General features: G+C 38.3%; 6 protein-coding genes, 2 non-coding genes and 1 pseudogene across 8 annotated transcripts; 5 read left to right on the top strand and 4 right to left on the bottom strand.

The window, feature by feature from the left end:
* The first annotated feature begins 697 nt into the window (after positions 1–697).
* LOC134670854 (odorant receptor 4-like) lies at positions 698–4,069 on the top strand (annotated as a pseudogene).
* A 31,597-nt stretch (positions 4,070–35,666) lies between these two features.
* LOC134670795 (cleavage and polyadenylation specificity factor subunit 6) lies at positions 35,667–62,372 on the bottom strand. The gene is given in 15 exon segments (XM_063528618.1): positions 35,667–37,071; positions 37,556–37,654; positions 40,052–40,093; positions 41,952–42,160; positions 42,507–42,749; positions 43,447–43,541; positions 44,979–45,083; positions 48,127–48,214; positions 48,866–49,036; positions 51,079–51,144; positions 52,784–52,989; positions 53,704–53,818; positions 55,550–55,765; positions 61,978–62,190; positions 62,277–62,372. Coding segments are annotated over 15 exon segments (2,112 nt in total). The 5' UTR covers positions 62,343–62,372; the 3' UTR covers positions 35,667–36,893.
* Positions 62,373–62,903: 531 nt separating this feature from the next.
* Positions 62,904–328,561, top strand: LOC134670797 (ubiquitin-like protein 3). The gene is made up of 4 exons (XM_063528620.1): positions 62,904–63,256; positions 314,423–314,531; positions 324,098–324,265; positions 326,314–328,561. The coding sequence occupies exons 1-4, from the start codon at positions 63,227–63,229 to the stop codon at positions 326,376–326,378; spliced, it is 372 nt and encodes a 123-aa protein (XP_063384690.1). The 5' UTR covers positions 62,904–63,226; the 3' UTR covers positions 326,379–328,561.
* LOC134670541 (putative nuclease HARBI1) lies at positions 237,218–238,279 on the bottom strand. Its single transcript, XM_063528350.1, has 2 exons — positions 237,943–238,279; positions 237,218–237,825 (listed from the first exon to the last, which is right to left on the bottom strand). The coding sequence occupies exons 1-2, from the start codon at positions 238,208–238,210 to the stop codon at positions 237,233–237,235; spliced, it is 861 nt and encodes a 286-aa protein (XP_063384420.1). The 5' UTR covers positions 238,211–238,279; the 3' UTR covers positions 237,218–237,232.
* On the top strand, positions 312,635–312,707 carry Trnar-acg (transfer RNA arginine (anticodon ACG)). Its single transcript has one exon. It is a non-coding gene; the product is annotated as a tRNA-Arg (tRNA).
* Positions 323,302–323,374, top strand: Trnat-ugu (transfer RNA threonine (anticodon UGU)). The gene has a single exon. It is a non-coding gene; the product is annotated as a tRNA-Thr (tRNA).
* Positions 328,562–332,891: 4,330 nt separating the features above from the next.
* LOC134670748 (DNA-directed RNA polymerase III subunit RPC3) lies at positions 332,892–347,465 on the bottom strand. Its single transcript, XM_063528565.1, has 12 exons — positions 347,170–347,465; positions 346,756–346,880; positions 346,335–346,464; positions 345,785–345,939; positions 345,568–345,617; positions 344,752–344,844; positions 344,179–344,340; positions 343,040–343,193; positions 342,351–342,471; positions 341,830–341,901; positions 336,547–336,714; positions 332,892–333,741 (listed from the first exon to the last, which is right to left on the bottom strand). Exons 1-12 carry the CDS (start codon positions 347,314–347,316, stop codon positions 333,607–333,609), a joined length of 1,512 nt encoding a protein of 503 aa, XP_063384635.1. The 5' UTR covers positions 347,317–347,465; the 3' UTR covers positions 332,892–333,606.
* A 766-nt stretch (positions 347,466–348,231) lies between these two features.
* Positions 348,232–351,071, top strand: LOC134670540 (MIT domain-containing protein 1-like). Its single transcript, XM_063528349.1, has 4 exons — positions 348,232–348,443; positions 349,116–349,354; positions 349,837–350,045; positions 350,818–351,071. The coding sequence occupies exons 1-4, from the start codon at positions 348,308–348,310 to the stop codon at positions 350,978–350,980; spliced, it is 747 nt and encodes a 248-aa protein (XP_063384419.1). The 5' UTR covers positions 348,232–348,307; the 3' UTR covers positions 350,981–351,071.
* A 2,208-nt stretch (positions 351,072–353,279) lies between these two features.
* LOC134670775 (uncharacterized) lies at positions 353,280–408,312 on the bottom strand. The gene is made up of 10 exons (XM_063528588.1): positions 408,081–408,312; positions 385,168–385,208; positions 357,921–359,792; positions 357,550–357,831; positions 356,982–357,285; positions 356,437–356,724; positions 355,952–356,123; positions 355,337–355,542; positions 354,729–354,916; positions 353,280–353,592 (listed from the first exon to the last, which is right to left on the bottom strand). The coding sequence occupies exons 3-10, from the start codon at positions 359,789–359,791 to the stop codon at positions 353,322–353,324; spliced, it is 3,582 nt and encodes a 1,193-aa protein (XP_063384658.1). The 5' UTR covers position 359,792; positions 385,168–385,208; positions 408,081–408,312; the 3' UTR covers positions 353,280–353,321.
* Between the last annotated feature and the right edge of the window lie 255 nt (positions 408,313–408,567).

Here is a 408,567-nt window from a genome sequence, read left to right as displayed (position 1 = left end):
GATGAAATGAGTTAAATGCCTACACTACTCGATGTCTATTTATATTATTATATCAGTTGACAGCCTGCTATTGTGTGTGTTTAAAAAAATAATTTTCTTTGCACAATATTAACTATCCAAATTTAAAACAACAGTTCGTAAGAATATATGTTGAAACAGTCTTCTTAAGACGCGGATACGGAATTCTATTTATTTCCATAATTTAATATAGGTATACCTGGACCCCTATTCGACAAGCGACGTTTGACGTATCGTGTTGATCTCCCGTTGATGTGGGAAAAATCATAAGTTCTCGAATACGTACAATGTCAAAATTTGACATTAACAATCCACAGTTAGGGTGACAAGCAAACCAAACCGAACCACCCTTAGTTTAGAGTTGAGTTTTGGTTGTACCAAATGATATTATCCACCGTTGATGGAATCAACACTCAGTATGCAATAAAATCAACTGTTGATTTGACGTGGATGCGAAATCTGACAATTGTACGTGTCGAATTTGGCCCCTGTCCAATGTCCTGTGAAATGAGTAAAATATTGTTGGTGATATGTCTTTTTTTTTTAATTATGAATGGGCTTACTCATGGCCACAGACTAGCCGAGGCGTAGACGTGGCCTACGATGGAGCGAGCTCACCCAGAAGGTGCCTGTTCACTCTTGATTCAGTGACACAACGGGTGTATTCACTCAAAATTACATGAAAACACTGCGTTTTTGGATCATTAGTATCGCGGGATGGCCCCACAAATTACTCGGTGGCTCAAATGCCGCGTCGAAACTGTCATACGCATACCTCTTCATACTGATTATTTTTGTTACTATAGATTTGACCAGTGGGTTATTGTATTGGAAAAGGCACGCGGGTTCTGATTTGGGCGACTAATATCTCAACGTAATGTTAGAAGGTGTTTACTTTGTGAGTACCTAAAAGAAATAAAAATGTTTACTCATAGATTTTCTTATTTAAATCCTTTATATTAAATAGCTGTTCCGTTTCAGCAAAGATTATTCGTACCCTTTCAGAAGAAGTACTGTTTAGTTGTGAAGAAGTTTATTTTGGAATTTCATTTAATTTTCTACAGGCACAAGACCGATTTTGCCAACAAGGTAAAAAAACCATCACGTTTATCACATTTTACGTCAAATTAGTATACTTACAGCAAGACTTCGTCATATTCCACTTTAGTAGTAATCCGGTTTTTATATATGACACTTCTTTAAGTCTCTTCTTCTTTCTTCTTTCTCCGGCCTTATCCCATGTTCAATTGGGGTCGGCTCTCCTAATCGCTTTTCGCCAGCCATTTCTGTTCTGGGTCGTCATTGGGTCTAATTCTAGAGCTTCGAAGTCACTATTTACTACAGATAGCCATGTGAGTCGGGGCCTTCCAGGAACTCTTGGACCAGTGGCGATATCTAACACTTTACGGGCCATATGGTCTTCGGGCCTTCTCATAACGTGTCCGTACCAGTGTAGTCTCGTTTCGGATAGTTTATCAGATATCGGCGTTACTTACAAGCTTCCACGTATACACTTATTGGCCACTTTATCCATGAGGGTTACACCTCCGACCTGACCAGCATAACATCCTCATTTCGGCTACGTGTAGTTGCTGCACCTGGTCCTTTCTGAGTGACCAGCTGTCTGAATGACACTTCTTTAAGTACTTATATTTTTAAGCTCCTAAAAAAGTAGGAACTTCAGACAAAAAATCGTAGCTTTTAAACTTTATACTTGTTTCAGATGTACCATCAAGTCAATAATATTTGCTCAGTCGTATATTTAGTAAGCCAATGGCAGATGGTTTTAGTAATAATTCTTTACAACATAGTACCTGTTTATAACAATTATGCAGCAGGAATGTTCAGTAAGAACAAACCCCTAAACGGTACATTTCAGCACGCTGTTGATTTAGAGTTACCGTTGAATCAATATATGTACTACGTACCGTGACTACTTCATTGTATCCACTTACAACTGGTACACTACCTATAACGCGGCCGTTGGTATTTGTATGTATGATGTTTTGGTATTTTCTATCGTGTTTCATATTTGGAGTCATTTAAATATTCTCATCTATGATCTGAAATATTTCTCATTATATTATGAGCGGAAATCTCTATTGCAATCTACGCAAGACCGGCTAAAATACATTATAAGGCACCATCAAACAATGAAAGAGTAAGTAATATATTTCACAATATGTGCCATAAATCTCTGGACAAACTTTAATAATCACATCAAAGACCAAACCAAAGATATTAAAAGTGTTGAATCAATTTCAGGTTCATGTCAATCACTACGGAAGCCTTCAGTAGCACGTTGTTCTGTTACCTAGTCTTTAACCAGCTCAGCGAGTGTGTTCTGCTCCTAAAATGTGCCTCACTGGTGAGTTTACCTTAAAGAGGTTCCTTTTACTGCAGAAGTTTTGATTTGCTGCATCTTTGGCTTTTGCGTAGCCTTTCTTACAGGTCTATTCGGATTTCGAGATAATCACAAGATCTAGAGACGATTTAGAGATCAACTATCTATCAACATTAGATATCGACTAGATGTGACTTGGATATCTAAGTCATAACTTGTCGAAATCGTTCAAGAGGACCTCCAGAATCGCGGAAACGTCAAATTTGACATATCTATCTTACAAATATTTTTAAATTATCCATATCGTAACTTGTTGAAGTCTAGTAGAAATCTAATTCATTTTCCGAATCCAGCCGTTAGAAGGATTATTATACATATAAAGGTTTCTCAGTAAACTAAGTAGAGTTTGTGAAATGTGTTTTTGTCTTTCAGGATCCAAATGCTCTGGGGACATATGGTCTGATGACAATAATTATATTCCAGCAGTTAATCGAAACGTCAGTCATTTTCGAACTCGTCCGTTCAAAGGTAATAATGTAAATAAATTATTATTAGAACTTGCATACCCTGTATCATTTTTAAGTAATTGTGTGTGTATTAAGCAGTACAATACAGAGTTAATACAGACATATATGTAAATACAAACTCTTTAATATGTGTCTTGTACGGGTTGTACCTATAATATTTGATTATGTATAAGCCATACTGCCGTATTCGAACTTCAAGATAATCACAAGAGACGGCACGTACTATTAGATCCATTCTAGATACGTTATAGTTTAGATATCAACTAGTTCTCTTTTGCAGCGCAATTCGGGAAACCAATGTCACTTTTACGTTAGAGTAAGATATCTATTAGATGTGAATTGGATCTCTGAGTCATATCCTGTGGAAATCGTTCAAAGTATCCCCAGAATCGCGCAAATGTCAAATTTTACAGGTTACATTTCGTTATCGTATCTTGGTGATGTCTAAAAGATGTCTAATAGATGTCTATTTCAAAATCCGAATCGGGCCCATAGAGCGCAGAGCGGTGGTACACTCAACTTTCTTCACTTGAATAATGTTTTAGGGAGACATACTCGCGGAGCTAGTCTACGATCTGCCGTGGGAAAATATGGATATAAGAAACCGGAGAATCGTCCTAATGGTGCTTCAGAACGTGCAGACCTCTTTAGCAATAAAAGCTGGCGGGATGGTGCCAGTTGGGGTTCTCACTATATCTACGGTAGGTAAATATGTATAGTTACTCATGGTCATGTGCCGTTGGAAAGTTTCCAAAATTTCGAAACTTCCGCATGGAAAATTTTCGGAGACTTCTCTTTGGATTTTGTATTGGAATCGAAATTTTCGATTTCCAAAATGAAAGTTTTCTTTGTTCCCTACGAAATTTTATTGAAATTTCTAAGACCATTCCAACTTTTTTGAAACTTTCTGTCTGTATGTAGATTTTACACATTATTTATATTTATAAGCTTTCGTTACGCCTTCAAAATTTGAAGTTCAAATTTTAGATTTTTACGTCTATGTATGTGCTCTTATCAAGTGACCTTTTCTCACTCCGACAGCCCTGATATTATTGACTCCACTAGATACACGTGCGGTACACAATTAAATACTTGCCTTTATGAAGCATTCCAATTTGTTCTTTCGCAGATATTAAGAAATTCCTGCTCCTATTTTATGATGTTACGAACATTTATGTAATGTTACATTACACGGACTATGAGAACTAAATATGTAGGTATACGTACGTAAGTGTGACGGAGGCAACACGTCGTCGAACGTGGTTCTCGCCAGGCCCTCTGTCCCACCGCGACATACCGCTACTTTATTGCCTACGTCAAGAGCAGGTATTGTAGTCTGTATAAATATCTCAGATCTTAGAATTACAATGTGTCTTTGACTTTTCATAAATAATAAATTACTGCAATTGTATTTTGGTAAAGTTAATATTTTAGAAAATAAACACTCCCAAAGAAAAAAAAAGTCTCTATTTAGTTGTATTACAGGGTGGCAGATACTTATGGCATGTTTTTTCATCCGCTATTTTATCGATGTTGACTGTACAATTGTAATTAATTTTTCATTTCTAATGCTCTGAAAGAGGGTCATTGTTATTCTAAAAGGTGTGCAGAAAATAATATTACGTTTCTGCACTAGAGCATTTTAGATTCCAAGTACGATTTTTTTCAATAGGTAAGCAGTTGAAATTTGGGTAAAATGAATTTGTTATAAATTTCCATTCTGACTCCCCATTCGATATTTTTGCCTAAATTGTTAATTGAAAGTACCCTCAAAAACTACTATAACAATTTATACTTATTGTTAGTCGTGTTTTTAAAAAAACACATGCATTTTACTTTCCTCGAATTCGAAATTAAAAGTAGAGTGTTTAACTCATTTGAAATTTGATTTGGCGAAAGGCATTTCGGCTTTGGACTATTGGCACTCTCACTGCGTTTGAGCGCCAAACTAACTCGGCAGAAATGGGTGTCTTTCATCCCTTGGTTCCTCATCTCATCATCTCAGCCATAAGACGTCCACTGCTGAACATAGGCCTCCCCTTTGGACCTCCATACGTGCCTGTTGGAAGCGACCCGCATCCAGCGTCTTCCGGCGACCTTAACAAGGTCGTCTGTCCATCTTGTGGGTGGACGTCCTACGCTGCGCTTGCTAATCCGTGGACTCGAGCACTTTTCGACCCCATCGGCCATCTTCTCTGCGTGCAATGTGGCCTGCCCATTGCCACTTCAGCTTGCTAATCCGGTGGGCTATATCAGTGACTTTAGTTCGTCTACGGATCTCCTCATTTCTGATTCGATCAGAGAGAAACTCCGAGCATAGCCCTCTCCATAGCTCGTTGAGCGACTTTGAGTTTTGAGATGACAATCCCTTGGATCCCTTGGTTAACAATCTACTATTTATAAAACCACGTGGTAAGGACAATCACGTAGTTAAGACTCTGTCTCGACGTGATTGATTGAGTAACAAGTGCAATCAGAGAACTGCGAAATAGAAATATTCCTAAGGGCCTTTACAGAAATGGCACCCCCGCAGCTTTTATAACTACCTTACTTTGAGAACGTCACAACACTCACATATGATGTAACGGGATTATAACCATTGTTACGTAGATATAAAGCTTATTTTCCCAGCTAAACCATAATATGGGCTGAATTTAGGAAATTTCCTACATACGAGTATATTTGTGTGCCATTCAATATTATTACGTCGTTAGGTTCTGATTGGTATGTGGGCGGCAAAATCGGGTATTATGTGGAAAAAGAAAAGGTAATCAAACTTAATATTGAGATAATGTTTTGATTGGTTAATAATGTTGATAGGAGTACGTGATTTCTCTATTGAATCTGATAGTAAATATTTAGTTATGTCGTAATGGCGACCATATAACCAAAAATAAGTTCGTATTTTTACGAGGGTAGATCAGATAACAATACTGTATTAATAGAGTTATGAGTTATAAAGGATGACTCGCGTTAGAACTGCCCGGGTCAGGGCCAGGGCGGCCGATACTTCATTTTCTATGACAGGTGAACGGTGATCACGTGATGCTTTATAGCAAACGAAGTGCTGGACGCTCCTGCCCGGACCCGGCCCGTTCCAACACGAGTCATCCTTAACTCGGAATATATTCCTATCAATAACGAAAAATTTGCATTTTATGATGAAAAAGTTGCATTTTATCTGCAAGAATGGTAAAGTCTGATAAAGTTCACATGCACTTTATATTTTATTAGCAGTTTTATGGCGCCTCGAGGGCCATTCTCTATAAACGGTGTCATAAAGACGAGTTAAAACACCTACGAAAGGATTTAGAGGTAATAGACTGAAATGTCAACGCATTTCGTTTTTAAATAAACCTACTCAAAGCATTCCAACTATAACTCCGATTACACGCATTTAGGACCCAATAAGGTATAAAACGATTTCTAGCTTGCTGGGAATTTAAAAAAAAACCTATATACGTCCCACTGCTGGGCACAGGCCTCCTCTCAAGCATGAGAGGGTTTGGGTTAATCCCCATGCTGGCCCAATGCGGGTTGGGGACTTCACATACACCTTTGAATTTCTTCGCAGATGTATGCAGGTTCCTCGCGATGTTTTTCCTTTACCGAAAAGCTATACTATCCGTCAACCAAACTGACGACCTAGGTGATATCGCTATCTCTCTCACTCTTGCCATGGCCCCGTAAGCATGAATGAGAAGCTTTGCGACCCTGGTCGTCAGTTTGGTTGGGGGCTAGTATAGTGGTAAATATCAAATGATATTCCGTACATAAGTTCCGAACCCGATCGGACGATGTCATGGCTCCTCTATACGATGGGCCAACGCCGGCCATTGCAAGGGACGCAGCCATGCGGTAGAATGAGATAGCAATATCACTTGCTCCCTCTAACGCAAAAATGCGTCCCTTGGAGTGGCCGGCGTTGGCCTATCGTGTAGAGGAGCCATCAGATCCACTCGGCCACCAGGCCACCACCGCTTCCTGGAAAATAATTCTTCGAAAAAAACTAATTTAAGCAATATGATTGGCCTATTTATGATCTTCGTACAGATGCAATTAGGATTACGTAACATTGCTTTGTGCCTAAAACTATGAAACAATACCTACAGAATGTGCAAATTGCCATATGTTTCCAAAAAGTTGGAATAGTTCTAAGAAATTTCATAGATAACAAGGGAAGCTTTCATTATGGCATTCGATGATTTCGATTTCCATGCAGAAATATGAGATGAATCTAAAATTATATCTTGTTTGTAATTTCGCAATTTTGGAAACAATGTGTTGCTAATGTGTGACATAAACGCTATTGAGAACGTAACTTAGTGTCTAGACACTAATTACGTTACCCTAGACTCTACAGTTCCCCCAGACTCTAGAAGTTAGACCGTAAAAAGTCTGCAGCGATTTTGATAGCTCACGCAATGCAAGTGTCATTTTAAACGTCAAACTTCTATGAAATTATGACGTATAAATAACACTTACGCTGCGTGGGCTATCAAAATTGCTGCAGACTTTTATTGGTGCGACTATATGCATCTCTCATATAGTGCGGGCAAGACGTATAGAAAGTATATACAGGGTGATTCATGAGACGTGAGCAGGACTAATCCTGCACACTCAGTAACTGATAATTGATCGATCACCGTCGTATTTAAGTGAAACAACCACACTTTTTCCTATTTTTTAACTTTTTGGTGGAGGCAAATTTAATTCTCTACAATCATGGTCACCCTACAAGACCTAATGTATAAACTTAAAACCTCTTTAACCGTAATGACAGCATTTTGATTACGAAGAAAATAAACTGTCAAACTTGAGTGAGATACGAGTTTTCAAAAGTAACCAGACCGTGATGACAATGATGACATTCAATTTGACACAGAATATCGGTAGTTTAGTATTCTAATTCTAGGGTAACCATGCATGTCGTAAATAAATTAATAACTTTTTTTTTCAACTAGACTAGAAAATTTACGTTAACCTCACTGATACTGATACGAAATAGTTGCTTATAATTTACGAAATGCGCAGTGTTAGTCCTGCTCACGTCTCCTGAATCACCCTGTATATATATATGTCAGTTTTGACGCTGTCAGTGAATGATGGTACGAGTAGGTAAGTACTAAGCTGAAAACAAAACTTTTACCTGTGTTTACTAACAAAGAAGCTAATTATTACAAAGAAGCACAACAAAACAAAGGAAGGAGCAATATTAGTTATAAGTATAATAACTTGGATTGTTCTCGAGCAAAAAGCGGGTGTTTATCAAGCCGAGGTACCGGTATCAGTTGGACGAGCTTTGTTCGTTCTTACAAGTTGCTCATCGATATTCCGATTTAAGCCCGTTCATTTTTACTGAGGAGGGCTTTGGGCGGCTATGGAGTCGCATGGCTAGTATATTTTAGGTGGCTTAAATACTTAATAAAATACCTATGTATATGAGCTTAAACTATGTTTTTTTTACAAATACATTACCAGCAAAGTAAGTAAAATAAAATATTAAATTTAAAAGATACAATCTTAGATTTTTTAAGAGAATATTTTAAATATAATTTAATTGAGTACATATATGTTACTTTAATTTGCTTAAATGTAATTTTCTTTCCCACCAACATGACTATGCAATGTACTTAAATTAAATTAGTTTTACAGTATGAATACTTATCTAGATATATATTGAAATAAATTTCTCTGCCCACAGGGTCTGTAGGTATTCACTGGTAATAATATATATGAGTAATAAAGGCGTTATGAGTTATGAGGTAATGAACCTAAAGGACGCGGAAACAAATTGGTCTGACGAGATATCAACCATCACAAGATGGATGGATCTCATGTGGGCATTAGGCGCACCGGAATTACCGGAAATTATCTGGTATTACAAAGTGGGGAAGAAAATGTATATAGTGACTTATTGAATTTTTTGTATTTGTTAAAGCAATATATGGCCACTCTTAATAATAAGGTTTCAATTGGCTGGTTTCTTTCAGATTTGTAAGGAGTGGGTAATAGGTAACTATAGCAGTCACCCTACCTACACTGATACAGTTTATAGATTTATGAAACTATATTTTTAAATTTTGTAAACTAAAGAGCCATACAAATGGAACAAGAAACGTTTGCCATGGATTTCAGACTTTCATGGTCAATGGTCAATTGGTCATGGCCTGTATTGTTTACAGTAAAACAGTTGTAATATCGTCTCCATGGATTCCATGTCCTCACCTTTCCCGCAGTCTGAGCAGTTATTGTTTCCAATAATGAACGCGGCTAGTTCGCGCCGTACGTAGCTACAGACTAACTTCTGCCATTGTGGTTCTTTCTATTTTTTTTCTTTTATAAGCTGCCTGACGTTATTCGTTCTCGTTTGGTTTTTATTCAGAGGACGCTGCAGGTCAATTTTTAATTTCCATTCTAGCGTTTTCATGGCCGTTTTATTTACACAATATTTCCATTTAGGTACAACTATGTATTTATTATACCGCAGTGTAAGTTAGTCGATAAAGTAACCCCGAATGTAAGTTTGTGGGTTAATATTAGTTTTGACAACACCAGTAGCCACCACTCGGTTCGGTAACACAACGGGAACATTGAAATTAAGTCGCGTTATTTTTCTACACAAAGTCCAAAAAGCAGAAGTTTGCAGTACTATAGAAATTCAAACCGAGAAGCTCTAAGGCGGTCGAATAATAGAAACATAGGTACCAACTTTAAAAATTTTGAGCATTCAAACATTCTTTAATCTTCCTTCTGTTGCATATTTATAATAGAATCAAATACCTACTACGAGCCCCGATGCATATGTTTTCGTCTAGTGAGACCATATTTTGACGTTCTCGCGTTTGTTCAAAAATAATGTTTTTGTTTAAAAATTACTAATATTTAATGCTTATACTACTGTCATTTAATTTTATAATACTCTGCAATAACTAAATCCAAACTAGAAATACCGTTTGTACTGAAAGGAAAAAAATCATGTTTTTTTATTTTTTTATTGACGGGTAGGATTACAACATATGTGAAAAGGGCTATTACTATAGTTCGTTTTTTTTAGCATTAGAAATAAGGTAAACAATCTTGATGTGTCTTTTAATTGAAAAACACATTTTAAATATAAGTTACGACAAATATGTAACATTTATGAATCTAATACGATCATTTATATTCTTCTGCTTTCGTAAGTAATAGTTATTGATTTTTAAAAAGCGTTTTTCAATTAAAAGACATGTCAAGATCGCTTACCTTCTTGCAACTTCTTTCTAATGCTAAAAAAAACGAACTATAGGGAAAGCAATAGGGCTCTGCCAATGTACTGACAATTTTGTTTCGAGCCCATGCATGCAGCAGTGCTGTAGGAGATGACAATATGATTTGGACAACGTTTTTGAAAACTCCTTTTTTTCAGAAATAAAATTCTCATGCAATTTTATTATACGATCAAAATAAACTACATTAAACATTGCTATTATGGCTCCCATTACTGGGTCATTTTATGTTCATGTGTAAAATTTATTAAAATAAACAAAATTGTTGCGTGGAACTAGACGAAATAAATTGCATCGGGGCTCGTACGTCATAAACAACGACCGACGTCATTCATATAAACAAAAAATGAATGAAACTTTACCGACAAGAAATCTTACAAGCATTATCAAAAGCTTCCGAAATATTCTAAAAGAAACTTGTCCAATTATGAATTGTTTTTTTCGGAAGTCGCGTAGGAGCAATATTCTGAAGCCCAAGGGACAAAAAGTAACTTTGCATGTTGGCTTTGCGTAAGCAATCTCGACATTCTGTAGTATTCGAACTTCAAGATATTCACAAGAGACGACACGTACTAGATCCATGCTAGATACGTTATAGTTTCGATATCAACTAGTTCTCTTTTACAGCGCAATTCGGGCAACCAATGTCACTTTTACGTTAGATAGAGTAAGATATCTATTAGATGTGAATTGGATCTCTAAGTCATATCCTGTGGAAAACGTTCAAGAGTATCTCCAGAATCGCGCAAATGTCAAATTTGGCTGGTTAGATCTTAAACATATCGTTATCGTATCTTGGTGAAGTCTAAAAGATATCTAAGAGATATCTATTTCAAAATCCGAATCGGGCCCATTGTTGATGAACTCGGTGAACTCTTGCCTGATCGCCCACACGCCTTGTATTTTAAAGGATGACTCACGCTAGACCGGGCCGGGCCCGAGCCGAGGCGTCCGACATATCATTTTCTATGACGGCTGATCGGTGATCACGTGATACTTTCCATAGAAAACGAAACGCCGGAAGCTCCGGCCCGGCCCCGGCCCGGTCTGGCGTGAGTCATCCTTAATGCGGCGTGGCCGAGATATTTGACTGTAATAATAATGAAACAAACCTTTGTACAAAGATCAAAGGACAAAATAAATCGAAACGCGCGCTCTGGCCTACCTACACCTTCACAGTTTCAAGCTTTTTGACTGACTCTGGCCAAGCCTTGGGCGGTATGGCCTTAGCGGTATGCTTCCTTTTCAGGAGCCAAAAGAGGTATTTTGCCGGATTCGCAGTTCGGAAGCCCTAGATTGCCCTCGCGCGTAGTACCTATAGGTGCCACGAAATTTTCGAGGTTTTGACGTCTTTGACGACCAGTCTGGCCTAGAATAGTGAGTACTGACCCTGCTTATGAAACCGATGGTCGGCTTCAGTTACAAGGTAGGTACGGCAAAGCTACTGATGTTGTCTTTGCTACTTATCTTACTATTTATTTTCGATTTTTGTCCCAAAATAGAATATCTCCCTTTCCTAAACTTTTATTAATTAATTAGATATGAATTATGTTTTTCCTTATCTAATCACTCACAACACAATAGACTCAAACTCGTGAATTTTGTCAGACTCTCGCTTTTACTAAGAAAGTTCTAGATTTATTTATGCAATAAATAATGATTAACTTACACTTACATACTTATAATAAAGGTAGGTACATATATTAGTTGCAAGTGTCTTGGATATGAACTCCGTTGACACCACAACTGAACGTAAGAACTTCAATCTCATTTCTTTAATTAAGTTACTCTTAGAAGTTTCCTTGCATAATTGTGTCTAGTCCAGTAATGAAAGCAAAATTAATTAAAACAGCGATGCGGCCATCTGTCAGTGACAGAACACAACAGACATCGCCGCATGTTGTTTATCTTGTCATTCTTGATTGCAATTTCTAAGATGTCTAAAAACAAGGAAAATGGAGCTTTATTAAAATGGATCTTTATTAAAAGCCTGTACACACCGGCTTGCGTGTGCGTGAGGTGCGCGTGTGCGTGCGCTACTAGGATGTTGGAGCCGCACACGCACTTCACGCAAGCGGTGTGCCGTCTCTCATAAAGATCTGTATACTACAACGCCGCACGCGCACGTGCACGTCACGCACACGCAGCCGGTGTGCACAGGCCTTAACAATATGATTCGATCATTCTCCATTTTTAACCAAAAGGGTACTTGTCGGTTGTCAATAAGGCGCTATTTCGGTATAGCTTCAATTTAAAATCAACCTTATAGATAACCGAAAATGAGGTACCTTTTGGTTGAAAATGTTTTTTTTGTGTTTAATTAATTTTAACTTGATTACACTTTCATCGAAAGAGCACTACGTTCGATCTACGCTTTGCTATAGGTAGCTAAAAGTACATCCGTTCCACACCAATTTTAGGGAAAGCCATAAGCCGCGCGTGGCGCTGTCGCCACCTAGCGGCCATATCTGTGCTGATCGTAACAGACGCGTTTTGTTAGAGAGTGAGTCTTCTGTACCTAGTACTATTATTTATTCTGTGGCATCGTAGGACCCTAATCTTCCTCAAATTGCCCACCATAGGTACCCAAAGCCAGGCAATGTATTAGGCGTTGTAGGCAATGTTGAGGATTATGTAACAATACCTTCGGAAGACGCAGCGTGGGAAGGCCCCAGACTTGATGGACCGATCTGGTTAAAGTCACGGGAAACCGTTGGTTGAGGGCAGCGAATGACAGTTCGTTATGCAGATTGGCGGAGGCCTTTTACCAGCAGTGGACGTCTTTCTACTGAGATGATGATTATGTCATTCGGTATCTATCATCAGATTCGTTTAAAATAAACATTATTCGTCCTTCATATACAGTGTGTGTCTGACTATGGGGCTTTAAATCCAGGGCTCGATTCTACTCGCTAAACTGAGCTACTTTTACTATGGCACCAACCCCGAAATCCCGAAATTTTTTTTTTACTTTTTCATACATTTTGGCTGATCAGATGTCGACGTTTTCTATGGAAAAGCCAAAAAAAATTCCCCGATTTGAGGAGAGTAAAATCAAGCCCTGGATTTAAAGCCCCATGGTCAGACACACCATGTATAGGTACCAACTTCCGCTGCTAATTATACCTGAGCCCGATTAAAGAATTACTTTCCAATTTTGTTTACAACCTTCTTAATTAGGTAGGTACCTACTTATTTTGGAGGGCACTGAGGGTGTTTTGATTGGAAGCCAAATAGGATAATTAAACACTCTGTGAGTGTTAGGCCCTATCTTCGTGTGTCGCAGCGGGGTGCGCAGGGGTGGGGAGAGAGTGGACTGTAGAATTCTCATAGGTAGCAGAGGATGGAATGAAACACGCAGCTGGCTTATTCAGATGCAGGAGGGTCGAGGTTGGAGAGGTTCCTTTTTTCTTCTTTAGTTGTTTCCTGGTCGGCTGCTGGCTCTAGACTGACGCGGAGCTTTTTTTTTTTTTTTTTAATCATGACTTATACTGTTTGGCCGCGCCTGGGGCCAGTTACAGCTTGCGGTGTGAGTGGGATCAGTGTTGCGGCCTGAAGGGCCGCGACACTGCCAAGTATGAAAGGAGCGAGAAAGAGACAGAAGAAGTAAAAAAGATGATAGAAGAGAATAGAGGAGTGTAGTTTACAGTACATTTAGCAAAAATGACGTTATACAATTCTAGTTTTGAGGTTTATAAAATTTATTATGAGGATGAGTTAATTTATATAAAAAATAGTTCCCTAACCTAGGGCAGAGGGCCCGGTGAGGCATTGACTGGTGGTCTACGTTTGTTTTCCCAGTGAGGGCGCGTGGAGTAGTATGTAGCTGGCTTTCTTTTGCCATTTCTGGGAGGAGCCGTACTCTGCCTGGCCAGGGCCTTATTTATTTCTTGTTGTTTGATTTGAGCCAGCGTTATTTCGTCGTCAGGATCTAACAAGACATGCCTCGGCCTACGTACACGTTTCCTGGGAGGAATCTCAGGGGTGTACACCGAGGCATGCCTTATCAGATCATTGTTGTGAGTGGACGCTACTGACGCGGAGCGGGGCGATGTACCGGCTTTTATAACCACCTATTTTATGCGCCTCGTCCCCCGCTCCCCGTGGGGCGCGCATGCGCGGATCGTGAGAGATTGGCGCATGCGCGCAGGTTACCTATCTCTTTCTAATTGGGGAACCTCTCTTTCCTCGGCCCTCTGGCACTTATTTATTTATTTTATAAATACATTTTATTAAACTTACAAGTCTTATAAGCTATCCTACCTAATCTATTCTTATTAGGCCCTAGCCTATCTTAGTAAACTTATTGGAAAGGCGCAAAGTGTGTGTCGTCCTCGGCGACCCACACTTTGCCCCCCTCGTTAAGCAGAGCTACGTAATGAAAAGACAATAGGGTAATATTTTATTATTCACAAATTAGGATCTTAATCTAAATTATCTCTTAATGAATTTACTTATCTAATTACATTTGATGACTGGGACGCGCGTCGTGTACATTTCTCCCGCCGTCGCTTCGCGAACCTACTGGTAGCACGACGATCTTCTTGGTCGGCCTCCTCAGCACGTGTCCCTTGCTCGTAGAGACGTCCACGACTCGAACCACGCCATCCTTGCCTGGGTACGTCTGCGTCACTATCCCACGCGGCCATGTGTTGCGGGGGAGGTTGGAGTCGCAGATGATCACGACGTCTCCGACGGCCGGGGCGACTCCTTCGTCGTAGGGCTCCCGCCGGTGTTGGAGTAGCGGCGCGTACTCGCGGACCCAGCGCTGCCAGAAGGTGTCGGCGAGCTGCTGGGCGCGCTTCCAGTGTTGTCGCGCGTTGGTGTCGCTCTCCTCGAAGGTGCCGGGTGCAGGTGAGTAGCAGTCCGGCCCTAACAGGATCATGTTCGGGGTCAGGGCCGGCGGGTCCTCTGGGTTCACGGCCACGTAGGTCAGCGGTCTTGAGTTGACGGTCGCTTCCGCCTCCGCCAGTAGGGTCTGTAGGGTCTCGTCGCTCGGGTACTTCTCGTGCAGCGTAGCCTTCATTGCTTCCTTGACGGTGCGCACCATACGTTCCCACACGCCCGCCATGAATGGGGCGGCGGGGGGGAGAAAGCGCCAGTTGATGCGGCGTGCGTGGGCGGCGTCTCTCATCGCTTCCGCCAGCTCTCGGTGGGCACCTCTGAAGGCGGTGCCGTTGTCGCTCCACAGCTCTGTAGGGCACCCGCGCCGAGCAATAAAGCGGCGCAGTGCGTTGATGGCGGAGTCGGTGCTAAGCGAGACGACCATCTCCAGGTGTACGGCCCTCGACGTCATACAGGTGAACAGCGCGACGTACCTCTTCTCTCTATGGCGGCCCACTGTGACTTCTTGCGGCCCGTAGTAGTCTAGGCCTGTGTAGGTGAAGGGCCTAACGTGGTGTGCTAGGCGCGCCGCTGGCAGGTCACCCGTAGATGGCGCCGCGGGCTTCGCACGACGCAGTCGACACCGTGGACACTGGGCGATCACTTGTTTCACTGTCGGCCTTATCTTCACTATGTGCACGCGCTGTCGTAGATCGTTGACCACTATTTCGGTGCCGCCGTGATGTAACTGTTCGTGGACGTGTGAAACATATAACTTCGTATAGTGGTGTTTCCCGTGTAGCACTATAGGTCGCACTGTCTCTTCTTGTAAGTCGCCGGCCGCTATTCTGCCCCGTAGACGTATAATGTTGTCTTCGTCCATATATACGCTCAGCTTGGCTAGTCGGTCGTCCTTGTCTGGCGCGCGGCCGCTCGCTATGCGCCCTCTCTCTTTCTCGTAGCTATCTTCCTGTGAGGCGCGTATTAACAGCTTCTCGGCGGCACTTAGGTATTTGGCTTCTAACACTAAGTACTTCTTCTCCTCTGGCGGCGGTGTGGCGGCGATCTTGGCTGGCACGCGTGTGTGAGTGGCGCGCTTATTCCAGGCTCCGTCTTGTGACTCGTTTGCGCGCGTTCGTTTGCGCCTGGCCGCCGCGACAAGTTGTGTCGCGGGCCGGGCGGGTTCACGGGGTCGAGGGCGCACGAGGTCGATGAACTGTAGCACGCGCGCGGTCGCTCGTAGTAGTCGCGTCCACTTGGAGAAGCGCTCGAACTTAGGTATAGCTGCGTGCTTATCTAGGGGCACGGCAGCTGTCGCGGCGCACGTCTCCTTTTCTTCACCGGTCACGGGAACTTCGACTTTATTCTCACGGGGCCAAGTCGATTCTTCATTGTACAGGAACGACGGGCCTACGAACCATCTGTGGCTCGTATCGAAGTCAGCTGGGGTGGCGCGGGTCGCGTCGTCGGCTACGTTATGTGCTGTCGGTACCCATCTCCACTCGTTTTTCTTAGTGTGATCTTCTATCTCGGCGAGTCTGTGGGCCACGAACGTCTTGAATGTGCGAGGCTCGGCGCGTATCCATGCTAGCGCCGTGCGAGAGTCGCTCCAGTATGTTTTTGAAGCGATCTCGAAGTCGTGCTCTTCTATCACTGTTCTTGCTAGCCGTACGCCTAGGACGGCCGCTTGTAGCTCCAGTCTAGGTATGGAGATAGGCTTCCTCGGTGTGACGCGGCTCTTGGCGGCGGCTAGGGCTATTTTCACTGACCCGTCGGCCCTCGTCATCCTCCAGTATACGGCGGCCGCATATGCTTCTTCACTAGCGTCGACGAAGGTGTGCAGGTCGCGTACGGTGGCAGGCGTCGCGTCGTAGCATCTAGGTATTTTTAGGGTACCTAGATCTCGCAGTTGTTGTAGCCACTCGCTCCAGCGCTCGCGCAGCTCTTCTGGTATAGCTTCGTCCCAGCTTGTGTTGTGTTGCCACGTGTCTTGCATTATTCGTTTGGCCGGCGTCGTGATAGGTGAAATTAGGCCGAGCGGGTCGAATATTGACATGATGATGCTTAGGGCTTCTCTCTTCGTCGGCGGCCGGAGATCATTGATCACTTCGGGCTGAGCTCTTCTTGTGTTGAGGCGAAACCGGATGCTATCTTCGTTCGTGTCCCACAGCAGGCCGAGTGTTTTTTCTATCTCGCTCCCGCCGATAGGGACTGTGTTTCCCTCTCGCTCTTCGCTGCCGACGACGTCTCTTATTGCTTCATATTCGTTTGTAGCCCACCCACGCAGTTGAAACTTGGCTTGTTTGTGCACATGATCGACGTCTCTTGCTACTTGTCTCGCCTCTTCTATTGTGTTGAAGCTCTGGAGATAGTCGTCCATGTAGTGGTTGCGCTCTATCGCTCGCGCAGCCTCCGGATACTGTGTTGCGTGTTCTCGTGCGTTTCTATTTTTGATGTATAGAGCGGTGCACGGCGATGACGACGCGCCGAATATAACTGAAGTCATGCGGTATTCTTCTGGCTCCCCCTCGCGGCGGTCGCCCCTCCACAGGAAGCGGAGCGCGTCCCGGTCCTCTTCGCGTATTTTGATCTGCATAAACATCTCTTTCAGATCAGCTGAGACTGCGATGCCGTGTTGACGAAACTTCATAATGACGCCGGGCAGCGATTGCAGAAAGTCTGGGCCCGTATGTAGCATGTCGTTGAGGCTGCGGCCGTGTGAGGTGGCCGCAGCATCATGGACCAGTCTTATCTTCGGCTTCTCTGGGTTGCAGACGGCGAAGTGAGGTAGGTACCACGTCCTTCCGCTAGGTGGCGTGGTCGCGCGCTCGGCGTAGCTTGAGGTAAGTAGGTTGTTGACGCGCTCGTTGTATTGTTGTTTCAGGTTGGCGTCTCGATCCAGCTTCCTCTCGAGCGTGTGTAGCCGCTTCAGTGCGTCGTTGCGGTTGTTAGGTATTGTTTCTTCTTGATTGCGCCACAGTAGCCCCGTTTCGAACCTGCCGTCGGGTAAGCGGCGGCTCTTCTCTTCTAATATGCGGAGCGCTTGTTGCTCGGGATCGCTGCTCGGTCGCCTCGGCTCGATCGCTAGGGACTCGAGGGCGAAATATTTCTTCATTGTTTCTTCTATGTCTTCAGTTGACTTGGCCCGCGTGAGGTGCGCACAGCAGTACGCGATCGGCTCCGCTCTAGTGGTGCGACAGCCGTGGAGTACCCATCCTAGTAGGGTTCTTGAAGCGACGAGTTGATCGCGCCGTCCTCTTCTTATTTCTCGCGACACGATTAGCTCCCAGTTGTCTTGACCGATGAGTATTTGTGGGGTTGCGCCGCGGTAGGTTAACTTGTGCTTGAGTCCTCTGAGATGTGTGCAGCCTTCTATCTCGCTCACACCTATGGATTGTGTGGTGAAGCCCAGACTGCCGACGGTATGCGCGTTTGATATGCGCTGCTCCTGCCCGCCGTACTTGTTGCGTATGTAAACCTCGACCCTCCTGCTCTGATTGTGTTCCATCTCTTTTCCTCCTACTCCCTGCACCCACATTGGTTCGGTGGGGCCGTCGAGCCCGAGTGTGTCCGCCAGCGCTGAGTCGATAATTGTCACGGTGCTGCCTTCGTCGAGTAGAGCGAATGTGTCTGCTTCCGCCCGCGGGCCGCGTAGTGTGACTGGTACTATCTTCAGGTAGGCGCGTCTTGTTCGTGCTGTCGCGCAGGCGATCTGGTTCACTGCCGAGGCCACGACTTCTTCAGGTTTGTGTGGTGGGGGTGGCTCGGCAGCGGCTGCAGCGGCGGCCGCGGGTGACGACTTCTCGTGGTGTAGTAGGCGATGATGTCTCATGGGGCAGCCTTGCTGGCCGCAAGGCTTCGCTCGGCAGGCGAAGCGTCGATGTTTGCTGACGAGGCACCGGTAGCAGATATTGTTTTTCTTGGCCACCTCCCAGCGCTCGTTCGTGTCGATCTTCATAAATTGCGGGCACGACGGCAGTTGATGCGTAGCGTGTTCACATAGCGGGCACGCTGGCTTCTCTTCTTTTGGCTTCTTATTTGTCTCGACCGCGGCGGCGTACGTTCGCTCGGGCTTCTTTCTTGCGCTTCTTACTTCTTTATTCTCCGTCGTATTCTCAGGCGGAGCGTAAGGTGTGCACTTGTCGGCTTCATTGTTCAAAAAGTCGGCAACTTTCTTGAGCTCGGGCGTCTCTTCTCTCGTAGCCGCGTAGTCGTACCATTTGTTGCGAATTATTGGCGATAATTTGTCGACTATCGACCGCAGTAGCTCCGGGTTGTAGAGGTATTGCGGTTTCTTCAATATTTCGATAGTCGTCACAGTGTTCGCGATCCGGCTGGCGAATATGCACAGATCGCGCGGGTTGTCGGTGAGGCGCGGCAGTCCCTTAATCTTCTCCAGTTCGTTGATGAGTAGAGCGTCTGGTCTTCCGTATCTTCTTTCTAGTGCTCGGATGACGTCCTCGGGATGTGGCTGGCTGATTAGGAGGGCGCTGACGGCCTCCGCGGCGACACCTTTCAGACTTCTTCTTATACGGGCGACGTTTTCACTTGCAGAGAAACTGGGCGCGGACTCGTTGTACGCGGCCTTAAATTGTAGCCACTCGGTGCACAGGCCACTAAAGGTCGGCAAGTCGGGTATGTACTTCTTGTAGGACTTGCTGGCTTGAATGGCTTCTGTGAGGGCGGCGGTTAGCGACGACACGTCCATCGCACGAGTGTCTTCGTATGTATCCGGCCGCGCGCGTCGTCTAGTAGTGCGCGCGGCGGGCTCTTGCGTTTCTTCTATATGGACGGCCTCTTCTATCTCTGTCGCTTGTTGTGGTCGGCGATTGAACCAGTCGGCGATGCGCTGCGGCGCGAGGTCCTCTTCCTCTTCTTCAGACTCCTCTCTTGATGACACCAGTTCTATTCTTTCTTGACGTATTCTTGCTAGTTTGGCTTCTGCTTGTACACGCTTCACCTCTAGCTCGGCCAACCTCTCCTTGGCCTCCAACTCCGCGAGGAGTCTCTTGCTGGAGGCCTTAGATCGGTGTGACCGAGCGGGCTTCGCTGGTTGTCTCGGTGGTGGCATCAATTGGGTGGGGTTGCGTTCGACGATCGTGTTGGCTAGGCTGGCCGCAGGCGTTGCTTTGATGCCCGATGTGTCGGCGGGGTGGACGGCGTTGCTCGGCCCGGGTTGATTTTCTGGTCTGGGACGCGTCTTCCTGATGGCGCCCGTACCCGACGATGCAACTGTGTCCAGCGTCTCCGCTGAGCCCAACGTAGCGCCGGTGCCCGACGTAGTGCCGGTGCCCGACGTAGTGCCGGTGCCCGACGTAGTGCCGGTGCCCGACGTAGTGCCGGTGCCCGACGTAGTGCCGGTGCCCGACGTGGTGCCGGTGCCTGACGTAGTGTCGGTGGCGCCGGTGCCCGATGTCGTGCCTGTAGCGCCGGTGCCCGATGTCGTGCCTGTTTCCCCGGAGCCCGGAGATTTTTCTGACGATTCTTCATCTTCTTTGCTGTGGTTGTTTCTTGTTTTCGCCATCTTGCTGTCTTCTTGCTTCAGAGATCCGGCTTCGACGAGGACCAAACAATGTGAGTGTTAGGCCCTATCTTCGTGTGTCGCAGCGGGGTGCGCAGGGGTGGGGAGAGAGTGGACTGTAGAATTCTCATAGGTAGCAGAGGATGGAATGAAACACGCAGCTGGCTTATTCAGATGCAGGAGGGTCGAGGTTGGAGAGGTTCCTTTTTTCTTCTTTAGTTGTTTCCTGGTCGGCTGCTGGCTCTAGACTGACGCGGAGCGGGGCGATGTACCGGCTTTTATAACCACCTATTTTATGCGCCTCGTCCCCCGCTCCCCGTGGGGCGCGCATGCGCGGATCGTGAGAGATTGGCGCATGCGCGCAGGTTACCTATCTCTTTCTAATTGGGGAACCTCTCTTTCCTCGGCCCTCTGGCACTTATTTATTTATTTTATAAATACATTTTATTAAACTTACAAGTCTTATAAGCTATCCTACCTAATCTATTCTTATTAGGCCCTAGCCTATCTTAGTAAACTTATTGGAAAGGCGCAAAGTGTGTGTCGTCCTCGGCGACCCACACTTTGCCCCCCTCGTTAAGCAGAGCTACGTAATGAAAAGACAATAGGGTAATATTTTATTATTCACAAATTAGGATCTTAATCTAAATTATCTCTTAATGAATTTACTTATCTAATTACATTTGATGACTGGGACGCGCGTCGTGTACACACTCAATAAGGCTCCGTATTATAATTGCTTACAAAACTCCGTCTGAAAGAACCAGAAAGGCCGCGTAGGTTCGTGTTCTCTCACTCTCACTGGGAGTAAGCAATTAAGCATGAGCGAGATGGATTGTACGACTGCGTGTGCTATCAAAATCGTTGCAGACTTACTGCAATTACGTCATTTCAAATTAGGGAGGGGGGTCGGGACATCGGATGATGGTAGATGAAGTAGGAGGAAATAGGGTCATTCGAAGCATGATTTTTGGATGATTTTATGGGGGGGGGGTCAAAAATCGATTACGTAATTTATGGACAGCCCCTTGGTCTAACTCTAAATGGATATTTGTGTAGGTAGGAACTATTTGAGTACAAATGTAAGGATGTTTTTAACGAGATAGGTATGTATTAAATATACTAACCTTATTACTTAGATACGTAGTAGGTATAAGTACATACACGCTTAAATATTAAACAAGTAAGGTTTACATATTTTTGCGAGCGCAACGCACTGATATTAAAACCAAATAAACTAGCAAAAAAATCTACAATTCCTTCGTCTTCATCCAAAAAAAGTTATAAAACTTGAGCTATCAGAATCGAGTCGTAATCGAGTGAAAGATAAAGCGAAAGATCTTAGAAAAGTTTGGTTGTTATCATAATACTGTCTCAAACCCTGCTCTGCTCAAGCCGGTGGAACAGTTGATAAAAATTGTTTGCTTAATATTTGACATTACTTGCAGTTTATCCCGCTAGTGATCCACAAGAAATGTGTTCTAAATATGAATTTTGAATATACTATGCCTCTCGATGTTTTTCCTCCCCCTCTTGCACAGTCTTTTTTAGGGTTCCGTACCCAAAGGGTAAAACGGGACCCTATTACTAAGACTTCGCTGTCCGTCCGTCCGTCCGTCCGTCCGTCTGTCACCAGGCTGTATCTCACGAACCGTGATAGCTAGACAGTTGAAATTTTCACAGATGATGTATTTTTGTTGCCGCTATAACAACAAATACTAAAAACAGAATAAAATAAAGATTTAAATGGGGCTCCCATACAACAAACGTGATTTTTGACCAAAGTTAAGCAACGTCGGGAGTGGTCAGTACTTGGATGGGTGACCGTTTTTTTTGCTTTTTTTTTTGTTTTTGTTTTTTTGCATGATGGTACGGAACCCTTCGTGCGCGAGTCCGACTCGCACTTGCCCGGTTTTTTATCACTAACATGCTCAAGCTACGCGCCATAAATATGCATCGCTCAGCGCACACAAAATACATATCTAAATTTAATTATATGCCTCCTCACCGCGCTCGCAATCTTGCATATTCGACGATAGAGCCGAAAAAAATAAACGATATCCGTTATTCGCGGTGGTGCCTCTGTCGGGCCTACCATAACTAGTCGCGTATTGGGCACTATCAAATAGAACCAAATGAATTCAAATAAATGAGTGATATATCACTGGGTGCGTAGCCAAAGTGCCAATCGTTGGCGCGCCGTGACGAATGAAACGACAAACGAAAAGACGGTCTTTGTCGTAATAATATGGAAGAGTGATAGAGAGAGATGACGACGATACTACGCACCCTGGTATCAGTAGGCAGGAAATAAGCGCAGTTGTTACTTTAACCGTCCAACTTTCCGCACATAACATTAATTTGTGTGTTTAGCCGGCCCCTCGCAACGGTCAACAACTCGCCAACTCTCGAACTTCCACGACCGCCTTTATGAGATGTTTCACTGCGCGAAATTCGTTTTTATTTTGTTTCATAAATAACAAAGTTTGCGATTAGGAAAGGGCGAATCTGATGAAAAACGGTACCTTTTATGATTTGCTGTTTCAATATCAAATATATGTTTCATAATAATGTTTTATATTACCGGCTAAGTGTAATTCAGATCCGCGCGCGAAGGGTTTCGTACCATTAGGTACGCAAAAAACGGCAATGAAATCTGCAAGTCTGTTGTATGGAAGCCCCACTTAAATATATATTATATTCAGTTTTTGCTATGTATTTGTCTTTATAGTGGCAACAGAAATTCATCATCTTAATCATCTATGAAAATTTCAACTGCCTAGCTCGCGGTTCATGAGACGGACAGCAGCAGAGTCTTAGTAATGGTCCCATTTTTAACCCTTGGGGTACGGAACCCTAAAAAATATACAAGCTATGTTTTTTAGTTCAATACATAAAAATAATCATATCTCATAAAACAAAGCAAAGGAAAAATTTAATAATTCAATTCTATGATGTTACGATTTTTGCGATGTTCTTGGACAACGGCAAACTGCCAAAATGTTCAATAATTACAATAATTACTGGTCTAAGAATTACGTACAAAGTTTAGTTATTAAGTACTTATCTATGAGCCTTTGCAAATCGAAAATAAATAACTTGTTTAATTAATTAATTGAAGATCCTACCTAGTTACAATTACCGTGAAAACCCTTGCCCTTCCCAGTAGGGTCCTTTAAAAGGATTCGGTGAATTTTCTCCCGCGAAATTAGTTGAAGAGTTTAACCACAACTTGATAGATTTTTAAATTAAGTTTGTTTGATATTAATCCCACTCCGAAATTATTTTATTAAACCAAGTCTATGAATTTTCGAGCAGCTTATTGGATAATTTACATTTAATAAAAATATACAGTGTTTTAAAATCATCATCATCATCATCTCAGCCATAAGACGTCCACTGCTGAACATATTAGGTCTCCCCCTTAAAATAGTATTGTTAGTGTTTTAAAATAGTATTGACAAATAAATTTTTCATTTTTCCAGTAGGTACATAGGTAGCTCGTAGGTACCTAGCTAGGTATGCTTGCACTTACGGTACGGATGACTCACGCTAGACCGGGCCGTGCCCGGGCCGAGGCGTCCCACATATCATTTTCTATGACGGCTGATCGGTGATCACTTGGTGCTTATCATAAAAAACGAAGCACCAGATTAGAAGCTCCCGGCCGGTTTAGTGTGAGTCAACCTTTAACCGTCTATCGTGTATATTATCTATAATTTTGACCCTCTCGACTAATATTACCTAAAATTTTGTAGAGCAATGACACTTACTACCTATAAGTTGGGCATGCGAATTCCAAACTTGAAGTTTCGATCTCCTGCTAATGAATTTCTGAGAACTGTACGAAACAGATTTTGTCTTTTGATATTTATTTTTCCATTTCCTCATTGCTAAAGAAAATATCTTAAGCAAGCCACACTAATCCCAATAAGACAGAGTTTCCCTTGTGACTTGGAAAGTCCGCCGCATTGGCTTCCTTCTAAATTAATGCGGCGTCTGCGCCATTTCTTGGAATCAGATTTCAAAGCGAACTTGGAGTTCCTTTAGGATGCAACCGGAATAATCGCTTCATGGGCAGGCACATCATTTATCTTCAATTCTTCACTTAAAAGCATCTGCTGTTGGGATATATATATTTCAATTACATCTTTTGAAATGATTAAGTCCCAACGCCATTTGCAGAAGCTTACAGACTATAGCTTCTAAAATCCCAGTGCCTCCACCACTTTAGCACGTCGACATAGGATATCCGCATACTGGAGTCAGTTATGTAACGCTGCCATACATGACCCAAAAAAATTTTATTAAGCTATGAGCTTCATCACATCTGATATTTGAGTAATTCTAAGCATTTCTAGCCTGAAGTGGGGGGGAGGGTGGGGTACAAAGACGGCCGCCATCCGTCATCTTTAAAAAAAATCTACTCTGATCCTGGTGGGTACTAGGGCAAGTTTGGTATCATTTTCGTATAAACCAAAGACGTAGAATTCATTGCTGATATTTGTTTTTTCAATTTCATAGTAATTTTACAAGAAAAACGTAAAAAGGTGAAAAATTTGGTTGGAGATTTTTGCTACGCGGAGCCGAAACTACAAAAGATAGAAAGTTGAAATTTGCACACTAGATTACATTTATAAAGTGTACAAGAGATAAGAAGCGATTTTGAGAAATTCAACCCCTAAGGGGGTTAAAAAGGGGATGAAAGTTTGTATGGGGTTCAAGTTTTATTTTAAGCTAGGAATTTGAAACTTCGTAAAACGATATATTATTAAAATACAAGAAAACTAATTTCAGCGTTTTTGAAAATTCATCCCCTAAGGTGGTGAAAAAGGAGTTGAAAGTTTGTATGGATATCAAAAAAATTTTCGAACGCGGGACTTGAATCTTTGTATTTGGGGATATTATTAAAAGACAGGAAAAGTAATTTCAGCGTTTTGTAAAATTCATCCCCTAACAGGGTTAAAAAGGGGTTGAAAGTTTGAATCCATTACAAATCCGAGTAGACACACATTTCTTATTGCCTCCCAGGCTTGAAATGCTTAGAATTACTCAAGGAACATATGTGATGAAGCTCATAGCTTAATAAAAAATTTTTGGGTCAACTTTATAACTGCTTCCGCTAGCAGATTTCCAGTCTGTATCACACAAACAAATCGGTTTCTTATTCTTGCATAGTTAAATAGATGTCACATAGGTACTACAGAAAGAGTGACAAAGGCCTATAAGTGCCATAGACGGAACTGTACCGGCAGCTTCAGCAGTCACCTCACCTCTCAATTTTTTGGGTACCTATTGTTATGCTATACCTGAAAGACTAGACGATTTGAACATACTCTAAAGGCGAACATAAACATATATATCAGGACAAGTATTATGTTAGTAACAAGTTACCTAGGTACATATTTAATACTTAAATTTAGTGTGTAATGCACCTCCAATCCAAATCTCCTAGGGATTTGGTATTACGAGTGAGAGAATAACCGTTTACCATCATTCAATGATCTAGAATGACGCTTGCTACCGCTTAAAGACCATTAAAGTGTGTAAAAGGTGCGTTATCACGTATATTAACATTTCACGAGTGCGAAAGAGGCAGCCCAGCTACAAATGAAAAAACGTCTTCACTTTTGAGCCTCATAACGGCCGCTAGCGGCCGCTCGAATATACCAAAACGTACAAGTTTATCATACTGGAAAATAAGAACATCTGCAGGTATTCAGGAGATACGGCGAGTGGTTATTTAACTTGTAATATACCTAGGTACTGCTACAAAAGCAAACAGGTAATTTAATCAAACACATTATCTGAATTAAATACTTGCTACCCTAATAGCATTTTCTTGTAGGGATTTGGTTGGGCCTTTGTTTACGTATTAGTTGGGCAACCGTTATATTTGGCCGTACGATTTGCTGGAGGGCCCTCGACAAAGGCCCTCCCGAAGATTCCCAACAGAGGGCCATAAGAGTAATTTTTTTGTTGGGCCTATTTAAATAAATCATACAATTATTCAACGGTGGTGGTTTTGGTTGGGCCTATACACATTTGTTTGATGGTTGGTTAATTGTTACATTTGGCCGTACGATTTGCTGGAGGGCCCTCGACAAAGGCCCTCCTGAAGATTCCCAACAGAGGGCCATTAGAGTAATTTTTTCGTTGGGCCTATTTAAATAAATCATACAATTATTCAACAGTGGTGGTTTTGGTTGGGCCGTGGTTGGGCCTATACACATTTGTTTGATAGTTGATTAATTGTTACATTTGGCCGTATGGCTTGCTGTAGGACCAACTGCAAAAAAATAAAAAAGGGCAATTTCTTCATTGTGCTTCTGTTTGCAAATTCAACAATTACCCAACGGCAAGTCAGGTAGGTCGGTAGGTAGTCGTGCACCAGGTTGAAGGCCCAACACAGCTTGTCGTTGTAAATTTTACGTTGGGCCTTGTGTATGATTCTTACAATACTACCGTAGGTAAATAGTTATGTAATTTATAGTGGGCCTACACAGTCTAATTATGTAATGGGCCTTTTTTTACGAGTCCTACAGTTACCTTACGTTAGTAAGTGGTTGTGTAATACGACGTTGGGCCTTTGCTGATACAATTACACTACGGTAGGCATGTGCCACATGAAGGCCCTAGGCAGCTGTTGTTGTTAATCTTCTCTGTATCGTTCCGATTTTAGTTTGTGTACTACCGAAGCAAGTACACTTACTATACACTCTAAGTTGTATATATACTAACCGCACTTCGAAACTTCGTAAGCGAGATTTATGATTTTTGAGATTTAAATTGAGAAAATGTTGGTAAAATACATTTATTTAAATTAATGTATACATTTTATAGTTATAGCTATTAGATTTATAAGTTACTTTAAAAAAATATTATGATTATATCCGGAATAACCGAGAAAATAACTATAATTTCGATGTTTGGAGACAGTAACGCCATCTAGTGACGCCACAAGCAAACTCAACTGGTAGCTATTTTGATGACGTCACGCAGCCCCTGGCCTCTGTTAAAATGCTCGTGTGATATTTATTTATTTGTTTATGGTGTTATACTCTGTCAAACCATTTCCGTCATTAGAAAAGAGCGATAAATTAAAAAATGTAGGCGTGAAAGGTTATCGTCCCATAGAAAATTTGAATTTCGCGACTTTTTCTACTGACACACTTGCTTGACCGGCTATAGTTATAAATGCGATATTTGTCCTCACTGGGCCATCGAACGATATCGTTGATTAGCTAACGTTACCAAAATACACAAAGGCCCATTTTTGGGCTTCAGTGCCACTGCCAATGTTGGTAAATGCGATATATGTCATCATTGGGCCAAAGAATATTATCGTTGTTTAGCCACCGGTACCAAAATACACACAGGCCCATTGTTGGCATCAGTACCACAGCCAATGTTGGTAAATGCGATATTTGTGCTCACTGGGCCAACGAATGTTATCGTTGTTTAGCCACCGGTACCAAAATACACAAAGGCCCATTGTTGGGCGTCAGTGCCACAGCCAATGTTGGTAAATGCGATATTTGTCCCCACTGGGCCAACAAATGATATCGTTGTTTAACGAACGGTAGCAAAATACACAAAGGCCCATTGTTGGGCGACGCTGCCACAGCCAATGTTGGTAAATGAGATATTTGTCATCATTGGGCCATCGGATGATATCGTTGACTAGCCAACGTTACCAAAATACTCAAAGGCCCATTGTTGGGCATCAATGCTACAGCTAATGTTGGTAAATGCGATATTTGTCATCATTGGGCCATCGGATGATATCGTTGATTAGCCAACGTTACCAAAATACACAAAGGCCCATTGTTGGGCATCAATGCTACAGCCAATGTTGGTAAATGCATTATTTGTCGTCATTGGGCCATCGGATGATATCGTTGATTAGCCAACGTTACCAAAATAAACAAAGGCCCATTGTTGGGCATCAGTGCCACAGCCAATGTTGGTAAATGCGATATTTGTAATCATTGGGCCATCAGATGATATCGTTGATTAGCCAACGTTACCAAAATACACAAAGGCCCATTGTTGGGCATCAATGCTACAGCCAATGTTGGTAAATGCGATATTTGTCGTCATTGGGCCATCGGATGATATCGTTGCTTAGCCAACGTTACCAAAATACACAAAGGCCCATTGTTGGGCATCAATGCTACAGCCAATGTTGGTAAATGCGATATTTGTCGTCATTGGGCCATCGGATGATATCGTTGCTTAGCCAACGTTACTAAAATACACAAAGGCCCATTGTTGGGCATCAGTGCCACAGCTAATGTTGGTAAATGCGATATTTGTCATCATTGGGCCACCGGATGATATCGTTGATTAGCCAACGTTACCAAAATACACAAAGGCCCATTGTTGGGCATCAATGCTACAGCCAATGTTGGTAAATGCGATATTTTTCGTCATTGGGCCATCGGATGATATCGTTGATTAGCCAACGTTACCAAAATAAACAAAGGCCCGTTGTTGGGCATCAGTGCCACAGCCAATGTTGGTAAATGCCATATTTGTCATCATTGGGCCATCGGATGATATCGTTGACTAGCCAACGTTACCAAAATACATAAAGGCCCATTGTTGGGCATCCGTGCCACAGCCAATGTTGGTAAATGCGGTATTTGTCACCATTGGGCCAACGAATGTTATCGTTGCTTAGCGAACGGTAGCAAAATACACAAAGGCCCATTGTTGGGCATCACTGCCACTGCCAATGTTGGTAAATGCGATATATGTCATCATTGGGCCAACGAATATTATCGTTGTTTAGCCAACGGTACCAAAATACACAAAGGCCCATTGTTGGGCATCTGGGCCACAGCGAATGTTGGTAAATGCGATAGTGGGCCAATACAAATTTTAATGTTGGCTACGGAACGAACCTCATCCCAACGTTTTCCCTACCGTTGGCACCGTGGGCCCCAACGAAAATGCTACTAGGGTAGTTGCAATGCCACTTGAAATAGTTGAAATGTTTCCAATTATGGTCGCACTTTTGATATTTTGGCAGGCAATCATTGTGGAACTGAGAGAAAGGCCCTGGTTCGCCTGAGGCGACTCTGTAACCTGTGAGAATAGCGTCCATCCCTTTCTCCGATGGAGCGTGAAAATCAATCGGCGATGTTTGTCTCACTGCCCACAAAGGAGGCGCCCAGTCGGTAACTTTTGTGTGAAGCCTTGTACTTCTCAATTTATAGGATATATTATCACTATTTTTTATGGTCTTATACTCTTTTATTTTTATGTAAAATAAAAGAGTATAAGACCATGTTAATTAATAAACATTCGGTCGTGCGCGATTCCATACATCTAGCGCGACTTCAAGTACCTACGTGCGAGAACGCAACTTATGCTAGACCAACAGAATGCTAACCAATATGCTAACGCAATAAGATTCTTCCAGAAACATTCTGGGACTTTTTTTGAACCAAAGAATATTCCACTAACTAGGCTTAGTATTGCTATTGTTATTGAATTCTAAATAATCAGTATAAATATTAGTTAAATCGCATAAATAGAGCCGAAGCAGCTAACAACTTTCGGAAAGTTAAACGTACCTGAATATATTTATTCAATAGATCGTCCTGCTCGTCGTCGGAATTTACATATTTTAAATATATAATATACCTAAGTATGTTCGTAAATGTCTGCGGAGTTATTTGTTGCCACATAACAGCAGAGGTTTCAAAGATGGAGTTGGCTGAATAATCAGTGTAGAGTCCAAGTTGAGGGGCTCGGCATTATGCTGAGTGGACTTCATTTTGCAATTATTAAAATTTCCAATTACACAAACGGGTCTACCGCGATATAATTTCATTGTTTTTACCTTTAATTCCGACGTTTCAGCTGAGTTGCATCAGCTGTGGTCACGTGTGGTTTGTGTAATTGAATATGTGTACAAAACGCGAGAGTTTAAAGTGTTATATTATTAAAATTTGTCTATAGGTACCTACTCTCTTAAAGAGTCAATGTCAAGTTTTGTTCAATAGGCCAATCAAATTAGATTTTCTCCAGTAATTAATTCCCAGAAAGCTGGAAATTATTTATATATTTATATATATATATTATATTATTTATAATATCTTCATTAGGTGCTAATTTAGGATTCCTAAATTCGTATAATCCGAGTTTGCTCCATCCTAGGATGTGTGGATACATTTTGGGAGCCTTGGGAGATACATTTTACCTTAGATTGACAAAACCACTCGATGTAGAAGGAACCCATAGTCAAAATCAATGGCTCAAAATGATGGCTCAGCAAATAAAGAACTTGAACTACGATAACAACAAAACAATAGGTAGGTATCAATTTAAAAAAAATTGCACTGCATGTCAAAAGCTTTTTTTTAGTATGAAGTCAATGGTTATGCATCTTTCCTGTGGACATAACAATATACCTTACTAGACTTTTGTAGTGTGGAGTTCCCCTCTCACTGTTCGTTACATTGCTATATAAGTAAGTAAGCTTGTAAGTACCCAACTTAATTAGACAGTCTTATAATAAACCTCGTACCAACAATAACTTGTGTTTCGTTTACTCATCTCCCACATCACATGGCGATCCTGCCTGCATAGGTAGGTAATTCTTGTATTTATCCTTAACTTTCAAATCGTTAACTTTTGTAATGTCGACAGAAAAGACGCTATTTTCGCCAAACGTTCTTAACCCAAGTCGGCATTAAAAGCTTGCTCCAAACCAGTTTTTGACCCTTCTTGAAACACAAAAGGCGAACTTTTCACAGCCCTTTTCCGGGCGTTGGGGTTAAAACCCGCGAAGATAAGTGCGAAACATTCAGGTCTGGGGAATCACTAGTACCTATCTAGTACTTAATTGAAGTACCTAATCTTACGGCAAAAAGAATAGATAGTATAGAGGGGTCCTGTCAAAGTAAATTTTGTAGTCACGGTACATTTACTGCCATCTATCGACACACGATTAAAACTTAAAATAAAATTGAAAATGTATAAATGAATTAAAATATGTTTACGGATATATGATTATTAATTTTTATTGTTCCACAATGACCCATGTTCTTTCACTGATACGGGTTAAAATTGTTAAATATCAAACGGTGTCGCCAACGCCATCTAAACGACAATAGGCCAAAGGTATATGGCGCCATCTATTCGACAGTGACTTTTGCCTGACATCCGAGGCACGTTTTTTTCTTAGACTTTATACTGGGTCAAGCAAATCTTGTCAGTAGCAAACGGCGGCAAATTTGAAAAATCGCGGGTTAGCAACACTGTGTTCGAATAATTCGAAAATCGCGTGTCATCTGTGCTTTATCTGTGGAATGTGGATCGCGAATGACAGCCATCATCTTTGTTTACATTCTGAATCGATTCTATTTCAAGAGATATTTCTGCTGTGTCACCATTAAATATCAATATATTAAATAAGATTGTGCTTAATCAAAGCTAAGATGCCTACAATGCCTACGGTGGCAACTGAGAAATCTAATAAAATATTAAAATCCAGTAGTAGGACATCTACCTGCTGAAGCAATGATTTTATCCATACATTCTTGTTTAACGGCATAGTCCACCTCTTATTTTATTTTGAGATCTTCAAATTAGTTAATCATTTTTATCAACATCACACACCGCATTTAAATAGTCCGTCCATACCTATTAATAACAATTTCAAACATTTTCAATAGAGAATCCGCGAGTGACAATTTGAATTGACGGGCGCGCTCAGCGGAAAAAAAGTTTAGGTTCGATGTACATTGTACATTGCTGCTTTTCTTAGCGCAATACTACTCTTTGAGTGTTGCCCTCCTTTAGTTTGCTTTACATTGCTACTGACAAGATTTGCTTGACGCACTATATTTATCTTATACGGAGTTATATATATCTCTGCTTACGGCGACGGATGGGTCTAGCCGTCTGCTCTGCATAATTAATAACGGGATCTAACCGCGTCTGTCTTGCAAATAATAATTCTATAGAAATTAATAAACAAGATTAAAACCGCTCTCAATGTGGCAATCAAGACAAGCTTCAACAAAAGTTGCGAAACCGATTAATTTGAAAGTACCTAGAAATGTTTTAGTTTGAAAAAGCTTCGCAAATGGATATTGTTTTTCATCCACGGTGACGACTATGCAATGGATTCAATTAAAGATGAATCACTTGCGTGTTGTCGACCCCGGCTTAATAGAATCAGTTTACGCTAACTTTTGCTTAGGTGCCTAAGCACCTGCCCTAAGGCCCGTTGCACCAGCAACCACAATAAACAGACTGATCAACGTCAAGCAGCAGAGAACTATGAAACTTTCCATACAATCAAATTTAGCGAACGCTACGTCGGTGACAAACGGTTTGGTAACAACCGACCCTTACACCGACTTGACGAAATGCTGAGTGCCGTTAGGTATAATATAAACGCAGTACCTATTTTCGGAAGCAAAAAATATCCTTTCTTCTTGCTTTCCACATTATTTTGCCGACTGTGCATACGCACTACGCAGTTAGCATTAAAGCTCTCATCAGAGGCCTAGCTGTTAGGTAAATAATATCTCTTAATTGATGTTACAGATAACTCTGAAGTGGATAGCCTCGGCCACCACGGGCTCGCTGCTCTTCGGGTGCCGGCCGCCTGTCTCGCCATTCCGCCCTCAATGACATCCTGAGAAGGGCGCTCGTCAGTGCCGGCGTTCCCGCCGCTCTGGAGCCCCAAATAGTGCGGAACGACGGTAAGTGCCCTGACGGGATGTCACTGATTCCCTGGAAGATGGGTCGTGCGTTGGTATGGGACGCCACTTGCGCTGACACGCTAGTGGCGTCCTACGTCCCATCGACCAGCAGGCGTGCTGGCGCGGCGGCGGACACTCGGGAGCGTCTAAAGGTAGCCAAGTACAGCTGTCTCGGCGCCCAATACGAATTCGTCGCATTTGGCGTCGAGACACTTGGTTCATGGGGCAGAGGCGCACATATGCTCATTAAGGCGCTTGGGAAAAGGTTGAGGGAGGCAACGGGTGACCCCCGCGCGGGCAGCTTTCTCGCGCAGCGAATTGCCATCGCAATCCAGCGCGGGAACGCTGCCTGCGTGTTGGGCACCCTCCCGAGGGCACCAAATTTTGATAGGTATTTTTAATTTTCAGTTTTAATTATTTTAATTGTAGTTAGTTTTAGTTTTATATTCCTATTTATGTCTTATAGTAATTTATGTAATTTAATATTTTGTCAGTGCAATAAAGATGTTCGACACTTGAAATATGTAAAATAATCCCGAATCTGATAACTTTGTATCTGCCATTCGATATCACTTACCTAATGTTCGGTCTCTGGTTGATAGAACGAAATTGGCTAATAATTGAATCGGGCGTTATTTTTTATACCATGTCGGTGGCAAACAAGCGTGCAACCTACCTGATGATTACCAAAGCCTATTGCTACGAGCCCTACGAGGGACGCCTAGGAATCCTAGATTATCAGAACAGACAGAACAGTCCAGAGTTCTGACGAGCGACGTTGACTCGCCTAGATATTCAGTAGCAAAACAAATGAACCAGGGACTGCCAGTATACATGTAATGCAACACTAACTGACCATCGGTGGACCTTAATGTCTACATAATAAGGTTTAAGACTTGTCAGATAACAGTGTGGACGATGGTATCTAACTAAAAGTACCTAAACTGCATTAAACAGGTCGTATTGGGATTTAGGAGCTCAGTTAAAAGCTATCTGCGTCCCGAAAGTGCATACCCTAACGACGTTGAAGCTCGCCCGGGGCTACTAATGGCTTTACTACCTTGAAATGCTTCGAAAATTCGGGTTTTTGTTCAGTGAATCCCGTTCTCCGGAGTAAATAGAAAACCCACGGTAAGTCAGAACAAAAAGATTATTGCAAATGGCGGCTAGGTCATACACAGATGAAAATGAAGGTTGTCATTTGTTTTTTGTTTCCTAAAGTTTTGATTTGATTGGTCGTTTATATTTCATTTAAATCCCTGGGGTCAAGTCATCACTTTTGGCGATAGAGACATCTCTCTTACGTTAAGTTGTCGTAGCGCAAATGATTGGCATCTTGGCTAGGCACCCTGGAGGTTCACTCATTGTTCACACACTGACGCTCACTGATTTCCACATGGTAGCACAGAATAAATAACTAAGTACTAATTACAGAAGACTCACTCTCTAACAAAAGGCGTCTGTTACGATCAGCACAGATATGGCCGCTAGGTGGCGACAGCGCCACGCGCGGCTTATGGCAAACCCCAAAATTGGGGCCGAACGAATGTACTTTTGGCTATAGCAAAGCGACGAAATCGCGGAGTGAGACACGCCTGATGGTAGGTAATATTATTAGAACTCGTCGTATAAGGTGTCAACACGGTGTCAACTACTACCGGTTTAGGTTTAAAGAAATTTATTACTCATAAGAATATTACAATTCACTTACATGAGTTAAACATACTTATACTAAGAATTTATTATCTTGACGAGTACATATTTATATAATATTAAGTGCAAATTTATTGAATTACTGCAAAATTGACACAAAAATAAATATGTAGGTAGGTATACATTTTTTATTTATTTATTTTGCCCGCATCGACTTACACAAGTAAGGTTTCGCACGAGAAACGTACCAAGTAGCAGGCTTTAGAGATTTTTAACTTTCGGAACATTTGTAAGAGGGTTTAAAGTACCTAGTATAATCTCATAGAAGTTTGACGTTAAAATAACACTTGCAATGCGTGTGCTATCAAAATCGTTGCAGCCTTTTTTTGTCTAACTCTAGCGCTGTACTGCCTGAACTGTGTACGATGTCTTGATGATGTCAATACTATGAATGGCGTTAGTTGTTATAATTCCGAATAACCACAATAATAAATATTCTTCAGGGAAAGCTTTAGATTAAGCAAAAATTCCATAATGAGGTATCTATAGATATTGGGTAAATTAAACACAGTTATGAATATTAATACATCAATTTTATTTATTTTCATTTATGCAAAGTAAATCCTAAGATCATCAGTGTCATATAACTATTATGTATGGAGCCATCCATACAAGGAAATCTTAAAATCTATGACTAAAACCTAGTGAGGTATCAATCGATTTCCCTATTGCAAAATTACAATAAATTCACATATCGTTGCTTATCATGAATAGTGACACAAAACAAAATGAAATGCCATTCGATTTTAAATCTTACCAGTAAAAGATAGAATATTAAATGCAATAGCATTTCATTTTGAGTTGTGCCACTGTTAATGATAAGCGTCGATATGTGCAATAAGAAAATAGATTCAGCTCTTCAACAGTGAATTCTCACGTAGTTACTATAATCCTAAACCCCAGGAGTCCAATATGGAATGTCGTTCCAATACAAAAGTAAATTTAATACAGGGGTTGTTACAGTGGTCATTCTAGTGATAAAGATGGTAAAACAGCGTTTTTACACGACACATTTTGTGGCTACATAATTTATTTAGTCAATATACAATTAGTTACGATCACGAAGGACAATAACTATCTTTCTTTGCGATTTGCAACTTGAATCGCTGTTGTTATTCAATTTTCAACATGTCACAGTAAAACTCAGTAATCTTATTCATAGTTATTACATTTATTTTCAATGTAGTCAAACAACCGAGTTCACTAGAAATACAACACAGTGTGACATGGAAAATTCTAGTTAAACAATCAGTAAATATACAGGTTGGCCTTAAAAACGTTGGTTAAAAACGATATTTAACATGTATCAAACTTTAGACTTGACAAGTGCATTGTATTGATCCGTACTCGCGTGTACGCGGTTTTTAAATTGCGACAGACACGATCTCATCTACGTAATATTTAATTTTTTTTACGTCAACGATAGAGGCAAAGTCAATAGATAGCCTAATAGTCACGATTATAACACAATAAAGACAAGACCAAGCGCCACTTCACTAGTAATTGATTAAAAACATTTATTAGAGCCAAGTTCAGACAGGACGAGCGACACGCATGTACAACTAAGCCTATTAATTTCATGTCCACAAAGTAATTATCATGTGCAAATGAGTCATAATCCTAATCACTTTCGTGGATTTTTTTGTAGAAGGGCCGGTAAAAAAATCTACAGCCAATTATAAATGAAATGTAATTAAATTATAATGCACTACAGCTCGATACTTGTAAGCGCGCTTGTCTTGTCTTAGGGCTCATTTAGACGGCGCGCGAACTCGCACGCGATTTCAGTTACATTGCGGACTATCGAGGTTACAACAATTCAGTCGATCGATCAAATAACGCAATGTAATGAAACTCGCACGCGAGTTCTCGCATCGTCTAAATGGGCCCTTAATGATGCGATAAATCTGGCGTGATTAGTGTCCTCGGTGTCGGTGTCGGTATGTGTGGCTAGTGTCTCGCGTCGCGGCGGTGGTCGCGCTCGCGGTCGCGGTCGGCGGGCGGCGGGTCGCGGTCGCGGCGCTCGCGGTAGCGCTCGTCGTAGTAGGGCGCGGCGGCGCTGCGCTTGCCGCCGGGCGCGTCGCCCGCGCCGCCCTCCGCCGCCGCCTCCACGGGCGACTTGCGCGGCCTGAGGGACGAGCTCTTTTTAGTACTGAAAACGTTTCGTTCATTTAAAGTGGGATGGTAAAAGAACCAAATGATCGTTTAATTGCTGATAACATAAAAATCTACGTTAGGGGTTTTTGACTATGATTTTGTTTTAAAATCACGCAAGTCAAGCAGACCCGACCCCAGATGAACTGAGAAGGTTGGCCAAAGAAGAAGAGAAAATTTTGTATGAAATTACGTGTACTCGAGGGGTTAAAACTCATTGGTCGTCTTGAGTGTGATTCCTTATCAAGTTATCATTAAACATGATGCCTAGCTTCGAAATAACAAAATCTAGAAAGTTTTAATATTTAAAAAAATTGTTTCACCATTTTTATGCCATGAAGCCATACATACTTTAAATTTACCGGCCTTTGCGAATCAACAATGACAATAAAATAGTATCATAATCTTATCTTATACTAACTAGTACATTTTATAGCAATATAAAACATTTCACATACCTTTCTTCCCGGCTGTGTCCACGGTTATAATGGTCGGCGCGTTCGCGGTCGCGAGAGCGGGAGCGGTCACGCTCGCGCTCGCGATAATCCCTGTAGTACCTACAACAACAAACAAGTACACATCACGTACAACTACTAACAATAATAAACATTTAAAAATATATCACGGTTGTGGTGTGGCCTGTTTTCAAGCGCCTTGTCTTTGCAACTTGTTTATAGTAACCCTTTACCAGACTGACAGTTCAAAAATGGCAATCGAATGTCAGTCACAATTATCGAAAATAGAACACATGCTTGAAGTGCCGTATGTGGGAAATATATATCCCTGCCTGGTAATGGGGTTAACTGTGAGTGACAAAGCTTCGCCTAGTTGCATTTAGCTTCGCAAATAATTCTTCCGTATTTCGAAACATCACAGCTCACAGCGCATATTCGTGGTTTGAGGGGTACCATCGCCCAGACTGTTAACTGTACATCGGTAGACCTTATGCCTTTTGTAATAAGGTCCACCGACGTACACTTGAGAGTTTTGCTGTTTATACCGTCACGATTCGACGTTTTATGCTTCTGATCCACTTCGTGGTTTGGTGGTGGTTGCCAGAAAGAAATGAAAGTGACGCTACAGTACACAAACCCAAATCACGAAATAAATTGCCGCTATTAACTTATATACAAAACTGACACTCGTTTGTCGTTACTACAATAGTGACAGACAGAGGCACGTTTGATACCTAAATTTATAGATGTACGCATGATATATATAAGCAAACAGAACCCAGCAAATGAAAGCATGTAAATGCACAAGACAAACTAAAACCCACTGATGGGTCGCATAATAATTGATTGTCCTAATGCAATGTTACGCATAAAACTCATTTCGCATAATTGCTAGTGTGCTGAAACTATTACATTTCTAGCTTGCTTAAAGCAAGCTAAGCAAAAAGCTCGGAACCCGCAACAATATCCTGCATAGGTTGACCGGAACAACATGGGGAGCTACCGCAGATGTACTCCGGACTACGGGCCTCAGCTTGGTTTTCTCTGCTGGGGAATACTGTGCACCCGTATGGCTTAATAGTGCCCACGTGGAGAAGGTAGATGTTCAATTGCGAAAAGCCATGCGCTGCATATCTGGAACCATACAGTCGACCCCAATCCAGTGGCTACCAACACTGAGCCACATACCCCCACCGCACCTCAGAAGACAGCAAGCCCTGCTCAGCGAAGCCACCAAAATCTCTAAAAATCCAGAACTGCCAGCCTATCCTGAATTCATGTACCCTCCCAGACAACGCCTAAAATCCCGCCACCCGTCGTACTCAACGGCACACGGACTAATGAAGGATAACTTCAACATCGGAGATAAATGGATGGAGGAATGGAATTCCAACCTGCCTACAGCCTACAGCGATTACAATCCCACTGAAAGACCCAAAGGCTTCTCGGCCCCAAGACGGGAATGGTGCCAGCTTAATAGACTTCGCACAGGGCACGGTCGATCTGGCGATTTTATGTTTCGGTGTGGGTGGAAAAACTCACCGGAATGTGATTGCGGTGCGCCTATACAATTTATCCACCATATAATTCACGAGTGCCCAAAACGAATGTACCCTGGTGACCCTCTGGACTTAATAGCGTTTACTGATAACGCAGCCCAATGGGTGAAGAACCTAGACATTAATTTGTAAATAAAACTGTGGAACGACTCATAATGAATGCCATAGGAATAAATAAATAAATTACATTTCTAAAAAATTGTAAATAAACCAAGCCTACCCTAGGTATTTTACACAACCTATGCAAAATATTTTCGAAAAATACTTTCGGTTTCAGCTGGAGAAAAATTATATAAAAAGAGTTTTATGCGTAACATTACAGTTCGTTTTTTTAGCATTAGTAAGTAAGCAATCTTACATGTCTTTTAATTGAAAAACGCTTTTTTTAAATCAATAACAATTACATATAAAAGCATAAGAATGTAAATGATCTTATTACATTCATAATTGTTACATATTTGCTGTTACTTGGTTTTACAGTGTTTTTCAATTAAAAGACACCACAAGATTGTTTTCTAATGCTAAAACAAGTTTTTGGCAAACATTTTAATTTTTGGTACAAGCTTTTATCGCTGACTGTACTTTTCTTTCCACAGGCAATTAATACTCATCGAGACGATTCTAAAAACCACTAGGTTTCGTTGTTTTATCACAGAGTTCCTATGGCCACCTCTGGTCTCCATGATCAGATCAGCTCAATGACACCATAATATTGCATTGTCACCCGATTTCCGTATGTATGCAAAATTTCAGCTCAATCGGAAACCGGGAAGTGGATCAAATTTAACTTGCAAGATTTGATTACAGACAACGGTCAGGTTAAACTAAATAAAAGCTTGTAAAAACGAACTATACATTAGAACAATCAATTATTATGCGACGAGAGAGGCACTGCCCACTGATATCTCAGGTAAGGTAGGGCGGAGGGTGAAACACTTACGCATCACGGTCGCGATCGCGCTCCCTCGACCTTTCCCTATACCTGTAATCAAGTGATTATGTATCATTACAAAAATCACTACTCTACTGTGTATTCTTACTAATGGGTCGCTAAAAAAAGATGTTGCGTGCTCGGAGATCCGATGTCATGATGGATGCAATGGTCGTAAGCATAACGGCTTTTCTATTTGTCTGAATTTCACATTAATTTATTCTATCCCAAATACTAAAATTTACTGTGCGATGAAAAAACAGATGCATCAGAACAGGGCAATCGAACTGTTATTTTAGTATTTAGGATATGTCATAGTTTAAATCTCGGGATTAAGATTATAACTACAAGGGTGGTATTCCATATGTCCAATATCTTTGTCCAATGTGTATTGCGTCTTCCATTTTGCTTAATGAGAGAGCACAGACAAAACATCCTCCAGACTGAGCATAGTCGCGCTACCCCCTCTGCCAGGCATACGGTAATTTTACTCCATGTTCGAGTCGAAAGTGTCTTTGTGTGATGTCCGTGTCTTTGAACGGACCAATTACGGCACGGGACTTCGCTCACCTCGTCCCGCGCACCCCCGCATTTATGGCATCATCGGTGGCATGAAATAATTGCTCCAAACTCGGTCTAGAGGATTCATAGTCTATGTGAGAGAGTGAGGCAAAATGATATTGGACAAAGAAACTGGATACCACCCTAAGGCATACTAGGACAACAAACGCAGCATTTGCACTCCTGTTACATGATCCTAATTTTGGCGCGAGAAAGGCGATAATGATTGTAGATCACCTACTGATATGTCATGCGAGTGTAGTTTACACGACGATATATCTATCTGTCATCGCTTTTGATCCGAAATAGGTCCATGTCAGAGGGCCGTTGAGCGTGGCACGTGGGATGAGATGTGGCACGTACCTGTCGCGGTCCTCGCGGTCCCTGGAGCGGTCCCGGTAGCGCGAGGCGGAGCGCTCGCGGCGGCGCGGCGCGCGGTGGTGCGCGCGCGCCTCGCGCTCGCGCGACCGCGAGCGGCGCCGCTCCGTGCTGCTGTACGACTTGGTCTCCACGCCGTGCAGCGTGTCTTGCAGCGACGAGATGTGTCATGTGGCACGTACCTGTCGCGATCCTCGCGGTCCCTGGAGCGGTCCCGGTAGCGCGAGGCGGAGCGCTCGCGGCGGCGCGGCGCGCGGTGGTGCGCGCGCGCCTCGCGCTCGCGCGACCGCGAGCGGCGCCGCTCCGTGCTGCTGTACGACTTGGTCTCCACGCCGTGCAGCGTGTCTTGCAGCGACGAGATGTGTCATGTGGCACGTACCTGTCGCGATCCTCGCGGTCCCTGGAGCGGTCCCGGTAGCGCGAGGCGGAGCGCTCGCGGCGGCGCGGCGCGCGGTGGTGCGCGCGCGCCTCGCGCTCGCGCGACCGCGAGCGGCGCCGCTCCGTGCTGCTGTACGACTTGGTCTCCACGCCGTGCAGCGTGTCTTGCAGCGACGAGATGTGTCATGTGGCACGTACCTGTCGCGATCCTCGCGGTCCCTGGAGCGGTCCCGGTAGCGCGAGGCGGAGCGCTCGCGGCGGCGCGGCGCGCGGTGGTGCGCGCGCGCCTCGCGCTCGCGCGACCGCGAGCGGCGCCGCTCCGTGCTGCTGTACGACTTGGTCTCCACGCCGTGCAGCGTGTCTTGCAGCGACGAGATGTGTCATGTGGCACGTACCTGTCGCGATCCTCGCGGTCCCTGGAGCGGTCCCGGTAGCGCGAGGCGGAGCGCTCGCGGCGGCGCGGCGCGCGGTGGTGCGCGCGCGCCTCGCGCTCGCGCGACCGCGAGCGGCGCCGCTCCGTGCTGCTGTACGACTTGGTCTCCACGCCGTGCAGCGTGTCTTGCAGCGACGAGATGTGTCATGTGGCACGTACCTGTCGCGATCCTCGCGGTCCCTGGAGCGGTCCCGGTAGCGCGAGGCGGAGCGCTCGCGGCGGCGCGGCGCGCGGTGGTGCGCGCGCGCCTCGCGCTCGCGCGACCGCGAGCGGCGCCGCTCCGTGCTGCTGTACGACTTGGTTTCCACGCCGTGCAGCGTGTCTTGCAGCGACGAGATCAGGATCTTGCAGCGGTCGTCGTGGGCCACCTTCAACCGTATTTTAGAATTCATTTTCAGTTTAGGGTGGTAGGGTGGTAGTATTACTGGCGAATTACCCTACCTATATGGGATACGTAGATATATTTTGAGTCTACAACCACTGGGCAAATAAGGACTTTTAGCTGTAGAGTTAGGCCAGGTTTTAAGAAAACCCTTTTATCCCTCGGATCCAATTTTTTAATTATCAAAATTAATGCTTTTTTACTTTTAATTAGCCTTATGGACTTGACAAAGATCAGACCGTTTCTCGAAAAAAAAGTAAATAGTTCCGCATTACACGATACGCTTCTGTAGCAAGACCTAATCTACCGTCCCGGTATCGTAGTGAACCGACCTTGCTCTGCTTGATGAGCGATATGGCGGTGACGAGCGTCTCGATGGCGGAGGCGTACTCGCCGGCGGCGGCGTCGGAGACGGCGCGCGCGATGGCGCTGGAGGAGACGGTGCGGTTGCGGGACATGACCTCCTCGAACTCCGCCTCGCTGATGGCGGGCAGCGGCGCGTGCAGCGGCGCGTGCGCGGCCAGCGGCGCCGCGTGGTGCGGCGCGCGCGCCGGCTCCGCGCTCGGCGGGTAGCTCTGCTCACACACATCAACCTTTAGACCTCATTTGGACGGCGCGCGAACTCGCATGCGATTTTAGCTACATTACGGACTGACGGTTACGTCCAATTCGACCGACCGATAAAAACCAGCAATGTAATGAAACTCGCATGCGAGTTCGCGCATCGTCTAAATCAGCTCTTATTCATCAGCCGCAACCGAAAAATTGCGTCACCAAATTTTTTTTTTTTGTTATTCAAGATTTTCATTATTTTATATAATTATGTTAGTTTTTAAGGTATGTACATAATGGGCTTTAGTTACCTGAAAATAAATGCTTTGATTAATTGATTTATTTATTTCAGCTCAATAAGTTTCGTGGCTATTGAGATTTAACCCTAACCCTGCGATGAATGATTACAACGAACCCTTTAAATGCCATGGCTATCGAGTGCGGCGCGTTATCGTGGTTCTTGTCGGAATACACGAAAGTTGATATTGGGTTGTAGCCGCACGCGTTAGTTGACGTCTTTGGCGGTCCAATTTTTCACTATGACCAATTTCCCGAAACTGTTTTAGTTTGGCAAGCCATTTCCGTCAGTGGAAAAAGGCGGCGAATTTAAAAACTAGGTGTAAGCGCGAAACATCGAAAACCCATCAAATTTTTGAATATTACGCCCTTTCTAATAATAAATTTATCTCGCCAGAGTAGATTATAACTGAGGTAGCATACCTGCGGTGGTCGGCCGTAGGGCTGCGGGCGCGCGCCGGGCGGCGGGCCCTGCGCCGGCGCCGCGTGCGGCCCGTGCCCGTACGGCGCGCCGGGGCCTGCGCACACAACAACATTCAATGGTATCCCTGATATAATAACTTTCGACACTTTATGAACATCAAACATCAACATTTATTCAGCAAATAGGCAACAAGGGCACTTCTACACGTCAACATTGAATTTACATACAAGCAAAAATCAACAATTTTGAAGCGCTGGTGGCCTAGCGGTGAGAGCGTGCGACTTGCAATCTGGAGGTCGCGGGTTCAAACCCCGCCTCGTACCAATGAGTTTTTCGGAACTTATGTACGAAATATCATTTGATATTTACCAGTCGCTTTTCGGTGAAGGAAAACATCGTGAGGAAACCGGACTAATCCCAATAAGGCCTAGTTTACCCTCTGGGTTGGAAGGTCAGATGGCAGTCGCTTTCGTAAAAACTAGTGCCTGCGTCAAATCATGGGATTAGTTGTCAAGCGGACCCCAGGCTCTCATGAGCCGTGGCGAAATGCCGGGATAACGCGAGGAAGAAGAGAAGTACATCAACAATTTTATAAAATACAACTAACAATTCAAACTAACGTATTACAATTACTAAGAAATGTATGAAATCTTTTTTATAGCCACACTTCTATTGAGTCTAGACTCTAGAAGATACATTCTTCCGGCAATGAAACTCTAAACAAATAATTGCATTTAGTAATGACTTTCTCTTACACGCGAAAATTATCTGTCAGTTTTCGTTGTTGACGTCACGCTTCAGTGCATTGTTAAACATCGATATAGGAATAAGAACCACAAGCGGGTCGTCTGCTCGTTTGCTGACTAATCACATAAAAAAAACACAAGCAAACCAATCAATTATTTTGATTTGGTAATTTTGATGAAAAGATATAATCTTATTTATTTATTTAAGAAACAAACAGTCTTTCATAGTTATATATAACACTGGAACTTTTCTTAAAACTAGACTTACAGTTTCCTTAATGAGAATATTTGAACATCATGTTTATTAAGTAGTTTCTACACAGTAAAACAGAGCTATTTGTGCGTGCAAAAACAAAACACAAAAAAGAAAAAAGATGGAAAAATTAAAAAATAATGAATGATGAAAGATGAAATCTATGAATAATCTATCGATTATTCATAGATTTCACGAATAAAATATGCTTTATGCAGTAAAACATATTTTAAATAAAAATGTATCGACATTCACCTCGCAAAATATGGCTAAGGGTTTAAACAGCAACCTATATATCCTCAATGAATCACAAAAGGACACGGTACCAGGCTCCGCGATTTCGTTGCTTTGTAACAGGTAGCTACAAATACATCTGTTCCACACCAATTTTGGTGGCTAGCCATAAGCCGCGCGTGGCGCTGTCGCCAACTACTTAGCGGTCATATCTATCCTAACCGTAACAGTCATTTTTTTTAGTGAGTGAATCTTCTGTACCTAGTAGTATTATTCATTCTGTGACGTGATAATGTACCTGGGGGTTGCTGCTGCGGCGGCGGCTGCGGGCCGGGCGCGGGCTGCGGCTGCTGGTTGAAGAAGGCGGGGTTCACGTGCGGCGCCGGCGCACCCGGGCCTACACCTGAGGCAACGGAGAACACGATATACTACACCGTGGAGGTTAATGCTACATTACGATATCCTACCACTTCAAACCGAAATACTATCTATCACCTTGTACAGTCGCCATCAGATATATCGGAGCGGCCAAGGTGGTCACAAATATCTGAACACGCCTCTATTGTCGAGGCGTTAGAGTGCGCGTTCAGATATTTTTGAGCACCTTGGCCGCTCCGATATATCTGATGGCGGCTGTATTTCTACTATCGATCTACCACGTAACTTAGGCAGTTGGTAAAAAAGTTGCGCGACGTTTTTCTAGTAGAAGCTTACTTCGTTTTCGATTAAGGGGCTGCCCGAGGTTTTCTTCGATTTTTGACAAGTTTTGAATCGTATCTCCTTTTTTGCACTACATAAATAGAATTATAAGACAAACGGTTATCGGTTTCTCAATCTTTTATCTCCGGTTTTGTCCACCGGATTTTGGAAAAAATTAATACTTATTTTGTTATTTTTTTATGAATTTTTTAAGCATTGTCTAAAAAAACACTTTTTTCGTATCAAGTTTGCAGTGAAGGATCTTACATGTACGAAATCTACATATTTGGGTTCGTTTTTGACTTCTCGAAAAACGTGTCCAGGGTTTTAATTTTAAAAACTTAATTAACACAAAAGTTATGGTCAGAAAACCAATTTTTTAGCCTAAAATTGTTCAACTTTGATGCCAAATATCTCGAAAACGATGAACTTTGAAGTGAATATGGGATACTATATTGCTTAAAGCCGTTGCTGTAATATAATAAGCTACAAAAAACATTAAAAAACTAAGGGATTCAGATCGAAGGTAATTGGTGTGGGGTAGCCCCTAAAATCTAGTTTGTATGTAATTATTTTTGTAATAGGTACAAGACGAAAGAAAAGCAGGTAAACGATGAGATGACGAACGACAGCGGTGTGGAAGAAAAGGACATGCTGCACCGACCCCAAGTAGATGGGAAAAGGGCAAGCGAATGATGATATAATAATACAAATCTTTCCACCGATCAACGTCTTACCAACTGCCTTGGCTAAATGGTAACCTTATCCTCGTAAGACCCACCATATAAAGTTTTCTATTATTTAATTTGAACCTTATTCGATAAGTAAATTAGAACGAATTTCGTTTGTTTTAAAAAGCAATGAAACATAAGAAATGCTGCTTTATTTGGTTCATGAAAGGTTCAGGTTGCAAGAATATGTACATTTAGTCTCAGGAGGATATAGAAAGTTCCTTATAAAAAACCGGGCAAGTGCGAGTCGGACTCGCGCACGAAGGGTTCCGTACCATAATGCAAAAAAAACGGTCACCCATCCAAGTACTGACCCCTCCCGACGTTGCTTAACTTTGGTCAAAAATCACGTTTGTTGTATGGGAGCCCCATTTAACCCTTCGAGTGGCATTGTCCTCCTCGAGGTCTCTACGGTAAGTGGCGGTGGCCGCGAGGAGGACAGACATAACAAGCCCGTTGAGTGGCGCAGCCATTTTGGAAAAATATACGTCAAGTGGCGGGGCCTCAACGGGTGATTATCGCGAATTTGGCGCGTCACTTTGTTTTACGCGGGAAATCGACCGTTAGGGAATACTATCCTTGTTTATTGACGAATGCATCTTGCAAGAGTGAGCAAGCAAGGCATAGTTTTAACGGTTTTATTTTAGGCGCGAAATGCAGCGTCGCACAGATGCCGCGAGACGGTCTCTGCCAATTACGGGCTTGTTATGACCGAACCTTCTCGCGGCCTCTGCCACGCAGAGGCATATTTAAAAAATGGCCGCGCCATTTCTCCTGCCGTTCAACCGGAGGTGCTGCCACCCGAAGGGTTATATCTTTATTTTATTCTGTTTTTAGTATTTGTTGTTATAGCGGCAACAGAAATACATCATCTGTGAAAATTTCAACTGTCTAGCTATCACGGTTCGTGAGTACAGCCTGGTGACAGACGGACGGACGGACGGACGGACGGACGGACAGCGAAGTCTTAGTAATAGGGTCCCGTTTTACCCTTTGGGTACGGAACCCTAAAAATTAATGTAATGATGTGCTAAAGGATTAGACAATAGACATGTCCACTCACACATGTCGTTTATTTCCTTTGACTCTTATTACTTTTCTCACTTATTAGTATTATTACTACCGAATTAAATACTATTTAGTAAGTGCATTCCAAAGTGAACTACATACATACTTCAAAGTGTATCTCATGTGGGTAATTATTAGTAATACGTGCGTTTAGTTGATAAGTTGATAACTACTGTGGGTTGTTAGTGAATACATATAATACAAGTACAGTCACCAGCAATAGTATGTTACACAACGAAGGCCGCAAAAATGTGTGACACGATTTTATTTGTAGAGCCATAAGAGCGTGTCACATATTTTTGCGGCCTTCGAAGAGTGACATATTATTGCAGGTGACTGTACTCTGATTGATTGCTCCCGGATGTTAATATGTGAACTTATAGTCTAACAAAATCATCATTTTAGATGAAGTTTTACAACATGGACAATACAATCAATATTAGTCATTGAAATAGAAACCCGACCTTGTACGGCAGTTAAGTATTATAACTTTAGTGAACAATTTTGACAAGTATTGCCAATGGCATTGAACGCTATTAAATTTACTCAAATAAACCTGTTTTAATATAATTTATTAGGTATAAACTTCTACACAGACATAGAAGATTACTACAGTGCCAGACTGTGGAAATGTGTACATTGTGTACCTACATGTGACGTCTAATTATGAAAATATGACGTTTATAATGGCTCTACCAAGATCAAACACTGTACAAACGCCACGTTAACGCGAACTTTATTTTTTTATCTTAGTTTTCAGCTCGACAAACGACGTCAATTATTCCTGTAAGCTGGTGAAAAAAGACCTTTTCTAGACAAATAAGTGTCGACTTATGTGTGTGTATATATAATTGTGTATATCCGTGAACCTTGAGTGCGTGTTAGCCACAACCGGTGGGATCATGCCAAGTATAGGGAGTGTGTGCGTACCTGGGTAACCGTTCATACCTGGGTGCTGCGGCAGCGGCGGCCTAGGGCCGGGGCCGCCCGGGCCGTGCCCCATCTGGTGGTGCGGCGGCATGCCGCCCGGCCCCGGCTACAACAATACTTATTGTTATTACATCATCAATTTATACAATAGGGTTGTTGACACATGTTGAATTTTATAACTAAATCTATTTTAATACACGAAACATGAATAATTTATCATAATAAATTGTAAATTTCATACGGGAATAATAAAGAAATATGTCCTCAAACTTTAAAAAATTAAGTTTCTTTTAAACATCCGAAAAGGAAAAAAATAATGGTACCATTCGATTCCTTCCTGCTTTCTGCTTCCTGCATTTTATTAGGAATAATATTGTATAGCTACAATATTTACAATATACATAAACAGAAAATCAGAATCTCAAAATTGCAATTTCCTTGTTTTCTATACATCGAAACGGCTTCTAAAAAGCAATATTTAGCGACATGCAATATTACATCGTGACGTCACGAGGGCCCCACTCCGGCCCCGGGCCCCGCGGCCCGCCCGGCCCCGGCCGCTGCATCTGCGGCGGCCCTTGGAACTGTTCATACCTGGTGCGGGGGCGGCATCTGATGCGGCATCTGGTGCTGCGGGGGCCCGTACTGCTGCGGGGGCCCCTGCGGCGGCAGGTGGTGCGCGCGCGGGCCCCACTCCGGCCCCGGGCCCCGCGGCCCGCCCGGCCCCGGCCGCTGCATCTGCGGCGGCCCTTGGAACTGTTCATACCTGGTGCGGGGGCGGCATCTGATGCGGCATCTGGTGCTGCGGGGGCCCGTACTGCTGCGGGGGCCCCTGCGGCGGCAGGTGGTGCGCGCGCGGGCCCCACTCCGGCCCCGGGCCCCGCGGCCCGCCCGGCCCCGGCCGCTGCATCTGCGGCGGCCCTTGGAACTGTGCAAACGACATAATTATATGAGATGAACCGACAAAAAATATATGTCCAAATTATGTATTTTTTTGGCGACAGCAGAAGAACCAACAAATTTCGAAACATATGAGTCTGAGTGCAGGATATAGCAGCTTTACGGCATGTAAGTGGTATGCTTATAGAACTGTCAGAATACAGGGATATAGTCGGATGGTTTTAAAATGTCGATATCCACTTGAGAGACTACCTGACGATGAATGGAATTGTTATCTTTTGTTAAACCAAACCGCTAATTACTTGTGCAAAATAAAATGCAATAACAACGAAAGATTCTAACCAGATGATAACATTTTTACCGCTTGAAGGATAGAGTTATAGTTTGTAGCTTTCTAATAGACCCCGACGGCTAATCCTTTGTCTATTGTTAAGTAAAACCGCAAGTGCTACTTACCTGCAAAAAAGGGTCTTAATATTATATTTGGCACCCGAGCGCGGGCTAGTCCACCGCTCAAAAAACCAGTGTAGGTGCGTTCTCCGATAACGCGCCTTTGTTACGCATCTCGATGACACATTTTAGACTGGTTGTGTAGCATTCGACTCGCCGGCACTCAGTAACCGTAGTACTGAGTGCCGGCGAGTTGAACGGACTACACACATCCTAACAAAATATTTATCCATTTGTTAATTTTGTATCTTATTGCAATTTCCATAGGAGTTTTAATTCAATTACCTGGGTAAAGTGAACGAACGATTTTTTATGCAGGTGGTTGTGGCACGAGCGGTTTTACTTAACAATAGTTTAGTTTAGTTTATTTATTTTATAATGATAAATTACAGTATAAATTATTCTTTTTTTTTTTTATTATGCATGGGTTTACTCATGGCCACAGACTAGCCGAGGCGTAGACGTGGCCTACGATGGAGCGAGCTCGCCCAGAAGGTGCCTGTTCACTCTTGATTTGAAGGTTGCCGGGTTATAAGAGCACGGAAATATAGACGCCGGCAAGGAATTCCATTCCTTGGCAGTGCGCATAAGGAAAGTAGAAGCAAAGCGCTTAGTGCGAATTGGCGGAATATCTACCAAGTAAGGATGGAAACCGGCCGTGCGTCTAAAAGTCCGATGGTAGAATGGGGACGGTGGAATGAGCTCGTGTAGCTCTTGGGCACACTCCCCGAAGTGCAACCTGTAGAATACCGACAGGCTGGCGACTTTCCGCCGATGGGCCAAAGTCTGAAGCTTAGCCGTTAGCTTCTTGTCGCCAATCATCCTCCTGGCTCTGCGCTCCACTGAGTCCAAAGCGGCGAGTTGGTATTTAGCTGAGCCATCCCACAGGTGGCTGCAATACTCCATACACGACCGGACTTGAGCTTTGTAAAGTGTTAGAAGCTGTCCAGGTGTGAAGTATCGCTTCACCTTATTTAGGACGCCCAGCTTTCTGGCCGCAGTTTGTGCTTTATACTCAATGAAGCTGCCGAAGCCGAGGACTGAACTCAGCTCCATGCCGAGGAGTTCCAGGCTGTCGGTAATAGGTACAGATGCACCCCGGAAAGAAGGAGTCAGGTCGAATGGACTCCGTTCCGTGGATTCTTACGCTAATCTATATGAATTTACATTCTGATCGTCAATAGACAAAGGATTAGCCGTCGGGGTCTATTAGAAAGCTACAAACTATAAATTTCAACAACAAAGTGTGCGACATTTTAAAACCGTACGAGTATAATTTTATGCATGCATTTGTTTTGCAGATAATCACAAGAGCATGCATATTCTGAGGACAGGGACTGCCGTCATTCTTGTTAAATTATCTTCCGCGACTGAAATGCATCTTGCATAATTTTCTCTCATCTGACACTTGTTTATATGGTTACTTAATTAAAGCATCAAATGAACACATTGCAAACATTTCCCTGTTAATCTAGCTTTTCCAAAACCATAATCAAGTGAAATTTAATTTTTTCAAACTTTTTAACCCTTGTTTCACCAGATTTTTACTTGGTGTTACCGTATGTTAGGAATAGGTATGTCAGATATTTCTTTTCTGACAGTACAGTCACACTCACACACCTGCATTGGGGGTCTGTGTGGCGGTCCCTGTCCGTCGTGCTGCATGTGGTGTGGCGGCGGACCCTGCTGGTTTTGTAACATTCTATTAAAGCCCATGTTCAAAGTTTAAGTCAGAAGGAGATTCAAATTATTTTTCTTTTAGAAAATTCGACAACAGACTAAAACATGATTAATAGAGTCTATGGCAAGTCTGTTTCTAGTGAATTTAAATTGCTTACTATGCTTAACTGACTTATTAACATTGTAACTGACTCGTTAGATAGGTCGATAGGTCTCAAATTATTATTTAACATAATGTTCATTGGAGGCATTCATTTATTATAAAGGCTAACCCTAAACCCAAATAGCTCCAAAAAAAAACAAAAAGCATCTTATTTTCTATGGTATGCCTATATAAGTGCGATGGACAAAGTCAGTCCAAAAGTTATTTATGTGAGACTTCAAATCTGACCGACGAATTGTGACAGTAGACATTTATTGATCCCAGCCACTTGAGTTTCATAAAACACTTAAGCCACCTATCTCTCAATGATAACTTAATAGCTGAATAAAGCTTGGTTTTCTTGGTTTCGTCATATAGCGGCCGTCTCCGTACAAAATAATACGGCTAAATATGGATGTCGTAGTCTCGTAGTATTTTGTATGGAGACGGCCGCTATATGACGGCACCGCTATCCTGGGAAACCAGAGCATATAAGCACAAAATACTAGTGGTTTTCAGTGTTTGATAAGAGAGCTTAAAGAGATAAAAGAGTGAGCCACTGAACGTGTGAATGGTCTAGCCATGAGACAATAGAAAATGCCCAACGAAAGTTAAATAATGCATGGAACGTCACTCTTCATCCCTAAATTCCAATACATTTTTACTTTTCGACTGACGTGATATACAGCCTAGCAAAAAATATAAATAGAAATTAAAAAGTGGCAACACTGTAGTGTCGTCCCGTTCTCTTACGAGTATATAAATTGATTTGAAAGGGACAGTGTTGCCACTTTTTAATTTCTAGTCTTTTTTGCCAGGCTGTACGATTGTAGTAGTAGTAGTAGTAGTAAACTCTTTATTGTACAAAAAGACATATTAAAAATAACATACAATTAGCAAGAAGTACAAAGGCGAACTTATCCCTTTGAGGGATCTCTTCCAGTTAACCTTTGAGTAGATGAGAGGAGAGAGTGAAAAGAGGGTGACAAATGCAGCAAAATGTACAACAAGGTACCAGAAAGATAAAGGATATAAATACATACAAAATTTATAGGATAAACATACATATATTACACAAAAAGGAAAGGGGAAAATACACTAAAAATTGGAAAGAATTAGAACGATATAAAGCAACTATACAATAGAAATATAGACAAATTAATCAGTCAAATCAGATAACCATAGCTTCTTTAACCTCTCCTTGAACGACGCAACCGATTGTGCCTGCCTGAGCGACACAGGCAGCTCATTCCACAGCTTCACTGGACGCACTGCGAAGGACTTGTTGTATCCTCGAGATTTGTGAGGAGGGATGGCAAGTGATAAATTCGCGCTCGAACGCAGACGGTGGCCACTGCCTTCAGCCAGAAATTGAAATTTTTGAGAGAGGTATAGCGGAGAAGAAGGTGTAAAAAGAACATTAAAGAGAAGAGAAAGAGTGTGAAGATCTCTACGGCGGCGGATTGTCCTCTCGGCTAGGGCCCTGAGGGTGTTCTCACTTACCTGCATTGGTGGGCGATGTGGCGGCGGCCCCTGGTGGGGCGGCGGGCCTTGATGCTGCATATGGTGCGGGGGCGGGCCTTGATGTTGCATGTGGTGGGGAGGCCCGGGCGGGGGGCCGCGCATCTGGTGGTGGCCGCCGCCGCCGCCTGGCATCATCATGCGAGGCCCGTTGGGACCGGGGCCGTTGGGGCCGGGGCCGAAGAAATCTAGGTGGTAAGCCTTGCTTTAAACTCTGCATTGATCTTAAATTAATAAATATTATCTCAACTCTTCATTGCAATAACGTTTGAAAACTGCCAGTTTCTAAACCAAAGGACGCGAGTGCCAGCGCAAATATGTTTCGAAAAATCATGCTTTTGGATCTGGTCCTTGACCAAGATGGCTGATGCGAATTTTGCCTTAGGCTTAGGACACAAAAGCCTGAGTAGTTCGACTAGCCTTAGCTTTTTGAAGACTCGCTTTAACGCTTCTAATAGATAATTGTTTATGGGTAAAACAATCAGTTTTTACAATGCGTTTCTTCGTGATGGTCTCCTTAGCAAGTTTTTTGCTCAGCTAATTCCACATGAGTATCCACATTGAGTTAAGGCTACCTTTCCACGTAGGCGAAGATGAGAACCTGAGAGGAGACGCGCGATCAACCAATAACATCAGTTCTCTGCTGGATTGTTACAACTTATTGAACTGATGCTACAGGTATGTCAGGATCGTAGCAAGTGGAAATCCGTGGTCTCTGCCTACCCCTCCGGGAAATAGGCGTGATTATATGTATGTATGTATGAACTGATGCGGTTGGTTCACTCCCGCACGTTTCATCTCCGCCTCAGTAGAAAGGAAAGTAAGTTTTATGAAACTTCTTTCATTGCGAACGCTTGAATATTCGCCTTTCTATGTCGATAGGGTAATAAGTAGATAATTACCTCCTGGATGCGGTCCGGGCGGACCGCCTGGGTGGGGAGGCCCGCGCATGCCGGGGTTGTTGGGCCCGGGTGGCGTGGACCTCGTCTTAGATTGACTCTCAAACTGGTTCAACGCCTGAAAAACAACCATCTTCTGAAGGGCGTCCTACATCATGTAACAATGTCTTGTTTATTTATTTTAGCGCTTGCATTCTAAAGGAGCAAATGATTCGCTTCGGCAACCTAATCTCAAGATTGGATGCATGCAACGATTTTGGAACAAAAGTGCTACCTCTTCTCACGTTTCAACAGTTTAATAGTATATTTTCCTTCGCCGAATAGCGACTGGTACATATCAAATTATACGTTCAAAATCGTACATAAGTTCCACTAAATTAATTGGTAGGTATGATGGGTTCCAAGCCATGTCATTTAATTCGGAACTACCACTAAGCTTGGTAGGTATATATTATATTTTAAAGATGTATTCCCATATTTTTTCTGTTAATTCCCGATTCCCCGGATTCTTGTTCCATTGGATTGTGACGTACTAAAGTAAATCTGGCGTAACAAGAATCCGGCGAATCGGGAACTAACCCAATTGTCTCACAAGGAAGGGTACCCAACTGTCCGACTCCGATTTGATTTATTTTGATATATGTTATAGAGTATATAAAAAATTAGTTTGTGGTGAAATGACAAAACACGTCCCCATTCTTTATTCATGTTCTCCAACATATAACGAAACCAGTAATTAATTATCAAGTTTTTTTTCAAATCTCTTCTCAGAAATTAGAAGGTTTGGTCAATTTTCAGTACTTTGAAGGCCATTTTCTCCTAACAGGTTGAGTTTGGGCAGCTAAAAAAAATACGTGTCCGTTATTTTAGACTACTCTATAACATATATCAAAATAAATGAAATCGGAGTCGGACAGTTGGGTACCCTTCCTTGTGAGCCGGGCACAACCATTACAACCAATGGCGTCGTTCACGTGGGGCGGCGACAAATGGGAATACCTACACCGCTTTAAAAATACTCTGAATATGTTTCTCTCATTTAGATATGTACCTTTGATTATGTATTTAAAATGTAAACAAATAATTGCATGTGACGTGACTTAAGTCAGTAATTAGTAAGGTTATCAACTTCGGCTGATTCTACTTTATCTAGGATGTTTTGTATCTTTTTATGGATCCTTATATTATCCTTCTGCTGATAAATCGAGGCGCGTCGTTTTATTTGTTTAGGTAGGTACCTTCTCCTAAATAAGCATGAGGACCATTTTGAAATTAATTTATTTCTAACTTTAATATCTATCAAAACAGCAGCAGGTTTACACTCTTAGCCAACGATATACGGTCGAAGAAATAACCTCCACTTTTTAAAGTTGGTTATAAACAAAGGGGCCCACTGATTAACAGTCCGCCGGACGGTATCAGCCTGTCAGTTAGAACAAAATTTTGACAGTTCCGTACAACTGACAGGCCGATACCGTCCAGCGGACTGTTAATCAGTGGTTGCCTTAACGTTGCAGCGCAGTTAATGTACTGTCATGTCTCTCCGCCCCATTATACAATCGTCATAAACTCATCAGATATATTGGAACGGCCAACTGCGTGTTCACATAATTTTGAGTACCTCAGACGCTCCGATATACAGATGGCAATGATTTATCATTTCGGGCAGACAAAAATTCACAACGTCGTTCAATTTCATCAAATCAGTTTTATCCTCTAGCCGCCCAGAGACCCATAAAAAGGTCTCTAATTCCATTCTAATTTGAACTTTATGTTAACAAAATAAAATTTCATTTTGCTTGGCAAGGTTTGACGTATGGGCGGCTAGAAGTCATTATCATTAATTTACCTGTTTAGTAGGCAGAGTGACAACCGGATGTTGTCCATGAATTTCTTTCTTGGGCAGACGGTCCAAGACCATCCGGAGAGACTGTTCAGAGCCCAGAGAAATGACACAGAACCCCTTGGACTGGCCATTGGATCTGTTTTCGAAGAACTTGACATCTTGGAAATCGGCCACACCCACATCAGCGACCGCGTTCGCTATATCTTGGTCGGTTGCCCACTGAAAAAAGTTGTATCCAAAACTAAGCTACGCAGCCAACGGTTACCTAGAAACAGTGAATGTGAAATACGTACGTGATGACTCAGCATAATAATATATAGTAGACAAACACGTTAGTACGTACCTCATTATTATTATTACGCAAACACGATCGTTTATTAATAGACGTAAGACGAATCTTGCCTATGCACCTAATTTTCGGATCCCTATTCGCGAGTACTCGTGAGTATACTGTGGTATTGCGAAAGTTGGCACATTTAGACTAAGTTTATACGAATGCAGAATAATACCGAGTATCAGAAGCGCAAGATAATCCCCACATCATACAACCTATAACACTCAACTTTAAAAGCCGCTGCTATTTTTTATATTACTATTAGTAGGTGTTATCTGCCATGTTTCCTAATAATTTGACGCCTAAATTTATCCGCAACAGGACACGCTGGGAGAAAAGGAAACAGTTTTGTATGTAACCAGTCTTTTATTGTCATATCACAGATTGTTACCAAGGCTACTGATATAATGTAATGAAGCAGTCCACAGCTGCTAAACCCTCAACTAGACTAATCAGGATATCCTCCACTTAATTGGATAATAAAAAGGAACTAGTTCCTTGAAACAATGATAATTACAGACATTTTTAACCAATTCTTTTAAGATAATAATATCAACAAATTAGTATCAATACGCCAAATTTTCTCAATCAATATTTACACATTTGTACAGCATTAAAAATAGTACGTACAGATAACGATTTTTTATTGTAGCTAGGTAGGTATTACTATTACAAGAGAAAGTTGAATTATTATAATAACCTGTCAAAAATCACAGAATGCCGAAAGACAGGTTTTTAACATGAATAATGCGATTATAATGATTAGATAGAACTCTTTCCATTTATTATGTAACTTACAATACATTTAACTCGCGGATTTATTTTTTATAACATTGTCAAGAAATATCTAACATCTCATTTAATATCCGGTTATTAAAGCGTCTTTGATTCATCGAAGCACCCAATATAAGTTGAACAATACAATGTTCAATACAAACAATGTCAATACTTTTAAGAAATTGCATGATTAAACATTAGGGGATCGTTTAGTAAATAAATACAAGCGCGACATAATTTTCGTCAGTCACAAAATATACAAGATTCGATAATCCACACCCATCCTACATAACTTACGAAGGTACAAAGAAACATGGACACAGATCAGTGCAAATATTATCAAGTATCACAACAGAATAAAAATAATCAAATATAATTTATAAATAATATAATAAGACAATCAACTACATAAAACAAGCAGTAAAACGTCTTACCTCGATGGACAACCTGATAAGGAAAAACATTTTAGTTATAAAAAATAAACAAAATTTTAGGCAATTCGTCATCATACTTTTAGTGACTTCTCATTAAAAAATTTATACAAAATACTAGTAAATTTTAGAGCGCCCAAAATTTTGTTTGCTATAAAATATTAAGCAGGATGTCAGGTAATTTTTTCTATACTAAAATAGATTATGTATTCATATTTTAGCAGTTTCCTAGATTATATACTATCTTTTCAGGATTCACACATACATTGGATTGGTGACATGTTGTATTTTATAAAATACACCGAATCTAGTAAACGGATAGAAAATTAGTAGATTATCATAATCATAACAGTGGAAATAATACAAGACAGGAAAATCATCCCTACAGATTTTCGATGCTTGTCTCCAAAATGAAGTCACATTCCACACAATCCGGCCATTGGCCAAAGAGGTTGGGAAAGCTTCATTTCATTCTCTCAAAAAAAAACATTGGAGCATTCCACGAAATTGTCTACCGTTGTCCCGTACAAACGCGAAGTTTCTGAAGATTTAAAGGTATAAGAGTTTTCTTTTCTATGACAAATGGTCAAAAATATGCACAGAAAAATAATTGCCTGTTTTAAATGCCGAGAAAAAAGTCGCAACACAGGAAATACAATGCGTTTGTACGGGACAGCCCGTGGAATGCTCCATTGTATGTGAGCATAATAAAAATTGTCACCCATCCAATGTTGATATATAGGTAGTATCAGATAAAATCTGTAATCAAGTTTAGTCAAATTCTATAGTAAAGTTAACCTAAAATGTGTAAATAATAACCTAAATTGTCACAAATTATCTAAACTAAATGAAGTTACGCCGTGTATACAATTGCCCGATTCGAGCTTTGGGATACGTCAAATTAGTGCTAGATACGATATAGATTAGATGTCAGTGGCAATTATGACGTTTCTTCAAACAAAAACGTCACTTTTGACACTGACATATCCGAGGATTTATAACCGATGTTGAATTAGTTGGAAGGGTTCAGTTTACATTGTGTGTGGTTGATCATTATTCATTAAACCGATTGTGTGTAAGTAACATGTAACAGGGCCAAATAAATATATACATACATCGAATAAATTAAAATCCCTCTGACACCATGAAGATTTATGGTATCAAACAGGGGCAAAGATTTGATAACTTATTATATTATAATATAATAGTGTCAAAACCAGTATTAATTTTAGAGATATTTACAACTTCATGTCGAGGTTCATTCCAAATTGTTGGAATCAAAAACTAGTTTATTATTATATATCTAACTTAATTATCTAATGTCATTGCGTCTGCTAAATTTACTAGTGTTATATAAGTTTAGTTTCAGAGAAAAAATGCAGTTTTCAGAAACATACTGCGACTGCCCTACTAAGCCAAATAGTACTATCTCAAAAGAAAATTCATTGTTAACTTATAATTTGGTTTCTATAGCTGATAATTCTATTGTCAAAATCATTTGTTATTGAGATAGCGCTATTTATTTATTATGGCTTAGGAGGGCAGCATAAGTGTGTTGAAAACTTAAATTGTATGCATGATTCCTCCGAGTTTTGTGCTTGAGGCACTGGTCCCACCGCGAGCTAGTAAGCTATGAGCTATCGGCTATAAACACGAACAAAAGATAAGCACTCCCGTGTAAATAAAAGAGACACGGCGATATTTATAGTTACTCGCCCAGCGGTGAGCTATAAATATCGCCGTGCCTCTTTTATTTACACGGGAGTGCTTATCTTTTGTTCGTGTTTATAGCCGATAGCTCATAGCTTACTAGCTCGCGGTGGGACCAGTGCCTGACAGACGTCAGTTAAGACTAACAATTTTTAAAACGTACTATTTATGTACGTGCGATATAAAACAAAATCCTAGTATGTAAATTTTTCGTGAATCACCTCATTAAAAAAAAGATATATATCTCTTATTAAATTGACATGAAAGACATAAGACATGTATGATTAAACCAAATCATGACATGAACATACCTACATAACAAACATTATGTCTACGTAATATAGGCTATATAAAGATAATTGTTTTTTTTTAAAACACCTACATAGCTTTAAAACAAAACTACTTACCATCACAAAAAAAATAATCAAGACAATAAAGACGTAAATATCTCTTCTATATAGCATTAAAAGTGTTTCAAAACAGTTTTAACTGCAAATTCATTTGAAATGTTTTAAACTTCAAAACTACAATATTTAAAAGATAATAGATTACTTTAATTAAAAATGTAGGTAGCTACTTATAAAATTCTGCTAGGTATATGACAACATATTTATATCTGCTTTACATTTTTTTTGATACATATAGCAATTATCATAATGAAACCCCAAAACATTTTTGCATCGTAAATAACCACAAAGTTATATTGAGAAAAAAATGACTTCTAAAGTATCTATATTATCATTGAAAATTATGAGCCAATTTCGATACGAATATTACGAATGTTCCCTCATAGTTAAAATTTTCTAAAGTTAGTCATTGTACAAGTGCAAAAGAAATCAAAGAAATGTGTATAATATGGTCTATTATAAACACTAACAAGTATTTCTTAGTACAGATATAGCAAAAAAGAAAACAATTAATAATGACACCCGGCAAGTTATGTCATAAATGTATAAAAATCCCACCGACAAACAATGATTACGTTGAAGTTAATTTTTTATGGTATTTTAGAACATAGTTTACTACCAGAACAAACGCCAGTTTTAGACATAATTTAAGCAAAAATGTTGCATGTTGCAGATAAGAGATACCATCATGACACAGTTCCGACCATTTGCCACCTAAAAGCAATGGTATTATTACAAAGTGTATAGCCCGTGTCATTTTTAAGATCATAGTAAATTTATGGCGAACTTGATCTTAGAAAAGCAGGCAGACAATACCAATAGTCAATTAAGTGCTTCCATTATTACTGCAAGGAATTTAATTTCTCTTAAAATTATGCATAAATTATGCTTTCATTGAAATGTTTTTTTTATAAATACTGGTTATTGGCTTAAGTAAAAATAATAAAAAATAAAAGGATTTGCACAAGTTCAAGATAATCCTTGCACACAAAAGTACAAGCAAAGATTCATTGAAATCTTTGATACAAGCAAGAACATTGTGTTAGTACCAAATCTAGAAAATAACTCCTAAAATAAAGTTGCAAATTTGATAATATTACACTCTTGGGGGTAATGAGCTATTGTTAAGTGAAAATTTGTCTACTACATTTTTTTTTTTCATGATATAATGTGATTTTCTACAAATGGTACATTATTTGCTAAATGTTGGGCAATGTCATAAATTACTCACATAAAGGGGTCATACAGACACAGATTGGCATTATATCAGTCAAAACCAGTATCAGTAATTTTTTTAAGGTTGACATTCACTTTCAAGAAGAGTAAGTGTTCATACGACCCTGCGTTTTTTGTGCAAATACATAATTGTTTTAACACTCTCACTGCATGGAGATATAAAGCAGTGAATGTCTTAGGGTGTTACCAAACTAAAGCAAGTCTTGTACCAATAGTACTGTGCATTTAGCCACCATTATTTGTTACTGTAACAATATTTTGCTGCCCTAGAAAATTTACCGACTGGTTCAGTAACACCAAGGGCCTTTTGCATATAATTTTACAACACACAAAGCAGACAACTCTTTCCAACTTCTTTAGTTAGAAAGAGACCAGCTAGTAATATCTAGAGTTGTAAAAAAAAAATATGCATCCGGCTTCAAGTGACATGATGTTAAAATATTATCAGCAAATTGTAAAGGGGACAATATACCTAAGCCATGCTTCAGTGAAAAACATCCCTTATTCCTGGACATAAGTATTAAAGCAAAAACAAGTTATACTGGCCATATTTCTTTTATGCAACATTATTGTACAGGAACCTGCCTTAACATTTGTCACCCAGTTTTCAGTTTCTAGGACGGCCAATAGCGTATGCTGCATAATGTTAAGGCAAGTTACCCTATGTTATTGTACACTAAATTAAATAATTACAGAAATGTTCTATATAATGATTTGAGCTTTAATAACTAAATTAATCAATGTTTGATATAGCTACTGTTGTTTACAAATAATAAGTCAAAATATTTGCATGCCCTAATAAATTATGTTAATCACAAAAACAAAAATGCTTTCTTTCAATGTAAAACTTGTTTCTGCTTTCTATAAACATAGCATTACTTTAACCCATATGAAAATAGCTTCTACTAAGGACATATAAATTTATATCAATGCCCCTAATTAAAGACACAATCATGCATATCATCACTATGTTAGCTCTGATCAACATTTAACAAATTTAACTATGTATAAATGTATACTATATTCATTTTCATTGTAGTATGATGTTAATCTACTTCACAGGGTTAAAGATAATGTCACTGAATGTATTTTTCCCCAACAAGAAGTTTATTGTATATCCATCAAAACAATAGCTTAATAATAAGTATTAGCAGCGAATGTTCCCTCATCAGAAAAAACATCACCATGAGGACCATTCACTATTCAAAGAGGTAACCAAATGAAATGCTTTAAAACAATGCATCATTACAAATTTGACACAGTGCCAAATTGCCATCATTGTTTTAACAAACACGAAACATTAACATAAATACATTTCTTTACTAAAGTAACGGAATGGGCCACCATTTAAGAGTTATGGATATTAATACTGTAAGAATTACTAGCATAATGCTAAAATGCACAAAATAACATCCGTTTTCGTCAATAGTGACGCTATATAAATACAATTTTATGTAAGATTTCATTTAATTACCACTCCTACATCGTCTTATATTTACAATACTGATCTAAGATAGAATAAAATCAGGTACAAACCCAAGTGAGATTTCCGACGTAAAGCTGTGCCCGGCGGCCGCCATGATGCCCGTGATGTTGCGAGTTGTTGTGATAAGGAGCGTTGCCGTTGGTCTCCTCCGGAGGATGTTGCGACGGCGGGGCATTCGGTGGTCCATCTCCTTCCTCTGGCTTCGATGCAGGCGCAGAAATTACGTCGTCGTACAGATCCACATTCTCACCTCCAAACTCGTCCTGAAACATGCCGCACATTCGCATTACGTTATGGTGTTTAGACTTTTTCCAAAGTATCATTTCACTGTTTGCTATAATAAGCTTACCTGTCTATTAAAATCCGATTCTATATCGTCAGCGTACAAATCTATATCGACGCCTCCGTCCGCCATTTTGACAATGACTAGAGAGTAGAGGGGCAAGCTGGGAACGGAACGACAGACAGCCGTGTTTATTGAAGTAGAACCGGAAATACGTAGTGATGTATTTGACATCGCAAATTTGTCGATAGACAAAAACAAAGCAATATTACTAAATCGATGTATTTGATTGGAATACATAGCAATCAATTCCGTAACAAAGAATGTGCAATTGTTTTAAGATCATATTAATTATAAACTGAAACCCTTTCCAATCTGACCAAGCTCTACCAAACACAATTTGGTAACCGATAAACCGATATAACATGTAACGTGACTATCACATAATTCACATTGTACAAACATAACGGCATCAACAACATTATTGCCAGCGCGAAAAAGTCTGGCCTTCCGTTATAGCGACATCTATAGGAAACATTAGGAAATCGTAACAACCATGATTAAAATCTGATAATAACGCCATCTAGTACAACTACAAGCAATTCGTTGATGAGTAACGTTTTGTTTGTTATTGTTCTAGTGCTGCCCTCACTGTAGAACCGAAATAAAACAACATCGATGGCATGCGCGGGTAGCGGGCGGGAGGTACGTCAACCATCCCTCGCCATTTTCCGTCAAGCTCACTCAAGTTAGCTTCTGTCAGTCGCTGTGTTTGTGTATTGTGTTGTGAAAAATTATCCGTATCGATGAATATCAATGGGAAATCCTGCTGATTACGACGCCAAACGATGGGTCGATTGTTGTGTTTGTGGCTTTAATGCATTGTTCGAGCAGTGATGATGGCCAAGTGAAGTGTTTTGTGTCGTATGCTGGGTTGTCAGCAACAGTGAGATCCTTTCTCTGGATATATCGTCCTCAAGACGACGTCGGATCATAACACGGGAAGGTGACACACCATGTCGGCAAAAAACATCCCAGGAGATAAGGTATGTGGTAGTGTTGAACCCCTAGTCTTAGTCCGCATAGCTGGGCGTAAAGGTCAATTCTTTTTGTTTATTTCTGTAGCCACTCGCTCCTTTCTCTTCGCGTCGCGTTCACAAAACGGACCCAAATAGTTTTTTGTGATGCTATAAATTGTGTTTCTCCAATTACAATGTGTAGGTATAGCCCGTACGTTATATTACAAAACAAAACATACCTAGTTTTTTGAAGCTTTCACTGAAAGACTGATTGAAACTACCTAGAACATGTTCATTAAACTCATTAAAACTACACTAGAGAATTCCAAAGTAAAATATTTCGTTTTTATAATATTACTACTTATACTATATAGTTTATATGAAATAAAAAGTTGTCTTATAAGAAATTGACTGTATGTGGTACCTAATTATACAAACAACAAGTGTTGATAAATATATTACTTGATTGTAGCTGTTCACACTTAAACCACAGTGTACAACCAAACCAATTACAGGAACAAGTTTATTTGTTACTCTGCCCTGCTAAGCCAATTAGCGGTATCTCAAATAAAAATTTAATGCAAACATATACCTTACATTCTTTATCTGAAAATTCAATTTTCAACTTCATTTGTTTTTGAGATGCCGCTATTCGGCTTAGGAGGGCAACTGTACTGTGTCCAAAACTCTAAACTGACATGAACAATTAAAAAAATCACATACCAGGACTAATTTTATTGAATCACATGTTTAAATATGTATAGGTTTTTAAATTGATCAATTTGAACATTCTCTGAAGTATCACTGCTTATCAATATTGTCATAAATTGTGTTTCATACTTTCACTCAATTCATTATTTCACAACCAATTTACACTAAAAGTGAGTCTGCTTATTGTAATTGTTCAGTGAATTGTAACTATTTTAGGATTTTTAAGGTAAGGTATGTGTAGACAACTCGGGATCCCTCGTACCTACAGAAAATAAAACAATTAATATCTGAAAGCTTTGTTAGTATCTAATACATACATTTTTGTAAGTGTAGACAACTCGGGATCCCTCGCACCTAGCACCCAGGGTGTCATGTACCTACTATCCACAAATTGTAACACCTAATGTAATTATGAACATGACTGCAATACAATAAAGAATAAAGAAAATAAAACAATTACAATCTGACAGCAATACATTGTGTCTGATACATAAGTTGTTATTTAACGTCATATTCAATAACCTTCTGAAAAAAAAAACATTGACACGATGTTCAATACATTAAACGTCAGAACAATGCACAAAATATGTATACCCATTATACAAGTGTGTCCTGTGTGTACAACTAGCTGGTTTGGAGACTGATATTCAGTATTAGATGTAGTAACAGGTCTCGGCTTGTGAATTTACTATATATGTATGCTCCAAAAAATGAAAACGGGACTCATTGAAACCTTGTATACATAGTCCGTAAGACTGACGGAATGAGAAACATAAGATATAAAGCGAAACTACAATATATAACAAAGCTGCATAGGCTCAAATGACAGTATAATCTGAGACATGAACAAGTAAAACTAACAAGTCAAAATCAGACTCACCCAATGGTATCCAAGAGTGAATAAAAAAAAACAAAATAAACCCTCATTGACATGGGATGATGACACAGCACTGAGTGCAGGCTACACAATAAAAGGTTTGCTTATTTGCAAAAGTTATATTAAAATTAAAACTAGGTAGGAAGGAGCTGTCGCTATGTCTATGTCTGATGCTAGACTTATTCAAAGCATTGAGACTATTTATGAGTAATAATGAAAATTGTAGCAATCTATAATATACCTATATCTGTATACCAGCACCGGTAATTTAATTTTAGATTTTTGTGTAACTTCTAAGCTCTAGCAGCAACATCAAAACATGCCAAGTCAAATGCATTATTGATTTGTCTAAATAAAGATGCAAATTAGAACTGAATGTGAGACCTATTTATAGTTCTATGGGTGGCTAGTGGCTAGAGGTTAAAAGAAAATCACTTTTATTATAAAATATATACACGATGATTTTTAATTGGTGATCAGGAACATTTTTTTCTAACTCAGTAATTGATGTATTATGTAGATCATGTTGAATTCGTAATTACATGGAAACCTGTTTGTTTTTTCATTATTTTAATTTTGAATTGAATCAGTTTAATTTGGGATTTGGGCTAGATATGAATATTTTTTTACTCCTGATCACCGATTAAAAATCATAGTGTATATAAATAGTTTTTACCCGTTGTCACTTTGATTTTAAATCAGGTCAACCACACCCCCTTTGCACTCAATACGATTCACCAGTTTCCGCCTGCCGACACCGCCACTACGCACAGATTATACCGACATAAATTCCCAAATCCAGTCCATTTAGCCGTTTTTTATCCACACAATAGAGGTCAACCCCGGCGTTGTCTTCTCGACGCCGGTCTTACTGAAAAACCGCCCGGAAACCGAGGGAACGCAATTTGGATACTGCGGCTTTGCATAACGTCTATCCACTGTGGATTTATGTTTATTTCTTTACGGTACGGGGACATGAATATTTTAAAAAGGCCGTGATTAAAAAGAAACAACGAGGGAACTGAGAGCTGAATTGCACAATCGGAAATTTCAATAATCTCGGGCAGAGGATCTATTTCTTATTTAAATTTTATTGTAGATTATTCTCCTGAATGGAAAATCTTTAAGAATTGGTAAGATAGTTGTTACAATAAATTAGAAACATTAATTGATACACCTTTAAGCACACATTTTCTTAAGTATCCATTCCACACGAAAATGCCATACATTGTACACACACCACGCCATATTCCCTGATTTAGATTTTTTTGGTTTGAAAGGATATTAAAGTTGGGAGTATACTTTGCAGTTGGTCCTATAGTTATCAAGTAAGGATCTTAAGGTAGGATCTTAGAGAAATCTAGGGAGTTATTTAGACATTAACACTATCGTAAGATGGATGTTTCTATCTCTAGCCTACCCTGACCCACAGACTAAAAATATACCATGAACACGAAATTTATTTCACATTTGGAGTATTTGGACCAAGGCCTGTTCACTTCCTAAGAAAGTTATGTCCCCAAATAATTGCGCATGTGTGCGCCTGAAGCTTCTATGTGTGCGTTGGCCTCTGAGAAAAAGTTACGAGTAATAAAAATAAAAACATTTTTCTACAGCAACATTGCTCCCAACTCTGATTGAAATTATCACGAATTTTATACATAATTAATCATAAAACGGGACTTAAAACCAGCAAACAGGACTTATCCAGCGTCATCGGATTTTAGACTTTAAGCCTTGGTCATTAAATCGAGTTTAGAGTGCGGACAGATTCAAGCGCGTTGAAAAAGCTGCCGTGCGAATGGGGCCTTAAAGTCGGAAATCCAACAACGCTTGATAAAAAGCGCCACCGCTGTCGTGTGAATACATATATAGCTGGTCAAGCAAATCTTGTCAGTAAAAAAAGGCGCGAAATTCAAATTTTCTATAAGGACGATATCCCTTCGCGCCTACATTTTTCAAATTTGCCGCTTTTTTCTACTGGCAAGATCTGCTTGACCAAGTACGAGTCAAGGCCCCTACGTTTATTGTTCTATTTGACGGCGCAGCAACTAGTATAATTTCTCTCTCCTCGCTCTTTTAAAATGCCATTTGTCAAAAAAGGACAACCATACTGCTGACAAGGTGAACTTCAAATCAAGTGTTGCCTTTTTTGATGCATCCAGGCTGTGAATGTGTGCGTAATGTTTTTTTTTTTTTAATCAATGTAAATAATTTACTTGTGTGTCGTTGGCGTAATACGTGTCGCCATTCAATTTTAGATTAAGTCAGGTCCCCACAGAAAACCAGCGCCACGGTCTGCCGCGGCATCATGCTGAGTGGGGATCCTATTTTAGCGTCCTAATCTGTTTTATGTCTGCATACTTTTCTTTTTTTTACATGTACTATGTTGTGACGTTAAAATAAATGTATTTCTTCTTCTTCTTCTTCTTCTTCTAAAATGCTTAAAACGTAATTACACGCGATTAAGTTTTATAATGAATATTTGCTTTGTTTGAGCGTTATATGTATTATTATAAGATTTATGAGTAATTTGCCATTCATAGTGGAAATAGTTTAATTTGAAACCTCAAACAGCTCGGCCTAGATCTATGACAAAGATATTTTATCTGTGCTTTTCGCTCTTGCAAAAATGGCCGCTCAAGCTAGTTCGCTTTCCTTTACAATAAAACTGAAAATTAGTTATTGTGTCGATTCACGGTATAAATGTGTGTGAAAAGTAATAATACAATGCGTCTTTTCATAAAATCAAAGTTTTATTGCATAATCATCCACCATAATAAAAAAATATATTTGTCAATGACTCTGTCCAACTGCTGTGGTTAAAGTTCATAACGAACATTTTATTGTTAACATTAAATCTTTAAATAATAAATACAACGTAGCGGTACAACCACTTAAGACTGTAAGTCTGTACCTACATAGATTACAGCAATGCACATAGAAAATGTGCTAAATGCGGAGCAATGGCTGTTGAAGCAGCCAGAGTGAAATTTATACAGCTTTAGTGGGTTCAGAAGGAACCGAGTCATAACGCATCTGGAAAGCGTATTAATTAACCGTGAAGAAATGTATGAATACAAGTTAGAAATCTGTGTAAAATGCCGTGTGTAAAGTGTAGTGTATCTGTGTGTAAAGTGTAATAGGTAGGTATGCCTAATGTTATTTGTATAATACTGAAAACTTTGTGAATGCGCTTTATTAATGTCTATTTTTATTAAGTTGTCAGGGTTTAATTTTCAGTGTATATTTCTATATGTAAAACATAATACAATGTTATAAACATAAATATGCCTTTTATTTAAATCAATAGATAATACCACAAACAAGGGGTAATATTTGCATCTTTCATATATTTCGTGATATGAAGATAACAAATATGTTTATCAACATAATTACTATATACCTATAATACCAATACCCGCCAGGCTAAACCGGTTGTTAACTTTAGTTCCATTGGTACACATCGAGGGCGCCAGTAGTATAAACGTATAAACGGTTGGGGACATTTTTTTGTATGGAGTTACCGTTCTTCTCCTAGTGAGTATTATATTCTTTGATTTGGACCCTAAATCCGTGAACATAAAAGGTGACACAGTGACACATGTACAAAATTACAAATGAACAAAGAATGCACTTTGCTCATCCTTACGCCTGTTGTAGCTAATAATGCTACTGTGCTTTACCGGGCGGCTTTATATCTTCCCCTTTACAATCAGAGATTCCTCCTGGCGTACGTTATACGCATTTCTTTTATAAGAGAACTGCGAAATGGTACGTGTACATCATCTTTATTTTTATGGCTTGTCTATTATTATAAATTATAAGCATTATCCTTAAAGTTGTGAGCGAATTTATGGTGAACTTGGTGTGGCGCAACGACCCGAAGTGTCGAAGATCTTAGTGCAGTGAAGTGGTGGAATTTATGGTGATGGTAAAGTTTAATTTAAATATTTATATATTTACAATTTTGATGATTGTATAATTTGAATGATAAGTGATAACACCACAGTCAGTTTATATAGGTACATACATATGATACATATTTGTATGCGGGAGTGCTAAGTTAATAGTTATGCTGACTGTACTTTTTAAATGCAGGTATAGTATCTCATATTTCACTTAATATTTAGGGTGACCAACCACTGGCATTAGGAGTAGGCGTAATAGATAACAATAAAGACACAGGAATATTATAAAAAATCAACAATTGGTTCCAACTTTTAAGAACCCAAAAAAAGTTTGTAGCCTGCCTGTGCCTGTGAAGATTAGAAACTCGGAGATTCAATTTCTCACAAGAAATAAATATGTAAGTACACTCGTACAGTATGATGCTAGTTCAGTGTTGCCTAAGCTTATATGATATTTAGTTTGAATGTATATCCGTATATTAAGAAAGTTTGTTTGCCTTTGCGTCGGCTGGTTCAAACAAAGGACAATAGACCGCCAGACACCGAGGTTGGAAATTTTCAGAAATACTATTTTACCCTTTTTCTCGGAACTGCACATCGGAAACAATGGCCTTTGTCCGTTCCCTATTCGTGGATGGATCTGTTTTAATAATCTTTGATACTATCCGAAAAGGAATTAGGAAATTACCGCACACGCATTTCTTTTCTATACATAGACTACTATGTATAGAAAAGAAATGCGTGTGCGGTAATTTCCTAATTACTTACACACATACTAATGTGTATTTACACTTTCAAATCTAGCTAGCAATCACAGGCAAAAACCAGTTTTTTTTATTACTGGATACCTACATATTTTTGTAATGAATGAACACATTTCGTTCTTAAATCTCTTGAGGAAGCTACTTGGATATTTTTAAAATGTCTTCACACAAACACATTGTACAAAAACATATTTTATCCTCAACGTATTTTGCGTGAATCTTCATCGGGAAATGCAAATGTTAACAGTCTTAATTAAATATTAACCATAAGGCACTAAACAGAGACCAGTGGAAGAAGAGGAGGGAGGCCTTTGCCCAGCAGTGGGACACAGTGGGCTCTGAATAATAATAATAATACATACGGTCGGAGAGCAGTAGAACAGCCCAGTCGGCACAGTATAGGTGCATTCGTGTGGTACTGTAACGTGCTCCTGACTATTTAGTCTATTTACAATCTGCCGTGTATTTTATTATTTTATTACATAACTAATATAAACAAATTGACGGTTGCTTTAGCCAAGTTTGTAGTGAGAGTAATCCTGCAGAAGCAGACAGGTCACAGAACTTACAGACCCTACAGCAAGTTGGTGATGGGCTCAAATCCGATTAAGCATAAGTAGATGGATGTGGGTTCATATTTATTTTTATCTTTCTTAAGTTTCTTAACACAAGCCTTGTTCAGCTTACTAAGGGCCCCCCCACATCTAGGGGTTGCGGCCTTGTGGGACTAGATAAATTCGAGTAAGATTGTCCCATAATACTAATTTGTTTGATTATTGGCTGCAAATCTGTGATATAAATCTGCATAATGTAATGTCTCCGATTCGGGATTTGTATCCAGGTCACAAGTTCGCCAGTTGATTATTCAGTGGCGACCTCAAATGGAGGGGTTAACGATCCACAATTACGCCAACCAGATGAGTCTCGCCGCGTTGGATTTGAACAATGCCCGGCTAACTGTAACGGCGTCGTTTCGTCACGCGTAAAGCTGCTTACGCACTGAGAACTACAAAGACGCGGTGCGATTGCGGCAACAAATGAAAATACAGAAAACTGTCGAAATAGTTGATTTTGATTTTCACAATTTTGACGACAGAGGTATTGTTAAATAAAGTAAACCCTGTGATATTTTGGTTCCACGATCCTTGGTGCCGAGCTTGGCGAACCGCTTTTGTTTGGATTGACTGCTCTGGAGTATCTAGTAAGCGTAAACCTTGTTTGAAACGTCTAATGACGCCCGAGCAACGGAGATTGCATTCAAGGTCTAGAATAGCGATACGGATAAAGTACCAGAAATATCATTGTACTTACGCTTTGTCCGCGTCGATATTTTAGACCTTGACCTGATAAATCAAATCAGTTAGCGCACTCGGTTCCCGATCCCCGTAGTGCTCGATGCGACCTCTTACAAGCAACTTCTTACATTACAATCGTTACCGCGCCGCTTTCTAGTTATGCGTTGCAGCTTAACCGTTGCGAAACGCTCCCTTGCTCTAAATATAAATATAATTATATCCAGTTTCCGCCACGATTATGGCGTTTTTCAAGGCTACGCCTAATCTATACCAGGTTAATGTTCCGGCATCATTCGAAGATTGGCTACGGTATTGACCAATCTCACTGAAGACAGTTACGTTGTTAAAGTTTCGGATTACTGCTTTGTTTTCTTAACTGGCCTTGAAATAATGTATTTGCGTTGCGTTAGAAATCCGTAACGACTAAGCTGTTTTAGACTTATTTAGCAGACCACAGGTAGGTGTAGATAAGAAAAATTGTGTAACGTCCATAGAAAGTGCTGCAAGTACTAGTGCTAGAGTGTACAGTCAGAATATTACAGCATGAATAGTATCGTATGAAGCGACGCGCTCAAAGTAACTGCCACTGCCACCCTCGAATACGTTCTCTATTTGTTAAACTATCTCGCGGCGAGATAAACTACCCGTCCCTCTTTAATTAACATAGAAAAAGACGGGTCTATCTCGCCGCGAGGTACTGTTGCGCCAATCATGTGCTAGGCCTGAGATAGTACTTTTGATGCATAGTCTGATACGCTACTATTGATACTGACTTTACCTGTAGCCGCTATGTATCTTGTATTCGATTCTTGTTACATAATATAAGTATAAAATAAAATAGTTTGTTAAATTGCCTTAATACCATTCATTCATTGTCATTTATTTATTGTAACCATAGTGTAGTACAGTACAGATCTTAAAAACTAGGTACATTCAGAGTCTTATGGGCCCTGGCAGGGCATTGCATTGCAATGTCATACATAATGCCATACATTGAAAAATCGAATGACGAATAAAAAGAACGTTGAATACAAAACTTCGCCCTATTTGAAGGACTTTACAATCTATACTCGTGAACCGTAATGTCCGTAATCAACAACTCATATTATTATGTTAATTTCATTTCAATGCGTCTTAAATCTAACTGTACATACTTATGTGTCGGCCAATAATTATGGTAATCATTTCGGTCTCTCGCGAACCCGTTAGGAGGCTATTGATAAAAAGTTATGCGTTCGGTGATTCATATTGTTTTGCTTAACCAATATCGACCTATATCCATACCGATATCATACAGACTTTCGACTTTTTGATATCGGAAGGTTGAATGAGAAGTTTTTCTTAGACGCTGAAACCAATAACTAGAAAGCCGCTGGTCTGATGGCATTAAAACAAGAGCTAGTCACCTTCTTTATCCTTGTAAGTCCCCGCGTACTTGCACAAGTACAAATTAAATTCGAGTTATGAACTCTTATAGAAATAAAAGAAAGTTCCAAATTCAAAAGCGTAAAAATTGGCTTCGGGTCTTACGAGGCTATAGTCGAATTGGGCCCTATGGTATTGTTTTCTGCGTTAGTAGGGTCAGTAAGGAACACAAATGTATGGAAGTGCATGCACTTTAGTCTCAGGCGATGCCGCTTGGCACGATTGTTCCTTAGGTCAAACAAAGTTGATCTGGCCCGGTAGCCAGGAGATCGTACCATGCAGACCCCCCAAGAAGGGGGGGGGGGGGGGAAGGGTCGGCTCCCCAGGTCCAATCTATGCTATATTCCTTCCTAGTCTTAGCAACTAGGGCAAGTTATATATCATTTTCGTATAAATTAGGGACGAGGAATTCATTTCTGAAATAATTATTATGCCTTTCGATACAAAAAAAATGATTTTTGTACAAAACATGAAAATGTTATGTCATTTTTTGTGACAATTTTGGATGTTACAATCACAGTGTGGCGATTTGCACTAAATAAAAAATTGGTACTATGTAGCCCATGTATTCTTTATTCTGGAAAATATCACTTTATAGTAGGCATTCATATATTATTTTGTAATAAAAAAATAATTTATAGCGCGTGGCGGTAACAATTTCCATACAAATGGAACTATGCCCAAAATCAAAGATTAAAAATGTTTACTAAAACACTGAATTTGACATTTTAAAAGTTTAAATATAATGTTTTAATAATTTTTCCATGCGTTATTGCCCTTTTTTGGTACAAATTTGTTGTTTTTATTTTTCTTCCACACAAACTTTCTCCCCCCCATTTCCCCCCCTTAAGCGTTGATTATATAAAATTTTATTTTATTTTAAACTTAAACCTGTCGCATTTAATTGATGTTGAAAATTTCAGCTTTATATCTTCAGGGGTTTAGATTGTATGATGTCTGGAAGTAAGCAGAGTTTTGTTAGATATTATAATGTATGGGATATTATGAAATAAAATGTCTTTAGCTCAAACACATGTAGATCCTAAACTACCGAACATTTTAACCTGAACGTTTGAACATCGATTAATTACAAAAGGAATAAGTTAGTGATAAAAACAAATTTAAAAATATCTACCCTTAAGGGGGGAAATGGGGGGGAGAAAGTTTGTATGGAGAAAAATAAAAACATCAAATTTGTACCAAAAAAGGGCAAAAACGCATGGAAAAATTATTAAAACATAATATTTAAACTTTTAAAATGTCAAATTCAGTGTTTTAGTAAACATTTTTAATCTTTGACTTTGGGCATAGTTCCATTTGTATGGAAATCGTTACCGCCACGCGCTATAAATTATTTTTTTTTTACAAAAAAATGTATGAATGCCTACTATAAAGTGATATTTTCCAGAATAAAGAATACATGGGCTACATCGTCCAATTTTTTATTTAGTGCAAATCGCCACACTGTGATTGTAACATCCAAAATTGTCACAAAAAATGACATAACATTTTCATGTTTTGTACAAAAATATTTTTTTTTGTATGGAAAGGCATAATAATTATTTCAAAAATTAATTCCTCGTCCCTAATTTATACGAAAATGATATATAACTTGCCCTAGTTGCTAAGACTAGGAAGGAATATAGCATAGATTGGACCTGGGGAGCCGACTCTTTCACCCCCCCTTTTTGGGGGGTCTGCATGGTACGATCTCCTGTCTACCGGGCCAGATCAACTTTGTTTGACCTAAGGAACAATCGTGCCAAGCGGCATCGCCTGAGACTAAAGTGCATGCTAAATGACCTTACTGACCCTACTACGTAGCTACTGGCCGTTTATAGCGTTGACGCATTTCGGGAAAACGATAGCGTTCCCATAATGATTTACGGTCTTTATAATCGTTCGGTATGCCATCGTATGGTAAAAGCGTTTTGTTTGCCATAATGTATGGCCGCTAGCTAACACGGACGACTGCTTTTGGCATAGTGAATCGGTGGCATATATATGAAGTGATATATGATCGTGTATTGCCGTTTTTGGGTTAATATCCCTCATAGGGATAAGTTTGCTTTTGTACTTTCAATTGTATTGCTGTAACCTATTCTTGTTTCCTAGAATGAAGTGTTTATTACTTTATAGTGCTGTCTGTAGTGTCTGTATTATCTATTAAGGCGACTTAGCTAGTTTTTTAGGTGTGATTTTTCAACACAATAAGCAACCAGACCTATGTAGTTTTACTTCACGTAAATTCTTTCATCTTCCAAGTATCCCGTTTGTTCATCTATCTTTCTTTGTCAATCACAAGTCATGCACTTACATGATGTTGTCGTAGTCGTGGTGTTAACATATCACCAACATTGTTCTGTATAAACCGTGTTACCATTTTTTTCCCCGTTAATTTGACAGTAGACATTACCGTCACGTTTTTTGCGTGCTCGCTCGTGTTTTTTACCGTGCGTGACACGTCACTAACGGTAAATAAATGGTTAATATTGTGATCCTGCGCGATAAGGTGCGAAACGACGCCTATTGCTCTTTATTAACGCTCAGTTTTATTAAAGGTCGGTGAACCCAGCCGAAACTATTGAGTAACGAATGCGAAGGGCTATGATGCAATGTTACTACGAAGCAATATATTTAATACTCGTAAGAGTAGATTCGAATATATTAAGAATTGAATCAGAATAAATTCGTATTCTAGTTCCAGATAGTACTCAAATTCATCATGTACAAAATATGTACATTTTTGGTATTAGAATACTCGTTTCAGAGAAAAAAGGTATACCTATTGTGATTTAGAATACTCCTCGTGTATCCGTTGTGACACGTTTAAAACACTTTCGTAATGTGTTTTGCTAGAACTTTGTTTAAATGTAGTTACTTTTCAAGTTTTATGTTCATCTTTATGTGCCGTTACTCCGGGTATCGTAATGACTTAAATAAAAGTATTTATGATACTTTACAATGTAGATAAACTGACGAATGTTGAAGATATATGTTAAACACGTGCAGATTCGTTGATGCAAGTTTTAATTACCGACAAATTTTATGCGACAAAACGACAAATGTCTGTACAAGTGCCTTGGTTAAACGAGTATGGACATTATTGTTTAAGGATCCATGCTTTTTAATTAAACAAACTGTACATTTTATTGAATTGTCTCTCTCTCTCTCTCTCTCTCTCTCTTCTTCCATGCCGTATCCGGCAATGGCGACCCCATCAACAATTCTTATCCGGATTATGAAATGCCCTTATGTGGCTCGCAAAACCAAACTTTGTCTTGAAGATACAATTGATTTGTACAACGGGACTTAATCGCGTATTTAAGTTACATGTAATATTTACCTTCTACGTTTCGAGGACGGCGTTGTCCCCGTGGTCTCGGAGAAGACTGGCTAAAGTTGACATCAACATCTTCTAGCCGCGCGAGTTTTTCGAACTACCCGCACTTGGTCTTGTACAAAACAAACAAACTGTACATTTCAAACTGAATCACACTCGGGCACGGCCGGTAAACACGAAGGCAATAATTCCTTAAAAGATTGACTTTTAAATTAAATCCATTGCAATGTAAACTTCGCGTAACGGAAATGAGATATTACAAAAGTTAAAACGAATTGATATTGTTTTGCGTAAAATAACAAAGTATTTTCATGTTTGTGGTCGACAGTTGAGATCCTGTGATTTATTTGTTTATTTGTAAAATATGGACTTTTATACATAGGTATATATAAAAGGACAATGCACCAGGGATGTCACGATTAGATAACTGTAATCATTTGTGAATGTTATTAAAATAAAATAATAGTCTAAAAATAGTCAATTGATACAAAAATCTTGAAATGACTGGTAATGAAAGGAGTTGAATTAACAAGTGGTATTTTATGAAAAAGATTTTAAAATACCGTAAGGTGCTTTCACTGAGAAAGTAAGATTCCTGAATTTTTAATAGATCTTGTGAGTTTGATATAAGTATATAAAGGCAAAGCTGTGCTCAAGCGAAACAGGTATTTTTCAACAGCATATTGGAGCTACGATAAAAAGGAACCTGAGCGTCCCGCTTGTATCGTATGCTTCATTTAAGGTACTATAGTCAGGTAAAACGACGTGTACCTATTTATTGCACCACTATAGCCATGCCTCCACAGGGGGACATCCCCTGAGACATCCGGCCAGGCAAACACTTTAATACACCGCGAGGCAATTCATCCGTCTAGCGGAGAAGATTAAGACGTACCGTCCCGAGAAAATGAATTCGGATAATGTTTCACAAGATGAAAGTAATTAAATTAAAATTCTGGTCGGTTTCCTACAGAAAAACTCCACACGTAATCAGTGGAGTAAAATATTACGTGAACTGGCGAAGGAAGTCGTTAGCGGGTACACAAGGTTGATTTGAATTGAGAATGCATTGCGACGGTGCGACTAGGGAATTGGCCAACGAATTGCAACTTTAATTCTCTTGGCTCTGTCTTTTGTTTATTATTTGTCAACTTTGTTAGTGTAGTTTCGCTACATTTACATTGTGCAAACCGTTGCCGAATTTCGCGCGACATAGTTTTTAATGATATAGGAGCCAATGGGAAAAAGAATCGACTACTACAGGGGAAGTTATTTTAGATTAAGTTAGTATAAACAATAATCTTGTCTATCTATCCTTAAATGAAATCCTATTCTTTAAATAAGCTTAAACTCTATTAAATTTACAATTTTATTATATATTACATATGTATGCTATACGCATTCGATATAGGTAACTATCGATTGGTTAGCTGAGCAAGTGACTTTTTAAAACTAATTATAATCACAAAAAGTCTAATTTAACCGTCTCAAAACATTTTATATATTAAATGGATTTAATTGAAGCTAAAGCATTATTTTAACAGTATATTCACGTTACCTAAAGGTTATTGAATCTAGTGAGCGTTATACGACAAATTCCATCAACAAAGGAAATTCCTTAAGCTTCACCCAACACATTACTTTATACGATGTGAACAGCCTCTTAGGCCTGTGACCTAACGAGTAAGGAAACGAAACAAAGTAACAGCTATTTAGTTAGAACCCAGTGTAGCGTTTTTTCATCACGAATAAATAACCCAGAATCTAGGCCCTTTTCGTATTATGCTCCCTCAACACATGGAGATGTCTCTCTGGTACGTTTCTTTATTCACAAAATGTGTCCCGCCCACGCGCTATCACATGACAGTCTGTTGTTACTTCGTAAGACACTTAATGACATCGAGATGTCATTAACACGATGACTGGCGCATAAGTTACTTGAAAGCTAAATGAGTTACATACTTTTTTGGAACTAACTGTTATATGCTAATATAGGATGACTCAAAAATAGTTTGGCGAAGATTATATACTCTGCATATTGTTGATATTTTTAACACACTTTTGCGTTTGTATATCAAAGTGTGGATTTTGAAAATATATATGTTTTGTTTAAGTTGAATGACTGTATAGTTTAAATTTTGATTGACTTTTTGAAAAAAGAAATTGACAACGTATTTTTGGCCATCCTGTATAATACGTACGTTTGTTTGCTTACTAGTTTCGCTGTTCAAATAGTACGATCTTTCAAACAACTGTAGGAAACTTAAATACTGCATTGTTAAAGAATCCCTTTTAGAAAGCGCAAAGAACTCTTCACTAGTCTCAGTATCCAGTTAAAAGTCCTCATGCATCTTGTTCGATTTGCTTTCAACAATAGTTCATTTGAACTAAGGGCTGAGTCATTGGCATAAACCTTTTATAAATATACAGTTGCATTCGGAGGGATATGAATCAAAGGGGATTTGGGGGTTCAATGTTTGACAGGTCGTTAATAAGAACTACACCCTTGTTAGTTTAACACCCACCCTAAAGTAATCTTGCTGGAGTTGTAAATAAGTGTCATATCTCATATTTGAAGGCTATTTGAACTTAAATGAATGGTGGTAATGCTGTACAAATTATTTTAGAAGAGTTTTGTTAGACGAAACTTGCATTTAACTAGGTTTAGGTTTGTATGGTAGGCATGAAGCATGTGTTTACTTACAGTTAATATCTGTTAAAAATCATATGTGGATGACAGTCTTCGCATATGAACATCAAAGTACACACATAATATTGATATGAGATCTTAGAAGTCGCGCGTAGATACCCCTCTTTATATTACAATTTCTATTCGATATTAAAAATATAGTATTGGAGTGGATTTTACGTCACATGTAGTTTTCTGTCCGGTTTAGATGCACGCGCGCACCCGCTGGTTGTAATTTATGAAATTATATGACAGATGTCACAAGAGTCACAGCCATGTCACGGCGCTAGCGTTGCCCGTGACGTAATGCGTTGGGTACGCAGATAAGTATGAATCTAGGTCTTTGGACGTCTCGTCAAAGCCGCTTAGGCCCACTTGCACCACTCCACTAACCCGTGGTTAACCGGTTAAACCTGGGAGTTGCCATTTTTACCCATACAATTTGACAATAGGTTAACGGTTTAACCGCTTAACCCCGGGTTAGTGGGATTGTGCAAGTGGGCCCTTTTACCCGTGGATGTGAATAGACGCGTGATCGTGATCGCAGACGTTTCTCCATTATAGGCCGCTGGCACCCTGCACCGCGCCATTACCTCGCAAATGGCACGAACAAGGGCCCGCGGAATACTCGCAAGATTCCGCTATATCCACGCTGAATATTTTATCCGGAATTCCAACTTGGGACGTACTCGGAACTGTGAAATATTAGTTATAATTTTTTAACAAGCAGAAACGTCTGCGAACGATGCTATTAAGCTTAAAGGGTTATTTCTAGTTTCACCCAAGACAGTAATTTTTCCACTTTTAAATTTATTTTAATGTGATACCGATAATATTATACCGATAGAGTTCCTATTTTGACTCGAAGAGCGTGTGAGAGAGATGGAAGTGACTTACAATCATATCAATGGCATTGCGACGCGCTCGTACTAGTACAAATGTTGCGCTTTGGAACAGAAGTTACTAACGAGTGTCTGAACATCCCTATTGCGGATGGGAGTCAATAATGCAGGATGATAAAGAAGACGCAGCAATTGTTAAAGAAGAAAGTGAAAGCGATTAATCCGTCTAAGCTACTCTGCAGCGACAAAACGTGATGGTGCCACTGTATATACTCACGTCTTTTCTTTTTCAAAAAAAAAATAACGGCTATGGAACACCGCCCACAGTCGCTTGTCAAGGCTTAAAAGCTTGAACTGCCTGGGTTTTTGTGAAACGAGCTTGTTTAATGCTCTTTCAAAATAAGCGCGACGCCTGTAAAATACAATACCAATTTGATAATATCGGTTTCGGAATATAACCCCCAGGATGTGACGCGCGTTATAATCCTCCAATCAACGACCGATCTGACTGACATTGAGCGAAGACACGCAGTCGCTAGTCTTTTTGATTGTGTGCCTAACCTTGAACTAAATCAATTCATTCGTTATTTCGCACAAGTACAAAGTATTCACCTTTGAAGAGATCTCTTGTTATGAAAATTGGAATACACGTGTGCGCTTTGTAAAGTTTCTTTTTAAACGTTATTGCGAAATTGTATTCTTTATTTCGGAAGCGCTCACTTTGCTTACGACAGATCCATTTGTTGACATTCGTTCAGTGTCATTGTAATTGCCATTTTTCATCTACCATAATTTGGATTTTCGTATCAAAAATATAAATCTCCTTTATTGCGAAGATGAGGCGAAAAAAGATTGATGATCCCCATTTCGATTCCTAATTCAATTCACGTAAATAAATTTACAAGGGAGAAATTTCCGGATAAATGGTCCGGGCATCGGCAAAGTACACATGAAACCTGGTGTAGAACTAATTGAGACGGGCCCTCCGTCATGCGAGCTCATTTGTCTGCTTCAGTGACTCGACGGAAACCCGAGGGAGATACATTATATATGAACGCTAGATGACCACTACTAAAGCACCCAACGCATGCAATTCCATTACACGTTTGAATTAGAATACAAAGAATTCGACGAAGACTTCCTCAAAACCAGGTAGCGATTAAACGTACACTTGTTAACGTATTTTCAATGCACAATAGTTTTCAGTCCACCAACCATCGATCCTATAAACATTTTGTTCTTTAGACAAAGCCCGTCGTTAAGATTACAGTGACTTATCGAGTAACGTAACGCGCTGTAAAGAGATATACCAATAATCCCTACTAATGCGTTAGGGTTGGCGCCCTTCTTTGTAGTACTTCCAATATGTGCCGTTTTGGCGCATAAGGTGGGGTGCATTCTCAAGTACGGGGGCATAATCCCCCGTAGGTAGCGTGACTGTCGCGTGTCTCGGTCTCTAGAGGGCGTTGTGTAATTTCGTTTTATTCGTCCCTATCGCGCTTCGCCGGAGACTATCGTCTCGCGTGGCGATGTAATCGAAACAGCGATATCCGAGCGCTTGTGACATTATTGCATCGCGTAAAAGAAATAACTTAAGGAGAAGGAATGTATTTGTTTATGTAATTTATGTTTAATTCTGATCGTCGGAATTGTTGGTTGTTAAAACGATTACACAAACCGTTGGGTCAACAAGCCAAACCTCAAACGAATACGGTCAGCGCTGATCAAATATAGCCGGTCCTTGACCAACTTTAGAGGGATCTTACTGCATCGTTGATAGTGTAATAGGTGGTAACTAGCGCTAGCTCGACTATCCGCTGACTCGGTCGGACTGCGGCCAAGATGCGGGCTGATCGTGAATGCAGATAAAACGTGGGTAGTTGGAAGTTTTATGGGGCGACCAGTAGCCGAGCCTGCTCGCTCGTTATCGCCGACGAGGGGCCTTAAATCAGCCGCCTTTTATTCTTAAAGGCTTTAAGCCTGACAGCGTTCGACGGACCACGGGCCTCGGGGACCGATGTAAGTGGAGATGTTCGGCAAACTGGCCCCTTTATCTTACGTATATAGACTCACTTAACTAACCACGTTCGATACGCTTAGTTCTTATTGTAACGGGTCTGTTATGTGATTTAAATTTACCGTGGCATAGTTGCCGCATTTTGTAAAATAGATTTACTTTCTAGCCGTTCCGTCTTAATTTCTACTTTTCTAGTGTGGGTGGACAAAGAGAGTTAACGAGTCAATACAAGAAATTCTCGTTTAATTAGCAAGTCGGACAAAAACTTACAATCGTAGCATTACATAAAGAACGGTTAGGAACTGTTTGCGAAGTCATTAAACTTTTTGCCAATGATCCGCTTGGTGGGACACCAGGAAGCCAAGCGCACTCGCTGATTCGCAACCTGAGAGATGGACATTAATCATAGTGTCGGAAACGAGTCATTTAGACACCGTAAATCTGAAAGTGATGCATTTTTTTCTGTATCTATGCAGCCTGAGGTTCTTCTATGAGGTTCAATTTAAATATTTATTTGTTACTTGTGCAAGTTAAAAAAAAATTAACGACAGGTGTTCCTTTGTAACATAGAAATAGATGGAAAAATATTCAACATATCCCCACTAGGGAGGATATCGCGGTAGGGATAAGAGTATAGGGGATAATTATGCACTTTAGAATCGCGAAAATATACCTACTTGACATAAACAAGATGTTGAACAATTTTCTAAAAATAAGTAATGACCGAAAGTAATGAAGTGTGTTTGTTAAGATTTATGTCAGATTTATATTGACATTGTAGCAGAAGTCGGCCTGAAACTATCTAAGCGCTGATATTTTTGCACTGAACAAAGTTTCATAACTTCTGCGTTAACTTCTGCGTTTCTTTGATTGAAATCACAGTGTCGAAATTACGAAATTATATACGTACCCCTAGATTCATAAACGCACTACAAACCTCAATTAGCTAATAATCATTTGTCCTTATATGTATGTCACTTTAACTTATGTATTTATTTATAAGAATGGTATTTAGATGACGGGACCCTCGGCGGCGAAGCGATTTCCGTCCTCGAAAATTTAAAAAAAATTAACATAGACCTGAAAGAAATTGGCTTCTCACTCAATTTTTCCAAATGCGAACTTTTTATTACAGATTCCTGTCCGGACAAGGACAATACAATCAACCTTTTTAGACAACTCGCCCCTGGTATCAAAATTGTAAACAAAGAATCGCTTCACCTCCTTGGCTGTCCCGTCTTAGACCAATCCTTTGAAAAATTTCGTAGACTCAAAAATTCAAAATTTTACAGCGACATCACACCGCCTGGCCAAAATTAATCTACATTCAGCCTATTCGATCGTTAAGCATTGTCTTTTCGTTCCAAAATTCACGTATATTCTTCGCGGAACCCATCTTTGGAAACACCCCAATTTGGTCTCAAAATTAGATACATTGGTAGTTGAAACACTCACATCCATCTTTAACATCTCTTTTGACGAAAGGTCTTGGACCCAGGCTAGCCTACCCATTAGGTTTGGTGGCCTGGGCATCCGCAAAATTTCTTGTGTATCCTTACCTGCGTTCTTATCCTCGGTGCATGGTGCTCAAAGCCTTATAGGGAAAATACTAGGTCCTTCTATTGGATCTATAGAGGCCGCACACTGCTCCGAGGCCAAGAACGTCTGGTCTATAACCTGTCCCAACACAGACCTGCCTGAAAATCCCTGCTCGCAGAGGCAGTGGGACGAGCCGCTCTGTCAACTAGTACGGAAAAACCTTTTAGATACGTCACCTAGTTCGACAGACCGAGCTCGTCTCCTTGCGACTGCAGAGTGGGAGTCAGGTCTGTGGCTGCAGGCGCTACCCTCTCCAAACATTGGGACTTTTCTAGACAATACTACCTTCCGCCTAGCAGCTAGCTTACGTTTAGGGGCATCTACCAATCAGCCACATCGCTGTCAATGTGGCACCACGGTGGACATTCTTGGGCACCATGGCCTCTCATGTGCTCGAAGCGCTGGCAGGATCCCCCGCCATGCCAGTATAAATGATGTCCTCCGTCGGGCTCTTGTTAGTGCCAAAGTACCTGCAGTCCTCGAGCCCAGCGGTCTGGCCAGGGATGACGGCAAGAGACCCGACGGAATGACACTGGTGCCTTGGAGCATGGGTCGGCCGCTAGTTTGGGACGCTACTTGCGTTGATACCCTGGCACCGTCCCATGTTCCAAGCACCAAAGACTGCTGGCGCTGCGGCTTCCTCAGCCGAAAGCCTCAAGCGCCGCAAATATGCCGCTCTGGGAAGCAGCTACATATTTGCGGCGTTTGGTGTCGAAACTTTGGGGCCGTGGGGGCCAAGTGCGCGTCGACTGTACAAAGACTTGTCGGCGCGCTTAATAGAGGCTTCTGGTGACCAGAGGGCTGGACACTATTTCGCCCAGCGTATTAAGCATCACTATACAGCGGGGAAATACGGCCAGCCTTCTGGGCACCTTGCCCGTTGACGGCGACCTGGGGCAAATTTTTTATCTATAGTTTTGTAAGTTTTATTATGTTTGTTTATTCCTTTCTTTGTTTTTATCAATAAATAAATACTCTTGTAATTTAGAAAGGGATAAAACATAAATTAACTAAACAGGCCCGTAAAGTTTGTGTTATTGATTAGCTGTCTTATATATTTTTAACCGACTTCCAAATCCCAAAGGAGGAGGTTATCAATTCGGTTGTATGTTTTTTTTTATTTTTTTTATTTTTTATGTTTGTTACTCCATATCTCCGTCATTACTGGACCGATTTTGAAAATTATTTTTTTATTTGTATGTATATGCATACAGATTGGTCCCGTTTTTGTCAAAATCCAGTTCTGATGATGAGATCCATGAGGAATCGACGGAACTCCTCAAATCTTAAGGGCATACATATAGTGATTTTTGTGTTTTTATCAACAAATCAAGCATATACATTCAAAAACGTGACATTTGATGAAGTGGAACTGCTGATGATGATCAGAACGGAACTCTTCAACGACGCATAGTTCACGTTTGGCGATTTGTCCTCTTCGTTATGTTTGTTAAGCAAGTTAAGTTTTTAAGCCACATTTCTGTCAAGCTTGAGTTCTGATGATGGGATCCATGAGGAATCCAGGGAACTCCTCAAATTTTAAAGGCATGCGTATAGAGATTTTTGTATTTTCTTCAGAAAATCAAGCATTTTCATTAAAAAGTGTCGCATTTGATGGAGTGGAACTGCTGATGATGATCAGAACGGAACTCTTCAACGACGCATAGTTCACGTTTTGCGATTTGTCCTCTTCGTTATGTTTGTTAAGCAAGTTTAGTTTTTAAGCCACATTTCTGTCAAGCTCGAGTTCTGATAATGGGATCCATAAGGAATCGAGGGAACTCCTCAAATCTTAAAGGCATACGTATAGAATTTTCTGTATTTTCATCCTAAAATCAAGCATTTACATTAAAAACTGTCGCATTTGATGAAATGGAACTGCTGATGATGATCAGAACAGAACTCTTCAACGACGTATAGTACACGTTTGGTGATTTCGAATTTCGATTTTGACTTGGACTGGGACCCGGACTCGTACCTGGATCCGGTTCGGTCCCGGACCTGGACTCGGACTCGGACCCGGACCCGGACTCGGACCCGGACTCGGACCGGGACTCGGACCCGGACTCGGACTCAGAGACCCGGACCTTGACCCGGAAAACCACTATGATACCTAAACTAAATAAACCGCTACGATTACCTACCATAAAATGTAGGTATAAAGTATGATGATGCCAAACCCCTCCCGCTCAAACCCCCGTACACCGCACCGCAAGCGCCGTAAGGGGGTTAGGTTAGGTTTGAACTGCGATCCTCACAGAACCGAACAAAAGTGGGTTAGGTTTGGTTAGAACTGCGATCCTCACAGAACCGAACTGCTATCAGAGAAGTGGGTTAGGTTGGGCTAGAACTACGACCCTTACGGAAACGAAATGCTACTAGAAAGTACTGGTTTTACCTCCTTTTCTATATAGTGCACCATCTACCATAAAATTTCACCGGGCCCCATAGAAGTCGGTTTTTTTTTCTTAAAAATTATTTCACACAAACACACATTACTCAGCATTATATTCCTTAAACGGCGATTTCAATCTATCGCTCGCTTGCCATTCCAAAAACTTGTTTACCTTTACGTCAGTAAATAAAATCGAAGTATAAGTCGATGGGAATTGAAGGGATGTTTACAAAAACAACATAACTGACTACACTGGTTGACACCTGAAACGATTAACAATGTTCTTAAAAAAGTGTCAACCGCTCTAAGCAGTTGTTTTTGTAAACATCCCTTCAATTTATTAGGTACAGTGTAGCAAATCCACTGCCAGTCGTGCGTTTCCGACTGTACTCGGGCCACACTCCGGCTAACTGGCAGGTGTAAATGGAAATTCTATTTGCTTGTGCTTCCTGCTTTACTTTATGGGCTACCGAATGCAGTTCGTGGCTGTCCGTTTTTGTAAGAAGATAACTTATAGTCAGACAAGAAAGTATAGAACTTAACAAGTGGCAATACTGTAAGTAGTGTTATCACTTTTAAATCAATCTAAGAAAACGGGACGACACTACAATATTGCCATTTTTTTAATTTCTACACTTGTCGTTTTATACTTTTAAGAGGGTTCTAAGCATATTTTACCTTTTGAGATATGATATCTAGGAAATATCTTTATCAATATCATATGCCTCGATGAATTTGAATAAGGCAAAGGTGCCGCGCTACTTCATTGTACAGCGATTATAAATTGTGAAAAATGAGTTGCGGCAGCATTAACGGATTATATCATAATCTGGGAGCTATACTCCCGCGACCAATATTAAATATTAATTGTTAAAACGCCTACAACAATCAATTATCCAAACTTTATTAACCATCGATAACCTTTCCCTAAAATAATTCCGACTAGCGTAGCAACAAACTATGTACATAATTAGCCTTTTCATCCCGTAGATAAAAATAATATCGAAGTCGATTTGAATAAATTGTCTTGTCTAGAGGTTATCTAAGGTTGGGCTTTATTGAGCCTCTGACTTATTATTTCTTTTACAATCTTTTACAAAAACAAAATTGTTTACTGTTTGCTAAAGGCCCTTGTACACAGGATGCGTGTGCGTAGCATGCATGTTCGTGTCTAATATACAGATTCTTTGAGAGACGGCACACCCGTTGCGTGAAGTGTGCGTGCACTGCTCCAACATTTTAGCGCACGCGCCTATATTTGGAGATATCACGATTGTTTTTTTTCCCTTTGTCATTATATGTAGTACCCATACTATGATGACTAGGTGCAAAAGGGTTAAAAAAACAATCATGATATCCTGACTAGGGTGACTAGTGTCAGTAATAGTACGAGTATCGCTATTGGATTCCGATAGATAATTAAGTCAATTAATTAATTAAAATAGATTATGGCACTAATGTGCTTCGTTTTTTCCGCCTGACGGATATAATATAACATATTAAAATGCTTGTGATATACGAACGTACAGACGCGTGATGAACCCATAAGGGTTTCGTTTAATCACTTTCACTTTAGAAACCTACAAATAAATCACGTAATAATTTTTAAGAAAAAAAAACCGACTTCTATGGGGTCGGTGAAAGATTATTGTAGATGGTATACCTACTATGTAGAAAAGGAGGTAAAACCACCCACTTTTCTACTAGCATTTCGCTTCTGTAAGGGTCGTAGTTCTAGCCTAACCTAACCCACTTCTCTGATAGCAGTTCGGTTCCGTGAGGATCGCAGTTCAAACCTAACCTAACCCACTTAACGGCGCATGCGGTGCGGTGTACGGGGGTTTAAGCGGGAGGGGCTAGTAAGATTGGCATCATCATACTTATATACTTACACATTTTATGGTAGGTAATCATAGTTGTTTATTTAGTTAAAGTATCATAGTGGTTTTCCGGGTCAAGGTCCGGGTCCGAGTCCGGGTCCGAGCCCGGGTCCGAGTCCAGGTCCGGGTCCGGGTCCGAACCGGATCCGGGTATTCCGGTTCTGGGTCCGAGTCCGGGACCCAGTCCAAGTCAAAATCGAAATTCGTAATCACCAAATGTGTACTATGCGTTGTTGAAGAGTTCTATTCTGGTCATCATCAGCAGTTCCATTTCATCAAATGTGACAGTTTTTAATGTAAATGCTTGATTTTATGATGAAAATACAAAAAAATCTATGCGTATGCCTTTAATATTTGAGGAGTTCCCTCGATTCCTTATGGTTCCCATCATCAGAACTCGAGCTTGACAAAAATGTGGCTTAAAAACTTAACTTGCTTAACAAACATAACGAAGAGGAAAAATCGCCAAACGTGAACTATTCGTCGTTGAAGAGTTCTGTTCTGATCATCATCAGCAGTTCCACTTCATCAAATGCGACAGTTTTTAATGAAAATGCTTAATTTTCTGATGTAAACACAAAAATCTCTATACGCATGCCTTTAATATTTGAGGAGTTCCCTCGATTTCTTATGGATCCCATCATCAGAACTCGAGCTTGACAAAAATGTGCATTAAAAACTTAACTTGCTTAACAAACATAACGAAGAGGAAAAATCGCGAAACGTGAACTATGCGTCGTTGAAGAGTTCTGTTCTGATTATCATCAGCAGTTCCACTTCATCAAATGCGACAGTTTTTAATGAAAATGCTTGATTTTTTGATGTAATTACAAAAATCTCTATACGCATGCCTTTAAGATTTGAGGAGTCCTCTCGATTCCTCATGGATCCCATCATCAGAACTCGAGCTTGACAAAAATGTAGCTTAAAAACTGAACTTGCTTAACAAACATAACGAAGAGGACAAATCGCCAACCGTGAAATATGCGTCGCTGAGGAGTTCCGTTCTGATCATCATCAGCAGTTCCACTTCATCAAATGTCACTTTTTTGGATGTATATGCTTGATTTGATGATAAAAACCCAAAAATCACTATATGTATGCCTTTAAGATTTGAGGAGTTCCCTCGATTCCTCATGGAACCCATCATCAGAACTGGGTTTTGATAGAAACGGGACCAATCTGTATGCATATACATTCAATCAAAAAAAGAATTTTCAAAATCGGTCCAGTAATGACGGAGATATGGAGTAACAAACATAAAAAAAATAAAATAAAAAAAAAATAAAAAAAAACATACAACCGAATTGATAACCTCCTCCTTTGGGATTTGGAAGTCGGTTAAAAACAACTCCTCGCCACTTGGCACAAGGTCCAAAGTGAAATTAGCAAGATACAGCGCTAATGCGCCAATTCGTTCGCCAATAGTTACGTTTATATCTCTCGTGAGTCATAGTCTCGATTGAGATTGAGGCCACTAAGTAGACACACTGTCTGGATTTGCTTAATTGATTGCAATGCTATACAATTACATGTGCACATAATTGAATAAGCCAATTTGCAGTCAATGCCGGTGACATCGCCGTTCTGCCGTTCACAGTAATTCAATAAAGACATGCATTATACCATTATATGCTTTTCTGAACTCCATTTTATTTTATCTTTACTATATTTATTTACATCTTTATAACATAATAATAACACTAAAAACTTATAAATAACGTCTGATATTACTTAGCAAATTAACTCAGAAAGCCAATGGACCCAATGGTATATTTGTAATATGTACTATTTTATCTAGAACGAAACAGTCTGGAGTAAATACCACTATGCTTTCGAATATTCGAACGAATTAATGTCAAAATAGTTGCTTCATATTCATACTCAGTTGTTCGTCAAACAATATCCATAAGTTATAAGTGTTATACAAAGTCGTAAATCTATCGCTATTCGATACGCTAGATTAATTTACAACTATTCACTCGGATTCCTATCTTAAAAGAAAAATCAAGAAGTTTAGATTTAATAAAAAGTGTTGAAAAGGAATTTAAAATTGTAGCAGCTGAAAGTTAACGCTTGATTTAAAAGGCTGTCATCTAAAAAAAGCTAAGTGGGTACCATTTAAGATTCCTACGTGATCTCAAACTCTACGTGTTAAAAATACAATTTAGAGAAATTCACAAAAAATGCGCCCGACGAATGAAAGCTCCGTCGTCACGTAAAGTTTGACGTTTTCAGTGAAACACAATACGATTGATCGTTGACATATAATTGTGTAAGATTTTCCCGAAACAGTTATTTAAAAAATAATAATTTTATGCTACTTGTTCTTACTTACTAGTTAAATCCACTTCTTCGAAAATAATCACTTTTGGTTACGCTTGCATGCTGAGTGAGGAATTGGGCTTAGGTTTTATGTTTTAGCGCTAAAATTAAATCATATTAATCGTTCATCTTATTTTCGTCAATAGAATGAAAGTGCTATTATTATACATATAGCTGGTCCAGTTTCTATTAGGTATTAGATATAAATAATCTCTTGATTGTGTTTAGCTCGATATAGTTTAGTGCAAAATTCCCTCTAGCGCGTTTACCCTAGATTTCTAGTTTAACAAAGTTAATAAGGAAACGTGTGTAATTTCAATCCCCACTCGACATAGCTAATGCGCTCAGACAAAAGGTCACACAGCTGGGGCGGGGCATTCCAAACAAAAAAGTTGTTAAAATAGTCTGCGTTTACAGTAAAACGATACAGTACCGGTCAAAAGTTTAAGTTCACTCTGTAAATTCGGTTAAATGAAGCTATAACACAATGTACTAATAAAAGTATTTAATAATCTTTTATTACATAATAAATTAAAGGTAATTCTCTAATTTAAAACCACAATTAAATAAAAAAGATCAGTTTTTGCCAACTTTAGACTCTTCAAAATATCCGCCTTTTGCTTTCAATGCTGCCATACACACTTTCGGCATTCGCGTAATTAGTTTTTGCAGTGTTGATGTCGAAATTTTATTCCAACAAATGTATAGGTATTCCCAAAGCTGTTCTTTATTAGTTGGCCGCATTTTTCTCACACTCCTGTCCAATTCATCCCATAACAACTCAATCGGATTGAGGTCGGGCGATTGAGGAGGCCAATCCATATATTTTAATTCTTTTTGGTTCTCTTTGGATGAAATGTAGTTTTTGCACAACTTCGACGTATGCTTGGGATCGTTGTCTTGTTGGAAAACAAAACCTCTGCCTACAATCCGTTTTCCAGATGGAAAAGCGTGACGTTGCAAAATGTTATGATACATTTTCTTATCCATTATGCCATTGACTCTCACGAGATCACCAACTTTGTCACCCGCAAAGCATCCCCAGACCATAACTGATCCTCCACCGTGCTTCACTGTTGGCAAAAGTCTCCCTCCAAAAATTTCAAACTTCGATTCGTCAGAAAATAAAACTTTAGACCACTGTTCAGACGTCCAGTTTTTGTGTTTCTGGGCCCATTTCAACCTCTTAACTTTATTCTGACTACGTAACAAGGGTTTTTTGGCAGCAATACGACCTTTTAGACCATAGTTTCGCAGACGCCGTTGCACTGTCGAAACCGATACTCGCTGTTCTCGGGTGGCGATGAGTTCTTCGCAAATTTCTGGAGCAGTTAGAGTACGTTGGCGTTTGCTCTGCACGCAAATAAATTGGTCTTCGCTTTTAGACGTGACTTTTGGCCTACCTGATCGAGATCGACTGCAATTAAGACCGGTTTTTTGTTTTCGTTTCAAAGTACTCACGACAGCGGTTTGAGAAACCTTCATTTTTTCAGCGATTTTCCGCGTCGTGTAGCCCTCATTTGACAGAGTTACAATAACAGCACGAGTTTCGACACTAAAATCGGCTTTGCGACCCATTTTAAATGATTTCTAACTTCACGAAATCTCATAGGAAATACGGAACAAAAATATTAAATGGATCAAATTTTCCGAATAACATAAAACGATTCCTCCAAGAGGTATTTTTATTGTTATTTGGTAGTCGTGGAAACAATTAAACGTTTGAAATTCAAAACATATTCTATATTTCAACATAATTAAATATGATAACGTTATTTCGCAGAGTGAACTTAAACTTTTGACCGGTACTGTATGTGACACATTTAGCCGATTCCCGGAATTAGAGGAGATACCAAAACAGCTCTTTAGTGGAGCTATCCCGCCTGGTATACGGTTACAAATCTCCGTGATAGGTCCCACGCGGAAGCACCCCATCATATAAATCTTTTCGGCACTGCTTGAAATCTTACATCGCCTACAGTCAAAACTGTTCAAGGTAGAGTTCAAAAGTGCATGGAGATGTTTCAACCGTAATATTAAGGCAATACGGGCGACATCTATCCATGCACTTCTGAACGCCACTACTCGTAGAATGATTGATAAGAGGAGACTACACCGAGCAACGTGAATGTCATTAAAATTAAATTATAGAACCATTAACCGCTTAACGTTTACTTCTTTGATCGCCCGCTTGCATGGATTCAAGAATGCGTCTTTCATTAACACTATTGATAGTAAAAGTATGGTGCAATGCTTAAGCATTTTAGTTGGTAAAATAACTCCCCTACGAACGTGAGCTATTGAGAGCCGTAGAAAGATGCATGTGGTTTTATGGGCGATGAAAATCAAGGGACCGTCTATTTATGTAGTTTTTATAAGGGGAAACATGTGTTGATAATATTGTTGAATAATGTACGTCGCAGTGTGCATTGCACCTGTGTCGCCCGCGTTATTAAACGCGTTTTCACTCTGATTAGTATAAGCTGCATAGTGCATAAAATAAATTAGCTTAAGTAATGATTTATTGCTTAAATATCTTCTTCATCTTCAATAGTAAGTAAGTAAGTAATCATTTATTGTCAGATTGTGCAATGTCAGTATACAGATGTTACAATATTATTTGATTAGAGAGTCTGCAATCTGCATGTATATCTTCTTTTATTTAGTCATTACACTTTGCCACACAGCCACATCGGGCAGGATATTTACGAATTTAAATACGACAAAATGTCGGTATATATTTTAATAAAATTAGTATTTATGCTCGAGTTATTATGTTCTATTAGGTTATATTATGTTCGGAAATGTCCGAACATATCCGAACATCTTCCTAAAAACATAATAACTCGAGCATAAATACAGATTTTATCCTTCTCGTATTCTGTGCTTTTCTTGTATACATAACAGTATTCTACTAGGTACTTTCTATACATTCTTCATTGCCTAAAATTTGTATTTAGGGTGTAATTCTGTACCCATTGTCATTGTAAACTTACTTTTTTTTAAACTTAGCTAAATAGGTTGACAACAAAAGAAATATCTAAACTTAAGACAAGCGTTCTCGACATTCGTGTAATGAAGTAGTATTGACGTTTTCGTTTAACTCGCAAGGTCGTTACCCGGTCGCATGTGCTCCTCATTATACGAGTTGACATGTGTCCATTACCAAGGGGATATGTCAGACAGACGGGACGGGACTTCAAGACCGGCGATAAGATAATCTAGTACTAATTCAGTTTCGAACTACATTAAGTTATCGATAACGTCGTCTGTAATGACTTTGTGGACTTAAAATTACTTAGTACATATGTACTTAAATTGAACAGTTGTGTCGATGATTAAAGTATGGTACTATACTCATCAATTAGAACTTTTGAAAGCCATAAAGGCTAACCACACTAGCGTCTTTCGGTACAACTTTGCGTAGAGCAGCAGCCATAGTGTTGACTGTAATTGACTAGACGCCGACGCTCAGGAGACGCTTGTGTGGATGTGTGGGGTTACTCTAATTTAAGAATCCTAAGATCTGTATTTGACATGACGTTGTACCGATGGAAGTACCTGATTAGGTACTTCTGTATGACGATTCAAAGAATTCTAGGATTACAATTCACAAATAGAGATAAATTCTAGTTATTTTTCTAAACAAGTACTGAAACATTTAAAGTCTAAACGTTTACTTTAATTGCCGCATATGTTATTGCGAGGATGCGAAAGCAGTCATTCGATATCCTTGGCTCGGGCGAGATTAAACGAAATCTTCAACGCCCGGTTGCAGCAATAGTAACCTTGGAGCTCTGCGCAAACAAATGCACGTTAAAATATTGCACTGCACTATTATCACTGCTGTGGAAATACCATATGGGATTTTAATGTTTAAGCGGCCGCGTCTTGGTACTAGGTACCTAACTACTTTTAAAGTTCGAAACATAGTAACAAAGTTAATAAGGCCTTTGTCCAATCGAGTTACGCAAAGGAGACTTTCAAAGTTTGAAAATGGAACGAACTAGATTTCCTAAACATCCATTGTCTGCGTTCACAAATAAAGTAGAGGAGTAGTACTTACGGCACTAACGGCACTCATTATCATTAGGCGTGTTTCAATCATCTTTTAACTTAACAGTGTTATAATTTTGATGCACTCATGTAATGATCAGTGATCGTACATTTTCCAGCATTTTTGGTGCAGCGGAGTGGTGTTAACGGAATTGGTATAAATAATTTCAGCCCTAATGATTAATTAGCGTTAATTACGTTAATATTAACCTTAATTTACCATTTCATTTGAAATTATATATACCAATTCCGTTAACACCACTCTGCTGCACCAAAAATGCTGGAAAATGTACGATCACTGGTAATGATATAAGTTTACATGACTGTCTGATGATAGTAATGATTTAAAGACACTCGTGTTAAATGATAAATGAGTAGGTTGGAATATTTACATAAATTAATTAAAAGGCACGAATAAATACTTATAATATCGTTTAATTAATACATGCCTTTAGATTTGAATATGTTGGAGCTATTAAAATATTGGATTAATAAAACAGTTGTATCAGAATAAGTAATAGTACTAGGTACAGCACAGAAGACTCACTCTCTAACAAAACGCGTCTGTTACGATCAGCACAGATATGGCCGCTAGGTGGCGACAGCGCCACGCGCGGCTTATGGCTAGCCACCAAAATTGGTGTGGAACGAATGTACCTGTTGCAAAGCAACGAAATCGCAGAGTGAGCCACGCCTAGTTGTATCTACTATTTTCGTACCACAGTTAAACATTGTCGTAATAGCAAGTCTTCTGTCCAATAAACGGCAATGTGTGTCGCCTGTATTTGTTTGAAGAAGAATGCCGCAATATCCTGGCACGTTCAATTAAGTGGAATGTTTGTTGCCACTGCGCAATGGTGGGAATCCGCCGCGTTTACAAATAAAAGTAGCCGTAACCATGTTCTCTGTTTCGAGTCTCATTATTTCGGCCTCGACTGTATTGTTTTTTTTTATTGACGCGAAAGGTCCGATCGCTGTCTCGCTCCAACCTATAGTTATCGGTTATCGCTGTCGCCGTCGCAAGTCGCTCAATGTCGTGGCCGAGCCGTAGTGGTGAAAACGCTTGTACGGGCCACACGGTCGGTCCTTTACATAGAATGTGTAATTGTGTATACAAAAATAACTAAGCAGACATGCCAAGTAAAATTTATTTTCCTTCAATTGCGTGTATACATTTTTCTAAAGCCTCTACACAAGTTCTGCGTCATAGAAACACAGGTTCATTCAAGTTGAAAATATCGATACCCAATCAGACGGAAAGCATCGGTTGATAGAGTTATTCACTGCCACTTGCGGAGCACTTTACTAATGACAAACTAGTGTAAGAATGACCTCGATTTCCGTAATATAACTATTTTATTACGGAAATTAAAACTAATTGAAGCTTGTTATCTATATAGATTTTAATACCCTCCTAGCCTAGTCGGAGGTGACGCTGCCTACAAAGCGAGAGGGCCCGGGTTCGAATCCTAAGGGCATTCATTTGTCCTCTTTATTTTACCCCAACATTCTTACTGATTTGACAATTGAGAAAATGACAACCATCAGACTGTACCATCAGTGCGTCACACTTGCTCCTTACTGTGAGCTGAAACACAAGAACACCGCTAGCAATGGCGCCGTCCATCGGTATATACAGGCGGTATCAGAACTTGTATGGTATGTATAGGCCGTAAACAGTTAAGTAATTGTTAATCTTAATGGTGCTCTCGGAATCGGTACCTCTACGCCATCGCGCAGCTACGCCTACGCTACGCTCCGCTTTGTTTTTTTAGTAGCTACATGATTTTTTTTTAAACGCTAGTGTGATTAATTTGGCTTATCTACCGTAACTGACTAGCTTAGTATCGAAGTTGTCCTATATACTGGTGACTGGCCCAATGACCGAGCAATGGTAATAACAGTCCCGTTCAAGAGCAGATTGTAAACATAATCGATAGCCGTTGTTTATGAAGTGTCCCCATTTTCCTCCAGCCGATATTGTTTTCGTCCTGCGCCTTTTTCTTGTTATTTATTACCTGTCTTTTGTGCCTCCCTTTACAGGCACTTTTCTCAAGCGTCTGCGGATATTATAGCCGTTAATTGGCTTTTAGATTGAATTAATAATATCTCAATATTTAAATGTAATTTCATTTGAATTGGAGAACCGTCGGGTGTTTATTATTAAGGAACGGCACGTATATTTGTGTATTAAAAAATGGAATATCCGGACATAACCCTAAAAATCCTGACATTTCCTGCATGGACGGTCATTTCATTAAAAATGCAGTTGTTTTTATATTATAAGTACACTATCGAACGATTTACCGTTATACCGTTAACATTAACTTAACACGATAACTTATAAAAGCGCCCATTATATCACAAAACGTTTTGTGGGCCACTACTATTATATAATATATGTAATTATAATCTGTGCCACAACTGCCATTAGGCCCTTAACTCGCCGCCATGATGTAACCTTCCCATTCCTCTGCTCAACTCTAAACTTTTAGCTAATAGTTTCGAGTTGCCAATTGTGGTTTCTATAAAACGCCAACACTCGCCAAATTCCCCCTCAATCCTGACAAAGGACCATAAATCCTGACATGTTAGGGGAAATTCTGCCGTATGGCAACATTGGCAACCCTATTCCTAAGGACTGTATCGTTTATTATAAATACAACTTTACTTAGCCGTTTTTTCTGGTATTATGTTTTTATTAAAAAATTACACATATAGTTTAATTAGTGCTTTAATAATAAGTAACATTTCGTCCTGGGAGATCACGTAAAGCATATGGTTTGGACAATATTTACCCAATCCTCCCGAGTAACTACAACGATTTCGGACAAATACTACAAGAAAATTTACGGTTTGCGAACAAGATAAGTATTACACAAAAAAAATCGTACTATGTAAACAGCAATTACATATGATTCGTAAAGCGAAACATCTGGGCATAGTCTAATCATTTCTTTTAGTTGGAAAAAAAGTTTTGGATCTGTGCTTGGTGGCCTTTTTGAAAATATGGCATGTTACTTACGACAACCCCGACTTTGGTATACAATATAACCATCATGGAGCGTTTCTATCGACCTGTTCTAGCCATGGTTCAACGCCATGAATGTCCGTTAGGCTTTGGATTTCGGTAGATTCTTTTAGCTGTTTCCGTCATTTCCCTGGCGTCAGAAATTGACGGGAATCCAAAATGTTGCATAAAAAGTCGTTTTCATGTAAAGATAAAATACACCACATTTATTCTGTGGATGTTCAATTGAGCAATCATGAAAAGGACACTTAGATGGCATATTTTGGCAGCATATTAACCTTTTGTTTCTTTAAATCGTACTAAGGAATCGGTGAAATAGTCTCAAATTAAGCTCGATAGGCTTGTCCGAATTACATTTGCTAGAAGGTATTAAAATCATCATAAAGTCCCTAAAATAAAATAAATGTAAAACATTCTTATATCAGATATGTCTTAAAAATACCCCCAGATTATACCTTAAGAACATAGTAATACAAAATAATACACACGTCAACAGTTAGACCAGGTTTTATCTGTATTTATAATAAACGATACAGTCCTTAGTACTTAATTGTCTCTTTTCTCCCATCCAAGACGCTAAAGGTAACATATAACAATCCTACTCAGTAATAAATCTTTACAATGAACGGAAGGTCTTCTGTCAGTAAAAATAATACAATATGTATTGACGATTGACGAAATGACGATTTTACGATAATACGATATTTCAAACACGCATAATAGCAGCGTTCCTTTTAGGGTTGCCAGATCGAAAGGCGCTATTATCGGGAAACAATATAAATTTTTCGGGATTTCAGGACTTGAGTCGGGAAAAAAATACATTCAAATTAAAGTAATTGTATTAAAAACAACGTGATTTTACATTATTGGTACTACGTCAGCTCGCTCGCTCGACGGCAGTTCGGAACTTGAAAATATTGTTTTATAACGTGAAGCTGTTTTTCGGGACAGTTTACACTTTGTCGGGAATCGGGAACACATGTAATAATCGGGAGAATCCCGCCAAATCCCGACCATCTGGCAACCCTAGTTCCTTTACATAATAATGTCTATCAAAGATATTAATTTAATGATCGCCACTTGAGCTTGCACATAATGCATAGACACGCGTTATTTAAGTTTGTATATTTAAATTTTAATTGGCGCGGCACTTAATGATGCAATCCATTTTTAACCGACTTCCATTTCATAGAAGGAGGAGGTTCTGTATTCGGTTGTGGCTATTTTTTTTTTTTTTTTTTTTCTATGTACGTTCACCGATTACTCCGAGACCCGTAGTCCGATTTGAGTAATTCTTTTTTTGTTTGAAAGGAGCTACCTCCGAGTTGGTCCCATTTTAATTTGGTTCTGTTCTGATGATGGGATCCATGAGGAATTGAGGGAACTCCTCAATTTTTAAAGGCACATGAATGGCGATTTGGGTGTTTTCTTAAGCAACTCGAGCATTTTCTTCCGAAAACCACCATTTTGATGAAGTAGACCTGATGATGATGATTGTTTTGATGATAATGATGATGATTTTTTAAATGTAGTATGTTCAGCGATTACTCCGGCACCTGTGATCCGATTTGAGTAATTCTTTTTTTGTTTGGAAGGAGTTGCCTCCGAGGTGTTTCCGTATTATTTTTGGTTCTGGTCTGATGATGGAATCCATGAGAAATTGAGGGAACTCCTCAGTTTTTAAAGGCACGTGTAAAGTGATTTCGGTGTTTTCTAAAGTAACTCGAGCATTTGCTTCCGAACACCGCCAATTTGATGTAGTGCAAGTGTAGCCTTACCACGAGTTTGACATTGACATATAGTAACGCTAACGTCTTCGTAACTTACTTTTTATGCATCTCGCTCGCACTAATATGCCAGTACGAGCGAGATGCAAAGAAAGTAAGTACACACACGCTAGCGAATAAATCAATGTCACACTCTTGGTAAGCTGGTAAGGCTTCTGATCGGGGGTTAGGGTTAGGAGTTAAGGGGTCGGGTAATGGTGGTTGATGGGCTGCTGGTTCATGGCCGACTGGTACATGAATCAGGGGTTGATGCGCTGAGAGATAGAGTGATCGGGGGGGGGGGGGGGGGGGGTTGAGGGATTGGGTCAGTGGCGGGGCAGAGGATGGATTTAGTGAAGTGACAGGAATTATAATTTCCCAGACAGGCCCGAGAAAATTCCTGAATACATGCGTGCGTCGCGCTCTTAACAATACGTTAAAACTAAAAATGGAAAAATAAAAACTTTTTACAAAAAAAAGAAAACCGACTTCAAAAAGGATGAAATAAAATATTATCCTTTTTAAGTCTATGCGTTACTAACTCATATGTTTGAAGTCGGTGCCAAGCCACGTAGTAATAATACCCGTCAAAAATAATCAGCTTTATGACTATAAATCCCATTAGAACTGTACTAATAACTATTATAAATGTGTAAGTCATTCTGTCTGCCTCTTTGTCGCCTTTTCATGGCTAAACAACTGAACCGCTTTAGGCGAAATTTGGCAAGAAAGTAAATTCCTTGAATTGTTTTATATTTTGAAATATAGTCCTCTGAATAAGGGACGGGAAATAACTTCAGTCCCAATCCCACGCTTGCGTGCCGACAAACATAGTACGGACTGTGCCAAGAAGGTTTGATCGTGTGTTCTGAGGTGTGTTCTTAGGTACAGTCGACGTCAAATATATGTTTACACTTTTGCACCTTACTCCTTTGTAATAAGACGAAAAGTGTAAACATATTTTTAACGTCGACTGTACCTACAGAAAGTACGTTCACTGTCGTCGTGTAAGGCAATCTAACGTACATCCTTATCGAATCGCACCAAAATCATGGTATGCTTCAAAAGTCGGCTTGGCACCGACTTCAAACATATCAGTTAGTAACGCATAGACTTAAAAAGGATAATATTTTATTTCATCCTTTTTGAAGTCGGTTTTCTTTTTTTTGTAAAAAGTTTTTATATTCATTAATACTGCATCAAACTGTGTTTTACGAGCAACTAGCACGCTATGAACCATGTTTCATAGTCACGTTAGTTGATTTTATTTTAGAATGACCAACGATTACTCTCCTAAAGCCTTGGTCTTTGGTTATTTGACTATTGGATAATTTGATGGAAGGCAGCAACTTCTTTAGAACTTGACGCTGTACGCCGAGTAAGAGCTCGTTTAGACGATGCAAGAACTCGCATGCGAGTTTCATTACATTGCGGTTTTTGATCGATCGGTTGAATTGGACGTAACCAACAATTCGCAATGTAACTAAAATCGCATGCGAGTTCGCGCGCCGTCTAAATCAGCCCTTAGGCGTCAACCAACAAGGCCAACAGAACGAGCATAAAAATGTACTGACGCTTGCCCACATGCGGTGGTGGTTATCTAATTTACCCACTCCTGTTCCAAAGGCGGATAATGGTTTTCATCTCATGTTTTCGCCTTACCCGAAGCTATTCGCACAATGTCGTGGCCAGGCCGTAAAGCTTAAAATTAAGCTAACAGTCATTAGACTAACTGCCATTCTGTATCTTCTTTTATCTATATCGACTCTACAATATTTGTAAAAACCGTATATTTTCCTTAAGTATATCAAAATATAAATCGCGTTGGATTTCAACTTCTCTTTGCAAATACAGTCTTTACAATTTTTTAAAATAAATTACAAACGAATACAATTGGCCTTTGTTCCGGAACTTCCACTTTGTTTCTGTTCACAATCAACATACTTTTTTGCACTATTTTGTTGGTTACGTTTTGCAATTTTCAGTACAGCATTTCCAAGAGAAAGTAAAATAACAAACGTCGAATACAATCATTATTGCTTATTTTATCTATCCAAGTTTTTTGTAATAACGATTCTACCTTTTATTTCAGGTACATACAAACATTTATTGGTTTCTTATGGAGCAACAGTAAGGGCCCCCCCACATCTGGCGTCTTTCGAGCGTCGGCGTCTGTCGGCGTCGGTCCAGCGCTATGGAAAATGACGTCGCTGCGCAGTTGCGTCGACGCTGCGTCGACGTTGCGTCGACGTCGGCCATAGAATTGTAGACGCCGACGCTCGAAAGACGCCAGATGTGGGGGGGCCCTAAGTAAACGCGAAGAAGAAATTTATTTTAGTTATGCTTATATATCTAAAAAAATTATGTACTTAAGCTTTTAGCAACACTGTCGCCGTTTGGTTTACTATCATCATCATCATCATCATCTCAGCCTATATACGTCCCACTGCTGGGCACAGGCCTCGGGCAGAGGGCTTGAGCTATAGTCCCCACGCTAGCCCAATGCGGATTGGGGACTTCACATACACCTTTGTTTGGTTTACTATGGCACCGCTAAAAAGGTAATGTATTTCCCTGATAATTATTATATATATTACGAGCCCTCTTTAAGGTCCAGACGAAGAAGACCCTTGATGGCTATTACGCACACAAAGCTCAGGCCAGAAGAAAAATAAATCATAATTATTCGTTGCTATAGAACTAAACAGAGACGAGTGGAAGAAGAGGTGGGAGGCCTTTGCCCAGCAGTGGGACACAGTGGGCTCTGAATAATAATAATATTCGTTGCTATGCAAACAGCTAATCAACGTTTATTGCTAATCGAACTTGGTGTTACTATAAATAGTATAAATAAACATCCTATCTTTCGACCAATTGTATATTTAGGCTACCTCCCACCTCCCTTATGTCGGCTATATCCCGAAGTTAGTAAATCAATTAGCCCGAAAATTACCGTTTGTGCCACATCGCTCCCCCTCGACGAAAATTAATACTCGGTGGAGGTATTTTATTATATATACTGTAGAAATTCTGTTAGCATATTCGCTCCAACGCAATAACAGAAATAACAATTTACCTAGAAGCGGATTCCCAATCAAAAACAACAATTCTTTGTTCCCAACGCCGCAAGCTCCGCTCGTTGCCATGGCAACCGTCCGGGACCACCTCGCGAAAGAGACGCGAAATACTCTAAATTGGAGGGCTGGAGAGGGACAACGCGAAGTTCATAGTTCACACATTTGCATGCATCTTGATGTATTAAAAGGAAATTAGGTTAGCCGAGCTAATTTCGCGCAGCGTGGTAATATGCTGAAGTGATTTCAACTCGTACGTGACTTTTGGGGTGATCTGTGAAGCGAATATACCGCGATATAGATGCGTTCGTTGTCGAAAATATGATAGATGTAGAAAGGAAATATTCCTCGCGTATACCTGTGACGAACTTATAACAAGTGCCGTGCCGACTTATCTGCTTATATAAACTTACAAAGTTGTAGTTTGTAGTGTATGTGAGAGAGTTTCAATAAGTAAACAAAGTTTTTATAGAATTTCAACCCGCTAAGATGTGAAAATTTTAAATTGAATTTAGACAAGTACCTAAAACATTTTCAGTCAGCTCCTTATACAACATGATTTTGTACTTTGGTAAGAACTAGGGTTTCTGCTCGAGAATTCCCGAGGCGAGAAATCTCGAGAAATTTGTCCTAAGTCGAGACGGGAAAAAAATATTCAATGCCTCGAGAACTCGAGAAATAAATCTCTTGTGATAAGTAAAAAGAAAACACGCGTATAACACATGATGTGTCTATAATATATTTCTTTAGGTAGTTAAATAAATATGAACAATGTTTTTTTTTTACGTTTTCAGGTAGGAACCTACTTAAAACATTTATTACCAACCAAATAAAAAACTACGTTGATCGTTCTAGCTCTAGCTTTAACCGATTTTCATGTTTTGAAACTTTTGAACTATTCATGACATTCATGTAGCGTCTTTTTATTGAAAAACGCTTTAAAAAAAATTGTAAATAAAATTGTAAATCAGCGAATTATAGGACCATGTAATAAGTTAATAACAAATATTACAAAACTAAATTACTATTGATAAATCAAATCATCCCGATATATTCCTATTAGCAAAATATTACAATTTTAGCAGCTTTATTGTTACGTTGACTAAGTACGAATAATTAATATTACGTAGTAAAACTTCTGTAAGTTTTGTCACATCGAGTTAAATTTATTGACTTGCATATTGATGTCTAATAAAAGTAATAAAATACCATATTGTAGTTTGTTTACATTTTGTTGAATACCTAAAGAAATACACTATAGCATAACACATCGCCGGTGCGCACGCCTGCACCTATAGTTTTTTGTCGTTGTTGTATTTTTGATTATTAAGTGCAATTTATGGTAACTAAAAATGTACCATATGTTTGATTATTGATCTCACCTACGATTCCTACGAGTCTGATTTGTAAAAAAGCAAAAAAAATAATATGGTGTTTTTTGGAGCTTTCAAAATTTCTCGAGGTACTCGAGAAACTCGAGAAATCTTGGTCGAGAATTCCCGTGCCTCGAGAAATTAAAAAGGTCGAGAAACCAGAAACCCTAGTAAGAACGCCTCATTTGCTTTCATTGCTATCCTATAACCTAAATCAGGGGTCATAATACTCATAATATAACCGGACCATACTATTGAATGGGTTGATTTAATTAAGGCTATACTTAATATAATACTATAACGAACTATTTTCTATTACGTGAACATTTTATAATCGTGTAGGTTCTTAAACATTTTAGAACATATTAATACTTAATAGCTGAAGTTTCAGAACTAACGACCCTACCACATCATTAGGTAGGTACATAAAGTTCACTCAATAGAAAATTGAATTGATTAAACCACAAATTATGCTGGATGACTAACAATGGAACTGTTATCATTTAGATATATTAAACAGAAATTGAATCAATCATGAGATGCCACATAGTCACCATTAATATTTCTGAAATAATTGGAACGCGAAATTAATATTGCCAGTATTCCGGGAATAGGCATTATATTTGAAGATTCCAGCTCGTCCCCCGGGCGTTGTCCGCTAGCATTAACACGGCCAATTAGTGATGTCTTCCTGGGATTGCCCGGGATATATGAATACTTAATCGCGATTAATATGCGATCTCATCGCGAGCGGGATTGCGCGACTCATTATTGTTTGATGAGAGCCAATTTGTCGCCGTTTATAATAGCATCATCGCTGTCTATTTTACTAATTGAGAAATTAAGAATTATCTAAACGTGCGTCTTAATCTTCAGTGTTCACGATTAATGGAAATATTCTTAATGTTAATACTGAAACGGGCAAGCTGGTGAGGATTGTATCAACATCTTCTAGCTGCGCTGGTTTAAAATTATTAATGAATATCGTGTTAGTTTAAATCTACATTTTCATTTTAATTTGTTTGTAGTTTTAGTTTATATTTATAAGTTATTTTATATTTAATATGTTATATATACATCTGTGAAGTAAAAAAATAATAATTGAAGCTGAATAAAAGCTTGAAACCTCACGAACGAAGGCAAGGAGGTCTAAATCGGAAATCATTTATATTCGACGAGGCTAAACCGAGAAATGCAACTCGTACTAAGTGGACAACATATAAGAAAAATTCTGTGTTTTAATTTCAGTAGGTACTTAGCTGTAACTCAACGCTTATAATATTTTTCAATTTATAACTTAGAAGCGCTGCCTCGTAGCTCCAAATGTATGAATAACAATTTCCTCGTGTGAAATATTAGTAACTTAACAAATAAACATGGCATTAAGGAAAAATATAACCGTATCTCAAGCCCATCCATCCGTATGAAGTACCGTCGGTAATGCCATCCCGCCCTGCACAAGTCTACACGCCTCTTGAAGCTCAAGTAGGTCGTCGTTTCTACAAAAATTGTGCGTGAAATAAAATCATTACTTGTCCCGTTATATACAAGGGGCCATTACCAGCAGTTATTCAATTTTTGAGCTCGCCGAGTAAATCACGAGCTCCCCTTCACTTTTCGGCAATCAGGGTTAACGATGTTTCACATCACTACGCTAAGCCGAGACACTTATTGCATTGTGGACCTATCGCATTGGGGATAAAATGCATTTTTGTAAGACGGATGAAAAAGTTAGTTAATTGATTTTCTGACTTAAACGCTGCGCACGTTAGAAAATAGACTGTGACATGTCTGTTACAAATCTGGTTTTAACATGTTTTAAAAGATGGTTATCCCCACGAGCTGATACCTTGTCCTTATCTGATCATGTTGCTACCCATTGAAACATTGATATTACTCGTTTAAACAAATTCACCGTCAACAATTGATACGCTTTAATAACATTCTATTATAAAATAACATCTTAGTCGGTTAATAAAAACAATTTTTCCCATGCCAATGATTCAGCACTAGTCCCCACGTCATATATGATGAAGGTAACATGCAAAAATAAGGTATAAAAGGTAAGTTATTCAGGGAGCTAGTCAAAATGCAATCTACTTTGTGAGTCGGAGGTAAAATACGGCTGAAATCCCGGAAATTGAACAACTATATTGAAAATACGCTAGAGGTTTCTGCACTGGCTTTAAATTGTAGAGGCAATGAAAAGAGTGCAACTGCAGAGACTACGAGACAGGCGTAGATGTATCATTTTGAAATTCCGAAAACTGCTCTCGCACCTAATGACTTGCAGATGCATAGTTGCAGAATTTGACATTGGTTGGCAGTTGCTAGTGAATGGATATTTGAGTAAATGGATATCGCGATAGTTGAATGTGACTTAATCTGGTTCGGGACACTGTCAGATAACTGGCTTGCAGTGGCCGGTAACGTGTTAAACTTAGAGAACGGAAATACCGTTACTGTCAGTTTTGAAAGTCACATAGGACGTTTCATAAACTAAAGGGCACTCATGATGAGTCATCTTTAGTCTGTAGCTCTAAATTTATTGTTAAGACAATGAACGCATTTATTTGAGAGTAGTGACTTTAGTAAGTGTTTATTAACGATAAGCATATGCAATGAATTTAATGGGTTACTTGGTTAACGTTGTTTTTGAGAAATACATACCTAGCAAGGCTTTTAGATGCTATTAAATTTCCTACAGCTAAATGTCCTATTCAACACAGGTGGTCATAACGAGCCGGTTTTGATTGAATATTTGTATACTTACTTACTCCGTTGGCTCAGCGACCCAAAATGGGACTTGGCCTCCGACACAAGACAGCGCCACTTTTCTCGGTCCTATGCGACCTCTCGCCAAGTGCTGACTCGGAGTCACTAAGTTGCTGGGTCGAAGCTGAATATTTGTATGCACTAGTTAAATAACAAGGTAAGAAATACAAGTGACGATTGCACACTTCATCAACGTTAGCGTTGCATGAGAATACGCGACTGAAAAAATGTTCATCACACTCACAAGATAGACGCGTAACAGAAACCGCTATAATTTTATCGAGTCACGTCAACTTTTTGCTTATTAGACTTTTGATATTGGTACGCCGACAGCAAATATCCGTTACTTGTAATATTTATACGATTCTGTACCTTATTCGATTAAAATTATTAAGAAATTAGTAATAATTTGACTGTCCGTTTCACACGCTCATATTGATTCGTTACAAATGAAAATGACATCTGTGTCAATATTTTGTCATTTGCTACGTCGTCTTTTCGTCAAGGGCGGGTTGTTGTTACACCGTAAGTACATACATATTTGCTTTTAATTTAAATCGCTTTAGATAGTTTTTTTGTATATACATACGCATTATCATTTAATTAAGATCGATGCGGTCAAATCCGCGCTCATTTACGAATAATTTTCCGCAAATATTGAATTGGATTGGGCCGCTTTAACCTTATTTACCTACATAAAGTGTATTCATCCTTACGTGTCTTATCATGTAAACATTGTAAACAAACAAACGTCAAATCCATAGAAAATCTAGACATCGTAATGAGTGTAATGACAGACGTTTTTGAGGTGATCCGTTCGTTACTGCGATTATTGATGAAAATCTTATTAGAAATTATATTTTTCAGTGGTCATTTGGTTGATTCAATACTTTGTGAGTTTCTTTAAGCATACAACAACATTTTAAGTGATGATTATTGAGTAATTTCAGCGAAAAGTGTGATAATGTCTTCGATAAGTGTTTGTTTACAATTTACATGATAGGACCAATAAGGAGGAATACACTTTATGTGCCTTTAATAGCCGTAGTCAGCGATATCATAGTTAGCGAAGCTAATATGTGACAAATTATGTTTCTCGCATTGTTTTTTTTTTTCATTCACTGTCTGTTTCTATCATTGTTTGTTAGGTAAGTATATTATAAATTCCCGAAAGTCTCGCGCCCACTTCTATAACAGTTTAAATTAATCAAAGTTTTTATTACCTCGCCCGTAACGCTAATAAATCTTGCTTTATCTACCCAAGAGTGGCACAACTATGTCATCTGCATGCGGTGTCATAAATTATATATTTTATGACCTTTTTCTTTTGACTTTCGCTATTGACCTGCTATAACGGACCGTCTCTACCGCTTGTTATCGTAATTTTAGTCTGAAGAGTCATATAAATCACTGTATAACCCACAACAAGGGCTTTTCTTTTATCAAACAAGATAGTAAAACGCCTGTTGTGTTTAGATGTATAAAATATTTTCGTATTGAGTAAGAAATTCAAGAATTTTGAGATACAAAATTTCCACGAAATAATTACTGTCAATAGCGTAAAGGAGAGCTTTTTAAAGGCCTCATATAAGTCATTATAAGGCAACGACTTTCAATTTGGCAATGAAGTTAAAATAATAACAACAATAACAACATATGTATACGCCGCGTAGTTTTCCTTTCCATAATAGGCAATATTCAGTATTAAATTAACGCTGTATATGAACAACCCACAAAAATAAAAGCACTCGATCGACGCTGTCAAGTTTTTGTCACGAACGAGAACTCAAACAGCTTTAGTAAAAACAAAACGCAACGAAAAAAATTGTTCGCTCCAAGAATTCTCACGGAAACTACTTGCAAGTGTGTCCAAATGAAGCATTCGATATTACGAACGTTAGCGAGTTTGCCATGCGGGCCGATACTCTCTCTGCATTTCGCTTGCTCGCTTTCCAACTCTCTTATCTACCTCAGCCGCATGATTTTAAAAACAACCTTGTGTATAACGCATAAAGTTCATATTTTAAAATCAAGTCGAGTAGATATGAGGTTGAAATAGTGATGAGTCGATTTTCCGACCGATTACCCACGACGGACGGTGATGAAAAATTACCGTCGCAGTCGGGGCACGTCCGCGAGCATGTTCTTGAAGTGAACTGTTATCGATTTTCGTTAAATTGATTTAAATTTTATTTTAGAGGCTATTTTATTGTGATCCTATGTGTGTTTATTATTTATTGCCGCATTATATTGGACTTTGATATTATTATTATAGCCTCATTTATTCCTTAATACATTAAAAATAAGTACATAACAATTCGTAGATAATTTCACGTGCAAAATTAATCTAGATCTACAATTCATTCTGACAGTAAGTAAATTAAATATGTATCTAATCTAATTAATTAATACTCTTTTTTTAAATTATTATTATTCAATATTATGTCATGCAGTTTAATTATAGTATTTTATGCAACAGTTTTATAAGAGGAGTCAAAAAATGTGAGTGGCGTGGGTAACAATGTGAGCCGAAGGCGAACATTGTTAATAAATACGCCATGAGCATTTTTTGACTACTTATACAACGTTGCATACAATACTTTTTCTATGAGTAGGCAATATATTAAATAAAATACAAAAAAATATAAACAAAATTTTATTTATGAAAATGTCAATGTAAATTTTGGATAGTAGGTATTACTATATGTATGTATGTAGCTCTTTTCTGCGACAAGCACCCATAATACCAAATCTTACTGCAACCTGTAACAAGACAACGGAGAATTAAATAATATTCAGTTTCAATGCAAAAATATAAAATGTGCATAAATATAGCTCGTTGTACTGTGTACCTTAAATCAAAAAAAAATACAACATATACCAACCTTGCTTAAAAGATAGATCTGATCCGGAGCTTCCAAAGTCTTTGAAAATACACCAATAAGACGTTTTCAGAGAATGCCGAAGATATGTGTTCCAATCTCCACGCCATGAACTTCTCATAAGATTTGTCGTATAGGTGCTGCGATTTATTACTTAGGCAACAAATTTTCGGTCGCTGCTTGTGCTGCAGCGGATATTTCTTCAGGTGTATAAACAATGTTGTCCTCTTTGTCCATATTCAACACTTTTTATGAACGCAAAACAAATAGTAACGCAAAATACTTAAAGAACAAGAAATTACCGGGAAAGGCGGGAAACGTAAAAACAAACCAGTAATGTCTATGGTTATGTTTTTTTTTAAAGCCGTTACACACTACCGCACCTCACCAAGGTTATGGTGCTGTAGGGTATAAGTGTGTTACAGGCCTTAGAAGTCCACCTTCCAATAGTGATGATACCAAAAAAAGTAAGTTTTATTATGTTGGTAGCAATGAACTCAGTACAAATTTGTTTTTTTTTTTATAAAACCGTATGCATTCAATCGTTTGTCACGTTGGTTTGTTACCTGCACTAGCTTACCGTATCGTAATGTCTCTAAAACGACACAAGTGCTTTTTTGGGCAATAGACTATAGACTTTTAAGGAGTATTAATAATGTATGCCCTTATATGTTCGTTCGTGACTATGTAAATGACAGATAAAAGTACACGAGTAGAAAAAATTATTTATGTAAAATTCGTGTTTGCATTAAGGACCTCTCTTCGAGTGAAGGCCTTTGATATATTTATATTTATTTATTACCTACTTCCGTTTTCGTAAGATTACAAAATACTCCAAAACATTTGAAGTATTTTGTAATGAAATAATAACAAATCTAATTATAAAGGCGACATGGTTTTAATTTAATCAAGCGCCTAGCACTGGGGGCCTTTCACACTTTTTATTTGTTATGTAACATATGTATACGAGTATGTATATCTAAACAGAGCATAGTGGTGATAGCTGTTAGTTAATTATTTACCTTCCAAGCTAAAAATGTATGATTTTAGTGTTATGTTCTGTTCTAGATCAATAAAACACAAACTTGGACTGTTTCGATCTTACCGAGCGTTAGTATCGTTGAATATCTACATTTAAACAGTAGATACGTAGCTTCCATTTCCCGATTTCTCGAAGCGTGATACTGTATATCTAGATCTAGTTAGCTTCCGTTCAGGCAGACAACTACTGCAGTAACGAGGTTTTCTTACCTAGAAACAGACTTATCGGTAAATCCTATACCCTTCACTCGAGCACTCAGATCGGGTGACATCTTACATCTTGATATCGGATGTCGGATGACCCTTGGAAAAAGACAGCTGCTAGATATTAGTGCCTCCTGACATAGAGTCCTTTTATTTTCTCACTAACGCTTTCTTTTTAACAATATACATTTATAAAATGAGTAATTAAATAAATATAAAACAGTTTATATTTTATTACGTCTTTACTCTTTTATGGTTGTAACCGATATCGAATCGGATAATTTAAAAATGCTCTTAAGCTGATAGGTATGTAATATTTGGACCCGAAGCTTGTGATTTCTAATTAGTCTTACAATTTCCCACGATTTTTCACTCAGCAACCATAAGAAATTAAGCACCCCCAATGTACCTACCTACACAAAAACCTTCAAAATATGTTTGTTTAATATTATACTTACTCTTCGTAATTAACGTTGTTAAGAATGAGACTACAGAGAGTCCCTTTGTATATAAATTTCTATAAAATGTCCCGTTTTTATTGCTCTTGGGGTATTATTATGGCCGTTTAAGACACTTTCTACGCACAATACCATGTATCCGGACCACTATGCTCTGTTTACAGTTGTTATACACGCTCGGGTACACCAGCAGACACCGTTTCACCTCGGGTGTCAATTTTTTACGCCACTGTTCCGCCGCCCTGAACTTTCTACCCTCGGATAAGTTTCTACTTGAGAAAAGGAAATTAAAACAAACAACGACCTACACCTACTTTAGGATTCTTGTTCTTAAGTGTTTTGTCTTTACAATGTTAAGGGGCACTAGTTATTTAAGAGGCTTTGTATTACAAATCTTCTTTTACCTTCTTCAAGAGCCATCTTAAGGTTTTTTTGTCTTGGACGAACTTACAAATTTAAGAGTCAAACTCCACTTATGAAATGGATCGTCAGTTTTACCTGAGACACGACAAAAAATTCAATGAAGAAAGAAATTTTCGAATTAGTAATATAAAATATCTAGGTTTTATTTCCGTCCGTCTGGGCGTCCCTAGATACCGCTGGAGTGACGAAGCCCAAAAAGACCTGTCCGCCCTCGGAATACCCAACGGGCGTGAAGTGGCGCAGAATAGGGCAGAATGGCGCTCTCTTGTGTCAGAGGCCAAGATCCTCTTTGGGTCACTGAGCCAGTGATGTATGTGTATGTATGTATGTATGTAGGTTTTATTTAGACGTTATTATCGTATTTATTATTCACATGCAAATTCTTCGTGACATTTGATTTCTGCGGTATGGAATGTGTTTGTGTCTGTAGTTGGATATGTTTTTTCAAGTAGAAATACAGTAATATCATTTGAGTTAATATAACATGAAATAACATTTTTCCATTACGTATTTGGCTCAATACAAATAAGCTAAGATCAATCTTTATATTCTCAGAACCGACGTTGATAGATCAGGCGCAGATTCGGTGTAAAGACTCGGGCTTAATAATTGTGTGATTGATAACGTCGGGTTATTACGTTTTTTAGGGTTCCGTAGCCAAATGGCAAAAAACGGAACCCTTATATGTGTATGTCACAGCCACTTTTTTCCGAAACTATAAGAACCATACTCTTGAAACTTGGTAATGTCTATGGATAGGTCTTCAAAAATAATATTGAGGTTTCTAATATCATTTTTTTTTCTAAACTGAATAGTTTGCGCGAGAGACACTTCCAAAGTGGTAAAATGTGTGCCCCCCCCCCCTGTAACTTCTAAAATAAGAGTATGATAAATAAAAAAAAAATATATGATGTACATTACCATGCAAACTTCCACCGAAAATTGGTTTGAACGAGATCTGGTAAGTAGTTTTTTTTAATACGTCATAAATCGTAAACCGCAATTTTATTATGTTACTTACTTGCGGAACCTTCATGGGCGAGTCCGACTCGCACTTGGCCGCTTTTTTATAAATGCAGTTGGATCTTGGATCTGCCAAACATACTTTTATTGCTAATAGGTACGAAGATGGAACCCAAAGGAGACGAGGAAATATGAGGAAATATAAGAAGGTATTATTTTAGTCTTAATTTTTTACTCTCTTGTAGGAATGGAGCTACTAACTTCATGTCATAATGGTTAATATGAGTCAAATCAATGAAATTTTGAGCCAATATTCCAACTCCACACATGTCCTCTTAATTATATTGGTTTGGTATTTTCGTACTTGTGTTAGTATTCAACAATATAATATGTAGATCAGGAGTATTCAGGAGGCGTTAGGTGGTTTGGGACGTGTCTGATTAAATAAATTTCACTATTTTCACTGATTGATCATAGCCATAACAAATCCCGATCAAATTCATAACCTGTTATTATAATAAGAATACGCCTCCAGGCATTTGAAATTTCATTCTTTGTAGAAAATCTTCAAGAAATTTGGCGCGATATCAAGTTCATTCATACTCCATATTTAGCTAGTAAATTATGGTTTCTTGCTAAGGCCAAGCTAAGCATGAAAAACTTATTATGCGCAACACGTCACCTTTGCCCAATTTCGTTTATTTTCTCTCAATCTCGGGCCTGACTTTCGCAAATTTTACCCGCAAAATTTAACCTATTACATTTTTAGAAGAGCCTAAATAATACAAAATCCTAAGTAGGCATTCGCTTTCTTTTATCTGGACGTAATTTTGCTACAGACTCAAATCGGGGACTTAATATTTATAAGCGCAAAAATTTAGGTCAAAATTGTTCTTAAACATTCCATTTGACCTGAATGCTTATTTTGCGCCTGAATAATATTAATCTTAGCCTCGATTGGCGAGTTTTACATGACGTCAACCGAAGTGGGATTTAGGGTTCAGTTCAGGGAATGTTTAAAAATACAATTTCCGTCTTATGGGGGACGTTTAAGCTTAAATTCCGTTTGGATTATGAACCAAAATGATTTTTCCCCTACTCATACGGCAACATAAACTCCAATTTCATTTATCCTAGCGTTACCTGTAGAGTAGCATTAGGCATAGGCAGTTAGCATTATGAGTTTAACCTGCGTGGTCTAACCACGAGAGCCTAGGAAGAAAGCTGTCTGACCTGACCTTCACCTATTCGTGTCATAAGAATTGGGATGGCGATAAAAATGCTTATACTCACTGCTGTTTGCAGGGTACTCAAGGTACTCACTCCTCGAGCTTCATGCTCCCTTCTCGTCTCGCTCTTACTCGTCTCGTCTCTTCTGCGATTGAGTCGGGTTTTTGCCGAGATATTCGGCGAAGGCTCTCGACGAGTGTGTGCCAGCAGTAGGCAGTGGCTCACTCCGCGATTTCGTCGCTTTGCTACATCCGTTCCACACCAATTTTGGTGGCTAGCCATAAGCCGCGCGTGGCGCTGTCGGCACCTAGCGGCCATATCTGTCCTGATCGTAACAGACGCGTTTTGTTAGAGAGTGAGTCTTCTGTACCTAGTACTATTATTTATTCTGTACAGACGGTCAGACCGCAGCCTCACGGGACCCTGCAAATGCATAATCCCCGGTCAGACCATTTAATTGCCGCGGCATGCGCCGGTCACATCTGCAGTAGGGCATGCAATATCAGTCTCGGGAAAGGTTTCAAATTTCCCGGGATTGGGTCAGGAACAGTTCCGAGAAATCCCGGGAATTCGGGAAATTTCGGGAAAATTAAAAAAGTTAACATTTTGATTGAATTGATTATAACAAAATGATTAATTAATATTTCTATTAGTTTTTAAACTAAATCATACTTAACGGTTTTTATTTCGACTAAAATATACCTATCTATGATGTCATTAGTCAAATTCAGACGTTTTCTAAGATTCAACTAACTAACTAACTAATACGGCTCAGCAACCCAAAAAGGGTTTTGGCCTCCGAAACGAAAGCACGCCACTTTTCCCGATCCTGCGCCGTTTCCTGCCAATTATCGGCTTAAAGCTGACACAGATCTGCTTCCACACTGTCTCCCCAGTGGTACTTGGGCCGACCTACCGGGCGGCCACCAGTCGGTCTTCCCAGGTATGCCCACTTGGTAGCCCGATCCTCTCCCAATCTTAATAGGTGACCGAACCAGCGAAGTCTGTGGGATTTCGTTTCGCCGATGATATTGGGTCCGGCCACCAACTCCTCGATTTCGCCGTTCTCCCGTATCCTCCACGTGCCGTTGTCTCTTTTGATAGATCCCAGGATCTTACGAAAGGTCTTTCTTTCCGCTACCAGGAGCTGACTTTCCTCTTTTTGTGTTAGTGTTCAGGCCTCGCACCCATACATAAGGATTGGTCGGATAACGGTCTTATATATCCTTAACTTAGTATTTCTGCTGAGAATCCTGGACATCAACACTTTATGGAGGGCTGCGCTGCATCGCATGGCGTTTTAGATGCGAATATTGATCTCCTCCTACCCCCAACATGGAGACTTCCGCGCTGAACTCGTGTATTTTTGTAGAGCTTCGTGTATTCAGTTTTTGACCGGTTAATCCTGTGACCTATCCTAGGGGCCTTTCGCTCCAAGACACTGGCTGCCTGTACTACTTCATCGCGGCTTTCCCCTAATAAAGCCAGGTCGTCCGCGTACCCTATCACTTTGTGCTTGCCGCTCAATTCCAGCCTTATGTCCAACGTTAACACTTTTCGGACAACATTTTCAAGGGTTAAGTTGAAGAGCACGAGTGATAAGGTATCTTCCTGCTTTAGACCGGTCATCACCTTGAATTCCTCGGTCAGCTTACCGCCTACCCTGACACGCATCCTACTCTCTTTTGTTGCTGTACTACTAGTTTTCTAGGGAGGTACTCTCCCACTTCTTCTTCATAATCTCTTTGAGCAAGAAAATCTGGTCCGTCGTGCTGCGGTTTCTGCGGAAACCACATTGGTAATCCCCAAGGATTCTTTCAGAATATGGTTCCAGCCTCTTGAGCAGTACGTTGGACAAAACTTTGTACGCTGTATTGAGTAAAGCGATTCCTCGATAGTTTGAGCATCTCTTTTTCAAGCCTTTTTTGTGGACTGGACAGATGACACTAACGTTCCATTCGTGTGGCTGTTCCTCTAGCTCTCATTTGCTGGTAATATGAGGGTAAATAACTGATCGCATCTAAACTCTGTCACTTAAACTCTTCTTCACTTAAGATCTTAATCGGTTACAAATGTAACCAGTCGAAACGGCTGCAGATTCTGCAGCCGTTTTTTGCCCATCGGCATTTCCGCCCGCGCCAGGCGTTGGGCCATTCAAATTGCAAAACAAATTGTTTTTTTTTAATCGTTATAATTTTAGACTTCATGTGTGTTATAAGACATTTTATTATTTTCAATGCCAGACAAGTACAAGACTAAGGGTTAATCATTTTAATAACGAGATTCTTTGAGCTCAAACGAAAATAGATAATTATATTTTTTTATTTGGTATTGCATTGCGCTTTTTTATCGGTTTATTGTTCTTTAAATGATATAACCTAAACTAAACTATCATGTCTAAAAGAAAAATTATATCCCTTCCATATGCATTATTCCTTATACATAATTTGAATTTTACGTTGTATTTCTAACTAAATCTCATTGCTTTAATTATTAAAGAGATTAATTTAACTAAGCGCTTTGTAATATTAATAATATTGATTTAATCTCTTTACAAGTTACTCTATTTGATCAGCATTCAGAATCTCATTCATTAGAAGGGTGACAAAGGACCGGTCGCCATGGCGACCCCTAAGCTTGAACTCTTTCAAGATTGATGTCCTGGACACCGGCGGGGGGCAGATATGAAAAATTTGCATACAGATCTATAACGGACGCAATCAACTTCGCCTCTTTTCATTATCTACAGTCATTCAATTTTGAACCTTATCGAAGTAACCCATAGTTCTTTTTAATTTGTTCTTGTTTGACGGGGATGGACATAAAAAACTGATAAAGAGAGAGGGTCGTCTCATAATGAAAACCTGTCGTGACGTGGGACGTTTTTGACAATCTGTTACCCTTTATACCGCTTTGAGAATGTTAATTTGGGGGATAATTTTAGAGATGAATTAAGGCTAAGTGATCCTTTGACTTAGTTTAACCCGTTAGATAATACTCTTCACAGAGAGCCATTATGTTAACGGGTTTTGCATAATTGAATACACGTATTATCATTTTTATCAGCTTATAGCATATTTATAAATAAAACTATATCTTGTACCTGCACTTCCTCAACAGAGATTTGTAGGTATAGGTACTCAACAGTGTTTCACTTACCAAACTCAGCCGCCTGTGTACATATTTGTAAACAAGATCAAACAAACAAGCTACACTTTCAAACATCGAACTAGTGATGTCCCGGCGTATCGACACTCATCGACTATTCATCGCCGATTCAGCGTTCTCATGAATATTGATGGGACTTTCGCGGGCATTGCGTAATCCGACCGGGGACTCGCGAGCTGATTGGGTTCAGAAAGCCCTTCGCGAGCTGTGTCAAACTAGTCTGTTACTAATTACACTTAACGCTTGTAGGAGAACGAGCCAGTTGCACCAATCACAGTTAACAGACTGATTAACGTCACGCAGCAGAGATGTATGAAACTTTACTTTAACGGTGATGACAGCCGGTTTTAGTCTGTATTCTATAGATCAGGTTGTGTTGGGTGATCATCACCCAACGTCACAACGATGCTAGATCTTCTGAGCATTCACGGCGAGAGACCTCTTAAAATACAGTTCTTGTACGCGCATATAGGATCGATAACTCATTTGTGACACTTCTGGGATTAAGAGCACAAACGCCGTCCGCTACAAATGATGATTGCAAGAGAGTATCAGCACGGGCTGATGCCGGCCTTGCCACCGTCGTAGTGTAAACAATTTGTTAACTTACGATCATTCGATACGACAATTTCAACATACCAAATCAGTAAAACAGACGAGACTCTGAAATGTGTATAATATACCTACTTAAACTACTTAAAGTGCTTAACGTATCGTCGTGTTTTTTATTATGCCCATACATTTGCGTGCCTATCCGCTCCGACGCATTCTGTCAGGTGCTTAAAGTTATTCAGCCGTCAAATTGATCTCAATAGCGCTACGTATGTAACCACTACACAAACGAGGGTTGAAAGTGGAGGTATTTAACTTCAGTCACTTGTAAGTTACTGCGTGCTTCATATATACAGCTAGAAGCTAACTGGATTCGTTTATTAGGTACTCTACTTATTACCTTTTCTTGTTTCTTGTTTGTACAATACAAGAATTATCGGATTAATGCTTTATATCTCAAGCCTTTTGCCTTTCTTATGACTAATTTACACGACACGCGAACTCGCGTGTGATTTTAGTTACATTGCGGACTATTTGGTTACGTCCAATTCAACCGACCGATCAAAACCCGCAACGTAATGAAATTCGCATGCGAGTTCTCGCATCGTCTAAATAAGCCCTTAAGTAGGTATCAAACCCCCGTACCTTCATGAATCGGCCACGCCTCCTTACAAATTGTCTTGTCTTGAGGGACCGAACGGTTAATTCAAAGAGAACGCATTTAAGTGGGGGCAAACACAACCTAATCCAAAACTACTTGTGACCAGATCAACGTAATGACAAACTATGGCGTCGCCTCATGAATACCGAAACAAGGTCCGCTCGGAAACCCCATTTGTATGCCACAGCTGCTTTAATTACGAAAGTATTAGGTTATTTTAAATTGGGTTAGGCACCCTTAGCGCTTCGACAACAACTAAAGCGTGACTTAAATAACTTCGTATAGAATATTATTAAGGGCTGGATCGCGAATGGAATGTTAAAACGGGATTAAACGAAAAAGTGGTTGTAAAAATTTAGTAGCTAAATAATTTTAGCCAGTGATAAATCACCTCAGAATACCAATATTACAGAGCGTAGGTATTCAATAAATATAATTAAACAGATCAAAAATCTAGTCTACACATAATTGAGAAAAATACAGCTCATATCGTTCGTGAATCCAACAAACAAACAAACATCTTAATTTTTTAAATGTAATTAGTGGAGGTGTACCGCGTTCGTTATACCTTACCTACTTGGTTTGCGTCCTTGTAACCAATTCCATAATATCACAACACCGAGTACACCGCCGCTACCCTCACCGCAAAGCCTTCAGTTACGGTTGATTCCCACGGAAGGACTCTGAATTTGATCCTGTCCCGGATCATATGGATCGTCTGTCTAAGACAATTACAATGTAATGTTATAGGAACAAACACTTGGTAAATACTCAATTAACAAATAGGACCCTCGTCCTATTAACAAAATCAGAAGCGAATACTTGTGCTCGAATTCCTGGCAACTTCACCCCTTTTGACACACATGCATTTACATTCAGTCAGACAAAGCGGAGTCTTTGAATCCCCCTGCTTCAGTGCTTGAGCCGCGAACACGCCGCGTCCTACTTTCATTCATTGTTAGACACGCTGATGCCCCTGTTTCGGAACTTTTCTGTCGGCACCGTTCGGTAACACAAACGCGAACCCACTAACTAAAAGGCCCCTTCAAGAGTTGCTTGTTCCAGTGAATATACCTCCATTACCTCCACTCACAACTGTATATCGACGACGCGCTCGTATCATAAAAATCTATTGAGAATTTCTCGTTCCCGTTAAAAAGCTATTGATGTCCTGTTTGGTTTTTGTTTCTACCATTAATGCGGAAACTTTGTTGTTTTCGCTAGAAACATGCAAAAGCATAGGTAAAAGTTACGCCATTTACCGCGCGTTCTGCAAACAGAACTACTCGTATCGTATTCGATATAAATCAAATCGTGAACGTACAACTGAACTGTAGTATTGTAGAACTGAACTGGCTGGCCAGCTGTTATGTATTGCACCGTTAAACATCTAGATTATCTAGATCACCGAACACATTTGAGTTACTTTGTCTATCTAGATCTTATTACGGGTATCTTGCATGTCATCATTGTCATCCTGACCTGATATTAGACTTGGATCGTTACATAAAATTAGTTTTTAATACAGTTGCTCAAAAAGTGCTACTTTACGTAGCTGTTTAGCGTGCGGAAAGTTGGTTATCTCGAACTAGTGCTTTTTACTTTTCCAATTTTTTTTAATTTATACCTGTTCCAATTCACGACTACTTATTGATGAGTGTTAATATTAGTTTCCTTTAAACGTCGTAATCAGCATAAAAACCTACCGTTAATATAAGAATACGAAAAATATTACATATTTCATATTTAATTACTTACCTCTTCATCATTATAACACGTTTATTTTTTAATATTCAATATTGAAAATTCCGTTCTTAATAAGTTGACTGAATGGAACGGAATAGCTGCCAAACGCCCATAGATATAATATACTTAAAGACGACGTCTAACCGAGCTGTCACTGTTACCACTTTTGTTTAGTGTACGATTAACAATGTTTTTCTTATTTTTTCGCAACTGTATTAAAAAACGTCGTTCGATACACGTGCGGAAATGTCATTCTTCACTCGTCCCGAGTCTTGCTATATTGCGATATCTCGGTACTCGTGAAGTAATGACATACCTTCCGCACTAGCATCGAAATGTACTATTCTGTATCGGCGGAGGCCATTCATTTGGCAGGTATAGATAAATATCTACACCAAATATTATCTGGTACGAGGGTTATATTACTTTTTCTTGCTTTCGCATGTATTGTTAATTACTTACAATACTTACTTTATAGAGGTTCATTGTCTTACTCGTCATACGACTAATACTTTGTAAACACAATCTAATATCCAGTCCGTTGGAAAAATTGAATGTGTACCCATTGAGCCATAGTTATTATGTAAAATAATCACACTAATTACATAATCGCCACTTGAAATCGCCGGACCGGTATAGGATACACCGCGTGTCTCGTGACTCGACCTCGCCGTCCCACCAAACTGGTCCTACTCGTATGGTAATTCAGAGTATTTTACTCTTTCCCTGGGCCGGTTATCAGATTATTTGTTTTCTAAGTTTGGGAAATACGAACTGTCCAACTGTTAGGGCTGATTTAGACGGCGCGCGAACTCGCATGCGATTTTAGTTACATTGCGGACTGTTGGTTACGTCCGATTCAACTGACTTAAAAGACAAAAACTGACAAAAAGGCTATAAAATATATGAGGATAAGTCTCACAAATCTCACAATAGCTAACACTGCTTATAGTTTTAATATGTATGTATGTACTTACATACTTATAACGTTGTGATTATTAGGGGGCATTGTCTCATTTTGTTGTTTTGAGAGTTCGCCAGACGAACCGCAGACGGGCGCGACCGCTTGAGAGACCTTCAATTATTTTGGAAATATAATCCGTCTAGATTCAATGTCATTGACGAAACCTTCTTTTTTTTTCTCCATAAATACGTATATATTAATAATTACTTTTGATATATTATCTGCGCTGAGGCCCGCAACTAATGAAATATTTTTTTTACTTTATTTGCTTGGTTGCTATTAAGTGCCTACGCGATAAAGATGATTTGAAAATAAATTCTAAATAAAAGACTGGAAGAAGCTTACTATAACGTAATAATTAATTTGCTAGTATCAGCGCCTCGCGTGTAACCGCACACCACATACGAACTCACGTGCATTTAACATTTTATTCTTGAAATGCAAGTGTGTTGGAGATACTTCCTGCGCCACTGTCAAATAAATCGGAATATACTACATATATCTAAAATATGTTTATTTCTCTTTATGTACAGCGGTACAAATATGTAGCTAAGTCCCTTTTCAGAAAACATTACAGGTTACCCATAAGCCACAGTATCCACTTTTCATTAGACGATCTGTACTCTGATTTATGTACAATTTACAGTTACAAAAGAGCTTAATAAGTATCACACGATCGCAGAATGTAACATGCACGATACAAAGTCTGTTTATCCTCTCGAGCCCCACTCTCTGCGCCGCGTGTGGACACAGCTCTCTACCGCGCAACCTGATTCAGATCTCTTGTTCCCATTGCATGCCTGTGACTGAACCAGCATAATTGTGACCCCGAGATCCATGGCAATTATGTGTAAACCAAGATATGACTTATGCTGGATGCTGGTAGGTGAAGCCAGACCATCGCCCGTGGCAAGCTATAGGAAGAGTCTGGTCCGCAATGTTTTGTCGGCTTCGAAACTGATTTATTTTGTGCGAAAATAGTTTAAAAATCGGTTTCATTGACATACAGCCTTTGTCTCCTTTCTGTCACCTGTCGTACCTAAAATTTTAGATAATCTACCCATTTACACTCATCCATCAGCTTTTGCCATTCATTTTGAGCAGTTTTCTGCCGGTCCTGATGTGGGCTATAACTGCGAACCACTTATATCGTCCTAGTGTAGGATGCTTTACAAGTCTACACTACGTATACCGGTTCTTGATTTCAATAGAGCACACGTCTATCTATACCAGTTCCGCGGCTAACAAAACCATCATGTTGCCATTTCAAGCCGTTTTTTAAGCACACACGCCCCTTTTACTCATGAGTCAGACGTGGTCGTTGACCAAAGATATCACGAGATCTAACACATTATTTTATATGACGCATAAGTTAACTCCACGACTATGACCCTTACCCTCATAGCGTGAGCTCGTTTCAATTTACAAAAAACTTTAGGTACTCCTTTGGGTATTCTAATTTTATTTAAAATATCCAACATACCATGAAAGCTGACCGGCTCACGATTATTCCCGCCCGTACGATTGCGACACGTATGGGTGGAGCAAGAATGTTTAGAATATTTTCATTTCAATTTTGTATATCGCAAGAGTTTTTGAAGTTCTTCGTTTATCATATTTGTATTTTAGAATTTAACGTTGTGTTTCTACGTTTCTACTTTTATTTTTGACATATATAAATAACTACTGAAATTACAAATTCTTTCACAAAAGTTTTTACTTAAATCGCAACGTCTGTGCAGTGTTAACATTTTATATTACATAAGGTATCATCAATTCAATTGAGATATCAAATGTTGTGTAAACTACTCGTACGTATGCATATAATATATACGTGTCCTTTGTCTACATTAGAGAATAAAATATATTTGTACATTGTTTAAAATATTAACTTCATTTATAATTTAAATGCAACGCGACACATGCATACAAAGCAACTGATATGAATAAGCTCGTTAGATTCAGCTCATTTATCAAAGCTCAGGCGCACAGCGCACAGATTAGAACATCCGTACAATAATGCTTTATCAGAGTGTCTGGTCGGTGACACAGTCATGCATGTTTATGTACCTATACTCGTATTACCAGTACTACCCAATCGTGGGCCGTGAAAAATAATACAAGGAGGTAAAGTTAGTTCAAGACGCACATGGTTTACAATCGGATCTTCGGGCTTTCGGGCCTTTGCTAAGAACTGTTAAGGAAACATAGTAGTGGGTGACACAATGATAGTAGCTATATATAATCGGTTGGGATGGACTGCTTGAATTGTGAGCAGTCAAACATCGGTTCTGTGCATGGTACAGATAGGGTTGCCAGATCGAAAGGCGCTATTATCGGGAAACAATAGAAATTTTTCGGGACTTAAGTCGGGAAAAAAAAAACATTCAAATTAAAGTAATTGTATTACAACAACTATTTTTCACATTATTGGCACTACGTCAGCTCGCTCGCTCGACGACAGTTCGGAACTTGAAATTATTGTTTTAAAACGTGAAGCTGTTTTTCGGGAACTACCATAATAGCACATTACTACAATGGCCGCGAATAGGGAATTGCCAATTTGCCAGCTGAGTGTGATGTGATATAACTGTTCTAAACAGTTGAAAAAGCATTGTTGTTGGAATGACTGAAGACAATTTAAATTCGATTTTCATTAAATTATATCGAAACTAGACTTTGTTATTCTCCCTTATGTGATCTCTTATAGCACTTATAGGCTACCTACTATCTAACGTTTACTATTTAAGAACCGGTGGCGTTTTATGTGACTATCACAATAATAAGCCTTCATAATGATCACTAAAACAAACGGGATTATTTAAATGCTTCTATAATATAGTGCTGACCTTTATTCTCGGTCAAAAGGTCATAGGGTATGAATTACTGTCGTCTAGGTTGAGGACGTCGAGGTCATACTATGGTATATAACGTGAATTAACGGCCGACATGAATTAGTAATATTAATATTAGACTATTAGATGTATGTACAACAGTGTTTTACTATGTGTACATTTTATGGAAGGCAAGGCATTGTCCCAGTTCGTCGGACGATATCAGCCTGTCAGTGTTTCGGAGCTGTCAAATTTTGCGTTTAACTGACAGTCTGATATCGTCGGGCAAACTGGTAATCAGTGGGCCTCTTTAAAATTACAGTATATATTTTTTATTCTTAAATACGTTATACAGGCAGGCCCAGACGGAGATGGCGGGACGACTTAGAGTGACATTCCATTTCTAACTGCAGCTGCAATACTGTTCATTTTACTATGGAAATTGACAATGACAGCGACGCGTTTCCATAGTAAAATGAACAGTATTGCAGCTGCAGTTGGAAATGGAATGTCACTTTTAGACGCCTTCATCAGTGGCTGGCCGGAGAAGGCACTACAGCGGGAGTTGTGGAAATCAGGGGGAGAGGCCTTTGCCCAGCAGTGGGACACTACAATAGGCTAATAAAAAAAATACGTTATAAATGTATGTACAATAAGCTTTGATTTCTTTACAAAATGTCTTACCAATTTATTGAAGCGCCACATACTTACTTTGGTCGCCGCGAATTGAGAGTGTCCTGGCACGTTTCATATTTTCGATTTTTTCAATTATCTTTGTGACTAGGTAATCTTCTCTTTGTTACGCACAACCGTAGTAAATGCAGTACATCACCCTCATGCTCTCATCGATGGAATGACCGCTATCATTCACTGTCGTCGGCCATTTATTCACCTTCTGGTATACAAGTGAATGAATGGAGTGGGATAAATAATGAGTAATCGCCGCGTATTGAAGAAGCCTGTACTAGCAGGAAAGCGGATGTTTTTCGTTTCGTTTTGCCACTGCAAATAATTATTTATATGTGCATGAATTTGATTAAGCTAATAAAACTTAATGGATGAATAAAGGTTGTCCATTTAAACTAAGATATTCAATCGATGTTTAAGTCTGAATTGTAGTTACAGCGGTGCCTTTTAGTTATTATAGATCGAGACGAAATTCTTTAAAATAACAAGACAGCTACATCGAGAATTGGAGATTCTTATGATCGTCTCGATTTAATATTCGTTGATGAATCCACAAACGGTTTACGTCAATAAAAGCTTGTTTTTTTGCCGGTCTTTTCAACACTGATTATAGCTATAGCTATAGCTACCTTTCTTTCTCCAGAGCATCGTAAAGAGAATTTCTCACTCGTAGCAAGATTAACGAGATATTTCAGACGGTCGCGTTTATGTGCGGTCATGAATTAATTTAATTTTACACGGCCCCTGGATGCGTTCGTAAACGGTCAACATTTTGTAAATCTATAGCGTTAATATTCATGAGTCATGAGTACTATGATTTCGCTGAATTTAATTTAGCAATTTCACTTTAGAATAGGGTTGCCATACGTCCCGGTACGCCGGGACATGTCCTGGTTTGAAGCATGATGTCCCGGTGTCCCGGCCCATAAGCAAATTGTCCCGGTTTATAAATCATAGTTATTTAGTAGGGGGCATTGAGACAGACAGACGGCCGGACGGGCAACAAAGTGATCCTATATGGGCTCCGTTTTTTTCCTTTTGAAGTACGAAATCCTAAAAATCTACCTACTATTATCTCGAAAAAATTTCGCGCTCGCTTCGCTCGCGTTTTCATTTAGGTACCTACATTATTTGTGACAGTTAAGTTGAAATTTGGTACACATATATTATGTCAATCTATAACCCGAAGACGGATATGTAACGTAAATAAAATGAATTTTAAACATAGGGGGCACTTATTGGGGGGTAAATGAGACAGTTAATAAACAAAGTTTTGCAAACTATATGGTGTTACATATCAAGTGATAGAGCTGTGGGAATCTCAAATATATTTTATTAATAAATTTAAGATTAATAGTATATAAAAAAATTTTAAAGTAAAAAGACAAAAAATGACCTCTTCCCCTCTTTATCTCCGAAACTACTAAAATTTTTAAAAAAATACTAAATAGTTCCTCACCTATAGATGACAGAAAAACCTATTAGAAGTATGCAGTCAAGCGTGCGTCGGACTTATTACTTAGTTTTTAATCGTCCCTTACGGGTCTTTTTTAAACATTTCACTCACGTTTCACATCAACATATACATTGTTGAAAATTGTGTAATGTACGGAACCCTTGGAAGGCGAGTCCGACTCGCACTTGGCCGGTTTTCTTTAAATGTCCCGGTCTGAGCCCCCACACTTATGGCAACCCTACTTTAGAATAAGATTTTCCCACAGAGTTGTATTTAACTGAGATGTTATAATCTGTGGTCTGTGGCATTGGCTTAAGGTACAAGTTGGACACTGGCGACGTGTCACGACCGCATCACTGCAGACGACACGACTGGTTTCTATGTATATCAAAGAAATACCATTCGAAATCAGCGACCCGAAGCCAGCCGAGTGAAGTGTCGCCCGACCGCAGATCAGTATTACCTCTCTCACTCGGAAGTTCGGAACCAACTGTTACTTCATATGGCGATATCGTTCTGCAGTCGGTGTTGCAATTATATTATAACACAGCGACATGACGCGACGGCACTTCGCCGGATTCAAAGTTTCCAACTCGTAAGTACTTACCTTAAAGGCAGCTCTGAAAATCGTTGTCTCTCTACCTCACAGTTTGTATAGTCTGTAATAGACCCGAAGGACCTTGATTGAGGAAACCACTTTGGGGATAATTTGTCACGGTAATTATTAAGGGATAGCCCCGAATTCTCCGGGTCCTCGCCCATTTTCAATTCAAGATATTTAGAGGGTTAATATATTATTCAATGATTTCTAAAGTGGAGACTAATTGATACTCTTAGGAATTTGTTTGGCGCCCGTTCTTGTGAAATAGTATATACTGTGGCTATATATTTTCGCATTAGTTTTGTACGCCGTCTGAAAGCACAATAATCTGTCTTATAATGCGCTCGTAGCTCAAATTGAAACAATATTTCATTCTAACAAAATTCATTCCGAGCAGTTGAAGGCCGCTCAACCTGTAGAGCATCACAAAATTACCTTGATATTATATAATATACCCAATACCTAATATATGTATTAAATACCCGAGATGGCTCAGGGTCAAGTATCCCTTCTCATCTCGAACCTGACAACCTGAAATACCATCTTTATTAGCCTCTAACCCCCAATTTATGTTTTAGTGCCTTGACGTATCGATTGGCAGCGGATTGGGACAAGGTCGTCCAATGTCGCCGCCGCGAGACCCGCCCTGCATAATTAACTGAAAAAATAGCTTATTCTATGTGCCACTGTCGAGAAGTAACTCCTTTACTTGTACCACCCCACTAAACCGGAGTTAAGCGGTTAAACCGTTAACCCAGTGTCAAATTGTACTGGTAACCATGGTAACTCCAGGTTTAACCGGTTAACCCTGGGTAGTGGGATGGGCAAGTGGCGCTAAGAGACTTAATTATAGTGTTTTGAATTGAATCGTTTATGAAAAATCATCCTCATATTTCAATGGCTGGAGTAGGACTTATTTTTTATACTCACGCAATTATTGACACAATAATTACACAGTATTTACAATTTATAACCTGTTATAAATTAAATGTACATACGCTCTCTAACTTACTTTTCATACAAAACGATTCGGTTGCATTCCTAATGTCAGAAAATGACGTAGTAAATATTACCTACTTTAAAAAATTAGGCACTATTTATTTCAGACGAATGATAAACTGTATTTCAGACAAACTGCGTGACAATCAATGGCCTTGAACTTTTAGTAGGTAGAACCTATTTCAAGCCCCATATGTAGGGCTGACGTCAATTGATAGGCCAGACTTGACTACTGCTGGAAAAAGAGCATAATTACGAAAATTACAGTTTCATTCGCCGTGTGTCATTACTGTCCTTTAAATAATACGTTCGCATAAAACGTTATATGTCACTAGATACTGCTTATCGGTTGTGTCTTTTTGTTTTTGACGAATAGACTTCTCGGAACTGAGGTAGGGGTCACGGGTCATAGTAACGAAAGTGAATGGTATTCTATTGTTCGGATCTATTTTTTGCGCCACCCCGTTTTCGTTAGCACAGACAGATACAAAGAACCAACTAGTTACCTATATAATACTTAAATATAGAAATTTTTTATTGAATAAGTTTTGCTTGAAGGAGAACATAGACTTAAAATTACAAATTAAAACGTATACCTAAACACACTCGATCAATTATTAAATTAATAAATTAACTCTAAATTAAACTAAATTAAAAGTAAGCTAAATAAAGCCACAACCGAGAACTCAATCATACCTTAGTACTTAAATTGAAATATCATTAAATCATTTAAACTGCAAGTAGGTACTGTAGATTCACTGTGATAATAAAGATAATAAAGAGACTGTCAATGTTTCGCACATGCTTGTGATAATCTGCTCTGTATGTACTGATTCAGTACTACTGAATGACCTTGTAAGACAATCATTTCTCTAGTTTACATTTTAAAACCTTCTTTGTATTAATTCAGGTCGTTCTTTGTAAACAAACATACTTCAGGTTTCGTCCTTGACATGAAAAATTTCTACTATTTCGCCTCCTGTAGTAACTTTTTCGTATTTTATGCACTCTTAGGTTAGAACGCTTCTAGTTGCCCGAGGTTCTGCCACCCCATCCCCTGAGTGCACTAGCTAATATTTATTGTTATGTCTGCCGTATGAAGGGTTGCACTCGGACTTTTGATTAATATTTACTCCTGTGCACTTTGTTGACCAAATTAATAAAATAAACTTTGTTCTGTTTCGTTACTGCGTTGTTATTACAAGTACCAATTCTTATTATTTAAGTCAGTGCTTTGTTTATTCCGGCATCGCTGTATATTGTTATAATTATAATATTCCTAGAATTAAAATGAATTGTAGCTGTTCCTCGTATTTTACTGAGTAATTGTTTATCTTCATGAATTTATTCCATTAGGTTCGTTGTTTTATTTATTTGACTTTCCTGTTTTCGAGTAGTTTTGCCGTTTCAACACTGATCCGTGTATTTAGAGGCGTTAAACATGTCAAGTTAAACCTATTTTATTGTATTTGCAGTCATAAATATGTGGGAGCATGTCGTTTCCAGCATCCTTTATTAGAGAGAGTGCTGATAGCATACATTTCATGTCACTATAACGATTGAAATTATTCATGACTAGCTTCTGATGCGCGCGACTTCGTATGTATGCGTGGTATAATAAAGATAATTACAAAAAGTAATAAAACACATACATCCTTCCTCGGGCCTCAAACTATCTCCATACCTTTCATCTTAAGCGTGAAGAGCTAGGTAACAGACAGACAGGCAGAGTAGGTATCTATCACATTTATAATAATATAGTACCTTTGGATTAAATCCTCGCAGATTGTATTAAGTCATAGTAGGGCATCATTTCTATAGGCGAAAGCTACTTATCGACATTTATCTACACATATCCGTCTCTATCTTTAAATTAGAGTGACAGAGGAAGAGATAAACGAATTTCGATGTTCGTAGTTTGAAAATGAAATGAAGCTAAGCTAGCTGATACAGAGACAAGCTCGGATTAACCGCCCAGCGCACATAAACCAATTTTACTCAGGATACGATACGATACGATACGATAATTTATTAACAACGTCAGTTGATGCATATCAAGCGAACGAACGATACTTGAGTATGTTTAAAGTAATAGGGGATAAAAAAATCGAATCTTGGAAGTCCTTTATATTAAGACTCAAACTTGTGGAAGCATGAGTTCTTTAAAACTGGTTAATGACATAATGACTCTTTTATTTTTATTTATTTATTTAAACTTTATTGCACAAAAGAAAACTTATCGTACATAAGGCGGACTTAATGCCAAAAGCATTCTCTACCATTAAGAGAGACTCTTCTATTAAGAGAGACTCGAATGCATAATTCAAGTATTTACTTATTTAGTCATTTAATAGCTGCGATTTGATTTGTCAGACGACTTTCCGAGTTTCGCTTCAGACAAATTTCGTGTCGGTATATCGAGATATTCGAGATGTCACAAGTCGAGTTCAGAAACTATTATGACTCACGTTAAAGATAAAACGCATCGAATACGATCTTCCTTAGTCGCCGTAGTCCGTTCGATAAACGTTCCAACTATTCATCCGTGTGTAAAACGGTCAGTGGTTACAGAGGGTCAAGGTTATCGGACGATGGCCTAATGGGGTTCTGACAGGATGCTACCAACCACAAGCCGGCATCATGTCACATCGTGACATATGTGTCGCGAGCGGAAAGACCACACCCGCTTTTTAATGATACTTTATAAAAAGATTGGTAAGTGCTGAAACTTATCCCTAGAGATTCCTTACATCTTTTAACAACAGACATATCTATAGATTTAGGGCCTCCCCACATCTAGCGTCTTTCGAGCGTCGGCGTCTGTCGGCGTCTGGTCAGCGCTATGGAAAATGACGTCGCTGCGCAGTTTCGTCGACGCTGCGTCGACGTTGCGTCGAGCAGCGGCCATAGAATTGTAGACGCCAGATGTGGGGCCGCCTTAGAGGTTAGTAGAAAGTATTCCCCGATTCTGGCCCCGCCTCTCAGTGGTCCCCGATCCTGACCCCAAGACCGAGCCACCGCCCCTGCTGAACCTAAAAAAAAAAAAAAAAAAAAAAAAAAAAAAAAAAAAAAAAAAAAAAAAAAAAAAAAAAAAAAAAAAAAAAAAAAAAAAAAAAAGCCCCCCATTTGAATTGATTGCGCTAGGTCTCAGCAGTGCCCGGCGCCTCCTTCAGGGACTTACGAAATACGCTAATTAAACAATACACCTTGTTCACCACGGTAACAATAGGCTTATCGACCCTTTTCTATTGTTCGATCTCGACTCGGGCGCGCTATTGTGTTACCGAGCATACTACCTGCCTGGACCCTTTCCTTAACCCACCGACGTCTCCATTCATGCCTTCTTTATGTGTGTATACTGTAGGTGTTTGTGATAGGTATTTTGCAATAGGTATTAGCGACAGCTATTTGCAATAGGTATTAGCGATAGGTACTTATTTGTGATGCATAGGTACTCTAACTATCAACTCTAATAACCCGCATTATCTTATTACCTCTTGGAGCTATTTCGATTTATAAGGAATACAGTTCTAACCTTCTTCTGACGTAGAATTTACACTAGTAATCCTTTGGCAGCCTAAACTAACCTTAACCTTTTACCAAACCTAACTTATTCTTCGAAAACCTAACCTAAACCTAACTTGACCAAACCTAACTAAAATCAACCTAACTCATTTCAAACTAACCTGCTTTCACCTAGTCTTCCGATATAAAGTAAACACGTAGTTACTTGTTTCTTTCTATTATTTAAAAAAATAACGAGGCGTGTGAGGCATTTCTTGTGCACTTGTGTTCATTGTTATAATAGCTTAATTGTTTTATTGATAGACGTCTATTATATTTTATACTGACAATGGATTTATTGTTTCCTATACCTATTCTTTTATAATTTGGGTTTGAGTAAAGAGAACGTCTGTTTAGATGAACTTGTTAATACATGTTACTTTGTGTGATTTAAAAAAAAGAACGAGACATGTCAACTGGTTTCAACATGATTTAGTCTAATACATCAACATTTCTTGTGCGTTGCTATTCATTGTTATAACAGCATAATTGCTTTATTAATAGACGTCTATTATATTTTATGCTGACAATGGATTTATTGTTTCCTATACCTATTCTTTTATAATTTGGGTTTGAGTAAAGAGAACGTCTGTTTAGATGAACTTGTTGAGACATGTTACTTTGTGTGATTAAAAAAAAAGAACGAGACGTGTCAACTGGTTTCAACATGATTTAGTCTAATACGTCAACATTTCTTTTGCGTTGCTATTCATTGTTATAACAGCATAATTGCTTTATTGGTAGACATCTATTATATTTTATACCGACAATGGATTTATTGTTTCCTATTATGCTTTTGAATTTGGGTTTTAGTAAAGAGAGCGTATGTATTAGATGAACTTGTTGAGACATGATTTTAACGGTACTGTACCCTGGTCATAGTGACACAGTATAAAAGCCGAAGAGAAATGAGTTTGAGTAAGTATTACCGTCGTGGCAGTCCACTGTATCAGAGCTCCTTGTATCTATTGCAGTATATAGAAATATAGTGTTAATTCAACAGTGAAGTGTTTAAGTGTTTATAGAAAGACCCAACAATGGATGTAAGTATGTCTTTTATTACCGTAACTTACTTTGTTTTGTTTTCACTTGTGTTCTTTGTGTTTTAATTATCAAGATTGTAGACAGTGTGTAAATTATTGTTTTATATTGTTTCAGTTCACTGAAAATACTTTCAAGAACTATTACTACCCGGATAATAATAAAGACGAATCAAGCGATGAAGAGGGTACGCTTGGTTTCAAAGTTAAACAAGCCATCGCAAAGAAACGTTCAGGAAACAATATCGATAGTTTCTTTGAACGACCTAAAAAGCAACCCAAAATTGTGAAACGGTCTTCGAATGTGAGCAAAAGTTCACCAGACGGTGTTACAAACTTATCATCCGGACAAGACGACGGGGCATATGCATCACATTTGATTAAAATCGAGATATATGATATGCAAACAATTAAAAACGTCCCACCCATGGAACACTGGAAGCATGCGGACTTCAGATTGAAATATTTTGCGCTGGAAGACGATTTGGAGCTACAAAATACGCGAAATATTATTTATAACATAACAAAGCAATTAGCTTCTAAGGACAGTAGTGTGAAATATTTTATAGATAATAAGAAACAGTGATAGTTATAATTATTAATGATAGTAGTAGCTTAATGATTGTGTTAACGTATTTCTCATTTTTTACCTCTCCTTAAGTACATTTTCCATGTAACAGATTTTTTTGTGTCGTCTCGTTTTTAAGTAACAAAGAATGTTAAGAAATATTTTGTAAATAATAAAATTTAAAAAAAATGTTTAGTTTAGAATGGTCTTTGTATTATATGAAAAAATAAAAAATCTAATTTAAGTACACGTATTATTTTATTTCACAAAAAATGTTTTAAACATATTCCTTAATATAAGGTCATTACATACAGAATTATCAGAAAACAAACTTAGCATATCTTTCATAGTTTTTCCATGATATTTAAAATACAAATAAACTAAACAATATTCACCACAAACTGAAGTAAAATGGTTTTGAAGAGGTTTATTGTTAAAAAACCACTGTCTGGTGTTTCTTTTTAAAAATAAGTTATGGTAACCTGAAGGCTTCCTTCCGAAGGAATCAAAATATTCTCCTATACCAGTAACATCAATGTGTATGGCAACCCAGTGGGAGCCTGGTTTCGTGTCAGGGTCCAAATTACTAACAATAAAGACAGGTAGATCGACCCAAATAGGTATTTTGTTAGCAGCAAAAACATTTGTTTCAAAAAGTGGGTTTAATTTCTTCATACAAAATTGTATATCATTAGTATCCATAATTACTTAATTAATAACAATTTTTGTCTTGATGATGCTGCAAACAATGACTACAACAAAATAAAGTAAACGAAAGAAAACATTGTATTTATATAATTATGTTTTTCAACTATTATAATCTACAGATACATCACGGTTTTTGTTTATTTCAATAATGTTATCAAATTCTGCATAAACGATACAATTAATGGTGCTAGTTAGAGCCGAATCAAAGCGTACTTCTATCCGAACACTTCCATGTCTAACAAGATTCCAATGTGAAGTTGAACTAGCAGATAAATCTGGGGTTAAATCAAAACATAACAAACAATAACCTCCACCATAATCTGTTCTACTTATTCCATTACCTTCGTTGTGAAAATGAATACCAGTTCCGGAAAATAAGGTGTGATATGCCGCCGCTATTAAACCAGAACTAAATGACGGTTGTAATGTTTTAGAAGGAATTTCATGACCATCTACAAACAAACTAAATGAATTCATATTATAGTTTTGAAAATTAAATGGATTCAAAGCTAAATTTCCATTAAAACCTGAATTTGATACAAATCCAATAATACACCGTTTAGGAATTTGTCCGAGAAATATATTATCCAATGTTTTACCCTGGACCCCTGATGGTATTGTGAGAACCTTAACTTCTGCTCTCGTAATGGGGTACTTCGCAGTCGTTGTTGCCAATACTTTTTGATGGGCTAACAAAACGCTAGGATTAATTTTTGTTCTTCTAACAATGAGACTAGCATCTGTTATTTGTACTTTAAATTTTTTATCTTGATGACAAATTAAATTAAACGATTCTTTTGATCGGACTAACTTAATACGCAATTCAACGCCATTTATCAAGAATTTCTCTTGGTTAAATATATCGCCATGCAAATGTCCAATCATTTCCACTTGCTTACTCTCTTTGATAAATTCTAGTCTTTTCTGAAATCCTTTGTTGTTGGCGTCAACGGTATCCATAAAATCTGGGGTATCCTCATACCATAACCCACAAGTAAGATGGGTTTTTTTGGCTGCCGGTCCATAGTTGAGAAGATTTTCCATATAAGCACGGTAAGCATATGTATTGTTTGGGGGTGATATGAGTTTTTGATTTAAATATACATCAAGTTGGTTGAAAAGGGAATGTAGCCAGTTATTGGTGGGTCCAACTCCGGCATCTGCTTTTAATTTTGTCCCATCTTGATTCAACACTTTAGCAGTAATATGTAACATTGTGTGTGATAGATCAATGTAGTCATCTCCTGATCCAGGTACTTGAAATTCAATGGGGCCATCATCACTTAAAGATGAAATTGGTTTGTAATGAATCCAATGTCCGCTTTCAATACTTGTTTGAGTTGATGGAAGGGCAAATATATCTAATTCTGATTTTGCACATTCACATGAATGACTGTGTAGAAATGACATTATTTAACTTGAAAATATATCGTTATTTTTATTATTATTTTTACTTCCTCTTCGTCGCGATGCTTTTCGAGTAATGAGCGGTTCTCTTCTTTTATTCGACATTTTATACCCAGATCCTGACATGAGAGAATCAATTTTTTCATCAGCCTTTCTTTTTAGGTTAGCGCTCGCTTCCTTAAATCGTGATCGAATGGAACTATCCATAGGACGAGAATTTACCATATCAGATAACAGACCAACCCCTGCCCCTAAGGTTTCTTTTCCAATGGTTTTTAAACCGCTAGATAACAAAGGGAGCACTGATCTAAATAGTCCACCCAAAAAACTGCCTATACCATGTCCTCGTTGGTATGGAACTCCCTTATAGACAATACCTATCCCAGAGCCGGCTTGGTGTGAATAATAATGTTCGTAAGGACAAGAGACTGACGATCTGTTGTAAATCATTTTACTCGTTGAAAGTGTAGCTTCACGCAAGAAGATCCAAATTGAAATGGTACTCTGACACCAGTCGTTGTTCTTATATCTATTTCAATTGTATCGAACTCTCTTCGTAAAACTGGTACATAATGAGCGGGTGAGAAGATGTGAGTTTTATAAGCTCCATAAATGAACTTAGTTGGATCTAAAGGTATTATTCTGAGTAATGAAGTAATAACATCTCCGACTACTTGTGGATGTATTATATCAGTATAAACAAATATTTGAGATGGTAAACCTAAATATAAATTTGCGGGGTTTTTTCCTAATGTATTTTGTTTTAAATTTGTTCTCGGTTTAAAACCCAATTGCAGACTTAGTATCGGAGTTGTTATGATAGATGTTATTTCTTTATTTGTTGTTGCTATTCCAACCAGTTTTGTTAATCCATCATATCGAAATTTTACGTTATTTTTTAACTGTGGGTTTTCATTAAACGCTTGAAGAAAATGATCTATATTATCATATGTAGTGGCTGGTATATGAGTTTTTATATCCACTATTTTTGTAGTTTTATCGGTGGGTGATAACACCGTTTTCTTTAAATAAATGATGTTTTCGTGCTCTTGAACATTATACATGGAACAAGGGTATTGAAATTCCACCAACCCAACTACCCATTCTCCATCCAATTTAATGGTCTTTGGTAATTTAGTTAAGAAATGTGCAGTCGTGTTATCCGTGTAGTAATCTGATGAACTATTACTTAACAAAGTTAGATAAAAACTATTTTCACTCATATTTTCTTTAAGTTTGATTCAGGTATCCAAGAATTAAATTTATTAGGATAACCTTGCCACTTAACTAGTATTTCCTTTCTGCCAGCAACTCGACGCGAGCGTATTATTTTATCAATTTTATACTCGTTGGAGGGGAGGTAAGTTACTTTTTGTAATTCTTTAAAATAAAATGTACCAATGATGGGTTCACCTTCTAAATCCTTTATTGTATAAACAACTCGTGGCGATCTGTTAATAATCGAATCAATAATAAATATTTCATCACTCCAATTACTTTCATAACCTTTTTGAAACACATGCTTATATTTAGTGATTCTAACATGATCACCTACATTTAGTTTTTTAGTTTCTGATGAAATTTGCCTATCTTTTTTGCGATCATATAAATTACACCAAACAGTCATAATATTATTAGAGCTAACATCAACTGGGCGCATTTTAATGCTAGAATGATAGCTATGGTTGTAAGAATGTAAAAGATCTTGTAATATATTTGTGTAGTTATATGTATTCTTATGAGTGAAGTAACGCCACATTTTCATTTTAAGTGTTCTTTGAAACCTTTCTACTATACTTGCTTTAATGTCGGGGTTATTAGTGGTATAATAATTAATATTTTTGCTCTTAAAGTAATCTCTAACCGCCCTTGAAACAAATTCTGTACCTTTATCAGATTGGATGTGACGGGGAACAGAGTTGGCTTCAGTAAATATGCTTTCAAAACATTGTTTAACAGTTGCTGAATCCTTCTTCTTCATGGCTCTTGCAAAAGCATATTTACTGAATACATCAATAACACAAAGAATATATTTGTACCCATCATTATATTGACTATAAGTACTCATATCACTTAAATCGGCTTGCCAAAGTTCATTAAAGTTCGAGAGAATGTATTTATTTCTAGTAAATCGTCTATGAGTAGGTTTATGTAGCGTGTACGTATCTTGAGATTGTAACCATTTTTTCACTTCCTCTTTGTTCATTTGACCTTTCATTTCCTTTGATAAATTATTTAAACTGCTATAGCCAGCTGGATTAGAGACATCATAGTAGATTCTGTTAATGTCTAATAAGGAGTCCATCTTTCCCACTCTATTTTCTTTCCGGATCGCTTTTGCTCCCGTGTAGCAAGAGGTGTAGAAGTATTATTATCTTTATCTGTTGAGGCTCTCGTCTTCACAGATGTGGAGGGGGTAAACGGTTCAATCAAAGGAGTACCATTAATAAATGCTAAATTTGTAGGATTACCTATGCATGACCTAGGCACTTGGATATCTTTTAAAAGTAAAGCAAACACTTCCCATCCAATTAGCTTAGGACGTTTAAGACATCTAACGGTGTCGCTTACCAAATCAGTAATATTACTATTTTGAATGGTTTGGTTATTTATAACAACTTCACCAGTCTGTTTCCACCAAATTTTCGGTTTACTTGAAACAATGTAATCTAACAACGTTCGAGCTTTTTTTTCATAAGATTTAGGTAATATGTTTATAATTTTTGATGGACTAATTGGCATTAGTTCTTGATTTATTTCACCAGGTGGTGTATTAAACGATGACGGTGTGGCTGCTTCAGTTACATTATCTGTAACTGACTCATTATTTTCATTCTCCTCCTTTTTGTTCACTTTTGTTTTTATAATATCATTACTTTCGTTGATGACTTGATCTAGCCCCTCCATCACGATGGGTATTCTAAACGGTTTTCGATCTGTTTCAATAAAATGTAGAAATCTTTGTAATGCTTGAGAATATAACGTCCACTTTTCGCGATCATTCATTTTACTTTTAAGGATCTTTTGCATCTCTCCATCTAGCCGAGATGAGGAATTTTCGGGTGGACTCTCATTCCGTTTCAGTCTTTCAATAAAATCTGATTCTACTAATAACATTTTTTTTGTGTTTTCCATTTTGTTTATGATAAAGAGTTCACTAAAGCACTTAAAACTGCACCTAAAATAATAGGTAGAAATGCACCTCCTTTTTGAACTATAACAGTTTTTCTTATTTTATGTTTCCCTTTCGAAACTAATTTTCTTAAAATATCTTTATATTTTTTTAGTTTCGTCTTTTCTTTTTTTTCTAATGGAATTTTCCCATTTAGGACGTTATAAATACACTCACAAATAATGTTGATCTCTTCATCGTCACAAGATTTAAGTAACGCAGTACGATATTTGGGTTTAAGCAACTGCAATGCTTCAAGTAAATGTTTATATGTGTTTACTCTTGCATGCATCATGTAGAACTGACTAAAATATGCTGATTTTTATCATATTTAAACCCCTTTTTAGGTACATACACTGTGCAATGCCCATCGAACGGAAATATTTTTGTTTTGAAACGGCATATGTCATTTGTATTTTGTTTCAGGTCAATCATGAGGTAACCATGAGCCTCCTTTGTAGCATCTTTGTAGGCTTCGTCCACAAACTTTGAGTTTTCTGGGTAAACTTGTCGTGACAGGTAGCGTATTTGAGTTTTATCCCTGGGATTTTTAAAAAATACAATGTAGCTTGTATTCAATGAAATATCACGTTGACCTCGACCTTGATGAAATATGTTTTGTGTAATATAAAAAACACTTAAGTTTCTATGATGACTACCTTTCGTAAAAATGTCAACGATTCGTCCATCTGATTCTCTCATCAAATCATCTATAATAAGAAGTTTAGGTTTCTTCCCATCAAAAATTGAAAAATCTGGTATTCCTTGACTATAATTTACATTTTCCAGATTGTAGAGAGGTTGCATTTCATCATAACACCAAATAATTTCATCAAATTCAACATTACATATCTCTTTGGAGTTATTCAAAAAGTTTGTGACAAATTGAGTTTTACCACAGCCACTAGGACCTGCGACAATGGTGGTGAAAGGATGATAAAAGTGAATCATTATTAAATATCGTAATCTATGTGTATGTGTGTGTGTGTGTGGGTGAGTGTTGATATGTTAACGGATGGACTTTAAATGGTAATATTCAGAAAGAAGATTACTATTTAAACAACTCAGATATAGTAGAAAAAACAAAAGGATTACGTAAAAAACAAAAATTTATTATATATGATCACACTTTTAACATAATTTTTTTTTGTTTCTTATTTACAAAACTACCTTAAAAGATACAATAAAATAAAATTCATACATTTTTTTTTACATGTTTACAAGTAATATCTTAAAAATATACAATGTACAAACAATAATTTGGAATTCCAATGTTCTGTGTGATTAAATTACAACTTTGAAACTTTTTCATTATTGCGGTATTTTATAATGACCCCACGCAAGAGTGTCAGAAGAGTTTTCTAATAAGTATCGTTTTGTATCTTCATGCGATAATGATATTTTATTTATTTTTTGAGTGAATATTATATGTTTTATAGACTTAAATCTTAGCATTTGAGCGCGTTGCAAATTTTTATTAAATAAACACGTTTTGTAATTGTCAAGAGTAAATTTTTTTGTAACACATTTATTGACTCCTTTGGCTTTTGATAAAACACCGTATTTTTCAGTTTTCTCATCATTCTCGTCATATTTTTCAACATCTAAGGTATACATTTTAGATCTCAGACCTACGAATTCTTTTAAAATTCTACCATTATTTTCATCTTTGAAAAACCCTAATCGCTTTTTATTAATTAACGGCAAATCATATTTATTGTTAGGAGGATAGTCAGATGTATCAAAATATAAATTAAGGTCTGATTTTATATCTGCGTAATAATTTTCCGTGAAAATTTGATATACTAAGCTATCAGTATCTGTATAAAGAAGCTTAAGATTGTCTGGATATTTGGTTTTCATGTAGCTGTAGTGAAAGTCATACATCAAAGTTTTTGATATATCTAATACGCAAAATCCCAAATAAATCGGTTTATTATAAAATATTCTAGTTTTATTCAACTGAACGGCAACTAAATTCTCAGAGAATATGGATAAACTATGGAACTCGGGTTTCGCTATCAAAGATTGAACCCCCTGCGTTTTTCCTCGATTTTCCCAGTTATTTAATAATTTGACATTTACACGTTTTGCAACATTTTCCATGGTCTTACCGAACACTGAATTATTCATTAGTTTAAAGAAATCTTTTTCAAAATCGGATGATGCCTGTGATCGCATGTGGGTGTTCAAATCTATGTAACTTTTTAACCACATAGACTGCTGAAATTTAAGAATGCGATGGATTTTACTCAATTTCAAACCATTTTTTAAACACTGTTTTAGATTTCTATAGTGAATGACATAATTCGTTTTTTTATTTAAATTAGGAATTAATTTTTTTTCTTTGGAATTACCCAAACAAACGTTTTCAGGACAGAATGGCAAATCTGAATGAGAGTCATGCAACTCGTTAGGGTATTCGAGATCAACTTCTAAAATTAAACCATGATCAGCGTCATCAGATATATTAAAGTCAGTATCTGTATTTACCCATTCAAATTTACCGGTAGGAAGACATTGAGACATAGCCCACCCGTAAAGGTTATTTGCATCAAAGTACATAAGAAATGACGATGGGATATTTTGATTATAGTCTGACAAAAAAATATTATTAGCCTTCGCATATCTATTACTACATTGTGATATGCCACCTCGAATATTTTTCGCTATAAAAGCTATTTTATCGATATCAGTTAGGAGTTCTAGTTTTATTTTTGTAGTTCTTAACATTGCATCCCAACTTAATCCCGGAGCAGTATAATAATGAGCGGGGTCTAATCCATACGTCTTAAGACAAAGGTTTCTAAAATTTTCAAATATATCAGTTAGTAATAAAACATCAGTTTTTAAATATAAATCAGAATAATCACCCATATTTTTGCATTTAAAATGAGACCAAACATCTTTTGCGTGATCATAATCCTCCTCTGAGATGTGACTATCAGACAAGGAACTAAAGAAATCATCTTTAGAGGGAAGAGCTGTTAAGTTTAAAGAATCGTATGATGACATGTGTTCATAGGGATATACACCCTTTCGTAATAAGCGTTTAAAATCCTCCTCGCATGAAAAATTCAATTTTAATTCATGAAATTGTTCAGGCAACAAGTTTTTTGCCAATTTGTCAAGACTACTGGACATAAATTTAAGTGAATCAACAAATCTCAATTTAACTGTGCGATTATTTATTTGCAAGTTCTTAGAAAATGAAATGTATTTCTCTTTGTTCTCTGGAATCAGTTCAATGTCGCCTTCCATCAAACCAAGCCCATGCACTATAAAATGACTATCATAGTTACACAAATTATGGAAAAATACAGGTACAAAATTAGGTGCCCTGTATTTTTCAGAACAAAATTTATGTGCCACTCCTTCATAAAGACCAGTATGGTAATTATAGGAAATGACTGAATCCTCGTTTAAATTTTTATCACAAATATAACATGTACTACTCTGAGAAATATGCACATTATTTGCATTAGATAAAGGCAATGGAGTTTTTACAAAAGTATTTCTCCTACAAATGGCCTTTAAGTCTTGTTCCATATACTTCATAAATTCCTGGGTGCAATTTTTGCCTTTATATGTTCTGTACACTGACAATTTATCATTATAAGAACATTTAATATAGTATCCAAAACTATATACCTCATGTTTTTGTATATTTGTTGTTGAGGATGTAGTAGGATTAATTTTACCTGTTTGAATCGGGTTTAGAAAGGCCTCGAAATCAGCATAAATAACAAAAGGTACCCTTAATTTACGTTCATAATTATCGAAAGTAAGTATATTGGAGGAAACGTTTTCATTGAACCAGTTTTTCTTTTTATCCTGTTCTGAAGGTAAATGTGTACAAACATGGAAACAATCGTTTCTTTGATGATTCATTAAATTGTCACGAGTTGTAAAGTTCGCCAAACAACCATCACAAATATGTGCGGCATGCTGTGTATTTGATAATTGTTTGGATACTAACCTAGATAAATTTTTGATATAGCAATAATGCCCCTTACTGTCTTTGGATATGTACAATAAGTTCAAGTGGGTAGCTTTTTTGCACTTTGTTAAGTGTAATGGGCCTACTACGTCATGTATTTTACTTTTCGAATTGTATTCAAGACCAAAAACGTTTATACTTATATCATTCATTTTTTCAAATTTCTGAATATCTCCAACTTTAAGTGGGAAAGTTAAATTTCCAAAATTTAATTTATTTTTATGCGCTATATACGATTTCGTAGTGTTTGAACGATGACTTGTAGGTGGATACAAGCCTGACAATACAGCCCATCTAAAACATTCATGATCACTATTTTTTACATTAATAACTGCTTTTCTGTTCTGAATATCACGTGGTAATTCGATATAGGAAGAACCACGCAATGGATTAAATTTGTTTACATTGACATCTAGATAGTTAAATTTTATTAAACTCCATCCACTATCTTTTCTCTCAAAGTTAAATAATTTTGTTAATATATCTTTAACAACTGACTCGAAAATCTCATCTTTGTCGCTGCTAACATCAACTACATTGTTACATAATTGGAAATCAAATGTATTATTTACTTGTTTGCTCTCTTGAGTAAAATCCGCATTTAAAATAAAGTTTACTTTTAAAGCATGGTGATCAGTGAGGGAACGATCCAATAATGCAAAGATTTTATCTTTATTTCCTAGTAAAATAGATTCGGGAGTAAATGGTTGGTGAACATTTTCATTTAATAGTATTCTGTAAGTGGCCACCCTATTCTTAAAAGCATTTTCAATTAACTGAACATTAACCCATTCAATGTCAGCCCTTAAAACATTATTTTTGTGAAGATTACTATTTAAATGATTTTTAAAATATCTTTTAGAGACAAACTTATTACACACAGAACATTCAATTTCATGATTATTATTTGTACTCACAATGACATCGGGAACTGGTTCGGGTGATGTTGATGTGACAGGTTCAGCAGCTGCTGGACGGTTTTTCTTCAACAAGAATTCTTCAGTCTCCAAAACTGCAGCTGTCCTTTTTACTCCCCGTCCTATTTGAGAAGATCTATAACAATACAAAATAAACATAAATATCTTAATGTGAGATAAAATAAAAATAATTACTAAAATGGTTGGTTGTATATACTAACGTAAGTCTTTTCGACACTGCTGACAATAGGCCTGCATCATCAAAACTCCATCAATCACATCTGATGACTCAGTATTCCCCTTGGAATTTTTTATATGCCCATCACATGGTGTATAATACGGTATAATATCAGAATCTTCCAGTAACGTGTGAGGTAATTTGTTTGAAATGTACCACATTCTAATATTTCTATGAAAATATGATACAATAAATTCTTTACTTAATTCCTCAATCTTATCACGAGGTAAGGTGAGACCAATATGATAATAAGTAAACACCATTATGGAAAAGGATATCACAATACAAGCACGGCACCAAAACACTGAATGATATGAACTCGAGATACCCCGCTTATATAACCAGTCCTCTCCCACCCCACGTTTATCCTAACAATTAGTTCAGGTCACAACAAGTTAGGGACCCATCCTTTGTTAAACAGGTACCGGTTAAGAGTTATAAACATGTATGAACAGGAATATTTTTACTTACGCCTCTCGATGAAGTTGGCTAACAAGACGGGCAGCCTCGCATAGATCTTCATTTTCTTCTATTTCTTCACAGAGTCTGATAAGTTCAAGATCGTAGACATCACAGCTCAAAGAGTCCATTATGAAATGAGAAATCATACAGTGCTTTCTTTCATTTAAATAGTTGACTACACGTATAAGATTTCTAAGAGTGGGGACTGTGACCTTTACAAGTGAGAAGTTTAAATTAAAACTTGTTGTAATGTTATACAATAAAAATAATCTGTTACATGGAAAATGTACTTAAGGAGAGGTAAAAAATGAGAAATACGTTAACACAATCATTAAGCTACTACTATCATTAATAATTATAACTATCACTGTTTCTTATTATCTATAAAATATTTCACACTACTGTCCTTAGAAGCTAATTGCTTTGTTATGTTATAAATAATATTTCGCGTATTTTGTAGCTCCAAATCGTCTTCCAGCGCAAAATATTTCAATCTGAAGTCCGCATGCTTCCAGTGTTCCATGGGTGGGACGTTTTTAATTGTTTGCATATCATATATCTCGATTTTAATCAAATGTGATGCATATGCCCCGTCGTCTTGTCCGGATGATAAGTTTGTAACACCGTCTGGTGAACTTTTGCTCACATTCGAAGACCGTTTCACAATTTTGGGTTGCTTTTTAGGTCGTTCAAAGAAACTATCGATATTGTTTCCTGAACGTTTCTTTGCGATGGCTTGTTTAACTTTGAAACCAAGCGTACCCTCTTCATCGCTTGATTCGTCTTTATTATTATCCGGGTAGTAATAGTTCTTGAAAGTATTTTCAGTGAACTGAAACAATATAAAACAATAATTTACACACTGTCTACAATCTTGATAATTAAAACACAAAGAACACAAGTGAAAACAAAACAAAGTAAGTTACGGTAATAAAAGACATACTTACATCCATTGTTGGGTCTTTCTATAAACACTTAAACACTTCACTGTTGAATTAACACTATATTTCTATATACTGCAATAGATACAAGGAGCTCTGATACAGTGGACTGCCACGACGGTAATACTTACTCAAACTCATTTCTCTTCGGCTTTTATACTGTGTCACTATGACCAGGGTACAGTACCGTTAAAATCATGTCTCAACAAGTTCATCTAATACATACGCTCTCTTTACTAAAACCCAAATTCAAAAGCATAATAGGAAACAATAAATCCATTGTCGGTATAAAATATAATAGATGTCTACCAATAAAACAATTATGCTGTTATAACAATGAATAGCAACGCAAAAGAAATGTTGACGTATTAGACTAAATCATGTTGAAACCAGTTGACACGTCTCGTTCTTTTTTTTTAATCACACAAAGTAACATGTCTCAACAAGTTCATCTAAACAGACGTTCTCTTTACTCAAACCCAAATTATAAAAGAATAGGTATAGGAAACAATAAATCCATTGTCAGCATAAAATATAATAGACGTCTATTAATAAAGCAATTATGCTGTTATAACAATGAATAGCAACGCACAAGAAATGTTGATGTATTAGACTAAATCATGTTGAAACCAGTTGACATGTCTCGTTCTTTTTTTTAAATCACACAAAGTAACATGTATTAACAAGTTCATCTAAACAGACGTTCTCTTTACTCAAACCCAAATTATAAAAGAATAGGTATAGGAAACAATAAATCCATTGTCAGTATAAAATATAATAGACGTCTATCAATAAAACAATTAAGCTATTATAACAATGAACACAAGTGCACAAGAAATGCCTCACACGCCTCGTTATTTTTTTAAATAATAGAAAGAAACAAGTAACTACGTGTTTACTTTATATCGGAAGACTAGGTGAAAGCAGGTTAGTTTGAAATGAGTTAGGTTGATTTTAGTTAGGTTTGGTCAAGTTAGGTTTAGGTTAGGTTTTCGAAGAATAAGTTAGGTTTGGTAAAAGGTTAAGGTTAGTTTAGGCTGCCAAAGGATTACTAGTGTAAATTCTACGTCAGAAGAAGGTTAGAACTGTATTCCTTATAAATCGAAATAGCTCCAAGAGGTAATAAGATAATGCGGGTTATTAGAGTTGATAGTTAGAGTACCTATGCATCACAAATAAGTACCTATCGCTAATACCTATTGCAAATAGCTGTCGCTAATACCTATTGCAAAATACCTATCACAAACACCTACAGTATACACACATAAAGAAGGCATGAATGGAGACGTCGGTGGGTTAAGGAAAGGGTCCAGGCAGGTAGTATGCTCGGTAACACAATAGCGCGCCCGAGTCGAGATCGAACAATAGAAAAGGGTCGATAAGCCTATTGTTACCGTGGTGAACAAGGTGTATTGTTTAATTAGCGTATTTCGTAAGTCCCTGAAGGAGGCGCCGGGCACTGCTGAGACCTAGCGCAATCAATTCAAATGGGGGGCTATTTTTTTTTGTTTTTTTTTTTTTTTTTTTTTTTTTTTTTTTTTTTTTTTTTTTTTTTTTTTTTTTTTTTTTTTTTGGTTCAGCAGGGGCGGTGGCTCGGTCTTGGGGTCAGGATCGGGGACCACTGAGAGGCGGGGCCAGAATCGGGGAATACTTTCTACTGAGGTTCATTTATGTACATTAGTAGCAGAGCTGTTGCGTCTAGACGTCAACGCACACGTGTGTACGAGCTAAAGCTAAGTCAGAGCCCTATATCTTACTATATCTAATTATACTTTAGAGCTAACAGACCACAAACATTTTCGGCATCGCTCTAGTTGGTCAAATCCTAATTGCATAAAATAATTTGAACTCTGTTAAATGTTTAGATTGTTAAGTGTAATTTATTCAGTTGCACATTATTATTCAAATTTGCCTCAGTGGCAAAGAATTGATTAAACGGCAAATAACACAACCGTGTTTGCGGTTATCATTGAAATTAGTATGCCTCATTTGAACTTTGTTTGCCTTTTGATCATTAGTGCACTGATTGTGTATTCTATTCGTCATCAAATTTTACTGTGAATCATCAACTATTTCATGTTACCGTAACATTAATGTTTTGTAAGCCTTAAAAGCTTATTAGTAAAAGTTTGTTGTGGGTTAGTCGAAACGAGACGGTGTACAGTAGCACACCCCGGACACTGGCGATAAAATGTATGAAACAAACGCGTTCCTACGCACAGACTGTGTGCGTAGCGTAGGTAAGCTCGTGTAGGTAAACGCGTACCATGCTTGTGTGAGTGAGATAAGACGTGTGAGGGTTCTCGCCAGTTTGTTGTCAAGTTCGATGACCTCAATTACTCAAAACTCATTGCGCGAATTAGGAAGAAATAAGAATCGTATTATGTTGTAAGGTGGGTATCTAAGCTCAATTTATACAATAGTTTCCTATTTTGAATCAGTATAAACAAAGTAACGAAAATTTTGTAAGGAAATTCAGGCCACCAACATATTACGTAAGTTGTAAACATGATTTTTTGTTCATATAGGTATTGTACTGGTTTCAGTGTGATCTGATAGGTTTTGTAAATATTTGTTTAATATTTGAATATTTTACGTGGCCTCCGCTCTGCGCACCGCGTCGTCGCGTCCTTGCCAGCCGGTAACTGTGAGGTAACCGAGAGCGGGTGGGCGGCACTTTCAACGGGAGGCAGGGAGTGTCCATACTGTACGTTAGTACTCTTTATTATACTGTGACAGTAGGCAGAACGCTCGAAACTAAATCGTACGGTCGCTCTGCTACAAAATATAGATAATTTGTCTCTCGCTCGCTCTGTCTGTGACGAGCTTAAAAAGTAACATAAGTGCACCGATCGGTTACTATATACCTAAAACATACTATACAAACATGGCACAACTCGCAATGCACCAAATTTAGCAGCACAAACCAAGCCAAAGTGCACATTGCTGTAGCGTACTCCTTGCAGCAAACCGCCAAGATCGCGCACCGCATACTCTCGGGACCCGCTGCGGCTACCTAACTTTGTATTAACATTTACGATGCCAGTTCACTGTGCCAACATTTTCCTAACACTAACATTGTGGATTAGTAGGTAATATGTATAGAATCTAAATAAATAGACCGCCTGTTACAGACTAAGAATGCTTAAGGATGCTGCAGCTCAAACAATGGAATGGATTCTAAGAATTCTTAATCGTTATTATTTACTTAGTCAATATTCTAAATGCTATCAATAAAGAAGTGGTACGCTCTGTTGAATACACTGAAGATACTAGTCAAGATACTTTCCTCGTGGGTTCTTATGGGTTCTTATAATATGAATTAAATATAGATAGTAAATAATATAAAGTAGAATATTCTAAAAGGCAAAAAACGTTAGACATCCAACTGAGTGCAACGGAGGGTCTCCCCCTTTCAATGCTTGAAGCAAAGAGAGAGAGCTTTTTAATAGCAAACTAGTTAATGGGAAGACGGGTAAAAGCTAGATGTAGATTGTGGATGACGTGTCTCGCGGAGTCTTTTTTACTGATTTTATCTACATTCATTCATAGTTAAACTGTCAGTTGCTCTCCCTATCACTATATTTAAAGAATATTGAGTACCCTTTATGTTTCCTATACATACTTATTTATAGCAAAGAACGGGAGGCGTATTCTGATCACTTCTTCAACCAGAAACGTCACTTTTAACACTGATAGATCATATCCATAAAACAAACCAGATCAAATTCATTACCTGTTATTAAATTACAATTGGAGTACGTACACTAGGTACGCCTGTAGCGAGATTTCGGTCGGACCCGTCTGCCATAATTTACCAATCACATACGTTCTTCATAGCCCCATACCCATTGTACAATCTAAAATACCTACATCAGACGTCTAAACCTCAAAGTAAAGTGCTATTACGAACAGTTTGAAATGGCTCCGTCTTGTCCGTACAATTTCATTTCCTATCCTTGTGCTCTATTCTCCATTATTCAAGTGACGGCATGTAAAGGTGCTATTTTGCCGCACTAACACCCTTGCGAGTGCAGCTCGAGTCACACTTCAGGTGACACTATTCCCGTGTACTGTGGGAATTATTTAACAATCTTGCGTGAGTCAAGAATATTTCTAGATCGTGTTGCTTTAGTTAGACATTTATGTGTCCCTATTATTGTGACGTATTTTTCAGATAAACAATATTTTATTAGCCTATAAGAGTCTCCCACTGCTGGGCAAAGGCCTTCCCTCTTTCCCGCCATTTGGTCCTATTTATCCGATGCACACTCCAACTACTCTTTGCAGAATGTGTCAAGGTCGTCCCGCCATCTCCGTTTTGGTCTTCCTCTGCCTCAGAAAACATACTTTTTTTTTTCATTATATACAATAATATAAATGATATCCTAACATTGCCTAGATAGTAGATACTGCTGGTAGCAGACTGCGCCGCAGTGGAATGCTTGACCTTCCACCCCCATCTAAAAGGGAAGAGATAGGTACCTTTGTCAACAGGGATAGATCGGCTCAAATCAACCCAATCCTTGCTTAAAAATGGCTGCCCAGTGCGGTGTAATACAATTACAATTGATACTGACTTTAACATCGTAGGTTTCATTTTTTTATGTTCTTAAATATTGTTTTGGTATGGTATTTATTTGGCTGGATTTTAATCAAGGTTATGAAATAAGCGAAAGATTAAAACAAGTCACTGCTGTAAGCGTTTATTATGCTCCGAAGTGAATGGCGAAAGGGCAGTTCTTGTCCGAAGATTCGTAGGTAAACAACAACGACAAGTTTTCATTTAAACACACTCAACTATACCACGGCCATGTTCTTGAGGCTGGTGGATCGAAATAAAACAGCGACCACATTGTTAAACGAGATTTAAAACTGGAACTTCAACGCCTATCGTTACAATTTTCAACTATTAACAATTTTATCCGCTAATACTTTGCTTTTAATTTTGTTCGGCAACCTTCCCTGAATAGTGAATATGTACTCTGCCCCGTTTTGGAATTAGGTCACAGTGTCATCCCGCGCCCGCGTAGTCCGCGGACTCGTCGGCCGACCGTTCGAGGCATCGACCAACACGGCCAGGGGGCCGGGCGCGGGCCCCATGAATGACTTGTAAATATTTGGGAATGCCGTAATTGGAAACTGGAATTTAAGATTCACCGCTGAGAAAATGGGAATCCACAATAAAGTTACACAAATAATTCGGTTAAGTGCACATTTTTTGTACGGCTTTGATTATTTTCTTGAGACATATTCAAGCTTGACCGGTCCTTATAAGTTTATTGTTGGGAAATACCATTTGCTTTGTAATTAAACAACGCTTGATGTTTATATATTTATCAAAAGAAACAACAAACAGAAGAATCTCACGTTATGAACAATACAAGTCATCATTCTCTTGCCCTTGTCCCATTCACTTGGGGTTGGCGCAGCATGTCTTTCTCTTCCACACCTTAGTCCTGCAGCGCTGGCTATATTTTGAGCCCTAACTTAAAGTAATATTAAAGTCAAATTTTTTTTCGCTTACGAATGCTGTTTTAAGATGTTAATCTTACATTTTGTTTTGTGTCACAGATATTATTTGCTTTTTAAGTTATTTAATAATTTGTGGTAATTATTTTTATTTTGAATTATTTTGGAGAAAAGAATATTCGAGAGAAAACATGTAACTGTGTCGCATTAAGGATAGTTTTTTTAATGTGAAAACATAGTTTGTGTCAATTACGTCCATTGCAATCGGATACTATGTCATACTATTCAAAATGACTCAAAAAATAATTAAAGTTAAAATAAATTGCTGACGTCGCATTTAATCGTATCAATATGTACATTACATATTTTTGTGTCTTATTGAGGCACAGCTTCATAAGATTTTTGATAATTTTGTTCTAACAGACTATTACCATAACAAAAGAATATTAAGGTTACTAGAGTTCACACCTTATTAATATAAAAGGCGGGATAAATAAGAAATATGAATTTGTGTCAGTTTCATCCATTGCATAAACAAATAATACAAAAATAATGTTCGCGTTCATACGACGTTAGCGGGTGGCTCTTAACGGGCAACGCGGGCCGTGCACGGGGAGCGGGCGCGGCGGGCGCGGCGCGACCTTGGCGTGACGGCGGGTAAGGGCCTCTCTCTAAAAACCACACGTTGCGTACGCAACGCATGTTTACTTCGCCTGCGCGCCAAATTAACGCAACTTATGCAAAGTTATACTACCACAAAGAGAACTTATAGATATTGTACATTATGTCACCATTTAGCAAAATAACTGTAAGTGTGTAAGTAAGAAAGAGAATTAAGGTCTGTTTATATCTATACACATTGAGAATGTGAAATTCCTCTTTGACATTCGTTACGTAATGTTGATTAACAAATATGCGACATATCCATCCTGAGGGCCTACCGCGAACATCGCAATTCGCAAATTGCGGACATCTTTCTCTGTCACTTTTATTACATCTAATTGGAGTAAAAGAGAAAGAGTTCGCAATTTACAAACTTTAGTGTTCACGGTTACGCATCATATACTTGTGACAATGACAGGGAAAAGGTACCACTTGAGTAAAATTTGCTTATTAATGCCGTGACTTGAGGTAACTTTCATTCTTTGATAAAAATATTACTTCTTGAACTTAATTTATATTAATGTTATTAATATTTTGATTTCTATATCTAATTATCTAATCAAGTCTAACTTCAATATATCTTAATTATATGGACTAATAAATTTTAATATAAACATTTTTTTTTTTCATTATAAATAGCACAAACCAGTCTTTCCATACTTAACGTAAATTATGCCCATTATTTTTTTAATGTATTTTTTTGTTCTTAGCATTTTTTTTTTAAATAGATATTATTAATTACACGTATTGAGGTTATTTAAAGCCTGTTTATTCTTATGTTTTGAATACATTTACCTTAAATAATAATTACCAACACTTTTGATAGTTCAAAGCTTCTTGGATAATACCTTTGGGTTCAATTGGCGTAAAGGACATTTTGGCGAAAATAAGTTATATCCACTACCGTAGCCTCAAAGGGCTTAACTGACAAAACGCGATTTTCCAGGAGAGCCAAAAATCAGTTTTGTTTTGAGAAAAAAATCAGACACTTTTGTTTGTTTGAATTAACTGATGCCTGTATGTGGTTTATTCCTAATTTTTTGAGGTCTTTTAAACTGATTTCTTGAATACAATGCTTATTTACGAAAATAGCATGTCCGTTACGCCAAAAAACACGACTATTTTTAAAAAGGCGTCCCTTACGCCTCTTCTTTGCAATATTGGCAACTTGCATTTAGGGAACACTATACTTCTAGTACTATACTTTACATTTTTTTCCGAAAAATTATAGAGATGTATTCACTGTCAAGTTTTCCCCATTTTTGTTATTTTGGATACTTAAACGTGGAAAAGGTCGTTTTCTTAGCCACAAAAACAATGTTTTTTTTTATTTGTTTATATTACTTCAAGTATATTAATTTAATTTAATTTGGTAGGTGAGAAGAGATCTCTGCTAAAAACAATTGAAAACCGAAGGGGAAACATGTTGGGGCACATGATACGTCACGATACTTACATAAACTCTATAATTGAAGGCAGAATAGAAGAACAGAGAGGCAGAGGAAGACATAGACGTGCATATATTGACCAGGCCAAAGAGAAAATTAATGTAGTGACGTGACGCATCAGGAGCTCAAAACAGTGGCAGAGAAAAGAACGGAATGGCGAATACTCCACCGACAAGAGCTAGGCTACTATGAAGTATTTGAACAAATTAAATTGAAGTATTATTATTATACATTTTCCCTCAATAATAATTACCAACACTTTTGATAGTTCAAGCTTCTTGGCCTTTGGGTTCAATTGGCGTAAAGGACATTTTGGTGAAAATGAGTTATATCGACTACCGTAGGCTCAAAGGGCTTAACTGACAAAACGCGATTTTTCAGGAGAGCCAAAAAACAGTTTTGTTTGAGGAAAAAAATCAGACCTTTTTTGTTTGTTTGAATAAACTAATGCCTGTATGTGGCTTATTCCTAACTTTTTGGGGTCTTTTAAACTGATTTCTTGAACTTACAATACAATGCTTATTAACGAAAATAGCATGTCCGTTACGCCAAAAAACACGACTGTTTTTAAGAAGGGCGTCCCTTACGTCTCTTCTTTATTGTTTATCTTATTAGAAAAAGGGCGTAATGTACTAAACTTTAAACTGTTTTAGTACCATTTGGCGTAAATCCAATAATTTCGTTGCAATATTGCCAATATTGCTACTACTTGCATTTAGGGAACACTATACTTCTAAGTACTTACTATAATTTACATTTTTGTTCCGAAAAAATATAGAGATGTAGTATTCACTGTTAAGTTTTTCCACATTTTTGTTATTTTGAATACTTAAACGTGGAAAAAGTCGTTTTCTTAGCCACTAAAACAATGTTCTATTTATTTGTTTAGGTATATTACTTCAACAGAATCACTGCTGTCCTACCATTGATGTATATATTGATATACAACAATTTCTAACAAATTAATTTAACTATAGAAAGTATTATGCGTTATTTCTGTTTGTAATGTTAATTAGATTATAAATTTTACTTTTACATACTAAAATACTATTAGGTACAATTAGTAGTTTAGAAATTTTATATGCCTATTCAGTAAAACTTAATGAATATGATCGCATATTTATGACATTACATTAGAGTAGAAAAAGGCCAGGCTTACGTACTTCTATGGATTTAAATACAAACGTTAATTTAACTAAACAGTAACTTTCATAAGGGTAATCCTGTAAAGTAGGGTTTAAACAAAAAAGTATTAATGATACGTTTTAATCAATAGGTATTACCAATGACCCAGTCACAAACAAAACTAAAAGTTATCAGTCTTACCTTAATTAAACGCCATAATTATCATTTGAATATAGTCATGTTTTATTATTTTCATAAAACTGATGAAAAAGTACCCACTAGTTCAGTGTAAATTGTCAAAATTTAGTAACCCTATAAATAAAGCAATGAGCACATGAGCAGGTAATGCAAGTACCTACTTAATAAAAAAATTCACAAGGAAAGTATAACTAGCTCATCCCACTTAAACACAAAAAAACAACAATTATAAACCCGAAATTATACATAGTATGGGGGCGTATCTCGTACATTGAATTATCTAACACTCGTGTAAACATCCATTAGTTGTGGGCTTAATGTACATTTAGCACTCAAAAAGCGCAAAGAGGCGTAACGGACAAAAAATTACCACATATTTATTTAATAAAATTTCCGATGCAAAAGACATCCACGCAAATCGTACACAAAGTTGGGAGTTACGCCAAAATGTCTCACAATTTTTTTTTGAATTTGGCAGATACGGCCAAATGCGTTGGAAAATTGTGTTCAAGCATTGATTTTTCATAGTGCTTAGCGGACATTTTTTTCAAGTTATCGAGACGTTAAATAATACTATCGATAGAAATAAAAATACTGAGTATAACTGCATTTTCGCAATTTTGTCCCTTACGCCCTTTGAGCCTACGGTAGTCGTTATATACAGTTTTGTTCAGAATTCCAAGCGCTTTCGTTCGATATCTCTTAAAAAGTTGCCTTTACGACCCAATTTTTGCACTATGAGCTTGCAAAAACAGCTTATCTCAATGGTAAATTACCAGTTATAAATTAGAAATATGGATATTATAGTAAAGGTTACCGCTATAAATATTGTTGTAAATGACTTACATGTGTTTTGTCGTCCTTTAAGCCCTTCATTTGTCTTGATGATTTTTCATATCGTATCTCGTATGGTCAATATGGTCGTAAAGGACATATTATACTACATATTGATATTATTTTACTTGCCCTTTATTTTCGTCCCTTTTGCGGAGGAAACTGCGGGCTGCTGGGGCGCTGACGCGAAACAATTTGTGCGTGACATAGGCAAAAGGGAGAGGATCCCCACTCTGAATCTTTTCTGGTGCAGAGGCTGTCCATAGCCATCCAGCGGGGTGATGCCGTGAGTATTATGGGCACTTTTTCACCGGAAGCGATAAAGAACGGGTTTGACTAATAGTTACTGTGTAATTATTTTTAAGATGTAAAATTCCTATGTATGAAAATTTTAATAAACAATGTTCTTAGGATTTTAGATACTATACTATTATAACTCTAATCGGGATATACCTGGCATAATCAACTACCGTTTGATACATTTTTAAGCTTCGTAACAGTAAATTATGCTGAGAAAAGTTAACATGTGTACCGTGACTGGTAACTAATACACCCCGAATTTGGAATAAAATAGTCTGATAACGTCTCTTACGTCCCCCTAATAAACAAGATTCACTAAATTATCAAAAATTTCATGGGCGTAAAGGACATTCATAGTGTTTTTGACCAATTTTAAAGGAAATTAACTTCTTTCGTATTTAATTTATAGATATGATTGCTAATTCAGGTTAAAGAGACTAACATTTTGAGTACTTTTCCAATACACATCAAAAACATAGCTCGATAAACCACAAAAATATATTATAAACATTTTTAAAAAATGCAGTTTTTCGCGTCTCCTGAAAAGTAGCATTTTGTCCTTTACGCCAATTGAACCAAAAGGTATCGTAATAATATATATTACTAAAATTAATAAAATCAGTCTTTATATTATGTATCAACTAGGTACATATTATAGTTGCACATGCAAGTGCAAATATTTTCATTGCATTCAATTCATGCTTTGTTGTGGGGGCGTGGCTAACGATAATCGCAAGCCAACATTTTTTCTCATAATTATACCAACCCGGTGGAGCCCGTAATATCAACAAAATAATTAAAACAATTATATTCTGCTCCTCAAACGAACATACTTTTTTTTTTCAATAACTTTTATAATTTATGAAGTCTTGTATTCAATGTACATCATCATCATTATAATTGACGTTGCTTGCCAGGCTTTATACATCACAAAATTAGCAATACATTGCGTCTTAAAATAATTTTAAAAAGTATTCTAAATATCGAATAAAAGTTATTTTTAAAAGTCGCTGATGTGACATTCTCATTCAAAAGGTAGGGACCACTTTGTCGTTTACCATAAAGACGAAACTTTATTGTATCTTTATACAAATAACCTGTCAGAGAGTCCTTATGGCAAGGATAAAGTGGTACCTTTTGATTGCGAACTTCACGAATGTTGGTCAGTATGAGGAGCCTATGAAAAGATGCCTCCGAATGAAATAAATACACTGTAATGGCTCCTCTACACGATGGGCCAATGCCGGCCACTCCAAGGGACGCATTTATGCGTTAGAGGGAGCAAGTGATATTGCTATCTCATTCTACCGCATGGCTGCTTTCCTTGGAGTGGCCGGCGTTGGCCCATCGGATAGAGAAGCCATAATGTTCATCTAACAAGCACCCTACCCGCGTAGGTAGCCTTCCCCGCGTACGCCGTTCATGCAAAGTTTTATTTTGCCAAATAGTAAAAAACCGTGGTTGAAAATGACCCAAATTATGAATGTTGTCTCGATGTGGCATTATAATAATGTAGACGTAAACTTAATAACATGAATTTTTTTTTGTGGCAGATACTTGATTTTTATAAGAAAAAAAAATATTAAAAATAAAAGCGGTGGATGAATTTGACACACATTTGTTTGAATAACATATTATAATATCCTGTGAAGTACAACACTTCACTTACCGACTATAATTTTATTTTAGGCATTTTAGGTTCACTATTAGGTATTTATTAAATGTCATTATACCCGTGGATGAAAATGACACAAAATGCGTGTGTATGTCGGAAGCCACTTCGCTTTTACAGGGAAACAAAGAATTTCATCTCGAATATTGTTTTTACCGAATGCTGTTTAAAAAAAGAAATACCTAAATTTCTACCTAAGCAAATACCTAGGATGACACAAATTATTATTATTAGGTTTAGTATGTGGTCTGGAAACTATTTGTAAAAAATAAGCAACATTAATAATCTTATAACTTCAAAAGTTATTGCTACCGGACTACCTCTCTGTCGCCCGTCATTTCATCGTTCACTTGCGTTCTTTTCATATCATCTCACACAGTCCATCCACCTTTTCCTCGGTTTTCCTGTCCTCGTACTTCCCTCCACATTCATTCGTAATACCCTTCTCGTCACATGACTTTCATCCCTCCGCATCACATGCCCGTACCACGCAAGGCGATTTGCCCTTACTTTCTCCGTTATGGGTGCAACTTTCAGGTTTTCTCTTATATACTCATTCCTTATCCTATCCATTCTCGTCACGCCACACGTCCATCTTAACATTCTCATCTCTGCTACATGCAATATCTTTTCATCCGTCACCTTTAGGGCCCAACATTATCAATTAATACTTGTACTTGTATTGTTCATAACAATACAAGAAGTCAAAAAGGTGGTATTGAATGTTAAAATGCTACCGTGCACACACAGCATGTTCACTTGTGCTTAGGGTAATTACAAAAAATACTTTTTCCTCGTCATAAATGTATAATGTTCAAGATACCCTAAGAATTTATTTGTCACAGTATCTTTCACGGAATAAATAACACAAAGTACCGGATAGAGTAGGTTACTTTCCACGCTTCCTTGCAGTAGACAATAAAAACTCCTGTTTACTCTAGCTAGTTAGCCATTTTCTCGCCACAATATGTTCACGTTACCCGGTGAGTTCAGAAGTTCCAAAACGCGTGTACAGACGAGTTGGACGATCGATCCGATCCTATTCTTGGCGAAATCTTCACATGTTCTTAACCTTCCCCTTACGTGACGTGACGTTTAAAACTGGGGCTCCGTAGAGCAAACGATATCGTGTATATAGTAAAAATTAAAGGATAGGTTTGTTGTTGAAGTTTGATTCTATCATACACTTATAGTTGGATTGGTCCTTTATTAAATTAGCTGTAAAGAGATGTGTTCATGTAATACTCTGTGCCAAAAGTGCAAATCCGACGTAGTGCGATAAATGGACAGCGAGCGGATGAGAGCTCGCCTTTGAAACTCTTTTAAAAACTCCGAAATCCAATCTACTCCATCAGTCCGCATGAAGTGCTGAATCCTGAAATAGACAGGGTTGCCAGGCGTAATTTCAGACCTGAAGACGACACCCAAATAGTCTATTTTGTATTGGAAGCTCAATACAACATGACTCATTCATTCTGGTATATTGTACGCGTAAAGCGTCAAATGTGACAAATTTTCCTCCAAACTCTATGGAACTACAAAGTTCAAAATGCTCAAATTCCCAGTTAAAACAGATATTTAAAGCATTTAGATTAGATTACAATTGCGTTGTCTTGAAATATATATATCGATCATTTAAACTTATTTTTCAAGTAGTATTTGGTAAGTGTTCGATATATTTTTCATCGGTACGATAATTCTGACAGTTAAGTACGATAATTCACTTCCACCTTAGCAACCCTGGAAAGAGATGTGAACAATGGCCGCAATAGTTGTTAGTGTGCGGAAATTACAGGGAGCGGGACCGAGGCCCCGGGCCTCGGGAAACAACTCGATTTCGGAATTGGTCCGTTCGATAGTTTTGATTGCTTCCCTTGTAATGTACGTGTCAACTTTTTATGGCATCGCTCTTTGGTTGAATCTTGAACGTTAGCTTAGTTAGGTACATGTGTTTCTTGGTTTATGGTTGGTTATGATACGTGTGCGTGATTAGTGGAATTACTTACAATAAGACAACCATAGTAGATTAATCGTGTGTGAATTAGTTTCAGGTATATTTGCTTATTTGTATCGATCAATTAGCAGTTAACACCAACAGTTAAACCTTAAGTATTATTTTGTTGTCTTTAAGTATTGTTTTTTAACTTGACTTGGGCTTCATTGGCATGATCTATGTGAATTATTTTTTGTTTAAATGTAAGTAATGCAAAAAAAGCTTGAAGGATAACAATATAAAAGTGAAACAGAACAAAAGTGTGTTACTTACATTGGATAGCCTCACTTATGAAAGTAACGATACCAAGCCATTTCAGAGAAAGCTTTCTGATGTAGCTGCAATTCTATACGGACTAGTTAGGTAGATTAGCCACCGCAGTTAACGCGATCATACCGTTTTCGTAATGCCACTGGACAGCGATCAGCTTAACTATCTAGGTCACTGGGCCAATGAGACCGGCGAATTTTATTCAATTTCACACTCAAACTGCCGCCAATTTTAGAGGGTGTCTTATAAATTACATCGGCGTTACTTTATCGATTATCGCTTCGTAGTTTTTTAAACCACAACGCGTTTTAATAATTGTACTGTCCACGTAAGTTACGACTACCTATCGGTGATATCAGTACAAGTTGTTACAGGTTTTAACCGAGGTTCTCTTTTCCTGTAGGACTCCCGTAAGTGCCTACATGTAAACTCCTGAATACAATTGAGTTTATTTTCCCTTTTCTTAAATACAGTGTGGTGGTGACAAGAATATCCCATAGACGCGATCAATGTACAAGTTATACACAGTTTACCAACTGCTCTCAGCGAAACAAATTTTCATTACCGACGGGAAACAGACCGTGTTTGCCATTAGTATTAATAACGCTTGATTTGGCCTGCAATCCCTGTCGATGACCAGTCACCCTGACCTCTCTCACTCTCCTGGTCTCAATAGACGCGATAAGACATGTAGTAATCAACGAGAGCTCCCGCTTGATTGGTCGAGATAACTTAGATTGTTTTCTTCCCTGAATCTGTTTGTATTAACGTGTATATTGTTTTGTTACAGGTAAAGCGGATGTCTCTTCTTGATCAACGTTTAAGAATTCTCCGAATACAAAAGTCTGGTAAAGACAATGGACACAAATTACTCAGACATGAGGTACTACTTTATCAATGACGATTCCTATGCAGTGCCTTATTCACAACCGACACAATAGTAGGACATTCTCTCTGAGAACGAGACATTCTTACATTAATCATAGACACAGTGTTTGTTTCTACTTTTAGGAATATCGATGCGCAATTGTATTCAAAGGAGGAATACCAATCATCTCTTTGATAGTTTATGTGTATGTTCAGATTGAATTGGAACCTGCTGTTGTGAATGCCAATGTGACACATGATATACTCCGTCTTGTAGTAGGTGCATATCAAAATAAATAAAAAGTTTGTACGTTGACTCATACACATTTTTTAGCAAAGTTGGCAAGTTGTATTTAATTGTTATGTACCTACCTTGGCTATGTGCGAAGGATGTGATGAGGAAAATACAAAAGTTGTTAACGCACAGTCTGAGATATTTTGTTTTGTGGGACGACATTTTACAGGTGTCAAGTGTCTTCTAATTTTTCCCATACTCGCTGGGGAATTTCGTGTGAGGCAAGTTGCGCCAACCGGAGTGCACGTAATATTGAGAGCACACGAATACTTGCTTAAGAGCCAACAGGAGTGGTCATTTCTCCATACAAACGTAGTCCTCGTTTTCCTCCGTGGTTTTTTAAGCTAGAGCAATGATTTTTTCAACACAGATTAATATTGTCAATATCTGTGTCGGACCGTTTTGCTTTTTTTGATATTTTTGTTTTTTAAGGCGCTAGAGCCCTTCAAAAATGGCCAAAATGGCCTAATTGACTATGCCGCAATGAGAGGCGTGGTATTCAAAACTGATATCAATTAGCCAAAAAAGCAAAACGGTCCGACACAGATAATTTCATAATCATTTAGATTTCCAAATTTGGTTACGATTGGTTAAGTTTTGGAGGAGGAAAAAGAGGACTACGAAACCTCGATTTTTGTCATTTTTACGCAGGATTTTTCGCCTCAGCTGCAGTTGTCCCTATCGCACTAATTTTAGGGGCGGAGTCAAGTTTCTAAATACGTACACAGCCAGAAAAGTGATGGGCAATAGTCGACATTTAATGTCGATAATCTAGTGATGTAAGAAGTTATCGATAAACCGTCTTGTGTGAAAATATCTAGATCCTCCTAAGACACAAGGGGTTTTGCGTTGAGAGGGAACACATTTTTGTAGTTACATAGGTACAATCTATTTTGAACTTTTTGATTCTAATATTTCAAATCAGAAATCAAAATCAAAAATATTTTATTGCATGGTTATGGGTTTACAAAATTTTTAGGTACAGTCACGCTCCGTAATTGTCGAGCAATTTAAGGTCCTAGCTAGGGAATGCAATCTCGCACCAAGATTGGCGATTCGAGATCTCGCACGAGAAATCCGAATCGAGATTGGGTGTTTCGAGATCTCGACAGTCAGATTTTCTGGATCGAGATTAATATCTCGACGAGATCGAATTTGACAAAGTAACTAAAAATGTGTTATTTTAATCAATAATCTTTAAGAATTCCATAGATATAGACATAGTAAAATCGGGCGTATCGAGATATTCCTAGGAATATAATGAAACGCCGACATTTCATGATCTGCCTAGCGAACACCAGCCATTTTGCGCAAACCTCAAGGTGTGATATTCTGATATTCCTATAGTCTATAGGCAAATTAAACAAAAGTCGTCTCCTTCACGATTTTCGTCGACATCTCTTCTAAATACCTAAAACTGGTATGGACGTGTTCCTCGTGGTCTCCAGAATATGAATAAACCCGTTTTTATTATATGGAGGGGGGGGGACGTGTCGAAAAAAAGGAAGGAAAAAGTGGGCGGCCGACCAGCATTGATATTTGTTCACGTCTTTAGTCCTATGGGACCGATCGGTTCGTGTGAGATGTCGTTTGAAAGAGTATTAAACGTGCAATTATTGTTTTATAATAACCGTAGTCATGACTGTAGTCATTTACAAAATATTTAAAATATATGATTTTTTACCGTGCATGGATGGCATAAGTACTGACAAAACATGCGTCTAACTCAATAAATTATAACTTTACCGCAATTGATGTTATTATAAAATATACGAAAAATTTCATTAGCTTTCCAAAAACATAAGTTTTATTGATGTATGATATTATACATATAACAAAGTAATGATGAATTTTGTTCCGCCATGTAAATGGCGGGCGACCGACCTCAAATGATCATTATTTCTCGGGTTCTATTTTACTGATCAATTGGTGATGCATACCATTAGAAAGAATATTAAACATACTATAATTGGTTTCTAATAACCGTAGTCATAACTGTAGTCATTTACAAAATCATTGAAAATATGTATATGATTTCTCGATCAATTATTTTACAATGCGCCCGCTATGAAGCTAGGAATATCAAAGAATGCATTGCTCTGATGGATCTGCCGTCTCTTTCATAAGGAAGATCGTGATATGCCTGGGTTAATATTAGATCAGGAAATGGTGGCGTTTCATGATACGCCAAGGATTACGATTTTACGATATGCCGCCGACATACTACTTATTTAAGGTACCTCATGTTATATTTTGAAAATAACAACAACAAATTAAATATTTAACATAAAATCAATTTTAATTTTTACTTTACTTCTATGAAATGCTATCGATGTTAAACCACTATTTACCTTTAGGGTCATTCCATAAGAAACGCTACCAAAGAGTTGAAAAATGAAAACTGGTTTAAGAAGTCAAAACTAACCTATTTCCATAGAAAACATACCGAACCTTCATGTCACAAAAAAAAAACCGAAAAAAAGTTTTTTTATGGTAGCTCCTGTACAAAAAAAATATTTTTAATTTTTTTTTGCATTTAATCCTGTGATGTGGGGTGTCGTTGGATAGATCTTTCAAAATGAATAGATGTCACCATCAACAAGTTTTTGATTAAGTGAATATTTTCGGAAATATTCGCATCGAAAGAAAAATAATTATGATATCTTCGAGAAACAGTTTTTATTGTTAAGATAATGTATTTTAAAATAATTCACCATTTAATACTTATATTTTTAATCTAATTTATTAAAAAGACAATAATTTCAATAAAATGAGCCATAATTTCGTATAAATCTGTCTTGATTTCGTACTCGTAACACTCGAAACGAACCATGAGTAACACCCGAAACAGGTAATTTATTTTATTAAAATTATATAAGAAGTGATACTAAGTGTTACTTCAGTGTTTCAGTAGACTATACTAACTATTATTACTTGACATAAATAAAACTGGAGCTTACTTGATAAAATTCGCTTAATTATGCATTTTGGTACTGATGGTCAGAAGGTATAGGCCAATTTGCGTAACGCCCGAAACAGCTACTTTTTAGTGATTCTCTCGTTATTTCTCTTATACTTTAATAATGTGCGTACAGGAAAGGAAAATATTATCAAAGTAGTAGATGAATCAATAGTTATAACCTCCTAGTTCCTGTTACAATATCGAATAAAACCTTATTTTATGAGTTCAAGTGTAACACCCGAAACGGTGGAATGACCCTTTACTTAGAAACTGCGTAACAATAATAGAGCTAAAGCCGGACACATAATAGCACTGCCTGAACAACATGAATCTAAGGTCATATATTACTTAAAACAAAGTATTTCACTTTCAGTCTTGTTCGAGATCTCGAATATATTAATCGAGATCTCGACCGAGATTGCATATATCGAGATTTCCTGTCAACTAGGTTAAATTTCGAAAATACGTGCGAGATCTAGCGAGATCTCGAAATTGCGAGATCTAGATAGCATTCCCTAGTCCTAGCTGAATTGGTTGTTTCATACACTTACTCTTACTCTATAGAATGTCCAATCCTGCCTTACAAAGACGTTAATATTTATATTTGTCATGTCTATACTTCGTTTCTGAGCATTATTGAAAAAAAAAATACTTACTTGATACTAGTATTAACCACTAAGTACATAAATAGCGTAATTCGCCAGTAACAGGCCACTATTAGTAACTGGCCACGCCAAACCAAAAATGAATTCTATTCACCTATAAATAGAATTCATTTTAGTATAAGGTGGCCAGTTATTGAAACCTTATACCTACTAAAATTAATTCTGTATAGAGGTGAATAGAATTCATTTTTAGTTTAGGGCGGCCAGTTACTGGCGAATTAATTCGATATCGAGTTCCGTAAACGTAAGCCGGGTAAGTAAAAAAGTTCAATCGCAATAGGGTAATTCGTCAGTGGCCACCCCAAACCAAAAATGAATTATATTCACCTATAAATAGAATTAATTTTAGTATAAAGTGGCCAGTTATTGAAGTTATTGAAACCTTATACTAAAATGAATTCTGTTTATAGGTGAATAGGATTCATTTTTAGTTTAGGGCGGCCAGTTATTAAAAGTGGCCAGTTACTGGCGAATTACCCTACTTAGTAGTAGCAGTAACAAAAAGTGGCAATGCAAATTGCAATCAGTGAGGTGCGCCCCAGCGCGAGTACGGGCGCACCGCACGCGTCTGTGTGCGTGCATTACACATACAAATACAGTCTCTCACGCCGCGGTTACGCCCCGTCAGAGCGACGGGTATATTCAGCTTGAAATCTCAAAATTGACTTTTAGCTCAGCTCCCGTTTCGTCTTAATGTTCGGTATATACTTCAAGTGGCAAATGTTATCTATTGGAAACAAGTAGATGCTGCTACATAAAATGGTTTCCTTCCACATCGCATCCAATCGCGTCTGATGCCTTCTGGATTCATTCGAACGATCGCCTACGGCCTTTTCGGCTGTTAATATCCCAAGTGTTTTATTCGCACAAGCTCACGCCGTACGATTGCCTCCTTTGGGGATTATTCAATGACACCGTATCGTAATACCTGCCAATACAAAAACCTTTGTTTGTCTATACGGTGTATAACTATATGTCTTATGTCCTTGTCCATTTCTTTGTTAGGAAAGATAAATGACTCGATTATGGGGTTATTTAAGGTTAGGATGTTATATTTATAATATCATTACTACCATTAGATTTACCTATTTGTTTATTCTGTTGTGTTTTGTCATTTCTTTTGGTTACTTTACTTGTTAATACGACCATCACATTGGCATGCCCTTCCCCTTGGTGTTGACTGCAGGTGCAGCATTCATTTTCAAAACTCAAAAATCTATTCAAATTTTTACATAGTTTTTAGAATATTAATAAAATATTAGAGTGAAAACAAACATCTTAAATAAAATCAGCTTTGAAGCAACTTCAAAGAACTTCCAAACGATCGGTAAATATGCAAATTTAAGGTCTACGCTCGTACGAACGTACCTAAGATTTATTTTAAAGGGTTGTTCAACCTAAGCCTCTGAAGCCCTGACACAATGTCATTACCCCGCTCCCACGCACTAACCACTGAGTTTCGAAACTTACACTTAATTAACCTTAGTGTTATTCGATGAAACGTCTTTTCGAGGAACACTAGAGAAACCGTTCGTTTGGAAGACATCCCCTGTCTATACTCGATAGTTTTGGGAAAGCCCTTTTTATGCAGGGTTATTTACTTTAATCACACACAGGTCCGTAGAGAAGTTGATAGAGGTCACAGAATACCGTATAAGAAGTTCTATCCACACTCTCATCTTGATCGTTTATTTTGGTTAGTTGTAGACGTGTGCGCCGATTAAAAAATGATCGGCGGCGGCGTTTGCCAAAAAATCGGCGGCGGCGGCGTGTTTTTGGCGTGACCTTGACTTTCAGGTTTCTTAAGCAAAATCATTAATTTGTTGTTTTTCTTGAAAATTTGATCAATGCAGGTTGCTGGTCAGTTGAACTACGTATAGTATAGGAATAATCACTTGATTTCCCTAGTAATTAGCTTGCATTAAGAGGTTACCTGGTCCCAATGACCTTCGATCCGATCTGTAACTCTCCGTATTTTCAAGCTTTCCATGGCTTATCCTATTAAAAATGACGTACTTTAACAAAACAGAACTCCACATATCCTTGACATTTGCTAGAAATAGTGGACTCCTATGGCTTCTTTTTAATGGTTTTTTTTTGTCGTACAAGCACCAGGCTCACTGAGACGTATCTTCTGTCTCGTGTTCTCATTACTGAGGTTCTCGACCACATGTAATTTGTCTCCATTTCGTGCGGTCATAATAGTCCTGCAGCGCTGGCTATATTTTGAGCCCTAACTTAAAGTATTATTAAAGTCAAATTTTTTTTCGCTTACGAATGCTGTTTTAAGCTGTTAATCTTACATTTTGTTTTGTGTCACAGATATTATTTGCTTTTTAAGTTATTTAATAATTTGTGGTAATTATTTTTATTTTGAATTATTTTGGAGAAAAGAATATTCGAGAGAAAACATGTAACTGTGTCGCATTTAGGATAGTTTTTTTAATGTGAAAACATAGTTTGTGTCAATTACGTCCATTGCAATCGGATACTATGTCATACTATTCAAAATTACTCAAAAAATAATTAAAGTTAAAAAAAATTGCTGACGTCGCATTTAATCGTGTCAATATGGACATTACATGTTTTTGTGTCTTATTGAGGCACAGCTTCATAAGATTTTTGATAATTTTGTTCTAACAAGCTATTACCATAACAAAAGAATATTAAGGTTACTAGAGTTCACACCTTATTAATATAAAAGGCGGGATAAATAAGAAATATGAATTTGTGTCAGTTTCATCCATTGCATAAACAAATAATACAAAAATAATGTTCGCGTTCATACGACGCTAGCTGGGTGGCTCTTAACGGGCAACGCGGGCCATGCACGGGGAGCGGGCGCGGCGGGCGCGGCGCGACCTTGGCGTGGCGGCGGGTAAGGGCCTCTCTCTAAAAACCACACGTTGCGTACGCAACGCATGTTTACTTCGCCTGCGCGCCAAATTAACGCAACTTATGCAAAGTTATACTACTACAAAGAGAACTTATAAATATTGTACAATGTCACCATTTATCAAAAGAACTGTAAGTAAGTACATCTTATTGCGAGAATTAAGGTCTGTTTATAAATCTATACACATTATGGTTACGCATCATATACTTGTGACAATGACAGGGAATAGGTACCACTTGAGTAAAATTTGCTTATTAATACCGTGACTTGAGGTAACTTTCATTCTTTGATAAAAATATTACTTCTTGAACTTAATTTATATTAATGTTCTCAAAATTTTGATTTCTATATCTAATCAAGTCTAACTTCAATATATCTTAATTATATGGACTAATAAATTTTAATATAATCATTTTTTTTTTTCATTATAAATAGCACAAACCAGTCTTTCCATACTTAACGTAAATTATGCACATTATTTTTTTAATTTTTTTTTTGTTCTTAGCATTTTTTTATAATATATATTATTAATTATGTACACGTATTGAGGTTATTTAATGCCTGTTTATTCTGATGTTTTGAATACATTTACCTTAAATAATAATTACCAACACTTTTGATAGTTCAAGGTTCTTGGATAATAGTTACCTTTGGGTTCAATTGGCGTAAAGGACATTTTGGCGAAAATGAGTTATATCCACTACCGTAGCCTCAAAGGGTTTAACTGACAAAACGCCAGGATATCTTTCCAGGAGAGCCAAAAATCAGTTTTGTTTTGAGAAAAAAATCAGACCTTTTTTGTTTGTTTGAATTAACTGATGCCTGTATGTGGCTTATTCCTAACTTTTTGAGGTCATTTAAACTGATTTCTTGAATACAATGCTTATTTACAAAAATAGCATGTCCGTTACGCCAAAAAACACGACTATTTTTAAAAAGGCGTCCCTTTCGCCTCTTCTTTAATGTTTATCTTATCAGAAACAGGGCGTAATATACTAAAAATTAAACTGTTTTAGTACCATTTGGCGTAAATTCAACAATTTCATGGCAATATTCGCAACTTGCATTTAGGGAACACTGTACTTCTAAGTACTATAATTTCCATTTTTTATCTGAAAAATTATAGAGATGTATGTATTCACTGTCAAGTTTTCCCCATTTTTGTTATTTTGGATACTTAAACGTGGAAAAGGTCGTTTTTAAGAAAACAATGTTTTTTTACACACTACAAAAACAATGTTTTTTTTTTATTTGTTTACATTACTTCAAGTATATTAATTAAATTAAATTTGGTAGGTGAGAAGAGATCTCTGCTAAAAACAATCGAAAACCGAAGGGGAAACATGTTGGGGCACCTGATACGTCACGATACTTACATAAAATCTATAATTGAAGGCAGAATAGAAGAACAGAGAGGCAGAGGAAGACCGAGACGTGCATATATTGACCAGGCCAAAGAGAAAATTAATGTAGTGACGTACCATGAGCTCAAAACAGTGGCAGAGAAAAGAACGGAATGGCGAATACTCCACCGACAAGAGCTAGGCTCTTAAGAACAATGATGATGATGATTACTTCAACATAATCACTGCTGTCCTACCATTTATACAGGGTGTCCAGTAATTAATGGACAACCTTCTAACTATCGACAGGGCACCTTAGGCTGGTCCAGAAAATGCACTTATAGGTTTAGTAAAAGTTTCGTGGTTTTCGAGATAATCGCACTTTTCTAATTTTGGTTCCTTGTTTCACTGTAATGATCGCTTAGGACATAAATGAAAAGATTTTTACCTTCTGTTTTTTGAAAAATATTCTCAAATAGGCCTGCTAACCGAACCGATAGGCAATACAGTTTTTCCATAGCCAAGGTATATTTTTAGAAGACCTTAATCCAAAAAAATACATTGGACTCTAACATTTTTAAGAAGTCTGATCGCTTGTGGTGAAAAAAAAAAACGTATGGAGAACAGAGTGGCCAACTTTTTTAAAAATAGTTTATCTAATACTGATTCTAAAATGGTATCACACATGCTATTTACATTTCTACAAACAAAGATTATGGCCTAGATGGTGGTTAAAGTGAAGTATGGTGCTAACTAGTAAAAAGACATAAAAGTGCGATTATCTCGAAAACCACCAAACTTTTACTAGACCTATAAGTGCATTCTCTGGACCAGCCTGAGGTGCCCTGTCGATGGTTAGAAGGTTGTTCATTAATTACTGGACACCCTGTATATATTGATATACAACAATTTGTAACAAATTAATTTTACTATAGAAAGTATTACGCGTTATTTCTGTTTGTATTGTTAATTGGATTATAAATTTTACTTTTATACATACTAAAGTACTATTAGGTACAGTAGTGCTTTTGAAATTTCGTATGTCTATTCAGTAAAACTTATTGAATATGATCGCATATTTATGACATTATATTAGAGTAGAAAAAGGCATGCGGCCAGGCTTACGTACTTCTATGGATTTAAATGCAAACGTTATACCTAGACAGTAACTTTCATAAGGTTAATCCTGTAAATTAGGGTTTAAACAAAAAAATATTAATATGACGTCTTAATCAATATTACCAATGACCCAGTCACAAACAAAACTAATAGTTATCAGTCTAACCTTAATTAAACGCCATAATTATCATTTGAATATAGTCATGTTTTACTATTTTTATAAAACTGATGAAAAAGTACTAGAGATGCAAGGGATAGTTGTTTGGCCGGATACCGGATATTCGGCCTGACTATCGGCCGAATATCCAGTATCCGGCCGCCGAATATCCGGTCAGAGGAACTATACCTACGTTTCGGTTTTTCAGGTGCGCATTCTGCAGGTTTGACCTGTTTCCTAGTAAAAGTTCGCGCACACTCATTTCTAGGTTCGAAATGAGTGCGCGTACAAGTCAGTGGAATGATTAAATTGTTTTAAAATAATAAATAAGTACGATTATGACTGTGTCTGTTTCTTAAATCCAATTTTATTACTCCGAAATCAAGCAATGTTACTATCCGGTATCCGGCCGGATAGTAAAATAATAGCCGGATAGGTCAATACCGGATAGTAACCGGATATCCGGTGCATCTCTAAAAAGTATCCACTAGTTCAGTTTAAATTGTCAAAATTTAGTAACCCTATAAATAAAGCAATGAGCACATAAAAACAGCTTATCTAAAGGGGCGTAAATGACCAGTTATAAATTAGAAATTCCTAGATATTATCGTTAAGGTTACCGCTAAATATAAATATGATTGTAAATGACTTACATGTATTTTGTCGTCCTTTAAGCCCTTCATTTGTCTTGATGATTTTTCATATCGTATCTCGTATGGTCAATATGGTCGTAAAGGACATATTTTACTATTGACAATTTATATTTTACTTGCCCTTTATGACCCGCCCTAAAATGATTTTACCAGAAGTATATGAAGCGAACAAGGTTGTAAAGGACTTTTCTAATATTTGTATCGTTTACTACCACGAATTACTTTCTAAACTCTAAATTTAAAACAAGTAACATGGACTTAGCGACACGGACTTACATTTCTCTTCAAATTAAAAACCTCAGCTCGGTGTTTTTCAGCAACTATCATCGTTTTACTCGCAGTGGAATTTCTTATAGTATATTATATATATACATAATTTCTTATATTCTATAATATCGTTGTTTATCGACTAAGCCAATCTGTGTAAGAATGTCCTATAAAATCATTCATTCATTCAATTGTTTCATAATCGTTCTAACAGAAAATATTCTGCTCCTCAAAGGAACATATTTTTTTCAATAACTTTTAAAATTTATGAAGTTTTGTATTCAATGTACACCATCATCATTGTAATTGGAGTTGCTTGCCACGCTTTATACATCACAAAATTAGCAATACATTGCATCTTAAAATAATCTTAAAAAGTGTACTAAATATCGAATAAAAGTTATTTTTAAAAGTTGCTGATGTAACATTCTCATTCAAAAGGTAGGGACCACTTTGTCCTTTACCATAAAGACGAAATTTTATTGTATCTTTATACAAATAACCTGTCAGAGAGTCCTTATGGCAAGGATAAAGTGGTACCTTTTGATTGCGAACGTCACGAATGTTGGTCAGTATGAGGAGCCTACATTTTATTTTTAAATATACTTACAACATACCTACTCCCACACTATGAAAAGACTTAATATAATAATTATGCCTCCGAATGAAATAAATACACTGTAATGGCTCCTCTACACGATGGGCCAACGCCGGCCACTCCAAGGGAGCAAGTAGGTACTCGCTACCCGCGTAGGTAGCCTTCCCCGCGTACGCCGTTCATGCAAAGTTTTATTTTGCCAAATAGTAAAAAACCGTTGTTGAAAATGACCCAAATTATGAATGTTGTCTCGATGTGGCATTATAATAATGTAGACATAAACTTAATATCATGAATTTTTTTTTGTGGCAGATACATGAAGTTTATAAGAAAAAAAATGATTAAAAATAAAAGCGGTGGATGAATTTGACACACATTTGTTTGAATAACATATTTTAATATCCTGTGAAGTACAACACTTCACTTACCGACTATAATTTTATTTTAGGCATTTTAGGTTCACTATTAGGTATTTATTAAATGTCATTATACCCGTGGATGAAAATGACACAAAATGCGTGTGTACGTCAGAAGCTACTTTGCTTTTACAGGGAAACAAAGAATTTCATCTCGAATATTCTTTTTACCGAATGCTGTTTAAAAAAAGAAATACCTAAATTTCTACCTAAGCAAATACCTAGGATGACACAAATTATTATTATTAGGTTTAGTATATAGTCTGAAAACTATATGTAAAAAATAGGCAACATTAATAATCTTATAACTTCAAAAGTTATTGCTATCGGACTATAAGCCGTATGGACTGCACGGTGCAGACTGCTACAAGCCGACCTCTTGATAGCGTTCGACATCTCACATATGTTCCATCTCGAGCACGTTTGCCATTCATTCGGCTTAAATTAATGTGTTTCTCCACATCATGCGTTGGATAATATATCCGAAGAAGCTAAGGGCTCACCCATGGCATGTTTGGAATAGATGAGTGGCGATATAGAGTTCTTTCAGAATGGAGAAGTTTGTTCTTCTAGCTGTCCAAGGTATAAGCAGCACTAGCAGCAGTCTTCTTTCGTTCGTTAACAGTTGACGGTGGCTACTTAGGGTTACTCAGTTACTTTAATTGGTGTGTCTAATAGTTTCTGCAACTGGCTATTCAGGTTCATTTAATCAATGATTGATGTAAGGCTTGTTCAGTGATGAAGCGCTGGTGGCCTAGCGGTGAGAGCGTACGACTTGCAATCCGGAGGTCGCGGGTTCAAACCCCGGCTCGTACCAATGAGTTTTTCGGAACTTATGTACGAAATATCATTTGATATTTACCAGTCGCTTTTCGGTGAAGGAAAACATCGTGACTAAACCGGACTAATCCCAATAAGGCCTAGTTTACCCTCTGGGTTGGAAGGTCAGATGGCAGTCGCTTTCGTAAAAACTAGCGCCTACGTCAAATCATGGGATTAGTTGTCAAGCGGACCCCAGGCTCTGATGAGCCATGGCTAAATGCCGGGATAACGCGAGGAAGAAGGTAAGGCTTGTTCACGAAATAAAGTAGCCATGGGAAAATGTAAATAAATCTTTTACTTCTTACGCTACTGAAAAAAAAATACAAATAATGATATGTGTAAACATTTAGAAAACAAAATACAATGCATTTTATTGTAGAAACCCTAAGATATAACGAATTGTTTACTTTCTTTCGAACGCCTGCCATTAGTGTTCTTATTGAAGTGTTAGTGAACTGACGAGCGGCCGCGTTCCATATTTTTTGAAGTCAGCTCCACTGTCGGCTACTGCACCTTTCTTGAGAAGGAATCGCTTCATGTTTGCCCAATACCTTTCAATCGGGCGAAGTTCTAGGCAACTGACGGGTTCACGTTTTTCGCAATATAAATAACATTCTCATTATCAAGCAAATTTAAAGTGGTTTGAACGCAATGAGCTGAAGCTAAATCAGACCAAAATATTGGAGGATATGCATGTTTCCTATATAAGGGCAAAATTCGCTCCTTAACGCACTCCTGTCGGTAGACATCTCCGTTGATGGTACTGAAACGTGCTATTTTAAAGGGGTTAAATAAATTGCAAAGCTCCGGCTTGTTCAAAGAAAGCTATAGCACGTTAGCACAAAAAAATGAAATTAAATACTTAGTAAAAATGTGGTGTCTAAAATTGCTTGCTATAGGAACCTAATTTGGGAGATGAAAAAGCGAACACAAATTATATTATAGAAACTTTATTAAACCTAAGATCTTGCCAGTGGTAAGTTTGTGATTTAATCCTAACCTGCGAGTCCTGTGTGAACCTTTAACTTGATTTGACGACACCTAATTTTAGAACTTAGCTCAGTGGACAGCTGGGCCGCTTAACAGGTCCAGAATAAAGCTTCACACAGAATTCTACTTATTTTAAGAACTAATTTATTTTTATACTAAATACTATGTACCAGGATTTTCAAATGTCTTTATCTTACTTTAGTGGTTGCTCAAAATTTTAAATTTACTCTAAACTTTGCAGCTGGCGCTGATGCCCTACTAAATTAAATCATGGAAAGGACCGACCTCAGAATTTAAACGTTCCTCAGATGCAGCGGGGTGACAGGCTGCTTTCCCCGGTGAAGCTAGATGCTGAGCTGTGACGTAGAGCTCAGGGGCCGCGCACGTGGTACCAAAGTGACGTGGCAGAGGCAGATGGCGTGCTTAAATTCCTCGCTCCAGGAGGTCTCCAAAACTAAATTGACTTCTAGGATTTTGAAGCTTTTTGAGATAAATTACTCAACGAATGAAATAAATGAATGAATAAATGAATGAATAAATCCCGGCTCCTGAAAACCGAGAAAAGGTTATATTAGCCTACGCCCTTTATGGCCGCTAGAAAAGAGATGAAACCATTGGAAATTTGGCTCACCGTACTGGTAGCTGCTAAGCCTTCTGGCGGAGCGCTCCCTTCCCTCGAGCAGGAGTCTCTCTGCAAAGAACCACAATCTGGTTAAGAACAAACCCACAACGTCTCGCGCCATTGTGGAGTTGATCACCACGAAATTTAATTTCTACTCACTCAGTGGAGCTTCCGAAGGACTCAAGCCGTTTCCATCTTTCAGACCACCATGCCGAAAGTGTGGTCTTCCCACAAATTGGGCTCTTGCGAGCGAGTGTCCCCAGAGGGGTTCCCAAATCAAATGTGCCTATCATTCTCGAATGATCTCCAATATGGAGTCCCTGAGAGCCCTATTAACAAAAGGTAGGGTGGCAGTCCCTTGAAGACACAAATCCTTCGAAAATTCTGTCTGAATTATTTAGACAATTTCACTCCTGAGCCTAAGAAATATATTTTTATCATTAAGTCTAATATTGTTTCATTCCAGAGCCACTTTGTAAGTCTGTAATATCTAAGTTTTGTTTTACATCAAAATTGTCTTTTGTCTAATAAATCATACCTAATTCATACAAAGTTTTCCTGGAGTGACAACATAAATATCTCAAGTTTTAATTATTTTTAGTCATATGACAACCCCGACAACAGATAAGCATCGAGAGGTGCATCTGAATGCAACAGATTATGCATAGAAATGCAATCAATGAGGTTTGTTTTGGACACCGTTAAAAACGTTGAAATTAGAAGAGGTATTTTTCTTTTAATTATCAATCGACCCAAAATACTTATTTTAAATTTAGAAAAATGTACTACGTTACAGTACCGGAAGTGAAAAAGCTCGAACTCTTAAGCCCGCATGAGCAAATAGCTTGCCATACGAAGATTTTAGGGGCGAATTTTTCAAAAGCCACGGACTTATACTACTCCGAAACATCCTCGCCAGCAACACATGTATAAAACTGAGGCCCCGGTAAGGTTCCCATTTCTTTTTAGGGTTCCGTACCCAAAGGGTAAAACGGGACCCTATTACTAAGACTTCGCTGTCCGTCCGTCCGTTTTTTTTTGCTTTTTTTTTGTTTTTTTTTTGCATTATGGTACGGAACCCTTCGTGCGCGAGTCCGACTCGCACTTGCCCGGTTTTTTTTACATAAGTTTCGTCATCCATTAAAATGCATCGGTCGCGATTTCAAGTTAAAAATTTGTTCAAAGTTTTAGCTCGAGATATCGCTGTTTCGAGCTGGGCAGGGGGCTCTTTTTTGGGATTTTTTGTTTCTTTCTGGTCTGTAAATTATTCCTTTTTTTAGCATTTTGTCAACCGAAGTCTTCAGCTTTTTGGCTATATCTCGGGTAGAGGTCGATGGATTTTGGCAGAAGAAGTCAACTATGACCGCGCCTAATTTTGGCTTTACGTAGCCTTTTTTGCGGCCGCGACCTGGCAGATCACCTAGTATATTAAACTGCCCAAACTTATTTATAACTATTCGCACACCGTCTTTGGATATTTTATATCGTTTTGCGAGTTGTCGCATCGCAATACCCTTTTCTGTACAATAGGCGACTATAATTACGATTTTTTTTTATTTATTCTCGGCATTTTGATTTTATTTACTCAATGACAACTAATATATATTTTACTTAAACTTGATCATATTTATTTTGGAATGTCAGGTAGTAGCATTGCAATAACTTTCTATATACCTAAGAAGACTCAACTTCAGTTGGCTACTTTATTTCGTGAACAAACCGTATATTTGACAACTGTAATATAAATAATACAAAAAAATCTATATTGTAATTCAAAAACCAACTTAGAATAGCTAATTAACAACACTCAGGTCACGCCGATTTCACGTCGATCATTTATCGGCGGCGGCGACGTGGTCAAAAAGCCCGGCGGCGGCGGCGCGTCGGCGCGGCGCACACGTCTAAGTTGTATTAAGCAATGTTCATTGTCAAAATCTATTTTTCATACAGCCTGTTGTTACCTAAGTCTTAAGCTTGTATATGTACGTATGTATAAACTTTTTATTGTACAAAACACAAAACACATATTTATATGCTCGTGAAGTTGACCACCCCATATCGTTCCCGACTTCCCGCAAATGGCATAGCTGTATCGTTTGTTCATCGTTAGTTCACGTTTGTTCAGTAGGTAAAATCGTAAGGACCCGATTCTAACATCATTTTTTTTTAAACAAAAGGGGGTGGCTGTCTTCACGCTAGCCACCTAAAACCACTTTTTGTAATTTTTTTTTTTGGTCTAGATAGCACGTTAGTTCACGTTTGTTCAGGCATTAAAATCGTTAGGACCCGATTCCTTCATTTTTTTTAAAAAGTGGGGTGGCTGTCTTCACGCTAGCCACCCCACCCCGAAATCAGCCAAACTAACCATGTGAAATCATCGAGCGACGTTAGTTCACGTTTGTTCAGGCATTAAAATCGTTAGGATCTCATTAGATTTCCCATAAAAAAATAAAATCGAAAAATTCATATATATGGTCCAGCGGAGCCAAGAAATGTGGCCTAGCAAGCAATCGACGCGGATACTAACGATTCTTTAGCTTGAATAAACTTATATAGACGATATTTAAACGATAAATTACAGTGCCTTGCGGGCGTTCAAAACATAATAAGAGATATCCGTCGTTTTATATTTTTTTATACTATGGGGGTGGCTGTCTTTACGCTAGCTACCCCAAACCACTTTTTGTAATTTTTTTTGGTCTAGTTAGCAAGATATTCGTTAGTTCACGTTTATTCAGGCATTAAAATCGTTAGGACCCGATTCCTTAACTTTTTTTAATTTTTTCAAAGTAAAAAATACTCAGAATCGGGTCCTTACGATGCCACTTGCAGGACAACGTCAGCAGACTATACTGATTCAAATTATATAGGTCATTTGCGAGCGTTCGAAACAGATTTGCTGGAAAAAAAATAAAACATGAAAATCTGAATTACTCAAATTATGCTCCTAAGTCGACGGCGGAAAAAAATAGTCAATATCGGGTCGGGAATCGGGTCCTTACGATGCCACTTGCAAGAAGATGTCAGCAGGCCATACTGATTCAAGGCAGATAGGTCATTTGCGGGCGATATAAACAGATTTACCGGAAAAAAATAAAACTTGAAAATCTGGATTACTCAACTTACGCTCCTAAGTCGACGGCTGAAAAAAATACTCAGAATCGGGTCCTTACGATGCCCTTTGCAGGAGAACGTCAGCAGACCATACTGATTCAAGATTGATTGGTCATTTGCGGGCATTCAAAACAGATTTCCCGGGAAAAAATAAAACTTGAAAATCTGAATTACTCAACTTATGCTCCTAATTCGACGGCTGATGAAAAAAATAGTCAGGATCGGGTCCTTACGATGTCACGTGCAGGACAACGTCAGCAGACCATACTGATTCAAGATAGATAGGTCATTTGCGGGCGATCAAAACAGATTTACCGGAAAAAAATAAAACTTGAAAATCTGAATTACTCAAATTATGCTCCTAAGTCGACGGGTGAAAAAAATACTCAGAATCGGGTCCTTACGATGCCAGTCGCAGGACTATTTTAGGATGCCACGACAACCATCAGTACCACACCGGGATTTGACAGATGCCATACTGCTGGCAAAAAAAGAGCTCATAAATAAAGTCCATTTTGGGGCCTACTGCCGAAATTTGGAAGCAGTCTTGAAACTGACAATAAGGTGTCATCCAGATATACTGGTAGATGTATGTCAAGCAAAACCGACACGAAATTCAAGATGTTCTCGGGTTGAACCAAAATTGCGGGACTTCCTCGCCTACTTACACTACGAGTACATCTTCGTGTTCAGACACAGATATGGTAGACGTAGAGGAAGAAACGCATGCAATGGTGCACCCCAGAAAGACATTCCTAATAACCTTCTCCCCAGAAGAATGGCACACTATCCGGCCCGTCGAAACTAAGTATAAAAGAAAAGACCGCCCGGGTACACGGGTACGGATGGTGTTGCCACCTAACGGTCAAACAAAATTATTGAAAAAAAATTGGGATGGGCATAAATTGCCATGTCCTTATACAATTAATCGTGGACACGTGACTTCTGGTGAGGACACGGAATACATCAAAATATCCGCCAAGTGTAAAGAGTGTGGTGCGCGTGCCGAGGGGGTCATTCTATTTAAACCTATTGAAGGTGAAAGCGTATCACTTTCGTGGCGTGCACCCGACACGCGTAAAGTGCCTCACCATAAGTCACGTTGGCTCTCTGGTCCCCAACGGGAAAAAGTAGGGCAAGAGCTGGAAAGAAATTGTGCCAGCGTATATAGGCGGGAGCTTGCCTTCCTCAACATGGACCAAGGCGACCCAAAGCCACCAATGTTGTATTCTTACGCCGTATTGAGGAAGGCCAAGCAGGAAGTAAGAGAGAAGGAGCTCGGAACCCAGGGACATGGCTCTCCTATAAATAGCCTTGTAAGTATGAAGCATTCTGCTAGATAGGCTGGCATAATTCACGACATAGGAATAAATAAATTCTTCGTGCATTACTATTCCCATGCACAGCTTTTATATAAAAGACACCGCAGGGCGTCATACACAAAGTTGAGCATTGATGCGACTGGCACATTAGCTAAAAAAATAGTACACGCCCCAGAACGCAAAAGGGCCATATTTTTTTATATGAGACTGTACTAACATCAATGTCCAAAAGTGGTCCGCGTCAGAGCCTACCTGTATGCCAAATGCTCTCTGAGAAGCATGACGCTAACAGCATCACTTACTGGCTAAATTAATGGCGAAGAGCCGGAGCACCCGTGCCACACGAAGTCGAAATCGACAATTCAGCTGCTCTGAAGAACGCAGTGGCACGGGTGTTCGCAGGAGTAGACATAAAATCTTACGTAAATACCTGTTTTAGACACCTGGCAGAAGGTGGTGACCTGTCCAACACATATTTACGATTGGACGTTGCCCATTACATAAAGAATAAAAGAATTTAAAGAATTCTTCGTGAGGTGCCTGGGCATTTTAATTAATGCCAAGTCTCTCACGGACTTCACAGACAGATTCAAGGATATTATTACGGTCGCGACGTCACCCTGCAAGGCGGACAGTGCTGGAAACGACTTTCCCGTCGCTGAAAGCCTGTCCCGCCTTGCTAAGGTGATGCGCGACCACAAAATTGAATTCTGCGAAACCAAACCGGAGGGCGAACACGTACGTCTGCCAGATGGTGGTGAGATTGAGCTTGCCCCCGACGTGGATCGTTGGCTTACTGCTATTAAAAACCAATTGATCTCTTTTGATGATCCAGAGGGCGAGCTCAACCCCTACCATCTGCCACGTATTGAAAAAGAGTTCTATAGAATAGCGGCCGAGTTTGTATTGTGGTCAGGTGTTTTAAATCATGGCTTTGGCTCGCCGTTCAAGAGAGGCACTCCAAGTCCCGTGGAAAGTTCTTTCTCGGACTTGAAGTGTAATATTTTGAAGGGCGAGTCGAAGCCACTAAAGGTTGATAATTTTGTGGTTACCCATATAACGGCCATCTAAGGCGCGTGCCGAATTTCGCATACGACCTTGGACAATCAACAAGAGACGAAAACAATCAAACATTCGGCCAGTGAAGACCTGAACGAACTTAACGAGGTGGAAAATTGGAGAGGCTTGGGCGCTCCCAAGCGTTCGAAATACTTGTCCGTCTTCCCTGGAGCGGAAGTAGCTATTGCGTTCAAACAATATTATTGAAAAAATTTGGGATGGGCATAAATTGCCATGTCCTTATACAATTAATCGTGGACACGTGACTTCTGGTGAGGACACGGAATACATCAAAATATCCGCCAAGTGTAAAGAGTGTGGTGCGCGTGCCGAGGGGGTCATTCTATTTAAACCTATTGAAGGTGAAAGCGTATCACTTTCGTGGCGTGCACCCGACACGCGTAAAGTGCCTCACCATAAGTCACGTTGGCTCTCTTGTCCCCAACGGGAAAAAGTAGGGCAAGAGCTGGAAAGAAATTGTGCCAGCGTATATAGGCGGGAGCTTGCCTTCCTCAACATGGACCAAGGCGACCCAAAGCCACCAATGTTGTATTCTTACGCCGTATTGAGGAAGGCCAAGCAGGAAGTAAGAGAGAAGGAGCTCGGAACCCAGGGACATGGCTCTCCTATAAATAGCCTTGTAAGTATGAAGCATTCTGCTAGATAGGCTGGCATAATTCACAACATAGGAATAGATAAATTCTTCGTGCATTACTATTCCCATGCACAGCTTCTTTTATATAAAAGACACCGCAGGGCGTCATACACAAAGTTGAGCATTGATGCGACTGGCACATTAGCTAAAAAAATAGTACACGCCCCAGAACGCAAAAGGGCCAAATTTTTTGTATATGAGACTGTACTAACAGCAATGTCCAAAAGTGGTCCGCGTCAGAGCCTACCTGTATGCCAAATGCTCTCTGAGAAGCATGACGCTAACAGCATCACTTACTGGCTAAATTAATGGCGAAGAGCCGGAGCACCCGTGCCACACGAAGTCGAAATCGACAATTCAGCTGCTCTGAAGAACGCAGTGGCACGGGTGTTCGCAGGAGTAGACATAAAATCTTACGTAAATACCTGTTTTAGACACCTGGCAGAAGGTGGTGACCTGTCCAACACATATTTACGATTGGACGACGTTGCCCATTACATAAAGAATAAAAGAATTCTTCATGAGGTGCCTGGGCATTTTAATTAATGCCAAGTCTCTCGCGGACTTCACAGACAGATTCAAGGATATTATTACGGTCGCGACGTCACCCTACAAGGCGGACAGTGCTGGAAACGACTTTCCCGTCGCTGAAAGCCTGTCCCGCCTTGCTAAGGTGATGCGCGACCACAAAATTGAATTCTGCGAAACCAAACCGGAGGGCGAACACGTACGTCTGCCAGATGGTGGTGAGATTGAGCTTGCCCCCGACGTGGATCGTTGGCTTACTGCTATTAAAAACCAATTGATCTCTTTTGATGATCCAGAGGGCGAGCTCAACCCCTACCATCTGTCAGGTATTGAAAAAGAGTTCTATAGAATAGCGGCCGAGTTTGTATTGTGGTCAGGTGTTTTAAATCATGGCTTTGGCTCGCCGTTCAAGAGAGGCACTCCAAGTCCCGTGGAAAGTTCTTTCTCGGACTTGAATTGTAATATTTTGAAGGGCGAGTCGAAGCCACTAAAGGTTGATAATTTTGTGGTTACCCATATAACGGCCATCGAAGGCGCGTGCCGAATTTCGCATACGACCTTGGACAATCAACAAGAGACGAAAACAATCAAACATTCGGCCAGTGAAGACCTGAACGAACTTAACGAGGTGGAAAATTGGAGAGGCTTGGGCGCTCCCAAGCGTTCGAAATACTTGTCCGTCTTCCCTGGAGCGGAAGTAGCTATTGCGTTCGGACGCCCGCAAATGACCTATGTATCTTAAATCAGTATGGTCTGCTAACGTTGTCCTGCAAGTGGCATCGTAAGGACTTGATGCTGACTATTTTTTCAGCCGTCGACTTAGGAGCATAATTTGAGTAATTCAGATTGTTGGAGAAAGTTGTTATCTGGTCTAGCATAAACCAGAATTTGGGACTAACCTGGTGTATGACGTGGAGCTGTCTTCAGGGGCCCCTGTTCGTTCGATGATGAATGTAGCAACCTAATAGGCTGGCGTCGAGAGACTTCTTCAATTTGTGCTGAACACTTTGATCTTTGATTTTGGTTTTATATATCTCAAGCTTACGAAGCGAGCAGTTAACAGCGGCGTTTCGATTTTGAGATCGTTAGTAACGTAACGATTTTAATGCCTGAACAAACGTGAACTAACGAATATCTTGCTAACTAGACCAAAAAAAAAATACAAGAAGTGGTTTGAGGCGGCTAGCGTGAAGACAGCCACCCCCTTTTGTTTAAAAAAAAATGATGTTAGAATCGGGTCCTTACGATTTTACCTACTGAACAAACGATATAGCTATGCCATTTGCGGGCAAACGATATGGGGTGGTCAACTTCACGAGCATCACATTTATGGCACAGGATCTAGACACGCGGCAGCGTGTCAAGCCAAGTTCAAGCAAAGGAACTGGCTAGCCAGCGCCATGCAAGTGTAATATTACACGAACCACTTGGTGCCACTTTTGACCCTTCTATAACTCAAAACATCTTTAACGTAAACACATAAAACTACGTGTGTTTAATTATATCCATAAGGACATCTAGAAGCCCAAATTTCATGAAGCTAGCTCAAACGGTTATAAAGATATGAAGGTCAAAAAGTCGTAAATTTTAAGACTGACAGACATACCTATAGTACCTAAACCTAACCTACTTCCAGATGACCTAGAAGGATGAAATTTGGAATCCAGCTCAGTTATTGTGTGAAAGCGTAGGAAAAAATCTAAAAATTAAAAAAAGTTATAAAATAGGGGGGGTCCCCATACAAAAAAACCATTTTTTATTGTGACTGACATATAAGTACCTAAACCTAACCTACTTCCAGATGACCTAGAAGGATGAAATTTGGAATCCAGCTCGGTTATTGTGTGTAAGCGTAGGAAAAAATCTAAAAACAAAAAAAAGTTAATAAATAGGGGGGGTTCCCATACAAATTTCTTTTTTATTGTGACTGACATATAGTACCTAAACCTAACCTACTTCCAGATGACCTAGAAGGATGAAATTTGGAATCCAGCTCGGTAATTGTGTGTAAGCGTAGGAAAAAATCTAAAAATAAAAAAAGTTAAAAAATAGGGGGGGTCCCCATACAAAAAACCTGTAATACGCGCTAAACAACCGGCCAACGGTGTGTCGTGCGGCACCACATAATTAATACAAAGAACAGAAGTAAAAAACATGCAGCGGAAACACAAGAAAAAACATTAAATCTCAATACCTGCCTAGTTTTCTTTACAAAAAGTATTGATATCCCATCAAAAACATAAATGTAAAAAAGGAGAGCCAAGTTCAATACAAAAATTATGCTTGGCTGTGGGGTTCGCCGCAAAAAGAATGGAGATTTAAATGAGTGCCAAGTTCTATGCAAAATCCAAATATGTATTTATAGGAACAAAATAACATTATAAACAAGTATTAAACTCTATTTCTTTGCTTTATTGGATACCTATAACAATTGCTGTTATTTAAAAAAAATGTGAGATCTTAAAGTTGTTACCAAAATTTATTTTAGGGTGGCTATACTAAAGATTTTAAGGCGAGAAAAGAAAAAAATACAACCACTGTAATTACAACGTTTATTCTCTTATAAAAAAAAGACAAGGAAAGTTATTACTAGGGCCTTAAGGGCCTTGCAAACACTGCAGTTATCTTAGACTAGCTCTTAATTTTATCTAAGTTGAGACTACACTAGGGACGAGAGAGCGAATGTGGGTTAGCGGCTAAAATATTATGGTTGAACACTTTTACTCGAAAATTTACAATTTAACTAGAATATTGTTGGGCGCCGTAGAAGTAAGTTAAAGATTGGAAGTAGCTGACCTGGTCCGCAGAGTTTAGGGTACCAACAACACCGCCACGTCGTCAACCTCTCGGTACAGGCCAAGGCAGCACCCGCCGATCACCAGTCAACGCTGTTCACCGGGCACACAAGTAGGTAGAACCCGCGCCAGGCGGATTTACAGGTAAAATTGTAGACCCTGGAAAGGTTTTCAAATAGTAAGACAAGAGTACACAACGCTTTTATCAACGCTGGAACCTAAATAACTTTGCAACAAAATGGAGTCCAGACATACATAATTTCGAATTTGGAACGGCACGCGTCAGGTCAAGGTTAACATTTGACCAGCGCGGCGGAAGGTTACTCTTAAAAAAAAACAAATAATAACTTACTCGCTGTGGAAAAATGGCCCGCAAAGGGTGCTCTGCAACATATGTCGACACAAGCGAGGTCTATAAAACACGGCCACAAAGGCCCTTAAATTTGTGGCTGCATGTGCCCCACTTTTTCGCCTGGGCTGAAAATAAAAATCACCACACTATTAAACTGAATCTTACGCACAAAACTCGTCGCAAAAATCACTAAAATACTCACTCAAAAGGGAGATTTCTCCCGATTGGGTTAGAAATCGCCTGAAAAGGCTTGTTCTTTGCGGAACAACTCCAAAGAAAATCCCCGACCTTCATTTTGGCAGGATATGACAGACCAAATGACAGAGTTGCCACAGCCCGAACTGGATTCGTGCGATCCTAGGTGATTTTGAAAAGAAACATTACCTTTCTTCTTTACCTTATTTGGACTAATATTAAATAGAAAGAAAAAACAATATTTGAAGACAATTTTAATTTACAAACCCCTTTCGATTAAAAAAAACCAAAAATGTAGGAAGACACCGAAATTATTTTTAATCTAGCAACCCGGACCATGTTGTTATTGACTGAGCTCGCTAGATGGCGTTAAGGGTATCAACCAAATATAGGTCACATACTAAACAGTATTGGAAAAAATGAAGAATTAAAATTTTGTTGTTACAGTGCTCCCCTACCCGAAGAAAATTTTGACTACGGCAAAATTTTGAGCTGGCCCCCAGCTCGCAAAACCACCCTCTTATTTTCCAGACGAAGTCCCAAAAAAAAAATCGACGCCAAAGGCATGAAGGAAAGCAACGACCACCCAATTCGAACCCACGCACTAAACCATAATAAAAAATAAGCACAGCCGAGCTGTGCACAAATTACCACATACAAACTATAATATTACTGTACGGTAATCTACACTAAGATACCCTAAACGTATATTAACCTAAACGAAACTAAACGCTAATAAGCGAAGCTGCAAAGCTCCCTACCTACGCACTGCATCGCTGTATATCTTGGCGGCGCAGCGAGCGACCTGGGTCGCGGCTGCACGTCCAAGCTATATGGCGGAATGTGCGTAAGGTAACAGATTATTCAATAATCTGTGGTAATGACTGAGTACAGTTGTAGTGACTCGGAATAACACGCAATTAATTAATGCTGTATTCTTTATTGGAACACTTATTTATCGATCTTACAATCAAGACGCCATATTCGAGAAGAGCGAGACAGCCCACAGATAAGAGCGACCATAGGCACTTAAAGCTGACATACACGAGTATATCACACTCTCCCCCACCAGTTTTAAACAGTTCTCTGGAATGTTACATTTTACTTTACGCTAGACTTATTCCTAAAACAATATAAACTTAAAATGACTGTACTTAAGTTTACAACTTCTTTCGCTAACTATAAAAACCTATTTTATATAGTTGTAGTTAACTTTTCACATAACATTCTTATTGCTACGTTTACTCTTGGCATCACACATACGTGCACATCCTAGGATGGCCTGCGAGTATCTTATTCTAATAAACTAAGGCTACAATTCAACATTTGATTAACATGTCGCTTCCATTTACACCCCTCCACGTCTATGATATACGTCGTGTTAGGAATCGATTCCTCCACTATAACTCCTTGTATCCAAGGTTGTCTGTTTTTCCTATAATCCCTAACCATTACCTTTTCTCCCACCACAAATTCTATGCTTCTACTCCCCGATGCCAGTTCCCTCTGCTTTTCTAACATATGTTGAGCTCTTTCTGTAACCGGCGGCGGTCGTAGCAGAGCGAACCGGGACCGGAGATCTCTATTGTACATGAGCGAAGCAGGCGTCACTCCTGTTGTACTATGTGGTGTTACTCTGTAATCGAAAAGGAATAAGTTAATTGCAGATTGGATTGTATTTCCTCTGCTTTCTTTAATTTTTAAGACATGTTTTTTAAATATATCCACAAATCTTTCTGCTGCTCCATTGGTCGCAGGGTGGTATGGAGGAGTAAAGGTATGTTTAATGTCTTTCAGCTTACAGAAATCTTTAAATTCAGCCGATGTAAAGGACGGCCCGTTGTCAGTTACCAAGTGGACAGGGTAGCCATGACGTGCAAAGAGACTATTGAAAACTTCGATCGTACGAGATGAGGTTATCGAGCTCATTTCTATAATTTCTGGCCACTTACTATAACTGTCAACCACCACTAAGTACATTTTATTGTAAAATGGTCCACAATAATCCGCATGAATGCGGTACCATACAGATGGAGCCACTGGCCACGACTTCTGGTGCCCCTTAGTGGGATTATTCCGAACTGAAAGGCAAGTAAGACAATCATTTGTGATTTTCTCTATTTCTGCATCTATGCCTGGCCACAGAAGTAAGAGCGTGCCAGCTGCTTCATACGTACAGTACCGAAATGACTTTTATGTAGTTCAAATAAGATTGCCTGTCTTAATGACTCCGGTATGATGATTCTATAACCCCAGAAAAGGCAACCTCTGTCAAAACTTATTTCAGTTTTCTTATTACCGTAGGTTGACAATTCTTTGTCCATCATTAAGTCAGGCCATCCGTCCATGGTATATCTTATGACTTTGGCTAATGTTACATCTTTTCTGGTTGCCTCCTGTATAGATTTCCAGTCCAAGTTATTAATTTCACAATTTTGAATGTAATAAATATTACTTATCTCTGCATCGGTACAAATAGGATGCATAGCATCTTGATTTTTATTAATTAGCATAGGGGTCCGTGATAAAAAATCTGCTGGATTTTTATCAGTTTTAATGTGTCGAATTTTGTAGTTGAATGCTGACAAAAAAATTGCATAATGTTGCAACCTTTTTGCCGCCATTTTAGGAATGGCTTTAGTTGGGCCAAAAATGCGTACTAAAGCTGCACTATCAGTTTCTAACTCAAAACTCCTACCATATGTATAATTATAGAATTTTGTCACACCAAACACTACTGCCATAGCTTCCTTGTCTATAGTAGAATATTTAATCTCTGTCTCATTCAGTTTTTTACTTGCATAAGCAATTGGTTTTACGACCCCGTTTCTGTCTCTATTTGAAATTACTGCAGCCAAGCCTGTCTCTGATGCGTCACAACTTAAAATTAAAGGTAAATTAGGATCGTAATGAGTTAGATTATCCATGTTAGCCAGCTTATTTTTTATCATAACAAAAGCATTATCACATTGGTGCGTCCACTTGAATTTATTTTCTTTGGTACATTCATATAATGGTGTCAATATGCTGGCCATATCTTTTAAGAAACGAGAATAATAGTTAACTTTGCCTAAAAATGACCTTAACATTGTTACATTTGTGGGTGGTGTGGCCTGCAGTAATGGTTCTATATTCTCTTTATTTACCCGAATACCATTGCTGTCGATCGTAAAGCCAAACACGTCAATGCTTTTTTCAAAGAATTTACATTTTTGTATTTTTAACTTAAATTCACTTTGTTGTAACCTCTCTAAAACCTTAGATAAAGTGTCTACTGTATCCTGGATATCTTTACCACTAATATAAATATTATCTATAAATACAGCAGTATTTGGAATATCTGATAATTTTTTACTCATGAGCCGCTGAAATGACCCTGGTCCTGTGCTCACACCATAAGGAAGATAATTATACCTGAATGTGCCCACTTCTGTAACAATAACTGTACAATCTTTTGAGGCTTCGTCTAGTGGTGCCTGATGATACGCCTCTTTCAGGTCCAGCTCGCAGAAGTATTTTCCATTATTAAGGGAATTAAATATCTCTTCTATATGAGGCAATGGAAAGTGATCCACTTCTAAATGTGGGTTGACGGTTAATTTGTAGTCTCCACATAACCTTACCGTACCATCTCCCTTTAAAATTGGAACCACAGGTGTACCCCACTCACTGGTCTCCACGGGTTCAATTCTACCATTTTGTAAAAGTCTAGAAATTTCAGCTTTTACCTTGTCTTGAAGTGCAAATGGAACTCGGCGTACCGGCAGGCTTTTTGGTTTGGCATCCTTTTTTAATTTAAGGCTGATGGTTTCACCTTTAAAATTTCCCCATCCTTCACTAAATACTTCTGCGAACCTTTCCTTTATTGCAGCTCTGGCTTCTGAAACATTATTAACATTTTTATTTACTACATTTGCTTCATTTGACATTACAAATTGGGGCGGCCATAATCCTAACTCCTGTAGCCAGTCTCTCCCTATAATACATGGTGTGTTCTCAGTTACAAAACTGTTTAATTGTTTAGTTACATTATTCAATGTGACTGTCAAGTTATCTATTATTCCTAATGGTTGTGATATCTTTTGATCAAAATTTTTATCCCATCCTCGTCGCCACTGTAGTGACTCGGAATAACACGCAATTAATTAATGCTGTATTCTTTATTGGAACACTTATTTATCGATCTTACAATCAAGACGCCATATTCGAGAAGAGCGAGACAGCCCACAGACAAGAGCGACCATAGGCACTTAAAGCTGACATACACGAGTATATCACAACAGTCAATTACCCAGGTGAGTCAAGGACAGTGTCCGATAGCTCGGCTAAAGAGCCACTGAGCTACCAGTCGACACTCTTCACAGGAACACTGGCCCTGCAGTGCGAAATCAGGGATTTCGCCCTGCACTGCCAACGCTCACTGTGGATAGACGGCTTATAGCCAATGAAATTGATCACGGATCAAACCTTTTAAGATTCCGGGCATGCCAGGACCCTAAATTCTTACCCGTATAAAAATCTTCCAACTCGTATACTAAATTCGAGAGTTTACGAACTATGCGGCACTTCACGTATTTAGGAGCAAGCTTAGCCATAAAGAATTTACTGGCGTCACTCAAAGGAAAAGTCTTTTTCATAACAACCTCGCCCTCACTAAACTCAACCGACTGTCGGCCCCTATTATAATAACGCGCCCCTCTATCATGAGCTTTTATTAATGATAACTTAACCCTATCGAAAACTTCCTTTAAGCCGCCTAAAGATTCCGCGTACCGATCTGGAGAATCAATTGATAGGTCTAGTTTCGAAGTCTGGCAATCTCCATAGACTTTACCGCAAGCAACAGCCTCCCTGCCATGAACCAGAAAGAATGGAGAATAACGAACCGTTTCGCTGGTGGTGGAATTCATGGCGAACTGTACCTTCGGCAAGGCTACGTCCCAAGCTCGATGATCGTTCTGGACCATGATAGAGACGGACGTCATCAGGGTCTTATGATAGCGTTCTACGGTGTTAACCTGAGGGCAATAACGCGGGGTGTAATGAATTTGGGGAATGAAGTATTTCTGAAACAAACCTCTAAGCTCGCTACCAGTGAATTGCGTAGCATTATCCGCAATCACTGTGCGCGGCACGCCGTGCTTAAGAAACACCTCATCCTCCAGACGCTGAGCAATGGTCTTCCCTACGGCTCGCCTAAGGGGGAAAAACAACACGTACTTAGAAAAGCAACATAATACTGACAGAATATAAGTATAACCTGCCCTGGAACGTGGTAGTGGACCCACTAAATCGATACTGAGCGTGTCGAATGGACGCGAACAGTTCTTAGGGTGTCCCATGATACCTATAGGGGGCTGCTGTGAATTTTTATACGCAGCGCAAACCTCACACCATCGAATAAAATTAGCTACATCTTGGTACATTGAAGGCCAGTAATAATGTAACGATAATCTTTTATAAGTTTTAAAAACTCCTAAATGGGAAAGCTCCTCGTTATGACAAGTTTTAATTAATTCTTGTCGTTGACTCGATGGTATCACGACCTTCCAATCAAATTCCCCTGAAAGCTTGAATTTACTTTTACAGTAACGCATAAGTTTATTATTTTGAATCGCGTAATTCGGACACGAGCCTGGGGATACCCGGCAACGTTCAAAAAGCTTATCATACCACTCACAAGTATGAATTTCCAACACGGGTACACTACGAGATAAAGCGTCCGGAACTACATGTTCTTTACCTTTACGATGTACGATTTCGAAGTCATAAGGGGATAACCTACAACCCCAACGTGCTAACCGGCCCGTCGGATTGGTTAAATTAAAAAACCACTTTAAACTGGAGTGATCGGTAATTACCTTAAATCGTGGGCCACCCTCTAAGTATGGCCGAAAATGCTCGATACTGAAAACAACGGCAAGTGCCTCGCGCTCGGTCGCGGAATAATTGCGTTCGGCGCGGTTTAACGAGCGGCTCGCGTACGCTATCGGATGCTCCAGCCCGTCCTGCATTACTTGGGTCAAAGTTCCGGCCACGCCATACCCGGACGCATCACAATGTAGAAGGAACGGCTTCGAGAAATCTGGGCACGATAATATCGGTGCCGAAACTAAAGCCGACTTAAGTTTTTGAAAGGACTCCTGAGCTTCCCTCGACCACGCAAAAGGAGGAGCATTCTTCCGAGTACTAGTCAAAGCATTTAAGGGGGCTGCGAGGTCACTGAAATTTTTAATAAATCTACGGTAATAAGATGCAGTACTTACAAACATTTTAACTTCCTTACGGTTGGTAGGAACGGGGTAATCTACAATAGCTTGAATTTTGGAAGGATCGGTATGCAGACCACGCTCGTCTACTACATAACCAAGGTATTTAAGTTCCTTTCGAAAAAACTGTGACTTCGCAAAATTAATAGTTAAGTTAGCAGCCGACAAACGGTCTAATACCCTATTTAATAACGCAATATGTTCTTCAAACGTCTGACTAACTATTATTATATCATCTAAGTACACAAAAAGCCTGTCATTAAATTCGGGTCCAAACAACTTATCCATTAGACGCTGCTGGGTACCAGGTGCTCCGGTCAACCCGAAACACATGACCTTAAATTGAAACAAGCCACGTTTAGGCACCGTAAAGGCCGTTCGTTCGCGCGACGCCTCATCTAATGGAATCTGCCAAAACGCGCTTTTTAGGTCAATCGAGGACAGGAATTTCGCGTCCCTCAACTGGTCCAGAATACGAGATATATACGGTAACAGTGTCACCCATCGCGGGGCCTTCATAGCGAGCTACCTTTAGTCACATATAGGGTTTGCACGACGGATCCGAAATGTATGGGAAGATCCGCGGATCCGGATCCAGATCCGGATAATTTCATACATTTCGGATCCGGATTGCAAACCCTAGTCACATAGAAGTTAGCTAAAGGAATTTATGGTTGAACATTTTTTTTTCTTAGTGTACCTACTTGTTGTAGCATTAATTCTACTTACTGTCATAACCTTTAGTGATAACAGCACATGTGTCAATTGAATACTTATTATACAAATTGAATAGTGTTAGTGATAAGAGTTAATATTAATAGTCTAAACTTTAAATATACATTCTTGCTGGTATTTAAATTCCAGATATATTAAAAATAAATAACTTACCTCTTAGGTTTATTTTTTGGGTACTATTGTGAACAATAGTAAGGTAAGTAGGTTAGATTTGGCTTGGCCAGTTTTTATCAGAATTACAAAATATATATGTTGAATAACTTTATAAAATGACTGATGTAATGAAAACTGGCCAAGTCAAATCTAACCTGCTTTAAGATCTCGCATTTTTTTTAAATAACAGCAATTGTTATAGGTATCCAATAAAGCAAATAAATAGAGTTTAATACTTGTTTATAATGTTATTTTGTTCCTATAAATACATATTTGGATTTTGCATAGAACTTGGCACTCATTTAAATCTCCATTCTTTTTGCGGCGAACCCCACAGCCAAGCATAATTTTTGTATTGAACTTGGCTCTCCTTTTTTACATTTATGTTTTTGATGGGATAGGCAGTACAAAGGCGAACTTATCCCTTTAAGGGGCTTGTATTTCGCTTTTTGTGTATTTCTTTAACTATGGTACACAATAAAGAATATTTACTTACTTACCAGTACCACCCTAAAACTTACTTAGTACTTACTAGAACAGGAGGACCAAGATGAAAGGCTAACACAGACAGGAGGAAGTATCCATAACCACTATCTACGAGTATAACCGGGTATGCATTGTCACCGTAATGTCAATATTATTATGCTTAATAATTAATAATATTAGTGCCAATGAACATAGAACAATTATTCCTTTGCTATTCACAACTCTGGACCTTTCGCTATTATCATTCATTGCTACGCGTTGATTTGTTGACTGACTCATAACATAAATCATTTCATGTAAATACTTAACATTCATTCGCTTTATAAGCTTATGGGAATAGAGTCAACGTTTCGTCGCGTTCTCGTCACGCCCGTCCACGTGACGTGACAGCTAAACGTGTCACGGACGTGACGGGAAAAAGCGCCGTCAAAAATGATGCGTGTTGGACATGTGGCAGGTTAGAGTTAATTGGCTTATGGAACGCTGTAGCCCGAAGAAAATCGTAGGTTAATCAGCTTGTTTTACTTTAAACTTTTTGTTAAATCGTTCCCTCAGACGCACAGTGGCGACAACAACTACTCTCGAAAACTTACCTACTTATTTGGTTCTCTTTTCTTTATATTATTTTGAATGATGTGTGATAAAGTTATTACAAACATATATCATACTAATAAACATTAAATAGCTAAATACGACGTTTTTTTGTCGTGCAATGTATGTACCGCCACTATACTTTAGTCATATTCCTTATTTCAATTGATTAGTGATGGGAACACAACCTAATATCCATGCAGTTCGTTTACTATTCGCATACATGGTAATGACTTTTTAACCCAAGCAACTGCCAATGTTTAAATTAAACCAGTGGAATTAATGTTAAACGCTTCATCTCTACTAAACGGAATCGCCAGGTTAATCTTCGCTTATTTATCTTTGGGCCAGGGCCCTTTGTTACGTAAATCACTTTGCTTTTCATATTTTAGCGCCGTGTTTTCACATCCGTGCAAATAAATGAGCGTGCATTAGTTTACGGCCTAAAATGTGTGTTTGTTTATCTTTCATAGTTTAAAGTTTATGGTACATGTTGTGCTTAAAATATTTTTTTCATAGCAATCATTTTGAAACTTATGTTCTTTTTTATTTAGATTGATAATTGCAATATGAACGCTTCCTATAAGAACATAATTAATTAGTGCCTTCGCTTGTAGATTCGATTTGCAAATCAAACAAAATGAATTCACACGTAACTTTCATTCTCATTACACTGTGCAGGAACCGCGACAAATTCAAACCCGCAACAAACGATGCGTAACCTTATCTTCACGACTTTACGGTTGATTTTCAATCGCACCGACTGCTCTCAAATACGCTCGTGTGCGTTATGAATGAAGTATGGACATCGTTATCGTGAATGTGATGTGTTAAGTGAAAATTTAAATATATGCTCGTTTCCTCAGTTTATCGGCCATGGACGTGACAGTATAACGGTATTATCGGTTGCGTAACCGGAAATCTGCGTAAAACGGTAATGCTATTGTAAGTTGAAACATGACCGACAGTTTGACTATATTGAGTAGCGCGCATTGTTTTAAGTGTTTCTGAATCAATGTTCTGGAATGCTATTGAATATGGACTGGCATGGACGATGAGTTAATATTTATTACGATAATGTGATCGTGAACCGGATCAATATCTTATTTTCATTGAAGTACAGTATTTTTGCACAATCAAGGTGAAATACATGTCACTCTTCGTCATCATTTTTTAAGTCTGCCCCACTAAATCTATTTTGAAATACCATGTTCTCGTACAATATCGTGGGACCATACTGAAAGTTTCTGGTTTCTGATATATGAGACGACTTATTTTTTCTAAGTGACCAGTTCCAGGAATTCTCAGTATGCCCTAAGTATCAATAGTATCGTACAATTCGTACAACTGAATGAGATTTCAAAATTAGTTATTGCACTTAGGTATGCTGAAGTGTATATTATTATTACGTATTTTTAATGTCCTTACGTGTCCTGCCTTAATAGGTACAGCTAGCTGTATTTATTATATTATAGAAAGTTATTATATTTTTTGTATTTACAATAATATAATCGCAATAAAAACATTTTTTAATATGAAGTTTCCGATGTTTATGAGGGATATCATATTTTACAGAATTCAACGTTACTAAATAGAAAAATAAAAGTCAAACCTTGTTCATTGAAATGGCAATGGGTATCTTAAATCGCGGAAACTAATGCAACATTATCTATTTGCGGTAAATCGTAAACGGCCGCCATTCAACTGAGGTTCTTGCATCCTTTCTCTTATTGGCTTTACTTTAGTGTGTGAAAGTTAACTGCATGGATCGGAATTAAACCGAGATCACATTGTCGTTTTTGTTTGTTGCCGGAAAAGTAAATTTAAATTGACGGTTGGTAGTGAAGTATCCGACCGATATCGGGTATCGAATTTTAATGTTTTAGCACTCTTGTATCAAATTTTACTTTAAAAAATGTACCTACGTTGTTGCTGTGTGTTCTTGTTATTTGTTGATGTTCTGAATAAATAGGAATTATGTTGCATTAAAGATCAAACGCTACAAACTACATCTTTCAGTTTAATTTCAAAGGTTTTTTTCACGATCAATCGAATAAAATTGAGGTCTCGAAACTGGAATAGGCCAAGAATACTCACTTATTTAATTACATATGAAACAAATAACTGAAATAACAATCTTATAAAATGTACTACTTTATCAAAACAGTAGGAACGACGATCGATGGACTTGGAAAAACATCCGATCTCGTGTTTACGTTATGACCACAGCACAAAGACGTCGCGAACACGATGAGACGCCGCCGAGATAATATAATATTTGTCAATCATCGTATATTTTTTGTAGGTTTCTATTATAATTGTTGTAGTCGCAATACAGTTTAACAATACAATAGCATCGACAGACTTGAACAAACATCCGACCTTGTGTTTACGCTACGGCACGGACGACATGAGCAGACGTTATTGAATTGAACGCGGCAAACACGACGAGACGTCTGCTGCACGCCGCCGAGAATATACAATATTTGACACATTCATCTTATATTATGTGTAGGGTTCTGATACTATAATAATTGTTATATTTGAGTATTTGTAATATAGGTACAGCTATAATAACAGTTGCCTAATGTAATAGTGTATTTAATTTAACGCCGTGGACGTCGGCCGCACGACGCAGATAAATAATATTAAATTCGAAGAATTTATCACTTTTCTTGTAGTTTTCTATTACTATTATAATTACTGTAATTGCAATAGCTACTTACTTACTTATTGCTGTGGCGCAACGACCCGAAGTGGATCTTAGCCTCCGACACCAAAGACCGTCATGCTAGTCTGTCCAAAGCCGTTTCTGTCCAGTCGACGGCGCCGAGTTCGCTAAGGTCTTTCTGCACTTCGCCTCTCCAGCGGTACCTAGGGCGTCCAGACGGCCTTCGGCCACTTGGTACTCCAATACTGGAGTACTGTGGTTGTAATAGTTTATCAAAAGACTTACAGCAACGCTCGGCATATTTGAACGAACATCCGTTACGCGACAACATACGTTATTATGTTGAACGCTGTGTCTTCATAATGCTGCCGAGAAAAAAAACATGAGATCTTTTTCTACATTTTTTATGGCTACGTTTCTACAAAATACAGACGCTAGTACGGTCCTTGGATGAATATTCAAGATATTTTTATGTCGTTACCCTCAGGAAATATTGTTAAAAGAAAAGACGCTCGTAGTTAACGTTTTTGTGAACGAAAGACACCGCTGTACCGATCCAGAATTTAATCTGATAAAAGTTGTTACGACGTATCCTCCCGATGTGGAATAATCGGTGGCCAATGAGAAGCTATCATTCGAACGTTCAAAACATTAGAACATTCGCCCTCTAGCGTTTGTGTAACACTTTAATCGTGGGGTATATATAGCTGGTCAAGCAAATCTTGTCATTAAAAAAAGGCGCGAAATTCAAATTTTCTATGGGAGGATATCCCTTCGCGCCTACATTTTTCAAAGGGTGTAGCAGGATAAGCCTTCAAAAATTGCCCCCAAAGCTTTGAGTTCAAAACTACTACCAGTTGATGCCCCGTCAAATGAAAATAATCCACACCAATTTTTAACCCTCTACTGCCGCCTGGAACCCCGTGACATTCATTTAACCCTAAAAAGTTTTTATTTTTTTTCTCAAAAAGTATAAAACGGACAATTATGAAATTTTTCATAAATGTTGATGTCATCTATACAAACTATCAAAAAAAACACTAACTCTCTACTTACTTATTTTCCTAGAAAAAAACCTAAATAAAAAAATAAAACACCCTGTATATCAGTTCAAGCTCGTCGTACTATCACCATTTTTGTACTAATTATTAACCAACTACCTATCTACATAATATATAAGTTTCATGTAAATAACAAAGGTGGAACAGTGTGAAAATATAAGTATTGTTCAGTACGTACCATGTATGTAACACGCTTACCAAACGTTGACGACACTAGTAAAAGATATCGGCCCGCCAACCGGGAAGCCATCCGTAATCATTTTTTTTTTGTTAATTTGAAATGGAGGACAAATGAAACTCATTAATACTTATTCGAACAAGTGTTTCTGTTTATTTTACTTTATTGTTTTGTAAAAAGGTACTACGTAATTGAGTTACTTAGCATTTTATGTAAGTTCTTGAGTCCTGCAAGCGAAATAAATTAAAAAAAATGGCCCTCGGCCGTGATGCTGGCCGTGTTCGATTTTCAAATATTTTTTTCGTAATTCGGTCTTTGGCGTGAAGCATTGCTGCTGTTTTAAAAGAAAAAAATGTCTGCAAACTGCGATTTAAACTTAAAGAAAAGAAAATTAATTGCTAATATTTTCAAAAAACGAGTTTTTAAGTCCTTATACGAGCTGGCATTTCAAGTTGTTATTACGCCACTACAAGAAAAAGCAAGAACTTATTTAGAGAATGAATGGAGACTGTCCTTGGACGAGCGAGTGGGTACCGATGAATTTATTTAATATATCTTATTAACTGTAGAGTATAGTATGTTATTAGTTAGATCCTTCATGCGGCTACGCTCCTGTGGCAAGAGTATTTTGGATATATATTCGGAACTGTTTATTTTTCCGAGATAAGTTGATACAAGCTATTCCTATGCGTATATGACATGACATGACGCTAATTCAGTGGCGTGTTAATTTCACTCGTATGTAGATATATTTATTTGTTTAAACCAATGTTACGGTTTTATTAGCATGTTACAAAGGAAAACTATATATTGATGATTTTCTGATATTTAATTAATAATGTCGATTATGTTTACGGGTTACAATCATACTTGTAATATAAGATTGATAAAACATAGTCAATAGGAAGCTTGTATATTTTCATTTACAAGTTATTTCGTATTTGTTATACAGATAAAAAGTATTCAGCGATCATTTTCAAGAAATTGGATCGGAATGCTGATTCCAAGAACAATAGAAAATCAGTTATTTTTGAATTGTCTTCCATGTGAGGATATTTCGCCGTGGCTTGAGGATGAAGGCATCATAACAAGCGATTTCTGTGGCAACTGTGGATATCGTAAACAAATCACGTGTTTCAACTTACGCCGCCAATTTACTTACGCCGATTTATATTGTCCTCGATGTTATCATACATTGTATTCAATAGAAAATAACGAATATTGATATCCATGTCCGAGTTCATTAGATAGTTTGTGTAACTACTTTAGATAATTGATTACGATGATAATTAATGATAACAAATAAGATAGGCGTGTAGATGTTGCATTTGTAATCACTTTTATTTATAAGTAAGCACTTGTAGGTACAGGTACGAGTATGTCTTTAAAGTGTGTAAAATGTGAGAGATTCATTCGAAAAGTTAAAGGACAATTTAAAACTCTGACTGAAAATGATGACCTAGTGTATATATCTGCTACTTTTGAGATAACTGTTGAAGAGGGTGATGTGCTATGCAACTATTGTCGTTTACAAATATACAAAAGGAAGTCACAGTCTATTGAAAATCCGGACATAGATACTAGTAATGACGACGTGGATGCGACTTTCATGCTATGCACATCTACATGCCCGAAAGCTGAAGAATATGTAGAACTTCCTTTTCAACGCCTTATTGCAACACATAAATACTGCTGTATATGTGGCTCTAGCAAAAATCTAACAGTTGTACCATTTGAGGCAAGATTACAGTGCTATTCAGTAAAACGTATTTATGTACCCTTAAATAATAGATGTTGCAAGAGCCACTTAATGAAGAAAAAGTTTTTCGAAAATGATATATCGCACCTTAGGCCGTATTCCAACTACAGCTCAGTACCTTTGTCAGACATTAGTCATATTTTTAATTTGAGTCATGGCTGCACACCATTTAATGCATTATCAAATCATTGCATTACAGACCAACAACTGATAGCCTTTACAGGATTGACATGGCCTGATATTTACGAATTAGATGAGATATTAGGCTTACGAAAGTCTATTAATAGAACATCAATACAGGCTATAATAGTATTTTTAATGAAACTTAGGACGGGAAATAGTGACGAACTATTGGCCTCCATTCTTGGATTAGAGTATCATCAATTAGTCTCTGAGTATGTGACTTCAGTTAAAACAGCCTTTGAAAAAAAAGTTCTTCCATCATATTTCGGAATATATTCAACCACCAGAGAAATAATACAGTCTCGAACTAGTGAGGTAGCAAAAAAAATACTTGATGCTAGTAATGAGCAGCTTATTATTATATGTGATGGCACGTACATTAGACATCAGAAAAGTTCTAATAATATATATCAGAAAAAATCTTATTCCGGACAAAAAAAAACTCCTCTGTGTAAACCCTTTACAATATGCACAACTGATGGGTATGTGATAGATATGGTTGGACTATTCAACGCTAACTTGAACGATGCATCGATAATGAAAAAAATAATGTCTGATAAAAACGGTTTATCCAAGCTATTGAAACCCGGTGATATAGTAGTAGTTGACCGCGGTTTCCGAGATATAGTAAATGATTTGGAGGGTAAGGGACTGAACGTGTTAATGCCTGCCTTAAAAGGAAACAGAGCACAGCTTGACACTACTGAAGCTAACAAATCGCGGGTTGTAACTAAAGTAAGATGGGTAGTGGAATCTGTTCACGGGATAATAAAACAAAAATATCGTTTACTCGATCATAAAGTCGACAATAAAATATTACCAAATATCGGCTCATTATGTAGAATTGCTTGTTTTTTAAATAATAAATACGGAAGGAGATTGCTTAGTGACACAAATAACACTGATGCAATAATAACACATTTAAAAACTAAATCTGACATGACAGTTAATAACATGGCACAGTTAGATGAGGAAAATGGATGGATAAGAAAGAAAACTATCTTTAAAAACATATCAAGCAATGACCTATTGGACTTTCCAGAGCTGACACAGGATGATTTGCATATATTCTTCGGAGGTTCATATCAATTAAAACAATCAATATGCTACTTAGCGGAACTACAGAATCCGGACGGGTCAATTAACATAGAGTATTTAAAGGAAAATGAAATTCTAAGAATTCATATCAAATCGCGACATATTAATAAAAAGACTTATCATATTTTCATTCGTTACATTCCCAATCAAAACAATTACGCAAGCATCACCGACCATTACTGCACTTGCCCGAATGGAAACCGAACTGCAGGCTGTTGCTCACATATTGCTGCAGTGATTTACTATCTAACGAATGCTAGATATATATCTAGAATTATAAAGCCAGCAGAAATTCTCACAAATATATTTGATTGTTTTGTAGATAATCTGACTGTAATAAATGAAAACAGCGATGAAGACTAAATACAGGCTGTATTTTATGTTAGTAGTTAGCATCTTATAGTTAGTTTGTTGTCATGGAGTAACACTTATGTTACGTTACTAAAAATATATAAATAAAAATACTTGCACGAATAAGTATTAATGAGTTTCATTCATCCTCCTTTGCAAATTAAAAAAATCAATAACGAATGGCGTCCCGTTAGGCGGGCCGATATTTTTTTTTTAATATCGTCATCGTAAGTTAGTTAAGCGTGTTACATGCCTACATGCGTACCATGTAGGCATGAACAATACTTATATTTTCACACTGTTCCACCTTTGTTATTTACATGAAACTTATATATTATGTAGATAGGTAGTTGGTTAATAATTAGTACAAAAATGGTGATAGTACGACGAGCTTGAACTGATATACAGGGTGTTTTATTTTTTTATTTAGGTTTTTTTCTAGGAAAATAAGTAAGTAGAGAGTTAGTTTTTTTTTTGATAGTTTGTATAGATGACATCAACATTTATGAAAAATTTCATAATTGTCCGTTTTATACTTTTTGAGAAAAAAAATAAAAACTTTTTAGGGTTAAATGAATGTCACGGGGTTCCAGGCGGCAGTAGAGGGTTAAAAATTGGTGTGGATTATTTTCATTTGACGGGGCATCAACTGGTAGTAGTTTTGAACTCAAAGCTTTGGGGGCAATTTTTGAAGGCTTATCCTGCTACACCCTTTGCCGCCTTTTTCTACTGACAAGATCTGCTTGACCAAGTATAGATCCTTATACTTCTTCTTCCTTGCGGTATCCCGGCATTTTGCCACGGCTCATGGGAGCCTGGAGTCACCACGACACCTTATCCCAAGAATTGACGAAGGCTACTATTGACTAGTTTTTCCGAAAGCGACTGCCACCTTCCAACCCAGATGGGAAACTAGGCCTTAAATTTTTCAAGTTCAATTTCCGAAAGACGCATTGGTACGAGCCGGGGTTTGACCCCGTGACCTCGGAATTAAAAGTCGCACGCTCGTACCGCTAGGCCACCAGCGCTTAGATAGAGATCCTTATTAGAGGCAATACAATCTAGGTTTGGTTTATGCTTCTGACTATGGAAAACTTGTATATATTTTGCGTAGTCCCATTGAATTTCAAATAAGCCTGTGAAATATTATTTACATCGCGTGCGTCAAGGGAAATCTGCGATATTCTACGAAATCCCTGTTCGAGGTCGTCTCATTGAGAGAACTCAGCCAAATGTGTCACGTAATGTGTTAAGTTTTATTGTAAATAGGTACTTTAGTAAAATACTTAAACTAAGTAAGTCCCTAAACAATTTAAGGTGGGGGTTTTGATAGTCAAACTTACAATTGTTGATGTATGAATCAGAAAGAGTAGAAAAAATTAAGAGGACTATCCTTAAAACTTATTAAAATTAGACGCAAGTGATTAGACATTAAATGCGATCCGTTACTTTGAATTTGAAACTAAAGTATCTTGCTAACTACGTTAACAAAAGTCCCTAGTAAATTCATCTTCTTCTTCGCGTTATCCTGGCATTTTGCCACGGCTCATGGGAGCCTGGGGTCCGCTTGACAACTAATCCCAAGAATTGACGTAAGCACTAGTTTTTACGAAAGCGACTGCCATCTGACCTTCCAACCCAGAGGGGAAACTAGGTCTTATTGGGATTAGTCCGGTTTCCTCACGATGTTTTTCCTTCACCCTAGTAAATTCATCATTCAGACACTATTTCAATATGGCGTTTTGCTTACATAGTTAGCAAGTTCCATAGAATGACACTTAACGGATGGGAAGACAGACAGACAGAGGGCAGGACAACCGAGCAGAGGTAGCCGCAGGCGCAGTCATATATCATTTGATGAAAAGTCTAACTCTCGTTACAGTGACGTGGTATCAAAATGCCAAAGTCAAAGAACGCATGCGAGAAACATATGGTGAAAAATAAGGAATAGAGTGTAAAGTGTTAGTCAAGTTAACGATGATGAAGTCTTTTCATAATATGAATAATGTCAGTCTTAAGTCGTTTTTAAATGTAGGTTTTGAAAAAGCTTGATTCATCTTCGATTAATTGCACTGTCACGTTCATGCGCGTGAATTATCGCTCCCAACAAGTGTATCATTAATAGCTGTCCGCTGAGTTAGAAAAAGCACAAAACGTTGACAAATTGAAGGCATGCCCTGACCTATAGTAACCAGTCCAACCAGCGGATGCTCCCATTTTGTCGCCTTTGTTCCTATGTCATATTTTACGTCCGTCAAATAGATTATCTCGTGTGCTGGCATGTACTCATTGCTCATCGAGCACTGGGGAGTCGACCACTAACTCGACTTGTATAATTTTGTGACGCCGCAACTGTAAGGGCTGATTTAGACGATGCGAGAACTCGCATGCGAGTTTCATACTTTTATTCGGTCGGTTCGGTTTACGAGGTTTTGATCGGTCGGTTGAATTGGACGTAACCAACAGTCCGCAATGTAACTAAAATCGCATGCGTGTTCGCGCGGCGTCTAAATCAGCCGCCTAAGGGTCGGAGCGTGCTGCATAGTTTAGCGCAACCATAATGTTTTGTCAGATCGACTATTAGTGTACGTGGTTTGGGGGTTGGAATACTAGCCCTGTGTTTTGTTTGGCACGACTCGCACGTTTTTATCCGCCACTGTCACGAGCTGTCCGTTGAATTGAAAACTGGGTCAAACTTCAATGTAAGTAAATTAAAATCCCCAGTGCAGTGTTTATTTTCATTTCGATATCGTGAATTGGGCTTTAATTTCGCAACGTTATTAAAACTTGTAGCTTTAAGGTAGATATCTCGATAACTATTGCATGCATGAAATACATTTACATGTATATTGCAAAATCCCATTTGAAGACAGTTGATTAAAGTTGAAAAAGATGAGCTGACAACTTAAAGCCAGGCCCCAGCAGAGTGACTTAGCAAAGTCCATACCTGTACCATTGATACTGTATAAAAATAACTGATTTGCAAGACCGAAGTGATCCCATAAGTGTTCCGTAAACAAAGTTTTGTACGGAACACTAAAAAGAGTCGGCTTCCATAGAAATCTGCCTTCTTACCAAGCTATAGCTGTTACTTTGCCAACCCAAAGAGATTCATTTACAAGAAGTCGGCAAAGGAACTAAGAACAAAATTCCTCAAACGCGTTACTCTAGCGAGGGCAGGAACGCTTTATAACACCCATACATCCAATCTCGGGCTCCTCTATAATGCAGCTTCGTATGAATAACGTTAAGAATTTAGATTGCTTTGGGCCCCTGCAAGGAATTTGGTCAGTTTGATTAATTTGTCCTCGTGATTGCTGTTTGTGTGCTGTTGGGCAACTTCGCTGCTAACTGGGCCGGTGACTCTTCAATTGAAGTTTGGACAAAACTAAATTGTGTTAAGTTTCGAGATGGTTCCAGAATGTTTCCATTTTCTCATTCTAACTTGGTAACTGTGGATCAAGCGGAATTGATTTTGTGGTAGATGAAGTATTTTTACTACTCTCCAAATATTTTTACCATTCGGACCATTGCAATACCTACGCCGATGATACCTTCTGTACGGTTATGGTCTTTTAATCTCGCGATGTTAAAAAGTGACGTCTATTTTATCACGCGGATAATGACTTCCATCACACGCCTGCTATTATTTGAAGTATCTACGTGTTTTTGAAATTCCTAAACCTAACGTAAATCATTTTATGTTTTATTACTTGTTGGATTCTAACATTCCGCTCGTGGGAAAATAGTATTCTAGGAAAGTTAATTTGACGCACGTCATAACATCATTAAACCGCATAATGTGGTCATCAATTATTTACATTGGATAATAACATAATATAACACCGGTTCCACAGCTCGCTTTATAATCTCTACCGATTATCTGTCATGATTGTGAATGCGATGATGGCCGTTTATCTGAATAAAGCATTATAAAGCTTGTAAACGCTTCTAAAGCGGGTTTCTCATTCAACACAGTGGGGAAACGGCATGGTTACGTCTATTGATTTAATAAATATCTTTTAATATAAATGATTCACTATAAATTTCACTGATAGCGTCACTCGTAAACTCACTTTATTATCAAGTGGCAATGGCAAGAGGATAGGCTAATAGTCCGTTTGATATTAGTAAAGTTAAAACAACCAGTCCGGAATGCTGCTTCTGTTAGTTCCGTTACATGTACCTCTATATGTTCTTTTCAATTCAAAATTAATATAGTAAAACAACCTTACTTTCAAACATATTTAACATTAACTAACACACTATTGTTGTTATTTAACACACTATTGTTATGTTATTCAAAATTCCATAGGTTGATACCTATGCTTGTGGCTGCGGCCACCATTCTACCACCCATTTACATAAAGTTAACCGCACTATGAGATTTTTATTCGTATTTTCTATGTATTGGCCTAATGAAACTAAGCCTGTGCCCTGCCCTACTGGCGATTTATTGACGCACGCCGCCGCGTAATTAAATTCACGGGCAGGACGCGACGGATCGCGATAAATGGCCAGGAAATATCCTGGAAATACCCACAACTAACGGACATCGGTTCCAGCCGCGAAGGACACAGCAGGTCCGCTACAAACAAGATCATGGCCTGAGGTTGCAATTGATTAGACGTGGATATTACATGAGGATGGGTATTGACTTTCTTATTCTGTTCTTCTTGTTCTTCAGTCGGTCCCTCAATACTGAGGATCGTGACATCATATCCTTCGGTTGAAGACCAGGTTCCTCCATAGGGTTCTGTTCCCCGCCAAGCGCATGGCCTCGTGCAGTTTTAATTGCATCTTAGGTATCGTGCAGTTATAATTGTATAAGTCTTATTCTGTTATCGATTTTTCAGTGAGCTTCTAAAGACGGTGGAGTAACGCATTTACAAAAACTACTTTATTTCACGTTCTGACGTTCGATCGTGGCGTGAGTGACGTGGCATTAGTAAATGGTTAGTCAAATGAAGTCAAACGCCATCAGGTAGGTACAGTCAAGTGTAAAGATATGAGTGTAGACAACTTACTCAATAATATGTCCCATAGTTAAGAACTAAGTCATACACTGACATAAGAGCTGTGGGACCTATTTTGGAGATGATTTGTGCACCCATAATTTTACACTTGACCGTAGACTAAGATTATATACCTATTACTGCCTCTGCGGAACGGAACGGAATCAAACCTCGTCTGCAATCTACATATCATACATACGGCTATCGTTGCCATAAACATGTCAAGAGCGGATCAGACTGTGTAAAGCGGAGCGGACCCTCTGTGCCTATTTGCTTTGCGCTCCTGCAACGGCTGCGATATATGGCTCCGATGCGGTATTTAATATTCCGATATCGCGGTCGACCAACCTTCATGTGATATTTGGGACTGCATAATTATTATACAAGGGTTCGGTCAAATTTAATGGTTCACAGCTGTCTTATGAATGTTCGTTGTATTTAATATAACAAGGGTCGAAGGATCTGCGCGCGTTCCAGTCCCAAGTCTGACACTAATTTACACACACAAATAGTGATGGGTAGGACATCAATTTAAAATGAGTTTGTATGAGTACCTCATTTTCTAAAATGAGGTGTTACAATGTCTTACTTCAAATGAGGTGAGGTACTAGCATATTTTCAGCGTCGACTATTCCATTAACTCCAACGGCAACAAAAATATTTAATGTATATACATATTTATGTATTCATCACTTCCTTTATAAATAAATAAGTAGTAATATTTCATTGGAGTGCAATTCTGGAGGTTAAGAATAGAACCTTTAGGAGAAAGATAATTTTAGGATCAAACTAAGAACATAAAGTACCTAACTTAATTTGCTGCTTTTATGAAACTTGTTCTAATGTAGCTATTTTTTATTGTTAGATTGTTTAGACCTCCTCCTTGCTACTTGATATAATTTTAAGTATAATAATCACTAGCGACCCGCCCCGGCTTCGCACGGGTTAGCAAATTATACACCTAAACCTTCCTCAAGAATCACTCTTTTGATAGGTGAAAACCACATGAAAATCCGTCCAGTAGTTTTTAAGTTTATCGCGAACATACAAACAAACCCACAAACAGACAGACGCGGCGGGGACTTTGTTTTATAATATGTAGTGATATATTTCATAAGTACCTATTAACCATAAAACTACCACAATTTTTAACAAACTAAGGAGAACAAATTCAATATTTTCACAATCATTATTATATAGAAGTGACTAACTTACCACCTATAATTTAACAGTAATATCATCAATATGATAATAAACATAAACAAAGCACCATTCGAGCCGGCCGCACCGTCTACATTTACACTTCATTTTTTCATGCAAAAGGCACCATGAAGATCCGCCGGTATATTTACTGGCGAAAACTATGTCCATATTTTGTTATGATTATAAGAATTATTACTAGGTATTAGGTATTAGAGAACTAAAATTAGCTCTAGAGAACTAGAACGAATTACGGACAAAATAAATATAAATATGTCATAATCATAACTTGTCAGTTCGAAGACGTTTACAAAGAATGTTAATAAAAAGTATTGCAAATTCAAATCGGTATAATTTACATCTACATGTTTATTTTACCTATGCAAATTATACTTACTTTTTATTTAATAAAGTTGAAACTTATTGAAATTATCATAAATTGTGTACGCTACCGTATTATATTTCAATAATATTTTAGTCACTTAAAGGATTTCTGTTTCTAACCAAGCTTCGTAAATGCCCGCCTGGTATACAGAGGGCGTACCGCGAACCAAGTTCGTCATGTTGCCTCCCTGTCACACTTACGTACGAATTTACAAGTGCGACAGAGAGGCAAAACGTCGAGATTCGTTTTGAAGATTGATTTATCGCGCCATTTTGACACGTAAGTTAGGATCAAAAAGGCGTAAGATGTATGAAAGCTTGCAGCGCTTACGCTTGTTGTCTTTCGTGTTTAATTTTTAACGTATTTTCGGTGGTGACGCGAGGCGATATTGAAGTACGGCGCGTGTCTGTCTCACTCCCTCTTTGGATATTTCTAATTCGTTGTTTCATTTTGAGGTATTCATGTCACAAAGAGCCGGTGAGCGGTACAAACTCAACGCTTTTCTCGGTGGACCTTTTGTCGTTGCAATAAGGTTTGTAGTTCGGCAGTTGACAGTGTGGACCATTACGTCCATTACTCTTTTCTTCATTTGAGTTTCGAGTGTCGGCGAGCGGGTGAGGGGTGAGCACCTCGAGCGCCTCGCGCGATCCAGGGACTCTTTTGCGAGGTTATGAGTAGCGTATGAGTTTTCAGGGTCGCGAGTGAAATTGAAAGGATAAGAGTTTTTTGAAATTTGAAGTGTGTGAATGATTTGTGTGGCAAGAGGTGTTTGTGATGCGCGCGAGTAAATGAGTAAAATGAATAGAGGTGTGATGTAAGACATTTTTGCGGTATGAAGTACTGCGACAAATTAACAAAATGAGCGGTACAAATGAGGTGCTTCACGAGTGAGCGACTCAACACTACACACAAATGGGGACGGAGGCTTGCATAGCTCCTAACTTACTGTTTTTAAAGATTTGTGAACACCGGGATTTAACCAACCCTGTTAATAGAGCGAAGATTACAAGTAACTCACCAACTCATACTATACTTACATGTTCAATATAATACTAATCCTCTTTTTTGCACAACCTCAAATTAATAAACGTATAAGAAAACCCACGTAATACATAAAGCCAATGGCAAAACAACCAGTGTTGCCAACTTGGCATAAATGATGCCAGATCTGGCATATTTTCACTCGCTTTGGCACCAAAATTTTCCATTTAGCATCAGCATATTTTTTAGCATAATTTAGTCTAAGCCAAGTTTGCACCAACTTGGTAGCAACAATATGCGCCATCGCCTTATGTGGTTCATATTTTCATATGAATTTTGACTTTTGTGGACGGATAGACGTCGACTAACTATATAAAGTTGGTCAAGCAGATCTTGTCAGTAGAAGAAGGCGGCAGATTTGAAAAATGTATGTGTTTTAAGTGTCTAAATTCAAGTGAAACAAGTGATATTTTAGCATTTTTTTAGCATAGGTATTTCAAAAAACTTTGGCATAATCTAGACATTAGTCTAGCATTTTTTCAAAATCCGAGGTGGGAACACTGAAAACAACATGCGATATGTAATGAAATCTTAATACAATTGTTTTGTTATGTGACTTAACCTGTTAAAACATTGCATCCGTAGTAAATATCTCCATTAGTAGGTTAGGTACCATTGATTTAGTCTGAGAAACACTTATACATTACACCTAAATTATAAATTGAGTGAACAATAAATCATAACTGGACTGGACATCGGTGGACCTTATGCCTTTTGTAATAAGGTCCTCCAGTTAGGAGTCTTGCTGTTTGTACATATACGAGTATATACCTACTCTGCAAGACGTGTAGACACCTGAAAGCAGGATATTGGTTCGTTATCGTTGTTTGGTCGATTGGCACCGGCGCCGGCCGCTGGCCACCCCATCCTCATCCCATTGTTGTTGTGTCGAACTAGACTCAATCGAAATATACTTACACCTAATATCACAATATCTAAACACTAGAGTAATCAAAAGAAAATAATATTCACAAAAATTGGGTGTTAAAAGGTAAGCTGAAACCTAGTTTGTTGTTGTAAGTCATGTCAACAATACGTTTATTTATACAGGGTGATTCATGAGACGTGAGCAGGACTAATCCTGCACACTCAGTAACTGATAATTGATCGATCACCGTCGTATATAGGTGAAACAACCACACTTTTTCCTATTTTTTAACTTTTTGGCGAGGGCAAATTTAATTCTCTACAATCATGGTCACCCTACAAGACCTAATAAATAAACATAAAACCTCTTTAACCGTAATGACAGCATTATGATTACGAAGAAAATAAACTGTCAAACTTGAGTGAGATACGAGTTTTCAAAAGTAACCAGACCGTGATGACATTCAATTTGACACAGAATATTGGTAGTTTAGTATTCTAATTGTAGGGTGACCATGCATGTCGTAAATAAATTAATAACTTTTTTTTTTAACACGACTAAAAAATTTACGTTAACCTCACTAATACTGATACGAAACAGTTACTTATAATTTACGAAATGCGCTGTGTTAGTCCTGCTCACGTCTCCTGAATCACCCTGTATAATTTCCTTAAAATCTCAATTTTAACGTCTCTATCGACGTCAACATTCATATAAACCCAGTCATGCGGAGTAATTGGAGCATTATTAGCACATGCGAATGAATTAATATTAACGGTTAATATAATTGGTTAATGAAAACTTTTTAATACCTACCTTGCTAATAATCGAGTCAGATTATGAAACGTGCTATTTCGAATTAATTACTTAGACGAAAAATATAATACAAAGTAAGGCATGTTCTAAAATAATTTAAATGCAGACTTTTCATAACTATGTGGAGAAATTATAGCATAACAAATAATAACTGTTACCTCATCGTCATTTATAGAACCGACAGAAATTGTACCTTTTGTCTAAAACCGTCACATGTTGCTTCACACTCGCTCCCTGAATTTGTTACAAAGTGACTTCTCTATTACCATGAAAGCTAACATGATTCTCGTACTGTTAGGATATTACGGCGCCGCTGCGAAGTTCGTTGTCCGCTGGTCTATTCAGCTAGTTGCAACCGACCGCACACCGAGCCAGATAAAGTTGTCATCGGAGCTGGCGACACCTCGTCGGGTGTCGTCTCGAGTCACACACGGCAGCGTGTTTCTACCAACCAAGTCGTTATCACAAATCGCTGACATAACGATATGGCTGGATATAAGGGTCACACTACACGATTTAAGCAACGAACAACGCAAGCACTGCTTTTGAAGCGAAATATAGCGCACCAGTTTGTTTAGAGTCGGCGGGAGAGGCAACGAGGCGTATCTTTGTCCATATGGGGCCTTAAGAGGCTAAGAGCATCTTTATGCCTCCAACAGTTCAGCGTTTTACAATTTGCAAGATAATTGTGTTTAATGCAAACATTTTAATCGTAAGGGAACATCTCATCGTTTTCACAGCTCGTGTCAAACGTCATGCAGGCTTGCATGCGTGGACAAGTTGCGACAGCTTTGATCAACCTAGACCCGGCATTTTTATTCGGAACGTGTATATAAAAAAACTACGTCGTCGTCTCGTCTCTTTTAAAAATTAAAGCTAAAAAAGCGCTGCAAAATTTGACTCTCAGTCGTAACACAGGCTAGTTTTATTGTCTTGTCCACAACATGTGTATGGCTTGTTTGGTATTTTACAATCCTTAATTCAATACAAAACATACAAATCGGGTTTCTAGGTTTTATTTAAATAAGTCGTAATCGTGCAAACAGAAGAGAAAATTATAAAGCAAACAACATTGTTTGATTGGTATATTGGTACCGATTACAGTTGGACGTGATTGTGCAAATTTGCGTCATTATTGTATTTGCCTTAGGATTATCGAATACGAATATCGAATAATAATTATTAGTATTGAATGTATGTATACCCACGTACACGTTTCGTGTTTCTGTTAATTAAATAGAATTGTTAGTGCCGTTTTACAGCGATTTCCATAATGGTAACATTCCATTTCTAACCGCAGCTGCACTACCGGTACTGAACGCGTCGCTGTCATTGTCAATTTCCATAGTAAAATGAGCAGTAGTGTAGCTGTCGTTGGAAATGGACTGTTACCTTAAGTACTGAACAGCTATTTATGTTCGATTTAAGAATGAATTGACAATTGACATAAACGGCTTTGTTATATAACACTATGAAATTTTGATGAACTTCGTAAAGATACGTAGGTAATATTGTTACTGTGCCTTCTATGGATCATCAAACAAAATTACTCGTTAGGAAGTAACGGCAAGGATAGCTTATATTTTATCACTTGCACCATATATTTTCATGCCCGTCCGCGCGTTACCTATTTCATGTGGATGAACACAATGTCCACTATGTATTGTGAGCTACGTGATTCAATAACTTCGTTTTTCATCGTCGCGTCGCGTAAAGTTTCGCAGCGTAATGAATGAACGCCTCTTGGACGAGTGCGCGATTGTTTCCAAATGAATGGCGAGCGAGCGTCTACTCTTGCCGGGGAACTGAGTCATATACGTACTCATAGAACCGTTACTGTTACATGTAAAAGCAATACATTACATTATACACAATATGGCAAACACGGTGTTGCCGTTGCTAAGAATCACCGTCTAACTAACGCGTTCTGTAGGGCTAAGGTAAGGTTTTTATTATCTGTCATCATGCCTGTCACGTTCTAACAAGAATGTAAGTGCGAAAGTGACGCATGACATGACAAGTGATAAAAATGCGATCATGATACCTCCTCTGCACGCCTCTAAATACTTCTGTATTGGGTGATACAGAAGTATTTAGAGGCGTGCAGAATTCACAATAATTGTTACGGACTTACAATCACTTTCGCCTCAATGCTAGTGGCCTTGCCTACGAGTCGGGTAATCTCGGATTTGGATTCCGTTTTGAGCATTTTTTTTTATTTGATGATCATATTTTTTCTTACTTTATATTATATTGCACAAATTGCACAATGCACGCACAAATAAAATAAACCGGTATAATACGAAATGAAAATATCAAAATATTTCAGCAACACTATAAAAGAACACAAAAGTATAATTAAATGTGTAGTTTCTTTTATTTATTTGTTTGTTTGTTTCCGTTAGATAAATATAAAACTTCTAAAGAATCGAAAGAAGCACTAAGAGTATTTATATATCAGTCACCTCCTCACCTCACATTGCTTCTAAAGTGCTGAAAGCAGAAGTAACTTTTTGCTCGTAAACTGATTACGAAGTTTGTTTCAGGTAGAATAGAATAGAATAGAATAGAATACTTTATTGCATATCACATTACAGACATGGTTGGAATGGAACATAAATAAAGGTATACATGTGACACCCTGCAAGGGCACGGCAATATAAGAGGGCTACAAGTAGGTGATTTGATTACAATTATTATACACATTTCATTAAATTAATATTATACATACATTCACACATGATCATTTGATAGCAATATTACATCATTTCATATCTTACATAAACTAAGCACGGTAATATTTTCATTTACTGACTTGGTCAAAAAATTCTTTAATATTATAAAAACATCCACTAATTAAAAACATTTTCAGCTGTTTTTTAAATTGATTTTCATTTTCCAGATCTTTGATAGAGTTTGGAAGGTGATTATAGATTTTTATAGTCATATAATGGGGGCTACTCGTGACAAGTTTTAATTTCGAAAAAGGCACTTTTAGTTGATTAATATTACGATTATTTCTCTTAATTTGAGTTGTATCTTTGAATGAATATAAGTTTAAATGTTTCCTTACAAATTTACATGATTCAAATATGTACATAGATGCAACGGTCAGTATTTCATGTTTGATAAAATAAGGTTTACACGACTCCATTTGATCTATGTTCATTAGAATTCTGATGCATTTTTTTTGCAGAATAAATATTTTATCAATATCGCAGCTATTTCCCCAAAGGACCAGGCCATATGATATTCGCGAATAAGCATATGCGTAATATGCCGCAAGGGATGTCTGTAGGTCTGTAGCTCGCTTTAGATGCTCAAGGGCATATATAAAAGATGATAATTTTTTTGACAATTTTAGAATATGGTCTTTCCAGCTCATATTTGAGTCTAATTCTATTCCTAACAGGGTGGCAGAACTCACGTTATCTAATTTTGAATTATTATATTCAAAGTCTATTTCCAATGATGTTTTTTGATGTGGTTTAAATTGTATAATTTTTGTTTTGTTAATGTTGAGCTGTAGATTATGGGATTGTAACCAATTTGTTATTTTATTTAGCGTTAATTGTAATTTATTCTGAACTTCTACAGTAGTATCGCATGGGAACATTATAGATATGTCATCTGCGAAAAGCGTGCTATGTTCGTCTAATATTTTAGGAAGATCGTTTATGTAAATGATAAATAGAATACAGCCTAAGACGCTACCTTGAGGGATAGAGCCCTTTACGGGGACTCTTTCAGATCTAATGTGCTGTATAATTGCTCTATCAAAGTCTCTGTGCTCTATTTCAACATATTGGGAGCGATTGGTCAAATATGACTTAAACCACTCCAGTGCAATACCTCTAACACCTATGTTATATAGTTTGTCTAGAAGGATTTCATATCGGACTCTATCGTAGGCCTTACTCATGTCGAGTAAGAGCCCCACAGCATATTTTTTGTCGTTTATAATATTGAATATCTCTAGGGCATACTTATAGATTGCTAAGGTAGTTGAGTGATTTTTTCTGAAGCCATTTTGATTTTCACTAAAAATTTTGAATTTTTCACAGAAACTATAAAGGCGCTTTACCATCGCGGTTTCAAAAATTTTAGATGACGTGGGTAGTAGAGAGATTGGACGATAGTTATTTATGTCTGCGGTATTTCCCTTTTTGTGAATGGGTTTTATTAATGAGATTTTCAATGCATCAGGAAAAATGCCTTGTGAAAAAGATTGATTTATTAGTAGGGAGTAGGGGCTGCATAGAGATTCTGCGCAAGATTTTAATAAAGCTGGGGGGATTTCATCTATGCCAAAAGACGATTTATTTTTAAGGTTTTTTAGAATTGTAAATATTTCTTTAGGTTGAGTAGGCCGAAGGAAAAATGAGTTGTTTATTGAATTTATTAGAGGTATTCTGTTTATAGGGGTGGGGTTATTATTTCCAGTGGAGGAGAAAAAATCATTAAAGATGTTGGCTATTTTTTGGGGATCGTTTATTGTGCCTTGTTGAGGTGTTTTGATTTTAAAATTTACTTTATTTTTAGATGTGTCTTTATTTGTCTCATTATTTATTATGTGCCACATAGCTTTAGTTTTATTCTGGGAGTTTCGGAACTGACTCTTATTGTGTAGTTTTTTAGAGGTATTAATTGCTTTTTTTAATATTTTGCAATATAATTTATAATGATTTTTTAAAATATTATTTTTCGACTGTTGTGTTAGTGATTTTAATAGCCTTTTATTGCGGCAAGACATTTTTATCCCCGGTGTCAAATAGGATTTATTTGGTTTTAATGTTATGTTAATTTTTGGAATGCATTTATTAAGAATGTTTTTCAAAGTGTTTTCGAATGAATAATAGTTATCGTTTACAGTTTTATTTATATTAATTATAGTATCCCATTTTATTTTTTGGAGTTCGTTTTTAAAATTATTTATATTTTTATCACTGAATAATCTTTTCCTTATAACCCATGGCTGTGTATTTATTGAAATAGTGGGTGTACTGAATAGAATACCCTTGTGATCCGAAAATCCTAATTCGTTTACACTCAATTTCCAGTCCGTAGTTTTAAAAACTCAACTGTGGTAAAACTCAACTTTGTTACTTCTCAAGATCCTGCCGTGGACGTTGATGGAACAATATACGTGAGCATTTAATTTACTTAGTCTGACTTTTATGAGAACACCGAACAAAGAAACAGGTCACTAATTTCATTTTGATACTTCGTCCGGGTCCTGTTCTCAATGGTATCGGAACAAACTACACATGTGCGTAATAATTTTTCTTCGTATTTTCACGGAAAACGGTACAGAAAGTACTGAGGTTGAATGAAGTAGCATGACAAATACGAAGGTTTCCGAGAAAATACGAAAGAAAACAATTATGTTCTACATCTGTCACACCTGATTGAAACTTATAATTACTAAGTAAACGGGTTTTGAATGAAGATTTGTGATGGGAGTCCGTCGGGCGTCATATTGAAAAGTGTGTGCAGAGTTAGCTTGGTCCTACTACATCATTGTATGGGTTGTCTATTGTTGGTCCGAAAATTATATAAAATAATACTCATATGCCCGAATTTTATTTGCCCGAATTTCATTTGCCCGAATTGTTTGTTTACCATAAAAATTATGTGACATACTCTTTGTTTACCCGATTATTAGATTCCAGAACGTACGAGTGCCATACGTGTTGTTGTCCATATTATTAATTGTAATAATACTATTTAATAGAATATTTAACCTCACATAACCCACTTTTCCAGTAATATTTCTTTTCTGTAAGGGTCGCAGTTCAAATCTAACCTAACCCATTTTTCTAGTAGCATTTGGTTTCTGTAAGGGTCGCAATTCAAACCTAACCTAACCCACTTTTCTGATAGCATTTCTTTTCTGTAAGGGTCGCAGTTCAAGCCTAACCTAACCTACTTTTCTAGTCGCATTTATTTTCTGTATGGGTCGCAGTTCAAACCTAACCCAATTTTCCAGTAGCATTTCTTTTCTGTAAGGGTCGCAGTTTAAACCTAACCTAACCCACTTTTCCAGTAGCATTACTTTTCTGTAAGGGTGGCAGATCAAACCTAACCTAACCCATTTTTCTAGTAGCATTTGGTTTCTGTAAAAAAAATATGTTATGGCTAGTGATAATTATGGCTTACAATGATGATGACAAACGATATTATTGAAATTGATTTTATGGGAAACAAAGTTTCTGGCACGTGACTAATATAGTAAACAATAAGTATTGCATATGTAATTATGGGAAACAATATAATGGCTGTTGACTATTATGGCAAGTGAAATTATGGCAAATGAAATTCTGGCAAGTAGGTGTATACCCATTGTATGACGTTCTACAATGCTTCATAATTACCAAGAGTAGCCGATTAAAAAGCAGATGAAAATTAATTTATTGTAATCTTAACTTATGCACGCACGGAGACGCACGTATGGAGATCAAAGGGGGAGGCCTATGTTCAGCAGTGGACGTCTTATGGCTGAGATGATGATGATGATGAATCTTAACTTTATGTTGGTGATAATTTTCAAACCATGGTATATCATTATTTTATTAAACGTTCAACGAACGTTCTTACATTTATCTTTAGAGAGTTAAAATGGCCAAAATAAGACCATAAATTCAACTCCCCTGAATCCTACAGTAGCGCCTGTTGAAATTAATATCGTGATAATTTAATTAAAACCCTTCTCAAACCTAAAATTATCATTAACAAGAGCAATTTGGACAGTACGTATATCTAGCTCGGCGCGAGTTGAGCCAGGTCAGGCGAGGTCAAATGTTCGCGGACACTGCACTAAAATGCCATATGTGCATAAGGATGTCGACACGTACGTCGGTTTTGAAGTGCGGCGCTTTGTTCGCTTTCATAGTGTTCGTTATATTGCCTGCTCTGTGCGCAAATACCAATTGTTAATTCGTCAGTCAAAGCGAACCGCGGCTGCCGCGGGTGTTTGAGCGAAAGTGTAAAGGTTAAATTCTAATTGCGACTGCGTGGCAATTAAAGCCTGTGCACACCGGGTGCGTGTGCGTAGACGTGCACGTGCACGTGTGTGTTGTAATATCCGGTTCCTAAAGGCCTGTGCACACCGGCTTGCGTGTGCGTGATGTGCACATGCGCGTGCGCTAAAATGTTGGAGTCGCACACGCATACGTCACGCAAGCGGTGTGCCGTCTCTCATAAGGATCTGAATACTACAACGCCGCACGCGCACGTACACGTCACGCACACGCAGCGGGTGTCACCTGGCCTTAAATCAAGAACATTGACAAAGACTTCCAGCTGCAATATTATGACGCGGCAATGCTGCCGTCCCGAATTTACGGTAAGGTTACTGAACCGCAATTTTGACTTTTTCTACTAAAATTACGCTTTGGCAGGACACAACTTTTAAAAGGAACTGTCAAATTAATCAAGCGACCGCCACAGCAAAGCCATTCCCGTCCCGACCAACCAACACTTCCTGAAAGTTTTAATAGTGATATAAAAGTCGTTTTAAAATAGTTCCCTGACGCCGACTCCCGAAGACTTCAACTTGAGCAGTAACGTAAAAAAGTTTTACCGTGGTTGCTGGACAGTTATTCCTATAGCCAAGCGGTTCAACGAACCAGAATAAGTATGATTTCCGATCGCTCATAGTGTTTGCAGATCTTGATGTCATCGTCGCTGGTCTTCTTGAGACCGGTGCTCGGTAACTAATGGGAATGACTGTCTAGGACTTACGGGACGAGTTGAGATTCCGTTACACATGGTGTCTTGTTTTACTCTACTTTTGAAGCTGGTTTTGCTTAGGTATATCTTTTGGTAGAGAATATATGAATTATAACTTGAGAGTATAGTTAGTCACGATATGACAGTTTGTGGACTATATCGTGGAAAAGTAGGATATGTTATTATTTATAACTAAATGCTTTTGTTAGCTGTTTATGATATCATCGATTGGTAATCGGACACTCCCATCAAATTACATTCTTACTTTACTCGTACGGTAGCCTAGTATTTAAGAATGACGAAGCTTGTTGCGAATATCATTATTGGTTTGTTTAATTTGGGACGAAGCAAACATCAACTCAAACTATACGTAGACTGAATCGTGTCATTTGGTTAGTAGTGTTAGTACCAATAACGGTTTCAATTTCGTTTCCCATTCCCAACGTTCCTCGTAATGTTGCAATCTTCCACAGGAAACGCCACATTCGTATGTGCAACATGTCTGAACCTGTTCTGGATCTGTCAGGGACAAAGTACCCGTGTCCCGGATTCGCGCGGGGATCCCCTCTTGTAATTTATTAGTGGAACAATTTCCTCATAAAACTCCTCAAGCTACGTCGACGTACTCGGTTTATAGAGCTGCCACTTGTGTTAGTTTGGTTCTCTTGGTTCCGTTGTTTTGGTTAAAGCCACTCACTTCTTGGTTTGTTATTGCGTTGCATTGCATCGCTGAATCACTTTTGTTTGATATAGGTATTGAGGAAAGATATGCAAATTGTAAGCCACGAAGAACATTTTAGCTTTATATATTTAATTACACAAACGGGTCTACCGCGATATAATTTCATTGTTTTTACGTTTCAGCTGAGTTGCACCAGCTGTGGTCACGGAAAGACCACACTGACTGTGGTTGGGGTGGGTGTAGGTGGTGTGAGACTGTGGTCTTTCCGTGACCACAGCTGGTGCAACTCAGCTGAAACGTCGGAATTAAAGGTAAAAACAATGAAATTATATCGCGGTAGACCCGTTTGTGTAATTAAATATGTGTACAAAACGCGAGAGTTTAAAGTGTTACATTTTAGCTTTCTTGTCATTGCTTCGCTTGAACCAGTACCTTCTTAAATTAATAATGATGTAGATAAAGGTATTTAATTTCATCCATTCAATAAAAATAGTTCTCATATCATACAAAAATAAAACAAGGCCTCCGAGACCCAAGGCTAGAAGATTAGCTTACCAAGAGTTGTTTACCATAAGGTAGGTAATGAATGTTACCTTTCAACTCAGTAAAATTCCTCCTTATTTCAAGTTAGACATAAAGTTATAAAGTAAATTTGAATTCTAAGTTGGGAAGTAATGTTATATTACAAATACAAATGGGCGTGCTATGTTTACTTGTTTAGTGCAACTTTCTCGATCTGCAAATTAGATACTATGCTATAACTGTCTGGTTTCCCAATCTAAGTCCTAGAAAGTGCCAAACCACAGCCGAAGAAAGTCGATTCGAAACACTCGTCCATCGTAAAATGTAACCGCAAACAGTCTATACGTAACTGTAAGTGTTTACTTTCAACCAAGAACTAAACATTCAACCAGGCTAAATAGAGCCAAGCCATGTTTAGGTTATTTAGGTACTTAGTGCAGCTTCTTATGTCGACCGCTATACTTGTGACTTGTTATTGTAGTAGGCCAATTTATTATGTGGGGGGTTTACCGGGGGACCGGTTGTCGAGTCGAATCTAACCCAATCCTTTCCGCGAAAGAGTTCAATGCTCGAGTATCTTATGTTTTTGTTTTTAACGACGATTCTCACTCAGATACGTGCTGAAAATACGCAGCTTTATAAATCTCACGTGAGATTTTAGAGACGATTAATAGGGATCAAAAAATATCCTCAATAATCGGAGTTCACATTTATATTGGTTTCATATATGATAACGAGCGCCGGTGCTTGGTTAACAATTGGAATACAACCCTCAGTCAGAGCCAGACGTGGATCCCATCCACTTTACTCGATCAATTCAGCGACCGAACTCGTAATTCAACTTTATTTGGCTTACAGCAAAGTTCAATTTGCATTAAGCTATTGTAGCTAAGTAATAAGTAGAACAGACGCTGTTGCAACTTGCAGTGGTTGAAATGAATATCTCATCATTGTGGTAGGCGTTGGTTGAGTCGATACTTGCTCTTAATTACACACATTAAATTTAATGACCGATTTCTCTATCGCGATAATTACAATGTTTTAAACATTTAACGAGTACTTGTAAACACTGTATGTATTTCGTTCCTTTCTACTCAAAAGATTACATTATGCTTAGTTATCACCGCTCCGTTGAAAGGCACTTGTATCTCGCACTGCACTCGGGTAAGTAATCACACCTGTTAAATATGAGTAAGAGCTTTACTAACCTACTCATCCAGCTATTTTTAATACAAAATTGACATGACAAGACAACTTTTTTTAGTTTTTTTATAAAAGAGCTATGAAGTTTAAATGGTTAACGCATATGCCAGTAGGCTGTTGCAAGGAGGTCTATTAGTAACTTTGTAACGCAGTCACTGTCTGTGGCATTAACTCATTTACCTCGGCGCATACTGCATGACATTTATCTGCACTTGGTACCACGCATGCCTGCCGTACCGGGTCATCGCACTCTGACTCATATGCGCGTGCGCTACCATCTCACGGAACAAGTCTACTTTGAGCTCATGGCTATAGATCTACCATTTAACTGAGGCGGTTGATAATAAGTTGTTTGTTATGGTCAGTTACGGGCTTATTGAAGGCTTGACTGCATGAAGCTGTATAATTTTAAGCAAATAAAATATACGAAATTCACCGCGCTACTTCTTTACCAACCGCATGAAATTAGTATGAGACATATAGAAAGAATAATTTGGTCCGCATATTATTAATCGTCTTTTTATAAAGGCTTCAGTAAGCTACTAAGAGGATGTGAATAACGGCGGAGTTGTCAGCGAAAGAAGACCATTATGTATCGTTTTATGCATACAGTTGTTACTGTCCTCGAGGTGACTTATGCTCTAATCTAAGGCGAATGTTGCGCCTTTTGTATAAGCTTGTAGAAACTTATTTTATCGTGATCGTGGCAAATTACACGTATAAGTCATAACAACTTGCAAGCTTACCTCCCCGAAATAATAGACGAGACTGGGTCATCGCTAGTGATATCACTACATACTATACATATATGTACGATATACTGTTGTCATTGCCCTGTCTGGTTCCGCCTTGGCAGTCTTTTGCGGCACTTGTGTTTCTTGTCATCATGCAAATCTTGTCTTAATTTAGAATTACATCCATAATTTCATCGATCTATTATGTATATACTATATTTTACATCTGTAGTAAAAATATCATCATCAGTATTATTGAATATCTTAGCATTTTACACTAGAGGAGTAGGTATAGGTACCTAATATAAATAATCGCCACACTACTATTTTTCTTTAGGAGTTTATCTTTTTATAACACTTAGCTTTTTCGGTCTTTGTGTCATTACGTTAAGATAAAACGTATCTTTTCTGTACGTATACAAGCGAACTGACAAATAAATGATACTGTATTTAAAATGGAGTTCTAAAAGAATCATGTTTCAGTAACCTCGATTGCTCTAAATTTAGCTCTAACAAAGGCTTTCATTCACCGCCTCGCGGCCGACCAGGCTCTAACTGAAAATTTCAATCACATGCACCCGATGCTACAAATCCATGTATACAGACTAACATACAACACAATGTATGCACCGAGTCTGCCTAACCTACAATACAAACGTGTGAGTTTACTCCGTCAACTGTGGTTGCGCACATAGCTTTGTTGCTAAAACAGTTTTGGCTTTGATTACAAATTTGCAGCTGGGAATGACGAATTAGATAGATCACATTGTAATGATGTTTATAGGGATTTCAATTTATAAGTGATCGTTTCTGGCATTCCCTTTTTATCATGGGAGACCGATTTAAAGTTTGCACTGTTGTTAGCTTTCCCTTTTAAAATGTTAAAATTTGAGCATCAGTAAAAAGAAAGATGTAGAAACGTCTTTGCGTCTATGTGAACATACAAAAAATACATCATCATCATCATCAGCCATAAGACGTCCTCTGCTGAACATAGGCCGCCCCCTTATGGGGGGATTGGGGGGTGAATGCCATAATCGCCACGCTTGGCAGGCGGGTTGGCGATCGCAGTCGAGTACACCGAATTTGAAGGACGCTGCTGCCCGTCGACCGGTGGTCTTGGACGGAGTTTAAGGACATACCCGGGTCCAAAAAATACATAAAGTACGTTTTTTTTTCACTTGGTGATTTTTTTTTGTATTATTCTCCGTGTAATTTATATTACAATTCTAAAAGCTCATCCAAGAACCAGGATCGAATGACGCACAATTAATTTTTCCCCTTTTTCATTTGACGCTGAATTCGCAGACTAAAATCCATAACATCACCTTATTTAGAATCGTTACCCACTCACCTATATATCATACTTATATGGTATATATTTAATTACATACGAAAGGTCTACCGGTGTCCTCCCAGCCGGTTCATCTTCCTTGTGACCTAGACGCGTCCATTTTGCATTTTAAACATTTTTCTCTTATTGCAATAACCTTGCTTTTTGTCACATTCTTCAGTTGCCGCCTTATTTCCTGGTTAATATGATAAGCATTGCCTATAAAAATAAATAGTTAGTTCGCGGCGTATCCGTTTAAGAGGAATATATAGATACGTACAAAATCAAAAAGATAAGTGTGTTACGAAATCGGATCTTTATCTGAATTCCTAAAGTCTTTTCTCCTATCTTTGCATTCCCTAATATTGTTTGTCATAATGATCAGTTGTCCTAACACTAAAGACCCTAATTTTGGTTTCCCTAATTATTGATTACTTATCCTAATGTTATTAAGCATATTTTCTTTTTTTCGAGGGTCGCAGTTCTAACCCTAACCTAACCTACTTTTGTGGCAGCAAGTTCTAAAACCTAACCATTTTTCAGAACCTTATATTATGGAAAATAATCGTTATGACAATTGATTGTTAGGGCATGTGCCCATTAGGACAAACTAGTTAGGGCAAGTGACTTTAGGACAAACGTTGTTAGGGATTTAGAATGACACCCTACGAAATCGAAGTAACTTATCATTGGAGACATAACATTAATATACATATAACAAAATAGATTGCCGAATTTTACCACCTATACCTTTGACACATTAATTATAATGTCTTGACATTTAATTTATTGACATAGTTGACCTAATCGCCACCTGTCATCGTCGTTGCATCATCAGTTAAGGTTAAGGAAGTCTGCTTCCATCTCTGAGATGTTCTCATATAACTAAAATTGACAGTCCTAATCCTCACTGACACTTATCAAATTAATGAAATCGAGTGTTTCCGTGTTTGTTTTAGAACAAACATTCACCATTACAGATTGTTTGCGTGTCAAATAAACCTTTTGTGCTAACTAGTCTAGTACGCGCGAAGCCGTTTGAAATATGCGATTGGTCTCGCCACTCGACCGCGATTCGATACGAATTGTTGGCGTGCTGAACAAACGCGAAACAAAAACACATTTTCTTTGTTAATTTCACCGGCAAAGTAAGCTTTGTGCAATGTGTACAATATTCCGCCTGGATTGATTAAAACGCATGTGTAATTTTTGACGTAACGTTTGTGCATTGGACGATCAGCTTTGCTTTTCATTCTGCATTTATTTATTTTGCTGTGCAAAGCTGCAGCAATAAACCTAACGTTTTTTTTTCTAGGTATAATATATTATACAAACAGCTGGTACTAGATTTTCCTAAAATAAAAACCGGGCAAGTGCGAGTCAGACTCGCGCACGAAGGGTTCCGTACCATAAAGCAAAAAAAAATGGAAAAAAATGCAAAAAGAAAACGGTCACCCATCCCAGTACTGACTGACCACGCCCGACGTTGCTTAACTTTGGTCAAAAATCACGTTTGCTGTATGGGAGCCCCACTTAAATCTTTATTTTATTGTTTTTAGTATTTGTTGTTATAGCGGCAACAGAAATACATCATCTGTGAAAATTTCAACTGTCTAGCTATCACGGTTCGTGAGATACAGTCTGGTGACAGACGGACGGACGGACGGACGGACGGACGGACGGACAGCGAAGTCTTAGTAATAGGGTCCCGTTTTACCCTTTAGGTACGGAACCCTAAAAATCATGTTTGTTAGATAGGTATCATGTATACAATAAAATACTATGTGAAACGATGTAAACTCACTTACTATTTGCCAAACGCGGCATCTGAAATGCCAGTCAAACTATTTTTCCTTCCGCAACACAATAGAGATTGAAACAATGGCCCAGAAGGTAATATATTATGTAATTGACAACTGAACAAGGGTAGAACGAAATACAGCCTTCCATTAAAAGTATACATTGAAGAAATAGAGGAGTCCGTCCAGTTGGGAACATTATCTCTCGCTAACTAAAACACATGGAACTGCGTATTATAATCGCATCAGAGTTTCTGGCTGACTTGCAAGTCATACACCTAAGCTTAAAGAAGTCTCTCATAAATCCATCACGTCTCAAAACCCAATGACGACCTCAAATTTATTTTCTTAGACCGGGGTTAGCTTTATGTGCGTGTGAAAAGATGACACGTTATTATACTGATTGATTGATGCTGGCAATGTGGTAATTCATCGTCTATAGATTATCCAACGGTAAAAATGCTGAGCTACATAACATGATGTACGACTGCGTAGCGTAGATTTACGGCTGTTGAATTCTGTACTGGAAATACCAAATTCAATGAGTCTCTCAAGGAACATTATTTATTTTCTATTAAATAGAAATAACGAGAGAAAATTTCGAACAAAAGCCTCCTGACATGTCTGCAAAGAAAATTTATTGTTGTAGCCTCTTTTATTGTGTATCATTTGAGTAGGCCCTTAATTCTAATCCGCAAATTGTGAACCCGTTTCTTAATAAACCGCTGCTGAGTAACTTGGACTTTTAATTCAAAAAAATAAACGGCTGAGATAGATACGAATTTCAGTACAAATGAGCAAAGTTTTGGTCGAGCGATCTAATAAATAAACGTTAATGAATCAAGCGAGCGTCTTGACACTGTGAATACCTTCAGAAAACATAAATTGAAAATTCCACCAACGGTATCGGATTCCACAGAACAAAGCGGCGATCACATTTTCATGGGACGAGCCGACGCGTAAGTCAGATAAGGGTCTTGTTGTCTTAAGGATAACCTACAAACAAATGAGGAGGCGTCGAGTAAGGGAACGGGGAGATAAGTTTCTCTAATAAATGATTTCAGTTAACTAATAACTCGCTTTAGTCAGCTCGGAGTAATTAACAACGGAGACGCCATGTCTAAAATTTTCGGTACAAAATAGTCTGCCGTTTTTTGCGGGGGAGGGGAACATCAAATGTATAGGTACGTCATGTCAGATAAACGTCAGTCCATACATATGGTTGACCATTGGCCGCCTATTTTCGACAGAGGGGAATGCCTGTTAATGGCGGCTCCATTGTTAATTACTCCGAGTTAGTCAGGCTTAAGGGAAAGCTGGAGTATCGAGCCGCGGCCATCTTTGGAAATAAATTTCATGGCGTTATAAAGATCTAACTTAATGATTTTATACTTAAACATAGGGCCTGAACAGCAGTAGCAAATAATACTATAGCCAAAGGTTCCTGTTCTTAATAGGAGTAAAAATAATTAACGTATAGGTACGCGCAAATGTTTAGTTCACGAGTTATTCGTTATATTTCCAAGATAAGAATCCTGTAGAGAAATTTATCGTCATTCAATGTTACTGTTATTACCATAGCGCGACCTAAGGCGCTAAAAGGTCCTGAGCGTTTCATTATTTGGTCTCAGATATAATTTTTGAATCACAAGGGCAAACATCGTCCTATATTGATTTAATATAAAATGTAATATTCGTATTTCCACCTGCAGGATTACGTAGTCTTTCGGATCATTAGCGCCTATTCTGTTGTGATGTAACAGCAGACGGAAGTCCTGGAAAGCAGGATTGAAAAAACAAGAGAAAAGGGGAGGCCTAGAATTACTTATCTCAGCCAAATAAAATATAATGCGTCCTATGAGGAAATTAAAAGACTGGCACAAAAAAGAAATGAGTGGCGATTACTCCACTGACAAGAGAAAAGCTCTTAATTTATGATAATGATGATGAATTGGCGATGGTGAAGTGATTGATATGAAATGGAATTTTATTTTGAAAGAAAAAAGACAAATAGTATTTAACATTATACAACTTTTACAAAAATTTGCAGAATCAGTGACCGGAAAAGCGAAGCAACCGCCGCTGAGATACAAGATCAATCTGTACTCTACTTATACAAGAGAAAGATAAGGGCCGTCTCTTAATTGCGCTCCAAGGGTCTCTGTAAGGGATCCCGCTGACGGTGCAGGCAAAAGCCGAAGCAAGGGATTGTGGAGGAAATGGAACGGACGAATCCCTCCGTTCCCTCCTAGCTCCCAAATGATCAATCGTTACGTCACACTGTAACGCTCGAAGTTCCCGTCTAATGCATGCCGTTAACAACTTCAGATTTTCTTTCGCTGTTGGGAATTTTGAACGTTACGAGATAATGTTGAAATAATAAAATTCCCCTTATTGCTCTTTGAGATGTTTTGCTCGGCTTGTGAGCGTGCAAGGGAAGTTTAAACGTTAAAGTAGCTAAGCTCCCTACCTATATCTCCCCTTTAGAGTAGGTTATTACTCAAATAATTTGTGCCAAGTTTGCTAGAGAGGCATTAACGAAATTGTTCTAATACAAGTTTTAAGTAAGATATAGGTATAGAACTTAAACTTACAGACGTAACATGAATTTTCTTCGTTGGTTCGGTTAATAAAGCCGCTAAATTAAAACGGCAAAACTCGTCACCAAAGTTTACGTTTCCAGACTCCTTCATAATTAAGTGAAAGTGAAAGTGTGTGTAAAGGTATACGTACCCTCACGAGGAAAAATTATCAAATAAAACCGTGCAGCAACAGGAAGTTTATTAAAAAGCAACATTTCTCGCACTTCCCTCTCTAGGGCATAATATCGTCCCGTAATGAACTTCCATTCCACAAACCTCTGCGTTCGGTTGTAAAACTCCCCCATATACCTACTTTATTACTTAATCATTTAATAGTTACACGTATAGTATTTAATTGTTGGCAAGAACATCTAAAAGCGACTGAATGCGTTCATTAAAATGTAATCAACGTCAAGAGCCTTCACTACACCTTATCCCCAGTTGTGGATTCAATAAAACTCCCTTCATTTAAATAATTACGTTTCGGCGTTTCCAAGATTCTACAGACACACATGGTTTAGGTTTAAGCTTCAAATTAAACTCAAAAAGTTGGAGTTAAATTTTATTATGATATGACGAGTTCAAATTCAGATATTTCTCATATTTCATAACTTCCAAACCATTAAATGTTATGAAATTTCCTAAGTTATCAATCCCTCTCCGTATGTAATGATTTATTATTGTGTTGGAAATTATATTCGTGTAATTATTCATCTCAACTTACGCGCGGAGCTAGTTACTTAGTTAGATACCGAAATGTTCGAGCAACTTTACCGTCTCACAAACGAGCGAGGTCTTGATTAGTATGGATGACACAAATATTTCAAGCGATGTAATTTCAATCTGCATGAGACTGCAATCTCAGATTCCCAATCCAATATCACAGCACTTTGTACGCTAAAATTCTAATCTACTTGCAAATTTTATCGACGACGGAAATGCTGTGTCCTGTTCGTATCCAGATTTATGGCCAAAGGTCGTTCATTGGGATTCTCTAATCCTAAATTTATGACGGTTTTAGGTCACAATACATATTTTTATCGGGCCGTTTTGTCAATAAAAACGCCTCATGTGAAACGTGATAGTGACTAGGTATCGTAAATAATTCTACCAGTTTACCACTCGGAGAAAAAGAAGTATAGTTCTCTCTATCACGGTAACCGAGAAAAAGTAAGTTTTCTTAGTGTTGTTTCTTTATATCGCAAAGCATGTGCCGACGTTCGTTACAAATCGTCCACGCCGCTTCTTTTGAAGGGGGGTCAGTCGGAAATTTTTCCATCAACCTTTATGGCGGATTAGTGTCCAATTCGATATTTTGGCTCACCGTTTAAAACTAAAAAAATACGCTTCCCCCGACTGTGACGCGGTCTCATGAATTATTTATTTGATCGTACAGAAATTTTTGAACATGTTTTTATAAAAGTTTCGTTCCAATTTATATGCTCGGCAACCATTTGCATATTCGCGTGTAAGTTTTATGCAGTGTCATGAATGAATGAATGAAGTTCAATTTTGAGTTTCATTAACTTAAGGAAACACAACATTTGGATACTAAATTGCTCTGAAGTGGATTAACTAAGGTACCTACAGCTTGTTGTCTCAATAATCTTCATTGCAAGTATCAATAATGTTTAGAGCATCATAAAAGAGAATTGTTGCATAAGATTTATTATTAATTATAAACTCAAACTGAGTTTATTCGCAGCTACAGAAGTAGGAGCAAAAAAATTTAGTTTTATTTCCCCAGTACCTAAGGTTTCTAATCAAGGGGGCGCCTTTGTCCGCGAGCGTGCACTAATTGTGTGGCGAGTAACAAGCGGTCGCTGGTTGGTCACATACACTGGTTGCCAACAGACACCATTGTATAATCAGGGATTTAGTTGTGAAATTCTTACCTCTAAGATAAAAAAACCGGGCAAGTGCGAGTCGGACTCACGCACGAAGGGTTCCGTACCATAATGCAAAAAAACCGGGCAAGTGCGAGTCGGACTCGCGCACGAAGGGTTCCGTACCATAAAGCAAAAAAATAATGGAAAAAAATGCAAAAAGAAAACGGTCACCCATCCAAGTACTGACCACGCCCGACGTTGCTTAACTTTGGTCAAAAATCACGTTTGCTGTATGGGAGCCCCACTTAAATCTTTATTTTATTCTGTTTTTAGTATTTGTTGTTATAGCGGCAACAGAAATACATCATCTGTGAAAATTTCAACTGTCTAGCTATCACGGTTCGTGAGATACAGCCTGGTGACAGACGGACGGACGGACGGACGGACAGCAGAGTCTTAGTAATAGGGTCCCGTTTTACCCTTTGGGTACGGAACCCTAAAAAAGAATAAAGATATTTCACAGCGAGAAAGGAAAAGAAGCAAACACTGTGTAGAGAATGTTGGCTAATGAATATTATACATACCTACATATACGAGATAAGGGCATAAATATTTGTAGGCAAGCCAAATTAGATGTCTCAAATAAATTGTATTGTCTATAATATAGACAAGGCCCAAGGTGATTAAGATCGAGTTCAAAGGACGGACGCCTCTCCTTTGATGTCCATACATAATAGGATGAATTCTAGCAAAGGGATCTACTTACTATCTATATGCTAAAAATCTAATTTGATTACACTGTTTATTTTGCTCAATTTATCCTAAATTTATTTATAAGTTTCTGAAAGCCTGTTAACGAAGACAGCTACGTCTAAAAGTATCTTATTTATAAGTTGATTAAGTTGCTCCAATTCATTGTTAATTGTGGAGCGCAAGTTTCGTTACGTTTTGTCATAGACTAGGAATCCTCTAGACCGAGTTTAGAGCAATTATTTCATGCAATGCAATCGATGATGCCAAAAATGCGGGGGTGCGCGGGACGAGGTGAGCGAAGTCTCGTGGCGTGATTGGTCCGTTCAAAGACACGGACGTCACACAAAGACACTTTTGACTCGAACATGGAGTAAAATTACCGTATGCCGTGGCAGAGGGTGTAGCGCGACTATGCTCAGTCTGGTGGATGTTTTGTCTGTGCGTTTTGTTGTCTGTAAAGTGCGGCTTGATTACAAATCCAACTTAATTATTTACCTGCAATGTTTTTAGTATAGCAAAGCCAAAAGGAGGGGTTATGATTTTGTAGCCTATGTATGTTTGTGTTGTGAGGTCCACTGTGTGATATCTACTGGGCCGATTTTTATAAATGAGCTGTTATTCGATTCCTTATTGTGGTCTGATTGATATGCACAAGTTACATTTTAACCAAGGTAAAAAAATGTAAAGTGAGAATACAAAATAAACTCACTTCGTTAAACACGCTTTACTATTTCTTAAAAAAATATTCAGCCAGCACAGACAAGCGCAATGAACTTAAATCTTAAATATCACTTAGTCATTTTCCCATGGCACAAAAGACACGTTTAACAATGCACGTCATGTTGCGTAATGTAATGTTGATGTCATGTTTTTTTTCACACGCCAATCTTGCCGGAGTCAAACTCTTTATCTGGGTCAACCCTGCCCTGATTAGCGCATATACAGAGCAGAGGCTCTAGTCTAGAGACTCAACAGGGTTGCCAACAACGACTGTGGAGTGGAAACTTTCAAATTGTTACGGCAGCGATACTGGTTTATTTTTCCGTTGTGAGATTTTTTATCAAAAGCGCGAGCTAGGAAAATAAACTACAAAAGTCAAGATAGAAGTATAACGATACTACTTATTTAGGGCTACCCCACACTAGCGTCTCCGGAGCGTCGGCGTCTGTTCAACTGCCTATATGGCTGCTGCTCAACACAACTTTGGCGCAACTGCGCTACGCCATTTCCATAGCATAAATTTCACACTGTATTAGTTTAATGTTTATACAAGTTTGTTTTCTGTTTGCTGTTCAAAATATCCGTTATTATTATTAAATATAAATTATAAACATGTTAGCAGCAGCTTGTTTGCAATATGTATTCGTAAACACCATCCATGTGCAGATTAATTTAGTTCATTTGTGTCTTAATTGAACTGGAACGTAGCATAACGTGTGTATACAGCCTATTGACATAAACTGTGTACCTCTAGATGCTTTCTCGGGCTATCTAATACTTGAATGCACTCAATTTGATTTGCTGTCAACAGTTCAACACTAACCTGGTTCAACACTGATCTAAGGGCCAGTTGCACCAACCACAATTAGAAGACTGACCTAACTCTGCAGTATATTATGAAACTTCCCGAACAATAAAAATTAGCAAACACTTGTGACAGACGGTCTGGTGGAACTGCCTCTACATGTTTTATTAAATCCGTTAATTATATGTTTAGATATTGCGATCAAATCTTCCTCTGAACCTCTCCAAACCGTCAACATATGATGGCATTCATTGACAAGTCCTCGCCAATATTTCTGCCTTAAACTTCATCGGTTGAAAGTACTATTATGTTCCATAGTCAAATGATCAACAGCTTGTTTAAAATTTATTCGTTAAGGCGGGATTTCGCCAGTGTGCGGCACAAACACTTTTGTACTGAATATGCTTGTGTTAGTTGTGTTGCAGTGCCTCACACTGGTGGAATCCCGCCTTTAACATAACAAATGTGCGGAATTGTCGAGTAAATTAGTTGTTCGTAATAGGCAATTACTGGCGTGATAACATAACATGTGTAGTGTAGACACAGCATATTGACATAAGCTGTGTCTCGGGGTGCCGTCGCAGTGTCTACTTGAATGCACTTTGATCTGTGAGCATTGATCAATCATATCATTGCAATCTAATCTTACCGCTGTATTGCTTTACTGTAATCGTCAACATATATAACATGAAGTAAGTACATAATATGTATGTGAGTAATATCGTCTGTTATGGTTTTTAATATGTCTGCCTATTGTTTTACAATTCTGAATGTGTTTAATTTGTCCAACTTATGAAACTCATGTCTGCATCAGCATGCTTGTTCAACAATAACGTACAATACTAAATAATAACACATCCGTCTATTTTGTCTATGTGTTGTCCTTCAAATAGTGTGCACCGATGCCACCGATACACAATTAGTGATATGATATGAGTATTAAAATTAATGCAATGGTAATGTTATTTAAAATAATGGGCGACCACTAACTGAACTGAAACTAAATCAAGTACCTACGTTATCGGTAAACCAAAATTTAACCACATTTACGTATCCACCTTAAATTCTGTAGTACATATTAATAACCGTAGAATGTTCAGACTGTTACCTAGACTTCCTGACTAATGTGTTTTGTTTCCGACACATTGTTGCGGCAGCATACATTAGCTCGTGTATGGAAGCAATGCACGTAACACATCTAAGTCTAAACTAGTGGCAAAGTTATAACTTAGTTATCGTTAGATCATTACTGTTCTAGTATTTAGCTAAACTTGTTATTCAAGAGCTTGAACTGCCGCACGTCAGATTAATAGCACAGAACTTACTCACTCAAATTTAGTGATTTACTTTGTCCAAGGGTAGGCTGATTTTCTACCAGAGATGTTAATAACTACATTCTGCGTAGCTAAGGAAAAAACAGTATACATCTACGAGTATTGTGGTGTACGACGTGTATACAGTGACGTGTATAGAGTGTACGTGTTGGTATGTGTACATACATACTTAAACGCCCGAATTTATTTGGGGGAAAACCATTTATTACTAAAAGAAATTAATAACTAGCTTAAATCTAAAACAGGCCCTTTGAGGCATTGTACCAAGGATGCTGGCGGCATTTCCTCGTCGTATCGCAATGCTGATACGTTATGCGAGGTAGCCGGCAGCTCTTCGGTCAGCAGTTACGTCATCGTCAACCAGACGCTTCGCGATTTCTGCTAACAACTTTATGCACGCTGGGACATTTTTTTTACATTTTATTTTATATCATGCCTTTATCGAATAACGCGGTAGCTTTCCTCAGACAATTTCTGTTCTCGTTGCATCGATTGTTCCAATGTTCTTTTTTTATTCTCCATGTAACGTCTTGTCGCCCCACAACGCCCGAGGGCCGGTCTTATCACTCGTATCCGTCGTAACGCTCACTCCGCTTACATGTATTGTCACGATAAAGTTTTTCTTCCTTTGTGATCTTATCACGGCTTTGTGTGGCCCGTGGTTTCTATAGATTCGATAATAGCTGCGCTTTCTGGTGTGTTAACTTTTTTATGGGACTATTATCTGTTTCTAGATAAGGAGGTTGTTTGTATAGTATGTAACAAATTGAGTTGTTTTCGTTCATGGTGGGTCTGTAATGTTATTAAACTGATAAGCGAATTATAATATTCTTTCTAGAAAACACAGAAAAACTCGATGCGGCATCCTATATGGGTAGCTAGGTACAGTTATTAAAACTGCTAGCGATGTATTGCTGTACTACGTTATCAGAAATAGGTAAACTACGTGAACGCGTCCTAGGATCAACATTTATTTAGGTTCTAACACCAGTAACCATGTTTAAAATGCATTTTTTGTTGCAACTTGCAATTGTAAATCTAGTTTTGGGTAATGTCTCTGGCATAGTTAGTTTCGCATTAATTCTCAGTTGGCTACTGCTGCAAAAAGTCTGCATAATACAAAATGGTCCTTGCCTATCATGTCAGTAAAACGTATCGCCTAAGCTCAGAAATAAATTTTCAAGTCTGCTGTGCTTTGGAAAATAAAGATCGCTTTGACAACCGAGATATTTTCCTGTAGAGTTTATTAATATACTAGCGATGCGCCCCGGCTTCGCACAGGTTACACCAAACCTAACAAATTATACACCTAAACCTTCCTTAAGACTCACTCTAATGATAGGGGCTATTCATAAATTACGTCATTTCAAATTAGGGGGGGGGGTCTGGACATCGGATGACGGTAGCATGAAGTAGGAGGAAATGGGGTCATTTGAAGCATGATTTTTGGATGATTATAGGGGGGGGGGTCAAAAATCGTCAAAAATCGATGACGTAATTTATGGACAGCCCCATAGGTGAAAAGTTGAAAACCGCATGAAAATCCATTCAGTAGTTTTCCAGTTTACCGCGAACATTCACACAAAAAGACAGACGCGGCGGGGGACTTTGTTTTCTAAGGTGTAGTGATTCTAAATCACTCTCCAAATATTTGATAACACAGTTCCATGAAAACCATTATTGTTGCCAATTTAATTGAAACTACATTCAACTTTACCGAAGTTAATGACATAAATTAACCTCAGCTAACAAATTGCAGCCCATTCTAACGTAGCGTGGTTGTTTGTGCATGCATTTTAATGTGTACCGGCTAATAATTGGTTTTGTAATTAATTGTGACGATCCAATTAAAATTGTTTATCAAACTATGTTAATAATTTGTGCCCAAATCTTTTGTGTTTTTATTTATTCATTAATATGTGATGTAACCTACATTTGGTGAGGCCGCATCCAGAAAATTCTAACATTTAGCTGACAGTCGCTGGGCGTCAAAATTATAAGCCAGCAAGCGATGTATTTCGTTTACTCGTTAGTCTTCTTACTCGCACAAGAGAGCATGTATAGCAAGAGAGATCAGAGAATATATGCCAGAAACATTTCTCAATAACGTATTAGGTCAAAAATTTATTACATTAAAACAATCATAAGTACATAGGCAAAGGGTTAGGTAATACATATGTGGGTAGGGTAGAAAAGTGGTTTCAATCGATGTGTGGAAGGGCGGCACCGTCGTCGAACCCAAGCCACCTGGCGGTGGACTTTAAACTCATTACGTATTATGTTTTCCCAGGTCTATGAATGACCCATTTATAAAAAAAAAAAACATTTTGTATGTTTCGTCGATACGTTTTTATTGTTGTAGAGACATTCCTACTAATAAATACCGCTTCTCTTTATTTTATTAACATCATAAGGATTTGCTCCTATAGCATTTCGAGAGAACTGAAGCGAAGTGAATCTCCTTTCAGGCTGTCAGTGAGGATAAAATCTTCGTTAAAATCTTATCCATGTACCTAAATACATCAAACAGTGTACATCTATTGCGGACCTTTCGCTCCGTACCCTCGATCGTTTTATCCGGGAAGCGTGTAATTGCTGATTGATGTCCAAATCGTCACCGAATCAATCTCAATTTGAGATAAACGACTCGCGCCGACTTCAAATTGGAATTGATGAAAATACTTTTTGAAGTTCTTATGCAAATCTCATCTTTTGTCTTTGAAGGAAGTATACAACATTTTGTCAAGTGAATAAGCAATGCGAGCGTTGGGTATTGGCGTTGTAAGAAGTTGTGGTAAACAACATGAATCGTCAAATTTGTAGTGCTATTGACTCCTATCTTGTTGATTGTCAATCAATTATATCATTGCCAATGACCATCGAGACTGGGAGAGGCACGGTGGCAAGTTTTGTGATAAGACCTCGCTGACAAGAGGCAAAAAAGGCAAAAACGACGCCAAAGTGTCTCAGTACCGGTTTCCGCGTCTTCTCTTGTCAGACCTGTGTTAGACCATGTCGTTCTCGCATCGGTCTATTTAGCCACCAAAAACGGTGTTTCTCTGGTGTTACACCATAAATCGTCTGCAATAGACGAAAAGGTCTACGATGAGTATGGCACTTCTACTCAAGTTTTTACGAGTTCTCGGTTAGTTGTTCTAGTTCACCGGTTCTAGATGTAGACCCTCTAGCGTACCTACAAGTATCTAGTTAAAAGTAGGCAAACGTCTCAGGCCACTTGTCCCGTGACTCACCCATCAACTGGCACACACGTCGACGCTACCGGTTCGACTCGTGCGCCGGTCGACAAACCTTTGCCTTAGAAGAAAAGGCCTAATGTAATATTTACACGTTCTTGTTATTTGAGTCTTATCTCTCAGAACATAGGTTAGATATTCCAATGATATCTTCTATGCGGTTAAAATCTTTTAGTAGTCAGTTTGTTATCTTTGGTCATTAACATCTGGACTGCAGTCTATCTCCGTTCTCAGTAATTCAGACTTTGGTATTTAGGACTAATAGTTTCTGGCTACATTAAGGAAATACTGTCGGTAGTGAACCAGCTGCAAGGAAATTCAAAACACTATTAGATTATGGCATATTACACCGTTCAACGAGATTGAGCTATACGCGTTATGAGTAATAAATAATACAAGACATTATAGGTTAATGTTTATATTGAAACTAGGGATGTACCGACTAGTCGCCGACTAGTCGGGAAAGCCGACTATCCGGCCACATTTGTAGTCGGCGATTAGTCGGCGACTAGTCGGCAAAAATGGCCGATTAGTCGGCACTTTATTAGTGAAAGAATACCATATGTTTTATGTTTATTTTATTAAAATACCTTATCAGGATGCATACGAAAACTTTTGTTCATATAAATAATTGACCGTTTGATCGTTATCGTATGTCGGTAGGCTGGTGTTTTCCTCTACAGGTCGATCTCAACTGATTCTCGTGTAATTTCATGTGCAAGTTCGACAGTTAATTATTTTTATTGTTATTTAGTTTTTTTTTTAATGGTAGAACCATGAGGAACTGTTATTGCAAAATTTAGAGACAGACAGGGCTCGTGAGGGCTAGACGTTGCTCGTGAAGACGCTGACCACAGGGAATAGGTTCTTAACTGGCGACTTCATACGGAAATAGAGCCTTGGAAATACCTCCTACAAGCTGTACTGACGGTCTGCTCAGGATCGTAGAATAAAAGAACTGAAATTGAACGAGGATTCTTGTGATAGGTCTTTGAACCTGTAGAGAACACTTTTTAGCTAAGCTAATATGATGAATAGCGCAACAAAAGGAGCAAAACTATTGTTTTTCACCTGAACTTATACGAAACTAATGATCTGGCCGACTAGCCGACTAGTCGGCCGACTAATCGGCCATTCGAGCGCCGATTAGTCGGCTAGTCGGCTAGTCGGCCAAATCAATAGTCGGTACATCACTAATTGAAACGTGTTGTGTTTCAGGGGTATATAATATACGATCGTTTATACCTTCAAGCCTGAAAACGCAAAGTTATAAAATCATTTTCGTTACTTACGTTACTTAGACCTACATATATTCTGAATTCGTTTCTAGTTCTACTCATTCGATTTGGTCTGTATTTGTGTACACTATTTACTTTCTACTAAATTTTAAGAACCTTATTTTATGAACCTGTGAGCACATCTCCATAGAACACGACTCCACGTCTTCGTTTTAAGATTATGTTCCATATTTTGAGTGTGTACTGTCTCTTCCGAAAATCGTTTTTTCCATATTGATATTTTTGCCATTCGCAATTTTTACCATTTTACTTTTTCTCGATCGCATCCTTTTCCGAAATCATATTTAACCATTCGCATATTTTCCCATTATTTTAATTTTCCAATATCTTAACTTTCTAATAGGTTTTCTAACCATTCGCATAATTTCCCACTATATTTTATTTGTTCACAATCACGGAATAGATAGGTGCGACGACGAGCGAAGCGAGGAGGAGTGTGTTAGGTGAACTGCGAGCAAAACAGTGCGCGAAGCCGAGCGAGCGAAGCGAGCGTGCCGCCGCAGCGGCCGGCGAGCGCCAGAACCGACTAATTATATTGTACGATATTGATTTACAAAAAGAAATTATTTTTTAGTTAGTCTCTCGTATATTATAATAATACATATATCCAAATTATGCGAATGGTTAGAAAACATATTAGGAAAATAAACTACTGGAAAATAAAATTAATGGGAAAATATGCGAATGGTTAGAAATGCTTCCGGAAAAGGATGCTATCGAGAAAAAGTAAAATGGTAAAAATTGCGAATGACAAAAATATCTATATGGAAAAAACGATTTTCGGAAGAGACAGTACACACTCAACTAACTCGGGGTTAGTTAACCTGACAGTTTTTAATTGTAAACAGGCAACATTATTACATTTCCATTCCGTTCTACAAAGCAGCCAAATAAGAAAGAACGAACGAACGAATGGAAATGTATGCCTATCTCTCTTACACTATAACGTGGGGTATAAGACTTTCTTTCTCTAAGAGCGACGTGACGTGACATTTGGTTTAAAGCGTATTTTCTTCTGTCATTCGTCGTTGGCGCCTTTATTATTTTCTTTCAATTCTTTGCTGTTTGGTTTGTTTGTGCGACATTAATTCGATTATCAAAAAGAAATGGATAAGAAACCTCGTTTGCGTGCTCCAAATTTCACTCAAAGTGATAATTTGCTGCTGTGTGAGATAGTCGGCAAATACAAAGGTATACTAGAAAACAAGAAAACGGATGGAGCTAACCTTAGGCAAAAGCAGAAGGCATGGCTTGATGTGGAGAATGAGTACAATTCTTCCACAACAGGTCATTCACGCACTGCAGAAAGCTTGCAGCAAACTTACAAGAATCTGAAGAAAAAAGCAAAGAAGAATGCATCCGCGCAAAAAATGGATGTCATGGGTACAGGTAGGTACTTTGTTAATTACTTTGAGAACAATTACTATTTAGGGACAATCTTACCCTGGCCGCACACGCACGGAATTTTCTGGAACGTCCCGTTTCGACCTGTAATTCCGTAAGGAAACCGAATGAAAATTCCATGGGTCTGTGGCCAGCCTTACGCAGATCGAGCTAGCCCCAAACTAAGCAAAGCTTGTAATAATATGGGTACTAGGCGACGACGATATACATATATAGATAAACACATAGTTATATACTTAGAAAATACCATGACTCAGAAACAAATATCCCCCACACAAATAAATGACCGGGATTCGAACCCGGGACCATCAACTTCATAGACAGGGTCACTACCCACTAGGCAGACAGGTCGCGATCCAAGCATGTTTCTACAGTAAATTATAAATTAATATTTGGCAAGCCGGAGAGAGAGGCCCAACTGACTATCAGGGTATGTGATACTACCATGCCACAAGCTGCTCTGGGAGCTGAATAATTATCATGTTTGTCCTTAACATAATCTGGGGACCAATCTGCAATTGATATATAAATCAATCATGCCTACAAAGTGGTAGAATTGATTCCTATTTGAATTATTTATATTTTTGTTGTATGTTTGTCCCAGTAAATAACAATATTGTTTTCTTATGGTTGCTAATGTCTTCTAATTGTTTACCAGGAGGAGGGCCATCATCTAACATTGACAAAGATCCAGTATTGGAACAAGTTAAAGTTCTTGCTGGACCTGTTCTGGATGGTGTTTACACAATTTATGATGGAGATAGCAGTCTTATGGCATCCCAAAATATACCACCAATAGAACTTCATAATATTGGATCAGGTAAAATTTTATTTATTTATCTTAGGTTGGGTATTTTACAACATTTTTATTAAAGTAAAATAAAAAATACATTCAAAACAATATCTGGACTCTGCGCGCTGTGTCTATGAGCACCGCCTTCTGCATCTGACCCTTGATCCAACTACAACCTCTGGAAGTAACTTAAGATTGTTTATACGACAACGGTTTCACTCACTTGAATTTTTAGTCGCTATAATTAAAAAAATATGTCAAAATATGTGAATTTAAAATATGTCTCACGAAAGTTTAATATCGATTGTAACTTAAGATGTTTATTGTTGAGACTGCTTGCTGAAATAACCATCTGTACTGTGATCACCAAATCTACTTACCACATTTATTTAATTATTTCATTCTTAAATTTTTTTTTGTGGTACTAGGTTATCATTTTAAAAGGAATTTAAATAACATTTTAATAATTATATTTCAGTTTCTTCATTCGTGGAAATAGATATGGATCCTGCTGATAGCCAAGAGAACAATAGCGAACTACCTACATATTTCACCAATGAAAGGGCCAATTTGAAAAAGAAACCACACCGTTTATTGACATGTGAGTGTTGTTTGTCTGTATAATCTCGCTTATATAGACTTCACATGTCACTAGGAATTATTGTTTAGTTAAATTATGGATAGTAAGATGAATGCCATGTATAATTATGAGTTTAGTAATATAATGAATATTTTAATTAACTGCCTAGCCTAGTCAGTAGTATTACTGAATCGCGATTAGAAAGGGATTGAGATAGCTGTCAATCCATATTGATTTTGACGTAAGTGTATGGAAATCTGTTATTTCTAATCCCTTTCTGATCGCGGCATGATAATAACAGCGGAAGCAGGAGGTCCAGAATTCTGGTATGGGAATTTATTTGTGTTTGTCACAAATATTTGTTCCCGAGTTATGGATGTATTCTATGTATTATTATTCGATGGATATGTCTGGGAGGACATCATCATCATCATCATCTATGTATGTATTTACTTACCGTTTTTTAAATACTACGTCGGTGGCAAACAAGCATACGGGCCACCTGATGGTAAGTGGTCACCATAACCCGTAGACGCTTGCAACTCCAGAGATATCACATGCACATGCATTTACCTTCCTATTATATACCTATATTGTTATCTAGTACTCACAACATAAGGCTTATTAAGCTTACTGTAGGTTGATTTGTGTAACATAGTCCTATAATATTTATTAATTAATTTCAGGTAATCGGAAACTAGAAACTGAAACTAAACAGACAGTTACTGAAAAATTTAAATTACTTGCGACTGTGAAAATGGACTTACTGGAGCTACAGAAGGAGTTGGTCAAAACCCAGCTGCAAGAGGAACAAGATCAAGCGGAGCAGAACCGTATGATGAGAGCAATGGAGATAGAGGATGCAGAGTATAACCGTATGATGAGAGCAATGGAGACAGAGAATGCAGAAAAAAAGTATATACACGATAAAAAGCTTAGAGAGATGGAGATGGAAGAAATGAAAAGGAGAAACGAATTTAATGAAAAAATGAGGCAATTTTAAATTAAAATAAAACAATATGTCATCGCAAGTTTGTTTTAATGTTAAATGTATGATATTATATGATATTCATAACCTTAACTTAATTAACCTAATCTCCCAAAGTGTTGCTCAATCAGCACTTGACGAGCATTATGTCCTGCCGTATTTGGACCTGATCTATTGTTAGGTAACACTCCAATCTCATCGGCTGTTTTGTCCAATATAGGAGGATAATCTGGGTCAACAGGTGGTTCTAGGTCATTTTGCAGACGAGCAATATTATGCAACACGCATGTAGCGACGATTATACCGGGTATCCTGCTTAAATTGACTTGAATACCTCTGCTAACAATAGGAAATCTTCTCTTCCAAATACCAAAGGTGCGTTCAATAACATTCCTAGTTCTGATCTGTGACTCGTTGTACAAAGATTGCATAGGAGAGGTCACATTTCCTAGAGGTGTCATCATAAATGCAGTTTGTGCGTATCCTGAATCACCAAGTAGACAGTAATTTCCATATTTCCTATGAAGAAAATGTCTGCGTTGATTACTATTGTCCCAAATATGCGAATCATGGGCAGACCCATGCCAACGTGCAACAACATCAGTAAATAGTAGATCAGCAGAACAGATAGCTTGGGTGTTGATTGAAAAGTATCCCTTTCTGTTTCTATAAATCTCTGCATTCTCTCCTCCTAAAATAATAAAGAAAATATCAACATTGTCTTTACTCTCCATCATATTAAATATTGTAAACAATCGTATTAAAATATTATGGTAGATCACGGACTAGCTAAATAGAGTATAGGTACCTGGAGACTTCATCCGTACATGAGTACAGTCTACGGCTCCAATAGCACGTGGAAATCGAGCAATTTGATAAAATTTCATTGCGGTTTGTTTTAGCTCTTCTTCTGTGCTAGGCATAACTATGTATTCTGGGTACAAACGGGCTATGGCATCTGTTACTTTATGAATAGTTCTACATGCGGTTGATTCGTGTACCCCTATGAAATCTCCGCACGTCAAAAGTTGGCTTCCAGTGGCATAAAATCTTAAAGTGCATAGAAGTTGGTTCATTGGTGATAACGCGGCACTGAAAATAAAATTGTATGTAAATTACTCATAACATAATTATAGGGTCCAGACACAAGTCATATACCAAGAAAATAGATACCTAAACTTATACCCATAGATAGTGTAACTTAATATATTTTATTATAACCTTATACTTACTTGATATTTTCATGTTTGTATTGCAATCTGTGTTTGATTTTATCTAATAAAAATACGTGTTTGAAAAATGTGTTTTTCAAGTCGAAACCTTCTGTGAAATTCTTTATCTCTTTGCGAGTTAAAATAATCAGTTCGTTCTGCAACTCTTCTATTATATAAATCCGTGGCAATATAATCGATAATCTCTTCATCGTCATCGGAATATAATAATAAATTATTTATCATAGTTCCGTCGTAAAACCAAACACAAAACAACAATTTTACTTCGCGCCAATGAACTGCTAATGATCCGCTATTCTGTTTTCAAAATAATTCGGTAATAACCCAGAGTTAGCGACTTAACCCTGCTCCGTCGGCGAGTTAAATATTGAACAGTTTAATTCAGAGTTAAACCTTAACATTTAACGGTGCAACACAAATTATTAGTTTAACCCTGTGTTAGCGGTTAACTCAAAGTTAGTTGGATAATTCCGAATGGTGCAAGTGGCCCTAAGACGGTGAGATAACTCATAGTTACGCGAGGTCCATTTTATTGCAAACAACCAAGGTACAGCGAAAGTACTTACCTAATATTGAAATGCGTTCGATTACCCGCGTATGTTTTACAGCACTCCACTCTAGTAGGAATAATTTTACTATCAGTTCCCAATTAACCAGCGATTCCCGTTACCGTTCTTTAACTGCCGAGTCGTTAGGGAGCTGCATTCGGATTTTATGCATTCGCCAAATGTTACCGGATCGCGTTACGATGGAGCGACGGCTGCATACGAAATGCATATGAGGTGGCATAGTGCTGCGGTGTAATTGGCATTTCTAGAATGGTTGTACGACTATTGTAAAGAACGTCGATTGGATGCGATTGAATTGAAGCATTTCGGATTTAGCTACAATAGGCGATCAAAGACTTAATCCGAATGAAAACTACAATAAAATCTGGACCAGAGGAAATGAAATAATTTGACTGTTTATTAAATCTACGAAAATCATACGAACTACGTTACTAAGAGTGATTATTGCCAATATCAAGGCATTTAGTTTCTGTCTCACTTATGTATATTTGAATCTTTTAAAGATGTTGAACTTATTGAGAAAGGACGGAAAAGGAAAATTGAAATGAACTTTCAACAGAAATTGGAAAACGGACTTTGGTCCATAAGTATGTATTTCACTTTCCTTGACCGTACATACAGCAACATTTTGCCCAATGTATGCCATTTATAATTTATATTTGAGAAAACTACTTTATGTTATGATAAATGAGTAGCTGAACCAGAAGATGTGCTTCACATCACTAGATCACTGTTCGAGGACATGCATATGATAATAAGCAAACTTTGGAAAGTTAGGATCAGCACCTATATTTGCATGAAAGTTATGAAATGCATGCATTCATAATTAATTTCGCTACATTCATCGTCTTTAATACTGGATGATGTTTAAATTACTCGTAACTATTATGAGTAACATAAAAGATATTCAACAGGTGCTTTAATATATGTATTCAGAATTTTCAGCCTCGCGTATGATGTTTTGATCATATTAAGCTTAATAGCTTAAGCTCTTTTGCAAGATTACAGTTGGTTACGATATGATAATGTTTAACTAAGCACATAATACTTGTAATCTTGTAAATAACCTACTTTTAAACCAATTTGCTTTGTTAATTATAAAATAAATTAATTTGTTGTTTACATAAATTATAATTATGAATATTCTTTGTTTCTTTCATCACAAAATGCCAATTAATTATTTGTAGTACATATATTCACGACGACAATATAGATAGCCTACATAGATAATGAACACAGCTGCACAACTAGGTAAGCGGACAAGGTGTTCAAAATTAAGTACAAGCTCTTTTTCCTTAAACAAATCTTTGGGTTTTGGACTGGTTATTTTGAACACCTCGCCCACTTATTGACTTTCGCTGCTGACTGTAGGATCGAACGTACTGTATCATATCTGATACATACACACATACATATAATAAATAAAATTAAACTGAATCTCACATCTTTTAAACTGTATTCCAATGCGTGTGGAATCTTCTCTTCTTCTTCAGTCGTTCCCACAACGCTGAGGATCGTGACATCATGTCCTTCTGTTGAAGACCAGGTCTCGTGCAATTTCTAATTGTATAGGTGCAGCAATTTGAGTACACCATCTAGCAGGAGACAGATTGGAATATTGGGAGAAGCTTTCACACCCGTGAAGAAAAGTGCACGAGAGAACGTCTGTGCTCAGCAGTGGGAAGAACAATTGCTGTCCTTCGAGTTATTGTCCACTTATAGATTAATAAATTCAATTACATATCTCATTATCCCATAATGCTGACCATAATGTTAAAAGGCAATATATTAAAATGGATTGGTTCCCAGCGCGCCATAGCTCCGTGAAAGAACTGTCGCGCAGCACGCAACACTCGATGACTCTGTATTAAACATTTCCGTTCCATTTCTCGGCACCATTACCCTAATGAAATGATCAATTAGACGTCTGCCAGAACCCGATGTGATTCTTTTACAACTAATGTGTGGTTTTAAAACGATAAACTTAGAATAGATATAAACTAGTGATGTACCGACTATTGATTTGGCCGACTAGCCGACTAGCCGACTAATCGGCGCTCGAATGGCCGATTAGTCGGCCGACTAGTGGGCTAGTCGGCCATATCATTAGTTTCGTATAAGTTCAGGTGAAAAACAATAGTTTTGCTCTTTTGGTTGCGCTATTCATATATTAGCTTGGCTAAAAGGTGTTCTCTATAGGTTCAAAGACCTATCACAAGAATCCTCGTTCAATTTCTGTCTTTCTTTTATTTTATTTTGCGATCCTGATGAGCAGACCGTCACTACACGGTACAACTTGTAGGAGGTATTTCCAAGCGTCAGCGTCTTTACGAGCAACGTGCCCTGTTTATAAGTCTCTAAATTTTGCAATAACATTAATAGTTCCCCATGGCTCCACCATTAAAAAAAAAACAAAAACTGAATTATAATAAAATCCTTTAAGTATAGAACTTAGCCATGAAATTAACTACACGAGAATCAGTTGAGATCGACCTGTAGAGGAAAACACCAGCCCACTACCATACGATAACGATCAAATGGTCAATTATATGAACAAAAGTTTTCACACCCTGTATAGGTATTTTGGTAAAATAGACATAAAACATATGGTAAATATTAACTGTTGGTTTCTTTTTTTCTGTTTTTCTTTCACTAATAAAATGCCGACTAATCGGCCATTTTTGCCGACTAGTCGCCGACTAATCGCCGACTACAAATGTGGCCGGATAGTCGGCTTTCCCGACTAGTCGGTACATCCCTAATATAAACATACCTTGGTGTCAATTCGACATCAACAATATACCCTAAATGTCCCTAAAGCACTATATAATGTCGACGACTACGATTAATTCCAATCTGGCTAATCAAATCAAAGCTTAGCACGAGTTAACAATATCTAAACCTACCAACACCTTCTACCAATACCTTTAGGATGGTAGTTCCGTCCCGTGAGCCAGGGGTAGCTATTACAAAGATTGTGATAAAAAATGCTATAACACTGTAACACGGGTGTTTTGAAAGGGGGTAAAATAAATGATTGAAAAGCTCCGGCTTGTCTAAAATGAAAACAGCCATGTTAACAAAATAAAATTAAATCAAAATAAAATAAAATAAACTAAATGGAAACCTTGCTGTAGGAAAGCTAAGAGGAGAAACAATTAAACAAATTTAAATCTAACAAACTTTATTCCTAAACATTAGATAGTACAAAAGCTCAGTGGTATAGCTGGGTCGCTTCACAGGTTCATGTTATAAGGTTTACACCAATTAATTAATTACTAAAGACTAAATTTCGAAATACCTAAGTTTTATGCACCAGAACTTTCAAAACTTTAAACTAAATTTTATTAAACCATTTTAAATTTGTAGTTGAGCGCTGATGCTACTCAAAAGTTATGCAACGGACCGACCTCAAAGCAGCTGCTGGAACTGGAGCAGCGGGGAGTGACCTCGCCTATCCCCGGGAAGCTGACTGCTAACCTGGTTGGAGCCGGCCAGTGCAGATGGCGTGAGATTAGATCCCACAGCATTTTAAAAGTTCAAAACATCTTGAAACATCGAAAGCTTCTAGAAACATCGAAAGCTTCTAGAAACATCTAGAAACATCGAAAGCTTCTAGAAACATCGAAAGCTTCTAGAAACATCGAAAGCTTCTAGAAACATCCCGGCTCCGCACTGGAAGCTGTTAGGACTTCTGGCGGAGCGCTCCCTTCCCTCGAGCAGGAGTCAACTTCAGTGGAACACACCGAAGGACTCGAACTGCTTCCACCATTTTGACCACCATGTGGAATGTGTGGTCTTATCACAAAATAGGGCTCATGCGAGCGTGCGTCCCCGGAGGGGTCCACACATCAAAAAAGTCATACCTAAACCATACAAAGTTTTCCTGGAGTGACAACATAAATATCTCAAGTTTTACTTATTTTTACTTATATGACAACCCCGACAACAGATAAGCATCAAAAGGTGCATCTGAATGCAACAGATTATGCAAAGAAGTGCAATCAATCGAGTTAGTTTGGGATATTGTTAAAATCGTTGAAATAAGAAAAGGAATTCAACCCAAAAATATTAATTTAAAATCTAAGAAAATGTCTACGTTACAACACAACCTATAGTGGAATGATCTTAAAATTACCAAAAAATGTCTGCGATGCAAAGCTCCATTTAATGTCTTTTTTCAAGTGTGACCTAGGCGACGTAACTATGGATACCGGGTACAGTCGCCATCAGATATATCGGAGCGTCCGAGGTCCTCAAAAATATGTGAACACGCACTCTAACGCCTTGACATAGGGCCCGGCCACATGTCAGCGGTGCGTCGCCGCCGCCGCAGAAACCTGCGGTGCCGCAAACCGCTCTGCGGCAACGCACGCCGCACCGCAAAATTTTGCGGTGCCGCCCGGCGGCGCCGCAAGGCGGTGCGCGGCGACGCGCGCGGTGCCGCAAAACGGTGCGCGGTGCCGCCGAGCTGACATGTGGCCGGGCCCATAGAGGCGTGTTCATATATTTGTGAGCATCTTGGCCGCTCCTATATATCTGATGGCGACTGTACACAAAAATTTGACACGCCCATGTACTTTTTATTTCAACGTGTCATTCATTTTCTTAGGGTCGGTTGCACCAAACTGTTCGTATCGTTAAAGAGTTCGCAAAATTTTTGTGTATGGAAAGTTTCATAGTAAAGCGCCGGGGCGCGCCGGCTGACGTTGATCAGTCTGTTGAATTTGGTTGATGCAACTGGCACTTAGTCTCGTTTCTGGTCAATATTTTCCTACGTAAAGTAATTCAGTCCGTATTCGCGGGTTAATTTAGCGGCATCGTGCATTAGTGATGTCGGCCCAAGTAGCACAGATTAGCTGTATAGCAGCCGCATAATGAAATACGAATACGCTTGAAGCTGGAATTAAAAGCTGCATATGAGCTGTATAAGCGTCTTTTCAGCTTTTATTACTCTTAAATGGGCACAAATTAAGCAGCCTTAAGTTCACATAGCTACTTAAGAGCGTTGTAGCAGCAATTTAACGGAATTATAAGGGGTAACAGGAGTTATAAGAGGTGTATATTGACTGGGTAAGAGACCACCAGTTACCCTTTATTCAGCTAATATGTCACATGTGCGCCCTAATACCGGGAAAGATTGACGTTGGGCTGAATAAAAGATAATGAATAACATACTTTTACACCTCTGCCTTAAAAAACAGCTAGCTATTATTTAGTATAGTGACATTGACGACGAACTAGGGTTGCCAGATGGTCGGGATTTCGCGGGATTCTCCCGATTTTTAGCATGTGTTCCCGATTCCCGACAAAGTGAAACTTGTCCCGAAAAACAGCTTCACGTTATAAAACAATAATTTCAAGTTCCGAACTGTCGCCGAGCGAGCGAGCTGACGTAGTGCCAATAATGTAAAATATCGTTGTTATTAATATAATCACTTTAATATGAATGTATTTTTTTTTCCCGAATTAAGTCCCAAAATCCCGAAAAATAGATATTGTTTCCCGATAATAGCGCCTTTCGATCTGGCAACCCTACGACGAACGCAGAGGTGAACATATTTATACTGAAGCGAAAACGTCAAGCGCAACGACACCATAAGTCATTTTGTTAAAGTGTTTAGTTATACATGATCTTTTATATATTAATGCGAGAAAGATGTTTGGGAATGCAAGTTTATTGACATTATATATATACATTATCTAAGAAAATTTCAGTGCGCCACGAAAATAATCAGTATTTATGTAAATTAATCATATAAATAAGCTATGTATAAAAACTATCTCAGTGGTTTGGACAGAATTATGAGATAAAAAGTTAATAATAAGTCATAGAAAGTACTAAACTAATGATTTAGGTTAAGAACTCATGCACAAAAAAATATTGTTACCCTTAAAAGTTGAAAAAGTAATACCAATTTTGTAGGTTATCTACGATAAAATGGCGGTCAATGTTAAAAAGCAACGTGAACCATTAAAATTCTCATATGCAGCATACGACTGATAAAGATACTTAAGTGAATCACTATAAAGTCAAAGTCGTTATTTCAATACACTAGTGAACCTCTAAACAGTTATAAGGCATCTTGTGAACGTTTAAACAGCCGCTATGCAGACAGTCTCAATGGTAGTATATAGGCTGCTTAACGGTAAACATGTTCAGCGCTAAGCCGTATTATGCGCCACATGTGTTCGATTATACGTCTATTGGTTTCATAATAGTTCACTCGTTCTCCCTTATAATAAGTCAGCGAAATAAAAGCTGCTTTAGCGGTAAACATGTTCAGTGGTAAGCTGTATTATGCGCCCCATATGTTCCATTATACGTCTATTGGCTTCATAATAGTTCATTTGTGCTTCCTTAAAAAGTCAGAATAATAAAAGCTGCTTAGCGGTAAACATGTTCAGCTATAAGCTGTATTATGCGCCACATGTGTTCCATTTATACGTCTATTGGCTTCATATTAGTTCACTCGTGCTTCCTTACAAGTCAGCGTAATAAAAGCTGCTTAGCGGTAAGCATGTTCAGCGATAAGCTGTATTATGCGCCCCACGTGTTCCATTATACGTCTATTGGCTTTATAATAGTTCATTCGTGCTTCCTTAAAAAGTCAGAATAATAAAAGCTGCTTAGCGGTAAACATATTCAGCTATAAGCTGTATTATGCGCCACGTGTGTTCCACTATACGTCTATTGGCTTCATAATAGTTCACTCGTGCTCCCTTAAAAGTCAGCGTAATAAAAGCTGCTTAGCGGTAAACATGTTCAGCGACAAGCTGTATTATGTGCCACATGTGTTCCATTATACGTCTATTAGCTTCATAATAGTTCACTTGTGCTCCCTTAATAAGTCAACGTAATAAAAGTCCACAATTACCTCCTTATACAGCACATGGCGTAATTTTATCCACTAAACAGACCTTATAACGGTTAAAGCATTTGATAACCCTTAAAGCTGTATAGGGTCGTAGCAAATATACCTTTATATCACTCTTTGCGTATTAATGGTAGTTTTCAGAGCGGTAATGCAGCTTTTAATCAGCCCTAAGCTATATAAATATCACTGAGATCTATTATACAGCTGTAGGACCACGATAGTGCTGTTATAAGTGTCTTAATACGCGCAGAGCGTTAGATAGAACTAAAAGTGATTAGTTATAGAGCTATCTGTGCTACTTGGGGGGGCGCCGAGTGTTTGCTAAGCTTTCGCCTAATTGCCGATTGCCCTGGTTTGTACTCTCTCTCTAATAATGCATTAGTATATGTTCTTTATGGTAAAATAGATAGAAACAGATGGAGATATAGTTTTGTAAAAAACTGTTATCGCGTTCACTCTACTTCAACTCTTGTTCATGGTTTTATTATACTGTTCGATAATCGTAGTGTATAGTAATAGAGTAACCGAATTAATTTAACATCCCGTCTACTATTTATTAAAATCCGAAACACACCAGATTCACAAAACTCCAACTCGTTGCGTAGGAACGCGTGTGTGTTAGCTGCAATGTTGGGAATTCATAATTGAGTGCCTCATCATCTTCCTCGCGTTGTCCCGGCATTTAGCCACGGCTCATGGGAGCCTTGGGGCCCGCTTGACAACTAATCTCAAGAATTGGCGTAGGCACTAGGCACATATTTTTGCGAAAGCGACTGCCATCTGACCTTCCAACCCACAGGGTAAACTAGACCTTATTGGTATTAGTCCGGTTTCCTCACGATGTTTTCCTTCACCGAAAAGCGACTGGTAAATATAAATTGATATTTCGTACATATTGGTTCCGAAAAACTCATTGATATGAGTCGGGGTTTGAACCCGCGACCTCCAGATTGAAAGTCGCATGCTTTTACCGCTAGGCCACCAGCGCTCTCTGAGCTCAATTGAGTGCCTGCATATATTCATCTTTAATAACTTACGCTATTTTAATGATTATTAATTAGGACACTTGCATTTATATATATAGATTATTTATAAGCTACCTTATAAGTTCCAAAACATGAAATAAAATGGTATTTAGTTTAAAGCCCCTGTTTCATTAAACATACATTTATAAAGATGCATTCTCCGCGGTTCTACGATTCACCACTCAAGCACATTTAAATAACAAACCTGAGCAAGAAACCGAATTAAAATTCCCCTCTACACGCGTTCCATTAATTCCCTGCGTGTATGCAATAACATAAATCGGTCCCTCGGCGAAACAACAGCTTATCTTACCGTTCGTATCGTGATCTTTGAGTCTTTGTTTTACCTACTACGCCAAATGAAAATACGGTGGGCGCAGATTACATAATACTAAAACCAAAGAAGTATTTTTATTTAATATTTTTGTCATCCACCCTTGTTCCGGTATGTATTTTTTGTTTAAAAACAAAAAAATGTCTGTACTAAAACGTAGCGTAGGAAAAATTGTGCCAGATCGGTTGTGCAGTGTGCAACAACAAAACAAAACTAAACAAGAAAAACAAAAAAGTGAAGCTTAGAGCATGTTAAACAATAAGTTGGAAAAGTTCAGCAGATATTATTTAGAGTTTTCAGCTATAGTTCGTTTTTTTAGCATTAGAAAGAACTTGCAAGAAGGTAAACGATTTTGGCATGTCTTTTAATTGAAAAACGCTTTTAAAAAATCAAAAACTATTATATCTGAAAGCAGGAGAATATAAATGATCGTATTAGATTCATAATTGTTACGTATTTGCCGTAACTTATTTTTAAAATGTGTTTTTCAATTAAAAGACACATCAAGTTTCAAATGTTTACCTAATTTCTAATGCTAAAAAAAACGAAGTATAGTATCATGCGTAATCAACTAATCACTTTATTTTTTGCAACAATAAATAACGATTAATGCTACTAATTATAGCGGAAGCAGTTATAAAGTTGACCCAAAAATTTTTTATTAAGCTATGAGCTTCATCACATATGTTCCTTGAGTAATTCTAAGCATTTCAAGCCTGGGAGCCAATAAGAAATGTGTGTCTACTCGGATTTGTAATGGATTCAAACTTTCAACCCCTTTTTAACCCTGTTAGGGGATGAATTTTACAAAACGCTGAAATTACTTTTCCTGTCTTTTAATAATATCCCCAAATACAAAGATTCAAGTCCCGCGTTCGAAAATTTTTTTGATATCCATACAAACTTACAACTCCTTTTTCACCACCTTAGGGGATGAATTTTCAAAAACGCTGAAATTAGTTTTCTTGTATTTTAATAATATATCGTTTTACGAAGTTTCAAATTCCTAGCTTAAAATAAAACTTGAACCCCATACAAACTTTCATCCCCTTTTTAACCCCCTTAGGGGTTGAATTTCTCAAAATCGCTTCTTATCTCTTGTACACTTTATAAATGTAATCTAGTGTGCAAATTTCAACTTTCTATCTTTTGTAGTTTCGGCTCCGCGTAGCAAAAATCTCCAACCAAATTTTTCACCTTTTTACGTTTTTCTTGTAAAATTACTATGAAATTGAAAAAACAAATATCAGCAATGAATTCTACGTCTTTGGTTTATACGAAAATGATACCAAACTTGCCCTAGTACCCACCAGGATCAGAGTAGATTTTTTTTAAAGATGACGGATGGCGGCCGTCTTTGTACCCCACCCTCCCCCCCACTTCAGGCTAGAAATGCTTAGAATTACTCAAATATCAGATGTGATGAAGCTCATAGCTTAATAAAAAATTTTTGGGTCATGTATGGCAGCGTTACATAACTGACTCCAGTATTACTAGCAAAGTAGGTGTTATAAATTGGCACAAAAATAATAACGCGACGTTAATATTAGGCCTCGCCCCGCTGCTGGCGGCACCCTAGGTTAGGTTTTTTATAATATGTTTATAATTTTTTTTTTATTGTTTTATAAGTGTTACTATATTTTGCTTCTATATTCATATTATAAAATACCTAACTTAAGAAGAAGAATAAATAAAGAGAATAAAACGACGCTAATAAACATTGCTCTTATTTCTTTACTCGTAAGAGTGGCATATCTGCTATAATGTCCTCATCGCGGGGTTATCTTGTCGTTTCTCCTAATTCGCGTCCCCTGCCCCGGAGCACGTTGGAAGGTTAATTAAAGAATTAATCGCTGCCCGGACACGTGACGGGAATCCGTCGCGAAATTAAAATAAAAACCATTGACCCCTATTTTGGTGGTAGCGCGCAATTAGTTTCAGCGTCAATCGTCGGTAACGAGGCGGATTTACGAGCGGCTCGGCTGTCGTTGGTGGCATAGAGAAATAAAAGTAAAGAGTAACTCCATACGTCAGTTATCTTACCAAAACGAGAGTTATTTCGTACATCTAGCGTCAAGTAGCGTAATTTATGAGTAGGTACTGCTAGTTGACGACACTTGTGAAATCTGGTGTCAAGTAGCGGTACTGATAATTCCACTACTTGACGTTTGATATCGACTACGAAATAATTCGCGTTTTGGTAAGAAAACTGCAAGATGTATGGAGTTACCACTCTTTCATTACTTATATTTCTCTATGCTGATGGTACGATTACGTGTGCCAGGGTTGCCAACTCCAATTTTTTTTTTACCCCTGAGCTCAACTTAAAAACCCCTAAAACTGTACTATTATTTTGGAAAACCAACTAAATAAAAAATAAAATAAATTATTATACATTTTCCAAATTTAGAAAATTATTATGATTTTCAACCGGTTCGACATTTTAATGATCATTGATCATACATATGAACGTTCAACGGTCAAGAAAATCTTGTCAGTAGAAAACGGCGCGAAATTCAAATTTTCCATGAGACGATATCCCTTCGCGCCTACATTTTTTCAAATTTGCCGCATTTTCCTACTCTAAAAAAAAACCCTAAAAAAACCACTAAAAATATTTAGCCCCTAAAAAAACCCCTAGCTGGTTTATTTCCCCCTAAATTTAGTGGTAAAACCACTAAGTTGGCATCCCTGACGTGTGCACGAGTATGTGGAAATGTTTTTGCCGTACGAACCTTCACGTAGGTATCTGATGTTTTTCGCACCCACCCACTGAAATTTCAAAACGTCGGCCATTTTTTACGTGCGCGTTTTTAAATCGTCAAATGTTTATTTTTTTAACAGAAGAACGTTAAAAACGTTACCTGAGTCTCCAGCAAAATACATGATAATGTTATGGAGTTTATAATGGCGGTTCGCTATTAGGCCCCACATAAGGAGCCGTATTGATGATCTAAGATAGACCATAAGCCATAACTTAATAATATAAACTTAAGTAATTGGCCAGAAATACCTACCTAAGTTAAAGATATTACACGGATTGACATCAATATTAATTATAGTTAAACCTAATATTTACTTACTCTCTAAGCTAATTTGAACACAGCTAGTTAGCCAAACCCTCTAGGTAGGTCTGTTAATAGTGTTTACTATTAATCACTGCACAATAATAGCGCTCATATCCCCAGGTCTGCGAACATTGATGTATGAACACGATATATTCTCTGAAACTGGAACTATCCTAGGCGATCAATTATGCATGCACATGTATCCAGAACACGGCGGTATCTAGTAACGTCTGTGACTCAGGATTGTGTAGAAGCATTTGGCTTTGTTTATAAAGATAAAGGTACTGTTCGGTTTCAGACTACACTTAGTATGTTGCAGGATTGCAGCGCGACAGTAATTCATAATAAAAAAGAATATAGAGAGTACTAGTAGACTCATTGTACATTTATAAAAAGTTGCGACGAAATTCCGGTCAGTAGAATTTAAGGGGAGCATTCCATGAAATTTTCTACCGTTTGTCCCGTACAAACGCGTATTTTCTGCTGGGGGAAAGATTTTCAGGTATAAGGGTAAGGGGTTTCTTTTCTATGACAAATGGATAAAAATACGCACGGACAAATAATCGCCTGCTTTTTAAATGCCGAAAAAAAAGTCGCAACACAGGAAAATGCGTTTCTACGGGACAGCCCGTGGAATGCTCCAAGGATCAATCTGCGGCTCACGAGTCGCATGCGGCCCTTTGGAGGTACAATTCTTTGTCACTCGTATGATTAGGACTTGAGAGTTCTTGACCACTGAGAACAGCCTTAGCGCTCCTTGAGATTTGTAATTTGGTGGCTTCTATTGCGATTGGCTCTTGTCGACCCCTGCTCTACCTAATAAACAGCTTTAATTTCGACGTAAACAATATACCAATATATGGAGGAGACAGTAGGACTGCTCTACCTAATTGGTTTAATTAATATATTTTGTGTCGTTGGATTTTGGTGACACGTGTCAAACAGATTATTTAATAGAGACAGCAAATAATATGTATAAATCTTAAATCAGATATGTCCTGTTGAAATAGAAAACCTGACAATATTATGCAAAATTTAGACTCAACACATGTCGTTCAAAATGCGACTAATTTGAAGTGTGTTTAAAGTATATTCATTAAATATTATTGACACATCTCCAAAATTTGTAAACAAACAACGTATTACCTATTCAGCGCAGCTCAAAAATAACCACAAGATAAAAGAGCCACATTAAAATAACGTCTCCCACTTTGCACGTCGAGCCAAAGACACGCAGACAGACGTAATTCAACGTGAATTTGAATTATTTATCAGTGTGAAAGATATCAGTCGCTGGTTTTTGCTAAATTGGACTTAGAGACGAAGTGAACGCAGTAACAGCGATGTTACACCTTTAAAGACATTATTCATCTTGTACAGAAAAATCCCGAAATAATCAGAGTATTATTTACCCGACTACGGCAACGCAAAAGGAGGGTTATGATTTTGACCGGTATGTATGTGGGTATGTATGTATGTTCATTTGTTCCCTCAGAACTTCTAAAGTACGCATTATAATTTGACAAACGATATGTCATTCGAATCGTCTTAATTACACTTGTGTTTTAGTAGTTTACAAATTACGTAAATTTGCTGACACGACGAGTAGAATAAAAAACGGTTTTATTTTTAAGAGCTAGCTTACTGTTATCATATGATAAAGGAACACACACACTAAAGTAAGTATATACTTACTTACTATTTACCTACTTACTTACTAATAGGCATATGTTTATTGAATAAACTTTGTTCAGATGCTTTCTACAATATAAGAGCACAACTGTACACATAACACATTTGCATTTCCATCGCTGCGTGTATCTTAACGGTAGAATAACCGCGAGTGAACCATCTTCCTATTACATTATCCTTACGTACAGTGTTGCCAACTCGATTTTTGAAAAAATGCTAGATAAATCTAGATTATGCCAAAATTATGCCAAATATTTTTTAAATATGCTAAAGTTCACTTGAAATTAGACACTTAAAACACATATATTTTTCAAATTTGCCGCCTTTTTCTACTGACAAGATCTGCTTGACCAACTTTATATAGACCGTCAACGTCCATCCGTCCACAAAAGTCAAAATTCATAAGAAAATATGAACCACATAAGGCGATGGCGCATATTGTTGCTCCCAAATTTGTGCAAACTTGGCTTACGACTAAATTATGATAAAAAATATGCCAGATGCTAAATGGAAAATTTTGGTGCCAAAGCGAGTGAAAATATGCCAGATCTGGCCTCATTTATGCCAAGTTGGCAACACTGCTTACGTACACGTCTGCAAATTATTGCTCCGAATGTGGGACCTCGTGATTTTCAGCAAAGCTCTGTAGTCGGAATCATGGATTACTTACCACAGACACCGTATCATGAAAAATTTACGGAGATTCGCAGCTAACACGTGTAGGCTCGTTAGGTTAGGGCGACCCGTATTTGTGTACAGGCCGTACCACGATAATCTAAAATCGAAATGTCAACTTTTGATATTCGCGAAAGGGTTGACTGGTAGAGAATGCCTCATGGCATTAGGTTCCTTATTTGTACACTAAGACTTTCTTTTGTGCAATAAAGTTAAAATAAATTAAAAATAGGTCATATTAAGTCGACGTTCAGTGCGGGCGGGCAAGCGGCAAATAAGGACTGTATCGTTTATTATAAATACAGATAAAACCTGGTCTAACTGTTGACGTGTGTATTATTTTGTATTACTATGTTCTTAAGGTATAATCTGGGGGTATTTTTAAGACATATCTGATATAAGAATGTTTTACATTTATTTTATTTTAGGGACTTTATGATGATTTTAATACCTTCTAGCAAATGTAATTCGGACAAGCCTATCGAGCTTAATTTGAGACTATTTCACCGATTCCTTAGTACGATTTAAAGAAACAAAAGGTTAATATGCTGCCAAAATATGCCATCTAAGTGTCCTTTTCATGATTGCTCAATTGAACATCCACAGAATAAATGTGGTGTATTTTATCTTTACATGAAAACGACTTTTTATGCAACATTTTGGATTCCCGTCAATTTCTGACGCCAGGGAAATGACGGAAACAGCTAAAAGAATCTACCGAAATCCAAAGCCTAACGGACATTCATGGCGTTGAACCATGGCTAGAACAGGTCGATAGAAACGCTCCATGATGGTTATATTGTATACCAAAGTCGGGGTTGTCGTAAGTAACATGCCATATTTTCAAAAAGGCCACCAAGCACAGATCCAAACTTTTTTTCCAACTAAAAGAAATGATTAGACTATGCCCAGATGTTTCGCTTTACGAATCATATGTAATTGCTGTTTACATAGTACGATTTTTTTTGTGTAATACTTATCTTGTTCGCAAACCGTAAATTTTCTTGTAGTATTTGTCCGAAATCGTTGTAGTTACTCGGGAGGATTGGGTAAATATTGTCCAAACCATATGCTTTACGTGATCTCCCAGGACGAAATGTTACTTATTATTAAAGCACTAATTAAACTATATGTGTAATTTTTTAATAAAAACATAATACCAGAAAAAACGGCTAAGTAAAGTTGTATTTATAATAAACGATACAGTCCTTAGAGCGTCCAGCGACTGACTTCTGTCAAAGATAATTAAGTAGACTATTTTATTGTCTTTGCTTCAGTGCACAACTGCACGCTCATACCTTCAAACGTTGTAGGTATGTATGTGTGATTCTCATGTAAATTGCAAATACCTACCATTTATAAAGTAGATGTAACTAAAATAAGCTATGGTGATGTCATATTAAATTAAAGAATTAGGAATGCCTAATGCCTATGTATACAGAGTGTCCCAGAATTCGACGTCAAGCCGTAAACGGATGATAGACCAAGTCATAACAGTTATCATAAAAATACAAAAAAAAATCCAACTCATGTTCTTTAAAAATTCACTAAAAAATCCACACCCTGTAATTATTCAAGATTACACAATAATAAAAAAATTAGAATAAATTATGGAATTTGTAGTAACAAGAGTTAAAGAACCATTACAGGGTGTGGATTTTTTAGTGAATTTTTAAAATGACCATAATTTTTAAAAAACATGAGTTGGATTTTTTTTTTTATATTTTTATGATAACTGTTATGACTTGGTCTATCATCCGTTTACGGCTTGACGTCGAATTCTGGGACATCCTGTATGTATGTATTGGTCGCGAGTCATCTTATCTGTAATGGTAAGTGATCTATGGCCAGACCACTTCGGTTAGACGTTCCTAATTGTTTCGCGTAGCATGATATTAATATCAGCAGTGCCGATAAAGGCGTGAATATTATTAATATCCATAATTCTGCAAGCAAATAGATAAATTCGAGTTAGTAATATTGCGAGTTCAAATCGCATTAAAAAGGCACAAGTCCTGAGAAGGAGTTTTAGGAGGAGCTTAGAGTCAAGCCGGGCGGACTACGTGACCGCTTTCATACCTGGTTAAAATATACACACTTTGCTTCTCCTACTATTTGCGGACTGCTACTGTCTGTGCGTTTGCAGCTTTCTGAATTTAGCGCAAGTGTTATAATATAAACATGTAGGTATTATATTTGCATTATTGGCGTACTGTTTCTCGCGTGTATTATCATGTATTAAAATACAAAAGAGACCGGGGTATGCTTGGTGTGCTTAGCTTCCGCTCGTTTCCTTTTTAAAACGTTTTTGTGTAGTTAGTTACTAACTTACGCTTACTTTTTTTATGGTTACGTAAATTTATTGGCACGCATTAAACTGGTCAACTAATTAATCGAATTTGAGTAGTTAAAAAAAATAGGAATGGGTACTAAAATTAATAGTCTGGCAACAAAAATAGAGCCTTAAAATATATCAATATAAGACAACATTTTAATTTGTCAGTACTCCGAATGTAAGAAACTTAGGAACAGCCAGCTTTATCCCGTCACGCGATTATTTCTCTTATACCAGCCACTTAGCAATATTCTCCGAACAAAAACGTTTCCCGAAATTAAAATAGCCCTGTGCCATTGTCTATCACTCAAAATAGTCCTTTTCCAGTCAGTACACTTTCTCAGCGCCACAATGTGAACAACAGCTTGATAAATACCAGAGATATGAAAAAAGAACAATAAGTGCCGAGTAGAATGCGAATAAAGCCAGTCTGGCTCCAGTTACTAAAAGGACGAAATTACGAGCGCATAAAAATGAAGGGAGAGACTCGTACCCTTAAGGATCGTATACCGGAGGTGCTTATTATGACTTTGCGGGAAATGTGAAGTGTATTAACTTCAGAATAATAGTACATTACTACAGAGGCCGGGACGAAAGGGGTTGCCGGCCGAAGACATATAGACGGCCGAGCGAAGCGAGGCCGGATAGGTCTGAGCGCGGGCAACCCCATTTCCCGCCGAGGTATGTATAGTGCTTTTCTCAAACATGCAATGAAATAAATAAAATAAAAAATCCACGAAACCCAAGTTTTATTTATAGAAAAAACTAAAAGTAAACTACACCCAAAATATAACCAACACGTACCTATATCATTATCACGCGTATGTTTTACACGAGTCGTGTATTTTTACTACCCGTATATTTTCATGTATCTTTGATTTTTTCGCCTTGTATCCGTCTCACTGTCGTTTTCGTCACAAAGGTTTACATAGTCTTTCATGTTGATATCATGTTTCACATACATCGTTGATTTATGCATGGAGTAAATAAGTATAATTTCCACAGTGTTGACGAATTTGTAGTTACATTCATTTAAAATATGTCACAAAACTGTTTCTAATAAACTGTAAGCCATTTTTCTTAGTTTCTCAAATAATAAAATTGCCATAAGCAACCATATACATACTTCGTCTTTGACTTGGCGGCAGAGGCAGCAACTTATTTAAAATCAATTCTGCTTACGCTGCCAGTTCCAACACCTACGATTACAATTAATATTAATTTCATTATTTCGTTGGAACTCATATTAAAGTCAAAAAATCAACAACGCACCATAAATCCAATAAAACAGAATGAATATTTTTCAACTTTACCTCCATATCAATTTAAAAAAAATAACTACGCGTGTTTGAGTAGACCTTTTTACCGCTAACATTTAGATGAAATATTTTAAATGTTTTTATTTGTGTAGTTAAATTTATAATTTAAAATTATAAAATTATAGAATGTATTATTAAGTTTATGTTGATTTTATACAAATAAAACTGCAAATTATAGCAAACATTGTTTTTTGTTTTTTTTTTTTTTATAGGCGTAGTGGCTGAGTGTCATTACGAACCATAAAGCAAATACTGCCTCTAGTTTTTTTTAATGGATAAATGCCACGATGCTGTGTCACAAATATATGTGAAATGAAAATTAAAAAAGAGGACTTTGCCGGCCTAGGCCTGCAAGATGTGTATGAAATTCCATTAAAAACCTTTTGTCCTAGCCGCACCTGAAACGTCATACTTCGCAGCCTATTATAAGGAACATAACATCAATATTTCATTGCATGTTTGAGAAAATATTAATATGTCGAGGTTTCATTCGCTTAACGTCAGTTGGTAATTTTCGTATCAAATTCGCACACGCCACACGTTAGACTTGATTGTTGTAAAAAAAACATGACGGTGCTTTCAAAAATTGTTTTTCTATATGTTATCATGTTATTTAAACGGCAAATTTAGATATAAATTACTACTTAACTCGAGTCAAGCTATGACATTGAGCTCAGAAATTCCAAGCGCCATCTTTCGAGTAATTCACTTGATTCCAAAATGGCCGTCACGTTCTGTCTACGCCATAAACAATTAATTTCTTTAATCACCCGTGCCATCCACGGAAACTCCGAAGATAAAATGTTGAGTACTCTTAATACATTATCTTTTTATTTTATTTAGGCACTCAGGAATTAACCCCTTCATGCATGTAATAAATAACCTTGTTTAAATTTGAACTTTAATAGCTAGCTGTCAATAGAGTTGAATATCATATCCGCCATATATGGCATTGTATGTGGTAAAGGGTTAATCCGGCAATCAAAGGAGCTTTACGAACCGATGCAAATTAATTGTAACCATCAAAAACGTGATACGAAATTTTAAAACATTAAACAAACCTATCAGGTTCATACCTATTGATTGTATAGTGTATAGTGTGGTGGAAAGACATCCAATACGGAAGCGTACGCGGACAGTAAATAAAATATGTATTTACTTTGTGCTGAACATCACGGTTGGCTTAAATCCACTATGTCTGTAATATTGTATTTCGTCATTATTTCTTTTTATTCTACAATAATGCTGTGTATTTAACTTGAAATAGGGAAAAAAGATCGAAAACGTGCATAACCATTATACAACTTTGTTTTGTTTACAGCATTCAGAACCTATTCCCGCAAATTACTTCTGTTCTTGTCATCTCATATTCTCGACTTGGCATAAATTTTCTGCGTGAAATAGTTCTATTTAAATTCAAATATTCAGATTTTAATGCTATGGAAATGGTATTACTTGGTCCTGAAGATAAATGTGATTATAAAACTTCAGTGTTTCAAGAATACTGAAATCGCTAACTTTAATAACACAACGAAAAGGCGCTTTAGAGTTATTAAAAGAATTTTAGACAATTTTTATGTTATTCTTTATTTAGTATTGCAATTTTAAATCCTTTTTGACCTTTCATTTTATGATCCAAATTTCTTATTTTGTGTTATTTACGTTTAAATGACTGCAATGACTGGCCATTGTGCTAATTAAAGCACTGTTGTAAATAAAATAAAAAATTGCAAAGAAATCTCGAATAATTATAAAACAAAACTGCGAAAAGTAAGGCGTGTCAGACTATCAGACTTACATGAATTGAAACAACGAGCTGCAGGAACCACTATAGGAACTGCACAACTTAAAAGAGGAAAGTCGAGCAATATGTACTAATTTAGATATTTCCTAACTACAACAGACTAGAACTAACTTTACACACAGTACATATGGCCCTATTTTCCCGCACTAGTGCGTAAAATAGCACTTTTCGTGTGTATGTCAAAAGCTTAAAGGGCCATATGTACTGTAAAACGTTGTACGATACACGTGCGAATAGGTAATTCGAAACTCGTGTCGATTTAAAACACTCCCTTCGGTCGTGTTTTAATTTATCGCCACTCGTTTCGAATTTCCTATTTTCCGCACTTGTATCGTAAATAACTATTGTTTCATTTAATAAGTAGAACAAACCTTAATAACCTAAAGAAATATCCGTGCAGAAGTTGGTCAGAAACATTTAGTTTACGGAATGGCCTGTGTCCACTACATCTGGTCCACGCTGGACTGGACCGGTTATCTTCCCCGTTAAACTTAACTACTGCTGTTACGACCTTATCTGACGTTTGTACGATCGTCTGGGCGAGTAGAATGCTTGCTAGCAATACCAATGTAACTATATACTTACGAGCCAAATAAGAAATGACTGCTAAAGAATCAGTTCGCAGTATTTTCCACAGAAGAGATACATACTAACAGTATCAACGCTACAATGCGTTAACCATCAGATGAAATCACTGATTAAAAGCTGTTATGAAGTCAATATTACTAAGAACAAGGCCTTGCTGCATTAAATTCTACCTGCGTATGATACCCCACTTATCTATCCGAAGTTAAAAACTTAGCCACATAAAATATTATAAATGTTTAATGAAAAAAATAAAAGAAAGACTTACCACATGCTAAACAGTTCTGAATTTGACCGCATAGCGGCATATTACAATTAGAATTCTTCCTGAAGTATTATTAGATGATGTATCCCGGAAAGTGGTAGTCCTAATCTCTATTGAAACTCGACCGTTAAGTTTTACCAAGATTTTGCCGGAGGATGTGGGATTACTCAGAATTACGCATAATAAACTAAAGCACTCAATCTCGCAACGCAAATTGCAGTGATCCCGTCGGTAAGGCTTATCACTGTTCGAACGGTAAACACCGTGCTCCCGTTACCAGCAAATGTCTTACAGTTTTCTGCCACAACCGTTCTAATGGCCGACATGTAAGCCTATTCCATTTCTACTCAATCGTAACAAATAAGCAAGTTATGTTAGGACAAAGGACCTATTAATACGAGTATGTTACTTACTTATTTTTGGACAGAAACGCAAATATAAATGCGGACTAAATACGGTTCGCAACCATTATACTATAGTCAGGCTTGGCTCACTCCGCGATTTAGTCGCTTTGTTACAGGTAGCTAAAAGTACATCCGTTCGACCCCAATTTTGGGGCTTGCCATAAGCCGCACGTGGCGCTGTCGCCACCTAGCGGCCATATTTTTGCTGATCGTGACAGACGCGTTTTGTTAGAGAGTGAGTGTTCTGTACCTAGTACCATTATTTATTCTGTGCTGTAGTGAAAAAAATGCTGGTTCTTACATTTAAGCTTAACTTCTGTCTGATGTTTAGTATCCAGTATCCAGGCAATGTTTTCCTAATGGCTACACTCAGGCTTCCAAACGACCCTCCCATTACACTGGACACGGGCCTAGGTTATCAATCTTAACTCGTACCAATTAGTGGCCAGACGTTACATATTTTCTTCACAACGGTAACATAATATTATTTTATCTTGGCGAGTTAGGGAGTATATTAGTTCGTGCAAATAAAACTTTACTAAGTGGGTGTGCTAATTCTTACGAGTAGCTACTGTATATAATACTTTAATTACCTAATGGGTCTGTGAGCTGTAATGGCTCCTCTTCACGTTGGGCCAACGCCAACGCCAACGAGGGACGTAGCCATGCGGTAGAATGAGATAGCAATATCACTTGCTCCCTCTAACGCATAAATGCGTCCCTCGTTGGCGTTGGCCCAACGTGAAGAGGAGCCATAAGACCTCGCGCTCTTCCATGACTCCAACCTCCAACATTTAGAAAACTTAATCGATAAAAAATCCTTGTAATTATCGAACTGCTTACAACATTTTACGAGAATTACTTAGTTGAAAAATGCGACCTCTCGAGGAAAATAGCTAGACCGACATACGGAAGCATTTTTGCGCATCCTGAAATGGAGACAGTTCGCTTCTGTTCAGTTCTGCTTGACAAGAACAAAAGAATCGACTAGATCACCAATGATTTAGTGGCATGAAAATCGCTTCTCTAAACGAAGACCCAATGGCATTTTAGCGACCACAGAGTCGTGTGACCCGCAACCGACACAGACAAGTAAACAACGGGCCACGATATGCAAATAGAGTGCTTATGCGGAACGCAACGCGGTCATTTGTGTGCGGGATGCGTTTTGTATGCAGCCGGCACTGCGTCGTATTTTATACGGGTCCTCTTTTAGCCAGTTACAATTACACATTTTTAAAATTTAAATTCAGGAGCTGCGTCTTTTATTACTACTATAGAAATGTTGTTTAGACGATTTATACTTTATTCGGCGGTGTTTGCAAGCATGCTTTAGTAGAATCATGCCTAAATGTATCTCTTCAACTAAAGGTCTAAACTAAAGTACCTATGCTTTTATGTATTTACTTTATCGAGCTTAAATTAGTGATTCCTATCCTAGATTCCTATCCTATCCTATATTTTCGTAGGTAGGTTGATAGCAAAGATTGTTCCCGTTTTTAAATTTTGGAACCTTTCGATTGCTCTGGTATCAATATAGCACGAGGAGATTAACAGCTATTATGTTGGTTTTATGATATAAACTATGACTAAGATTGAAACTTGATAAAGGGAGCGTTCCCTACTAAACTAAGTTTCTGATTGGCACGAACTGGCTGTCTCTGGAACACTCTTACAATCCTTATTCGTGTCAAATACAGGAAATTAAAAAACTAGCTAGGAAATAAAGTTGAAGCTTCAGTTCTTTTACCTTCTTAGAGACTTGAAGTCTCTGACTTCTGTAGAAACCTAAATTCAAGACGTTAATTGTCTTGAATTATGAATGCCTACAACATACACATCGTCACTTAGATACCTTATAGCGACGATTTTCTTTAGTATTTAGACATACTCTTAACAACAGTCCTGGCCACCAACAGCAAAATTCCATGGCCACTTTATAAATAAATTCGTTCGTAAGTATATAATGTGACCGTGCAATTTTGCAACTCACTCTGAGAGTAAATAACTATTTACTACAGATTTCTAATAAAATCAAATTCCAAGAACTGCTCGTTCCTAGTTTCTAAACGTACCTACATGTAATAAGTAGTGTCCGACCGAAACATGTTTTTTTGCCGAAACCGAAACCGAAACCGAAGGTTCGGCATTGGCCCCAGTTTCGGCCGAAACCGAAACCGAAACCGAACCTTTTGTAGACTTGTGAAAATCGTTGAAAATATGTCACAAAACCGCTTTTTTAGAGGAGAGGCCAATTCGTAGAAATTACCTTATTAACGATTTTCGTAGGACCGAAAAGGTTTATAATTTGAGACTGCGTCCTGCCCGTCCAGTGGCGCCTTGATTAGGGGAATTGTGTTTTATAATAAACCAATTAATTTATGTATATGTACATAAATCAGTATATCAATATTATTGTCCTATTATTGTCCTGAAGCGCTGGTGGCCTAGCGGTGAGAGCGTGCGACTAGCAATCTGGAGGTCGCGGGTTCAAACCCCGGCTCGTACCAATGAGTTTTTCGGAACTTAAGTACGAAATATCATTTGATATTTACCAGTCGCTTTTCGGTGAAGGAAAACATCGTGAGGAAACCGGACTAATCCCAATAAGGCCTAGTTTACCCTCTGGGTTGGAAGGTCAGATGGCAGTCGCTTTCGTAAAAATTAGTGCCTACGTTAAATCATGGGATTAGTTGTCAAGCGGACCCCAGGCTCTCATGAGCTGTGGCGAAATGCCGGGATGACGCGAGGAAGAAGAAGAATATTATTGTCCTACTTGTTCCCCAACTTATGATCTTTGTCAAATGTTTACTTTCATAGTACGAAGTACCACTTCGTAAGTTTCGGCCCGGCCGAAAGGTTCGGCCGTTTTTTGGCCGAAACCGAAACTACAGCCGAAACATGATTTTTTGGCCGAAACTGGCCGAAACCGAAACCGAAACCGAACCTTCGGTCGGACACTAGTAATAAGATTGTCCCGTTCAGTTCTCACATTCGATAAAGCGTATTGCTCGCTGCCGAGTTTTCATATCGGCCAGTGATCGGGTTTGCGAACGCTCGCGTCGACGACATTACAAATATTGAGCCCTGGAATTGAATCTGGAATGGTTTTGAAATGTTGTTCGATAAGGGCTTCCACTCTCGCGCATGGTAATTCGAGTGTTAGATTAATCTAATTCTGTTCACGATATCCTTCTTTCGTGGAAATGGATAAAATAAATTAAGCGCGCTACGCGTTGTCAACATTCTTTGCGCCTCGGGAAACTCGGGATGGTCCCACGCGTGGAAAGCTCTTCTTATTTAGTTGTCGTGTAGCAACACACGTTCTTAATTAAGTAGGTACTCATAATTTCTCCAAGATAGACTGGATTGAGTTATATAATGTAGAAACGTATTTTTTTTTTGTAAAATAGATATCTCTAAACTTGCACAGTATGTTCATATTTTCTGCACGACGTAATTAATAATCATATTTTTTTATTGTTTCAGGTAACGTGATCACGAACTGGAAACACGCTATCTGCAAGTAGTAACTCACGTTTAGCACTGTTTTAATACTATAATTTACTCGGTATATAAATAGCCTGAGATATGGATGCAACGATAAATTTCCCTCAGGGCGGTACTTGGCAAAGTGGTAGTAGCTACATATGTATATATGTAAGCTAGCCTGAAGCCTTGAATGTGTGTATAAATATGAAGGTCGTAGGTATCAGTATGAAAAAACCGGGCAAGTGCGAGTCGGACTCGCGCACGAAGGGTTCCGTACCATAACGCAAAAAAAAAAAACAAAAAAAAGTAAAAAAAACGGTCACCCATCCAAGTGCTGACCCCTCCCGACGTTGCTTAACTTTGGTCAAAAATCACGTTTGTGGTATGGGAGCCCCATTTAAATCTTTATTTTATTCTGTTTTTAGTATTTGTTGTTATAGCGGCAACAGAAATACATCATCTGTGAAAATTTCAACTGTCTAGCTATCACGGTTCGTGAGATACAGCCTGGTGACAGACGGACGGACGGACGGACGGCGAAGTCTTAGTAATAGGGTCCCGTTTTACCCTTTGGGTACGGAACCCTAAAAATGGATACTGGGGGTATCCGTGGGGGGGGGGGGGGGGGTTACTATCATCAGATTTCAGTTAGGTACATAAATGAAAATTAATCTAAATAAGAAACGCCTGTTGTTATTAGCTTATAGAGCTCTGTTTTATCACAATAAATATTGAAAACCGTTAACATTGAATAATAGTAGTTTGTTTTGCATTCTTGGAAACTATATAAAAAATATTAACTAAATAATTATCGACAGTCTTTACGATTTATTTTAGATAAAAATAAAGTAAATTGAGTCATTAGACCAGTCAATAACATCAAGACAATCATACCATTACGGTCGAATTTCTTATCTGGCTATGTAACGTTCGCCATTATCCAATTAGGTATTGTTTTTTACGAAGGGACAATTAAGAAGTTTCGTAACGATACTATCACTGGTACAATTTAGATTAGCTAACGGCCCGCGCAATCGGAGTTGCAAAACGATCTCTGTTATCTGCAGGATTACTTATTCTAGGGTGCTAATGATGCTACTAATGTGCTTTATGTATCATTATGTAACGTTTTTCATTAGTGTTTTTGTAGTGTTTTTTCTGAGGCAGACTTTGGTAGTTAGTGTCAAACCATCAGAACATAGACTTATACCGGGTGTGGCCTGTAATATGAGCAAAAAATTTAACTGTAGGCTGTACTTTGCATACTGATCGACATTTGTTCAGCGACTTTTAAAAGTAACTTGTAGTTTGATTTTTAATACACTTTAAAGACGCAATGTACTTATTGCGAATTTTGTTATATTTAAGGCTTGACAAGCAACGTCACTCACAATGATATGGCGTGGCGATGGCGTCCATTGAAGATAATATTTATTTTGTATGAAAAATACATGTGCCTTTGCCGGAGGCCTGTGCTCAGCAGTGGAACGTATATAGGCTGAAATGATGATGATGATGATGATGAAAAATAGGGAGTCTAAATACTTCATAATTTTTAAAAGTTATTGAACAAAAGTGTCACCGTTTGAGGAGTACAATCTATGTTTTAATTATTTGCTCGTGTTACAGGCCACACCCGGCGTATATCGTATATCGGTGTAAACAAGTTTTAGCAAAGATAACTCCATAGTGAAAAATCCGTCCCTCGCGCGGTTTAGGTGAAGTTAAGCCTAATGTCAATGCTATAAGAACGTTGATGAAATGCTAAGTTTTGTTATATTTGCAGGAATGTTTTGGTGGTCTTTCATACTTTGTTAACACGTGCGAAGCCGGGGCGGGTCACTAGTAGTCAATAAATAATATGATTTGCTCAGTTAACAAAGTCTAACTGAAGTTTTTTGCCGGGTTTTATAATGTAGCAATTTAATCACCGACTTATCGTCCTTCAGTGTCCTTCCGGCAATTGTTAATTAAAATTAGATAAGTTTCACCCTGCTCAGTTGTCCGTGGTCTAAGGTCGCAAGCGCATTTTTAGCCTAACTGACCTTAATCAATAAAAAACTAAGCGTAACGAATTTTGTAATTGTACCTTTCACAAGGCCGCAGGTTAACAAATGAATACCATGGATAACTGTAATTGTGGTAATTTAAACCTATAGGATTCATTATAATTACAAGGTGGTAAACTACTAAAGATTTTTTAGGTTGTAAATCGCAATATGCTCCATCTAAATATGATCTGTGTCGATTCAACTCGAATTTCCTATTCAGGAAAATTGCTATGCGAAAGCAAACAAGTTATACTGTACCGTTGAATAATTTTAATTAATCCGCTTCTTTCATATTCCGCTCACCTGCGCCTATTGGCAAGTCACTCAATTTTGCTATTTTTATACCCCTTTGATTGATAATATTTCGTGTCATTTCGCTGTCACAGTCCGAAACATTTTTGTGAGAAAAAATTTCTTTACTCAATTTGATAGGCATGTCTACGCACTGTGCTGTGAATGTACTTCGATGAAAATACGATATAACAGCGATGTGGAACTACCTAGTTGTACTTCCTTATCTTATAATACATACCTACTACCTAGGATTTCGTCCACGAAGGAGTCATTAAAAATTTCTATCCGATTTTACTCCCGTCACGGTTGAATTTCAAAAACCCCTTTCTAATTGAAGGTTTACAACATATGAGGGAAATGCCTGTTTCAAATTCCAAGATTTTAATGGGTTAAGATGTAGGTTTATATATAAAATATATATAAACCTATATTTATATATTTAGAAATTTATAAAAATATATATTTAGAATAGGTTGTTCATTTCATCTTGGCACATAAAAAAAATGAAAAATAATTATTTAAGATAGTTCTTCCGAGGTGTGATTTGGGCTCTTCTATTGAGGCATTTATTCTTCTTCGGAGGTTTCTAGAAAGTATGCCGACTCCTGATCTATTTTTATAGCCTGAACTTTTATTTTCAAGCCTGACAGCCTCCAGCGCTAAAATAGTGACATAGTTACAGCGTGCCTGGTGCCTGCAGCATTTAACTCGCAAAGCCGAGGTGTTCTAAGCCATACTAAACAGTGTCTTGATGTCTTCTAGTGGCAAAAGGCAGTAACTTACTAAAAGCTCGGTACATAAATACCACTTCGGTATTTTACAAGCTGTGGCACTCGGGCAGGCACGTGATCTATTTTCTCGCGCGGGGGCGTTACAAAAGAAAACACTTAAGTTTTCTGTCAACATCAAGAGAAAATACTCGTACTCATACTCATACTCATATTTTATTGATAATATAAATTACAGGTCAGGCTTACATGACTAAACTACATTAAAGGTAGATTTATAAATAAGTATACAAGATTCATACATTTGAGAAAAAAAAAAGGAGAATTAAGTAAACTAAAAAGTCAATTATTGTGACATTATTTAACTGCTATTGTTATTTTATTATTAACATTATTTGGTATTCATTATAAATATTTTGAGGTCAAATATTCCTCGACACTATAAAACGGCCGCTCAATCAGCCAATTTTTGAGTCTAGCCTTGAAACTCATCAGACTAGGCGCATCAGTTATGGATACTGGTAGGTTATTGTATACAGCGGGGCCCATAACATGTATAGATTTAGCCGTTTTGGCTAGACTACGTGGCACTGCCGCTAATTTGTGTCCATAGCGAGTTACACGGTCGCTTTTTTCACCCCGTCTGGGATATTTATCCAGGTTCTCCCGTGTGTATACGGCTGTCTGGAGTATTAGGAGACCCGGCATTGTGACGATACCCAAGGCGGTGAAGTGTGGCTTAGCCGACTCATGCCATGGTACTCGAGCCATAGATCTTACGGCTCGTTTTTGAAGCCGGAAAACACGCTGCCAGTCGGCCGCGCGTCCCCATAGCTCATAACGGAGACGTTAATGTTATAATGGTCCTCGAGTCATCATTACCTACTAGCCTATATATGTTTCACTGTTGGGTATAGGGCCTTCTATTTTTGCACAAAAGGGATTGGACTTGACGGTCATGGTCATCTAAATGGGGATTGGGGAATTCATTCGGACACCTTTTATTTTTTGCGCAGATGTATTGTTTGAGCAACTACATATATCTGATTTGGTTGTTTGTTTTTTTCACATATCAATATATTTTCACATCTAAAAGAATTTTTCATTCAATTTGAAATAGGGATCGTATGTGCAATGCTATGGAACATAAAATAGGAGAACGGATAGAGCAGTATTTTTTTACTGACGTTAGAAATGCTAGGACAAGTATAAGCCAAAAAAAACCATATTTTAATAGTCTGTTATCGCGTTATCGTAAGTTTACCTATTTATATTGATTATTGGCATATACCACAACCTTCTAATGTTAATTTCATCCAATATTCATAAAACAGCTTTTTACATATTATAGTTATCACACGCTTTATTTTTTAATAAGATTAGCAAGCGTACCTATCAACATTGCCAGATAAAATTATATCTCGGGTATATAATTTAAAAAACGATACGACGGGACATTTTTGAAGCAATCAACATTAATTTAGCCAAGGGCCATAATTACATTTTACTGAATAAGATTAAAAGAAGTAATTTTTATTAAAAATACAGAATTTCAATTGAGTTCCGGGGGTGACCTAGATATTTTGTTGCTCTCATTTAAGCTTCCTTTATAGAAAATATTGTTAACATGGAATTGCCATCTTCTCTAAGTAAGAAGGGTAGCCTTTTCAATTCCGATTGAAACAAAAATTCAGATATAAGTATTACTACATCGCTACATGTACATAACTGTAAGTGATGATGAATGGGGGGAGGAGAATTCCCCCCACCACGTTTGCATCAGGAGTCAAAAACTTTCTTACAAATAAGAAGAGCAAACTAAAATCACCAAAGGAAACCCTCTAAACAAGATGAAACCAGAAATGTAAATTACACTTCACGAAGAGTAATTTGCTTTTAGTCTTCCAAACACCATACTGCCCGGCATGAAAAAACATAACTACTACGAACATTTTACTAAGATATGCCCTTTGGGAGGCTGATTGTGTTTTAAATATTTGATAAGGTTTAGTCCTTATTTTGATACGACTTTAACTCGTATCATAACATAAGGCATCTCACGCGTAACGCGTACCAAGTGCGAGCGATATGTCTTATGTTATGAAACGACTCCTGGCCCCGTAGACAACATACTACTCGTAATCGCTAACGCTCCGTAGCGAACGAATCCACATTAACATGGAAAAGTGATAGAAAGACCCAAAGCGATTCGATGCCGAAGCGCAAGCGATCGTCTCCTTGGCTTGACCGCCTGTTTGCATTTCGTCAACACTGTGACGTTTACACAATAAAAGTGCAATGCGAACTACCAGGCCCCAATTTCACATCGGTGACAGGTGCGGCGAATTGTAAAATCACTGTTGCTGACGTCACAGGCATCCATGGGCTACGATTACCGCTTACCATCGGGCGGGCCGTATTCCTGTTTGCCACCATCATTGTATTATTTAAAAAAAACGTTATTATATCGGAAAAAAACAGATATTTCTCCTGCGAAGTTTCTGACAATTGTCAAAGATTTAGAAGAATTGTAGGTAATTCTTGACAGGTAATGAGTTATATGTCGGAATTTCGTGACAATTGTAGTGTTTCTTGTGACAATTGTCATAAACTTAGCAAGAGAAATATCTATTTTTTTCCGATATCATAAAGTTTTTTTTAATAATACAATGATGGTGGCAAACAGGAATACGGCCCGCCCAATGGTAAGCGGTAACCGTAGCCCTTGGATGCCTGTGACGTCAGCAACAGTGATTTTACAATTCGTCGCACCTGTCACGTTGGTGAAACAGGGGCCAGAAGTCGACACTCTGTTGTCAACCGTCATGGCGAGCGAACGGCTGACAAACTGAGTTTTATTTACCACCTTGTAATAACTACAACGGAACCTCACAAACACCATTAAGCCACCACCACCATAAAGCGCTGTCGCTGATTGGTGCCCACGATCAAGGTCGTATCAAAACAGTATGAAAATCATATAAAATTGATAAAACGTAATCGGCTTCTAGGCCCACACGTGACTTAGTTTCAAGAGGCGCTCTGATTGGCCATTTGGTCGGAAACACTAATGTACTACCATGCAATCAGAAAACGTTTCTATTCTAATTATTGGGTATTCTGTTATAAGGATGCTTTAAATCAGCGGTCGGCAACCTGGGGCCCGCGGGCCGCATGCGGCTCGTGAACCTGTCACTTGCAGCCCGAGGCGGCTGCCTTGGCTATTTGGTATGTAATAGTGACAAACGACAATGTCTCATAAAGTCATAAATATTAACAAAGTACGGCCCGCGTCACCTCCGTTAACTACTATGTGGCCCTTGCCTGCTAAAAGGTTGCCGACGGCTGCTTTAAACAAACAAATTGTATTTCCATTTTATTTAAAATGGTCTTTGATTCGATTTTCTAAAGGTCCCAGCCTTTGCCCAGCAGTGCAATATAATAAACTTAATAATCATAATAAATTTTTGTATGAGATGTTTTAATAAAATTACTTTAAACTAAAACGTTTTTTAATGATGATTAATTGATTATGCATGAGATCATGCTGAATTCAGTTTTATCAAGCAAACCAAATTGTTAACCAAAAAAATTAAATGGGACGGATGCAGATGGTGACTTTTTACTTTTTACTCAACAGGTGCGTGGAAATTAAAAAAGTCGGATGTTTCATTTTCCATATTTTAATTAATTTCATCCATAATTCTTGCTGCATGCAAACGATTTCTGGAAATCCCGGGTCAATTCGCACGTTACAAATTATATCTCACTGGTTGGCCTATTTTTGATTTGTATATGAAATACATCTTAACATTTAACTGCACATAAATTACGAGTATGTCCCCAACAAGTAGCCTACACTACAGTTCAACAAACCCTATTGGATTGTAAAAAGATCTTAATTCGCCGAAGAACTTGCAAAGAATTTGCAAAAGGTCATTATTTGTGATATGTACTTTCTCTGAATAACATTTTAACATCAACGATACACAATTCTCTCAAATTTTAAAAATAAAACAAAAACACATCATCGTGTAAGAGCTACTTCGAAAATTACAGCCCCGGTCAATATCACAGCGAGTCCCGAACTTAACTGAAGTACGAGTATATGTCGCAAACAAGCCTGATTCGGCTTGGAACTTGCTGACTAGTTAAATTCTTGTTTATCTTGGCCAACTTTAAAGGCAGTCTGTCTAATGAGGGAAGCGTTATTAATCCTCTGGGATAGTATTATATTCCAATAATTTACCGACTCGACAGCAGCAGGTTCTTGTGAGTTCGAATTTAAGAACTTCTAAATTGCTAATGGATTTTACTATTTGAAACTCAGGCACCTGGTAACAACCAAAATCATGTAAATAACGTTGATGAATAACGAGAAATATTTAAAATACAACAATCATCAGTGAGCAATTGTCAGTTTTTAAACCAGTTTTCACAATTACACTACTAGATGGCCTGAGCGTCGAACTCATCTCCGCTCGGTTAGCAATGGGAATAGGGCATGGTCGTTTGTCATCGATAATCGGTATGCAACTGTCATACACAGAACTCTCAAGCATACATTGTAACTTAGATTGTATTGTGAAGTTGTACACGTAGTCTATTTATGCAACAGCAATATGTACTTAAAGAGTATCACTAACAAGTTCGAAGATTTCTAACTTGTTCCCCGACTGGATCTAGCTAACTAGGAATAATCTCGTTTTGTTTTTACTGCTGCATAATTACAAGAACAGAATGCCAATTCTTCCCAAGCCTCCTTTAAACTCTCAGCGCTAATTAAGTTAACCATCGCAACTTTGCTCGGAAATTTTATGTCTTAATTTAGCCCGGTTCCTGGTGTGCCTGAATCGACGTTGCTTTTAGACTATATGTTGCTAACACGGGCAGTCGGATATATGTCTAAATAAGCAGCTTCTGGCTATTTCTGAGCGACAGTGTACCTATTCACTTCTGAGTAGGATTAATTCCTTTGACATGTAACATTGGTGTTATTAATAAATATTTGTATTTGTAATAGTGATCGGCAAGGATAAATAATCCTTGTAATAGATCCGGCCAAATGCTGTGAATTCCGTGCGAAGTTCCCGCTGAAGGATTCGGCCGCAATTTCCTTAAATACGAATAGTCCGTCAGCGAGCAACCTATAGAGGTTTGACGCTAGCATCTCTACCAGACATCTTTTGCTGCGCTAGTCTAAAAAGGGGAGGTTTTGCTATAAGCAGGCCATAGGCCAGTGTTTATGAAACCGGTAGTATTGATTGCTCCTAATATACAAGGGATCCAGATCCAGACAATCCCGACTAGCGTCATCAGTACAAACAGCAACACTCCTAACTGTACATCGGTGGACCTTATTACAAAAGGCATAAGGTCCACCAATGTACAATTGTACAGTTAACAGTGTGAGCGATGGTACGACTGTGGTTGCAGACATCGTGTTAATAACAAGCACCGCGGCGATGACGTCACCGCGCCGTGTCTGAGAGCCCGTGCCCGCGCCAACTGGGCCACTGGGGTGAAGCATTCAATGGTGCTCTACTTATGTGTGTTAAGGTTCCGCTTTTCTACATTCGGTTGTTTGTCGCTATCTCATTCATGAACCAGACTGCTTATCATAATCTGAATTCAATTTAATTTGATTATCAGTTCGTCACTATGTCCGTTTTCCGTTTTTCAGGGGACACAGAGCATTCATTGGTGGTCTACTTTTTGTGTGGAGGTTTTATGCGTTCAATTTTCGTCATCTCAATCATAAATATGTATGTCGTAATATAATGTAGATTTTCGCTTTTGCGTTAATCGTGTTCGCTATCATGTCATCCAGATTTCAATTACAAAGTGAATTACTTTTATAACCAAATGATGACTTATTTAATAGGGAATAAGCCATCAGCAATAATATTGGCTGATGATGATTGTTGTATTTAAAGGCGACCTTTAAAGTTCAAAGCTTTGATTAGCGTGGAAGCACGCGTCGCCTGGCACAAAATTACCGATCCCACCGATCGATCATAGTATCATAGACATAGTTCCGATAAGGTAAATGTCCACACAGGGCTGTCGTCTTGTGCGAACGTTGAATTGAAATATATTCCGTTCTTTGTTTGCCAACTTGACTTGAACTGTATTTGACTTGCGATTGAGAATGTATTAGGTGCGGTTATAATCAGTTTATTGCGCTTTATAAGCGTTCTTTATTTGTTATCAATTGTTACTCATGATAAGTTACCGCCACGGACCTAGAATATAGAATCATAATTCTATGGTTACTGCTATGTTTATGCGATTTAAATTAGAATGGTGAAATATTTGAAATGGTCCTGCATCATGAGTAGCCCATTAAGCTTACAACGTATAGGAACCTATAGAATAATCAACGAGAGCAGTATTGTCATATACCTAATAATATGTTGGGCACAATCTAATGTTTTTTTCTAAAAACCTTGGTAATCACTGCATAAGTCAGGGTCGATTGCATGAACAGGCCATTAAAACACCTATTTTTGATTTGCATTTCGATGCTCTTCGCTGATTCAGCCTTGTAGATAGGTATAGTTGAAATGTCAAATAGGTCACGATTCACAAGCCTCTTGAAGTATGTGTTTCAACGTCAAGTTTAACCACAGCAGTAGGTAGTTTAGAATTCTTAGGCTCAAGTCAGTCTGGTCCCTTTGCACGTTATAGCGTCTAGACAATTTTGATCAGATCGTTCGAGGCTACGTTGGGCGCGTAGAAGGTCAAATAGTTATTAAAGATTTATCGCCCGATATTAGCTTCTCTATAAAGAAACGTGCAAAGCGTACGTGATATAAAAAGTAAAGTATAAGCCTTTTTTTAATAATAAAACTTCGCTTTGACTTTGAGATGCCTTTGCCTGCCGTTCTATGACACTTCGACTTTTTTTTAAAGATGATATTGATAATACCCTTCTGGCAAAAGGTGAAATTTTATTTTAACCCTCTTTTAATAATGTAGGCCCACTTGCACCATCCTACTAACCCGGGGTTAAGCGGTTAAACCTAATAACCTAATTTTATTTTATTTTAGTACATGAAAAACCAACTGCGCTATATATATCCAGAATTACAATAGAATCACAGAGCCAATTATAGGTTCTCACTTATAGAATCTAACCACTAATGTCAAATTGTACTGGTAACCATGGTAACTCGAGGTTTAACCGGTTATCCCCGGGTTAGTAGAATGGTGCAAGTGGGCCTCAATGTAAAGCCGGTGGCCCTTTACTCCATGATATCTAGCAATGACGACTTCCCGTTTCGTTGAGTACAGGATTGCATGGGAATCAATCATCCGGCCCGAAAGGGAATTAAGTGGAAATTTCATATTCACCCGGAACCGAACGCTCACGCTCCGAACCGCTTTTGTCATTGCGATACTATGATCGAATCGGATCGGATGCTTTAGCTGTAATGGCCGATGCTATGATCGGATCGGATGCTTTAGCTGTAATAGCCGATGCTATGATCGGATCGGATGCTTTAGCTGTAATGGCCGATGCTATGATCGGATCGGATGCTTTAGCTGTAATAGCCGATGCTATGATCGGATCGGATGCTTTAGCTGTAATGGCCTGTGCTATTGTTGGTATTGGAATGTGATTCAAGAATAATTTACAGCCGCGGAAACATTAAATGTGCAGCTACTATTGGTACTCGGCTTGTGTTTGCAATATTCGATGTTAAATGAAATTTGTCGGCAAACTTCACTGTTTCGCTGACCACGCTGGCGCGTATACAGCTAGACTTATTTCAACTAGATTAAAAAGCTCGTTTTTTTCTGTGTACCATAAAAATCAGTCGTAATGTAAAATAAACAATAAATGCTTCTAATGATGGGTCAAGTGAAACCAATCCTGTGCTTCATATAGACTTAACTTGACTTAAGGGCCTAACATACGTCATCATCAGCGCCGAGAGAGGGCGAAGGCTTATATAACTTTGTTTGCTTACGCTACGTCTTACGTAGGCGAACAACGCGCGAACGCGGCGCGGCGCGGCGCGGCGAAAGCGGCCGCCGCCGCGCCGCGCCGCGCCGCGCCGCCTGACATTCGCGTGCAAATCGCGCCGCACCGCGTTCGCAACGAGATCGCTTACGTAGGACACTTCTATGGGCATCAAAGGATTGATTTCGCCGCGCCGCGCCGCGCCGCGTTCGCGCGTTGTTCGCCTACGTAAGACGTAGCGTTACATAAATGTACTATATATGTATAAACACTCGTGTCTTATACCGTACTCCATCTGCCACTGATTACAACCGCTTTTAACTTCAAAGCAAGAATACCTTCAAAGGACCAGGACTATAGAGTATTTGGCCCATTTCCTGCAACTTTATGCAGCACATATATATTTCTACCTGCACTAATTGCACAAGAAGCTTTGCCCCCAGCTCTCCGGACCCTCGTTAGAGTCCGATCGTCTATTTCCCGGCCACCCCGCTCGCGGATTTCCGGCTTCCTCTTTCCCTTACCGTCCGCAACTACTTTTTATTTGCGCCAGAAAATAGCCCTTTGCTGGCTCAACTTGTAAAGATGCCTGTATCTGTAGCAAGGACTTACGGTATCATTGACTTACGACAAGGACTTGCGGTAGACGTATAATATCTAAGGACAGGTCTTACGGGCACTAAAAATGTGCAAGTTCAGAGGTGTCACTCACGAATTCGATCCAATCGTGCAGTCTAACGCAACTAGTTGCGACCAATCGCGCGCGTGATGCGAACTCATCAACCAATCACGTTGTAGCGGTGTCACACCACTATACTGGCTCCATTCATGCCCCATTCTTATTGCCCGTAAGGCCATTCGTTACATACGAGTATTATACGTCAATCAGTGTTGCCAACTTGGCATAAATGATGCCAGATCTGGCATCTTCTCATTCTCACTTGCTTTGGCACCAACATTTTCCATTTAGCATCTGGCATATTTTTTAGCATAATTTAGTCTAAGCCAAGTTTGCACCAACTTGGCAGCAACAATATGCGTCATCGCCTTATGTGGTTCATATTTTCATACGAATTTTGACTTTTGTGGACGAATGGACGTCGACGGACTATATAAATTTGGTCAAGCAGATCTTGTCAGTAGAAAACGGCGACAAATTAAAAAAAAATGTGTTTTAAGTGTCTAATTCGTTAAAGTGATATTTTAGCATTTTTTTTAGAATAGGTATTTCAAAAAACTTTGGCATAATTTTGGCATAATCTAGACATTAGTCTAGCATTGTTTCAAAATCCGAGTTGGCAACATTGACATCAATGTACGGTATCGATAACATAAGCCCCGGGTATTAAAATAAATGAATTATATTTCGTGATGGATAACATTAATAATGCAGGGTACGACGACTCGATGAGTTTATATTCATATCATTATGATTCTGTGCTCATTAAATTCGTAATTGGGTTTGTAAATTGGACGGTCGAATTTCAGTAGGATGTAATAATATGTGCCAAATAATATTTCAATCTCCTAAGGCCCAGTCATACAAATGAATAATCCAGAATTTGCCACTGAAATTTGAACCTTTAGTTCAGGGAATAGAGTTTATTTTGGTTTTGTTTGAAAATTGAACGAAACAAAACAAATGCGACTCTGTTACAATTGAATATGATTTAAATTTCATCCAACTGAATAAGTACTACAAATAGGATCTTGGGCTTTTAGGAGGATAATATTGTTTCACCGCCGTTGTATTCTGGATATAAAGATTCTGGTCACGTTCTCTCGCCATTTCTCTCCATATTTCTAAGGCGATGCACCATCAATAAGAACCGCGTCGACGTCGCTGCCCAAGCCATAAACGCATAGCGTATGAAAATGTAACAATAACTACAAAGTTAGCATATAAATGGTAAGATAAATCTATACTAATCGGCCTAAGCTCTTCAATCCAGTATGATCCCGGATGGGACCGCGAATGATTTTTTTTATAAGTAGGTATAAGTTGTTAGTGCTACTCATAGCTCATTTACCCTACTTCACAAAAAAACTGCGATGTAAGAAGTAACAAGTTACCTACAATTAATTATAACTAATAACCATAATGTTGGGGTTTTCGGTGCGGGAATGATTTCGTGTAGGTATTTATAACTTTGTTTAATTGTAATTACCAAACTATGAATTAAACGTAGGTAGTAAGGTCCAAATGTGCTTAGAAATGTTAAATTAGTATCGTTTTTTACAGTTTTTACCTGTTATTTGGCTAGTGTAAAACATTCTCGCACAGAAAAGCCCGATGTATGCTAATATTAACATCATAACATGGAATAATATTAACATCAATAAATTGCTCTGATAATTAGATTAAGATTAATTACGATTCATAAGAGCTTGTTGCTAGGTCTACATATACATGAATAATAGTACATTACTACAGAGGCCGGGACGAAAGGGGTTGCCGGCCGAAGACATATAGACGGCCGAGCGAAGCGAGGCCGGATAGGTCTGAGCGCGGGCAACCCCATTTCCCGCCGAGGTATGTATAGTGCTTTTCTCAAACATGCAATGAAATAAATAAAATAAAAAATCCACGAAACCCAAGTTTTATTTATAGAAAAAACTAAAAGTAAACTACACCCAAAATATAACCAACACGTACCTATATCATTACCACGCGTATGTTTTACACGAGTCGTGTATTTTTACTACCCGTATATTTTCATGTATCTTTGATTTTTCGCCTTGTATCCGTCTGACTGTCGTTTCCGTCACATAAGTTTACATAGTCTTTCATGTTGATATCATGTTTCACATACATCGTTGCTTTATGCATGGAGTAAATAAGTATAATTTCCACAGTGTTGACGAATTTGTAGTTACATTCATTTAAAATATGCCACAAAACTGTTTCTAATAAACTATAAGCCATTTTTCTTAGTTTCTCAAATAATAAAATTGCCATAAGCAACCATATACATACTTCGTCTTTGACTTGGCGGCAGAGGCAGCAAGTTATTTAAAATCAATTCTGCTTACGCTGCCAATTCCAACACCTACGATTACAATTAATATTAATTTCAATATTTCGTCGGAACTCATATTAAAGTCAAAAAATCAACAACGCACCATAAATCCAATAAAACAATGAATATTTTTCAACTTTACCTCCATAACAATTTAAAAAATATAACTACGCGTGTTTGAGTAGACCTTTTTACCGCTAACGTTTAGATGAAATATTTTAATAAATGTTTTTATTTGTGTAGTTAAATTTATAATTTAAAATTATAAAATTATATAATGTATTATTTATTAAGTTCATGTTGATTTTATACTAATAGAACTGCAAATTATAGCAAACATTGTTTTTTGTTTTTTTTTTATAGGCGTAGTGGCAGAGTGTCATTACGAACCATAAAGCAAATACTGCCTCTAGTTTTTTTTAATGGATGAATGCCACGATGCTGTGTCACAAATATCTGTGAAATGAAAATTAAAAAAGAGGACTTTGCCGGCCTAGGCCTGCAAGATGTGTATGAAATTCCATTAACGACCTTTTGTCCTAGCCGCACCTGAAACGTCATACTTCGCAGCCTATTATATTATATTATAAGGAACATAACATCAATATTTCATTGCATGTTTGAGAAAAGTATATTATGAGTTTGAAATAACCGCTTTCTCTTCACCCTTGCCCCAGGCCGGCCCAGCTGGCCGCGCCGCAGCCTCTCGAACACGTCGCGGCCTCACGCTGTGTTTGATTGGAAACACTCGAGTTTTTCGCTGCACTCTCCCGCCTCTTGCATTAAATGAGCATAAACGTTCCGCTGTTACGAGGTTACGACGCTCGGAGCGCTCGAGCACTCGTACTGAGCAGTGAACACTTTATGCGATTTTGAGAACTGTAAAGGTGGAAGTTCGCGCCGCGACAGAGACAAGCGACCGAGACCGGAGACCGCGACCGGAGACCGCGACCATCACTTGACCATAGGCAACATATAAGCGACAGTTCGCGAGGAGACAGAGACCTCTCGTGTCTCTGTCGCCTGTCTCTGTCTCGCCGCGAACTGTCGATTATATGTTGCCTATATATTGGTCTAAGATCCCACGATCCCGGTTCTATGGTCGACCTTCACCAATCTGTCTGACGGATGAAACTATGCATTCAGGTGATAATCAGCACTGGATTTTATTATGTAGGTATATGATGTATTGTAAACCAGGCGACTTATTCAAAAGAAATCAAATATCAATCGCTAACCTATTAGTATTAGAGGTTCTAATAGTCTCTAACGTTGAATGCCAATAATGTTTGCTTTCAAAGGAAACGTGGCTTAATAAATATTTTATTGCTTTTTAAAGGTATAGGTACTCTAAAGTATTTCTAAGCAGCACTTAACCTAGTTTCGAGAAAATTCCCGATGCTTTATACAGTCAACGAAACTCCCGTAATATCCCCTCTGCGCTATGAAACTTACAAAGTTAAGAAACGATTAGAAAAGTAAATATTGAACTCATTGAGCTCATAAGAATTCATATAGTAAAGACAAAAAGCAAAGTTATGCACTAGTAATCATTGTAGTCTCAAAATGGCAACCTGTATGAATTAATAAAGCAGGCATAAATATCCACTCGCCCCTTTCTTTGCGGTAGAAAAAAAATTGTATGATTATCCCAGCTTCTTTCTTGTTATAGAGTGATACGGTCGGCTGACCAAACTATATCAACAAGTCTTACAGGGACTGATTGTGATGATCCGCCGGACGGTATCGGCCTGTCAGTTGTTCGGAACTGACAAAATTTTGTTCTAACTGACAGGTCGATACCGTCCGGCGGACTGTTAAGGGGCTATTCATAAATTACGTCATTTCAAATTAGGGGAAGCGGGGTCTGGACATCGGATGATGGTAGCATGACGTAATAGGAGAAAACGGCGTCATTCGAAGCATGATTTTTGGATGATAGGGGAGGGGGGGTCAAAAATAGATGACGTAATTTATGGACAGCCCCTAATCAGTGGGGCCCTTTAGGGTTAAGGGAGGTTTGCTCCGACCGCAAGTGCAGGAGCGGAGAACCAATTACAAATAATTATTAAAAACATTTCAAACTGTTTGTAAAATGGTAGTGACCTGATGAAAAAGGATACTTGATCTAGGCAAGCTACAAATGAAAAAAATATAAACAATGGAAAAATTTTTTCAAGCAGAATTTACCTTGCTAACATATGGTTACTTTCACGTTTTTCAACATTATAGCTTTATAGCTATATATATAACTGTGACGCACATTGATAATAATTAAGGTGAATCCTTGGCCCAATTGGCTCCCGGCGGAAGGCGGTCTCGGCCACGTGACGTCACCCGGGGTGGCTGGGGGGTTAACTTTCACGGGCCATTGAAAAAAGTTTGAATTACGAGTATCTTCCCAAATATTACTGGAAAGTCGAAGATAATTCGAGTGATATTACAAAATCTACATATATCCCTAGCGGTTGGATTAAGATTAAGATAGACATTTGTAACCTTCAACTTGTGTTGTCAACACCAGTAGGTAAATCCTTATAAACTACAGCCACCGTCGTGAAAAAACCGCCTCAAAAATGTCATTAGAATGAGCAGAGGCCACCTCTTGCGGACAAGAGAAGTTGACAAAATAGGTATAGTCTTTGTAGACACATAGATAAACATTAGTACCTAATCAAAGAGTGTTCTAAATACGTTCCGGCCGTGTATCGTGTACATGCAGTTTATAGGTCGCTGTCTGTCGTAATTAAAGTAACGTTGGCGCGACGCCAAATCGCTGGTGTTGTACGAAAACTGGACCAAAACTAGTCTTTGGACAGGCATTCCTTTACGGTACGCCGCTGGCCCGGTGGACGTATCAGCAATTAACCTTTGTTTATGTTATAGCACATGCCGCGCGTTTTTAAACTATAACACTATGCCGATAACAATGGTTTTTGTTAGCTTAGAGTTAACAACCCATTTGTTACATTACATACGTATTTAAAATGTAATAACTATATTTATGTACCTACAAATTATGGATTTAACACATGAGGAACACCTATTATATGTAAAGCTAATGTCAAAGCAAATATTCTATTGCATTTCATGTTCAGAGTTCTTAGAAAAAACGAAAACGATCGCAGCGATTGATATGTGGCCCAAAATTGGTGCAGTTGACGGCTGTGTTTCAGTCAGTAAACGTCATACGCCTCAGTTATTTAAAATGCTTATTTTGCGCACGCTTTTTGCTTTAAAATTGCATTTACGATAAAAATGGATCACGATAGTTGTTGTGTGGTAAACTGCAATAATACTGGACGAAACAGTCATTGTAATTTTTGTGGATTTGCAACACCTAGTTGGAAACTAGACCAAAGAATGAAAAAAAGAATAAAAGAAGCTACAGACGAATAAAATAAGTGTACGTCTTAAACATTGTTCAAGTCTTACATTTATTTAGTGCACTGCGATTTTTATGTTGCTTGCGGACGCTAGGCGGCCTTCCAAAAGCTTAAAGCTAGGTACTATTTCGTCTAAATTGTGTAGGAAATATGAAATTGAAATATGGAATGTCCACCTGTATACACAACACAGGCACGATAGGACCTTGTAGACCGAACAAGGCCAGTTCTTAATGTCATTAATTTGAAATAAATTATCTAATCGATATTGTTATATACCATTATATCGTCGAAGAGTTATTGATGACTCGGCGTTCCATTATTAGACCAATCCAATGTCATGAAGAATAAATAATTAAATAAAGAACATTCCTCGACTAGAGGGTTCGATTGAAACATTTTTGTTGAGGTAGTATTGTTTATGATTCCCGTGTTTACATCGCGGTTTATCAGCATATTATAAAATTCAAATGGATTATGTAGTCTACCCATATTGCGTAATAGTACATTTCGATGCTAGTGCGGAAGGTATGTCATTACTTCACGAGTACCGAGATATCTTGCCACGAGCCGCAGGCGAGTGGCAAGACTCGGGACGAGTGAAGAATGACATTTCCGCACGTGTATCGAACGACGTTTTTTAATACAGTTGCGAAAAAATAAGAAAAACATTGTTAATCGTACACTAAACAAAAGTGGTAACAGAGACAGCTCGGTTAGACGTCATCTTTAAGTATATTATATCTATGGGCGTTTGGCAGCTATTCCGTTCCATTCAGTCAACTTATTAAGAACGGAATTTTCAATATTGAATATTAAAATATAAACGTGTTATAATGATGAAGAGGTAAGTAATTAAATATGAAATATGTAATATTTTTCGTATTCTTACATTAACGGTAGGTTTTTATGCTGATTACGACGTTTAAAGGAAACTAATATTAACACTCATCAATAAGTAGTCGTGAATTGGAACAAGTATAAATTTAAAAAAATTGGAAAAGTAAAAAGCACTAGTTCGAGATAACCAACTTTCCGCACGCTAAACAGCTACGTAAAGTAGCACTTTTTGAGCAACTGTATTAAAAAATATATCTCGGCGTTTGATATCCTTTTTTGGACTCATAATCACGTACTTTAAAAATTACAAAGAATGTCAATGTGCAAAGTAGTAATCTTGCCAACAATATAGGATGGATACGTATATTTTGAGGTCTCGCGTTGATATTTACATCTAGGGATTCATACCGATACTGTGGTTAACTTAGGACATAATATGTAAGATAGAAACTTGTTTTGAATTATCTTGACTATATAAATATTTGGTTTGTAAATATAATAGTTTTAAAACAAACATTTGTCTTTGTTTCAGGTAATACGAGTTGCAGCAGCGTCACAGCCCGCTGAATGCTGATGCATGACATGATGCGATAATTGTCATCCATTAACGACCCGATCCAACTTTTAAGCTGCAATTTATCGGATTGCGTTAAATAGGGCAGTGTAATATATTCGTTACATTTAAACAAGAACGGATGGACTTTGTGTATATATCGTAATTAACATAAATCTTCAATCCGAAATAATAATTAAATGGTATTATAGTAGCCTTTGTTGAATATTTATTGGACATATTGTTGTCTAAGGAAATACTTACAATCAGTTAATATACTTACTGGCATCACATCTTATTATATGTAGTCTTGACTGGATCTTTATATGCTTTGCCAGTTTAGCCACTTTACGAGCGGGACGAAATCATAAACTTGTTTGTGTCCGTGCACAAACAAATGTTATGTTCACTATCTTGAAAACGGATTGACCTATTTATTAGTGATTTTTTTACAGAACTTGGTTATTATTAGCATAGTAGAGGATGCCTTGAGGCATTAAGTCCGCCATTTGTACATTTTGTTTATCGTGCAATATAATTTAAATAAATAAATATACAGTTCTTAGATTGTCAGAGGGATTTTTATCACCAAAGTCAGTGAGAATAATGAGATATTTGAGATAGTCATCACATATCTCGTGTTGTCCCGGCTTTTGCCACCGCTCAGGAGAACCCGGAGTCGCAATTAATCCCAAGAAAATTCTTCCAAATGCGTAGACACTTTTTACGAAAGCGGCTGCCATCTGACCTTCTAACCCAGAGGGGAAATAAGGATTAGCCCGGTTTCCTCACGATCTTTTTCCTTCACCGAAAAGCGACTGGTAAGTGAAATTACGAGGGCTGGTTGAAAAGTTCGCGGCCTGACCATTAAAAAAAAAACTTTTTATTTTTTTTCTGCCGCCATTTTGAACTGTCATTATTCAGTTGTCATCCCGCGAAATTTCAATTGTAAGACATTGTAAAAATAAATTATACGTCTGATTTAAAAATAAGAGTCAACAGATTTTTCATAATGGACAATTTGGAGCAACGTGCTGTAATTAAATATCTTCATAAAAAAGGATTGACTCCAAAACAAATTTTTGAAGATATGCAGTGTACATTGGGGCAATCCTGTCCATCATATACGACAGTAAAAAAGTGGGCAGCTGAATTCAAGCGGGGACGAGTCAATATCGCAGATGACCCTCGCCCCGGGAGACCAACCACTGCGACCAATCCACATAATGTGGCAATTATATGCGAGATTATAATGCAAGACCGACGATTAAAAGTAAGGGAAATAGCTGACATCGTAGGCATCTTCTATGAAAGAACCCAAAACATTATAGTCAACGAATTAGGTTTTTCAAAGGTGTCGGCGAGATGGGTTCCGAAGCTCCTTTCAGTGGAACAAAAAATCACTCGTCTAACAATTTCACGCGACTGTCTCGACTTGTTCGAAGCTGACCCTCAAGACTTTTTGGACAGATATGTTACTATGGATGAGACATGGGTCCATCACTACACGCCCGAGACTAAACAGCAATCAAAGCAGTGGGTTCGTGCTGGATCTCCGCCACCTAAAAAGGCAAAGGCCATTTTGTCGGCGAATAAAGTCATGGCATCAGTCTTCTGGGACGCAAAGGGAGTAATAATGGTTGACTATCTCCAGAAAGGTACCACTATAAACTCTGACTACTATTGCGACCTTTTACGCCGATTACGAGAAGATCTGAAAGTAAAAAGACCTGGATTGTTGACAAAAAAAGTTATCTTTCACCAGGACAATGCACGTGTGCACACGTCAATAAAATCGATAGCAGAAATTCACAACTGTGGGTTTGAATTATTGCCCCACCCGCCCTATTCGCCTGATTTGGCACCATCGGACTTCCATCTATTTCCAAATTAAAAAAAACACATGGGCGGTAAGAAATTTTTTACCAACGACGAGGTCCAAGCAGAAGTGGACACCTATTTTGAAGGCCTGGAGGAAAGTTTCTTCAAAAGTGGTATAATGGCTTTGGAATCCAGATGGAACAAGTGCAAAGAGCTCGACGGGGACTACGTAGAGAAATAAAAATATTAAATAAAATCTTTGGATTTGATTTCATACTTAGGCCGTGAACTTTCCAATCACCCCTCGTATATATCGTACATAAGTTCCAAAAACCTCATTGCAACGACTGGTGCGAGCCGGGGTTTGATCCCGCAATCTTTGGATTGAAAGTCGCACGCTCTTATCGCCAGGCTACCAGCGCTAGAATACTAAGATAATAAAATCTAATAAGTAACAGTACCCGTGCCCAGTTTTGGCGAACTAATCACCGTATATTAGCGATATGGCTGCGATAATGCCACTATTAATAATATTTATTAATAATATTTCATTGAGGGTAGTTCAAGGGTCGGGTTCCACTCTCAACTAGTGTCCGACCGAAACATGTTTTTTTTGCCGAAACCGAAACCGAATGTTCGGCTTTGGCTCTAGTTTCGGCCGAAACCGAAACCGAAACCGAAACTTTTGTAGACATGTCAAAATCGTTGAAAAAATTTCATAAAACCTCTTTTATACACATATTATGGGGCTGTCAACACCCAATATCCTTGAAATTGATGTTACTTAAGCAGTTTTTTAAGAAAATTACTAGAGTTAGACCAAGATAATTCTGCAACGATTTTGATAACACACGCAGTGCAAGTGTTATTCTAAACGTCAAAACTTCTATGAAATTATGACGTATAAATAACATTTGCACTAGTTGCACTGCGTATGCTATCAAAATCATTGCAGAATTTTCTTGGTCTAATTCTATTCATTCACCAGTCAAGTTAACATGTAGATACAGGGTCATCCAAAAAACCAACCAAAAACGCGAACGCGAAAGTTTTTGTTGACAATATCGCAAGGCCGGGTACCAATCTTCACCTGGGCCTAAAAGTCCGAAGTGCCCCAGTGAGGCAAACTTTCATGTGAAGTCAAAGCCGTGCTTCAGGCTTCAGGATAAGTAGTTGAGCACAGACTCCAACCAATGTCCATTGTATTAAAAAGCGAGACCGCAGGCCGAGCACGGCGCAGCGAGGCCAAAGGCTAAGCTGAAGTAGAGGACATGTGGAATTAACACAAACCAATAGTAAATTGAGATAAAATCACTCATTCGTTCCGAAACAATTAGACAGTGTGCGCGTTAAAGTTATTGACAACCTCTTAAGACTGCGTCTACCGTCCAGTGGCGCCCTCATTAGTGGAATTGTGTTTTATAATAAACCAATTAATTTCTGTACCTATACATGAATATAATTGAATTTATTATTAAACATACAATAATAACATTTGGAACAATAGAAATTAATAAAAAAAAATACTATAAATTAACTTAGAATTAAAAATTAATAATAAATTAGTACCTACCTAGAATATTTACAGTATAAAAACTTAACCCAATCATAACAGATATGCCCCGTCTAACAGCTCGGACTGCGGCAAGGACCCCATTACACTGGCGGCGTTACCTCTCTGTACCGCTAGGGCGATTCGCTGAGAGAGGTACGCGCCAGCCCAACGGTCCCCTGTGGAATCGACCAGCCGCGCCGACAAAGCCTTCATGAATGCCTTCATGTCAGATGACCAAGGTCCGAGAGTCTCAACTGCGAGCGCCGCAAACTCATAATCGTTAACTAACGTCGAGTATTTGCGACGCTTGAGAATCTGGGCCTGGTCAGCCGCAGCACCAGCCTGGATGCGGGTCGCCCCGATGTGGGACTGTGCAAGCGTGTCAACGCACGTCGCGTCCCACACCAGGGCTCTTCCTAATTTCCACGGCACTAACGTGGCTCCGTCGGGACGCCTGCCGTCGTCTCTAGCCATGCCCACTGGTTCTAAAACTGCAGGCACAGAGACGGTGGCAAGCGCGCGACGGACCAAATCGTTGATAGTGCCGTGGCGATATATGCGGCCGGCGCTTTTTGCGCAAGATAGGCCATGTCGGCCCAGCTGGTCCACGCTCTTGCCACAGGCACATGTATGGGGAACACATATTCTGGACCCAAGCCTCAAGCCTATTTTTTTTTTTTTTTTTTTTATTTATTTATCAAAGGCACATATACATATTCAATTTTAAAGTTACTCGCCAAACTACGTAGAATGCAGTTTGTTGGCGAGACAGCGCTCATTTTATACACTTTTATGCACCTACTTAAGTTGCTATCATTCTAAAGCTTACCCTAAATATTTAACATTAAAGTTATTATCAGAAACTAAATAGATGTAAATGTAAATACATAATAGGTAGTAAACTTTCCTTTTACAAAACATAATTTTAGAAAAAGATATACTGTGCAAAAACAACAAATCTAATTTTAATAATAATAATACACGGTGGCTGGAGTTAAGGTAAGTTATCTAAAAGTGTTTTTTTTAATTTGTTCTTTACTTCCATTATACTATATTTCTTTTCCTCTCTTAACCATTCTATTTCATTATATATTTTTGGTACCAAAAATTTATCCGTTCTTCTACCATAATAGTTTTTGACAAAATGTTGTACATATTTCCTTATTCTAATATTCTTAGTTCTATATCTGCTTTGTTTATAGACTTTACATTTATTATTATAGTAATTATCTACAGCTATCAGATATTGCACTCTTTGAGTCACAGGTAATATTTTGTACATTTTATAAAGTTTTTCGTAGTCGCCTTTCAGCTTGTTTTTAGTTTTGCTGTCCAATAAGTATTTCAGTGACCTAATCTGTAGCTTTTTTATTTCAGCAATATACGTTTGGAAGGTTCTGCCATATACATTAAGTCCATAACCTATCACTGAGTCCGCTAGTGCGTAATACACTACAAGCATAGTTTTTTTGCTAATTAATTTATGTAAGTAGTACATTTTGCTCATTACTGAGCGTAGTTTCGAACAAACCGCGTTGATGTGTGTTTTCCAATTAAAGTTGTGATCAATATGCATACCTAGATACTTATAAGTGTTTACATATTCTAGCGGTTCACAGTTACATTTGTTATCCTTTCTGTTGTGCAAGCAATCGTATCCGCTATTGCTATTCTTAGGCTGCTTGGGTCCAGAACCGTGCCTATCGCCTTTGAAGGGAGGGCCTGTAACCAGTGGCCCGACTCGGGGGCCGAAACTGCCAGAATTCGCGCGTGATCATAGTCGTCCGGGCTGTTTTCTATGAGTGTGGCATGGACTACCTCTAGGCGAGGGGAGTCCCAAGCCCGTTGAACGTGCCTGGCGTCTGGGATGTCCGCACTCGGGCATGACTGACACCATGCTTCTCTGGCCTCCCTGAGGCTCGCTACCTCATCATCGAGTATCTGTGGAAGGTTTAGAATGACACCGATGAGAGACAGCGAGCCGTACACGGAAGACAGAAAAGCAGGTAATATCAGAAATCAGAAATCAGAAATCAGAATAGGTAAGGTACATGAATCAGTATAATATGTAGGTATTAATATTGTTGTCCTACTTATTTTTTTCGTAAGTTTCGGCCCGGCCGAAAGGTTCGGCCGTTTTTTGGCCGAAACCGAGACTACAGCCGAAACATGATTTTTTGGCCGAAACTGGCCGAAACCGAAACCGAAACCGAACCTTCGGTCGGACACTACTCTCAACACAATTTTCTATTTAACTTATTAATTAAGTTAAATATAAAAGCAAAGTTGTGTTTTTGAAATTCTTTTGCGGCGTTTTAATTAAGTGAAATTAATTATTAACTTTCTTGATAATAATAAGATGCAAAGTAATTAATTCTTGTCTATTTTATGACATGTATTTTAAGTATCTCTCAAAAACATTAATGACAATTTTATGACATGACTGACATATATACAGGGTGAAATTTAATTCACTGGCCAAATTGAAACAACCGAAAGAGCTCGAAAAAATATTAAACACGTGTTTTTTCTTTTAATACCGCTCAGTACATTTTTTTCGAAATAACTCATCATCAAGTTGTCCTAAAAACCTCGTACGTTATGGTGAACCGACAACTACCCACTACACCCGCTTTTATCTTATCAGTTAAGGTCATTGACACCCGCCCCTCCCGCTGTTTGCAATCGCGTCACCAATTATGAACCCTATTGCAGCGAGATTACCTACATAAGTTGCTAATTTTTCCTTTCATATTAACGGGCTTTTAATCTAAAATGTTATTTTTAATCTAAAATGTTATTTTTAATCTAAATGTTATTTCTGACTAATGAATGATTATTAACAAAACGTCCGTGGCTTAAAAACAATGAGTAAAAACTAGGTCAGGAATCTTTGCATTCAGGCGTATTTAAAAAATTGAATCAACTTACGTACATTTGATTAACAATCGACGCAATTAACGAAAGTCCCACGAGATGGTACTCTTGGATTCAATCCTTGTCTGCGAAGGCGTGGAACGGATTCCATTTCGTATAATCTTTGTGCACCACGTAAACACTCACCACTTAATAAATAACACACCGTACCACTTCGTAATATTCCCGGTTCGAAAACATTTTTTTTAACCTTAGTACGCGCGCGATGGTTATTTTAAGGTTGGCGAGTGACGAGTGACTAATCATTTATGCTTACCGTTATGTTTACCGCTAGCGCGGAATGGTTTAGTTTAGACTACCCTCGAAATTGATAAACCTGCCTACCATCGCCAACACTAACAGGGTGGACTCTATTGCAACGATTATAAGGTTTAGTGAAGGTCAGATAAGGGTTTTGCTGATGTTGTTGTTAAAACCTACTATACTACAAAAAGATATACTACAAAGACCTTAAGTCTATTGTAAATAAAGCTCTGTATTTTGAAAAGGTAGCATATTTCAAACATAGTATTAATAATAAAATTAATGAACCCAAAACTTTATGGAAAAATTTAAAAAATACAGTGTTGCCTAAAAAGAATAATGAATTACCTAATATATTTAATAATCCTGATACCTTGAACAAACACTTCCTAGATCTACCTGGAACTTCAAGTGTCACTATATCACAGCTGACCTATTTTGAATTTCATAAGTTCAATGACTCTGTTTTCCATCTAGATACTGTTAGTTCTTATCAAATAATTAAAGTAATTAAATGTTTAAAATCGAATGCTGAGGGTATTGACGGGATAAATCTAAACATGCTTACTATGACTTTTCCACACACAATTGATTTCATTACGAGCCTAATAAATACCTCCATTCTTACATCCACTTTTCCAGATATCTGGAAGTTAGCAGTTGTGACTCCCTTGCCTAAAGTATCGAACCCATCTGTGCTTACAGACCTTAGGCCTATAAGTATACTACCTTGTCTGTCCAAAATAATGGAAAAAGTAGTATGCTTACAGCTAACCGCCTACTTAGAAAACAATAATATCCTACCAGATGTCCAATCAGGTTTTCGGAAGGGACGTAGCACTGTGACCGCATTACTCGATGTCTCTGATAACATTTTGGATGCTCAAGACAAAGGAATGTGCACTATTTTAGTCCTCCTCGATTTCTCAAGAGCATTTGATTGTCTCAATATAAATCTGCTTCTTTCCAAATTGAGTTTTTACGGATTCGATCACAAAACTGTAAAGTGGTTTGAAAGCTATTTACATAATCGATCACAAATTGTGAAAGTATGTTGCAGTGACGGATCTTCATTTTTATCCGAAAAAGCTGATATAACAAGAGGAGTTCCACAGGGATCGGTGATCGGCCCACTCCTGTTCATATTATACTCCGCAGATATAGGGTCCCACATCGCGCATTGCAAATACCATATATATGCAGACGACATACAAGTGTATATATCATGTAAGCCAGCTGACATTGACAGTGCTATAGAAAAATTAAACCAAGATCTCACCTCAATAGCATCATGGGCCACAGAAAACTGCCTGTTGCTTAATCCAAATAAAACTAAATACCTAGTATTTGGCAGCAGGCAACAACTGGCTGGTGTCAGTATATCAACCGATGTTATGCTAATGAATACACCGGTTGAGAGGGTGTATGAAGCGCGTAATTTAGGTCTCATAATGGATTGTGGACTACGTTATGAGAAGCATGTCTCCGAGGCCATTAGGAGTTGTTTTTACAAGCTTAAAGTTTTATATAAAATTCGGCCATATTTAAGCGAAAACCTACGCTGTCAACTAGTTGAATCACTTGTCCTATCAAAATTAAACTATGTGGATGTAGTGTTTGGGCCTAGACTTCTTGCAAAGACAAAGAGACTCATTCAACGTGTTCAAAATGCCTGTGCTCGCTTCTGTTTCAATATTCCGTTGAGAGCTCACGTGACACCATTTCTGAACAGCCATAAGATCCTCAAGATGCAACACCGTCGTAAACTTCATTTGGCTTGTCTGCTCTTTGGTGTGCTTAAATATGGTACTCCGCCTTATCTCTTCAATAAGCTTTCTTGTATTAAGCTCCGCGAACGCCGTAACTGTGGAATTCAATTGTTAATGCCACGCCATGCCACAGCAGCGTTTCGGGGAAGTTTTCGCTATGCCGCGTCGAAAGTCTGGAACAATATACCTCCGCCTTTGAGAAACCTGCAAAGTATTCATAGCTTTAAGTCAAAGATTAAACTGTATTTACTTAATCACCAACTTAGCCAAGAAACCTACAGACTTGATACCAGCTGCCTGTAGTTTGTTATTTTACTTATGCTTACCTCAAGTGTTTTGTTCCTTTGGCCTGACAAGGGTTCATCATTCCTTATACGCCATACTTAGTAGAGTGCTGTTATGTTAGTATTTCGTACATTTTCGTAAATTCGTCATCCTACAATGCTGTTTTGCTAATAAGCTAATCTTACAAGATTTTTTAACGTAGATTTAATGAACGCTCGATATTGATTTGGTCTGACATTGCTTTTTAGTTAGTGTAGCCACCGTTGGCGCTAGTAGTATATACAGCTGTAATGCTCAGCCAAGATATGGTCGGACCGGATCGATACAGCGATTTAGAGCACGATGCTTGTTTTATGTATTAATTAATCTTAATTGTAAATAGTCATTATGTTGTATCTTCTTGCTGTGTAACTTTTTTTTTTCTTATTTAATTAACTGTTGACTGTATGTTATTTCTGTCTTTTTTCTTCTTGTTTGTTACCTTCCGTGATTCTTCTCACTTGATGGTCTCATCGGAAGATCAGCGCTGGAAGCCACCAGCAACATGCTGAGATGGGGCCATTTCGTGGCACTTTAATCTTATTTTGTGTTTTCTTTTATACTATGTACTGTTCCGATTGTTTGTGCTTACGAATAAATCTATTCTATTCTATTCTATTCTATTCTACTATTAGGTTTGTTTACATTTGTGGTAATAGGGTGACCACGACTCATGGAAAATATTTAAAAATTGAAAAATGAAAATTAAAAAAAAGTGTACTCTTTTTTTTCGCTAAATAGGTTCCTTAAGTGTAACCTAGTGCCGGGAATGAATATGGCCAGTGAATTAAATTTCACCCTGTATATTTTTTTTAATTAGCATATTAGTGTGTCCCACTCAGTGTTGGCCGAAAGTTAATGCAAATTGAAAATGCTGGCCATTAACCATTATAAATTGAATCGTAAACTGTAATAGTCCGTTACGGTTTAAGGTTCAATTTATAGTGGTTAATGGCCAACATTTTCAATTCGCATTAACTTTCGGCCAACACTGGTCCCACTCCCACTGCTGGGCAAAGGCCTCCCCTCTTTCCCGCCACTTGTCTCTGTCTAATGCACACTCCCGCCACTCCACACAGAATGTATCTAGGTTGTCCCGCCATCTCCGTTTGGGTCTTCCTCTGCCCCGAGATCCATCCTGTGGGCTCCAGTCCGTGGATACTTTAGCCCAGCGTTCTGCATATGACAAGATTTTATATCTTGGAGCTTGAAGCTCATTCTCCGCTGACAGTCATTCGTGTCATGTACTCAGCCACATGTGGTTGGTTGTTAGGGCCCTACAGTGTTTATTATACATTACTACTTACTTTGTTAGCGCGGTGACCCAAAATGAGTCTATTATACATTCTGGTCTGCTTTATTATCACTATTCTATAGTCATTATCCTAATTTGTCTTTTTTAGGGTTCTGTACCCAAAGGGTAAAACGGGACCCTATTACTAAGACTTCGCTGTCCGTCCGTCCGTCTGTCTGTCACCAGGCTGTATCTCACGAACCCTGATAGCTAGACAGTTGAAATTTTCACAGATGATGTATTTCTGTTGCCGCTATAACAACAAATACTAAAAACAGAATAAAATAAAGATTTAAGTGGGGCTCCCATACAGCAAACATGATTTTTGACCGAAGTTAAGCAACGTCGGGCGTGGTCAGTACTTGGATGGCTGATCGTTTTCTTTTTGCATTTTTTTCGTTTTTTTTTTGCTTTATGGTACGGAACCCTTCGTGCGCGAGTCCGACTCGCACTTGCCCGGTTTTTTTTGTTTACAGTTTTTCAACCTGTTGGTTGGGATTCCTAGGATATGCCATAATAAGGATAGAGGGTGGCGAAACCTCGCAAAGCCTAAGTAAAAAAAGTTTAAAACAGGGGGTCGCTAAATAAATATCAGGCTAAGGGCGGTCGCAAAAAAAAAAACATGCCAAAGGGGGTTGCGTCATGAACAAGGTTGAGAGACGCTGTTTTAGTTCATATGCCCTATGTGTCACACGTTCTGTCTTCATCCAAGTCAGTGGCGGATTTCCCATAAGGCACAGTAGGCCCGGGCCTAGGGCGGCAAGATATTAGGGGCGGCAAATTGTGACAAAAAATTCGCTGATGATAACAAAAAATAACTCAAAATTAGACCAGGCAACAAATTCTCAAAAAAGTACCTATAGAGGGAAATGCTTGCAACACAATTTTTGACTTTGTACCTATTTTTATTTGAACTAGGAGGTGAACATATCAAAAGTAGCCCTTGAGCCAGGGGAAGAGAGAGGTCTCCGAAACTGCCGGACCAATTAAGTTGAAATTTGGCACACATATGTAAGTTTGTGACCCAAAGATGGACGTGTAACGTAAATAATAGTACATTGTGCAACATGGGGCGTAAGTTGATTTTCATTTCAAACTATATCGTGTTACATATCAAATCAAAGAGCTCATTGTAAGAATCTCAGATTTTTTTTATAATTTAAGGATAAATAGTTTAGCAGTTATTCAAGAAAATAGTTTTTAATGTTTTTGTAGGTACATGAAAGTCAATGTTATTGGTAAAACTGTCACTTAAAATGAATAAAGTATTTGCTTATTTTTTTCATAAAACCTATGTTTCTATGATCATGTCACAAGGACGTATAGTTTCTAAGATATAATAAGCGAAAAACCGAAAAACCGGGCAAGTGCGAGTCGGACTCGCGCACGAAGGGTTCCGTACCATAATGCAAAAAAAATAAATAAAAAAAAGCAAAAAAAAAACGGTCACCCATCCAAGTACTGACCCCTCCCGACGTTGCTTAACTTTGGTCAAAAATCACGTTTCAAACCAAATCAAACCATACAACGGGAGCCCCATTTAAATCTTTATTTTATTCTGTTTTTAGTATTTGTTGTTATAGCTATCACGGTTCGTGAGATACAGCCTGGTGACAGACGGACGGACAAATGGACGGACGGACGGACAGCGAAGTCTTAGTAATAGGGTCCCGTTTTACCCTTTGGGTACGGAACCCTAAAAATGTGACCTTCAAACAAATCCCCCCAACTTTGATATGTTCACCTCCTAACGAGTCCAAAAAAGTTACTAAGTAAAAAATGTGTCCCAAGCATTTCCCTCTATATATAATATATCTTTCCGTTGCCTGATCTAAATGTAGTCAATATGATGGGTGCTGATGCTGAGAAAGAGGCGGCTACAAGGCTTGGGGCCTAGGGCGGCAAAGACTGCAAATCCGCCACTGATCCAAGTTGTATTATGCCCACGAGATATACGTAAATAGTTTACAGGAAATAGAAATTTTAAAGTAAAGTTCGTTGCCGGTTTTCGCTTTGAAGTGATAACAAAAGCCGTCGGAGTTTTCAACTGGTAGTTTACTTTGCATATTGTGAAGTGATACGTCAAACATTTGCGGAGATAGTGCAGTGTCACGCTCGCCGCTGAGGGCGACCTACTTCTGAAATACACCGTGTTATAGATAAAAAACTTTATAAAGCCCATCCAGATGTACAAGTTGCTGAAAGAGTCAGTCTGGGAAAGTTCTCGGAGATTTCAGGAAATTGAGAAAAATATATTTTGAAAATGGAAAATTTTGATCCCCATACAAACATATGAATAAATTCCAATTTTTTTCTATGTGGAAGTTTAGCAATTATGGAGATTTTCCGACGGCATGTTACATTTATTGTAGATGACTTACAAAAAGGCATATTAAAGGCAAAGGATATCATAGCTTTGACAACTATTATGCTTCAACTTCATGACAATTAAATTATACTTGGTCAAGCAGATCTTGTCAGTAGAAAAAGGCGGCAAATTTGAAAAATATAGGCGCGAAGGGATAGCGTCTCAGAAAATTTGAATTTCGCGCCTTTTTCTACTGACAAGATTTGCTTGACCATCTATATACCTACCTAAGTGGACAGGCTATTGTAACTTCTTAGCTAAGTAAATAAATAATAACCTTCACTTCACTACGCCATACAAGAGGGAATTTACTTATTGTTTGACCTAAAAGTGACTTGTTTTGTTTATTATGTTTTTAGGGTTGCGTACCCAAAGGGTAAAAACGGGACCCTATTACTAAGACTCCGCTGTTTGTCTGTCTGTCCGTCGGTCGGTCACCAGGCTGTATCTCAAGAACCGTGACAGTTAACAGTTACTACAGTTAGGCAGTTGAAATTTTCACAGATGATGTATTTCTGTTATTGTTTTAAGGAGTCTTAGTAATAGGGTCCCGTTTTTACCCTTTAGATAGGGAACCCTAAAAACGTTCGACGGGAAATGTTGGGAATTGCTGGGCTAAACAACTTCTTTATTCACCGTTTAATATATAACGGCTTAGGAAGTTCCGATCGCGAACTAGTACCGAACTAGGCTTTGAATATATTGGAACGGAGTTCGGAAGCTTAATGAACCAACCCTACTCGGGTTGGCAGAAACTAGAACCTGGCAACAGCCATTTTATACCGAATTTTGTAAGTGGACTACCAACTTGATTGGGGATTTTTAGAATACAAGTAGGATTTAATTGGAGTAATTGTAAAAGCACAAATATGGAGCTTCCGCTTTTCTGTCACGTTTTAATCGGTGGTACCTGGTCTATAGGGTTAGTAAAACCTGCATAAGAAAGTATGTTACTATTATTATTTCAAATATTTAATTAAGTAAATTACGTTGGTAATTCATCGATGTTTTTATTAGCTAAGGTACTGTAAGTAGAATTCAAAAAAAGACTCACTGCTTGTTTCTCTATTAAAATAAAACAAATATTATTGTGGAACAGTCTGTATCTGTACGTATTGTGTTTAAATCTCTCAATAACTCTTACTAAGCCTTAGTTTTGAGCAACCGCGTCGCCAGGGTCGACTAAGCCGGGATGGAAGTGGGCCAGATCTGATACACTGTTGAACTTATTGATTTTGCCTACAACGTGATGTGGCCCGTGATTATAAATTACTACCGAATTACAAGGCTTCAGTATAGTAGGTACTGTAAAGGGGACGGCCTATTGGGAGGACGCTGTGGGCACGGATAAAACACAAGAAATAACTTCCTTTAGATGTATTTTCTCAGCTAGCATACAATTTACATAAATATCTACACTCGATGGCTGCCTCTAATCGAATGCCGATTGCGCACCGCGTTCCATTTGACAGCGGGCTTAAAATTCTAAATTTGAATATCGTGACTAGCCAGTCACAGATTTATTTTTATTTTATTTTATTTTGTTTTATTTATTTATTTAAGGATCACCAAAACAGACTGTAAAGGTTTACAACCTTTACAGTACCTGTAACTAGATCTTGGCATCCGTAACAACTTTGAGATATATCAGGAATCTCACTTAGTAGTAGTCTTCGAATAGCGCTTGACAACGTGACAGTTTTGTTCTAAATTTATAGTATTTTATGCAACAGTTTTATAAGAGGGGTCAAAAAATGTGAGTGGCGTGGGTAACAATGTGAGCCGAAGGCGAACATTGTTAATAAATACGCCATGAGCATTTTTTGACTACTTATACAACGTTGCATACAATGCTTTTTCTATGAGTAGGCAATATTAAATAAAATACAAAAAATTATAAACAAAATTTTATTTATGAAAATGTCAATGTAAATTTTGGATAGTAGGTATTACTATATGTATGTAGCTCTTTTCTGCGACAAGCACCCATAATACCAAATATTACTGCAACCTGTAACAAGACAGAGGAGAATTAAATAATATTCAGTTTCAATGCAAAAATATAAAATGTACCTAACATAAATATCGCTCGTTGTACTGTGTACCCTAAATCAAAAATGTTTATAACATATACCAACCTTTCTTAAAAGATAGATCTGATCCGGAGCTTCCAAAGTCTTTGAAAATACACCAATAAGACGTTTTCAGAGAATGACGAAGTTTTGTGCTCCAATCTCCACGCCATGAACTTCTCATAAGATTTGTCGTATAGGTGCTGCGATTTAGTACTTAGGCAACAAATTTTCGGTCGCTGCTTGTGCTGCAGCGGATATTTCTTCAGGTGTAGAAACAATGTTGTCCTCTGTCCATATTCAACACTTTTTATGAACGCAAAACAAATAATAACGCAAAATACTCAAAGAACAAGAAATTACCAGGAAAGGCGGGAAACGTAAAAACAAACCAGTAATGTCTATGGTTATGTTTTTTTTAAGCCGTTACACACTACCGCACCTCACCAGGGTTGTGGTGCTGTAGGGTATAAGTGTGTTACAGGCCTTAGAAGTCCACCTTCCTATAGTGATGATACCAAAAATAGTATTTTTTATTATATTGGTAGCAATGAACTCAGTACAAATATGTTTTTTTTTAATAAAAACCGTATGCATTCAATCGTTTGTCACGTTGGTAGCAATGTACCGGTAAGTGGCACCTATACTTGGTCAAGCAGATCTTGTCAGTAGAAAAAGGCGGCAAATTTGAAAAATGTAGGCGCGAAGGGATATCGTCTCATAGAAAATTTGAATTTCGCGCCTTTTTCTACTGACAAGATTTGCTTGACCGTCTATACTACCCTGCACTATTACCGTATCGTAATGTCTCTAAAACGACACAAGTGCTTTTTTGGGCAATAGACTATAGACTTTTAAGGAGTATTAATAATGTATGCCCTTATATGTTCGTTCGTGACTATGTAAATGACAGATAAAAGTACACGAGTAGAAAAAATAGTTATCGTGACTAGCCAGTCACAGATTAAAAAAGACTGTAAAGGTTTAATCAAATCAAATCAAATCAAAATATACTTTATTCATGTAGGCCTAGCAACAAGCTCTTATGAATCGTAATTAATCTTAATCTAGTTATCAGAGCAATTTATTGATGTTAATATTATTCCATAATAAAATTGGACTATTATACATGTCAAATTTAACACTAAGAATTTCACAAAAGGATCGTCAAACATTAAAAAAAAAATTGTATAAAAAAAATACTAGTCTAGAATTTCTAGAATAAAATCTAAATGTCAAAAAAAAGCATTTACAACCTTTACAGTACCTGTAACTAGATCTTGGCATCCGTAACAACTTTGAGATATCAGGAATCTCACTTAGTATAGTAGTCTTCGAATAGCGCTTGACAACGTGACAGTTTTGTTCGCTTTCCAAGGCGCGCCATGCAAATTAATCGAGGATCCGGGTGTGACTCACGTGACGCGATTACACTAATGATATGATGCTCTGGTGATCAATTAATTTGATTCGATTAAGGAGCAAAGTGAAGCGACGTAACACGTTGACATAACGTAAGACGAGTTGCGTTAAGTACATTAAATTCTAGTTACATTTATATAGTGAAGGAAGCGAAAGACTCGAAAGAGGTATTTCAGGATCGTAGCAAGTGGAAATCCGTGGTCTCTGCCTACCCCTCCGGGAAATAGGCGTGATTACATGTATGTATGTATATACATTTATATAGGAATATAAGTAAATAACCCTCCTTTTGCGTTGCCGTAGTGGGGTAAATAGATTCGATTCCTCCAAGATTTCGCGTGGACTGTAAGATGATCATCATAATTCGTGTGTTTATATAGTTAGACCAAGAAAAGTCTGCAGCGATTTTGGTAGCCCACGCAGTGCAAGTATTATTTTAAACGTCATACTTCTATGAAATTATTGATGTATAAATAACACTCGCACTGCGTGGGCTATCAAAATCGCTGCAGACGTTTCTTGGTCTAACTTTTTCTTTGTTTATTGTAAAATAGTTACGAACCTATAAATTAGCCGAGCCTCTCGGCCTCGCCTAAACTGTAAGATTGTATTTTCGGTATTGTCAGACCGAAGTTCCGGTTTTTGGCTTAAGAATCATTTGGCTCAATATCAGTCGAATGTTCGGTTTTAGTATTTTTCGGTGCACGTCAAAATATTTAGTGTGATAGCTCGTCGAACTATTCCGCATGACAGATTACCTAAACGTGTAACTTTCTAAGTGAAAGTGGCCGTCTACGTAATACCTAGGTTCCGTATTATATCGCGGCTGGGTATTGAACACTAATCGAAATCGGATTTTTATTTAAGTCCAATACATTACAATTACCGTTCAGTGCATTCTAGAAAATTATGACAGATATGTGAACTTTTAGACAGATAACCGAAACAACGAATTTGTAATAACTTGATTGGCGTCGATATTATGCTGACCGCTGGCTGACTGTCACTGACACGTACCTATAGTATTCCAGTTTTAAGGAATTGTTAAGGTACAGTCACCTGCAATAATATGTTACTCTTCGAAGGCCGCAAAAATATGTGACACGCTCTTGTTTGTAGAGCCATAAGAGCGTGTCACATATTTTTGCGGTCTCCGAAGAGTAACATATTATTGCAGGTGACTGTACACTTAGGGTCTCCCCAAATATATCGACGCGCATTCGGCAAAAGCCGATAGGAAAAAGCTTTATGTCCGCGCAATAAGAGCGAAAAAGTCGTCGTTCGGCTCGGCTCGCATCGGCCGGCGCCGGCCGACTAGTCCGGGAGCCGGCTGCATGAAACAAACCTCATCAAAAAATAGAATATACCTACCCTGTAGAGGTACCTGACATTTAGTAGATTCCAACGCACTTGGTCGGCCTAGGCTTAACCTGGCAGATTTTGTACAAATGGCAAAAACGTTGGACAAAAATTCATCAAAAAAAACCTCATCGAAAAATAGAATGAAACTTGTATGGTAGGATACCTGACCTTGAGGACAGTAAAAAAAAAGTGGTCGGCCTCACCTTAGCCTGGCAGTTTTTGCAGTCCGACCAGATTTATTGGGTCACGTGAGAGCTACAATTTACCTCATCGAAAAATAGAATGAAACAAACGGATTATAATAGCTAAAATAAGCCTGTCGACGTATGTCTTGGTCGGCCTCACCTTAACCTGGCAGTTTTTGCAGTCCGACCAGATTTATAAAAAACACATCAAAAATTTTTTATCGAAAAATCGTATGAAACTTGTATGGTAAGATAGCTGCCTTTGAGGACAGTAAAAAAAAAGTGGTCGGCCAAATCCTTTGTTGGCAGGTTCCTGTGTCTGACCAATTTTGTGGTACCACGTGAGAGCTACAATTTACCTCAACGAAAAATAGAATGAAACAAACGGATAATAATAGCTAAAATAAGCCTGTTGACGTAGGTCTTGGTCGGCCTCACCTTAACCTGGCAGTTTTTGCAGTCCGACCAAATTTATAAAAAAATCATCAATATTTTTTTAACGAAAAATCGTATGAAACTTGTATAGTACGATAGCTGCCTTTGAGGACAGTAAAAAAAAGTGGTCGGCCAAATCCTGTGTTGGCAGGTTCCTCTGTCCGACCAATTTTGTGGTACCACGTGAGAGCTACAATTTACCTCATCGAAAAATAGAATGAAACAAACGGATTATAATAGCTAAAATAAGCCTGTTGACGTATGTCTTGGTCGGCCTCACCTTAACCTGGCAGTTTTTGCAGTCCGACCAAATTTATGAAAAAATCATCAAAATTTTTTTATCGAAAAATCTTATGAAACTTGTATAGTACGATAGCTGCCTTTGAGGACAGTAAAAAAAAATGGTCGGCCAAATCCTGTGTTTGCAGGTTCCTGTGTCCGACCAATTTTGTGGTACCACGTGAGAGCTACAATTTACCTCATCGAAAAATAGAATGAAACAAACGGATTATAATAGCTTAAATAAGCCTGTTGACGTATGTCTTGGTCGGCCTCACCTTAACCTGGCAGTTTTTGCAGTCCGGCCAAATTTATAAAAAAATCATCAAAAAAATTTTATCGAAAAATCGTGTGAAACTTGTATGGTACGATAGCTGCCTTTGAGGACAGTAATAAAAAAGTGGTTGGCCAAATCCTGTGTTGGCAGGTTCCTGTGTCCGACCAATTTTGTGGTACCACGTGAGAGCTACAATTTACCTCATCGAACAATAGAATGAAACAAACGGATTATAATACCTAAAATAAACCTGTTGACGTATGGCTTGGTCGGCCTCACTGTAGCCTGGCAGTTTTTGCAGTCCGACCAAATTTGTGATACCACGTGACAGCTAGAATAGGACCACACATGCTGTATTCCATACGCATCATGACTTTGTGTACCTATCTGATGGGCGGGCGTATATGAAACGCCTTCTTGTACGTGCAGGTGATCCAGGTATACACCAAAGCTTAGTTTTCAATCGAACACTTGTAATATAAGAGGAAAAACTGCACGTGATCCTTCCAAAATTTAAATAAATGGTAAAATGTTCCTCCACGATGTTCTCAACGGGCATCTAGACTGCGTTGGATTGCTGTCACAGTTAGGGCTCCGCGCTCCCACGCGCCGAACTCGTCACACCACACTATTCCATATTCCCTGTCATCGTACCAATTATGGCCAAAATTCTATTCTATTAAATTCTAAATAGAATCGCACGTACCTATAATAAATCGTTCCAAAACATTGACCCTTTCTTCTCCTCCAGACGTGTTTTCAAATCACAAATTGCAAAGCAACTTTCCTGGTAGTCACGCACTATCACACCCACTTACACACATACACCCACCCACACACACACACACACACACACACACACACACACACACACACACACATACACGAACACATAAATTCCAATAAATGCATACAAACTAATAGATTCGCTCGTTTATGTAGGTACTGTATGTATTTTTATTTTACTATTTTTTATTTATTGTTTACGCAAAATTAGAGCTATACCTACTATTTTAGGACTTTTTTTCCAGTTTACAGTTATTATTATTTTTTTCTCTTTTTCCTTGTACCTTAAAGACTTACAAATTAAGTTATATTTACGATTCTTGTACAGCATAAGTTACAAGTCTACCCACAGATGATTTTTTATTATGTATAAATTACAGGAAGTTCTGTTATTGGCTATGCTATAAGTTCTCATGTTTTTTGTATATTATTTAATGTAAACGCTGTTGAACTTCTCAATAAATATAAATAAATAAAAATACACAAGATAACCTCACATATATTGAGTGATTATCTTATTGTTATTTCTTCGACTCGCAAAGGCGTTATGTGTCCTTCAAACCATTTGATCTTATACATTTCATCTCTTAATGTCCAGCCACAATGTGTAGCATAAAATTTGATGCAAGTGGATTCTGCCGCACACTGCCACATTGAATTTATGAAAGCCGCCCGTAACAAGCCATACGTGAACAGGGTTATTTTAGCTATTATAATCCGTTTGTTTCATTCTATTTTTCGATGTGGTAAATTGTAACTCTCACGTGGTACCACAAAATTGGTCGGACACAGGAACCTGCCAACACAGGATTTGGCCGACCATTTTTTTTTACTGTCCTCAAAGGCAGCTATCGTACCATACAAGTTTCACACGATTTTTCGATAAAAATTTTTTGATGATTTTTTTATAAATTTGGCCGGACTGCAAAATCTGCCAGGTTAAGGTGAGGCCGACCAAGACATACGTCAACAGGCTTATTTAAGCTATTATAATCCGTTTGTTTCATTCTATTTTTCGATGAGGTAAATTGTAGCTCTCACGTGGTACCACAAAATTGGTCGGACACAGGAACCTGCAAACACAGGATTTGGCCGACCATTTTTTTTTACTGTCCTCAAAGGCAGCTATCGTACCATACAAGTTTCATACGATTTATCGATAAAAAATTTTTGATGATTTTTTTATAAATCTGGTCGGACTGCAAAAACTGCCAGGTTAAGGTAAGGCCGACCAAGACATACGTCAACAGGCTTATTTTAGCTATTATAATCCGTTTGTTTCATTCTATTTTTCGATGAGGTAAATTGTAGCTCTCACGTGACCCAATAAATCTGGTCGGACTGCAAAAACTGCCAGGCTAAGGTGAGGCCGACCACTTTTTTTTTACTGTCCTCAAGGTCAGGTATCCTACCATACAAGTTTCATTCTATTTTTCGATGAGGTTTTTTTTGATGAATTTTTGTCCAACGTTTTTGCCATTTGTACAAAATCTGCCAGGTTAAGCCTAGGCCGACCAAGTGCGTTGGAATCTACTAAATGTCAGGTACCTCTACAGGGTAGGTATATTCTATTTTTTGATGAGGTTTGTTTCATGCAGCCGGCTCCCGGACTAGACGCGTCGTCGGCTTCTTCGCTCTTATTGCGTGGACATAAAGCTTTTTCCTATCGGCTTTTGCCGAATGCGCGTCGATATATTTGGGGAGACCCTTAAAGTACTATGCAAATGGGAGGTTATATTTCTTTTCTTAGCTAGTACTAAGTACCAACTAAAAATAGTGCTAGCAATGGAGATATAAATAGATAGGAGCCAGCGGCTAGCACTGGCTTTGTATTAATTAACTTTGACGAAATGACGAAGTGGCACCTAGGACAGATTCTCAGCCGCTCAAAAAGTGCATAAAACTTAAACGTTTTAATTGTTTGGCCCTCGTTATGAAAATTGCAGAATCATGGAGTACTTTTATCTCTTCAACAACTGGTCAGAACTACAAGCCTCAGTCAGTCAATATGTGTAACACCGATTAAGCCTGTTTTTCTTAACTTCTACAATTTTTCCCAAATTTCCATACAAATTGGAACAACACTAATGCCCCAACTGCAGGCCCAATACTGTAAATATGCAAAGCTCGGCATCGTAAGTGTAGCGTGCAAATCAGTTATTAACTTAAATACACTGCCTTGTGAACTCGCGAGTATAACATCGAAGCTTAAAACAACCCTCGTAAAGTAAACGATGCGTTTAACGATGTGTAGACATAGATTAAAGAGTAACGCACAGTTTACATTATACAAATATACAATACAAGTAGCGGACGGTAAAAATGGTTCAATAAAATAGCTACGCTGCGGCCTGTATAGTCGAGGGGTTATGCAGTGGGGTTTCATACCGTAGGTCGTGGATTCGACTTACGAGCTGATTTTGATAACTTAAAGTTTTGGTAAAGGAAATCTGACAAGCTCGAAAACTTAAAGTGCCCCCTCCCCTCCCCTCTCCTCTTCCCATCCTCCCCTGAAGTGATGATTAGTCCGATCAATTTTTTTATTTTGTTTCCAAAAAGTATTACCTACGTTTATTTTTGGGGACACAGCCAAGCAGACTTGGTTTTTAGGATGTAACCGGGCTAGCGCTAAATTGAAAAAAAAAGGTATTCCATTTCCAGTTAAAACATACTTTATTTGACTTTTCTTCGTGGCCGTTCCAAAAAGAGAAGTTTTTTTGGGCTAGATGCCAAAGTATTAATTAAAGTGAACCTGAACGAATCGCTGTAAAATGCAATTAATGCAAACTAAGATTCTTATCGCTATCGTAAATTTAATGCCATATCGCTCTTGCCGGTGAAACAGTTTCTATTTCTACGCCCTCAGCTTTCTCTATGTTTTATGATGTTTACAGAAGTATTTTACTGTATGTTCTGTTCTAAATATATGTGTTTGGTAAGAATAGTAATAAGATCCTAAATCGCAGCTACCTACTAGTGAAGAGACGTTCTTTAGACCTTGAGAGCATCCCAATTAACTTTAAACAATTTCTTTCAAAAATAATCGTAACTTTTAATTACTAACACTACTTAACTGCCAATTGTTCATACGAAGTAAGAATTTTTTTAGCGACAGCAACAGAAAAACCAACAAAAAAGCTTGTTTAAATCATATGTAATGCATTGCACCCAATCAAATTTTCCAGGAAAGGACACTTGCAAAAAGCAAACTGTTGAAATTGTAATTTAACTTTTCGTTATTCGTGACGCACCTTTTGTACAGTCGTCACAATCCTGGCTCAGCCTTTTTGCAGTCCGATTCGTACCTTATTCCAAAATTATAAAGTCCAGAATCGTTTGAAGGGGGTAAAGTGTTGATGCCTAATTAACCGAGTTGGCCGCCGTACAAGGTCGCACGAACTTGGCAGGGAATGCCACGTGCCCCGAATCGGTTTTCTCGTAATACCTTTAGCATGAATGTTCATAATATTTTCATATCCAAAAATTTCAAACGACGGAATTGTTTTTACGTAAGAATTGTATAACGTAGGCTAGGAAAGTAAGGTTAATTAAAAGCAACACAAAAGTTCTGAAAACAATATGCTGGGACTTCTATGGCTATAAATATACATAAATAGGTGCTATGTAACTCGTAACTAGGGAATGCAAATCGGTTATTTTTTGTATGGAAATAACCGCGGTTTCGGTTAATAACCGATTATTTCCATACAAAAAAAAAACCGAAAATAACCGATTTGCATTCCCTACTCGTAACAAATAGTATATAGAAACGCCGTAGTACTAATCTGAATGTAAAAAAAAGAAACTTCTCGCTATTTCTTCCGCGTAGTACGCCATAACGTCATATTTCATAAATAATCTGTGTTCCAAAATTCACCCAAATTCATTCAGCCACCTCAGTGTGATTGTGCCACAATCGTCTAAACATATAAACATTATAAACTTTCACATTTCGTATTACTACGGTAAGTAGGTCAACTACCATCATATAAAATCTCAGGGGCCATTACTTACATCTTTTATCACCGCAACACAAAACACTGGCCGAGAAAAACTGCTAAAACGTCCAAAGCACACATGAGGGGCGTAATTCGACTGATAACCATTCGCGCCTCCTCGTCCCGATCCTCCCCAATGTCCCATTTGGCGAAGAAAAGTTGCCCGACGCACGAAAATGCTTCTGCAGTTATTGGTTGAGTTACCGCCACCAGAAACCCGGCAACCGGGTCAATAGGTGCCCAGACACACCCTTATTTATTGATGCTTTTGTCTTCGATTCTTGCTATTTGCAGATTGATGGTGCCTTACTTATTGTTATTGAAGTGTCCGAAGTTTGAAGTGTTGGCGGTAACTAAGATGAAATGGCTGGTCCATAATTTATCTGCACCGTCACTTTGAGAACAGAGGCTAATAGAGAGGCTTGAAAAAGACGAAATTCTGTAAACACAAACAGTTGGAAACTTTATTTGCTACGAGTTTGTCTTATAAAGTTTGTGATAACATTTTATGGGACATTTGCAGGTCAATATCTGAACCAGATTACCGTAATTTCGATACAATTCTGAAAGAGTCAAACTAAACAAGTATTTCTTACAATAGTCCAATGGACATTAAGACCAATCAGTTCTATTAGGCTTTATTAGAAGCTATCTTCTAAAGTCACAACAAAAAGCTGAGGGAGTAATTATGTCATTTGAACCAGGAATTTTAGTAATCCTCCATCTCCCTTGAAATAATATAACGCTTCAGTACCTACTCTATTTCCCGTGAAAAGCGATTGCCCTAACATGTGGCTTAAAACCCGTCTACCCTAATCCTCTATTATGCGATAACAGACTGGGCTTTATTCCCGTTGTGCTTTTAACGTATCAAATTGGTATTGAAAACATTCCGCTAATTCTCTCTAGTGCTAAGCCACTTATGTGCGACCGCGAAGTACAGATCATATTCGTAATGAATTTCCATTTCTGAATACAGTCCTATCCTGTAGCTATCCTTCTCCTTATTGTATATATAGTAGCGGCGGAAGATGGAATATGGTATGATATGCGATGATTGCTCATTGTTCTGAACGGGAATTAGAATTACCGGTTAGTCTCCGATTTTGAGCTCTGCCAGTTGTTACAACTGAACATTCTTAATTAAAACGAATCAACCGACATTGACGTTACTATATTTACATTCGGTCGAATAAAATATTTCGTAAAGTTGGTGTGCGTTGAAACTAAAATTTGACTACGACTGAAGCTTGTAGATAACACTGTTAAGCGAGCTCGTGTTACATGACACGGTTGGGCAAACGCTTCCTTTCTGTTATAAACTGGAGAGAACGGACCAATGATAACAATCTAGGTACTTACTAGGACATATAATTCCTACTCTACTATACCACACCTATAATAACCCTCCATTACGCATTGTTATAATTCGTTGTGGAACTAGTTTTTCAACTCCAAAGAAAATCGAGGCAGTAGATTATTTTGCAATTTACCTTGTCGCGGAAGCCATAAGGTGCATGACGAATTGCAAATAAAAGTATTCTATTTATTATGACACCAGCAGAAACTGGCAAAGAAATAAAAAAACCGGGCAAGTGCGAGTCGGACTCGCGCACGAAGGGTTCCGTACCACAATGCAAAAAAAAAAAAGAAAAAAAAGAAAAAAAAACGGTCACCCATCCAAGTACTGACCACTCCCGACGTTGCTTAACTTTGGTCAAAAATCACGTTTGTTGTATGGGAGCCCCATTTAAATCTTTATTTTATTCTGTTTTTAGTATTTGTTGTTATAGCGCCAACAGAAATACATCATCTGTGAAAATTTCAACTGTCTAGCTATCACGGTTCGTGAGATACAGCCTGGTGACGGACGGACGGACGGACGGACGGACGGACGGACGGACAGCGAAGTCTTAGTAATAGGGTCCCGTTTTACCCTTTGGGTACGGAACCCTAAAAAGGTAATAAGTTTAATGTGAGCTTCCAATGGAGGCGAGACATTTTTTGTTTCAGTCGAGTAAGTGTGTACGTAATCGACAAATCGAATTAGAATCAGTGGCGTCAGATCAGGCACGTAAGCGTTTATGTACCGTTGGGTTTTACCGGTTTAGTACCGTTTCAAATTGTCAATTTACAATCAAAACTCAGTAGTAAATAATCTACCTTCCTTCGCTAACTTTAAACTAGAAACACAAATGAAGGGTTGAACGAACTTAAAAGCTTAGCCAATAGAAAAAGCTTTACGCTACAGTGAATGGATATCTGGATCATCTGAAAGGATTAGCTTAGTACAGTACTGCCAAGTCGTGTAATAAAAAAAACCTCCTTTGTTTTAATTACCGCTTCAAGGCAAGTATTTTACAGAAAAATGCTCAAAGGAACAGAACATGCATTTAAATAAAACGTTATTAAAATATTTTCTTCATAAATTTAACTAAAACCGTGGGCGCGACTAAAATAAACCTGCTTTCCCCGTGCACTGTTAGCATTAACCTAATAAAGATGAATGCACACTGCAGTAGGTTTTTAATGCGGGCGCGGTACAAAAGGAAAAACCGGGCAAGTGCGAGTCGGACTCGCGCACGAAGGGTTCCGTACCATAATGCAAAAAAAAAACAAAAAAAAGCAAAAAGAAAACGGTCACCCATCCAAGTACTGACCCCTCCCGACGTTGCTTAACATTGGTCAAAAATCACGTTTGTTGTATGGGAGCCCCATTTAAATCTTTATTTTATTCTGTTTTTAGTATTTGTTGTTATAGCGGCAACAGAAATACATCATCTGTGAAAATTTCAACTGTCTAGCTATCACGGTTCGTGAGATACAGCCTGGTGACAGACGGACGGACGGACGGACGGACAGCGAAGTCTTAGTAATAGGGTCCCGTTTTACCCTTTGGGTACGGAACCCTAAAAACGATGCACATTATGACAAAGGAACGTTTTGGTACCCAAAAATGTCCCACTGCCCCGTTCTCTTTAATGAAAACCTAATAACGTTAATTGCTACTTCGTCGGTATAATAAAGCTTGTTCACAACAACGTAATTAATTTTGTGGACCAAATTCAATTAATTTAGATTGTGTAATATGTAGTTAGTCTTGTTTATCCATAGGTGCTTTGCAAACATTCAAGTTGTTGTTGTTACTGAAATAAAGTTTAATTGGAGTTTTCTATTGCGTTTGTAACTAATCCTATGGCATATTATGCATGCTGTAACTCGTAATTATTATGTGGAAATGAATTGTATGAAATTAATTATACATATTTGCCTTACATTTAGGTACTCATTTACTTACAACTATTTTGATATAGCACTAACTTATCTAATTTAGATATCTACGTCGTTACCTCTGCATATGTCGTATCTCTCATCGTAGGTAATTCCGTTTATTGACCATACACCCACACATGCATTCCTGTGTTTCTATAGAAGTTCAGACAATTATTAGAAAAAGGTAACTAAAACCTGAGGCTAATTCAATTTGATTTCCTGAACCTTAGAGACAATATTGTGATAATATAATATCTGTGTAAAGTTTCATCAGTAAATAAAATTAATGGAAATATAAATTTTGGCCGCTATATTATGGTTTATGAATAAAATGGGCTTGACACACCGATTTGACGAACTATTTTAATTATTCTATTTATTTTGTCTACGGAAACTAAAAAACATAGTAAATCAGCCAAATGGGCGTTTCATTGAGTAATTATTTACGGTAATGTCGCAAAATTTACGATGTCGATGTCGAAAAATAGAAATTCCTACTCCCAACCACGCCCACTGAGGTACAGTAGTCACGTCGGCAATTAATTTGTGTGTCGTCTCGACTAGGGTTGCCATATGGAAGAATTAAATGTCCTGATAAAAATCCTGACATCACCCTAAAAATCCGGACATTTCTTGTAGCAGAGATTTGGCGTAGCTTGAACGACGCCCCGGCGGCGCGCTGCTCTCTGCGGTGTACTGTATCGTGGATCTACATACTTTTCCCTTTCCCTTCGCCCGATCCCGTAGCCCCCTCCCCGGGCGCGCATTTTATTTTTATAAGGTCATTCCTAAAAATCCGGACACCTGCCAAGTCCGGCCGCAATCCGGCGACGTATGGCAACCCTAGTCTCGACTAATATACACCGAGTTACGAAGAATTACCTTATTACGTTTCTGGAATAAACATTTGCCAAGGAATTCGTGGTAATGTAAAACATTCTTCCTTTGACCTAGTGACCTCTTAATTCTTAATACAAGGAGAAAAGTTAGCGAGAACACGTTAATTAAAGGTTTTAAACGTTTCTTTTGACTCGACAGATGAAGAAAACAAGATAATGTTAGGTGCCTATACTTTTCTGGTATGTAAGTACTGTAGGCTAAACGGCGTAAGGTCACAGAATAACTATTAGTACTGGGGGCCGATTTTTGAATTTCGATCGCTCGACTTCGTCACTCGAAAGTCGGTGGAAAACGGGGAAATGCTAATTTTTGAAATACGAGCGATCAAAATTTGGAATCTAGTGGTATTAACCACTCGATTTCAATTGTATTAGTAGAATTTAAGTGCCTAATATTGGAGATATTATTTAACGAAATGCACGAAATCGAGTGGTCGAAATTCAAAAATCGACCGCCTGGTCTTGTTTTTAGATTCTTTTCAAGTGCTTGCTAGGGAAATAGATACTGACTATTTATATAAACTAAAATGGATACTCTTATTAAGTATACTTTACTTTTGTATCTCAGCAGCTCAGACATATGTTTAATTATTTATGATGTTTATTAGTGACTGTTGTAGTATTTCCTTTATTTGTCTTATTTGAGGATATCCGCTTAGATCTTAGAGAGATTAAACGAGTTACATTCTTCCAACTAAAACAACAATTCAGTGCCACTAAAGCCGACTTTACACGTCCAGTTTACACAATTCCCTGGTATCAAATAGAACGCTGCGAATACATAAACCACGTGAAAACTACCGGATTCCGATTGTAACGAAATTTGCTAGCGTAGATCGTGCCACAAAAATAGGAGAATTAACCAGGGCGGCATTGTGAGGATTTATTTTGAACCTATTTTCGTTGTAAATTGGATAGTATGATTTTGCTCCCTATTTGTAGATGTGCACTACTATCAGAATATCTAAATGCTACTTTGCGCTAGTCATAGTAGTAACAAGTTGTCATCATTCCTATAGAGACGCTTTTGTGCTACATCACATATCGAGTGATATTTGCTATGCTATCTACGGCGTAACGCTATGTGCTTTAGAAATTAACAGTAAACAAAATGTGTAATTATTTATCGAACCTTGTTTATTACTTGTCAATCTTATTTCTTCAATTCTTTCGATGGGCACAGCATTCCGAAGTCTATGTTTACTTCGGAATGCTGAGGTTATTTGAGTCTGGATAGATGTGGAGGCACTACTCCTAAAATGTCAGAACGAAGGACACGTTCCAATTCATGGAATTACAGTTTCGAATGATTCGATACGGATTTCTGCAATAACCGAACAAATTGAAAATTACGGTCCTTTGTTTCAAGTTTCACCAATGGCCGGGTCGCTTCGAAACGGGACGATTAATTTGAAACAAGTTTCTCGTTGCAAAAGCTATACGAGCCATTTAATATTGCAATTAAATACTCGTCCGATATTACAGTTATAAAAGTAAAGGTATAGTTTAAAGCGATGTCATTAAATTATTTATTCCTCGACAAGGTGCCTAAGTTTCATAGGTGTTGTTACACCATATTAGATTACATTTTAGCTAAGTATGTGTCCATATAAGTCGAGTGCTGTTCACTGTCAAAAACAACAAATCTCTGCTTACTTTTAGCGTCAACGCAATAAAGATTACGTGTTTTTGTTTTGAAAGCCCATTTCTGGCCGCTAAGCTTCGCAACTTTTGAGATCCGGATGTGTTCTTTTTTACCGCTTTTGCGGGTAAGTGATGCTTTCTCATCTCATATCATTTTATAAGTTATTGTATCGGTATGTGAGTAATGTATTCATACAACAACTCATCCGTCTCGCGCAGTATCGGTAAACACTGAAACTTATACGCTTTCTTGTGGTAATATTTTACAAAGGGTAGGTAGTGTATAGGTCCTACCTAATGGCGGAATTTTGTACCTTCGGCTAGTAGAAAGAAAAAGAATATCTAGAAATGTTTAAAATGTACTCGTACACTGAGAGAAAAATCATCACCAGGAATTAAAAAACAGTTCTGTACAGGGGGAAAAAATGAAGTTTTAGTAATAATTATGGACGTTTCACTATTTCTGTAAAGTTTATTTATTTCTACAAACAGCTCAGTAATCCCAAATATATTTTCAACAAACAGATAATAGAAATTGCAAGAACTAATAGAAATTGCAAAAGTCTATTTGTTCCTATTAGTTAACTCTCCTTGTCCCAGGATTAAGTTTATTTTTGTAATTCTAAGTGTATTTTTGTTGTACTTTTCTCTCAGTGTATTATTGAAGTAAAGGGTTTTGAAAAGGTACAATACAATAAAATGGTGCACAAGTTTTAAAGTGTAAAAGAGCAATTGCAAACATTGTTTGGAGTTGGACGCCGATGTATTTTCGATGAAGCAATTGCGGGTTGCCTACCGCGAAGTTCGAAATACTAAGTTTATTACTCTCTATCTTGGTCACTTTAAAATTGCAAGAGTGATAGAGACGGAGACACATAAATGTCGTATAAGTCGTATAATACGGTAGACTAGACTTATCGTAGCACGGCACAGCTCCGCTAAATCACAAAATCCAGTACTTTCCGCAGTAATCAATTACAGTGCTGCCACGTCGGCGTCGAAGACAGCCCACTGGTGACTTCCACCATGCTGCACTGCAATGCGGAACCTATAAAGCTCTTTATGGCTTATTTATAGACACATTTATTATTGTCTAACATTTAAACAGATCCTGCCAATAGGCTGTTTATTTTGCTGCCGTTTCCCTGTTATAGACAATATCTTCCTGTCTATTTGATCTTTACTTTAAATGAAATTGCGTTTGAATTATCTCCGACCATCGTAGCGTAAAAGCCCTTCGGAAATGTTCCTGGTTAAGTGAGAAATAGCCCCCAACAGCCCCTTTTCATGTTTGCTCACATGTCTCACAACCACCAGTCAATATTTGTATTCCGTAAGTCCGTAGGTGCAAATAAATGGCCCAATATATCATACGCCGTCCAGAAGTGTCTATTTTATACACCGTGTGATATACGGCTGAAACACTGGTTGCACCAAGGCCCCATTGCAGCAAAAAAAACCAAATTACCAGGAAAAGTGTATATAAAATTCGCACGAGCGCCAGAGACGCGAGAATAAAAATGGCGGATGAGTCCCCTGTTGGCGGGAAAAATGAAATATGGCCGCCGCAAGACCCGCGTCCCCGGAGCCGACCCGCGCTTCCTCAGCCTTTTTTACTCGTTATTATTGAAAATTCTCTTCACAGCGAGTGTAGCGACGAATATTTGCTTTTATTTCGATGCTTTGCATAATGCATGGCTGAGTAAAATATGCTATTGTTCTTGTGCGTAAATGAGTTAGGAGTCTTCGGGGTTTGTTAACGATTTTATTGACTCGTTTCGTTACTTCGTTACGTTACGCAAGCAATACTTTTTTGTTTATTTTTAATGTCTTTTCTATTATTTCACTGCTAGTACTGACTGAATTTATTATTAGATGGCAATATGGCCGTCACATATCAGTATCATTATTTTTTCAATTAATTCATATTTTTTATAAACTTTCAAAAGTTTCAAATGGCGTCGACAGTTCTTGTAACAGTTCAAAGCTCAAAGTTGAGTTTTCCGTTCTTGTTTGTTATTTTCGGCATCTGAGCATCTGGCCCTGTGGCGCAACGGATAACGCGTCTGACTACGGATCAGAAGATTCCAGGTTCGAATCCTGGCAGGGTCGCACTGAACACAACTTTTTGTGTTTTTTTTTTTGCTTGTATAAACATGCATTATGAATATATTTTTTTTTCAAATACACATAATTATATTTCAAATACACACATTTACAATATTCTAAAATTATAAATACTTAAATAGTTTTAGTCTTGTGTTGGTAAATATAAGACCTCTAAAAATAACTAAAACTATCGGCTTTTTTTGTTTACATTAATTTTATAATCGTTATTAACTCCCCATCGTGGCGTGGTCCGATTCTCATTACGAATGCAAGTTGTGCCTTTATATCTACGTGGGCGTATTGAAAGGCGTTGAATGCATAGATACTCTACTCAGTCTACTCAAACATACTTGCTTCCTTTTATAAATATACAGTCTTGAAATATGGAGTTGGCGACATTTTCACCCAGCCTTAAACTTGTTCACAACGCCTAGCGAACGAAACACCACAAGTGAACCAGTTCAAAGTCTCCCTCATATTGGCATGGACCTAGAGGTCAGGTTATATTAGCCAAAAAGTTAAAAACCAGTACAATGTTTTGTGAATTATTAGGCTGCATTTCCATACATATTAATGGCACGCGGGATGAGCTCCTTTAACTAAATAATCCTTGTTTCGGCTTTGTTATGTTAATCTGAGCGTTCTGAGCCACTCGGCGCTGTCGCGAGTGTAACATTTTCATTTTCACGTTAATTAGTTGCTGGTAATGCTGGCATGTTGGAAGTCGCCCGGATGGCGCCACATGAGGTCAAAAAATGTTTGTTTACTGTAGAGGTCTCCGTCTGTCTGTAATCAAATTTTAAAAGTTTTGTGACCTAATAGATTGCTAGTGAATATAATTACATTTTTGTCAAAAATTACAAAAAACGGATGTCGATCGTACGTAAGTAGGTACCTTACTCGCTTTTGGCTTCGACTACTTTAAAATTTTACAAAAGAACGTGAGTATTATAATAATGCCGGAAAAGCCGCCCATCTTGTTTTTTTGTTTTTCCTGCCTTTATTCATTTAACGAGGGAATATGGTTATACTTTCAGTTAACACTGTTAACAGCATACCGTGTTAGCCGTTTTAATAAAGAGCTAACGATTATTAATGTTTCATCTAAATCACTTGACTAGCCCCTTTTATTAATGCTTATGCATATTTCTCAATTTATAGAAAAAAACTCATTTTGGATCCCCAATTTATGTCTTAGTCATAATTAAAGGGATTTGAAGAGTAATCTCTCGTCATGGCGCAAAAATGTTTACTTAGTACCAACAAACAAACATATAACAAAACAAATCAAATATTACAAACAGCATCATTCTTAAGAGGATAGGACCGGTTTTCTATACTTTCAAACATAGTCCCCATTTTCCTCTCTGGATATAGACGTTATGGAAAATGTTTATAAGAAATTTATTAACTTGAGCTATGCCCCTTTGTTTTGATTTTTTTATTGGATTTTTGTTCATGATATGAGTTGGGTTTTTAGGAGCGAAAATCAAATTCCATTCAAATTTTTAAAGCTTTCCATTCGATTCCATATATCTTTATTAACTGTTTTCAGTTAGGTAGGAATATGCAAAATATCTCACTTAAATACATCACATCCATATCTACGTGAATATTAATTTATTCTAAAACGATTGTTTCCATGAATAAATAATTTGAATTAATGAATTTATTGTTCACGGTGCTTCATTTCTTCAAGTATTTTTTTTTAATTCCAGATAAACCTGCGTCTTATCCTGGTCTCCGGCAAGACGAAGGAGTTTGTGTTCAGTCCGGTGGACTCGGCGGGTGACATCGCGATACACGTCTACGATAACTGGCCTGAAGGTAAACCATTCACCTCCTTGTCACATACTAAGCAGACACAGCTGTATGGAGCCTTAAGACGAAACCCGTGCGAAATCGCCTTTTCATATAGTCACAGAATAAATAATAGTACTAAGTACAGAAGACTCACTCTCTAACAAAACGCGTCTGTTACGATCAGCACAGATATGGCCGCTAGGTGGCGACAGCGCCACGCGCGGCTTATGGTAAACCCCAAAATTGGGGCCGAACGGATGTACTTTTAGCTACCTGTAGCAAAGGCTTTGCAAAGCGACGAAATCGCGGAGTGAAACACGCCTGATATAGTCCTCATTTTCGTACAAAATCTATTTATCGCTTCAAATTTTTACAATAATCAAAAAATCATAGCTATGGTTAATATACTTACATCATGTTATGTAAAGAAATTTTTCATCCAGAGAGGAAAATGAGGCCTACGATTGTGTGGAGAAGCGGCCGTCCCCTTTCCTCTTAATGCCGATTTCGCACGGGACGGGACAGTGAGGCAGTAGGGCAGAGCAATTAGGAATAGTGCCAACAGTGGACGTTCAAACTTACGGCTCCTCTACACGATGGGCCAGCGCCGGCCACTCCAAGGGACTCATTTATGCGTTAGTGATATTTCTATCTCATTATCTATCGCATGGCTGCGTACCTTGAAGTGGCCGGCGCTGGCCCATCGTGCAGAGGAGCCATTACGAAGGGTGTGAGCCCACCGAAATGTGCAAGAAACAATATTTTCTTCTTAATTAGGTGCAGTGGCGTTCAAAAGTGCATGGATAGATGTCGACCGTTATGCCTTAATATTACGGTTGAAACATCTCCATGCACTTATGAACGCCAGTGTACATACTCATTAAAAGTTATATGCGACGCAGGCGTACTGTGATTAATATCTCATATCAATATCACAATAATAGCATCGATGAGGCTGTCCATAAATTACGTCATCGATTTTTGACGATTTTTGACCCCCCCCCCCCCCTCCTAAAATCATCCAAAAATCATGCTTCGAATGACCCCGTTTCCTCCTATGTCACGCTACCATCATCCGATGTCCAGACCCCCCCCTAATTTGAAATGACGTAATTTATGAATAGCCCCGATACAGCAATCTTATATTAAACAAGGAAAGTTTGACAATCAACTTTAGTCAGTCTCTTTAATATTTGTTGTTAATAGGGAAATTTTATGTATCACTGTCTGATGACTTGGTCGCACAAGGAAAAACTACCTTTTTTATTTGCTAACATACACAATAAAATATTTTATGTAGCTAATTGAATTAATTTAGCCATCATAATACTCTTTGTTTGCCGAACTCATCCTCTTTACCCCCCTCCCCCATCCCCAGTAACGTACAGACAACATGTATAATCCGACATACAAGTGACACTTCTAAATTGAACTTTATTGTCTTGAATCAAAGTTTGTTTTGCACTTACGACAGCCAGCAGTCGATAAGTGTGTCACGTCGATCCCGAGTGTCTAAAAGTTTAAATTGCTCTGTATCCAATGATAAACACTTGAGCTTATAATCCAAGTCGGGAGAGACAAAGTTTTGTACGGAATTAGACAGGCTTCGGCATGCGACCTCAAGGGGGACCTGTGCTTTAAGTAGGTAGTTACCTGCGAGGAATAAAGTTTGTAACGTTATCTGACAGCGGTCGTCAATGTTATGGACATGAACGTTTATTGATAATGAAATGACAGTACGTTTTTATTTAGTTCTTCCATTGTTTTAATCGCAAGAAAGTATGTAGCTTGTCCTTCGTCCCATTGGACGGATACACGTCACACGCCGGAATACAATAACTTGTACTATGTAGATGTTGGAGTGCTATTGTGCTCTGCACTGCAACAAAATAGGTAGGTACTATACTGAGACGGACTTCGAAATCGAAGAAATCATAACTCTATAATTGGTCGCGCGATTTTTATTCAGATGACTAGGAAAGTAGGTAATCCTGGTAATCCTGGCATCCGTAAAATTATTTACCCCTATCCTCATTATTAATTTTTCTAAGACTTTTGGTAGACTAAAAATCTTGTTTACAGTAAAGTGACATTTTCTTTTTTCACTGAACCTGTACAGATAATTCGAATCTGAAGTGTAAACAGAGCCTCTTTTATTAAATATCATTTGTTTCCGGCCGTCATCAGGCCCGCTCCCGGGGAATTCGCGACACTTTTGTTTTCACAGTTCATTTGTCCCCTCGGCGGAACCATCTTGGACTTGATTTGCATCTGTCACATCTCTTTCGCATTTATAATTTACGTAGATTTGTTTTTCGCCGAAAAATACTTCTTGGATCTACTACAAATTTTCTATCTATAAATGTCCGCTGGACTGGATGCGGGTGGCGCAAGACCGGCATTGTGGCACTCTTTGGGGGAGGTCTAATGTCATGTCCAGCCGTGGACGTATGAATATGTAAAAAAAACCGGGCAAGTGCGAGTCGGACTCGCGCACGAAGGGTTCCGTACCATAATGCAAAAAAAAAATAACAAAAAAAAGCAAAAAGAAAACGGTCACCCATCCAAGTTCTGACCCCTCCCGACGTTGCTTAACTTTGGTCAAAAATCACATTTGTTGTATGGGAGCCCCATTTAAATCTTTATTTTATTCTGTTTTTAGTATTTGTTGTTATAGCGGCAACAGAAATACATCATCTGTGAAAATTTCAACTGTCTAGCTATCACGGTTCGTGAGATACAGCCTGCTGACAGACGGACGGACGGACGGACGGACGGACAGCGAAGTCTTAGTAATAGGGTCCCGTTTTACCCTTTGGGTACGGAACCCTAATGAAGTAACTATCATAATAATTCATTACAATATACCTGTAACTTTATTTACCGTAAAACGGGGTGAGTAGGTTTCGCGGGGAGTGGTGGGTTATGAATGGGGACTTGGGGAGAGAAGGTTTGAGGGGGGTGAGAAGGGATTTTAAGGCTACTGCTACAAAAATAATGTATTCCAATTTAAAATGGAGCTATAGTAATAAGCATAATAAAAAAAAATCGATCCAACAATCTTCCAAAATCACCTTTGTATGAAAACCCCTCTCACCCCAAATACGAGGCACTATGGGGTGAGGTGGGTTTTCCTCTTTATCGTCAAAGTTATGAAATGGAACTACCCAAAATAAAATAAAAACTAAAATACAAACGTCCGGAACACTTATCATATACACCATTCAGTTTTCATATGTAAAAATAAAATGTTATCGAGGTTTGAATTTCAGTTTTGACCCTACTCACCCCATTTTACGGTACCTACGCTATGTACAACTCTGTAACTCTGTAGCAAGCAAGTTGATAAAAATTTATGGTAGAAACGGTTTAACGGTTTTAGCGGTTTTAATTTTAGTGTAAAATGTACTTAAATCTATCAGTGAATTGCAATTACACACTCGTGTCGTTTTATATGCCAGAAGTATTCGAGTGGGCGAACGTTGGCAGGTCGCTTTATTTTAGTACCATAACGAGGATATAATAAGATGTGTGCGGGAATAATTCCAGAATCCCGATTAGGGTCACCTAATTTCCGAGTTTAAAGGTTTTTCGTTTAAATGGACGCTGCTTGAATACGAATGTTGGCACGCGACGGATATACTACATAGGTATAAACGTTTATGGAGTGTTTGTTCAGTTGGGTGCTTGGGTATATACACATTAAAGATGTAAAGTTAGTAAAGATCAGAACAGACCACTCAATTCAGCTATTCTTCAAGATTTTCCATTATTTTCCTTTTTCTTCTTATAATTTTATTGCTGTCACATAAAAAATAAAACACGCAGGAAATTGAATGTTAATAGAATGGAAACCTGTTTTTGTTTTGGTGAAGTATTTTATATTCCTAATTGAAGCATGCAAGTGTTGGTGATAAAACTTGTCGAGGAATATTAGCACGGTTACAAACAGTAGTATCGCACAGTCGGTGCTGAATACACATTACACATTCCCGGCGGCAATTTAATCGGTTTACAACTTTACACATCACACTCGCACTCGGAGTCGCGTTGTTGACAGACACCTTGACAAATTATCACTTATCGCGGACGCTTTAATTGTAATTGGTTTATTTATATGAATATTTAAAGCTTTAGCCACACCTGTTTACGGGATACGGATGGTATGTCATTTGATCGTCTTCGTCGGGCCTAAGTAGATCCACGTTAGGTTATATATAGACGCGAGTATATTGTTAACATATACATAATTGATAATACAATATGTTAAGGGGCCCACTGATTAACAGTCCGCCGGACGGTATCTGCCTGTCAGTTGTTCGGAACTGTCAAAATTTTGTTCTAACTGACAGGCCAATACCGTCCGGCGGACTGTTAATCAGTGGGTCCCATTACACGTTCTAATATGCAGCTCTTAGGCAGTTATTATCTATACTACGGTGGGATAGTATCATTTATTATTAGAATGTGATAATTATTATACCTAATTTACACAGTGTAACTCGCAGTAAGTATGCGAGTTGTAACTATAATATAATTAATTTAAATTATTTCCACTAGAACGATTCTTATTTGACGTAATGCGACGTGTTAGTCATGTTAGTATGCATATAAAAATTTTAATTAGATACTTAGTTATTCATTCGTTCTAATTACAAGGAAACCAGTCCAAAATGAATATAGGTATACTTTTAACATAAGACCGACCGCGCAAAATTATATTATCCAGTCAGATCAAATGATTTTCATCTTAATATAGTACGCCATAAGAGCTCTTACATATGCTACTGCGGCTTATTGAAGTGCGAAAAAAAGCGGTAATTAGCGACGACCTCGTTTGGCGCAACGTTGCGCGAGGTCAGTGTCCCACGTGTGTACACGCCTTTATCTACCACACATCGCGGCTCAGGACCGCTTCGGCCTCAGTTTCATTTCGGCAACTTCTTAAGTAGTTCTCATTCGCATTTGGTCTACTGTTCCGATTCGCCAGCATTCCTATATCGTCACTTTCTTATCTCGCCCGCTTTCTTACGTGGGCCACTGTAGTAACTTGGTTATATTCCTAATTAGACTACAGTGCCGATTCGTCAACACTCCTAATTCGTCCATAGTGCTTACTCGTCAACATTCCTATTTAGACCACAGTGCCAACTCGTCAACTACATAGCAGCCCTAATAGTACATCATCATTATCATCAAAGTTATCTTTATGGTTAAGGACAAGTGTGACAACAGCAAATACTAATTGTAACTACCTATTTATCTGTCTTTCTTAGATACCTATTGAGCTAGAAAAAATATTTTATTTGAATAAAATGTGTGCTGCTTCTGACAGTTTAAGTGACAATCAGTATTAATTCTACATTCTCAATTCAAATAAAAGAACGCGGACGAGTTGGCACTTTGGTCGAAATAGGAACGTAGACAAAAATGGTATATTGACGATATCAGATATTGGACGAGTTGGCACTATGGTCAAAATAGGAATTTAGACAAAATGGGGTATTGACGATATCAGAAAGTAGGCAAGTTAGGAAGGTGACGATTTAGGAATTGTAGGCTGACGACATGGCACTGTGGACGATTTATGGAGATGACGAAATGAAACTGAGGCCGAAGCGGTCCTGAGCCCACATCGCATCCAAAACGCACTAACTGATATATATCTAATCAGTTTAAATTCCAACCTTATTACGTTCAATTAAAGTCTGAAATAGATTTTCGATATGGACATCTACACATCTACAGTCCTCATAACATTTTCAGTTTAAATTTCAATCTTATGGTTTTGTATTTAAGACTAAAGTCAATTATTGGAGTGGTCGATATACGGTGTTCTGTCATTGGGTTGCGTATTACTATGATTACGCCACTTTGGCTCCTGCTACACTAATTGGTGTTTATTAGAGTTAAATAAGTGTTTGTTTTGAGACTGCAGTATTTACTGACCCAAGCGTCCGAGAGCTTGCAACAACAAAAAAATTAAAAAGAGCCAACTGAACTACCATGATATTGGAATAATACCGGAGGAAAATGGCGAACTTGAAAATTTCTTACTTTATCGTTTAGATAGAAGCTTACACCTATCAAATCGTATGATGACACTTTTTTACCTAACTAATGTATTTATTGAATTACTGATTCAAGATCTACTGATGGAAGAGGCCGTGACAATTACTTTTGTTTGTATGAAAAACCGGGCAAGTGCGAGTCGGACGGAAAAACGGTCACCCATCCAAGTACTGACCGCGCCCGACGTTGCTTAACTTCGGTCCCGTTTTACCCTTTGGGTACGGAACCCTAATAGACAGCACAATTGCATAAAGTAGAGCCAATTTTAAAACTGATGAAGGAGAAGAGGCCTTTGATTTTAGATTTGTATGCAAATGTAGTCCTAACTTTCCTAAACCTAAGCATTATAACGACTAACAGTCAAATATATAACTAAATTCTAGCATTTATTGCGAGTTCCGGTCCGCTAACAAAGAACACCGTTACGTTACCGTGCAAAAACCAGGTGTCTAATTTGTAGGTAGGGTAGTTACGATGTATAGCCCCATATGTTCGGGCCGAGTTAGTACAGGGCTGCTAATCCCGCACCTTTCCGAGTCATCGCCACAAACAAACCAGTTTCAAGTGTGACCTTAGTAACTTGTCGGCGAATCAACTTTCAGACCAACACTTAATCTGTCCACGTCATTTAAACTTCTTTCGAAAATTTCGCTGACAAATAATAGCCTCGTAAGACCCCGTGTACTTGTACAAGTATTAATTAAATTCGAGTTTTGAACTCATATTTCCAAATTCCAAAGCGCATAAATTGCCCTGGGTCTTACGAGGATAAATAAGGTAGAAGTACTAGTGGTAGTGGTAGAAGTACTATTCGACACGGGCACTTTATGTCAAAGTTACAAGGATTAAATTTGAATACAGAAAAATCTTCGCCGTTCAAATTTAACCTATATTACTTTGACATAAAGTGCCCATGTCGAATACTAGTGCAGCGTCGATCACTAGTACTTCTACCTATTTGTTCTCTGATAGACATAAAATTTAGGCAAATATTAATCTGGAAACGTGATTACTTGGTAACTCAAGACACATTTTTGGTAACGCCAGAGACGAGAAAACTGTCGGCCTAAAAGTTGATACTTGTTTCGGATTCAGCTGGCTCAGCTCAGCCATGTTCCATTCGCCCGTGCTCGCTACGTGGTCAAAATGGCACCTAGTAATTTGTAGGGCTTTTGCCCACCAGCAGTGCTATCCAATTAAACCGACGTAATTTATAAGAGTTTCTGAGTCGTATTTGTCGTTTTTACACTGGAACGTTGATAACGTGGAATGTTCTATGTTCACGCCTCTGCGCTCGTATCTTTGCGTTCACAGTAACGTCTTTGATCCGAAACTTTTTATATTTTTTTTTTTGTTTTGTCTGCTGATTCACCCATTTTGTTCAATGTGTTGGTCTTCGTGAATTGAAATTATTCAAAAATTCAAGATATACTGCCCGATTCGAACTTTAAGATAGGTACAGTCGCCATCAGATATATCGGAGCGGCCAAGGTGTTCACAATATCTGAACATGCACTCTAACGCCTTGACAATAGAGGCGTGCTCAGATATTTGTGAGCACCTTGGCCGCTCCGATATATCTGATGGCGACTGTACGACAATTAATAGATCTAGAAACTATATGGATTAGATATGTACGTATACCTACGTATCTTAAAAGTTCGAATCGGGCCGTTAATAATTCAATATGTATTGCAAATCGCATGCGATTACCAGTGACGCTTGTAGAGGCCATTAGATACGCTCCTACTACATAAATTAGTTGTTATTCGAGTTACCTAACGTTTGTTTTTCATCATAATACATGCTTCGTTCAATGTTTTTAATCCGTGCAACAAAAGGCACGCGACGTAGACCACAAATCCGGTCCGAGTCCGAGTCTGAATTATTACGCCGCACCTTCTACGAGCTGGCTTATCCTGGCTGGAATTATGGCCGTTATAGAACTTGCCAGTTGCTTATCAGTCGGGAATCTGGTCTAGGGTGAAATGTAATTTTGTTGCCTAGCTTTATATCAAGGTCAGAGTAAGGTTGTGGAAGGGAGTGACAAAATTATGTGGCTTTGTTCTCGTTAGATAAGTTAGGTGACATAAGTTGCACTTAGATACTGTATCTACCTTATTACCTGCATTGGTAAAATAATTGCCAAAATTTAAGTACAAGCCAGAATTACGCCGCGGTCGATTCGTTCAAACTCTGCTAGAAATTCGGGTCTACGTAATATATTAATTATATTTATTATCAACCACGAGTTAGGCACTGACATATTCACTAATGTCAGTAACGTCTACGTAACTTACTTTCTATGCATCTCGCTCGCACCAATATGCCAGTAAGCGTGATGTATACAAAGTAAGTTACGTACACGTACTTACCTTTTTTTTTATATCAAATACATAAAATATAAAATAAAATGGTAATTTTATATAACATTTTGTTATTAAAAATAATGAAAATCAGAATTGTAAAATACTATATCATATTATAATTTTACACATAATGCAAAAAAACACAAGAAAATCAGCAAAATGTTTACGTAAACACTAGTTCCAAAGTGTATTTATTCGTGACGCGGGCGCCATCTACACACCCGCGGTGTAACTAAACTAGTCGGCGATGCGATGTTGTGACGTATTCTTCAATGTAGTTGTGACTCATGCAAGTGTGTGTAAGCGGCTACGCGAGTCAATACCGGCCAGCATTTACACAACGCCTGTCGTAAGCCTCCATAGCTCAGGGGTTAGAGCACTGGTCTTGTAAACCAGGGGTCGAGAGTTCAAATCTCTCTGGGGGCAGTTATGTAACTTACTTTTTGTTTTAGTTTTTTGTTTATTTTTTATGTAGAATAATATTTAAATTATCTAATTATGTATGGTAACATCCAGTTTTATAAGAATGTTTTTTAAAATAGTTTTGATTTTAGTTTCAGTTTAATCATGTTAATTCTTTGAAATTACATGTAGAAATACATTTTTTAGTGGTGAATATAGGAGATTTAAATTTTTTTTATTTTTTACTTAGAATCGAAACTTTGCCAGGAACGAAACAATTTTTGACCTTTTTTCATTGATTTCGGTAAAAAAAATTGTTGGTTGTGGGTTCGAAACTTTACCCTTTAAATAAATAAAAATCATTATATTTCGGACATAAATCCATAGTTTAACGTTAACGGACCAAATTATAATAAATCCTCAATGCAAGCCTTATTGCCACCTTAAAAAATCTGGTTAAGAGAAATTTTGGTCCTATAATGGCTATAATCCTTTTCCAGGACGGACCAAACTACAAGGTTTTGTTCCAAAAAATGCCAATATATATATTAAAATTTATGCAGCTTTGATGATTCATTTAATGATAAGTAACTTTTCCGAAAAACCAATCGAATATGAACCTTAAATCGGATTCCTAAGTTTGAAATTGTATTGGCGAGTATGTGGTCGCTAGGTGCACTATGCCTGGGAAAGGGTTAAAGGAATAAGCTAGCAGCTGTCATTAACGATGTAAACGTGTATTTCCAGCGGACTGGGCGGCCGAATGCGTGTCCCGCGCGGAGATCCTGCGACTCATCTACCAGGGCCGCTTCCTGCACAGCTCGGTGACGCTGGGCGCGCTCGGGCTGGCGCTCGGCCGCACCACCGTCATGCACCTAGTGCCGCGCGAACACCTCCCCGAGCCCAACTCACACGGTCAGTACCATCCCACACACTGTTCACTGCACATCTACCAGGGCCGCTTCCTGCACAGCTCGGTGACGCTGGGCGCGCTCGGGCTGGCGCTCGGCCGCACCACCGTCATGCACCTAGTGCCGCGCGAACACCTCCCCGAGCCCAACTCACACGGTCAGTACCATCCCACACACTGTTCACTGCACATCTACCAGGGCCGCTTCCTGCACAGCTCGGTGACGCTGGGCGCGCTCGGGCTGGCGCTCGGCCGCACCACCGTCATGCACCTAGTGCCGCGCGAACACCTCCCCGAGCCCAACTCACACGGTCAGTACCATCCCACACACTGTTCACTGCACATCTACCAGGGCCGCTTCCTGCACAGCTCGGTGACGCTGGGCGCGCTCGGGCTGGCGCTCGGCCGCACCACCGTCATGCACCTAGTGCCGCGCGAACACCTCCCCGAGCCCAACTCACACGGTCAGTACCATCCCACACACTGTTCACTGCACATCTACCAGGGCCGCTTCCTGCACAGCTCGGTGACGCTGGGCGCGCTCGGGCTGGCGCTCGGCCGCACCACCGTCATGCACCTAGTGCCGCGCGAACACCTCCCCGAGCCCAACTCACACGGTCAGTACCATCCCACACACTGTTCACTGCACATCTACCAGGGCCGCTTCCTGCACAGCTTGGTGACGCTGGGCGCGCTCGGGCTGGCGCTCGGCCGCACCACCGACATGCACCTAGTGCCGCGCGAACACCTCCCCGAGCCCAATTCACACGGTCAGTACCATACCACACACTGTTCACTGTACATCTACCGGGGCCACTTCCTGCACAGCTCGGTGACGCTGGGCGCGCTGGGGCTGGCGCTCGGCCGCACCACCGTCATGCACCTAGTGCCGCGCGAACACCTCCCCGAGCCCAACTCACACGGTCAGTACCATCCCACACACTGTTCACTGCACATCTACCAGGGCCGCTTCCTGCACAGCTCGGTGACGCTGGGCGCGCTCGGGCTGGCGCTCGGCCGCACCACCGTCATGCACCTAGTGCCGCGCGAACACCTCCCCGAGCCCAACTCACACGGTCAGTACCATCCCACACACTGTTCACTGTACATCGGTGGACTTTATGCCTTTTGTAATAAGGTCCACCGATGTACAAATAGGAGTGTTGCTGTTTGTAATGCAGATCTATCCATGACCTTACCCTGGCTACATCGTAGCTTTGCTTTCTAGCGCCAGTCCCTTATTATTTAAACCTTTTCGCCGCCATTGACTTGATGTAAACTCAGTATATTTTCGTGCCCCATACGCCACGACTTCATATCGCCACGGCTTTACGTGCAATTTTTGACATGGCTTTAAAACAAAATCCACAGACACATTCTTCTTTTGCTATTGCTCCTTTGGGTGCCCAGAATTTCCCAAGAAGTGTAACTCACGGGAATCAATATTTAATTTGCAGAAGTACGCTATGCCTAACGAGCCTTCCTTAACCTAACCAGTCCCCTCGTCCTTTTCCTTTCCCTACCTGTAAGTGATTTCCTTTTTTCCAAACTTAACATCATCTAAATAAATTTCTGGGCACCTAAATTTGTGTTGGCATTGCCTGTTGTTTTGCATACCTACTGACTGTCTCTGATATGTTGTTTCATATATTTTTGTAGTCGAGGTGCCTAGAATTTTATTTTTACTATGCATTAGATAGACATGTATCGAAAAATGGCTAGCCCCGTCACTATTTCACTTAATACATATTCTTAACATAATTTTATGTTTTAGATATTTTAGAATCCAATATGTACTTATTTTGATGTGTAGATTACGTTAACCAAGTAAATTAATTTAAAATATCACAATCCTTCATATAGTTAGTCCAAGAAAAGTCTGCAGCGATATTGATAGCCCACGCCGTGTGTTATTACGTCAAACTTCTATGAGATTGACGTATAACAAACACTTTCACTGTGTGGGCTATCAAAATCGCTGCAGACTTTCCTTGATTCAACTCTTCTACTAGGTACATATATATTTTTAACCTTTTGTTTTTGCACATTTCAGATCAACGACAAAAGAGTAAAGGCGGTTCGAGCAGTTGTTGTTCAGCTTCGTGCTGCATATTGTAATGCTCCCCCATCTGGGTGCGCCGCGGCAGCGAGTGAGGACTCCGTGTTCAGTGTTGAGTGACGGGCCGCGGCGCACCTCCCGGACATCGCGGCTGGCAGTGACGTGGCGTGCACTAATACAAGAGTGAAGGAGGCCTCTCACGGCCTCTTTGAGCGATGGCTCATTTATCCCACGACTACGACACTGCGAGCTATCACTTCAATTCATTTCCGATTTCATAGCTTGAGCGATGTCACGCGTAGCTCGCTTAGGACTCGATTCGATTTTTAGATATTCGGGACTCACTAGCTTATGCAAACGGGATAAGTCGACCCGGCTATCGAACACAAAATCTTAGTATTATAATTTAGGCCATCTACATGAATTTATATAAACGTTACTATGGAGATATTTATAAAAATTAAATGACAAATTTAGTAGAAACGAAGTGTGTAAATTACTCTCATTTGCATTGTAAATAGTACGTATATTTTGTAATTCGTTAAGGGAGCGATCTGCGGGATTACTGTTTTTGTGATAAGTTCATGCAATATATTGGATCTTTTTATTTTTATCGGTGTTTGCCGCTAGATGTAGCCCCGCTCGCTCGGGCTTTATAGTATCAAGTAACAATACACGAACATTGCGACTGTATCGGATCGGATAGATATGTATATGGACTGTAGTCTGTAACTACGACTCGCTGTAAATCTTAGTATTAAAAGTTGCTCCCGTGTCGCGCACGGGCGCGTCTCTGCCTCTATATTTTATTATCTCGAAGTTTTATTAGATCTTATTTTCGTTGTATAGGAGCGACTCGTGGTTGCGTTCCACTTGCATGAGATTATAATATGTATACATAATAAAATAATTTGTTAGTACAATTCATTCAGAAATAGAGTGCACGCGATTCAGACTCTTTATGAACGAATTAAGAGCAATACTTCATTGGATCACCTAAAATTTTGTAATAGCATATATGACACTTAATAGATTTTTATTTATTAGCTTCTCAGCGTTACCAGAGTCAGACTGCTTATGTAAATATTTTTTTAAATGTTTCCTCATATACATCACATAGCAACCTAAAGTAATCCTTTATTTGGCATTTCGTATTTAGTTATTAATTATATTTTAAATTGGCTTAAGGTTGATTTGTCGATGGATTATTTTGGCTTAGCCTTAATTTTTGTTATAAGCTTACATATTAAAACATGTCTTCGAAAATATAATTTTATACTTTATATTTAGAGTTGGTAATCCATCCCATCATGTAACGCGAATATTTTGTTATAGTACAAATTGTATGGAATGGTTTTGGCAATAGTTGCTCAGTGCATGGGATCCAGTATTCGGTCGCGCCATCTTGCCACTCTCGCCGCGCGAGTCGGATGCGTTTCCTCACAACTAAATATCACACCAAATACTTGTAAATTACAAAACGACAGTATAAAATTGGCTAAGTAATATACTTTACAGTACATATCGTTGGGTGATAAGCAAAAGTCACTAAGTACTATCAAAAAATTTAAGTAACAATGCACTTTATTACACTTGTAACACGGTTTATTGTCCAATAATTTCAATGGTGTTAGTGACTTTTGCTTGTCACCCGACGATATGGTGCTACTTTAAGGACAATACGTGCCTATGTCAAAAATTTATAGGGCCATATGTACTGTAAAACGTTGTACAATACAACATGTGCAAAAAGGTAATTCGCAACTCGTGTCGTTTTAAAACACTCCCTTCGGTCGTGTTTCAATTTATCGCCACTCGTTGCGAATTTCCTACTTTTCGCACTTGTACTATCGTAATGTACAATAAATGCATTATTGTTAAATATATACCTACTACTAGTAGTAGTACATATTTCCTGGGATACCTGTATAGTTCTGGCCCGCTTAGCAACTTCTGCTACTGACTGTACACTTGTACAGGGATTAGGAGAAGGAAAGGTAAATAAAATTCTATATAAACTTCTTATTTTGGGATTATTATATGAACTAGTTTGGAGACTGAGAGTGGATATAGTAGTAACGAAACGCATTCAGCTCGGCTCGGCGCACGGGCGCGGCCTTTAGAATAGTTGCCGTATGAATGATTTATATTTTGGTTGCTGTTCAGTTGCTGTATGTATGTATTTTGTTAAGTTGTGTAAAATATCTAGTTTATAAAGAGAATAAAATTAATTTCAACTCGATTTCATCTTTTATTTTTTGTTACGCTTTTTCATCCTGTACATAAAGATTAGGTGTCCGATTGAATAAAATACATTTAAATAAATAGTGGCTTTTGTAACTTCTCTAAGTATGTATAGTCTGAATATGTAGGAGACCCGCGTTAAGGTGATATCGTAGCCAGATAGATCGATGTCTTCACCGTATTTTAATATTTCTATAGAATAGTTCTTACGGATAATCTGATACTGCGTTAATTAAGGTTCCCGTCTGGCGACGCTTGTGTCGTGGCTGCCTTCATTGTAATTATAATTATTATGTATGTTATTAACACATTTAAAGGCATAGAAATTCATAAAACATATTTTTAATATTTGGGCCATCAACGAGCTATCCGCTAGCGCCATCTAGCGAGTTCGTCAAAAACTGAGTTTCAACAGATGGCGCCACGGTGCTAGACTTGCAGTCTTGCACACTGCCGTCTCGTCTTAGCGGTTCCATGAGGGTTATGGAGCGTTACAAACTAATTCATTAGTTATAATACAGTTTAAACTTTAACCTTCAACCGTTACAGGTGTCGTTAAAGTGACGCCATCTACAACAAATTATAAAATAAATGTGCAGTATATCATACGATTTTCGAATCTTAAATCTAATCGTTTTGCAATCATAATTATCATAAGAAAGAAACTTTTGAAAGTCGTAGTTTACTAATGATTTTTGGCCATTGAAATCTTTCCTTTATCCTTTATGTTACATATAAGTTGAGTACTTTATTTTAGGTAGGTACCTACCATCGCCCACACTGCTGACTGACAGTTCGTAAACCTTATTACAAAAGGCATAAGGTCCACCGATGGACAGTTCAGAGTGTTGCTCTTTGTACTAACATGAGAAATCAACATATTTTTATAATTAGAATAAGTTTAGTTTCTGTTTCGGACTTAGGCTGCAAATTCTTAGTTTCCTACTTTATTTTCAAGGTATGTAGTACAGCTATGTAATGGTACACTGCCATTATATGTAACCACAGTATGTGGTTTTCGCTTCAATCACTATCACTGCCTACTTCTTCCATTAAAATCCATGTCCAATAACTGAATAGCTATAATAGTTATTAAATATGGATTTTATGGTAGTCAGCAGCTGCGACATACAGCATCGTGTATGGTATGGGAATGTAAATATTCAGACATTTTTAATTTAGTCGATCCTAGCGTTAATCTAGCTTTGGAGTGGATATCTTAGACCGCCGCATGGGCAGCGAATGGGGAAATGAATGTGTTTTTGTAAAGTTTCAATAATTTTGTCTTAATTGTTTTCAAAATACCAAATTCTTGAATTACTTTCGTATACGTAGGGATGGTATTCCATCCGCCCCTTGGTTCAATGTCATTGCGTCTCACTCTCTCATTAAGCAAAAGACGCAAATACACATTGGACTAAGAAATTGGAAAGGTAGAATACCCCCTTAATGGCTCCTCTACACGATGGGCCAACGCCGGCCACTCCAAGGGACGCAGCCATGCGGTAGAATGAGATAGCAATATCACTTGCTCCCTCTAACGCATGGCTGCATCCCTTGGAGTGGCCGGCGTTGGCCCATCGTGTAGAGGTGCCATAACTGCCACCCCACACTAGCGTCTCCCGAGGGTCGGCGTCTAGTCAACTCTTTCTATTAGGGCTGATTTAGACGGCGAGCGAACTCGCATGCGATTTTAGTTACATTGCGGACTGTTGGTTACGTCCAATTCAACCGACCGATCAAACACGGCAATAGTATGAGACTCGCATGCGAGTTCACGCATCGTCTAAATTAGCGGTCGGCAACCAGTGGCCCGCGAGCCTCCCTGGCTATTTTGTATATAATATTGACAAATGACAATGTCTGATAAAGTCATAAATATTAACAAAGTGCGGCCCGCGACCACTTCGTTAACTGCTATGTGGCCCTTGGCTGCTAAAAGGTTGCCGACCGCTGGTCTAAATCAGCCCTTACTGCTGCTCGATGCAATGTTGGCGCAACTGCGCAGCGACGTCATTTTCCATTGCACTGATGGCCGCGTAGCCAAGATGCCAATCGCTTACGCTCCGTAGCGATCGAAACGCAACTGTCACTGTCGCACTAACATGGAAGAGTGATAGAGAGACACAAACCTTTCGCTGTCGAAGCGATAGCGATTGTAACCTTGGCTATGCCGGCTGACTAGACACCGTCGCTCAAAAGATGCTAAGTGTTAGAATATGGCAAAGGAATGTCTTTGTCATTTTAAAATAGGTATTTTGGGAACGACTATCGACTGTTTTATATCTACGACCGATATTTTATTGTGAAGTATTTTAAACCACTATAATATAATATTCGTATATGAAGGTAAACTTAATATGACTCGACAACGAATCTGTGTGTAGTGTGGTGAATACCTTACTTTCAGAACCCTAGCCTTTTCCGAAGATGGAGCATTAGGGCTTATTTAGACGATGTGAGAACTCGCGTGCGAGTTTCATTACATTGCCGGTTTTGATCGGTCAGTTAAATTGGACGTAACCAACAGTCCGCAATGTAACTAAAATCGCATGAGAGTTCGCGCGCCGTCTAAATCAGCCATTATGCTCATACATTTATCTACAGCAAGAAAAACTACCAAAGGTGTGAATCCATAGACAAAACTTCCTTTTATCCTCCTAAACCCCATCGTACAAAAAAGTGTCAGTTATACTTGAAATACTGTAATATGGTTGAATTTCTTTTTTCTTATGAAATACATAGTAGGAAACAAAAGATATGTAGGTAACTGTGTTTCAATTGAATGTAGTTTAAATTACATTGAACTTTGAAGTATAATATACATAATTAAGTACTATGGGTGTTAGGAGGTATATAATTTCAGTGTGATGTATTTAAATTTAAAGTATCTTTATTTATGTACATTTGAATTAAAGGCATGGACGGTAAATTAAGTGTAATATCCGAACCCATGCGGCGGTCACTCTGTAATAAATTAAATAACAAAATGTTAGGTGTCACTGTATAACAGGTGTTTAACTACGTACATACATAATCTATATACTTGTTAATATTAATTGATAGTTATAACAATGTTGATTCATCGTCTCCTTGGTTGGACGTAACCAAATTTATTTAATAGCCGTTATTTGAATTAATTAACCATTAACCATGGTCGAATAAACCAAGGCTGATAATGCTCATCTAAGTGTGGTATTCTACCTGTCCAATTTCCTTGTCCAGTGTCAGTGCGTCTCACTCTCTCATTAAAGCAAAATGTGAGACGCAATACACTTCACATTGGACAAAGAAATTGGATAGGTCGAATACCACCCTAAAATCGGGTTCCTTCAATATTCAGGTTATTGCCCGATGGCGCCACTACGAAGTAAACGCAGGAGGTCTCAGTTTCACCCTTTTTCTTCGGCGAGATCTCTGCTTTCTGGTGCGGGGTTCGCAACGCCATCTGTCGAGCGGAAGTAGAGTTATGTTGAAGCAGAGGACCTACCGCGAAAAACATTTCTTTACCTATCTGCCTGTCCGGTTGGTATTCCACCTGTCCAATTTCTTGGTCCAGTGTCAGTGCGTCCCACTCTCGAATTAAGCAAAATGTGAGACGCAAATATACCTTGGACCAATATATTGGACAAATCGAATACCACCCTTAGTTTGGTATTCCACCTGTCCACTTTCTTGTTCCAATGTCGTTGCGTCTCACTCTCGAATTAAGCAAAATGTGAGACGCAAATATACCTTGGACCAATATATAGGACAGATGGAATACCACCCTTAAGCCTCTAGTCCAAATAACTCAACTTTCGTTCAATAGATGGCACTAAATATTGGAGGAACGCAATTTTATATAGATATTGTCTGTCTTCTTGTTTTATTCGTCCATGGTTTAACTGAATTAACTCAGGGTAGAATTTGCTTCAAAATATCGTATTTCCTTTCAATTGTGTTGAAAGCGACTGTTTCTGTAGATAGTCGAGAGTTTTGTAATTATAACTGATAACGGCACACTATTAGGTTGTATTCGTTTCGATGAGTTTCATTGGGGTGAAATAAAGTTTTAAGAACATATCAACGTTTTTTATTGACTTAAGAGTAGACATAGTTAAAAAATATAATACACAGTGTATTTTCAGTACAACGTAACGGCACCGTCAACCATAAAGGCCTGTGCACACCGACTGCGTGTGCGTGACGTGCACGTGCGCGTGCGGCGTTGTAGTATACAGATCCTTATGAGAGACGGCACACCGCTTGCGTGAAGTGTGCGTGTGAGGCTCCAACATTTTAGCGCACGCACACGCGCACGTCACGCACACGCAAGCCGGTGTGGCTCGGCCTTAAATGTAAAATATGTGGAAAAGTGGTGATCCAACGATCCTCAGGCCAAGTTTGATTACCGAAGTAAGGAAAACTTCAAACGCAGAGCTAGGGCTCATTTACACGGTCCGAGATCTCGCATGCAAGTTTCCTTACAATGTGGTATGTGATCGGCAATCGGCTGAATTGGATCCTGCAATTGCAATGGAATTGAATTGGAAAGGATGGAATTGAATTGGATTGGCAATTGGCTGTTGGGCTGGATTGGATTGTCCGTAATGTAATTCACCTCTAGCCGCCCAGAGACCTATAAAAAGGTCTCCTGTTCCATTCTAATTTGAATTTTGTGTTGACAAAATAAAAATTTATTTTGCTTGGCAAGGTTTGACGTATGGGCGGCTAGAGGTTAAAATCGCATACGAGTTGGCGCGCTGTCTAAAAGAGCTCTTACAGTAAACGCGCAAGCGTTGAAATGTAATTGTATCTTAACTAAGAATTACAACTATTCCCAGATTATTTGCCTCGTATCTCTTTCTGATAAATTACAACATAATTAGTGGCGCGTCAGTAAACACATTCATTGCCACCCAGCCAAACAAGACGTCCGCGCCAGGCCACAACAATTTCGTCATATAAAGCAGTAAATACCACGATCGCGACTATCGAGTCGTCCGGCCTGGGAACGAAATCATAAAATACCCGATAGTCGGGTTTTCGGCATTGAATGTGTTAAGAGTAGGAGAGAAACCACTTGAGTATGAACAGCGATTTGTCCAGTTCCAATTCTGCGATGCTCAGCTGTTTCAGCCGCTTCTCCACGCCCTGCAGTACCTGATGCTCCGGCGGCGTTATGGTCTCCTCCACCTTGAAAAAAAGGAAATACGGTATTATACTGTATTTAAAATAAATTATTTTAGAATATGCATGAAATAAAGCACCAGATAATTATTAGAAAAACACAGATAGGAGTTATTTTTAAACACAAGTTCTATGTAGTAAATCGGATATAAATATAAATCGGATATAAATACGACACGATGTAATGTTTCATATAAATTTCATATTACTAAATCGTTTTGACAGTTCTAAAAAAGTGACTGATTTGACTAGTAGGAAAATACCCTATTGTGTCGTGTAGAAAACTAGATGGCGCTTTAATAGCGTGGCAAGTTACTAGTGAACTCGCAATGTATGTTTTTGATTTATTCCATCGAATATAACTTTGATTCAATATTTTTTCAGGCTGGGTAAACGTGTGCAAGTGTTCTCCAATATTTATTTATTTACTTTACGTCCCATGTATTTGAGTGGATTATTTTTTTATTGTGTCATCAAAAAAATCTAAATCACACGGAAACTGGAACACAAATGATTGCAGCGTCATCTGGTTAAGGCGCTATGATTCGACTGATCAACGAATCTGAGGGGGTGAGGTGCGCGGCAAACCGTGAAGCCCCGCCCGCGCGTCCCGACCCGCTCGACGAGCTCGTGAGCGCGCGCTGTGCGCGGCGGCGATAGCAAACGGGTCACAGTATAAGGATCTTATGATGGCAGTATTTTAACCATACCGTGCAAGGGTCACGTTTTTATAGTTTTTATTGTATATGTATGTATTTTTTTCATTACGTGTTTCTGATCATTATATTTAGAATTATTATTTTTACAGAGCCATGTGCACTTATTATTTAGTGATCGGTAACAACGTTTTAATTTAATGGCAGCGTAGTAGAATTAAAGTACCGAAAGGAAATAAACATTTTTAAGGTGACGGTCAATTAAGGTAAGGTATTGTTCATATAAAGGTGAGGTATAGGTAGGTAGGTAGGTAGGTAAGGTAGGTAGGTAGGTAGGTAGGTAGGTAAGGTAGGTAGGTAGGTAGGTAGGTAGGTAGGTAAGGTAGGTAGGTAGGTAGGTAGGTAGGTAGGTAGGTAGGTAGGTAGGTAAGGTAGGTAGGTAGGTAGGTAGGTAGGTAGGTAGGTAGGTAGGTAGGTAGGTAGGTAGGTAGGTAGGTAGGTAGGTAGGTAGGTAGGTAAGGTAGGTAGGTAGGTAGGTAGGTAGATAGGTAGGTAAGGTAGGTAGGTAGGTAAGGTAGGTAGGTAGAACCTTAATCAATCGGGGTGAGAGATAAGCATTTTACTCTTAAATACGACAACCTGATAAGAAAACGCAAACATAATCGAAGTTTGTATACTACATTGAAAACACCGGTTGAGTAGAGAGTAATTTTTTTTATATGACAAATGGTATTCGGTTTTTGAGTATCGAGGCATACCTAAATAAAGAACACTATTCAATAAATTTCAGCAAATCGCTTGAATACATCCCGAAAAACAATACATTAAAGAAAAATTTTATATTTATATAAATTTATGATTATGATGATGAAATTGCACGCTTGACGGGCCTGGCACGTTGCATGCGATCCAAAGCCGGGCGCCTTCGGCACCCTCATACTAAAAGCGTAACACTATACATCCCCATACTGTGTCAATCCAAATAAATAATTTCTGATTTTCAAAGGAGTCAAAGAGCACGAAGGAATATAATCATTTTGCAGATCTGATCTGACGTAGGTATATCAGTAAAGGTGAAATACTGTAAATATATCATACTTACATACTCACAATTATATTATCTAGGAATATAATATTATTTACCTACATTGAAATTGGTTGCTGACCTAGTGAAAATACTGAAATATTTTAACTGTTGATGTAGTAAAGCTAGGCGCTTTCAAACACCTCGTAAAGTATTAGATGCTTCTGTTATCAGAAAGTGTGTTTTTATAGCACTTAGTGACTTTTTCTTACGTTTCATATGCTTTGTTTCCCATTGTTTGTAAATGGTAAAATCACGTGACCGCGCGGAACACACTGACGCAGGTCCGTCCTCTACAAGCGCTGCCGCGCGACTGAAGAGGGCGTAAGTGCGTTCGCGAGTGATGGCGCTTGCGGATTTAGTAGGTATTGAAACATAGAAATTATTTTAATGATGTTACCGAGACAAAGTGATCCAAAACATCTAGATTATCTTATTACCTATACATTTATGTAAAAAACAAGTCAAAAAAGTTTGTATTGTAGCTCTGGTTTTGATTTATTGTTAAAAAAAGGCGTAACTTTGGAATTTTTTTCTATCGAGCAAAGTTTATCTAATCATGTTTTTGAGATCCAAAACGTATCTGCCAGATCCTTAAGTATAAGATATATTTTTTTCACAATTTTAAAACATTGTTTCTTATATTTCTAATGGATTCAAAAAACTGGTTCGCTTAGCTCCTACGGAAAAAGCACGCCTTAAGACATTGATGCGGAACCAAACGCCGCTCCGATGTGTAAGCGAGACAGTATGCTTCAGCATTGCTTCTTAGGGTTCCGTACCCAAAGAGTAAAAATGGGACCCTATTACTAAGACTCTGCTGTCCGTCCGTCCGTCTGTCACCAGGCTGTAACTCATGATCCCCGATACCTAGACAGCTGAAATTTTCACAGATGATGTATTTCTGTTGCCGCTATAACAACAAACACTAAAAACATAATAAAATAAATATTTAAGTGGGGCTTCCATACAACAAACGTGACTCGCTGTTTTGCGTAATGGTATGGAATAGTTCGTGCGCGAGTCCGACTCGCACTTGGCCGGTATTTTCGTGTTGAAAGTATAACTGACGTCGTCGATGTTAGCCTGCGCCTCCCCCCGGGCCCGCATGCCGTGCACGAGGCTGCGCACGCGGCGCCGCTTGGCCAGCAGGCGCGCGTGCCGCCCGCGCTCGTGCGCCGCGCGCCGCGCCACGTTGTGCAGCGCGCGGTAGCACATCTCCGTGCACGTCAGCGCCACCTGGTGACATAATAATTAACCATTTCAAATAGGGGGAATGACTGCAATGGTGGTCCGCCAGAGTGCAGCACTAGTATATATTGTAACCAGGGATGTTGCGAATATCCACATCCGCATCCGCGGAACATCCGCATTATTTTCAACATCCGCATCTGCATCCGCATCCGCATAAAATCGATGCGGAGCATCCGCATGATGCGGATGTCGACCAAATCGGTAACAGGAACGTATTAGCGGCGGCGCCGCCGGCATAAGTGCTAGGTAATTTCGTCATTATATATAACGGAATCGTCTAGATCCCGAAAAGTTTGCCAAGTTACTGTTTATTAAATAAAACGCACCTATATTCTTGCTCAAATACTAAACGTTTCGTTTTTTTTAAATAAAAAATGCTAAAAATGTAATATTTGACGTTTTTAAGTACCAAATCTTGACATCCGCATCCGCGTCCGCGGATGTGAGGCTTTAAATATCCGCATCCGCATCCGCGGATGTCAAAAATCTGCATCCGCAACATCCCTGAATTGTAACCCATATATTAAGGTGGTTCGACTAGGTTACTCAAAACTTAACTATCACTAGATGGCACCAGTTTTGCAAAATTTCAGGTTTTAATTTTTTGTGAAATGGTCTTGGTATTTGTATACTTAAAAGTATGTTTCGCGCACTCTTTAAGTAAATATTGAACTATTAAAATAAATATTGAATACTTCATTGTGCAAAAACCACCCTTTTAATTCTACGGAGTGTTGCTGTCACGCTTTTTCCTACTATTACTCACACATGCAAACAGTGTTTCCGTGATCCTTGAAGTAGACAATTTCACACAACGTAAGTATGTTGCAATAGCGTAACGGTATGTTCGTGGAAATACGTGCAAGAGGATTGGGGTTCAAGACTGGTGCGAGTAGGTAATTTCTTTTTGTTTCTCCTTTGTGTTATCTTACCTTTAAACGAGCAATTATTATATACAGTGAAACCTGGATAAGTGAGATCTCAAGGGGCGAGCAAATTTGTCTCACTTAAAGAGGTTTTCCACTTACCCAGGCCCCCAGTCTTAGAAAACATAAAAACCGACCAAAGCTTAGAAAACATAAAAACTCAAAAATGCGCGTTTTCTCACAGATCAGACCTAGCTAAGAAATCAAACCCTTATAACAAATTTCATCGAAATCGTTAGAGCCGTTTCTGATATCATCCAAATATATAAATAAATAATTACAGTGAAACCTGGATAAGTGGGATCTCAAGGGACGAGCAAATTTGTCTCACTTAAAGAGGTTTTCCACTTACACAGGCTCCCAGTTAGCCAGGTACAAATAAATTTCTGTCTCATTTACAGAGGGTTCCATTAATAGAGGTGAGAATAGAGTATATTTCAGTTATAGAGGTGGTTAATAAGGTATTTAGTAATTATCTTTAAAAATAAATAAGGTAAAATAATCCTTGTCCCTAAATATTTTTTTAGTCTGTTTAAATATTTCTTTGAATTAATTTTGAATGATTCTCCAAAGGATAGATATTTCAAAATTAAATTAAATTTGATACGGACTTCAATGCGTATTAGAAATTTAATAAATGAAAATTTATTTTTTCGTGTTACTTATCAAAATTTCAGCTTTCGTTTCGATAGTTTTAACTACTTACATAAATTAACTAAATCAAACTTGAAGTTGTTTAGACACAATTAGGCAAATGCGGAATTTGTGGATTGACTAAGAGTTAGTAAGAATACGGGAATTGTTCAATGAAGTCCAAGTTAGAGAGGTCATAGATTGACGTTATCTCAGATACAGAAGTCAATTCCCTATAAAATTCCAAAAAACAATTAGGAAAATGTAATCTTATAAATATAGTCTCAGTAAAAGAGGTAAAATACACTCTCTGTCTCAGTTATAGAGGTAATAGTCACATTTACCTAACTTAGACTTAATTGAACAATTTCCGTATTCTTACTAACTCTTAGTTTATCCACAAATTCCGCATTTGCCTAATTGTGTCTAAACAACTTCAAGTTTGATTTAGTTAATTTATGTAAGTAGTTAAAACTATCAAAACCGAAATTTTGATAAGTAACACGAAAAAATAAATTTTAATTTATTAAATTTCTAATACGCAATGAAGTCCGTATCAAATTAAATTAAATTTTGAAATATCTATCCTTTGGAAAATCATTCAAAATAAATTCAAAGAAATATTTAAACAGACTTAAAAAATACTTAGGGACAAGGATTATTTTACCTTATTTATTTTTAAAGATAATTACTAAATACCTTATTAACCACCTCTGTAACTGAAATATACTCTATTCTCACCTCTATTAATGGAACCCTCTGTAAATGAGACAGAAATTTATTTGTACCTGGCTAACTGGGAGCCTGTGTAAGTGGAAAACCTCTTTAAGTGAGACAAATTTGCTCGTCCCTTGAGATCCCACTTATCCAGGTTTCACTGTAATTATTTATTTATATATTTGGATGATATCAGAAACGGCTCTAACGATTTCGATGAAATTTGTTATAAGGGTTTGATCTCTTAGCTAGGTCTGATCTGTGAGAAAACGCGCATTTTTGAGTTTTTATGTTTTCTAAGCTTTGGTCGGTCTCCCAGATATTAAATCTTCTTCCTCACGTGGGGTCCGCTTGGCAACTAATCCCAGAATTGGCATGCGCACTAGTTTTTACGAAAGCGACTGCCCTGACCTTCCAACCCAGAGAGTAAACTTATTTGGATTAGTCCGGTTTCCTCACATTGTTTTCTTTCACCGAAAAATAGGTATCGGTATATAAATAGGTATCAAATGATATTTCGTACAAAAGTTCGAAAAATCATTGGTACGAGCCGGGGTTAGAACCCGCGACCTCCGGATTGCTTTCCGCTAGGCCAGCAGCGCTTCCCCCAGATATTCAGTGTTATCAGGTATTATCAATGAATTACTTTATCAACGTTTTCAAAAAAAAAATCAATACCTGATTTTCACAGATTACAATCTTTTTGGGTTCTTCCAACTCAGAATCACTAGCATATTCTTGTTGAATCCTGATGCTAATATAAAAACTATGTCCCAAATATTTGTATACAAGTTTTAGTTTCCGCTACGTCATCGTCACGCAGGCTGGGAAACATTTTTGATACTAGTATGGAGAATACCTACTGACGATTCTTAGCGGAATGACCCCAAGGAAGTCCAGGTTTGTAAGTGTCAACTGATACCTGCAGGTATCAGTCTCTTTAAAAGCGCTAATAGTTAATTCTACAAGTAAAGCAATCCCTTACAGCCCAGCCTCTAATAAAGTAGTGGTAATTGTAAAATAAAATGAAAACATTTATTTTAATTTTTTTTATTATGAATTCAAGTAGGTACAGTACATTTTTTCATATTTGTTATCTGTACCTGAAACCTGAAAGAAATTGTATAATATCATGAATCAGGATAGGAAAAAATCTCTAATGTAATAGAAAGAAAGATGATGCAACATTTGCAACAATATGGATTCTAATAAAGTTATAATCAAGTTATAATTTACCTACTTATCTGATAGTAACTATAGTTCGTTTTTTTAACATTAGAAAGAACTTGCAAGAAGGTAAGCGATCTTGACATGTCTTTTAATTCAAAAACGCTTTTTAAAAATCAAAAACTATTACTTATGAAAGCAGAAGAATATAAATGATCGTATTAGATTAATTGTTACATACTTGCCGTAACTTATTTTTAAAATGTGTTTTTCAATTAAAAGACACGTCAAGATTGTTTACCTTATATCTAATGCTAAAAAAAAAAAAACTAATAATAATTGTGTTTTTCATTCATAGACAAAATCCATTATTTTCAACCACAGGAAATTTTATACATTTCTTTTTTATTGCAGTGAGGATGTCCTGATTGTAAAAATCAGAGAGATTAGGTAGAGTATAATTTCTAATTATCTTTGTCAAAAATAAACGAATACGTGTAGCCAATACTTAATCAATCGATTTATATTAATAAGAAAAATTAAGTAAAAATAAAAAAAAAACAATACGAAATTTAGGTGTAACAAAAATACAAAAAGTTATGTTCCAGCATACAATAACTGGGGATCGCTGGGGGCTTCCGTTTGTAAGCAAAAAAGCGACTGTTTGCATAACACGCCATGATAGTTCTTAGCTAAGCTGACGAACTTCGGGTACTTATTCTCGCTTAGGTCAATTAAGTACAGTCAAGGAATTTAAATTCCGACCCATTTCGTACTTTGTCACAGTGACAATCAATATGAAAGCCGCTAGAGACCTCATACGGTTGTCACTGTGACAAAGTACGAAATGGGTCGGAATTTAAATTCCTTGACTGTACCTGTCAAATATCAGTGTCAACAAAATTGCACTAAACATGACGGCACTCCAAATTCGCGCCGTGGTCGGTCCGGCAACGTCGGAAATGGTATGGCAACGTCACAAATGTATCTGTACACGACATTTGTGACACACACATACGTAAAATTTATGAAAAGTTAACTATGATTTTTGCATGATTTCTGTATTCTGATTTTGGCACGAATATTCGAAAGTAGATAAATGCGGAAATATTTATGTACTAATAGTGTGTAGTTACTTAATGAGCTTTGATTGAATTTTGTATGAAAATCGAACCACCTTAAATCAACCTTACTCGGCTTTAAGCAGTTTCTTCACTATTACATCGATGCAGCGCGGCGGTTTGTTTACATAAAGCCTATCGTGAAACGTAAAAATCGATATTTCGTTATCAGCTTCTCTATCGCTCGAATGTGCAAGAGTGATAGAGAGGCAGATACTTAACGAAATTTTGATTCTTATATTTCGCGGTGCGCCCTCAGAATGTGTTAGTGGCGCCTCCACGCATCATTTGCCAATAATGCCAAAAACGAGGATACTGTGACATTTAAGGCCTGTGCACACCGGCTTGCGTGTGCGTGCGCTAAAATGTTGGAACCGCATACGCACACGTCACGCAAGCGGTGTGCCGTCTCTCATAAGAATCTGTATACAACAACACCGCACACGCACGTACACATCACGCACACGCATCCGGTGTGCACAGGCCTTTATTGAGTCTTAATTTTTTGATGTATGCTATTTTGTTTTAATACTCACGTCATGCAAGTCGATGTGATAAAGGTAGATAGCCTTCGCCATTCCACCAGCAGATGCCGCTTTCCGCATCGGCTGTAACAAATATGCGTTATTTCCTTTGATTTTTATTTAAAGCTAATGGCAGATGGCGCTGCAATAGCTTAAAAAAATAAATTATTAGATTGCCAAACTCAAATAAGCTTAAATCATTTTTTTAGGTTTCTGACAGTTGGTGACATTCATAATCTGTGGGTTTTTAGTCTCGACGCTTTTTCACTGATTTTTAGGGTTCTGAACCTCAAAAGGAAAAAACGGAACCCTTATAGGATCACTCGTGCGTCTGTCTGTTTGTCCGTCTGTAAAAGCCTTTTTTCTCGGAAACAACTGGACCAATTAAGGTGAAATTTAAAAAAAAAACCAAAGACGGACATGTAACGTAAACAAATGAAGTCAAGCGTGAGTCGGACTTAATGTACGGAACCCTTGGAACGCGAGTCCGACTCGCACTTGGCCGGTTTTTTTTTAATTTAAGTAAACCGTACCTGAACGCTGATGAAATGTTCTTCTAGTAATTTGTAGGTGAGTTCCTTACACTCTTTGTTAGGAAGCATGGCGTATTTCTGTATGTCTTCTTCTTCTATGTATTTCTTAGTACGAATTAATCTAAAAATATAAAATATCATATTAATCATATTGCATCACAGAAAAGTAACGTAATAAGTACCTAATTATTTTAGTGAAACTGTTGTTACTCCAAATTGTAACACGAAAGGTGGGAATGGACTCGCCTGGCCGCTTCCTTCCACACGTAAAAAACTACAATTAAAACGTAATAAAGGCATTTCAGTCCTGAATAACGCTAGCCCCATCTAGCGTTTAAAAGTTAATCTTTGAAAGTGAACTCAAACATGAAACAATTTCCGGTAGACGGTGCCACGATGCTGCAATTACAATAGATATAACCACGTAACCTTTTAATTCGCAATGTAAATTGGAATTAACATAACTTTTGACCCTCTTTTTGCATTTTCTTCCTAACCAATTCTGGTCATTAGGATGTGGAGGCTTGAACTCACTCGGCCTCGGCAAATTTTTATGCTTCAAAGGGGCGAAGAAAACTTGATGGTTACCTAAATATTCTAGCGGCCTCATCCCCGAATCTTTCAGTAACCACACGTGCTTAATTACCTCCCTCTCGCTCTAACACAAGCTCGAGTGATATCCGTCTCACCTGAATATCCTAGCGGCCTTATCGCCGAGCCTCTCGGTGACCACGTGGTCTAGGAGCGAGTGCGCTAGCTGCTCGGCCGCCCGCGCGGCGCGCACCACCCACGCGCCGCCGCCCGCGTCGGCCGCGCGACGGATGAACCCGCACCCGTTCTCCTCTGACCAGAAATAACAAAACAATGGTTAAAATACAGTCTGACAAAAAAAGAGTACAAATTAAAAAGTGGCAACACTGTAGTGTCGTCCCTTTCAAACCCATTTATATAAGAAAACGATTATGTACCGTAGACGACAGTACAGTGTTGCCACTTTTTAATTTCTACTCTTTTTTGTCAGACTGTACTGTTAGTTAATCACTTGATGCATTCAGTAGTGACTAGGTCATTGAATGAATGAATGAAAATCAACTTATCGACTAATGGCCAATAGATACCTTAAAAACTAGATATTCGTACAAAAATATAACTGTGACGATACATAACTACAAATAATTAAACTGATAACAAATGATATTTGATTTGATTTGATTAAAATCTATTCTACGGACTTGGGGACAGGTAGAGTCTGTGCGGAAAGAAATATTCGTGGAATGTATGGGACCCATTACATACCACAATTCTTCTCTTTCCGAACAAACTCTACTTTATATAGTAGCGATACTGAAAAATCCACTACTTGATGCTATAATGTACATTACGAAAATAAGGAGCGTTACGGTCTAATATTATTTTCACTACACCAGCTCGGAAAGGCTTACTTTGCACTTCAAAAACGGATATCAAATTTATATTTTATTCACATGTGAGGCAAAGTAATCAAATACGAATTTCGAGTTGTTTTCTTATGTTTGCTTGTAGAGTTGACTTTTAAATGATGATTTTGGATGATAAATATTTAATAACATTGGATTTGATTTGCTTTGATTTTGTTTGATATTTTACATTTGCTTCGGGTTGGTGTGGTGAAAAATTTTGTGTTTCACTCGGGGGCAAATTTTGTTTATCTCTCGTGCTTTGAAACCCTCGCAACGCTCAAGATTCCATTTTGGAATCTTTCGCTTGCTCGGGTATCAATATTAGCACGAGCGGTTAAACAACAACTTTGCCCCCTTGTAAAACAAATAACTATTGTATTCGTAAGTACCTAAAACTCTCGTATAGTGGTCGAGATGCTGCTGCAGCAGGGGGCGGTCGAGGCGGCGGCAGGAGGCGCGCAGGTCGGGCGCCGGCGCGGGGTTGGACTCCGCGGCCCACGGCGCCGACGACAGGTACATCTGCTCCAGCATGAGGCGCATCAGCTCGCCCGCTGTCGTGACAAACACTGATCATTAGAAATTGGTCGTCGGTGACTAGTCAAAAATGACGATTTATGAATGAAGGAAAATGCAAAAAATAAACAGGCCAAAATTGCTTAGATTATTGATAGCAATTTAACTTAGACCATGGTGGGACTATAAACGCTTTTGCACTATACCTTTTCTTACTGTATTTTTTGTAAATGGCCTAAGAAGCGCAGGCTGGACGTCGTGACAGCGGGTATGAAAGAGAATAATCTCACACCTGAGGATGCCGAAGACCGGGCAAAGTGGAGAAGATCGAGCAGGAAAGCGGACCCTGGCGCTAGGCCGAGAAAACGCTAGGTTGAAGAAGAAGAAGAAAAGAAATTCGTATTTACATTTGATTGATTGATAAGTAAGGCCTAGAAGATATAACTAACCATTCTCGTCGATGCGTCGTGTGATGGCTTTGATCATGACGTCGTCTCTGAAGTCCAGATGGAATCTGTCGTAGTTCACCTTCCAGTACACATCTGCAATATCCAGTCTACTTTATAAACAGGTCAAAACACAGGTTTTGTAACAGCTTGATATTTTTTTCCAATACTTAAGGAAGATGTGTTACGAATTAACAAAAAATTGCATTCATTTATACTAAAAAAATAATAATTTAGCCTATATACGTCCCACTGCTGGGCACAGGACTCCTCTCAAGCTCGAGAGGGTTCAGGCTATAGTCCCCACGCTAGCCCAATGCGGATTGGGGACTTCACATACAACTTTGAATGTCTTCGGGGTGAATATCAAATTTTGTACATAAGTTCCATTCATTCATTTAAATAAAAATGCTAATACAAACCTCCAGGAAACCGCATATCATAATAATTTTAGTCATTAAATGCAGATGGTAGATGCATCATAATATTCACCACAGCCAGGCTGCCTGCTGCCATAGCTTGTAACAATAACAACGCCATACTGTCAAGTTTTGGCACTACATATAGTTGCCACTGGTGTGAGGGTTGGAACCCAAAACCCTCCTTCATGTGTATCACTAGAGATAACTAGACTTGGCAGAGATGTATATAATACTCGCTATCATTGACATCAGCCAGGCTGCCTGCTGTCATGGCTTGTAACAGCACCCTGCTGTCAAGCTCGGGAACTATAGTCGCCACCGGTGTGAGGGTCGGAACCCAAACCCTCATTCATGTCTACTAGAGATAACTAGACTTGGCAGAGATGTCTATACCCACTATCATTGACGTCAGCCAGGCTGCCTGCTGCCATAGCTTGTAACAGCACCCTGCTGTCAAGCTCGGGAACTATAGTTGCCACTGGTGTGAGGATTGGAACCCAAAACCCTCATTCATGTCTGCCACTAGAGATAACTAGACTGGGCAGAGATGTCTATAATACTCACTATCATTGACATCAGCCAGGCTGCCTGCTGTCATGGCTTGTAACAGCAACCTGCTGTCAAGCTCGGGCACTATAGTCGCCACCGGTGTGAGGGTCGGAACCTCAGAGCCCTCCTTCATCTCGGCCACTGGAGCTTGCTGGATGTAGCCCGCAGTGGTTAAGCTGATGAATGTGTCTTTTAGTGTTATTATTGAAATGTTTTTTTCCTGAAACAATGAGTTTTTGTTTTGTAATAAAATTATATTTATTTCTTTAGTAAATGGGTACATAAACGTTGTGTCAATTTGATGTAGAAATCAGTTGTCTGCAGGTTTTAAAAGTGCAATTATTTAACCCTAACATTATATAATTCATTCAGGATTTAAAGGTAAATTGGGGTGATTAAAATTAATCAAATTCTCAATTTTAGATCGAATATACTTACTATACTCTTTGTTTTAGATTTTTTATAAATAAAGTTTTATGTCAGTTATGTAACTATACACTAATTTCACTAACAACTCAAACTAGTTATATTACTTATCCATAAGACAAATGGGCTAGATTACAGATTGAATTGGGTTTAGAAATGTTTGACAAAGAATTCTATGGTATACCACACCTTATCATCCTTGTATTTGTTGGCAATGGTAAACAGCAGGACATGGGCAGTGGCAGTGGCCATCTGAAGCAGCTCTTCCACCAGGAGCTCCGCTTCACTGCCATACTTGGTCTTCATCTGCAGCAGGTACCTACACGGAAATTTTTCAATGTTTAGATTTTTGGGTGTAGTTTTGTAGTAATCATCCTGTAGATAGGTATCTATACATTTTTCAACTGTATCCATGCTAGTAAGTTAGACCTTAATAGCCACAGTATGCAATTAGGCAAGCTAACATAGTAAAATTCATAAGGTACAATATGATTTAACACACAAATTGCCTTATTTATTAGTAAAATAACTGTTTTACTAAGCAATATTAATAACATAGCTCTTCAACTAAATTATTTTTGGTTTTCTAAAACTAAATTTATATGTTTACCTAGGGTATCTAATGAGAAGAAGCACATTCTCAGGGATGAGCCGGTAGTCGGCAATGACTTCATTAGCTGACGGCTCAAAAGAGGCCAAGTCATACTTCACCAGTGTTCGGAGACTTTCTATAACCTGGAAAAGTATCATATTCATTAGTATTCCACATAAATACGGCCAACTCTAGGTTCTATTTGGTATTTTTTTTTTTAAATCAACTTAAATACATTTTATTATACTTGGTAGGTTGGTTGCTTGCAATAAGACCGCCTGTTGTTTACCTCTGCTTGTATTTTTGTTTTCTTTTGTATTGTCTTCTTTTATCGAGGTGTGCAATAAAGAGTATTTGTATTTTATAGTATTGTTATTTAAGGTTTCTACTTTGCCTCATATAAACATAACCTCAAAGTGTTTAATAAAATACCTGCGATCTGGGCAATCCTGTGCTCCTGGTTATTACAGCCAGAGGGCGAGTTCCATAGGAAAACAGGTCGTTTCCGACCTGCTGAACTATTTCACCGTAATAGCGAAGGAGAATCTCCGAAACTACTCGACCAAGTTGGTGAGACATTATGTGTTTTTCTGGATATTCTTAAACAGATATTTTTCTATTTTCTAAAGTAATAAAGTTGATCATCAATTATGTTGATGAAACAGCTCGAAGATTTCTATATAAAGTAATAAAATTATAATGTTTTCTTCCCATGCCGAACATGTTGTTTATAACATTTGACATGAAATGAAATTGCATGGCTTGGATTTCGCTGACAACGTGACACTGACAGTCTTTCGATTCGGTCCAACCGTAACTAATAATAAATATATCATTCGTATAATTTACAATCGACACTCATTACTTAACCCTTGAAACCTAGAGTTATATAAATCGTTTTTGATTTTTGTGATTTCAATTCAATACATTATATAGGTACATTATTACAAGTAACAAGATAACAGACAAGATTTATGAAAGCTACCAATGAGTCACGACTTGATGTTGGACAGCTCAGATTTAAACTTCAATCAATTCAACAAGTTCTCACTGGCAGTGTTGCCAACTTGGCATAAATGATGCCAGATCTGGCATACTTTAACTCGCTTTGGCACCAAAATTTTCCATTTAGCATCTGGCATATTTTTTAGCATAATTTAGTCTAAGCCAAGTTTGCACCAACTTGGCAGCAACAATATGCGCCATCGCCTCATGTGGAAAAAGCCAGTCTACAGTCAGTAGGAAAAGGCGCGAAATTAAAATTTTCTATGGGACGATAACCCTTCGCGCCTACATTTTTTAAATTTGCCGCCTTTTTCTACCGATAAGTTTTGGTTGACCAACTATAGCATGTTTTTTAGCATATTTCTAAAAACTTTGGCATAATTTTGGCATAATCTAGACATTGGTCTAGCATTTTTTCAAAATCCGAGTTGGTAACACTGCTCACTGGCGAATCAGGCAAATGTGACGTTTTTTCGTTGTTTACTGCTTTGCTTTTGGTCGCAACAAACTTTTTATTATATAAATGTTTATGTTTATATTTTGACTCTTAATTTTAAACGGAATCATGAGTACACCAAGTACCTTTAATGCTGCAAAGAAAATTTTGATTCGAGGAGTAGAATTGGATACCAAGAAACGATATACAGAGGCACTAATATGTTATCAAGAGGGCTTGCAAATATTAGTGGACAAAATGAAAGGTTTGTTACATTACTCTACCCTTAATTTCAAAACACGCTGAATATAAAACCAGTCCTGTTATGAGGTAACTAAGTACTTCAACGAAAAAGTAACTTTTTCACTGCCTTTACATTATCGTCACAGAATAAATAATAGTATGTACTAGGTACAGAAGACTACTTTGTTAGAGTGATAACAAAACGCGTCTGTTACGATCAGGACAGATATGGCCGTTATGGCTCCTCTACACGATGGGCCAACGCCGGCCACTCCAAGGGACGCAGCTATGCGGTAAATGATCACTTGCTCCCTCTAACGCATAAATGCGTCCCTTGGAGTGGCCGGCGGTGGCCCATCGTGTAGAGGAGCCATTAGGTGGCGACAGCGCCACGCGCGGCTTATGGCTAGCCACCAAAATTGGTGGCTACTGACTTAACTGTTGCAAAGCGACTAAATCGCAGAGTGAGCCACGCCTGTTATCGTTTGGTACTCTATTGAGTCTTAATTATCATTGGTCTCTACAATTAGGAGTCTATCTAACTATCCGCCATTTATAAATATCTACTGGCTTCCTGCAGCCCTTATGCAGTTATTTGTTCACTTGAAGCCCTGCTTAGCCCTATGCAGTGTTTTTTGTACTAAATTCTTAAAAAAACTAGTTGCGCTCACACTTTTTCCTAATGCATTTACAGAAGAGGTAGATGACAAAGAGAGAGCATACCTCAGAGATAAGGTAGAGGAGTACATGAAGAGAGCGGAGACCATTAAAAAGCTGGTGTTACACCAAAAAGAAGCCGGCATGTTCCATGAGCAGCTGCGAATAGAGGAGAACTCCACTGGTCACAGTTACAAGTCCTTGTTCGGGAGGTTTCTGGACGATGATGTGGAGTTTGTTGTGGTTGAAGACCCTTATATTAGAGCTTTCCATCAGGTACTGAGCTTCATTAATATTTATATAAAACAGAATATATGTTTAAACTAAATTATGAATGAATCATAATGCTTAACAAATATTTTGTCAACTGTTAATGTGTATTCAATTCATATGAAAACATATGTACCTAACATGGCATGACTAATCTTTTTTTAAAACCAATCTCCAACTACTGCTAACATTCATTAAAACTGAATATATGTATGAATTTAAATAGGATCCTATATAATTTCGTAGTACATGTGTAAATTAAAATATCATGCTCAAACAATTTGCCCCCAAGAATCCGATGTTTGATGATGCTATAGAATTTACAACTAATTATGATATTTAAACCTTGTTTTTATTATTCAGATACTAAAGTAACAATTTGTTTAACAGATTGATCATTTTATTCTAAAAGTTAGTAAATTAATTGCCAGTACCGTCATATTAGTACCTGGTTTATACTTATATACTTAAACTTTTTGTTATTTCAGTGTCAAAATTTTCTCCGCCTGTGTGAGCTGCTGGTGCGCTCATGTAGCAACCTCGGACACATTCAGCTAGTGACGTCACAGGACCCTAAGTCTGAGCAGTCTAAGAGAGAGCAGGCAAATTGGCTGCAGAGCCTTACGGAAGATCTGCTCAAATACAAAATTAGGTTCACAGTGCAGTATTCTGAGACACTGCACGATAGACAAATTACGTAAGTTATAGACCGGCAAACCTTATTTGTCAGTAACAGTAGATTTAGAAAAAGGTGCATTGGGGTAACTTCGAAAATAGGATAATTTGGAAAATAATAAAGCATTTGCAACAAAAAGCAAGATGCTTTGGTAAGCATTGCAGTAGCGGAAGTGTTGCCAAAGTATAAAGTAGTAGATATTAGAGATCTTCAAAATTACCCTGCTTTTGAAGTTAAGGGCTGATTTAGACGGTGTGCGAACTCTCATGCGATTTTTTTTAGTTATATTGCGGAAGCGGAAAAAAAAAGTTGGTTACGTCGAATTCAACCAACCGATCAAAAACCGCAATGTAATAAACTCGCATGCAACTGCTCCCGCCGTCTAAATTAGCGCTAAGGCACTACACTCATACTATTTTTTGGGGCTCCGTGGTTGCGCCGCCGCGCCGCGGGCCGCGACTCATGAGGAAATTAGAGTATGATCTTGAAATCAAACATGACTTACATTACATTACACAGTAAAACTACTTTATAAAGCGTTAATTTTAAATTATGTACTGTTTCTTGCAAAATTGCAAAGTTTTTTTTTATTTATATAAATCGTTATTATTGACCAAAGCGCCATCTATGAAGTTTCCGTCGAGTCTTTATACATCTACTAGAACATTTACGAGATGGCGTTAGTAGTAGTTGAGTTACCTGAAATATGTTCATACTTTAGAACATATTGAAGTACTTTACGAAACTCTGTCAAATACCCTATTGTTCATACTATTCTTTGATTAATTTTCAGATTAAGTTCGGGCTGGATAATCAAGATTGGGCGAGGGTTAGACTTCTTCAAACCACCTGAGAACAAGTTCTGTCTCGGCGTGTATGACATGGACCTACGGAAATGCCACGAGACTACTGTGGACATAGTGCATTCGAAAAATGTGAAGCAGTCATATGGATGAAACGGGTCTGAATATGTGAATAGCTATTTTAAGGTAAGATACAATGAAATGTTTATATGAGCTTATATGAATATTAAATTGATTATTTTTACTTTCTGATTTTAATTTAGATAACAAAGCAGAACCTTTGCCTCATAAAGGGAAAATAGTCTATGAACATTTATCTTCTATTTAAATGTGTATAGTGAAAAAAAAAGGATTGTTATATGAAATAATTGAAATATATTTAAATGGGTCACTCATGTTTTAAGACGAAAATAGCTTGACATTGTGTGTCTACGTTGGTCAGCCAACGCGGGTGCAACTAAAATTGAGTTACTAGTTTGAATATATAATTTGTCTCGAGTTTAATTATTACAATAAGGGAAGAAATAAACGAAAAAATGCATAATATATTTTATTTGAATAAAGATAACATTGTGGGAACACCACAGCTTAAACTTGCTCTCGCGACCGTGTTGACAATATCAAAGACTATACATACAATATAGCCTAAACAATATCTTACAGACTACGATATAATGTCTACGTTATATATTCGTAGGCATAGGTGGTTTCAACTAGTTTCAAGGTAATATAAATTATATGTATAAAAGCACTTATGTTTCTTTACAAAAAACCTTAAAAGATACAAAACTACATGACCTTAAATGATAAAGTCGGACCAAGCTAACTCATTTGCAATGTCAAAGTTTGGCAATGTCAACTCTCTCTATCTCACTTTGTTTTGTTGAAATCGGCGCAAAGTTAGTTTAGATGGACTCTATACATCTTTAACTACTATAAAAGTTTGGCCCAGGCCGCGTGATGATGGACAAACTTTTTAAGAAACATTAAAAAACATACTATTTACTACAGAAGAGATGTAGTGCATAATTGTTTTCCATCGTATTTTCTCCGAAACGTTCGTATTTGTCATGTTACTTCGGCCAAACTCAGTACTTTTAGTACCGAGACTGGCTGAAATAGCAAGACACGTTCGCACATTTCCGTGAAAATACGAAGGATCTGTAATTATCATCCCTGTGAAATAAATGAATGGGGTTCATCGTGAATTCCATATAAAAAATGTACTTTGCAATTTTTAGGGTTCCGTACCCAAAGGGTAAAACGGGACCCTATTACTAAGACTTCGCTGTCCGTCCGTCCGTCCGTCCGTCTGTCTGTCACCAGGCTGTATCTCACGAACCGTGATAGCTAGACAGTTGAAATTTTCACAGATGATGTATTTCTGTTGCCGCTATAACAACAAATACTAAAAACAGAATAAAATAAAGATTTAAATGGGGCTCCCATACAACAAACGTGATTTTTGACCAAAGTTAAGCAACGTCGGGAGTGGTCAGTACTTGGATGGGTGACCGTTTTTTTTTTGCTTTTTTTTGTTTTTGTTTTTTGCATTATGGTACGGAACCCTTCGTGCGCGAGTCCGACTCGCACTTGCCCGGTTTTTTTTAGTTTTTGCCGGCCTTCCCCATTCTCGCTAAAAGCAACCTATAATTTTTAGGTTTCTCTACGCTACTTAAATACTACAATATACCGAGGACTAGTATAGTAATTTCATAAAGTATGGCCTCTGATTGTGAGTGGGTATAATATTATATTATGTACAGTCAACAGTAAAATTATTAAAAGTTGAAATAAACGAGTCTTAGCGTTGAATTATGTACATTTAGAAATAATACTGGTAAAATACGTATATGATTCTAGCGGTATTTACAAAGCAGTATAAAGTCTATGATGTTTAAGAAGTTGATATTTACGTATATTCTGAGTCTTAACTTAAGTTTAAATTAATGTCTTCAAGTCCATACCAACTAAAAGTACAATTCATTATCTTAAAAATAATATTGGATTTCTTCGCTTTAAGTAAGAATAAGTAGCTTTCATGCAAAATATTCTAGCATAAAATGGATCGATCTTATATAGATCAAGTAGAAAATTTCGACTCGAAAGTCTATTTTAAAACAAAATTTATGTAGGTACAGAAACTTAAGATAGGTACCTACATTATGTATAGAAAAAAGTAAGTACAAAAAGTCTATAGACGAAGTTTCCACTGAAACATGAACGTATGTATTTAGACGGTCCTTTCGACGCAGACGCTCACACGTAGCTCTCCTGCTTAGCGGAAAACAGCATAAGCGACTCCATCAAATGCGGCCTGATCATCTCATCCACCTCCGTCTGCATATCCGCGAAGGCGTGTGGCTGGTGTTTGTAGATGGTGCGGAGCGCCTTGAGGCAGGAGATGAGGGTCTGGTATGTCCTAAAATCCCATGTCCATAGACGAAGTTCTCAATCGTGCTATGTATTTAGATGGTCCTTTAGACGCAGCCGCTCACACGTAGCTCTCCTGCTTAGCTGAAAAGAGCATAAGCGACTCCATCAAATGCGGCCTGATCATCTGATCTACCTCCGTCTGCATATCCGCGAATGCGTGTGGCTGGTGTTTGTAGATGGTGCGGAGCGCCTTGAGGCAGTATATGAGGGTCTGGTCCGGGTCGACGTCGAGGTGCGGGCGCGTGCGCTGCAACCTGACCAGCCGGGTCAGGTGCGGGACGCCTTCCAGCTGCACTATCTGGTGGGCCACGTCGGGGACCACTGATAGTCTGTGGACAAAGAAAAGGATTAGTATTTAAGGATTTTTGAAGTGAAAACTTCTTTAGCGGCGCTGTGCACTTTTTGTAATGGGGAATAAATTATAAACTCGCGAGAGCGTAAGACGTAAGACGCTTCGTAAGACGGACACGTGACCTGATCGAAAAACTTACAATGTCGTTGAGTTTTCACTTCTGCCGGCACTCCCGGAGTGCTACCGTTGTTTTTTTGGGTTTTCTAAATCTGAACCTCTGTTATTTGATAATATATGCGCTTATCTATCTGGATAAGCATCGTGACAATAGAAGGTAGTTAGGTAGCTTTACAAAGTTAATTGTTAGAAATGTTTTGGAACCTTAACAGAAGAAGTTAGCAGTTCTTTTCAGTGTGCATTCCAGCAGTGTTTTATTTGGTGCGGGTACTACTTCGGTAAAGAGTTTTTCACTACGCGTTCTATATGGCGCTTTATTTAAGTGAGTTAAACTTTTTTGAAATTTTGCAGCGCTGGGATTTAATACATTATTGTCGAGGCTCGGAAGTAGCTACTTGCAGGCTGAGGATTCGTTTTAAACGGACGACCTTGGGAGTCCGTTAATTGAATCCGAAGCCAGCAAGTAGCCTTCCAGCCGAGTCATATATAGTGCTTTTCTCAAAAATGGTGCAAGAAATATAAATATCATAGAAATATTTTACAAAAGCAACGTTCTTACGTATATATTTTCACAGAAAAAAGCCCTTGCCGCTTTTTTATTTTTTTTAATAAAAAAATAGAAGTGTATTTTTCTGCCGAAAATACGCCAACCTATTTGAGACACCTAAATAGTCGCGGTACTAATCATATGTGTGGCTGTTTAATGGGCCTGTGCCTTCATTTGATATGGCCATTTCAACTTTTAAAAAGTTTGGAACTCGACAAATAATGGAATTTGTATGCAACATTGCAGTCCCAAAATCGAGACTGCAATGTTTTTAACTTTTTAATTTTTGACTGACCATAAACTACGCGCTTCGCGACCTATTTTTTAGACGGCAAAGTCGACTTTGCCGTCCATTTTTGAGAAAAGACATGAAGTTGCGCTGGTCACGCGGAATGGTGAAGCTAGGTATGATCCCGTTTCCTCCTAGAACTTATTCAACTGTGACGTACCTGGAGATAGCCTCGGCGGCATGCGCATGCAGGCGGGCCTGCGCGCGCAGCTCGGCGACGCGCGGCGCGTGCGCGGGCGCGGCGCGCGCGAAGCACACGAGCGCCGCGCACGTCGCCCACGAGCAGGACAGCGCTAGCACGCAGCGCGGCACGCGGGAGAGGGACGCTAGGTAGGATGCTGTTTGCTCCTGAAACAATAAAGATTGCATTGTTAGGTACTACAGAAATATTCGGGCAGTAGAACCATAGGGATAGACTAGTTCTCGAGGGTAAATTTCCATCAACGGTGGTCCCTCGAGCCGGATTGGAATCACCGGAAGTTTAGCTGCTAAACTGTCTGGTTAAGCGGAACGTGAGACCCGCTGGGCTGTTGGCGGTGACGGAATACGTTAGGGTTAGATACGGTTCGAAGGACCACTTTGAATATTGAAACATATGTTAAGTTGCTGAGTTACCAATTACCATATTTTTATTTGGAATCTTCCGAATATAGTCTGCGCTAAACACATTTAAGTTCATTTCTATTAGGTACAACGACATTTAGGGTGTTAAAGGCTCTATTTAAAACGTTATAATATATCGTCTCTAACATCTCGCAGTTATGTTACCTGTAGAAACACGGAGATGTTAGGTCCGCGCCGCTTGACGGCGTCCAGCAGGCGCTCCGTGGTGCGGTGCTTGGTGATGACCGCGACTATGTCGGACTTCTGGTTCTGCTGGTCCTGCTGCTCCAACTCCAGCTCTCGCACCAGATTGACGAGGCACGCTGTGCAGAGCAGGAGGAGCTGGCAGCATTCCGTGCGGGACAGAATGCCTGATAAAAGAAAAAAAACTTAGTTGCATGCCCTTTGTTTACTAGTTAGCGGGTCGCCAGACTTTGTAGAGATCCATTTGTTTTGAGTGTAAGAAGGACACGTGTACCGCGAAGTCCGCGAACCAAGACCTTTGCCTTTAACTACTTTTCGTGCTGATGAAAAATAATTCTTCACTTACGCTTAGCTTGCATAAGCGAAGAATGCCCTCCTGATTTTTGTTGAAAGGGTTAGATAGCCCTGGATGGGATGGTACAAATGCCCGTCTTGTTGACTATGAATCAAGTGAAGCAGGATTTGAGATCTCTTTTGAGTTTTTTGGTTGCAAATAGAACCAACGATACGATGCTGTGCAAGCTGTGGACTGATGGGACACAATAATCGTAACGTCGAAGCTAGGTGAGGACGTACCTGTGATATTTTCAACAATGGTATCCAAGTATATATGCAGCTGCGTCAGATCGTAGTGCCCCCTGAGCCAGGGCGCGGTAATCTGGGTGAGGACCGTGATGGCCTCACGCATCTGAGGCTCAGGGTTGGTTTTGTCCGATAGGATGTCTGAGAGGATCTCGATGCCGCCACCCTGCAGAAGGAAACATATGTGGAAATGGCTAGATAAAATACTTGCTCCGCTTGGCCATCACATTTAGTAAAACAACGGGTCTGTATGTTTGAAACCGTAAAACTACCTGTAGGTAATCCAAAATCTATCAACTATAGCCCAAAACTAACTCACATATCTTCGTCTAGGTGTAACTATTATATGAATGACGCAGTTCTAAGGCAAAACATTGTCATGCATGTAAGTAAAAAGTCTAACACAGAAACTGAAAAAAAAAACATCGCTACTGGAACATAGTTAGGTGGTTTTACGGTATGGATAGTTTTAAAAGTACCTCTTCAAACTGTTTGACCGCATCCCCAGTAACACAGACAGTGGCAAGCGCTCTCAGCGACAGCGCTTTAATAGAGCTCTTATTGCTCTCAATAATAGCGGTTAACAACGCTCTAGGCACTCCACATTCTACGAACGGCAGCTCTGTGATGCTCTTCATGATCTTCGAGCATTTGTCGTGGAGCGAGCCTTCGGCACGGTCGTTCAGCATAGCTAGGTGACCGATGGAAGTCAGAGTGCTCTTTAGAATCATGTCCGATGGTGGCTCTTCGATTATCGATACTAGCGTCTGAAACAAAATAAATATGGAAGCTTAAAAATGCACGACAACTTGAAAACACAATTGTATGTACCTAACTATTGCACTTGTTCTTTAATAACGTTAACTTTTTTTATGTTATGATGGAAATTCCCCCCGAGAGACTTATGTCCGAGATGATGAATACTAGATTCTTAATAAAACCTCTTTGGGAAAATGTACCTATTGTGAGAAGAAAAAATTGGTGTGGTTAGTTTTAGGCTATGTATGTTAAGTTTTTTTTTTACCTTCATTTGCTGTACCAAAACCGCTTTAGTAGTTTCTAAGAAAATCCCACTCAGCGCTTCCAAATGCTTCAGCACCACGCTGCATTCTATCGTGCTCTCGTTAAGTTCCACTTTCACGTCTTCCCCGATGTCTATGAGTTTCTGCAAGTACAGTTGTAGTGACTTCTTGATCTTGTCCCATCGTTCCGGAGTCTCGCCTGGAGGCTTCGTGTTTAGGGTTATGCTGTGTGCTAGGACGAACTCATTGATGTTTGCTACTAGGAGGCAGATCTGTTCTTCGTTTGGAGTGTTGGCTTCAAGTTGCCTGCAATTGAAAAACGTAGGGTAAAAAGATGGTACTTATTATCAAGATTAGATAACTAGATGGTTTGACCAAGTTAAAAAGGCCATGTCAGGCAAATTCCATCAAGCGGTGAGGGCTACGGGAGATTACGAAACTGATGGAGAAAAATCATAGAAGCTGCAAAACCAAGTGGTCACGATCCTCAGTAACGAGGCACCGACAAAGAAGATCAAGATTTTTCGAAATAATTTAAGCGAAGAAGAGACTAGAAAAAGCTACACTTACCGAATGACATCACTGTACTGATGCACTATAATTTGTCCATGAGTCTGCACTTTCTTAATATTCCCTGTAATAGTGGCAGAGCTAGCGGACACCATGGCTTTCATCTCAGCTCCCAGCGGCTTGCTCTGCAGCGTCGTCATGCACTCGTTCTCACACGAGCCGACCAGGTCGCACAGCCAGTATTGAACCGGCTCTGGCTTCCTCTCACAAAGCCGTTCCAAAGCTGTCTGGTCTATGCTTCTCTCTCGGTATAAAATTTCATTCTGATTGTTCAATACTAAGCTGTAACAAAAAGAAAATAATTATTAATTAGACTTGTCAGTGGGATAAACTATTGGAAACTAACACAGTGAATAGAGTTTACTGCTTACCCGCTATTAAAATTTTCTAACAGATTCACTCTACGAGGATTCTTAGCGGAACTCCTTGGTGGCGCCCCTTTCATGTATTCATGAGGAGCTAGCATTTTTGGCGTAGATGTACAGGCTAGATTACATTGGACGTCTGAGAAATTCGGCTCATCATCTTTTAACTTCTCCCGTTTAGTATCGTGTGACAAATTCCTGTCTGTTTTAGAATCTGTGTCGTATGGAATTTTCAGTTTGTCTTGGAATTGTGGTGGAGGTGATATCCGACTTATTCTGAAGTGATTATCGTCGCCTTCCGAGTCTTTAGCCCTTAAGTTGATGTCGCTATCAGTACCCACTAATCTTTCATTGTAATTGGGAAGTAACATTTCTTGTTCTGGGTAACCGACAATGACCCACGAGTTTTGTTCCTGTGTTCTCGGTAGACCGAGAGAGGGTACTCTACTTCCATTTAAGATACCACCGGCATGAGTTTCAACGATGCCTGGCTTCTCTTTCTTCCCTGGGAATATCCTAAATATATCTTTGTTTCTTTCACTCTTTGTTGCCATTCGTTGTTTAGATTTAGGGCCAGGTTTCTTTGAAGGTTTGAGATTAAGACTGTCCATGATGTTTTTGCCCAACAAAGCATTAGCAGGTTTATGAACTTCATCTTTGTCTTCTTTAGCCGGTTCCTCGTCAATGTATCCTAATGAATGGTAGCCGTCTTGAATATCAAGTATTTGCTGGTCTAACCTCTGTGCTTCAAAGTTGAGTGATTTGTTTAGCCTATTTCTTTGGAATTTTGGTGTAGTTGTAATTGGAAGGTTATCTTCATTGGACATGCTACGCTTGTATTCAGGTTTTGTTGCTGTATTCCTCTCTGTCGGTATGTAAGATATGTTAGAAATAGGAGTTCTGTTCCTCGGCTGGTTATTAACTGCGATCTCATTGTTGTCGGCTAGTTTTATGTATTCTAAACTTTCATCAGATTTATTTCTACTTGTTTCTAAATCTTTAACTTTTGCCACTTTGATAACTTTTGAGCTATCACTCTCTGTACTTGATATGAATGACTTTTTAACTGGATATTTCTTAGACGGACTAATAATATTTATATTTTTTACCGGTACATCTTTGGTATCTCTGAGTATTGCACTGTTATTTGGGTTATTTTCTTTATTGCTTACATTAAGATTTGTGTTTTCTTTACCACTCTTAGCTTTGGCATTCTTAGGAGTTATATTTTTAGACGTTTTATCTGTTTGCGAATCTTCATCGTTAATATTCTTTGGGCTAGGATATTTGTCTTCATGTTCCTTATCCTTTAGCAGTTCCATATGTTCTTCATCATTATGTATTTCATAATATTTTTGCAAGTCGTAAGGAGTCTGTATGAGACTGCTGCTTCGGTTCCTCGGCTTAGGCACCGGCGTCTTCATACCACTAACCTCTAATACTTTTGCGTCAACAACGTCTTGGCTGGGAGTGCTTTGAAAATCGATGGCTTGTTTGACAGTGATATTTTCATTGTTATTGGAATCGCTGCTGCTGCTTGCAGATTTGTTTTTAGAGTCTTCAGGGGAGGGGTAGTATTGTGAAGGAGGTGGAGAGCTATCAGAGTCTGAGAACCCCGAGTCTTGGCTCTTGTGACTGCCGGGGCTGCCGTGGCGCAGGGGCCACTGGTTTTGAACTGCATTGGGCTGCGCAATATTTTCGACGCTGACGTTCCTCTCTTGTTCGGGCTGATTGGCGATCCAGTGTGGCAGCTGAGGCTCCCAGTCGTCCTGGGCCCTGTTATGGTTCCAGTCCGCGGGCTGCGCCACTGGGCTGCCGATGTTCGGCGGTGAATCCCCCCACCATACCTTACTTCGCGTTCGTTGGAAGTTGGACATCCTGCAAAGAACAAAGTAAATGTAAATGACCCGTGGGAAAAGCGTGTCTAAGGTGCCGCGTAATGACGTGCCCAAATGATGTAATTTCTTGGTCCATTATAAAACCTATGATTTGGGAGACGCCGGCCATGCGTGATGAAGGCTAGTTCTATGGTTAAGGATGAATTATCCGTTTTGTTTTTTTGTGCGTCATGGGAAAACGTTACAAAAAGCTTATTTTGCTTAGAAAATATAACTAAATTCTTGTTAACATGCAAAGTGGCGCGAGGTAATAACAATAATGGCATATCACGAACGCGGAGTCGGAGTCGCGGGCAGATGTTTAAAACCGTTGCAGAATCTATTGTGCAGCGCCATTGAAATGCTTTGCAGTGCAAGGGTACGGGCCGCGCTGTGATTTCGTCTCCACTCCCCTATATTTAATGTAAAAAAAAATGACGGTCAAAGTTCTCTAGATAATTGTTACAAAAAGGAAAGGAAGTTTGCTTACTTATACTTATGCTTCTATGTCGATTAATTTAAATAGAAAAACTTCGAAAACGGACGAACAATAGAACGAAGATTAGGTATTTTTAAACTCAGTTTTCCAGCCATTAATGTAGTACAATAATGATCGATGTAAAGTGTGTAACTTGCCCAGCACGTTCGCGGTTTACTATGATTCAATTGTTTGTATTGGAAGTGAACTACTGTTCGGCACTCGCTGATTCACAGAACAAACACAAACCTACATTCTCTTGAGGTTTCTGAGCATAGTGCACACTGCGGACTTTTATTTATTTGCTTATTTAAATATTCATGTCGTTTAGTTAGCTTAAGCTGGACATAATTGGACTGTGAAAAAAGGCATAGTGCGGAATATATATAAGCGTAACGTTAGTAAAGTAAATTAAATACCGCACCTTGAGTTTACAGGTACATATTCCTAAATCTTTTACGGTTTTTTTTTCTGTGTGAACTTGTTTAAGTATGTGCACATAGAGTGACATGAAATAAAATGACTATTTCCAATACCTACGTACCACTTAGGTACTAGCCGATACTACAATACAATAGATCTGAGCAAGAATTTAATTAAATAAATACTACTTAATACAGGAAGTTGTAATTTAAAAGTATCCTCCTCTCAACAAAAGGTATTACGTAGGTACATTGGTTGATTTAATTAAGTAGCAGAGGAAATAGCGGCAGAAATTCAAGTTAGCGACACTTACATAACGGTTTTAACCTTTGGCTTCGGTTAAAATGACATTATCTCCATTTTTATAAATAAAACCGTATTCAAGGTTGACCTTTCAGTTCGATAGGTATCTGTATGCTCATGATATGCTTATTCATAAACGCGCTGCAAACCTTAATTAGTTAATAATCGTTTGTCTTTATCTGTCATTATGACTTATGTATTTGTAAGAAAGGGATCAACCGAGAATCAGCGCTGCGGCTTACCGTCGTAGCATTACGCTGAGTGGGGGTCCTATTTAACGTCTATGTGTCGATATAAAATTTGTAATTTAACTGGTTGGTTGACTAAATAAATAAATGTATTTTCTTTCTTTCTTTCAAAACATAATTTAACTAAATCGTGCATAAAGTTTTATGAATAAAGGGTAGGCTTTAAAGGGACGTCAGCTGCAGCCGCGGTTTTAGATTAAATTGAAATCGGGGATACTGAATTAAATGTTCATGTGCATCTTAATAGGTTGTCGTGACAGGCTTTTATGCAACTAGACACAGATAATAGTATATTTTATGAGATAAAATGGAGTATTAAGTTTATTCAATATAGCTTAGATAGTAACGATGGTCGTTATTTTAGAATTCTATGAATGTTCTACGTCGTTCAACTGTAGTTTTAATAAAATGTTCGTTCTTTAGCTAAATTTACAACATAATAAAATTACCTAATATTTTAAAGAACAGTTAAAGAGACAAGAATTACTAACGAAATTACTTTTGTTCCTGTCTGTGTTTATATAAAGTGCTCATTTTGGTTTAAAGTGAGAATAAGAGAATAATCCGATGTCGGATGAACCTCGGACAATAACCCTAATGGCATGAAGTCCTTCTATTTTAGGTTAAAGTTTTCTACTGAACAATACCTAAACATTCAATAAATAAAATAGATAAGTAATATTTATTCTTCGTGATCATATCCGACAGCCGATATCGGATCGGACAATGTGAAAACGGTTAAATCCAGTTCTATGAATTTATCACTGGCGTCAGTAACCGCATTTGCTTATTTTTTATCGGCCCGTATTCCACAACTCGAACCACTAATATCACTAATGGCTACTAATAATCACTAATCACCAGTACCAGCCAGAGGAATTATGTCGCCACAGAGACTTATTGTACCTACATATATATTTAATGAACTAGTTTTGACAGCAGGCGTTGCTTTCGCAAACGTTTAGCATAAAGATGACAATGGAATTAGGATCGGAAATATGTTAACTAGTTGTGATGCAAACTATTAACATAGGTACCTAGGCTGGTTAATATAAGTAGTTAATAGTTGAAATTATCAACGGAAAATATGTTATTACATACCTAGTCTTTATTGATTTAATAACTTAGTACCCCACTTTGGTGACCGAGAAAACTCGACAAAACTATATTTTCCAAAATTGTAAATTCCAATACAGAATTATTCATACAATATTGAAGAAAAGTAAAGAAACTGATGTCAAAAAACATTGTTATGGTTAGGTATATGTTTGTAAACCTACATACATACTACATAACTTCGGCCGTAGAGTTAAAATTGTTTTTTGGATACCCCTATACGGGATAACGTATTTTCAAGTGTGGAAAAGGGGCAGGAACGTGTAATAATTAAGCGCTTTAGTTGTAAACTAATATAATATTTTTGTCTGACATTAATAAAATGAAAATAAAGACTATCGGAACCTTACGTAGTCTTACGTTAAGGACTTTTCTAGTGCGTGTTGGAATAAGGTACGTTTTGCTGAGTACTCGGTGCTGATGCTGCATCAGACATTACCTTTTTCTGTATGTATATGATAAGGATCCGAAACTTTTAGTCATCTTTTTATTTTTTTAGCGAAAGGTGTTTTCAGCTCTGTGCAGCACGATCGAGGTTTGAACCCACGATTTTTGGTCACCACACATATACACGATGGCTAATAATTAACTGCGTTGCCGTTGCCAGGGAGGTTTTGGCATTATACTGAGCAACTTTTACTATGGGTCCAACCCCAAAATAGCGAAAAAAACATTTAGCCTCCCATAGAAAATGTACCTACCACATACCTAGTACTATTATTTATTCTGTGCTATCAGCCCAAATGTATGAAACAACACGGGCAACGGGAATGCACTTATTTTTTGGCCACCCTGTATATTTCAAATAATATATGAAAGGTTAAGCTGATATTTAGACGCGGTGTGTGGTCGAGTCAATCACTATAACTTATTATGAAATCGAAACAGCAGTACAGTGCAGATTGACGCTTAAGTAGGTACTTTCAATGTGTTCCAGTTCTCAAAACAATAAGTTGTGATTAGGTCAGCATGTATAATTAGTACCGTCATAAGCATAATCGCTTACTCAGCTGCTAAGTACGAAACCTGTCTCTTGAGTCTTGCCCAACTTGTCAGAACGCTGAAAACCTTCAAGGGCTTCAAGTGCTACTTATCAGCTATCACTGACCTATTTAATCTCTTATATATAACACCGTTGTACTGTCTTATGGCAGCCTAGTACCTACTAAAGTTTGCTAATTAGTTAATGTAATAATCCCCTTAATTATAACACGGTAATATCTCATTACAGGCTCCGATGTTGTTAATTGTCAATGTTAAGCAAAAAAGGTGGTTATATTAAGTTAGCTACCTTGTCGATTGTGTTATCAATGTTGAATACCTTCAAAGTGCCTATCAGTTGGCCTTTGAGAAGTTTCAATATCATCTGCTTCCTTTTAGACATTCCAAAGACATACCTTTATCAGTAGGTACCTGAGTACCTAGTGCACCTGCTTAGAACGTGTTTTGGTTAATAATATTGGACGTGATAGATAATTTAAACGGTGAACCTAAAATTAGGCAGCATTTTGGCTTAACGCTGTCTTTCTAAGCGCTACTTACACCATCCCTTTAACTCGGGGCTAATCGGTTAAACCTAGAGTTACCATGGTTACCAGTACAATTTGACACTGGGTTAACGGTTTAACCGCGGTTAACCCCGGATTACTGGAATGGTGCAAGTGGGCCTAATCATTTAAGAGGATTATCGCGAAACCCTTTGTGATCGCTGGCAAACCATTGGAGTTGAGATATTTGAGAGTCCCTAATTTAATCAACGCTACGTGACAATCGCATGAGTTATGGCAAGATACTACGAGAAAATCCAGAGAATATTATTATTTTACCTAGATAAAAAAAACCAAGTGAAACCCCTAGCTAAAGTCTGTCAAGCCATTTCAGTCAGTAGAAAAAAGCGGCAAACTTATAAAACGTTGGCGCAAAGGATAACCCTTAGAAAATTTGAATTTCGTGACATTTTCTGCTGATAAATTCGTTTGACCGGCTATAATAAGGTACTCTGTAGTGTGTCACCTTGGTGTCACCTATGAGCCCAGTAGGTACACAGTGAACATTGATGGTTATCACTCTTATCAGATTCAAACTGACAGTGACAGCCTATGTTGCCAAATATATTGCAAATATTGCAACACATTTGTTGGGAACAATAGGACGTTTGGTCACTTCGGCTGTCGCTAATTACCTATTTGATGTTGGTCATGTTGGCTGTATATCTAAAGTAGATAAAGATAGTTTATTATTCAAGTAGGCATATTACAATGCGCTTATGAACGTCAAATAAAGCTACACCAGCTAGCTCCAACCCTACCTCTGCCTTGGGAAGATTTAAATCCGCCCCCAATTGGAGGAGGGTATCCTAACATGAGACCGGCAACTAAGTAGAATGTGTCACCTTGAAGCCGTCAAGGCACCCCAACGCTTCCACCTCTTTCTTCTTGTTTCGTGACGCTTGACTACACACAATGCCGTCATTTGCCTGTTCAATGGTGTGACATTGAATTTTAAAGCATCAGACAACACAATGATATAACTAGGTACTTTGTAAGTGTCATTGTTCTTAGACTTTTGAACTCTAATGGTACCAAGTATAGATTTTCTATAAAAAAACTAATTTACTATTGGTTATTTTAAACTTTCGCGTTTTGAATACATATTAACTCACATTATAGACGGGTCTAACGCGAATTATATTCAATTACCTTTATTTACCGACGTTTCGACACAGGTTTCACTGGTCGTGGTCGCGGCTGACTGATTGTCCCAGCAAAATGTCAAAACAGAGATTTGTGCATCTACCCGACGAAAAGTGTATGGAAAAGTTTGGGGTAGACATCACATTTTCAAACCACCCACCACACATAATGTTAATTATTGTCAATAGTCCGACACGCAACACTCACAATATCCACGCACCCGTCCGAAGATAGATCCTTTGGCTTTAGCTTCTGTATCACTGGTTCCCAAGTTGGCGATAAGTTGAAACCATCCTCCCTATTAAAATTCCTGGGGTGTTTCTTGATTTCAATTGCTTCTCGCACAACTCGAGGATAATAATGGCGTTCAGTGGAGACGACTTTTGGTCTATGCAACTCAATCCAGTGATTTGTGCCAGATGTAAGAAGATGTTCGGCGATTGCGGATTTGTGTAATTGGCGATTTTTAACTGCCGCTATGTGCTCTTTCACCCTCTCTTGCACGCTCCATTTAGTTTGTCCAATGTACACACTTCCGCAGCTACAGTCTATTTTGTATACGCCCGGATTTTGATACGGAATGACATCTTTTGGACTGCGCAACAGACAAGATTTTGACAATAATTAACATTATGTGTGGTGGGTGGTTTGAAAATGTGATGTCTACCCCAAACTTTTCCATACACTTTTCGTCGGGTAGATGCACAAATCTCTGTTTTGACATTTTGCTGGGACAATCAGTCAGCCGCGACCACGACCAGTGAAACCTGTGTCGAAACGTCGGTAAATAAAGGTAATTGAATATAATTCGCGTTAGACCCGTCTATAATGTGAGTTAATATGTATTGGTTATTTGCCATAGGTTTTGCATTTGGTTCTGTCATTTATGGTTGCGTAAAATAATCCGTTAAACATACGATACGGGTTTTAATTTCGAAGTACCTAAACGATATTCTTCTCGGTTTTTTAAATAAGTTTACATTATGTACAGTACACGTTCAAAGTTTGATAATTTTGTCTGTAGTAGGAAAGTCAATTGTACAAAGTTTCTAAATATAACGTGATATTTATCAACACTTCATTTTAGTCATTAACTTCGGTTGTATTATCTTTTATTGTACTTACTGATAAAGTTTGCATTAATATTGCATTGGAATTTTTCCCTCTTGAATCCGAAAGCAAACTTATATGTCGACCCACGATACGAGCCCTACCTCGTCCCGAGATCACAGAATAATGCCGAGACACGTGTTTCTGGTTCTGGACCAAGGTAAAGAAAAAGCCAAGTGACGAATCAGAAGCTAAAAACAGTAGCAGAAAAACTGAATGGCGATCTATAAATCGAATATTCTTCGTGGTCGTGACCTCATGTCTGAGGGACTCATCGAGGTTTATGGGTTATTCTTCCTACCACTGCTCTCCAGGCCTCTCGATCTTCGGCCATCTGCATTGTTGCCTGGAGCGAAGTCTGGGTAATATTTTGGACCACATCTGACCATCTACTGGGTGCACGCCCTCTACTCCTTCGTCCGTCGACCCTCCCGGTAATAATGCGCCTTTCTAGCGTGTCCGTGCCACGTCTGACTGTGTGGCCGAAGAATTTGAATCGAATATTGGCCCTCTGAATAAAGCTTATATTTACATCTCTAAAGGTGGAATGGAATCACTCAATCGGCGAAAGCATATCGGAGTCGTTCGGCCGCGGTCCATTAGCTATGCGACGGGTTACATCGTTTTATATTACGTTATACGCTCTCTTGTTAGCGGAGAATCCATTTCTAATAACTGGCTTTTTATTGCTTTGCGTGAAATAACTTCATTTTTATGGAATTGGAGTGCTACTAAATAATAATCAGTAATAATCAGTGCGGAGCGCTATGTGCGGTGAGTAGTGCCAAATGATTGGAAGTAATTTAATGGGATATATTCTCCTCTACTTCTAAGTTCTACTGCTGAGTAAAAGCTCTGTTCTGCAGTAAGACACGAATAATAAGAAAACCCTGGGAGTATGCCAATTAAAGCTAAAGGGTTAGAAAATGGAGCTACTAACTATTTATCACAAAGTGAAAAAAATTTCGGCGCTGTATATAACATAATACATGTAAACGAAGTTGTAAGCTTCATTGACATTCAATACCTACTCTGTAGGTTAAGGGTTATGTAAAGTAGGTTTAGTAGTACCTATAGTAGGTACGTAAAGTAAGTAGTAATAGGAACCTGCACATAAACTACAAATTAATTACTGACATGAACTTATACAAATGAACATCTACAATGTCTAAACTAATGGAGCACCTGAAGTTTAAATAAGGAAAACAACAGATGTAACGAATAACGAAAATGTATTGAGTTTTACCTTAAAGGTAAATCGTTCGATAAATTCATGACAGGCAGCTGAAACTATCGGCGTAGTTAGGATGCTATTGGTAACGAGAACAGATGACATCGGCGAATTTATTGCATTCAATTTTGAAATATCTGCGAGGCACCTTGCACACCATAATGGGAGTGTACCATGAGTGTGTAATAAATAGAATGAAAATATTATGGTGGTAGATTGCGATTAGTGATGTGTGTGGCTGATATCGTGAATGGTGAGGAATTTACTCGGGCAAATATGTATGAGGAAATTTTAATTACGTAACCTTTACCTACGTAAATATCAACATATATATTATACTTTAAGCTATAAAATATGCTGATGTAATATTAGCATTTGGACAAGCATAATTAGTTAATAAAAATGTTGGACAGCAAATAATTTACAAAAAATTTAATGTCTCTAAAAATGTTGGTCCTCCAAAATAAGTTAAAACCAAGAGCAAGGAAACTTAGATGTTATTCCGGAAACAGGATTTCGCCTGAAATGTTGTCGCTAGAATCGTTCGTGTCTATGGTATAAAGTGCACCTGGCATAACGGTCGCGTGTCATCTGCTCGTCTTCCATACGCCACGCCACGCTTGGCTGTTTGGCACGCGCCCTTGCATAAAAAAAGTTATTTTCCAAATACGATTTCAAGTTATTTGTATTTTTAATTAATTTTTGCTGTAATAAGGTGATTAATAGAAGACTTTTAATAAAAAAATTTAAAATAGTGTAATTAAGAACGATACACTTTTTGTTTTGACACTTGCTATCAAGTCTATTAAATTGGAGTATATTCTTTGCCACCATAAGTATAAATAAATGATCTGTTTGAATATGCGGATCACAAAAATGCTACACAAGTTTTACCTACATACTATTAATACTATTTCTACGTCTAGGCACAGAATAAATAATAGTACTAGGTACAGAACTCACTCTATAACAAAACGCGTCTGTTACGATCAGGACAGATATGGCCGCTAGGTGGCGACAGCGCCACGCGCGGCTTATGGCAAACCCCAAAATTGGGGTCGAAAGAATGTACTTTTAGCTATCTGTAGCAAAGCGACGAAATCGCGGAGTGAGACACGCCTGGTCTAGGTCTAATGTCAAATTGTCCCTATTGAACCGCCAGTATCGACTCGTGTCCCCGTTAAAATCGTTCAATGTTCAATAGAAAACCGTTACAGTGTGGATCGATCGCTGCGCAGTGTCATCGGTTGTGATTTGATCGCTATGGTTACGGCCAGGTGTGCGCCGGGTCGGGCGCCGCTTCGGGCTCCCAAGCCGACGATTAGCGGGTATACAGGGTGCTTAAGGGATCAACATGTGCGAAATTTGTAATATCGTCCGTGCGCTTGTAATTTCTGACATTGCTAGGATTATGATAACCGAAATGAAACCCTGAAAACACCACATAGGGTTTTCTTTCCTGAAAATTTGACAGATCACTTTGTCAACATAGTGGAATTTACAATTACAAGCACAACGACGATATTCATTTTGGTTTAATATTGGATTTATAAAAAAAGGAAAATTATCAATTACATTTACAATTTTACACACTCGTAAATCGTAATCCAGCTCTAGCCCTTGTACGATTTGTGTTTCCTTTTGTACAAGAATAAAGTAGTGATTGGAAAAAAAGTTTACCACTAACGTTGCATGGGTATATATAGTTGCGTTGTATTCTTATTTTATTTATTTATGAAACGAATAAAATATTTAGCTTAAGCCTTTAAGGAAAAAGTAAAACCAAGATTATTTTAAAAGAGGTAATTTTGAGGACATATGCAATTATTTGGTATTATTCGGTCAATCTGCTTTGTTTCTATTTGACTAAAGACCCGCGTCATTTAATAATCATTTGGCGAAACTCAAGGTTCTTGTAATCGTGGCTAATTGGGCTCACATTTGATTAAACACGGCCATTTGTACCTGCATTGTCCCATTGTTTGAATTACTTAGCAGTGACGCTCGCGCACTGACTCACTAAGAAAACCAAACATGATTGTAATAATAAGTTAATTACTTATATTAATCTGTAACTTATGAGGCGCTAATGACTGTACAATAATATGAAACAAACCCTTTTTTTTTATTATTATGAATGGGCTTACTCATGGCCACAGACTAGCCGAGGCGTAGACGTGGCCTACGATGGAGCGAGCTCGCCCAGAAGGTGCCTGTTCACTCTTGATTTGAAGGACCCTTCTCTGATTCATTCGCTACTCTCGCCAGAAATATAGTATGAAATAAATCTTAAATATAATGCAACTAAAAAAATTCCATACTACATGTTGTCATGTTTAAGCATTTTAGGTAAAAATGTGACAGCTACGTAGGAAGTGGCGCCCTCAATAATTTTCTACAATTTTTTGTCGGACTAAAATTTGTGTTTGAAAATAAAAAGTCTCATCTAATTTTTTTCAAAAAGAAAAAATGCCAAAGAAACTGACTTTATCCATAAAACTCTGTTAAAGAGAAACATTTAGATTTTTACATCAACCTGTACTTAAAAATTTCTAAGTGGACTCGCTCCCCTTATATGCATTCCCAAAGACCCTTACCGGTCCCGTAACATCTGTCCATAACCCAATTCGACACTGTTTCTTTCCATATTCGACTTAGGCGGGACTTCCGCACCCATTCACAATGCAGTGAAAGTTAATATAATATTACACAACCAAAGGTGATAATCTAATAAGGCGTAACACACGAAAATCCATTATGCAGATATTTTATGCAATCTAAATAAACATGAGCGCGCTAATGCTGATGCTGGCCGGCATGAAACAAAAGACAAATATGGAGTGTGAATTTACGGTCCAAATACGAAATAAAGGTAAAGTAATATCAGACAAACCTCGAAGTAAAAATATCCGTGTGTTTACGTAAACATTGAAAAACTGAACATATTATTTAATCGTGCATATTATAGTTGTTTACCTCGTCTTAACGACACGGTTCGGATTGATATTGCTACATAAAACGAGTATTAATATTTCGAACCAATTTTTACAACAATTTTACCATTGAAAGTAATTAATGAAATGTGGTAACGGTTGGCCGCTTGCCTCAAGGCGAGGGCCGTTCATAGGGCACGCGTCGGTGGCATATGGCAGATAACACTTACGGTGTTTGCCTTTAAAAAAATGCAACGGGCTGGTGGAAACACGCGCCAGTAGTTAGCTTTTTTTTTAAACACGTGGCTCAGGTATTCAACCATAACGTTCGTTCCCATTCGCAGCGCTGCGTTTAGAATGTGATGCAGTTTTCTCGTTGTGTTTACATTCCTTAACGGTGCACATAAAATCAGACTAAGTAATTCAAGACTAATCGGCTTATTAAATCTTTACATACAAATACAAAATTTTAAACCAGATCGGAACAAGTATTAACGACAAATCGTTAAGTACGTAAAGTACGTAATAGGACCTATTAGTCAGGAACAGTAATTAGTGCGATTTAAGGAGGGACGCTAAGTAATCCTGAATGACATTTAAAGCTTTCAGATTAATGCAGCAGTCACTTTATTATCTACTATGATTCCGACTGGACCATCGAGATCGCCTCCCATCCCAAGGCATCCGTTCAATCCAGTTGATCGGGTAAACGTCGGCCTTGGGTCGTTATTGGCAATGAATTGATAGCTGACATTTAGATTAACCGTCGGGCAGCTGCGTACTGCAATTAAACGCCAACAATTACTTAGCTTCTTCGGGCAGATGTCTGCCCGTGTATGGACGGCTTTACTGCAACCGTTTGACATTATACTTTTTTCTAAGCGAGTTAAGGGTTTAATGTGCCTATGTGAGTACACTTTCTATTAATGTTTTTTAACTGCCACGCGACTGCGAGGTGCGGTGGAAAGGGAATGTGTTTATGACCTGTTATAAAATTTGTTCATAATCATAAGCATGGATGTGACATTGTAATAAACTTTGAATATTTCGTAACTGTAATCTAATACAAAATACAATAATGTGAAAGAATTTAGAGGCCACGAGCCACAAGTCATAACATTTCCATAACACTTCAACGTTTTCGATAGATTTATTCAATAAGGAATAAGACAAAATGGATAAATAGAAGATGAAGCGCTTGATTTTAAGTTTCTACGAATTGAGTAAACAATATATCAGTGGATCTTGTACAGAAGCTGTCCGATATAACCATAGATGGTTAACATTAGATAGTTTATGGCATAGATTATAACGATTCCATAACGTTATACGTCATGGAATGCTCTTTGTCCCGCTCTCGCATAACCGTCTTAATCACAGGCCAGGAATGCACACGTGCAAATGACATTTATATTATAATGCCTCGCTACAGAGTTGCGTGGTTTCCCTGGATATACTTAAGTGAGACTCGATGACAGCTGTTGCTAGGAATTTTTTTAGATACTTACCTGTGTGTAGCAGAATTACCATCAGCTTACGTATATCGCGAAATGCCAGTTGAAAAAAATATCCGGCCAAATGCGAGTGCAACAAGTATGTACAACTTATGAAGAAAATTTAATTTGCACTTTATACTTTTTAGCACAAAAACGCCGACAAGTTCATGGTACTTTTAACAGTTTTAACCGAGAAAATGCTAAATTAAAAAGATTAGTGCATATCTTCGGAGTTCTGCAAATTGTTGTTAATGATTTCCACAGTACAGAAAGCATGTAGAGCGTCCAAGAAACTACGGCACTAATCACCACGTTTTCAATATCCCCCTCCGATCACACTTATCGCCAGTTTATCACCAATTAGTCCACCAGGCCTAGAAACCGTCTATACATAATAGGCCGCAAAAAAGGTAATAACTGAAACAAAACACTGCGACCGGATTCCGATGCACCATTGAAGGCATTAACACCGATAGTTTTTGTGGTATTGAACGACTTGTGCTGTTTCTCATGCACTAGTTTGGCCTATCATTCTTTAGGTGACATCAGTATTGTATGCGACATCTCACATACCTATGGGTTGCTTAACTTCAAACTCGAGTAAATCCATACGACCCTCTCAGCAAATATCTACCCTATTTTTAATACCAAGAATGCGTAATCTGACAGATGGATTTACCAGAGTTTGAAGTTAAGCGACCTATAAGGAAGTAGGGAACCCATATTGACATTACGAGATTCAAATTGACGGAATCGTTGACTGACGGATTAGTAAAAATCTAATTTTAACTAATCTAATCAACCCAATAGTATTTTGTATTTGTACGTTGCATTGCAGATCTATGCTTTAGGTTTGGCACTTCACAGTTGCATTCGTCCTCATATGCTTTTCACGGCCCGCATCAGAATATGGGCTCCAATGTAGGTTAAGTTCTATCACATATCACATTTCTACGGACACCTTCATTCGCATCTATTTCAGTTCCTTTATTGCAGAATAAGCATTCGCAGTTTATCTAAACCAAGAATACCCGGTAAGGTTAAGTAAGAGCTTAATACCAATAATATATAGTTGGAAGAGCTTAGAAAACTTGGTACTCGGTAACATACAATCTGTGGAACGCACTTCCCCTCAGGGCCGGAAAAGCCTTTCTCAACGTCAGCTTGAGAAAGTGAAAACTGACGTTATCGGCCCGATAGCGGCCGGCTTTATTTATTTGATAGGACGTGTTCTCATAGATAAAACGGACTTCCTTAAAGAATGATCTGGATAATACTTAGGTATAGTAAGCGTAGTAAGCGATGATCAAACAAAGTTTCAAAACAAAATTAGGCGTCTTTCTCACATGGCGACTTGGGGCCGCTATAATGATAGGTTCCGGTATTGCTTTCTAATTGGCTGCTGAAAGATGGTAGGGCCTGCTCCCGCGCAGCTGCGCCTATCTGAGATAAATACTGCAGAAATACTGTACTGTAGCGTACTATATTACTGGAACTACTCCGCACCCTCGGAGGGGAAGTCGTATTTTAAATATCGACGGCAGAAAGAACTGGCTGAAATATCCCGTTCCATTTTTCTTTGACACATACCTACGTGATAAAACGTGATAAAGCATCATACCGAAGTTGTCTATTACGGATTTTTACTTTTTTGTATATACATATTTGGAACATTTAAGTATGTATATTTTTTGGCAGGTAAATCCTTTTAAAGCATGAAAAAGCTTTGAGACAATTATGTATGCAGGTAGGGTAGGTAAGTATGTAATAATACTGTGTACTTAACTTATTTGTACGTACGTATACGTACTATATTTTCTAATCTAATTAAATAAAAAAAATAAGAATAGGTCTTGCTGCTTGCAACATTTCATGCGTCATATTAGATACATAGGTGTGTCATGACTTGACATAATATCTCTCATTAATACATAATGAACACCTATTACCAACATAATTATTATGTAATTGCAAACGTAACATTTCAGTCCTCCGTTAAATAACTGATATGCTAATGAGAAGACGTTGATAGATTAGATAATCAATCTGTTCAGCAAAAATAATCATATATATTGCGGGTCAAAACCATTATTTTACATAATATACTTTCTACACATACATAATAAGCATATACTGATCGCAAGGTCGATCTATATTTATGGTTACCTATTTATTTACACGAAATTATAATTGTAATATTACTTCCTTTCAAACCGTCGCGATAACGGGAGTCAGTAGTGTTTGTACTGTGAACAACGAAAATATTAAATCAAATTGATTAAAATAAAATATACCTACTATACATGTTTAACACTACGTTCGTTTAACTGCTTCTTCTGCATACAGACATTATTCTATTCTCTATTCATCCAATACCCTGTCATTAACTATTTCGTTTGTACAATTGTATCCACCAAATGTTAAACTCAAACACCTTTTAATAGTTTGACATCTGTACATATATGCGTTTCACATACCCGAGAGGTGTTATCGACTCCGAACTTTCGTTTTCTTTGTTACGACTGACGGTATTTTATCTAATCTTTAGATACGTTCTCAGATGCGGTTAATATTTTCTAATCAGCGTATCGTTAAAGGTTTTCAAAGCACCTATTTTGAAAGACTTGTTTGGGTTTCAGAGAATCAAACGAAAAACGACATTGGCTCTATAATAACCACAAAAAAGAGTCACTTATTATAAGTGGGACTATATTGGAGATTGAAATAAAATACCTAAAATCGATATCGATTAGTGTTCGAAGATCTCACGTAACATATAAATAAATACGTTAAATGTAAGATCTCTACATTTTTTTCCCCAAGAGAACGGCGGTAACCTAATAAAGTGTTTAAACGAAACGATCACTTTCCAATAAACTATATAATTGTCCATTAGCTATAATATGAAATGAGCAACTGACAATTGAAAAATAAAAGATGCGTTTAGCGGCCATTGCCACCGCAGTAAGTTAGAAAACGCCACACCTTGCCTATAAACTTGCGCGTACGCACAATTTATTGGAAACTGCTACTTCACTACGCGTCCGGCTCCATATTAAAAAGATCCTAACAGCCCAAATATCTGTACTAAGATATGTCTTTTCAATGTGGTTACTTGCAACGAGTTGTGGTCAGATGCGTCATAACTCTGAGCAATTGAATACCGATTACGGGTTAGCATTGTAACGCTTTAACTGGGTGCTCTGTCGGGTGCAATTACACAGACTCGTGCGCATAGCTTACTATTGGCGTGTGATCTCCAATTACGCCTAGTTGTTAGAGGTATTGATGGCCTGAGGCGATCGCTTGCCTGCGCTTTGTGGGCCATGGATATAACACAGGAATGCGCCAACTAGACTGCGGAGATCACCTGCAGAACGGATATCGGTATTAATGCGGTCCGCGTGAGAGTTTTACAATTGCTGCAGGTGGGTTATTCGACTTATTCGTGAACCAATGGCAAAAATATCTGCTGCTTATATACTTGCATAGCCATGATTTGCAAGTAGTAATGTGCACAAGGGGCAACTTCCGTTCGTGATAAGAATGAAAATATTTCGAAGGTAGCATTAGAAATTTTGTTTCTTGTCTTTACAGTGGATCCGTTGGCAGATGACATTAAGTATCTACCCCAACACTAAAAAGCTCATACGGCACATTTTTCTCATATAATGTAGTATAATTGTTGTTGTGGTCTTTTGTGAGATGCTCCAGGCACAATTGGGTATGAGTATGAGCCAAGTCAAGCCACCATTCTGATGCGCCTTTCCTAGATAGCTATAGTGACGCACACCTGAAGAATTGGGTTTAGTTAGATAATCTTTTAAGGTCTTCACTTCAAGTGTTATTGGTATTCTTATCATGTAGAATTGTAGATTAAACAGATATGTCTGTACATATATGAAGCAAGCATTTAGTTGATTCGTTTCGATGGCATCAATCAAATCTGTGCATTCATGCTTGTGTTAAAATGTTATATAACAGGCTGATCGTTACTTTGATTATGACGGTTCGTTTGGCGGCTCTTCGTGAGACTTGGCCGATTTTATCAGTGGATATACAATTATACACGTTATATTCATCGCTTCAAACAACAATATAATTAGGTTTATCCATAGTTTATAACTGCATTCCTTCCTACCGGGTTTTTAGCACTAACCACTATTTTAGATCGCGTGACATCCGATTTGCAAATTTAGGTAGATTAACTTGAGGGTAAAATGAATTTGCTATTTACCTACATTAAATCACGGAAGAAATATATTAGCGTGCGGCGGCCATACTACTGTTTGTTAATAAAAAAAGGAGGCCAGAAAAAAGGAAATCAAACGCTGTCTTGTTTAGTTTATAACCGTTGATTCGAATGTAGTAATTAGCTTTTTGCTCATTGCGGAATAGCGCTAAATACTCCGAAGGCGCGCCATGGGGGTTCAGTCCAGATTCTAGGCATACTGACATTATTCGCATTATTTGACAGATACCCAACTAATCAACTGTTGCGCAGTGACTTCTCATTAGTAACATAACTAATGGATGGCTGTCGGGACCGCCGCAAATAAATTCAAATTCAAACTATTCTAAGTTGACAGGCCGCCATGTTAGAATCCCGATGACTCAGTTTAAATTCCGAACACGTCGAGTGCGACTGGCATGCCTGACCGCACCGCCTTGTTACGTTCGAAAACAACGAGGAAGTCAAACTTTTTCAAACGTAATGGCTAATGGCTGGCTGGATGGATGCTCTATGGTTTGTAAAGCCTACCGACATGATAGGTGTTATTACGCATAACCCGTGTCTCTAGTTCTTGTTAGTCCTTAGAAAGATGTACGAGTCTTCTCCTCTCAGTTGCGCTGGGGTCGTTAGAAAGAGAGTTATGCTTATCTCTACGGTTCTTTAGCATGCTAGGAACTCTGAAGTAATTATGTTTAAAGCTATGCGGGTATTTGAGCGCAAAAACTAATGTACGGTTTATGCAGGTTGCGTTAATTTGCCGTCTAGTCAGACCGAGCTAAAGTACCGCCATGAAGAGCGAATTATACATCCTGACGTATAAACTAAACGCAGTGATTATAATACTCCTTACTGCTGCTGTCTTATTATACGTAAACTAGGAATAAGTAGGAATGATAACATATACATATTTAAGAGTAGGTACCTACTAAATGTTTACTACCATCAGTAGTATTCATCAGAAACCACCAAACTCAGGTAATAAAGTAAACACGTCTCTTACATAATCAAATTAACGTTCCTAATATCATATTCTTCATAATGGACAAGTTGAAACACCAAATCATCACGGCAACATGAAATAATTTAAATTAATTACATAACTAATAAAATCTCGCGTGTTTTAGATCTCGTGACTTGCGCAATTTCGTATAATCGATGTATTGGATGAAATCAAACTTTTGACTAACTTCATTGGTTCTTATGTAACTGCAAACGGTACAGTTATTCATCGTCCTGTTAACTGACTATCCGAAAATAAATCTTATTACAAAGACGGAAAGTCCATGGATGGTCAGTGAAGAGTGTTGCTAGCACTTCGTGCATGTTGTATTGGTGGCATGTCTTGTCTATGGTTTATGGGCAGTGGACTTGTGGTAATGAGGTGAAACGTGGTGGACGCGTCACGAGTATCGCAATACATTAATAAGTACTGTTAAAATTCGTACCACTAATAGTTAATTTAAGTACTAAATGTTTAATAAGTCACCTATACGAAATCTATACCCAGCAAGTACGTACCGTATAACCACATCGCTTGTTGGTCAAAAGTATTTCATCTTATATTTTTGTGGTAAAAAAAAAATCTCTTGAAACTATTCATTCATTAAATGCGAAAACAATTTCAGAATAATAAAAGTGTCTTTTGTACAACTTAATTAATAAGAAACATCCAGATTGATAAGAGAATACCGTTAAGATAGAAGTTCGTTTAAATCTCTTTCTCACGCTTCTAAGTGTCACCGTCGCCCCTAAGAAAGGAAGTGCCAGCAAATCAATAAAGAATTAGCTTCCTTTCCCATTGACACCTCCGGCGATCGGCCATTATTTACGTATTAAACACAACTGATATTAACACCCGTTACTGTCACCTCATGCAGACAAGTGTAAAACGGGCACGTAATGTTGGGTTTCTAATGAGTCAGATGGGCAGAATTGTGTTATAGTCTGTTCGGAAAGAGAAGAGTCGTGGAATTTATTAGGCCCATTACATTCCACGACTCTTCGCTTTCCGCAAAGACTAATGTTGAAGTGTTGAGTGTTGACAATGTAGTAAAATGAATATAAAACCCGGCGGACGCTCTAAAGTTGATCGGAAATATCGGAATATTCGGAATACAGTACCTACATTTAAAATAACTACCACTAAAGTTTAAATCCTATGTACCCAAGAAGTTAGCTGAGTTGACTATATGAGTGGAGGGGACGGCACCACAAGAAGGCGCATTTTTTATAAGTAGGTACATATTACCTAAATTGAGTATTGTCAGAAATCTTGAAATGTAAACCTTACCTGTACTTTTATGTACCTATTCATAAAGGTACATGTTTAAGTAAACAAGATATATTAAATGATCTGTGCACAAAACTAGTTTATAGTGTAAAGCGGATGCGTACCTAAACCGGAGATTAAATGTTCCAGTTAAATCACAATAAGGGCGTGTCCACATGTCAACAAAGCCATACAGTCCATAGTACTGCATACAGCCAGTAAAGTACCATCTGCAATGGCGTCATGTTGATGATACAAGGAAAATTCTAGCTTACCGGCGGTCAGGAATTATTTACGTCTCTTAGTCAGTGTATCGATAAACAATTTAAATAATACTTTGTTATTATGTGGTTATTTGAAAAAACGTTAAGGCACAAGGTAACAATATTACCTTGAGTTTAGTTAAGACTATTAAGTAATTGGATTTCACAGAAACATTTGACCAGCCTTGGAATTACCTCATTTAAGCCGATATTGAAGTCAAACTGTCAATACTGTCTTACAAGGGATTATTCAGGAAATTGTATGAACAACAACTATTAATCCTGAAAGGTCTCGACGTATATTTTTTAATTTTGAGTCAGTAACTCAACTCAAGTCTTAACTGACACCGTTTGAGCTACTCTCTCCTTACTCACGCGCAGGTACGTCTGAGTCACCAGTGTGAGGCGGAGTCCATTCATGATTGTGCCTCAGATTTGTTCCGAGAACATTTATCTTACTACGTTCATAACTTGAGACTGACTCATTTGGAGTTTTATTTGACCCCTTATAACCTTTTCGTGTGGGCACTCTTATTCTTAAGTCATCGGTAATATCTCGCTATATAGTATCTTGTGTACACAACTACACAGTATAGCTAGGGTTCTAAGTGACAAAAAAAGGTCGAACCTTTTTTTTCTTGATTAAAGCATGAAACTTGGCACAGTTGTTCCTTACATCAAAACAAGCCGATTTCGATCGGTAGCCCGCAGGAGCCTCCCCTCTGGGGCCCGAGAGGGGGGGGGGGTCAAAGTACCGCTCCGCCCGGCTTCATTCTTAAAATTCTAACAGGCCCCGTTTAGCTAATAAGTCATATTTGGTATCAATTTCGGATAAATCAATAACGTAGAATTCATTTCTGGTATAAAAATTTAGCGATTTGTAGAACAAAATAAAAAAAAACTCATAGTATCTAATTTTTCAAGTGTAATTTTTGTTTCTTATTTATTGTCAAAATTAAACTGCCTAGTTTTTCTACATTAAAAAAATATGATGATAAAGCCTATTTAATGCAGATTTTAAAAACATAACTTTTACATACCTTTATTTAGAGGAAATCGCATAAAAAAAACTTATATCGTCTCGCGCCGGTGAATATCTTTCTACTGACATCGGCATCGATATAGACAACATCCGAAGTACACACTCTGGAGACCGATTAAAAGTATTGTTTATTGTTGTAGATCCTATTATAGAGATAGAAAAGCGTACAAATATTATTTTATGTGTCGTTCAGTGAAAAAAGGGACCTTGGAACAAATTATCACAGAGCCTCGCGTTTGTATAGAAGCATACTCGTATTTAGTTAGTGCCAACCACTCCATGGACTCCATGGTCGCTGTTCTCAATATGGGATATTACTGCAATGTTCTGCCGCCAGAGTGCAGCACTACCGACTCTAGTAAATTCATAGACTAACTTATACATGTAGATGTAGATGTAGTGTAGGGACGCCCGGTCAGAAGCAGGCGGGCTGTCGATCGCTTGTCGCGTTCATTCAGCCCAGTTCCCTGGAGTTGGAGCTTCAGGTTACTGTCCCGGCGGCATTCCCACACTATTCTCCTCAAATCTTCTTGTTTTCCTGCAGAATAAAAGGACATCTTTGAGTTCGACGTCCTTTAGTTCGTTTTCTTTTAGTGTGTCTCTACCGCATGTATTATATCGCGGTGCCGCGTACATAGTACATTCTACTAGTAAGTGTAAGCTAGTCTCCTCCTTACCACAATGTGGATAGGAGGCGTCTCTACTAATTTCCATTATCTTGAGGTGTCTGTTGAGAGTATTGTGACCTGTAATGATACCTGTCAATAGTCTCAGACTGCTCTTACCTAGTTTCAGAAGATACCTGGTTCTCCTGTGGTCTATACCTTTGATCATCATCTTCGACTGTCTGCATCCAGTCTCTTCTTCCCATTCTCTCTGTGCTTCCATCTCTTTTACCTTCTCTATGACTCCCTTCGTGACATCCGCTGACATAGGCAGAGCCGGTTCCGGACCTATGTATTCCGTCTCCGCCCTTATCCTCGCCAGCTCGTCAGCTTTCTCGTTTCCCGTTACTCCCTGGTGTCCTGGAACCCATGCCTCCGTGACACTTCTTTGCTTGCCTATCAAGTTGAGCTCCTCTCGATATTCTCTCACGAGAGAGGAGGTAACTGATATTTTCTTTAGTGCCTTTAGTGCTGCCTGGCTGTCTGTGTATATTACGACAGTACCCTCTTGTTTTACGCTCTTCTTGATTATGCTTGCGCAGCGCGTTATAGCACATACCTCGGCTTGGAACACGCTAGCATATCTACCCAGTGGTACTGATGCTCTCCCAGTTTGAGGATCACTATGCCCGCTCCTGCTAGTTTCATCGAGCTTCTTCTTGAGCCATCCGTGAAGCAGATGGTCGTCGGGTGTCCGACTTCCACCTTCCAGTTATCTTTGTCTCCTATGTGTATTCTATATTTCTTGTCAAATATCTCCTGCCTCTTTATAACGTCATTATTGGCCATCAACATTTCAAGTTTTGATAGTGCCTCTCTTTGTATCAGCGCGTGTCTCTTGCCTACGCAGCTTCCTCTCCATTCGTTGCATGCTTTCATTCTGTACCACTGTTCGGTGGCTCTTTTCTCTACCTCAATCCAGAGTGGCTTCAAGCCTAGCATTACCTCCATCCATTGCGTGTGTCGGGGTCATTCTCATAGCCCCCGTCATCATGAGGCACGCTAATCTCTGGACTTTGGTTAGGTCTTAGGTCTCTTTGGTTTTCTTTAATATGTGCTCTATACCACCATGTCACGGCTCCATATAGCACCCTGGGTAGTATTATCGCCTTGTAGATCCAGTGGATCATTCCTGGCTTCAGTCCCCAGTTCTTTCCTACTGCCCTTTTGCATTGGAACAGTGTTCTTATAGCTTTAGCCGTCTGCTCCTTGATGTGAGTTTTGTGCCTGAGTTTAAGTAAGTAAGTAAGTAAGTAAATATTCTTTATTGCACCAATAACCATACATCTTACATACATGTAAAATTACAAAGAAATTTTAGTGTTACAATAGAACCCGGTAACAACAGGCGGTCTTATCGCTAAAAAGCGATCTCTTCCAGACAACCTTTGGGTAGCAGGAAATGTGTAACTCAAACAAAAGTCAACAGGTAGTGCACGGAGTGAAATATGGAGACTATTAAACACAAACACACATATTACATACTACTTATACAACTATTACAACAAAACCGAATACACAAATAAATATACAATATACATAATATATATTTTATACTTACATATATACAATATATAAAATGGCAACTTAAGGCAGAGATAAAAAGTATACTTTCAGCTGATTTTTGAAAATGGGGAGAGATTTAGCTAATCTTAATTCTACTGGCAAAGCATTCCACAACCGAACAGCCCGGAAGGTAAACGAGGAGTTATAAAATTTTGAAGTAGATGAAGGAGGAGCAAGAATATGAGTCCGAGAACATCGTTTACTGTCTAAAGTAACGCCCAGATATTTCAACTCCTCCACCATGTCTAGTTCTATACCTTGTATCTTTATGGGTTTCATCTCCTTTATTCTTCTATTAGTGAATAGCACCAGCTTTGTTTTCGATGGATTGAGATCCAACCCTCTCTCTCTACACCATCTCAGTACCTGTCTGAGACCTCTTATCATTATATCTCTTATCGCAGTGACAACCATTCCTCTCTCTAACAGCACTCCATCATCAGAGTAAGCCTGCATGTACATGCCTCCTCTGTTGAGCTCTTTTACCATTGAGTTTAGAAGTGGGCACCACATCAGGGGGGACAGGCATCCCCCTTGTGGGAACCCTCTTCTTGGACTAATCGTCTTTGTTACTCCTCCCAGCTCCGCCGTAATGGATCTACCTCTTAGCATTTTCCCTATCCATTGCGCTATTGCCGGTCAGATGCCCTCACTCTTCAGACTTTCCTCTACGGCCTCGAAGGTTGCTGTGTCAAAAGCCCCCTCAACGCTCAGTCTGTCTTCTTGGGAATGGAAGCAAAAAGCAAATGACTGTTTCCAAACTGTTCTGACAACCCTACTGTGGCCAGAATATGATTGAAACTGACATATATACTTACAGTTTACTTCTTATTCATTGAGAACAGCGACCATGGAGTCCTTGGAGTGGTTGGCACTAATTAAATACGAGTATGCTTCTATACAAACGCGAGGCTCTGTGATAATTTTTTCCTAGGTCCCTTTTTTCACTGAACGACACATAATAATAATATATGTACGCTTTTCTATCTTTATAATAGGATCTACAACAATAAACAATACATTTAATCGGTCTCCAGAGTGTGTACTTCGGATGTTGTCTATAACGATGCCGATGTCGGTAAAAAGATATTCACCGGCGCGAGACGGTATAAGTTTTTTTATGCAATTTTCTTTTAATAAAGGTAAACAAAAGTTATGTTTATAAAATCTGCATTAAATAGGCTTTATTGTCATATTTTTTATATGTAGAAAAACCAGGCAGTTTAATTTTGACACCAAATAAAACATAAAAATTACACTTGAAAAATTAGATTATTTTTAATTTTTTTTAATTTTGTTCGACAAATTGCAATTTTTTAATAACAGAAATGAATTCTACGTTATTGATTTATCCGAAATTGATACCAAATATGACCTATTACCTAAACGGGGCCTGTTAGATTTTTTAGAATGAAGCCGGGCGGAGCGGTTCTTTGACCCCCCCTCCCTGGCCCCAGAGGGGGGGGTCCTTCGGGCTACCGATCTAAATCGGCTTATTTTGATATAAGGAACTGCTGTGCCAAGTTTCATGCTTTAATCAAACAAAAAAAGGTTGTTGCACTTAACATCCTCACTAGTAGTACCTATAGGGACACAATGGAAGAGTTATTGTAACAATGGTAGGCGGTCAACCATGACAAAAATAGAAAGAAGAAATTTTGATTAAGTCATTAAGCCACTATCATTTTTTGCGGACCAACAAAATGAAGATGTTTTTCCCGCTTTTTTATCTCAATAGACGATGTCTATTGTTGGTAAATAAACTTTGCTTACGGATTTTAGGCGTGTTTTTAAATAGCTTAAAAAACAATTAGGTTTTTGTGGGTTAGCCAAACAAACAGAAATGATTACTTGTCCGACGCCCAGTCAACCAGAAAAGTCAACCTTGTACCAACAACCAAGTTCAATGCCATGGAAATAATACAATTCATTAAGTAGTCAAACTAGCGCGCGATGAGTAGTAGTTTTGGGCGCAAAAACTTAATGTGTGTGTAATCATGTTTTGATTACGGTGTTCGGATAAATTCTAGGCCGGGAGATATTATATTTTTTATAGATTATGCACTCACGCCACGGTACGGTAGTACTATTAGTTATTCTGTACTCACGCGATGACACTTTAAATGGACGCGGTAAATATGTAGGCCATAGCACAGAATAAATAATAGTACTACCGTACAGAAAGGAAGCTTCCTACAAAACCGAAGTTTGACAGCGGTTCAGGGTCGAATCATACTATCCCTTTCTAATATATGGCACTATCCCTTTCGGCTATTTAGGGTTGTCAAAATTTAAGTGATTATCTTATCTGTGGTCGTGCACGCAAAAGGAAGTCAAGTGGTGCCAACCCTAAAAATTGCTCGGAGCAATGCTGAGCCGAGCGGAGCCGAGTTAGGCCGAAGTCAGGAGCTTCGCACCCCTGGCCATAGGTTTATTTTTTCACAATTTACGATAATACGAAACTTTAACTAAGTGCTTAGTACTTAGTACCTAACATTTTCGTGTGTAGGTTCCTATTAGAAATTATATCATTGCTTAATTTGATCGAATCAAATGATTCAAAATGTGTGCTGAGCAAACGTGTGTAATCAATAATAGAAACTATTTCTTGTAATTGATAAAGATAATGGATTTTAAAACCACAATACGATATTGACTTTATGTAATCTAAGAATTTTTAGGTCTTAACACTGTCAGTTATTTTTTATTTATCACTTTCTAATGATTCAGCCAAAATTCCCACGAATGTAATTAAATTGCACTCAATCTTAATTAGTAATTGTCTCGAGTGCGGTATTCTATTATAGTACCTCGCCGATAACGACTCGTTTCATAAGGTTTTATGACTTCATATTAGGGGTTTACAACTAACGCTACGTCTTACGTAGGCGAACAACGCGCGAACGCGGCGCGGCGCGGCGCGGCGAAATCAATCCTTTGATGCCCATAGAAGTGTCCTACGTAAGCGATCTCGTTGCGAACGCGGTGCGGCGCGATTTGCACGCGAATGTCAGGCGGCGCGGCGCGGCGCGGCGCGGCGGCGGCCGCTTTCGCCGCTTTCGCCGCGCCGCGCCGCGCCGCGTTCGCGCGTTGTTCGCCTACGTAAGACGTAGCGTTAGTAGGTACTTATAGTTAAGAGTTAACACATTCACTGCCAAGAACACGTACCTAAATTTTTTATACCTACTGATTGCGAGTCAAATGAGGTAGAGTCGGACCAGGCTAAGTTTGCATACCAAGTGCTACGTCAAGTATGGAGCTTATAGGGATATTTAGTAGTTATGCATGATTATGTTTGATACTGACCTCACGCACTTTCCCGGAACAGGGAACTACGCTCGTCCGACCTGCAAACAAAAGGAAAGGGGTTATGTAAAAGATGGAAATTGAGTATGTATACATCTAATAGGCAATATATTATTTGTTTGTATTGGTCAGATGTTATTACATATTAGATTTCAATTTTTTTAAGAAATTTTATATTATTTTGAAGAGGGTTAATTCGATTAAATAAAAGCAATTCCTTTGTTGCGATTTGGTAAAATCATTGGATCTAAGTCACAATTGTCAATGCAGTCAAGATATTCAAATTATTTTTTGGGTTATTATCATAAAATTATGTTGATCCAATTGATAAAGGAAAAAATAAAACAAAAAAACAGCATCGCCAACCAAACATTAAAATTCCTACAACTCTCTTTAAGCTATAAGTATTTTAATGTTTCGTTAACGCATATAATTGGAATAGCTATGCCTTTCTCGTTCCAACAATTACAATTTATAATGACAGCATCAACTTAGACGGATGATAGAAATGTTTAACAAAAAGTGACAACTGCCGTGTTCCATACAAGGGATGCTATTTGTTCCACTGTCATCGGATCATGGGATGTCAGCGTTTTTGCGTCTGAATATGACAGTGACAATTTTATTACGTGCCTCCATGCCTGGATTAAAAAAGTTGTTGGGTTGTTTATGGTATGAGATTTTCAAAACGTTTACGGAAGCTGTAAAACTCACTCAGAATAGTTACGACGCGAGTAGCTTTGGAGTCTTGGGAGCTGTTTAGAGCTTTCCATAAGATAAGTATCTAAAACATGTTTTGATATACTAGACATTTAGACAGGGCCGTCTTAAACTATGCTGGGGCCCTTTTGGAAAGTAAAGAAAGCGAAGAAGAAAATGATCTTCTATTTTTTATAGGTAATCAATAGTTATTTGTTTTACAAGGGGGCAAAGTTCTTGTTTAACCACTCGTGCTAATATTGATACCCGAGTAAGCGAAAGATTCCAAAATTGAACCACGAGCGTAGCGAGTGGTTTGAAAAATGGAATCTTGAGCGTTGCGAGGGTTTCAAAGCACGAGGGTTAAACAAAATTTGCCCCCGAGTGAAACACAAAATTTTTCACCACACTAACCCGAAGCAAATTTTAAATGTAAAATAACAAACAAAATCAAACCATATCAAATCCAAATGAATGTTATTAAATATTTATCATCCAAAATCATCATTTATAAGTCAATTCTACCAGCAAACATAAGAAAACAACTCAAAATTTGCATTTGATTACTTTGCCTCACATGTGAATAAAATGCAACTTTGCTATCAGTTTTTGAAGTACAAAGTAAGCCTTTCCGAGCTGGTGTGGTGAAAATATAATGTTACTGTTTGTCTTTCGGGGCCCCCTGAGGACGGGGGCCCTGGGCACGGGCCCCGTGTGCCGTTATGGTAAAGACGGTACTGCACATAGATGCTCAAGCTCAAGCAAGATATTTTTCACCACACCAACTCGGAAAGGCTAACTTTGCAGTTCGAAAACTGATAGCAAAGTTGCATTTTATTCACATGTGAGGCAAAGTAATCAAATGCAAATTTTGAGTTGTTTTCTTATGTTTGCTGGTAGAATTGACTTATACATGATGATTTTGGATGATAAATATTTAATAACATTCATTGGGATTTGATATGGTTTCATTTTGTTTGTTATTTTACATTTAAAATTTGCTTCGGGTTGGTGTGGTGAAAAATTTTGTGTTTCACTCCACCAGCAAACATAAGAAAACAACTCAAAATTTGCATTTGATTACTTTGCCTCACATGTGAATAAAATGCAACTTTGCTATCAGTTTTTGAAGTACAAAGTAAGCCTTTCCGAGCTGGTGTGGTGAAAATATAATGTTACTGTTTGTCTTTCGGGGCCCCCTGAGGACGGGGGCCCTGGGCACGGGCCCCGTGTGCCGTTATGGTAAAGACGGTACTGCACATAGATGCTCAAGCTCAAGCAAGATATTTTTCACCACACCAACTCGGAAAGGCTAACTTTGCAGTTCGAAAACTGATAGCAAAGTTGCATTTTATTCACATGTGAGGCAAAGTAATCAAATGCAAATTTTGAGTTGTTTTCTTATGTTTGCTGGTAGAATTGACTTATACATGATGATTTTGGATGATAAATATTTAATAACATTCATTGGGATTTGATATGGTTTGATTTTGTTTGTTATTTTACATTTAAAATTTGCTTCGGGTTGGTGTGGTGAAAAATTTTGTGTTTCACTCGGGGCAAATTTTGTTTAACCCTCGTGCTTTGAAACCCTCGCAACGCTCAAGATTCCATTTTTTGAACCACTCGCTACCCTCGTGGTTTAATTTTGGAATATTTCGCTTGCTCGGGTATCAATATAAGCACGAGCGGTTAAACAACAACTTTGCCCCCTTGTAAAACAAATAACTATTAACGATGATTCGTACGCGTGTTTAGAAAGAGTTGAATCACACATCAAAATAAAAAGTGACGGCTTAATTACTACAGTTTCGTCCATTCTAAAAACCTACGGCCCGATTCGAACCTTAAGATACGTCACTTAATAGATTTAGAAACGATATCGATTAGACCTGTCAGTGTCAAATGTGACGTTTCTTAAAACAAAAACATCACTTTTGTCACTGACACATCTAATCCATATCGTGTGCAGATCTATTAATTGACATAAGTATCTTAAAGTTCGAATCGGGCAGTCAGTTTGATATACTCGTTATAACATCGTGGACCCTGATCAGTACGGATATGATGGTCGTATTTGTCTACGTGACAGCGTGATAAAACGGTGTCCGTCACTTTCTATCCCACGGTGTTAAAAAGTGACAGTTATTTTATCACGTGGATAAAGATGGATAAAGCCATCCATAATAAGCTGGCTGATCAGTACGGATATGATGGTCGTATTTGTCTACGTGACAGCGTGATGAAGCGGTGTCCGTCTCTTTCTATCCCGCAGAGTTAAAAAGTGACAATTGTTTTATCACGTGGATAAATGTGGATAAAGCGATCCATAATAGGCTTGAAGCATCAAACCGCACAGTTAGACATGTAGTTCTCTGCTTTAACGCGTCTGTATGGCGCGATTAATGTAATTATATGCCATGTATAGGCTGATTCATCGTCTGCTTATCGCCAATTTGTACGTTTACGGACTATTTACCGCGTGTCCACTGTGGGAGCCGACTGACGGACGGAAGATGTGTAATTCTCCTGTCAAACATGTTTATTATAAATGCAAATATGCTTATATGTAAACAAGTGCGTAGTATCCACGTTTAAATAAATATGTTTAAGTTTTTAGAATGCGTTCGTTGTTGAATGTTAGAATATTATTATATGTTTTGTATTTTATATTAATTTATTTTCCCACTTAGTTATTTATATTATACAAGATACACTTGTGTCCGTCGTGTACATTACATTATTGTTACATATCAGTTTGTATTATTATTAATAACTTTATAATTAATATTGTATTGTGTGCACAGTACATGGTGGGGGAACTAAAAGCGGCGACAATGCTTAGTGACCATTTAAATAAATACATATTTAAGATTCGCCAGCTTTCCTTTAGGTTTAAGATTTTTATCTAACGATTGTGTGACATCTTTAACGAAAATTTTAAGTAGTTTAAGATTCATGGTACCTATTAACCTTTAGGTAGGTACAGAGAAAATGTATTAATGTCATTAATTAACTAAAATCTCTTTAAAATATTTTTTATCAAGAAGAAACATGTGCGAGGGCTGCATCTGCAAGTCTTGCCCGAACCGTTGAATTTTTAACTTTTTCCTTTAATATAAAAAATAATAATTTCGCCTGACTCTGCACTGAAACATTCCAAAAGTTTTCTCCTACAAATTATGAAAACGAGATGATTAGGCAACAGTTGATTATATGACAAGTTAATTCGTCGGCCGGTCGTGTCGCACTAATGTGCACTATAAATGCGCGATTGTATGCAGATGCGCGGGCGCGGCTCGATTGCGTAGACGCTGCGGCAGCGAGTCGAATATGTTCCTAGGCACTATATTGAGTATGGCCTACCACGAAAATCGATATGTCGTTCTGTCTCTCTATAGCAGCGGTTCTCAAACGTTTTTGGTGACGGAACCCTTTTGGAAAGCGAAATATTTAACGGAACCCCAAATTAAAATTTTTCGTTCGTCACTGTGGACCAGATTTACCTATAGAAGTGCTGATTTATTTCTTATTATTACAAGTATTTTCGCGGAACCCCAACAGAGGCTTTGCGGAACCCTAGGGTTCCGCGGAACACACTTTGAGAATGGCTGCTCTATAGCTTATGCAAGAGTGATAGGGAGGCAGACAACGAAATTTTCATTTTCGAGGTAGGCTATTGGATATCGAGAAGTATAAGGATGTACTGACAGTAGATTGAACTTTTTTATTGATCCAAGAGTTATAGTCCGACAATAAATTGTAGAAAATTATTGAGGGCGCCACTTCCTAATACGTAATTGTCACATTTTTGATGTAAAATGGTTAAACGTGGCAGCAATTTAGTATTGAATTTATTAGTTCAATTTTATTTAATTTCTACTTTTTTATGTCGCCCTATATTTACAGGGTGTTACATAGGAAATATACTTACTGATTACTGAGCAATTTTAAGTAGGGACCAACCCTGAAAATAATTGGCTCTCCCATAGAAAACATCGACATCTAGTTAATATGCCAAAATGTATGAAACATCTATTCGCCTCACTCACCTGTGCTCGGTACTTAAGTATCGCTATTGGAATTACACTGTTACGCTACGTCTTACGCTACGTCTTACGTAGGCGAACAATGCGCGAACGCGGCGCGGCGCGGCGCGGCGAAAGCGGCCGCCGCCGCGCCGCGCCGCGCCGCGCCGCCTGACATTCGCGTGCAAATCGCGCCGCACCGCGTTCGCAACGAGATCGCTTACGTAGGACACTTCTATGGGCATCAAAGGATTGATTTCGCCGCGCCGCGCCGCGCCGCGTTCGCGCGTTGTTCGCCTACGTAAGACGTAGCGTTACGTAGGCGAACAACGCGCGAACGCGGCGCGGCGCGGCGCGGCGAAAGCGGCCGCCGCCGCGCCGCGTCGCGCCGCGCCGCCTGACATTCGCGTGCAAATCGCGCCGCACCGCGTTCGCAACGAGATCGCTTACGTAGGACACTTCTATGGGCATCAAAGGATTGATTTCGCCGCGCCGCGCCGCGCCGCGTTCGCGCGTTGTTCGCCTACGTAAGACGTAGCGTTATTGGGGCTGCGCGTGATTGCTGTAAGTACACTTCAGTACATAAACCAGTCAGTGGATCACAATATTGTATAACCATGTACAGTCAAACAAGTACGAGTAAAGCGTAACAACATTTACGGCTCGATTCTGAAAATGTAGTAGATCTCTAATAGACCTCAGCAAGTTACGATATGGATAATTTAAAGATATTTGTAAGATAGATATGTCAAATTTGACGTTTGCGCGATTCTGGAGGTCCTCTTGAACGATTTCGACAAGATAGATATGTCAAAGTTGACGTTTCCGCGATTCTGGAGGTCCTCTTGAACGATTTCGACAAGTTATGACTTAGATATCCAAGTCAAATCTAGTCGATATCTAATGTAAATCTAGTTGATCTCTATATCGTTTCTAGATCTTGTGATTATCTCGTTTCCCGAATACGCGTTACTTCTTCAAGTACAGCTCACGCTTTACCCGATTAGGTACTACTTTAATTTTTAATGTTCCATACTCATGAAATAAAACTGTGAATGATTTCAAAATACATCGCGACGTTTAAAACCCTTGAACCGCTCGTGGTCAACGAGAGAGTGAGGAAAAATATAATTATTAATAACCTCTGTCAAAATTACAATGTGCAATACCACCAATAAAAAATAATCAACATAAACTACACATTTTTAAGGCAGGTAATACATGCAAAATAAGGGTTTAAATATTGTTTATACGACTCTTCATCCCCAGAGTCAATCGATTAATGGAACAAACAACATCAACGAACGGTAAGGAATCGTCACTCTTCAACTGACTGTCATCTTTTGGGTACAAAATTCTAAAAATAAAAATGATTTCATTTGATATGTGGCGGGTACGGTTGCGCGCGCACTCGCGCATGCCTGTACCTCGCTCTATGTCATCGTCTCGGCACGTCAATAAGAAATGTCGATCTATTTTGCTTACGCTACGTCTTACGTAGGCGAACAACGCGCGAACGCGGCGCGGCGCGGCGCGGCGAAAGCGGCCGCAGCCGCGCCGCGCCGCGCCGCGCCGCCTGACATTCGCGTGCAAATCGCGCCGCACCGCGTTCGCAACGAGATCGCTTACGTAGGACACTTCTATGGGCATCAAAGGATTGATTTCGCCGCGCCGCGCCGCGCCGCGTTCGCGCGTTGTTCGCCTACGTAAGACGTAGCGTTAGCCGTTGAATTTAATATTGTAAATACTGTTGTGCATCATTTGAACGTATGAGTGCTGTGCTCTGAAATATAACATTTGGTGTTTACATCAAAGACTTTCATTTCGTCTGTTACGAAGATCATAACCGGGCACTGCATCTCCTACACTGGTGACCCCGACGTGATGTAACGAACTATATAGCTCGTCTTCGGTCGCTTACTGAGAAGCTTCAGCCAAAGCCAGCATCGAGACACAGTCACCCATCAATCTTTGTTTTTAAGGACCTAGCCACTGCCAGTCACGTGTTCCTAAGAGAAGACGCTCTGCGCGGTGCTCTGCAACCAGCATACACCGGCCCACACTTGGTGCTGGAAAGAACTGAAAAGGTCTTTAAACTGTCCATTAAGGGGAAACCCGTCACGGTGTCGATTGATCGTCTCAAGCCGGCTTATACAGTAGAAGATAGCACCTGTGCTAGAGAACATACTCCCCAAGAGAGTATTAACCCCGAAAGAAGAAAAATCATCACTACACGTTCAGGTCGTATGGTGAGATTTCCTGATTATACTCGCCCGTAGTGACGGTCTCTGGAGGGGAGCCATGTGGCGGGTACGGTTGCGCGCGCACTCGCGCATGCCTGTACCTCGCTCTATGTCATCGTCTCGGCACGTCAATAAGAAATGTCGATCTATTTTGCTTAGCCGTTGAATTTAATATTGTAAATACTGTTGTGCATCATTTGAACGTATGAGTGCTGTGCTCTGAAATATAACATTTGGTGTTTACATCAAAGACTTTCATTTCGTCTGTTACGAAGATCATAACCGGGCACTGCATCTCCTACAGATATCATCAATCTTCAATTGATTTGTTGTTGCTACACACTCAATGTTTTTTGATTTTCAACTTACAAAGCACCGAACTTGAAATTCAAGAAAATTGTTTTAGAAATAACCCATTCAATTCCAATAAGATTTCTTGTACGGGTGTGTAACAATCGAGTTTGATTTATCGCCGACTGTACCCGGCTTGAGTCACCGCTGCTGAGTAGGTATTGACATCTTCGAGGAATATAGTTTAATATTTGCGCAGCAATTCAGAGTTTTGTTAGGCCTGATGTGCAATATTGCTCATCATGCCTGACTCTGAATCTCCATAAGGTATCAGGGCGTCGTATCGACTTTTCAGCTCTATATATGTAGATTCAAAATGTGTTATTTTTGTGGGTCTATTTATAATTTTGACGCAGTTTAAAGAAGAGTCCGTCTAAGATAACTTTGCACAGACGTAGTAATGACAGTGGGGAAGTGACAGTGTATTTTCCAGTGATATTTTTATGGGAATTTGACGTTTATGTTGGTGAAGTATACTCTCACTGCAAAGTCTGTGCAGATTTAGTTTGGTCCGACTGTATACAAATAATATAAATTATGTAGGTATATAATTTCACAAGTTATAATCTGTGCTACCTAGTGTCTTTAATTTTGGGAAAGAGTAATATTCATTCAAATTAATTAATAATTAATATGTATGGCTTAGTTGAACTCATTATATTAGTCCCATTACCCAATCAATAAAATTGCCCTTTTAAATAACGCAAGCTTGATACCTATCTTAAATAGAACTTCGTCGAAATAGAAAGGTTGAGTGCCAAACATTATGACAAATAAGGTATTCTCAAACGCTTACAATACACTTTGTCGGAGAAAATGCTTTGATAGTCAGTACGTAGGACTTTGATTCAAATATGGGGAGAGCGGCTCTGCGTTCTGTGAACTAAGTATTTCATATTGCGGACACCTGCCAGTTGCAATGTTTTGATGTATTTTATTTCTAAGTTACGTACCCATAATACTTTATTGGAAAGTTGCAGACGTCAAGCTATATAGAGCAAAAAGGTAAGGTAGGTAAGGTAAAATTTCCCTCAATCCAATCCGAATGGATTCAGGGAAATTTTCGGGGTGAAAAAGATGCAGGGTTAGAGCGGGATCTATAATTGTATTTTTTACGAGTATAATACTGCGTAGTGAGTAGTAGCGCTGTTATAGGACTTGTACAGTCTACAAGTCCTCTACAATGTAGAGTAGGTTTTGTGATCAAGAAAACATGCACTAATTAATTTGTCTAAAATAGATAAGCCGATAGAACCGCTTTTTATAGGTCCTCGCGCCTCACTAGCGCCAATTTTAAATTAAAATGCTATAGAAGTTTCGCAGAACAAATGAAGAGCAAAAAGTTCAATTAATAATGGTTCCGGTATGCCGCGTCCGAAACTCTGCGGCGATAATCTTGTGTGAGTCAGCGGCTTGATTCACCGCCGGAACTAGTAGATAAGTGATATTTAAGCTACTCGCGTTTATTTAGCGCAAATATTTTCATTCACTGATACTTAATCAGTGAATGAAACTTATACGAAACCAAAACCAGTGTCCGACTAAGTTCGGAGCCACTTTGACCCATTTTGTTCTATACCCGTAACTTTTTCTTGGTAGGTACGGTTAAGGTTCTGATAAAATTGTACATAATTAAATGCTTGGTTATTGTTACTTTAACTTTAGTTAAATATGATTATATTTATTTATTGCCGTTATTCTTATTAACATATCCACTCAAGTGCAATGAAAACGGGCCAAACAGTGAAATAAGTGATATTTAAGCTACTCGCGTTTATTTAGCGCAAATATTTTCCTTCACTGAGACTTAATCAGTGAATGAAACTTATACGTAACCAAAACCAGTGTCCGACTAAGTTCGGAGCCACTTTGACCCATTTTGTTCTATCCCCGTAACTTTTTCCTGGTAGGTGTACCTCTGATAAAATTGTACATAATTAAATGCTTGGTTCTTATAACTTTAAATTAAGTTCAATAGGATCATATTTATTTATTGCTGTTATTCTTATTAACATATCCACTCAAGTGCAATGAAAACGGGCCCAACAGTGAAACTATTGCGATTAATTCCCAATGAGAATCGGAGATCGGGAAAATGAGATATTTATGGGAAGTATTCCTTACGCTACGTCTTACGTAGGCGAACAACGCGCGACGCGGCGCGGCGCGGCGCGGCGAAATCAATCCTTTGATGCCCATAGAAGTGTCCTACGTAAGCGATCTCGTTGCGAACGCGGTGCGGCGCGATTTGCACGCGAATGTCAGGCGGCGCGGCGCGGCGCGTTCGCGCGTTGTTCGCCTACGTAAGACGTAGCGTTAGTGATACATTTTCCCGATGAGATCCAACAGCCGACATACATCATTTTTGTTCAGAAACTCATATGTTGTACTTGTACTTATTAAAATAATTTTGTAACCTAATCTTTCTTTTTAAAGTTATGTTTACTTTTTATCAGTTTCAGCGAGCAGTTGTGGTGTCATCGAGTTATGACCACCCGTGCTATGAGACTTCTGTTTGCCAGTGCAACGCGATCCGGCCCATCCGCTAGATAATATAGAATTTCATCTCATAAGGTGTGTTGTTATATGATATGATGCAACGAACATCGACGTTGATAAGATGGACAGGGTGTTGTATATTATTTATTTATTTATTTTAAACTTTATTGCACATACAAAAAGTACAACAGGCGGACTTAATGCCGGTATAGGCATTCATATTATCTGGGGATTAGTTTTCTTTATAAAGGGATAGTCTTAGATAAACCTTGTTTTTATTTCTGAATTATTTAAGGTTCGCTGCGGCAATTAGTAAAAGTTGTAATTAACCATACTTTGTATCAAGTCTTTCGGCCCAGTATCGCAATGAGTGCGTGTTATTAAAATAATACACAAAGGTAATACAATACAAGCATTAAACTTCTCATCAATGGTGTTTACTTTTGAAGCAAAAACTATTTAGAGTATCAGTTACAGACCCGTACAGGTCATATTTATTAAAAAAAAACATATTGAGAAGTGGTAAAGTGTTTCATGTAAATCATGACTGTATCTACACTTTTCATCATCATCATCATCTCAGCCATAAGACGTCCACTGCTGAACATAGGCCTCCCCCTTATGGGGGGTGAATGCCATAATCGCCACGCTTGGCAGGCGGGTTGGCGATTGGCGATCGCAGTCGAGCACACCGAATGTGACGGACGCTGCTGCCCGTCCACCGGTGGTTTTGGACGTAGTTTAAGGACATACCCGGGTCCAATCTACACTTTTACAATGCAATATCTAACTCAAATAGCTGCCCATTGCACTATGGACAGTAGACTCGTCTCGAAATACAAGATACAAACATGTAAAGCATATTAAACGAACTGCTCTGTGCTTAGTCTCTAGATGGTATGGTGTAATCTGTCACACAAACATGGCGGGAATACAAGACATGTTTGTTGAAAGTCGCATTATTTGGTCCTCAGCGTTATGAAAGTACTTAAGAATGTGGACGCAAGCAGTCGAGACATTGTACTAACGATGATTGACAATTTGACATTATAATAGAGTCAACCTATCAATTTATTAGAAAAGTACGATTTAGTAGATCTTATCTGTGTTACTTATACTTATTCCGTTTCGAAATATTTATTCTGACCATAACTCGACGTGCGTACCTAAAGTCTGTACTTATTTCCAAAATTGAGTTTCTTTACAGAATTAGAACTAAAAAGATAATTAAAAGTCGTGAATTTGATTTTAACGGCGGTAATTTGGAACTAAGACTCCGACTCTTAAAAAAAATGTCACGTTTTTGTTTCTATAAAAACAACTGGGTGGGGCAGTCACACCGTTACTTCTTTATTCTATGGTCACACCTTGTTATTTTCGTAGGTACTCTTGTAGGTAAGTAACTACGTCACGAAGCTAGTGAGTTGTAGCATTAGGTAGGTAGTAGGAACCGTAATAATATGTAGGCACATTTTACTCAAATAAGTTACAAAATGTCATTCCGTCCTTGTAAACGGAACCCTTTCGTAACCGTAGAAACAGGTCCGTACATTTCCATACATCCCGTGTCATTTACAATGCAAATCCACGCGTGATTACCATTCGAAAAGTTCCTTGGGCTGCTTTTACTATGGAAAAACGCAGTATCCGTGTTAAAATCTTTGCTTCTTACAACCTTTTCATTGGAGGAAACATATATAAAATACATAAACCTTAAGATGATGAGTTAGAAGCTATATTACAGTGGCTATGCCTATGTTATTATAGTTATTTATATTGTTTTGAGGCATTTATGCAATCCGAGCGCGTCGGTAGCTGCAGGGTAGGGCTTCCATGGGAACACTGAGATTTATAATCAGCCCGGGGTGGTGTTGGGATGCTTAGGGTGTTATTAACGAGTTAATCTAACGGGACGTACAATATCAGATATTTTGTACTGGGGTTTTAGACACGGGAGCGGGTGCCATATCTATGGCCGGGAACTTACTTGACCACATTTACTCAAATATACGAGTATTTCACGCGAAATTATAAATGCCGAAGTAATTTTTGTTTGGTTATTTCATGTGGGGTACATTTTGGTTTTCAAATCCTCGCACTCGATGTTCTGATCTCCGTAGGTAGGCATTTAATATTAAATAGACTGTCTCGCTTGTATGAGTTAATTAGATGCTGAACTGAATAAATAGTATCCATTTAACGTTTATCCCAAGTGAGAAACGTAACAGGAAACATAGTCTCGCAACATAAGGAAATATAAAACGAACCGGGAAATAAACCAGGCATTCACTTAATTCGCCATTTTAGTTTCTTCATCCATAAACCGCACTAAAGATAGCGGAAAGGGATTTAAAGTCACATTCCCTTTTTCACTTTATACATTTGATCCTATCCTCGCCTTTAAGGGGATAATAAACCTATCTAAAGTCATAAAGTGCAGTGTTGCCAACTCGGATTAAAAAAAATGCTAGACTAATGTCTAGATTATGCCAATATTATGCCAAAGATTTTTGAAACACCTATGCTAAAAAAATGCTAAAATATCACTTGAAATTAGACACTTAAAACACATACTTTTTTCAAATGTACCGCATTTTTCTACTGACAAGATCTGCTTGACCAACTTTATATAGTCCGTTGACGTCCATCCGTCCACAAAAGTCAATATTCATATGAAAATGTGAACCACATAAGGCGATGGCGCATATTGTTGCTGCCAAGTTGGTGCAAACATGGCTTAGACTAAATTATGCTAACAAATATGCCAGATGCTAAATGGAAAATGTTGGTGCCAAAGCGAGTGAAAATATGCCAGATCTGGCATCATTTATGCCAAGTTGGCAACACTGATAAAGTGGGAGATTCCTCCGCGTATTTCACGGGGCTTCATTAGACGGGAATCGTCCAGAATGCACGTTCGTTCTTCGTCTCTAAATAGTTCCTTAATCAGCTATTATGCCGTTTAGGGAGATAAGCGGTGGTTTAGGGGCATTAGGAGTTCACTTGGTACTCAGCACAGTGTATGTTTAACCAGTAACTCGATTTGGGCATGAGGTTGGTAGTTGCTGTCGATGGTCACAAACTGACATTAAATAAGTATAAGGTAAAAGTACGCTTCACCGAATGCTTAAGACCTAGACTTACGTTTCTTTTTTTAATTAGTTCTGGTATTTGCATACGAATATGTTCAATACTAAAATTGAAACTTAGATAAATTTGTCTTCATTTAAACATAACTATAAATTACTGAAATGATTGGACGTATATTAAAAATATTTTTAAAATAATTTCTTCCAGTTTCCTTGATTGTACCATTTACCGAACTAAGAAACGTGATTTGCACATTATACCGAATTCGGAGGCCGCATTACCGAACGAGGAAATAATTGTATGAAAATATGGTGTTGAGTGGTGCCCAAACTTTAATAGGTAGTTCAGTATTAAATCTATACTTTGTTTTTTAGCATTAGAAAGGTGGTAAGCGATCTTGACGTGTCTTTTTGATTGAATAATACTTTTTGAAAAATAAGTCATCCCAAATAGGTAGGTATGCAACAATTATCAAACATGTACGTATATGTATAAAAAAATTTGGCTGTTTTATGCATTTTGTCTCGTCCATTTTCTAGGGAAGGTTAAATAACAAAAGTTTGAAGTTTAAAAAGTCAAGTTTAAATCGCCCCACGACGACGAGATGACGACGACGACGAGACGAATCTAAAAAAAATGTTGGACGTCTAGGTTTGGACCACCCTGTATAAAATATTATTGCTTTATTATTTTTATTATCAGATTGAGCTTTTTTGTCCACATTCCGAGACTATTATCAGGCGTCCAATAAGTATGTCTAAAGTTTGAGAAGGGCTGGCATTGAAATAATGGTCACAAAAAATAAATATAGACCTAGTCGTTATAATAATAAGGATGATATTCTAATGAACATCGAATAGAAACATGGTCAACGCAAACGTGAGTTCGGTAGCAGAGACCATGGGTACCATTCACCGAACAGCCGTTCGGTGAACGAAACATAGAAAATATGTGGAACCTATTTCGCGAACAGATTTTGAAAATAGTATTTAAATCGTAATCAATATGATATAACAAATCTATCAATTAATTTAATACTTGAATCCATTACTAAACCGTACATGTATAAAGTTCTCGCTAATACTGGCGTAAAATATCTAAAATTATTGTTTGATAATAGTCTTGCCAAAAGCCTTATTTTGATGCCAAAAAGTCGTAAAACATGAACATTTCAAACGCAGTTTTATAATAATCTATATAGGTTATTGTTGTTCGGCAATTGCTCATAAAATTACAAATGCATTAATTTATTTGTGAAATTAGGTAGTTAATCTAAATAGTTCGTAATCAACCACTAGAAAAATAATTTCAAAAACATACGCTTTTCCTGATTCCGGACGCTGTTCGATAATACCTTCCAACCACATTGTCGGTGTACTCATCACCGAACTAACATTAAGCTTAATTTCTGATAATATGACTGCACTAAATTAATTAAATTTACTAAAATACACAAACTAATTAGGTAATCACACTGCAAAACCATACTTTGAAACACAGAAATAAATTTAAAAGGATTTATGGCCTTAAGAAATATACGCAACTTCTTAACGATTTCTTTAAGGTTGCCCATACAAAGTGGCAATCGGCAGCGACGACCTGTTTCGATCAATTGCCACGTCCCAACTGCGGCACAAATTGGCCGACTCTGAAGCCTAATGGAAGGGACAGGTATTTAACTCGTGAAAAAAAAATACGCAAGTAAATATCAGCTGTAAGTAATCGACTTATAGCCTAAAATAGAAGAAATTCGGTGATACGGACGGATTCAGAGCGTTCGGTAAAGCGTACTTTTACCTTAACTATAAGATGTCGGAGCTGTCGCATCCTATGTTTAGCTGAATTTATTTATTCTTATACTCCCGAAAAGCTTCGCAACGTACATTTATGTATTTATTTTTCTTTATTTATTTTAATAAATTTTATTTAGTTACTTTACATTGAATTGTATTTTAGTCTGAACAAATCTATAATTTATGTTACAAAATATAAATTCATTGAATGAAATATTACATAAATAGGTATGAGTATGTCAAAAGATTCCCAAGTGTGTTCGCTCGATCGAAAGGTGAATTTTATTCCTATAAATATGAGATGTATTTAAACCGTGTTAATGTACTGTCAGCGACGTATGTACTGTGTCAGCAGTTACTCGGGACTCATCGGAGATACTTAGCTGCGAGTTCATTGCCGTAGAAATCTTGGGCGAGGCGCAGGCGCAGAAACCGAGCTGTCGGGAATAAGACAACTTGTGTAATTTCAACACGGATGTCCACGGTGACATCGGGCACACTATGTTTAATTAACTAAGGTGGTGGTACTAGTGCTCCACATGCTAATGCCCAATAGATGACACCCGGCTGTCACCTCTATTGACAGTGACTTAAGTTTCAAGATGACATGTACTGGCACCGCGTCGAGCACCAGTACCACCACCTTACTTAATTAAACATAGTGTGTCCGATGCCATTTTTATTAAAATTTACCTTACCTTACCTTACCTAATTACCTATCTTCCTCCTTATACCCCCTCTCCCCCAACGTGATCTGTCGTGATTTTTTTCGTGACCCTATCGAACCTCGCGTGATTGGCTTAACTCAATAGGTAACCTAGGTTCCTATGAAGAAGGGTGCATTCCCATTTGTCTCGCCTAACATGACAGCCCGCCATACATGAGACGGGGACAAATGGGAATGATAGGCATATGAAAGCACCTATTCCCATCTGTGCCCAGCGGGGACAGATAGGAATACACATACCGAAAGAAGGTACAGCGTTCCTATACTCGTATCGTATGGTGATATGGTCTCTTAAGTTAAGTACATATTATATGGTGACTGTACCCGCTCTATTCCACATCCGCCCTTCTCGCGAGTGACAGAATAACAGCTAGTTTGATTAAACCAGGTATAATTATTCATAATCAACTTCCGAACGCGCCCGCTCTCGCCCCGGGCGGCTTGCGTAACTACCTTAGCCGTGTGCACTATCCCCAGAGGTCTGTAAAAGTGAAAATGTCATTATAATTAGTCACACGGCATTTTGATGAGTATCTATCACATTAACAGCGAAGACATACACGTGTTATATGATTGGAATCGAGAAATTTTAAACGGATAGTGCTGATTATCTTTTCTGCCTGTATTTAGGATGTCTTATTTATAACCAACAGAGGATTGGTGTCATTACAACTGAGAAAAAACCGGACAAATGCGAGTCGGACTCGCCCACCGAGGGTTCCGTACTTTTTAGTATTTGTTATAGCGGCAACAGAAATACATCATCTGTGAAAATTTCAGCTATCACGGTTCATAAAATACAGCCTGGTGACAGACAGACGGACAGTGGAGTCTTAGTAATAGGGTCCCGTTTTTACCTTTTGGGTCCGGAACTTTTGGATAATGATTAAATAAAGAAATTAACGATGGCATAACATTGTAGGTACGTCTAACACTCTGAAACCGAGACTGAAATATCTGTGGGTGTGGGTAAAAAGGAAAATGAAATATCAAACATTGATCAATTTCATGTAGTATTTTTAGTTTTTAATTTTTCAGTCAAGTGTAGTACAACGTAACAACAGAACAACAGTACCTAACTTACACATCAAAAGTTGTACAAGGTTAGTAAATACGACGTATCTATCAAGTTTGTGGGTTATCAGTCAAAACTATAACTTGCCGAAAATATATCTTATCCAAGAGATACGAAATAGGATATTGTACATATACCTAGGTAGGTATCTATCTTTATTTTTTCGGCGAGCATTTCTCTCTTTATTTGTAATATTGGTTGGTTTCACACAATAATTAAACTGTTTCAGATACTTTTGATAGCGAACTGTCGAGATACTATTTGGAAAAGTTTTCGAGGGTGGCAGATACTTTTGGCGCGTTGGTTCATACGTTACTATTGTAGCTGACTCTGTGCCTACTTAGATTTAATATGGCGGTAAATGTGTCCGATCACTGACCTCAGACTTGAGCTAAGTAAATTTAAGTATGAAGGCTAGAAATACTTCCTCGCATAAATAAAATCTGTTTTTCAATCGCGGGGCTTCACAATCTGCATCGGCTAATGATATTAGTAGAGCTCGAAGCCCGCCTAGTACTGTTACACCATAAGCAAAGCGGATACAATTGCACATTTAGGAATTAAATTCAATAGCTCATATGTCAGATAATTTGTTAATCAAAACTCCACCATAAAGCAAGCAGATAAGTGTTATATTTCAATAAACTTAGAAACCCGGATAGGAGTTAGAGGAAATCACCCGAAGATATTGAAAATTGCAATGACAGTCGATCGTGGAATTGTCAACTTTATCTTTGTTTAGGTTGAGTTTAAACTCGTGCACATTTGTAAAAGATTAAAATGGTAATAATGGTATTTTGCATAGCGTTTTATAATTTTAAGATCCTGTAAAGAGTCAGGGTGGTCTTGATAGAATCCCGTAAACACGGTACGATGCTAATGTAATGGTTATTATTATGTTTACAGTATGTAATCATTATTGTTTATACGACCGTAGATTTGATCAGATTGTAGGTGATAGTAGAAGTAGACCGTAGACTGTGTCACAGAATAAATAATAGTACTAGGTACAGAAGACTCACTCTCTAACAAAACGCGTCTGTCACGATCAGCATAGATATGGCCGCTAGGTGGCGACAGCGCCACGCGCGGCTTATGGAAAACCCCAAAATTGGGGTCGAACGGATGTACTTTTAGCTACCTGTAGAAAAGCGACGAAGGAGTGAGCCACGCCTGACTGTGTTTTCTTTTTATCCGACCTCGTCAGAAGGAGGAGGATTCAAGATCTAAATCGTGAAGCGACAAGTCTCATTTGAAAAGGAAATAGGTATAGGATGTTCGGCTGGTTCACATTGAATTCAATTCAGTTGGTAGACTATTCAATCAATCACTTTAATGTTTATTCTACGTTTCGACATCCTAATTTCAAATATCTCAGTCCCAGAGGCCAATTATGTACCTCTAAGAGAAATTGTCGATGTCACGTCAGCCTAGATAGTCCTTAAACGGATTACGTCGACCCATTACCTACAGGAAGCCTTGTCGGCCGACCAACGGGCTGGCCGACTAAACAAGTGTCACGCCATACAAATACATATGGGCCTTTGACTGCTTTTTTAATGTTTAGAGTTAGAGACTATAATGATGGATTATAATGGTCGGCTGAGAGGTATTGATATAGTTCGTTTTTAGGGTTCCGTACCCAAAGGGTAAAACGGGACCCTATTACTAAGACTTCGCTGTCCGTCCGTCCGTCCGTCCGTCCGTCTGTCACCAGGCTGTATCTCACGAACCGTGATAGCTAGACAGTTGAAATTTTCACAGATGATGTATTTCTGTTGCCGCTATAACAACAAATACTAAAAACAGAATAAAATAAAGATTTAAATGGGGCTCCCATACAACAAACGTGATTTTTGACCAAAGTTAAGCAACGTCGGGAGGGGTCAGTACTTGGATGGGTGACCGTTTTTTTTTTGCTTTTTTTTTTGTTTTTGTTTTTTTGCATTATGGTACGGAACCCTTCGTGCGCGAGTCCGACTCGCACTTGCCCGGTTTTTTTTAGCATTAGAAAAAAGGTAAACAAACTTGATGTGTCTTCTTCAATTAAAAGACATGTCAAGATCGCTTACCTTCTTGCAAGTTCTTTCTAATGCTAAAAAACGAACTATAGTATAGAGTTACACTTATAGCAATGCATTAGTCTAGAAGATATGAATGGGAACTCTCGAGGATAGTTTTAGATATAAGTAAATGGCTGTGGAATAGGGACAGACAAAGTCCTATTGACTATTCAATATTTTTTTAAGTATCTTTATATGTATTATGTTACAGTACAGGTTAAGGTTGCATAAATTAATTAAATGCGATGAGTGTGTTATATGAGACGATAAGCAGTATAAGCACCTATGTAAAGAATGCAGAAATTTGTCGTTAAAGTAAATAAACTTTCCCGGTAAATTGTGATTTCAAACGTGACATTTAAATAAAATATATTTTTAATTTGTTATTTGTTTGACGTCATGTTTAATTCTTACGAAAACTAAAAGTTAACTTTGATTTATGACTTATGACATATTTTATGCCTACATAATTATATGCAAATCCTCTTAATGTAGGTATGTATTTGGATCATTATATAAACAGATGAAGAAATAAACATAAATATGTTCATCGATTTGACAGTTTATGTCCTTGGCGCTCTTTTAAGGGGAACTAACTGAGATTTTGTTTACTTTAAATACCTAAAGAATCTAAAGATACAAAGCATAGTACTTACTTCCTAATCATAGTCATAACTGCCTATGCTTGTTTAATTAAGTTGGTTAGGTTAAATAGGCCAATAAAACCAAAATATTTCAGGAATTTCCGTCTTCTTGCCATCTTGGTGGGTCGTTTTATGTTCTCACTAGGTAAATAAATCCCTGACAGTGGATATGGAACTTAATAACCATAATGTTTTCTTTAGCTTTTAGTGATGGAGTTCTACATTCCACTGTGATTCATTCTCGGTGACGCATTACTATGTGTTGGACAAAAACTTATTGCAACAAAAAGTTGTAAGAGGCCTTTTGATAGTGGAACTAGTAGCTTGCCGTGGTAATTATTCATTTAATCATTTATCATTTAATCATTGCAATCATGTACAACATTATAAGTGTACAAGGTACACAGATATGTGAACATGAACCCGGACAGGGTATAGCAATTAGTTTTAATCTTGTACTAAAATCTTATTAGTTACAATAAATGCTCGTAGTTTATATTACAAAAAGCATAACAATATATATTATAGAATTTACATTACAATTATACAAGATATTATTTATTATGATATAAATTTTCTTGGTAAAACAATATCGCGTTATGGTGAACAAGTCGGCAATGCAGCTCGAACAATATAAATGCCTATGAAATACCAAACAAAATTCCGTATCAATCCGTTTATGTCGAAGTAAGTAACTATAATAGGTAGGTAATTGTGTACTTGTGTTTTTAGGGTTCCGTACCTCAAAAGGAAAAAACGGAACCCTTATAGGATCACTTGCGTCTGTCTGTCTGTCCGTCTGTCACAGGATATTTTATCGGAAACTACTGGACCAATTACGTTGAAATTTGGTACACATATGTAAATTAGTGACCCAAAGATGAATACATTTTTTTAATATTTTTATGATACATAGATTCGAAGTTATTTAAGAAAATAGACAAAAAATTACTATCCCCCCCCCCTTTATCTCCGAAACTACTGGGTCTAAAATTTTGAAAAAAAATCACAAAATACTTCTTTACCTATAGATGACAGGAAAACCTATTAAAATGTGCAGTCAAGCGTGAGTCGGACTTATGTACGGAACCCTAGAAACGCGAGTCCGACTCGCACTTGGCCGGTTTTTATTTTTAAATTGTTATTTTATTTAAGAAAATAGACAAAAAATGACTATCCCCCCCCCCTTTATCTCCGAAACTACTGGGTCTAAAATTTTGAAAAAAATTCACATAATACTTCTTTACCTATAGATGACAGGAAAACCTATTAAAATGTGCAGTCAAGCGTGAGTCGGACTTATGTGTTCCGTACATAAGTCCGACTCACGCTTGACTGCACATTTTAAAGACCTAGAAACGCGAGTCCGACTCGCACTTGGCCGGTTTTTTTTTTATTGTTATGGTGCTGCGTATGTACCTGCTTAATTGCTTATTTAAATGAGGGTTTCATGGAAATAATCTTCAAAATACACAGGTTCCGATATAGGTAGGTAGTATTAGGTACCTACCTACGGTATCCTGCGTAGTCAGGGGTTTAGCCCTTGGTGTGAATGTGATGTGTGACACATACTGTCTACGTCCCTATTTACAACAACATGTACAGATGTTTTCTCGCGACTGCTTGCCACCTTGCAGCAATTTGCATGTAATAACTAATTTGAAACCTGTTTACATTATAAAAGGTAGCCATAGAAACAACTCTGCATGTTAATTTTATCTGAGCTTTTAATTATTTTTCATTAGCGTTTGCCTTACGATTATGCCACGCGGATTTCCCGTGGTATTTCAAGGAATCAATGCCCTCCTGACTAATGAATGACTTTATCTACCACACTAGGAACATGAATAATGAATAGGTTCTCATTTTAACAGCAAAAAAAATTAAACCTTACCTATTGCTTAATTTTTTTGTTAGTATAGGTAAGTAGGTATGCCTACTAGATAAGATAAAGACTATCTTAGAATGCACTTGGCTGTTGAACATCCGAATTCATATTGAACGATGTAAGTAAGTACCTATCTACTTATAACATTTGGCATTTCAATACTTTCCTATACTTAGTCCGTTTTTTTAGCATTAGAAAGAACTTCGCAGAAGTTCACTTGTGGTTCTGAATCTGGCACTTTTAGCGGTAACAATTTGAAGTAAATTATATGTATTGATCGTGCTACATTAGATAATTCAATAATTATTAACAACTAACGAGCCTGATAAAAACTGCACGCTTGCTTCTGCGGAGTTCTTTCTAATGCAAAAAAAACGAACTATAGATCTAGCTGGGTTTATTAGGTTCAGTGTTGCCAACTTGGCATAAATGATGCCAGATCTAGCATATTTTCACTCGCTTTGGCACCAAAATTTTCCATTTAGCATCTGGCATATTTTTAGCATAATTTAGTCTAAGCCAAGTTTGCACCAACTTGGCAGCAACAATATGCGCCATCGCCTTATGTGGTTCATATTGTCATATGTATTTTGACTTTCGTGGACGGATGGACGTCAACGGACTGTATAAAGTTGGTCAAGCAGATCTTGTCAGTAGAAAACGGCGGTAAATTTGAAAAACGTATGTGTTTTAAGTGTCTAATATCAAGTGATATTTTAGCATTATTTTTTTGCATAGGTGTTTAAAAATCTTTGGCATAATTTTGGCATAATCTATACATTAGTCTAGCATTTTTTCAAAATCCGAGTTGGCAACACTGATTAGGTTGGTAGGTTCATTGGTATATTCTGGACACTAATGTTATTGGGGGTTAGGTACCCCATAACATAATAGTTATTTACGATACAAGTGCGAAAAAGAGGAAATTCGAAACGAGTGGCGATAAATTAAAACACGACCGAAGGGAGTGTTTTAAATCGACACGAGTTGCGAATTACCTATTCGCACGTGTATCGTACAACGTTTTACAGTACATATGGCCCTTTAAACTTTTGACATCGCACGAAAAGTGCTATTTTACGCACTAGTGCGGAAAAATAGGACCATATGTACTGTAAAGTATTTTATACTTTGCTTTTTTTAAACTAAATGCCTATAAAGCATCTAAAAGAAGAAGAAAGTTTCCTGGCACTAGATATTGGATACCACGTAGCTACAGAAAAACCCATCTTTTTAGAACTTTGTCGCTGTGACATGAGGGCCGATTTTTAAAATTCGACCACTTGATTTCGTGTATTTTGTTAAATGATATCTCCACTACTAGGCGTTTAAATTCTACTAATAGAATTTAAATCGAGTGGTCAATACCACTCCAAATTTCGATCGCTCGTATTTCAAACAATAGCATTTTGCCGTTTTCTACCGATTTTCGAGTGACGAAATCGAGTGATCGAAATTCAAAAATCGGCCCCATGGTCATTCCTAACACATGTCCATCCATAGGGAAATAGGTACTCATGTAGGTATAACAAAAAATATAAATACCTATAGATATGTAGGGAATGTCAAAAAGTACCTAAAAGATTCAATTAGGTAGGTAAAAATGTGCTACCTACCTACTTTAGTTCACTGGTTCACGAATGTTAAATCATGAAATAATTTATTTTACTTACTTTACTCTTTTACATATTATTAATTATGAATAGAAATGTAAACCTATAAACACTCATTTACCTACGTTATTTAAGTTACGTAGAATTTAATTAGCACGTTATAATTATTTGGGTCAATAATGATAGAAATATTAACTTACCCTCAACTTTTCAGGCAAAATCAAATCCAAATTATTTGCAACCGGCACGAAAGTACAAGCATTACATAAACAATAATCCACAAATTTCTCTTTGAATATAATAAAACTTTGTTTCACACTGTTTTGCAGTTCTATTGCACTTGCGCGGGAACAACTTTTTCACATCGCATTGTAAAGGCGTGCGTAATCTGAGTATCGCACCGCACGACTCGACACCGGCGAATACGTTCGTCGAATACAAAACAATAATGTACCACGCCGGTGACCATGTCGGATGATTCACGTAAATAATAGACAGTACCGCCATCTATTAGAAATTATTCATAATTATTATTTACGCCATCTAGTGACACATATAGTAAACGTTTTTGTAAGTTCTGCTATTCAACAATAGATGGCGCTATAAAGTGGTGTTGCCAGAATAGAAATATAGTGGTGAATTGTTACGTTATTTTCCGAAATATTTTCAGAACATTTTTGAAGTTAT

The sequence above is a fragment of the Cydia fagiglandana genome, chromosome 14 (genome assembly GCF_963556715.1).
Source record: "Cydia fagiglandana chromosome 14, ilCydFagi1.1, whole genome shotgun sequence".
NCBI classification, from domain to species: domain Eukaryota; kingdom Metazoa; phylum Arthropoda; class Insecta; order Lepidoptera; family Tortricidae; genus Cydia; species Cydia fagiglandana.
This window is presented reverse-complemented; position numbering and strand designations above follow the sequence as displayed.

What these genes read in the sequence shown, in the direction of transcription:
- LOC134670748 (XM_063528565.1), bottom strand. Translation starts at nt 347,316, where the DNA reads ATGTCTCACCAACTTGGTCGAGTAGTTTCGGAGATTCTCCTTCGCTAT. An exon ending in CTTCTCATTAGATACCCTAG is followed by an intron (nt 346,465 to 346,755) that starts GTAAACATATAA and finishes ATTTCCGTGTAG; the next exon opens with GTACCTGCTGCAGATGAAGA. An exon ending in ACAAATACAAGGATGATAAG is followed by an intron (nt 345,940 to 346,334) that starts GTGTGGTATACC and finishes TCATTGTTTCAG; the next exon opens with GAAAAAAACATTTCAATAAT.
- LOC134670797 (XM_063528620.1), top strand. Translation starts at nt 63,227, where the DNA reads ATGTCGGCAAAAAACATCCCAGGAGATAAG. An exon ending in AAAACATCCCAGGAGATAAG is followed by an intron (nt 63,257 to 314,422) that starts GTATGTGGTAGT and finishes TTTTAATTCCAG; the next exon opens with ATAAACCTGCGTCTTATCCT. An exon ending in CCCCGAGCCCAACTCACACG is followed by an intron (nt 324,266 to 326,313) that starts GTCAGTACCATC and finishes TGCACATTTCAG; the next exon opens with ATCAACGACAAAAGAGTAAA.
- LOC134670541 (XM_063528350.1), bottom strand. Translation starts at nt 238,210, where the DNA reads ATGAACCAACTTCTATGCACTTTAAGATTTTATGCCACTGGAAGCCAA. An exon ending in TGTACGGATGAAGTCTCCAG is followed by an intron (nt 237,826 to 237,942) that starts GTACCTATACTC and finishes TTATTATTTTAG; the next exon opens with GAGGAGAGAATGCAGAGATT.
- LOC134670775 (XM_063528588.1), bottom strand. Translation starts at nt 359,791, where the DNA reads ATGTCCAACTTCCAACGAACGCGAAGTAAGGTATGGTGGGGGGATTCA. An exon ending in TTTTGGTACAGCAAATGAAG is followed by an intron (nt 356,725 to 356,981) that starts GTAAAAAAAAAA and finishes ATTTTGTTTCAG; the next exon opens with ACGCTAGTATCGATAATCGA. An exon ending in ACATCTCCGTGTTTCTACAG is followed by an intron (nt 354,917 to 355,336) that starts GTAACATAACTG and finishes TTATTGTTTCAG; the next exon opens with GAGCAAACAGCATCCTACCT.
- LOC134670540 (XM_063528349.1), top strand. Translation starts at nt 348,308, where the DNA reads ATGAGTACACCAAGTACCTTTAATGCTGCAAAGAAAATTTTGATTCGA. An exon ending in ATATTAGAGCTTTCCATCAG is followed by an intron (nt 349,355 to 349,836) that starts GTACTGAGCTTC and finishes TTGTTATTTCAG; the next exon opens with TGTCAAAATTTTCTCCGCCT. An exon ending in CTGCACGATAGACAAATTAC is followed by an intron (nt 350,046 to 350,817) that starts GTAAGTTATAGA and finishes ATTAATTTTCAG; the next exon opens with ATTAAGTTCGGGCTGGATAA.